At 37.9% G+C, this 422,819-nt stretch overlaps 12 protein-coding genes and 1 long non-coding RNA gene across 32 annotated transcripts; 8 read left to right on the top strand and 5 right to left on the bottom strand.

Annotated features, from left to right (window-relative positions):
• Positions 1-7,644: 7,644 nt before the first annotated feature.
• LOC141748081 (uncharacterized) lies at positions 7,645-22,131 on the bottom strand. The gene is made up of 3 exons (XR_012588900.1): positions 21,825-22,131; positions 7,915-8,040; positions 7,645-7,758 (listed from the first exon to the last, which is right to left on the bottom strand). It is a non-coding gene; the product is annotated as an uncharacterized LOC141748081 (long non-coding RNA).
• A 16,741-nt stretch (positions 22,132-38,872) lies between these two features.
• On the bottom strand, positions 38,873-165,693 carry SNX29 (sorting nexin 29). 6 transcript variants are annotated; one of them, XM_074599284.1, is made up of 21 exons: positions 165,534-165,660; positions 160,579-160,643; positions 159,656-159,708; positions 156,008-156,132; positions 152,267-152,447; positions 150,340-150,410; positions 149,311-149,559; positions 147,139-147,508; positions 146,308-146,426; positions 142,646-142,727; positions 142,036-142,118; positions 133,641-133,704; positions 132,246-132,374; positions 123,518-123,600; positions 119,153-119,259; positions 108,211-108,327; positions 105,384-105,439; positions 104,332-104,413; positions 90,509-90,649; positions 73,320-73,459; positions 38,873-44,347 (listed from the first exon to the last, which is right to left on the bottom strand). In XM_074599284.1, the coding sequence occupies exons 1-21, from the start codon at positions 165,538-165,540 to the stop codon at positions 44,218-44,220; spliced, it is 2,454 nt and encodes an 817-aa protein (XP_074455385.1). In that variant the 5' UTR covers positions 165,541-165,660; the 3' UTR covers positions 38,873-44,217. The 6 variants fall into 6 exon arrangements, with proteins under 6 accessions (XP_074455385.1, XP_074455387.1, XP_074455389.1 ...); XM_074599286.1 differs by lacking the exon at positions 38,873-44,347 and adding an exon at positions 44,628-44,929 and having other exon boundaries at positions 165,534-165,662; XM_074599288.1 differs by lacking the exon at positions 38,873-44,347 and adding an exon at positions 54,329-54,964 and having other exon boundaries at positions 165,534-165,693.
• A 2,164-nt stretch (positions 165,694-167,857) lies between these two features.
• TNFRSF17 (TNF receptor superfamily member 17) lies at positions 167,858-185,550 on the bottom strand. Its single transcript, XM_074599283.1, has 6 exons — positions 185,209-185,550; positions 179,163-179,253; positions 174,401-174,466; positions 169,355-169,489; positions 168,884-169,015; positions 167,858-168,114 (listed from the first exon to the last, which is right to left on the bottom strand). Exons 4-6 carry the CDS (start codon positions 169,467-169,469, stop codon positions 167,858-167,860), a joined length of 504 nt encoding a protein of 167 aa, XP_074455384.1. The 5' UTR covers positions 169,470-169,489; positions 174,401-174,466; positions 179,163-179,253; positions 185,209-185,550.
• Positions 185,551-185,795: 245 nt separating this feature from the next.
• On the top strand, positions 185,796-211,042 carry GSPT1 (G1 to S phase transition 1). Its single transcript, XM_074599281.1, has 15 exons — positions 185,796-186,255; positions 196,958-197,005; positions 197,411-197,452; positions 197,985-198,212; positions 199,271-199,304; positions 200,808-200,885; positions 203,311-203,491; positions 203,838-203,992; positions 205,445-205,585; positions 206,346-206,439; positions 206,776-206,856; positions 208,573-208,746; positions 209,197-209,286; positions 209,631-209,799; positions 210,535-211,042. The coding sequence occupies exons 1-15, from the start codon at positions 185,961-185,963 to the stop codon at positions 210,585-210,587; spliced, it is 1,863 nt and encodes a 620-aa protein (XP_074455382.1). The 5' UTR covers positions 185,796-185,960; the 3' UTR covers positions 210,588-211,042.
• Positions 211,043-218,531: 7,489 nt separating this feature from the next.
• Positions 218,532-224,510, top strand: RSL1D1 (ribosomal L1 domain containing 1). Its single transcript, XM_074598356.1, has 9 exons — positions 218,532-218,641; positions 218,760-218,899; positions 219,501-219,639; positions 220,253-220,401; positions 220,580-220,681; positions 221,290-221,383; positions 221,471-221,599; positions 222,381-222,587; positions 223,978-224,510. The coding sequence occupies exons 1-9, from the start codon at positions 218,606-218,608 to the stop codon at positions 224,320-224,322; spliced, it is 1,341 nt and encodes a 446-aa protein (XP_074454457.1). The 5' UTR covers positions 218,532-218,605; the 3' UTR covers positions 224,323-224,510.
• Positions 224,511-228,189: 3,679 nt separating this feature from the next.
• On the top strand, positions 228,190-232,282 carry LOC141747956 (transmembrane protein 238-like). The gene is made up of 2 exons (XM_074599157.1): positions 228,190-228,590; positions 231,410-232,282. Exons 1-2 carry the CDS (start codon positions 228,190-228,192, stop codon positions 231,417-231,419), a joined length of 411 nt encoding a protein of 136 aa, XP_074455258.1. The 3' UTR covers positions 231,420-232,282.
• A 1,763-nt stretch (positions 232,283-234,045) lies between these two features.
• Positions 234,046-248,426, top strand: RRN3 (RRN3 homolog, RNA polymerase I transcription factor). The gene is made up of 18 exons (XM_074597903.1): positions 234,046-234,188; positions 234,341-234,450; positions 234,946-235,002; positions 235,631-235,720; positions 235,808-235,937; positions 236,434-236,493; positions 237,585-237,648; positions 238,118-238,187; positions 239,867-239,965; positions 240,577-240,672; positions 241,210-241,345; positions 242,283-242,413; positions 243,578-243,708; positions 244,064-244,248; positions 244,808-244,916; positions 245,371-245,523; positions 246,540-246,627; positions 247,307-248,426. The coding sequence occupies exons 2-18, from the start codon at positions 234,358-234,360 to the stop codon at positions 247,463-247,465; spliced, it is 1,851 nt and encodes a 616-aa protein (XP_074454004.1). The 5' UTR covers positions 234,046-234,188; positions 234,341-234,357; the 3' UTR covers positions 247,466-248,426.
• Positions 248,427-249,683: 1,257 nt separating this feature from the next.
• Positions 249,684-261,932, top strand: NTAN1 (N-terminal asparagine amidase). 6 transcript variants are annotated; one of them, XM_074597904.1, is made up of 10 exons: positions 249,684-249,968; positions 251,121-251,223; positions 251,311-251,376; positions 251,767-251,875; positions 252,898-252,971; positions 254,265-254,318; positions 255,119-255,172; positions 255,673-255,770; positions 256,250-256,363; positions 256,553-256,863. In XM_074597904.1, the coding sequence occupies exons 1-10, from the start codon at positions 249,888-249,890 to the stop codon at positions 256,730-256,732; spliced, it is 933 nt and encodes a 310-aa protein (XP_074454005.1). In that variant the 5' UTR covers positions 249,684-249,887; the 3' UTR covers positions 256,733-256,863. The 6 variants fall into 6 exon arrangements, with proteins under 6 accessions (XP_074454005.1, XP_074454009.1, XP_074454006.1 ...); XM_074597908.1 differs by lacking the exon at positions 256,553-256,863 and adding an exon at positions 261,794-261,932 and having other exon boundaries at positions 249,763-249,968; XM_074597905.1 differs by having other exon boundaries at positions 249,763-249,968; positions 256,666-256,863.
• On the bottom strand, positions 257,111-291,829 carry PDXDC1 (pyridoxal dependent decarboxylase domain containing 1). 2 transcript variants are annotated; one of them, XM_074597902.1, is made up of 23 exons: positions 291,305-291,829; positions 284,580-284,653; positions 283,971-284,036; positions 282,648-282,731; positions 281,623-281,790; positions 276,947-277,136; positions 274,365-274,433; positions 273,829-273,907; positions 272,962-273,046; positions 272,043-272,091; positions 271,837-271,938; positions 271,508-271,633; positions 270,185-270,235; positions 268,986-269,049; positions 267,480-267,568; positions 266,658-266,763; positions 265,378-265,549; positions 264,612-264,730; positions 263,625-263,746; positions 261,442-261,534; positions 261,247-261,343; positions 259,866-259,970; positions 257,111-259,047 (listed from the first exon to the last, which is right to left on the bottom strand). In XM_074597902.1, exons 1-23 carry the CDS (start codon positions 291,323-291,325, stop codon positions 258,785-258,787), a joined length of 2,394 nt encoding a protein of 797 aa, XP_074454003.1. In that variant the 5' UTR covers positions 291,326-291,829; the 3' UTR covers positions 257,111-258,784. The 2 variants fall into 2 exon arrangements, with proteins under 2 accessions (XP_074454003.1, XP_074454002.1); XM_074597901.1 differs by having other exon boundaries at positions 281,623-281,769; positions 291,305-291,631.
• A 1,345-nt stretch (positions 291,830-293,174) lies between these two features.
• Positions 293,175-302,656, top strand: MPV17L (MPV17 mitochondrial inner membrane protein like). Of its 4 annotated transcripts, none has more exons than XM_074597174.1 (5): positions 293,188-293,536; positions 294,632-294,702; positions 295,932-295,961; positions 300,405-300,531; positions 301,695-302,656. In XM_074597174.1, the coding sequence occupies exons 1-4, from the start codon at positions 293,221-293,223 to the stop codon at positions 300,501-300,503; spliced, it is 516 nt and encodes a 171-aa protein (XP_074453275.1). In that variant the 5' UTR covers positions 293,188-293,220; the 3' UTR covers positions 300,504-300,531; positions 301,695-302,656. The 4 variants fall into 4 exon arrangements, with proteins under 4 accessions (XP_074453272.1, XP_074453275.1, XP_074453276.1 ...); XM_074597175.1 differs by having other exon boundaries at positions 300,401-300,531; XM_074597172.1 differs by having other exon boundaries at positions 300,384-300,531.
• A 7,348-nt stretch (positions 302,657-310,004) lies between these two features.
• BMERB1 (bMERB domain containing 1) lies at positions 310,005-368,404 on the top strand. The gene is made up of 6 exons (XM_074597170.1): positions 310,005-310,275; positions 339,214-339,337; positions 357,647-357,720; positions 361,525-361,639; positions 363,268-363,350; positions 364,746-368,404. The coding sequence occupies exons 1-6, from the start codon at positions 310,170-310,172 to the stop codon at positions 364,856-364,858; spliced, it is 615 nt and encodes a 204-aa protein (XP_074453271.1). The 5' UTR covers positions 310,005-310,169; the 3' UTR covers positions 364,859-368,404.
• Positions 368,405-374,286: 5,882 nt separating this feature from the next.
• MARF1 (meiosis regulator and mRNA stability factor 1) lies at positions 374,287-401,039 on the bottom strand. 3 transcript variants are annotated; one of them, XM_074598272.1, is made up of 27 exons: positions 400,811-401,039; positions 399,269-399,473; positions 396,952-397,614; positions 395,769-395,943; positions 394,110-394,336; positions 393,064-393,181; positions 392,224-392,396; positions 391,236-391,670; positions 390,531-390,700; positions 390,281-390,433; positions 389,419-389,608; positions 388,513-388,691; positions 387,520-387,600; positions 386,925-387,161; positions 386,027-386,146; positions 385,503-385,678; positions 385,053-385,273; positions 384,212-384,354; positions 382,880-383,013; positions 382,154-382,356; positions 381,425-381,652; positions 380,399-380,629; positions 380,076-380,288; positions 379,246-379,306; positions 379,012-379,152; positions 377,816-377,986; positions 374,287-377,292 (listed from the first exon to the last, which is right to left on the bottom strand). In XM_074598272.1, the coding sequence occupies exons 2-27, from the start codon at positions 399,413-399,415 to the stop codon at positions 377,060-377,062; spliced, it is 5,223 nt and encodes a 1,740-aa protein (XP_074454373.1). In that variant the 5' UTR covers positions 399,416-399,473; positions 400,811-401,039; the 3' UTR covers positions 374,287-377,059. The 3 variants fall into 3 exon arrangements, with proteins under 3 accessions (XP_074454373.1, XP_074454375.1, XP_074454374.1); XM_074598274.1 differs by having other exon boundaries at positions 396,952-397,610; positions 400,811-400,914; XM_074598273.1 differs by lacking the exon at positions 379,012-379,152.
• A 126-nt stretch (positions 401,040-401,165) lies between these two features.
• On the top strand, positions 401,166-421,371 carry NDE1 (nudE neurodevelopment protein 1). Of its 4 annotated transcripts, XM_074598269.1 has the most exons (11): positions 401,166-401,467; positions 403,185-403,274; positions 404,065-404,196; positions 409,693-409,821; positions 410,836-410,989; positions 414,114-414,262; positions 414,598-414,734; positions 415,822-416,001; positions 417,475-417,566; positions 418,611-418,747; positions 419,893-421,371. In XM_074598269.1, the coding sequence occupies exons 4-11, from the start codon at positions 409,736-409,738 to the stop codon at positions 419,984-419,986; spliced, it is 1,029 nt and encodes a 342-aa protein (XP_074454370.1). In that variant the 5' UTR covers positions 401,166-401,467; positions 403,185-403,274; positions 404,065-404,196; positions 409,693-409,735; the 3' UTR covers positions 419,987-421,371. The 4 variants fall into 4 exon arrangements, with proteins under 4 accessions (XP_074454370.1, XP_074454369.1, XP_074454372.1 ...); XM_074598268.1 differs by lacking the exons at positions 401,166-401,467; positions 403,185-403,274; positions 404,065-404,196 and adding an exon at positions 404,852-405,011; XM_074598271.1 differs by lacking the exons at positions 401,166-401,467; positions 403,185-403,274; positions 404,065-404,196 and adding an exon at positions 405,271-405,445.
• Positions 421,372-422,819: the final 1,448 nt, after the last annotated feature.

The raw sequence follows: 422,819 nt of genomic DNA, 5'->3' as shown, positions 1-422,819 counted from the left end.
GAAGGTATCTCATACTGCTCTAATGACCCGAGATAGCAGCCCTACATCTGGCAAGCTGCCTGCCTAGAAATTTTCTGAGTGATGTGTCACCAGCACACCAGCTGGGGAACCAAGGCTTGTATTTGGGTACATGTGAGACAAAGGTAATATTATCACAGAACATGGTTATTCCAGCACAACCCAAGCACTGAAGCCAAGAGGGTGCTAACACGACACAGAGCTCACAGACAATGAATCTTCTGTCTTTTTTTTACAGAATCTGAGCTGAACTTAGTTTTACCCTTCTATTCATTCCATGTCTTGGACTGTTATAACCCATAAGGAGGAGATGGAGCCACCTCACTTTACTTCAGCTGTGTAGAAGCTGGTGTTCCAGTTTGGTCAATGAGATTCCTTCCCATATAGGGAGGTATATAACCCCAGCAGGTAATTCATCCTATCCTGCAACTGATGTGTAAGCTGGATGGACTGAATCGCCCCTGAAGATGCCTCTGCTGACTGCTGGGATAATCTAGGTGATTCAGCTCTAGCCTTTCTATGATTCTATGTGTTTTACTTCAAAATTATTGGTTAACTTTCTTACTCATTTTTTTTAACATTTAATATTTTCATTTCTCATTTTGAAACAAAGCCTAAATATGCAGCAACCGAAGGTCATCTTAGCCGTTCAGCCCTGCGCTGTAACGATAGAAAATACTGTTATGTGCAGAGGACAATTAAAGCCAAAAAGCAGTCACAGACGTGGTTATACCAAAATGGTAAGCATCCACTTATTATTGAGCCTGGTATCTTTTATAGCTTTGGATTTTAAACAATGCCAGCACTACTACTTGATCTGGGATGTCTTTGGGATAGAAGCACTTCCTCCTCCCATACACAAATATACCTTTTCCCACATCATCAGCTGTGTAGAGGCTTTGCAGCAACAGCTCTGTTCTTAAGAAGCATGCAACAGTAGTACATGCCTGGATGTTTGCACAGAAATGTAGAGTATCATACATTAAACCCATTCCAGGTAGCAGAACTTTAATCCAGACACTAATTAAAGATGTAATGCCTCAGATTCCTCACTTACGAGCACTCTCTGATTTGGGCTTACCAAGATTCCTAGTCTCACAACTCTTTAATTCCACTGAAGCACAGTTCATCCAGGTTACCCAACCTCTTTTGCCTTCCATTGGTCTAGCAGTTAATTTACACTGGTAAATTAACTGTTCACACCAGGGCAGAGTAGCTCCTTACAGCTCCACGGATCCCATCATACCCTTTAAAGTGTGCACATGCTTCAGTAAAACAGCAGGCCAATCGAAAGCATCCCTGCTTTGACTCACGAGGTAACCGCTATGACCTTCTACAATACGCTACTCCATCCATTTAATTGTCAGAGCAACTTTAGATATAACTGAGGTAATGTAGCACATGAGCTTTGTAGACCAGTATTGTCACGCCCCCTCCCTTCCCGCCCCGGCTCCGTCTTTTTTGACTAAAAAGCATGTTTAGGAATATGATAAATAATGTAAGGTTAATCATTCTAATTTATTTCATTTTACCACAGTCCCATACAGAAGGTGAAGCGTTCATTACCGAAAATAAATTCCAGCAATAACTGGGACTGCTGTACTCATTCAGTGCATTTCAGCGCATTTTGTTCAGACTGCAGATTTCTACATTCTTCTTCAAGGTATTTTACAATATGATACCACCAAAAACAGGGGTAAGGAGGAGGATCTATCCTTCATGAAAAATATTATTTTTATGAGTACACTGCCTCAGCGCAGTAATGATTAGAGTTTCAATCACTTTTTCAAGGAAGCAAGGAAAAAGAGAGAGAAAGAGAGAAAGAACGGAGAATGCTGTTACTGTGACCCAATTTGAGAGCTGAAATAGACCTATTACTGTTTAGAGAACAGCATTCCTTCTCACTGTGTAGCAATTTAACCCAGACAATAAATGCATATTTAAAATTCAATTGATTTAAAAACATAAATGCTGCCAATCTTCGCAATCAAAGGACTTTTCTTATTCCTTTCATTTGGGACACTGCCACAATAGGATAATTGAGACGAAATATTTTGTAAAGTGTATTTCTGAGCCCTGTTTTTAATAGAATTTTGTTTGCTGTGGGTAAATACAGGAGGTAGTATTTTATATGTGGGTCATTCAAAATTAATTCTAAATTTTACAGTCTGCACTTCTTATATAAATTAGTTTGCATTAAAATCAGACTTCAAGACAAACTAATGATTTGACAAAAATAGAGAATCATGGATACATATCAAAGGGATGAGTCTAAACAGATCAAAAGAGTGATGGAACTATGTTAAAATTCACCTCATAATAAGCTTTTTAGTGAAAGGACTTTTACAAATCTACTGCTTTTCCTGTCTCTGCATTAGGCCATGTAGAAGTTTCCTATTTTTCTTCTAGAAAAGGAGCTCATAGTGTTAGATTATTTCTAAGCCCTCTATTATCAACGCAGATATCTAATGCCTCTCCTTATCCTCCTAAGAAATAATGCAATCCTAATTTATTTCTCATTAAAGATGCATTGTACCACTAATCAGCTAAAGGTATTTTACTTGAGGCTCATGAATTTTATTTTTAAGTCTTCAACATTTTAATTGCTTTGCTTTGCCCTTGGGTTCCTAGAAATTAAATATAAACACAAAACTTCCCGTGGAAGTAAAATATAACCCATGAAATTTCCGTACTCTTAGACAACATTATAGCAATACAAATTTAATCATTTACATTTATTGCTTACTATTTCCACTTGATTCCCTCTTCCTCGCTCCTCTCCTCTTTCTTTAAAGCAGCAAAGTAAATAATTCTTCCCCTTGTTGACTTCAACTATTAGTTGCAACTGCTATGCTTCAGGACATTTACCTGATTCCTAGCTTTTGACTATGCTTCTGCTTCCTCCTGTAATACACACTTTGAGAAGATAATCCAGTTTCACAAGCCATAAGGGCATCAGATAGGCCCTGGTTAGGGCAATCTGCCTAATTAAGGTCTCAAGACCTTGAAACAGGTATCTGCCATAATACACAGATGTGATCTAATTAATTGCAAAGAAAGGCATTAAATTATTTGAGGTCCTTTTTATCTTTCTTACGCATATTCATCAGTATAAAGTCTTGCTGTTATTCTATGTTTTGCAAATGTAGGAAGGGTATTTGTTATAGAATTCAATTATGCAACCCTTATACTGAGGTATTTGAAGACATACTATCCCCAAATGAACTCGCCGCTATTCGTAAGTTTCAGTTGTAAGGAACGTTGGCACTGCAGACTCCCGGATTTGTGATCCAGGAGCACTGTTTCAGTGTTTCCCACAATGTTAGAAGGCAAAAGCTACTTTGGGACAGTGACTGCAGTCAAGGTCTTAGAAATCTCACAGTTACAGGAAGACCTGCTGATTAGCATTCCCAGTTTTAATTAAATCTGGTGCAGATACTGCCCTTGGGGACTGAAACATAGTGAAGATACTGTTCTGAAACTAGGACAGAGCCTGACGGAGCCTTAGCAGAAAAATTGTAGTTGGCTGTAAACCAGACAACATAGGCCAGAGACTCAGAGATCTGACAGAGGTTCAGACTCCAGCTCTACAATCAAATCTCAGTTAGCCATGGCTGCAGTGTGAAGGATAGAGGTTGACCTCATTTATTTAAGTACAGTTACTAGCCAATATTGGAATTATTTGGCTCCTTTAGCTGGAGCAATTGATTGTTCAAGCCAAGTATTTCTTTGCCATAAAATTGTCTATTTACAGTGGAAAGATCCCGATTTCTCCTAGAGAGATAATCCTTTGCATTACTACTGATGACTTCTCTCATTCTCCACTGGCCGTCTTCACTTTCTGCCTCAAAGAGGAGCAAAAATAGACCTTCAAGCACACATTCAGTGCAAACCTTCATCTATCAGGTACAGTGTAAATTCTAACTGATCTTCCCACACAGCTCACTGGTGGCTTCTTACCATTTCAACTACCACTACACAAAGGGTATTTAATGATTCCTCCCATTAAACCTGAATGAGTGACATCTTAAGTAAGGTCTGTTAATGAGACAGAGATCAAACTGATGCTTGATGGCAGCACTCAAAATTGTTCAGCATAATATTAAAGATGACATGTCATAGTTCACTCGCAGCAGTAGTGTTAGTACATATTCATGATACGCACACACCACAGACTAACTGGTGAATATTCCTGCTTATTACAAAATAATAAACATATTTAAAGGGAATGATTTGACAAATATGCTCAATTTTTAATTTTAATCAATCTTTTATTTAATGTATTTTAAGAGAAATAAATCTCTTCTGACCCTGAAACCTACGGAAGATATCTCAGACTGTATCCCAGTGAGCAAAAGCACAGTTCCAGAAGTGTCTTTGAGTACACAAATCCTGAATGTAATAATTAATGACAAGGTTTCTTTCTTACCTTCTGAACTTACAGCCTTATGGGCTGAGAGAAAAGTTTGTAATTTTCTTTTAAAGTTCTCTATATACATTTAACAAGCGGAAGATGAATTGCTGCAATTTACTTAGCCCTCACATACCTGTTTCTGGGGTGTCTCAAGACACTGTTTTCATAGCTTTCTTCTCAAATGTTTCTCTCTTTTTCCTCTCTGTATCAATGCTAATGGCAAGCTGTAGAAATATTCCATTGCAAGAAGTTTCTGTATTAGTACAGCAACGACTGTATTTATAGAAATTACTCTAAACATTTAAGAAAAATATTTGTAAATGCTATTAGTAAAAAAAAAATCCAAAACTCAAGGCTTTTTTAAATTGTTATTTTGACTGCATTCATGAATGCCAATTACATCTTTATTGTTCTGCACTGACCAGTCAGCCCATATGTGGCTTTAAACATGAGCTGCCTTCTCTGAAGGAAAACACTCCAGTGGCCCAACACATTATAAGGCCATAGGAAAGAGTTTGCCTAAACAAATCACAACCACTCGTCTTAAAAAAATGCACACCAGCTTTTCCCAGGTAAGGGGAAAAAGAGCTTCATTGTGAAGTCTCTCCGTTACCAAGAACGGTCAAGGTAAAGGAAAAAAAAAAAAAAAACATTTGAAATCTGCATTCTTTAACACAATAAAAACACAGAGCGCATCCATCAGTACCATTTATTTCTCAGTGGGGGAACGCAGACAGCCTTTTCTGCAACGTTTATGCTCATCTTTGATTCATTACTTTAATGCTACCAGAAAACTAAATTATGTCCAGCGTTTTCATGCAGAAACTCTACAGGGCCTCCAGCTGTGCATAGGATTTCTTAGACTGTGAGACACTGAAGCATTACAGAGGGCACAGGATAAGCTGAGTTTCCAGGCGGCTCTCACGAATTCAGACACTGATGGCGTCAATGTAGATTCAATAAAATTATTTTAAATTAACACCTATGCCCAGAAATAGTTGGGGGAATTGTCCAGCCAGCTCTCTACATTCAGAGGCTTAATAAAGAAAAAAGAATAGACTGGTAGATTTTTTTTTCACTGACTGAACTTTCCTAGACTGAACTCTCCCTGAAAACTGGGACCATGACAGCAAGTAATGTACTACTGAGCATTCAAGTGCATTGCACCTTTTTATCACCTCAGCCCCGAGCCACTAATATTTCAGCGATGAGTACTGAACAAGACACGTGACTAATGCATTTTAATGCACTTAGAAGTCTTGATAAAAATAACCATTTATCAAAGAAAGCTTTTTAGTAAAAAAGCCTTACAAGTTTGCATAGTCTTACAGCCTGTGCAAAGTAGAACCAAGTTTCACTCAAATTAAGACTCTAAAAGCCTTCAGAAACATTATTCAAAAACATTTTGATATGCTGGAATTGTTAGCCACTTTCTAAGTGACATCAAAGGAGGAGGAAATTAAAATCTTAGTAATCCTCTGAAATATCCTATTTTGATTAGTTGACCTGGTATCAAACTGTTTGGAAGGGCTGTTATTCAGAAATGTCAGCCTGTCATCATCTCTGCTCCTGGACATTAAATTCCACTAAATATGGTGTAAAAGTCGCAAAGGTATTGGGAAAATTTAATACCTAATATTTAGCATCAACCAAAACATGTGGAAGTGATTTTATTTCCTTACCCTACTTGTAAATTAGGACATTACTACTCTGAACTAAGGCCAATCAAATGTTATATGGATATTTTATTGAACACACTCCATAATATGCTTTGGACAAACTGCTGAATAAGTTACTTGCATACAGAGTAATACTATATCACTTCAGAATGAGGGTAACACATACTTCAAATAATCATATTGTGAATTTGCAGTGTCAACTAATTCATTCAAGCATTTTCACCCAAAATTGGTCAAAACCCATGATTGCTTCTTTTACCCCATAGTTATGTCACTAGGTACCACCGTTCCCCAAAATCTTCCAAGATAACTTTGTTTGGCCAACAAGCAGCTACAGTGCTAGCTCTTCTTAACAGCAGGAGCCACTCAAACAGCAAAAAAGTTCTAGTTCTAAGCTGAAAGTAGCTTGTCCACAGCTGGGAAACTGGTTCCTCACTCTTTGTATACTTCTTCTGAAGTTTTCACCTACAGTCCAATTCAGTGACAGTTGGGAAAATAAGGAATGGCCACTCAAACCCAAGAACTAGAGTAAGACAGCAAGGCTATCTTACGTGAGCTACAGAACAGTGGTAATGTTGTCCCTAAATAAAGGTTCTTCACCCAGCATGCAAGAGCTGATCAACACACTGAGTTGAGTATTTGTTTTTATTTCAATTCTGCAGAATTGGGTGCCGCACATTTAACACCGGCCAGCACACACACGTTCCCAACCACCCAATATTTATAACAATAAAATACAGCTGATGATTGGTTAATAATGATTCATTCACCACTCCTAACTACACATATGCATCGAAGATCATGTTTAAAACATTTAGGGAGGTTACCTGATTAGCACGCTCATTATTCACTAAGGGGTGTGTATTTTAGCACTATAATTACCCAAGGGTAATTTAGGATACACTTGGCTCAACTTTGGTCCAGAAGTTATTTTGTTATCTTATGTCTAAGTCAGAAGAATACATAAGACACACTGATTTGTTTCGCATGCTATTCAAAGTTAAGTGCTCTCCCTGACGTCTCAGCCACATCCCAACCAAAACTTCTTGACCAGCCTTCAATTTTGTTCTTTCGACATACATCAATAGAAGGATAACTTTATAAAGGACACAATATATACTTTTATATCCTTTTCTATAAATCTTTTCAATCCTTCCTATATATCCTTTATATAGGATATCAATATCCTTTTTCTGTATTTATGTATGTATATCACGTTAGTGAATTAAATTATTGAACTTTTTCTAAAAGCTCTTGTAATTACTCTAAAGGAATTAGTGCAAGAGGAAACTAGTCAACATTTTGAATCCTCTAAATTTCTGGTGTGCTTTTTAATAAAGGTCACTGAAAACACAATCTACATAAGGTTAGATACAAAGGCATATATTTGAAATTTATATTTGATTACAAAAGGTCTTTGAAAGCTGAACAAGTTTGGAAGTTTCTAATTAGCTGTCAATGATCTTATAACATGTCATATTCAGTAAATGCATAATTAGAACGCCCCCTCATCTTTACACATAAATTACAGTATGCGTTAACAAAGAAACTCCCCGTGAGATATGCTTCAGATTGCAGAGCTGCACTCATCACATGCTTTTGACTTCACTCTCAGCAGCCATGTTTTCCACCTTCTGCTGGATTATACTGTTTAAGGGAAATTGAGAGCAAGAAAGCAAAATACTGCTTTGAGATACCAGATACACTACAGATAACCATACTTCTTCTGCTTAAGCTAGAGTGGATGATGAGTTTGGTTCACAGGCTTACAATACTTGTTCTGAAAGACAAAGAAGCCCCTACCTTCCAGCGTGCTCCACAGCTGAAGTGAGTTGATACAGCACGTTGATCATCTGGTTGGATTGTTAAATGTGAGACTGATCACTGTTCCTCTTGATTACTGTCACACAACACAAAGCGTTCTCTATCCTAACAGCAATGGAAATTTCTTTTGAAAATGTATGCACGTGGAAAAAAAGTTTTCATACTTATGTTCAACGCATGCATTTTTTTAAACATACCAGTGTCTGCTTTAAGACACAGAGAGCCTCTCCAACATTGCCATCTAGCACAACATATACCACAGACATCTCTATCAGCTATCACACTTCAAATGATCTTTGCAAAAAGGCCCAGCTGAAAGCCTCCACACTAGTATTGATTAAACTTGTCAATGAGCTACAAATTGCAAAAATCTTTACAAAGATATTTTCAACATTTGTCTCAAGAAAAGTAGATCTGATAATTCATCTCCAGCAGATAGCAATTTTCAGTAAACATTTCTTGTCCTTTCCATTCCAGGTGGTATAATACAACTAAAGAAAGCTGGATGATTGAGTGAGTTGTGGAACAAAAGCATTTGTTCAAAAGACTGAAACCCACAGTCAAAACGAGGCACAGATTTTAAAAGCAACAGGAAGCACTAACATTTCTCTGTTGCAGAGTACATCACAATCACACAGAGGAACTGTACAAGCTTTGTTCCTATTTGAGAAAACCTATTTTGCACCACAATTGTGGATGTAAGAATTTGTAGCCTGACGCATTTATTTTTGTGCCAATAGCCGATGTACTCTCAGTCTCACCGCAATTCCATCCAGCTGAAGGCTGAAGAGAGAAAATAAGGCAGCACCTCTGGAGCATAGTGTGTATATATGGTTTCAGAAAGGACAACAGAACAATTTGGCTGGTCCAGAATGTTTGCACAAAATTTTTTCAAGTTCTGTGTCTGCAGAGTATTTATCAAACATGCAAACATAGCACCCTCACTTTTGGTCCTCTATATCAGTTGCTTAGGGGAAGATTTTGGGAGTACCTATGGAAGAAGATGGTTTCCTATCTCAGGAAAAATGAGATTTGCCAAATATTTCTACAACGATTTTTAAAATTCCCATGACAAACACTTGATTTGTTTCATTCTGTTCCAGTAAATAACTGACCAGGTTTTCAAAGTCATCGCAGCACCAGCTATTCCTACCAGTTTTTGTGATTCCATCGCATTTAAGTGCTTCAGTCAATGCAGGACTCCTTGGGAAAAAGTCTCAGCAACCAATGATGATGTTACGCAACATGAAAAACTGTGCTACTGAATTACACATCCTAACATAGCTGCCAGCCTTGGCCACGCTTTAAAAGCTGCTGCAGGCTCAGTGCTCTACTGTACACACCAGGAGAGCTGCAGTGTCAGAATAATGCCTTTTAAGATGGTCAATAACTACAATAACCACGTTGTGCTACAGAGCAAAGGAACAGGAATGAAAGTGATAAACTGCAGCTTATTTTATTTGCTGATTACAGCTTGCTTAAATCCTACAATATAGTATCTGAAATTCTTTATGATTGGTTATTTTTACATTGCAAGGAGGGAGAGAAGAAAATGGAAGGTATGTGCCTTTCTGTGTATGAAAATGGCACTTCTGAAAGCAAATGCTGGCATAGAGACTTACATATTTCAATAATATTTACACATTTCTACTTTCAAATGCCCATCTCCAGACATTGTGGTTTTCATTTGAACAGAAAATGACCTGCAGTAATTTTGGCAACCATCCATTAGGATGAACCTAATCACTGCCCTCCCAATAGTTTTCTCCTTTGTATACACAAGAACTGCCAGTATATAGCGCTATCAGAACTGAATATGGAAAAAAGAGAAGCCTAAGGGATGCAATAGGACACATTAATCTGGAACTTCACTTCTAATCCAATTTAAAGACTGCTTATGATCAGAACTAAATTACAAAGTTCCTGTGAATTTTTACTACTTTGGATTCTGGAAAAATGAGGCTAGAATAATATTGCAAGGCCCTGTTCTGCTATTATCTCACCTATTTGAACTATTCTCAGTTTTAAATTATGACAATTTCTCTGGGCTTCTTGGACACTAAAATTGAACTGGATTGCATTATTTGTCATAACAATTATATGAAACATAGATTAAGGTGGCCAAATTGACTTGTTTCAGGCACACTAATAAATTTGTCAGATTCTACCTGCATATGCTAGATCATCATCTGACTAATTATGTTTCTACAATGTTCCTCATTAACTGTGAAACCTCTTTCATGACCATCAATGAACACCTTTTTTTTTCTAAAATACAAAACCAGTGTATGTTATTTTTAGAGTCATATAGAATAGTTTAGGTTGGAAGCGACCTTTAAGATCATCAGCTGTTAACCTAGCACTGCCAAGTTACCACTAAACCAGGTCTCTTAGCACTACATCTACACATCTTTTAAATACCTCCAGGTGGTTGCAAATACAGTAAGTAAGAGCATAACACTGTATGTTAAACTTTCTATGCAACGCATTAAATCCTGGTATCCTGTGGAGACATAATCACATTAGCGCTCTAAGCACATGTAATACTTACATTTATTGACATGTTGGAGAAAAAGAAGTAACCTTAGCTCATTGACATAATTTCATATTCATATGCCAACTACAGTACTATACCACACGGTGACTGGTTATACTGTCCTTCACGTTGGTATTCAGTAAAATATTCATATGCACACAAGTCTCAAGTAAGTAAAAAGTTTACGTCACTTCAGTTTGATGAATTTCATTAGAAACAAACAAAATAACCCCATCGTAAGATTTCAGGATCCAAGATGAGGACTCCTGTCCAAGATAAATAATGATAAAACTTCGATTCCAGACTCTGACAAGTCCTTCACTAAGCAAGGGGCTGTAAGGCACATAAACTACCAAGGAAAGGTTTTATCAAAACCCATCAGCAGGCTGAGCAGAAGTGCCCAGGATTGTGTCTTTCCATGGTCTAGGAGTAAGCGCTAATGAAGCAGATGAATGTCAATAATATGCTTTGTTAAATGGATACGCGACTGGGAAGACCCTGAAAAGGCTAAATTATCAAATGCATGAAAGCCAGCACAACCTACCACAATTACTGGGAACTGTATCAAGGAGTGTGGCCTGTGTCTGTCCTTTTTTGGACCTCCATGAACTGTTCTGATACATTAATGTGCAAGTACAGAAGTATTCTGGAGGCAACAGAACATTCCCTAGTATTATACTACTATATAACTAAATGCTGGTTCTTTATACTTGTGCATGCTGTTGTCTGCAAAAATAACAGAAATGTGATTTCACTTTGTTTCATACACACAGACATGCTTTGTTGATACATGAAGCATCAAAACAGAGAAAAATTTATTTTGAAAGGGAACTCTAGAGGTCATCTGTCCCAACCATGCTCAAAGCATGTAATTAAGCTGAAATAAGCACATAACCTCTTCTTCCCCAGCATAAAATTTTTATGAAAAATAAAATCTTATTTTGGCACCCTCTGATCACAGTTCCACTTACTGTTCTATTTTTGTTAAAGAAAATACAATGATATTAAAGAAGTCCCAATACCTACAACAACCTGGAATTTTACTCTGAAAATTACATTCCACTTGAAAATGGAGCTTTAAGTCCTTTGTAACAAATGGAGGCAAGGTTATTTTGTAAGACTCTAATTGTTAGCAAGTTATTTTTATTCATATCATTAAAACCTGTCTTTCTTATTTGTTCAAAGAGATGTCAGTTTGATCTACTGATCATAGCTTTTGTATATCCATGGTTTTCAACTTTTAGAATGCATGAATCCATGCATTAAAAAAAAAAGATGTGGTTTTGTATTTCATCTCCTAGAGGCCTAATATTGCAGACATACAAAATGTTGGCTGCCAAATCTTTTTGTCAAGATGAGGGTTTTGGAAAAAGCCATTTATATCCATTAAGTCACTACAGCTACAACCAGATTCCGTTGAGTGTATACCTTAAGCAAACCTTAAGAAATTCTGACTTGCTTTCCTCTCTAATAAATTTGTAAGAAAAAAAAACATACGCGCAAAAAGAGAAATGAAAGACCCCTGGGTTTGGGGGGTTTTCTTATTTTCTTATATATTTCTTTGCATATAAACTACTAAGTCATGGAGAAGTAAGTCACGGGAAAATGGCATTATTCTACAGTGTGTCTGCCCATATGTACAGTACTACTAAAACTCACTAGTATCAACGCAATTTATACTGAGATTCCAAGAACTTGCTCCTTGACACACACTTCCCAGGTGCAAAACAGAAGAAACATGACTTTTTGGAAAACGTTTGAATGCTGTAATCTAGATAAAGAAACAACATTAGGCTAAGTACATTACCAAGGTGTAGGTTATAAAAAGCAAAGAAATACACCAATTGGTTTAGTGCCGGCCATTGCTAACATACACATGTCAAGACCTGTTCTTTTCGGGGAGTTTCCTTAACATGTTTCTTTGTAATAAATCAGTAAGACTCTCAGCTTTTATTTTTTAAAGTTTCTGATCCTGATATTGGCTGAAAATAACCTAAAATAACCTAAAAAGATCATCTGTCTGCAGCACATTTAGTTCATATCCCCCAAAAATAAAGAAAAAAACCACAAAGAACATTCTTTAAAATTTTGAGTTGATGATGATTTCGGGGACCTGAGTCATTTTTACACATATGGGTTTGTCAATGACAAGAAATTTGCTTGCAAACATTCAGGCACACCATGTCAAATTTAATAGCAGCAGGAAGGATATTCTCATGCTCAATAATTTTCTAGTTCAATAAACATTTCTCACCTGCTGTCAAGGCATATCATACACTTACTCTCTTTAGATACTACTAATTGTATTTTTGGACTTCCTTCTACTTCTTATTTCTGAAATCCGGCATGATGGACAAACACTCCATAGCTGTTTTACTCAAGTCTTAACTCCAGAGATACTTTCAAGATGCTCTTGTGGTACTAACAGGTTTCCCTTGGAAAATAAGCATCAACTGAATATTGGTTAAGATTTCTTCTGCCTAATTAAACTTAGTAACCTGAGATGTTTACTGAGAGGAATACATTCCTCATTAATCATGCAGTGCTATACATACATCAAAAAAGTTTCTTTTGCCATGTCGAGCTCAGCTTACTTCTAACGTGGTACTTGTGCTATGTCTGTTCTTAGAAGCTGTGCACTCAGAAGTCAAGGAGCATGAGGTATTTATTCAAATGAAGTATAATTAATATAGGATTACTACAGCAACAAAAATTAGATGCTGTGCAAACATACGGAGTTAAAAAATAAAAAAGCTATAGCACTGACAGCAGTACCGACTTGATGTACAAGTACTAACATACATAAAATTCCAAAACGTATATAAAAACTTTTTACTGAGCTAGATCACAAATATATTAGTTCATAGTACTACATTTCAAAAGCCTTAATTTTTTATCATCCCATTAAAGATAAAATATGTGGCCCAATATAAAATTTGAGATTGTTACTTTTAGATCTGAATTTCACTCTTTCCTATCTTTTCCATTTTATTCTGCTTCATTAACAATGATCCTAAAGCCAATGCTGCATTTTACTACCAGGAATTCAAACAGAGCAAACTAGAAATCTTAAGAGTAATCTCAAATATATATCCTTCTTGTCTTCCTTCTGCTATCCTCATTAAAGTCTTGTAACACTCAATAAACTATTTCTAAGGTAATATATTCCTTAATGCTTTCCCAGCTAAATTCTTGCCTCAGGTTGTAAACAAAGAGCTGTGGTCCATATATGCATTAATACAGTTCAACAATGCTTCCTAGTGCCTGCTTGCACACACTCGCACAGTACTGCATAGATTTCACTCTGCGTTGGCAAAGGCCCATGTCTACCTGTTCAGATCTGTGTTTGTTTTCTGGCATTTATTAGTCATAGTGAATGCTGCATATTTCACATAATAAAAGCATTTTTAAATTTTATGTAGAATAAATACATTACTCCAAGTTAAAAAACTTCTGGTAAACAACAGGGAAAAGTCCTGAATTTTATTAGAACATAACATATTTCACGATTTCATTATTTTAGATTTTTCTTTTCAGTTATAAGTGAGAACTTATTTTAGCGAATTTACATAGTGATATTCAGTGCTAACCAAAAACTTATCTGTCTGGAGAGTACACGCACATACAGACACATGAAGGCTCTTGTAAATAACAGCATTGTTTTCAAGAGTGTCAGATTAGGATGATGGTCCTGAAAATGAGTATGAAGATCACATGAGGTATGTATGTATGTTTTGGAGCTCCTACTGCTACTAAGTACCAATAACGATCACTGTAAGACAGTGATGGCATTATAGGTTAGACTGCAATATGAATATTACGATAATAATAGAGCAGTGTTTCTCTCAAAACAAAAAGCTTGAAAAGAGTTGCCTTTACTTTTTCCACACCACATGGATAACATGACAATGTGGTGTGTAGTACTGTGGGTAGGGAGACGTCATATTGGTTCTGGTCTTCGAAAATTACTTCACTACAAATGGGTGACCAAAGCATCCATGTCCTTTGGTAGGCCTCTCCCAGCAACATAAATATCCATACTGGGAATTCTTGAAATCTGAAGCAAACCTATCATTGCAGTTCTTGCTCCATTTGCCACATGCAAATTTCAACTCACATCAGAAAAATCTCAGTTGTGGCATATTTATTACTTTTTCCTCTTCTCTCTGTCCTGTATTTCACTAGATTTCTTTTTAAGTCAATGCCCTTGCCATGGGCAATGCAAGTCCAGTGCCATTACAAAATAATTGCAAGCCAAGGACTTCTGTCTTCTTAAACAATCTTATCACTTACTTAAGACCACCTGCAGGGGACAACTGTCAGAATCAGGTTTAATAATTTACAGTACACCAGATTCTGATGACCATATGATATTGATGTTAAATCTCATTTCAGCTGCACTAGAGTGCTATCAGTGTGCTTCATATGTCTTCATACTTTCTGGATATAGAAAGTACTTTTTTTTAAGATTATATTGGGTTGATGCTGACTTTATTTTACACTCCTAGATAATTCCATTTCAACAATAGAAACGATTAACATCTGGAATACATACGCATCAAAAGTTTGTGTGGTTATCTTAGCAAATAATAGATTGGAAGAAGGATAGTCTACACACATTTTATGGATTGAATTCATTGAATGCTTCCGTATTTCATCCATGTATGGCTTTGGATACTGTTTTCTAATGCAAAAAACACCGAGTAGAAATGGAGTCAAAAAACATAATTTGTGTTATGGCTGGAACTATCAAATCTGGAGGGAATTCTTTGAGGATGCTTCCCTGGAATAAGCTATTTGAAAATGCAGCATTTGGGAAGGCATCAAACCAGCAATTGTCACAGCAATAAGATTCTACATAAGGCATCAGCCAGAAAACATCCCTTGTCAGTTATAACATTAGTTTATTCACAGTCCTGCTCTTCATTGGCATAATATAATAAATATGCAAATTTAGTAGTTGTTAATGACAGCAGTTATTTCCCACTTTTGCTTTAAAACCCAATGGGTAAGAGTTACTGCTGTATATGTATCTGTTGTTTAGCAGGCACATAAGACCCACCAGAAGATTACAAATATTCTGATTTTCCTGAACTTCATCTGGTTATGATTTTTTTTCTTATAAATGAGCACCAGATCAGTGTCATGGAATTCTTAACATAAGCACAGCAACAGCAGCAAAAATCAGGATCTACTTCTCTTCTGCAGGACTCCCCGAGGAACTATATCTGATGACTCAGACACTTTACTACTTGTTTACAGTGTTTGTATGCACGGAGCTGTGGGAAATGATAAAAGCTGGTACCTGGGGGTAAAGGAAGAAGAAAATAGAAAGATGACTGATCAAAGCAAGTGTTTCTGCTGGCCTGATTATAAAAGGAACAGAAACAAAAAAAGTTCTATGTCACTTCCAACAACACTTATCAAGAGTGACTGGCTGAATGTTCATCATATGGTAAAGCTGTTTGCCCAAAGAATAGGCACTAGACTGCACCACCTTTCACACATATGCTCCTAGGTCAAATCCCATTCACTCCATCTGCAGCAGTGAAAACTTATCATCGAATTAACAGATGCAGGTGGTCCCTTTCCACCTCAAAGGAGAAAAATGTCAATGTGAAGTCTGCAGGTAATGGGAAGATCAGAATAGAATGATTCTGTCCCTACCCTCACACCGAGGCAGAGCTCACTTGGTTGTTATAGGCATACCCTGCTACACGTCAAAGATGCTTTACAGAAATAAAAAGTTAAGAGATTCAATGAACATTGAAGCCATTTTCCCTGTAAGAATTCATGTAGCAGAGGGGGACTGCATGCAGATGCTTAAGAAAAACAAAAGGGCAGTACAGTGCAGCAGAAGATTCTCCCGTTCAAATCCCATACAACTGCCACAAGAAACGAGATCTCAATGGCACAAATGGAAAACAAAGACTACAGGGATGCTACTGCACAGTCACCCAACAAGATCCTCTGTGCATTTTCACTACCATTGGTGTTGTTATCAACAACAGAACTCCCAAGGAATGGACAGAGAAATGACAAAAAGTAGAATGTTATTGTCTCTCTTCCTCACTGCAAGGTTTCATTATCCCCAGGTGGTGGATCTACACAACCAAATTTATTTAGCATACTCACCAGTAAGCATGTACTGGAGTTGCATAAGAGAGATGTATCTTGCAGGAATATTTTCCCAGTACACATCGCCACAAAAATGTTACAAGATGCAAAGTCAAAGGTCTATCACAGGCAGTAAGCAGTTTGGAAAGTTTAAGACATGAAACACAATCCTCACAGGATAACCAGACCTACTCAGATTTCCGTACAGCTAACAAGCCCTGGGGAAAAGCCTATCAAAAAGTAATTCTTGTAAGATTTATTTTTTTTAACTGAAAGGAAATTCCTTGAGGGAGACACTTAATTTTTGTTACTTCATCTTAAAACGAATTTGTAAAAGAACATGAATTTTCTTGAGGACGAGATTCTTTCTTTAAAACCAGGAAACCCCAAGTAAGACTTATATAAACTTGCAAAGCATTTAAAGAATATGGAAATAATTTTAAGAACACGTCAAGAGTGTCCTTGACCCTACACTGTTCTGAGAACAGCAGGAACTATGAGACAGTTGTCTTGTAGCATTAAACATATCAACAGTTTGTTGTTGCTAATGGGTATGTGACATGGATGAAAACATTTTGCAGTATAACTGCTACACAGATGAATAAGCAAATCCAATTTGATATCTTAGTAGACGACAGTACAAAGCAAGACAGTCCATTTTTGTCATAAATCACAGAATCACAGAAACTTCAGAGTTGGAAGGGACCTCTAGAGATCATCTAGTCCAACTCCCCTGCTAAAGCAGGATTGCCTAGAGCACGTTACTCAGGACTGCATCCAGGCGAGTCTTGAAAATCTCCAGAGAAGGGGACTCCACAACCTCCCTGGGCAGCCTGTTCCAGTGCTCTGTCACCCTCACTGTAAAGAAGTTTTTCCGTGTATTTGAACGGAACTTCCTATGTTCTAACTTGTGCCCATTGCCCCTCGTCCTGTCACTGGGAACCAATGAAAAGAGTCTGGCACCACCCTCCTTCAACCCACCCTTTAGATACTTGTATGCCATAATAAGGTCTCCCCTCAGCCTTCTCTTCTCCAGGCTAAAGAGTCACAGCTCTCTCAGCCTTTCCTCATAAGGGAGATGCTCCAGTCCCTCAGTCATCTTAGTTGCCCTACGCTGGACCCGCTCCAGTAGTTCCCTGTCCCTCTTGAACTGGGGAGCCCAAAACTGGATGCAGTATTCCAGTTGTGGCCTCACCAGTGCAGAGTAGAGGGGGAGAATGACCTCCTTCGACCTACTGGCCACACTCTTCCCTACACAGCCCAGGATTCCATTGGCCTTTTTGGCAATAAAGGAAGCTTATGACAAAAAGGAGGCTTATTTCTTTTCATCCCTAGTATGCAATCTCCAAAAACACCACTCAGCTGACTACAACTTTGAATTAATAACGAGAAATAGCTGTTTCAATAAAATGTTTATATCAAACCGTAAATCTATTTTCCTTTTTTCTTAAATGTCTTAATACTAATTATGACATAGATGCAATATTTGCATTCCTTTTGGGGCTGTACACTTACTGTTTATATGCAAATATGAAATAAAAGATTAGAGGAGTCACAAAGCTTACTCTTAATTTGAATCCAGCACGTGTCATAAAAAGCAAGGCAGCTGGAAAGGCAAAGGAATATGAGGTAATAGAGATTTACATTCTACAATACATTCAAACAGACAAGAAGGGGATTAGATGTACATTTGGGAAATCTGGGTATTTTCTTTTCTTCCCTTTTTCCTTCCACCTCCCCAGAAGCCAGAGTTTGCATCACATATTCTCCCTTTGCAATTTTGTTTGCGATTTCCAGTTTAATATTTAGTTTGCTATTTACTGTTGAAAAACAAGCAAACAGAGGTAGTGGCAAACCTGCTACCTTTCACAATTCATAGTTTAGAACATCTAATATTTGGAAGTGTGTACACGTGTTTAAAAAAACAAAAAACCCTATAAAGACCTGAACTTCTTTTATAAGAAATAATATGTGAATATTTCTGTTCTGCAGCTTTATGATCAAATAATCTATCTAAACAAGGTGTCCATTAGCAACTGTGTCAGAATTAAATCAGTATTAGCTATTCCAGAACTGCTTGGAAAATATTCCTAGTGTAATGACCAAAGCAACAAAGCACTGCAGAAACAGTACATCAAAGCTCTATGGAAGAGACAGTGAAGAGGAAGGAGAATCACATCTCTGCCACAACTTACTACAGCAAGAAGGAAAAGTCTAAGAAATGTGGTGTCCAAAGGCTAACAACAGACATACTTGTGAAATCTCACTCACACTGAGGACAAACACATGGAAGATACACCCTACAAGAGGATGAAAGTCTAGAGACTTCTTCAGTAAGAATCACCTCAATAACTGCAAAAGCTAAAGAACCTGGAAAAAATACCAAATTTATACAATTCCTCGTCTCCATGGTCTGTTTATACCTTTTTTTCTGATAGCAACAGACAAGGGACAGCATGTCTACTTCTGTTTATGTCCTATCTTTTTAAAATTCATGCTAGGTAACTTCAGAATCAATCTGAAAAGTCACTCTGAAGGTATGAAATAATACAAATCTTGGACCCGGGCAATGATCCTGAATAGTGCTGTCGACTCAACAACTTGGGAAACATCCATGAAGAGGCTATGCTGCCTGTCCCAAATGTTTTACAGCTCTGGTCTCCTTCCTTTCTATTGCAGCCAAAAGATCAAGTTGGGTCCTCTCACGAGGAAAAGAAAATAAAGCTTCATTTTCAAACACTAAAGAAACCTTGCCAAGCTCCCAGAGAAATAGAAAAGTGGATTTTCTATGTATAGAAAGTGTGGAAATAAGAGATGGAGCTGTGCCTTCTGCAGAGGAGTCATCCCAGTGCCTCTAATTTAGTGGTACAGAAATAAAACCAGAGGGGAAATTTACCCTTTTCATGATCTTCATAGGAAGGGCACAACCTTTATCTTCACACAGGAGAGTAAGGAAGAAAAAAACCCATACAGTCCTGGGTTACTGTGATGGCGGAGAGAGGACACAGCACTTTAAAGGTAGTGTTGATGTACCCAATAATTGCCCATGATAAATGTATGCAGAACGCAATGATTAATGCTTGAATCCCTGAATTTCCCTATACCTAACCTTCAAGAAACACGCACAGATCTACCCTCCTTCTTCTGTATAACCTTTACATCCTCTGCTTTCATCAAGCTCATTCATTACCCAAGAGCTTGGCAAAGATTCCTGGTTCTGCTAAAGAAAGCCATCACACACACACACATTCAACACAAGCTAGCTCACAGACTATTTTTTCCAAGCCCTCACAGCTCTGTGAAAGTCAGGAATGCAAACACCTACACTTCACAAGAGGCATAGCTATAATGATCCAAAACACTCACAACCAATGTGTACAAATACATCCCATCAATACTCAATGAGAAAATATGGCCTGTGACTGCCTCTGCTCCCTGAATCATAACGGATGAATTATCCTCCCACATCTAAAAGCAACAGAGACTAATATTGTGCACACTGTATCTTTTTTAATGCAATATTTAGTTTTGTGTGAGAGCTATCTCCCTTATCTGACTTTTATGCATGCTCACCACACTTTTTTCTTAACTAAACCAGCCATAGTTATCTTGCTGGTTTGCAGTATGCCACTCACTAATTAGCCCAGGAATGGAGGATTCTTGTTTGTTTTGGTGTGGTTTGTTTTTTTTTAAATCACCACTATTACCAGACACCAGGAATCTGAACCACACGTGATCTTCTTGCTCCACAGCTATTATGCTGCAGATCACCAGAAAAAAACAAGCTATGAAAGATGTTCTAGGCCATTTTACTGCAGACACTAGAGAGTCTTGTTCTCTGACATGTTTTGAGAACTAATTAACTCCTCATACTCTGAACAAAGATTATTTTTCATTCACTTCACATTCAGAGGAATTCTGTATTCCTTTTTCAAAGGCAGAAGCTGTCCAAAACCCTTCACAATGAAAGAAGGTCAGGGTCAGACTTCTCCCAGTATTTCTCCTATAGAATTTTACAGACCAAGCATACATTTACCTGGATCTGATGTATATTTCACTTGCCCTAATAAAGAAACAGGTATACAAAAAATGACAACAGGGGGAAAAATGGCTTCCAGGGCTGGGTAAAAAATGATGTGCTTACATAGTCATATAATTTCTTATTACCAGTAGTAGTTCCCTTGCGTATGACTGAGAAGCTAGAGACTTGGCTTATTTGTAGCCTTTTCCACTTATAACTTCCAAGTGACAGTGTCATCAGTCCACTGAGTCACAGACACTGTAAATAATGCAGGTTTCGCATGATAGGTTGTCATTCCTTTCAGAAATTCTGCTTTGTCAACATCTTCCATAATACATTACAATACTTGATGTAAACCCTGAATAAAAATACACCATCACAGTTTAGGAATAACAATATGCTCTATTTTTGACATCTTAATGGCAACAGGTTTTAGTGGTTAGAGTGAAGAGTTAGGAAATGGTATTCATAAATTCTGTTCCTTGCCCTGCCAATAACTGCCTTTTTATTCACAGTGATAGTGGGCTTCTTTTGTAATGCTGATCCACATCACATTAACGCAACTGAAACACAGAGACCATACTCTTACTGCAGTCCCATCTGTCATACCAGGAAAGTTATTCATATCTGTTTGTCTTTATTCTGTGAAAAGTTAAGGACAATTGTATTTACCAGCTTGATGGGGTGCTATACAATTAAGCGAAACCATATGTGATCTGTAGCTTGCAAGCAGGTAGATGCAATTGGCTGAAGAATTATGAGGGGCCATTACCTAAACTTGTATTAAAAATGATAACTGAACTGAATCCGGTCCCATACCACAAATCAGGTACTTTCTGAGGCCTGGAAACTTCAGATATATGGTTGCAAACTTCATTTCAGATTAATTTGGCAGGTGAGTGCTGTTGAAGTAAAGTACCAGGGGAGAAACAAATTCATTTAAAGGAGCATCCAGTCTATAAAATGGGCTGGACAGAAAGAAAAAAGACAAAGGTTTCTAGCTTCATTTTAAAGAGCCAAAGGTTTGTATGGTTTCCAAGCTTTTTCAGGGTTTCCATCAATAGCACAAACACGTATTTAGACATGAGTAGTGACCATAAGTTTCAAAAACTAATTATGAAGTTCATTCCAGTATTCTGATACAGACTTTTGTATAAAGAAGTGAACCCTTTGCAAATGAGCTACTGACATTAACAGTGAAAGCAGAGAACTCACCCCAACTTCAGTACAACGAGTAACTTTGTTGATCTTCCTGTGGTGGTGAAAACTGCAGGTTTCCTCCAGAACGTTTTGCCTCACTAATTCTCGCATTAAAAGTCACAGGATTTCTCTTTTATGAGTAACTATACTACTTCCCTCAGTGACAAGTGTTGCAAACTGAGTAAATACTAGAAAAAAAAAGAAAAAAAAAGTTAAATTTTAACACCTCCTCCTCTATTAATTGACGAGTTCCTCCCTCGTTTAGTTTGCAAAGGAATAACAAAAGAAGCAAGGCAGCCATAAGGGAAATGCTGTAAAGGGCTTAGCAGTAAAGAGCCTCATGGCATTTGCCATTGAACAGACAGGCATTAAACATCTGGTGCCTTTTTCCGAAGCCAAACAGCTGTCCAGCCTGGCCAACGGCAGCCTGCTGGGGACAGGACATGCCACGCACTCACCAGCATCAGTTCACTGCTCCCCAAAATGCCTCTTCCCATGTACAGCTGTATATCCCAGGGTGGGGTCACCCTAGGGCAACACAAGAGTTAGGTCTAAAAGCTCTGTTTTAAAAAATAAATTCATACTAACTTCCTCCAGGGCAGAACGCTGAGGGGAAGGAGGGCAGGGCCGGCAGCAGGCAGGGGCGACGGCGGCGCTGTGGCCCCAGGGCCGGGCTGAGCCCTCAGCGCCGCCCGCAGACGGTTCTAGAAACTGCCGTCCGACAGGCCCGGGGGGTTCGGGTACCGCCGGCCGGCAGCGGGAAACACCGACTGGCGAGAGAAAACAGGGCACCCCCCGGGCTGCGCCCGGCCACTCGTGGGAGAAACCCGGGCAGGCCCGGGGTGACACCAGGCCGGTTGGGAGGGAAATGGCGGGCACCACCCCTACACCTCTCCGACGTCTGTGAGGCACTGTGAGGAGGGAGCCTCAGAATCTGCTTTAAGCCATGTTTTCTGGAGGTACTTACACAGCAGACGCCACAGTCTCCAGCCTCCTTGGGAGCCGCCTGCTCCCCCCAGCAGGCGGCACCTCCGCCCCTACCGACATTTGCTGCGAAAGCGTCCGCGGCGGCCGGGGGGTGGGCGGGGGGACACCGCGGGTCACCGTTAGCCGCTGTGGGGTGGAGCGGGTATTCACCCGTACTGGGGGGGAGAACGGTATCACTCACGTTTTGATTTGGAGAAGGTTGCTAGAGAAGGGCACCCCACAGGAAGAAATTGTGGTAAGATTTAGATTGATGACTAAGGAAAAGTTTCCACAGCAACTCTGATCGGCAGCCAGCGGTGGTGTCTGGGAGCTGAGGTGACCTTTCGGAGGAGGAAATCTCTCTGCTGCCAAGAAGGTGGCAGATGCTTTGTGGAGAGAGGAAACCTTGTTGACAAAGCCTGAAACTTTGATTTCGGCTGGAAAGGAGCGGGTGAAGGGCACATGAGCCTCCCGCAGACACCTGAGGGAGGGCCGGGCTGCCTGCTGAAACCAGGCCTGGAGCTCGCTCGCCCATCTGTGCGCACTCCCGAAATGCCACCTGCGGCCGGGCAGAAATGCCTCAGAGCTCATCCGAAATAACTGCTAACAAGGACTCTGAAATTACCATCCCTGTGTTTTCTAACTAGCCACAGGACTGATAGATCTGCATTGCTGTTGCCGTATTCATATTTCAGCCCTGCTTAATACCCACCTCCGTGAGGCTGGGGTGGTCAACAAGTATCCAAGAGGAGATGAAATTCTGGAGGATGACAGAAAATGCATAAGGGAAACTGGCATTACTGATCACCCCTTATCATAATGGCCTTTCCTCCTGTGCCACAGAGATAGCAGACGCGCCTGCTGTTCAGAAGGCTACTCACTGTGACTGTAATATTACACAGGTAACTGTTACTTAACTGCAGTCAAAAGACTCTTTTCAGGTAGCGATATCCTTGATCTAAAATACCTGTCAAAGAAGATGATAGGAAAAAACATTGCAATCAATAACACTTTCAGTTTCTCAACTTTCTATAATACTGTTCTGTTGCAAATCAGACGGGGGGTGGGGGCGGGGGAACTACGCTATGCTTTTTTCTTGTTTGACCAGGCAATTTACAAAGTTCATCCTTTAATGCTGACTCCTGGACACTGCAGATATCCAGGACGGTGAGATAATTTGCAGATTCAATTTTTGTTCATGAACTTTCAATTTGCCTTTCACAAGTAAAACCAATAATTGATTGGAACAAAACCCAAGGGCATCTGATATAAACGGATATGATGTGTTGCAGTTGTCTGACATTCCAGATTGATCTGCGGAAAGCTAAGATGTGCATGAAATTAAAAAAACAAGGAAATACATACATTTTAATCATGTTCTGCCAGTACCTCATCCCACCAACCTGTTACAACTGAGAAAGTAGAATACTATGTGCTGGCTCTCAATATTGTCTTACAAATACTGTGCACAGATTTAACACCTACAATAAATATGTCAGTGTCAGACTCTCATTGGTGTTTATTACCTGTGGATGTGAAGATGGTTTGAGAAAAATCAGCCACTCATAAAAATGCAAAATTTGCATGCAAGGTGTGGTGACTGGCTCAGGCTACTTAAAATGCTGCAGCTTTTTTTGCTTGTCAAATCACACCTCTTTGTCTAAATTATGCGACATTTCAGAAACTTTGTTAGTTGGTAATTCTCTGAAGAGATCCTAATTCTCAGAATTTGATGCTTGCAAAGTCGCACTGTCTGTATGAACCTTGACTGCTTGTTAACAGCAGTATTCATAGACTGCTTTTTTTGTTGTTGTTTCCTAGACAACCACTCCAGGTTCCCCCCAGAGCTCTTGCTTTTGTGTTCCCTGATTAAGATGTACATGCGGCTTTTGGTTGATCTTGTTTGTGGGAATACTATTAATTTTCATAGGTGCAATATTGATTAACTTTTTATTTTCTCAAACAATATTAATTCCAGTACTTGATAAAGGATGATAAGATTACATGAATTTTAACTTTGCTAAATTATAGCTTAAGCTCCCTAATGTGGAAGTTATTGTAGTTTTTTTGGTCAAGGCAATTTTTGTTTTACACAACAGACTGATTGAATTCTACAGTTCAGTTTTTCTCATTTTTTTTTATGCAGACCAGCCATAATTAGAACATGCTCCTCTTGTCCTGAGGACTCCTAGAGCTCTCTTTTGAGTCACTCAACTATGAAATTTTCTGAGTTTGTAACTCAAGTTGTAAGTCCCATATAAGTGTCAGGGATGTGGCTCCTCCACTGTGGCTCCTACTGCTACTTCCAGTTCCTTGCAGAAGTTTTCCTGACAGTACAAAGACCATCAAATCTACCATCTTGTCTTGCCTTGGTCTTTGGGTAAATGATTAAATTTCAGCCGTGGCCAAATTTCACTCTACTCAGAGTAAAATCAAATTGGGGGTAAGGGAAGAAGGGGTGGAACTGCGCTAACATGTGGGTCTAGGTGAACCTGGCTTGTTAGGTCCTCTCTTACGACCTGGAAGTAGATCAGTTACTTCACCAGCCAGATAATCCCATACTGAAATGACTCTAAATTTTGGACGAGGAGCTATCTTGGAAAAAACACGAAAGTGTTAACTTGAAGTTCAGGTTGAGTTTAAGTGCCTTCCTCCATAGGAAGAAACCTTAAGAATGTTCTTAATGGGCTACAAAATCAGGACCCCAAGGAGAGCTAAGATCTGGACAGCAAGTGTAGTATCTCTGCCTACCAAAATTACATTCCTTTGTCTCTCCAAGCACTTACTATATTAAAATATTAATATACACATTATGTTGCTTTACTAAAAATTAATTATAGATTGAGTCTTTATTGGCATGAAGCTAGAGTTCTTAATATGATTACAAAATCTTACATATTGGACAATATATATCTGATTTGTATTTTATAACACATTAAAAACTAAACACTTTAAGCCATTTTTTTTTCTAGCATATATCTATTTTGTATTTTTTACAACATAGACTTTTATTTTTGAGATGTTTGAATCTTACAGAATTTACACAGCTGTTGAATGCATCTGTTTTACTTGCTGAAAACGTGCCTCAAAATTAAGTAGGCCATTTTGCTTAATATGAGAAGCAAAGAATACCGTTTCATGAACATGAAATTCAAGAATATCAAGCAGAAACCATTATATGTTCTTTTCACTAACACCATAATAAATAACAGCTTATTTTTTAAAATTTCTGTCAACAACTAGTACTGTGTTTAATTGTATTTATAAGGTGACCTGGGGAATACAAAAAGTGGATGAAAGGTGCGTGGAACTTTCTTATTTTATTTTTATATAGTTCTTCTTGGGGAAAAGCATCCATTTCTCATGCTGAAGGAAAGTCCATTGTTCTTCATGCAGTTTATGAATGCTTTCGGGTATAACTCACTATCTGAAAAATATCTGAATTCACCACCTGAATAAGTTTTTGGGAGGCGTTTAATGTATCTTAAATTAGAAAGATTACTTCTTTAAGAATAGTGGGAGACAGTGAAGTCCCCCACTTTTACTGCTTGAATGTAATTCTGGAGCATAAGCCCTTTTGTAAATATTGGACTAAATACACAACAGGTTTTCTGTTAGTATGCTGCTTTAATATTTTTTACAATACCCTTTACTGTTGCCTTGTTTTCTCATGTGGCTCTTTTTGGGGGAGCATTATACACAGTCAGTCAGCTTTATATGGTTCAGAATTGCTTCTGATGCTTTTCTTTCACACTAAAAAGCCTCTGTAGTACATTACCCCACTTTACAAATGGGAATCTCATACAATGTTCTTTATGTACATATGTAAATTGCTTTCATTGATTTATGCCAGTGGCCTCTGTGCTTGAATTGTATGGCTGCTGAATAAACAACTTTTCTCCCTTAATTACTTTTTTCATGCCATTCATGTCTGCTGCCACGTGGTACAGGATGTATGTAACAAAGCGAGGTGTGCTTAACCTCGGAACATGAGTTGGTTGCTAAAACTCCTTGGAAATACCTTGGAAATCCTTTCTGCCAACTGCCTACTGGAGGAGAAGTATGTTTGCACAGATTTCACCAGTGGAAGTTTCAGTGCCTCCTTTTTCAGGCACAACTTTGTTACAAAAAAAGAATAGTGAAAGATATTTACTTTTATTTCCATCCTTCTACTAATCCACTATTATGAGATCTCTGATCTGCAAACAAGGGAACATCACATGAGCAACAACTGTGGCTCTCCACAGGCTCCCCATTTGCCATTTCCAATTAAGTGTTCCTGGAATGTTCAAGTTTACTCTTAATTGTATTTCCAATTTCATTAGGTCAAAACTAGGCTCTTCTGTCCATCCATGAAAATTTGCTGTTTCCTTGAGAATAAGAGAAAGAAAACTGACATATAGGTTCATAATGAACATACTCTTGAAGATGTGGCGTTTGAATGACCTTATTTTCTTTTATGTCATCTCTTCCCATGAGTTACCCATCCAATGTCCTTTCCCTCTTCCCTCCGAAACAATGCCTCCCCAGCTGCCCGTGTCCAGTTGTAGTCTATGGCAGCATCTCTACTCTCCTACTGACCACCCATGTGTAAGCACATTTTTGCTTTCTTGCACTAGCACAAAAAGATAGCAGCACGCAAACATTTGTATGATACCAGCCTTCCAGAACAGCTATCCTTGAGGTGACTTGCTAGCTCCTAGACAGCAAGTATGCACTGCTTCTCAGCCAGTGAGCCGGCCAGACAAATTTCTTTCCATGCTGTGTATTATGCAAGTCTGAAGTAGAGGAAAATACGAGTGAGGTCAGTACAAACCAGACACCAGAGAGAGAAAAGCATCAGACAATATCCAGTTCCAAAATGATCCATTGGCACCTATGTTTGCTGGACATAGAGAAACAAGTCTAAATCACACATGGAAACACGAAAATAAATTTTGACTCTGGGAAACCTTTTGACACCAGAATAAAGGTAATCAATTGCATGGCGCTTTTTTTTTCTGCTTTTTTTTCTGCCTTTTTTTTTTTTTCTTTAATTGAAAGTCCTTGTAAAGCTCTAACCTAGAGGCACAAGGACATAACAAATAGGAGACAAAGAGAACTCAGAGAGCAAGAGTCAGGGCAGCCAGTCACCTTGGGCTATGCCTTAGACAAAGCTACTCTGGCTTTTTTTTCCCCATGAGTTAGCCTATGGGGAGACTTAGCCCATGGATAGCATTTCCTCTGTACTTGTCATTAGAATGTGCACATCTGGAGAAACAAGTACTGTGAATCCTTCTCAATTATCTCTCAATATATGGTACAGTAAATCTATGGTGGCATTGATCTTAAAATACTGTGTACTCCATTACAGCCTCAGCTAACCCACCTTTAATGGGAAAATGATCACTGTTTATCCCTTGTTTATAGCGAATAGAAGAACACAGTAATTCGAACTATTCAAAGGATTACCATTTGTTATAATGTCTAACTCAACACCATTTACTTTACTAAAATCTAACAAAAGATGTATAGCCACAAAAAGGCATTTTTTCTCTGTTCTCTAGTGCATAGGCAAAACTTTGTAGTTTAGATTTACTAAAACTGCATCCTCCAGTGCAATGCAAAGAACTCCATAAATACTAAGCACCATTATTATTACCAATGTAAATCAAAAGGTACAATTATGAATGAGTAACAGAAGCCAAAATTTCTCAGTAGATAATGTTATTACCAGCTAAGATCTTAATGCTCATATTGAACCATGCTGGAAGAGATGCTTGTCTACAGTGTGAAATCCTTTGGCTAAGGAAAATCTTTGTATCGAAGCAAATGCTTCTCATGTAGATGATGCTTTGTAAGTAATATGTAATGACAGAGGCAAAGAAGAGAAAAAGGGAGTAATTCAAACAATCACTAGAAACTGAAAAGCCCTAAATTTTTAAAACAAATCATAATATAATCTAATATAAACAGGAGAGAGATTTGCTTTTTTAAAAACACAAGCGGGTATGAAAAGAAAAATTCCTTTAAAAAGACAGACTTGCCTCCCACCATCCATTTCCATCATAGGAATTTGTAGGAAACTGTAAAACATTTCTATCATCCCCACTATTTTAGCAAAGGCAGGTAAGGCACATGAGAGATATTATACATACAAACACGGACCCTCAAGGAACTTCTAACTCACTTCTTCAGGACAAAGAGAAGAATGAAGGAGTCTATAGAATTTGTGCCTTCTGTTTCTACATGAGGGAACTGATGGCAGATTTGATTCAGAGGAAAAATGTTCTATCACTGGAAGCAAAAGAGCTGTGACAGGATGTCCCTGAGCTGTACTGCTTTAGGGATCAAATTCAGAACTCTTGCTTGGCATTGCATTGGGCCATGTAGGGACACTCCAGTATATCACTGACTCCCCTTGTAACCTGTGACAATTCATACCCTAACTCCCCAAATATAAAAAGGATCAATAACACTTATTTTCTTTCATCTAGAACATTATAAACTCTCTATTCTTATATATACAATTTTGCATACACACACATATACACATGCAGTCACCCAAATTGTTTCAGTTTTTCAGTTTCAGTGTTGTTTCAGATATTCAGTTCTTTGATACAGATATAAAAGATAGGTCTATATGTGCGGGAACCTTCTTGGCAGTTGAATAATATACTGACAATGGGTGAATGTTGTATTTGGATGTTATTTGGTATGTGCATGTTACCTGATTTGTACTTTTCCTTTCTTTTCTAGTTTATACTTTCCTTAAAATAAACAACATTAATGGTCACTGATGAATGTTTTCATGTATCTGCACTGAGGTGGCATCTAAATCTCATGGAAGTAAAAGGAAAGCCTCACAGGATTCACAGCATCCCTGACCTTTTCCTCACATCTGCTGTCCTCTTCCTACGCATGCATGTACACAGAGTCAAAAGATTTACAAAGCAGGAAAACAAATGGAGTCATCTGAGTCGTTCATACTGGGTCACATCCCTGCTTTGACAAGGTACAGTTTAACCTCGGACTGAACCTGATTTTCATAGACCATGGGGAACAGTTATGTAACAATGATCAGTTGAAACACAAATAGACAAAGATTTTACAAACCAAAGCAAAGGTAAATTATTAACTGTTATTTAAAAAAATTAATTTTCACATTAGCTTATCTTGAACTAAATACTAGAAAACTACAACCTTAGCTTTACCATTTAGTTCTCTTCTTGAGCAGCTAACTTATTTGATATTTTATTGATGATTGTTATACTCTAAATAATTTAAAAAGAATGAGTCTTGAGGAAAAGACTCACCCTTAAGAATATATCTCTGTAGTATGGCTTTATGCTGCTTCTGTATGTGGTCGGCCCTTGCACAGCCGGAGGATTCTCATGTTTGACACTTCTCTGTGGGACACTGATCCTATTTCTTTTCCTGAATGTCACAATTAAGGATTTTTCAAACTGTCCCTGATGACAGCTATAGTCAAATGTACTGCATGGTTTTTTACCTCTCTGAGTGAAAAACTTCTGTATGGCAATTGTAGGATGCTATACATTGAAGACAACCTAAAAAACTAAAAACATTAGACATGCTCCCTCCTCCTCTTTCACCCTTCTCTTCCCTTATTCAATTGCTTAAAATTCACTCACATTCCAGCTCAGATACATCTAAATGGAACATTACATTGCTGTTTAGCAATATGTGCAATAAGGTAATAATTCATGATGCAAAATCCAATCCCAACTTAATGTGGTTGCAATAGAGAACTGCTTTTATCCCCTTCATTATATAGATGTGCTATATGCCTTTACATTGTTACATGTGATGCAATTTTTGCAGTTACAGATGAATACAAATTTAATAGAGAAGGATAATCAGAAAGGAGAAAGACTGTGGTACTGAAGACTGATCTTGGTTATTCATGAGGTTCTTCTAAAACTCCTCCCTGTAGGAAAAATCCAATGGCAGGAGGGACCTGATGTGAAATTGAGAGCCAATAAAGAGCAGAGAGAAGTTGTATAATCATTCTTCTCTGTAATAGTGTTGGACGTTATGCAGCTCGCAGACTTTTTTCCCCTATAATTTGACTCTCTTACTCATCTTATGCTATTTCAGTAAATCAAGAGATGACTCACAGAAAATCAGAATCCAGGCACAACAGAGATACCATATAACGAGTCATTTGTTTTATACTGGGAATGTTGGCAAACTTACGTGTATACACGCTGACTGCTCTCCTTTGTAGACAGTTAAGCTTTTGACTGCTGGATAATCTCTCTTTACCTTAATCAATTGCACTGTGACATTAGATTTTGAAATAGGCTGGTTTTCTTACGGTAATAATGCTGTACAATTGACTCAGGAACAATTGTTAAGGCTGAAATTGTAATTAAAGATTCATGCCTCTTGCCCAATTTACTTGTGCTTCTTAAGAACTATTTATTACTTGTTTAAGGAATGCTTTCAGACAGCTTAGACTAAAAACACCATTTGTGTCTATGCCAGGCATGCTCAAAAAAAGTAACAATTGCATTTCTGTTATGAATCCAGCATCAGATCTAAGCCTCTGCTAGGAGAAGCATTAAATAAAAAAATAAAAGTTGAGAGAGCTTAGATACCACTTGGCTGATGTCTCCTAACCTCCATAAAGTGACCAGAAAGCTGAAGCTGGTTTGGATTTCTTTTGCTGTTGTTTGTCTGGTCCTGCTCATGTGTAACAGTGGCATTTGTGAGCAGTAACCAAAAATGTATATTAAACAAGAATCCGGAGGCACAGTGCAATATCCTATATGGTAAAAAGTAAAATTGCTCTTGCCACTGCTATCCAGCATGATATATATCAGTAAGATACAATACTAGCATTTATATATTTACTATCATACAGTAAGTGAAAATTCCTCCACATTGCATTGGCCCTGAACCTGGCTGATGAGTTTACATAAAGGCTAAAGCTAGCCTCTCTCATTGTATGTCATGACATACAAAAGAGATCTTTGTCAAAGACAGCAGATGGGGTAATATTTTAAGATGAATGTTTCTTGTTCTCTCTCTCAGTCCTCTTGTATCTTATGTCAAATACAATTTCAAAGTGCAATCTTGAACCTCTTATGGCCCAAGAACTTCAGATTAAAAACTAAAGGATTGGATTCCTTGAATGCTGTAAGTAAATGCTAAAAGTGGACCAGAAGTTCAAAACCAATCTCTCTGGACCTTGTAATGCATGAATTAATTCTGTTTTATACTTTTCTGTTTTGTTCTGCTAAGCAAGTTCTTATATTGTCTTTATCCGAGTACATTTCTGAATTGCGTTTTATTCTTGTCCTGTTCCCCCAAAATAAATCATCTGTGCTGTAGCACTTTGTTTAGGGAGGGATTTGTTTTGTGTTAGAAAGAGGTGTTTGTACTTTGAGGTTCTTCACTTAGATCAGAAACCATAGAGATTTGTGATTCCACAGTCTTGGACTGAATTCTGTTCTCCCAGAATTACTGGAGGGCACGCTTAGGATTGTAGCCTTTCCTTTTGAGCTTGTGCCCCAAGCACTGATCTGATGCCCAACTTTTAGAATTGACTTCAACATAGCAGATAACTTGTTCTCACCCCCCTCTTCTTATTTTTATAAGATCGTGAATAAATCCCTTATGTCTGTCATCCAAACACTCTGTGGTGCTTTTTGTACACCCTATGGTGGACACAAATATAGCCAACTGCATACATTTTCAAATACTTTTATATGGGCAGAGACTCCTTTCTTTTGGAATTGTTATAAAAACAACTTGCGCCTGAACACAGGCTGAAAGTTTCACAGAGTCCTCCTCCTGTGAGCTGCCTCCACTGTACTGATCATATCATTACTTATATTAACACCTCCAACACCACTGCCTTCTCTCTTGGTGTTGCCTGCCCATCATACCAAGACTGAAAGTGGGTCAAGGATGCACTGAAGAATTTTACAAGTCCAATCAATGTTTGAATCAAAGAGTACTACTGCATAAAGAAGTCATTTGACCCAGTAAGTCATGGTCAATATATAAACAAATAAATAAAGTGCCTAAGCATGTAGCAGAATTTCATGCTTTAGCACAAACAGGCCACGAGCAGAGGGTGAGTTTCTAATTAAGAGAGAATTGCTATGGTAACCAAAGGTGGTCACACATAATTGGGTGTGAAACCATATGAGGCTTCATGACAGAGGTGTCTGCATATATTATCCAGTACATTTTCTGTTTCTTAAATAGAATTACATTGTCGGGTCAGACAATATTTTCCATATTTTATGTGCCTTCTTTTTTAGCAACCAAAAATGCATCACTGTGGGCTTCAGTGACAATTTCAGCTCTTCACTACCCTTCTTGCAGCCAAGGCAGCAGAACTCTAGATGTGACTCTTTCATGAGCTAAGAAGCAACAAGAGAGAATGACACTTCCAATGTATTTATATGAAACTCAGGAAGGGGTCTCTGTTCTTTAAATGATATCGGGACAGTCTATGTGCAAAGACAAGCTTGTAGTGAGGATTCTCAGCCCCAACTTAACTCTCGATCATGCGTCAATAACAAAGAGAGGTGTATGACTACACATTTCCTAACCCAATTGAATGGGACAGAGGAGCAGCGTAATTCCCTGTGTCGGCCAAGCAGAGCAATCGGGGACGAAGGTAACTGCTCAAACGGGGATTGTGCACGCTGTCTAGCTCCTTGATATCATAGACTTGATATTACAGTGTCTTAGTTAAAACAGTTATTGTTTAAAGTTGGCATTTTGTTATCACAATTAGTGGGAGAGAGATGAGTGATAATCTTGGAGACTCAATTATTCTCTGCAACCAAGACCAGTCTGGTAGGAGCAGAGGGAAAGCATAGAACTCAACACCACATCAACACAGTGACACCTGCTTGCAGCAACGAAATTTACACCTGCTGCAAATTTACGAAAATTATTTATCAACTTAAGCACTTCCACGTAGAGTTATGAGCATTAACTAATTAGATTATGCATTATCTATGTAAAGAATCATATATTATTTGTGTAATGAATCCTAATGAAGATTAAAAGAAAATCTCATTACTTCAAATTGTTGTTCTGGCACAAGATTTCAAGATTCCTATTAAAACCCTTTCTTGAACATGTGGATATGAATGAAAGGTCAGATCTTTGACTTACAAATCCCCATTTCTCTGTACCAGCTGCAGTTAAGGGGCATAGAGCTACTTCAGTGCAGCCAATATTCCCCTTGTCTGGAGGAATCTTGTGATGTTGTCGGGACAGGATAAATTCAGAAATGGGGAGGATAAATAGCTCAGTTCCTGCGGAGTTCCACTACTACTACTACTACTGAGAGAAGCTTTGAGACTCGATTCTGTTAAGAAATTCTTCAGGATCTTAACTTGTGCTTTTTCAATTTACCTGATATTTGTGCTCGTTCTTAAAGTGCATTGTATTTGACAGTTTCTCTGTATCCAAGGAGGCAATTAAAAAGTTCTGACTTAATACATTCTTGTGTTCCTGTTGTCTACAAAACAAGAACATAACTGTTCTGCATCTTTAAATGAGGTAGTGGGATATCATTAGTCTCCCTGCATAACTGAAAAGGCTGCTCATCCACTCTGAAAGTGCAGTCTGTATACACAGTAGGGTATTAAGGCAGTCAGGAAAAGCATATCTGATTGAAAAATAGTCAAAGGTACGTCAAAACTCTCAGCCAGCACTGTACTGCCAATCTAGCTGTGTTCTGCTGTTTCTGCACATCCAGATTTCCCATTAATTACATCTCAGCAGGAGTTCTGCATAAAGCAGTGAGGTCAAAGAAATTTTCAATCACTAAGGGAAAGCAGAATATCATAGTCTACCTCTGTCATGCAGAGAGGAGAACCTTGCCCATGCTGATTCAGTACAGCAGTTGACAACAGCTGTTATTTGTTAATTATTGACATATCCAAAGGGTTCTATGGCTTGACAAATCGGTAACAGATACATTATCTACTTTGTTGTATCTCATCATGGAACATATGGTAGCAGTTTGATGTAGTACAATTTTTAATTTTTTTTTACTGTATTACTACATTGAATTCCTCACTTCTTTTTCAGTTGCTTCTTGATGCATCAGAATGTGTGCTTTCTTTCATTTTCCTTTTTTTTTTCTAGTATCCCTCTGTCTTCCGATACAGTAGAACTACACAGAGGTACTGATGTATCTTGTTTGCCAATTCACACATTTTTTTTTTTCACCGTTAAAAAATATCAACCAGATGGTTTCCAAAAATGCCAATTATATCTAATATATTGTTTGAAATTAAAGTATCACTGCAAAATGCCTCATATCTTATTAAGTGCTTGAAGCTATACGTATCACTTTGGATGCACAAAGAACTGTGTGTTCCATTGCTGTATTAAACAAAAGCCTACTGAGAATTTGAGCTGCTTCAAGATAAATCTGAGTGAATAGCTAAACTGTATGCTACGAAGTATTAATGTGCATCTAATGCTCAGAACTGAAAAGCAGTATAACGAACATACTGATTTTTTATTACAGTTAAGAAATAGACTTGCACATGCACATCAATGGAGACAAGATACATATTTCTGATGACCAATGTTTTGAGGTGTTATCTGCTTTGACTTGTACCTGTAAAGTTACTTAACTATATTAAATGACATTTCATTTCCTACTTCTCTATAAGCTTACATTCCCATTTCGGAAGGCACTTGGGGATCTCCACTGCTGAAAATTAATTTTCTTATAACATATAAAATTTAGAACATTAATAACCATAATTTAGTTTCCTACTAGAAAATGAGATGTAGAACCTGTCACTGAACTTGACACACGTGCAAATGACTTAATTCACGGATGAATTAGCACTTGAAAAAAAGAGGGAACCAAGTGAGGGAAAAGGAAAAAAAATATAAAAATTAGGTATTTAAAAATCAGTATTAACCTGATTAACTCTTTTCTTGCTATATTAGCTTAGCCTGTACATACTTTTCACAGAGTGCAGCTATACAATATGAATGTGAAATCTATTTTACAATAACAATAACAAAGAAAGGCCTTGTATTTGACAGCTCTGGCAGACGGTGGTTGGAATTGTTATAAACAGGCTTATGCCATGCAAAGTTGATGACTTAGACACTGAGTAAAACAAACCCTTGATGTACCTCAGCTCTTTCTGACAACATGTAGCACCAGGAATAAAATTAATTATGAAAATATTCTTAATAGGAAAATGAACTAGTTAAAGTTGGAGCTGAAGCACTATTTAAGGGTGAATTTTCCAGGCACAGGAATTCTAGAAAACTGTGGGAGGGCAGGTCTTTGTGATCCAACGGAGACTCCAAAAATATCACAAGCTCAACACAAGGAGGTGTAAAGAGCAAAAGTCCAAGTGCACAAAAGAAAGTACATAAAGCTTCACATACAATGAACAAGCACAAACTACGTATGCCTGGCATTTGGAAAAAAAAGCAAAAAGTGCAGAGGCTTACCCTATTTTGTAAGAGGCACTGCATGCATGCACACAGCCAGGGCAGAACACAGCAGTTTGCTCAAGAAAGCTCTATAGGAAGGACATCTAATGCTCCAATTAATGAATGGCCTAAATGAATGAAACAATTATAAACTGGATGTGAGTAGGGATACAAGATCACTTTGAAAATAAAGACAGACTTAGTTAGCAATGGCAAATACAATGTATTGCATAAGGTATAAGCACTTGCTGAGCAAATTTAAAATACTGGGAAATTAAACAATGTTGAAAATGGCATAGATATTGTTAATTGGCAGTAAAAATAAAGTTATCATCATGGTACTTAGAAACCACATATACTAAAAGCCTGCTGTTACAATGCAGATAAAAAAAACGGCAAGAAAAATTCAGGAAAATTAGCATGACGAACACACATGCTGTAGTTTGCACGATGATTTTCTAGAACAAAATCAAGCATGCTTACAATGTATCAAAATACCAGTTATCTATTATTTTAATTTTGGGAATACCGTAAGTTCACTTACAGTACGTAAAAGGTCATCTGGAAAGCCTGACGTGCAGTAGCAAAAATCTTATTTTAAACATTATCTTAAAAATATCTTTGCCCTTTCTTCTGACCGATCATTTGTACAAAGCTTTCTCCTTATGTCCTTAAAATTTCTGGGAAAAACAAGCAGTAAATCCTGCACAGGTCTCTTCCTGAAAAGACAAAAACTTTAAACTCTGTAGGCCCACACAGAAATGCCAAGCCACTACAACTGCCTAAGCGCAACCTGAATCTTTGCCTGGATTCATAGAAAAATCAGTAGTCCCTTTAAATGATCTTGTTCTTCCTGGGATTTTGAAAGGAGCGATTAAGCAGCATCATCTCAGCATCTGGACAAGGCAGTGGGATACACTTAAATTCAGCCAGGCAGTGGTTTTGCCACATGCACATAAGGGTTATTGCATAAAACCTTTCCTTACCGGCCTTCTCTGGCCCACCTGAGATTTCTGAATCTACACCATCGCGCTAGTTGTCTTTCTCCTAATGATAAGATTTCACTCTTCCCACAGCAGTTCAAAGGCTCAGACATGCTGGTGGACCAGGAAATAAATCTCAAGTGGCAAGAAACACCCCTTCAGAACAGATACTCGTTCCGCAGTGTTGAAATTCTGTGCATCTGGTACAGTGAGATCTTTTACTTCATACAGTCCTAAAACAAGCCCCCACCAATAACCTGGGGTTATTTGTGGTCTAGTACCTCAGACAGACAGAAATGGAAAAGAACTATGGCTTGAAACTATTAATTAAAACTTTGTAAGTATCATTTTGCTTAAGATCTTAAATAATTGAAATACAAAAAGCTTATCTGCTGTAACTATCAGTAGGTAGTATCAGCATTGGAATTGTTCAGAAAGTCGCATCCACATTTGCTTAGAAACATCAAAATTGTATGGATTACCAAGACAAATTAAAAGAAAAGTTCTGTCATCTAACTCCTACAAAGATACCTAACCTACCACAGGTTTTAAAAGATGCAGATACCTAAACATCATGATGAATTTTTTTTTTAACATACGCAGTTCAACTAATTAGATCTCTGCATAATGGTAGTGGCCTGAAAATTTTTAATTAATTAATCAGTAGACTATTCTATGCGTACGAGGAATCTACAAACACTATGTTTTTTTAAATTACAGCTTTGTGTGGTGGAAATTGATCTTCCTTTTTAAAACTTCCCTTTTCAATGAAGCATCCAAATCTGGCGGCTTGTTTTCACATGATATGGAAGCATCCAGTTATGAACTGGATATAAAAGTGTCAGTCTGAATATCCAATTGTGTCATATCTCAATAAACGGAAATCAGACATACATATGTGGACTCTGAATATAAGAAAGCCAGACACCACAAAACAGTATAACCATGTTAAATCAATCCTTGCAAAAGAACTCAGCATTTGAGGGGGTGTTTTAGTTTCTTTTCCTATAACATTCTGGCTTGCAGCGCGGAATGTGGCTCATTGTACCTGGGCAGAAACCACAGAGAAGAGGCACCCCCTGCTCTGCTCCAGCAATGAGTAGAAATTAAGGGAGAAGTTATGCTCAGAACTTTTTCCAAGTGAAAGTCAGCACTCTTCAAGGGGTTATCAGCTTGTATGCATATCGCAGACCTCCAGACAGATTTTAAAACAGCTTTGGAATTCTCACTTTCTAAAAGAGGCAATAAAATCAGAGGGAGAGTGAAATTTCCAGAGTAAAAATCCACTACAGATCTTATTCTCCTGATCTGTACTGAAACACCAGTGACACTGAAATTCTACGTATTCCACTTAATTCCCAGTAGATCCCATGTAACTTTGGTACAGATTTTTTGTAATAGCAATATGCAAGACAAAAACTTGCATCATTTTCCTTCTTGTGTCAGTGATTTATCTAATATGTGATTATAAACTGAAATGTTCAAGTTTTCTTTCAATAAATACTACTTCTCATATGATGAAATAATAAGATTTTAACAAGTTAAAATCTGATACCTACGTACATCATGTTAGAAACACATTGAAAAAAATAACATAAATCATGGAAGCAATTACAAAACAGCTGAAAACAATAAATAAGGTGTAAGCATGCTCTATTTCAAACAAGAAAAGATGTTATTTTATTTTCTTCTTTGTAAAGTAGTATATTTCAACCAGATTACAACAAAATTACCACAGGATATTTAAAAAAAAATACAAGAACGTATTTAGAAAATTATATATATACACATCTGCTTAAAAATTCTATAATGTAAACATTAGCATAACAAGTTAAAATAATATTAAAAACAGTTTATTAATACTTATGTGAATACTGTACATATATATATGCCACAGAATTAATACTATCTTTCCTACAGTTTAACAGGAACAAGAACAAAAAAATCCCCCCCAAATCAAAAGGGAAATCCAGCTTCTTCAGCCGCCAACAGGTTTGGTCCCACATACAAGATACTTAGTTATTTATCTCAGTGTTAAGTAAGAAAGAACGCGCAGCCTATCAGAATTAGATTTTCAACCACATTTACATTTCTATGATTTTTAGCATCTTAAATGATTAATACTCCACTCAAAAAGACAACTATCACAGTTTAACTTCTGTCTTGGCATGGACATCATTTCTGAAATCTTGTTAAAGAAACTGATTCCCCCTACATGGAAGTGCAATACATTTTTTTAGGTGCAACAAAAAATATTTTTTTTAAAGTCCAGATATTTGCAGCAATTTGTAATCTGGAAAATTAATTCCCCTCTAAACATTTCAGTGCTGTTTTCTAGTATAAATTCATGCCGTTATTAACAAAAAACTGAGCCATTATTATAACTAGAAGTATGCTCTGATTATTTTTTAAAATTAAATTTTATAAATAATCTAAGTTATCTATAGCTGGACCATAAAAGCACAGTTAGTGCAGAGTAAGAAATAAATGAAATGTACAGTGTTGGACCACTGTGTAGAACAAGTATTTTATTTTCCATTTAGTATGTGAAATACAAAGCAGGTTAACTGATATTTTAAAATGTATTCTATATTTCATATGTAATTTCATATATTAAAGTGATTCTTTCAATACATAATGCTAAGAAACTACTGGAATGGCTAAATAATCAAATTAATATTCTATGATATGATGCAGGGTGCTGAGTGAAATATCCTAACCTACAGAAATTGAAGGAGATAAATTCTTTACTTTCTTGAGTTGTTTAACCACATCTCCAGAAGTGAGTCAAGCTCTAATACAGAAGTAGTAGTATTGTTTCCAAGGAGAAAATTCTGTTCTTATGTTAAACACATTTATTTTCTTACATACTAGAGTTCCAGCTAGAAGAGCACAGTGTTGTTATTAAGATTCGCAAGGGCGTATATGAGCAGAATTTGATAAAAAAGTCTTTTTCTTTCTTTTAAACAGCTGTTCCACAGGTTTCTCATAGTAATTTCAAGTAGGTAACTGTATTTCTGTCCACAGGTATGTATTATCTGTCCTCAGAATTACAAGATATTAGATGAAAAATGTTTGGGGGGTGGGTGGGTGTTGAGCTTTTGAAATTGCATGAAACTTATAGCAGAACTGAGATCCCTGTGTGCTTTGAAGCAAAAAGAATGACATCCATATCTGAAAGTACTAGTAACGGATTCTGTTAACAAAATATCATGTTCCTAAATAATTAACATGTCCTGACAGACAGTATCGTTAGTTCACTTGGGGCTCACCGAGTCTCATTTATTATTAGCTTGCTGCTCTGAGTCAGTCAACCCCATTTGTTAGTAGGTTCTTATTAATTAATTTGACAGCTACCATGCAGATATTGTTCCATACAATAAAACATTACTTTATAACAAAGAAATGCACCTTAGCAATAGGCCACAATTTTGAGCCAGTGATCTTTAATACCATTACGCCCTTTCTCTAAAGACTTGTATTAATCCAATCACGATGGTTTATGACTTGCAGTAGATTCTGTAAGATAGTATAATTTGATTACAACTATCACATCAACAATTCCATAAAAAAGACTGGCTTTGAAATTATTAATCTCCCTAAGAGTATGTGACTTAATGGACATATCAATTTAAGCCTTTATAACTATGTCAATATCCTGCCTCATATAAATCTTGGAAATTTATTATTATTATTGAGAAACTTGATTTAATGCAAAAGCCAAGTCGATACAATGCATTCTCTATATTGAATGACAGAATCTCTAAATAAATGAGATTCTGAAAAACCACAGTCAATACGTAATGAATACTGATAGACAATTACATCTGCAAAAGATGGAAGAGTCTTGCCTGCCCTGTCTTTCTTAGGAAATTGTTCATTTTGCATGTGATTGGAGAACAGCATTAAAATAAAAGTAATGCCAGTTATCTTTACAATTTATTTTGAATAGTCACTAAAGGTTCCAGATGAGCAGCCCTAGAGACCTAATATGTCTAAAGATAAAACAGGATGAAATGGAATCGATATTACAAATGCCTCCACACTGCCTCATACCAGGCCGGAACCCCGAGGCCTGCGGGAACAGCTCCAGGGACCAGCCTGTCCCACGTCCTCGGTTCTGTGATGACAGTGCTGTTCAACGGAGCCAACCAGAACTGGTTGAGCCATCGACCCATGGTGTACCAGCCAGTACACAAATTCTAACTACATGCATGGAATTAGGTGACATCGGATAAACTGATAAAATCACTCAATTGATAGCATGATTGTTACACTTACAGGTATTTTATAAGAATACTATAACTATTTGGGATTCTCAATACCAGCCGATCAACCTTCTTCAACAGTCTTTGCTGATTCGGGTAAATAAACAGAAGAAGTGGGATTCGTGACAGGTACAATTCTCTTAAAGTCAGGGCATTTTAGAATGTCTTGAGGTGCTAAAAATGTGGGCATTCATATCACTAGGTATCGACTTGCAGTCATGCAAGTACCTCACTGATCTTACAAATAACCAGGTGTATAAAGCGGAAAAGCTATCTTGTGAAGAAAAGCTTTAATTTAATTATTTTCTGAGATTTTAGAGAAACCACAGATGAGCTTTTAAACGGATTAGTAATGCACCCATTATGGTATCTTGTATCACAAAGTGAATGTTGTTTGGAGACTGTAATCTTAGGAGCTGATACACAATTCAGCTAAAGGTAACAAAGAACGATTTGTACAGAGTAAAGATGTTTAGTATTTTTATGTGATCTACATACATACATTAAAAATTACAAGATGCAAGATAATCAGGAATGAAATAATTTTTAGAGCCAAACTTGGATACAAAAAAATTCCTTCTAAACAACTGAAAAAAAATTTTTTTAATTTAGTTGGCACTTAGTGAGATTTCTTACCATTTGCAACTTTCTGAAGAAGGAGTACTTTAATTTGTGAATTATTTCCTGAAAATGAATATAGCTTCATGTAACAAACAGCTACATCACAAAGGTTTCCGCATAGTGTTTTCTTTCAGATTTCCTTGCAATTCAGTGTTAACAGATGTGCATTGTAGTTCTACTGAAAAACGAATTTAGAATTGTTTCAAAGTGGACCATCATTATAGCTACTTTTTTTTCCAACAAACTATAAACTATCAATCAGCAGCATATCAGACTGAAGAGTTTGGAGAAGCATTAACTGACAAGCTATTCACTTTCCTTTCTTCTTAAATAAATGTCCTGCTGTAGTTTACACAAAACATGAACAGTAATTCATCTTTTAATAAAAACAAATCAGCTAGCTCCCAGGCTGGCCTTTTGGATTTTCTATTTATCTGTTTCCTTCATAAATGAGACTGACTGAAAAATATTGTTTCGTTTCTGTGACATGATTTTACTTTGTGATATTTAATCTACTGAAATTTCTGACCTGAAAAGTGAATCCCACTCCTCTTCGCCGTGTTTTGCTATTCAGTGCAACCTGTAAGCTACATATTGCAATGGTAGGAATCCAGCACTGGGGGCTCCTACTCGGGCAGCTGCCCACGGATGCTCCTCACTGTGTGCCACAAACCCTTACTCACTCAAAAGTGCCACTGAAAATGGCTGGGCACTTACCCGCCTGAACAACACATGATGGACACAGGTTTGCAGAACACAAGTTCCAGTTTGCTAGAACTTCAGTGCAGCACTGAGGGAAAACATCTGTTATTACATCAGCTTGTTTTTTCTGCAGGGTAATATTAGATTTCAATATCTACTGATGTGAGAATTTAATAGAATGAATGGATAATAAAATTAAAAGATACGTCAATTTAAGTAACATCATCCAAAAAAACTTCTGAGAAGCAAGATGTTCTTACACAAAGGAAAACCAGAATACAATTGACAGAAAATTTGAATGTACACTGCTTAAACTTAATGACAAGAAGAAGCTAGCTAAAATATAATTAACTGCCTACGGCAGTGCAGCTAATGGATACTGAACTGGATTCCAGTTAATCCGTGTCAGGACTTCCATCACGTGTAATAATTCTTGTCAATTTTTTTAGTTACTCTTACAGTAGTACCATTACACATTACTTTTCAATAAGAGGTGATGGGTAACAGGCACTTTCATTACAGACAATTTTTAAGTATCACCATGGGAAGGGTTTTACAAAATCAGAGTAAGAATTCCACACTGCCCTGTTAAAGATTGACTGTTCTGTAACACCAGCAACAAATTAATAACAAAATATAACCCAAGACTTGAAAACACTATTTTGTACCATGCTAATTTTGTGTATCCTTGTGGTGGTTTGTAGAAATCAATAATATTGCACCCAGCCTTACAGCAAGACTGAAATTTCACTAAAAAATTATTACATTCTCTGATCTTAAAGAATTACTTACCACAAATGAAAGCTATTGAGAATATCTAACTAGAAATGTAGAAAAGCTATTTTCCACCTGTAATGTTTTTCCCTTGTCATCTACTTTGTCAAGTTTTTTAAAGACCTTTGTGTCTGTCAGAGGTTTACGATAAAAAAAAACAGTCTTTCTATTTACAAAAGGTAATAAATTAGTGAGGTTCTTTTAAGCACATCTTTCTGACATATTAAGTAGTGATAATCATAACTGTTCTTCTAAGGAAAAAATTATTACAAATTGTCTTGACAAGATACCCACGTCTCTCTGGAAGAGAGAAATGTACATGTAGAAAGGGAGACAACACAATACAAACAAGAATTCATAGTAACACAAAGGAGAATATGTGCAATGCAGCTTTACAAAACAAATAAAATGCCTATCAGTTTGCTGAGCCCTCGTGAAGAGCCCTCGTATTCTTTTGAGAAAGTGATTACTGCCTTCAAAAGTAGTTAATCAGGATATGACCCTTAGTAATGAATGTCTCTTTAGAGGATTTAAGTTGATGCAGCTGTAGTCTCTTCAGGAGCTTAAATTATAAATACAGGCTAGGAAGGAATCACAGAACAACTTAAAGTACATGGTGCCAGTATTCACAATTACGAAAAAGGGTCAAAGATCACCACTCTGAGGTTCCAGGCTTCGTGGCTCTCTTTGATGGCCGCGAGATAATTTGGGGAAGCGCGTAGTCCCTCTCGAGCGATTGCTTTTACTTACTGGTTCTCCAGAAGGTGGGATATCACTAGGAAGACAAGAAATAAAGACAGAAGTAGCTAGTTTATGTTATATGTAAATTATTCTATAGTTACTCCAAACATGGAAAAAGCAGATGTTATGAGTGCCTGGCACATGACTGCAAACACATCTTCAACTACACAGAACTGCATTCTTTCTACTGGTATCTCAAGTGTGAATTACAAATGGGCTCTTTCAAAAATGAGAACTAGTAGAACTTTCAATACTTTATGGAAGGTTGCAAATTACAGGATAAAAGCGTATCTCTATGAGTTGCAGTTCAGAAATGGTGGGAAAAGCATTTTGAAGTGATAAAAGTACAAGCAAAATAGACAAGAGCTTGGATGATGCTCTGCTTAACAATCCTCTAATTATGGATGGATGTATCATTACATGATGAAGTACATTAGTAATACATCCCTGTTGGGAATTCTTCAATCTCTTCTGACCCACAACAGACTATAGTCTTACATGAATGAGCCTTTTGGAAAAGACTCTGAGAAGAAGTACATTAAGTTCAACAACAAGCAGTAACATAAAATTCCAGCTTACCTAGGTGATATTCAGAGGCTATAGACTCCTCGGAAAACTACAGTATAAAGGGATAGCATTGTACTTTTGCCATTCTTTTAGAGGACTCCACATGGTTTTAATTATACTGCTTACATACAGATCAATAAATAAAACTAAATTGTGCATTTTGCAACTCAGCTAGGCAGTAAAATTACAGAGCGTACAAAGCCCAGCTTATTTTTCTAAGTTAAAAAACCCAACATATAATACCTATCTTCAGAGTGGGTTAACAAGTCCATAAGGGAGGAATTGCCCATCTGCAGTTCTTGCCAAATCAAACAAACACTGATGTATTTTAAAACAACCACTGAATTTACTCTATGTAGTTCCTTTTTTCCTGCAGAGTGACCTTCCCGACAGGTCAGACAGCCCTGCAAAACCACAAGCACACTCAGGCTCCACTCCAGCATTCTTAGCACCCACGAGGCAGAGTTCCCTGCAAAGCAAAAGCCTTTAAAAGTCCTGGGACTGGGTGGAAAAGTCACTTGCAGGAAGCAGAGCACTTCTGCAAGATAAGGCAGCGCTATCACTGGTAGCTTTGTAACTGCAATGCACACATTAGCTGTTACTAAAATAATAATAAAAAAACCAATATAGAAAAAACATGTTCAATTCAGATGCTAAACATTAACAGAAAATAAAATTGTGTTTTTTAATGGAAGTGCATTTTACTTGTCTAAGTTTCTGAGCAGAACAGTCTCAAGTAACCTCATTTAAAATAATAAAGGATTTTTCCTTCACATGAAAAAATTGCTTAAAATACCTGTGGTATACATCCTCCTATTCTTTAATAACAAGATTAACAAGTTAGATCTTTAATTCCTTACTTTTCTTGTCACTAAAATAAAAACTCTGAAAATTAATTTAGCATACGCTATTAATTCTTGGTAGCCAAGGATAATTGGGACTTCCAACGCTGGTCCTGTGATTTCTTATTTTGAAACTCAGCAATGCTAGCTAAGTTGCTGTAGAGAATTCTGATCATGTGAATCCAATTTCAGCTGTGCTCATTAGCATGGATTTCTTTCAGTAACATGAATATTATTACTCATTATTTTTATACTATTTATAAAATTGCAGCAGTGCAGCAGTGATACTCTATTGCTGTAAAATTGACCAGAGGATACTCGCTTCAGAGGGTTGTGATTTTGTGTTAAATACATATTCTTCAGAACATGTAAACATAAAAGCATCTAAATATCAAATACACAATGGAACAAAATTAAATTTTCACCTCATTGGGCTTTCCTGAATCTAAAATAGGTTAATTTACCAGCATGATGGCCACTGCTGATAGTACTTTAGCTTTATCAGGCAGACAGAGAGCTACTTACGGATACATGGTAGTTTACATTGCAGAAGAAAGCCCAGTGTTATGTGCAATTACTATAATTTGGTGATTACTTTATTGAAAGTGCATTTTAATACACAAGCTCCTCCTGCTGGCATGTCCACAAAATGACATTAGTGTCAGTCCAATGGGAAGTCACTTCTCCCTTCTGCAGGAAAAATGACATTCAAGGAAAAAAGCGCAAAAGGTGCCAAATTAATTCCCCTAAAATGAAGAGATGTGAATTAATATCAGTCTGTCCTAATAGGCATGGCTGAGGTAATAAGATCAGCTTAGGATGACTACATGAACACCAGTGTCTGTGAATGAAGGACAAAAATTGCAAGTAATTCTGCTAATTTAAATGATGCTACTCCAGAACGAGATATATCTAATAACAAAATTAGAGATAATTTGTCTTAAACATCTAAGCTAATTTTTATAATGACGATCCAAATTCTAAGACAAATAATTATGTTATGTAGGTTTACAGAAAAACAATTTATATCTGAGGAATAAGATCTTCCATGCATCCAGCATGAAAAAGGAAACTGGAACTGGAGCTGAACTGATCAACTTCTATGTTGTATGGGGAAAAAAGTTTAGAGTATTAAAAAGTCATCATACATTTTAAAGTATTTATCTTAAGCCCTTTTTCATCCTCCCTCCTCCAAAACCTGATGAGAAAATTTGCCATCTCACTTGTCTGTTTCAGCTCCATAGCTTTTTACTCTACAATTAAAACGATGACTTTCAAATAACACCCAGAAAGTTGAACTACTAAATTTGGGAAAAAAAAGACCAACCACCCCCAAAATGGATGGTAATCAAGTATGAGGAAAAGATTAATCTCCTACCTCTTCTGTCTCCTGCTACTGGATTTAATAATTTAGTTCTGGCCTTGAGGTCAAATGATACTTACAGAGTTTCTGGTGTTAAATGAGACACCTTTTTAAACGGATGGGCAGTTCGACAGGTCAGATATTCCATGAACTCTTGGGCAGAGGTACGAACATCTTAAAATGATCCTGACAGTATTTCTGGCAAACGCACATGAAGATGAAATTGAGGCACTTGTTCTGAATCTATTTTTGCCAACTGTGTTTGGGATTGGGGATGAAGGAAAAAGCATACCTAAACACAATGTTTGCAAATCCTCTCTCTCTTTCATCTCATTCAGAAAAACCAGTCTCTGGGATAGATTTTTGGGGTGGAGTTAGGATTCGCCTATAATTGACAGCTTTACTCAGATTAAAATACAAATTTAAAAGATGTAAATCTAAACCAGGGAGTAGCTATTCTAGAATAACTCTTCCGGAACAGCTCTCCCAAGCCCCTGTGGTACGCACTTACTCTTTAAGTCTCCATCCAAGTTACACCTCTTCAGTTTTAATATAACATTCGTCTTTTCTTTTTATTACCTAATTAGCCACTGAAGTCTTAACAGGGTTTAATTTTCTAGGCTGAGTCTGGCAGGCGGCTGGATGCATGCCAGGCATTACCCCATTCAGCCCTGGAATGTCCAAGTATTAAAGGTTCAAGTTCTTGTCTACATTCTCACCGTGTCCCATTCTGAAGAGAAAAAGCAACCTGCTGAGGCAATCGATTCCTGTTTCCCACCAGGACATTGTTTAGCTTTTAAGCATTCCTGATCGATCTGCCCAGCGTTTGTTTGGATACCAATTCAGCTTCATTGATTTTGTCTTGGTGTCAAGTTCTGCCTGAGGTGCATCTATAGAAAATAGCTTAAAATAACTGGTCTTTTTAATCAGCTTCTAGTTTATTCATACCTTTCATTTAGTGCTCTCCACGTATCAAAATGTCAACTGCATTTCGTGTGTTTTCTTTACGTACTTAGCCTATGGAACTGCAGTATTCTCTTAGCTGCTGTTGTGAACACTTAAATGAAGAAATTTATTTCCCATCTCATTGTGTACTCTTCAGGATAAAATCAGAGAGAGAAGTTTCTTATAAAAATAGTATAATATGTCTGCAATTGGAAATACTTTCATACCAGCCAGAGAAGTAATAAGCGCATCTTGAGAGTGTAGCAAAGCTCAGAACCAGGTATTTCATATATAGCGATATATGTATCTCACATGTAAATGCATCTCTGGAGACATTCATGATTCCAGTTTTGCTTGAGTTGTGTTAAACATATCTCATGAAGAAAGGAATTAGCTGGCAGACAAATTTGGTGACTCTTTTTTACCAGTTTCTTGTGTGATTAATATTTTTGTTTGTCATGATAATAATCTAATTTCTGGTTATAATCCCAATATTTAATGTGGTAAACTGGATTCAGGCAGGCAGCCTCCTCAAAAAGGTCATATTAAACAATACCTATACTATGGTAAGAGAACCTTCTTAGACAAATGAGAACTAATTCTGACTTGCCAATACAACATATCTCAGCACCTTCTTCTGCCGATTAAAGTCACCTAAAACACCTGTTTAGTGGCATTATTAACTCTGACTTCATCAAATCATTTTATATACTTTAGTAACTCCTGTTTTGCAGTGATCTGGGTATAATCCTTGTTTCATGTTGCTGAAGTGTAAAAATAATTGGAGCCACATTCCTGCCATTACTCCCAATTTTGCAGAAATGAAATATAATTATTAATGAGAAACAGCGATCTCCCTCTATTAATACAAATGACTGAGTTGGGATGTTTAAATAGTCAGCTATTAACAGAAGAGACAAAAAGATATGGGTAATATAATCCCTCTATAGTACATTTTGACATTGAAAATCCTGAAGACACTGTTAGAGCAAAGCTGTCAGGTCAAAAACTGAATAATCATTTCCTACCAAGATTAGATCTAAATTGATCGAGAAATGAAAAGCATTAATTCTAATATTCTATCCAACTGTTTTATTAATGCACAGCTCCTTCTACTTCTATGTACATATTTCTACAGCAGAACACAGTATTCATAATGACATATTCAATCTCTTCTTGCTGTGAAATTACAAACACATAACCACGCTTCCATTTGTTACAATTTGAATGATTCTAACTTGAAGGTTCTCATGCTACAAATCAGTTTCCATATCAGCATGAAGATTCATAAACATCACCTGCACTGATACTTGAATTTTTCTGTAAACCATGACTCTGTACGTAATTCTGATGATCTGTTTTTTTTCCTTCCACTAACTTTACTTTGAAGTTGGCATAACAAGATGGTTACCGTACAGTAAATGTTTAGTACCCATTAGTTATATCCTATACAATGAATAATACCCATGATTAATTTTGGATGAAATACACTCTCTTTCATTCAAGAAATGCTCAGAACCCTGTAAAAATGACCTTTCATTAGTTAACATCTGAGCAATACTTATCCCTAGAGCCTCGTTCCTTGGCTTTCTACACATAATGACATCTGCATTTGGGAACAGTTACCTTCCGTTTTTTTTGGTGCCTTGCCAGAATAACACAATGCATAAATACGGTACTCACGCAAATGATCTCTTCACAACTAACTAGAAAGCCAGAAACCACTGAACACACATGTAAGAAAAAGTTCACCATAATACACTACTTATTTATAATTGATATAATTGTTTTGTGTATTTCAATGATTAGTTGAAAGGCAGTAAGTTTGGCCATTCCATCCACTTCCATCAAGAAATCACCAACATTCTACTCTGTTGGGGGTTACCTGAATTTGTGTAAGCAGTATAATCTACCACTTCTCAGGGACAGGTAATTTAATGAACAAATGGTTCAGAAGCAGAACATGTTCCAAGGTTGCTTATATAATAACAAAAGTAGGATTTGCTTTCAGAAGAACAGTGTTCAGTGAATACCTGGATTTATTTTTTCCTGCTAGTACTGTAATTATCATCTTTAAGGAAAGCAGAGACAGATCTAGGATATATTTTTATTGAAAACGTTGAGGTAACTAAACCCAGAAGACGTGCATCAGGATTCACAATGCATCATATATGTGAAAATAAAAGCAGTAAAACTCTTGTTTGACAAGTAGCAACTTCAATGTGCTGAGACAGCAGTGCATTACAGTGACTAGCCAGGCTCTTCCTCCTCCATATTCACAAGTTGTTTGCATGCAAAAATGACATGGAATGGAGACAACTTTAATTACCGAATTAGCTCTTAAACAGCCATAATCAATACGGTTGGCATTGGAAGTAACATCAGAAAGAGTTCACAGAAAGTGTGTTCTCAGACACTAGCATATGAGAAGCCTCTAAAAGTAATTACGTATGACCACTTTTGAGCTACCCACCTCTGGTTTACACAGAACAAAAAATGCAATATGTCGACCACCTCTCATGCTAAGTCATGCTAAGCTGGGGGGTATGTGTGTGTGTGTGTGTGTGGAGAGAGATTTACCATCTCCTGTAATTTGCCTAATTTTGCCAATATCACAGAGAAGAAAAATCTGAAAGCTTGAAACATTTCCTCCTACTTGTTCATCCCCATCATTTACGTGAGCTCACTAATGTACCTAGTCAGACTAATTTAAATAAAAAACTTGTTGCGTATTCCTGCCTTACTTCCCCACGTCTGACTTTTACCCTTCGACACCACGTAGTTCAGCTTCACGGGTAAAGCAGAACAGTTACCAGTCTCCTACCCTGGAAATCTGCCGCCCACACTTGCATTCACTCAGGGAGCAAACAGCTGTTGGTGCTTTTGTTCTGAACAGGGAGCTCCATCCTCCTTGACTCTTTGTTGCTCCAAATTCAGCCAGGCAAGAACATCTGCCCACAAGCACAAGCATTTACACTTTTCAACACCGTTTAAATAGTCCCCATGGGAATAATGCAATTTAGCTGTCTTTGCTTTGAGTTTTGCAAGTAAACTGCCCATCATAAAAAACAACCTGCACAACTACCATTATTATTTTATTTTTAATAACAGACCCCTTCTTTTAAAATTACCATAAAAGGAAATGGAATCATAAAGAAAAGTTGTGATCAAAGCATGCTGTTTTGATCTTCCAAGCAAGTGCTTGAGTTTTAATTGCTCCATCAAGTTAAGAGGTATCAGCTGCTTCTCTCAAGTATCTTAATTTCTCATGAAGATTACAGCATGATATTAACATAGACAACAAGGCAGAAGAGAGCTGACATGACCGTTCTCAGCGGCAGATCCAGATTTGAATGGGTGTCATGTTAACAATAACAGCTATGAATGTGAAAAATGAACAGACTTTAAAAATGCTCCTAGAATGCTACAGAATCATAACTTTTCTGGAAATTATGTTAGCAATAAAAAAAAGGTGAAGAACAGTGCTTTATGGCAATCACTCTGATTTTTGTTTTTATTTTTCAAAATAAAAAGGGCAACTTACTGCACTCCAGTCACAAGCTTGATACTAATAGTGATCCATGACCTAAAACCTCAAAAATATGGGTCTTAGTCTCAACCTTTGGGAGCGTTTAGATTGGTCTTAATTTTAGCCTATTATTTTTAGTTTCTCCAAGCTAAAAAAATTTCAAATTGAGTTGGCTACCACTTAGAAAATACTGTGCCTGCACCTGGAAACATAATCACAGAGAGAGTGGAGGCATAGTGGAATTAAACCTGTACTCTGCAAATAAACAAAGGTAATCAAGATGGGAAAATATGTAAATATAGTACAGAATTGAGTACTGTCAACAGAGTAACAAGGGAAATGCTGACTTTGTTCTTGGTAATGAAGACATGGACTAATGTTTACATTTAAACCAACACAGAAAGGGAAGCTAATCAAACTAGGTATGACATTGCCTGGTAAAATGACTAAGGGCGCCAGCTCAGGATGCAACATTCCTGATGGATTAGAAGGAAAGTAAGCAAGCATCAGGCTGGCCAGCAAAAAAAAGACCACAGTAATCAGGAACCAAAATCACATTTTCTGTTTAGTCACATTTCAATTATTTTCTCTATAAGAAAGAAAAAGGCAACGATAAATACAGGCTCCTCCTTTTTTTTTTTTAATTATGACACCAAATTAGGCTAACATAAAGCAAAATTTGGTACCAACTCCAGTGGGAGTTAAATGCACTGTACATTGCTGGCCAGGAGCTCCTGAAATTTGGGGTCAGTTCTCTACATATCATCTGATTCACAATCTTTAAAAAGCATATCCTCTTGGTCCCTCTCTAATGCAGATGCAACTTTGCCAATGAGTTCAAAATAAAAATAAATAAAATTTACAATAAGCTTGCTCCTTGCCAAAGTATTAAAGAAAAAACAAGTTAGGACAACGGTGATCGGCTGTGGCTCTCCTGTTGCTGGCAGCCATTTAAGTGCAATTCAGCAGTGGAGCCGCAAGCCTGGTGACTGGGCAATAGCTGTTGGGAGCAGCCGAATGGTGTCAGTTCTCAGCTACATAGATAAGCCTGTAAATGGCTGCTGCCAGCCAAAGTATCTACTTCTGTAGCCAAGCTGAGTTTTATCCCATAAGGAAGTTACGGGATCACAAGTAAGGCACTTTCACCTTTCACCTATGAACTTCCCAGGAAATTCCTCCTCTCCCTGTCTGAGTTCTGTGGCTTTCGGCCACATGAAGATTTTGGTGTTAGGAAGAGCAGCCAACCTTGACAGAGGACATTTTATGGCTTTGAATAAATTTTGAACCAAATGGTAACTGAAAAAGCTGCTGAGGTATCACTTTCCCCGATTTAGAAATGGATTAATGAAGCATCTACATGTAGAGGTCAATATTACACATGAATGTATATAGTACCAGAAGGCAATACAATGATGCAGAATTTTATCTTTGTTAGGGTAGTTCTGCTTTGCAAGCAGCAAGAGAAGCGTCTCAGAAGATACCATATACAGCACGTGCCTACAGTCCCTCCTTGCAATGTAACTGTACAGGCCTGGAAAGCAAAGGGCTACGCTGGTACAATGGGAAGACTGTTTATGCCCTACATAGGTGCGCAGGCGATACACATCAACTTGACTGCAGTAACAACACCTCTACAGTTAGACATGAAGCGGTTTTAATACATGCAGCTGCCCTGTGCTTAGAAAAAGCTGGGCACTGGATCTTGTTGGAGACTTCAAGATTTAAATGCATTTGACTCAGCTGTATCAGTAACAGTAAAAATATAAAAAAAATATTGTCTGCTTGACAATGCAAACCAGTGCCATTTTATTTCCCTTTGGTCATACCTAGCTATTCTCAATAGCTAGTGCTTTGGGATTTCTCTCTTTTAATCTGTAGGAGTCTTCCACTGAAAGATTTTTAAAGGAGCCAGACATTCAGAGCTGTTCAGAATATTTATGATTTACCCAAAAACTGTATTAAGACTCATAAATTAAATCTCTTGTAACGAATTAACTTCTGAGTTCTTAAAGGTTAGAATAAAATTTCAGAAATGAGATTTTAGTTAAAATAGACATGGAATAGTAAGAAACAGCCTCTTTGGCTCATTTTGCAGTTGCAAAATGAAGCAATTGTATGCAAGCTGTTTACAAGGGACTGCTTTCTAACACCTTCTACAGTGAACAGCAATCCCTGCAGACCCGCACATTAGTGGTTCTCCTTCTTACCACATGCATTTTACTAAACTCTTACTATTAAGTGTAATTATGTCACACTTTTAAAATCTTAATCTAAAAAATACCCCTTCATACTGCTCTTGGTACAATCAAACTCTGGGGGCCCGTGTAATTAATATGTGGAGATCTGAAGAAAAATTACTCTGGTCTGCTCTTGGAGACGGTGACATCAGCCATCCCAGTACAAATCCTTCCTGTAATTTCTGTCTAAAATTGGGTTATTTTAGCAAGAGTAAACTGGAGAAGCCTGTCTCACTATAAAGCAGATCTGCATTAGGAAATCTGCAGCTATTCTGACTACATCATCATAGACAAGAATAGTCTGATGTTATACTTAGACTGATGTTGTAAATATGCAAAGTACTCCAGTCATCTTGTCCCTGGGTTAGGGCCATACTGAAACAGCAAGTGGAAGAAGCCTGGAGAGGTTATCTCTGCAATCTCTGCAGGCTGCAGATGAACCAGGACTGCGTGATGAAGCTACCTCTATCATTTCTGCATAGACCTCAACAGTTCAGGTCATTTTGCATTTCTGAACTGACATTTGGCCTAATTTGTACCTACAGAGAATGCATTTGGAAACCTCCGAAGCAGTCTAAAGAACATTCCTAAAAAACTAGCAACAGCCACTTTCTTTACTCATTTGTTAATGAGGTGAAGTGATATGGCAGGGAAGTATGTATGAATACCATTAATTTTTGTTATTAATAGAAGAGTTATTCTAGAATCCTTCAGCTAACTGTTCATGGATTCTGCTATCACCACAGAAGTGCCAAACATATTAAAAATACACCACAAAAATAGCATCTGAAATACAACAGAATTGAATGGACTATGTTTATAGCTGGCAGATTAACAAAGCCAGGAACAAAGCTTCTGTAGGATGTTTTGAATTTCAGTGATGGCCTGTAGCTAATTCATGCTGTTTTCACATGAGAAACTGATGGCTGCTGAAATATTTTTCAATACAACTTCAAATAAGGAAAAGAAATAACCCACCTCCTTTTGAAAAACTGTGCAGTCAGGCATAAACAAACTTGTTACGGTCTGGATTAAAGCCAAGTACACGCACAAGTACAAAGATACCTCCCTTATGAAGACGATTTGCTTCATGTATTTGAATGGATGCATCCATTTATCCATTACTGTCAGCGTTGCACAGAAAGGAGTATGAATAAGCACTGGAAGACTGCAACATAAGACGTATAAACAGATTTTTCTAAACCACATTTTCAGGAGTATTCCTTACTGTTTCATATGCTAAGAGAAAGGAATAAAGCTTTTATATCCACCTCTCAGCAAAGCCTCTTTTGCTCCTCAAAATCTTTTCCGCTGTGGAAAAGTAATTAAACTTAATCTTTGGTTTTATTCCCAGTGAAATAAGCACTACAAAACAGTTTTTCTTGCAATACTCCAAATCTAACAATTTAATGTAAAGAAAAAATTTAAAATCATGTTGTTTCATCAGCATATTAATTCTTTTAAAATTTACACATGGGAGTATATTTACACATACACATTCTGATTTAAAGAACAATGTATATTCAATACTTATGCCTTTTTTTTTTTTCCTTTTTTTTTCTTCCCCTTCTCCCTAACAGATTCCTCAAGGGCAATTGAACTGAGACATTGACATTTCAGGAGATCTGTAGCAAACATCATAAACTCATGTTTGAGAGCTTAGCTTGCGATATTTCTGACACTGGATTACATAAATACACTACGCCAAAACTGTTTGCAAATGCCATCCTGTGCCAAAAATGTTTGCAAATGTCACAGAGAACCACCCAATATTAAAAGGGCCCTTTCCTTAATCTAGAGTGATTACTTCTGCACAAAAGCCTGACCTGCAGGCTACAGAACACCAACAGCGCTTGACTGATGCTTGCTGTGCCCCACTGTGACTCTCATCAGTAGGAAATGAGAGCGTGCAGTGACTTACAGGAATCGTTCATTGTTTTTCTACACCAGATATCTTGAAAAAACACTGTTTTCAATTTCACAGAGTATCAGACAATTTGGTGATAAGACAATGGGTGTTTGGGAACTGAAGAGAGAACACAGGTCTACTGCCCTCACCAAAAGGAGACATGGCTAACTTGTTAGGTCATGTTACTCTGACCCTGACTCCTAAACAATAAATCCACTAAATCATGCTCTTACTGGGGCGTGCTGCCTTTGTATATCAAATACAAACTTACTAGTCTGTGATTTCTTCCATTTTAGAAAGTCTTGGAATAAAAATGATTTTTTAGATGGTCTGCGTTGTTGGCAAATATCTTAATCAAGCTTCCCTTTTAACAGAATTCAAGCCGAAAATAGCAAATCAAAGACTTTCTCTTGAACATATACTCTGAATTGAAGCCACTGGAGTTATCTGTTATAAACCGTGTCTATCAGCTTTATGATTCTACATAATATTTTTCTAAGTAGAGATTTGAACTTCTCATGGACCTCCAGATGGAATTTTCTTCAGGTCATGTCACTCAGGCCAGGCGAGTGTACTTTTAAGTGATATACTTTGCCATGCAGACTGGTTAAAGTAAGTCAGAAGCCCTTAAGTTTCTTTCAACACATCAAAGAAAGTCAGGAATAGAAATAACCTCACCCTTTGTTAGGCTTTAAAAGCCTCCTGAAGTGCCACAGTTGCACGGTATGCAACTTCCAATAATAAATATATTATTATAAAATAATATTATAAAATAAGAGATTATTTGGTTTGGTTTTTTTCAGTTCCATTAATCAGTTTCTATTCATTCGGTGAACATATATTTAATTAAATACTTCCCTCTTCGGTTGTACCTTTCAAATTCTAATTTAAAAAAAAAAAAAAAAAAAGAAGAAAATCACTAAAAGTGATTTGGGCTATGAGAACTTGCCTATGCTACCTACCTGAAATCTGCTTTCAGCTGTATGGAGAATGTAACTTTGAAAATTTCTCTTCCTGGAAATGTCATGGGGTTTTCCAGTACTCTGCCATTCCAAAAAAGAGACCAGACTTTGGAGCATTCACGCTATCGCTGTACACAATGGAATAATATATCATTAAAAGGGGTCTCCTCTAAGGCATTGTTTTGAAGATCATGAATGGTAACTAAGGGTTATGGATCCCAGAGCTCTCATATCCATCTGCACTTGCACACAGATTGCTCTGACTGACCAGATGGCTTCTTACAAAACAACATGTTTATAGGATTAGTTTCCAAAACACTTTATGGTGGTACACTTATTTTCCGTAAGAGACCTGCAGATGGTCCCCTTCCCCTACCTGTAAGTTCCCCAAAATACACCTCCTGAACTAGCTGTTATGCAATCTTCAGCTACATATGCTGATACTCAACTATGAATATCTAAAGCTGGCAATTTTCTTAAAATAATCTCCATAAAGAGAAACTTAACAAGCAATTACAGATAGCTAGTATACGTGCAGCTGTAGAATAAATATTACAAACTGTTCTGCAGGATTTAGTAGGCCAGAAAGTAAGCTTTCAAAGCCACAATTTCATTACAGGGAATTCATGTAGATTTGGGCAAAGGTGGTCTTGTTTAACTTGTATTCTTTGACAATATTACTGTCATGGCAAACCAGGATAATTAAGTGGATGTCAATGCTTTAGATTTATAATTGTCGTGAAGTCTGATATCAGATTTTACTAATGAGGAGGTACTTATACCAACAAAAAATTATCTTCATATCAAATAAAAATATTCACTTTGATATTTTTTTTTGGCCAGTCTGGTGCTCTTTGATGACTTGGATGCTACATAAAAAAAATGTATGAGGATGTAACATAATATTCTATATGTTTGTGGAACTTTTATATTGAAAATTCTGTGCCCATTTTAAAAAAGTTATATTAGTGTTTAGGACCTTGATTGAAAAGGAACAGAAGGATACAGCTTTGGTAGCTTAAAGCATGAGAGCTCCCAGATGTTGGCAGGTAGACACCATCATACAGTACGGACAGCAAAAACATTGAGGCATCTGTACTTGCTTACAACCCCAATGTTTTAGCAAATTCTCAACTATTGATTGCTTGAGTTGCAAACTCCTCTGTGCTCTCCTCCTCTGACAAAGTGAGTTCCAGCAGAATAATGGGGCAAATTGCTAGGGACAGAGAGGATAACTAGGAAATAAAGCATCCAAGACATGTCTAGTCCGGTTTACTAGAGAATTCAGGAAAATGCATAGAAAATAAAACCCTTCTTCATTAAATTAGGCGTATTATTGGAGCAACTTTTTTAAAAGAACCCTACTCCAGTAATCATGGCACAAACTGTTTTACATTGTAAAAAGAAATAATTAGGCAATTGGAAACAAGAGTATTAGACACAGCTTCCTTTACAAACCATATATACTTGTTAATGAACACAAAAAAAATCTGAAACTTTGATAATTACTTTTATTTGAAGGGAAGGTAGAAAAGAAATGCCCTGTAAGATTTCTTAGCTATTCAAGTAGAAATACATTCTATATGCTTACAAGAAAAGTTTTTATCGGTCCTGTAGGGATGTCAATCTCTTCCAAATGTAAAAATTTCGAATGTCATTACTTTATAACTGTTAGTAATCAGATGCAGAGCAGGAGGTTAATGGAAAGCAGTCTTTTGTATATTGTTTTGTATTTTAGTATTTTCATGGTTATACTTTGCAACTCTGGATTATCGTTTTGTATGAGAACCAAAACATGCATTTGTTTTATCCAAGTTTTAAGTATAACACTATGGCAGTTCCATCTGGAGACGGACACAATACAAATAACACATTAACCCACTGCAGAGCCTGCTGAACTCAGAATACACCTATCTCAAGCTCTCAGTCAGACTTAATTTCACAGAGAGAGACTGGTAAATTGAGCTGACAGGCAGACTTTGAGGCTCTGGGCAAGCCTGGCTGAGCTATGCAACGCGCACAGGCTGAGCAGCACACACAACTAAAAGACTAACAGAATGCCGCAATGAATCAGAGATACAAATATGGTCAGAATCAACCATAACATTGCATCTGGAAGAGCTGCTCATTAGCTTACGTAGGCAAGTGTTTCAATTTCCTATAGTTCTGCATAGAATTCATACATTAGGCCTAGAGAATGAGCACAGTAGCCTGATACAGGTGATATTACAAATGTCTGTATTTTAAATAGTATTAAAATTGCCATCTAGATTTAATTTTTTGAGGATCCACATATGCCCCCCCCCCCATTTCGTAATTTTATATAGCTAGTTACAGTACATTGATGCCAATAAACAGAGACAACAGAGTTTTAGAACTGTACAAGGAAAATGCTTCTTACTGAGGAAATGCATTTTCCAAGTTTCTGGTACAAAATAAAAAGGGCGGGGGGGGCGGGCGGAATTTCACACCTAGACATCCTGAATTATGCTGAAAGATTCCTCAGAAACCTAAAATATGCATGGCAGCATTCTGGAAATTTTTAATTAAATACAAAAGTATCTTCTTCATTGGAAGTGGACAAATATTAAATAAAAAGAACTTCAGTCTGAATAAAATTCAGAACAATAGCTTAGCTTTTAATTGCCTGTTATTGGTGATGCTATAATCTTATTAACTCTCAGCTCAGCTTGTATATTCAGGATATGTTTAACACCATTGGAAGAGAGTTAAAACTAGAGTTAAAACTAAATGTGACTCAAGCCATGATAGCTGCAATTGGTAAATATCATTTGGCCTGGCTGTACAAGGCCCACAGTCAGAAAAAACAAGGATCATCCTTATAAAATTATCAACTTAAAACCCCGTCATTTCTTCATTAAAAGGAAGTTAAATTATTTGCTAGGTGAAGAAAAAAGGCACTTCACAAAAATATATTCAGGGTATGGAAAGCAGAGAATGGGAGCTTATAGACCTGAGGATTAAAAGAAGAACGATAAAGTTTTGTCCCAGTACCCAGAGAAGAGGTTCACTGAATGACCACCAAGCTGGTCAGACTTACAAAGTAGAGGAATCTCTTTTTGCCAGGCATTTACTTTGCTCTATACATGGTGTAACAACTGAATTCAGAATGCTCATTGCACCAGACCATTACCAGACAGTAAAAAGAGGGTAAAGTGAGCACATTTGCACAAAACCACAATGCTTACAAGAAACATACATTGATTCTGTATTTGAATGTCAAGTAAAGCTATGAATAACTTTTATTCTCTTATTCACTTTGAAAATCATGACACATTGCAAAGAAAAGGTTTCAAGATGGCTTTCAATGTTGCTGAAAGCAAAAAAAGGTAAACTCATTTTTCAATACCTTATTCCATAGTAAAATGTTTCATGCTATCAAGAATGAGGACAGTACACTTTGAAGTACTGCACACTTAATTATATTAGCATTTCTAGTATTCCACTGTTCATAGCTAGGATGCAAAAATTTGTTCCATATTCAAAACTGGCATAAGGAGCCTAAAAGATTATTGGATCTATTGTTTATGACTCAGGTACGGACAAAATAGAAGTAGCACTTTTTTTGTTTGTCTTTATAATTAGAAATAGTTTATGATTTAGCTAACCAAATCCACCTGAGCAAATACTTGCCAGTTAGGGGAATATGCAGTAAATACACTGATAGGAACAATGTGGGTTTGTTGATGGGCAATAAAAAGGGTCACATTCAGACCCTGCAGGCATTGCAGACTCTGCAAAGGGATTCATGTATTTTCTCAGTGCCATGGTTGGGTGTCTAAAAACTTAGTAGTTATCTCTTTCTAGTAAAATAACAAGTGATCTCCACATTTATTTTAAATACATGTCTTGCTCTACAAATTGACTTCCTATATGTGTAAGATATATTTGGGAATGGATGGTAGTAATATCTTACATTTTACAATTTATAGTCTTAAGCAGCATTATTCTCAGTTACTAGGCTAATGTTTGCTGTAAAAACACCAGCTGAGAAAACGGACAGCTAATTGAGTTTTTTTTACAACTGGACCTCAAAGGAGTGGGTCTCCTTTGTCACTGCTGCCACCAGAACTGAGCTAAAAATCCAACCAACCTGACCCTTCAAGGAAGGACTAAACTTTCCAACCACAGGAAGCAGAAAGAAACCTTTCTCAAAAAAACATACATGCCCCAGAAGCAAGAATTTTCAAACACAGGGAAGGTGGTGGAGAGTCTTATGAGTCACAGTCACTTGCAGAAGTGAAACACAAACAACTCCTTTCCTATTCCACAACATTTTTTCCTATCTGTGACTATTCATTACTGGATATCAAGAACTGGTACTCAAATGCATCAGTCTTCCAAATAACTTTTTTTTTTTATTCAAGATAATTTACAATGTCAGCCATTTTAATTCCAAAATACATTACAGATTTGACTTTATTGGTGTAAGTTAACCTGTACTTCTGAGTACTCAGCATTACAATTTGTTGTTATATTACTACCTCATGACAGAAATGTGAATGTAAATTAAGAGCAGAGAACTGAAAGACAGGAAAACAGGGGTGCCAGAGGTTAAAATTACATTTTTGCAAGTCTCTTTTCTCGTTTAATTTTACGTTACTTGCAAAATAAAGGAGAGAATTACGAACCTATTCTCCCTATTTTGCCCAGCTTCAAAATTGCAACTTTCTTTACCGGCTCTAGAGCCCATTCTTTGCTACCGATTTCAGAAACACCTGCTGCAGTACAGAAATGCCTGAATATATAAAGAGTTCACTTTTTAACACGGGAATGCATGTGACTTGCTTGTTACCAAGGAAACAAGATCACTGCTGTAATGACACAAAACTTTAACTGCTGTATGTTCTTTTATGAGAAAAAGCTTAACCTCTTCTTGCACTGCTACAAGTTAAGCACGTTACAGACATCAACTGCACAGTTTAGGAAACCCATCTGATGCTAAAGACTTGATGAGTTTATTAGCAAGCAGTAAAAGAGCAAGACAAAAAGGAAGTAGGAAATCCTACTGAGAATGACAACTTTTCTCTCAGAATGATCTTTCATTACTTAAGTCTGTTCTTAACTGGGAGGGAAAATGACAGAAAGTGATGACAGAATTCCTAGGGCCCAATCAAAAAAACACATTCAAAAGTACCTTGATCCAACCAGTTCCTTATTTAAACTGGCCAGCATCCCATCTTGACCCAAGCTGCCTAGACTAAGAAAAATGGTTGTGCAAAACAATTACCTTGTACAAACTGGGAACCAGGCATAATCAAGACTAATAAAGGGGATTTGAAGTGACATTAAACTATTTCTGCATGTTATAAAGGTGTTAAATGAAAAAAAAAAAAGGTAAATTGATGATTTCATATTTTCATGGTAGGCAACTGGGCATTTTCACTAACTCTTAGAGCCTTTTTTACTATTTGCAAAAGACAGATGGAAATAGACTCATCAGAAAATGCAGAGCACATTTGTACAGCACCGAAGTTTGCTGTAATATTGAACATGGCTTTGTTCAACATTATCTCCACTTGTTTCAAAGCTTTGTAAGTTGTGTGTTTATAAAGGAAACCAATATATACCAATTAGCTACCAACAGCAACACATAAAGTGCCTTTTTGACTGTTACTGTCAATCTGCTTGCTTTAAATTTTTGCCCCATTCTTTTAAACCATTCAATGGAGAACATTTCTTGTACATTTCCACACATGTAAACGAAATACCATACCATATCCTCTCCCTCATTTGTTTCAACAGTTTTAGACATAAAATATCAGTATTGCCTATTTTAAAATTCTTATTTTCTCAGGCAGCATTAAACAAGAGTTTATTCTGAGGCAACTGTAAAAAAATCACAAGCCCTCAAATGCTTCCAACAGTGACTGAAGAGCATTCAATTCTATTACAATATACACTAAAATATTCTTCTCATAAGCACTGTAAATGTCACTTTGAATACAAAGAAGCATGACAAAAATCTACTTGATGGAAATACGCTCAAAAATACCTATTTGTGAGGCCTGTTGAACAATTCGTAGCAATTAACTTTGCAGAGCAAGCCTCACTGTTTTTACTGAGATGGTAATTGGTGTAAGAGTCATACTATTTGAAAGTGGATTTTTTTTTAATGGCAAGACTCAATAATGAGGCAATACATACAATACATAAAACCCTACAGTATTATGGAGTTGCTCTATGACATATCCGTTTTATTGAGCATCACACCAAGGCAAACAAATGACAAATGCCTTTTCTTTGAGATGTCTTAGTCCTGGAACAATAAAACACTGAGGTGTTTCATTAGGGTGAGTTTAGAAGGATGTGTTTCTGTAATACTTTCACTATTACCCATAATCTGCAGGAGAAAATGTTTTCAATTTTACTTATACTGAATACTGAAACACTTCTGCCTCAGTAATGCCTTAAAAGTGAAAGACTGAGAAAATGCAAGTGAGAGCAAGAAAGTGCGAGCAAGAGTGAGAAAACAGGTGGGCAGGAGTCAGACACGTGCACATAAACAGATTCTTTCACCGGAACAAAACCTATTTACATCAGGTACTGCTGGCAAATTTCTCTTAAGACCAACTGCTGGAAAAAGAAATACAACCTATAGAAATGCAGCTGAGAGGAATAAAGAACTAAGAAAACCCAACAGAGTTTCTAGTCCTTTTTAACAATTGTGAAAAAGATTAACAACTTCAAAAATAGTTTTTAAAATATCAAAACATCCAAATTTTCACTTTGCTTAAGTTTTGATCTAAAATGTAAAGGATTACAACATTTGTATGTAAAGCAGATCTCGTTGATGATTTTGTGTAGCTGGAGGGGGGGGGACACAGGGAACATGAACACAAATTTGGATATATCATTGCTCTGATCACAAATCCGATTAAGGAGGTTTTCTCTGTACAATACTTTTAATGGCATCTCTGTACTGCAGACTGCCCCTTGGGATCAAAAGAGAAGAGAGCAAATAAAATTTCTTGCTACTACAGATACATTATTCTTCCTAGGTTAGGTAGAATCTTCCACAAGTATTTCAAGGGAGTGTTTTTCCATACACACGCTCTTAACTGACATAAGCATGCTGGAAAAATCCTCAAAGATAAACTGAGATTTGGTCAATTATGTACTCAAGTTAAAACAGAGCTTCCTTAACTCTGCTGCAAACAAACAATGGAATAAAGCTATGCTATTGTTTGCATTATGGAGGCCATCATATCCCACAGATAATCTTCTCTTCCTAGCTCAGTTTACAGATTTTAGCATTTATTCAGACCATTTAAAAAGACTAACCAGTGGTAATAAAGTAAGAAATAATTTTGCAAACCTTAGGTCCGAACAAAATAGGAGGATGCAGGACAGTTCTTTACCACACGGAAAGGAGTAGCAGAGTTGCCACAAATGCTATCTGACAGATGCGACACGCTTTTCCAATGACTGTTCAAGTTTTTAGTGTCCTATACTTTAAAGCCAGGATCAAAGTCCTGATTATTTAACAAATAACTTGTCAAATCCCAGATAGATCACTTGTAAAATCAAAACTTACAACCATAACATCATCTTCATTGGTTTGGATAAAACCAGCTTTATAAAGCCAAAGCTTCTAGTAAGCTGGAAGTACCAGCATTTCTCTGTACTTCCTTAACATATTCAAACCATCTTCCTTTTAAATTAAGCATCCTGTGTCCCTCTCTCCCTGCTTATTCTTGCCCTCTTTATCACTGTTTCCACTCCTCCTGCTGTATTTTTTTCGTTCCTCATTTTCCTCTAACATTCATAAACCCTCTCAACTACTCAGAGCATGGAAAGGAAAATTTAATACATTTGTAGAATGGCATGTACTACACATCTTCAACGTCGATATATGCCAAAACACAAACTAAAAGACAATGTAACATCGTAATACAATTCTTGCAGAAGGAAAAGAGATGGAAGTATAAATATACTTCGACCAGGCAATCTTTGCCCTACTTCTTCACATTTCAATTAGATCAAAACAGGCATGATGCTTTTTTTAAGTTTGATGTCAAGCCTCATACGTTATGAGAGACTAAAAACAAACCTGTCAGTTACAAAGTGAGGAATGCAGAAACCAAGAATACGAGTGAGACAACTATATGTTTGTTAAGAACAATCCACTCCAAATATTTTAATTCTATCAGCAAAAATTCCACAGAAGAATAGTACATTTTTGCAATGGAACTTCGTGCATTATCTGAACGTGCTAATCAAATTTTAGATATCTAAGATATTTTTACTTCAACAATCATCAGTGCTTGGCAACACAGTTCTATTGAAAGATAAATATTGTGTAATGTCTCTACATAGTTTTATAAGTAGATCAATCAATTAACATAGCAATAAATTAGTTTCATTAGCATGTTTCTGGCATTAGGAGGTGCTTTACTAATTAAAAGTCACATATTTAAGCAAATGCTATTCCCAGTTTGTTCATGTAAATTATATTCCTCTTTATCACAGTGCTTACTTATTGTTACAGAACATTACTGAGATCTGTAAAAGAGAAACTAACGTCATTTAGTGACAAATTGATAACACAAACTGCCACTTCAAAGGATGCAATCAGGTAAAAATCTGGCCACTAGCCACAATACTTTAGGATGCATCAACGGAATACTGTCATTTATTCTATTAGAAGGCGCAGTTATGTACACTAATAGATTTAAGAAGTGTCATGCCATCACCAACTCATGTTTTTGAGAAATTAACCTATTCAAAATTGCATTTATAACTTCCTTAATTAGCATCAACATTGTTTTGCAGTATTTGAGGGACTGCTTGTTTGTTTGCTTTTAATCGTATTGTTTGTCTGATAACGCACTAACAGCAGAATAAAGGCACCACATACACTGCAAATGGAACGGACAGGACAATTTTGGTCTCATTTCCAGTTGCCCCAAAAACTTCTGGGCTGCACCGGCAGACCCAACATATGTTATAGAATATGCAAAACAAAAATTCAGTATAAAAATGATGTTAACTAGTACTTCCCAAATCACATATGTAACTAAACACCACATATCCTATATAAATAACTGATGCAATGCCTAACTAAATATATATTCATACCCTAATTACACAGGTGTCAAAGGAATCATCTCAATGAGTATTCAACACTCACGTATAAATAGTTGTATCAATACCTGAAAATATTCCAAGCTAACTTTTTCTGCAGAATAAAAATACAAAAAAAACGCTATTCACTGCTGGGTTGATATAGATGTATGTATGTGTATAGGCTTTTCTTACTTCTGTTATATGTAGGTAGTATGGAATTCAAATAAGAGGAGGGATTCCCATTCAATTCAGTGCATAAATTCTGTATGAACTATAATTTCTGCTATTTTGTTTAGAGGCTAGAAAAACATACTTTAGAATTATTTTGCTTTTTCATAGAATCATCTTTTGTAGGCTTTCATGCAGAAAGACTAGCTAAATGAGAGCTATACCAATGCTATAAATACAGTACTATCAGTCTGGCTAAGCAAGTCCTAAAGGGAGGAAATAATTCATATTTTTGAAATATTTTAGAAACCTCTCTGTAGCTATAAAACTGATTTCTTATAAATCATAAGATGAGGCAGAGAACATAAGAACATGACATGAGCAGAATATGATTACAAAAGCATTTTTCACCTCATTTGAGATTGAGATTTGAAGTCTTGCAAACGGAGAAATTTATAAACCTAAAATTCCTTTAAAATTTTTATTAGTTCATGAAAACCTCATCTCAAAACTGTCACTGGCCAAGAACACAGTAAAAGCACTGTTTTAACTTAAGCTTAAGCACAACTTTAAAAAGTTAAGTTAAAAACTTAACTAACTTAAGTTTAACTTAACTTAAGCACAACTTTAAAAAGTTTTTCTCCTCTACCTTTACACATAACTATATTAATGCCTATGTATTCAGAGATCTTATTTTAAAATAATATTCCACAGACGTTTTTGTGGAGAGGTTTCAATTCATTCTTTATACTTAAACAGTGCCCAGATCTGCTGTATAGTAAACTATCCCTTGTTGAGAGATGAAGCTATTGAATGAAATACAACTGATGGACTAGCCTGCAGTTAACTTTAAGTCTGAGCAAATGCATCTATCCATCTAAAATATTTTGAAAGTAACTTTGAAAGGGTCAATTGTCAATTTCTTTAAAATGAACTCAGAGATACAACATCCATAGGAATCTCACAGTAATTTTCTTAAAAGAGTTATTTCATTTATGCTTGAAAGCAACATTTTAATACCAGCAACAGCACTGTATAGAAGTTAACATTCTTTACACCTGTCATACTTTTAATATACACATTTAAATATTCTCAATGACACACTGACAATTGCAACTGAAACAGAGATAAGAAAAAACCCTAAATCCAAACAAAACCAAAAATCTTCAACCCATTAACCATAAAAATCTACTCTTCTACATCATTTTAACTTTGCAAGGTTACTTGGCTTTACATACAGTTTAATGCTAAATAAAACTTAGAGGAATATTTCCAAGGCTTTTTTTTTTTTTTTTTTTTGAGTGGCTGATTGATTGGTACTGAAATTTGCCTGTCAGTTGGTAGCTGTGTCTCTCTACCATGCTTCTCATAATTTTACCTTCCAGGAAGGAGGAAGCATTTACAAAATGAGAAAAAGAGGTAGAAATACTGAATTTTTCACTACCATTTAACTTGGTGACTCAAAGACAACTGACACAAAACACCTAAGATCACAACTTCTGCTATCAAATGTTGCCAGTAATGCCATCCAGTGACAACATTTTTTTGGAATGTTACAATGCTCTAATCATCACGGAGAACTGATGACTCCTCTGGTGTTCAAACACATCCTGCAGACATCAGTTTCTCAGGACCTGCTCTAACTTCTTTTATGAAGTACATTCGAGCAGCTACCATAAGAGAACAAATGTCCACCTCTGCAGCTCAGCAGAACATATAATTAATAGTTATCTAGAACTAGATAGTTGTAACATGTGGCTGTGGCCTAGAGAATGAAATAAAAAAATACTCAGCACAGTAATCTGTGAAAATATTCGCAAAATTCTGTTTATACCATTCTGGCATATATTTTAACGCAAACATTTGCATTGAAACAAAAGAGTCAATGAAGTGGCAGTATTCTTATTTGAATAGCATTGCACAGCTACAAAGTGGAGTACATGTTTTTTAGTAGTTTCACACTGTTCAGGCTTTTTTTGTTTTCACACATAACATCTGTTTGACCAGCTGCATATTTAGCTAACACATCTTTGTATGCGATTTATGTAAAATATAACTCAAGCTTAAATTGCAGGTTCAGATTTTGGGGCATCATAGATTTATAGACTATTTGATGTTGGAAGGCACCTCTGGAGATCACCTAGCCAATCCCTCTGCACAAGGCTGCCCAACACTGTGTCCTGTCACCTTTAATATCTCCAAGGATGGAGTGTCCACAACCTCTGGGCAACCTGTTAGAGTGTTCCATCACCTTTACAGTAAAAAAGGTTTTTTCTTATATTTCAGACTGTATCTATTATGAGGATAATGGGAGGAAAATCTTTATCTTCTAAAAAGTGAGGATATTCGATATAGAAACCAGAGAGACAGAAAAACAGAACATCACAGCATTTTAGTGTTTCTTTTCACAACTTTTTACAGCTTTTAGCTTTTTACATTCTTGAAATCATATAATCTATTATGATGATTTATGTTGAAAGACTCGATTATACGGTCCAAAGAACTGTGATACTTGTTGCCAAAGATCCCTCCTGTTCTTACATATATATTTACAAAGAGCTAATGTGCATGATATTTTTTGGATAGATTGATAAAAATGTGATTAAAACACAAGTGTACTTGTTATAACAAGTTTTATTTATCTGTAATGTACCAACCATGAGTGCAAATAACCGTTAATTTAAGGAAGTATTAACAGACAGGCCTTCACCAGCTAGCAGATGTAGCAATCTAATTCAGCAGTGCCAATTCTTGATTTAGGTTTTGCTCTGCATGGACTGGAAAATTTAACTTGTGATGTCAATTTTATTATCACAAAGAATTTGTTATTCAGCACGTAAACAGACAAATTAGCAGAGCCAGAATCTCTTTTTTACATTAAGACATGAAAGTGGACTGCAAAGGAAACTATTTGACCAAACTTGTGACTGAGCTAATGCAGCATTAAAATTGAAAAATATACAAACCAAGATTACAAATGATAAAGATTAACAACAGAAAGAATACATTAATGACAGTTCACAGCATAAGGAAGCAAAAAAAAAATTACATTTCCATGATTAACCACTAGCATTTGATACAATAATGAAGAGAAATGCTAGCAAACTGATTCACATTATTTTACTGCAAACTGTTAACTGTATCTGAGTTTCAAAATAAAATTAATTTCTTTCTTTGTAACAGTGGTAGGCTATTTCATACAGAGCAGATAAAATGTTTTGCCTCATCAGATCTGTGTCTGATTGTATGAAATCACTGCACTGGGAAGTGAGAAATCCCCAAAGTAACAACCTCACAGCAAAGATTTTAGGCAATATTCCTTCCAGCATTTAGTAATCAGTGGATTCAGTCTTAGAGACATTAATTTTATTTTCTGTTCACTATAATCATATTCTAGGACCTAAATCAGATCTTAAAAGTGATTAATTAAAACTGACCCTGTAATTTCCATCTATAGATGCCTAATCAGACATAACTTTTATGGGATTTTTCATTTTCACACTGAAGTGTGGTCATTTAATTTTACAGTGAGAAGAAACTCTTTAAGACCAGATCTTATTTTTTTATATATATTTCATAGCTTTCTAATAGACAGATCTAATGCCCTAGAGAATTTTTATGCATATTAAGACTGTAATTTTTTTCTCCTAGACTAAGGTATCACTACTCTCTACAGCACAGTCCTATGACTAATATCTCAATGTTCTGTAAATGCTAACTCTTCCATTAATAAAGATGTAATCAGCAACTATACACACATTTGTGCTACAAAGCACATATCAAATATATCAGAATTATTATACGTATTTACAGTGTTTTATATTAAAATATTATTAAACCAAAATATTATTAAACCTAACAGAATAGTTGCAGGTACAGTACAAAAGTTCCAATGAATAAAGTAACAAACACTTCACAGAGTCCATCTCGTTCAAGATCTGTTGACAAAGCTCAAAATCAATTAAGAAAGGACAATACTAGAGAGGATGGCAATATGAAGTGGAACTGAAATGCATTTTCTTTTTCACCTTTTTCTTACTCACCAACAGTGCCAGGTCATGACTCTCAGAAAATAAAGGGCAACGAGAATTCAAATGATAGCCTAGCAACAATGATACTTTCTAAAATGTGCTCCTTCTATCATTGTCTGAAAGATCTTTGTATGAATTTAATACTGCTGCTCTAGCTGCTGAGGAAGAGTCTGATATCTCAGTAGAAAAATGCATTAAAACCCACTTTGTCTACCGTAGATGAGGTATATAGTTATTTTGCTCAACAGCTAAGCTTTTCCAGAATCCCACTAATATTATTATTATTATTACATAGAGAACTATCTACTCTAGCTAAGATAGAATGCTCATACATCTATTATGTGAGAAAAAGCTCCCAGGAAATAATTAACAGATACATATATGAACAGAACCTTTTAAACACAATGTCCGGATACCAAAGAATATTCTTAAATCCACTATAGTCCGTTGATTCATGCAACATGTTGAGAATTATGAAATTGCCAAATGCAAAAAACCCTCTAAAAATAAACATAGTCTTTTTGCAACCTATCATATAGCTATACCCAAAAAAGTTTAGCATCAATGCAGTGCATCATATTGATGTTTGCACATTGTTGACCAATGGTGCTGGCAAATTTCCTTGAGTAAATCTCCTTGAACAAATTTCTTTCCTTAGAGATAGTTGCTTTATTTTGTATCACAAAGTTTCACATACTAAATTGTACCCATATTGAGAAAACAGGTTACTTACATGTGCTGCCTTCTCAATAAAACTTTGCTCTTTGTGAAATTAATTGTACCTACCTCATTCAGCTCATTACATTTATTAGAAGAAATAGCGTTGGAGTTCTTTTGTTTGGTTTGGGGTTTTTTTGGTTTTGGTTTTTTTTTTTTTTTTTACATCAGCAGAATAGGGTAATGGTGTTTATTCTGACTTGTGCATCATCGGTAGAATACATTACATGGGATTGTGATTTTGAATCTTTTCCTGTGCAGGTTCTCATACCTGGCACTTTTTTTTTAATAAACGAAAACATGAGATCTAAATTTATTTACCTATAAAAGAGATGAGATTAACTATCAGAAAGCAAGTTAATTGTTTCAGACTGAGGCATAAAAGGAAATTTGTTTTCTCTTCCTGTTTTTAATGTAAGTGGCTAAGAGATTATAAATATTCTTGAAATGTCATTTCTCAAAGTAGAATTAAAAGATACTGTAATAAAGTACTTCTGTAACAACAATGTATTAAGATAAAGAAACCACCTGAAAAGCAGTATCATTGCTTTTACATCAGTACTGTACTATCTCATAGTTACAATCTCACAGTATGGTCACTGTTCAATTGTACAATTAATGGTAGATTTTTTTAGAAAAATATGTGAAATTCTAATAATTGAAATTAAATAAAAATCTAAAACCAAACCCAAACAATTTTGGTTAAAGCATGTAAATAATGCACCACAGCTCAAGTAATGAACTGCTACTATGTTTTCCCTTGATTAACGTAAAAGCTTCAGATTAATATTTCTAACTAGAATATTCACAGTATTTCTTAATCTAATACCCTCTGGTCCGCTTTTGTCATATTTTAATATTAGTTGTGTTGCTATCTTTATGACCACTTCTACTGTTGAGGTAATAATAATTACTACAGCAACTCAATGTACACCTGAAACCATAATCACCATTTACTAAAATACCTTATACCCCATAAAACTTGAAATTTAATTTCTTTCATAAGCAAACTGGTTGAGGAAGAAAAACTAGCTAGCCTTGACTTACAGATGTTATTCTGCATTACTGCTTGTCTGTGTGGAACTCAGGATAATCAATTATAACAAGCCAGTGAAAAGATGGGACCTTAAACAGCACACTGTTCAGAATTTATTTTCCTGCTCTACATTTAAAGCAGCAATTTATGAAATGAAGTTGACAAGAAATTCTCAGTTCACTACTTCCCACAGCTATACTTAACTACCTTAAAATAAAATACAATTGGACAAGAAAAGAAAAATTATTTGAGTTGAAAATTCAATTGCAAATGTATTTTGTATTTGATCCCCCTTCTTTAAAAAACAAAATGAAGTACAACATGAAGGACAATTTCTTTAAAACAACTAAACAAAAGCCACGTATGGGCCCCTCAACTGAAAGTACCTGAAACCATTTCAATCTTTACAGCCCTTAGTCAAATTCTACAAAGTAGGTTTGTAGAAGAAAGAGATAAGTGTCTTAAGATGCTTGTCTCTACAAACAAAATTTTGCCATTTATACCAACATCATCAAGATGTCTCATCAAATTGATTTTTGCTTCTTCAAATCCAGGAAAAATTGAAAAAACATGAATGCCACAGAATACATCTTGGTATTCTTCCATTTATCTATTACATTTTCTAATAAATATAGCTTTCTTGAAATAAAGTTTCAACTTCAAAATCTGAAACTCTGCATAAGACCATGCAAATAGTACAGCTAAGTATGCACCCTTCTAGTGAAACATATTAATTTTAAATTGGTCTGGATTCTGCAAATTGATTCATCCATGGATTCACAGGCATGGATGCACAATCCCTGTGCAGAGGCTTGTGGACAGCAAAATTAGTATGATGGCTTACTATGAACATGTGTTCAATCTATACACAATTTTTACAGGTGTAGTACTGAAAAGACATTATACTGAAAAATTATTACTGAAATCACTTTCAAAAACACATTTTCATTAATATTCTTTCTTAAATAGTTCTAAATATCATTTATAAATACTGTAAAGAACAATATTTACAACAAAATTGAAAGATTTTAACATGATATCCCTTGTATGATTGCATATCAAAGGGTTTGTTTTGAGATTCTTGACAGATGACTGTGTTAATCTATTTCTGGACACACTCAACAGTAACATTAATGAAATCAGAACAGGTGTCAACAGATTGCAAAATTCAGCTAGAAAGAGTTCAATAGCTTGAATTTTTAATTTGTTTAGTAAGTACCCTAATAATCCTGCACCTTCATCCCCCAAAATAAATCTAAGAACAAAAATACAAACCCTACACAAACAAAAGCACAACAAAACTGAAAACAACCAAATAAAAGAAATCAAAACCACCTAATGTTTGAAGAATACATATGGATGAAGACTTTGAGGTCATTTAAATATTTTTGGAAGTTTTACACAATGATTTTTGCTCAAAGTCACCATTTAAATAAACAAAAATTACTATGTATCACATAATCATTTAAATATAACAAAAGCACTTATAATTTGACAGGAGCCTTCTATTTAGAAAACACTGTTTTAAAGATTTTGGAGATGTTGGCATTATATTTTAAATTAAATTATGATGAAGAGAGTATTTTCTTAACTACATGACAGATACTTACACAAAAAATGGCATCAGCTGAATAAGAGTCTCTTTTTTTGGATTGGCTGTGAATTCTGGCACAGTTTGAATAATTTTGTTCATTACATTCCTTAGGTAATTTTGTAGCTGCTTGCGTCGCTCTTCTACAAACTTTGCATCCTAAAGATAGAAAGGGAAAAATATAAACAACACAAGGAATATGTTTTTCAATTCTACAATGTAACTAAACAGTCCTAAAAAACATAAAATTTTATCTTTTGATAATCTATGTTTATTATGTCTATAGAAATATGTTGGCAATATGTAAAAATCCCTTGATCTTCCTTCTTAGAGATAAAGGAAAATCATGCAACCTAATAAAAACCTGTTTCACAAAAATATCCACTGACAGGATGCCGAATTCTCTCCTTGGCAGAGTATCTCTTCTATGGACCGGAATGCTTTTCTCCATAAAATACTACAATCTTAGAAAGGCAGTGTATAACAGCAGCGACATAACAATTTATGTGATTTCTTTTGAGATCCAGAATTACCCAGCCTTCACAGAATGAAATATTGACTTATTCCCACAATTTCTTCACAATCCATACTTTTCAAATGTTGGGTACACAAACTCCAGAATGGATTAATATTTCTCCAGCTTTTTTATGTTAATAATTTATTATTTTGTGGTGGAGTTTCCCTATAGTAGATTGCTTTTTTAAAGACTATATCACAGTTCTCATAAAAACATTTTACTGAAGTTCCTATAGATTGCAGGATTTTATACTGTATTGGCCCCAATAAATAAAATAATTCCATAAACTCCATATTCTGCTGAGGGATTTACAAATTAGAAGTCTAGCAACCAGCACAACACCATGCATCCTGTAACTTACATCTAGCTTAAACTTCTTCCTATAAGGGATCGCAATTACAGCGAACTATAATATAAAGTGTACACTAACATTAAGACTGCAATAGGTTTACAATGAAATCAGGTGCTGGCTGATTTGCACTACAGGCAGCATGCTGTATCTCAGAAATGCAGGCATTTTGATCACCTGGTTTAAATGGCAGAGTATGTTCTTTAGGCACGAAGCCAAAACTATTATTAGAAAACTACAGCTCTCAAAGGAAGACTATTACTTAGAAGATGTGTCTATCCAACCTGTGTTATTTACCTGTGTAAGAAAAGCCGCTGAAACAACTTCTTGTTGCTTGCAAAAAAAATGACAACCCACCAGCAAAACACCATAAATCCATTTGACAACACTGAATAAATTCATTGTACTAGGAAGGTTTGAGTCATGCTGCCACACGTGGGACGCGAATCTGAGTAGTATTCCTTCCTTAGGTAAAATCGACTATCTCATCGTCAAAGCAGGGATGCTCCTTTGAATTCAGGAGGACTTCTGTAGAGTTCCTAGAACCTTTATTGTCATTTGGTTATGTTCTTATCTCTCATTAGAAGTTACCAGGAACAGTAATATTTTTAGGAGACAAGAAAATGAGAAGAGATTCTGAATAACATTTCTCAAAGTAGTAATTTAAATTCATAGAATTAAAAATAAATAAATAAATAAAAATCAACCTATGTTAAGTAAGGTACATTTGCAAATACAGGCAACCAATTCTCCATACTAAAAATAGCCTAATTTTTAATAATTTAAGGAATTCTTTTCTGCTCTTGTCTTTTGGCATGTGATTACTTAATAACATGTAATTGTAATTACTGTAACATTTATAATTGCTGAAGACATTCATACTTACAGGTTTCAAAAACTTAGGCAGTGCTTGTGTTGTTTAATTAAGTTTACAAGATTTCGAAGTATATACAAATTCAGTTTTTTGGTTTCTAGATATGAACTTACACAGATGTCCAGCTGTGTTTCACATTCCAGTTTTAGATTAACACATGTAATAATAAAAAGATCAGCGTGAAAAATAAAAAAACTCTATGTATTATATGCTTTTCTATATCTTTTTTATCAGTCACATTGGTTTTCAGCAACATACACACACTACACACACAAGTTGTGTAGCAGGTGATTCTAGTGTTAATTGATTTACTGATAAATGAAAAAATGAAGTCTGAAAACTCTCAGAAACTGATACTTCATTAAAAAACAAGGCTGCATTGTTGACACTTCATGCAATCCACTCTGCAGAGTCACTCACCCAGTACTCCACAACTGAGTACAGTTACTACTCAAATGGAACAGAGCAACAGCTTGCTCTGTGCCCCGCTGCACTGACAAAGTCTGGACAAATGTGTGGAACAGAAGTCTATACAAGCTGTTGGGAAACGTTAAAGCAAAAATTTTAATATGTGGTGACAGATATTAGAATAAAATGGAATGCTAATAATAAATGAAAGTGTAGTGCAATACTAACTAACTAGTTTGATAACATAAATTTTAATATTTTTCCCCTTTTTACTAAGATTTTTTTTTCCTACTGGATTCTCTGACAAGGAACAGCCTTGTCTTCCCATCTTTTCACTCAAAGGATTTAAAGTATCACATCAGAAGGGAAACTAATTTGCTACCATAAGCTGTGTGAGGCAGAAGGCAAGAAATTGTGGCACATAGGAGATCTCAGAGAAGAGGAAAGAGGTTGTGGAACAGCTTTGGTTCTGAAAGATTTAACCACATGAGCAGTGGTGATGTTTGGCACGTGAGACCATTTCAATCATGGAGTAATCCTCTCCCTCAGTCTTCCTCGACTGTGTGTAACGGAGGAAGGAGGAGCATTGCTTCGTTCTACAAGGCCGCTCATAGTGCAGGCACAGCCACAGCTTAGAGCCCTTCCAAAGAACTGGCCTCACCCCCACTACACTTCCTCTTTCTCACTTCATCACTTCTACCGATCTCCATATTTAAAGTATGAAGTTTTTTTGGTCACAAATCCTCAACAACAGTATTTTCAGTCAAATCATTTAAATTATGTTAAAACTCCGCTCTTAAGCAGAAGCTGCATTCTTTCAGTATGACTCCTGTACTGCACGTGTATTTAAATAAATACATCTTCTTTCACAGGCAGGACACTTTGTTAAAAACACAGGAGCAAAATGCTGAATGTAGGAACTTTCTGTCCCTTATGCTATTGTAAAGAATCTCATTAGCTACAGTTAATAATGGCACAAAGGAGTTTTCTAATTAAGACTGCCAGAACATGCCTGGGGAATGCATTTTTGCTGTTTACAGCCGATCAAATTAGTGTTTATAATATAGCTATTTTTCTGCCATTCATCAAGCGAAATACAGAAAAATCTCAGAAATTAAACTCAGCCTGAGAACAGTTAAAAACGCTCTTCTAGCCTGATAAAAATTTGATCTCTGAAAAAACCACTGAGTGATCTACCATGAAATTCTGTACCATGCCCATTGTCCTCACCAGGAGTAATGTAAACCAAGGTCAAAATGATTCAGCTGCAGGTCTATCCTTTATCATTAAACGTGCATTTTGCAACAGCAGGTTGGCTACTCAGAAGACTTATTTTACCACACAGTTGTTACTGCCAAGTTGTTGCAATAATAAAGAGGTTTTGCCACAAAATAGTAAATAGAAAAGCATAATTGGTTCAAAGCCTGGCCAAGTTATAGAGGTAACTGTTACCCTCTTTCCACTGGACTCAATTATCTACAACCAAAATCTAGTTAGTATTTTATATTCCAACCCCTAAACGATATTTCTATTTACAAGCAAAAAGTAAAGGGAAGAATTTGATTTGGATTTGTACCAGTGAAAAAACCCCACTTTTAGCACATATCTTTGGTGATTGTATGAGATTGTATCTGTCAGCAGAAATCTACATTTGCATATCCGTTTACACAAGAAACAGCAAAGATCTTCCCCTAAGATTCAATGTACAGATTTATGTAAGCTTGATATCAATGTACTTTGGGGACAAAGTAATTTTGTTAAAATTACAAGTATTTATGCTTTTGCAAAAAACCTTATGTTTTCACAGGTTAGATTATATAGTTTCATTTTTTAGGAAAATAAATGCATGTATGGGAAGTAACAGTACTAAATAAATGCACACTTTCAAGATCTCACTGAATAGATATGCTAACATAGTTGAAAAAGTAAACCTGCTCTCAAAAATATGGATGGATACTATTACAAAGATCAAAGTTATTTTCTGAAATTCAGGTGGAAAATGTATAGAAGAAATAGACTGTGTAAGATGGATAAACAGTAAGTCTTGTCTCTAACAAGGACAAAGAACTTGTGTCTTGAATCATCAAGCCAGTCATTTGACCACTTGGGACTAGAACCACAAAGATCTTTTCCTTGCCTCATAGATGCCTCTTTTTAATTGTAGGAATGCTTTATGAATTTTACCTGACTTTATTACATATATTGCTTTTTTAAAAAAAAAAAAAAAAAAAAAAAAAACAGCACTAGCAGGAGCTCTGGACAAAAAACCAGTAAGTTCTTTCAAATCTGGCTATAAAAATACATTTTAAATAATTGTGGCAGTGATTTTTTTTTCCAGAAGCACATACCAAAAATGGCACTAAAACCAGCATTATACATATTTGGTTCCTGTACTTTCAAGAGCTGTAACTGTTTATACAACACAAATTATATATAATTTGAAATTGTTACAGAAAAAACACTGTTATATATTGTTTTTCTCCATTTTTATACAGAGCATAACAGATCCTTCCATAACCAAATTGGGAGCATATCTTCTAAAGCATTTTCCTAAGTCAGGCCCTAGACGCTTCCTGCAAATCTTTCAATGAAGGTATTTGAACAACTGGCTAAAATCTTACTAACTTTAAAATCAAAAGGCAAGGCTAACTGTCCCCTTTCAGTTCTTCTAACTGGGTCCAGTGGTAGATCAAATGATCCCACCAAACTTGGAGAAATTTAACGCTTTACTATTACTTGTAAAACATCTCCTACTGTATTCATAATAAACCTAATCCCTGATCCCATGGCACTACAGAGGGCAAAAGAGTATTCAAGGGCAGCAGGTGCTCTGCTTTCAAGATTTGAGATTTCTTTTCAACTCAAAGATGAAGTCTTTGGAGACATATATCCTCAGTGTGAGGGATTATTTATGGACACCTACTATCGCTCTTTGTAATGATGCTGAAATTACCTTACTGTACTTGAAAAGCAGCTCCCATCTGACCAAAGAGAAAGCCTCACATATTCAGCACCACCTGATTAACAATCCATGAAAGCATCCATGCATAGAAAAGGAACTAGTACGTGCAGGGATACATTGCCTATAACCATAATCTATTGCCCTTCCTAATTGATTAAGAATCTCTCTCTCCCTGTTAAAAGAAAGGGATAGAGAGGGACTCGGTTACATAAAAAATATGGACAGGTTCTGATATACGTCTGTAGGGCATCTTGGCCAAATTTATCACCAATTTCTGCAGCGTAAACTTATTGTACACAAACTGTTAATTGAGACTTAACATACCAGCATTCACCTTCAATTTGTAGGCATATTTTCTGAACAAGAAAGCTGCTTCTGTTTCTGCACAAACTAATGTCAAAGTTATTTCCTAGCCCACAGTTCAAGAACACGTGCTTTTGATTAAGAGTCCACAAAACTTCAGTTAACAAGCAAAACTGCTTCAGATGGGAGAAGCATCAAAACACATCTGGGAAAATATTTTTAATCTGAAATTAATGTCTCCCAAAATATTTTATGAAATTCTTACTGGCTGAGAATTTGCCGAGTTTCTGCCCACAGCAAAAATGCTAATATCAAATTACAAATCTCTGAAAACGAGAACACATAATGGAAATCTTATAGACTCTCAACAGATATTAGAAGATGATGTAATGCTATAAAACTAAAAAGCAGAATCTGACGTACCATATTTTATGTTACACTGTTTTGCAGTTTTTCATTACAAGCCAAGTTCATTCCAACTTGCATTTTAAATTGTTTCACACAACTGTTGGTCTTTCATATACACTGTTAGTATGTAACAGATGGTAAAACATTGATATTCTTCATTATTAATGGGACAACTCACTTAAGATGTTTCAAATATTTTCCATGAGCTGTTGGAAATGATACAATTGCCATGGTTACCTGCCATGATTTAGGGACAGATAAAACACTTTTATATTCTGGGTTTGGTGCTGCTGCAATCAACATAAAATGCACTCTTCTGGTGTTTTAACCATTTTTTATCTTTTAACTAACCTCCTATTGTTAACGCTGGGGAAAAAAAACAAAACCAAACAACAAAACAGCTCAGGGCTCAATCCAACTCAATTAAAATGAAAGGAAATATGGCTTTAGGACTTTAACGAGAGCTGTATCAGGCTCTGATACCACACAATGCATCCCACCATAAATAACACCGACAATAGTGGTATTCAAAGATGACCCTGCAAACGCAGAAATAAACTCAGGTTATTCTAGTGTAGCCTAATATTTTTCACCACCTTGGTCAACCAGTCTTAGCCTAATTCTCATATCAGTCTTTACCAAATCATTAACCTGAAAATGAAGCTGGAAATCAGATGCTGAAATGGGAGCTAATTAAACATTTAATTGCTGAGTCATTCTCACTGTTTTGTCATTAAAAAATAGTTAGATACCAAGTATTAATTTTTATGGGCTAATTGACACCTTTGCAAAGGTCACAATACAACATGACATGAATACACCTGTCCTTCAGTAACCACTGCATCATGAAGCAGTTTTACAGATGTACAGCTTCCAATACTAAATATACCAAATACTACCATATTATATAAAAGTAATCTCAAAAATATTGAAACTAGATGAACTCAGAATTTCCATCCTACTTGTATTGCCAGTTTCTGTATGGCAGAATCAGGCTAGCGTTATACAACAAAACAAGGATATACAATACATGAAATTTCCATTTTTCCCATCCCACTGTGAGATTTTTTCATACATTTACTGTTCAGTGGAACAAACAGGAATTTAAGAGGTTCAGATACAAAGAAGAAATCAAGGAACTGTCAGTTCTGAAATCTATCTATCTTTAAACAGAGATTTACTACATAACTGTGATTATTACTCTGTTTCTCTACTAAAATAGTTGATGCATTTCTATATCCAACAATGGCTTCATTTCAATCATATCAGAAAGTAATGCTTTAGATAAAGTCATTTGAAAAAGGAATTGCTGCAAAACCATTCAGCAGGAGACATGCTAAGGATGAGCTACGGTCCTGTCAGTGTCTTCAGTCTAGCACAAATTTATGTGGACAATTGCAACATTTTCATTAGCATTTCTAATTTTTTGAGACTTGAGGCATCTCCTGCAGTACTCCACAGAGCTGCTCAGCACAGCCTCCCTGGTCAGTAAGGAAATGGTTGCTTGGCAGCTGTGCCAGCATTCTCAGGTCACCATTCTCTCTATGCCTCTCAAATACGGTTTTTATTCAAATGTTAATTTTTGAAAAAAGTCTTACCTTTTGAGTAAGAGGGTAGTTTATATATCACAGCATTATAGCCACAAAGATTTATAGTCATACTAAGGTTTTGTCTGTGCTTTCTTAGAGTACAAGTCCAGAGCACACTGTATGTTAACAGACACATGAAAGTGTGTAGTCCCCAGGCCCTATCAAAACAACAGACAATCCCATTTTGATAAATTCTTCCGCAGTGTAATAAATCTCAGTCAAACTATGTTTTGTACCTCTCTGAATTGGCTCAGACATTTATAGAATCCTGGAACCAAGTATATTTCTTAAGACACCTGGCATTTTCAAGCTAGCGATATCATCTATCCAAAAGGCTAAACTTTCTCAAAACCCTCTTTGAGAAAATGTGTTAAACATGAATAAATATATCAACAGAAAAAAAAGAAAGCTTGCAAATAAAACTAAAAATGATCTCTTTTTAGTGTTGTGTTTAATGCCACTGTTAGAAATAAGAAATCAATTGGTAACATTATGCTAACAAAATCCAGTGTCTTCTAAATATTTTGTTATTTAAAGACATAAAAGCCAAAAGTCAATTTGTCAACTGGTCAGGAATCAACTGTTCATTAAAATGCATCACTAGGAAAGTGCAGCCTATAGCAAGACCCCTAGGGCTTATTCTTTTCCTCAGCTATTGAACAGGGAAATTCTATTTCTGTTTTCGCCTCAGACCAAGTATTATCAGTCTACTCTTTATTTTTATTCAGGAGATTCTGGAAACTACGACAACAGTTCATGAAATTGAGATCCATTTTTTTCACTAACCTATATTACAGCAATAACCATCATCAATATTAGTTAAAATGTGTCTCAGTTCGGTGCTTCCCCCCAGCACTGCAGTTTTGTTTCTTAATTTCTTTCTTTTATCAGGTTTGAAAATGCCCTGAAGACCAATAAAGACAGACTCTAAATTTAACACAACAATAAAAAAACAACCCCAAACCCCTCTAGAGACATGGTACCTACAGTGCTTACAGTGTACAAGCTTATATATACAAGCTTACAGTGATGCCTTCCCTTAAAAATAAATAATAAAATAATTAAAAAAAAAAAAAACAAAACCAGCAAAGAGTCAAACCCACAAACAGGTCAACGAAAATCTACAATTTCTCTTCTACCCTCGCAGAAGTGAAAGAAATTGCTTTCAAAATTCCCCACAAAATTTACTAACAGTTGTTTCTCTACCACATTTCAGGAAATATTTTCCCTTCCCAGTAAAAAAACTTCAAGCAGAACTTATGCCACTTTTCTCTTGTTGGATGGTTCCAGCAAGTTAGGAGAGGGGATACTAAGAAAATACGGGTGGGTAAAGACTGCCACAGAACTGCTGAAAAGAGGACGGTTACAGGGAGCCCCACAACAGCCCAGAAAACACCCCCTTGGCCAACCTCCCCCTGCTAGAGCTGGCTGAGATTACAGCCATCTTGCTCAGTCTGCTGGTAACGAGCAGCATCTAAGACATCTGAAAGACACCTGCAAGAAGCCTGCTAGCTTCTGGCTACTGTCTACATCTGTGGGCTAACAGTATCCAAATACATTTATTTGGAATGCTTTAATTCTAGCAAGTATAATTTTGAAAATAAATAAATAAACAAACACAGCAGTTTACCAACCCAACTGCCAAGCCGTAGCTGGATACAAGATTATCTTTGAACTTAACTTGCACTCAAAAGGCTAGATGCTCCTTTAATAGAAATTTTTTTTAGATACACTCTGAGAGGACAATTCTGTTTTCCAAAACAAAAACTGAATGAATGAGGAATATTGATATCAAGTGCCGGTTATTCATACTGCCTTATTTTACATGGTACAATGAGGAAAACCAGATTTTTCATGCAGGAAGCATCTCCAGCATTTCACACGATCTGAAGTACTCAATACTTTGTTTTCTCCACTTTTAAAAAAAATAATATTAAATATTTTTAGTACTAGCAATTGCTCAAATAGCTGTAGAGCAAGTAAGATTAGAATTTGATGAAATTTATAAAACAATATAAAGCATATTGATAGGTACAGAAAGACAGAAAAACATGGGTAAAAGTTCAAGCTCAGAGAAAGGAGCTTTTAGTTTTATTTCTGTAACGAGGTGTCCCTGCTGAGATCTCTCTGAAAGGAAATTTATTAATCCAAGTAACTTTGTAATTTAGCATCGCTATCACAATAAGAAATAAATTTAGAAAGTTATTTTTATATTTTCGTTTTATACCAGGAGGCTACTAGAATACCTAAATGACGCATGAGTTGTTATAAAACTGCAATATTTTTATCTAGCAGGTGTCCAAGCAGCATGTAAATTACATTACTTTCTTTTTTTTCTCCCCATAACGTCATGATGTAAAAGTAACACCATCTGAACTGTTTCTATGGGCTCTATCGTCAAGAATTCGTTAGAATAAATCACTTCTCTTAACTATAGGATTACAAGACAGCAAAATTAAAACACCTCTTAACAGGCAAAATTTTGTTTCGTAGATCCTAAATAGTCTGTGTTCCTTCTTCCTAAACTTGAACAGCAATTAATAAGTAATTTTTGTAATTTGAAAAGAAAAAGACTCAATACACTATTTTCATGAAATGTTACACTTGAGCACCAAATGAACATATTAATTCAGTGAGACATTCTGAAAGAGATGGAGAAGTACAAGTTGGCAAACTGTTTACCTGTTAAATTAAACCACCAAAATTGAAATATACTACTCTGCACTGTGTTAGCTTTAACCTTCATGCTGAGTTTCAGGTAACTCAGATGTTTCATACTACAGAACTTGAAGATGAAGCATTTGCTATAAAGTATTTGTCATATAAAACCCAACCATTTCCTACTGACTTATTTCTCTTCTCTTAGATAGTCATATGACAAAAAAATGGAAATGAGGAAGAACTGAATGCTCTAAGTGCTGTATACATAAAATATCCACTGCAATCTTTTCCAGTAGAAAACCCAGAGGGGATCTGGATTCAAAATCTGAAATACTCTGTAGTCCCCTTTAGTGTGCAGGTGACAGTGTCAGAAAAGAGGTGTGCTGTGACTAGAAATCTTAATGTATTATGCCAAGCGTGAAATTATTTTTATTTCTCTCTGTATGGTACTTCAATTAAGTTACCTATTTGAAAACTAGAGTGTATTAATTTAATCTCAATGGCTATTTAAAGCGCATACTTCTTTAAGAATTGAACTTTCCAATTATGAAGTAACATAGCAAACTGAGAGGCCAAAGTTTCTTTTATGGTTTTAGAATGCCATAAAAACCCCCAGTGCTACAGAATTAACACATGTGACTATACATATAAGAGTAATTTGAGTTCCCTTCCCGACTTGGACACAATGCATATGGATCCCTTTCTTTTCATTTTAACCATACTACAGCATGGGCATGTCTGTCAAATGTATATTAACTACAGTTTTTCCTAAAACCCACAAGGCGAAGTAGAATATGAAAATAACTCAATATACTAGGTAAGTCCACTAAGAGGGTTGAAAATTAAAATCTACTTACTTTGAAAATCAAGAATAGTATAGAATTTAAGCATCTATATTACAACATCCAAAAATCAAATTAAGTAAGCATTAATGAAAGCAATCCTTAACTTCAAATTTTTAATATATAACTTACGGATTTACATTTTCAAAGCTTTTCTCCTTTAATAAATGTATTCCAATTCTGAAACAGCAGAGAGTCATCATTTTCTACTAATTCTACTTGAAGACATCGGATATCAAAGCTTTAATACTAAGAAATATTATTTAGTCCACTGCCCCAATGGCATTAGCTAGAAGTTTTGCTTTCTACATCACAACTCCCTATGACAATATGACTCTGACAAACTAATCTGATAAAGGATAGTTTCTATGAGCTACTAAACCCCATAAAGTACAAAAGCACATGTATTTGTACTTCTGATTTCAATGCAAGCTAAACACATACTTAAGTTTTAGGATGTCCTGAAGTGCTCTGCTAAATCAGGACACAAAAGCACTCAAGCCTAAAATGAAATTACTTCCTTCGCTAAGAATCTTTATGGATCATCCTCTTTAAAACATTCCACATTTCTTCTGTTATTGCCTATGTACTAGTTAAACAGGAATTGTTACACTTCCTGTTTTAAAACATGTATTTCAAACGCTGTCAGTATATCAACCATTACAATCACATTTGCTATCATGGCAATAAAATATACATTGGACCTATGAATGCAACTTGTGAACTGATTTCTTTAAACCATGAACATGATTTTCCACGTCAGTCTAGAATTACTGGTAGTGTTTTTTATTAACGTTATGGTCTAGAATATTTATTGGAATAGTAATGAAGTTGGAAAAAGTACGAACTGAGGCCTTTCTCCAGATCTGAAAGAGGCAGGAAGTTTCATTCCTTGTTCCTGTCCCTCCTGAATGCTCATCTGTCAGTCAACAGTATCTCACACCTTCACTGGATCACAATAACCAAATACATAGCCTGTTAATGTATGTATACAAACTAGGTAATGTAGTGAGCATAGGACAACAAACACTGAATTCTGAATTCATATTCTGTGTCACATAAATGTGACTGATAATAGCAAACACATAGGCCTTTTCTTGAGGAGGCAGAAATAGCTCTATTGAATTCATGTGAATAACCTTAAAAGAAAATTATGTAGCATCATGGTCTCTGAAAATTACTAGCAAAGTAAGTAGTTTTTTTCCTCAAACAGCTATCTCATCAAATTATTCACCTCTCTCCTCGGCCCAACCCAGTAGCAGCTACCCCCTCCTTCCCATGGGAAAATACTTCCACAAAAGTTAAAAAATCTTAAACACCAGAACTGTATCTTAGATACCTGGAGGTACATGAGCACTTCATGCCACAGAGATAGTAGAAAACAAGTGAAAAAGAGGAGGCAGAGGAATCTTCATGGAAATGCACCGGTCTGGCGACCTCTGTCCCTAACCCAGAAAGGTTCCCCTCAGGGGAACCTCAAGGCCAGGTTACCACTCAACCAGGAACTCTGGAACATAACACAGGACAGCATCGCTTCCTTGAGATATCCATGATGAAAAGCCTTGCAGCCCTTTCCCCTGCTTCCTCCTGCCAAACTCAACCTTATTCCTCTCATGCTCCTTCTCTCTTATCCCTTTCCAAGAGGAGTTTAGTACCTCCATCATCTACTCTAAAAAGCAGCTTTAAAAGGCTACTTGTCTTGGAATAGACAGGCCCAAAATGGCAGATCAACTTTTTACAGTAAGGAAATACATAACAGAGGTTACACATCAATGGCATAATGTGAAACCTTTAAGAGCAAAAATATTAAAATTCTAACTCTAATATGAATGGCTTCAAATTACTTCACATATATACATATACACACACAGAGCCAGACAACTCTTTACTTGATAAACTTTTAAAAAACAGCAAACATTATAAGCAAAAGATACAAGCTATAGTCTGTCTTTTTTTATTTGCAATAAAATCATTACCTTTTATACTTTTTAATCCTAAAATAGTTATCCTGCAGACTGTCTTAAATCTCTTCATTATCTTCAGCAACCAGCAAACAGACCAAACACTGATAAAAAAGCAGCTATGCTGGCAGGAAAAAAAAAAAAATAATAACGGAAGACATCTGCACTGTTAGCACAAAGGCAGGACTCCCACTGACATAAATGGGAGAAAGATAAAGTCCCTGGTGAATAGAACTTGCAGAATTACCAGACACATTCCAGAAGCCAACTTCACGTATATCCTAAATGCTGTCTTTGATGTTGTCATATGCGTACATGTGTTCATATGTATATAAAAACAGATATATTTTAAGACACATACACAAAATATTTACAAACTTTTAAAATAATTATATACACAAAATCTACAATTTAGCTCAGTCACTGATAGGTGAGAGGGACACATTTACTTTGTTAAACTAGCATTTTAGGCATGAAACAAGCTATGGCTAGGGAAACGGCTCACAAACTTCAGTTGCACGGGTTAAGAGTGATGAATGATGATGCTTTCAACATTTTCTCCTAGACAGAAAACTTATTTTAGATTTCTGTATTGTTCCTTTTATGAACTTGAGGAGTCATGGCAAAGTCACTCTCTTCTAATCTCAGAAAAGCGCTGTGTATTCTTTCTATATGGGGTACCCAGTGTTTTAAAGGAAAGCAAGGGATATCATGCAGTCAAGTCAGCACTCAGTGGAAAGCTACCTTATTCAGTTTCTACACACTTAGACAATCACTGAATTCACGTCTTCAGTGGACGCAAAGAAACATTTCTATTTTGATATGCCCTCTATTGGGACAGTACCCTTGCAAGAGGATACCTAATTAGGTGTTTACTCAGTTACTAAAATCTATTCTGTAAGCGTTATAATCTGCCCAATGCAGAAGTAGCAACTGAGATTTTAAGGACATTGCAATATTAAAAAAATTAGAATAATAGGTCCAGTAAAAATACGGAATAAAAGCTCCAGTAAACATTCACATATTATGACTTAACCATTAGTCTGAAAGCAACATTTTAAGAAGACAGAAACACAGCACCAACGAAGATTCAGAAGATAAATGTAACGGTTCATCTTAAATGAAAAAACAAAGCTGTATTTCTATGCAAAAGCATACAGGGATGTCTGCAATCAAGTATTATGATCGTATGAAGCTTCTCTTTATGACTTCACGTAACTCAGCACACTCTAGACCTAGAAACAAACCAGTCTTTTGGACGTTAGGAACCTGACAGGAAGGCAATAGTCACAAAGACTTAAACTGTGATAATGGAAGTATGAATTCAAAAGATCCAAAGTACCTGAAGAGCACATAAAAGGCAAAAATCTATTTCATGCAAGAAAACCATAGTTTGAAATTACAAGTCTTGGTATATACACCTACATATAAAATACTTAGCAAACCACAAACCAGGCTGATAGATGGGAAGTATGTTTTAAGATTACAAAAACAAACAGTTCAAGCGTTAAAAATGCAGATCAGATTTGTAAGTCTTAAATAAAATGTTCTGCAGTTTAAAAAAGAAGCACAATATACAAAGGAGGTATCAATTACAGCAAAACTCTCTTTCAATGCCACTAACATTTAGAATAAGCGTTATCACCTTCATTAGCCTCATAGTACCAAACACAGTGGATTGAAGATACGCAATAAATAACATCATTCAGGTACAGACCTGAAGGATATAGACGGACACACCACTTTCCAAAAGCTGTAAAATAGTCATTTTTAGCCATACACACATGGAGGACTATGTTTTAGCAAGATGTTATTTGGGCATCTAATATCACTGAGGTTTTGTAAAGGATATGAAAACCATAGATTGATGTAAACTGAATAGAGATACTTTTGTTAGCAGAATTTACCTACTGAAACTGTTCTTTATGCACTGATTTAAGATTGTATTGATTAATCTAGAAATGGGAAGACAGCAGCAATTCTATTAAAAACAGTATCACTAATATCAGAGAGAAAATAATTCTATTGAAATCTAACAGCATACTTAAAAGAGAACATGCTTTGGTAGCTACTAAAGTTAAAGAAATACTGAAAAGGTAGTATTGACAGTATCTATTCTAATGCCAAACATTTGCATGTGTAACATCCTGCACAAATGCCTCATCCTAAACTGGAAGTTCTACAGAATTCCAAGGCAGACATTCCCATGTGAATTAATTAATTTTACACTGATTTTTTAAACCTTCCAATTACTTCAACTTGCTCGCTCATAGAAAGGAGGGCCATCTCAAGGCCATTAACCCATCTCAGTCAGGCACACAGTGTGATGTCTTTCAAGGGGATACTGTTTCTGCTGGATCTATAGGGTAAGTGTTCCTGAAGCATGACCTACCATACCACACAAAAGCATGCAATATTCCTAAATGCAATACATAATATGACATGGTACACAAAATAGCACCACTAGAAGGATAAAAGTTTGCCTACACAATGTGCTGTGGAAATAAGCTCTTGTATGATAAACTGAGGCAAGCTCTTGCAAAGCTGATGTGAAAGTGCCACTTTGCAACTTGCAGGCTATTTACAGTAGGTAGCAGGTATAATCATTAATCAACTCCAATTATACAACTGGCTTATGTCTCATCATAGGAGCCTTTCAGGAGTGCAATGGATGGCACCCATTTCTTAGTGTAAAGAAAAGATACTTTCTCTGAGAGCTGATATGACAGAAAGTGATTGTGGGTTTCTGCATGAATAATGTAGAATTTTGTCTCAAAGCTAAAGCACTGAAAGAATAAGCGATGCTAATTTTTAATAAGTTGCTCAACTGATAATTTTGTATGCATCAATTGTGCAACTGAACTTGTAATTCAATTAGTTTTTTAAAGCAATTAAGGATGAGAGACTACCAAAAAAAGCTCAAAAGAAGACTTTTCTAATTTATTGAAGTGGCTGATACTACATCACTTCAAAAAAGGAGAATTAGTTATGTAATAAAGAAGAAAATACGTTGTTTCTGTTACAAAACTATCCACTAAAAATGAAATGAAAAATGCATGATCTTCTAATATATGAAAAAAAAAAAAGCAGAAAAAGCTATCATAAGTACTTTCGTTTACTAGGCTAATAGGAAATGAACATTAACTCTGGACTTTATGCCAAGCAGAAAGGCCGACAGATTTTATTGATAAACTCCATATATATTTATATCACCACCACTCATTCCAGATTATATGCACTGCTACTAATTTCCTATCACATGTGCCAAATTTACCTACTCATTTTTAGGGAACACTTGGGAAATCATTTGAAGATCAGAGTTACCACCTTTAAATATTCACAATCCACATTCACTGACATCTGAATGACATTAAGGAATTTAGAAACATTATTTTTTCTAGTTGTTTTTTGAAGTTTTATATTACTTCATAGGATTTTTCTATCAAAGACAAAGTTGCAACAGATATAATTAGCACGATTCTGGCATTTTAGTGATACATGTATTAATGTGGTCTTAGGCCAAATAAAACGTCATGAAGACCTTTAAGTATTTTAGTCATTAGGTCAGCTTTCTTTTGATGACTACACTGATAGCTATGGTTGGTGCTTCTTAGATATTTGATACGAGAACTCAGTGGCAGTGAGGAAAAAAAAAAATAAAAGGAGAAAATCTCATATAAAAGCTAACAAATTTGATTAACATTAGGAATGCTGATTTAAGCACACAGTAGTTTAGCACAGACGTTTTTCGTCATAAGCATGATTTAAATTTCAAATATTTTACTTGTGACAGTTAAATAAATTTTTCAGATCATTCCTACACTGTAAAGAAAAATAACTTTGATTACTTCTCTTCTCAATCCTTACTGAATTTTTGATGTATATTGCAATGTGCATTTAAGCTCTTGAACATTTTGAAGTTTTGGTGATTAAGGATTAAACTACACGATACTACATATTTACTACATACCTACTGCAATATTTACTGTATTTTTTGCAAAATACCTTTATGATAGGAAAATGCAGAAATTCCCATTTAAAAAAGGGAGAGCTAAACCACAAAGACACAGATTATAGGAATTCAGCACCCAAATGCCTTTAAAAAGCTGGTTCAAAGAACTTGCGACAATTGGTAAACAGCGAGTGGAAAAATCAATGCATTAACTACATTATCAGTGAATCTGCAGCTGATAAGGGCAAAGTCTGTTGAAAAATAGCAGGTACCGTCCAGCAGGTGTAAATAATATTTATGATAGTCACATCTTTTTTTGTGTGTGTAGATAGGAAAGGTTTTTTCCTCAACTCTTAATGATACTGTGAGTTCTTTTAAGTACCTTGTTTCCAATGGCCTTTTTTGGTGGAAAGTTAAAAGTCCTCACTTGCTGGTATTTATTCTGTAATTTATGATGCAAGCTTCTGAACTCTGCATATCTTCGATAAACATTCCATTCATCATCCTTTATCCTAATATAAACCTGCAAAATACAGACATGGAAAGAAATAATTTAAAGACAAATCATTGAATTAATGTATCTCCCTTACTCTCTCTAGCCTCAAAACTTAACACCTTCACATTCATGATGCAATGGTACGAGAAGTTCCAGGATCACTTATTTGTTGTTTCTGTTGTATAGGTCATTAATCTTATTCTCTCCCTTCTACCCTCTCCTTCTCTTTTTCTCTCTTTTTATTGTATTTATCAAGACAAACATAGCTTGCTCATTTTAACATGACTCTGGGGCAACCGTGGTAGCACTGTTTGTTACCATGGTTTCCAGCATATTCCAGCTAGTGACCAAAGAAAAAAATAATTTCATACTACTATAAAATTGATTTCTATGCACTCAACACAGTTTTTCAACTTTGTAAATTAGCTTCGTAGCATCAGAATTGCAAAACATAATTTTATCCAAACTATGAAACTTAATTTACTTTCTAAAAATAATTACGTTGAAAACTAAACTAGAAATTTTATTGTTTGGAAAATAAACACAGTTCATTCTTTCTGCTTGTATAGGACATTAAGTATAATTTAACACAGCTGTAGTTTTTGTGATTATGTTTTTGTTTGCCACTCAATTATTTCATGAGCATATTACCAATTACATGCTAAATATTCATGTTCTCTAGGAAAATTTCATGCAGAAGTGAAATATACTTACAGAAAGCTGACATTTCATTCATTAATAGGGAATAACCTTTCCTCTACAGAAATGAGCCCACAGTTTAAAAGAATGCTGAAATAGCACAAGTCCAAAACTATAAACCAAGCATCAAAACTCAGGATCCAGAGCGACCTTTTCCTTAGCTCCTTCTGCAGAACCTGTAGCTGATTCGAATTTCTCATGTGTGTTCATAATCTCAGTATTTTGCATCACAAATTAAGCTGGAGTAGCACTGATGACGCTGCACTGCCTTGCTTCTCCAACAGAACCCAGTAATTTAGTAAGTTGTAAGGCAAGTATTAGAAGAATGCATATATAAAAAAGCAACACCAACAACTGCCACAGAAAGAGTGGGCAGTAACAACTGTATTTTTGTGAATATGAGGAAAAAATGAAATTTGGATTTTGATGTGGCCAATTCCAACACCGAATTGTAGCTTTTCCTGATGACTGAAGCATTAACATGGTCCTTCTCCTCTAGATTTGCCACGTCCTTAGAAAAAACAAAATTTTACTAGGGGCTCATGGTATTTCAGAGGTCCAGTGAGGCCAGGTGAATGCCTTCTTCCACAAAAGCAGCTTGTGCAGCCTTCCTTTGGTTTAGTTTTTAAGAAGTCCTTTTATCTCTACAGACACTTGATTTCTCAAATTTATAGGAGGCTTCTGTCTCACAACAAAATACAATATACTATGCAACTTCTGCCAAATTATAATATTTCACTTTAGAAAATGTTCATATATTCATAATATTAGATTCTATTGAATAACAAGCTTATTTTTATTACTGTTGTACTTTATCATGTTTCATGATGGACAAAAAATGAATAATGTAATTCCAAAATTAGCACATCTAAGAACACAAGATATTCAGAGTATTGTGTGAATTATGCATATGTAAACAAAAATTCCACTACTTTTGGTAACAAGAATTCAGATAGTGTAACAATGGAACCACTATAATAAGTCTGCAGGAAGTATTCAGATTTCTTTTTCATTTTGAAAATAAAGCCAGGATAAAGATAATTAAACACCTACTGGACCATCTGTTTTAACAATTCACTACACCTCTGAAGGAAAATGAAGGGAAATGTGGAATGCAAGTACTTTGCATAATTTCAATGAAATTCATTTAATGTAGTAAAAACTATTCTAAATACTCTTTATTCACCCAGCTTTAACCTCTCTCCCTGCCCATTCTTGCTTCAACCAGCATATTGTTTGAAATTTTCTATACATTCCCAAGATTCATGTTTGAGCTTCCCTACGGGGGGTGAGGATGACAGAACAGCTTTAATTATTTCTAACCAAGTTATTTAATATGGAAATCCTAATTTAACTAAGCAGTTACCTTTGCACATGTGATTTGGTGAATCATGCAGTTTCTGTTAAACTGTAACCCATAGTTAACTAAATAAGGAATCCAGTACATTGCAATTGAAATTTTTAAGGACTGCAAAAACATAGATTCATTTCTTAGATAAAACTATTACAGAATCTCTTCCTGTTCTTCTGTGTACATAGATATTGATTTCTTTTAGACAGTAAGAAATGAAAATGCAACATTTGGAGCCCTGTGCCATATTGAATTTATTGACAATAGTATAATAGAGTATGAAAGGCATATTAAAGTTCATGATGTAGTAGACATTCAAAGCTTTTATTATCTCAACAGGGAATACTATTCACAAGCCAAGGTATTTCAAGACACTTAATGCAAATTCAGTTGGGAAATCAAAGAAAATAAATCCCAAATATAGAACTGCTTGGATAAACTTACTCTAGTCTAGTTATATAAGGCATATAGTTATCCTAATTTAAATCAAATACAGATCATACAACTTAAGCAGAGGAATAACAGTGAACAATTATCTTTGTAGATGAAATTTTGAAATATCAAATCAAGCAACTTGAGATGCACGGTTTGAAATTGCCTTAAAAGTCATTAGGACTATTCCCATCGCCTTCAATGTATCCACAATTTCATTCATGGCCTTTTAATAGGAAATCAATGACATTTGTAGCTGCCAAATACACTTTTGTGTATGTTTCTCCCAAATTATCATGCTCCACCCTAGAGTGACACTACTTTCTACTACTGAAAATACCTTAACATATGACATATAATTACAGAACAGTATTTTAAGATCACGTTACAGAAAGTCCTAGGCTCATTCTCTGAACAATTTAAAAATCAATACCAAATTGCTACATTACCTTTCAAATGTATTATTTCTGCATTATTGTATTTCTACTCTATTACTGTATTTCTAACTTCCTTTCCCTCACTAATAAAAAAGGGTTTTCTGGATATCCTCTTGTTTGTTACATATGCCTTTCAAATGCCCAAGCATGTGACGACAAAAAGGAAAATTAGCAACTGGTTTGGTAGAGACAACCCAATCAGCATGAAAACAAAAACATAACATGCAAATTGGCACCATTGCTTTTTAAATGTTAACTCAGCTAAGCTTGACTAGTAAAAGTTTTCTTCACATTTGCTTTTAAATAACACTTCAAATAATTTTGGGTCCATAGTTTCACCTTTACGCTTCAGTACAATAAGAAAAAGGAAAGTAGACATGAACTAGTAGAGAAGCTTTAATTTTTTGCTAGAGTTTCATTCTTGGTAAAGAAGCTATAAAATGTTTCTGTAAAATGAGAATACTTGCTTCAGATACGGGAATATCTGCTTAGATAGAACAGATTAAGATAAAAAAGGATGAGAAGATTAATAATCAAACCTGCTCATGCTAACAGAACATATATATCTTAAGAAGCATATTGCTAGCACTCAGCGGGATAAACCAATGAATGAATGACAGTTCTTAAATGGATTTTATGCGTCTTCTAAGACAGGCAATTTGAACACTGTTGGGGGATGGGAGAAGAGATTGCACGGGGGGGGAGACATTATGTGCTTAAATTTGCCTCTTTATTCCCCCCAGGCAGGACAAAGCAAGCTTGGAACAAATGAAAAATTACATAGAGCAGACTGCTCCTACCACTACCTATGCAGATAAATCTGTTCTAACACCTTGTGTTAGAAAAGCCAACAAAAACTATGCAAGGATATGATATGATATATATGATATGATATATGATATATGATATGATATATATGATATGATATATGATATATGATATGATATATATGATATGATATATGATATGATATATATGATATGATATATGATATGATATATATGATATGATATATGATATATGATATATGATATGATGTGTGATATATGATGTGATATATGATATATGATATGATGTGTGATATATGATGTGATATATGATGTGTGATATGATGTGATATATGATGTGATATATGATGTGATATATGATGTGATATATGATGTGATATGATATATGAGATATGATATATGAGATATGATATATGAGATATGATATATGAGATATGATATGATATATGATATATGATATATGATATGATATATGATATGATATGAGATATGAGATATGAGATATGAGATATGAGATATGAGATATGATATGATATATGATATGATATATGATATGATATATGATATGATATATGATATGATATATGATATGATATATGATATGATATATGATATGATATATGATATGATATATGATATGATATATGATATGATATATGATATATGATATGATATATGATATGATATATGATATGATATATGATATGATATATGATATGATATATGATATATGATATGATATATGATATATGATATATGATATGATATATGATATATGATATGATATATGATATATGATATGATATATGATATATGATATGATATATGATATATGATATGATATATGATATATGATATGATATATGATATGATATATGATATGATATATGATATGATATATGATATGATATATGATATGATATATGATATGATATGATATGATATGATATATGATATGATATGATATATGATATGATATGATATATGATATGATATGATATATGATATGATATGATATATGATATGATATGATATATGATATGATATGATATGATATATGATATGATATGATATATGATATGATATGATATATGATATGATATGATATATGATATGATATGATATATGATATGATATGATATATGATATGATATGATATATGATATGATATGATATATGATATGATATGATATATGATATGATATGATATATGATATGATATGATATATGATATGATATGATATATGATATGATATGATATATGATATGATATGATATATGATATGATATGATATATGATATGATATGATATGGATGAAGTTAAAACTGCAAGCGTTTCAGCTTTTCCCCTTCTTATAGGCAGACTAACACCAATATCTTGCATCTCCTTTACCTCGACTTTGAAATAGTCAATTTAAATAATTATATATTGTATTACATAATCATAAAACAATCATAATTTCATGCCAGGACCAAACTGTAACACTTGTAATGTACCCAAATTATCTTCTAAACTACTAAAATTATCTTCTAAAATACTTAAATCCTACTGTGATCCACATTATCTTGTGCCAGTCTTTAGAGTAAGGATAATTTCTTCTTTATTCTCACAAAAATTAATCTATTAAACAGCATAAAAAGACATCTTCTTCTGATACAACTACAGAGAGGGCGCATCAGGCACAAGACAGGGACTTCTAAAAGTCCAGTTCAGAATTACTGATGGACAGCTGCAAGTAGTAAGAGGAGACAAGATCTCATCTGCATTAAAAGTTCTCATCAGCTAACAAACACAGTTCATCTTTTTCACTGCTTCCACTATAAGTTTCCCATACTAAAAAAAAAACCACAAAACCAAAACCCACCTGTTTAAGAATGTCTATTAAACTTCTTTATGATAAAAAGGGGAGAAGAAACTGAGAAGAAACAAATTTCAGTGCTCTGAACTATAAAGTAAAACTTTTTAGCGTTTATCTACTGATTCTCTACGTTTTTTGAGTTTTGCGTTATAGACATTATAGAAGCCTGGAATATTTGCTGCAATAACTCACAAGTAACTTTTAACTTAGCATTTGGTTAAATGAATCTTATAACCCATGATATTTCCATAAAACAAGACTGCAAGTACTTTTGTAGATTATTGCTAACGTAATCTAAGAAAAATGACTGAGAAGCCTTTCTGTAGAAAGAAAATTCCTTCATTTTAACCAGAGGTGCAGACACGTTCTGGGATGAGTTTCTGTAACAACTACTTGTTTTGCTTTTCAAATATAGGTTTATGATGATAATAAAGTTTTAAAAATTCTTAAAACTAACTCAACTTTAATACACATCTTTACTCCAGAGCACTAAATTAAAAAGATTTTGATCAAAATTTACAATTTACAAAATAATTGTGTCCAGGGGAATGGAACTACCTTTTCTTCCTATTTCATAGCGTGCTTCCCTGAGAGGAGTGATGTATTTCAATCTATTTAGGAAGGTTTTATCAAAATTATTTCAGCATTCAAAACATATAGAAGTTGTTAAAGGTATGAATCCAAAAGGGAAGCATATAGCAAAAAAGGAAGGAACCTGTTACATTTCTTGACTTTACTTCAGGACAACGGGATTCTGTTTAGACTATAAATTCAAACTGAATTCTCCAAAGTTACCTTCAAAGTGTGAGAAATGAATACAAATGCAAGTAATATTCTGACACAGCTGCAGGACTACATTTATGGTTAAGTTCCCTCTTTGAAAATGAGCCAATATAAGAATTTCTGCATAATGAAAAACAAACAGAACAATGAAACTTTTAAGCTGTGATACGAGCAGCTTTTTGTGTGCCTTTCTACATACAGAGACATAACAGGAATTAAAGCGAACAAGTTGAATCTTCAACTTTTTGATATTTAGTTCATAAAAATGAACAATACACTGTCAAATATATGAAAGATTGAAAAGAGACTGGGGTAAAAAAGCTGTACAAAAAGAATGTTTATTTATGATAATCTTGGGTGGCTATTCATATGCAAATAGCAACAGTCTTATCTGATCAGCATGTTTATCTTTAATCTTATTTGGTATAATCTAAAATGTTTACTGCTCTGCAAACAAGGCAGACTTGCAAGTAGCCATTTAAATATTGGTATCACTTTAAGAATCACAAAATCTCTGTTTCATTATCTTAAGTGTCAGCCATTGGTAATTATAGCAACAAAAGGCATGACTAATGGCATTTGCTGTACACTTCACAGGGAAGTGGAATCCATATGTATGCAGAAAATAACAAGATACTCTATAGTTGAGAAATACGATAAAGTAATATTATTGCAATAATCATCTCGCTTCACAGGCATTAAAGAAACTGCAACTAACTATCACCATCTAGAGGTAAAATGTAAATGCAAAAATTGTTTTTGATTCTGATCTGGATTCTGTCTTTATCCCTGTGAATATACTAGACAAAATTATTTTCTAATGGTAGACTGGCTGAGCAACATCTGCCTCAAAAAAAAAAAATTCACAAAAGAAGATGGGCATCAAACTGCACAGATCACAAATAGTAGTCATCAGAGAGCGACTAGCTAACTAGAGAAGACAGGATGTTCATAAGAGAAGACTTTCGTCAGCATGACCCAAGCCACCTAATGTTTAACTTGTCTGTTTAAAGGACTATGCTTTCTTAACTGTTACTTTGTACAAAATATCTTTGTTTCTTCACACATGGCTAGGTCCTTTAATGCTTATAACTAATCCTATTACCACTTACTAATAGCCATCACAAACTTTGTAAAAGAATAAACCTCTTAAGCATCTTCTGGACTGAAAGGGGATAACTGTAATTGTTCTAATGTTCTTGCTAGAAGATACTGCTATGACATTCTATTCTGAGCTCCTATCACGGCCCCAATAATTTCATCCAGTAATGTCTAAATAATCCTTATGATTTGTTGATTCATAAAAAGGACAGCAACTGGTCATCTAATTAATCTTTCTACTCAAGTGCAAAATTAATTATACTGGTAATCTGTCAGCACTAATGAATGTCAAGACAGTAGTCAAGATATAAACCTGAAACAAAACAAAAAAGCTGAGCAATTAACAAAGAGAAATGATGTGCTTCTGAAAACATTCAAATAAGCGTGCCATGCATAGAAGACAAACAATAGTGGAAGGAAAGATACTTCCTAATCATACCTATTATTTCAATTTCAGGACTAAATTACTCATTCTTAGCATAGCATTACAAGGGCAACTCGTGTTTAGTTAATCCTACACCATGACTTCCAAGCTTCCTCCACTGTACTGTTACTGCAAGGCACACTTTTCATTCGTACTGATTTGAACAGTTTGGAAAGTTCTTTGGTGAATTATGAAATGTATTCTATTCAGTCCGCTTAAATATGAACAAAATGTATAGTGATATTTATCAAAAAAAGTTGCCTATCTTCCAAAATATTGCTATCCAGGGATTTCGTGAGAAAGATGGCACGTCTTTGTGCTTTGACTGATTTTTCTCAAATTCAGTTAGCTCAATATTCTCTAGACCCGTGTAAACTTTCAGTATTCACAAACTCTGTAATAAGATGTCTTGCACCCCAATTATATGTTGTGGAGAAAAGCACTGTCAAGCACTTGGTTTGAAACTGCAAGCTAGTAGCTTCAATGGATGCTCCAATTTGCATTTTTAAACAGTTAAAAATCTCTCCATGATTTCAAAGATTGCTGTGATATCCCTTTACTAATGATTTCTAACAACTTGGTTTTCAGACCTCCCTAAACCCTTTTAAAAATTGTGTCAGATTAGTTAGTTTAAAAAACTTCTGGTACCCAAGCCAGAAGCTATTTATCAGTTTTCAGCTATTTCACCCTTGAATTCCTGGTGAACTGCATGTGGAGATTTATTCTTTATTTGTTCAATAAGATCTACCGGCATTTCATTTAAAACAGTCCATCTGGTAATTCTCCACAAGGAATAATACAGAATGGGAATACCCCATAACAACTCCATGGTGAATGGAGATCTTAAAAAGCACATTTTTCTGTTACTATTTTATGTTATGAGACCACCTTCTTCAGCTTGAGTATTTGTCCCACTGACTTTAGCAAGTGGCCTCCTCCTGACGTACAGAACAGACCATTAGATTTTATGGGTTTTGGAAGTTGTAAGAGGGCTATAACTCTGTATTTCTACTTTTTTTCCTTCAGAATGTGTACATTCCTCTATTTTCCTTTGGAAATGACTTATTCTTTAATTTTTTTAAAAGTATTTATTTACTTCTAATAACTTTCCTTATTCTGCTGCTTAGCAATCCTTGTCTTGTTTTTCCTTTTTTTTTTTTTTCTAAATAGCTTATGCATTTCCTCTGAGCAATATCCAAGTTTTTAAACAGCCTCCATTATGCCTGCAAACCATGTTAGTTGTCTCTTTTAGGGGTTTGGTTTTTTTTTTTTTTTTTTTTTAGAGTGCAGTGTAACTACAAATACAGAGGTCTGATTAAAAATTCCACATCTATAGGATTCATTATAAAATGTTGTGTGCTTTCAGAGTCCACAACTTTATTCCTGAGTTTTTCCAGAATCCTTAATCCTTAACAGAAATTAAAGAAACTATTTGATGCTTGAAACTATGCAACAAGTAAGCTGGAGCTGGAAACAACTTCTATATTCACTGAAAAATAACATCTGAGGTTTTTTAAGGATGATAGATGTACTGATTTTGAACACAACATCTGAAACATACTGAAATATTAATATGACACAAAAAAAATGCTTTGAAACGCCCTTCAAAACACCATTACAAATCTACATTAAATTTAAAAAAAAAAAAGTTAAAGACAAGCAAGCACAATAACAAAACTCCTGCTGGAGTCTATTCTTGTCCTGTCCAGGTCAGGCCCTCCTGATATGCAAATTAATGGCATTCATTTCTTTTCCTGGTTTTTTAAGATGCACAAATGCAGAATCGGTATTAATTTTGAAGAGGCACAGCTACCCAGATTTATTTCTCCTAATTCTTATATTCATAAGAAGCATTTATAAATGCTGGAAAAAAGATGACAGATACTGTCGAACTGATAGGTTCATACTTTTCCAAACTCTTTGAGGTGCTCTGCAATTCTTTCCACCCTCTTTTGGTCATTTTCAAGTCATGTGCTATGTATGCAATAGTTTATTTTCTGCTAGAAAACACTCACTTATCAGCAAAAAGGGACAGAAGAGACACAACAATTCTAAAGTGCATCAGCAATAAATGTGACATAGCAAGTTCCACCGGCACACTGTCTTCCTCTCTTCATCAAGTAAAATGCTTAGGAGATACACAATCTCAAATCAGCAGAAGTTAACAAGGTGGCTCCTAACAGGAGGGGAGAGGAAGACAATCTCTTTAGCTTTCTAATAACAGAAAACACAGAAGAAATCAAGCCATGTTAGAAATACATTTACGTGAACTGCATTTGGAAAAGCAATGGTCATGGTCCGTGTCCTTTTGTAACATCTTCATTTGGCAGCATCATCTTACCTTAATAATATTATGCATACAATCTAATTTTCAGGCAGGTTTAACGTCTTAAGGCTAATCTCCAAGTACAGTCATAAGTATTTAGCATATCTAAAAAATGATGCTTACCCAAACCCAAAGTTTCAAACTTTGCTGTTCCAATTGGCACACTTTAGCTTTCTCCAAAGTTCGTTTGATATCTTTTTCTCAGAATTAGCCAGCACAACCAAGAGTCAATTTTTACATCTCAAGTTATGGTTATTCAAGTAGTTGCAGAGAAATGTGGACTCCAAAAGATGTTGATAATGATCTCATTAATATCAACATTCTGCAATATTGCTACTTTCCCTTACACTGATATACTACAAGCAATTTCTCATGTAGCCGACACAAAGTGTTACACATGCATTTTAATTTTCTGCCATTGGAGAAATAAATGATAAAGCAGCAAAAATAATGTTTATCATGAATAAGAGGACTCTCAGAAATGAGCTCAGTCATTTATTCTAATTGTCACTCCCAGTCCTTGTCTGTTCATTACATACTGGTAGCCTGGTAAATATCCACTTCCACAATTTCAACACTGAATCAAATTCCCTGTAATCAGGAGCTCATGTTTTGGCAGAGATTTAACAAGATAAATGCACAGTGCTGTTATTAAGGCTATTCTGAAGTTTTATAAATTAATGCTTTCCTGGTAGCTGTAAAATGCAGAATATATATTCAGCAAGCACATGACTACATATTTGATCAGAGATGTGGCAATCACTTCAAGAGTTTCATTGTAGTGCTATGCTACAGAGCATTTGTCTATTTAGGAAAATTTCTTTTTTTCACATGCACAGTGGCAGAAAACAAAGTTATTTGCTAGACAGATACTCTTCCCAGTCATGCTCCTGTTACTGAGATCAAAAACTGGTAGAAATGCCATTAATGTATTCTTCCATAAGGAAAGATCTCAGCTGGTACCAAGATCAAAGTTTAGTAAGAATTACAGAAGTTCTAGGTCACTTCCACAGCTAATTCTTGCTTGCTTTTTTTAAAATATTAAAAGAATATTAAAAATATTAAAAGAAAAAGTTGAGCAAATACAGAGCTGTTCACCAGGGGAATTCTATGATATTCTGTGCTGTTCTGTAATTAAAGACCAACTAGTCGGACCACAGACATCCTATTCTAGACAGATGCTTCTAACTTTCCACATTACATGTCCCGTAAATTGCTAGTGAGAACAGATAATGAATAGAGCATATTCAGAAGAACTTGTACATTTTTCAAATACATATACCAATAAACAGAATTTTGTACCTTATGGATGCCCAACATTATGAGTATATATAGTAGACAAAGAACTTAATAAAATTCTCAAAATTGTGTTTTTGTAAATCTAGAATTTTTAATCTTTCAGAATCTTGCAATGATATTTTGTCTTCTTTTTTCCTCTTCTCAAGAGGCTTAGCCTTCAGTCACAAGTTTTGTTTTCCATTGATGACAAGTAATGGATGAAGTCTATTAAAATCCACTCTGTACTAGCACAACATATTTTTTAAAATGCCATGCCAATGATAAATAGAAATAAGGTGCAAAAGCACAATAAAAAAGCCTAAATTTTGTTCAAGTCACTGTAGTTAGACCCTTAACCAAAGCAAGCTGAGACCAACATCTAACCCTCTACTCACTTCAGCAGATTTTAGATAAAGCCCTAAACCTCTTATAAATTGGGAAGCTTAGTTTATCTCAATATTTTTCCTATTGAAAAAGAATGTGGAGAAAGTCTCTAGTATATATGAATTCTGCATACTTTCCAGGCTTTCGTGATGCCATTTGTAAAGTCATGTACAGTCAAACTGCATGAAAAGTACTGAACTCTTCTACTAACTAAGTTTGATATCAAGTTACAAGTAAAATGAAAAATAAATTAAGTTCTTCAAACAATTAATGTTTTTTAATCCAGTTCTAATATACCTTAATGAAAAGCACTTTATTACTTAAAAAAAAAGAGAAAGATTCAGCATATTAGATAGAAATCCTATAAATAAATTGTTTCTGGTTCATGTCTTAGTAGTAACAACACTAACAAAACTCAAAATACAAAAGCAGGTTTAATAATTAAAAAGGACAGATTTGGCTTTTATGATCATGGGACTGTCTCTAAGACTCAAGGACTGCTGGGAGAGATGAAATCCACCTGACAGAGTGGGACAAGATCATCTTTGCCAAGTGTCTGCCCCACCTGGTGAGGAAATGGTGGATGGGGTGGAAAGCAAATGGTGTGTAGTGACAGGAACAGGAGAAACCTAAGAAATGACAAAGCAGGATGACAGGAGTAAAACAAAGCATCCTAGGAAACAAGCAGGAGAAACCAGAGCTCCTCTAGCAGTCACAGAACTGAAACGTCACTAGAGTAACAGAGATGTCATGGGGTGAGATATTGATGTTTCTAACAATTTCTGCATTAGCAGACTGGTGTGTGGGTTTGAGAATGTGTAGCCAGTGACAGCAGAGTGGAGAATATGTGAGAGCCAGAAAGACAAAAATAATCACACTTGTCAACACGTTAGGTTTCCACAAACACTTGTGCACCTGAATTGGATTGATTATTCAATGCTTTTAAACAAATTACTACCTGTTTGGTATTGTTAGCTTTTCCTTCCATTAGCTAAGGTCTTATTTTTCATTGTCTTTTACTGGCTGAATGGTGGATGTTTTCCCCTATTTTTCAACTATCTGCCAACACTTCATAAATGATTCAAAATTCTACACAAGTCATCATTCAGAGTGAGAGGAATGTTAAAAAGCTTCAGAAATCTTGTTCACAGCTAAGTACACGCGGCTGGAACAAAAGTGGAAAAATTTTGCAGCTGCTAATAATCCACCAAGAAAGAAATACAAACAGCCTGGGACAGCATTTTAAGGAGCATTTAAAGTTTGCCCTGCCATTCCATCCATGGAAGGTAAAATTGTTCTGAAACTGAGAATTCAGGAATCCAGGAACAGCATAGGATTTCAATGCTTCAACTACAAGGCAGGCTAGAGCACAAACCCTGAGTTTCGTACACAGCTGAAGCAGAACACAGTATGAACACGTCCAATGACACTTAGTGAATGCTTGTTGCGCCATTCAAAATGGTTTTGAGTGAGCTACTACAGTAAGCCACGTCTGTCTGTCTGTTGGCCAAGCAACATTTCTGGTCACTGATATCCCCAAAATTGAAACAAAATACGTACATGCATATTGAAGAAGGCATTACTGATTAACATTGACTTCTTGCACTCCCCGGCCAATACAGTCACCTTATTGGCATGCTTTTAAAGTATTAAACTATTAAAAGCCAACCCTCAAAATATGCTATTTGGATAATGAACACAATCCGATGGGTTAATGTATATGAAGTTACTGCTGCTGTACATTAACTGATCTCTAATGAAATTATACTGAGATCTTTAAATTATTAAAATGTGCTATTTCAGTCAGAAACTTTTACACAGAATCTGTGTTAAGATGTATCACTTACCTGATAAACATGGAATGCATTAGCAGCTTTTCCACGCAGAAAGACTGAGGGAATCCAAACATTAATAAGAGCACGATTTGATCTGAAGAGGAGAGAGAAAAACTTCAAATAGGAAACCACATTTATGTATAAGAATTGCAAAGCAACTACCTCCAGTGATTTAGATAATGATCAAAGTGATCAACAAAGCAACTTAACATTTCAAATCGAGTATCAGAAAAATTGTAGTTCTGCCTGAACATTTTATACCTGCTGTATCTAAAAGTGTTCCCGAAAACTAACATAACTGAAAAAGAGCAATGAAAATTCTCTTTGTGTTTTTTTTGGGTTTGGTTTTGTTTTACAGTATGTATCTGGCAACATTTGATTATACACACAAAACAAAAACTATTCATTTCAACAAATGCAATATTTTGGTCCACAAAACACAGCAAAAACCCGAGTTCATTAAGTAACAGAAGAGCACTGCACAATTATGGAGAAGCTATTGCCATCCGCTTCTCATAATTCATCTCCAATTTTCTATGATTCAAAGACATCAGCAACATTTTCACCCCCTCATCCACAAAAAGCTAGAGATTCATTAGTCTGACTAATAAAGGCAAAACTCCAAATCACGACACTCTAGAATGATCTGGGATGACCAACTGTATTGTTTGTGGGTTTTTTGGTAGCACTATTGGTATGCATCGATTAGGAGTTAGTCTGTAAAAATGAGGAAGTCCATCATATTATGAACAGCATCTAGCATCTCTCAAAACCAAAGCAACAGAAAACTGTAACTTTTTGGTGCTTTGTTAGGAAACCAAGACCTAGTGCACTGAAAGAACACTCCAAGAGAATCTTCATAAATCTAAACTTGCATTCAACGTTATTAAAAACTACACTAGGGCACGGACTGTGCAACTCTCCATACTTTTTTAACAATGGAACACCACAGCTGAGAATTATTGGAAATAATATAGGAAAAGCAAATTATTGAATCTGTTTGTTTATTATTCTTTCCCATAAAGACAGTACAAAGAGAAAAATATGTGTATTACGAAACTTACATTTCAAAATCTGACAAACTCTGATCTTCAGATGTTTGACTCAAATCTCCAGGGACCTACATTTACAAAACAGAAAAAAATTCCCACACACTGGTTATTATGCTTTCATTTAAGAAAGCATAATATTATAAGGAAATTACAATTCAGCATTCAATTTTTAAATGCCAATAAAAGCTATTACTGAGAAACAATAAAAGAAAAATAAACAATCATGGAACAGGATTAAGAACATAATCACCCTTGCGAGTTCTTCATGATAGAATTTGCTATAGTTTTGTAAAGAAAAAACTGGGGTTTGTAAAAGTGTGTAATTTTGAAAGGTATAGAAAACACAGGAAAAAACATCATTATTAGGCCTTTGTAAGCAAAATATGCTTAAACAAAGTACATTGTGTGTTTAAACAACTTATGGGAAGAGATGAAGCATATAAAAACCTAGTGATCACTTTCTTTTACAACCAACATTCCATTAAGATAAAGACACAGGATCACTTTATTTTATCTGTTTTCTTACAAAACGTTACATAGCTACAAAAGTTGATAAGGCTGGCAATGATGGACTAACACCTGCAGAATCAATAGAAGTAGCAGTTGTGAGAAAACAAGACTGAGAGAGCATTTAGAGCTGAAACAGCAACAGCTTTTTACCTTACTTTAAAGCTAGTTAAATATAAAGGGATATCTTCTCTCCTTTGAATACTGTAAAATGTAAAGCATAGCCCAGAACAGTTAGTGTGTTTTGATGAAGAAAAACAGCTAAAAGTTGCGAACTTCCAGAGACAGCTTCTACATTAGTTAAATATTGGTTCAGTGTATCTCTATGTTTGTTGCATGCATATTACTGTTTTTCAGAATATTTGCTGCCTAAGAATCTGAAATATTGCTCATTATAAAGTAATATAGTTATTGCACAGTAATATAAAATTGCAAAGGAGACTAAAGAAAATCTATTTCCCAGACGTTTTGACAGACCAGCTCAAGACCTCCCAATACATGAGACAAAACTAAATTTTGCATTCCCAAAATTAAAGGAATATGGTTCAGCAAAACCAAAGTCATTCCTGCCAGAGAAAGGAAAAGAGGAAAATTGTGCAGAGCCAAGACAGCTCCAGGTCATATATCCAGGCCATATATAGAGTCCTGAACACCTCTGCTGCCCTTTTTTGGAGGAATGAGGTTGGAAGGGCCAGTATGACCTTGCTCTCAGTGACCACCATCAGCTGTTGTCTGCTCACAGTTCAGTCCGCCCACCAGTGGCAGCACACAGCCTGGCTTGCCAGCACTCCTGTGCCAGAGAACAGGCGTTCTTCTATCTTGCCTACAACCTGCACCTTCTCTTTGTCTGTATCTGAAGTGTCAAATCCTATCACTATATATATACAGTTATTTTAATGAACTTCTTGCATAAAAACCTCAAAAACAGAGTATGGACTTTGGAAATAAGAAAGAGGATGATATTAATGAGTTCCAGTGCTTGCACATCTATGTTGAAACAGGTTGGTTACTGATTTTGAGATGGTAATTGAAGTGTTGTTCATTGTAATGCAAAACACAGTGATGGAGACATTACATCAATGTACTTCCTCCTCCCCTTGAAAGCACATACTTTTTGTTTTAATATTCCTCTGTTTGTTGCAGAAGTTTTGAAATCCAATAACTACAAATTTGGAAAGACCATTGTCAACAATTCCTTTCTAAATTACAGCCATTAAAATTGATTATTGGCATTAAAAGGAAAAGAGAAGGCAGAGAAGAAACATGGAATCTATTTTTATAACAAATTTTAAATCATATACTATTTTAATAATAAAATTTTAAGAACTTGGCTGATACTTTCAAACAAGTCAAAGGGGGATCAAATATTCATATCCTACAATTTCTGGCAGCTACACACTTTATCAACCTTGAAAGTTCTAATTAAAGTCGACTGAGTAACAGATAGACTATCAACACAGAGTTTTGTTTACTAATATAGAATTAAAATGTAGCCATTTCTTCAGATAATGCAAACAATCTTTAGAACTGTTTTCAATTCACAGTTTCATTTTGGACAATAGCAACTAATAACAACTAGCATTTAGCTAGTGCTTAATAATATAGTACCTCTTCCACTTCTTAAAACATTTTAGGAATTAGTTTTCTCTTGGTATCTGATACATTAAAATATAGTATCGATATCTGGATTAGGATAAGGAGATACATGGTTAAAAACAAAATCTCTGAACTGGGACATAAAGCCCAAAATCTCCAAGTAAGGAAGTACCGCTATAATACACATGTGATTTATCATTTGTCATCTCAACACAATAATGTGATTGTTTCTATCTAAAAAGCTGAAAATTATAGGCGAAATCCTGCTTCACTAATGCTCACAGAAGTGTCATCAGCCACCTTACATAAATGTTATGATAAAATAGGCATGAATGCTTCCAGTACAAACAAAAAAGTAAGGAGCACTACCACATAATTATATGAACAAAGACAATCAAAATATGCCTCCCTCAGAAGATGGACAGCTATTAGTAACATTCTTGACTCCTGTTCCCTCCCTGTTAATTTTCAAATTTCAAACCAATCTTTTAACACAAAAAGCCAAAATGAAGCAATAGTTGGTAGAAAACAATTTTATTGTCTGAATATATCTATTTTGCATTCATTTCTGCTAAAGAAAATGAAACACTATCAAAAATACAAAGTAAGGTGTTCTTGGTAGATGTGTTATTAGCTGTTATTTCTTATAAGCTAATATATATTTTATTTCATCACGAGTAATGGTTTTGATCTTATTCCAGAGTGATATTCTTCATAGTAATAAACAAACACTTACCGGCCCTCTCAAATCAATTAGTTCTTGTCTCATCTGGGACACAAGAGCTTCTTTAGCCATCAGAGCACGGTGCAGCCTCTCATTGAATTCAATCAGTTCCCCATGCATTTCAGCTACCTGAAAAACAAAGCCAAGAGATAATTGTGTTCTAAACTGAAAAAAAACCCCGCACTACATAACTCCTTACATGTATATCAACTTTTATTTATATTTTTTATTTTACCATACTCTCCAAGTACTGCGTCTCATTGCTAATGCATTAGTTTGAACTGACCATTAAGAACAGACACTGTTATAATAATTTTGACTCATGCCTTCAAATGTAGGTTTTGATATTGAATTCAACAGGACAAAATGCAAGTCTATGTCCAATTCTATTCCTCTCAGAGGAGATCCTATAGCAACTGATTCTAATAAAACACCCATTGTCTTCTGTTCTCAGTTTATTTCTTTGATAAACACAGCACTCAACAAACTAATCACAATATTTTGAACTGGGAATAATGCAAAATGCACGAACTGCACTAAACTTTGTCAATAATTCATGAGTAATATATTCTGCACTCTTATTTGGAGTTTTAAAAGGATTGGAGCTAGAAGTCCACTCATCCCAGGCAAATCTGTGAGGGGTCAAAGGAGCACAAATACCACCATTACGCTGTGGCACAAGTTGTTGTGCACTGGTAAATAGTGTGGCTCCAAGCGTGGCCTCTTTGGACACAAAGTCTAGCTACACCTGTGCTCTCCATTTTTGAGTCGGAGTGTCAAGAAAGCACCCACTGATGCAGGATGTTTATGAAAGTGAAAAGGGCTGGATGAAAAGTATACCAATTTACAGAGGAAACTATGTTTAAGTTGGTTCCCTGGCAAAAGAAGCAAGAAACTATAATTCAAATCAAGGTTCAAGATGATATTGCGCTCTTGAATTTTTCTTATACAGAAGTGTAAGCCTATAGCTTAAGGGGGAAGAAGTCCAAAAGGACAAGGGTTTCCAAATAGAAAAGGTCTAAGTAGTAGCAGTAATGTGTTATCATCAACAGAATGTGATGGGGAAACTAGCAGAAACAGGGAGCAAGGCTAAAATAAACAATATTTGCATTGAGCAAGATTTTTAGCTACTCCTATCAGAACTATTATAGTATAAAATTGAAGAAAAGTTTCAGTTATGATGGATGACCCATCAGTACATAAGATACCTGGCAAGGGAGTTCTCTTGAACTGATAATGCCACTTGTAGCCTTAGAGCAAAGAAATTTGAGCCAAAAACGGTTTGTAGAATTATTTTCACAGGAAAAGACAGACTCTTCAGAAACCCCCACTTTTAGAAGTTTCCAAGTAAATCCTCCCTATATGACTCCCCTATTAAAGAAAAGGAATACTGATGAGGACCAGTATCAGAGGGGGAGCACCAGATGAGCAGTCCCAGGGCAGAGCAAGAAAAGCTACAATTTTAACAGGAGCAGTTAGATGAAAACCGAAGCAGTGACTGCTTGGCCCCTCTCCCCGGCATCACAGGCTACGACAACAATGTTGTTAAACATATTTTTCAGGTTACAGCAACTCTTGAAATGTATCCTCATACAGTCATCAAAAGCTAGGAGACTAGTAGAGGCAATGAAGTAACATTATGAAAGCACAGCTGAATAAAATGACTATCAATCCACTACCTTCAATGATAGCACAGGGACTTGCACTACTGCCAAATCTCTTAGGAGTTCATAGTTTCCCTTCCAGAGGCAGTTCACTACTATCTATGAATTCCATACTTTCCTTTTCTTGGATTACCACTCTGCCTTCTCTCTCTTCTCAGGGAAGTTCCCCAAGATAAAGCAGTTTAATTCAATTTGTTTAATTTAGTGCTTGCTTTTAATTCAGTGCTTTGTTCCAGACAACCTGTATCCTTCACATAATCAAAGCTAACAGAAAAAACAGCTTCAATTTGACAAGCCAGAAGCTGACATAATTGATTAAAAATAAAAAATAAAAATACTGATACCCAAGTTGAACTTCAAGTATTCTTTTCCAATTTCTTTTTATATTAGAGGAAGTCCTTCAAATCCAGTAATTCATCAGTGTGGCATACATGCAAAAAGAGCTAAACTAAGCACAGGTATGATTTGTCTAGACTGATATATTTCATTAATTCTGAATTTACAAACTATCCTGAAATGCTCAGCAAATTACAATCTAAAAAACAGTAACAGTAATTGAACTAACAACAAACTCCTTGTAATGGAACTATCAGAAGTACAAAAGCTAAAGATTTCACAGAGTGATTATTTATTTGTTTGCCTGATTATGTAAGCAGGTTTAGATTAATATTGATGCTTTATCTAACACATCACAATACAAAAAAGCTTAGAACACGTCTGAGTTACCATTTAGTTTCGCTCCTCACTTTCCGAACTACAAAGGTTTAACATGGTATTACTGCAGTTTCAACAATCAAAAGTACTTTTTAAATTATTATTATTTATAGTGTACTAAAGCAGCTTCAGTTTGCTGCTTTTGTTTTTGTTCTTGTCAAGCATTTCTGTTGCAGTTAATCCCATTAGAAAAACTAACTTCCCAGACTCATAATTAGACTAGTCTCTGGCTCCTACTGATAAAAATCAGAACATTAGGATTTCCATGTTATCAGTTAATGACACCCTGTATTCATAGCTCAATTGTTCATTCAACATCAGCCTTGATAAAAAAGGTTCTTCCACTTCAAACACTTGCTAGTAATTAAGTAAGCTCATTTTGCGAAAACAAAAGATATCTAAATCCATATGAACTGCATTATGACTAACGTAGTAGGTGCCACTTAGCAAGCAGTTTTGCTTCATAAATTGCAAACATTTATGCACCAAATAAAATTGCCAACTGTACTAGTAATAATATAATGTCATTAACTCTGGATAAATTATTTTCCATCTGGCTTAAACACTCATTCCAGTTCAAGGTGAGGGGTGTAATATTTAAGAATATCACAAGCCCCTATGACTCAGGTTAATTTTAGCAGGTCATTGTTAATCACAGAGAGCCTGGGCTGGGAGGCAGAACTTCCCTGTGTTTCATATACAGAAAGACGCAATATGCTACTAGTTGCAAATGCACAGAGAGAAATCTGATAGTGGGTTGACTGGTTATCAAAAGCAATATACAAATTTATGAATGGATGTAAAACTCAGTAGTTTACATATCTGAAATCATGTTTGATATTTCAGTGCCTGTCTCTATCAGAAAAGCAAAATCCAAATTATAAGATGTAATAACTGACTATTTTCTCTCCTCTAATTTGGATGTCCTTGAAATAACTTTCTACTTGCAGACCCAATTAAAATGTAAATTCAACAGCGCTCTCAAAACACTGGAAGTAATACAAAAATTTATAAGTGTCCCTAGCAAAGTTAAATAATAAAAAGAAAATTTAACAGCAAAAAAACCAGCAAATCGCTTGTTATATACAATCAAAACAAGAAGTTGGCAGGTATGTTACTTGCTCTCAGTGGAAGCACGTGTGTATTTTCCCCATGAGAAGATGCTCTTTTTCAAAAATCAACATTCTTCTATATTTTTCCCCAACAAAAATAAAGCCAAAGGTCTTCAAAAAAGAGCAGGTATCCTATTAAATATTAAGAATTTCATTTTTCTACAAGTGAAAAACAGTAAAACTCAAAATGGCAGACAGTTCAGACAAATCTATTGATTTAGCCATAAAATTCTGAGTCATTGTTTTCTTTTTCCAAGCTTCCATTTTGTATTCTTGACATTTCCATCTGCAGGCAAGTTACTTGGTTCAAGGCAGACTGAAAGATCCATTTAAGAATAGGGTTGGGTTTTGGTTGTTTCTGTTTGGGGTTGTTTTTTTATTTTGTTTGTGGTGTGGATTTTTGTTTGTTTGGGGTTTTTACTATAGCTACATAAAGTAAGCACAAGTCACAATTCATCAAAACCAGCAAAAAGAAATGTAGCTTTCAACTCAAAATACACTGGGAACTGTGCACATTAGACAAGCTACATAGTAATGCTTGCAATATATCACAGTCTTTGTCAACTGTGTACTGTAATACCAGTGTTTACCAATATTAATCCTGACATACAGAAGAGCTCCAACACACTGAACAGGAAAAACACTACTCTGGCAAGACCTGTGTCTGGCCAGAGAAAATGAAAGTAACCAGCAAAAGCAAAATCAGATACGCAGGATAATGAGTTTAATAAGTGTTAATAAGAGGGATAAAATAAGCGTTAACAAGAGTGATAAAAATCAGCATGTCTCTAGCTGCTGCATCCTTCCATGTATCCTCATAGCAAAAGCCAAAGCCCAAGATGCAAGATCTAAACAAGTTCTAAACAAATCTCTGAACATTATTATGTTCCCCTAGATCCTTTAAGCTTCTCATTTCACACCTGGAGGAAGGTCTCACCTCATCTACTGTGTTGAGAGCGCTATTCTGAATTACAACTCATTATCCTTTCACTAAGATTATCTTCATGAGCTAACACAAAAAATTTCAAATGTACAACGAGCATTCGTAAGGATAATCTGACATAAGCAATGAAGTAGAGAGTCAGTTACTATCAGACCACTTTTCATAAACATTCCATAGCCCACCTCCAAGAGAACAAGACTTGGAACTAAATTAATATTATTGGATACTAAAAATCATGGACTCAAAAAAAAGTAATTTGACACACCATAAATCATTATCTAGTGTAAATCACTTTGATTAATTAATTTTTTTCAAAAAATGTTGACAGACTAATTTTTACCTACCAGGCTTTCCACTAGACCAGGTATTAACTGTCCTCCCATAACTTGCACAGATCCAACAAAAACACAGAGTGGCACAAGTTTTATATTTTGCTACACAAATGCAACTGTGGTTCCACACCTAATCCAAACCAATTGGTGAGCTCAGCTGACTTGACAGCACACAGATCCAGTATTTATTGACGACTGTGGAACCACAAAAGCATAACAGAAATGTTTCCTTTCTTGCTTATCACAGTTTTCTCATTGTTATCCCCCATATGCCATGTGTGGACCACAACAATAATCCCACACCATCAGCTACACCTTTTGGGCCCCAGTAGTCCCTTCTGGGAGAGGGCTGCTTAAAGTCACGTCAATCTGTGGTTTCATTACTCCACAGATATTAATTTGTTGTCACTTATGCCCTTGCTAGTAACTCACAGTTCCTAAGCTGCTAACCTTCCTTTTTTCCTTTAAAACATGATAGATTAACATATTATGGTAACATATTCAGCAGTTGTTGCCATCCTTAAGATGCACCTTGGTGTTTGCTGTGTCCAGGGTGAAGGAAATCTTCAGTAGTGACCACAAAATACTGCTGCTCTTCATTCATTTCTGTCTACATTATGTGCAGGACTGTCAATCAGATGAGGAAACTGATCTGAATGAAAACACCTCGAAAATATTTTTTAATTCAAACCAGGTTTTCAAACAGTTTGCACCATGGACATAGAAACTACTGTTCCATTACAACTGTGGAGTAGGTTCCCTGTGATACAGAAGCAGGACTCAAGCAACATATTGGCTGCTTAAATTGATTTGATAGCATGTGTTTACCAGGAAGAACTTTGTCCGTGTTTTCCCCAAGTATGCGATTTGATATAACAAAAGATACTACCTCTTCCTGAAATCTTGCCTTGACAACAGCTACCTGTCACAGTTAAAATACAGTGGGTAAAACAAGAAATAGACATGGTTCACCATAAATGCCACTGTTTTTCCCTTGTGGAACTTGCAGAAGAGACAACTTAACACCTACCACAGTTATTTACCATTAACTGAATGTAAACAGCAATGACTTAGAAATAAGTTTGTTTGTAAAGAAAATTAAAAACCCTGACCAGTGTGCACATTAACAAATGGATCACTGATTGAGCGTGTGGTGATTCACGGGCACATCATTCTTGTCTCAGAAAAGAAAACTGTTCATCTTACTCAGCCAGGACTGGTCTGTCAATGAGAGAGATGCTGTACACAACATTCAGAGAACTATATATTCTGTTTCAAGAGTTGCACAAGAAAGAATTCTTGCCAGTTCACTTTGAGTACTATTGCACTTAGTAACTTAAAGTGTGCATTGCACACCCTTGGGAGTGAGCGGCCTACCTGAATTCTTTTCCTTTTTTTTATTTGGAAATAAATTCTTACTGAGAAAATAAACATACACATATATAAAAGCATATTTCACAATTCTTATGAAATAAGACAGATTCCTACAAGAACTGAAAAAAAAAAAATCTACCCTTGTGGCAAAGTGCACTGGCCAGATGAAATAACATCTCACTGTATTTCAGTAATAGTTTACCTGACAAAAGCTACAGAAGGGCTTCCACAGAAAAGTGCTGACCAATTTACTAATTTAAGATGTGATTTCCATACTGACCTCAAACACAACTAACATTTAACAGCAAGGCTGCATGTCATGGTAAGACCTTTAAATAAAAAGATAAAATAGCTATTTACAAAAGTATCACTGTCCACTGATCTCATTTGCCTGCTGAATAAAATCTCATGCTGGACGCAAGTACGCTAATGAAGTAGCTGTCATGAATAATATGACTGTCAGAAGAGACACAAACAGAAGAGATCAAACTTGCACTGTTTATTCAATGCTAACAAGAACCAAAGATTTTGTTGGTTTGTTTTACAAAAGGTTATTTTTCAATTCTCTCCTATGAGAAAATGTTAGATCTGAACAAACAAGTGCTATTATTTAATAACTGTATTTGTAGGCATTTTAATATCTAGGAGAAAAAAAAAAATCCATGTCTTTACAGAATCCTGCCAAAGAACACAAAACTTAACTTCATTGATTTCCAATAAAATGGGTCATGTAGTTCAATGAAATGGTGCTCAGAGAAGTTTTTAACTAAATTATTTAATATTTCAGAGTTTATTTCTTAAAGAAAGTCTTCTTTTTATTCTTGTCTTAGAATGTCATTAACAGGTAAGAGCACATACTGTTAATACAGTGAAAGGTTCTAGGTTTACCAATAGTTTGTAGAATCACTTGGGGATCAAAAGTAATAAAAGAACAAATCAAAGTGATTTTCAGAAGAAAAGTATGAGAAAAAAAAAATATGACAAGCAGCCAAACAATCCTTCATAGTCAGAGTTGTTTTTTTTTAAGCAGGTAACTAAGTTGCTCTGTGGCTGTCACCGCCTTTCCACATAATCATCTCCTGTTAAAGAATAAGTAGCACTTTATGCAGACATTACCAAAATTGCTATACCATCAAAGTTCCCCACTTCAGGATCTTAATTTACGACATAATAAAGAAATTCATTACAGTATAATGCTACCTGTTATGCTAAACTGAGAGACAATTCTACAAAGATGCTGAGACACACTGGTGAAGCTTTTAGTGATTTAAGGTACCTTCCCTGACCAGATAGCTTACTATGTGAGAAGGGATTTTGTAACAAAAAACCCAAACCTCATGTATTGCATCATGAACAAAGCCATATTCTCACATTTGAAAATCCTCCAATATTTAAAAACTTTGATTATCTGATAATATACTACTGAAAAATTCTTAGTAAAAAATAAATCTGAGCAAGATTAATTTACATTGTAACTCCACATTTTTTAAGACTGAAAGGCTTTTCGAACTTCCATTTACTAACAATGACAGCAGCACAAAGAACGTTAAAGAAAGTCATACAGCTGCTTTTCACATGATACTATACTATTTCCTTACTCCACTTCAAAAAAAAACCAAAACATCAAAAGGTCAAACATTTAAGAGTGTTTTAAAAAGCCACCTTACCCATCTACAGTGATACATGCCACGATTAGTTCTTTTTATGTAATTGCTGTCTCAAAAAACCCCTCTCAATACAGCTTAAAGTCATTTGAGCACTTTGAAATGAAATTGAGGAGATTAAAGTCAAAAATCTAGAAGGCAGTTTGAGTAAAAATAATCACTAGCACACTCTTGAGGCTTCAGGATGCAACTGGATGATGAATTACTTGTTCAACAAGGAAGAACAGAAGACATGAAAATACACAAAGTGAAACTCTCCAGAATGGTGAAAGCTTGGCTTAATATCCAAAATTACCATTTGTAGACATTGTTTCAAATGTTTGAAACAATTCAGCTTTTCAGAAGAGCTGCCTAATTGTTCAGAAATTTTAAAAAAACATTAAACTTAACCTTTTTGACACATGTCAGATCTCATATCTAATATTCAAAAATAAACTCTCAACTCTAATCTACTGAATGTACTTATTTGAACAAAGAGATTCACATCTTGAGTTCACATGATCGGCATATGCACCTTCCATGTCGGAAAAACAGTTTCCCAGCCTCACATACCAAATGCTCAGAGATCAATTTGTACAGCATAAAAATACAACAGTACACTTAACACATAAAAAGTTAAGTCTGTGAGCTTTAGGGAAAGGTACAAGAGTATTTTCTAGTTAATTAAAAGGCAAACTGCAGGCTTCTATGGCACTTTACTTTAAATTCCTACTGCAATTCCTAGTTAATTTATGTAGAAAAATTCCGACCCTTAGAAACGTTTCTTGTACAGGCTTCTACAAGGAAAGCCTTAGAGAGCTGGAAAGGATACTTTTTTAAACTGTTTGGTTTGTCTCCAACATTTCTGTAAGAATGAGTGTTTCTAGAGAACAATAAGGGATTAATATATTGTGATACAAGTTTCAGTTCAAAAGCCTGTTATTGCAGCAGAGGAGCTGGTCTCCTTATTCCCCAGTCTGACAGGAATTGTCTACGCCAGGAAACTGAAAATGCAATTGTCATTTATTGAGTCTTTAACAGAGCTCTCTCGTAATACAATTTAGTACATCATGAGCATAACCTACAATTTAACTTTGATTAAATGTAGGTTAAAGTCCACCACTAAAATTACTCTTGAATTGAGTTCAAAAATATCAAAGGCTGAAATGGCAAAGAAAGCTGAAGTCAGGCTCTCTCCAATAACATATCCTACAATGATTTTAAACACATTTTATTATTCATGGCTTGAGAGTTGTATAAATCGATCTACTTTCTCTTCTAAAACAAAATAGCACTCTAGTCCCAAAGCACATGACACTGAAAAACACATGGGAATTGTGAGAGGTATCCGAAGACCTATCAATACCCCAACGAGCTTTGAATTGGGGGTTTAGAAGAAACTGTGGTAACTAGATAGATTACTACTTCTAAGGAAATACACCATGTAAAAAAAATATGCAGAATTTTTACAAAAATTTCTCTAACACTATTAAGTGTAACATTTAGTAAAAAGTTTCTTTAAGCTTCTTTATTACTTCAGAATTTTCAGTTGCAACTTTTCTTTATCCACTTGGTTAAATCAATTGATTTATGGATCTTCAGATCTTCTATAGATTTACAGACTTCAATATCCTGATCAGCTACCAAGAAATGCAAGGGAATCTTTGTCTTCAGTTGAAATAGTCTACCAGGCACAAAAATAACAGCTACTAAAACTTCTTAAGTCCAAACAGTTTTCAGACTCAGCTCTAGCTGAATGGAACTGCCAGAACCGCATTCAAGAGTGGTTTCTATCCTAATCCTCGATTTGGAACACAACACAGGCTAGCCTTTGAAAATAAGACTTCACATTTTTCATTTGCGGAGAGCAAAAGGAGTAATGACTCTTGGTAAATACATGTGTATTTTTACAGGCGTTACATCCTATTTTGAGTATGTTCTTACAGACTAGCGTGACTCAGATGCAAACTTTCTCTTCTGGATGTGATTTGCAACAAGGTTTTCCAGTGGTTACATCCACTGCTGCATCATCAGTGCTACTGCTAACACTGTCTTCCACAAACTCAGAAGCGTTACCAACAAATTCCTGAACATGCAGAACAAGCTTAGTGGAACTAAGGAGGATGCTTGTAAAGCCGAAAGAGATTTTACCTGTGTTCTTAATTATGATATTCTTTTGATAGGTACAGAACAGAGGAAAGGAGTCAGAAGAACCCAACCAAATGTATGCATTAGGGAGAGAATTAGTTTCACATGGTCCTATGAGAAAAGGATAACCAAGTATGAATGTTTTAGAAGAACTGTATTAATCTCTTTGATGCATGACCTGCATTTTCAGTCATCTTCATGTTAATCAGTTAATACGAGTATCCAATTTGAGAGTATTTTGGGCAAGAGAGAGAGAATTGTTTTACTTTTTATAAAAATGTTCGTTTAATATTTAATAGGAGATATGGGTATTAGATATTAAATTCCATTACTTTTGTCTGGAAATCATTTGTATTTAAATTTAGGATGAAACCCTAATGTTTCTTTTTTTTTTTCTTTAATGAATTTTACGTTAGTCTTAAAAGTGAATCTTGCATTAGGAACTTTTTCTAACATGGTCATTATCAACAGAACTAGTAGCTTCCATCGTCTGTTTCCATACTGCCGTATTCAATAAGCTATACAAAAATGAAACACAGTTTGGCAATCAGAAAACACTACGAAAGCACAGAAAAAGCTACATATTTCAGTATGTCTGCATTTTAAAGCTCAACTGAAACAGCAATGGCTGCAATTATGTACTTAACTTATACAATACCTGAAACCTATTGAGTGTGATGCTTCCAACTTCACCACCACCCGTTATAACCTTAAGAAACTTTTTTATTTATTAAAACCTTCATTTTATACCAAAGTATAAATGTGTACCTTTGTTAGGAAAAGTATTTTTAATTATCTGAATTGCTTTAAATATGCTTTGAAGTTGAATGAACAAATTTGTATTTTAACCACAGAAGCCTGAAAATTAAATCTTCCAATTTTTTTCTTTTTAAAGGAGCAAATCAGACTTTTCCTTTACAATAAGAGGGAAAAAAAAATAACAACTAAGCAAAGGAATTATTTACAGCTTCAAATGTTATGTTACAATTCTGATTCTATAAAATTTGTGCAGTATAAACTTTACCTCAATCAATTTTCTTTCATAAGAGCTGGCTAGTTCCTCATTGTTTTCTACTTGCTTTTGCTCTGGAACAGTAAATTCACCATCAGTGCTCCAAATGTTTGGCAGAACTAAAACAAAGAGATACCTCAAATTAAAATGTTAAATTACATAAACACCTAAGACAACATGTTCAGAAGTAATAGCTCTAAAAGAAACAGTTACTAGAAGTATCAAAATAGGATGTAATATTAAACACTATTACAAGTACTAAAGTACAAACGCTGCAGGGAGCTTTCTAGTTAGCAATATTTAGACAGGTACTCTCAACAGAAAAAAAATCCAAAGTGAAAGCATTTGGCTGCTCTGTGATTACAGCCACCTAATATATGTAGGCAGTAAACAGCAATTCCTACCCAAAGCCTTTGAAAACTAAGCCTATGCTTCTCTCTTAAGTCTTTTTTCTGCTTCTCTTCCAAAATATCATTTCATATTACTTGCACAGACTTCTTAGATATCATACAAATTACAGAAAATAGGGCTGAGAATGGACATTCCATACCTCATCTGGTATTTCATGTTTTGGCATGAAGCAGAATCAGCTGTAGTTATTTCATTCCTGACAGTTAATTGGCTAATTTATTCCTAGAAACCTCCAATAATGTAGATTTCATGCTTCCCTGCACAATCTATTTAAATTTAAGTATTCTTCTGAGAACGGTTTTCTTGACAGCTAATCAAACTTCCTTCAGCTGCCACTTAAGTCCATTACTTTTCTTACCCACACTGAATAAAAAAATACAGTTTATTCTATTCCTGTTCCTAGCTATCATTTATGTATTTGATGATCACTTTAAGGCCTATTCTAAGTAAGTTTCCTCTTCCCCAAGCTACACAAAGTCCAGTTCAACTTTTCCTCACAGATTGTGAATTTCTAAAAAAAAAAAAAAAAAAAAAAAACCACAAAAAAACCCCCAAAAAAACCCCAAAACAAAACAAAAACAAAAAACAAAAACCCAAACAAGTTAGCACAGATAAAGTAAACAAGCCATAACAAAAGAGGGGGTTAACAAATACTTTCACCATTTTTCAAAATCTAAACTATATATACAACTACTATCAGGTAGATAGAAGACACCATAACTCAGCTGACTAAATAAATACTCTTGAGCCTGGGAACTGATTTTTGCTTTGAGGAAGATTATATACATTCAGAAGTTTATTATTATTTTTGGTGAATTTTGAAAGCTATTTTAAGAGCTATTTCTTGTAAATCTTTCTTTAAATTCTTCAGCCAGAAACTTCTACGATCAGCATTTTCATATACATACATAAAGAGGTCTGAAAAATGGTACACATCGAAGTCTTGCTGATGGCTGAGAAATCAGGATGCTCATTCATTAAATATTTAAATACCAGTATCAAACTGCCCAGCCTATGGCAGTGATAACTCATTTTGAAAACTGGTATGATATTCTGAACTTGACACAGTTCTGACTCTTGGGCAATTTATTTATAATCACATTTGCTGAGTGTTTTTTTAAGTCACCGCAAAGCAAAGTATTATGCTGAGTTTCATTTATTATTTTAGGAAACTATTTAAAAGCCATACTCAATAGCATCTGATCTGATTATTGTAGCAAACACTGATTCCTCCCTATTTATAGTCATAAAAATAACAGCAGAAGCTCAATTTATTTTGACTCTTTCAAAAAAGTTTCACAGAAAGTCTAAACACATAGCATTCTAAAATCTACAATACATTTAAGTCTTTTGTTTTGATACCATTTGGAAGAAGATTAATCATCGTTGAAATTGCTCATTATGATAGGACGGCAGTGAAATTAGTTGTATGCAACAGTTTATGCCTCCCTGATGAACACAATTTCCTAACATTACAGCAAAAGAGGACAGCTGGGAGTTTTCCGAGTTTAAACAGATCAGAACTCCATGGCCCTGTCTACATGTAAGGCTAGTTAGAAGTCAAGAACCTCTGAGTGTGTAAATTAATATATAAGAAAGCGGTAAGAATTTTAGCTTAAAATGACAAAAGAGGAGAAAATAGTAGTTTCTTCATCCTATTTGCTTCACAAAATGGTCACAATCTCAGAACACAGTAAGAAAACAGGTCTTGCAAATATACTCTGTAATCCTTTGAAGCATGTAAGCTAATTAAGAACAAAATGATGTAAGACGAAGTTATACCACAATTGGAATTCAATAATTTTCCTTAAATTACACTACGATATATGTACTGAAAAGTACAAATACCTCTTTCTAATAAATACAAGTATTCTTAATTATGAAGGCTCATATCTGAAAAACAATGAATGCTTACAATGAGATACTGCAAGTTACATATATAAACCATGGGTGTAATAGTTTCTCTAAATCTGGTAAAAGAAAAAAAACATTGTTTTGTTTCCCTCTCCTTTTTTGAATTGTATCTAAATACATTCGTTCTGACAGATTATTTGCATGCTTAAGTACTTCTTTTGAGTCAGAGGCCCCACTAATACTAAAATTCCACATAAATCTCCAATGACATGTAAGAAAAAAAAATACATTTTATAAAAATACAACGTGTGAAGTTAAAATATAAGAAAAATTATTACAAATAGTGCATGTAGATGAAATTTATTCTGGTCAATACTGATAAATATTACAGAAAAATACTGTGGATTGATTAAATATCCTTTGAGCATAAAGCATACACGTATTCATTTTTAGAAATGTTGGTACCGTTCCATCCCCCCTTTTCATCTATAAAATCTGACCATCCTACTCAGTTTCTATTCTTATCACTCGCTAATTTGCATAATTTTAACATGGCAGAATATAGCTAGCCTAGGAATATTTTTTTTCTTTTCCTATAATTACACTCATCATGGAAACTGTCAGTATCTAATGAAGGATAATTTCTGCTATTATAAGAAGCTTAAGCGATGGTTTTCGTGAATAATTCTTAATATGAATCACTACACTCCAGCAAAGTCGGAAGTAAAAACATGTGTTCTCACTAACAAAAATCCTTTCAAGGATGAATGAAGTTTTTAAACTACAGATAAGTAGAGTGACTAGCCCTTGAGAGAAGAATTAACGTCGTACTCATTCATACAGCCACTTACATGACCACAATATTGACAATTAAAAAAAAAGAAAGACAGATGGTGCCAATTTGTGAAAAGCCACCTCATCTCTCAAAACACCTTCTGCAGTCAGTGGAAACCCAGGTCCCACCAGAAGATGATTCAGAATCAAGACTCCAAGTCACCAAGTGTCTTGGACACTTTTCTCACCACTGCCCACTGAAGAAAAACAGGTAATCCTATTGATAACTTAACTCACTATCTTTCAGATACAAAATCTGCTCATTAGAATCAGAGCAATTAAGCAAAGAAAGTGAAATGTCTGGTCTTAATACAGAATCTATTTCAAACAGTCTGCAAATACTGATCTCCGAAACAACATTAACAGTATAATCTAGAGATATTAAACTTTCTCTTCTCAAAATAATTGTTCTTATGTTCCAATATCACGTTAACTTTTAAGTTATTTTTAAATTAAGTTTTCATCTGATAGCTTTTTCTGGAAAGTTTCTTACTGAAAAAAAGTAAGACCACCTATCTACCAGAAAATGCACTGTAAAAATATGTACAAAAATCTACATTGGTATTTTCTTAAAAGAAAAAGATATCAAATATGTTATTTTCACTATTGGGAGATAGTACTCTATCACGGTTGGAAGAGATGAATAAGGCTTATCATTATCTCTTGCTAACCCACTTTCATATAAATGATTTCATTTGCTTTGATGAAGACTTAGCAAGGAAAGCAAAGACTTCTTGATTGTTTCTACTCAGCAGTAATTTAATAGTATGCCACCACATAACATTCTTTTTGTTTGATATCAATCTGCATTACAAAGCTGTTCGCAAAACAGCAAATAGCCCAGTCAGAGATGCATCAGGGACAGTTCTCATAGAAACAGAACTGCCATCTTCTCACGTGCTGATATTTTCCAATAGAGGGAGGTCTGATGTCATACTAGGTAGCATGTGGAAGTGTGAACCATGTCCTAAGCCACACTAGGACTGTTTTGTGTGGCTTAAGTGTTGGTTACGGACCAAGGCTTGCGCAGGATTGAGTGTCTGGTCATCTATGCATTCCAGAATCAATCAGAAAAGAAAAAAACACAGATTCTTTAAACCAGACACATGGCTGTTCACTGGTTATTCTTTCATTGTCAGTTTTTATACAACTCCAGGAGTCACTTCCCATCATTTGCTTACTATACCTCTGCCTCTAATAAACTCTGTCTCAATGGTAGCATACAGAAAAACAAACCCTGTGCACGGATTATTTTTATTCCCTTCATTTTATCCTTACCTTCCACTGTTTGCCCTTCTCTTCTGAGCATCTGGACAGCGCCTACATACTTCTTAAGTTGCACTTTCAGTACCTCATTTTCTCTGTTCATAAAAAGAACAGAACAAATAAATATTATTATTATTTTCTCAAAGCAGAGAGAAGCCCCTTTCAATGGAAACAAATATACTACCTGTAATAATAAGCTTTAGTTAAGTTGTGTCAGCAGGATGAAAAAAAAAAAATTACTTACACATTAAATAACACATCAACAGCAGAGTACCAGGAAAACTAGGTTTCCAGGGCCACATAAACACATCAGTGAAATAGATTATCTCATAAGCAAAAAACATTCATTAACTGTTTAATTTAGATTTTCTATACTATACTACACTAATGGAAAAAAAAATGACACAGTCTATCTAAATCAACTGTCAATTAAAAAATAAAGATGGGATACTAGACAAGGAAATACTGAATTCAGCCAGTATAAAATTAGATAATCATTTTCCTAGTTGTCCAAGTATTTAATGTCAAGCAAATAAGAATTCAGCTATAGAAACAGACTTTATCACTGTAGGAAAATGACAGCAATTCAGCAAGGTAACATTTTTCCACATATCATTCCTAAATAAAAGCCGTAAGAGAAGAAATTAAGTTAATCCCTTTGACTGTTATATTTCAGTGCCTGTGCCCTTCTGATTTTTCTTTCGGAAGTATAAGTATTCAAACCAGGTAGTACCATAGCTCCACCTAACAACATTAAGCACCTTAGTTTACATTTGAGAGGGAAATAAAACAGATTCTAACCAAAAGAATTTTAAACAAAGCTGACAAATCGCATGTCTGAAAAGTCAATTATCTGTTTAATCCCATTCAGTTAACTAAGTACGACAGAAGTATTTATACAGAAGAAACATAACTAAAATGTGTTGTAAGACAATGAATGCAGACAACTTTTACTCTTCTTTAAGACAACATTAGGATAGAAATATCCAGGTGCTACAGGTGCAGCACATATCACATACAATAAACCCACAACTGGTTAGACAGAAGAGAGAACATGGACAGGTCAAAATCATGCCAGAGGAGTGTTACAAGCTCTAGGAATGATGAACCCTTGATATGTAACAGATTACAGAAAGCTGTAAACAGATTATACACAAAAAGGTAGACATTTTATTTATGTGAATTTATTTATGAATGAGAAGTATTCAGAAACACATGCAAATATATTTTATGGTCCTTATCATACTATATATATACTCATACACACAAACGCAAAAAAAAAATATATACACACACACGCAAAAATAAACTGCTGTTGTGAGCAATGCCACCATATTCATATATAAAAACCCTAGACTAGTACTATATTCATATTTCTATGGATTTCAAATCAGTTTTCTGAACTACGTAACCTCAATTTTATTCAGTCTGTTAGTAAGAGGTTGCTAAATAATTTAGAAGAAACTATTGATTACCCAACTATCAAATTTTAACGAGGTCCTTGATGAGTTTATGATATTTTTCATTTCCTAGACTACAAAGAACAAGTCAGTTTTTCCACCAGAAATGAACACTGATATTCAGATTAAAGGGGGAAAAAAAGTCAGAAACACAGTTTAATTCTATCTACTATATTGAAACAAGTCTAAATAATTCATTAATGAAAAATATATTCAGATGACAGCTAGACAAAAAGCTTTCTCACCAGAAGTGTAAATACATTTGCATGGAAATAACTGTATACAATTACAATATATTGAGGTTTAAAGATTCTCATGAAATAATCATACGCCATCTCATTTCTACATTTGAGAACAGACTCAGTGCCTTCCGTCTGTACTGAGACAGCATTAAAAAAAAGAAAAAATCCTTTTTTTACTATTGTGGCTATCAATGTAAAATTGATACAGTACAAATGAACTTCAGAAAGACTTTAATTCACTTAAGGTTTGTGATACAAGACTGAAATTCAAAGTAGGATACTATGGCCCAGTCACAATTTTCTAATATGCCTCTTTATCAACTTATTCTTTCTCATTCTTTGACATTTTTCTCACTACTACTATTTAGCTAGATTCCAAAGAGGGCCCATCCTGATTTACATGAATTTATATAGCTCTTTTTATCAGAGCATGTTTTAAAAAAATAAATTAGCAAGCACTCACTAAAAAAATCTTTAATGACTTCAAGAGGAATTATATCAGATATCCATAGCAAGTATTTTACAGAAAGAGAAACTCACGTATAGGACTTAAGGGTCAGATTTGCAGAAATTCTTGTTGAGCTGACCCAACAGTGCTACCTATTGTTGAGGATGTTAAATACTTCTAGGCATAAGTAAAGCATAAAACAAGTTCACATTTTGGGAAACATATACCTGACTTTTATGCATATAATGAATGAAAAGATAGCATGCAATATTACTGGTATATGCATATCCTCACCAAGAAATTAATTCATGCCAGGAAAAGTAGCAACTGTTCCTTAAGGACTCTGATAACAGAGAGGATGAATGTAACAGGATAACAAGCAGCATGTTCTCACATCAATGGGAGTACAGTGGAAGAGAGATGCTATTCACATGGAATGCAGCAGTGGATCAGCTGCCCTGCTGGGACTTCTGCTGTGTTCTTGAAGAAGGACCAAGGCCCTGCAGGTGAAATCTCCCCCACCTTCCTTGTGCTCTAGCATACCGTTTAAAAACAATGGGGGCACAAGGGGAGTTGAAGGAGGTTGGTTATTTTCCAGTAATGTCCATAAAATTTCTGTAAGAAATAGTTATGCTTATTGATGCGTGTATACGTACATGAAGCACAGTTAAAAGTCTACTATGCAAGTCAAAGTAGACACATCTTATGTATGTCAAAATAAGATTTCTGGCTGTTAATACAAATGAATACCAGTAAGAAAGTGTTTTAGAAGAGCTGACTTCCAAACATTTCATTAAAAGGTTAAAGAACAATATACCTTTAAGTTATGATTTTTGTTGCAGAGGAAGAGGCCTTATAGGACTTATTTTCCTATACCTTAAGATAAAAAGAAAAAAAAAAACCACATAACTAATTCTGGAAAAAGATACAGAAATTCCTCTAGTGCTTCCATAAAATGAGCATGGTAAGACAACAATTTGAAGAAGAGTAGTTTCTCATGTATCTCAACTATAGAGGCCTGAAAAATACCATAATTAAGTTTCTGGCACAAACACCAGATACTAACAAGTGCTTTCTGTGGAGCTTGCTCCTAAAACTTGTCTTATTTTTAAATTCAGGGTTGCAAAAAAAAAAAAAAAAAAAAAACACCACAAAAATCCAACAGATGTCTGTCTTGATAAAAACTCAGTATTTTAGAAAGCACTATAAAGATACCACCTCCAAACAATTTAAAAAATTACATTAAACTTGAGAATGAATTAAAATAAACAGTGTACAGCAAGAATATGTAGAATCTATATGCAGAAGTTGGGTTAGATGACTTCCAGAGATGTCTTCCAACCTGAACTACCCCATGATCCTACTACTAGCAGGTGAAACATGACAATTAATTGTCATAATATACACCCTAAATGAAATAAGAAAAATGAGAACTATTACTTATAGAAATGGAAGTTGAACTATATACAATATAATGAGATTATAGTATAAAACCAAGCTCTGAAAAAAAACTGTGACAAGGAATGATGTGATAAACTTAACTGCTTGTCGTGAAATACAAACACCATAAGCATGATCAACTGAAAAGTATTCTCACGATAGCTTTACAACATAGACTGTGCTCAAATCTAAATTATGCTCTATCTTAGCACTGATATTACATCTGAAAAAGCAAAAAATGGCTTTATGGATAAGAAATATGAGGAAGTTGTTTATCTTATCTCACGTTTTATAAAATGGTTTTGTAACTGTGACATGTCACTGACTAACTAAGCAGGGAACACATCATTGAATGTAGGAATATTCAAATTAGTTTTCAAAAGCAGGGACAAGAGATATTTTTTCTTCTCCCTAAGAAGCTACTTAAGGTAGTGATGCAATCATTTCAAAATGCTCAACACATCATTTCACCCATCACTGAAGCACTGTGGCTCTGACGGAAGTGTTGTAAAACAGATTAATATAAAATGCCAAATCCAAAAGCAGTGTGGCTTAAATAATACAGACACTAGATAAAAGGAGTCAGATTAAGTTACAAAATGTACAGTAAACAGAAGGTACATAAAAGTATAAGATAAAGCATTGTCAAATTCTCATCCCCCATTTCCCTACAGAGTGCATTATCACCTTCTCTTTCTATCTGCTTTTCTTGCTACAAAGCCTGTCCTTTGCAAAATGCTTTCCTCCAACATTTCTGAATATAGTCTAAGAATATGCAATCTGAGATTATCCAATTTCACAGTCAACTTCAATGAATTTCTTTGCCTCGTAAAGGGATGTAATAGTATTCCATACAGAAAAAAGAATCTCAATTAAAAAAATTTACCACTGCCAAGAAGCCACTGGCACGACATAATCCATGCAATTTGAGAAAGACTCATTGACAAGGAAAAAAAAAAAAAAAGAAAAACAACAAAAAACCAGCTTATAAAATTATGCTAGAGAGTCTATTTAATCTATTCTATCGGAAGGCTAGGAAATAGGTTAAATGCTGAGACTGCTCCTTTTTAAACAATATCATAACTGTTATGAAAGAGCTATTCAAATACTTTACATGGAAGAATGAGATTACCACTACTTGAAACTAAAATGACGTAAGAATTTTTCCATTTTTCGAAAAGAACTTTGGAAACTCAGAAAAATTTCTCTAAGTAAGCTAGCATTTTGTCTAGGAGACCAGAGATGCTTCAGAGAGTCTAGGAGACTAGCCAAATAAATCAATTTTGCAGATATCCAGAAGCAATCATTTCAACACTGACTGATGTGTCACTGAAACTCGTGTTCTCAAAACCTTCAGGGAGATATTTACGTCAAATTCTTCACAAGAGCTTTGGGGACACATAGAAATAGCATCTCTCATAATCCGACGCATATTTGTGCATTAAATTACAATAGTCAGATTGTTACTGAATGATTTTCCTTGCCTTAAGATGTTCAGAATATTACAGTTGAGGAATTTTTTCTACTCTGGTCATGTGATCAATTGTCTTCAAGGTAAACAGTGAGATTTCACTATTACAAAATATCTGAAACTTAGTTTCCTCTCACTCACCTAGTGTATATGCAGCACTTACAAAGCATTTCATAATATTTTTTTTATTTCAAATTCTTCAAATTATTCAGCTTGCCCAAATTCCAGGTTTAAAATATTATTTATTTAAAAAATTGTACGACTCTTACTATTGCAGTAGCATCACCTACAGTGTACGAAGTGAACAAACAAAATAATTTAGAAGAAAAACCTATATTCCAAAATAACTATATGCAAAGTTTCTTATGTGCTAGAAAATGAGCTGCAATGAATCATTAAAGAAATTCATCCAAAGTCCAAAATAACCGGTGACACAATGATTTTTTGTACCTAAGCAGCTCCCAACACTGTTTTCGTCTTGTGCCAAGGTAAACTGACTTCTAGAAGAACAATCAACACAACATACCCAGTCACTGTAGCACTAAGATAAATTAAATAAAAGTCTCTGTAATAATAAGAAAAATTAAATAAACTTGTTAAAAATAGCAAGTTAGTCTAAGTGAGCATCTCTTTAGATCCTGTTGTAAAAGCTCCATATCTAGTCTTTAAAAAGGTATGTGCATGACAAATATCTGATTCACCCATATGTCACTGCAAATTCTAAAACTGTGGGGGAAGTGAGTCAAAGAAATATGAATATACAACTCCTATACCCTGAAACGTGAATATTAAATGATGAAGTATTTGCATTGTCTCGATTGCCCTACATCACATGAATGTCAAACCCACTTAGGCATATCTCTCCTTCCCTCAAAGTGAGTAGATCGGTATGATGTGTAATCAAAAGCAGAATTAGTACCATTCTAAATACTTTCTTTTTAAGAAAGCTTTATATTTATCATTTTCAGATACTAGTTCTGCTATGCAATAAAAAGCTTACAGAATCTCATCTGTGGTACTTCATGACTGACACTAGGCACTCTGCACATGCAGAAAACAAACACTTCTCTTTGTGATAAGGCACAGATTACTAATCTTGTTTAACATTCAGGATAGGTTTGTTGTTTACTATACATGTGATGTGAATCATTCCCAATATCTTAGGCATCATAGGTTACTCCAGAGCTTATTTAGAATTGTAAGAAGAAAATCAGGCTATTACAGGAGCATTTGCCTTCAAAAGCCTTTCTTAAGATAAATCACATTTATATAAGGGGAGAGTTAAAATTCTTTTCTTTTGGCATAGCTGCAGCACAAAGTCAAGCTGCAGGCAAGTCACTACCAGGTCAAGGTTGTTTTAACACCTTCATTAGTGACCTGGACACTGGGACAGAGTGCATCCTCGGCAATTTCACCGATAATACAAAACTGGGGAGCAGCTGATACACCAGACGGTTGTGCTTCCATTCAAAGGGATCTGGACAGGCTGGAGATTTGGACTCAAACAAACCCCTTGAAGTTCAACAAGGGGAAATGCAAGGTCCTGCATCTGGGGAGGAATAGCCCTAGGCACCCATACATGCTGGGGGCTGGAAAGCAGCTCTGCAGAGAAGGATCTGGAAGTCCTGGTGGACAACAAGCTGACCACGAGCCAGCAATGCACCCTTTGCAGCATAAAAAGCCAACAGCATTGGCACTGCATTAGGAAGAGCACTGCCAAAGGGTGCCAAAGGGTCACTGACAACACCATTGCCCAGAGGGGTTGTGGAGTCTCTATCTGTGGAGCTACCCAAAACCTGACTGGAAATTGTCCAGAGCAACCTGTTCCAGGTGACCTTCCCAGAGCTAGAGGGAAGCAGTTGCACCACTTCAGAAACTGGTACTGTTGATACTGTTTGGCAACGACTGTTGCTTATGATACAGTGGTTGATAAAGCCATGAAAACCTGACAACAGGACAAGAAAAAAACATCAGCCCAAGGAAAACAAAATCATGCATAAACAATCAGATAGAAGGACGACAGATCGGATGGAAATGTCACTGAAGAGGATGGATAATCCATTATTTACTACTTACATACGTGAGGGTACATACAGAATGCTACCTGTGTCAGCAGCAGCCGACACATATTCTATATAACTGAAATCAATAATTAAATACATAAATATTCCAACTCAATTTAACTGACACTAGGATCTGACTGACGTACGAACTTGGGAGGAGATGTGTCCCCATACTACTCTCAGTGTGGAACTATATAAGACATGTACCAGAGGAAATACTGTGGAATAATGTTAAAATGAAACAGTCTCCAAAAGTCCACACTGGCTCTAGATCAGACAGCCAGAATCCCAAAAATCTATCTTCTGCATTTTTGAAAAAAACCCTACATTTTACACATTCATTAAATCAGACATTTACTCTACTAGAATGAGCATTTCGTTATTCTGGGACAGCAACATCAGCCTGTTCACAATAAACAATGACGCGGTGTTCCCCTCTGTTCCCCACACTGTTCCCCTCCTCACCCCCTTATATTTTAAAGCTGTATCAGATTTGAGGTTTGGAAAATACTGTTTGCAGACAGCACCAGGTACTTTAACAACATTAAGAATATCATAGACGCAATAGAAGGAAAAAAACCCAGGATCTTTATATTGTGATTTGTTCCAGACTGGACAGACAGCTAGACCAAGAATCTCCAAATTATCAAGTAAAATAAAAATTAATTTAAAAAAGGAAAAGGGAGGGAGGACAGAACTGGGCAAAACAGATATAAGAAGAGAGAAAAGTCTTCTTACATTTACCTTACACATATGAGAGAGATATCGAGGTGCTGGAGCGAGTGCAGAGGAGGGCAACGAAGCTGGTGAAGGGCCTGGAGAATAAATCTTATGAGGAGCGGTTGAAGGAGCTGGGACTGTTTAGTTTGAGGAAGAGGAGGCTGAGGGGAGACCTCATCGCTCTCTACAACTACTTGAAAGGACATTGTAGAGAGGTTGGTGCTGGTCTCTTCTCACAGGAAATTAGCGATAGAACAAGAGGGAATGGGTTCAAGCTGCAGCAGGGTAAGTTTAGGCTGGACATTAGGAAAAAATTCTTCACAGAAAGAGTGGTCAGACACTGGAATAGGCTGCCCAGGGAGGTGGTGGAGTCACCATCCCTGAATGTGTTTAAGAGTCATTTAGATGTGGTGTTGGGGATATGGTGTAAGGGAGAACTTTGTAGAGTGGAGTTGATGGTTGGACTCGATGATACCAAGGGTCTTTTCCAACCTAAATGATTCTATGATTCTATGTATTCCTTTGTATTTAATCTCATTATCTAACTGTTGCTATTTTCATGGCTTATTTTTCTTAGTATTAGTCTACTTACTTTTGAAAATTAAACTTGATGTTCTCATAAATTCAGCTCACTAATATTCTTTCCTCTGGAGCTATAACAGTGGTTTAACTATCATTTTAAACTCTCATTTCCTGTTAACACTTATCAAAACAAAAACCACAAGCCCACTAAATTTCAAAGGTTTTCTTCAGTTTAAATTCAACTAAAGTCCATGGGATTTTTAGTCCTACATCACTTATGTTCTACTGAGAACTAAACTACTTGAAAATGATTTTTTTCTTGTATGCAGAATTCCACTGATGTTACATTTTATGACACTTTCAGCGCTTCTTACCGTGCCAAGGCTTGGACTTTCGTGGCATGTCGCTCTTCCTGTTCTGCTACTTTCCTTCTCCAGTTGTCCATTTCCTGCCTTAGCGCTGCAGAATGCTCCATCTCTCCATCAAGCAGATTTCTCAGAGACCTGGAAGAAGGCAGCAGCCTCTGTTAGAACGCTGCAAACACCACTTAGTAATTAGAGGATACTCTACAAATCACAGAGTAGGTTGCCTGAACAATACTATTAATGTCATCCTAAAATTTCATTATTCAATGTAATAAATTCACCTGATTTGATTATACAAATATATGAAAAGCTACAAGGAAAAAGGACCCAATCAGAACAGTTGTAAGTGCTTACTATTAGTTTGTATTACAATCTCGTCAACATGGCCAAAGCACAATCTATTATGGTATCTACTGTACTACCAGGCAGAAAACAGGTCTCAATTCTTCAGTGCAAACATATACATCTCAGGAATAATCTATAAGCATATTGCTACAAGCTATCTACTAGCAAGAGCAGGAGACAGGCAGGAATCTTGCCTCTATTGAGGGCACAGCCATAGACCTTTGTGTAAAATCTTTGATAAGATAGCAAAGGTCAGCATGATGCATAATAGTTAAAACCCAAAGTATCCTGGTCCCTCCGCCAAAAATAATGTGAAGCTGAATGGGGCAATAACTTGCAATTATGGGAGTGGGGAGGGTGAGAGGCAGGAAAATGGGATCAGTTGGTAGTCACAACTTCTGGGGAAAAAAAACATTAAAATACCTATAGAAAAATGTAAGTTACCAAAATAGCTGTACTACAGCATAACAACGGTGCACTTTGAATAGATTTGTATTTTCATTCATCTAATGATGTGTTCCAATAAACTAAGTACATACAAAGTAGGTTTGATAACATTTTAAACAAGTGACTTATCATTTTTACATTTACATCATCATTTTGCCCCAAATGAACATAAGGACACAGACAAATGACAGCCACTTTCAGCGTAACAATGTTAGACATCCTACACTACTTTGCACCAGAAGGGGAAAAAAGGAAATTTTCTGAATATTTGTGTAAGGGCAAACTTTTATTCATTTGCAAAGCTACCTTAAGAGATCTTAAGAATATTTTGACTATAAGTTTTGGTTTTGAAAAAGCTACAACAGGCAAAAGCTCGTAAGATAGACAGAGTTATATGTGATTCAAATTCAAAGGAAAAAGCTGATCTGCAAACATTACTCTTCGGTATCAACAGTTGAATATTGAAGTATTAAGCTTACCTTTCACGGAAAGATAATACATAATCAAAAAGATCACACAAAGATTATGCAAATCTTTACACAAAGGACATCTTGGACTAGAGAACAGATCTTTTTAAATTATAGTGCCTCTTGACTAGGAAAAGAAAAATACCTATTTTGTTCTTCCAGTTCATCCTTTCTATTCATCATGGCCACAATAGCTTGGCGAAGTTCATCTAAAGAGAAGGAACAAAAAAAGATTAATTTCTGTGTGTATTTTTGCTCATTTCAGATCTAAAAGTTGTGTACATAGTGGCACTAATTCAGCAACGTGCTTAAAATGATGCTAACATCATTTGCTATTCAACAAAGCACATAAAAATGCTCTTAATCTCATCACTAATTTGAGCAATCCTTCAAAAATTAAATTCAAATTAAATTAGTCTGCATCTGGCTTTAATACAAATGTTTACAAGTTTGCCTGTGGCTGCAGCTCTATTGTTTTAATCGCAGATGTATGGGACAATACACCTTTTCATGACATGTATATTAATGAGATACACTGTTACTTCTTCAAGTTGCTTGTCTTCCTTGCTATAAATTCTGACACAAGAAATATAACTATTACAGTGAGACCAGAGTACAGAAAGTGTCATTGCTGCTTCATGGCTCTTCTCAAGCTCAGTCTTGAACACTGCCTTAAAGATGAGATTTCTGAATCCTGTAATTTCCCATAAAAACCTTTTTATTTCCTATAAATACCTTAAAAAATACTTTCTGTCATTACATCAAGAAAAAAAAATAAAGAGATTATGACAGAATTTTATAATTTTTAAAGACTTCTTTAGGGTTACATTTAACAGTGATACCAGAGTAGCTGAATACCATATAGAAAAGTGTCAGCTCAAAGCGCTGCCCCACCTGGAGTCCTTCTGCTATTATAAAGGTTTTACCATATAGCTGTACAGCTGTACTATTACTGTGTACTATAAATTTACAGAAAAATATTAATCATCTAATCTAAACCAGATTCCAACTTCCAGATCTTGCATGAACACATGAAATACAACATGTTTTCAAAGATCTAAATGGCTTCTAGCAAACATCAGGATGGATACATGTCCTAAAATAGATTTATTTTTTTAAAATTTCAATAACAATTTCATTTATGTAATAATTTGATGAAAGCTTCTGCAGGGACACAATTATATTAAAACATCCCTCCTAACAGTTAAATGAAATGTTCCTATGTTTATATATAGTAAATAAGCCAATTCTGCTCTCCAAGTATGCAAAGCAGATGTCAGCAAATTTTTTGTGCTTTTACTGAAAACATACTAACAGAACTGGTATTACTTAATTTCTTCAAGTAAGCAAAGCCATTGGACAACTCTTTTCCCCTTTACATTCAGTTCACTGATTTACTCATATCTTTCTTAATATTTTCTATAGTTACAGAAATTTTTAAGAGTTCACAAAAATCTTAACATTGTCCTCCGGACCAGAGTAAGTCTGCCAAACTCAGAATGGACAAAACATGAAAGTTTTACTATGTCAGTCAAATACATCAGTCAGTGCAGACACCACAATTCCAGTCTGGCATTGGTTATCTGCTGATAACTTCCTCCTTGCAGGATTCAGCAGGGTTCTCACATCACTTGAAATCAGCCAATCCAATTTCTCCACGCTAGATTTTTTTCTAAAACATTTCTGCTTCTTTGGCCATGGAGAAAGTAGATGATTATTTTCCTACCCATTCCACATTACAGCTTGAGAACTAATTGACATTAGCAAGAAACATTTCAGTAGGTCATTAGGGAGATTTTGCACTCCATTAATTCAGCACAGAAAGAACAATTATTTTTCTACAGTAACTTAGCATCTTTATATGAGTTCCCTATACAGCTACCAAAAAAAAAAAAAAAATCCAAGTCTTGTAGAAAAGCGAAAAGTGAAATGTGTGGGTATTAAACACTAAATACACATTTAAAAAAAAAAAAAAGTTTGGAGACATCTGCTTTCTCCCTTGATAATATTACATTCCAAACCAAAGCTGTGATTACATGGCTACTTTAATCAGCCTTGCTAAGGTTGTGTTTTCAGCAAAAAGAACATTCCAGCTTTCCTTACCCATCACTGTTACCATCTCCCTGTTCTAGCACTGGTGTTTATATACATACAGTGTCCTGGCAGGAACAGATCCAGCTCAAAATTAGGTTTGGGTTTTGTTGGTCTTTCTTTTCTGCTGGGCTCGTTTTCAGACACTTGCCAAGTGATCTTACTGTTGAGTTTAATATTGTTGCTGGCACAAGGCATGTGGCAGAAAGCAGTCAGGGCAGAACAGAACACCTTTTTAGTCAATAAGAATGAGGAATAAAAGGGGGAATAGTCTTTTTGGCAAGAGTAAAGTTCATATTGCATTGAAGTGACCAGGTAACTACTGCAATTTAAGTAGCAATTGAAGAAAAACTTGGAATGGAAAAATTATATATGACAAAATATGCTGTGCTCCATTATTTTCATGACTACTTTTCAAAAGATGGTCTACAATAGCTTTTATTGACTAGCATTTATTTGGAGGGGGAATGACGACAAACAAAAAAACCCACCATACTCTACATGCTGAGATTTAGTTATTGTATTTAGCTATAAAATATCAAACTTGGTGATCATGAAACTCAACACACTATTGGTATTCTTTTGGTCATGATAAGACACTGCCACTTTAAGAGCAGATTGGAAAGGTTGGAGGTTTTGAGGTTTTTTTGTTTGGGTTATTTTGTGGTTTACTGGTAGATTTTTTTTGCAGTGGAAAATTGGTGGGTTGTTAACAGTCCTGAAAAAAATAATACGTAGCGTTGTGAAAATGGACCACAATCCATCCGCCTATCTGTGAAAAAATTGTAAGGATGAGGAAAATAGAATAATCCAAAAAGTGTTCAAGCCTTGTATAAGTGCATAACACAAGCAACAAACATCCATAGTAAGCTTTCAGTACAGTAATACTCTATAAAAAAATAAAGATCTTTAACTATGAAGTTGAATTCAGAACCCTCCTCAAGAAAGCATCAAGCCAATGGTATTTTAAATATTTCAAGTGGCATTAAAATATGATAATGCACAATCTGAGTTAGTTGCTATTATTTCTCTGACTGAATAAATTAAACCCATTGCTACTCAGAGAAGTTACTGTAGCGCTGGCTCTGCACTTATGCTGGGGTGACTACGTTACAATAATTGCCTGTACGCATACTCAGTCTGTTTAAATGTGTACTGATTTATTAACATTTAAACAGTGAAGCTATTATAAATTGTCTCCATTTTTTCCAATTTTACCAGCCTATTGAAATTGTAACCTTAACTTGCCTAATAACTTAATCTTCTTTCCCTTATTCCACCCAGAATCTTTTGCATGAGTACAGGGTTAAAATCTCATCTTCTCTCAGTCCCCTCTCCAACACACACATAAACAAACAGAGCATGAAAGCAAGATTCTATTAAAGACCATGGTTTGCATAAATGGAGAAGAAAAAAGCCTCTTGAAATAAAAGAGCTTTTCATTTTTTTAAAAAATGCTTTTCATTTCCATTTGCCTCATTTTTTCTAAGAGTTACAGAATTCACAATACAAAGCAGAAGCTCCAAATTTCATTACCACATATAGGACAAAAATCAACGCTTAATTTAGGACCATAAAAGGAAACACACTTCATACTCCGTATTTCTTGCTAATTTAGTTCAACTACGGATTGCCGTGGAGATGCAGAAGAAAGCATCAATACAAACAACTAGTCTGGGATAAGAGCCGTGGGTTCCAAGAAGGCTTGTACAGCCTGTGCTTACCCCAGCAGCGATACCGCTTCATTGCTATACCTGTATTATTTCTTCTCAAAGTGATGAGTATTAAGGAGTCACGTTTTCTATCAATTACTCAAAACAAAGATAAAAACTACATAGTTTACCATCAATACTTCTTTAACTTCTCCATCTGCAGCAAATACAAAGGAATCAAACATTCACTAGTGTTAATTAAATAAAAAGTTACCAGGAAAAAAAATCAGAAACTTTAATTTCATGATCTTTTGATGCAAGTAACTGAATAGAACTAAAAAAAATTAATTAAATCCTATTTAATTCGGGCATAAAATTCAAAACTTTCAAAAATCATAGTTTCTTACTCTCACTTATGCTTCTTGAAAAATTTTAGCAGCACATCAGAACAGCCAGCTGAATGCAAACAAAGTAAATCCCGTATCATACACTGCAGCAGCTTCATTTCAAATTTGCCAGAACATCCACAGTCTATAAGCTTTTGTCTGTGTGTTACGCTTGCCTCTGAGATCAGTGGATGCTCATAACCTAATTTTTTCAGCAGACATGTCTCATTGATTGTGTGGGTTAGAGAAAGACAGAAAGACAGACAGACAGAAAGAGGTATAGCATCAAACATAAATTTGGCATTTTCTGACTTCTGGACTTTACAACCTCAATCTTTCTCCCCCTCTTCTTCTTTTTTTTTTTTTTTTTTTTTTTAAATAAAACTGTGGGAGGTTGGCCAAGTACACCCACTTCAGAAAACGGTTTGATGTTAAGAGTTTATGTCCTAATTCTGAACTGCTTTGTGCTTGATATGTCATTTACGTTCTGTAAGGTAACATTAATGGAAAGAGATACACTACTGTTATTAAGGATCAGCATTCGACACCAACATATCTAAAATTCAAGTGATAATCAGAGTTTCATAGAGACAGATATAATACAATAACTAGTGAAGCCTTTCAAATTACGTAATCTTAAGAGATATTTTTGCAACAACTTCTTAAAAAAAAAAGGATTCCCATGTGCAAACCAATAATTCCAAACCAGGTCTTTCTTTATCAGTAAAAAAAGATAACAAAAATCATGGAATGTGCTAATGAATTTTTTTTTGTATTAAACCTCAGTTTTTAAAACACAAAAAGTTATCTTTTGTTGTTGAAATTAATCTGTAGTGCTTAATTACTAATAAAGCAAATATTTGTTCTAAAACATTTTTTAATTCACTTGCATATTAGAAGCAAAATCTGGCTTCTATAAAGCTTTTACAAGGTCACGTTCAGAGCATGAAATATATAAAGATGTGCCATGCTTTAAGAAACACCTGTCAATTTCCCAGCAACCTCCAGAAAAGTCATAAGTTTCACAACTCTTCTGCTGTTTAGCCAAAGATTGGATAAGTATGATTTGCAATCACCTGTTATAAAGAATGAGCTGTAAGTTAAATCATCTCTCAGTGTACACAAGGTCATGCAGCACTCCTCTGCAATCCTGCAGATAGAATATCAGGGTGGGCTGGGAGCAGTCTACAGGAATGCTTTTTTTATTTTCCTGAGTGCAAATTTACACAGATATTTTCAGAGACAAATAAAACTTCCAGCAGACTAGTTACATCTTAAATCAGAAGTCTGACCTTTAAAGACATGCTCCCTAAACTGCCTGCATGAACATTGGCTATTAAGGTTTTATTTAGTGCTTCAAAACCTTGTAAATATTATCCTGTCATGTCACTATTAATAGGGCAAATTTTAGTAGGAAACAGATTAGACGATAGCGTTGGCCTTCTACTGTATAGAACTTCTTACTGTATAGCCCATAAGATAAACTGCAGCTTTTTTCTCAGTGTTGACATTTAAACCCCTCCGTGCTTTCAGAGAAGTCACAAGAATTTAGTACCTGTCCGTGACTGGTGGCAACCAAGTTACAGAACAGGTCAGATGCTATTTAGAGGACAGAGAATGTACAAAAACATGCACCTTATTTACTTACACCACCAGGATAAAAATATAATATGTAGGTTTGATTATTCAGTAAAGTTCTTCAGTGATCACGAAAAGCAGGGGCTTTCTCAAGAATATATGAAAAAATATGGAATAATGTACAATGCTACAACCTTTGCTAACCTTTGTGGTTAAGCCCAACTTTAAAAACTGAGTAAAATTATAGTGGAAAAAACAAGTTCCCAATTATTTACTAAAAATAGCACAATAATCAAAGAACCTTGTAAAGAAGGACACAAGTAGCATCCTTCTAAAATGAAAGTTTTCAAACTTTCCATTTTCCACTGCAAAAATGGGGGAGACTTGTGCTGGTAGGACAGATTTTTCTGGTGTAAAACAGTGCTGAAAATATAATCTTCCAATGACCATAATTGGAGCAGACATAAAGTTGTTTGTGATCCAAATATGACAAGATAAATACAATTTTTTTAAAAATGGAAAATGACATAATGGAATAGGCCCATAAATATAAAACTTCTGACAAACTTAATTCTTTATAAAATTGGTTATAAGACATAACGATCTGTAAAGTAGGGCAAGTTTTCAAATGACGTCCAACATACATAGCGAAGCTCTAACTCTATGGATTAGGATTTCTCTTGAGTGGTATTAGTATTTTTTGAGACGTATCTGCCGCTAAGTTAACCTATACCTTATAAATGCATGGGACATAAATTCAGGAAAATCATTCAAAATGGCATAAATTTTAAATTATAGCTTCTCATAACATAATTTTCCAGCCCACATATCAAAAGAACCAAGAAATGGTTAGTACTGTACTAGTAAATTGGAAAGGAAACAGAAAAAGAATAGATTTTTTTAAAAATTTAAAAAAAAAATAATTCAGGCTTTGTCTTCAAAAGTAAGAAGCACAAAAATCCAGTCACTGAAGACCTCACAGCTTTTCTTGCTGCACTACTGCATTCCATTTTTCTTGTCTGATGTGTTAGAATTAGTTGCTATGCAACCAAGCTATAAGCCTCACCATTTAATAATTCTGCTGCTAATTGCAATAGAGAAAAAGAGCTTCAGTGTCTGGCTTTGTCATAGCACTGAATTCTTCCTGTATGGAGAATCTACGACCACTAACAATGAATGTGAAGAAAGCATTTTTATTGAATGTATCTGGGATCAGCTATTATAAAGGTACTAGCTTATATGTACAGTACCTGAATTTTGATTATAATGATAATGATAATTAGATTATTTACTAAACATTCTACTGGCTCTATAGATTGTTTTGACAAGCTTCATCCCTTCCTTCCACTAAAACCTTCTCTGAAATGGGAAACTAATGATAGCATGTATGCTTCTGTTGATCCCATGGTTCACTTCATTTACAAATTGCTAAGTATCAAGAATTGAAAATCTCAATATTTACTTTCTGTTTTATAGCTGTCTTAACTACTCACAAGAACTAACTGAGCAACTGAAGGAGAACAATTGCGGCCCCTGCTGGTACCTAATACACCTACGAAACAAAATCAATACCGTACAATAAAATCAGAAAGTTTCTCATTAAAATTCTATTACTGAAAAATAAAATAAAAATGTAAGAACAAAAGGATAATGTAGTAATAACATGAACAGAGAATAGCGAGTGACTTAAGCATCACACTGTTAACAGCACCTCCATCTACACCTTCAATTATGTCACTTAAAAGTCTCAAAACTAGTTTCCTACTTCATAAAGTAACCTGTTAGAAAGGATTTTTCATCTTTGTAAAGGTCAGTCAGCAGACCCATGCCAGAGCCTGACACAGCATCCAGCGAAAATGCATGGTCTATCTGCTTTAACATACTTTGACACGGGTACCATTTGTAGGCGACATTTGAACACAGAATTAGAATATATTAAGGGTTCATTCATTTTGATGATTTTCATAAATCAATTTCAGAAAATAGTCTTGGCTGCATCACTTCTAACTTCCCAAATGTCATAATTTAAAATTTGTACATATTTAAATTTATAAAAAGAAAGAGACAAACACACACCCCAGAGCTGTAGGAACAAAGCCATATCCACCAGTTCAGTTACAAAACTACCTGTACAGTGAGGTAAATGAAACCATACCGGTTTACACGTTCAGACAGCTAGTCAGTTTAGGAACTAAGTCTTTTTTTTTACAAGTTTATGTGAAGAAAAAGGAAAAAATGCCTGTACTAATCTCTTTTTACAGCAAAGGCTATTTTATCCTGTCCAGCTCAACTCTTAACACCACTGAAAATATGACTGTCCTCCACCTTAATCTTAACTAAAGTTTTTGCTTATCAAAGTCCATATTTATGTTTGGAGCAGATTTCCATATCAAAACCACAGACTGAACATACATGAAAAGAGTTCCAGGCTTGTTTGGGTTTTCCTACAACTAGGCATTAATGAAAGCTGGCAAAATAAGTGACCACATCAGAAGCAACCATTAGTGTTTTCAGAGCTTGCAGAGATTTAAAGACGTTAATCAAATTAAATCATTATTGTTCATTTAACTACTCAAGCCACATCTACTATAAGGATGACATTAGCTCCCTGGAAAAAGAAGCTAATGACATACCAGTTGCAATGAACCATAACCTGGGATCTGCCAATTCAAAAACCATTTTCAAGCAGTCATTTCCAACATGGCCAGTATATTAGAAATGGAGTGTTATATGCCTCTCTAAAAAGATCTTACTGAAATAAAAATAGACATGAACAGTTATAGGACTTTCAAAGTTAATTCCATCAACCTAGATACCTCAAGGAAGTACTTACTAATTGTCATGGATTCTGGCACAGTGGCTGACGGCAACATATTGCTTAGAGTATTCACTTGAGCTGGAGCACTGACTTCCACTCTAGTCATAAAAGTACAATATCATCAATAAATGAAAATAAAATCCTAAATTCAAAACTTAAGAACAAAGCATTCCAGAAGGTAGAATTGTCATCATATTAACCCGTATTCAATCAACTTATGTTTAATTATCCTTTAATGTATCTGTTGTGAGTCTGATTTAAGAATACACACAAAAAGATACAAATCAAGAGGCCATGGAGAATACAGTAACAAGTAACATAAAAAACAACATAAAACCTATTTTCAAAGCCAGGAAGCTAAGTCTGCCTGTTATTTGACATGACTACATAACTTCTTCAAGATAATTAGGAAAAGTTCAATAAACAAAACTATGCGAAAAGGGAAGTGTAGGGTTTTGCATTTGTCTTTCCAAACATTTGCAAAAGTACCCTAATGAATAGTTTGGTTTCCAGTACTGAGTAGGTACTATGCATTAGTACTAGTAAGTAGTATTCATTAGGTAATAAGTTGGCAGCTACAGAGTGAAGATTTTTTTCTTTTAAGAACAACATGTTCAATACATACCTGTAAGGAAGATCAGATCTTCTTGGAACCAGTTCTACCGCATGAACAGCATGTTCATGCTCCTCTCCATTCTCCAAGTTATCTAAAGTAGAGAGCACAAGCATTAGCTTTCTTCAGTTAACAGTACTTAAAAAAATAAAATAAAATAAAAACCAGAAGGAAGGCGGTTACATTTTTAACTGGAAATACTCATCTTTACCAAAACTTTTAAACACTAAATTCTTTCTCCACGGTTGGCTTCTGCACATTCATCCTGAATGCCAGTGGGATTGTAAAGTCCTTGTAAAGTTTAGAAAAAAATTAGTATTGCACAATTCCTGAATTATAATTTAGATGCACATTTTACATTGATCACAATGTTGCAAAAGCTATGAAGAGACTTCTTACTGAATACTTGCAAAATACTAATATTTTTGCAAGTGCAAGCCCCAGTATAACCACCACGTGGCCTTTAAAAATCTTGTGTGACTTGCAGGAAAATAGTCTGTGGTTAGTCCCCAGCACATGAAACCTTGCAAAGACATCAGTCCTTTATGCATTCCCAACAGAGCACCACAGCTTTTCTCTGGCTCCTTATGCCTATGTACCAAACAACAGGAATCAAACAGATGATATATTTTTTAAAAAGCACGGATAATACGCATCTCTCCACAGTTCCACAACTGTCAGGATCAAAATATACACGTTACCGGGCATGTTATTATGGCAGTTCAGGTGGAAAGAAACAAAAATCACATTTTATTGATGTTTTCGCATTTCACTACATAAGCGTTACCAAGCTAACATGAATCCTAAAATCATGAGCTAAAATAGGACATAATTTTAAAAGCAGAAATTCTATGAAAAAAGTTACTGGGAATTAGAGTTCTGTCAGAATGACTACAGAGGAGAAAGTTCATTTTTTATGCATTAGAGTTTACTGAAGCTCAGTTCCTAAAATGTGTACTCCATTTTTGTTCCAACCAACTGAATTTTGACTCAGGCTCTCTCATCTCTAGTTACATGGAGATATGATCTGCCCTGACACATCCCTGAAGCACTGTAACAGACTAAAACTGAAAACACCGATATTAACACACAATACTACAGATTATACTGTAATCTATTTCAAATATGTATGTCTTGTTATTTATCTGTATTAAGACCTATAAACCAAAATATTGGATTAAACTATATATTTTACAAGAGCTCATTAAGCATGTTTTAGCAAAAATGTTGTCACAATAATAATGAGCTTGCCAGTTACTGGGCAGAACTGCCCAAAGAAAAAGCTAACACACGTTCCCCTCTGATTCATCTAGCAAAAGTGTAACTTTCAAAGTCAAGCGAAAAACTGCCTAAGGCAGCTTTCAATCTCATCAAACTATCATTACAGCTGGGGAGAGTGTGACCGTACCCATGTGTATCCCACTCCCTGACTGGCTGACATTTGGGTTGCATGATGGGCGTTTCAGTGAAAGCAGCCTGCACACACTGGCAGTTCAGGACTGTTCAGCAGGGCCCAGTGTCAGCATGGGAAGTTGAAATCACGAAATCAGACAGCAGACTCTGCGTTGCCATTTCCTGTAACTGCGGAAGATTCCTTTCAGCAGCCCAATTCCATATCGTTCTGGCTTGCACGCTGGACCATAGGGTTTACCACAAAGAAAGAGGGGCAGGAGGAGAACTGAAAATATCTGTTTACTGTGATAGAAGGGATCTGAATGGGACGGCTGTTGATCATCTCTAGTAGTCTGAGCATCACCTTCAAAACAGTTATGAGATGAAGCAAGATGAAACAAAGATCTTTGGTATCTCCTAAATAAAAGTAAGCCCGTTACACTTATTGTTTCCTCTCTCACCATCTGTCTCCAGTACTAAGTCTTGGCTTGGTCTCCTGACTTTTAATTTCTGCTACAAACCTCTAGCTCTAGCTCCTGATGCCTTGCGACATTTAACTGTCCACTAACTCTCACAGCTCAACTGCGAGTTCCTGTTCCACTCTGCCCCTCCCTGAATGGGAATGCTTACTTGTATTCCAGATTTCCATCTGTCACAGTCAGCAAACTCCTATAAATCTATGGACTTTTTCTAACAGTTTCTGTTAGTGTTCTGTAAGAGAACACAATGCCACAAACTACATAATGTTTTCTGAATCCATTCCTTCATAAACTGAAAAATGTAGGAGCACAAGAAAAAAAAAAACCAACTAAAATGTATCTACTTTTTGGAACCACTGGCATTTCTTAAGAGGTACATGTCTTAAAATACAGCAGAGGGCAGTACAGCATTATTTTACGATTCACATTATTTTTATCACTGAACTTAACAGAACTGAATTACAATTTTTCCATAGTTCTTCAATTAATGGTCCATTTAAACTCTTGGCACACACAATGTATATGCAAAAAATATTAAATATTTTACAATTAAAACATTATCTGAATGCAACCAAGAAGTTTTTAAGTGGTCACTGAAATGAGAATACATACCCAAAGTTCTATAAAAGCAATGTTTTATAAACAGCTAGCAAAATATTAACCGGGGGGAGATGGGACATGGTGGTTGGGGTGTGGTGGAAGTTTTTTTGATTGTTTTTGGTACCAATACAGATACTGGAAAAGGACCAGGTCTTCTTAATCCATACATTCGACCATTTTCATTGATTGCTTCAAGATCTCCAAACATCCACCTCATTCTTGAAGCGCAGTACCACAAATTGCATACAATACTGCAGCTGAAGCCACATCAGAGCCAACTGAGCATAAATTTTCAAATGACACTTTCATTTATACATGTCCGTATGAAGCATCCTTTTACTGCAGAAGCATGGCACTGCTAATTCACTATCAGCTTGTGACCCACTATAACGGGTTCCCTGCAGCAAACTACTTGAGGGTACTGGCAGATCAAAAATTAGCAAGCAGGTTGAGGCAAGTGATTTTCACCTTCTATTTTGCTTTCCTAAGACCCCACCTTGAGTACTGTATCTAGTTTTGGGGTCCACAGTACAAGAAAGGCATGGACCTGTTCAAATGGGTCCAGAGGAGAGCCACAAAAATGACCAGAGGGCTGGAGCACCTCTCCTGTGAAGAAAGGCTGAGAAAGTTGGGGTTGTTCAGCCTGGAGAAGAGAAGGCTCTGGGGAGACCTTAGAGCAGCCTTTCAATACAAAGAAGGCTTATAAGAAAGATGGAGAGAGACTTTTTACAGTGGTCTGCAGTGACAGGACAAAAACGATTTAAACTGAAAGTGGGTAGATTTAGATTGGACATAAGGAAGAAAATTTTTTTACGATGAGGGTGATGAGACACTAGAACAGGTTGCCCAGAGAAGCCGTGGGCAGTATTCAAGGTCAGGCTGGTCAGGGCTGAGCAACCTGATCTAATGAACCATGTCCCTGCCTGTGGCAGGTGGGTTGGACAAGATGATCTTTGAAGATCCCTTTCAACCCAAACCATTCTATGATTCCCATATCCTTTTCTGAAGAAGTATTTCCTAGCCAATCATTTCTCATCCTGTATATAAACAGATAACAGCTTCTATTGAACCGCATCCAATATTTGATACTTTCTCCAATCTGTCAAGATTAATTTGAATTCAAATTCTCAAACACACTTGCAGCTTCTTACAAAGTTTGCTTGTTATAAAGTTTGCTGCAATTCAGTAAATTAAAATACCTACCTGTTTGGGAGTAAGAGCCAACGGCACTCACAGGAAATAGAACATCTGAGTCATCATTTAGGACCTGCAGAGGAGTCCAACTGCATATCTGAGAATTGCATGTGCCAATTTCATGCGGCCTAGATTCAAAATAAACAAACAAAACAACCTATTTATACAGTCAATATTTATGTTCACGATGCTTATATTTCTTTCAGGGATATCAGGGCAAGAAAAATTTTATTTCAATATGCCTGCCAATTTCTTGGTTCAGACATACATAAATACATTAAAGATCAGACGAATCCAAAACAGATGAGACAATCGTTGCTTGCCTCTTTTTCTCCAAAGGGATTTCTGCATCAGAAATAAAGAGGGAATATTAGTATCTAAAATTGGTCTTTTTCTCTCAGTTTTGTCTTGTATTGTTTAACTATCTACTCTGATGGTAACAGGCTTATTCTATTTGAAATACGTGGTTTTACTGTGAAGCCAAAATAGAGTTGATATCACAGTAAGAATAAGGAAAACTTCAAACAGGCCAGAATTATAGCCTGGCTACACCATGCAACAATTTCAACAACTGAGAACTTCAAGGAGAACAGTCTGAAATCTTGAAATTTTGATTTTCATTGGAACTTAGAAGCAAAATACCATCATCACAGAGGTCCAAACGGTTGAAACAATGGAAAAGGGGGGAAAAAAAAAGGGGGAGGTCCTAAAAAGAAAAAAAAAATAAAAAAAGAGAGAGAAAACCTGTAGTTCAGTTAGTTACATAAATTTGCCATGAAGGAAGGGGCGGGGGGGGGAGAAGCACAGAAAATTTACCCTGGCTCCTGCAACATTACTTACTTCTCAGAAGCTTCAGTTTCACCTTCTGTGCCCTTATTTTGTAACATTTTTCCATATAACTCATCCTCATCTGCATCTTCATCATCAATGCTCTTCACGTCTAGTTTCTGGTATTCATACTCTCCATTCATGAATACTGAATTGTTCTTCCACGAATGGTTACTTTCATTCCCGTTAAAATTTTTTCCAAGAGAGCTTTCAGTTGAGGGCAATAGAAAACCTGAAGATCTGTCTACACTCTCTTCTGAACTTTCTCCTGTAATTGGAGTCTTCATGGCATCCCCCAAGTTTTGCTCATCTTCCTCTTCATCAAATGAAATAATATTTGTCACTCTCTTCTTCTTTTTTCGATCCTTTTTATATTTCAAATCTAGCAGCAACATAAAGGTTTATATAGTTCAAAAAAGGGAAACAATGTAATACACTTGTTTTTTTCTTAAAAAGAAACTCATGTACTAAATGAGTTTAGTAAAGAAAAATCCACTTAAGATCTACAAGGCATTTCATTATCTTTCCATATACACGAGCTTTTAAATCTCTACCTACCATTTTAGTTACTTTTGTCTATATTCTGGAAATTGAGCAGTCAGATTTCAGAAAAAGGAATTAAACTCGCTCCCTCCCTCAGCTAATTAGTTCTTGGTATAGAAATACCTGAAATCCTCTCTGATTACATCACACCTACGCTGAGACAGCACTTATTTTTAAATTATCACCTATTCTAACGGATTCCTATGTGCACATGAGGCTAAGTGATCTTGCAAAGTTGAAGCACTCTAAGAAATACCAGAAATTCACCCGTCAAGACAGCTCACACAGGGACTAAACTGTTTTATTTAATTCAAGTCCAGCTGTTATACATCCACAAAACACATTAATGTACTTTTAAGAGTAAGAGGGTATTAAAACCCATTCTGGATGCAAAGAGAATTCAAGCAAAGAACATAGACTTCAATGAAAACATCTGACTTGCTCTAACATTCAACATATAACGGCATTTGAACAAACCCGATTTTTTGAAAGTGACATTTTATTGTAAATTGTACGTTACATGTATTGTATACACACGTATTGTACACATAACGTATATTATGTTGTAGAGTCACGTGCAGAATATGGTCAATTATTCTGTCATTTCATCTTGCAAGCCTATTCTTTACTAATAAAGTTATCCCAAGTCAAGTACCACCTACTATTTTAATCTCATTTAAAGTGCTAAACAACAAAAGCTTTACCACAAGTTTTTTTTGAAAACCATGTTTTGAGACAAAGTCTGTTTTAAATAGCACTAAAAAACAGATTTTATCTCAACTTCTATTCCTACCAGATAGCATTCACGTGGCATTTTTTCCTTTTTCTCATAACCAAAACAATTTAAAGCCTAAACTCAAAACTTGTTTCTTAACTGAAAAACAAACAAATCCCAGAATCCTCCTGCAGTTTTGTACCTTTACAAAGGAAAACATTCTTTCAGCTCAACTTCTGGAAATAAAGATGATATAATATTCCTTTGCTATTTTTGGAACTGAAAACATATAATGAATATCACATTTTGCTTAATTAATTTCAATTAATAAAAGATTAAGATTTTGGGTCTTCATTAGTAACTAATAACCTACAAACTGGTTGCAACACTAACATATTTAAAGGTAAAAAGAGCTTACGAGTAAATTTTCACTTGTGGTAATTACCTACTTCATATAGGAATTCAGACTGTAAACACGGGTGCTGCCTGAAGAAGATTACAAGCTAAGATTTTTATCTGATATATAACAACAGACATACAGCAGTGTATTTCTGACTGATAAAGTGACAAGAGAAAAACATATTAAAAAATGAAAAATCATTACACCACAAACTGCAAGATATAATCTCATGAATAAGAAATTTAAATTCAGGTCGCAAGCAAAGCACTTTACCAGTAAGATTGTTTTAGCTTCCCTCTCACAGCGATACAAAAAAGCTAAAATACATATTTAGTATTCACACCAGTATTTCTAAAAAAAAAAAACATACTCTTCATTTCACACTCAACTAGTTTGTATATGTAGTGCACTTATTGTTAAGTTTTTGTTCCATAACAGTGCATTAAATTTAATTGGAAAAGTAACCTAAACACACTTGAATATTTTATAAGTTTCTGAATGGCACAAACATTGCAAAAATGCTTACCAGCATTTACATTCTTTGAGAGAACAGGAAGCGGGTCAGTGTCTTGATCAGGTTTTATTAGAATTGAGACAGCAGATGATGCAGTTATCTCTCTAAGAAGGCTGCTAACACCCTGAGTGGATTCTTTCAATAATGAGGTTACGTTTTGCGTTGATTCCTTTAACAAATCAGACACGGTGGGTGTGCATTTGCTCTGCCCATTTAAATCCTTATTATCAATGTTGATTGCAAAAAGAATGGAGTTCAGACCTTCAGATAAAAAAAAGCAGAAAAAAGACCAAAAACCCACTGTATACTTCATACAAAAGTTACGAAGACAGAATCTAAGGATGAACAAAGATATGGCATGTAAAACATTTTTCCCCCAATATTTCCACAGTTCTCCATGTATGAATTCTTATTCTTTCATGTATCATTCATTCTTTTTCAGATGATAATCAAGCTGATGCAATCAGTTCTGAATTTATCTTGATGGCTGTTCAGCTGCGCATTAAATAAGCAGTAAGTACTGTGAACTTGTTTATTTATAACCTTTTATTTAAACCCATTTCACTACAACCTTTAATATTTGTTGAATCCTATATTCTATTAACAAAAACTCTTGTGAAGATGCAGGTGAAGAACAATGCAGGTATCATGTATCTGAGAAAAAGGGTGTAAAAGGTAATAATACATCGCTTCTCTGGTCAAACTCTAGAAAAGTAAATTATCTGTTATCATTCCTTACTCTTACTCTTCTTCTATGTATTTACCTATAATTTGCGTCTTGCTATGAAAGTCTATCATTGCTCTTTTCTAGTCAGGAATAACCCCTTCCTGTAGGAAGGCCAGATCCAGTGTTTTAACAGTTCATCAATTCATAGCATAAATTGCCATAATACCTTGACTATTCACCCTGAGTATGCATCTGACACACATTCTCCACATAAGCAGAGTGTGTTAGAGAAGCTCCTCACAACCGCAAACAGACATAACATCCCAAAACGAAAAAGTTTTCCAAGAACAGTAGCATTTAAGAGAAAGTCTTACCAGCTGCCATCGTAGGGATCATACTAGAACGTTCTTCATCCATCATAAAAGACCAGTCTTCATAGAAGACACTACAATTAGAGAGGAAAAAAAAGAATATGCAGTCCTATATTAACATGTATTTCACTTCTAAAAACCATGAAAACACTGAAAAATTAGTACGAGTACAACAATGGATCAAACTATATGTCACAGTAACTCCCTGAAGCCCTGAAATATATAGAACTCTAAACAATTATCAAAGACATGCTAAATAGGATTTTATCTTCAGTTTTAGCTCTGCGTTTTTTTTTATGGGAAAAAAGCCACTCAGGGCAAGGAGGTTCGTTCTATATTAGCAGTCCCAATATTTCTCTACACTTACTGCTATACTGCATATATCAGTTTTTAAATAACTATAGTTGACCATAATTACCAAGCCATTTTATAAAATATTAGAAAGCATGAAAACAAAAAGATCCACTTCATCTTGAGCAACCTGATACAATGTTAAGATGTCCCTGCCCACAGCAGTCTGGACCTTAAAGGTCTCTTGTAACCCAAACCAGTCTGTTACTCTACAATTAGATGACCTGTTTCAATGCCCAAAGCAACATCAATTACCCTGAATAGCTGAGTCAACTAGGAATTTGGATGTAAGAAAAAAAAACGTTAACATGTATTTCACTGTGAACACATGAATTTAGTTGTGCTCTAAACCTGGTTCTTTTTAGTAGCAGGATGTTGGTTTTTTGCTATCAGCATTCAGTTACCTAAACACAAAAACAGATAACAAGAAATTATATTAAACAATTTTGACAGATTCATTCCAAAACAGGTAAGAATCGGGGATGTAAACTGATTGTGTAAATCCCATTTGAATTTGGATAACATTTAAATCATAAACATTCTGGAATAAGCCTTTTAATGTACAACTCAGACAGTGCTGATAATCCTGACACTGCATAAGTATTGCTACAAGTATGAGAGCAAAAAGCAACACAGCAATCCAAGTCTCTAATTTCCTTACAACAGGGTTTTCAGATATTTTTCCTTTGTTTTTTCATTTGTCTTTATTTGATTTCATATCAAAATCTGTCTTGCAAGAAAGCTACAGAGGACTGCAACAGACTAAAAATGAAACAGAGGTATTAACAAGCTCAGTTCTGGCAATAATCTTATCCAGTAGATCTACTAATTGATGCAAATGGAAAGAATGCCTTTCTGCTGAATCCACTGGACTTGCTCAAGCTCAACAGTTATTGGTAAGATCGGAAAATATCCCAAATTTTCAAAGAAAAGGAGCTGCAGGTGTATGAGGAAAATGGTCAGACTCAGTTAAGTGTGAATTTAAGTGCGTTTTGCACATCCAAAGTACCTTAGGATTTCACACTGCATAGTAAGTTATTCTCAGTAAGCCTGTAACAAGAAGGTTCACAAATTGGTACAAAACCACTTCCAAGTGATCTGCAGTAGTAGCTACCTATTGCTTGACTACTGGAGCTTTTCAATTACAGGATGGGCATCTCCAAAAGGCAACAGGCACTACCATTGATGAATAAGATCAAGGCTGCAACTGTGTACTGTTTTAATAGAATGAGCGGGGCACCTCAAAGCACAATGACAAGGTCTCAGTGAGGAAAACTGTTGAAAGAATAGGGAAGGGAGTTAGGAAAGAGGATGGAAATGAAGATAGAGGCATATATTCTCACGTGCTAGAATGAAGCCAGTTTCAGGTCACATGTTGATACCAGCCACTAGCTTAATGTCTGCCAAAATCTCAAAAATGAACAAAACCAAAGTACGAGGTTAAGCGGCTTCACTAGCGTAGCAATTAATATGGTATATTATTACAGCTGTGGTTTTTTGCTAGTTGGTTGGTTTTTTTAATCTCAGTACTTCCTTTGTCAATACATTTCCTGCATTACAAAGATATCAAATACAGTACCTGAGTCGACTCTTATCTGCAAGCAGCATATGAACGTATCTTTCCAGGGAATGTTCATTTAACGCACAGCGCAACCAAGCCCGGCCTCTACCAATATCTGTAGTAATTGTCTTCAGAGAGTAAAAGCGCTGCAGTTCATGTTTATTCAGAACTTCTTTCACGTAGTACCAAAACACTGGCTCTGGAATAAAAAAAATAATAAAAATAGTAACTAAAAATGCACCAAAAAATGCTAAGCTCATATGCTCTGAATGCATTGACATGTGGTTTATAAAACAAGCAGGTAATGGTATATAACTATGAACAAAGGTGAATCATTTACCATCTTTGTATAACTCTCCAGTTAAATAGGTTATTTATTTCTACAGAACTTAGGCTATTTAAGCACTTAGAACTTTTCACTTCATTGAAAAAGCAAAACACACACACTAAAGGATTCTACCTTATATTTTTACATAGAATTCACATTTACAAGCACATTTAAGCCAGTATTTCATCCATAGAAAAAGTTCACATGTTCTGCTGGGAGTGTATTAGGCAAACGAAAAAAGTTCTTTAGAACTCTATCCTTCTGCTGATTGTGAAGTGTTAGAAGCTAGGTCCAAAGGAACAGGCAACTCCAGAATTTGCAGACATGCAAATGATAAATGCATGCTACCTTAAAAAATAAAAAGTGTTACATTTGAAAGGCAACAATACACCTTTCCACTAAAATAGTTTCCTTGCCCTGTCCACAAATATTGATAAAAAGTTTTTTTTGCAGTTGCCTCAAAATTCTCGATTGAAGGTAACAAAAATCTACATCAGTAATTGTAAACGTACAATAATACACCTAGTATTTTACATATTCTTGTTTCTTAACTGAATTAAGAACATGTTATAAGCACATATTTATTACAATCCACCTCTTACCATTTTCTCAGGGAGAAAAGAACAACCAAACATCAGATAATTCATCTGTAAGACTCAAATCATTACTATATGGTATAGTTTGGCAAGCATGAGACACTAATGTTGCATCAAATACATACTGCTTAGAAGTATCTTAAAATATAACATTAATGTTCACGTGGCTTTGGTTTGTTATAAACAGAATTGCTCGAATAACTAGAACAGTTTGAAAGCTGGTAATCTACAGTTATTAACATATTAAGAAACTAATTTAAGACAAATAGGATATTTTTAAGAGAAAAAATTTTAAGAGGAAAAAAAAAATTCACACGAGAGAGAAAACAGACTGATCCTGCCACTCCTTGCTTATCACTTTCCTAAATCTTTTTTAATGTAGTAAGAATTTTAAGAAAACGTCATCCACGATGCTTCTTTCTGCTAAATAAGAGCATGTAGTTGGATTTTGAATAGGTTTTCACAACAGCTTACGACTTCTTTTGGTGAAACATGCTCAGCTGGCTTATGAGGGTTTTTTATTAATCTCTGCTGAAAGCCAAATACAGCATTAGATTAAGAAAGTTTATAATACAATTTTATAAACCTAAACACATAACAAGCAGGTTAGATTCACTAACTAGAAGTTTTGCCAAATAGGTCTGACAGCTACGCAAGAACAACCCAGAGTCTTCTAAATTAGACAAATGTGCAAAGCACAGGAACCATTGAATTGATAATGCAGGATGCAAAGCTAAAAGTATACTTTGCTGATCTAGGACCTCATAGGCACATTAACGTGCAAACAATAAGGAGGTCCACTGAATAAATAAAAGCATTCAGATATGTCTTACTCCTTTGCGTTCAACTTATTTGATCTGCATTTCAAAAATAAAACACATGTATATGTAAAAAAAAGCATTCCTTAAAATGCCAGATTTGTATCAAGATGATAGTGATTTCAGGATTTCGTTGTTTCTTCTGACCAATAAAATTCATTCTTTTCTTCCGTCTTGCTAAAGCTCAAAGCGATACTAAAGTAGGAAGTGAAAATATTACAGGAATAGAGAAAATAAACAGATTTCCCCTTGTGCTGAGAGTGAAACTCGGTGTTTCTTGGCATTCTGATAATTTACAGATATCAAGGATTTTGAAAAGCTTCAGAATTTGGATTATCAGTTTTTAATCAAAATCTATCCAATGGAAATTAAGAGTATTCTATACTCTAAATCCCTCCATGACACACTTTATAAAAACAGTAACGTAAGTGGCATTTTCAAATGACTAAGTTATCTTCTTTGAGAGTAGTGTTAAATGAAAATCCAAGTCCTAACTATTGACATTATTTTTCATAGCAAATAATCCAATATTTATTATTCAGAAGTAAGATCATTTTAATTTCAGTAAAACGCGATTTTTACAATTGAACTGTAGGCAGAAAAGACGCTGACATTATGCAGTTCACACAAATATTAATCACTTTGTCCAAACAGTTTATTTAATTTTAATAATAACAAAGTTCCGGTAACTGCAATACTGCCAATCATTAATCACCACCGAACAGTGGTCATGTCCCAAGCTGAGAGCATAGAGATCTATCCTGAAGCTAGGTTCAGTGCCTCCTCACGCGGGGCGGAGGGAGGGAAATAAAGAAAACAATTTAAACTGTGCAGCCATTGTGTATTTCAGTGTCTATTCCGTCAAGTAATTAAAGTACAGTTTCATATTTGTCACAAGTCTCTCATAGTAGAACATTCTTTGCTATAGTTGGAAGTATTAATTCTTTCACTTTTAATTGAGATTATCATTAAATAAAGTTTATAAACCAAAAGCCTTAGTCTATCATTTCCATTTCTAACCACAGCAACTAACAATTTTAACTCCCAAAAAAAGCTAAGTCTGGAGGGTTTAACCCATTGGCAGAAAAGTCAGCACACAAGACCCAACATTTCACTCTATCAACCACAGAAAACAAGTCTGTTGCTACAGCAACTTAAAAACCCCATTATATCAAACTACACATTTTGTGTTATTGTAATATCCATCATATGCAGTTGTCTGGTGTAACTGGAAGTTATCGTTGGAGAGCAAAATGTATTAACAATTCTAGTACCACTGCATATATTTAAAAAAAACAAAACAAAACAAAACCCCGGTATGTGTTACATGTTACACTTAACGGAGTTTCAAAAGCCATAAAGAAACTTCTTTATATTGTGTGTACCCTGTTTAAGAAAAAAGATACCGTATGTCAAATTTCACACAAAACTGATGAAGACTAACAGTTTCATACACTTTTGGAAAAAAATAAAACAAAACCAAGGGAAACTTCAAGGTGAAGAGAAGGCAAAAAAAATAAAGGAATCTTTTCTTTAAATGTGGAGAAAGTAATAAAAAACAACCCAAGTTGTAATGTCAACCCATAATTAATGTGAGTTTTGTTTTTAAAATTACATCAATACTTAAATGTATCTGATGTTACAGAATATGGCAGTTAAAGAACAGAGTAAGACAAGGTTAAGAATTAAAATGTTGTAGTAATAACTTAACAGCACAACTACACAATGTTTATCCCTACCACAATTCAAAATAAATTTGCCAATGATACTATTCATGGTGGAACTGTAGGAAGTGCAGATTTCCAAACACTTAAATTTCTAGAGAAACTTGGTTTGAAAGTTAAACTACATTAAGGAAGCAATAACCTTTTTCACTGCTTAATGAGATTATTAAGTGAGAATTAAGTACGCTACCAACAGTCTGCAGTTTGGTAGATTGCTTAAAACTGCCATTAGAAATCATATCGCTTGCACTTACCAACTGTTTAAAATAGAATAGTTATAATTAAGGAATTACCTGTTTCAGTTTTACTGGAGAAACCTGCTGCCTGTTTGATCGCTGCTGCTGTTAATGCTAATCCTCGGCTCCTCCTCAGACCATGCTGTAACACAGCTTCAAACTGAGCACACAAACAAGTGACTCTGCAACAGAATTTTTAAAGAAATCACGTGAAAAGAACAATCAACTATGTTTCTATAGAGCAGGTTTATTCCAAATCTCTGAATAGAGAATGTAAAGGTTAACTATTTTAAGTAGTGAAAGACTCCTTGTATGCACTAATCTCATTATTTGCAAACAGCATAATCTATTTATACCCCCAGTCTCATCATGACTATCCAAAACTGGGGCACAAATTACATTCAGAAGAACTGGTAATCAATTGGAGAAATCATCCTCACCTGCTAGAGTGGTTGTTACTCATGTTATTTCAGCTTCAGACTACCTACTTTTCATAAATATACTTTGTACTACACATGCAATGAATGATCATTTGGAAGTATGCTATAACTTCCTATAAAATTAACAGACAATTCTGTTAATTTGCATTAGTACGCTATAATTCAAGCCCAGTAAAACAATTAAACATACATTTTAGTGTCCTTCAGAAATCCTAGGCATAGAAAAATAAGAAATCTTTTCCTGCAGATGTGTTGAATCTTCAGTTTTTAATGTTCTCTACAATACTATTTACTAATTTCCTGATTTTTTTTTTTCAAACATAACACAGTTAATGAATCAATTTTCACACAGGTAGAAACATTGTAAAACCAGCAAAGTTTTAAAATTCAGCCTGCCCAAGAAAGGAATATTATTGTAACCTACAGGGAATAGTAAGGCTTAAAGTTTAACAGACTTGAATGCAATCTGTTTCTTTGAAATTTTATTTTCTCTAAGTTTTATTTTTGCCATTATATAAACAATACCTAAAACTTAAGCTTTGATAAAAGTCGTCACCTGGCTGCCAAAGCTGATTACTAAAAGGAAGAACAGATACTTTAACTAAGTTCAAGCAAATAAATAAAAACAGTTGACAAAGTGGCTCAGGACCCTGCCCCGACATTCCACAACTAGAGTTCTATTCAGGGTGACAAAAAACCACAAAATTGCAGGAGAAGCACTGACAGAAAACAAGGTATATTTACCACAACTGCCCTGGACAGAAGAGCTTTTAACACAGAATGCTTGCCAGTACATTTATGTTAGTAAAACTTTACTTTGTTAGGAAAACTTTATTAATAAAGCAGAATATAATTCAACAATACTCAAAATGATTGTGAAGCAGTTGTGATTTATTTTTGCCAAAAAGACTCTGATGTTAAAAATGGAAATTCCGGCAGATACATGACCACCCAGGAAAAAAAAAAACCATCTTGACTTTTTCAATTCAGAAAAAGCAGAACAGAAACTAGATTCTGTGAGAGAGATCATATTATTAAAAATCCACGTGCATGAAGAATCAAAGCAAGAAAAACTGTGCAGCATTCTGCAGGAAAATTCAGCCACTAGTAAAACAAAATAAAATTTAAAAAATCAGGTACTCTACAATGCCCAGCACAGGTATTGTATTTACTAGACAGCATCACGAGGGTATGTTAAATAAACAAATACAGAAAACATGGAGAAGTCTAGTGTTTGTAGACATAGTAGAACTCTGAACAATTATAATCTCAAAGACAAAAAAAAAGCACTGGGAGAACAAAATTTGGAGAATCATGGATTTTACTGGATTTTGATCTAAATTTTCAGACTACCTTCATTTTCAAAATTATCTCACAATATTTAACATAGTAACAACCTCAAACACCATGGAATTTAGGAAAAAAAAACATCTATTAATGTAATTTGCACTGCATTTTTAATCCTGAAACTGCCTAGCTATAATCCATTATTCAGCATGTCTACTGAATTCCAAGGAACATATTTATAAGCAAAATTTAGCCAGCGTTGTATCTTTGGAATCCCAACTCTCAGTGTTTATCAGAAGACAAAAGATCATCATGCAAATTTTTAAACAACTGCAACAAGGCAGTTGATCAAGCAAAGTGAGCAACAAAGCAGAAGTTTTAGATCCAGAAAATTTGCTCTACATAGGAGGTAATTCCTTCTAGCTGAGTTCACACAAGCTACTACAAAGGTACACATCACCAATACACATAAACTAAAGAGTAAAGATTAAAAAACTACCTCTAGTTGATGCTTCTGTGCCAACAGCTACACCTGCACAGCCAGTCCAACTGTTAGGTGCCTCAGCCCCACCATCCCTCCATCCCACCTGCATCTTCTTGCTTCCTCCCTCACACCAGCTTCTGTCCAACAAACCCTGTGTTGAACAGACCCTGAACTGTTTCCACTATTCTAGTTCAATAGAACAACTATTTCTCTAAGTCTTCGCCCAAAACACTGTAGGCTGAAACAGCCAAGGGCAAGACAGGATGACAGAAGTAGCCAAAAGTCAGACAGGCTTATGCTGCCATGGAGTAGCATTAGCCTGGAGTTTCACACACAGGGAACGCACAGGACCTGCATTACAAGGTCCTTCTGAAAGAAGGTGGGTTTGCCCTCTCATCCCTTGATCCTTCTTCCCTTCTGCACTTCCCATTGCTTCTAGCCGTGTGATCTTCCCCTCCTTGCAGCAACTCTAGCATTCACCAGACGTTTTACTGATTTAACTCACTAAAATGGCAAAAAGTTATCCTTTTGCATTATTTCTTCTTTTATTAAATTAATTCAGAGGGGGCTGGACGATCACCAGGCATGGCTTACAAAAGTGGTGGAAGGGAGTAGTACTGAAGTCAGGGACGTTGAGGAGCTACATGAATCCTCCCCACCCTTCAGTAGCAATGAATTGTTATGTTGGCTTTCCAGGAGCCGTGAAACCACCCCCTTAGACATGTTCTCAAAGACTGCACTGGGAGGGGATTGGAGAGAATTTTATGCACCATTTCTAAATGGTCAATAGATAATTAACTTCTTCCCAAAAGGCAAACTTCAAGGACATAAGAAGAAGGACAACAACTGCATTTAATCCTGGTGTTTTATTTATCCAAGATTCTTCGGTAGGACAGATGCTGAGAAAGGCTCAATGGGATACAAAAAGCACTGCAATTTCCGTCTGTCAGTCATCATTTTACACACCTTAGAAACCAATACGCCATATTCAACAAGAAACACAACTAATAGGAATTAAATGACATTTTTTTACCTAAATTAATAAAAAGGAACAACTTCTCATACACAAAAGAGAAGAAAAATGTATCAAGAATAAGAAAAAATAATCATTAAGAAAATTTTAATTCTTATGCGTTAAACATACTTGACACAAGTGTCAAGCTTCACAAAACACAGGTGTATTGGCAATAAATATGCATTCATTTTAAAAGAGGTTTCAGGGAAGATAAGTTCTGCCAAACTCACGTTCAGACCTCAGAATTCAATGCTTTGTCATGAACTCTGCAGCCACTTAAACACTTGTAGCTTCATAAAACACTCTTTGTTAAGCTGTCAAATTCGTAACAAGATGGAAATTTCAGAGTCCCTTGTCAGTGTTTGTGTAAACAAAAGGAACTGGGGTTTTTTTGAGCGTGTCAAGTATTTTGTGCCATATGTATCATGTCATTATGAAACACAATCTAAGCATGTTAAAAGTTTCTTAGACTATTTTACCTGCTATCGGAGTCTGAAGCAATTTCTTTTCTTCCTCCAAAACGTATTTGACACTGCAATAAAGAGATTTTAAGAATTTTTTTACACTAACAAACTTAATATTTTGAAATATTTCCATATAAGAAACAAAGTCATTACAAAAAAGGAAGCAGTACAAAATAAAGCATTGGCAAGTACAGCCTGCAACAAAAAGTGCTTTACAGTATAATGTTCCACTAACGGGTTACTCTTGCAGTTCAAATATATTCTCCCTACCCGGAACAACATACCTGCAGGTCCTTCAATAAATTTAACAATGAGTAAAAATTACTACTTTTGAGTTTTAAACATACACCCACAAAAACAAATATTGCTCCTATTCAGCTCAGTGCTAAAATTACAGAAGAATCCCTCTATTATAAAATATATCATTGACTTACTTTTGAGGCATTCTTTTGCCTCCCAAGCTCTCCTAAATTGAAGCCAGTCTATGAAATTCTACTTGCTGAACTTCATGTTGATGCAAGATACAGACATACATAAATAAATCCCATCGTTATCTACATTTTAACCATTTACTAAAATCCTAAAGAAAAAGAGCTGCTACTGTAAAATGTTAACCAATTTAGCCTTTGCAGTAGAGTACAATTTAGTTCAGTTATAAGTATTACAAATATGTATCTGTTTATAATGTATATTCCATATTATTATATATATTTATAACATATATAAATAATACAAATCTAATCTGTCAAGAATAAAAATTGTAAACAAATACTGCATAACAGTTGTTTGCTAGCAGACACAAAAAATCAGTAGCGCTGGCTGAAAGACAAGATTTCTTCTTTGTCTAGTAACGAGGAGAGAAAAGTGCAAAGACAGTTCTTGCTAGTGCTGACAACTCAGAGTACGTATACTGTAGAAATATGTATGGGATTTCTCACCTGTTTAACTGCATCCAGCAGCCGTTCTAGAAGAAACTGTCTTTTAGTGTCATTGTTCTGTGAACCTGAAATTCAACAAAAGGATATAATTTTAAAATAAATAGGTTTTTTAAGAAAAATACATTTGGGCTAACACCAGGGCCCTGAAAACTTTCTTCCCATGCCAATTATTCCATTAAATTTATTAATGTATTTTCTCTAAGTAAAATGATGCAGCGTAAGCCTGTGGTTGGAGGTTTCCTGTAGCCTTTCTCTAATATGCAGGAATATTGTTTGAAATATCATCTAGAGTCTTACTTTAGTAAGATTTTGGTTTCATGATATAAGGTATAATGTAGCAATACCAAATACAGTATAATTCTGCACGATCAGCACAGCTTGCCCCTAGCTTCTTAGCACAACCACCTGTGGAGCCATACTGCAAGCCTGGAACTGACCCAGTTTAAGATTTTTTTTTTTTTGGTTGGTTTGTTGGTTAGTTGGATTAGGTGTATGATGGAGCTCACACTGCAACTCCATAAATGTTCATACTGGGACAACTACCAGGGTAGTATATCATCATAGCATAAGAAAAGAATGGAAAATTAGGAAGAGATGGCGGGAATATCTTCTTACTGTCAAACAACCTTACTGAAGGAAGAGTTTTAAGTCAGGTGAACAGAGGGCAATTGTTACAATAAATCCCTTAAAATTTACCTACCAGCATAGTTCTTCCTGATTAATGCCTACAAGATCTAGTTTGTTCCTATACAAGCAATTATGCAAGAAAATCTTTAACTTCTCAATCATTTCAACAACAAATAGCATAACACATTGGTTGTCGGAATATGCTTTATAAACTCCCATGAATACGTGTAAAATGTATTGTTTAATTAACCTACATCACCTCTATCATTTCTTTATTCTGACCTTAAATTCAAATTATCTTTCAAAAACCTCTCTGACCTCTCTGGAATTAAAGTCATTCTCTCTTCCTCTCAAAGAATATACAACTAATATATGCATAGACTAAAAGCCAATTATCAAAACCTCTGCATGAGCAAGTTCCTCCAGATACCGAAAATCAAACACCACACAACAAACCCTCTAGTAAAGAGATGACATCAAAGATACATATCTCTTCCTCTTGCTGCCCAACACTGCAAGGTCCCAGTCCCAGAATTTCCTGTCTTCGTAATCCCATGCAAAGTAGTTTGCTCCTAAACCAGCAGGAGGGGGCAGAATTTGCCCTACTGAAATTATTCTGCCTTTGTGTCATCTTAAGTATGGGATCAGGAGAACAAAAAACCCACAGTAAGTCTATAATACACAATGCCAGAATAAAGAAAACAATAGGAAAAACAAGCAAAAGTAGCTGCTAGCTAACTAAGCTTCACAATGCTTATTTAGCTGATTATGGTGGATTTTCAAGAAGTTACACTTCCGATTTTGAACCATGACTCAAACTGTGCCGACATGTGATGTATGAGGTTTGGTTCTGTAAGTCAAATACTCTGATGCGTGCAAACTCAGGTGAAGAGGCAAACAATGTTCAATGCCAGCAAAGGACTCTAAAAACAAATCCCATACCAAGCAGGTTTTAACTTCCAAACAACTATGCCAGTTATGCCACTGTGAAGATAAAATTAAATTCACATAATCCCTACTACTCTACGTTGTGCTCCTTCAGAGATTACAATTATATTAAATTATATTCAGTGTTCTTACCACACGTGCATTGCCAAAAACGGAGACACATGCCTCTGCATCCACAGTTGTGTGTTTTTTCAAGCAGAGGATATATTATTCTTTGTAATAAGCCTAGAAAATGTAGTACTATTTAGCATTGTTTTCATTTCAAGTAGATGGAAGGTAAAATTAAATCTCTACCAACTCTATATAAGATTTTGCTCTTTTACAGTCTTCATTTTCTAAACTAAGTCTTTTTTTTAAAAAAAAGCGTATTTTCAGACAAGAGCACCATTCAAGTGTGATTAACTGTAGTCAGAAGAGTGGTAAAAACTGCAGTAACACACATACAAATACAAAACACAGAACGCATAAAAACAGCATTACTCAGAAAAAAGGCTATATGTAGACTATTGCAATAAAAAAAGGAAGTTCACACATGAGTCTAAAAATACTTGTGAAAACATAACTGCAAGGTTGCAAAAATTAAGAAACTTAGAGAGACTCCTCCCATCAACATCTAGGCAGTCAAAAAGGGTTAAAAATAGGCTCAGGTACTGCACCTGCCTCTGTGACCCTTGTCATTTTTTGTCGTTCATGGTCATGCTTTCCTATTTTTAAAACAAACTTCTCTCCATACCCTGACAGAAATATCCACACCTACAGCAGAAGAAAACTGACTATGCAAGTAAAGGAAAACAGGATTTTCATCCAATTCTTTATAGCTACAGCTCTCTTCAGCACCACATGTGGTATATAGGTTAAAAAAAAAATAAATTTCAGATTGCTCTCACATACTCTTTGAAGTCTTGTATGCAAAATTTCAGACTGCAATTCCTTTTGCTTGCTCTAGCACAGGTTCTGAGGGTACAAGTTTAAGATAAAACAAACACAGACCTAATTTAAATACTACCTTGTACTACATTATTATGATTCTACTGCCTCATCCTGAATTAGATGCATTTTTATATGTTTTTTGAAACTGCCATTAAAAAAGTGACAACACCCCAATTGTTGACAAGTACGTAAATCTAGTATCCTTGTGTTACTTCCCTTTAAAGTTTAGCCTATTCAACACTGTCCAGTCAAATATGAGTATGTAAATAGTAAGTAGCATTAGTAATATTAAAGTAATGCTTAAACCAACAGGAAGTTACCTTCACATCCACTAGAAATACACGGTAGCTAAAAAAATACATGTTAAAACTAATTACAGCCATTAGGGAAAAAGGTTCTTCTATCTATATTTTAACAACAGCCCTATTACTTTTAAGGGCTAAAATTGGGCAGCAAAAGAAGTGTAGACAGCACTATTACAGCCGCTAAGAAAAAGACATAGTTGAATTTTATGATCTTAACATTAGCTACTACTTTATCTGAAACAAGCATGATAATGATACACTTTTCTCTGTCCTGATCTGTTCCACTTATGTTATTCTGGAAATATACTGTACAGTATTGTGTAACAGTAATGTTTGGGAAAGCACAAAATTAGTGTTCTTTTCATTATCTTGTTGTATAATCAAAATTGTTGGAAAAGTCTTATAGGACTTGGCAAGGGCTACACATGGGTAGGTTAGCCATGCAACTAAACTACTAGCACTAATGTCACCTTAGGCATTATTCTATCTTAAGTAATTAAATGTTTTCTCTCCTCCTAAACCTGTATCTCTTGTTTAAAAAAAAAAATAAATAAAGGTATTAGAAATAACTACATGATGAGGCTTTATGCCACAAGAGGTGCATGCCACCTTGCCTTTTGAGTCACAGAATTCAGAGCTCCCAAAGACCAGTCTCCTAGGAAGATTTAGGCTCTGATTTGCACATATTTGCACAAGGCTAGTCCCAGCCTGAATTTTTCATTGAAAGGCTGAAGTTTTCCATATGAAAATGCTGACTCTTAAAAACTTCAGAATCTGGGTTTAGTCTATATTGTGTCAAGATCTGAAACATTTGAGAAACTTTCTTTTTCCTCGGTTTGAATGATTTGACTGTTATTTGCATTTTTCACAATGCTAATTAACAGTTTTCCCCATAATAATACTTTTTCTGTCCTTATATCTTCTTCCATAAAAATCTTTTTTTGCTTCGTACCACAAAGGTGAGACCAAAACAGAGGAAAACACCCCTGAAGTGTTTTCATTTTCATTTTCAGTTTCACTTTCAGAAATGACCACTATCCATAAAACTTGCAGCATTTAGTTACTCCAGTTAACTCTTCAATTTTTTTTTCTTACTATCTTTGGCAACAGATCGCACCATATATTAAATCAAGGTGGAACAAAAACATGCAATCTAATTTTCAGTTGCACTGTTCCATTACTGAAGCTGTATAAGTAGACCCATGAAAGCACTTACTAAAGCACTTCCCATCTTAAAGAAAAATCCAAACTACCCCCTAACAATGTGTTTTAAAACATACTAAGTTACAGGAGAAATCTATTTAACTTTCTTCCTCCATTCTACCAAATAACTCCATGCTGGCCCTTTCAAGTGGCTATGCTTCCTCCAGTCCTAAAGTTTATGGGTCCCAGGTCTCATACAAAGCTTTTAAGTATTTCCTCTCACAAACACCTCAAAAAACTCAGGATTTCACACACCCACCGCTTCACCGTAACACGGAGGCCAGAAACGAACACATCCACAGCCGACACATCCCCGTCAGGGCTGAGCTGGAGAAACAGCGAGGGTACACCCTAAGCACTGGAAGGGACCGCTTTTTCCACTAGTCACGCTCCTCACCTCTCTCACCAACTGCATGTTAGTCAGTTCCTACTTCTTTTTTTTTTTTTTTTAATTGTTTTCCCTTGCTCGTTTATTTTCTCGGGAAAATTTCCTGTGATTTTACACAGCTGAGGTAACGGAGATCCCCGAGACCAGCACCACTCGTGCTGTGTGCCAGTGTCACGCTCAAGGGCAGGCTTTAGGGTTTAAACTGAGGTAAAACACGGCTTCTGGGGGGCTTTGGGAGCCAAAATGAGGAGCGGGGTGCGGCGATGCAGGCAAGGGCTGAGCCCTACCCCGCTTTGCGGGGACAGCGAGGCCGAAGTCTCCTGTGCTTCGCCAGGCACAACCGCCAGGCACAACGCCCAGCCCTACCGGGGAGAACCATGAGGGGAGGAAGGGGCCTCGGCCCGCGGGGGACGGGCCACGCCTGACCGAGCAGGCGGCGGGGACCCTCCAGGCGAGCTCTGCCCGCGCCAGCCCCGACGACACCCCAGAGACCCGGCGGCCCCGCCGAGCGCGCCCCGGGAGCGGAGAGGGCCCCGCCCGAGCCCTCCACTCACCACTCATGGTGGCCGCGGGGCTCGCACCCTCCGTCCGCCGGACCCGCTCCCTCCTCCCGCACACCCCTGAGCCGGGCCGGCCAGCGCACACGCTCCGCCCCGGAACGCCGCCACGCCGCCCCGGAAGGTAAACACCGCTCCGCGCCGGCGGCAGAGAGCTCCCGTGCGGCCGTGGCCCGGGCCGGCCCCCGCCGTGCCGCCTCCCCTCACGGCCGCCGGGCTCCTGACAGGAAAAGGCGGGAAGCTGCTGGCCACCTCCCGCAGCAAAGCCCCCGCCGGGGAAGCCAGTGGCGACCACCCCCCGCTTCACAGAGACGGCCCTTCCCCGCACAGCTATTCCACGGGGAAGGGAAGAAAGACCGGGCGAACGAAAGACGAGAAAAACGGAGATAAAGCGTTCTGTGCGCGTGCTGCGTAAGCTTAAAGTCCCGAAAGGGTTCATGTTTCAAAAAAACGGTACAGAAATTGTAAAACCTCTACTACAAAATAAAATGGCAAAGTAACAAAGTAATTCTCGTAAATGTAGACTCGTTTTAAGGCGTCATTTTGCTAGTTTGTATTTGCTGTGTGTTTGCCGCATACTGCTGCACACTGTGTGGAGTAACAGCACATAACCTTTTTTTTCCAGCGTTCCTAGTTAAAGTAATAAATTTAATAGCTCTGTAGGCCTACTTCCGAAGTTTTGGCTATGCGTGGCCAGACCTACACAGCTAACTCATAACTGGCCCAAACTTCATGGTCAGTCTCCTAAAGATGCTGTAATACTGGTCGGTGGTAGATTTTGTGCAATAATTTACTAGTCCTAAAACATTTTAATTCATCATTCATCCAAGAATCTGAAATAGAAAGTTATCTACAAATAAAAATATTGTTGTTTCTTTTGTGATTGTTGCAATTTTCCAAGAATAAAACTGGCCTAATATTAGGAAAATAACATTAATGCTTGGGAGGCAAGGTGACAAAAGTATATTCCTAATTTTAGGCCACACGGTAGCCTGGTATGACTATATCTAATCAGCAGTTCTTGTACAGATAACAAGGGTATCCTCGTTTAACCCCAGCCAGCAACTAGGATCACACAGATGATCACTCCCCCATCCCCAGTTGGGATGGAGGAAAGAATCAGAAGAGTAAAAGTGGGGGGGAAAAAAGCCTCATATATACAGTTTAATAGGTAGAGGGAAAGCCACGCACGCAAACAAAGGAAAACAAGGAATTCATTCACTGCTTCCCATCAGCAGGAAGGTGTTTGGCATCTCCAGGAAAGCAGGGCTCCATCACACATAACAGTTAATTGGGAAGACAAATGCCATCCCTCCAAACGTCTATTTTACCTCAAACCAGGACATTTCCCTTTCTTTTTCCCCCAACTTTGTATACTGAGCATGACATCACGTGGTATGGAATATCCCTTTGGACAGGGGGTCAGCTGTCCTGGCTGGGTCTCCTCCCAACATTTTGTGCACCCCCAGCTCACTCACTGGTGGGAAGGTGTGAGGAGCAGAAAAGCCTTGAGGGCTTAGCAACAACAAAACACATTTGTATGTTATCAGCACTATTCCCATCCCAAATCCAAAACGTAGCCCCACACCAGCTGCTAGCAAGAAAGTCAAATCTACCCCAGATTAAACCATGACACAAGACTAAATAAAGGAACTAGTAAAATAGAAAGAAATCTTTATAGAATACAGTCTGAAAAATGCTTGGTACTTGAGGGAAAGTCTGCACCATCAGGAACTACATTGGGATTGCAGGTACAGTGCTCCACAGCACCACAACCTCCCTTACCGTGACCCAGAGACACTATCTGAACTGGGGAGGACTCTATACTCTACAAAGGTATTCATCATTAGAATGTTCCTATTTCAAGCATCATAGGGGCTATTTGAAATTGGAAGACTGGAAACGTAACGCGGGTTTTCATTTCTGCCTCCTGGAACGCTCCTTGTGCACCATCAAGCAATTTTTGGCACACGATCTGAGTTTAACATAAAATACATATTTGCAAACTTGTTTATTGATGAGTTACTATATATATCAGTGTAAGTATATACAATCTCTGAAGGCAGAAAAAGCCATCCTACATAGGGACTTTCAGAAATGAAAAATTCCAATGACTAGTTTAGTACTTCAGAATAATGTAGAAATACCTGACCAAAGAGATACTAGAGTTGGAAATGATGTGACAATATTCGTGAAAGTTCAATGGAAGATCTGTAAGAATGATGTACTTGCTTTCTCCACTGACTGCAAGTATTAAGATTAATAACTATACTGGAATAACTCATTTATTATTATACAGTAAAAATATACTTCTCTCATAGTCACCCAGCACCCAGAATATAGTTGCAATAATCAAAAGATTTTGTGGTAACTAGAACAGTAGCTCCTTCTTCTGTAGCTGGTAATGGGAATGAAGTTTCACAGCCAGTCTGAGGTTTTACCAAGCCACAGTCACTACAAGTGCATTCTTCCACTGAATACATTAATGTTTCACTTTGAAGTGAGTGTCTAATTCCTTCTGCTTTCACACTGCTTTCTGTATTAGCCTTGAGAGTATTATTCAGCTCCACAGAAGAGCCTGTAAATATACAGAAGTTAATTTAGTACATACATCATGCTATATCAGACATACAGCTACTGAAGATCCAAATTTCATTATGTTCCAACTATGTTCCTAACCCTAGTGAAAGTTTTAAGATGTAGTGAAATTTTTAAGATGCATTTATATATTATAATCTTTTGTTCTATGACAACATACTCCCTATACTTCAGGATAAGCATTTAAGTAATCTAACACATTTTCTAATCAGTTATTATTTATTGGCTGAACACAAATGGTACTATTTTTAAAATTTAAATTTTTTTTTTTCACATTCCCAAAAATATATCACATACACTTCTCACAGGCTAGAATATAAAGTAAAATTATTTAATGTCTTATAAGATGGAAAGCTAATATTGAATGTGTATCCTCTACCTGAGTAGAATTCCTTTTGCATTCAATGAGAAGAGGATGAAACCCTTACAGAGATCTTTTGCTATTGAGGGTTCATAAATGATTTCTCAAACACCAGCAAATAATCTAGGTATGAATATGCAACAAACAATCCTGACATGATCCAGAACCAACAAAGAGAGAATGCTGCTTTTGCAAGTTATCATCTGGATATTTTATTCCCTAATATCTTTAATAACTTCATTGAGACTATTTGAGGAATACAAAACAATCCAACAAAGACAGTTATCAGAATCTGGAATATAAATCATATGCAAAATTTATACATGGTAAGAGTAGCTAAAATGTACAATGATCTAAAATTATTTGATAAAGAATCTTATTTATTCACCTGTGTTTTTCAGTTTTTCTTTTAGTTGCTTTAGGTGCTTCCGTTTAAACAGGACCATTAAGGTGAACAGAGCGAGTATTAAAATTACTCCCAAGCCCAAACAAATCCAAAGAACTCCACTTGAATCAGTGCCTTATGAAATAAGAGATGTATTAAATTAATTGTAAACAATAACCAATGAACAGTAAACACGTCCAACACATAAAACTTCTCTGTCAAAGGAGCAGTTTCTATTTCCATTGAGTGATAGCTCAAGTAAAGCTTGAGAGCTTTAAAAATTTGCTCTTCTAAACACACATAGTCATACAGGACACACTGCATATGTCTTCAATATTTTTGAGCCCATATATTATTCTGATAAACTTGTTCCAGGTTTTAGATTTCTTTAAGTTTTTATGTTTACAATTCTATGTAAAATACAACATGAAAACACCCAGCATAGCCACAAAGTATTGCAGAAATATTACTTACTCTTATCGCAGTAGTTTTCACATGAAGGTGGTGGTGTACTAGAACATCGAAGATGACAAGGCTTACAAGAGAGCAGCAAATTATCAAAGTATTCATTTTTGGGGCAGTGTGCCATCAGGGTCAGCAATTATGGAACTGGAAAGCCACAGAAATTGTAAAAGAGTGAGGATCATCTACAAAGGGCTTTTCAGTTCTCAGTTTTTGCAAATCTAAGAACAGCTAGCAATAATAGCTAGACTTCGATCACAGCTCCACTACATAGTATCATGTTAAATAAAAAGGATTTAACTCTGAGGTCCCCAAGGAATTACCGTTCTTTTTTGGCAATTCACGATTGTAGAAAAACTGAACAGCTGCACTAAGATAATTTTCAATGTAAATTTTGCTGAAACAGAAAATGGTTATTTATAGAAGACATTTCTTGAACAGGTGCTAAACATTACAAATTCTAGAAAAGCAAGATCTCCAAACAGGAGTTCATATTCAACTCATACTTGTTCTTTTCTTTAGAATTTCGTGGTTTTTTTCATGGTGATGGTCAGCAGTAATTATGTTTTCCTGTAATATGCAAACACGCCATGCTTAATTTTTGTTCTTTTTGTCCCAGTCCAAGGAGCATAAGATGAAAAAAATAGAGGCAGGAGGCACAGCAGTAAGAAGATACAACCAATTCAGTTTCTAGCTTTGCCACTGACGCATTCTGCAACTTCAGACAACTTCCTCATACTGTTTCCGTTGATGAACAATAATATTAAGAACACATAGATGATGAAAGAATTACTTTTTGTAAATGAATGATTTTATGATTTTAAATAAGATATTGTTAAAGTACAAGTTCAACAATTACTTCATAATTGTGTTGTACAAAATACATCTAAGGCCTTCAGTTACAACAGAAAGGCAAAATCTAGAGATTCAGTCACTGGGATATTGTTTCTCAATTCCAAATTAGCCTCATCTATCTAGTCTATTAGGTTTTGGTCGGCTTTTTTGCTTGGTTCATTTTTGGGGTTTTAGCCTGGTTTTTTGCTTATAACCATAGTTATATGAGAAATTTAATAAGATGATATTCTAATCATGAAAGAAGGGCTATGTGAATATTTTACAATTTTGATTCAAAACATTATCTGCATTTTTTCCCTTATTTTTCCACAATGCAGAACTGTCACTATACTAAAACTGCGGTACCCAGCATGGAAAAATAAGCCAGCCACAGATTTCATTCTTGTGGTAGGGTGTATATGACACCTCCTTTACAGCCAGGTGATGGGGCGCACTGAGCGTGCATAGATTTGTCTGTGTAAATGCACTGAGTGTAACATTTCTCAAAATGCATTTGGTCTTCCCCCTGGAAACAAAAGAGCTTTGACAACAGACTGCCACAATGAAAGTAATTTACATAGCTTACTTGTATCTTGACTTTTTAATCTAATAGAATTTATTTTAAATACAAAGTTAACCAGTAATATCTAGCAATTTGCAACAACTGCCTCCGTCCAGTATCATTGCCACAGACAGATTAGAACTACAGGCTTATTTATAGTTAAATTTCTCCTTGACATAATTAAGTTAATTGCCTTTTTGACTACAGAAAGAGAAAAGAAAAATATTGTATACAGAATTGTAATTTCATACCACATTACTATGTATGAGACATTTTCCCACAAAATGCACCACATGGGAATACACAAGCTGTTTTTAGTGGAAGTCTAACAAAGCAACCTGTATTCTAGTCTCTAGCAGATGGAACTGCTTATTGTGGCTTTTGCACTTGTTTCTATAGGCCAGGTGCACAGCTGCAGGCTTTCTATTATGTATGGGCTCTTCTCCCTAGTCAAGATTAGTGGATAAACAGGAATTGACAAAATCCGATTTTGTCAGAAGGTACTGAAGGAACTGGCGGATGAAGTTGCTAAACCGCCCTCTATTATATTCCAAAAGTCATGGCAGTCTGGTAAAGTCCCCACTGACTGGAAAAGGGGAAACATAATCCCCATTTTCAAAAAGGGAAAGACGGAGGAACCAGGGAACTATAGGCCAGTCAGTCTCACCTCCGTGCCTGGTAAGATCATGGAGCAGATCCTCCTGGAGGCACTGCTGAGGCAGAAGAATAACGAAGAGGTGACTGGGTACAATCAACACGGCTTCACCAAGGGCAAACCATGCCTGACAAACCTGGTGGCCTTCTATGAGAAGGTGACAACATCAATAGACAAGGGGAGAAAAACTGACATCATTTACCTAGACCTGAGCAAAGCCTTTGACACTGTACCACATGACATCCTGGTCTCCAAGCTGATAAAATATGGCTTTGATAGACTGACAATTCAGTGGATAAAGAACTGGCTTGACGGCCGCACCCAAAGAGTGGCTGTCAATGGGTCCATGTCCAAGTGGAGGCCAGTGACAAGTGGAGTCCCTCAAGGATCAGTACTGGGACCGGTCTTGTTTAACATCTTCGTCAGCAACATGGACAGTGGCATTGAGCGCACCCTCAGCAAGTTTGCTGACGACACCAAGCTGTGTGGGGCGGCTGACACGCTGGAGGGAAGGGATACCATCTAGAGGGACCTTGACAGGCTGGAGAGGTGGACCCATGCCAACCTCATGAAGTTCAACAAGACCAAGCGTAGGGTCCTCCATCTGGGTCGGGGCAATCCCAAGCACCAATATAGGCTGGGCAGTGACTGGCTTGAGAACAGCCCTGAAGAAAAGGACTTGAGGGTGCTGGTGGATGAGAGGCTCAACATGAGCCGTCAGTGTGCACTAGCAGCCCAGAAAGCCAATCGTATCCTGAGCTGCATCAGGAGAAGCATGGCCAGCAGGTTGAGGGAGGTGATTCTCCCCCTCTACTCCACTCTTGTGAGACCCCACCTGGAGTACTGCATCCAGTTCTGGAGCCCCTACTACAAGAAAGATATGGACGTGCTGGAATGTATCCAGAGAAGGTCCGTGAGGATAATCAGAGGGCTGGAGCACCTCTCCTATGAGGACAGACTGAGGGAGTTGGGGTTGTTCAGTCTGGAGAAGAGAAGGCTCCGAGGAGACCTTATAGTGGCCTACCAGTATCTCAAGGGGGCCTACAAGAAAGCTGGTGAGGGACTTTTTAGGATGTCAGGTAATGGTAGAACTAGAGGGAAGGGATTAAAACTAGAGATGGGACGATTCAGACTGGACGTTAGGAAGAAGTTCTTCACCATGAGGGTGGTGAGACACTGGAACAGGTTGCCCAGAGAGGTGGTGGAAGCCCCATCCCTGGAAGTTTTTAAGGCCAGGCTGGATGGGGCTCTGAGCAACCTGATCTAGGGGGAGATGTCCCTGCCCATGGCAGGGGGGTTGGAAATCGATGATCTTTAAGGTCCCTTCCAACCCTAACAATTCTATGATTCTATTCTATGATTTAGGTGTGACGAAAGAAAATATGGATACAGGTGATGCCAAAAATTTCACCAGGAAGTCAATGCTGGTGCTGAAGTCATAAAACTGGTTCTGACTTGCTTCATACATTTACACTCTAGGGCAAGAAACCTAAGTTATCACTAAAATATCACTCCTATTTCTGATGAAGCATCATTTGGTAGCTTACGCATAGAGTAATTTGAGGTTTTGCTTTTAAGATGCTCTTTAACCTTTTCAATCATGGAGAGGACAATCACAGTCTCAACTGTGACCTGAGGAAGGCAGATAATTCTGAAAGTATTTTCATGGTATCCACAGGTACGATAAGTGAATTTCAGGACAGACAAGCTGGGTCCAATGCTTTAATCTTTTATCTATTTTTACTTAAACAGCATATTTTCCTGTGCTGCAACTTCCCATTGTTCTTACATTTTTATATTCATATCTATAACTTGTAATAAGACCCCTTACTATTTTAGAAAGGAACGAGATGACTAATTCAACAGTTGTTTTCTGCAGCTAGTTCCAACACTACACATCTGCAGGATAAGTACAGTCTTACTGTAGTAAAATTCCTCATGCAATTGACAGCTCACAAATTCCAAAACTTTCAAACTATATCACAGCTGCTCGAAGCTTCTAACGTTATTTTAGTAATCTAGGGAAATCGCATGTGTACTATAAGAGATGAATGAACCTTAATCAGTGTCACACTTTTTTTTTTTTCCAGTTGTATTAGGGGTGTGGGGGAGGCCTGCCTGTGTTTCAGCTGCTTTTATTAGAGTTTTCTTGCCTCATTTTTTTATGTACGACAATGACACTGGGGGTTCTTTTATGTTGACTTTTGACTGAATTGTGCAAGTATATTTATTTCAAACACTAGCTTTCTTCAACAAAGTAGTTTTGCTAAATAGCTAGGTTTATAGCATTTTGGTATTAATTCACAGCTTCACAAAGAAGAGAAAGAAGCTCAGATTGACAGTGGTGAGTATTTTTGCTGGGAGACAGCAAAATGCTGTTGTTAAATGGCATATAGGAATCCAAAGTAGGCAACACAGATAATCCTAAACTTGAACAATGATAACTGATAAACTCCTTAAAGTTCAGTGTTGTTACAATGAAGAAAGGAACCTTGAAGTGCTTGGTAGCAATAAGTTCTGTTTAAAAGAACATCTTCGTGTGCCACTTCAGGTCCTCTTCAGATTTATTTTTTTTTAACAGAATAGGGATTCTATTGAAATATGTCTGTGACTTCTCCCATATGCACCCACATCTCTGTATCACTAACCAAAGAGTAAAAAACAATGCTTAGCACTCCAGAAGTCAATGCAGGTAGTTCCTTTACTGTCTTGAAAAAAACAGGCCTAAAACAAAAATGCACACAGACACTTACAAAGTATCTTCAAAAGGTATTGGCTGAAGGAGGTAGCTTTCTTTAGAAAATGGTAGTTTAACTTTCATGCATACCTTCACGATGTCATCAAAGACAACTCATATCTAATTAGTAACACCGATCTGTAGGTCACCAAAGATGTGGTTAGATTATATACAGCAAAGCTGATTAAATATCTTGGTGTTAGTGAAAGGGATAGTCCTGCTCTTCATTCTACAGTGTTCTGAAGCACAAGGAATGACTCTGGGGCTTACCTCACCACACAGCAAGCAACTTTAATTTGTTAATCCAGTCAGTTCATAGAGTTCTACGCCTACAGCCTGGAAAAAAAAGGCCAGAAACAGAACAGAAAAAAAGATAAACAGCTGATTACCTAGTGGGGATGTGAAACTAAGTCCACCACAGAAGTACAAATTTGGTGAACTAATGTGCCAATGTCTTCATTTTAAAAGTCCCGTCAAACTCTAAGTACAGTAGAAATTTTGTTTAATTATTTGGTATTGTGTCAGATATGCTTACACTCTCTATAATCAGTTGGTCAGAAACAGTTTTCCTGTGTGGCTAGTTAGAGTTCAAACACATGTATTGTAAGACACATGTAAATACAAAGAAGTCTCATCTTTTCAATCAAACTCTAGGAAACCTCCCCTCAAGTAAAAGGCTAAATACAGCTCATTTCACCAGAGCTCTGGAGAATACTGCTGTCTCTCATAGCGATAATTTCCCTCCTACGGTTGGACTATTATTTCCCAAAGCTTAGAGCCCTTAGAGATAAACAAATTCTACTGATAGATGTGCCCCAGAACACAACTCCTTGATTATTAAGCAATACATTTTTCACATATAGGAAACTGGGGAGCAATGATAGCAAAGGGTCTCTAATGTGTCATATAAGTCACAGTCTTTTCTCCTTAGCTATATATAGTTTTATTGGCATGTGTAATGACAAAACAGAGGTGACAGATGATAGAAAAAATATGAGGAATTACAGTTGTCATAGCCTGTTGCCTTTTTTTTCTGCATATCTTAGCATTCAAAAGTTCTACTTCTCAAGCATCTGAAAGCAAGCATATAATCAGAAGATCTTGATAAGCAATAATTCCCAGTGAATTTCTTGTCTGCTCATGCCTCTAAAAAGCATACTGCAAATATTTATTCTCAAAGCAAAAATTAATCCAAGGTAACTGTTCCTCAATTCACTAAAACACTGTGTTTTTCGCTCTCAAAAACAAATCTCAGACTGTGCCAGAAACCGCTAACTCATTCAACACCGGATTGTTTGGTGCAGTCTGCAGAAAAATGTATTTGATAGTTATTATGTAGATGGGTGACAGCACTTGCAATAAAACAGATTTGGGGAAACGATGTGTTACAGGAGTAAGGAAGGCATTCTTGTGCAACCTTCATTTTTGAGTAATTTTGATCGAAGGAAGTTAATACTAAAAACCCAAACCTTTAAGTACTTCATTTGGAGAAGTGTACTATACCAACTGGCTTTAATATGAGAGATGTAATACCTGAATTCATAAGCTGTTTATAAAGTAGAATATTGGATTCAATCAACCAACCAATGAAACAAAACCCAGAACCATTAAAAATAAATTCATTAAGTGACATTAAGATAAGGATATTGTTACTTAGAAACTGTAGTTATGTTACATTAATAATTTATCCACTGCCTTGTATAATACACATTAAATCCTCTAAGTGGCACGCTATTTTGTTATACGTAGACTGTGCACACACACCCCAAAAAACGTCTGAGATAACTGGATACTGATGGTTCTCCTGCAGTGATATTTCCCTTTAGGGAATAATAAATATATGATTTATTTACCAGTGAAGTTACATTGCAGCTTTTTTTTTCAATTATGGAATTTACAGGGCTTGGACTGGCTTTCCGCAGAGTTACATGTTGATACTAATAAATGCTCTCTTCTTGTCATTTGATTTTGCTCCAAAAGGATGACAGAAATTAGTAGAATTGTACAAAATAAGAAAGGATTTATCAAAGATAATAATCGGTCATTTAACTGTAAATCCACAAAGTGTTGTCAGGGAGGTATTTCTGCAGTTACATTCCTGTAACTGAAGCTCAAAAACTCCCAAAGATATCTGCTAAGAATAATATAATTCAGGGAAGTTAACCTGGCCTGTTGGAGTTGACATCATTACGGAAAGTAGTGGGAAATAATTTTAAGAAGAAAAGTGTCAACTGCAGAAACAACAGAAAAAAGAAAAGGAAAAACAATTCTCAGATTTCCTTCTAAAATGTTTCTGTCTGACTCAAGAGTGACACCCAGACCAGTGTGCTCTCATAAGGTGATTCTCAACCACTGACAACTCCTCTCTGAACTTCATGTCTACATCTGGAAGTAGTAAAACATCTATTTGCTGTTTACAGTAATAACTTTAGCATACTGTCAATTCTACTAGGATATCAAACTACTAAACAGGATTTCAAGAAATCAAATAATTTTTACTGGCAATGGGAGTACGGGTAGGTGCCAGCACAGCACGTACCAGCAGGCAGTAGTTTAGAGCTGTACACACACACGCTCTCTAGATTTACAACCTTCTATCACGTCAGCATAAAACTGAGAGTTAGGTGTTGCTTTGGCAGAATACAGGCATAACAAGCACTGAGCATCCAGCCAGAGCATTGCCTCCCATGAACCCAGATTTGACTGTTGGTTTCCTTAAACATCTGGAGAAGCCTAAGACTTCCAGAAATCCTTGTCAGTGCCAATTTTTAACATGTGTTAAGTTGGTATTACTTATGTGACAGAAATTAGTCATGTGAAAAAGGTAAGAAGAATTTTATCTTTCACTATTTAATTTGAAAAAAAGCTATTGTGAGTTTCAACACTGAAATAATAAAATGAAAACTCTGAACAGAAAACCAAAGAAAGTAATACTATTATATCAATAATTAAACATAAAGATTGAAATTCATCTCTCAGAACAGTAGCTTAACATCTTTACCACACATAACTTCAACAACAAAGCTTTGTTTTGACACTGCTTTGGGATTTCTCTGTTCATGCTTGTACCAGCTTTTTTGCCTGACTGTACTTCAGAAATTCTGTTGGCACAATTACATAGCACTTGTGAAGAGAAAGAGAGTTTTCTGCTAGGACTATTACATTCCCTTCACAAACAACATTAGCTTGGCTGACAAAGGAATTCTTCTGGCTGTATAGTTGCTTCTACATAGGTCATTTTGTGCTGGCACAGCTCTTCTGGGTAGCACGTGTAATTTTTTTTTCCATTCACTAAGGCAACTGACCTACACTGTCAAGTCTTATAGTACAGGCTTGGTCTGAGTCCTCTCCAATTCTCTAAAGCTATTTACAGAAAAAATCCAAAGAAAAAAGTCCCTCATCACAACAATCCTAGAAATCTGTCAGATAAAAAAAAAACCACCACTTTTTCTTCCCAAAAGTTATCACACTTCACGGAACAGCAGTCTTATAGAAAGTTATCTCCCAAAAAAGTGTTAAAACTTTCTGAAATGGTTATTTTCACAAATCCATCTTTTGTTAAGTGTACACTTTAACTATATGGCTGGGAGGAGATAAGCTGTTCTAGGAATGGGGTACACACTGCTAATAACAAAAGGGAGAGGTTATTAAAAGATTCATCATGTTCATTAGCTTTTACAAGCTGCACAGAACAATGCTCTTTTTAGAAACAATATTGTTTAATGCCATTTGGGCCCAGTGCAAAATCAACAATAATGTGGATTTTGCCTGTTTGGTTCAGCACATTTTAATTAGACCACTGCTTTGAAAAAGTGATCTTGCTGTTGCTACATCTGGTATTTCCAAAAAAGATTAAAGAAGAAAACAACTGAAAAGTGTTCCTTAAAAGTAGTAATTAAAGTAACAATAGTATAAACATTGTCAACTAAATCTCAGACAACTCCTGTATCCCTTACTAAGTTTGTTTAGCTAGGAATCAAGTTATGGAAAAGCATAGCACAGAAAAGCAGTGTTAATAGACTATAAACTCTTTGGGGAAGGAAGATACCTTCTCATTTATCTGACATTACACATGTGCCAACATAGTTATGTAAATACTAAGGACAATGCATAATACAATAACTGTGCAAGCAAGTTTGGATTAAGCTAATACTGGTTAGAATGCCAGTGACATTTTTATGTTGGTGCAATAGTTTTTACAGAATGTAAACTTTTTTTTCCTTCGTTTCTTAATGTAAACACTTATATTTTGTGTTGTAAAAATAACCTCCCACATACTACTATTTTAGTGACTTTGCAGATGGACAAAAACTAAAGCTAATCAGTGGTACAATGCCAACAGCAGTAATGGAGTTACAACAAAAATAAATGTGCATGAACACCTATGAATGACGTGAAGTGCTTGGCATACACTGAAGTCTAACAAGAATTTTTCTTCTGATAATTTTAACCAAATTCCCTAGCCATTCAGTGTTTGTGGACAAGTATAGGTAACACACAATTGCTTTATTTCAAATTCCCATGTACAGAATCACAGTGCCAATGTGCGCTCTCTCTCAAGACAGGAGGGAAATTGTAATTGATTTAGCCATCCCTGTTCTAGAATAATTCCCCATTCAAATTGCCTTCTCTGGAATAAAAGTACTGGCACAGAACAATTCTGGAGTAATTAGTCCTATTTAGAAACAAGCTCACTATTTCATTCTCACAGTATCATTACGAATTAATTATTTCTGCAACAATGTTAACATGTTAACTAGCTATAGAAGAACAGCTTTAAAAATCCCATGACACTGTTATTCTTTCTTCATAACAATAATGTCATTTTGCTTTGGTCATTACCAAAACTAAAATCTTAAGGGATCTCTATGGACAAAATGCTCCCTCAACTGGAGTTCTGGAGAATTAAGAAGGGTAAAAGAAAGCACATGAAAATCCCACATGGAACTAGTTTTCCATTCCCACCTCCCTGGAGAGAGCCAGCCAGCACGTAAAATTTCCATATGAAACATAAGTGTTATAAAACTCTTACCACATGTATAAGGCAGGAGATCTGGCCTAGAGATGTTATGGAACTCAGCGGTGGACATGGCAACTCTGAGCTTCTCCATGTCAGAGTCGCACTGCAATAAGAAAGGGTGTGAATAAACAGCGTGTTACATACCCGGCATTGATATTTTCAGTGCTAAGTTCAAGATTTTTCATTATCTCACAAAACCACTCTTTATTAACACAGTCTAGAAAAATTATATAAGACACAGCTGAATTCTGTTTGATAGTGGGAACTCGCCTTGTGCATCTGTGTTAGACTGTAAGTCCCACTTAAAATTCTAGCCACCTTTTCTGCATTTTTTTTACCTCTATGTCAAGCTACAAGACTGACAATTTGATGGTAGCCAGAATTGCAAATTCTCTCTGGTACTTGTCTCCTGTTAGAACAATACTAGCTTACAGCCAGTGGAAGAACATCTCACGAGAATCTGGAACTTAAAAGTTATCATTGTTGCTCAGTCAACTCTGCATCCCAGCCGCTGAGATCCTCAAATTTGTCTCAGGGAGCTGAAATATCCTCTGTTTCCATTTATCACTTCCAGAGTATCTTAGGCTTGTAATATTTACTCTCCACATCTAGCAGATTTGTAGGTGAAAACAAATTTACTCTAATGATGCAAAAGGTTAATTTTCTAATCAAAATGTTGCTAATCAAGATGAAAACATAAGAACAGTTAAATAGAGGTCTGGATTGTACTTAACAGGATTTATTTTCAGCTACTTCAGTATCTTAACTGACATGATGCCTCCTCCCACCAATCCTACACCTGGCTTCCAGATCTCTAAAACCACATGGTCTCTGCCTTTCTTCAAAATAGATTCCCCCTGGTCCCTATTCTTTCCAAGACTCACTCAGTCATCATTAAAGTGATCTCAGTCTTCTCTTCCTTGGATGGGCGTTCTTTGCTTAGCACATTCCTTCCACATTAAGCAATCCTTTTGCTATTTACAACATTTTAAACTGTCATAAGGTTTATAAACTGTGCCTAGATTCTTCACAATGGGCACACCTAACCCCCCCATCTTTGTTTATTTTGAGCTTTGATAGCAAAAAAACCCGTATATAACAAACAGTTTTGATAGCAAAGCTACTTACCTAAACCACCCTCCCCCTGCTATTTATCAGTCTGGAGGCTCACGGTATCAAAAACAGACAAGAAAGTCTGTCTAAGGAGTAAACTGCAATGACTGCATTCTAAGAGAGGCACCTTGAACAAAGAACTAGCTAGCATCCAACTTACAGGTTTTTCAAATCTGAACAACAGGCTAACTACGCAACATATCACACAGCTGAGAACTCTGACCCTCCAATTAAAGTCATCTGAAAAAAGAAAGGGATGGCACTTGTGAAAAAGAAGACCTTTCAAGCTTTATTTCTAGATATACATAAGCAAGAGAAAGAAAGATTGTGTGTGTATATATAGAAATGAGAGACATGTGAATACCTTGGAAAATAACAAGTTTAGCAAATGAAGTATTTGAGAGGTAAGGAGACAGACAGAGAATTTTAAATTGGTATTTTGTTGTGTGAATCCACATATTTCTTCTGCTATCTAAAGTAAAACCAATTCATTTTATGCCTTCTTTTGAAGCCTACAGCATGTGCTTTGACTGCTCCTAAAGAAAAGCTTTAACTCTAGATTGGAGACCTCAAAAAGAAGAATCCAGCTCAGAAGTACTCATCACCAACCTACAATGAAATGTGCAAGAGTTGAGTTACCATTTCCTTTGAGGGTGCCCGTTTGCAAGCTTGGAGTAATTCTACAACTGAACTGTAGAAGAGAGCTTATGTTGTGGTGCTACATTTGGAAAACCAAAGAAGACTTTTATTTTAATCTCTTCTAACCAAATATCTTAAAATATGTTAAGACAATACAAACACAGTAATTATGTGAGTGTCCAGCAGAGGGAGAGTAATAGGTCAGAAACAGCATTGGTTTAATAGCAGGGTTAGAAAAAACAGATCAGTGAAAAAATAATTCCGGGTCAAGATATCTTAGTTTGGATTATACATGGTCTTGTGCAAATATAAAAGCCTCTTTATAATTCACTTCAAGCTTTCAGGAACACTAGCAAAGCTTAGGATAGACTTGGCTCTTGAAAAAGCCATCATGCCAAAACATAGTGTGTTTTTTGTTCTCTAGTTCTCAGCTACACTTCCACAGATACCTGGAATGGGAATTTGCCAGAGTTTAAGAACATTAATTTATAATCTCCTGGCACCTAATAAAACTTAAACTAGTTCCGTATTTTCAGTTCTGTGTCACGCTTCATTAATATTATGAAAGGTATTTAGAAAAACTCTTACACAGCCTTCCTTCAGAAGAGGTATATCACTTGTACTTGGGTACAGCCTTAATCCATATTTTCTGAAAAAACTTTCTGGACTCATTTAATTCCAGCTGCTTCTTCTAAGTAATGCTAAACTTAATTTCTGGAGTGTCTTTTGAGATTGTTCCTTCACATAAGCCTCAGATAAAGACCTATGCTTCTAGAATGGCACTTTCACAGCTGAGCAGTTTCCTATATTTTTCTTTTAATAATATACCTTGTAACTCTTGTCTTTTCTTCCTCCTAGGTAAAAAAACTTGTTCTTTTGGCTTTGTTTTTAAAGGCTCATTCTGACTTCAAAGCAATTCTAAATATCAGGCTACTCATTTAAGTGCATAACTAATGTACATATTTGAATACCTTTAAATTTCAGAGCATGGCTCACCGTGCGTCAGTTGAATTTCAGCTTGCTGCCACACCAGATTATCATTCCTTTCCTGCTCCTCCCAATCTCAGACAAATGCTTTCTTTCCCATTTTGCAGCAGCTCAGGAACTCACCTGATCTCTGGGTAAACTAAGTCAATTTGCTTATAACTCAGCATCCTAAAACCACTCTCCTCCCTCCTTAGACTGCTGCTACTTTATGGAGTTTAATAAGGTGGTGAGCTGTTAACTGCTTGAAGCTGTTACCCTGTTTGAAGCCTTCTAGTGAAATATATCTTTTTTTTCTGCTTCAGTTCACACAACTAAAACATTGGTATTTCATAGGTATATCTGCTAGGGTGTAAAGTGCTTGTGAGAACGTTGAACAAAAGTTACTACTGAAGTACGGAATACTATTCCTAATATCATATGAATGTGGACCTCCATCTCACTGCTATAGGATTGACTTATCACAGGCTGCAAACCAGTGGTGAATCTACCTTGAGATAGTTTAATACGTGAACAGCTTGCCCTCACTAAAGAAGTTCCTGTTCCCCATTCTTCCTTTATACCAGCTCTGGCATTTGTCAAACACCTCCTAAGAGTTGATTCATCTAAGTAACGCAGAAGGAAAAAGAAAGTGGATTGTCCTGACGCTAAATTTAATGAGAGAAACTGACTCAGCAAAGGGTCTAACAAGAGGCAGAAGGCAGCCCAAGAACAGGTAGAACTGTGGCTGTGGGGGAGCCAGTTTCTCTCCACCCCAGTCCCTACCTGTTAACCCTGAGGTGGTCCAGCCTCTTCTTTTCTAAGCAGTGCTTTGATAATTTAAGTCAGTCATGATGTAATGATGGATTTATATGGGTGGTTCTCAATAAGAAAAGCTTTTTAGTTTTTATTAAATCAAGAGCTAGTGTATTTATTCTAAACATTTTGATGCAAAAGAGATTTAAACAAAAAAAGCTTTTATAATGCTTTAAGACCTCAAGAGAATGTGACCATTTGCATTCCAGTAGATATTTTGCCAGTAAAATGATCATGATTCTGCTTAGGTTTTGTTTTGAGTACCAGCTGTTTGTAAGTGGAAAAACAAACTACTAGCCCTGTTAAAAATTTAGTGTTTGAGTTTACACAATTCCAATGTGCGACACAGCCTGTAAAACAGGTTTGTACACTCTGAAGGACATCTGGCATCTTCTGACATTCTGTGGACTAATTGTTTATATTTTAGCAAGTACCTAGGGAATAAGTACTGTCAAGGAAGGAAGGAATGTTGAATAACCTAAGTAATTCTTTTCCTCTGAAATCAGTGGTAATACACACTTCCATACCTCTGATCAAACACGTATTTGGCCCCGCCCTGTACACACACCACCACCATCACCCCCCCAAAAAAATTATCACAACTCGGTACTTTAGGAACTGGCAGAATTAAGCTCCATTTCAAAAACCTTCATAAAGCCTTTTTAAGGAATGACGAAGTGTATGTAAGAATTGCTGCCTACGTGTTCTGTGTGCTGGTGATCTTAAGGTAAGTCTTAATTGTTCTGAAAATATAGCAGCTACCTCCAGGTAAGCCTTTCCTGACTTGTAGGCTGCGTCAAGATTCAAACAAAAAACAAGCTTGTAATACAGCATTGCAGTCATTATAAACCTGAGCTATTAAATGCTCTTAATGATGGTAAAAACTGTACAGTAACAAGCCACTGTCAGCAGAATTCATGAAGCTTGGTTTCTACTGGATTTTTATCTATTATTCAACAGTGTATGAGCTCCTTTGTTCCAAATGGTGTTACCCTGTTTCCATACTAAATGAAATGTATCAGATACCTACTGGTTAATAAATGTCACCTAACAAGCAAAGGTTAGTATTAAAAACAACAACAAAAAAACCCCAAACAAACCTTTAGTAAGTGGAGAGTGCTATATTGAGGTGTTCCTTATTATACTAGCTGCTTAGGAAACATTTCTTATTCCTGTAGCGCTCCTCCTAACTGCTTCCTCCACTCCCCTGATAAAAGGACCACATCCTATTCCTACTTCTATCACAGTTCTCAGTGGGATTGCATATTACTTTTTTCTTTTTTTCAAACAGAAACATGATTGCCACATAGCTGAGAATCTTACTTGTAGTTTAACAAAATTCTAAATATTACAACAGAAACACAGGTGAAAATCTTCCTTAATTTTACACAACTTTGAACAACAGAGGCTCTGGCAATGCAGGCCTTAAACTGGAAAGGAGCTCTGCGCTAGAGAAGAACCAGAGTGGCTTTCACAAGGTCTTTAAAACTCACTCTTTAGGCTCTGGTGAGGGTAAGCTCTTGGTGCTTGAAGGAAAGACTTTCACTTAGCAGAGGGGTATAGTCTTTCATTCTGAATTAAATTTTTTTTTCTTTCAAAATTCTGTGGTGTTGATGGGGATTTTTTTTTTAACTTTTATACGTGCTGCCCTGTACACTAATATTTTCCCTGAATATGATCGGTTGGAAGCACATTTTTCCATTAGTGCATGTGTATTACCTGCCATGCAGAATTTTCTGCTTGTTAAGGGTGCACGTGTTGCTGTTGGTGTGCAGCCAGAAACCATCTGGTTCTTGTGTCAGGATTCTGTTACGTAAATGCTGCTTCAAGAGAATTTGTACAGTTCTCCAACCAAAACTGCACCGGATTTTGTACTGAATGGAGATCTTTGCATTTTAGTTCTAAGCCCATCTGTTTTCAAAACAACTCTGTGACTTGCCCTACAGTGTTCTAATATAAATAATGCTGCAAGATGACTCAGTCCTTGCATGTGAGCACTCCAAGAAATTCCCTTCTCCCAAGCACTCACTTTGTCTAAACACTTATGCTAAACCTTCCAAGATGAAATGCTGCTACAGCCACGTGCAGCCTACAAACCAAAATCTGCTCCTTTCCCCTCTGATCCTCCCCAGCTCCTCCAAATACACTTAACTTCAAGCAAAGGTGTTTGGGTTTGGATTTGATTTTGGTGGGGGTTTTTTCATAAGTTCTAATAGTCTTACTAGTCAAGGGACTCAGTACTTGACAAGTCCTACTGCTTTGGCTTAACTGTTTTTTTTTATTCTTATCTATTTTAAATAATAACCAAGTCAAAGTGTGCTATAGAATTGCCAGATTTGGAGTTTTTAATGCATCTGGTCAACTTACGGTGGACGTTTGCTCTCACATGTGCTCACAAACCTTCACTTGGGAGGTTTATGGACCCGACACTGGTGCCCCCGCTGTATTGTCACTCCGCACCTAGGCTTTCTAGGATTAGGTAGGTGCAACTTCGCATAGATAAACGCTAAAATGAGCACGTCTTCACCTAACTCCAGACGCTGAGTCCTTGAAGGAGGCGGGAACCCCGTGAGGTGATACCCCGCGTCGGGCCGGCTCTCCTCAGACCCCGCGGGATAGGCTGGCGCTCCGGGGCCACCGCGACACACTCATCTTCCCCCTCCTCATCCGAATCGGCATGAGGGAACGGGGAGCAGCCACCCGGCGACGCTGCCCCCTCGCACAGCTGTCGCGAACTGCATTTCCCAGAGAGCTGGGGGCAAGGCACAAGCGCGGCCTGAGGCAGCGCCGGCGCCGGGCCTGCCGGGACGGGTAGTTCTTGTCCCGCCTGAGGCCTTGGCGCCAACTACATGTCCCGTCTCCCCCCCCCCGGAATGGGAGGCGGAGACGGCAGAAGCGACCGGCGAGCGCAAAGGCTGACGGGAATTGTAGTTTCTTGACAGGCAGGAAACGACGGTAACTACATTTCCCATCTCTGCCGGGGGGGTGGGCCGAGAGGGCTCCCGCAAGCCATGATGGGCGTCGTAGTGCCGCGCCGCGCCGCGGCCGTGCGGTGGGATGGGGCCCCGGAGAGTTAAAAACTACCAAGATGGCGGCAGGGGAGGCTGCGGGGAGGGTGTACGGGAGCTCCGGGAGGCCATACTGCGCTCGCGTCGGGGCGGTGGAGTACACGCGGAATCGCCGGAGCGAGTGCTGAGTCGGTGCCGCCGCCGGCTTCCCCCTTACCCCGGACGCTGGGAGACGCTTCGAGGCCGCGGAGCCTTGTGGGGCAGCCACAAAATGGAGGCGAACGGGAGCGGCAGCGGGAGCAGCAGCGACTCCGCTCCCGACTGCTGGGATCAGGCGGACATCGAGCCGGGCAGCGGCGCTGGCCCGGGGTCCGCCCCGCCGGCCGCGGAGGCCGAGGCCCAGCAGGAGCTGCTTGGGGCGGCCTTCAGCCGGCAGTTGAACGTCAACGCCAAGCCCTTCGTGCCCAACGTCCACGCCGCCGAGTTCGTGCCGTCCTTCCTGAGGGGGGGCCCGGCGCCCGGCCTGCCGCCGCCCTCGCCCCCGCCCGGCCTGCCGCCGCCCCACGGTAACTGCTGCGCCGGGACGGGGCTGCGCCGGCGGGTGGGCGCTGAGGGCGGAGGGATGGGGGCCATGTTGGAAGGGCGCGGGGCCGTGCTGTGGAGGGGCCCGGGGCGAGGGCTGTTGGGCCCCCGTGGGGGAGGAGGGGAAGGGCCACGCGGGGCCGTAGCGCGGCGCGGCGGGCCTGGGGCGGGAAAGGGAGGGCGGGTTGGGCTGGGAGGCGACCGGCAGCCCGGGGACCGGGTGGGTCAGTCTGACGGGGTGCGGGCGGGGCGCCTGGGCGGCAGAGCCGGGCCGGGGGAGTGACCGAGAGGCGACCCGGCCCGGGAGCTGGGGCCCTGGGTCCCAGCGGCAGAGGGGTCCCGTCGGCGAGGGGCGAGGGCAGGCTCGGGTGGGGGTCTTGCGCAGGAGAGGGGCTTGGGGAGGGGGCGTAAGGCGACAGAGGAGCCATGGGGCACCGTAGAGGAGCTGGTTGCGGCGCCTGCTGCAGCCCCGAGAGCCTGTGGCGGCCGTGGGAGGGGGTCTGCGGGCCGCCGTGGTGCAGCTGGGGCGGGGGAGGCTCCGCGGGAGGCCGGGTCGCCGTGCAGGTGTGGTGCCCGAGGGGCAGCAGCCGGCGGGTGTACGGGTCCTGTGTGCGTTCCCCTGGTAGCTTTACTCGCCAAGCGTCGCCCATAACGAGAGGAAACCATGTAGCTCTCTTCTTCCTAAAGCACGGGAGAAGTTGTCGAAGATTTTGGTGGTAATCAATTTAGTGTTGCTGGGGAGAACAGCACTGCTTCAGCCACCAGTGGCTCAGATGTAGCTTAAATGTCTTTTTGAACATCATATCAAGTAGTTATTTTTTTCTAACACAATGCTGATAAATGATTAGTAGGGAAAGGAGGTTTGTCCAGCTGGCCTCGGTCAATGGAATAACTTGAAATTTACCCTGCTTTTAATTTCAAAGGATCTTTGTGTATGCAACCAATGTTTATACTAGATTTACTTTGCATGTGGGAAATTAAAGGACAGCAGCCTTTTAATTTCCAGCTCCAAACTTGAAGGTCCTTCCAAATGTCAGATATGTGGTAGTATTTTAATGTCACTCCTGCAGCTAAGGAGTTTGACGCATCATCAAGTATGATGGTTTAACACCTTCCTGTTTTTTTTGTGATTTTCTGTATGCCTATTGGTACAATATAAAACAAGCTAGTATTTCAAATATTGATTCTGGTAATTTAATTTCACTAAAGCGACTACTTGTTACATTATGTTTGTCACAATTTCCTGTTGATTGTGGCTTATTATTTATTGCGTTCTGATTTAATATATTAATTAGTCTTGCTCTCCCTAATATCTAAAGCTATCAGATGTTAACTAAAATCTGTAACTTTCATATATTAAGCTTCAAAATTTTCATAACAGAATATTAACCTGTTTGTTGTGTTAGAGCAAACATTAGTGTTCTCTACAGCTATTCAGCACTCCTGATTTTTATCAGAAATTGTAGCTGATATGCTCTGTGGGCAGGCAACATGTAAGTGCGTTAAAATATACTTCTTAGAAGCCACGGGCAGGCTCTTGGACTCAATTTAGAATAAATGTGTATATTAAGGTTTATAGGTAGAGTAGATAGCTTGAGGCTGTGCTGAACATGTGATGCACCTTTGAATAATCAAAATTAATTCTAGTGTGTTTTTCAGCCATTGCAACCTGAATCTAAGTCTTTTTTTTAACTATGCAATCAATACTGTGACTGAAAACTTTCTTGGGGTTCTGAATATTACTAGAATAACTTTGTTTTTTCTCCTAAGCTACTTTTGTAAGGTTTCTTCTAAGGCTTCCTATATTTAAATTTTTTTTGTAGGATTTAAACTACATTTCCTCACCTGCTCATTATATTTATATCTTTGTCCTTTCCTTTTCTCCACTTTTTTGCTACTTCTGAGGCCTATGATGAGCTTTGTCATTCCAGAGACTAGAGATGACTTTACTGAAACCTTCCTGGTCACCTGGAGTGATTAGGATAGCTTTTCTTTCCATCTTAGTTCCTGAGTATATTTCCTACATAGCGCTATAATCTACCTGGCTTGAATTCACCTTGCTTCTATATCTTCTTTAAGGTTTAGAATTTTGAGTTTCTATAATTAACTTGGATGTGCCTAAGATTAAGCAAACAAAAATATGGAGTTAAAAAAAAAAACAAGCCCAAATCAATTTCTTTCTTAACTAGAATACTATACTTGTTATGAACACATCTGGCATACTCAGTTACAGAAAATAATTGACAGTCTTGTCCTTGCAGATGTTCATATAAGGTGACAACTACTTTCCTGGCTAGAAGAACTAGGTGGAGCTTGCTCTGGAAATAAGTCAGAACAACATGTGATTAGACAATGGTGCTGAATAGGTTACTTTTCAGCAACCCAGTTTGCTTTTGCTCCCATAGGGAATTAGGTGTTCCGTGGCACTCATTCTTCATTACATTGTGAGAAAGAAAATATTTCTATTTATCATCTGTATTGAGGTCCATACAAATACTGGTTTGCACTGGGAAGCATCTAAATGAATCTTAATTCTTAGGAAGAATAAAAAAAAAAGCTTGGTGTCAGTTTGAGGACTTAAGTGGCCTAAAGTTAAGTTCTAGTAACACTTTTCTTCTTGGAACTTTCTCTTGGTGAGGTTTTGTTCGAGTCATAATTCCTTAGTAATTCAGAGGAGGTTGTAGTCAGGATAAATGTGTAGTAGCAGATTCCACAGAACTGATCTCCATTGTGTGGCTATAGTGTACAATAGTGTTTCCTTTTATGCACCCTAACTTCATGGTTTTAGTAATTTGTATAAAATTCCTGTCACTTACGTTTAGAGCACTGAAATAATGCTCACAGAAGCCATTTAGGGAACAAGGTGTTAGCTTTCTAAAACTGGGGAAATCCTGAGACCTGCATTCCAAGTAATTTACTTTAAAACTTCTGTTTTATGCATGCTTTTGAATTGCAAATTGTATATTAGGGAGAATATCTGAACGATGTTTACTGCTAATATAATTTTTCCTTGCAGATAGTTTCAGAACTATTTTGGAATTAAATTATCATTTGATTATATGCAAAAAGCATATGTTATTTAAATTTTTGAACCTAAGGAATAAATTAAAGCCAGTATGTTCCAAATGTTGTAGCTGCGAGGACTCGCTTTTATCAAACTGTGTCCAAGCCAAACTCATTTGCATAAAATCTCTGTGTTGGATACTGTTGGAAATGTGAAATAGAGACTTCTTGATTTTCTGTCTGCAACAGGCATCACTGTACCACGGTTCCTTCCAGTGAACATGTTGAGTATGGCATGAAAGAGATGTGGTTCTAGGGAAGCTTACTGTAGATAGCAGTTTCTGGACTAGCAAACTCAACTAAATTAAGGCAAGGTGTGATAGTCAGTAAATGACAGTAAATTGTGTTAGGCCTCTAAACATTCTTAATCACAACTGCACCTCGCAGCTTCACTGTTCTGTAGCATGTAATTGCATTTGGGTGGCTTTTTTGTTTCTATATCAAGGCATGGTTTGGAGGTGTTTGTTAGGGAATAGTTAAAACTTCCCCCCCTGGATTAATAAGATTTCTTATTATCTAAGTTTTGATTGTATCTCGGGTATAAGAGAAGTGAAAAACTTCTGAAAATGCAGTGTCAACCTGCATTCTTGTGATTCAGTTTTTGTCATAGTTCTTGAATATTCCACAGGATTCTTGGTGAAATTGATCACAGCTTCCTTGTATGGGCCTTACTATATTTTATGTTAGTTTTTCTTCTTTTTTAGAAGTAATTTTTAAGTATTCACTGTTGACTTTCTTGGAGCAGGAGACTGAACCAGGTGGCTTCCTGGGGTCCCTTCCACCCTGAATTGTTCAATGATTTGAAGTATGTAGTGGTTGTGGTAAGAAAAAAGTGTCATTAGTACAAAAGTAACAAGAACAAACAATGTGTGATACATAGCATCTAGTGTAAGGAAAGACAGCATTTATCATTTTGGTGGTATTAGTGCTACTGCTTCATGTAGGAGTTCTCTTGACCGCTTCAAGTAACTATCTGAACATATTTGTTAAGACTGCAGTTTAGATAACTTGCACCTTGTTTTGAGCCAAGCAAACATCTGGCTTAAGATTCAGTGCCCTCTAGATTGCTTCACTCCCTAACTATCCTCACTCGCCTGCAGTAGTCACTCTTGAAATAGTTAAGTTCAAGCAGCTGGACGTCCTCAGCCTTCAAATGCTGTAAATAAATGGATATAGCATCTATCTTTCTAGTTTTCCCTGCCCTCATTGTTCTTGACGTTGTAGGTAGCTGGGACGTGCATATATTCCCCCCCCCCCAGCCAATTAAAAACAAAAGGAGTTTCCAGAGTAGGATGATGAGCTACTGGTGTCATCGTGTTCCCCAAAACTGGTCATCTCTTGTTTTACACTATTTTCTGTAGACTCTGTTTTAATACTCTTCAACAATTCAGTCCTCAAGAAACTTCACTTAGCATATGAACTTGCTAAGAAAGTCTTGTTTGTGGTAGTCCACCATTCAAGAAGCTATCGTATTAAAGGATTACATGGTTTGCTCATGTCAACATTTGAATACCCATATGTTGATTGATTTCCTCACAAGTAAGGTGTTGGTAATGCTACTGTTAATGCTACTTCATAACTGTGAACTTGAACTGCTTACCTGACAGCAAATCAGTGTCATGTTGTGAATGCCAGTATATGGTACAAAGTATTATTATTGAAAAAAATTTTTGAGTCATCACTTCACTATCTAGAGCAGTGTTCGTCTGTATCAGCTTTTCTAGATAGATGAGCTGCGCAACCTTTTTTAAAATGGTCAGTGCAGAGAAAAGCTGTATGTCTTGGCACCGACTTGCCAGATGATCAGATATAATATACCTGTGTGATGCAGTCACGGTGCCAATGTATTACACAGATGTCCTTTGTCTACATCTGAACTGTCCCCAGGAAGGTAGCCAGGATTGTGTTGCTCCTCTTAGAATAATTCATCACGCTTGTGGCCTTTGCATGACTCCAGTGAAAGACAGACCACTGGGAGCCGGCGGTGGACTGTCCTGGAGTCTACGTGCAGTCTGGTGACCACGTGTTTAGCACCCTGGTTTGGACTACTGATTTAATGTATTTGAAAGCATGATATTATCTTAAAACTTGATTGCTCTGTCAAAATGAACACAAAAATAATTTGGGATAATTCTTGGATTCTATTAGCAATCTGGTTTTGCAATTCCACTTTCAGAATTTCGGGACTTCTCTGCAGTTTTGTGATGAGAAACATGCAAGCAAGAGAAGCAGCTGATTGTATAAAGCTAAGATAGAAAGATGTTTTTATTTTGGTTTTTCATTATGAAGGAATAAAGCAGACAAAATTTAATCAGTGACATGACTGTTTTGAAGAGGTCTATATGAAAATTACACTGATTGAATTTCAGTACAGAAGTTGGTTTAGGGACTGGTGATGCGATATTAAAAATACATTGTCTAGAACACATTGAGAACTTATGTGTAAATGTTAAGATCCTGAGCTTAACCTGATAAAAAAATCCGTGGGGTGCTTAGGTTTGGTTTGGTTTTAAGATTTCTATTTCTACTGGGTACTGAGAGATCTTTGTTAGAGAGTGGAGTCCTTAACTGATCTAATACAGAGCTTGATTTCTTGGCTGTCTGTCTGTCTCAAAAATCAAGTTACCAACTGAGTACAAATACTTGGCCTTAAGGAAGAGGGTTTTTCACTATATTCTCTGAAAATCCCCATAAGCTTTCTTAGACTTAGTTGTGAAGAAGCGTGTCAGTTTTAGATAAGATAAACCTAAGGCGTGTCCTCACTGGGGAAGGAAGAAGGTGGATCTTTTACTAAGCTAACTTGTAGTAAAATCCTATAAATACAAAGCAGGAGCTAATTATTTTGTGAATTTTACAAAGTCATGTTAAAACTATTAAAGCTGCTCTTACCTTGTTGCATTTTAAAAACTGTACATCTCTGTGTCCACTGGTGAAGCTAGGGCATAGGCTATGAAGCAGGGCAGAGACAAGAAGAAAATCCATTTTGGATTTAAGTTAACCGTCAAAACAACTGCCTTAATTACAGTGAATGCCTGAAAACCTTTTCTTTCTGTATATTTTAAAATACTGAATATGAACTACTTTGTTTAGCTTTAGAACTTATTGCTGCCTAAAGTTATTTTTTTGTGGGGTTGTCCCTTGGGGTTTGTTTGGTTTTTATTTGTTGTTTTATTCTGATTCACATGCTCTGTGTGCTCGATTTGGACCTCTATTTTTTTTACTCTGGTGTACCTACCCTTTATGCTTTAATTTAAAAAAAAAAAAGGCAGGGGGAGCAAACATCTGTTATGTAATTAATGAAAACTGTTGAGGCTATATGACTATTGTGTAAATATGTACTGAACTCAGGTATTCAAATCACATGTACAAAAATGTGATGGAAATCCTAAGGTGGATGTCATGCATTTCTTCACTCTTCAGCCTTTCAGGAATTCCTGTGAAGCAACTTGATGCCTGTATTGGAGGAGCAACAACAAACTCACTGTACAGACAGTGTAAAAGTTTGTAGATAAGACACTTCTCTCAAACTGAATTTGCCTTTTTTATTTTCTTTTTTTTTAAATCTCTCTGTATGCTCTGTTGTGCAAACAGTTTCGTTAATCCAGTAGTCTACCTCAATTGTCAGGTTCCAGTACTGTCTAGGTTTTTATCACTCCAGCAGCAGAGCAGGCTGGGAGCTGTGAGTGCTCCCATGCATAGCGACGAATTATGGCCTCTCCTCGATTCTGTGAAGGCATTTGCATTGTGACTCAGGTAACTGCTTCTGAGGAGTTACCAGTGAACCACTGAACAGTATCTGCTTGTGTGGAGACATCTCGCTCGGGTTATTCTGTACATCTGGTAAATACTGCTGTTTACATAAAAATGGAAGTTATCATTACTGCTTAGCACTTGAGTTTGACTTGTATTTTAACTGCAGTTCTTCTGATATCGATTCTCAGTTTACCAGGTATACTTATTCTATAGATGAAAATCTCGCTTCATTCTAACACAAATTTAATTACAGAGCAGTTTTTTATTGTTTCTGTACAAGCATTCTAAACTGCTAATGCTGTGAAGTTTCTGGCTTATATTGTTTAAAACACTATTTTCAGAGGTTGAGTGATAACTTTTAATTTTTTCTACCTGTGCAGCTTTGGTTATTGTACAACAAAGAATGCATGCAAGTACAGAATTTGATGCAATACACAACAAACTCATCAGCTGTAGTAGAATGCTGTGTGAATGAAATAAGCAGAGTGCATTCTTGCAGTATTTCATTAGGACATTAGGTGTATTTTAAAGAGACCAATCACTGTGTTTTAGAAGTTGTGCAATTTTGGACTCTCTATTTGGAGCTTGCATACTCCTCCAGTGACTTTTAGAGAAAGAAAAAAAAAACTTATTCAGACAAGAATCTGAATTAAAAACTACATTTTGAATCCCTCTCATATGACAAGATTCCTATCTGAATGATTTTCAGAGATGAGGATCTAGAATTTTCAAGCTGAACTTGAAATGTGTTACACATTTTTCTAATTTGTGTTTATTTTTCTGTATGTGAAGTTTTTACAATAATAGTAAACTATTTTAACCATAAATGTTGTTAGTTACTTTCCTGACTTCCAGAAAACAAAAAATGAAAAACTTTGAATATCTATTTCAATGTTTTGGAGAGATCAGGATAAGTTACAAGGACTACTTAGAATCTTTCTCAGTTTCCCTCATCTTTAAAGGTATTTTGTTACAATGTCTGTCTTTATCTCATGGGCAAAATAAGCAAGGTTACTTCAGTTCACTGGATTTGTCCAAACATGTTTGCCACGGGGCCAGTGTGGAGTTTGGACTTATTCTCATGTCCTAATCCAGTATTGAGTCCGAAGTAGGAAGCCAATCTCAGCTAGATTAAGAATTGTCATCTTTTTTTTTTTTTTTATGTGATCCAAAGATTCCCTAAGTGTTTCAGAACTGAAACTTAAAGTGTTTTTCCTTGATTTACTCAGATTGCCTTTCTGTCCTCTCTGTCATGGCACTAGTAGTGCCCTTCCACCTAGCTGATAACGTTGCTTCAGAGTGCTGATCCACCCAAAAGCTGGTAGGTTCTTTGCTCGTTCCGGTTTTGGTCAGACCATCTCCCTTTGTGGAGCTTCAATAGTTACACGTGCGCTAGGGCTGACACAAAATAAGAGATGACAAAGAGCAAAATGCAGTAAGAAGCAGTAGGAGTGCATCCTTCTTTTCAGGTGATTGTCTTAAGGTGTACTTCAGGCAATCTGTTCATTTCCACACAGAGCAAATGATAAATCTGACCCTTTAAAGTCAGACTTTTCTCTTGCATATTTGTTTGCACCATTGTACCATGCCTGAAATAACCTGGCATAGCCTGAAATTGTTTATCAGAAGCAAACAGTTACTGAGGGGGTGTTTATTTTTATCACTTAAAGCCTATTCTTTTTGAAATTAAGATCCTTTATTTATTTTTTTACTCGGTTTCTTTGCAATGAAATTTTTTTAGGGAGCAGTTTGTGTTCCTTTTCTGCTTTGAAGGAACAGTGTATGTTTCATGTAATTCAGTGTCCTCTTTCAAAGCCTGTCTGCCACTTGTGTACCAAAGTGACCAAAATTCAATAAGTGTCTGTGGTCATGAGTGTCTTTTGCCCCTTTAGCACTGTTCAGGATCCATACACAAACTGTCTTATTGATTCTCTTATGTGCTAGACTCGTACAAAATGTAACAGATGGACCTTTTTAGGTTAACAATTTCCTACCTCCTCTCTGTTATTTGTGAAGAAACTTCTTTTTCCTGTCTGTATGCCTGCTGTATTACAGACCAAAAAGTAAAAACCGAGTTGTTATGAATGCTGTTGATAAACAGTGTATTTCTAAGGAATTACATAACTCTTGAACCACTTGTCGAGCTTTTGTTTCGAGGCAAGTGTGTAAATACTGTCATTTAACATGTTTTTCGTTACGGACAAACTTCATGAGTGAAATCAAAAGCTTGTTGAAATCATGTTGTAATGAAAATATTTATGCATCCCAACCATAGTGTGTGTGAAAGAGCCAGCAATCTTGTGATGCGTTACGAAACGGAAGCTTTAGGTTCATACCTAGACTCTGCATCACCTGCTTACCGGACTCATAAATGGGCTGATTTGAGTCTCTTCCATCTCTCAAATGGGAGTAATATATCATTTCTTACAAGCGATCTCAAGGTATTCTATTCTTACACTTTTACTTACTATATTAAATCATTCTCTTAAAGTTTTGTTCCTGTGGTTGAGACTCTGGAGTGCAGATCTTATATGATAGAACACAGTACCACAGGGAACCTCGCTCAGAGCAGTTTCCTCGTCTGCATTGCTGTGCCCCCTCGGCTGTTCGCTGCTGGCCACTGGGCGTTGTGCTCTGACCCACATTCGCCCTGCTGCAAGCTCTGTCCTCTGGCCCTCTTCCAGCTGTAGCAGCACTGCTCCAGTTTGTAGAAGTCTGCAGCAAATACGCAAACAGCGTGAAAGCAAAGAGGCTTAGAATCAGGTCCTTCTCTGTATGTTTTTGTTCTTTTGAGGGGATTTGTTTCATCTGTAGGTCCCGTCATGCATATAGAGCGAATAATGCTGTAAGAACTGTGTCTTTAGAATGGGATTGAGGGGAGTGCTAGAGTACAGCTAAATATAGAGGGCATGAATTTGGTATGTGGCTGAAAAAAATAAGATGATGAACTTGTTTCAAAGAACTATGAAGTTGAATTTATACCAAGAGAAAACTAAATAGGTTAAGGTTCTAGGGATAATTCTAGAAGGCCTCTTGATCATGTGGAATAGTGTCCCAAAACATGAAGTGGTATAATTGTTAAGTGCAACGTATCACTCCTAGCAGGTTTAAAAATTACTTATACCTCAGCATGTAGTTTAGTGGCATGGGTTAGTGCATGAGAAGATTGAGTGATCTAGCCAAAAAACATACTTGTGGCTTTGATATGCACAGGACCGGTGAGATTGTCCTCCGAGCAATGTGACTATATTATGGTGTTTAAGAGGACTTGCAAACTTACCAGGCGTATGAATGAGTTGATATCATCTCTTGGTCCTAATAGCTACAGAAGATCTTAAGAATTTATTTGTAATAGCTTGTTTCAGTTTTCTACTCAATGCTTATGTGAAATTGAGCCGCAATAGCATTGTAGGTATGCCTCTAAACTGAAGCTGGCAGAACCTTTCCATACAGTTGTGACACCACGCACACATTGTTTCTTTGGATACAATGAAACAGGTTTGACATTTTTAAACACCAGTTAGATACTAACACTTAAAATAGCCAGCGTGTCCAAACAGGATGGGCAGGTAAAATACTATGTATAGAAAAACTGTTTCCTTTAAAAAAATGCTTTGAGTGTGTCTTTCCATGTGGGGGGAAAAAATGAAATTGTTTTTAGAATTGCTGTATTATTTTCACAACTTTTAGGCAGTGTTCTTTAGAAGTATTTGTGCTTGGAAGCTATATTTTGTACTGTTGGGGGGTGTGTGGTTTGTTGTTTTGTTTTGTTTTTTTAAATTTACTTGCAATGAAGTTGGGAGATTTGTGCCTAAGCGTGGAAATTGGTTACATCAGTGTATTTTAAAAGTTGAACTTTTTTCTCTGCAGGCATACCTGTAGAAGCTTCTCCAGAGGAGCAGACAGCCTCTTGTGAAGGTAATTCTTTTTGTGTTCTGATGGTATGCAACACAACTCCATTAAATGTGATTTTTTTAAAAAGTTATTGCAAAGAATCTCCTTTCTAAGAATCTCTATGAACCTTTTCCAATATTCATTCTCTTTATCCTCATACTACTGTTGTAAGGCAGTGTGGTTATCTGTGCTTATTCACAATTTTATAGGAGCTGAGCAAGGCATATAAAGACCAAGTGGCTTATTGAAGGTCATAAACCTTGCATGAAGCAGGATTTTTAAAATTGAATCTGTATATTAAATACCATTGGCAAGTGCCCAAACATCTGAACTATCCTTTGATTAATTTAGTCACGCTGTTCTTTGTTCTTGATACTGTCATGGTAAATATGTGTCCTTCATGATTCTTTTTTTTTTTTTTTTACCTAGGTTCAAATGCTGCTGTTAACATGGAAATTTCAGAATCTGTTGGTAAGATGAGAATTTTTCTGTTTCACTATGATAGTGCTCTAAAATACTACTGTAGTGCTTTTGCTGAATCACAGAAAATATTAAAGAGATCAGTAATATGAGCAATCAAAACGTGGAAATTGTATCTTTCTGCTTGTATTTGTATGGCTTTTGAGAGAACTTAAACCATTATCCCTCCCCTTTTCTTTCTAAGTGTATGGTAGCATGTCTGCCTGGGGATTCAAATCAGTGTGATGATCTAAGTGCATCTTCAGATTTGTTTTTTTCTTTGTAAAATTGTTGCCTTGTTAAAACACAGGTCTCTTAATCCCTGTGAATCATCGTTTTCTGATGTCAGCACACGAGCTAGTTTGAAAGCTCCTGGTAATAATAATTTCAGAAAAAAGGCGGTTGCTCACTTTCATATAGAAGGACATTAACAGACTGGATAGTTGAAGTCTCTTGATTGCATCTTGGGGCAGGGGCTTTTCTCTGTAGTCATTGCTTTTAATTTCACTGTCTACTTGAATATATCTAACTGGTTAATTTTTAGTGGAAAATGGAGAGACAGAAATGTCCCCGGAAGAGTCATGGGACCACAAAGAAGAAACAAGTGAAGCAGAGCTAGGAGGTGGTCCCACAGGGGATGCAGGGCCTTCTGAAGAAAGTGCTCAGGAAATGATGGAAGAGGAGGAGGAAATACCAAAACCGAAATCTGTTGTAGCACCCCCAGGTGCTCCTAAAAAAGAGCATGTAAACGTAGTATTCATTGGGCATGTAGGTAAGTTGTAAGTGAATGTGAAATAATTGGATCTTTGCATTGTGTATTATCTTGAATTCGGAGGATTAGAAATTCATTCTGCTCTTTGTAGAGATGTATGTGTTCACCGTGTCTTGAGCTTAATAGGAGTGTTCATTCTAATGAAGCTGCTCTGGAAAAATTAAAAAACTTCAGAGGTCTTTCAGAGCTAGAGTACCAAGGATAGAGTGCTTGTGTTCTCTTGGGCACAACAGTGTCTGTGTTCGTGATTTCTCAAGTACCTGCTCTGTTGACTGCTGAAGTGACATGTCTGTGTTTATGATCCAAAGAACAAAATCGGAAAGCAGTGCTCCTTTTCCACTTGTTTTAAATATTTTTGGAGGGTTCCTATTAATTATTAAATTCAAAAATTGTTCTTCAAAATATTAAAAATTGTAGAGCTATAAACAATAGATGAACATAATGCAGGGTTAAAAGAAGCATTTATAGCAAAATGTCCCAATTGAAGAGCTTCAGCAAGGTTCAGAAACATCTTAAGTGTCAAAAGTACAGAAGAATTATTGAATCATGAGTTTTACAGTCAATTCTGTATTTTCATTTGTATAGTCTCATATCACCGTAAAAGTTGTGTAACTTAGTCCTCAGGTAAATTCAGAATGGAGTCACACAAAGTAAAGAGGCAGTGGGCAGAGGTACATCCGACATTGGAGAGCCACCTACAGAAGTTAGGGACAAGGGAGAAAAGAAGCAGGGAAAGGGATTTTGCAAGAGCTTCCCATACTCTTAACCCACACTTTTCCTGGATCACCGCTTGTTGAGTGGTTTTTTTTTTTTTGTTATGGATAATGCCAAGTTTATATGTATGAAAACAGAATTTTCAAAATTCAGTGTAATTGAATTGACAATGAATTATTGTGGAAACAAGGGAAGCTGAGAGAGATGCTTCAGAAAACTTAGATTACAATTAAAAATATATATCTCTGGAAATAAATTAGATGACCTTGTTCATAACTTCCTTCTTTTTCTATGACTTTCTTTTAAATTGGGAATGACTTAATTTTATATTTATTTGGTTTTAGATGCTGGCAAGTCAACTATTGGAGGACAAATAATGTAAGGAAACTCTTAAATAAGATTTTTAGATTTCCTGTTCTTTCTTGTGATTTAAAAATACATTAAGTAAAATGAGTAATATTTTCTTTATGGCGTTAATCAGCATAGATTAATATTTTTGTAATAGAAGTTTACATTCACTGTCAATTTAGTTGCTTCTTGTCTTTTGAATTTCTTAATTCCAGCAGATCTAATCTTATCACTATCAGAGTTTCACTTACTTAATGGAAACAACTATGAAAAAGCATACATTATTAAATTTAAAAAAAAAAAGTAATCCCTTTCTTACAACAGGACTCTGTTTTTCTTTGTCATTTTAAAATGCTATTTGAAACTGCTTTGTACCCTTTGTTAAACTTTGTCCTTTTTGTGAAGATTAAAGAAAAAATTGAATGGCCTTATTCCCTGGTGCTAACATTGTCAGGCATAATTTGATTTCAAAATGTGACATTATAATAGCTAACTTCTATATCTATCTTCCAAACAGTATCTAGAGACGGCAATATTTTTATGAGACAAAAGTAAATAAATGCAATTAGATCTTATGGGTTCTAAAAAAAAAACCAAGAAATGGAAAGCAGTATATGAAGAAATAAATGCTATTGCACTAATGCAAAGTATTTCTATGATTTTAAAATAGTATTCTCAGCAAAAGTGGGAGGTCTTTGTCTTGGCATTTCATCTTGTTTTGTTTTGACAAAACTGGAATGTTGAAATTGTCATGCTACATTTAACCTTGTAGTTCATACTAGAGCAAATTAGCATTTTATTATCTGAAGTGTCTGAGTATTCTCCTTGTACAAGGAGAGGTCTATTCTTAACACTCCTAACAATGTGTTATGTTCCTAAAGCTTTTTGCGGTCTTTCATTTTTGCAGAATATCCCTTTGTTGTAAAGAAAAAAAAAATTATGCTTGTACCAGCTTTGTCATTAACCCTTTATTTGCTGTTACCATTAATTTTCCTTATAAACTAAATAGTTTACTGTTATTAGATCAGGTAGAAATAGCTGAGGGAAAAAATTTGAAAGTTTAAATATAATAAAACTGTACACTACTCATCTACCTCTCTTAATAACTGAAAGATCTCTCTTAAAATGTCAGTTTCCTTGTTCTATCTAAAAAGAATGAAACCAAAAATATTTTTCTTTACATTTCAGAAATTTGGAGGGCTTCTGTGAAAAATTCTATCACAATTTTTACTTAATTTTGAAATATTGGATTAGTGTCAGAAATTGACTTAACAGATGTAGTTCCTTTTCAAACCTTGACTCTGCAGAACATTTTACAATTTGGTTTAAAAAATTATGTTCCTCATACTTCCACGAAAGTGATACTGGTGCAGATAATGGTGTTGCTTTCTGTGGAGAAAAAATTCCACTGCTGCTCGCATCAGACTGTTCCAGTTTTTAGAAATAATTTGTAGAGATTGTGTAAGTATTTAACTACTTGAAACTATGTTTCTGCTTATGTAAAACTGTACTTTTTTTCCCCTCCCTTATTAGGTATTTGACAGGAATGGTTGACAAAAGAACACTTGAAAAATATGAAAGAGAAGCTAAAGAAAAAAACAGAGAAACATGGTATGAACTTACTGAAGATAATAGCATGCTGCTTTTCTCTTTGCACTCTGATAAAAATGGGAAGCTGATTTTAGTTTCTGGCCCTGTAGCACTGGCTTCCTGCTGGAATGAGTTTCAATTGTGGGGAAAGGAATCTCTTGTTTTCCTCCAGTACTTCTTTAACTAAAACTGGTTGAAACAGTGCAATTCACATTGGAATGGGTTTTGCTGCACTCTTTTTTTTCTTTCTTTTTTTTGTCTTTTTTGGGTGTTTTTTTTTTGGTAGATCAGTGCTGTACATTCTGATGTTTTGGTAAACCTAGTCGTCTGGTGAAAAGGAATACGAGGCAGATACTTCTCTCAGGCAGCTCTTGGGGCCATTCTATCTGTATGTCTTTTCACCTGTAAACTGCAGAGAGATCTCTAAGGGAGAGAGATCAAAGCTGTCAGTTTGGCAGACATGAGAAAAGAGCAAGTGAATAGTTTTGGCTGTAACATTTATTCATATAAAAATGAGATGGGGCCATCAGATGGGGTCCACAGTTCTTAAGTTTCCTCCAGGCAATAGGATGCTGCTGTCATGTGGATATTTTGAGACCTCTTGTTTGTTTTGGGTTTTGCTGGTGTTGTCTTTTGGTTGGGTTTTGGTTTTGTCTATGTGTGTATATATACAGCACATAGAGCAGCCTGCTCTCTCCTTCTAACAACTTCTGGAAAATTGTTTTTTCTTTTGGAAGCTTTATGGGTTTGGCTGTGGTGGAGGAAAATAGGGGTCGAAAGGACTCTGGAAAAGAGGCAGCTAAAGACTTCCTTAGAGGTAGAGCAGCAATGGAACGCTCAAGGTGTGGGCCTTGCCCTGAACTAATTGTATGGTGTGTGAGAGGGGAGAATAGAAAGGGTGACATATATTCTTTTTATCAAGAAAGCATCATCCCCCCTGTTGAGGGTTGACCATAGCAATAAATATTTTGAGACCTTCCTCAAAAACTCTGGGCAGCTTGAAAAACAGATTTCCTTCTCCCACTCCTCTTTTAGAGAGCAAGTTGTAGGAAGTGCCTCCTTGAATGCTATTTTTATTCTTTAAAATATGTCATGATATACAACAGAAAGTGTGATGTACCTCTGTGTCATTATCAAAGATCTTGTCAGCTCCCTTCATATGTTGATAGTCTTGAAATTTGAGCAGTCTTTACTTTGTGATTGAGAAAATTCTATACTGTAGTGCAGAGTGGACATTTCAGTCAGAATTGTATCTTTCACTGAAAAGCCCCCTGTGTGCAAAATGGACATGCCATCCAGCTACCACACATAGATTCCTGCTTGAGTCTTGTTAGCTGAGTAAAGCCTAACCTTCTGCTTGGCTGAAATCTTACAGAAACACGGATCGTGGTGAAGATTACAACACATAAGAGCACACATACTGTTACAAACCAAAAGCCATCCAGCATGCTATCTAGAACTCGATGAGTGACAAATAGCTACTACCTGGGGAAGACTGTGATTATATATCCATAATTCCCAATGTTTATTGCTTTCCCTGACTCAGGAACCTCTTCAGCTGGAAAGGACTTCTTTGTGTTTAATAGTCCCTGGCACTCCCTCCCTGGTCCCTAGTCAGCTGAGTTAGCAGTGTCTCTTCAGACATTATCCAGTCAATACAATAGACAAGCTAAAGATCTTTATAAGCTGCTGCTAATGGTGAAAAATATAGATGTGTTAAGCCAGTTCAATTTAGTTATTACTACTTTTCTTCTCCTTAGTGAGAGTATCAGGTTTTTTTCCTCTCTTTTCTATTCACCAATTTTCACAAAACCTGAAGGAGCTAAATAATCTTTTTTTTAAATTTCAGTTCATCTGTCTAACAAATCTAACTTGCTTGTCAATGGCCAATGGGATAAAATATAATTATGAGGGGACAACAGTTGATATGATTAAGGTATCAAAGATAGGGGGAATAAAGGTAGTGTCTGTTTCATAGCCAACTTGTGTTTAATATGTACAAATAAATGAGAAATAATAATAGTTCTCATAATATGAGTATGTGCATATTGGAACTAATTATTTATTTAATTAATGCTGATAAAGAGGAATCGCTCTGTATTTGATCCAGAGGTCTTTTTCAAACTGAGGCAGAGCTTACAGTGTTTGAGGTTAGATCGTACCTGGAGAACTTAGTAATTGAAAATTGTTTTTTAGAGTTGCATCCTCCTAGGTGTGTGAGGGAGAGCTAACACTGGGCACTACAGCTCACTATACATACACAATACATATGATAAAAGGTCACTATTGGTCTTGGACATGCTTAAGTTCAGAAATGCTGCGGTGGGTAGAATAGTTGAGCAGGAAAAAAGGACATTTTATGATGACAAAATCATCATACATAAACTTAGTAAAAATTAGTACAAAAATAGAATATTTGGGTTGGTTCTTTTTTTTTTTTTTTCAGGTACCTTTCATGGGCCTTAGACACAAATCAAGAAGAACGAGACAAAGGTAAAACAGTAGAAGTGGGTCGTGCCTATTTTGAAACTGAGAAGAAACACTTCACTATTCTAGATGCTCCTGGACATAAGAGCTTTGTTCCAAATATGATTGGTGGGGCTTCTCAAGCTGATCTTGCTGTGCTGGTAAGGACAAATTAGGTTCTTTTATTCTGGATATGCTGTGGAATTAAACTTTTGATTTTTATTTTTTGTTTGCTTGTTTACTCTTGTGGTTAGTTACAGTGGGCAAAATTTTGAGTGGTTTTTGGAGTAACTTAACAGCTTCATAAAACTGTCTGCAGGTGTCATATGATTTCTATGTATGTCAGTGCAGAAACTAATGCATAATATTGAGGATATACCAGTGCATTTTGAAAGCTTTTACCAGTTGACTACCCAAAGTTATTTTTGAATAAGCAGTATTATCCATTGTCAATTGTTCTGTTGAGAGAATTGTAGAACTTTTAATAAAATTTGTATTTTTAATTAGGTTATTTCTGCAAGAAAAGGAGAGTTTGAAACTGGATTTGAGAAAGGTGGACAAACAAGAGAACATGCCATGTTAGCAAAAACAGCAGGTGTAAAACATTTAATAGTTCTTATTAATAAAATGGATGATCCAACTGTAAACTGGAGTAATGAAAGGTGAGTTTAATATTAAAAAAAAATCTTCATTAAAAGATACTGAAATAAAATAATTCCTAAGTAATTTTTTGCATCCCATTTTTGCTGAAAGAATGGTGGACTGCTGGACTGAAGACAGAGGTTATCAAAATTGCGGTGAAAACAGAAGCATAGTGCCTAGGACAATGCCTCCCAATTAAGCTTAAAGTTCTGCACTACTTTAAAACATCCACTTCCAACTGTTTGCATCTGTGCAGCTGTATTTAACAAATCCATGCATTCTAACATAGTTTAATTGTTGACTTAGAAACTTCATACCAAACCTAAAAGGAAGCAACTCTGTTTTCAGTAGTTTAGTTTGCCAGGTTCTTGACTGCTTGGCCTCATTTCTGCTAAACTCCTAGCTTAGATTTGTTGAGAACAGCATTATCCTGTTCACCTTACGTGTCCGCCCTGTATTACTTGGAGTTATTTTATGATAAGCTGAGTTGAATAAGCAAATACTATTTTAAAGTCGTTCGTGATTATGGTCTGAGAAGGGGGGAAGGAAGGAAACTTGTGATGATACAGGCCAGGTAAAAATAACTAAGAAAGTCAATATGTAATATTTAAATAACTAATAAAAAGGATTAAGTTATTATTTTCTACATTAACACTGAAATGTTACTAAAGGGTTTTAATTTTCCTAAGTGTCAAAACTTGGGTTGTCTTATGGCTTCTGTCACATCTTTCTTCTCACTCCTTTAAGCTGGATGCTAAAAAGTGTAACTTAGTCCTTCCCTAGAGACACTTGTGTAATGACTGGATACAGTTTTCTTCTACAGTGTAATAAGAGTTGTCAGAGTTGTTGCTGTGCTGTCAAGTATCGTGAAAGTTTTTGTGGAAAACTGTGGGGGACTACAAAAACTTACAACATCAGCCTGGCTTACTAAGAGAATAAGGCATGCCCAGTTGTGCTGTCTTGGTCCTGCCCCAACCTTCTGACGCTATTGAATTCAGCTGAAACTGACTGAGGGGAAGAAATGTAATAGAAATAAGTAGCATTAAGTCTTAAGAAATTATGTAGGACGTTGGGGGAGACCAAGCCACCATTAAAGTGAAAGCCTGCAGCATGACCTCAGTAGCTGTCTGCTTGGGTCTGCCTTGCTATCTTGGCCTAGATCTCTTGCTTAAAAGCAGACGTAGCACGTGCTGCTGCTTATCAAGCCCGGTAATTGAGGTATATGGAGAAAACTGATGATGCTTTATGGAGCAGGGGAATGAGGGGGAATAAACAATATGAAGTTGTGCTGTAAGACTGGGGAGAAGATGCAAGTAGGCCATTAAACTTTGTTAGGTTTTCTTGCTGCTCACAGAATAACTTCGCTGATGAAAATTAAATGTCTGTGGGTTTTGTTGGTTTTTTTTAAAGCAGAATATTATGTTACGCTGGAGTAATTGAAACTTATCTTGATCTGCTTGATGTTTTAATAGATATGAGGAATGTAAAGAGAAACTGGTGCCATTTTTGAAGAAAGTTGGCTTCAATCCCAAAAAGGATATTCATTTCATGCCCTGCTCAGGACTGACTGGAGCAAACCTTAAAGAACAGTCAGAATTCTGTCCTTGGTATATGTATGTATCTTAAATTGAACAACTTTGTATATTTGCTGTATTTCAATAAAAGTGAATGCTACAGTGAAGCTAGGAAGAAGTATAGCATGGTATATTGCAGCTGTATTCTAAAGTGTTTGAGGAAATGCGATTGTATTGTAGGGCAACAAGAATACAGCCATGCAATGAGCCAAATAAAAGCATTTATTAACTGCAGAAGATTAAAGTTAGCAGAGTCTGTAATATTATTAGCAGTGCTTTTTAGCTCTGTGAGTTTGAGTGCCATACTAGCCCTTGAATTTTCCAGTGATGCTGCAGTTGACATGTTGCTAGAATGAGTGATTGTTTGATGTGACCAGTTTGCTTGAAGCTGTATTATAATTAGTGACAAGCCATGTCTCTCACTGAGTGTCATGTTTTCCAATATTGTCCATGGCAGTTAAAACATATTCATGAAAATCCTGTTTGGACCTAGCTTATGGTTTTGTATTTCCAAAACACATTACACATCTAGCAAGATTATCAAAGGAATAATTAATTTGTGTAAAATATGCCTGTAACTTAACTTAAAAACTACATGCAGTATTAACATGTTAGCTAGGGTAAACTGTGCACTAATGATGGAAGTTATGATAGATTTAACTGTCTTAGATGTCACTGTTCTTAATGATGATGGAATGAAAACCATTCCTTTTGTTGGGCTGCATTTATCTATTCTGAGTAATTTTTTAAATAGAAGGGTGCTCATAAAATTGAAAAAAATGCCTTCTGCTTTTTTTAGTGGATTACCATTTATTCCATACCTGGATAATTTGCCAAACTTCAACCGTTCAGTTGATGGACCAATCAGGCTGCCAATTGTGGATAAATATAAGGTACAAATTAAAATAATAGGATTGAAAGTATAAATTGACTGTTTCCAGAAAGCACTAAATGGACTATTTACTGTATTTTCAGAGGGTATCTTTTTTTTTTCTCTGATATGTCTACATTTCCAACCGTAGAATAGAGGTGGGGAGGGGAAGTAAATTATTTGGGCATTATATGAGACTCTTAATCTGTAATCTTTCATGAGAACAGTTTCCAAAACACTAAGTATAGCAGTGCTAAATAACTTCATAGGGTTAAGTAATCATACTTAAAGTCATACATGGAGCAGACTCTTTAGAAAAACGTTTCAAATCTTTATGTAATAATTTCTTTTTGTGGAGGATATGGGCACTGTGGTCCTTGGGAAGCTGGAGTCGGGCTCTATTTGCAAAGGACAACAGCTTGTGATGATGCCAAACAAGGTATGTTAAGGTTTAGATATTAAAAAATGTTACTACCCTGAAAAAGAGCTTGATTCTTAAAGATATTTATTACTTGAAATCAGAAAAATTTCTGTTGCTCAGTTGAACGGAACTAAGCTTTCTTGTTTTACACGTGTGATGTTTCCAGGTGTGTGGGTGTGTATATACTTCCTTAGCATTCAGAACTCAGGTTGTCTCTCCTCAGTAAATTCAATTGCTGGGCTACAAATCATCATAGTTCATTTGAACTGTGTTTTTTAATTTGCTTTTGTACAGTTGGCCCACAAAACCTTTTTCCTGCTGGGGGTTAATACTGCTCAAAACTTTCCATCTTTTTTTCCCTTTTTCTTTTATTCTTTTCCCTTCCCTAGAGGGAAGATGGAAAAAAATTTAAAGGATGGAAACAGTACACAGTATGTTCCAATGAGAACCCCAAAATTTACTGTAGTTAAGAATAGGTTGTTTGTGCAGGTAGGTAGCTGTTCCATAATTTAAGATCACTACTTGGAATCATTGTGCTGCCCTGAAGAAAGTGAAAATATAAAAATGAAGGATGTGAAAACATAGTTGGGGAGAGGCAGTTGATGAGAATAGGGTACTCAACTAATGGTGGTGTTTATATCCATTGGTTTCTTACAAAAAGTGTTTGAAAACTTTGGTTTTATCTATTTGTGTCATCTTGATTTAAGATGAGACTTTTCAGTTCTGCAGGCTGAGGTAGTCTGCTAGAAAATGTCTCAATACTCTAATGTACAATAAATCTACAGCTTATTGAAAGCTTGTATTTCCTAATCAAAATATGTTAATTAGATTGAATTCCATGTCATCTTTCTCAAGAGCTGCTGAAAATTGAAACTAAACTTAAACAGTTTAAGATTATGCTTTTCAGCTTTTAAGGTAATTTAACAGACAGTGGCTTGACACACCTCTGACACCCATGTTATTTTGGGGTTGATTAGGAGAAATAAATAAACTAAATGGCTTTTTAAATGTATTCAGTAAATAGCCAGTGCTTTTTGATGACAAATTCTTTTTTTTTTTTCTTCCTTCTATTGGGCAGCTAATGAGGATTGAATTAAAACTTCAGGAAGTCAGAACCACAGACCTCTTTCTGAAACAACTCCTTTTTTAACTTCTCTGCCTTTCCAATATTTATTTTGTGTTGGTAGCTAGTACTGTGTAGATACAGAAATCAGAAGAGAGGTTACAACATACAGGAACATTAGGAAATACATTTGGTGTTTGGAGAGCGTTCATTAGTATACGTTTGGTATTCTTTTATCATCATCTCTAGGAAATCTTGTAGAATTTTGGGATTCTAGGATTTGCTGGATTGTGTTAATATTCAGACTGTTATATTTTGGATGTAATGAGTCTACACAACAATGTGGCTTTTGAATTCTTCTTAGATAATATGCATCCATTGTATCTCTCATCTCTTTATAAGTTTTAAACTCATTTCACTTTGAGAAATAGTGGATATTTTTGAAATTTGCTTTCCATTGAATATATACTATAGAATCATGATAAAATATGTTTGATTTAAATATTAGTAACTCATAATTCAAATATTCTAAATGTTCTGAAGCTTGCAGAACCAAATATAATGAATTTAAACTGTAATGGAAGTATTTATTGAAATGCTGATGTATTAAAACAATTTTGTACCAGACTAAAATATTCACAATAGAAAACCGCATTTTCACTTTCTTTAAGCACAATGTGGAAGTTCTTGGAATCCTTTCTGATGATGTAGAAACTGATTCAGTAGCCCCAGGTGAAAATCTAAAGATCAGACTGAAGGGAATTGAAGAGGAAGAGATCCTTCCAGGATTTATTCTCTGTGATCCCAACAACCTGTGTCATTCTGGACGCACATTTGATGCCCAGGTAGAATAACTAGCATTTAATTGCCGTATAGATGGGTAAAAAGCATTGAAATGTTCTGCTTGCGTTTCACCAAATCTAAATTTCAATAGTTTGACATTTCAGTTCAGATTTCTTATTCACTGTCATATCTCTAAATTGACAATAACATATATACCTAACACTGACATCATTAATTTGAGTTTTTAAAATATCGTTTATTTTGAATGTAACTTTTCAATGAAGTTTTTAGTTACCTATAATCATGAAAGCAAGATCTTGTCAAGCCAATTCTTCAATTTTATACTTTCATATTATAAACAATTTAGTCGCTTATAAATTTTTTCTTTCACAAAAATTTGTTATGTGAGTATTGTTCAACTAAACTTTTTAATGTAGTTCTGTATTTGGTTATTCTCTGCTCTTTTATAATTGAAATAAGGAAAAATGCACTTACTTTTAATTGTTTTACAGATAGTGATAATTGAGCACAAATCCATTATCTGCCCAGGTTATAATGCAGTGCTGCACATCCACACTTGTATTGAAGAAGTTGAGATAACAGTAAGTGTCCTTTTAAGTTGTGATGTGAATATAGACAATCCGCTTGTTGGGGTGAGCAGTTCTGTCACGATGTACATCTGTAGAGCAACTAATGCAATAAAGCTCCAGCCTTGAATGGAATCTTTGGTCAGTACCATAACACAACCAAAAATGACTGTAGCTGTTAGCATAAGCCTTCTAAAAAGTGTGGTAAATCATGATTGACTCTTATGCAGTAAATCTTAGAATATTTTTTTTAATATATTTCGAAGTGTTTTCTTTCTTAGACCACTTCAGTTTTGTTTGTAAAGAAAAAGTAACCCTTATTTTTGCATTCACAGCTATTAATTTTTTTTCTTATACAGGCCTTAATCTGCTTGGTAGACAAAAAAACAGGAGACAAAAGTAAGACAAGGCCCCGTTTTGTGAAACAAGATCAAGTATGCATTGCCCGTTTAAGGACAGCAGGAACTATCTGCCTTGAGACATTCAAAGATTTCCCTCAGATGGGTCGCTTTACCTTAAGAGACGAGGGTAAGACTGCTTGATCAATGGTTACTAACTGCTGCAAAAATGCAGTTATTTGAAATAGGACATCATGCATGGCAATGAGGTATTAAAACGCTGATATGTGGTGGAAGTCACTATCTGGGTAACAATGGAAAAGTGAATCTAAGCAAATTGTTGTCATTGTGCAGAGTTCTTGCTAGTAACAAAAAGCGTTTTATTTTAGAGGAATAATGTACAGAAATGTACACTGTGAAACAAAAGGTTGAATTTGAAAAATTGCCTGCACTGTTTTCTTAATATATCCTGGAATGTCCACCTACAATATGAATACCATAGTTTCTCTATTTAAAGTTAGGAAAGATAAGGTGGGGTTGTATGTTGGGCTTTAACTCATGCTCACCCTGGTAAAACTCATAGATTTGTGGGATGTATTTAAAATAAATTATCTTTGAAAGCAGTAAACAGATCTGGTAGAAGGATTCTGCCTTGCCTTCTCCTTAGATGAATATAGAGCAGGCTTTCCACAACCCACATCGTATTCTTTACTGTGAGAATAGCAGTTTTACTATTTTTAAGATTTTTTTTTATTGTGCTTTTAAAATACACTCGTGATTTCATTCTACAGTACCACAATTTATTCTCTGTATCACTTCTAATACTCTGGAGAGCTGTATTTTTGGGGGAAGTTTTCATGTTCTTAGAGACTTACAAGTTCTTTTAACAATACATGTAACTCCACTGTTTGTATCCTTGGTTTAGGTAAGACCATTGCAATTGGAAAAGTTCTGAAACTGGTTCCAGAGAAGGACTAAGCATTTTTCTCAATGACCCCCGCACAATACTGTGAGGAAAATCGACTCTGCAAAAGCCTACTTCACACCGCCTTCTTATTTTCTGCCCATTGATAAACTTCTCCCCATATTTTGCAAAGACAAATTTCACAGCAAAGGTCCACATCATGTCAGCTTTCTCATATTGAGAGCTCTGCTATGCCACTGTTGAATTTTCCCAAAAAGAATTTTTTTTTTCTCCCAAATTCTGCTTCCTTGGAAAGATTCGGCAATAGCTTTGTAAGTGATGTGGACATAATTGCCTATAATTATGAAAATCTAAAGGATTTTTAATGTTTAATTTCCCCCAGCATATATATTAAGACCTCTTTTTTCCAGGCAGATCATTCAGAGTGTGCGAGTGTGTGTGCACATGTTACAAAGATGACTACCATGTTAATAAACTATTCAATTTGAAATCTTTTTCGGTATTTGAATTGCTTTTGAATAATGTTTTTTATCCAGATGTAACACAGTTGCATTAGCTTTTTAACTTTCCGGTAACCTAGGTATTTGGTTACTTGGACTTTTCTAAACTTCTCAGCCTCCCCACACACACAGTTTTAAATGAGGCAATTGGGCACTCAATCAAGTTTGTATTAAAATAATTAGGTTTGCCCCTTCCCTTTGTTGAATGCATTCTTAAAATTAAAAAACATTCATGCGAATGCGGCACCTTCATTAGCTTTACATTTGTTAATATCTTCAGCAAATTTAGGTTGACTTAACTTCATTACTAGACACACAGTAAGTCAATTTTGAAGGCTAGAACTACATATTGTGTCTTTATAAAAATTCAGCATTATTAAATTCTTAACTGCAGAAAATGCTAACAACCAGTAAATCAGTGAAACTTGCAAAAATAAGAGAATTTGTGGCAATAGTGCCTATTAGTATTTATAAGAGCTGCATTTTGTGGGAGAACTGGGCCAATTAAAAAGTGCCAGTTATATAAGTTACTCAGTTCACCCTGTCTTTAATTTAGAGGGCTGGATAATCCTTGCTGTTTTAAAGATCAGTCTGAACTGAGAGGGAGAAAGACTTATTTAAATCCCTAAGAGTTTGCACATACTGAAATATGGGAGGGTCAGAATCAAGCACAGTCTGTAAATTTTTGCATATCAAAAAGCAATGTAGGCTTATGAGGACCAGTGAAGTTTTTCTTGAGAAATTAAAGAAAACTGGTTCAAAATAAAGCTTACTCAGTACAACTTGAAGGAGCTGCATAATAAAACCCTATTTAGCTGCACTTTGAAAATGGACTGTCTACAGTTGCTATCCTGATTCTAACAATTAGGATGAAGGCTAATGGATTTATTTTTTTTCATTTCCCAGAGTATTAGTAGTAAGTATTAAAGGGTATCTTCAGAGCTTCTTCAGAATGTCTTAAGCTAAACATATTCAGTTGTACAATTGTGGCGAGCCCATCTCCTCCCCCAAAAGTTTACAGTCTAGTGACTGTATCTGAATTCACAGATAACTCAAAACTGAAACAGATTTATCTTTTCTGGGGTTTTTTTTTGTTTTGTTTGTTTCTTTGTAACTGTGGAACTCCCATTCATTTCACTTACAGCTACATTGTATGGACAGAAGAAGTTATTGTCCTTCAGTTTCATATGACTACACTTGTAGCTACCATAATGCATGGAATTTAAATAAATTTTATTATGTCTGCAAATCTCTGGGCTTTTATTTTTTTGGTAAATCAGAGTTTAAAAATAACTTTTTTTTTTTCCTACCAAGTAAACAAACCCCACAGTTCCTTGGATCTTAAACTAATGAAGAAATTAAAAGCCAAGGAAGCTTACTGTCTTGTTCATGTTCTGGATTGACTTAAGATCTCCACATATCTGACTGCTTTCTTGAAGTAAGCTCATGGATTTGAAATTTGCAAAGACCATTATTGGAGAATACTTACATTTAGAATCCTAAATTGTTAAACTTTTAAAATGTTTTTTAAAGCATTGAAATGCATCTCAAGACTACATAATGCTCCAGTAGAATTTTTCCACTTTCAAGAAAACTTAATGAAGGATTCTAAAACTTCATTATTTTGAGGCTGGACTGAGTATGTATTATTAAACTGAAAAATCGTCTGGTGGGTTGAAATACCAGTCTTAGCATTTCCATTACTCATCCCATCTAGTGTATTTGATTACCATTACCATAAATCCAGTTAACGTCACCTTGTCTGTAAAGGGAGGCTAAATTATTTAAAGTTCATTAACAGAATCTGCATTATACGACTAAAGATATTGCTAACCTGTAGGAGTTGCCTGCACTGTTTTTATTTGTGTATAAAATATTTACATTCTACAGCAGACATATTGATTTGAAAATGTAAGGCATAAATCTACACAAATTGGCTGCATTTTGGGTAGAAGTGCTGAAAGTACATTATACTTGAAGAGTATCTCAACTTTTTCATTTCATCTCCATTCTACATTTTATAGTCCCATTTTTACTACTATTGAGTACAGCTAAATCTAGATGAAAGAAGAAAAAAGATAATGTGGCTTTGTTTGAAATAAGAACTATTGCTGATTCACTGATGTAATAAACTTTTTTAAATTGACCATTTTGAATACTTCCTTTTGTGAAAACATGTGGTATGCTGCTTTGAAGATGGAAAAAAAATAAAGGAGCTGTGCAACCACAACAGTTGAAAGGAAGGAAAAGAGAAAAAGAAAAAAAAAGGAAACAGAACTTGGATTGAAGCTACAGGAACCCTAGGAGCTCTGTCAGTGGAACTGTGCTAGCATGTGATACTGGCAGAGTATTCCTGGGTCCTGGTGTGGATGTAACTCATACCAGCAAAACTGTGAGCATGTTTCTGCAGAAAGGAGGGATTTGGGGATTTTCCCCCCTCCAGTATAACGGCATTTACAGCAGTCTGTACGTGCAGCGCGGTACCAATGAGGATCACTTTCTCCCCGAGTGTTGGCCAAAGTTTGTAGTGTAGATATGGCTTAAGCATATAGCCGTGATGTAACTTATAAAAACATAAATTATAATTCTATAAATTAAGACCTTGTATGTCCTTGAACAGAAAGCCTTTGGTATATGTAACAATAATTAAATGTAAAAAAAAAAAAAAAAATCTGAATGTGCAGCAGTACTAATTATTTTGCAACAGGAAAATAATTGTTTCTGCAAGTTACAAGAAGTAAAGCACACTCAATGGAGGAATGGGTACACCAATCAGTTGACTAAGTTGCCATCAACTACTGACTTGAAACCATTCCAGATACCTTGGTCATCTTTGCAGACAATCGGGAACTGATGCATAAATCTGATGGCACCGGTTTCCTGAGACACTTATTCTGGTACTAAATTGTCTTCTTGAATAACAATCTATTGATGATGATGTAATAGTGTTGTAAGAAAAATGGCTGCTTTAAGGAGGTTTATCCATGGGGATATTTGCTGATTATGAATTTTATGCCCCTCTGCAGATGTTTTTTTTCAGTGGCATAAAAGCCCAGCGAAAATTGCTCAGTGAAAAACCTCTGTTTGAGACTACTTCTGGCACCGGTCCATATGTTAAAAACTATGTTAATTATGAGAAATGTGTTTTTATAAGTGTTTATTACTGAATATTACCTAAGAACAAAAAAAAGATTGTTTCAATGTCCCAAGTATTTGATTCTGTATTATTCTGGCTTTTTGGTTCTTAATGCAGACTGTTTAAATGATGATGTTAAAGCAGATGAAATGTACTCCAGACAAGACTGTTTTCTTCCTGAACTGATACTTAAAGGCTCTTACTTATTCTGCTGTTTTTGTATACCCTATAGAGGATTTGGTAAAGAAAAATATACCAACAAAACTGGAGTTACTACTGAAGATTTTATATTGTGAACCTGTTTCTTTCCTTGTGTTTATTTTAACACACTATAAACCTGACAAAATCCTTCTTTTCCTCTGAAGAAGTGCTAGAAAGGAGTCCAGTCTTAATATAAAATGGAAATTTATGCTAACAAACCCAAAACCTGTTGTGTTTATATATAACTTTTAAAAATACATTTCCTTTCACTAGCTTTACTTCCCAAAAAAGTCTCAACTTCCAACATAAATTGGATTTGTCTATATCTCTCCTCAGTTACACACACCTAAAAAAATCCACATATTTCTGAGTAATAAGAGATATGACAGACTAACTGGTGGATGAAAAAAAGGTACTTGAGACTGTTCCTGTCATCTGTTAACCCTGTGGAACTGATGACAGGCAAAGGAAACAAGAAAACTTTGCAGCTTGTGTCACAAAGACAGGTGCCTCTGAGAAAGTAGTCTTTGAATAAGTTAATAACTTGCACTGTAAGTATCCATCTATCTGACAGTTAATTAGAGTTTAGCTAGAGGCTTAGACGAGGATTGCAAAGGAACACAATCTAAAGAAAACTAGTGCTTGAATTCCAGATCTAGCCAGGAGATTCTTTTTGGAGATCTCTTTGTAAGGGATGTCTTACTCCGGGTTTAATTTCTGCATATTCTTTTTGCTACTTTTGTTACGAGGAATACACTTCTAGAGACCTGGGATTTTTACATCTGCCATCAAATAATCTGGAGGAAAGCAAGCCTGGTATTGGAGCTTTTGGGATGCACACTAAGGGAATAATCTTAAACCTCAGAGACCTGTTTACAGCAGAAATAATTGCTTCTTGTACATCCCTTTTGCTAGGAGAAAGTATAAAATTAGGGATATATAGAAACATCCTCTTAACTAATGAGGTAGAATGGCTTGCAATTATGTAATTTTAAATCTCAGTATTTAAATAAGTGTGAGAAATGGCTTAAGGAAAAACACATACTTTTGTCATCAGACAAGGTTAAATTGAGGGCTAGTGCAGAATATATTTAGTGTACAGCAATAAAATTGATGAAGGTAACAAACATAATTTCCCATGTAAGAGTAACTATTACTTGTGAACTTGCTAAATTAAAAGCACACTCTTTATATTCATTGCATGCTGTATTAAGCTGAAATATTACCCAGAGATTAATTTATTTTTACAAGACAGCTCTATTAGCTATGTCAAACACCTTTCAAGATAAAATGATCATACTAAGTCAGTTAAATCACATCTAGTAAAATTTAGTCATCGGATTTAAAATGTTGCAGAAAAATGTACTTCGATGAGACTGATATGTGAAAAATTTGAATTTGAGTCTAATAATAGTCTCTCTAGTTTTATCCTATTAATGCTATGCTGATCCAGTATAGTCAGGCTTCAAACATACCGTTCAGTCATATCTTATAAGACTAGCCTGGCTTATTTTCAGAGATGTCTCAGTCATCTGACTTTTTTGTTTTAACATGACATGCTAATATGTTGATGTTTTATTAAAACATGGCTGCTCTAAAATACGCAAAGCCGATGCAGAGATAGGAGCAAGGCTAATGCAATTATCAGACTATAAAACACCACAGCTAGTATCATATGCATAAATTCTAGCACTGCTGAAAAGATTTTAATGAGTCTGCCCTATTTGGCTACTCTGCATGTTCCTAGCCTTTCAGAAATTTCGCTAATCAATACTTCATACAACTACATGGCAACAAAGGATAGCTTCTCTTTTTCTCAACTGGTTTCATTTATTTTGTTCATTTGTACAAATCACACAATAGAAAATGAAAACTTCCATTTTCTAGGATTTTTTTTCACTCTTTAATATCAGTATATGATCACACAGTTCTTTCCTAAGTCTGGGGAAGTCTTGAAGACATCAACTATTCCACTGTTGCTCCATGAACACTACCAGCAGACTGAAAACGTAAATTATCACATAAAGCAGCTTTCCAAGAGACTGGGGTATTTTAATTCCTTTCTCTTCGTACTGGCACACAGACAGATCACAAATTTTGTTGGAAGATATCTGATGAGAAGGAATAAAGCCATAACTAAAAAGGCAAAGAGCAGGAAAAAATCTAGAGGAGGAGAATAGTGAATGACTGAGAGTCCTGATTTCATGTGTATTTAACCCCTGGTTATGTATAGCTGATTATCCGGGTAGCAGCTTACCTGTGTGATGAATGCAGACAGCCCAAAGCTGCCAGGGTGCACGCAGCACTGTGAGAATGAGGCCAAAATAGTGCCAGGCTAGATTTGATCTCAAAACAATGCACTTACCCAGTGTGGAACGGGATGGAATAAGCATCCCACAATTAAGCTACTTCCATGTAGTCAGTCAATGCATTTCTAAACTGAAATGGAGATGCAGCAATTCTGCCTTTGCTATTCACACCAATGGTTTGGCATGTAATAATCAGTGGCAGCCTCAACTGTAGTGACCTGGAAATAGTGGAGTTCAAGATGCTGAGAGGTGTCTGAGGAAGATGCATAGCAGAGTACAGCCCCTGGACTTCAGAAGACTCTGGTTTATTCAGAGAACCGCTAGCTCTGAAGGGCAAAGGAGCTCAGGAAAGAAAGCTGGCAGCAGGTCTTTAGGACAACCTCCTCCAACCATAAAAACAGTCACTCCTGACACTCAGGAAAGCACGTACATCTATCAGGAGACTGGCTTGGCTAAACATGTAACTTATGACACTCCAGTGCAAAAAGGCAGTAATTCAGGAGGTAAAATTAGGGACAGGCTGCAAAGAAGGAATCTATAAACATTGCTCAGGCATGTAAGGATTTTCTTAGGAGAATAAAAGCTCACCTGCAATTGAAACAGGCCAGGATGTCAACGGCAACAAGAATAGCTTCTACAGCAGCAGAAAAAGGCCAAACAAGGACATGTGGGATGGTTGCTGAGCAGGGCAAGTGATTTTGGGTCCAGTTGGGCTGCATTCAAGGATCCTGAGAGCTGGCTGAAGTCAGAACAATACTCTGTCACCTTTGAAAGGAAAATGAGGGAGGGTCCCAATGACTGGAGAAAAGCAAATGTTCCCCCACCTCCAGAGAACACCAAGAGGAGGATCTGAGAGCCACAAACTGGTCATGCTCACTTTGTCCCTGGGAAAATCGTGGAATAAGTCCTCTTGGAATACATTTTTGGGCATATGAAGGAGGTGCTTGGGAACAATCGGCATGGATGGACCAACTGCACATCATCCTGACCAACCTGATTACTTTCTATGACAAAATTACTAGATTTGCAAATGAGAGGAAAGGAGTGGATGGCATTCACCTCAGCTCAGCTTTCAACAGCCTCCCACAATCTTCTTGTATCCTAAATGTCATGGTCTGGGTGGGTGGCCAACTAGATGGCTAACAACTGGTTGGACAATGGGGCTCTGAGGGCAGAGATAATGGCTTGTACTCTACCTGAAGGCCAATAACAAATGGAGATTTTTTACTGGGATTTATCTTTGGGCATGCTCTATTTAATATATTGATCAGTGACCTGAAGCATGGACACATCAAGTTTGCAGATGACATCAAACTTGGGGATCAATCAATACCGCTGGGGACAGGGCTCATGTAGAGAGGCACCTAGACAGGCTGGAGGGATTGGGCAACACAAACCTTTTCATATTCAACAAAGGCAAATGCAAATTTGCATTTGGGAACGAGTTGGGGCATGACTGGCTCGGCAGCAGCTCTGCTGGAAAAGACCTGGGGCACAACAAGCTAGACACGAGCAATCTAAACATGTTCCCTGGAGGCAAAGGTGGCCAGCAGCATCTCGGGCTAGACCAATACAGCACCATCAGTAGACTAGGCGAGTACGACAAAGCCCATCTTTTCACCGTGAGGCCCAGCAGGCACAGGAACGGGGTGCCGGCACAGGGAGCGCAGCCTCCTTCCCTGGAGGCTGTGAAGCCCCAGCTGCACGCACCCCTGAACCGCCTTCCCTTAACGGCTGGCGCCACCGCCCTGGCAGGCTGGAGGGAGGTAGGGACCGTACACCTCCCTCCGCAGCCCAGCCCGCCTCAACCGGGGCGTCATGCGGGGGGCGGTGCGGCCTCCTCGGCCCGCCCCGGAGGTTCCCCGCCGTGCCCGGAAGGCGGCCTGTGCGCAGGCGCGGCGGCCGCACGTGGCCCAGTAGGAGCCATGGCGGGGGGCCCGGAGCAGCTGGAGCGCGCCCAGGTGCGGCGGGAGGGGACGGGACGGGACGGGACGGGACGGGACGGGACGGGACGGGACGGGACGGGACCGGCCCGGCCCGGCTCCGGCTTTAACCGCGGCCTCTATGGTGCCGTTGCAGGTGAAGAAGGCGGCGGAGGCCCTGCTGGCTTTCGCCAGAAGCAAGAGCAAGCGAGGCGCGCTGCTCCTCAACGAGAGCGAGAACGTCCAGCTGCTGGTGACGGTCTGGAAGGTCCCGCGGGTGGCGCAGGTCATCAAAATGTAAGAAATTCGCTCTCGGCCGCGTAGTTACCGTGGGGGCTCCTGTCCTTCGGCTAACAAGAGCACTTCGCGGATTCTGAGCTGAAGGGGGTTGCGGCCGCCGCTCTGTCCCGGCAGTTCCTATGCCGTGACCGGGAGTCATCGAGCCGGCCGCCGCCCTGCCCCGCTGCGGGGCGGTATGGCGTATATAAGTGTAGTTATGGTGTACTGATAAAGTTTACGTCTATTTATCTGTGCCGCAGTTCTGCAGAGACTTGTCTGTTGGCTGGATGCAGCCATGGTGTAAAGAGGGGGGAACGAATGGTCCTCCTGCTTCCAGGACCCACGAGGTAGCGGCTCCTGGCAGGACGGATGGCTGCAGCGCTGTATCCGACTGGAGCCATGGTATATCATTGTTTAACTTTTACAGCTCTTTGTGCTTTAAAAAGTAGAGGCTCCACTGAGGACGTTTAGTAGTTAACAAAGACCAGACTCCAGTTACATGGCTCCTCTGTAGTACTCTTTAAAGGGTAGTGATCTCTGCAGGCAGTGTAGACCGAGTTCTGGAAGAAATGTCTTTCTTCTCCTGACGTTCCCTGTCCATCTTGTATTCTCGTTGTAGACCACTGCCCCATGGCATTCGACCAGAAACAGCTGAGGTTTGCCTCTTCACAAGGGATGAACCGAATTTATCAGCAGAACAGACTGAAAATCTGTACAGGAAACTTTTAATCCAGAAGGGGATCAAAAGTGTTAGTCAGGTAAGGGAGATACATGATGGTATAGTACAGTACTGCCATTTCTTTCCTCTTGTACAAACGAAAAGGGAAGGTCATTGTTTTCCGCTGTTTAATATTCTAATCTTGGTTCTGAGTTAATGATCTCTAGTAAGATTTTTCTGACTATTCAAACTGTACTTTTTCTAAACTTCAAGATTTACTCAATAATTTCTTCAATTTGAAACAGGATTTTTAGCAATCAGATGTAATTGCTAGGAAAATGCTCAATATTTAGTTTGAGTAAGCAACTGGAAAAACTCAAAATGTAAAAGAATATTTGGGTTGCTTGCAGCTGGATTGTTTATGCTACTAGTAATAAAACTAGAAAATAATTTTATTGTTGTATTTAACCTTGATTTAGATGTTACTTGGACTCAGGTTCTGTTTGGTGATTTGCAGTTACTATGCGTGAGATCCGTATTGTTTGTTTCTTAAAACAAAAAGTACTGTATCCTTTTTCTATGGATTATCTTCAGCATTCTAAGATAATGCACCATGATAGACTGTCAGTTATGCAGTTAATTCTGTGCAGTTCTCAGGAGTGCTCTAGGTTGTGTTTTCAACGGCGGGGACTAAACTGTTATTTGCATTGCAGATCATCTCATACAAAACTCTCAAAAAAGAGTATAAACTATTTGAAGCAAAGCGTCGCCTCCTGAACAGATTTGATCTCTTTCTGTCTGATGACCGAATTAGAAGGCTCTTGCCCTCACACCTAGGAAAACACTTTTATGAAAGGAAAAAGTAGGTCTTTAAATTCTGTATATCCATTTTGCATTATCTTTTTAAAAGTTCTTCTTTGTAAAGTTTTGGTTGGTCAGGGGTTTTCGGCGAGGCGGTGGTGGTGGTGGTTTTTAGTTTGGCTTGCTTGTTTTGGGGGGTTTTGTAATTTTTTTTCAAATTTCCCTCCTTTCTTTTTTAGGGCACCTTTATCTGTAAACCTAAAAGCCAGAAATCTTGCTAAGGAACTACAAAAACACATCCAGGGGACGACACTCCCAGTTACCAACAAAGGGTGCTGTTAGTAAGTATGAGCAGATTAATACTTCACTTGAAAGACGGTTGTACCTTAACTGTAGGAATTTTAAATATTATTTTTATTCCATTAATATGTGAATAAAAGAGGTTAAAGGTCACCATTCCAGATACGGTCCGTTTTGAACCTTAACCTGTATAAAGAAATCAGTAGTTCTACTTAAGAAATTTTACTGTAAAGTTCGACTTTTTGTCTCTTTTTCCTTATACCTAAGGAATTTCTAGGCAACTGTCACTGTCAAACAGCACGTACAATCTTAGAAAAATATTTCTATTAAATTAGATAAAAAACTGCTTCCAAAATATTCTGTTCTTGTAGAAGTGTTTTCATTTATTGTGCACATAAAACAATATAACTTGGTAATATGCTTAGTAATACAAGGCAGAAGTTGCATATCCAAATACAGAAAGGTTAATATAGGTAAATCTATTCTGGCTGTTACCACAAAAGATTTCTGCAATAGCTAGACGTCCTTTATGAAAATTAAGATAATTGCAGATAGGTGGCCTTTTTTCATTTCTGGGTATGCCTGAGAACATGTAACTTGACACATGTTTATTAGCCCACGTATAAATATTACTCTTTTCTTCTTTCAGTACAGCACGTATAGGTCACACTGGAATGAAAGCTGATGAGATAGTAGATAATATCATTGCAGCAGCTGAGGTGATTGCTAAGAAGTTACCAAAGGTACTGTTGATTGACTGCAGTAAAGCCAAATCAGTTCATAATTCAGCTTTGTCATTTTTACATAACGTACTGTTTTTGTTGTTGCAGAATTGGAAAAATGTAAAAATTCTTCACCTCAAAACACTTAAATCCGTTGCACTTCCAATTTTTACTGCAAATATCTCCAACTTGGATGAGCTTGACAGCCAGCCATCTCTCAAAAAAAAGGAAGTAAAGGTAAAAAAAAAAAAATTCTTCAAAATTCCCATAAAACCAAATTGGAATGACTAGTTGCTTGGCTTCCTTTTATGCATTATAGTATCTGATGTGTTAGGTTTAAATGTTTTAGCAGTTGATCCCAGGTATTTATGGCTACAAATGGGTTAGGTGCTCCTGACTCTGAGCTTTTCAAATACTCAGTAATACTAACAAAATCATGGAAACTCCCTGATAGGTTGTAAAGCAAACTGGAAATAAGTAAGTTAAGCATTTCTAGTCCTAAACCGTAGGGAACTGAGATTTGTTCTTAAAACTTTTACTTCTGTTGTTTAATTACATTTGCCTTCTGAAAATACACTCATTAACATATACAGATACAGACTATGCATTCATTATTTATTTGCCAGTCAGTGGCATATGAATAATTCACAAGCTCGTATACTTGTACATATGAGGGGAGGCTCGCCTATTTTTTTTTTTAAATAGAAAAATATTAGCTATTCCTTCGTACTGACTTCTGCTTATGTTCTTTTGTCTAAAATAAATTTGGAGCATATATATTCAGTTTAAAGACTGCAATCTTGACATTATTATTGTTTTACTTATGAGCTGTTTATAATAATTTCTGAAAGTAATGCATTTTTTCATATTTTACGTATGGTTGACCAGTCCAGGTCTATTAAACAACAGTATTTAAATTAATGTTGCTAGACTGTCTTGTTTTTCAGCATATTGAAACAATTATACATTTAGAACTATTGTGGGGATTTGTCTGAGATGTACTTCCAATTAATTCTAGAAGGAAAAGAAAAAGAAACCGAAGAAGTCAGCTAAAAAACTGAATTCAAGTCAAGACACTTTGACACCTGAAGCTAGTGCTGCTGCTGCTACCAAGGAGTTTGCAATAAAAGAAAAAGAAGTAGTCCAAGAACCAGGTGATCATGATGATGATGAAGAAATTCCACAACTGGTGCCTATGCAAACAACCATCTTAGCTGAGCTGGAGGTAATTGTTGGATAATATTGATAACTCACATTTCTGTTAAAATTAAAAAATTTTGAACTGTTTAAATCGTTCATTGCTCCTTAGGGAACAGTGTGTGTTAACACACTTAAAAGAAAATCCAATTCACTTTACTATATCATGAAGGCAAAAGCCGAGTGTATGTGGGGGGTGCCTTGGGGAGATGGTTTGTTTTGGGGTTTTTTGGTTTTGAGTTTTTTTTTTATTTCTTAGTTAACCCCTCTTACAGACAAAGGAAGCCAGTCGTTATTGTCCTTTTATGTATTTTTCTGAATAGCAGCAATTTTGCTTAGGTCATATAACATGCCTGAAGTCAGAAGAAAGGGTAAGTGATTGAGAAACAGCTTAATACTTAGTCAAGTGAATCATAAAATTCTTGTAAATCACTAAATTTCTTGTAAAATTAAATTTTAATGTATCATTTTCTGTCTGGAGTGCAAAACTTGAGGAAAAACAAGAAACATTCTCTAGGACAGTAATATGCAACATTAACAATCACATAATGTAAGTTGAGAGCTAGCAGCTTACATGAAATACTGTATGGACTTATTGTTACCAGTACTGGAGATGATGTGAATCATGTCATTAACCTGTCTTCAAAACAACCAGACTGATAACACTTGTGTTTAACAAATACCTAGGAAATATATTTGGATGAATAAAACATTAACACTTATAAATTCAACTCAGTTATACTGCATTCATGATTGCAGCATATCCTTATACTCTTAACTTCTGCCCAAACTAAAGCTCTGATTATGTGCAGGCCCATCAGAAAAACTCATACAGGTTGCTTCAAGCTGCTCTCTGCAGCAGGTCTGGATTAGCTCACATGATCTGATTGCCAGAGCCCTGTTTCCAGAGACCTGCGATAGATACGGCTAGAGTTGGGTTGTATGAATTGTTCTGATGACAGCAGCTTTCTTTCATGAGGGACATCTGGGAATATGTGATGAATTCTAGGGAATACCAGGCATAGTGCACAGATGAGAGTGCAGTCAGTTTCTGTGTCTATAGCTGGACTTCAAATAGAGCTGATCTCTATCAATCTATTAAGCCTGGAAATGTGGCAAGAGGAGGACTGTGGTTTAAAGCTCTGCCAGCAGAGGTCAGTGACTTCACTGGCCAAGAGGATCCTTCCATTTGTTAAATCTATTTACTTTGTTACCATTTTGTTATTTTTTCATGATTTCGTTCTGTGTTTAATCTGCTTCCAGACTGAAATGTGAACAGATGATTTGGGCTAGGGCACAGTTCAATCGATAGAAAGCATTTGTCATTTATAATGGTTTTCACTGATTCTTTTTCTTGAAAAACAGTAGAGATGTTTCTTAGGTGGAAGGGTAATTTTTTGTGTGTGTCTTAAATACAGAAAATGGAACCACGTCCAGAAAAAGATGACAACCTGGGCAAGAAAACTAAAACACCCCTTGGTAAGAGAAAGAAACAACCTCTAGCTCTGGAGACTCCGAAACCAACACCTAAAGTTACAGACAAGCATGCAGACTTGCAGACATCACCAAAACAGAAAAAAACCAAGCAGTTCACCATGCCAAAGGAAGCAATAAAAGAAAAAGAGATGAAAAAGACTCCCAAAAAGCCTGAAGCAAAGTCTTTTGCAACACCTAAAGCTGGCAAATCAATACAGTCAGCCAAGAAGTCTTCAAAAACACCAAAGCAAGCACCCAAAGAAGTGCGTAGGCCACAGTCAGCATGAATGTTGTCTGTTGTAACACATTTTATATATTCATTCAGTGGTGTCTTTTTAGTAAACAAATAGATTGATGAAGTAAAATACCTTCTTAAGAAAATACGATTCCAAGAGCTTTTTTCACTGAGACCTGTAATGATTCATTTGTGTTTCCTTCTAACTGATGAGCAAATAAACTCACAATCTTAATTGGCTCTATTTCTTATCTTTTATCTTTTCCTGACCCAAACGAAAAGCACTCAAATTCTTTGAAGTGTCAAAGGGCAGGGAGAGAACAATTCCGGAAAAGAAGCTGAGAAATAATGCATCTTCCTGAAGTGTACCTTAGTACTGGAACAGACAAGAGCTGAACCAGAAGCACGCGTATCAAGAGCAGCAATCTATTTAACATGTGATTTAAAATGTGAAATAGCTGCTACCATTTTTTCTTAAGTTGTTCAATGTAGTGAAACCACGTTGACATCTATCAATCTTATTCCATATATTTAAGTTAGCCTGATAACAAGCCAAACTTAATGTATTTTTTAGCTATTTTTACTTGGGGTATTTGTGTGTTTTAAAAAAAAAAAGATCACGGATAACTGTACTTTTATCGTTGTATGCTTTGACCATTTATACTTCATGATGTCAAGCAGAATCTCCTTACCTTCACTTTTGGGCTTTATTTCTGCTACCAGAATAATTGAGGGTATCCCTGCGTGCTGGTTGCAATGTTGTCGTTTCTTCCACCTGAAAAACACCAAAGCCTGTCTGAATTTCAGGTGTGCCAGCTACTTGAACCAGTCCCATAATGCATGAAAAATATATACTGCAGAACTGAAAGTTTATATATTTGAAATCTTACAGAGTAACTGAATGGTTGCTGTCTGTATGATTCTTTCACATCCTTCTCCGAGTGAGAATAGGAGGCAGACTTGTAATGAAAAGTCCTAGTGGTAAAAATTTTTATTAGCAATATTTTACTCAAATCTGAATAGGAAGAAGCTCAAAAAAGACAAGAAGATTAATCAAACAGTATGTAACCAGCTTAATTTGTAGAGTTCAAAAAAACATATCCCATCTCTTATTTAGGACATCCCATATCAATAGATGTGCTACCTAGAAAGTAATTGGATGCTAAATAAGAAGTGGTAAAAGGAAAACTAAAGAATATGAAAAGATTCTGGTTGATCCATGGTGTCAACTTTCTGTAACCCATAACCTCTTCTTCTAGTCTACCATAAGCATTTTTTAATCAAGAAAATAATTAATCTTAGTCTAAAAAGCAAGTCTGACTTTATCCCTGTTATATTTATGCTAACAAAAGGATCTGATCTTGTCCAAAAGTAATCCCATCAATTTCTAGTCTGGGCTGCAAAATACTACTTCACTTCCATAATAGAGAGTAAGAGAATAGATACAGAACTCTTCTCCTTTCTGGAAGTGTGCTTTTGTTCATTCATGTTAAAATGTTTCTTAAGTTGTAGATGTGCAGAGAATTATGAAAGGAAGATCATAACTTCTATATGAGTAATAGTGAACCATATTAGCTTGTAGGTCCTGGAAAAACACATCCTTTGCATTGAAATATTAACAAGTACTGCCTTGAAATTCTGCAGACTATCTGGGATTACGACAGTTACGTAATATATAACACTACTGCTATGATTTTTGTTCTTCCTATATGTACTCTTTTATTAAAATATATATATTTAGAATTCAGAAAATCAGTCGGTAATAATTTGACATAGCTATCGCAGATCTTCACTTGGGAGTCTTTCAGATTAGCCCTTAAATTCAGCATTACTGGGAAGAATATCAGTCAATAATAAAGCAAATATCTGAATACTATCAAACCAAAGTCTTGGCAGGACGGATGCAGAGAAGGTAACAGAAACTTGTTCAGAAACTCATTTTGTAGTTGATTACATCTTGGGCCCTAGGGGGGGTGTAAATTTGCTGCACGCAGTAAAACAGCCACGTGGCTAGAACTATGACTTAAATAGCTCTTTTTCCAAAGAATCTGAGTTAAGATTATTAATACTGATTTCTGTTTAAAATTCCCTCAGTATTTGTTATTCTATTGTAATTAGATTTGCCTTCTCCTTCTATCAATTTCAGATTAAGCAAAATGGTCATCATTATTTATCGTAGGGTTGTATATGATTATTAGAATTCCTACTGCCATCAGGATAAGCATGCAATCCTAAAATTAGCTTGACTTCTAAAAGCTATTTTGATTCTAGTGGAATAAGCACCCATAGACAAAGGTATATGAACCTCGCTCAAACTTGGATAATGGGTACATTATCGTCTTTCTCTTACACTTCTGAGAGGTATAAAAGTTAGAAGGTTATTTAACACCATAACATGAGGCAGAAGTAGAACCGTAGGTGTCTTACTGAAGTTAGGTTTAAACTTTAAAACCCAAAAGATACTTGAAAATAATCAGGAAGAATAGCAGTATAGGCTTTTTGGTACCATAATTCTACTCAAGATAGAAGTGGTACTAGGTCTCAAAGTGAAAGATATTGTGTTGTTGAAATACTTAGAACAATCTTAGCTTCTTTCTTTTTAAGAGGATTTCAGATTGTCATTTCCTAAGGACGTCTTTTATTGAATAATGTAACACAGGCGATCACTAATGATGAAGTGGCTTTAACTCATCTTGATTCTCAGTGTTCAGCAGGAGCAATGAAATGTGAATCAAGTGCTATGACAGGAATTGAGTCTGTAATCTTATTGTAGTACACCAATAGCACTCGTTGTCACCGGAGGAATAGTCTTCCTCAGTGGCATTTTTCTCCGCACACTGTATTTCTACAAACGTGGAAGCTGTATATGCTCTTAGGCCTGTCAGACTTCCCATTGGCTTGATATATCTAGTTACTATAATGGTGTGGCTTACCCATCATTAAAGAAACTGCTAGATATGAGGGCCTTGAGAGAGTATGTGCAAGAGAGCCTGCAGCTGAATATAGTTCTTATGCTTGAGGACTTGCAAGTGTTAAAAGATAGGTACCAGGTCATTAACTGACACAAGAGTGAACTGAAATATGTATCTTGCCTTTTATGCCAAGAACTGTCTTGTTGGATTTTTCATCTTGCACTCACAACTAGCTTCCTGCTTGTTAACCTGAAGTTGTATTCTAACTACTCTTTTTAAGCCAACCTCAAACATAGTTAAAGTAGTCTATATGACTTTGCAGATGCGCATTGCAACTGTCTTGCAAATCTCGGTTGCCTACTATATCTGCTGCCGCCTCTTGCAGGCGTGGAGGTATACAACATGTACATTCATCTCAAGATCACCTTTTTTGAAATACCTCCCTTCTAGGGTGTCTGAGCAAACTAAGGCAAAAAACACCCCCCCCCCTTCACAAGGTCACACTGCCTCAACTGGGTCTAGCTGTGTGTCCCTGGTGCTCACCTGCACAAGGAAATGGCAGCGACCACCCCTTGCAGGGGACGCCTCAGCTCCAAAATGCCGACAGCCACCACAGACGACTCTTCAGCACCCACTGTTCTCTCACGAACAGAAGCACCGGCTGCGCCAGCCGCCTCAACAAGGTGGGGGCAGGAGGAAGGTGCCTGTCAGGGGGCGCCGCTGGCAGAGAGAGGCCAGCGGTAGGAAGCGGGCCTGGGCGAACGGGGTGTCGACCGTGCCTGAGGCGACCTAAGATAAGCGGGGGGTAATGATCGCCCTCATGGCGGCGGCGTTCCCGCCTTCCACCTCAGCGGCCGCTGGGGCGTGGCCCCGCGCGCAGGTGTGAGCGGCGTGGCGTGGCCCGGATGTCCCCCTCAGGTGCGGCCCCGCCCTCCGGCCGCGCCCCGCCTTCCCCTCAGGTGCGGGCGGCTCGAGGCGGCGACGGTGCCGCTGGTCCCCCCCCCGCGATGGCGGCCCCCGGCGGGCTGGGCCGCTGCGTGGCCGCCTTCTGGCTGGCGCTGGCCTTCGACGCGCTGGGCTTGGCGGTGCTGCTGGCCGGCGTGTTCGCCGACGTCTTCTTCTCCGACCTGCTCATCTACGCGGGCGGCATCGGCATCTTCCTCAGCCTCATCTGGTGGGTGTTCTGGTACGCCGGCAACCTGGAGGTGCCGCCGGAGGAGCTGCGCGACGACGTGGGGCTGGCGCTGCCCAAGGGTGGCGGGGACAGCCTGCTGCGGGGGCTGGTGCACGGCCTCAGCCTCCGCCTCTCCTCTGCCTTCGCTCCCGCATCGCGATCCCGCGCCGCTGCCGCCGAGCTGGAGCTGCAGCGCGCCCGGAGCCCGCGGGGCCGCCCCGCCGACTCCGGCAGGTGAGAGCCGGGGGGGGTGTGTGCACCGAGCCGGGTCTCCAGGGAAAGGGATCAGTGGAAGGGAAGCTGGGGACCGGGGGAGGAACCCTAAGTTTGCCTGGAACTTGAGAAAACTCTCTTAACTGAGAGTCAGTTAAAAACTTGTGTTAAACCACTTGCTCACAGCTGACACGTCAAAAAAAACAAAACAAAACAAAACACAAGTTTTGGGAATCTTTCTCCACTCAGGTGGTAACAGAAATCGAGTGAGAGAGATGGTGCAAATTTGATCAGGCAGGGAAGATACTTCCTGTTGCCGTCTAAGAACAGAAAAGGCCAGCTGGAGTAAAACATGCCTGAGTGTGATAGAGTTGGCGTGCGGAAAGCTTGCTGCACGCATAGAAGTTGTGTGGTCCTGAACTGGTCCTCACAGTAACTAAATGCCATCAGAAGTTAAGTGTGGGGTAATGAAGTAGCCATTAACCACTACCCACATGAGGCCTTGTGAGGGGAAGCTCCCTCTTTAGCAACATGAAATGCTTCTTTCTTGGAGAACAACAACAAAAAAATTGAATTGCTGACTTGTATTTAACTTAGGGGCAGAATGGTAGCTAATAGTTTGAAACTCATAAACGCAACCAATAGTTAAACTACTTGTCTTGAACCCCAGTCATCCAAAAAAGATGTGCTACGATCCAGTGTGCAAAGAAAGTGTCTTGGTCCAACTTTGAAACATCACTGAAGGTTATCAAGCCTTTCAAAGTATCCCTAGTGTGTTCATTAATATCCCATGTTTATTTAGGAAGAAAAGCATGCTTAATGCTTTGAAAATGGAAAGAAAAAAGTCAAGCTTTCACTTCACCATGCAAAAACCTTTTCTGAAGGAACTGTAAAAGCGGTTTACCTCTAAGTGTCTGAACTGCTCGAGAATTCTGAACATCTTGCAGTTCTGATTCACTGTGTACAAGGTCAGCTTTTTCTGCTGCTCCTTGAAACTAAACCTTGAAGCTACTGTTGGTTTACAGCAAAGTTCATGTGGAAATCGCCTTCTTTCATGAAAGCCGCCGAATTTTCTTCAGAGGAAGTTCTAACAGTAGGGAGATAGAATATAGATAACTATTGCTTAATAGAAAACTTGCAGGAGGCAGAAAGGGACAGCAGCAATACAACTTTAAAAGAGTTGCTACTATTATTTAGTTTATTATTAACTATATCTGTTAAAAAAACCAGGCTGTTGAAAATGACAGACATTTTAAGACATTTTTTTCTGAAATGGGTTTAGAATTGACAGATGGAGATCCATATTTGCTGGGAAGAAATTACATTTGTAAATGACTATGCCTAATCTTTCTCCTCTAAAGATTATGGCAATTATAGGTACTGAGTTCAGTAGATAATGTGCCATCTCTGTCGATGGTCCTACTTTCAATATGCATACATAGATGTGTATTTTGTTGTGATGGACTTATAGTAGTGGAAGTTATCCATTATTTTTAAAAATTTCAAGTCTTATTACTGATTTTAAACAGAAACTATCTATGGTTTATTATTTCCTATAGAGACAAATATATAGAGTGCTTCATTACAAGTTCTCCCAAGTAAACAGTAGCTTCTAATGTGGTAGTAAACGAACTTTGGTCCAATTGCATTAGTAATTGTAATTCAGAATGAACCAAAACAGAGGGAGTGTATACATTGTAATTGTTACACACTGTGATATAAACTGTGTGATTTTAACTTTCAAGGTAGAATAAAGGATAACAAACGGTTGCACCTCCAAAGATAATTCAGGGTTCCCTTTTGAAGTAAGTTTGTCTGAAGTACTTTATATCTTCTCATAAACAACTGTCTGAATCAGATCCCCATCTGGAAATATTTATGAACTTAACCAAACGGGTTAAACATGTTTGGGCAGATATTGTCAAGAGAGAGGAGGGAAAAAAACACCACCACCACAAAAAAAAAAAGCCACACCAACAAAGAAACCCAACACTATACTGGCCATTAGAAAAGTGTCCTGAGCCATTAACTTCAGATTTCTCTTAATATTAAAAAAGAAAAAAAATGTGCAAGTGTTTGGAAAATTAACTGTTGTGTTAATAAGGAAGTTTGTTCTTCACAGAAACTATTTATGTATTTTTGTCATTTTGATAATTTTCTGGTTCTTGCCATTAATAACTTTTTGAAGCTATTAATGGAATACTGCATACTGTTCCAGTTTCCGATCTTAAAATTATAGTAGAAGTGAATAAGAAGGGTGAGAATTCTCAAGATATGTAATGAATTCTATTAAAGGAATAACAAATAAATTAGGATCCTTGAGCATGAAAAGAGATGCAGAGTCTAAAATATTCTAGAGGCTTATACAGCTGTAAGTGGTATGGAAAAGGTACGTATGGAATGGCTCTCACAAGACAAAGCAGGAACCAATGAGTTGTCATGTGCTGCTATGTAGCTGAAGTGTGGGATTATTTGACATGGGACAGTGTGACAGATTAAAATTTACTGATTTGAAAAGCCAGAGGAAACAACAGAAGGGATGCAAAGATAATACATTTGGCTCAGGAAGACCCGAGGCAGTAAGTGTCAGCTGAGATAATATCCTGAGAAGATATTACTTGCATGCTGTATTCTTATGCCTTTATTGAGACATCCACCCTTGGTCACCATTGGAGATGGGCTGTTGGCTTGATGGGTCTTTTATTTGGGTCCCAATTGGCTGTTAAAACATGAGGGAAAAATACTTTTAAGACTGACTTCAAATGACAGTTTAGAGTTTTATATGACTATTTGTTCTAAAACTTTTTCGGAGTAACCTTTTCTTAATGTATTATCTTCAGGATCTGTTGAAGACACGACTATCGAAGTTACTGCCTTTAAAATTGGGGGAAGTGCTACAAATTATGGAAAGAGAATTCCCTACTCAATGCAATAGGATTCTCTCATGGAATAATCTCTGCAACCATTGTGGACTCTGTATAAAATGGACACATAGAGCCATATCTCTGCCAAATGCACCTATTTCAGTATTGGACTGGGTAGGTTTTTTGTGGGCTTTTTCACCATTTCAAAACATAAACTAGATCTCTTAAGAAGTGAGAACTAAGAAAGAAACAAACTTGATTCACAGAAAAGTCACTGCAGCGTGTGATACAGATATTTTTAATTTTTATTTTTAATAACCTGGGAATGTTTGGATGAAAAGCTCTTGCACTGTTTTACCAAGGTCTGGAAGTTAAACTTACTGTGAATTTTTATGATGCCAGTGCAATACTTTTGTTTGTAAGGGTGCTTTTAAAATATCTATTGTAAACCATTGATGCAAGGTTGCAAATGTAGTAGAAGTTGTTTATAGTGTAAATACCCAATTTACAGTGACTCTTGTAAAGTTTCATCATTATTTTGGAATAACTTGGAATTTGAGATTTTATAAGTAGACAAATCAAAACAGTGATGTTGGCATAGCGGTACCTTCTTCATAGTTGCAACTGATGTAATATGATGACTCTAAGAAGAGGCATTTTTATTCCTGTGATGTTGGGAATTTTCCTAATGCTGAAGCATTGGTGGAGGGCGGGGACACCACCAAAAAAAACCCCTGTTGATTAACAAATACTCTGATGCTTTATAAAATATTAAAACATTTACATTTATATGTAACTGGGAAGTAGCATCTGGGAAAAGATTTATATTAAAGTTAATGATACCTAAAATTCTTGTGTGGAGAAATTCCTCATGATTTCCTCTGGTTTTGAACTAACGCTAAGAGTTTGAGCCCACCATTAGCAAATATGGGTAGGTCTTAAAATTTTAATGTACAATTGTTTTTATGCCACACCTTATCGAATACTAGAGGTGGATTTAAGGAAAACGTTTACTAAGAATACTGTGGCTGTACTTCCTTGTGAACTCTTGAAATGACTTTCAATGTTCTCTTCTAAATGACAGGAGTAACTTTTCACTTTTCTATGCATATTCTAATTTAAAATATTTTCTGAGTGCTCTCAGTTTTTCAACAAGGTTCGGTGAACTCTCAACTTGAAGGTCTATGAAGTAATTTCTCCTTCACTAACTGCAATTTTTAGGAGGTGTGTACAATTGTTTCCTCCTTTTGGAGGAACTGCAATGTGACACCACTGTGTTGTTACAATGGTCTGATTGAAAAAAAAGCAGCCAAACAGACTCCTCCCTTAAAACATATAGATCACTGTTTTAGTGTCATTCACAGGAATTTCTTTTCATTTAATTGTTCTGAACAGAGATAACTGCTTTTTCTGATTCCCCATAGTTTCACTTGTAAAGCGAATTATGAAATGTAATGTTTAAGAGGTGGAATGATTCGTATGGTGTGTCTAAACAATGATAAAAAGTACTTGCTGTGGGGAACAATAGCTATCGTAAGCTCTGATCCTTTCCTTTTGAAAATCTAACCCAGTCACCATTTCATGCAGTCTGTTTGCCTTCTAAATGAGGAAGGCTAGTACTAAATAGAAACTGGCAACTGAATTATTAGCAGTTAAACATTAACGAACATTTAACACTATTTTAGTCTCCTGGTATCCTTATCAGTTGTAGCTTGGCGCAGCACAAAGTCCATTAAAGAGCTTTTACTCCCTGGATGGGGAAGAAGCGCTGGCAGACGCTCAGGACGCGTGTGCGCGCTGGGTCTGCATCTGACCCTAAGGTTTCTGTGAGACTTATGTCCTGTGCACACCACTTGAAAAAAGAGCCAAAATCACAAAGAACCACATGCTGGTTACAGCGGTGTGATTATACAAGAGGTTTTTTTGTAGCTGGTTAAGCCTTAAAACTAGCTCAAAAAATGTGTTTTATATTCCACTAAAGGAAAAAAGCCAAACCTATGTGGAAGGACCAAATGCTCCTTGTTAGATTCTTTAGATGTGGGCTGTGTCTAAAGATGGTTCTAACGTGGTGTATGTGATTTATTTTTCTTAAATAGGAACATCTTCTCCAGGGAGGAAGTAAATTATTAGTAAATTCTACAAAAATCTGTTAGTTGTGGCTCCTGCGGGCACAAGCTGCCAGGCAGGAGCTGGGTATTGGGGTGGTGCAGGGGCCTGGGGCCACATCACGCCGTGAGCCGCTGTGACCAGTTGTGTGGGTTGGAGAAATGAACGTTACGTATTCAACTGAAGTTTAAAAAGTGTGGAAAATGGATGTTTCCATTCATACCTATCCAGGTTGCTCTAAAAATTATTGAAGGCTTTTACGTATTTAGTGTTTAATTCCTTTTGAATTATCCGATCGCCACGCTGCTACATCCTTTAACGCAGTCAGTTGCGGTGTATTTAAAAAAAACCCCACACCACCCCCCGGTAGCAGGAGGTGACGGGAGGTGACGTGACGTGACGTGACGCGCCCCGGCCCCAGCCTCCTTCGGTCCTCCCGCACCACCGACGGCGGGGCCAGAGCAGCCGCGGCCCTTCCAGCCGCCTCTTCTCTATGGTGCGGAGGGCGGGGCCATACCCGTTTCCGGCAGGGACGGCTCTCTTTCCGCCCGGCCGCGGCATGTGGCGGCGCGGGCAGCCAGCGCGCGAGGGGCGCGGCGCGCGGCGGCGCTCGCCGCGCTAGCGGGCCGCGCGCTGCCGCCACCGCAAGGCAAGGCGGGAGAGCGGCGGGGCCCGGCCCTCCGCTGAGGAGAGGGCCGCGGCGGACGGTGGGGGCCCCCCCGGGCGGGTTGGGCCCCTGAGGGAGGGCGGTCGGGGTGAGGCGAGGCCCGCGGCTGCTCACGCGTCTTCACCTTCCCTCAGGCGAGGCGTCCGCCACCATGCTGGGAGGGGACGAGTTCATCAGCTCCCCACCCAGGAAGACGGTGCGGTTCGGGGGGACTCTGACGGACATCTTGCTGAAGTACGAAAAGGTGACTGGCTGCTCTGCGCGGGCGGCTCCTCCTCGGCCAGGCTACGTGCGCTGCCGCGGCGCTGGGTCCCGGGGGGTAATTCCCTGTCTTCGTCTCGCACAAGACCGTGTCTGAAGGCTTAGGAGAAAACCGGAGGGCGGCTGAGTGCCGCAGCATGTACCAGGCGGTATTGCTGTGCAAGGGAAAAGATTTCCCCTGTGAGTCAACCTGAGTGAATCCTGGGTGTATGTGAAGCCTGGCTTACGCCAGAGGGTGGAAAGTGATCGCAGCCGTGTCCGCAGGGAGAGTGGCCGAAAATGACCCGGCGGCTTCAGGTGTCTGTCAGTGACAGCACTCTGCTACTGCTGCTTCAGCCTTCCATGAGCTTTCTCACTTACTTGTGTTCTTCATGCTACTGTTCAATAACATTAGGTTGCTCAGACACGTTAATGAAATCTGTATTCGTTGCTGGGAAAAATATGAGTGTTATTTACTTACTTTTTTTTCCCCTGCTAGGGTGAGACCACAGATTTTGAGTTGTTAAAGCATCAGCTGTCAGATCCAGACATAAAGGTAAGAGTTTTGATTGGATGATTTAAAGTTTGGCTGTCTGAGTGGAATCATCAGACAAGTAATTCTGGTGCTTACCCAGATCCTTTGCTTTAAACACTTAGCTGCATTTAACAGCTTTTTGCTTTGTGGAAACTGTCAGAATTAAAACTCCAAATGGGGAAAAAAAAAGCAATTGTCTGTTTATACGCCTGTATATCTTATATGCAGGATCTTGACAAATGATGTCTCACGCTTACTGATGCTGCTCTAGAGTGAGAATTGCTGCTGTTTCAGTATCTCTCTTATTTCAAGACTTGAATGTCCCTTCTCCTTAAACTAGAGCAAAAAGAAAATAATATTGAATGCCACTTCTTAAATATGTTCTGTGTGAGTGAGGTTTGTGTGCCTTGCTCAGTCTGTTACTAAAGCCTTCCAGGTAGGCTCTTGGTTTAGGAGTTGGTGGGCATTTATTCTTGCATTTGAGAACTTCCATTGGTGAAGACACAAAAAAATTTATTGTGTGCTAATGTGAAAATAGTTTCTAGTAACAGTCTTAATCCTTGACTTTGAAGGATTTTGTTATTTTCTAGTAATAGGTAATACTGCTTATTGAAATAGTTACCTATTTTTTTTTTCTGCTTATTTTAAGGATGCCCAGATCATTAATTGGCTGCATGAATTTCGAGCTTCTGTTGTGTATTTGACCAAAGAGCTTGATCAGCTGGTCAGCATTTTGCTGGTAAATATCTGTCTGTTATGTGTGAAGGTTAAGAGTTTATTACTCAAAGCATCATTCTTTAACATCTTGATCTTTGCTTACTTGCAGAGGCTGCCATGGTTGAAAAGAAGTCGAGAGGTAGTGGAAGAATATCTGGGTTTTCTTGGCAATCTAGTGTCAGCGCAAACTGTCCATCTTAGGCCATGCCTCCGGATGATCGTGTCACAGTTTGTCCCCCGTAAGTTACTTTTCTCTTAATCTTCTTTGTTTACTTATCAAAATGCCTTTCCTAGATAAATTCGGTATAAATATAAAGGGTGACACGTTCATTATTGGGTCAAGTGTTTTTTCCTGTTGATTGCTCTCTTAACTTGAATAGCTGAATTATACAGATAGTTTTCTGTACCTAGATTTTTTAGAAGACACATTCTAGTGGCTAATATAGACTCCATTTATGAAGATGTCTTGGAAAGGGATGAACTGTATGAGGTTGTTATTACTAAAAAACAAAAGCTGCAGTGAGGATCATATCAGATGTTCTCAAGAACTCCCTACTTCTGTGAATAAAACAGTCTTTTTTTTTTTTTATGAGATTCTGCTTATTTTAGAAAGTTTCATGGATAATTTTCATGCTTTAGTCCTGATCAAGACCGTTGTCCAGTGTGTTTGCTGTGGCATTGAAACTATTACCTGTAAGATTTGTACAATTTTGATATAATCTCACTTTTTGCTAGCTCGAATAACCATCAGAGAAGATGATGTGGATATTTCAGATTCTGATGATGATGATGAAAGTGAGTATTAAGGAAGCATGGCTTATATATGCTGCTGTAATAGCTTTACTAAAGAAGTATACAGTGCATGTTGCTCCCTTTTCACAGAATTAATTTAGCTGAGTTAATGTAAAACATTAAGAAACAGTATGTCCTTAAATTCCCAAGTCAAAGACTTTCTTGTACTCAAGTCAGTGATGTGGTGACCCACTTCTTGTTACTTTTAAAATATTCTAGTTGGTGCAGCATCTGCAGGGGTAAGACTGAATGCATAGGAAGACATGCCTATTCCTAGATGGTTTCAAAGCCAAAGGAAAGTTAGGAGTTGTTTGTTTTCCGTTTTATTTACCTCAGTAAAACTAGGTAGTTTGGGGGATTCTTGCGTCTTTTTTTTTTTGTTGTTGTTGTCTGTCTGTGGTAAGCTCAAATACGATTGATATTTATAACAGAAATGCCTCTTAATTAGTGTATTTATTGATAACATGAACAGCTAAATATTTTTCAGGAATTTGAAAATTTTGAAAATGTTTCAAAAACACTTTCATGTTTTTTTCATCTTGAATGCTGGAATAAATTTCAGTTCTGCTTGTGATGACCCAACTATTTTTCTGCTGTTCACTTGTGACACTGTTTGGATAAAAAAAAACCTTCTGTAGAAGCCTAATTATCTGTTTGTTTGACTCTTGTGAAAATAAGGCATAATTTTTCAATAGGTTTTATCTAGTTAGAGACTTGGATTTAACATATCTTCCAAATGTTTGTGTATTGTAGGATAAATTTTGGGTTTCCAAGTTTAGAGTTCAGTCTGAGAGCGTATAACAACAATAAATGGCCTTAGGGTTGTCAGCACATTCAGAATTTATTGATTGTGATGCCATGAATTTTATTTGGAATTGTTTTTGACGCTTATTTTGGTACTAAGGCAGTTCAACTTAAAAACAAACAAACAAAACCCAAAACATCCCCCCTCCAAAAAAACCCTGCTAATATTTTTGGCAAATGCAATTTCCTTGGGAATCTTTAAAATGTTTAGTTTATATGAACTGGTTTTGCTAGTTCCGATTTAGTTTTCTGTAGCGAAATGCATAACAGTACTTTTTTTGTGTCTCTAGACCTTTCTGAAAACTTTAATACGTGCCATAGAGCATTGCAAACTGTTGCAAGATATGTTCCTTCGTAAGTATATGATCCCATGGTTTTATATGCCCTTTCCTTGCAGATTTAAAGCTTGTGAACTGATGAATTTTTTTTCTCTTAATTTGAAGTAGAATACTTAATTTCATTGTATGATTTTTCCTAATATTCACTAACTGGTGGAATGCTGTATCCAATGATTATGAAATTTCCATAGGCATCAGCAGCTGAAAGTCTTGTTAATGGGAACAGGAAGTAGGGAAAGTCATGTTTATAGCAATGTATTTGAAGTGGCTTCTAACAATCCCACATGAAAGTTTACCACTTACTATCTGTTTGGTAATCCTTACAAAAACAGACTTTATACAAGTGCTTACCTTAAAATAAAGTTACTGTGAAACAAGCTTATTCCCATCTGTCTTTAGAGTGCTGGAGTTTCAGTATTTGCTCTTGTGGTTAATAACCTATAACTTTGAGGGTTTTTTTGTTTGTTTGTTTTTTTTAATTGTAGGACACCACAATTTCTCATGCCGATACTTGTGGAAAACTTTCCTTTCATTAATAAATCAGAAAGAACTCTGGTAAGACCTGCGAATATTTTTATTTGTTCGCTTGTTTTTTTTAATGTATAAATATACTCTGTAGTATTGACAACTGTTTTGGTGGCATTGAATGCAGGTTTTTGTGTATATTTTTTAAAATTCTTGTTGTTTTTATATATATACATGCTTATCTATAAGGGTGTGTCTGTTTAGTATAAGGTTGTCCAAGCATACTGAAGTTCCTTGTGCATAAGCATTATGCTAGTCTTTAATGACATAACTGCATATCTTTTCCACAGGATTGCTTTCTTAATCAATGCACAAGATGGACCTCTTTGACGATGAATCTCAGGGTTGTATAGTAAGGAGACGGTAGGATACCTGTCTCGTTTGTTGTCAAAACTGGAAAGTATTTATCAGAAGAACAGGGGATTTGATAAACAGACAGAAAGCAATAGACATTATCAATGAAATCCAAGTTGTCAGTAGTGTAGGGTGTTAAATTGTTTTATTATGTCTTTGGTATACGGCTCATGTGTGGTGGAAAAACAAGCTGGAAGTTTTTGACAGGTTATGGCTCTTGTGTGATCTTTATATTTACTTGTTCCAACTTGATATGTTGGCACTTCATTTTACAGAATGGCAGAGCCCTACACCACCAGCCAAGTTCAGTTGGAGCTGTGTTTCGAACTCATCAAGTGCTGAAAAAAAAATTGAGTTCTTTGTATACCTTGCTTTTTTTTTTTTTCCTTTTTTTAAATCTAAATAACTTTGGGCATCAGTTCCCTGTCTGTCAAATGAGGGGGATAATAGCTCTTGCATGTTTTTAGGAGAAGAACTTTTTATTTACTTATTTATTTAGCAGCTCAGTGAGGAGTAAGTCATGGAAAAAATTCATAACTCTGTTTTCAGGGCAAGGTTTGAATGGTGTAATAAAAATATGGTCCATGCATTGTTCTTAAATATTTCAAATTTATACATTCTTGTTAAACTAGCTCTATCCGTCTTAGGTACTGAGTAAGCCAGATAGCCTGTGGAAAAATCGTATGTGCTCATGTAATTAAAGGTTGTGTTATAATGCATATTCACAAAGAGACTATGGTGTACTTAAATGTGGCAATTTACTTAATTTTATGTATTGACTTGACCGTTTTGCTATATGAAAGTTGCAATGTTGTGTTTTGTACATGTCTGTATACATGGGTGGGCACATGGACACTTGTCTGTTAACCTGTTTGAATTATAATCAGAACGACTCTGAGGAGACTTACCTGTGGAAGTTAGAATTGTTTGTGTATCATAATAGTGTGAAGTAAAGATGTATTCACGCTCACTGCAGACAGTTCTACTAGAGCTGGTTCTAGATGTAGTGAGGAATATGCTGCTTGTTTTAATTTTTGTAGAGAAAGTTTAGACTTAAACCCCTATGGGAATTAATAAACTTTTCTTATAGAATATTTATACTCATTCTGTCTAAATGTAGTTAAGAAAAATTTAGATGGAAATAGTGGATTAAGAAGTTAATGCTAACACAGTTTAACGATTGAAAGTTGATGTGTGGATTATACATTAATTTATTCTAGATCGAATGCAGTCTGTTTAAACCTATTTCTGCCTCTTTAAATAACAAATGAAGAAACTTGTTTTCTAAGAGTCCTTGGTAGAAATGAGACTTTCTGTTAACATTATTAAAGATAGCAATTTATTTTGTGTTATAGGAATGTTATGTTCACAACCTGCTACGAGTTACAGTGTACCTTCCAACTCTGAGGCTTCAAATTCTGGAGCTTATTATTGAAAAGCTGTTAAAGTTGGATGTAAGTTTGCTCTGTATCATGTTTTAAGGAAGCTTGGTGTTAAAATACACAGCGTAGGAAATTAAATATGCTTCAGTGTTAAGCACAACAAAAAGTATGTTGCAGTAGTGCTTATGATCCTGAGTGTAAAACCAGTCAAATCTACACTCCATGCCCAGTCTTACGATGTTCCCACACCTGAGGGTAACTGTATGATGTGTACTGTTAACACCCTGCATGGAATCTCCATGCCAGAATCAAAATAATGGTTTCATGGCGATTAGCGCTCATGTGCAGAGAAGGTGCTTCTCATTGTGTGGCTGGCCTGTTTTATAATTCATTTGAAGTAAAAGGATTTACAGTCTTTGAAAAGATGGGGAGGGTAGGATTGTAAATGACTAAGTCTTTATTTTGGAGAAACTCAGCATATAACAGTCTGGGGAAAGCTTATATTCTGGAGGTAAAGTTTCAGGCAGTTATGTTTTGCATACATAACATTCCCTTTTAAAATGTTTATTTAGTCAAGGACAAAATATATTCTAGAAATTATTCATGTCATTTCTATAAATAATAAAAAAGTTTCATATTATTGTCTGGTCTTACAAAAATTAATGTCTTGTTTGCAACTGTAGGTTAGTGCTCCACAGCAAGATATTGAAGATGCTGAAGAAGCTGCTAATAACTCTGATAGTGAGGAAAAATCTACAGAGGAGGGACTTTTTGACATGGTTGGCTATCTTGTTCTACTAAAAGTTTTTTTGGTTGTTTTTTTTAGTAAAATTTTCACTTTTGAGGTGGCTATGAACTAAGACAGCGTAGGAATACATTATTGCTTTGTTGTTAACTGCACTGCAAACTGAGATAGGGTAGGAATACACTATTGCTTTGTTGTTACTGCACTGCACACAGCTCTGGAAACCTGAACATCTGGCCAAATGATTAATTGTAAATTAAATAAATGTGTTGACTTTATTCATGTAAATATGCAGTGTACATGCAGTGAATTGATTTCATTATGTAAAAGCGCAAGCAGCTACACATAAAGCTAATAAAAGAATTCATGGTAGTTGGCTTAGTTTACAAAAATTTGCTTACATTAAGTGTGTAATTAGATACTGTTGTGTTTTTGTTTTTGTTTTTTTTTTAAAAAAGACAAAGCTTTAGCATATCACTGAGAGAGGAAATTTAGTTTCACTTTTCCTGTAATTGCTGTCTTTATGATGTTCTGTATATAAAAGCTGCATGACTACTATTTTATCTATCAGGAGGAAGATGAAGAAAGAAAAGGAAACAAGGTTGTTTCTTCCAGTAGTGAGAGAATGGCCCATCCACTTGCAGAGCGCCTTGATATTCTGATGACCATCCTGTTTTCCTATATTAAAGATGTTTGCCACGTGGATGGTAAGAACACTTGACCTATAATCAAGTTTTTTGTTTTGTTAAGAAGAAAAACGTAAGATGAGTTCTTGCTTTCTGCTGCTGCAAGATAAGAGCCCTCATCCTTTAGCGGCAGAGTTCTGCCATCAGCAGGCTGCGGTCTGCATTCCTACCTCTGCCCAGTGTTACTGGCAGAGGATGCAAAGGTTTATGGTTTTAGAGGTTTAGTCTTCAGTTGGAGACATTCTGGTTAGATAAATATGACACTGTATCCAAACTGTGGCATTACAGGGTATAAGGGTAAATAGTGGGTTTTTTTCATTGTGCTGCAAAAGTTAGGGGATTAGAAATACTTTCTGATTAACCACAGTGTTTTATCATTTGCATTGCTTTTTATATCAGAATTATATATCCTTTCAACATCTCAAGGAGTGTAAGTAGATTAAAACAACCAGTCATGTCACTCGTTGGAATTGATACAGCAAGGCTTTGTGTTATAGGAAAAGACCTGAAAGAAATGTACACTGGCATTTATTAAGGGTTTGAATTTCTTAGATTTATGTATTTAGAACAGAATATTTAGAAACCATTTTGCTGTATCTTCTTCACGAAGTCAGGTAGTTTGTTTCTTAGTGTTTTCTTCTAGCTCTTCAGAAATAACACATTATTGCAAAGTGTGCATGTCTGCCAGTTCTATACATGTGTGTGCATGCATGCACACATATTCTCCGTGTACACCACCGTAAAAAGCAGTAGAACTGAAGTCCTGGAAGGTCTTACTATAAATATCTTTTAGATGTCAAATAAGCCCAGATGTCAGATAAGCCTGGAAGTCAGCTTGACAGTATTTCTTTACATATTTCTTACTGGTTTAGAAAGATATAAATGCCACTTTAGCAGCATAAGGTCAGGGGAAAAAAAAAACTGAAATGGCTCATTTTGTTCTGTTTTTTTTGTGTAGGCAAGCTTGATATCAACAGAACAAAGGATTTGTATCGGGATCTGGTTTCTGTTTTTGACAAGCTCATTTTACCAACCCATGCTTCGTGTCATGTACAGTATTTCATGTTTTACATCTGTAGCTTTAAATTGGTGAGTAGAAGCTGTTTTTAAAATGCATTGTCTTCTGTCATTTCTGCATCCTTGTTTTGGCTTTTTTTTTTTTTTTTTTACAAAAAATAGTTGGTTTCTGATGTAATTCTAGTCTGAAGATAATACATCAGGATTCATTAGTATCTCTGTTTTCTTTTCCTTCTCTGTTACTCCTTTCTTCAAGTTCTTTATGTGGTTGCTCTTCCCATGTTGCTCATAAAGTGCAAACAGGTGAAATCTAAGCTGGTGTGAAGGAACTTGATTAGCAGACCTCTTTCACAAGAATTAGTTGGACCCTTGAACCCAAGACACAGTGCTCCAGCAAGTTCCTTCAGCATCCCAAAACTATCTCAAAGATATTGTCAGTGTTAGCTCTTCAGTTTGAACGTAATTTCTGCTGTGTGTTCCCCCTCTCATTTTCTAGTCTCTCTCAACAAACTATTGTTCTTTCTCTTACCATATAAAAATAAGAACATGCATAGTTTTTGCATAAGAGTAGCTAGAGATCCAGTTAAGTTAATGCCCTGTCTCTGACAGTGGTTAATAGTGGATGTATTGGAAAGAATATCAGAATGGGGCAAGCATGTTATGATGCTTTGCTAGAGTACCCTCTCAGCCTCCAGCAGCTATCCAGTAACTTCCTGAGCCAAAATGATGTTCTTCCCTGATAACAGCCCGTGATGGACAAACTCAAGGACAAAATATCTTGTGATACCATGCTTTTTATACTAATGTGAATTTTTGGCATTGGTAACTTCTGTGGCAAAAAGTTCCACAATATAACCATTTAAGGTGAAGAATCACTTTTGTTTCTGTAAATTCGTCTCTCTGCTATTTTCATTGGATGTCCCTGACCTCTGCCACAAGAGACAGTGAACAGTCACTTCATGTTTACCTGCTTACTGCTTTTGTTTTTAAACATTTCTTGTGTATCTGTTCCTGACTTTTTCCTAGACTTACGGTTCCATTTGCTTTTTACAACTAAGTGTAGAAAAAGACACAAGAATGCTCTTCCATCGTGTGTAGGAGTAGTTATTTACTACAGTTACAGGTAGATTATTTTTTTTGATGGTTTGGTTATGGAAATTATGTGAGTATTAGGAATCTATTACTTAGAAATCATGAGCTGTTATGCTGACGACACTGTTTGTGTCTTGTTTCCAGGGGTTGGCTGAGGCATTTTTAGATCATCTTTGGAAAAAACTACATGATCCAAACAATCCTTCAGTGATCAGGCAGACTGCTGGGAGTTACATTGGCAGCTTCTTGGCAAGAGCTAAATTTATTCCAGTTGTGTAAGTTGTTTTGATATATGGTCAGAACCAAACAATGTATGATGATTGCTGAGGCTAAGTACAGAATTCACAGAATGCACATGGAGTGTTGGTCTCCTGTTCCCACTGCTTTGCCAGTAAGCCTAAATCTTGTGCTTTCACTGATTGGGGTTTTCAGTGCTGAAACATTCATTCATTTTATGCTGAGATAAAGCAGAAAGCTCATTAACAGAATTTCCTTTTTTACAATTATATGTTCTTACCAATTTTCTTATAACCACTGGGATCCTTGAATATTTGTTTAACATCTTTTCTAGATTACTTCTCGTGCTATTTTTTTACACTTTTTTTTTTTCTCTCCCCCCCCCAATTATAGTACAGTAAAAGCATGCCTGGATCTTCTGGTGAACTGGCTGCATAAATACATTGATAATCAGGATACAGGGGCTAATGCTTACTGTGATGTAGCTCTCCATGGGCCGTTTTATTCTACATGTCAGGCGGTGTTCTATACACTTATTTTCCGTCATAAGCAACTTTTGGATGGAAACTTAAGGAAAGGTGAGTATATTAGGTTTGAATGGTGTTGGGATTCATTTGCAAGTTTTACTGTTGATGTGTTTTCTAATGATTAATTTAAAAGTATCTGATGGCAAGTTTATCTTCTTGTGCTCTAAACAAAATGAGGTGGCTTGTATACCTGTTGGGTTACCAAGCTAAATAAGCTTTTTTCCTCCCCACTATTGAAAACAGTGCTGGTAACTCCTCAACATTGATATCTCGCCCCACTTACTGAGCACGTTGAATTCCAGCTATATAAAACTAGTGTGGACTTCAATTAATAATCTGTATTGATGACTCTGTGCCTCTGTCAGTCCCTGTAATAGATGTGTAAGTGTAGCTTCTGTGTTAGAAGGATTCCTTGGCTGTGGCAGGTTACTGTTATTTAGAGTAGCTTTTCTGATGAACAAGTTGTGGGCTAGATCTCTACTGTAAGAGACTGCCCTAGGATGTGCTTCTGTGGTGATGTGCAGGGTGCAGGCTGGTCAAACTGGAAATTCTTAAGAGTTCATCTTATATGTTATATAACTTATATTTGTCAATTGTTCTTATTTTCAAGGTTTGTCATATCTGCAGAGTTTAAATTTTGAGCGTGTTGTCATGTGTCAGCTAAACCCCCTGAAGATTTGTATACCCTCTGTTGTGAACTTGTTTGCTGCCATTACCAGGTACCTACTCATTTCTTTCGATTTCAGCTTGGTACAGATATTTGCGTGTGTGATCTAAAAACAGCACAGTACCTAGAACATGGGTTTATTGTTAGGAGCAGTATTGAGTGTTATCCAAGACAACTCATACAACACTGCCCATATTCTAGGTAGGATAAGCTTATTTCTGGTTCAGTTTCAATTAAATCCTACAGTGCTGGGAAACTGATTTTTTAAATTATTTTTTATTTTTTGTTGGAGTCAGTATGATTCTGCTTGGGGGTGAAGTTTATAGGAGTGCAGAGGAAGAGAACAGACTCCTTGCCTTGTGACTGTCTTGAAAACTAGTATCAGTTGGAAAATGGAAAATAGAAGTGATATTTGTTAAAAAGTAACTTTGTCTTTTAATACCATCTGAAATCTTTGCTTTCAGTGTGCTAGAAATACTTCACTTTTCTTTATTACCTTTTTTAAGGAAATACCAGTTGGTGTTCTGCTACACAATTATTGAGAGGAACAATAGGCAGTTTATACCAGTTGTTCGGAGTGGCACTGGAGGTGACCTTGTGCAAACATGCACTAACCCACTTGACAGTTTCTTCCCCTTTGATCCCTACCTGCTCAAAAGGTATAGTTTAAAAATAACCAACTCATTTCTGCGTTGTAGAAAATAATGAACTAGAACTGTAAGAAACTGCCAGTGTTTCTACAGTTCACTTTCTTCCCTGATCTTTAGCACCTTTCAAGTTGCATGTTTTAAACACAGATTGTCAAAAGTTTGAATTGAAATTTACCCCCACTGTGACATATAACAATGAAGAAGGAACAGGACCCAGTTTCCTGGAAGGACTAATTAATATCTTCAATGACTTTTCTTTTAGTTTTCCTTGTTTTAAGCAACCTCTAAAATGTAATGTTAGCCTAATATGTATTTTGTTGGAGCTTTGGTGGTGGTGTCATTTTTGTTGTTGTTTTGGTTTGGGTTTTTTGCACCTTGAGTGTATCGCATTGGAGAAGTCAGCTTGTTTAAAACATCTTGCTTTTTTAATGAATAGTGCTTTTTTAATGAAAAGCTGCGAATAGATTATTTGCAGCTTTTCAAAACGTCTAGCATTATGATGCTTTAATCACTTTCTAATGTTAGACGGCACCATTCTGACTTTTTTTGTCTCAAAAAAATATCTGTCTCCATGGGAGACATTTCTTAGAAGTAGAAATTAATATTAATAATTATATTAATTCGTAATCTTAATGGATACAAATAGATCTGTTCTATTTAATTATATAAAATTATATAGTAATATTAGTAAATAATATTACTGAAATTATTAATGTTATCTTCAAAAAATTGGAAGAAAATTATGCTTATCTGTGAGCCTAGTGTAGATGTTGAAAATACCCAGCTAGGAATTAAGAGACCTGACTATCAGAACTCCTCAGACAAACAATTATAATTTATAACTGTCAGCAAAATGGAGTTATTTCTTCATGGGATTAATTGGGGATTATATAGGGGTTAATTGAATAGTTTGTAAAACCCTTCAGAGGGCTATCAAAATGCCAAACACTTTGTATTGTATTATTAAAATGAAATACATACGACTTTTACTGAATACATTAACTCATATTGCGTTCATACTTAAGATCAAAGAAGACCATTGATCCTTTTTATCAGTTTTGGGAAGAACTGAGTGCTGAAGATCTTGAGAATCTGAAGAAACCCATTAAAAAGGTAATATTTCCTGCTCAAAACACATTTCAGCTTTTGCCAAATCTGTATCAGCTGCTTCTATTGCAGGATTAATTTTATTTAGTAGATGTGAGGACACTAAACATTTAGGGGAAACAGTGATTGAAATAAAGAAGCTTTAGGGATTGATCCACCCTTGCTTTGAGAACGCTTTTCCCCTCTTCTGCAGAGGAGTTAGTTTGGCATCACAGGACCACTGTGAACGCTTATGAACGCTCTCAGAATATGGACACACTGATGTCACTGGGAAATCCACTTGAAGATATGATTTAGTTCCCATATTTCATAATGAGAGTACCTCTAATTCTCTTACCATTCCAACCAGTCAGGACAATTGTAGTACAACCCAAATCCTGAATTATGTCCTTCTAAAGCTCCTATGTAGTCTGTTTACCTTCTTGCAGAATGTTTATCCTATGTCAGGTGTTTCAGTCCTTCAAACAGTGTGTTTTGCTTCCCTTCCTGTGATAACAGTAAAAATACTTCATGGTGTTGCATAAACTTTCCTATAACAGTTTGATTAGCAGATTTGATTATTGTAACATTTCAGAATTTATTTTAGAATTTCCCTTTTTGGTCTCAGCATTCATTACTTCTGCCAAATCTTAATAGAGACCTGGAGTATCTTTCTGCTCTCTCTGATCCTTTTAAATTTATGCAGGGTGCTTCTGAAGATGAAGATGACGACTTTTTGAAAGGAGAAACCCCTCAAAATGATGGTGTGGTTGGAATTGCTCCAAATTCTTACGAGTCAAATACCCGGAGCCCCGTGAGCAGCATTGGCTCCCCTGCAGACTGTTACGTGCCGTACCCTCAATGACGTAATGACGTGGAGAGTCAGAAGTGAGAAGGTTGAAAATTGTGTGCAATTTTTTTCTCTGTAAAGAGACTCTAGCTCAACTTTCCAAACTGGCAAATGTTTAAGTAACTACATTTAAGAAAAATTATTGTTTATTAATCATCAGATTTCTACAGATATGTTATGATAAAGTCATATGTTGCTAGAAAAGCTTAGAGAATAAATAGGGTGATATTTTACAAATTTCACATTGAAATGGTTTTTATGACTTACAAGGATTTTTTTATAGTTTTTCCTGACTCTTAAAAACTTTTGTTTACTAGTGTTTCTCTACAAGGTTTTATATATCAGCGGTGAAGTTCTGGTCTTTCTTACTACTGATTTGTGTGGGGACCAGAATTCCATTGTCAGTATTCAGAGTGGACTCTGGTGACTGTTTTTGTTTTCTAAGTAATGGTATGATCCCACCACAGGGAAGCCATGAATCAAGTCTGACTGTGATTCTTTTGCACGCACGTCTTAAGCTTTTCCTGTCTATAGAACAGTATCTGGTAAAGCCACTTGATAGTGGAAAATGTACTCATGTGATAAGCATTATCACTCCTTAAATCTGTAGCTGGCACATAGCTTTCCCAGCTATGAAAGTTCAGACTTGTAAAAGTGATGGTTGGTGGAAGTGTTGAAAATGGAGTTAGCTGAATGTATGATTTGTAGATGGTTTTCTTTGGGGTGCTTGTGAAGCACTCTGGGACAGGTATTTATTTTCAGGATTTGAAGTTTATATGTGAATGCTGAAAATACAAAAAAAAAAATCTTCCCTCATAGAAAGGAAGTAAGTGATGGTGTCACTGGTGTCCTTGTGTTGTCCATGTGTCAGTGTAGAGTTCCTCTGCATAGGTTTCATGTCGTCTTTTCATGATTGCTGGCTTTTAGATTTGAGTAAGAATATAAGCTGTGGAAAAAATAAATGTTATTTGTGTAACATTTAGCTGAAAATTTTATGCATTTGGGACTAAGCTCTAATTGCCCTTCTTTTAGAATCTGAACTTGGAGGCTTTCAAGACAACATTTTTATTCAGAGCCAATAAAGACTGATGGAAACAGTGCAATTCTTAAACCTTTGAAAACGCACATCTCTCTAACAGGATCTCTCTGTGTAGTCTGGGTTCTCAAAGTCAGTGAGTTTGTTGTGACAGACTGCAAAAATGAATTTTAGGGATGGTACTGCAAAATACATCAGTGGATCTGTTCATTACTGGATAAACTGGCACAGGTTTTGTTTTTAATTTTAGTCCTCTCTACTGTCAGTCCTCAGCTGTAAACAATAGATTTTCATCTGAAATAGTTGCATTTTCTCCTGGAGTAGAAGAACCCTTCTCACATCAACAGTAACCTCCTTTGAAAGCAGCCTTTTTCTCTTCTTTCACTGTTAGGTCTTTAGCAACATAGTCATTTCTTACAAAATGAGGCTGTGGAAAACTTTCCAAATTGTAATAGCAGGTACATGATTCAGGAGCTTCCACCTGATTAACAGCGAAAAAAAAGAAGGCATAAGTGACCCATTTAGATTAAAAACACGCAGACATTGAACTGTCTGTACAATTTGCATTCATAGACTGAAGGGACTTGCTTAAATCAAAGATTCAATTAGGAGCTCCGTCGTGTTTCTGTAACCTCTTCTGTGACAGCTCTGGTTTGGTTACTGAGATGGCAGAGGGGAGCTGTCAGGTGCTGGAGCTTTGCTAAACAGACTTTGTTCTTTAAACACTGATGGGATGGAGAGGAACGTTGATTGTGAGGTGGAAATTTTGCCTTAGCTGAGAAACGCAGTGTATCTTTTGAAGAAAGTATCCGCTCTAACTGCCTACTTCAGTGAAAGTTTGGTTAGGAAGGTAAAGCTGGGGCCCTGGGGCCAGGTGTTTTGCCGCCTGTGGGTTGTGGCAGCCCCGGTGCCCCGGCTGGACCCTGCCCGTCCAGGGGCTGTGGCCGCACCCACCCACAGCTGCGGGAAAAATACCTGGTCTGTGAGGAAAAACTCGCCTTTGGCGTTGTCTGAAAATTTAGTTTTCTGGCTGCTGGGGGGGGAGGGGGGCGGGTGGATAGTGGTGTGGGTTTATTTGTAAATTTATGAGTTTATCATGGCTATTTCCCAAATGGTTTCTGTGAGTAATTTGCGGATAATCTCGCAGTCGCAGGGGCTTTCTGCAACGTTACCGTGTTAACGTCGTTAGGCGGTGACATGACCGGACATGTTTTCTAACGGGCGACGACCGCTGCGGGGCCGGCCCGGGCCCTGCGCTCTCGCCGAGCCCCGGCGGCCGGCGCCGCTCCCCCGCAGCTTCCCGCCGCCGCGGTTTCCCAGCGCCCCGCGCGGCGCGGCGACGCCCGCCCCGGCCCTCAGGAGGAAAAGCGGAGCCGCCGCCGGGCCTGGGCGCTCCCCGAGATGCCACTGCTGATTAACGGTGAGCGGGTCGACCTGGCCCAGCCTACGGGGGACATGATCCGCGCCTACCCGCACCTCGAGGTGAGGCGGCGGCGCGAAGGGGCCCGGCGGGGGTACCCGCGGGAAACCCGCCGCCTCGGCCGGGAGAAGCGGGTGGCGGAGCGGGGCGGCCCCCCGCTGAGGCGGCGGCCCCTGCGGCGGCGCGTGCAGGCGCGGCCCCGGCCTGCGGCGGCCCCGGGCTGAGGTAACCGGGCCTGCGGCGGCCCCGGGCTGAGGACACGCGGCTTGGGGCGCCCCCGGCACCGCCGCATTCCCCCCGCTGTGACAACGAAAAGACACCGTTTGACTAAAAATAATTAAAATCGGCGTCCCTGGAGGAGATTTGTGGTAATTGGCCTGAGGCGGGGAGCAGCCGATCGGTGTGTTGAGCTGCGCCGCCGCCGCCCGCCCAGGGGTGGGTGCATCGGCCGGCCCGGGCGGTCCCTCTCTGTGCAGAATTACACAAACTGGTGATCAAAGTCGCGATAGTAACTTTTAGGAAGGTATTAACCTCACCTTCAGCATGTAAATGTTGTAATCCTAACGGCAGACTGTGAGCCAGGAACTGCTGAGCAGAGCTGGTCAGGAAGGTGTTTCTTATCAGAAAATGCTTCTGTATAGAAACTGAGTGTTTGCAGAAAACCAGTGTAAATTTGATAAAGCTGTGAGGTGTTTTTTGAGCCCCTGGCTGGAAATTCTCTGCCTGCCCAGCAGGTGCGTGGCAGAGCACTGCAGTAGTCACACCCCATGAGGCTGGGTTTTCCATGCACGGAGCACGCTAATAAACAGTGATATTTTGATAAGTGCTAGCTAAACGTGTTGGATTGTGGCAGTGGAAGACTGAAACTTTTATATTTAATATGTTTCCTGTCCTGACTGAACTTCCAAGATCAGCTGTGATATTATCTAATGTAATCTATGTCAAGTCCTAGTGCTTTTTGTTGTACCTCCATTTTATCATCTCTGCAGGGAAAAGTGTTTTGTATGTCTGAGGAATGGTGGGATTTACTAATTAATTAGATCAGTGTCAGGATTGAGTGAAAAATTCTCAAAATTCAGAATACTCCATAATACAAAATGCGTATGTTTCTCTCTGACCTGGATCCCTTTGCTTTTCAGAGGTGATGTTTCTATCAAGTAATGGATACACCTGCGAATTCAGCTATTGTAGTCTCTATTATCATTTATCTTTAGGAAAAGGCAAAACTTTTGAGAAGTCAGCCTGCTCAAATTGTGGAACCCAAAGGTCTTCTGTATGTCCAGCAGAGAGAGTTTGCGGTGACTACCCCTGAAGATGGTATGCAGGAACATAAACGTTTTTTCTTCTACTGCAGCAGTGGTTGTGAGAGCTGAGTTCTTAAAATGTTCCTGTCCTTTAAAATAGGTTCTGTTTCCATTCTTGGATCAGATGATGCAACTACCTGCCACATAGTTGTGCTCCGACACACAGGTATCTTTAAAGGATGTTCAGTACAAAACCTGTACCTCTGAAGTAATGAATTAGTATTGGTTTATGCTGCATTAATAAAATAAACTGCAATTATGTTTATATAAGCTTGAATCTTAAAAATTCATGTGATGTATTAACTAAATTATTTGTTTGAAGAGTTGGCATGTTTAGTGTCACCCTTCATGTGAGTTCTGGGTGCATGCAAAGGGGTTTTTGCCTTGTTCAGTCAGACCGTCTCTTTTGCTGGAGGCTGCTGTCCTGAGAGGAAGTGAGGTGGTGGTGGATGTAGCTCTTACACTACTGTAGTCTTGTAATCTGTTACTGATTTCAATTATGGTAACCTAACAGCCTCCAACAGTGTCGTTAACTGTCTTCTCATGTCTTCCTCAGGCAGCGGAGCGACCTGCTTGACACACTGTGACGGATCGGACACAGAAGCTGAGGTGTCACTCATCATGAGTTCAGTAAAAGCTTTTTCTGACAGCATAGGATATGGCAGGTCAGCTCTGCTCTTATTTCTTGTGTACTGTTTTTCACAAAGGTTACTGTGGTTCGTAAGGCGGGGAATTTTTATGTGATTATACAGGGTTCAAGACAAGGTAGTTGTGCAGGAAATATCTCTTGATCAGGAACTACATGTAGAGTGAAAACGGTTTCCTTGATGACGATTTTGGGGGTATTTTTAGCAGTCATTTAAAGCATGGTTCTGTTCTGAATATTGTCTCTGTAAAATGCCATTGTGAGGTTTTGTGCTTACTGTTTTCCAGTTAACTTCTGTTTCAGATGTCCAAAATTTTCCAGACAGATGTTTTTGGTTTTATATTCTATTTTTGCTTCCAGACTGTTGGTCTTGTAAATTCTTTTGGGATCTGAGAATCCATCTGTGATTTTTCCAAGTTTTTCTAAGTTTTTTCTAAAAATAAAAAAAAATAAGGAGGGGGACAAGACAATGGGGGGAAGAAAGCTCTGAAACAGAATTTAGCAAACAAGGTTCTTTCAGGATGTGGGTTTTTTGGCTCCTGCAGTTTGATAAGAACAAAACCTCAATGAACTTAGAAGATATGGTCTCTAAAACCTCATGATTTGTCAGGATTTGTCTTTGCATAGACACTTCTCAGAGAAGAACCCTGCTGTATGGTCCAGAATGGCTGTAAGGAGGTCACGGGAGTAAAAATCTTCATGTGAAATTAATCCTTTCTTGGGAACTGAAAGGTGGTTACTAAATTCAGTCCAAATCAGAGGTGCTGACCGTCAGAGATACCACTGGGTTAGATAGAATTGCATGCCTGTAATGCCTCTTAAAGTTTTTAATTTGTGCTGATTCCTGGATGATCCCTGAAGTGTTCAGAATGGAATTGCCGTAGCTTGCTATGTAATGTAAAACAGCTTGGCGCATGTGACTGTAACAAGTGAGGCTTCTTTAATGGTTGCTTTGGATTTTGGGCTGGGGATTATTTTGTAAAACTGTTCAGTTTGGGATGTCTTTTTAACTGCTGTTTCCTGTTATTCCATCTCTGTTAGGCTGGAAGTGCACCTAGTTGGAGGTTTCAATGATGATAGGCAGTTATCACAAAAACTTACTAATCAGCTTCTTAGTAAGTTCACGTTTTTTCCACTCTCATGTTGAAAAAAAAATAGTTGTGACTGGATTTGGGTAAAGTTTGTTTGTAATCTGAGCCTCCTGTCACTTCGCGGAAAGAAATCTGGATTCGTTTTGAAGGGTGTTTTCTCAACCTGAGAACGTGGTGTGGAGAGGGGTTGGCCTTCTGAGACTCACACGTGGCCAGTGTGTGGGGTGGAGGGTCTGAATTTGTAATTTCTTCCTGGTTTATATTCTTGTGTGTAGAATTGGGGTGCAGTTTGGCTGTACTTGATTCCTGGCTCTGCTGCCAATACGCTATGTGATCTTGGTCAAGTGTTGTCACTGTCTAAATCTATACTTGTGGGTGACTTCATTAGTTACCATTCCTTTCATACCTTAAATGCGATGAGGTAAAATTTAATAATTGTTTGGAATTGTCTGATGAAAGGTGTTATGTCTGTTTATGAAATCTATAGTCCAGAGAAGTGATTGTGGTGCTTTACAAACAAATTGGGAACATAAAGTACCTGCTTTCCTGTAAGTGCTCTGGCTTGCGCTAAGTGCTTTCGGAGTGTGGTGGAGAGGCCTCGGCCCCCCTCGGGATGGGGCAGATGTCAGGATGGGAGGGAGGTGGCCCCGGGGATAAACAAAAAGGGATGCACCCTCGTGGCCATCGCACGTAGGGATTCCTGTTAGCTGGGTTATATGTTGTATCAGAGTTCTTTACAGAATAAAGTAATCTGGTTTTGTTTTTTTTTTTCAACTTTCTGATTTTCATGCATCAAGTTACAATGTGAAACAATAACGCTGTACTGCTATTAGAACTTTGAAAAAAAGAGATTATTTTTTTCTAGAGTGGGGGAGATGGTGAAAAGCAGAATGAATTTACAGCTAATGAAAGACTGCATTTGTTCACTATATATGTAACGTTTTAGGAAAATATATTTAAATATAAGCTGTTAAATGTATAGTGAACTAAAGCAGAGCTGATGTGATGCCAGAGCTACGCCAGTGTCAGTAAAAGGAGTAAGTGGCACAACACTGTTTTAGCATGTTTTTGCTGTTACAAATGGCTACTCTGTAAATTACCATTGTGTTTAGTAGTTGTGGCTTTAAATTTTATAAAAGTTTGAAGTAAATCTGCAAAACGCTCTGTGCTCTGTTGCCTTATTTAGGAACAGTGCGTTAGGTTTCTCTGCCCATCTATTCTGCAGTGCGCAGCACTGACAATGCCCCCTCGTCTATATACAGCACCTGCTTTGCCACCAGTCACTCTTACACATTGCTGCTATCGTTGTTGCTGTAGGAGCATTCGATCTCCAAACAGATGATGTTCATTTAGTGACTTTCTGCGTAACAGGTAAGAAAATGTTTCGTTGGTTTTTGAAGTATCTTTAGCCCCTGAAATTGAAGTGCAGGGGTCTTTTCACACATGGCTTTTTTTTATGTCCTGTAAGAAAGAACAGCACGAGTCCTCCATAACAATTTGTAATTTTTAGTTTTATAGCTGGTAGAGTGTGTGGTGATGTCAAATAGACAATGCAGCAAGGATTCTGTACTTACTAAGCGCTGCTGAAATGCAACTGGTGGAAGAGCCCCTCCCTGTGATCGTTACCTGGTTATTTTGCCACCTGTGTCCTGTGGAAAGTGGCTGTGTCTCTGGAGATCTTAAGAGGCACTTACAGACCTTTGGCTGCCAGTTGTTAGACCTGCCGCCCCACAGGTGTGAATGAATTCATAAACTCATGCAGTCAGTTTATAGTGTGTGATATCACATAAAGGAAGAAGCAATTTCCTTTTCTTCATGCCGCGTTCAGGTCGAATTTCCATCATCTTTGCATTTCAGGGCTGTTGGTGACTGAAACTTCCCATCATGGTAGTTTTGCATTGTGGTTTTTTTCCTGTAAATTGCCTGCGCAGAAAGTGGAGTGACAGTTGGCTGGAGCTGGCAATACTGATGGGAGATAGAGAGTTCTACTCCAGGCCCCAGGCGTGGTGTTATTGGCCTGTACCTTCTTTTCCATATTTCTTTCAGGCCTCCTTGGTTTTTTTTCTGTCTTCATGCAACATCAGATCTGTTCTCTTCTCCACAATGAAATGAATGCTGTTCAGAAAACAATCCAAAGGCCTACGAGTTTGACTTTTTTTTTTTTCTTACAGAACTAAATGACAGAGAAGAAAAGGATATTCACTTTCCAATCATTTATGGAGTAGGTCAGTTAAATTATTTTTTTGTAACAGCTTCCAGTAGTGAATGGGCTGCTTTTAATGACCAGATAAAGCCTAAAAGTTAAGCGCTAGTGTTGGAAGCGTAGGTAGAAATTTTCTGCTGCTGCCAGAGTTCAGTAGATGCACACATGGAAGTGGCTGTGTACAAATGCAAGCAGATCTTCTTCATTTAACTGTACTTATGATTTTGTCAGTATTAAGCTACTGTACTAACCTTTGGGGTTAGAACTCAACCTTCAGTTCATTGTTCGTGCTGTGTTGTTTCTAATTAGTTTGGAGTATGCCTGGAATATTGAAATGCTGCCAAAGCAAAATGAGTAGAAATCTGCTATCACAGGCTGAGGGGTCTGTGCTACTGAGAAATACAAGAATAGTGTTTGATGGGTTCTAAAGTTTCTGCACCTGGTAGTGCTGGGAATGTGGTCATTCTAAACAAGTGTTGTGTAAAGAATTAATTTTTTCTGTATTAAACTGTTTCCTACCAGCTGTGAATGTTAAAACAGCAGAAATTTTCCCTGCAACCTTCCCAGAAAAAGGGCCGGATGAGAATTTGCGTTCAGCCCACATTTTAACAGGAGCAACGGTGAGTAAAAATAAGAGGGGAAAAAAGGGTATTTTTGCTGGGAGACCAGTTAGAGGCAATGAAACGTCAAACGTTTGAGGAAAAAATACTTTGGGTAGTGTTCTGTCAGTAACAAACCAAATGAGAAAGATGGAAGACCAGAGGCAAAGGGTAATGGTGGCAATCAGACCACTTCTGCCTTCTCTGGGAAGTATGGCTTTCACGTGCTGTTACGACTAGCTCTGCAGCTCTCCATGGGATAACTTATGTAAAGAGATTCAGGTCATGGGCATAACCCCAGCAGATTTGTTGTTACAGTTTAATGTCTTGTTTGTCAGAATAATTGGTTAATCTTTATGCAATAGGAATGAAGTGGGGCTGAACTGGCAGTATGTCTAAGACAGAAGCTGCAGCTTAAGGCCTTCCAGATTAAGTGCGTTTGCTGTCTCACTTATCTGTGAAAGCTTGTCTGACTCTTCCGGCTCCCTGTGTTGTTACAGCTCACTAACATTTATGATGCAAAGATGGAACAACTACATATTGGGCCTTATTTCTGGAGGCCTTTCCCACATGTGGATTTCTGGCTTGAACAGGATGATAAAGAGATTTTACAGGTACCCAAAATCGACACTTTCTTTTTTTTTTTTTTTTCTTTCTAGCTGCATAGGGAGGGGTATGGTCTGTCAAACGTTTTCCCAGTGTACTGCTGGGGAGGGTGGTAAATAATCTTATTAGAAGGCAGAATAATTGAGAACTTTGTATTCTGAATGTCAAGCAGCTCTTGCTACTGTCTTGTTTTTCAGAATCTTTCCACATCGCCCCTGGCTGAGCCGCCCCACTTTGTTTCCCACATTAGATCTACATTAACATTTTTAAAAGAACATCCCTTTCCATCTCGCTCCCTGTTCCCTGACAGGAAACCTCGCATCTACAAAAAAAATGCGGAAGGGTTGTGGGAACAGGTTTGTTCTGACAAGATCTAACCCGGAACCAAACACTGCAACTGCTTTAGGGAAGTACAGTGGTGCAAGAAGAGCAATTTGTTGCAAAAGCATATTGCTGGTCACAAATACCATTGTTCCTCTGCTTTTCAAAATAAAATATTTTGACAGAAGTAACTTGCTTTTTCTGCATTACTTACGTAGGAATCACTGCTATTTTGAAGTAAGAATCAGGCTTTGTTTGTGTTCTGTTGCTCCAATGCAGTAATTTGATGGGCACAGATAGAGGGGTAGCAGTGCTGAGACACAGAAGGTAAGTCATTACATTGGCGTGTACTTTAGAAAATGATTTTGCACACACTTAAAGCTTACTGAAACACAGGGAAGTATCCTTCAACGATAACTTCCTTCATTCAAGAGTAATCATTTGAAGAATCTTTATTGAAACATTCAGATAGTATCTAAAGAATGAAGCTCATTCCAACAAAACTACTGGTTTAACACTTCCAAATATAAAAACATTAAAAATTAATCCTTGTGGTGATAACTTTATCCCCAACAAATCAACATACTTCATTGCACCAAAGAAACCAATGAGGAAGACTAGTCAACTTAATTGTTTTTGCACTTTAGAAAAATTGCACTCTGATTTACATAAATTACCCCAACAGCAAAATTAACCTTGCCCATAGCATCCCAGCCCCACAGGATCTAGAAGCTGAAAGTCGAATCAGGTGATGGTACAATTCAAAAACCCCAGATTTTTCAGATTATCAAAGTAAGTCCTGCTGCCACTACAGCCACTGTGATGTTAATGTTTATCTTCTAGGGGGAAGAAGAAAACCCAAACAAAATCAAAATGAAGCAAATTCTGGTACTTGTATCCAGTTCTACAGGGATGGGATGGTTTTCCTTAAAATCAGATAGCTTAGGGAAAGCAAGCTTTTCCAAAGATATCCTTCCCCCAAGAGGCTCTGAAAACTTGCAGCAAGTGATTAAGATATTTTGGGGGAGGGAAAAGATTCCTATGCCATAGCTTTTGATTTACCCAAAGCTTGTTTGTACATTAGGTAGTCCTAGACATTACGAAGTTGTGCTGTAGTGTAAATAACCTATATAATTTCTTTGAGTCTGTACATTTCCTACCATAGGTAAGTGTTATTCAAAAAATAAGTGTTGAAACTATCACAAATGTATTGGTTTTTCAAGCTTTACTACAACTATCTTTAAAAATACACAACAGAAGGAACTCCAGTTACACTACATAAATGTGTTCAATAGTATTTGGTTTATAAATGCCGTGCAAAGGAAAAATAATGGTGCATTGGTGATTCTTTCCAGTGGCAGAAGCAAGAAGCCGTTCAGGCATGCAGAGGCGTTATTTCTTTCTAAAAGGCTTAGAACTCATTAACTCCGTCCCCACTGTGCCCAGGGCCTGAGCTGAACCGGTCAAGTCACACAACAGCAGGAGAAATGGTTGATGGCAGAGTCCTATTCAGTGACCCCTGTCTACCCAGGCAGCCGTCCCCAGTGCTCACCGCACCACAGCTGTTTGGCAATGTTCCTTACAAGGTCAAAAAAAGCAGCAAAACAGAGCTAGTGTGACTTCAGTAGATGTTTTGCAGGAGAGGCAAAACTGAATTTTAAATATTAAAAAGGTGAACAATGGGCAGTTGATTATTTTTTTTTAAAGTGTATTAACATAAGATAATTTAAGAATTATTAGGTGCAGCTGTATTCTTAATCTTGTGTATGGCTGATTGGTTAATTAGCAACTATTATCATGCTTAGATTTCTACAGGAAGGGTAACTGCCAATTGTTTTTACAAACGTTTATGAGCACTTAATAAATGTCACTAGTGCTTTGGCGACACTGACATGTAGAGGATTAAAGCAACTGTAACAAGGGTACAATAAGACAAACCTCTGTCCCATAGAGGGGAATTTATATTTGTGCAAAATCCCAGTTAATAAGTTACAGTAGTTATTACTGTACTAGTGTGTGGCACCGTTCACATTTTTAATGCATCATTAATACCCTGCCTCCCAGGGCACAGGCTTCCTCTGCAAAGTCTGAAATCCACAGTCTGGATTTTATCTTTGACTTTCTTGTTCCTCTACCTTTGTGCAGTTATGTGGCGATTTGTTGCTTTGAATGTCCTCAGTGTCTGCCTTTGTTGCCTGTGCCACCTCCTTCTGTTCCTCTGTTTTTTCTGTCCCCAAAGGTCCTTGCTCTGGGCCAGGGGACAGAGTTGGGGGTCTCTGCTCCATCTTCTCCAGGTCATCACAGTGGCTGACTGAACTGGTCTCACTGAATGCATCCGAACTTCTTAGAAACTTCTTAAAAGGTTTCTGACCTGTAAAGTATTTGAAAAATAGAGTACCAACGAAGGCAGCAAATAACTTGTGCAGGCTGCGCTTGTTAAGTCTCAAAGAAAATATCTGAGTTTTACAACTGCGAAGAAACAGATTTTATTTGGGTGCTAACTTGTACCCAAACACAGACATACTTGTTTAGGGCACAGATAAATACGCAAGGCAACAGCACCTTCTGTTTTATCCTGCAGACACAGAGACTGTTCAAATTCAGCTGAAAACCAAGCTGACCATATGCAGTGAAGTCATTCTAGGGTAAAAACTTACACTGAAAATGGCAGGCTGGAAGCCAACCAACTCAAAAGGTGGGTTCAAATTATGGTTTTCCTGACAGTCAGATCAACATTAATTACTAATACAACTACACAGAATGTGCCACAGATTTAATAGATCTTCACCTTAGAAGGACTTTGTCCACAAAATATTAGGTAGCAACAGAAATGCAGTTGCTCAAATACATGCTTATACATTATTTATGCTTTTATTTCAAATAAAACTTTTGGCTTTTTTTACCTTCTATTTTTTAAAACTCAATAACCTCATAATATTCCAGAGGAAGATTCCAGACTACAGAGGCAGTTGTCAATTAAGGGAATAACAACCTCCTCTCATCCCCGGAAGAATTACTGGGGAGAGTTAATTTAAAGTTTTCAAGGCAGATGTAAGGCACTAGAAGATGAGCTCTAGTTACAGATACTATGAAAGATGGAAAGCCATGGGGCTCTTCCTGTGTCATGCAACACCGATGGCAGGATGTTTTAGCAAGTTTTATAAGTAAGACTAAGCCATAGAAACTTACCAGGAAGTCTTTGCTTTGCAAGGCTAGAAGTGGGAGTTGGTGGTGGAGTAGTGCCTGTTCCTTGGGCTTTTGATACGTACGTAGATTCTGTGGATTCCAGAGAGCCTGCAGGTTAAAAAAAAAAAAAAGTATCCAGTTAAATATAGCACAAACTAGACAAGTTTTCTGTTCATCTCTATTTATAAGGTATATAACAATCTTATTTTTAATGCACATTTCTGAAACTGCATGTGCTAGGTTGAGTTGAAACTGCCCATTGATGGTAATCCATTTCTGAGTACTGGGGACATGAGTGCTGAGACTTACAAAGATGAATAAAGCTGCCCCGACACTCACTTCACAATGCTGCTACTCCACAGAGTCCTTTTCCCCGTCTCCACTGGGCTCTTGGCATATTCCCAGCTGCAAGCTATTGAGCACTGCACTTCAAGGGGTTTCTAGCTGTGAGGGGTTAAGTATTCCCAAGGAAACTTCGCTGTTCTCTGCTGTAAGAACCTTACAGTCGGTGCATCAAGAATCAAAGATCCCAAATACAGCAGAAACCCTTCCTTGCTGTTTACGGAGATGCACAGACAGCTGGGCTGTTCTAGGTCTAGCAGACGCTTTGCTGAGTTCAGGAACATTCTTAAGACTCTGCCACAATTTTTAGAGTGAAAATTTATAATTGCAGAAAGTATTATATTAGAACATCAGTCTTAATAACGTAAAAGCTGTAGACAGTTCTTTTCACATCACCAGACATGAATTACAAATGTATCAGTAAAATAAGTCTTTTACATTGTGATATTCCTTTCATTACCATCTCCCACAAAGCCAGATTCGCGCTAGTTCTCAGCTAGTTTAAGCCTGTCCTTGCCAGCCATTGCACAATTTAGCATGCAAACTTGTACTTCATCTGCGTGCCAAGAGCCAGCTGGTATCTCAAACCAGGATTTCAGGCAGACATCAAGTTCCGGCAGCACAGCGGAACAGCCAGCTGACACTTTGCAAGCAGATGCAAGGGGATACATGTGCACGTACACAGTGAAGCCACGTCCCAAGCCACTCCCAAGCCGCCCTGCTAGCTTATGTCTGCATAAACAAACTTGCAGCGTCTGTAGCCAGAAGTCACAAAAATTATTCCTCTGTTAATAGATGCCAATGTCTAATACAGCTTGTTTTAATGGGATTCAACATGCAAGAACAAAACGTAAACGGTACAAGTGAGAAGACTGTCTTATTGGGTGTGACAGAAATAGCAAAGAGCATGTTCTTTTACATCCTGTGGGTGGGTTATGTCACTAAATCAAATCAGCACAAGAAAGTGTGCTGTAATTTTAGTATAAAATTTGAAACAGTTCTAAGGACAGCATAACACGGCTGCAGATGCACTGAGTCCTACCTGCTGTTAAATTAAATGTTCTTCCCTTCGGTGAGGCTTGGAATGGAGAAAACCAGTTCAGCACAGAGCCTACCACAGGTATTTGCCGTAGCACTCCCTGCAAAGTACACAATCGAACACTGGCTGGTGAGCAAGCGGCCTGTGCTGTGACAAGTTATTTCGAGTTACCTCGATAACTGATGTTTACAGCCTTACCTCTTCCAGAAGTCGTTCTTCATTTGCTTTCTGAAGCTGAAGTTGTGCTTCCTGTATCCCTTTTCTAACAACTTCAGTCATGTTTTCCAACAGCTAATGAAAACCAGAAATTATATTATTGTATATATTATTTGGACTTGAAGTTGTTTTTTTTAGTTCAGGTTTTGAGGATGTAAACACGGTAGTTGGATATTTTTCTAATTTACGACAGTATTTGACAATCACTATTTCATTATGACTGTAAATTAAAGAATGTACAGGAAGCTGACTGCAGGATTTTTAAAAGATACACCCAGAGGACAGAATGTCATTTTAAAAAGGAATGGCTTTTTTTTTTTTTTTTTAAACTTAGAAATGAGCCTGTGACCCAAATTCTTCAGAGATCTGCTTAGCAAATGAGTGGTCATCAAATGCTGAATCTGACTGGGAAGAATTTTTAGGTTTATAGAGCACATTTTGGTTTCTAGAAGTACCCAGGACTTAAACCAGCCTCACAGTAAGTCTAACCAGGTACGTGTCAGTCTGGATTCAACTTTGTTTTTCAAATTTAATGTATGGCTGCTGGTGTGATCCCTGCGGCAGCCCATGCCAGCAGCAGTGACGTTCTACACTGCAAAGGACAAGCAGCTTAACTGGGAGAGCTCTAGGGACAATAAATGAACAAACCCAAAACATTAAAAAACAAAGTCACAATTTTGTCTTGTGCAAGACAAATGCCAATTGCCATAACTTAATATGGGTTTTAATACTGCACAAGGCCTAGATGACTTCCTCCAAAACGCCAAAAATTTGTGTTACTGTCCGTTGACAAAAACGGGAAAATGAGGGAGGTGCTCCTTTTCCCTGGGAAAGAGGCAAGCCAGGAACTGCCCACCACGGCAAGCTGAATACCCCGAGGTACCGACTACAGAAGGGAGCACAACAGGATTGCATTTACAGGACAAGGAAGAACCACTCATGTTCTCTGGTCCTGTCAAAATGGTTGTCCTAAATTTTATTTCTGCCTTCTAGTGTATGCCCTAAGGGCTTGCTGATACTGGAGCAGTTTGTTGTTTGTTTTGTTTTGGTTTTTTTCCTAAAAGCTTCCCTCTTATACCAAACATCACTTGTCTAAACAATGCAAGTGTCATTCTCACAGATTGGTTTTGCTTCTCAGTTTTGGATCAAACAGTGTAGGATCCTCTCAGTACCACAAATTTATTGTAGCTGGTTCCAAGGACTGCACCTTTCTGAGTCCTCCACTACTCTTTGTTCCTCTCTGGAAGCTTCAGGATCAGAGTGGCCCATATTCCAACATTTGGTTCCTAATCTCTCAACAGCGACAGTTAAAAAACTGAAAGTACTCTACAGGCAAACTCTTTCATCTCACCCTCAAAGCAGCGTAGGGAGGCAAGAGTGGGCAAAGAGTCCCCAGAAAACAGTGCTAGAAAAAGTTTCACTGCTAAAATCAAGATATTCCCATGGGCAGAAACAGGCAAAGGATTTCTGAATTTCTATTTATTTTTTAGGTGAGGAAATTAAGTGCCCAACACTAGAGGAATGAAAGGACAGACGTTCATTTGTGATGCAAGTCATTTAGGAATTCTACTTTAGAGAACATCTGGAGAACACTAATCAGGTAAATGCTATTACAAAAAGGAGTTGCATCATTATCTTTATTACTTCAATAGGTAATTTGTAATTTCTGGTTTTAAGCCACCAATATAAATTTTGTCACACACTTTAGGGAATAATCTTATCTTAAAGCTGGTATATAAACCATCTCAATCTAGTGAACAACACCAGCTCACAATCAGACCCCACCTTCCCTTTTGGTTTTGTTGCGGGGTGGTTTTTTCTTGTTGTTTTTGGTTGGTCTTGAGTTGTTGGTTGTTAAGTTTTTTGGGTTTTTTTGGACAGCTTAAATTTTAGTGATAAAATGAGCCTATTTCAGTACTACCAATGTTTTTCATTAGAACTACTGAACACAGGGCCATGAACATAAATCAAGACATCCTCAGAAAATCATAAACCTGTAACAAGTTCTCCTTATGTGGACACAGATTGTTACTTCCACAGTAATTAATACAGTTTGTTGCAGACTAGTACAATTTTTACTTTCACAAAGAACAAAACCATGTCCTGAAGCCAACATGGAAGGGAAAAAAGGGTGCTGAAATGCTCTGTGATTTATTAATACATACTCTTGAATTTTCTTCAATTTCTCTGCCTGTTGCTGCAATCGTTTCAACTAACTCCGACACGTCCAGGTCCTCGGTTACCATGCCAATGTAAACGCAGTTCTTCTGCCCTCCAAATTCTGGACCTGTGAGCACAGGGAGAATCAAGTTGTTGTGACATACAAAAATGCATTCTCACAACAGGCGCAACGCTCATGCTTGCGAATCTGGAAATCCCAATACACACACAAACACTTCAGAAATTAAGGGCAGTATCTGCAACAGTATAAATTATGCAGACTAGAAAAGCTCAGCCCTGTGGGTTTTCAAAGAGAAGAGAAAACAACATCTAAACAAGAAAAACAGTGGATATTTTATACAGCCGAGGAGTTGTATAATAAATATCAGTGTTGAATATGCTTCAGACTCATTACTTTCTGCCATTTACAGATTACTTGGTTCCACAATTCTAGGGCACTTAATTTTAGAAAGCTGACTAGAAAAAGATCAGAGTTCTGAGTAAGCAAATTAATATTATTTCAGCTATAATGTGGCACTATGTTAATGTGAAAGTGCTGCTAATTATCATGAAAGTCATCTGAAGCTTTTAATCTAGCCAGAGAAAGCAGGGAACTGGTCCGTGGGTTTGAAATGAGATCCACTCTTCCCTGGCTATAGCGCTAACCAAGAAGGCTCTCATTACAAAGAGAAACAAAGAGAAACAGACTCCAGCTTTTATTCCTTCTGACAAGGAAACCCTTTTTGGTCCAGTTGCTCATGAGTCAGTTTTGACAAGTTATTTCTGAGAGCACTGCACCTTGATCACCCCGCTTAACTTTTATCAGCTAAAACAGGGTGAGGAGGAAACAAAGTTACAGATAATTGTTTCTACAATAACCATATGCGCAGCACTGTAATGACCTATGTACAAATGACCTATTGAACATTATAACACAGGCAGTAAAATGACTGTTGGCTTGAACACAATTTTTTTTTAAATAGTGCAGTTACCCAAAGAAAAAGTGAGATCCGACTCCAGTTCATTCAATTTTTTCAGAAGTTCTGCATTGATTTTTTCTAGTTCTTTTTCTTGTTTGTCATCGTTCTTCCCATCACTGTGATAGTTGTATCTTCAAACCAAGCCAGAAGAGAGCAATGTCACTTATCAGTACATACAAAAAAATATATAGGTGTTTAGCATGTTTCTACAAATTTCTGTATTTTACAAACCAAAAAGCTCAAAACGTTACAGCTTAGATTGACAAGTGTGTTGGCATTTGTCATCAGAGATTTTGGGGTGGGGGGAGGTTGCTCCTGCAAGCTTAACTGGACACAACAGATTTCTAGGTAATATATTGATGATACTTCAACTGTTTTGACTATACAGAATCAGAGGATCAGAAGAGACTTTTGAAGGGGTTTATAGAGTATACTAGTGAATCCCATTATAGATAAAAATCTAAGTTGTACAGTAGGGTGCACTTGCATATTACACATCTGTCTAACAGATTCACACACCGCCTCCAATATTAGAACTGTTGCCCTAATTTTGTTATAACAGCTCTTTCAGCTTTTCTTAATAAAAAAAAAATCTCAAAGTAAACAACATTAAAAAGGTATTTTTTTGAAAAAGTACTAAAAAGCTTCAACTGGGTGCAAAGCCAGATACTAATCAGCAAATGATAGACAATAATCACCACTAAAGAGATCACATACTCCTTTCTGTTAATGCACAGTCTACTCAAATATATAATGAATAAAATACCGAAAAATTTACCTTACAACACCTAATCCTGGCCAGCTGAGATCTTCAATATACAACAGGCCCACTGTTCTTCTCACTTCTTGCTCAAATTCCTCTCTCAGTTGCAGTGTACTTGTCAATACTGGTATCTTCATTTTTAAGCAGTCTACTAACTGATCAACATCTTGTATTTCAGTTCCTAGGACTAAATAGCCGATGTATTAGCGTGCGATAAAAGTGAACGGGCACCACATAGATATCTGAATTAAGTCATCTGTAAAGAAGCCACTCTGTAAGTCAATCATAAATACAATTTACAGATAATATTGAAATATCTTGATCTACGTAACTTTTTTCTTCAGTTATCTATCCACTGATACATCAAAATGGAGAGAGCTAAGGATTTAATAAAAAATTAGCTAATAAAAAGGATTTTCTGATCTTAGAAAGTAGTAAGGACAATACCCTTTTTCATTACATCAGTAGCTAGCATCAGAACATTTCCTCTTCCCATAGCCAAACAGATCATGAACTCGCTTCCATGATGGTTTAAACTGAACTAAACAAACCATCACAGCATCCCCAAGTAACTTTATTCTAAAATCTACTTTTCTGTGTACCCCAGGATCCTCCCACGTCCGTGTCGGGTGTTTTCATGGCCTAAGCCACTCCCCCCACACAAGCTAAAAGCAGATACCATGTGAGCCCCTGCAAGTTGCTCCGTGCATCTATCGAGTCTAAACAAAGTATGTACATGGTGCTGATAAACATGAAATTTAAGACACTTCCCAAAACGTAGATTTTTATTTTTACCCCCTACATCAGTAATAACAGAAAAACCTAGAGGTTTTGTAAAGAATTATTCTCGTTAAGTACCCATATTTTGAACACAAGCACCATTTCAGTGTTGAAACACCTCTGTAGAAAGGTGAAGCATCTTGCGTTAAGCAGCTGAAAGAAGGAAAGGTAGGGATGATTTATCCTTCATATTTCTTTTATAACTGATAGAAACAAAGAATTTTTCCCTTTGCTTTTCCTAATGAATTTAAAAACGATCAGCAAAAGTCTTTTTCTGCAGAGGTAGCGAGGCAATGTCACCCACAACAGCTGAGCTAATACTAATGCACCCATTGCCAAGGCACAGCACAATGATAAACAAAACAAAACTATCTCGGCTTTTATAAGAAAATCCTCGCCACAGGAGAATATACTAAAGAGTTTCTTGAGCCTATCTGCTTTTACACCAGGAGATTGTTCTACAATTCTATAGCAAATCGTAGTTTTTACAAGTGGCTGAAATAAGTGAATGTTACCTGCAGAAGTCATCAGTGGGCTAAAACGCACACATGTGCCTTCATCTTCCAGTTCTACCACATCAACTCCACTGGCAGGAACCAGCTGTGCCAGCTGCTCTCCCAGCTGAAGGGAAACGGCACAGTTAAAGCAGCGCACAGAGCATGACCTCCTGCCCACGCTGACTCGGGCCAGACGCTTCCCACAGTTAAGCGGAACTACACGCTAAACACAGTTTTCCATATTTCTCAAAATCACTTCTTGTAACAAAATACTTCAGCTTGCTGGTGATACGACAAAGTTGGACGTATACTTAAAATCATGAAAATTCAGGAAAAGCTGCAAGTGTCACAAGTCAGAGGTTTCTGCAAAATTGTCCCTGTCATTCAGTGTGCCGTGATCACTACACAATTGATCCAAAATAGTTACATGCTCAGCTCTCTGAAAGCACAGGTTTCTAGAATTAATTCCCTTAAGATCTGGAAAAGAAAGAGTGCCTATTCATGAATACACAGACATTGTCCATGAAGTAGCAAGCTGATTAAAAAGAGTTTTAAAGTTTCCACGTATTCCCACAAGACCAAGGAAAAAAAAAAAATCTACTACCAACAGCTTAAGATGCAATAATAATTTTGGTAGTAAATTGCATGTAAAATAATCAGAAATGTGAAAACAAATTTGCTTCAGAGCAAATTCACCTTTTCAATCCCAAATGCCCACTAGTTTTGTAAAGGATATCTGATCAAGAATAACTGTCAAACTAGTCTACCAAAGGTTTTATGATGAACCCCTAGAAGCATCCCACTGTCACTTCTTTTTTCCTAAAAAGCATCCATTCTTACCCACTGATTGAAAGTGTCATAAATGTGTCTTTCGTTGCTTATTATGGGGTGCTGAGTAGTTGAGGCCTGTGCAGCATGTGAGGTTTGATCTGAAATCCAAAGATACAAGAATCACAGAAGTGGATTTTTATTTAGTTAATTAAATAAAAGGCAACCTAAAATTTAGATAAAAGACAATTACATTTCCTAGGTGATTTAACACATCTACATGATGTACTGGACCTCAAGCAGACTAACAAGGATTTTTTTTGTAAAGATCTGTTAACCATGACAAATACTAGAAGTAAAACAGAGAACTGAATATACTAGTTTTTAAAACAACCAATAAAATAATTCTCTCAGTTTTAAGGTTCAAATGCCCCAATGGAAATAAACCCAATGTTTTCACAATGCAAAATCCTGTCACAGCAGGCTGCAATATTTAATTTAATGCATTCAGGTACATTTTTTTAATTGAGTTTTAATGTTTACTTTGTTTTAAACCACACAAAAACAATAGTAAAGATTTCAGAGTCCATTATACACACAAAACATGCAGAAATGGCCAAACATCCTTATAATTCAGATGGGTGACTTCTCCCTAGTCAAGCTTTTCAAATAAATGCATCAAGGTACAAATCAATCCACCAAGTCACTGGACCTGGATGAACAGGTTTACTTTGTGAGTGCAACCGCTAATTAGATTAAAACCAAAACCAATCCTCCCTCAAGCCCAACACAAACAAGTATCCACAGATGATTAAAACCAACACTCATAACAAAGCCACAAATTTTTCTAGCAGTCTTTTGCCTCATCCCAGCTGGACACATCCCCACCCTCAGAGTGTGCCTGTACAAACAGCACAACATCATCTTCTCTTGTAACTGACAGGACAAAAATGCTGTTTCTTGGAGAGCATGTCCAAGCAAGGATGTTCTGTGCAGAGCCACATGTGGCGTAACTACTCTATACCCATGACAGTATTTCCAGAGATGTTCCTAATGTGTTCTGCTATTTTTAAAACTATTGCAACAGCAAAGGTCATCAGTAAAACAGAGAAACATGGTTCTTGCAACTAGCCACTGAAAGTTTAAAAGGAACAGAAAGCCTGAACAAAGCCAAAGATGATCTTCCCCAACTCAAACACCACTTACAGCTTTTAAGAGACTTCCATCATCTGCTCTCGAGATCAAAATCATATGCAAATCGCTCCTCACTCAAGAGGGCAGAAAATGACTTGTTAAGAAAATTTAAATCACTGCAGTCTATCACATGTATGGATGCTATCACATGTATGGATGCTATCACATGTATGGATGCTATCACATGTATGGATGCTATCACATGTATGGATGCTATCACATGTATGGATGCTATCACTAGATTACAAGCAGTATTCACAACCTTTTTAAAAGCAAGAGAAGTGCACTACATAACATTTACCTCATCAAATCCATTTTACAGATTAGTAGTTTAAAAAACTATGAAGAGAATTTTTTTATTTTGTTTTTAAATAAATCACATACCTCTATTTGAATATTCCTGGAAGAACTTGAAAACCACCACTGGTGAACTCAGTTCATCCTCAACCTTAAAAAAAAAAATTAGATACATTTTCACATTTTTTTTTTTAAAGATTTAACACCATGTATCATTGCTTAGACTACTGAGTAAAGCAGATCATTTTGTTTTGACAGCAGTTACAATATTCACACTATCTTAGTATTACAAGTTAACTCTAGAAGTGTAAGTAAACATAACTGTGAACATGGGAAAGTAAATCATTGTTCAGTTAGAGCAGAATTGTATTGATTAATATTATGAATTATATTGATACCTTAAATCAATACAATTGATGAAACTAAAGTTTGGGCACTATAAAGCAAGAAACCTGAGCATGTTAATTAGCAAACATACCGTATTAAATAGTTTATTTAGCTTTAAGTATTTTCACATATTAACATTTAAAAAAATTCTCTTGGAAATAGCCCCAGAATCATTGGCGAACATCAAGAAAGTTCCAGCAGGAATAACAAGATTATGACTGATCCTGCTTCGCAGGTAGGGGAGATGAACTGGGCGACTTCTAGAGTTGTCACACAGAATGAACAGTGAATTATCTATTGCCCCAGAAAACTAAACTGAATATATTTTCTATACATCAAGTGACAATTAAAATTGGGGGGGGAGGAGGAGTAAAGCCACCAAATCCTATTGAACATGAGATCTCAGAGAAACCAAATTTGGAATGAGTACATTAGATGTAATTTCTAAAACTATTTCTGGTGTAAAAACCTCAGCTGGGATAGTTTTTGCATACAGTCTCACAGGGTTCACAATATCATCTCAGCAGCAGGGTAAGATACAGCCAGAATGCATTAGAGAGGTTTATGGAAACTGTTTTCGTTAAGTGTATTACTGAACAAATCCATGTTTTAAATGGAATTAAATCAACCTCTGAAAACAATTTCTGGATGTTGTTCTGCCAGCTCCACTGACTGCATGAGTACACAGCAATGGAACAAACAGAATCTAGAGGTTTACATACAACCAAGCCACACAATTTCACTGAACACTAGAACTTGATTAGAAAGATAACAAACATCTTCAAAACAACGGCTACAATTTAAGTAATATTTTAAAATAATTTTTTATTCACAGTTATTGTTATCATTTAACAAGCAAAGACTAAGCTGTGCAACAAAGTATTAAATGTAGACCGTACCGAAGTTTTAATGAAATCCAGGTTTTTCAAGTTTTCCAGCAGTCTTTGACTCTAAAAGACCACAGCAGAAGGGAAACATAAGGAAGAGACAAACGCACAGTTTTAAAAGTTGAAAAGCATTAAATAGTCACTACCATCATTTCTATTTCTGAACAAACCCCTATGACGCATCAGAGATTCATGCAGTTCTTAACTATAAATTTAGAATGTAATGGAAAAATATTCTGGTTTTAGTAAAACACTAACTACAAAGCGATTTTCATTAAAATAAAGTCTTGGTGTATTTGCTGACAAAGTTCTAGAGATACTACAGCTCCGTTGACTAACTAAAGCACAGTGTGTAGCAGAACAGTTAATTTTCTCAAAACTACCATAGCAACTGGTTACGATGGCTTTCTAAATTATTTTCATTAGACAAGACATTCTTACATTGTGGTTTAAGGCTATTAATGTACTATTATAAAAGCTAAGATCAACCTTAGATGCCACAAAATCTTAATGACTAATGACACTTTGTCACTCTCTTAAGGTCTTTCGTGCCACTCGCTTCTTCACTAACCATTACAGAAACTTTCCATTTTGCCCTTAAGTGTTGCTCCTTTAAGGGAAAAATGTTTTGCATATGAACAATGCATTTTTAAACTAACACATTATATTGGACTTTAATTTTTACTAGGGTAAGGACTCAACTTCAAAAACAGTGCACTTGTCACTGTACCTGAAGAAATGTTTTGAAGTCCTTTTTGTCAGGCATTTATAATTTACTGTTACTTAAATCAATATGATGCCAAGTAGACTAGGAAAATAAGAAAGTGTTTCTCTGAAGAGCTTTCAAGCAAAATAGTTAAAATAGAGAAGTGACCAAAAAAAAAAAAAAAGTAAGTTATTATGTTACTTCACTCTTTAGAAAGAACAAAGATTAAGTACTTCTCATTAAAAAAATCCTACTAAAACATACAGTCTAATAGTAGAAGCACATCCCTCCCCCAAACACTTTACTCTGCTTTCATAATTTGCCTGTAACACAATATGAGCCACTATAGTATACTGCCAACAACTACAGTATTTTAGTTGATTCTTCTACAATGCATCACAATAATCAAAAAGACGTATTAACAGCCAGCATAAAAACATTTCTAAGTAAAATGGTGTTCTGTGATAGCCGTCTGGATATCGCTTGTACTATCATTGCTATCTGAACTTTGTTTCTGCTTGGAGACTCAAACTATTAAACAAGATGGTGAGGATTCTTAAGAACAGGCTCCAACCCGTACTCAAAGCAGCAAAATATCCATAAACAACATGCCAACAGCTGTTGCTTACTAGTTGCGAGGCGTGCTTTATCCTCTCCACAATCCCATCGTGGCCCAGGTACTGCAAGGAGAGCCACAGTGGCAGGGCACGGAGCTTCTCTACGGGCTGACTCGATGTCAGCCCAGCTGCTAAGGACTAAAGAGGAAAATAAACAATGAACAAACCACTATTAACCCCTCTCCAATTATTCCATTTTTGCCATCTTACAGAATATGTCACAGCTTAAATAGGGGAGGTTTTGCAAATTATAATTTAGATGCTTATGAAGAACAAGACACTACACGATCAAAATTAAAGTCTCAAGATCTTGAGAATAATGGCTGAGAAATTAAACATACCAAAGATGGATCCTCATGTCTGTAGAGCGTCACTGCAGGTACAGCCGGGAGACCCAGCCAGGAACCCAGAGTAAGAGTCATGCTGTCACACTTTGTAGCAGCCTGAATTTTATTATAATAAGGAGAATATAAGCCATATATATTTTGATTAGATCATGACCTTAAAATCTAGAGCACATTAAGTTTCTAGATATAGTAAAACGTACCAGTACAGAAGAGGAGACATAACCCAAAGCCAAAGTTGCCAAATTCACACTAGAAAAATAAAGTGGTTTTAGCACATACTAAATACGTATTAAAAGATAACATTTTAATCTTCAGTTTAAATATTTAATGTTGATGTATAAAGGGAGGTAATTTTTGTTTGTATGTTTTTCATTACGAATGCAGTAGATGTTGCTTCTTGATATTCCAAGATTTAAAACCCAGAAGTAAAAATCCGTTTCAATCTAAAGATGTTTTAGTCCAGGCCTTTGGGGAAATCATCCCCCAAAGCCCTACCCGTAATTCAGCATCAATTTGGTATCAGAAATAAATAGCATGCAAATATAACACTATAAATGGAAATATCAGAAGAACCAGAGTCTCTACTCCAGGCTCAACAAAAAAATAAACTTAGAGCAATGGAGTCTTCATTAAGATTGTCTAAATTCTTGGAACTTCTTTTCCTCGTGGTTTAATCTTCCAGTTATGTTGCACACTGCACTTGCAAGAGTCTTCTTGACAACCTTAATTACAGTGTCATTTCTTTCACACTCATATCATTCTCCTTTCTCATTCTCAATAATCACTGTATAATGTCTCCCGACTTGTCCTATGAGGTCTTTTTATTTTTATTCCAAGCTCTTCAAAGCCAGGGCAGATAAGATTACCATCTGAGTAAAAGCAACCACTAACCCCTGCTGAAATAACCACTCCAATTAATTATTGCTGTATATGTAAAAAAACCCCAATCTGTATCTCATACAGTGACAAAATCATAACCATATAAAATGTTTAATATGGCAAAAATAAACATGGTCCTATGGCCCTCTACTAGCTGGTTAGCTGTAAAATTATGTGCTGTCCATTGGTTAGGCTTTTTAATGAATATAGTTAAACAGAAATAAATTGCAAGCTTCATACCCTTCTACATGGAGCCACATATTATACTGCTCACAAAGTTCCTTCAGTCGGCCAAGTTTATCTGTGTGCCCAGCACCTGGTGTCCCTTTGTTGAAAAGGAATAAAAGGCAATCACAAAGGATAAGCATGTAAGCTAGGATTCTACATAAAAGGACCTCTTGTGGTGTTGTCAAAAAAGTCACACAAGAGCAGGAAAGAGGATCAGTTTGCACAGTATTTGTACCTGCTTGATTGTGACTTACAAGCAGCTGGAATTCCAGACAAAAAAATAAAGATACTCATTTTGCTTGTCAATATATGTTAGAAAAACCTTAAATGTCGAAGGCACTCAAAGACTCAGCAGCCTCAGGTAAGAAATACAGACATTTTTAATATGTTCAAAGTATGGCCCCCAACTAAAGGAAACTAAACCAAGATTAACATCTCAAATATTTTTCCAAGTCCAAAGCAAGTAGCAGTTACCTCCTTCATTCGTATTTAAAACAAATTTTGTTCACAAGCAATTCTATTTAATTAGCTAGAAGAAAAATATAATTTTTTAAAGCTAAAGATGGCACATCCATCAAAAAATTCTGAAGTGTTAATGTGAAACTGATTTTCAACAAGAGATTTGCACTCACTAAAATAAGTTCTGGTCATATTAATATATCAACTGACGTAAGCAGAACTGTAGTAGTACACTCCAACTCAGTTAAATAAAACCCCCTCCTAGGCAGATAATTATTGTGTGGTCATCAAGATATTTCCTGATATTTCTTGACATGCAGCCATTAAGCTGTTTAAGAAAAAATATTTTTATTTTGGATTTTATATATATATTCATGAATTGGTGTGCCTTTTTTGTTATCGTTTGTTTATAGCACTTACCAGCATTGGCCACAAGCAACAAAGGCAGTTTTCCAGACTCTACGTCATCTTTAATCAATCTGTCCAACAAAGCAACATCCTGTTATCAATAAGAAAAAGAGAATTATTTATAAATATGTTTGTCAAACAATACAGAACTGTTTCTGCTGAACTGGAAAAATGGCTTGTGGCTTTACCTTCTTCTCAAAGGTAAAATAACCTGAAGGTTAGATAAATCATTTGTGAAAAATACAACACAAATATATCATGTAGTTTGTAAACGTACCTCTGACTACATGTATTCTAGAAATCTTGGGATTAAAAAGAACCCTACTATATGCCATTAAAAATAGCTTGCAAAATACAAGACCAAGATAGAAGCTGCTAGCTTTTTAGAAGATTTCCATCTATGATTTGTACAGCTAGAACACAGAAGACTTAGAGGTTGAAAAAGAACATTAATAAGCTTTTCCTAAAACATACTTGACATTCATTTAATGAGGCTTTTCAAAAAAAGGAAAAAAAAACAAATGAGCTTTTAAGGAAGACAAACTTACCATTTGGTGTTGAGATCCAAACATAGTGTTACAAGGCACACGGCACATGCAAGAAAGGGGTAACCCTAGCTGCAATAAAAATGATGGAATTTCAACAACTGAGACATACTCATTTCAAGTGTTCACAGAAATCTACAGCGTGACAAAAAAAATAGTAAACATGACAATAAGAAGTTGGACATTGCATTATAAATTAAGTTTCCTGCTAAAACCTACAATCAAATTAATCGTAGAGAAAGGAAAGCATAAGAGAAAGTGGAGGGGGGGGGGAAAAAAAAAAAAAAAAGAGTCAACTTTTGGTTAGCACATCAACTGCATTCAGTTTTTCTAGTAAGATACCTGTAAAATAACCTACACTCAATCCTCTTTTTTTTTTTTGGCCATCCCAATTAATACATCCTATAAGCATACGTGTGCTTTGTGCACGGGCCGTGTTCCACTGGAGGTTCACGGTCACTTTACTACTGAGTAGAGAGCAATCTGCCTACTTTGATCATACAGCTCAGCTGACTCTTCATGCTGGTGAGCCTGAAGTTCTTCCTTTGCTATGGAAGCAAATTCCAGATAAGTTTTGCATTGTTAACATGAGGGGGAGCGGGGGAATCAAGGTCTCCCACATTTTGATCTTTAACCTGGGAGATCACTAGACAAGCAAAATCTAGTTGATCACACTCATCACTGAACAGAAGGTTCAGCAAATTAAGAGAACTGTGGTTACAGACTGGTTTGCTTTTATCCTTTCCTTTAACATAAATTGAATCAACCTCTAATTATTCAGTTCCAATTGTCTGCTCTACAATATACACTACTCAAAATCAAGCTAAAATGCTATCACTTTAAGTTCAGTAATCGCCTAATGTGGGCAGATTACCTTGTAAAAAAAGATAAGGCATCACTGTTATTAGCAGTATCTACTCTGTACTCAGAAACAAAAGGATCCCAAAATGCTGATTCTTAGCAGTATTTTTTGTATCAAGAACTTTCGATCAATAACTACATGCAACACTTGGCTTACCAAAGACACCAACTTACTCCAATGAACTTCCCAAGTCATTTTGGCCGAGACAAGTTCCATCTATGATACCATTTTTATTTCTCTGCAGTCTGTGTTTTTAATCTGTTAGTAATACCTCTGCCCACCTTCTCCAAAGTCTTGAAAAACAAAGGCATGAAGAACTTGACTCTTCATTTCAGTGCACGTTAAGTTTGAAAGATATCACTAGTGCACTGAATGTTAGGTACACAATAGGAAAGTCTGTATATGGCCTCAATTAGCTTATTTAAGTCTCCAAACATTCAGGCAAATAAATACTTGGCAAAACCAACAAGTTTTAAAGATAATTAGGAAACTGGGTTTCTTTAAAGCACTGGGTTGTGGGGGCAATCCTGCTATTCCAAACAGGACTTTTTGAAATGGGATCAGGACAGCCTACTTCTCCCTCAATTGTTTTCCTTTAAAAAAATTATAATGTTTATTGAACATAAGAGTACAGGGGCATCATTCAGTACAAATTTTGCAATAACTCAGTGTTTGGAAATCGAGTATGTTTGGACTTGGGTCTTTTTCACCATTACCAAGAGCTTACATAAAGTGCAATGCAATCTAGAAACAATCACTCCTTTAAAAAAAAAAAAAAAAAAAAAGATAGCATGTAGGATCCTTTTACTGGAAATATTCAGAAAATTTATCTTCCTCACACTGTATCATTTCTGCAAAACATAGACTGTAATTGGAACCTGAAAGTATTTTTTCCAAATAAATAGTTTTGATTTAAATATATGGTCCACTACAGCTACAGTTACCCCCAGTATGGACTTTGCTTCCTTTATTATTATGTTGGAAATCACAATTAATAAAGCAATACCAACCCACCGAATAACATTTTTGTATTACTAGCAGATATTTGTCTGGCATCAAAGTATCATTTCACCTCACACTCCATTCCCCTCCCACCCCCTGTTCTGTTCCTGTTTAGTCACATTGCTATTGTTTCTACCATGAGGAAAAATAAGTTTTCAAAATCACCAAAGTTATCCTTGTCCTAAAATTAACTTTTTTGCAGCCAAAGCTCACTCCTCATTCTTTAGAGTACCTCTTTTCATACTGTATTTCAACAGGCAGATACATCATCCTAAGTGTTAGAAGCGTATATAATTTTATAAGCTATGAAATTCTACTGTATCTATAGAAAGGCAAAGAAGAGACAAGGATGAAGGGCACCTGCTCATGAGGAACACTGATCAAGGAATTGTGTGGAGGGATCAGGAGAGCTGCAGAAAGAGCCTGCTCAGCTTGCTTGGGTATACATGTATTCAGTCAACAGAGCAGCACTGGGAAAAATCTGGAAGAAGCTTCACTTTTAATAGTGGAAGTTCCAGGCAGACACATGGATCTAAAGGAAAACCTTCACTGGCCCCAACCAATTTACAAGGCTGCCGCCAGTAGCGTATCAGACTGTATTGCAAATACCAGTCTCTTGCAGAAAAAGTCTGAATATATTTTTAAAATCTAAATTTCAAGCAGGCAATACGAAGCCAGGTAAGTTCTACTTCCAGGTAAAACCTCAACTGATTCACTTTACCTGATTGCAGAGAGCTTGGCCCAAGCCTGTTCTAGCTGCAGAACTAATGTATATGACAGGCTGCTTAGTATATAGCACGTTAAAACCTTCTACTGTATAATCTTCATAGCGTGTATGAATAACAAGTCGACAGATTTTTAGGAGACCTTCACGATCATCTTCATGATAATATGCTGATCCATTTTCATACCTGCAAGAAAAGCCAAGTAAATACAACCAACAAAACCAATAGCCAGTTTAGTGACTAGAATAACACTGACCAGCAAAGGAGCTCACAAGAGGACAAAGAAGATTGACGAAAAAACCCCAAACCCTTCTATTTTCCCAGAATAAAGTGCAGTAAAAGGAGTCTTTGATGACACAGGCTGGGATTAACAATGAGGGAAGCCTAGTATATATTTTCATTTAGACTCAGAGATAAAGATGGAAAGAAGAAGACATCTGGGTTCCTAAGGATTTCCTTTACAGAGTTCAAAACCTTGCTTACTAAGAGTAGAGTGGGGAGGAAACACACAAAAGGCTTCATCTGGGTTTTATATATACATAAATTCCGGACTACTAGTTTTCAAGAGAATGCAACCTGACATTATTGAAGTTAAGTTAGTAAAATTTGGAATGAGACACATGAAATAAGGTAAATGGCCAGAGTCTTGGAAACTTTATTAGGAAATCAGAAACCAATGTATTTTGTAATACCCAAAATTGCTGGTATTATTAGTATTTTAGAGTTTGAAAATAAGACCACGATTTAGTACAATCTATTCCACACACCGCAAGGCAGTTTTCCAGATGTTTTCAATACATGAGTTACATAAATGAAGTCTGTTTTTCCCCAGGAATATTTTAATTATTTTATGGGTATTTTGCCTTCAATCTGATTTATTAGGCATGTTCCCTTGGGGCTCATGGGGGTATGTGCCTGCTCCTCCCCCTCCTTTTTTAACCCTTGTAAGAATCAAACTCAGATCAGCACATTAACATTTATAGCCAAGAAAGAGGAGTAAAGGAACCAAAGAAGACATAAGGTATGACTGTTCCACATTGAGGGCAATCGCTCAGCTGTCTTAACTATAGAAAAAGGAAACAGCAACAGTGAAAGTAGTAGGTAAGTCAATTTATTAAGCAACTTGCAAGCTAGATTTTTCTTGTAGATTTTTTGTACAACACGTAAGTCAATGGTCTCACACAATTTAAGAGTGGCATTTATCAACAAATTTACATAAAAGCCCTGAAATATCTTAGGTTACCACAGACACTCTGATGCACAAATACTGCTGAGTATTCCAGAGTTAAACTCCAGACTGACCCACATGCAAACACCTACTTCATCTTTACACAACAGCTCTGTGATCTAACACGGGCAAAGGGAAATTCCTCTAGCGTTGCTCATAGCCACATAAAACGTCAAGAAGTATGAAGCAGATCACAGCAGGGTATTTGTTCAAGGCTGTTACCTATGGGTCACAAAACTTTGGGGACCACGGTCCAACAGATACTCATCATTAATCACAAAATCACAACGTTACTGAATATTTGATTCAAAACAGAAATACTTCTTTTTGTTAGCCATGCCATTTAGAAACATTGCTGATACACTCTTGGAGACATCTCGTGAGCCAGGGCTTGGAGAAATCCCGTGGGCCAGGGCTCTGGAAGGCAAAGGGGCTCAAGAAAGCTGGTTGGTATTCAAAGACCACTTCCTCCAAGCTCAGGATCGGTGCCTCCCTAAGAGAAAGAAATCGGCCAAGGGACGCAGGAGACCTGCATGGTTGAGCAGGGAGCTTCTGAAAAAGCTCAAGTGGAAGAAGGAAGTTTACAATAAGTGGAAGAAGGGACTGACCCCTTGGGAGGATTAGAAGAATGCTGCCAGAGCGTGCAGGGATGAAACAAGGAAAGCCAAGGCCGCCTTGGAATTAAACCTGGCTAGGGATGTCAAGCTCAGCAGGAAGGGCTTCTACAAGTATATTGGAAGCAAAAGGAAGACCAGAGAAGTTGTGGGCCCACTGTTGAATGAGACAGGAGCCATGGTGACGGAGGATGTGGAAAAGGCGGAGTTACTGAATGCCTTCTTTGCTTTGGTCTTTACTGCTCGGCCCAGCCCTCAGGAGTCCCAGGCATTGGGGGAAGTAATGGGGAAAGAAGACAACTTCCCTTGGGTTGAGGAGGATCGAGTGAGGGATCAATTAGATATTCACAAGTCCATGGGCCCCGATGGGATGCACCCGAGAGTGCCGAGGGAGCTGGCGGAAGTCATTGCTGGGCCGCTCTCCATCATCTTTGAAAGGTCCCGGAGAACAGGCGAGGTGCCTGAGGACTGGAGGAAAGCCAATGTCACTCCAGTCTTCAAGAAGGGCCAGAAGGAGGAGCCGGGGAACCACAGGCCAGTCAGCCTCACCTCCATCCCTGGAAAGATGATGGGACAGCTCATTCTGGGCGTCATCTCAAGGCATGTGGAGGAAAAGAAAGCTATCAGAAGTACTCAACATGGATTCACCAAGGGGAATTCATGTCTGACTAAAATGATAGCCTTCTATGATGGCATGACTGGATGGATAGATGAGGGGAGGGTGGTAGATGTGGTCTACCTTGACTTAAGCAAGGCATTTGACATGGTCTCCCACAGCATCCTCATGGGGAAGCTTAGGAAGAGTGGGCTTGATGAATGGACAGTAAGGTGGATAGGTAACTGGTTGAAAGACAGAGCTCAGAGGGTAGTGATTAGGGGCACAGAGTCTAGTTGGAGGTCAGTGACGAGTGGTGTTCCCCAGGGGTCAGTACTGGGTCCAGTCCTCTTCAATATATTCATCAATGACCTGGACGAGGGGACAGAGTGCACCCTCAGCAAGTTTGCCGATGACACAAAGCTTGGGCGGGGGGAGGTGGCTGACACACCGGAAGGCTGTGCCACCATACAGAGAGACCTGGACAGGCTGGAGAGCTGGGCAAAGAGGAACCTTATGAAATTCAATAAGGGCCAGTGTAGGGTGCTGCACCTGGGGAGGAGTAACCCCAGGCACCAGTACAGGTTGGGGGCTGACCTGCTGGAGAGCAGCTCAGCTGAAAGAGACCTGGCAGTCCTGGTGGACAACAGGATGACCATGAGCCAGCAATGTGCCCTCGTGGTCAAGAAGGCCAATGGCATCCTGGGGTGCATCAAGAAGAGTGTGGCCAGCAGGTCGAGGGAGGTCATCCTCCTCCTCTCCTCTGCCCTGGTGAAGCCACATCTGGAGTACTGTGTCCAGTTCTGGGCTCCCCGGTTCAAGGAGGACAGGGAACTGCTGGAGAAGGTACAGCAAAGGGCTACCAAGATGATTAGGGGAATTGAACTCCTCTCTTATGAAGAAAGGCTGAGGGATTTGGGTCTCTTCAGTCTGGAAAAAAGATGACTGAGGGGGGACCTTATCAATGCTTATAAATACTTAAAGGGTGGGTGTCAGGAGGATGGGGCCAGGCTCTTTTCAGTGGTGCCTGGGGACAGGACAAGAGGTAATGGGCACAAACTTGAGCATAGGAGGTTCCACCTAAACATGAGGAGGAACTTCTTTACCCTGAGGGTGGCAGAATCCTGGCACAGGCTGCCCAGAGAGGTGGTGGAGTCTCCATCTCTGGAGACATTCAAAGGCCGCCTGGACGCGCTCCTGTGCAACCTGCTCTAGGTGACCCTGCTCTGGCAGGGGGTTGGACTAGATGATCTCCAGAGGTCCCTTCCAACCCTATGATTCTATATACACATACATTTGTCAAAATAGCTGGATTACCTGCAACTTCTCAAATTTCATCATTGCACGTGGTTTCAATGTCTTTAAGTCAAAGACAGATAAAGATAATCATTGACTTTATAAAATAATTCTGATAGAAGTGAGCCTGTCAATGTAAGAACAATCCTTTGTACTCCTAACAACTAAATTTGGATTAACTTCAGTTATATTTTTAGCGTTCCACCTTGCATTGGCTAAAAAAACAATAAAAAAAAAAAAAGATTTCTCCTCTCCTCAGTAGCACTGGCAAGATTTTCTGAAAGATACAGTATCATGAGAGGGAGAAAGTGTCAGGTTGTTTGGTTTTGGGTTGGTTTTTTTTTGCTTCAGGAAGAAAAACAGGAATTTCTAATCTGTGATTCCCCCCCACTCTAACACCCCCACAGCTGATTTCCATTCTTCTTCCCTCATGGAACAGTTTAAGATATCTATGCCACATGATGAAACAGACATTTATGAAAGATTTCACCGTACTGTAAGTCTCAGTAGCATCACCTACCATACCCAGAAAAATAAACTAGACCCAGGAAGGGAAAAGGAGAAGTTAACTGAAAACATCTTTTAAAAACATGAAGTACCCCAAGCCTCGGCAACATAGCATATGCCTCAAGAAACAAGAATTTAGTTGTGTTTGACCAACTGTGTGTCTGCACCTGTATTTTGGCCCTTAGCTCCACCCTTATAAAACGATTTTTATTGCAATCATGTTAATAATAAATTCCTGCCATTCAAAAAGCACTCTCTTTTTTTTCTTTTTTTTTTTTTTTTTAAATTCTGTGATGTATTTCAGACTTTTTAAAGAATATTCTTAAGTTTGTGTCACAGTGGTTTCTTCTGTTGACATCCTCAGTCCAGTCACACATACTTTTAAACAATTATCACTACCTAGTCATACATAAGTTATTCACCGTGACTCACCTGAAAAGCCTGCAAAGCCAGAGAGTGGTATCAGAAAGGATCCTTGTTGTAAGTTTTCTCAGTCTTTCCCTGTCCAGCACTGATATATAAGCGGCCAAACTATGTCCCAGCAGAGCCATGTGACCCTGTTCACCAACGTTCTGAAGTCTGCAAGCCAGAAAAGAGTAACTACAAACTAAATACAAGTCATGAACATTACAGTAATTTTAGGCTTGCGTGTTTCTACTGTCAAGTGGCAGAATTTGTTGACATGCAATTTTAAATATTTATCAGAGAGAAGTACAGTATGCCACAGTCACCCTCCTGCCATCGCGTATTACATACTGAAATGCCAGTGCAGACAAAAGCACTTGCACTTGGCCGAGCTGCTTACAGTAACACCGCGGCATCTCTTTTAGGCAATCAGGTAGCAGGAGCTGGGACTCAGCACCTTTTCTGCAGCGGGACTTTAAAGTGCATTAAACACCTTTGTCTCCCCATGCAGAGAAAACTCAGGACACTTATTAATAACTTTAGAGGCATAGCTTTCATTAGTTTGTTGGGGTTTTTTTTTGTTTGTCGGGGCTTGTTTGGTTGGTTTTGTTTATTTAATCTCCAAGCTGCTTTTCAAATGTTAGTTTTCAATAATCTTCTGCAGATTAGTTAGTATTATTTCCATTATACAGAAAAATGGAAACAAATTTTATTTCCATTTTTTTCTTTAAGATCCACAGGGAGAGATGGTATAAAAGAATATTTGTATTCAAAATTTTATAAGACTTTCAAACTTAAAACAACATCCAGAAAGTAGAAAACAACATGAGCTGTCACATCAGAAACAATTCCCTTGTATAATTCAGTTTAGTAATTAGTAATGAAAGCTTTATAATTTTAAGAAAGCCAAGCCTAATGCATTATTCTGGTTCACTACATAATGTAAGTTGTGTTTAAGAAGTTACAAGGTTGCACAATATCTTTACACTTTAAAACACTTAAATGTATAAGTTCTATTATCTTCCACATACAATAATTCACATTGGCTTTACCGGTAGGCCTGTGAAGTTTCCTCTTCCTCCTCTCCATGCATTAGGTTCTGAACTAACTGAAGTATGCTCACCATATCTTGGCCACTGATACACCAGGGAGGGGCAAACAAAAGCCACACACAAAGAAAAAGGAAAAAAAGGTAAGTACCAGAGTACCAGGATCTAACAAAGAGGCCATTTGGAACACTGTGTGGTAAGACACGAAGACAACACTGCACTTGCACAGAATGCTGAGTATATCAACAAAAATGGTTCCTTGCCCTCAGAAAAACAGATCATGAATGATGAATCAATTAATTCAAACCTCTACTAAATTATAGTAGGACACTTCAGTAAGTATGAACTCAGACCCACAGAAACCCAAATCTATTGAAATCTGAAAATTTGAACTGAAAATTTTGATGTGACAATGTTTAATTGCTTATTGCTACACAGCAAAGTAATAGCTAAGGATCCAAATTTCTCTTTACGTGATCCAGCTTCAGCTCACAAACTCAGCACATATCTTAAACAATTACCTACAAATATTAGTTTCTGACAAACAAAAGCTACATTAGATTTCTGACATGATGCACTCTAACATGGTAAAACTAGAAAAGACCCACGACGCTTCAACTTGTATAATTCCAACTAAAACTTACAATAGTATAAGAACTTACACTCTGACAGCTGAAATTGCTTTTTATTCTTAAAAAAGCTAATTCAGTGTCTCCACTCAAAAAACAAGTTTTGTTTACATACACAAAAGACACAATAGATTTTGCAATACTTTCTGAAGTACTAGCTCGGGCTCCTGCAGGATCGGCCTCCAAAGAGGCTGCAACCAATTTAAATCTTAGTTTTCAGGTACAATGATCTTAGCTGCCTTATGTGCAAGAGCTTCCTATAATTTTTTAAGACAGCTAAATGAAAAGGTGGTGGGGGGGTTGTTTTGTTTCTATTTTGTGGGTTTTGGTTTGTTTGGGTTTGTTTTTTTTTTTTTAAGGTTTTCTACTTTATAAGTCTTAGGGGTTTTTTTATCTGGATGTTTTAGTGAATCTTTATCCTATAGCACAAATTTATCCATATTTACTTTAAGTCTCAGTCACAGCTGTAGGTACCAATACTTCATTAGATTCCAACAGTTCAAAATTTCAGTCACCAAGGACAAGTAATCTTGTTTTCTTTTTCCTACGTGAGTATGGACATAGTTGGTATGATGATAACCTTTTTTGCCTGGCATGGTGTATGTTCACATTTCTATTAATACAGAAGTTGCTTGTTACATGTATTTTACAGATTCTGAAAAGTAAAGAGCATTATATAGAAATTGTTGTTGCCTACCTGCCTTGCAGTGGTCCAGGAATATCCTTCCGTGCATACTTCTTTTCATTTTCCTCCTCCACTTTTCTAAGTTAAAGACATAAGAATAAACTATACATTTAGTCTGCAGTTTATAACATCAAATATATAGTTGACTTTGACTTGCAGAAATACATACTCACAGGTTTGCAATCTATTTCATTGGCAGCAGTTTCATAAATAAATCAGATGAGACCAACACAAAAGTTTAGCTCAGATTGAATTAAAGAGTTCCTAAGTTTTGGGTTTTTAGCTCTTTAACAGAAAATGTCAAACTTACAGAAGAGTCTCATATATATATGAATTAAAAAAGTTACTTGCACAGCAATAAGAAATCTAACATCTCTGAAAAAACAGACTCACTGGACTTGCTCTGAACAGTACCAAACATGCACAAAAATACGTACAGTCGTTTTTAAAATCCCATCATTTGAGCAACAATGGTGATTTGTATAGGTGCAAGCTTCAGAATGACAGTATGACTGTGAACTACTAGGAAAATGAGTTCTTCCCTGGTTAATGGCAGCAACATTAATAATCCCCCCCTTAGCACAAACAGCTATTGTTTTTGTAGTTATTATTTGCACATACCTTTGATTGTCTTCTAGCATCTTCATTGCTTCATTCAGATTCTTTCCCATTTCTGCTAGAGTAGGGTCGACCATCTTTCAGGGAAAGAGACCAAAAAACACTTATCTTACTACTATCCCCACAACATCCTCAGTACCAATTAATGTATCAGCCAGATTCTTTTAATTAGTCTGTGTGTACTCATTTAAAAGTAAAAATATGTTGAATATCCTAAACTCAAAATATACAAGATGAGAACATACTACTAACCTAAAATAACCAAAAAGAAAACTCAATTGTGATGTGGATTTTATTATTGATAGATCAAATCTTTTTCTCCACAAGAAAAAGTCAGAACATTTTCTGATGAATAATGAAAGAAAGAGCATCAGAAGGCAAGAAGACTTTGAGAAGTGCAAGGTATTCAAGTAAGTGCTCATTATAATGCTTTAGCTAAAAGATTAAGTATGCGCCACTTTAGCCCAACTGAATGATTTTTTCTTCTTCATAACCATTCTACACCAGCAATAAAACTTCAACTATTCCCTTAAATGTAGAAATTCACATGCAGTCCTATCCAAAATGAAAAAAAAACAGAGTCACCAAAAACGAAATAAAAAACCCGCTAAAGGACACCCCAATCTTTCTACAGAGTACAGAAAATACATTGCTACCCCAAATACAATCACAAGTCTTTCAGTGGCAAATCTCATTTAGAAATTATCCTTTTACTTCACCTGAGAACTCATGTTTCTGCACCAAAAAATCCATCACCATATCCTCGGTTGAGTTGACTCCACAGTCAGCTCTCATGATGTATAGACTCTCATTAAAAAACAAACAAACAAAAAACCTAGCCCCTCTGCCAGAATAGTAACAGGGTAAAAAAACCCAAAAACGCTCACCCCCAATTTATGTTGTGGATAAGTACAGTGCTATTCTTACAAGAAATTTACCTCTAGAAAATAAGTTGTTTGGGAAGCTAAACACTGAAAAATTTGACCAAGGCAGGTTTTAGGTCATTGAGCATTTTGACACAAATTCAGGGGAAAATTTGCATAAATTTAAATTGACAGTTCTCTCTTTTTTTTTTTTTTTTGGGATTGCCAGTTCAACTAAGAGGTATTCAAACATGTTGAAATAATAATCCCTAGAAAAGCTTTAAAAAGCCAACATATCTTACCTAGGAAACACAAGAAGATATCATTTAAGACTGCTCTGGCAAAGGCAGAAATAAAATGGCAGTCTTGCCTGACATTTCCCCATTCAAGTTTCCCTGTCAAACTTTTTCAACAGTAGTTTTCAAAACAGACGAGAAAACACCTAATCCAAATACTCTTGTAAATCTATTTTTTCCTTTTTCTATTTCTAGTACCCTTACACCAATTTTTAATCTTGTTAGAGAGATGCCTTTTAACTAGACAAAAGAGTAAAACTGACCTGCAGCAGGCAGCTTAAGAAAGACTGACACACAGAAAAGGTTTCTCTTCCAGCAGTTGCAGCCCTCTAGCTACACAAAACAGGTCAAACACCCTGGTCTCACTGCTGAAACCAGGTAACAATAGATAGTTGTTAAAGCGCCTGTCAGGATAGAAGAGCTTTAAAAATCATTGAACTTATTTCCCCTCAACCAGGGACAAGTAAGTAGTATTTTCCAAAGAACTGCTTTTGCGTTGAAGAAGTCTCTTCTATGAACTTTAACCCAAGAAGCCTAGCAGAAGCTTGTGACAGTGACACAAGAGATCTGGACAGGAACATTTATCCATTTAAGGATTAGATGCCATCTAGAAGCTTCCAGAGAATGTGACAGGTATCACCTGGCAAAGTGTGATTTACCTATAGTGATCTATATTAAACTGTATTTGAAAAACAAATATACCCCAACAGGAAGGTAGAAGGTAACACCACTGATAAGTCCCATCACATTAGACAGCAAAAAACCTAGGATACTCGTGTTACCGTTAGAGCCTCTTCTCCCTTCCCCTGCTTCCCAAATGCACTGTAAGCATAGCCTCCATAAATTCAACATCAACCCTTTTTCATAAGACTGCCCACATACCAAAGCCTCTAGTAGTTAACCCTTTAGATTGCTGCTAAGGTTGGGGGGGGAGGGTGGGTGTGTGCTAGGGTGAGGAGTGGTGGTTGTTTAAAAAGAAACAGAATCCAAAACAAGTTTAAATATTAAACTTACACTATCCACACTGCAAGGATATAACAGCTTGTCTGCAACAGTATTTGAGAAACTGTATTCCTAAAGGCCTGTATGTGCCTTCAATCCCTGCTGACAGAAACACATGCAACACAGACAAATACATTTGCTCATGCAGATGCAGACACAAAAGCAAATTTAGTCACAGAAGGTAGTGGGATTAATTTACATGAGGATTTTACACTATTTTCATCTGGAGGACTGATCAAGGAAAGAAGAAAGACTAAGTTGAGAGTTACCATATGTTCAAAGACTATTTTTACCAAAATATTTAGAGATTTAACTCGTATTATAGCAAGTGGTAGGTGGCTGAAAGAATCAGTAGCCAGGCACGGTCACACTGGATCAAACCAAGATTGATAGCTTTCTGTATTATGTTGCTTTAGAAGTGGCCAGTAACAAATATTTGGGGGAAGAACAAAAGAAGAGTGTAAGTATTCACTAATATTTTTCCCACAAGAACTCCCAGCATTTAGCAATAAATGGGTTTTTACACTTCTAGTTTCTACAATGTCCATTGTCTATGAGTGCCACAACTTAATGAAGCACTGACTGAAAAAGCAGTACAAATACAGGAAGTTCAAGACCTCATCAGAGATTTAGAAAAAAAAAATAAATACACACACTGCAAGCATTTGATACACAGAATACAATATATATAGCTTATATATAGCTAGAAGAAAAATCTAAATATGATCACTGACAACATTTCCATACACTTTCAGTGGTTTCCAGAGTTGTACCACATCAAATAAACTCTGAAAAGGAATCTTACTTAATTAAAAAAAAAAATAAATTAAAAATCGGTTATGCTCCTGATAGCCTTTAAGGGAGTAATCGACTAGACATAATTCACTGATTGTGACTATCTCACATACTTTAATTCAGGGTGCCGTAAAACACAATCAATGGCTGGAAGGCAGTTATTTGCTTGAACCTTCCTCAGCATCGCATGCAAATATTCAAACAGATCTGTTGTAGATGAGGACACAAGATGAAGAGGCATTACAAAAAGAGCTCTGAGTTGCTTTTGTTTGTTACTAACACAAAATTCACCTGCTAAAATTACATCAGATATTAAAACCTGCACAAAACCTTTCTGCCAATAAGCTGGCGGAATAAATACATAAAATAGAGTTTTAAAAGTCCTAAGAAGTTACACTAACCTCCATAAAATACTATGAAATCCAGAAAGTCTTTGAATTCTGATGGGGGTTTAACCGGTAAATTAATCCCTTCTGGGTTTTTTTCAAATTGCTACGTGGATGTGTAACAACTTATTTTCTCCTTTGAATTATGAGAAGCAAAAATACCCCTTTTACTGCTGCATGCTGAATTTTACATATGCTTCCTCCTCTGCTCACATTAGTAAGGGCATGGAGGTGGGAAGCAGAAGACTATCTACTTATTTTAAGCAGCAAGAAGGATAGGTGTGGCAAAGTTGCAGCAACGAACCATTTAGTTAAGAAAGGCTTCCAAACACATTCTCTAGTTGTGATAAGACTGAACCTTAATTAGAAATTAAAAAAGGAGACTGTTGCTTCATATACTAGTGTTTTACAATCTTGGGTTTCCATTTCTGTAGGCTGTACTCCTAATGTAAGAAAGGGATGGTTTTTAAACAGTCTACATAAACTATTGTGTGTGCAAAGAAACTTACAGGTGTAGCTCATTAAGTATTTCACAAGAAGTATGCCTCATTTTTGCACTACATTTGTCTAGAAGGAAGTTTTACAATCAAAAACTGTTCTCAACAGTAAATTAATCTCAAACAATATCAGTATTCTTCAGCCAAAAGAATAGTGTGTTTATTCTCCAGGCTAAGAGAAGTTTTAGATAACAAATAAAAAAGCAGCCACTTCATGACTATTAGGCTTGAGTGAAAGTGTACTTTACCACCACGAGGCTTCTGCCTATAGGTATTCGCTCTTTTAATCTTTATCACTTCCCTGACACGCAGCGGGATTTTGCATGCAGGTCTGCTGTCACTAGTTGAGTTTTCCGTAAAGTTACCAGGATGTTGTGGTAATTAACGCAGTAACAAAAGACAAAAGTCACAGTCTGAGCAAGAAACCAAAACAGTTTTTTTCATGTTTAGGGAAAACACTCCTGTAGAGACTGCAAGAAGTTACAAGGAAAGAATTTGCCCTATTTTACCAGTTGCTTAACTTGCAACTTAAAATGTTAAAATACTTCAGAAGATAGGTCCCTTCCATCAAAATATACAGGGGGGGAGGGCAATAAATCATAGGTCTGTTAGCCAAACTTTTGGCTAACATGTAGCCAAATGTAACATTTGAGATGTAACACAGGCTTCCAGAAGAACTTAAATTTGAAGTTCACTCCAAAAAAGTTTTCTGGATTTCAGATAAAATTCCTGCTAATTATGGTACTTACGACACACAATTTTAATACATAAAAAACACTAAAACATTTGTCTGATAAAACAAAGATAATACGCAAATTCAAACTATGAGATCGTTGGTGTGCACACCTGTGTGTCAGATTCTACAGTGGTTTTTCCTCACAATCCTATTGTGCGATGTTTTCAGTTCTTGGGAATTTTCAGTCTTTTTCCATTTGCAATAATCTGTAGTCATTCAATGTCACCATGCTAATTAGGCGATTCTACCAAAATGTCTTCTTTGTTATGAAAAATACTGAATTTTGACAAATTTTAATACAAGTTTAAAAGTACTTATCATTAGCATCCCCATAAGCTACATGTATAAATATAAGGAGGAGAGAATCCATGGTTCAAATAAAAGAGTCTCATATGTATTATGATAATACTTAAATAAGCACAAGGTAAGTGTACACACATTCTCTGAGGATAAACATATGCCAACTTGGATTAATTTCAAATTTATTTCAGGAGAAGACTTCTTATATATCATGCTCCAGACTAGATAAAGTGCAGATTGTACAGATTTACAGCAATCTTAACCAAAGAGTACTTCAGGAGGGCACTAACTGCTAAGTGGCTAGGAGACAATAGTTGTATTGTGGCATGTTATTATCCAGAGGACTACAGCTGTTATCATACATGGGGAAAAAAAGCCATGATAAACAAGAGAGGAAGTAAAACAAATGATAAGTCTTTATACACATCTATTTGAATATATGACATGCAAGTTTTTGCAGGGCCCTCACCATTACAGACTATTCCTTACATCAAGGATACAAATAATCAAAATATGGACTTTCATGCTGTTAAGAAATTTAGGTATTTAGTTCTTACATAGTGTTTTTATTACTTCTTACAATGACCCAGTCAAACAAAGTTTACAAGGACTTTGTCAGTGCTACAAGACAAACACCTGCCCTGTACTGATGTGCCTTCTTTAAATAACTGCATATTGTACCATTATTCTGCTTGAGTCCAGTTGATAAAGACCATATTCCAAACTAGCATACAGAACATAAACCAATATATATATATATATATATCTAACAAGCAGCAATCACTGTAACTTTTGTCAGCACTAGTAAAGAACTTAAGCTTTTAAAGACTACCAAATACTCTTTAACACTGTGTTCTTCCTGTGGATTGTAATATATCAAACTGTTTTGCTACCAACTCATTAACCACATCAGATACTTCCTGAATTTCCTCACTATTCATTTTAATAGAGCACATACCATTCAAACTTCTCTGGACAATTTCAAAGATTACATAAAACTGAACATGCTGCATATAGTAAATGATACAAAGGGGAAGGATGCATTAACATCTCTTAGGCACATGAAGTATCAATTATTTCAAGTGTGTACTGTCCTCGAAGACATACAACAATGGTGATGTCTATGTGTGGGCAGCCATTCCATCCTCACTTCTAGGGCAGGTCTCCCGAAGCACAGCAGGTGCCGTGAAAGCCAGCAGAAGCGTGGCAGGTCCCAGGTTACTCTACCAGATTCTGACTGACTCACAGTGACAAGGGCAAAATAAGTTTTGTCAGTCACTTATAGTATTACAGAATCAATATTTGCTTTGTACAATACACTAGACAGAAGAGAGCAAACATAGGGCAGCAAACACCTCCAGTATAAAATGAAAAAAAAAAAAAGTCATGTAATATTTTCTCTACTGTCCTGCTGAGGGCTGAAATAAGCTCCATCTTTTTAAGAAAACAAACAAAAAAACCCAACCCGTTCCTACAGCACTTCCGGATAGTTATTCAGACTTTTACAGATCCGAGACACAGCCATAGAGCCCTTCGCAGAGGGGGCGCGGCGGGGAGTCAGGCCCGGGAGCTCCCCCGGTGCCTCAAGGCTCCGTGAGGCAAGCTGACCCAGGCCGTGCGGCACAGCCCCCGCCGGCGGAGGCGGGCCGACAGCCCCGGCGAAGCCGCCACACCGCCACGGCCGAGGGGCCAGGGAAGGGCCGCACCGAGCCCCGGCCCGCCGCTGACCCCGGCCCCGGCCCCCTCCCCTCGGCCCCGTCAGCGACGCGACCGCCGGGGCCCGCTGGCCCCTCAGGGCCCCTCCGCCCGCAGGTGCCCCAGCGCCCTCGCCCTCCCCCTCCAGCCCCGCAGACCTTCTCTAGAGAGGCGTCCATAGCCGGCGGGGTTCCCGGTGTGCGCCGCCTCCCCGCCGGGCACTTCCGCCTCAGGCGCGGCCGGCTCCACGCTGGCAGCGCTGACGAGGCCGCGGCGGGAGGGGCGGGCACGCGCTCACCTAGGGAACGGCGGCGGGCCCGCCCCGCGCCCGCCCGCGCGACGCCGAGACCACAGCGGGAGGCGGGCGGGGAGGATCTGGGGCAGCAGCACTGACAGGACGGGCTGGGGAGAGCACGGCCCGCTGCCCTTCCTCCGCACACCGCCCTCCCCCCGACTCCCGCTAGTGGAACAGTCTCGGGGAACGGCCGCGGAAGGGGGTTGGGGGTGTGTGACAGGTACTGGCGCGTGCGCAGTGAGCGCGGCCTGGGCGGCGGCCGAGTCCTGTCGGGGAGCGGAGAGGGGAGGCGAGGGCTGCGCGGAGGCGGTGCCGCCGCCGCTCTCTGGCCGGTTCGAGCCCCCGCGGCGGCGGGTCGCGGCGGCCCGGTACCCCGGGAGGGCTCTGCGTGGCTCCAACCTGCACAGAGCTCTCGGCTGCCACTCCGCGCTCCTCAGCTCGGCCGACGTGGGCTTGTTAGGGTGGCATCAAACCCCTTCCTCCACCTAGGGGTCCCGCAGGTCCCGCGGCACGGCCCCGAGGAGCGGGGGCTCCCTCCTGGCTCGGGGGGAGCGGGCCGCCCTGCCCCGCCGGGCCCAGCGCCGCCTCCCGCGGCCGAGAGCACCGGGAGGTGGCCCGGGGGCGGCGGGAGCGCAGGACGCAGCCCCCTGCCGGCTCCCATCGGACGGGCGGTTCCCGAGGAGCCAAACCCCGTTTTCCAGAGCTCGGTTTCTATTCTCTCAAGCTGGAAAGATACATGGTACATATTCCTCTTCCCTTCAGCGCCATTTACATTATTTAATAGCACAACTTGCAGGTGTCATGGATGTTCTGTTTTTCGCACGGCACGGACAGCTGGGCCGTACCACAGCGTGTCCCCCAAGCACGGGGCAGCTCGCTCTACTTCGCTCCAACCTAGAAAGCCCATGCCTATTTATAGTCATTCCTGGAAGATTTCACGATCGTTTCAAATGCATCCCTCCCGGCTACTATCGGGACGCAGAGTGAACTACCACCTCCTGCCTGGAGATGGTTCCCACGGTCAAGCCCGAGCCCGTCGCCCGGGCCGAGGGGACCGCTCCCGGGTGCGCCCGTCGCCTCCCGCGGCCGCGGGCAGCCGCGCAGGGCACAACCGCCCGAGCTGTACGCTCGCTGCATGGCCTTCAGATCCGCGTTGTGGCAGTGACTGGGTACGCGGGGCTCTGCAATAAATATACATCATTCCTGGCTTTCTCCTCAAATTGCCTCGCTAACTGAGGGCAAAACGGAGGAACCGCAGGTGTGCATCAGCCCTGCTCAGTGAGGTAACAGAAACCAGGCTGCAAAACAACAGCAAAATTGAAAAGAAAAAGCCATAACCTACTCATGTAAGCAAGCAACAAAGATAATTAAAAAGATAATAAGCAAACGGTGTCTAGTTTTCACTTGTCTCTTAATTGTCGCAGCAACACTGCACAGTGCCTCCACGGTGCACCTAGACCAAAGCCCAGGAGACACAGTGACCCACTTCTTGCGAGTGAACGCACAGTCACTTCAAAAATAACCCCACGAACCGAAGCCCGTGCGCCCGGCGGTCACCCGCGGTCCCACAGCAGACCGGGGCGGCCGAGCACGGGGCGCGCCGTGGGGTGCCGGCCTTCCCGGCAGGGGCACACCCGGCGGCGGCAGCATCCCGGGCGGGGTAGCCCTGATGGGGAGCGGGGAGCGCAGGGATGGCGAGGGCGGCGGCGGCGGCGGGCGGGCCCGCCAGGAGGAGGAGAAGGAGGAGGAGGAGGAGGCAGGCGGAAGAGGCGGCGGGCGATGGCTGGGTCGCTGCTGCGCAGCGGGGTGCGCCGCTTCCCCTGGCTCTGCAACGTGCTGCTCTACGGGGGGCTCTTCGCGGCCGGCGACGCGGCCCAGCAGCTGTGGCGGCGGCGGCGGCGGGGGCAGCCGCCCGACTGGGCGCAGACGCGTCGCGTCGCGCTAGTGGCCCTCGCCTTCCACGGCAACTTCAGCTACGTCTGGCTGCGGGCGCTGGAGCGGGCGCTGCCCGGCCGCCGCCCGGCCGCCGTCCTCGGCAAGGTGCTCTGCGACCAGCTCCTCGGCGCCCCCGTCGCCGTCCTGGCCTTCTACACGGGTGGGTGGGTGCCGCCGGCCAGGCGGGGGCATGGCGGGGCGGGCGGGGGTGCCCGCGGGAGAGCCCCGGCGCAGGCAGGGCGGGTGCGGGCTTAGAGGGCGCGCAGCGAAAGCGGGACTAAGCGACTCTGGGCCTCGGCTTGTGTGCGAATGCGTAGCTTTCGATTTTAGATTGATTCGTTAAAGCGCGTTGTCTTTGCTTAACTTAGGTCGTGTCTTCCAATTAAGATGGGTGATCTACGAAGAGCTGCTACATCTCTTAGAAAGATGTAGTCTCAATTCGATACCTGAATATTCTCATCACATGAAATACTGTTTAAAGGGTTTGTTATTTTGAACCCTTTATGATATTTCAAGTGACAGCAATTCATTCAGTTAATTTATTTCCAGTTTGCACGTGCCTAATGTAATGTCAAGTCCCACCACTTTTCTCTTGATCTTGGGTGTAATGATGGGAGCCTGTTGCGAGGTTGTCTTTTCCTAGAATCAAGAGGAGTTTGGATCAACTAGAATTTAAAATTTTGGAACGCTGGATGTGGAGGGTTAAACAAGTAGGATTTGAAACTATTCTGCTTGTCAGTTCTAGTTTTTGGACTTGATGTAGATATTTGTGAAAGTAAAAAAAAATCACATGTTGATTATGGCTGAAATGAAAAAAAATAAAAATAGGTACCCTTTTCCACTGACTTCAGTGGTCTGTAGGCACCTAAACCACTTCAAGGATCTGAGCCACTTCTGGCAATTCAGCAGTGTGCAGAATGCCTTATTCTGTCTATCTCATGGGTGTAAAAGGTACTTTTGCCGTATCTGTTCCACTGCCATACCACTGGTGAATTATGTGGCAGTGGCCGAGATATGATATACCACCTACACAGTATATTCCAGTTGAGCTGTGGTGTCAAGAGAGCCAAGGGATGAGGAGAGATGATGTAGCACTGTTAGGTAGCTGGAATGGTATTTTTTCTTTGTAATGATATCAGCTTTTCTTTCAAAGCTGTTGCAATATATTTTGCTAAGAGTTCGGGATATCATTTTAAAAAAAGGAAACATTTAATTTTTACAGTTTTTCTGATTGTTGTGAATGTTTTGCCACTAGGTATGAGCATCCTTCAGAGGAAAGAGGACATCTTTTCAGACTGTAAAAAGAAATTTTGGAATACATATAAGGTGAGGCAAGCCATTTGCTTATCTCCCAGCTAAGCAAAAAAAAAATAAAATTGGATAAAATATTTGAAATATTCCTTCCTCCAACAGCCTTTCTCTCACTTCATTAACTGATTACATGTAGGAAGGAAGCTGTAAGTACCAGCAGTCACCTGAAGTCACTGCTTCATTCACTGCTGCCAGATGGGTGAAGTGATGCTGTTTTAAAAATGTACAGTGTTTATATACGTAACACTTGCACCCAACCCTGAATGAGAGCCCTACAATACAACACTGATTAAAATTGTACTACATTTTATCTTAAGAAGTGCCCATACGCCAGTGTTTAGTTAGTAATGCCGTTGACAACACTTACATGAATGCTGAACACCTGTTAAAATCATTAGTTATAGAGACATCTTTTTTAGGAATCATTTTCAGTCTGTACTTTTCAGTGACAGTCTTCTCACTTTCAGAAACACAATCCCTTGTTTTAAGACGACTTTGGTATAAATAGCTGGGTTTGGTTTGCATTTCTACATACACAGGAAAAAATTATCCATACTGCCTCAGAGCTGAGCAAATTAAGAATTTTAAAGATTTGTCAGGCACATGAAAAAGACAGATTAGCAGGAAAAATACAATAGAAGGAGAAACTGATGTAATGTGAATTTCTCTTCACACTGTGGAAATATATAGGTAGGATAGAAAAGGATTATTTTTATTCCTATGGAGGATGATTCTAAAAACAGTGCTCACTATATCCTATCAAAACATAAGGTTTCTATTGACCTTATGTTCTATGAGTAAATTATCCATTGATTTTTTGCAAAAAAGCTTTACATTTATGAGTAACAAGAAGGACCATTGCAAGTGTGAAATAAATAGTGTTCAGTGGTATTTTTCATTCATGGCTGAAACAAATGTTCACATATTTAAACATTTGTTCACCCATCTGGTAAGTGTGGTTATGTATCTGGTGTCAGGTGACTATGAAGACTTAACTGTGCTGGGAGTTTTGTATTTAAAATGAGTTAGAATAATGCGTTTGAGAAAATCCTAGCATAGAGGCTCATGAAAATGATTAGAGGTTTAATATTGCAGCCTGTAAGTTAAGCAACTTAATTTACATTTGAACAGCTTTTATTACCGTTACTCAAATATGTTTTAGTCTTTACACATTTATGTTAAGAAAAAATGAATCGTTGTTGTTGAAGCCCGTAAGAATAACAAATGATTCATTTTCATTTCAGACGGGACTGATGTACTGGCCTTTTGTGCAGGTGAGTTTTTAGGGTAATTCAGTGAGCCTTTCTTTGTCATAAAACCTGATCCGATGCATTCATAGTGTATCTAACCCAGTGCGAAGTCAGTGGAGTTGTTGGGTGTGTAGGTGTGAGACCTAACAATGCCTGGAGCACTAACTGAGCTCTCTCTCCTTCCAACACAGCTGTCAAACTTCATTTTGGTCCCTGTTTACCTGCGAACAGCTTACACTGGGCTCTGTGGCTTTGTCTGGGCTACCTTCATTTGCTTTTCCCAACAGAGTGGAGATGGCACAGCAAAGTCAGCATTTATGTGGCTCCAAAGAGAGAAGGTCAATGCAGATGAAGAATCATCAGAGAAATAAGAACTTTAGTTCTGAATACATTCTAAATTGTTAAACTGAGTTTATGAAAGTCAGTAAACTGCACTGCAGCTTCATTGCTGTGTTTAGAATAAACAGTCATCTCAACATTTGTTGGTTAGTGTAAGCAGTGGAACGGTTTGTCTTTTGTGCCTGTTTATTTTTCATAAAAGAGGCCAACTGTATATTGGCATTTAATTATTTTCATGCTGCCAGCCCATCTCTTTTGGGAACAACTGACTTATAGGGCAGTGTAAGCATTTGCACATCATGTCAGACTGCCTCACTGGGGAGAAATATTAACTGTAATTTAATTTTCAAGCAACTTGTAATTGCTACAAAAAGGGGAATAGAACATTAAATCATCAGTTGTCGGACTTGACAATTGTTATCAGTGCAAGATTGCTTTTGCAGAACAAAATTTAATGACTTTCTTATCTAAAAAGTGGCATTGAATCTGTTTTATTCAGAGGAAAGAAAAGTGCTGTGTTTGTAGGGACTGCTTCTCTATTAGGGCAAACTTGCTTTATTCTACATGAAAATCTATATAGCGAATTATTTAATAGAATGCACAAACCTGAAATAAATACATTTCGTCTTTTATCTTAACTGGGACAATAAAGATAACTAACTTTGGTCAGAATTCTTTGGGGCGTATGCTGCATATTCACACTTAAGCAGCTCCCGCACAATGGAACCTAACTAAACACTGCAGTGAACTTTTGCTGTATTTGTCAACAGCTTCTTCCTTTGCCCCTCGAGGGTCAAAGTATTGAAGAGTATACAGGAGTCTTGACACCTTCACTCTTCTCTACTGTTTCATTATGTTCAAGATATAATTAAGATTTTGAAGAAAAAGAGCATAGGAAGGAAAGTAATGTGAATGCCAGAATGCATCTCAAAACAATCCAGCTATATGTAAGGAACTTCCATTTCTTTTTCAAATGTCTTTTAAACACTCCTGTTCATAAAAGATAATGGATATCTACACATCAGAGATTAGGAAAAGGTGAAAATTAATTATAGATCTGCTTTGCCAGCTGAGGATCAGGTCTGGATGCAGTTGTGTGCATTGGTATTTTTTAAATGTGCGTATGTATCTCGGAACAGGAACCGTGCAAACTTCTGTGATTGCAGTAAGTTGAAATCAGACTAGTAAAGGAGCCCTTGGTTTCATAGAATGGGATTTTATGCCTCGAAGTTACTAAATTGTAAGCTCCAAACAATATCTGATCTAACCCATCTTGATGATGGTTGTAAAGAAAAGACTTAACCCTCTCTGTTACAATAAACCGCTCTGAGGAATGTCTGAATTCCTCAGTCTTGTCTAAATAGTAAACCAAAGCCTGCTTAGGCTATAAACATACATTCCTTTGGCCAGCAGCTGTATTACTTAATATATTGCCTTCAATTATTTGTCACTGTGGGAGCCCAATGCTGCTTAGCTTGGACAGGGAAAGGGATCATGCAAGCACTGCCCAATCTATTCCAGGTAAAATCAACTTGTTTAGCATAACCCAGTGGTCAAGAATGACGCAAGGTACCCATATGGCTTTGACTACAGGACTACAGCAGATGGGAGGAGGGTAGATGGCAGGGGGGCTGCTTCTACAATCTGTTTTGCTGGTAGCTTCCCTCTCAGGGTAGAGAAGTCACTGCAATTCCATCTTCAGTTGCACAGACAGACGTGGAAGAGGACACTTGCCTACAGTCTTCAGGTGGAATTTGTTTTAATTGACTTTTGACACCTGTAGCGTGGACATCTGCAACTTGACCAATCAATTTAAGCTCTGTTTACAGTCAATGGAGGAAAATAGGCAGTTTTAGACATCTGTTTTAGGGTATGGTGAATTGTGCACCATGTCTGTTTCTTTCCATCAATAACAGAGTCTTAGGTGACTGGCTGCTGTGTAGATAGTTCATTATAGATGCTCCTATTTGGTGAGCTGATTTCCCCTTGTTGGTGTCTATTTTACATGTCCCTATGGGAACAATTTAGTGGGTGTTGCTGCATGAATCCCACAGCGTGAATTGGGCAGTCCTCATGCTGGATGTCCCAGTAGGCATAGGAATCTACAGAGGAACTAACTGCATTTTATCTATCTATTTAAAAAATAAAACATGAGTGAATAGATGTTTCAGACAGTTATAGCTGTTAAATTGTTATTGTGTGTATAAAGTCCTCAGGATAAAGAAGCAATTCCAGTAGTGTTTTTTCTGTTGATATATTTAGGATCAGAATAGTGTTTTAAAGCGTGTTGCATTCAGCGAGACTTAAAAGTTTCAGACAAGGTATGCTAATTACGTATTTGACCTTTTTTTACAGATGCTATTTATTTTTATTTCTGCTTGTGCCTTAGGTGTTTAATGATTAATAGAATTCACTTGAAGAAGGGAACTGGAAAATAATTGTATTATAAGGAGAGTAAAATAGTGGAATGGTGTTGGGTTTCTGTAAGCAGTACGCGATGTTCTGCTGCAGCTCAGTGCAAAAAATATTTCTGCATGGGTATAGTTAGTAAAACTTAATCCCCAGGTGAATCAAGAATTTAAAACTATTCTCATGATCTGTATAATGCTGATGCTTTTCTTCAGCAGGAGTATTTAATGAACGGAAGATCCATCTTCTATTTTAAATGGCTTAAAAGCTTATACAAGCTGTGCTTTACTGCTGTATGCTTTTGTGCTGCCACCTTTTTCCTTGGGAATTTGAGCTAGATCCTACTTTGTCTTCAAGTTTCTCTGACTGTGGGCTTTAGAGTTTCTCTCCATAATTCTATTACTTGAAGTACAGTTCTTTCATCTAATAGAAGCTGGTAGCTCTTATATTTCAGTAAACTTTAGATTCTGCATAATCGTTTCTCTGTTTCTCATGTTAAGGTACCTGATAGTTAAGTAACCCAAGTCCCTTTTCACATAAAAAACAATCGGGTTTTTTTTTCTTTTAATTACGAGCACTGATTGGTCTTACGAACATTTTGGACGCACATAATACAAAACGATGAAGCTGTGTTGGGACAAATTCTCAGTGTACGTAAATTAATGCACCTTCCAAAGATTTTCTGCCTGTCAATTTAGTCTGAGGACCTAACCCCTTAATTGTTAGAGACTTCATTATTTCTTGACAGTTTTTTGGTTTGGAAGATTAATCTCACAGAATAACAGAATGGTTGAGGTTGGAAAGGACCTCTGGATGTCCAGTCCAGGTCATCTAGTCCAAGTCTATTTGACGCATATATAAACTTTTATTTGCTTCTTCTAGTAATTCAGTAATTTCTGGGGAAAAAAAAGGAAAAAAAGATGTCTCTCCACCACCCTTTCAAAAACAGTTGTGTGGGCTTTATGACTATTTCAAGGAATTGCACTGATCTTATTGCCAGCTGAACATACAGATTTCCATAACCAGAAAGATGAACAGAATTATACATCACGTAGGTGCTCAGGAAGGAGGGAACACACTGCCAATAACTACAAGGCATGTATGTATTCAGGTGACATTTTTGTGTCATAGGTCCTCTCTAAGAGCAAATGGGATAAGAAGACATTTATATCAGGTGCAGTCCCAGCTTTGTGTTATTCTGGATAGCTGTGAAGATGTAGAATCTGAATTTGATAAAATATGTATTTTTCTACTGCAAACCTTTTATGCAAATGTACCTCCTGTGCCTACTGGTATGTGAAATACATCCTTCTAGGCTTGGAAGATTCACCAGAAGGCCTCTGTCTTTTTCACACCAGAAGCAGCCATCCAGTAACACAGCATAAAATAACCAGTTTCATACTGCAGTGAAGGTGAAACTGCCTGTAGTTTGTTACCATATCTGATACCTTAAGTTCTCTGTATAGTACAACCTTTGAAATCTATGCAGCTTCAGCCTTCTGACTCTCTGCTGTAAGTGCCAATGCTTTCTGCTCGTGCTGCTGCCTCTACTGCCAGTGCCAATCCAGTGAGATGTGCATGAAATACTTGAATTTGACTACAATAATGAATTTCAAGTTGACTGAATAATGTCTGTGTTTTTGCAAAGGCTTAATAAACATTAAATGCTGTTCTTTGGCTCTGTCTGTCTTTAACTAGTGTATGTATAAACAAAGCCAGGTCTTATGCAGAGTTCTTATGGGATTTTCATGGACCACACGCAGCAAAAAGCTCAATTTGATGTCACAGACGTTAACACAGCAGCAGAGTAAAAGATAAGCCGGGAATATTCACTGTCTCTTTAAAGGTTAGTTACATACATCAAGTCATTTGCCACTTCTGAACAAATTCATAACAGAACTCCCATCTTCAAAGCCTTATGCTGAAGCCGGTGGCATTAATTTCTCTTTTATTAAAAAGAGGTAAAACTTTGATTAATTATCTGTTTAGATAATGAATACATTTGCAGAAGGAACTGAGGAATTCAGACAGGGAAAAGATACAAAAAACTTTTAAAGAGAACAGAGGTTAGCAATGGGGTCCTTACTGAAGGACTACACTCAGTGTAGTTTGTGTGGGATACTCTTGGGAAGGAAACTGCTCAGAAGGTTTGAGGCTGAAGGGAGTAGCGTATTCCACAACTGGAAGAGAGATACCACCTCCATTCCCTACTGTAACTTCTTGTATATTTAGAATGAGGAGGAAGCTTTATGGAAAGGTTTCAAGTTGAAAAATTCTGTTTCATAGATTTCCTGGCCAAGAGGGACAAAAAAGATCATTCAGTCTGAATCCTTGCATAATGCAAAGCAAAGAATTTTTCCTGAATCAAACTGGTGATGTCGAGTCTCATGCCATCTTCTAGCATGGTATACAAAGACTTCAAATAATGGAGGATCTTGAGAAATTATTTATGTAGTTTTATGGAATTTTATTATCTATCTAAATTAATCTACCCTTATCATTCTAATAAGATATTTTTATTCAATTTCTGACAAGATTTAAAGAGTTGGTACAGTTGGCAAAGCCTTCTGTATGCATTTAGTGGTAAACTGTTAAAGTTTTTGTTTATTCCTTGGATGAACTACGATAAGTTTAGCTCAGTCCCTTGCTAAATCACTCTTCAAGCTCTGTTGTGAACCCGTTTTTACTGTGCAACCTCTAATTTGAAATGTAGACAGTAACACTGTAAAGATTAATCCCTGTGACGGTTTCACATATGCCTCACATAGATAATACTTTTTTCTACTTCTGCTTAATACTCCTGTGCTTAAGCAGCCAAAGACTTTATGTGTTCCCTTAATTTCAAAGTTGCACTGACAATTCACATTCAATTGCCAGTCCGGAATGATTGAAGTTACTGTAACCCATTTTAAACAAGAATTAAGAGTGCAGATTACGCATCTGTGTGTGTTGCATATACTCTTCAGCATCATCCACCCTAACAAACACTGTTTTCTCTTTTTTTTGCAGTTTATTAATTTAATGTGGCAGTGCCCAAAAGGCTTGCATCGTGTATCCAGATAGAAAAACAGACTTCATTGCAAAGACTATAGTAAAATGCGTCATTCCCCTCTATGCAACACTAGTAACAATTACATTTTTTTTGTGCTGAGAGAAGTCTCAGCAACAGAAAAATCTAATGAGGTGTGGAGCATGTTCGGAAAAGACATTGTGAAGGACAGCTCTGCTGTAGCAATGGGTACATGAGAGAAGTTCAGAAACTGAAGGATGGGCTTTTTTGTTTGCTATGTTCAGGGAAAGCCAATTGTGAAGTGGGGCTGTAAAACAACAGGGGAAAAAGGACATCAGCTCAGAGTCTGTGTGCACTGTCGTGGTTTTTGTAAGTGATATAATGTGGGACACCTATGCAAATACTCCCCTCTGCCAGGAGAAGTCCTTAAATGTAGGGTCTTGATGCAGTCACTCTTCTCCGTTTTACAACGCCAAGACTGATTAAATCAAAGGAAGACCAAGAGGGAGCACAAATATATACCCTACTAGGTAGTACAGTCACAAGAGATATAGGGAGAGTGGGAATATGCTGTTTCCAGTTCTGTTACTGTACTTTATCCGGTTACAACAGAAGTAAAATGCATAAGCACTCGAATGGCTGTGATAAATTAAGTGTCTGTCTCATATGGACTCACAAACCATGAACACGAGGTTCTACACCACATGAAATCCTTTATCTGTGGAGGAAGTGTCAGCTTTGTTCTGAAATGTGTGTCCTTTTATAGGGTATCATTTGGCAGCAGGGTAAATTAAATTACAACATTCTTGCCTGGAATCAGTATGTATCTATCTGTAAGTAAGATGTGCACTTAGCATGCGCGTCCTCACACTATTACTTCTTTGATTTGTCAGGAAAGCAGCTTTCTTTTCATTGCACAAATACTGAGAAAAGAAAATAAAAGCTTTTTGATGAGTTCTTGTTTTTCCACCTCTAGTCTTTTCATTTCTCTTATTCTATGCTGGTCTGGAGAAATCTACCTCTCAAAGCCTGGTTCCCTATGGTATTCTTATCTTACCATTGGTTATATCTCTCTGTGAAGTAAAAACCACCTTTACTTAACTACTAAGGGTGTTCAGCTATTTCCATTTCATGCATCACCTATTTTACATCCAAAATGTAACCAGACAGTTAGCTGCAGCTGATTTGCTGTGATACACCAGTGACACTGAAGGGTTTTGCCTTAGTTCAACATCCATCTCAGAATCGTAATCATACAGTAATGAATTATTATGTGTTTGTAGTAATTACACCTGATATGATATGACAATTACCTATACAGTGTTTTGCTTACTGTTTTGTGGCAGAAGTTGAAAAAACAATCTAATACAGGTTCTCTGACACTAAGGGACAAATTTGGAAAGAAATGCAAGTCATAAAGAATCCTTTTCAGGATTCAGGGCTGTGACATTACAGCTTGCAGTTCCAGTGAAGGAGGTAGCAAAATGCACCACTGAAGTGATGGGCGTGCCTGTTAAGATGCAAGGGTAGTGGAGCACATATACTGCATAGGAACATGGATCAGCAAGATGCTGACGTGGTCTTTTTGTGTGCCCCTGTGGCGGTGTGCTCTCCCCTTTTCCCCTTTTTCCCCCCCCCGGCTCCTGCTCAAGCCATGGCCATCAGCGGGTGTTGCTATGAGTTGCACTTGAACTGTGGGAGATGGCTGGCAACATAACCAAAACACTGTCTGGAGTGGGGACCTAGGTATCTTGTTCCCATGCGAATATGACTCAAGGTCAATTACGTTACTCTATAAATAGTGGACAGCCCAAGAGCCCTTTGAGCTCTCCTGCACGGCAGTGGGCTGCACGACAGGATCTCCCCTTGAGTGGGGACGCTCGCTTAAGGTTGTTCTCCTCGAGGTTGAGAGATTCCTTGCCGCAACAGATTCTTAGTAAGTGACTAATAGGATGCTAAACTTTGAAATCTTAGCTAAGTGATATAAGGATTGATTGCGCATATATAATCCTTTAGACATAAACCGTTGACCAAGTCTGGGACTAGGGTTGGATCCAGCTGCACCTAGACTCCTCTCTGAGGAGGAGTTTAGAAAGCAAGGGGGTCCTTTCTGAACCTCGTGACTCAACAAGGAGGGTCTCCCTGACAGCTTGTCTGACCCTGGCCTCTATGCAGTAAATAATCAAGTGTACCCTGGCATTGAATCTTGTAAAACAGCCTCACAGCTTATAAGCAGTTTTGAGCTCTCTCTGTAAGATTGAAACTTGTGTAGGTAAAATGAAGGCTTCCAGAAAGTTACCTTTACGTTTTGGACTAAGTGAAATGAGGAAAGGCTCAGGCCCTAAGAGAGCTGTGCTTGGGGATGCATGCGCTGTGTTTGCAAATTTTATACAGTATGTTTATTACTTTAAAATGGACATGTCCACATACACGCTGAAATATTACTTATTGTCTGCTGTGTTTGCAAGTCTCCTAAAATGGCCCATACCAATTTATCTCAACATCTAAATTTACTTAACTCAAACATCTATTTTTCTATGTAGCTGTGGCCACCCATCACTGATACAAAAGCCACCTGCACAATAATGACTCACCTGCACAACAGTCAGTCCAGTCATAGCACTGGAGTTGGCTCCATATGCCAAAAACAAGACTCTTGCATGGACGACTTCACTACCCATGGTATTAGTAACGTATCTGACAGATGCTATAACAGCTTTTTCTGTAAAATTTGTACCTTAAAAGGAGAGTGAATGTGGAAAGAGTTTACTGAGACAAAAATAAATTGGGAAGGAAAAGAGTTTAGAGAAGTACGTTTCTGAAATCAGTGTTAGTCACAACTACAGCCATTGGTCTGTGCAGATTATTTCCATTCTTTCTACCAGACATGCATGTCCTATCTCTTCTGCCACTGCACCTCCTGAATTTGTGCTGTGTTTTCTGACCCTCTGTACTGAAAATAGCTGAGATAAATCTAAATAAGTGGAAAGTACTGTGCCAGCTTTAATAGTCTCTATTACTCACCTCCCAGGAACGTTTGCAAATAGGTTCAGTACAGGTACAGACACGATTGTCTAACACAGACACTTAAAAACTTGGCATAGTTGAGCATAGGCCATTGATTTATCTGTTCAGTTTCACCCGAACCGTATTTTAAACTGGCCAAATGTTTAACAAGCTATGTCCAGCCTAGACTGTGTTTTGGGAGCTCAGTCCTGCAAGGCTCTGCCTTGATTTCAGATAGAAAAGCAATTAAGTACTCCTCCTTCTTAGAGTTATCTAAATATTTGCTAGATCAAGCCCAACTTCACAGGATAGATTTCCAAATTTGGACAGGAGATAGGCAGTCAGATGCTGTAGCTCCAGTGTTGCCCATTAACATTTATTGCACACAAGTCAAATCATAAGTAGCAATATGCAGATTTTAAAAAATAGAAAATTTCCCTAGAAAAAAACAGTTTCAACCCAGACACTGTGAAGCATGTCATAGGTAACACATAATTAGTGGCACACCGTTCACTAAAATTTGCCATTAAATGCTAATCCTTTGCTTCTGTAGCTCTGCTAGAAATTCAGCTTTCAAGAAATAGTAAGTTGAATATACAGTCAATTTTTTTCTGGGTGCATCTTTGATGAGACAGTTCATGACACACAGAAATCAGCACTACATTCATACAATATTTCACATGGAAACATTATTAAAAACTAAAAAAATCAGAATAGGATGACATTTAATAGGTGTTCGGGCAAAAAGACTTAAACACTCAGATATTTGGATCACTGTCATAGCTCAGACTCATGACATTAAATTCGAGGCACCTCATTTACCTTTTACAAGCTCATTAGAATGCCTTGCTTGCCTGCAATACACACTGCTTTTAAGCTATAGATGCGCTTTTCTATCCTGACAGAGATGTAGGGTAGCTGTGGAAAAGGACCAAGATCCTAGTTCCTTTACTGCAACTATTGTGAATTATTTATGAAGTTACCTTAGAATCATATTAGCCTAAACAATATTTTAAAATGAATGGTTAATATATGGAAAGGCTGTAATTCTAAATAAAGAAATAAGTATAAAAAAGGCACTAACTAAACATGAGCTAGGATTCATAAAAAATGGAACAGTGTAATAAGGACATGCATTGGCTTACGAATCCAGGCTCTCATTCTGCACAGGTTGCGCTACAGCAGATCCTCTTTCAAGTGCAGAATGGCAGAACCCAGGCTTCTTAGAACTCTTTCATGCTTGCATAAAACTGAATGTGGAAGTTTACAGCAAGAAAGTATTTTCTGTATCAAGGACCTTCCTGTAATTTTTAGCTATCCCATTCCCCTTTTTAAATTAGATCATATTTAATTATGACTCTTTGAAAAACAAATGAGATTTACTCTGGCCTAATACAGGTCATATAGGGAGAGTGATAATACAAATGTGTATGAAATATACTTAGAATGACACAGTCCTGATTTTCTGGGATAACTTGAATTCATGATACAGTAAGATCCCATTTACTCAGACAAGCTCATACTGTGTTATGACGTGGGCTAGGGACACTAACACAGAACCATTTTCACCCACTATGTAAAGCTGTCTATATAGACTGGCAGAACAAGAGCTGCACAGATCCTCATTCATTGGTAAGCACTGTGCTGAGTGAAGCTTTGTCCGTTTACCCACAGTGCTCACCCTCACCATGTGGCACATCACTATGTAGTGAGGATTCTGTCTGCAGCAGCCTTAGACCAACCCCTGTACTGGATATGACACTCTGATTTGGTACTCACACCACAGGACAAAGCTGGGTCCTTGAAAAAGTAATGAATTGGCTGAATCTCAAGCACAGACAAAACCAGCTATTGCAGGGATTATTTTATGTGAATAGTGCCCTACAACAACATACGTGTTAAGGGCTTGTGTCGATTCTTTAGCATAACGGTGGCCCCCTGTCTTCATCCCACAGCAACTTGGCTGCACAGGATCATGCAGGGGAGAAAGCGTCATGAAGCTAAGTGTGTGCCTTCTAAAATCTATTTGACTGACACATTTGCCAACAGACAGACATTTTCCTTTAATGCTCTATCACAGCCTTTCACCTGTGCCAGGACATTTTTGTGCCATGCATATGCCTGGCAAGTGAGATCTGGAGGTGGCAGAGGCTATAGCACAGTAGTGTGAACATGTGGAGGCTGACACCCCCCCAGACTCCTAACGTGCTGCTGAAACAGCTTGTGGGATGCAGGGTCAGAGGTTGCACAGGGTACCAGGAGTAACTGTGAAAATTCTAACGATCTGGAACTACAGAGAACCCTAAGAGTTGAGGAATGAAGATTCAAGAGGAGGTATTTTCACAGGAAATAAGACTAACCATGACATCAAATATTAAGGAATTATGGTAACTTCTCCAACACAGAATGTTCTGAAATATGACTTGGTGTTTAAAAAAAATATTTTAGGACAGATCTGTAGGAGTCACACAACCTGTGTTATGCAAGCAGTCAACTTATATGAGCACCCTTCTGTCTCTTCTAGATATGCATCTGGGTATTTATGCATACAAAATGGAATAACTGTGCATAATCCACTTAATTGCATTTTCAGCCAAGTTTCATCAGCTGAGTTGCGTGTTTTTATTATAATGATAAGTCAGTGAAAAACCTGGGCAGAATTTTAACACTTTCTGTTATTTTTGTTAGAATGACTGTACTGTCTGACAAAGAACAATGACCGTGACTGTTATCTTCATTGCAGCCCACCCCAGATTCACAAAGAAGCTTTAGAAAACCCTTTTGATATACTAGATGTGCCCATAAAGGCAAGAGAGCTCTGAGAACTTCAAGCTGAGAAATTTAACATGCTTGAGAAGCTCTATGAAAGCAAAGACCGTTTTCCCCCATCTGATTTACAAGCCATACTGTCTGTAGGGATTTTGCCTGAGTAAGGAGTGCTCGTTGTTATATATAGTGTCATGTCTGCCATGGAACATCAGTGATGTCTAATGGAGGCCAAAGAGCAATAGCTAGGGGAGTGGATTTGCCAACCGCTGCTGACCAGCTATAGCTCCTGATGGCAGGACTTAATTGAGAACTGGGAACTAAAGCAGTCAGGGGAAATGACTGCAAGAGCAAAGTGCACCTCTGTTTTTCTAGCAAGCATTATCTTATGAGCAGTGAGAAGAGACCTGAATTTTTATATTTTTTTCCTTAACAGTGCTTTCACAGAAGAAACCCAACTGTTGTGAGTGAAGGAACGCGTATGTATTGCTGAGGTGTACTGAAGGACATCATCAGTAGGGGAGAAATTTAATTCCACTTGCAAATGCAGCAGTGAAAATGCTCCAAAGCTGCAATAGCAAAAATGCTAATCTTAGAACACTAGCAAAATAATTGGTACATACTTAGGCTCCAGTCTTGCAAAAACTGTGCAAATGAACTCAGCGGGACTGCTTCCACATACCTGCTCTTCTGTTTTACAGTCTGCAGGACTGGGCCCTTACTGAATTTTGTGACTTTTTCAAAATGGGCAGGTGAAAACTTCCTCATTAAAATAAATCACCTTGTACATTCTTTGCTTTACGTAAGTAAACTCTGTGCATCCAAGTTTTTAGTGGGTGTTTTTCTCCCATACTAACAAATGCAAAGCTTTAAATATTCAACCATTTCTAGGATCATTCCTCCATCTCCTAAACAATGCAATTGGATTATAATTATCTAAAAACCTTGAAGGGATGGATTGAAGCTAAATAGTCCTCAGATCCACCAAAAATTGGCCCTTCTCCCTAATCAGCCTGTTTGCCTTAGTCCAACTCTCATCCAGATCCCAGATGGGCTCTTATGTTCCTCCCACATTTGTGTTCCTCACTTCTACAAGTGAGTCAGTCCAGCCCACCCCAGCAGGCAGCTGCACTGTCACCCAAAATCAGCTGTGCAGAGTGCTGCCGCCAGCTTTTCTGCTTGACTCACAGCTCTCTTTGGGCTCCATCTCTAAAGGCCAAAACCAGCTAGGATGGAGCATTGCACAGTCAACAAGAGCTCTTCCAGCATGTCTGGTGCTCAAATCATGGCATATCCCTGGGGAACACAGCTGACAGAAAAATCAGAGTGCCCTGAAGACCTTCTAAATCGTTGTCCAACTCATTTTAACTCGTTGGCTAATTCCAGTTCTCAGAAAAAGCAAAGAAATGACACGAGATTTTTAGTCTTACAATTTTAAAACCAATGTGGAGGTTTTCTCTCCTCCAACATGAGAAGCACCCCCAAACAAAATTGTTCATGAGTATAGCAGCAATGTGCGTCAGTCCGATTAGTAAGTACATCACTGAATAGAGGTAGTACTTTTGAAGCATTAGTGATTGAAGGACAAGTCAAAATTTGTAGGCAAAGGTAGGTGACAAACAAACAAGATTTCATGCACCCAGTACGAGTTCAGCATTACCAGTACCCCACGACTCTTCATAAACTGTGAAAGGAGGGCTAAAACCCTGATTTGCTGTGGGGCATTGGACAACCTACACAACTCCTGCTTCATTGTCTTTAGGTCAGAAATGATACCACACACAGTAAAGTGCAATGGGATTTCAGTAGGAAAGGTACTCTCCATCCGTAAAATGCTATTCAGGGATTTTATCCATATAACCTCCCCTACAATAGAAGAAAAAAATAATAACAGCAATAATTATCACCACACTGGTGCTTCCTGCATAGTCATTTCCTTCTCTTCTAATCCCAGCAGGATGTATAAGCAGCAAAGCTGAATGCTTATGAAAAATACATATAGTTATCAGAAATACAAAATCCCATTGCTTGCTTGGGTGCTGTCCTCTGGCTTTTGCTAACATGATGCTGGAATGAGTGTTATGCCATTCAGTGCAGGACTTTCAGGAAAGCCAAAGGTTGCACGCACAGCAACAAGAGATGTGTTAGACTGCAAAAGCCATGAGTGGCTGTGGATTTTACCATTATTCCCCAGCTGCTCAGGCCAGAAGATGCGCTCAGCGCTGCACTAGCCACAAGATGGACTGGCAGTAAGCGTATTCACTAACTCTCGCTTGCCCAAGTCATTTCAGCTATGCAATGGGAGTGCCCACCGCAGGTGCAGGGATGGGCAGAGACAAAACAAGCTAGCCGGGGGCTCTGAGCTGTCTGGCAGCATCCTTGTGGAGGTCAGTCTGCCCATCCAAGCGGGAGGGAGGGAACCAACGCGCCCCGGAGGACCCGGCGGGCGGGGCGCGTGTACAGCATGTGCCCGGTGACGGCCCCCCGCGGGGGGTTACGGCTCGCATTGTTTCCCTGCCTCCCCCCGCCTCAGCCCCGCACTGAGCATGTGCACAGCGCCCCTTCCTCCCCCCTCCCCGCCCGCGGGCCCCCGATCCGCGCAGAGGAGCGGTGAGCTCCGCGTCGTCTCGGCGGCAGCGGGCAGCAGCCGCGCTGACATGGAGTGAGCTGCGGAGCTGCGCGCCGCCCGGCCCGGCCCGGCCATGGAGCTGAGGAGGTCCATCTCGGCCAGCGCGGAGGCCGAGAGACCGATGAGGCGCTACGGGGCAGTGGAGGAGACGGAGTGGAAGGCGGAGGCGCTGGGGAGAAGTGAGTGGGGGGCGCGGGTCCGGCTGGCCAAGGCAGCCCCGAGCGGCGGGGGGTGGCCGGCTGCGGCGCGGCGGTGCGGTGCTCCTGGCCCCGCGTCCGGCGGCGAGCGCACGGCGGGGGCTCCTCTTCAGCAGGGAGAAGCCGCCTTGGGCTTCTCGGGGAGGAAGGTTTGTGTGACCATTTTGCCCTCAGAGGCTGGTGCTTCCCGAGGGGGCTGTGTCGGAGACAAATAGCGTTTCCCTGTCGGGGGAGAGGGAAGCGAAGGGCTGGACCGTGCCGGTGCAGCTCCGGACACTTCAGTGTCTTCTTGCCAAATGGGTTGCTCGCTCCGCAAATTTTGCGGAGGCAAAGTGAAGCGATGAGAGGGTGGCTGAGGAAGGATGACTGGGACGTTAGCTCTCCCTCGTTGTTTGTTAGGTGTGATTTAATGTGCAGCTTTCCATCAATATTGGTAGCCTCTAACGTGCTTCACATTTGAAAGGCACAGATGACAACCTGGTTATTCCCTCTTGTTATCTCAGGCAGAAGGTACAGGAATACAGCACTTAGTTCACTTCTTCAATGGTTGCACTGTATTTATGAGCTCAACAAATGCTCTGTGGTGGAAGAGCTTTCTTGCAATCATAATTTTACAGAAAACAACAATTGACATAACCTTTCCAAAATGCTAATGGAAAGAGTAATTACGTAGCTGCCAATTCAAGTTATCAGTGGGACCTTGTCTTCTCTAAGATATTAGTTACTATTCTTTTATTGGCAGAACTATCTTCTTTACAGCCTAATAAACCTGTAAACCCCTTTTAATTTTCCAGGTAACCATTGAGGCAAGAAGTCTTGAAAAGACTGTCACAAAAATCTCTATACTAGTATAAAGAAAAATATTTTCTAAGTTTCATCAAGTCTTCAATTAGGCCACAGGAAAAAAATGCTTTGTGTGTATCTGTTGTGACACCTTTGTCTTGATTGATACTGAGGTTGCTGATATTCTTGATTCACCATCCATCTTTTGATGCGCATCATGAAGTCTCACCTGGATGCCTTTCAACATCCCATGGCTTTGCAGCATCCTGGTAGCAGATTTTAGCCAGTGCTTTCGCTATGTTTAGACTTTTCAGATACTGCTGTGTTCTGGAGTCATACTTCGCCTCTGGTTTCAGTTTTTCTTGCATATGTTATTGTCTACCATATGCTGATGACAGGGGTGTAACTCTCCCACTCTGATGCTTCAGTTGCAGTGTTGGTTTTGTTGCAGTGCCTGGCATAGGTTCAGGACTGAGTAACTCCACACTTTCTAAAATGGAATTGAAGGCTGCAGTCACTGTTGACTGAGTTGGTGGACTCAGACACATGCAACAGTTTTGCAGGTCCTCTGGCACGATACAGACACATCCTTTTCTTGTTCTGATGAATACATCTGGTGTTTTTTTTTCCAGGGCTCAGGAGCTGAGTGCAGTGCAGCGCTTGTAATAATAATAATAATAATAATAATAATAATAATAATAATAATAATAATAATAATAATAACAACAACAACTGTCAGCTCCTGAAGTGACTGTAGGGTTATGTCTTGCAAGCTTTGGTCAAAAGATCATGTGTTTCACAGAGGGCAACGTGGAGGATGAGTAGGAGACCCGATCTGCTCAAAAATATGTGCTTAGCATTGAGCTTCCACCCAAATCACAGCTTGACCGGGTACCAGCATGGGCTATTGGCAGGACTAGAACCAAGTATCCAGGTGTCTGCAGCCTGGCCCTGCTGCTGAGCTGCCCTTCTACACACTAGATTCTGTTAAATGAGAATATTTCTCTGTGTATAACAATTTAGATATGGAATAGGAAGTAATCTAGAGGCCATAGTCTCTTCTTTGAAAAGTAGAAAATTATTGTATAAAGAAAGACTTTGTTATTTGAATAATTGATCTGTTAGCTCATAGGCTTCAACTTTTTAAAATACTGTAGAAAATGCTCTTTATGGTAGCTGTTTTAGATGATCCCTGCATATCTTTCCTATTTTAGTATTAACACTGACTTCTGGTCACAGTTTTGCACTGATTAAAAATAAATAGATCTTACTATTTACTTTAATGCTCCCTTACAGCATAGGTCCTAAATTGCACGGCATGGTTACAGTAGCCTCCAGAAGGTCTGGGAAGAAGCTGAAAAAGCATCATCCCCTTTTTTACTAATGTCAACAATTAGCCTTTTGTATTTGAATATTGTTTTAAATATGAAATGCAAAGTAATAGTATTAACAAAAGCAGAAGCTTATTACTGCATATGCCTCTGCCCTTTTTACTCTGATGATTTGTTGTGTCTTAAATCAGGAGGTAAAACTTGTGTATCTGTACGACACTCTGCACGATGGATTGCCATTTCCTGGTCAGTGTGTTTTGATGTGAGGGTCATCATACCACAAGAGAATGTACATCCTGATTATGTCCATTACAGAAAGAATGCCGTGGAAGTTAGGTAGTTTCTGTTTAATTTGTTAAATGGAAAGGGAGCTCTGTACTAACTTCTCTACCTATGGTACAGAAAGCATTGCTGGTTATTGGTTATAACCAAAGATGAGTTACTTCATAGCAGTGAAATGTAACATCATGAACATTTCTATTCTACAGTGGCCTCTTTCAGCCAGATTATCAATGGAGTTAAGCTGGCTCACAGTACCTGAGGATCCGATGCCCTGCAGCCTGAGGGTGTAATGATTTCCAGTGAGTTTGCGTGCAAAATATGAAGGAGATTATTTAAAGGTGTCTCTTTAACCAGACACTGAAGCTTTTCTCTTCACATAGAGGACGGAATTTCCAAGGAGTAGAGAAAATTAAAAATGACGTTTTACCATCTACAGAGTAACTTATGTAATTTCCAGTGCATGCATGTAAAACACAGCCTTATAAATTGTCAGGCTTTTATAATAATAACGTGGTTACAGCTTTATCAGTAAATGATCTTTACAGTATAGTCTTGGGGAGCCTGCTCTGAAGCAGAGCACTCAAACATTTTGGTCAGTCCTCATTACCAAGTGCACAGCTTCATTTAGAATCATCTGTCTTGCTGTCAGCAGGGTCTCATAATGCCCTGATTAAATAACTGCATGCCACACCAGGGAAATAGCCACAAAGAAACAAAGCCGTTTTTCACCATCCTTTTGAACATTGCAGTTCTCAGATACGTTTCTGCTGATCTTTTCCTTCCTCTTGCAGTTTGTATGAGGTCTGGAACTAAATTAAAAATTCATGGTGAATGCCCCAGCTTCAGTCAGTATAAGGAAGCAGAAATGCCAGAAAATTACAAAGGATATGTTTTGATGCAATTTAGTGCACCATGAAATTTGCTTATTGTTTTCATGTGAATGGTAACTCAGCATTGGATGTAAACTGCCACACTGCTATATTGCAGCGGTCCAGCTTTTCAACTTTTTTTGAATATGAAGTGGAGATTAGGGGAAAGGGGCCCTATTACAGGCCAGCACTGAAGAGGAAGCTGGAGATTCTCAACATGAGATTCAGTAGCAGCACGAAGCCTTCGTAGCCAGTTTTACTTGCTCTCCCTTCATGCTGTGAACGCTGTATCACAGATAATGTCCAGGCAAGGTCCTGTGAGATGGCAGCACGCTCCAGAGCAGCACCAGTGGGGTGATTTTATCAGATAGCTCTGATTTGTTCCAACAGCAGAAAGATAGTATTGTTCACAGGTTCACAGAGATCCTGGACTGACACACGTGAAAGCTTATTTCGCCATATTCAGTTAGTTTATCTTGAAAACCTTTCTAAGCTTGTTAGTCAGAGACTCTTGTATGTATTTATATGCTCTGCTGCTGAGCACTGAGACTGGTTCAAACACTGAAAATATGTGCTATTTAATATTTTGTATTTGCATTTCTTGGCAGCATGGGAAGGTAGATGGCCGGTTCAAGACCAGTTTGTTTTTGAAGTGCTGTTATGCACAGAGATGGTCTTTCAGCTTGCAGAAGCTTGAAAAGCAAAAAAGAAAACGACCATAGATTGCAATAACATAGATAGTGGTCCTGTAGCCAGATCATCTTTTCTCTTTGGTGAACAAAGGATGAAGAAAATGCATTTATACCCTGGTTATGGGCACTAGCTTTATCTGATCTACTGGGAACTGTTTGTGTCACCTTTAAGGCCTGATTTCATAAAAGAACAGAATTCCGTTCGTGATGTTTTAATGTTTTTATAATAATTGGAAAAACATCTGTTGTGATATTAAATGTGTTTCTCTCTTTCTACTTGATTGATTTTTTTTGTCTTGTGTGGCAAAGCCTGCATAGCTAGTGTACTGTGACTTTTATCTGTCATTCCGGTCACCAAAGAGTAATTAGAATGGGTTTGTATTAATCATACGCCTGTCGGTATTAGTCAAAAAATAGGTAAATGCCAATTTGTTCTTGCATCTTTGTGTCAGCTTTATAAAATATGGAGATATAATAACTTTCTCTATATCTAGTACAGACAGACTGGATAGTATGTTGGTTCCTGTAAGGCATCAGTACACTCCTGCGTATTCATGCTGGACTGGTCACAAGAGACTAGAAAAGCAAACTTATTTGGATTCTGACAAAGATGGATGCAGCCCTGGTACTTGGTAGCGGGTATAGGTGAATGTCCTCATTCTTCCTCCTGCATTTCTTCATGAGAGTGAAAGATGACTTGTGTTGTCTCATGAGACAGGGAAGGAAATGTGGTTAGGAAATTGCAATGGTGCTCAGGGCTGCCAAGTCAGAAACTACAGAGCAATGCTGGGAGTTCAGGGTTTCTCAGCGTGAGGGAAGACTCATGAGTTGGGACTGACAAGGGGCTGAAGCTTACTCAGTTAAATCTTAACAGTTTACACAGTTAAATCCAAACCTGCATCAATTATAACTGTTTCTATCGTCTGGTAGCTAAATATTCAAACACACACCTTTGGGCCTTCTTCCATAACACCCCACATATTGCACAAACATACACAAATCCATTTCAGTGCTTTGCATAAAACCTCTCCATTACTGTAACACCTCTCCAGTCAGTCAGGAATACACTATGACCCTGCCTATCATGCTCTTGTGATACTGTCTCCCAGTTTCATCATATCTCCATTCTGATTTAAAAAATAAAATAAAATTAAAAAGACATTTCACAGGCATAAACAAAATTTATGTAGCCCAACTACCACTGCTATTCTTTCACAGTGATGCCCTTGTTTTACTGTAAATTCCCCTAAATTGTTAGTTGTATCTATTACGGGTGATAAACCAGACAAAACAGATTAGGCTTATTCAGACCATCTATTAAGACAGGTGGGAAAGAAGATAACTGAAGGATATACACAATTACATTTCTTTTTATAGAAGCAGCAAGTCTGCTGGCTTTATGAAGGTCTGAAGACAGGCTTCAAATGGAGAATGTAATTAATATTCTTTCCATGTCTCCATTTGAATAAAAACAAACTGTGTAAAAATTTTTAAAAGAGAGCAACCAAGAAATTCAAATGTGACAATAAAACACTAAAAGTGAACCCCACACCTTTTTACAAAATATTTAACAAAAAATTGTAATCAACAAAGACAACTGATTCAAAGCATGATGCGAGTTCTAGTTTTTTCCCTTGTTCACAATTATTAATGCTAATATATTTATATTATAGTTCAAGAGGATAAGCAGTCTGTGTCTGATCTGTGAAACCCAGACAGAACTCCCACACTGAAAATCAGCAAGGATTTCTGGAAAGGACTGAGGCTGTTTTCTATAACACTGTTGTAAAACTCACCTGCTTCAACGGCAGCGTGGCTCAAATTCTCCTACACGGCTTAGTGTCTCTAGAATTCACTGGTGATTTTGGCTAGCAGTATGCACATACAAATTATCTGCATTTTCATTGCTTACCCACTGTTACACGTACTACATCCTGATCCTTCTCCTTCTGCAAAATATTTCTTAAATACAGAACTTACCACTTAATAATCTCCACCACGTCATTCCTACACCACCTGTAACTCGTAAAGGGTGTATCTTGGATTTGTTTTACTTTGCAAAGACCCAGGAGAATGATTTACAGAGAGAGACTAATCCAGTTTATACTATCTACGTATTGTCTTATCTGATTCCTTCTCCCACAGCTGGGTGCTCCAGGCAGCTGCTGAGACAGATTAAGGAGGAAAAGGGAGAACTGGAAATACTTCAGTGCCTCAGAGTGCATTCCTGCTAAAATATTGGTCAACAACGTGAGGAACTGTTGGTCTCCCAAATCCGCAGAATTCTGTAGCATAGAGATTTACTTTCTTATCTGGTGACAGAAATAAAATCAGTTAATGGGATAACCTTGCCCCCATAGTCTTCCTATCATATTTAATGAGTTTTGCCTTTCCTTCACTTTTCTATCTATCTATGGGCTACCTGTGTCCAAGGTTTTTCAGCAAAAAGTGCAGCTAATTTACTCCCTAACTTGTCCCATGGTTCTGAACATAATTCTCTCTGTATGATACTTTGTATCTTACAAAGTCCAACTTGTGCTACAAAACACAGACAAACAAGGAAAACAACAACCAAATGCACCCAATCAAATCAAAGCCAAAGGGGGTGAGCGTAGCAGGAGTCGGGCTAACTCTGGATAGGGGCTACTTTGCAAAAAACATGTTGGTTATTATGGATCAGGATTTTACTGCTGCACATCTACTTGCGTGTGTCAGCAGACATTTCTTTCTGCTGAGATACTCATAAATCAGAGGGTTAAGGGCTTCCAAAATCTCTGTGCCTGACTGTGTGTACCAAGCAGGAAATGAACACTTAAGTGTAATGCAGTGTTTATATTCAAACCAGTGCCAACCAATAATTGTTGGAAAAGTTATAGATGAGGCTAAAGTGTCATATTTGGGACTGTTGCTCATGAATTTTCCTATTTCCTTAAAAAATATTTTACAGAAAAAAAATGCATTAGACCTGGAAAAAAGGACACTTTGAACTACACACATCATCCCTGCTGCTGATAGCCTGTGGGATTATGGACTCTGTGTAATTTTTTTGACTATGTTTGATAATTGACCCCTTAGTTGCATAGCGCATTTTCATCAGTGTAACCACTTGTGAGAATGCATGTGTGTCTGACTCGAGGGTACATCATAAAACAGGACTAAAAACTTACACTCGGGATGGGGCATGCGCTGCAAAGTACTGTGTATCATGCATGAAGTTTATAGAGTTTTCTTGTAGTTACTGAGCACAAGAAAGGTTGGAACTCAGCACTCTGTAATCCTGAATCCCAAAGAACTTTTCTTCTGTAGCTGAATATGTTCCATTTTCATAGAAGTCTAACTTAGTAAAATAGTCCCAGAGACTCAATAAGTAAATAATGCTAATTTATTTCCATGAAGCATATTCTGCTGTCTAACAAAAAGGGTATAGTATAAATGCATTCCAAATTCAAAGATGAAAAATGTACGTTTGGAGGGCAAACTATGATAAATCAGCGGGAACAACCTCAGATAATTATGTTAGTTGCCCTTCAGGATCAGCAATGAAACATTAATTGTCAACATTTTGTCAGTTCATAAAGGGCAAAATATTTGACAAAATAGTTCTAAGAGAATTTGTCATTAAATGAGGATGAATTATTTTCAGCAAGACAACCGGCTTATTGCAAAAGCCTAATGATTTCAAACACTACCAAAATGCAAGAGGTAATTTTTTATTATAAGAACATCAGCAATGTTTAAGGATCTTTTCATTGCCCTGAACCCTTCTCTCACCCAGACCTTAACTGATTAGGGATTTAAGTGGTTTTGTACAGACACATTTGGTTTTTTATATACTGATAAAATTGGAACAAAAGATTCTCATATAGAGTGGTTTAATGGTTTTGTTCATCTCTTGGAGAAAACAACTCCAAGACTAGAAAAGGATTCAACAGTCAGTTCTATCACTAATGCCCTTTCAGTACATGAAGCCAAAGTAAGTTTTAGAATAATGGTATTGAAACCAAATGAGCAAGACAGTGACCTGACCTCCCTGGGAAATGACAGAGAAGCCTGACTGACGCTTTCTTAGTTATAAATACAAAGCCCAGTCCTGACTTCATTGCCATCAGTGGAAATTTCCTCACTGATGTCAACAGAAGCAAAACAGGGCTCAGTGTGTTTGTCTCCTGGAGCCCTGTTCACTTTGATTCTCTTTAGAAAACTCTGGTGAGGGAATCTTGGGGCTGTGTCAGTTCCATGAGGTTTCCCCTGGGAATCTGTGTCAGGCTGCCCTGTGAGTTTGGTCTCTTTGCCCTCACTTCTCACTGGGCATATCCTGCAGAGCCTTGGCAAGCGGCAATGAGAATTCATTCCCTGGAGAACCATTTGCACTGGCAGGGGTAATGTCATTTCAATCTTCTTGTCTCTGAGCAGTGAATCATTAGCTAAAGCATAGGAGCCCCTATGATGAGTGGCTGTTCCTCAAACTATCCTGTTTCACAGGAGAAGAAGAAGTCATAAAAATTCCATTATGCATTTGTGCCCCTGCTCTCCTTATCCAATCTGTAGTTTCTCTCCTCTCATCTTCTACCATGGATTCCCGTATAACTTCCTCTGGGCACTGTGCCTGGGAGGGAACTGAAGTTACTGTGGTTTGGCAGACTCTAAGACAGAGACATTTTCCTTCAGGCTGGTACTTGTCTGTAGCACAGACAGAGTATGTGGGATGTGATAGCAAAGGGCACAGCCATGGAGTTTTGAAAACCCATAAAATCAAGATCCATTTGTCTCTGCCTTCGTAGGGTGTGAAACATCCTGTGATTACATTTCTTTCTTTCTCTCATACAAAGAGAAGGTGACAGCCAGCTATCTGTTTCAGTGATATAGATTAAGACTCTGCCAAAATGCCTTCATTTCCTCACCTCTGAGACCTCCAGGGAGGCAGTCAGCTCAACCTCACATCAGCCCAATGCCAGTTGTGAGGAAGAAAATAGCGTATTTAAAGAAATGGAATCAAAATTAAGTATGCAAAAGCAATTAACTTGGTGAAAGCAGAAGTTACTAGAGAATGACTCCACATCCACAGATGAGAAAGGCAAGTGCAAAACAGATTTGTTTGCCAACTGTCATCATTATTTTGTGTGAGTGGAAGAGACACAGCCCTGTGCTGTTCCACCTGAGCGCCTGCTGAGGAATAACCAGCCAGTTTTGCCTCTAGTGGCTCTGGCAATTTCAGCTTTAAGGAAGGGCACGGCTTTTGCCTGTGGCTCCATGGAGGCCTCATACATTGGAGAACAAGATCCCAGTATCCCAGATTCTCTGCCAGCAGCAGAGAAATCACTTTGTTGTCAGACTTCGACGCTGTATGCCCATGGCTATAGGAATAGCAACATTCATCCCCCTGGGAAATGACTAGTCTTTTCTTCTATGAAATGTGAAACACTTTTTTTCTTGGCTTCTGAGGAGCATCTTCTTAATATTTAATTGCTTGCTGGAGTGCGAATCTGTTACGTGAGCCATTTTCTTTACTGTCTGAAGCAATTCTCCATACCAGCATCACTTCAGCCTTTAGTGGATTGGATTCATACAGTTGTAATATTTAGCCAATGGTTTTAAGGTTGCCTATATTATCTACTAGCTGCTGGGAAGATGTTTAGAGCACTGTTAGAAAACTGTTATTACAGAATCCCATCACAGAGCGGGGAGAGAGAGAGAGAAACAAGCTTTCTGGTACGCGATCGGATAATTTCAAAGGAGAATACTGTAAAGATGTGAAATTTAGAAACGTCAGTGGCTGTTTTACTGTTCACTCGCAACATATTCCGCTCTTTATCCATTGACGCTCACAGGAGAAACCAGAGACCCATATATTCCTAAAGAGATTTTGCAAGACTTTTTGAGACTGAACATTTTGTTGACTTTTTTTTTCTGAAACAAAAAAAAATAATGAAGATAGAAGAAGTCTTTAAAAAATACCAAACTAAATGAGCTTTAAAAAACTGAACATTATCTGTAGCTGGCAGTATTGTAGCTTTGAAATTTAAATGCTGAAGCTTTGTGTTAGTATTGCAGGGTCAGAATATGACTCTAGTGAGGAATAAAATAGAGCGCCACAGGCTGTTTCCTTTGACCACTGGGCAAAATGACAGAAGTAAATGAACAAGTAATGTGTACTTCTTAATATTGCTTCTCCATCACATCAGATGAACTGATGAAGCATGAATTGCTTTCTTTGGAGCGTGGCTTAAACCTAGTCTTGTTCCAGATGGGAATGTGCATTGATTTCAGTAGGAGCTCCACACTAGGGAAGGTACCTACCACAGCAACGAACTGTACCAGTTTCTATTTACAGCCTTCTGATAGCACTGAACCTCATGCAGGGCTGGGCACGGAACCCCCTTCCTGAGTCTTTCTTAATCCTGGCAGTCTTCCTGAGCCAGACTAAAATAGCTTCTTGGAGATAGAGGTCTAACTCAGTGCCACTGAACAAAACTGACTATGAGGGCTTTTGGGTCAGACCTTCAAAGGCAATTTTCCCTCATTTTTTGTGTCTCATTTTGGATCCATTTTCTCAGAGAAACTCCTGTCAAATCATATACACTGTTCAAACTTTCCCACCAGGCTGCATATAGCTGCATATTATCCCCATTCTCTGAAGGACAGACTGCTGTTTAAAGTGCACAAGGTTGTATTTTCAATTCATAACGTGATGGGAAAAGGTGAAAGGAATATGCAAAATACCAATGGTATCTATACTGACAGCATCATGATTTATTTGAATGTAAACCAAGTTTTCATCTCACACATTTAGTTTGAAAAATAAAATAATATTTTAAGGAGTCAGTCTGCTCTCCTGTCCCTCTGTCCTGCAACCCCCACCCCCCTGGTGTGAAGGTAGTAAAGAACAGATACTGAGAGTTATGTACTTCATGTACTAGCAACTCCTGTCTCTTTGCACCAGCTTTTTGATAATCAGTGAGATACTAGAAAAGATAGCCCCTGTTCTCACAAATCAGAGAGTTTTAAGAGTTACCTCTTAAAATAGGTAACTAATGCAGTTTGATTTCTGGAATTTTTTTTCTATATCTCAGAGACCCTGGAGGTCACTAGAGAGAGGACAAAGGGACTGGTGCTTGTGGTGTGAGAAGCACTGAGGTACCTGGAGGCAGTCAGTGACCAGCACGGTCCTTTTCATTTCTGTATTTATAAAGCGAACAAAGTATTCAATAGAGATGTAACAGTGGTACTGGGACAATAATTGAGGGAGGAGGGGGAATATTAAGGTCTATTTCAAGGCTTGGCTACATTTTATTAAATTATTTCCATATACTACCATAGGGTTCTCATGAAGATGTGTGCCAGAGCTCTTGTACTGGTTCCAGCAACATCTTCCACTACATTCAATTCGTCTATACAGACACGGTGTGCTAGAATGAATGACTGAGCTTAATTCATCCACTCTCCTTGATTCCTCCTCTCTTTACTGCAGCTCTCTTTTCCTCATCTCCTAAGTATGTTCATCCAAAGAAAAAAATCAACAAACCAGCTATGACTCAAATGGCAGCACTCCTATTCTAGGGTTTGTATATGCAAAACTGCAGTGATTTGAGTACTGGACAGACCACACCTAATGCATATAAAGCACTCTGAGCTTGTGTAGTCCAAGTCATGTCTGCTCAGCAGAGGTATAACGCAAGGATGCTGAAACTTCAGGCTAATTCCCTATCAAAAATAAACAACACGTACAAGAGCTCTTCCAACAGGAATCTTAGCCCAGCAAAGCAATTTTTCAAGCATCTTCCTAGCTTTACTTTGTTGCAGTGATTTCATAATTGCTGATTTGAGTTTTTTTCCTCAGTAATTGTTAAGAAATTCTACTGTGTTTACCTTTCATGTAGAATAGTCTGGGTATAAAAAACCTAATTTCTTACAGTGAAGAAAATCATAGCACTTAATCTCATTGTTTTAAAATTATGTGGCTAGTCACAACAGCATAAATCTAATGTAACTATTTTCATGCTGGGAAGGTGTTACACCACTGTGTTGCAGGCAAGAAAACACTCCTGTGAGTCCTCCACATATATAGGTATTTACACCAAAGAAAACATTGTCCTTGTGGTGTGTTTTCATTCACTCTGCAGAAGGGAGAGAAGACATTTATTAGAAGTCAAATCATTTGCGTGTTTATAAGGAGGCTACCCACTGCCCTTCACAGGAGTAAAAGACACAAGGAACAGGAAACAGAACGTCTTCTCATAGAATATCCTTTTAATAACTTCCCCAGGCTTCCTTATTCTGGAGTGGTAGAAAGGCAAAATATCCCAGCTAGAAACCATTTTATATCTAGTAAAACAGATGGAAAGTTCTCTTCTACAAACAGTAGGGAGAGTTTTCTGTATGCTATCCAAGGAGACTGGATAACAATGACATTTCTGTGGGCAAAACTGGGGCATTATCAGGTGTTGGTTAGGATAAGATGGGTGTTTGCTGGCAAGTCAAATAAAGAAACAGGCAGCATGGGAGATGATCATTTTGAGATTTATGTCTTTCTAAATGAATCAGTATTGCAAATGAGCTGCAAATTGTGTGAACAGATGCAAATAAAATAGCACGAAGTGCTTACAGCAATACTTGACTATTAGTTTATACTCCAGTCTGAACCAACACAAATTAGGTCAGAAATAATAAATTCTAAAGAAAAGTTGGTAAAAATGAGACTCATGACCAAAGGCTTACTTAATCCAGGAGGTGATTAACTCTGCATAGTGACTTCTGAGGAAATAATTAAAAGGAACTTATCCTTTTTTTTTTAAATTTAAACAAATTCCCATTAAAAATGAGAATTTGTAAACAGAACTTAAATTTGCAAACACCAGGTTAATTCATTACTTAATCTTGTAGAATTTACTTAAATCACACTTCTGTAAGATTTATTACCAACCTGCTAATAGCCATATATATGAACAGTGGTCTGAGACAGGTTATAGTGAGTATGTTTTGTCTATTCAATCTATCTGATAACACTTCCTGAATAGAGTCAGTATTATTTTCATTGCTGGTTGCAAGAAGTTTTCATATAGCAACAGGGGAGATATAAACACCTAATGAAACAGGAAAATCTCATTGTAAAGCCAAAGAATTGAATAGGAAAGATTACCTGAGGGGGAAGGAGAAAGAAAAAAGGAAGCAATTTAGCTTAATTCACTTTTAAAAACAACAGATTTCATGCTGGTGGCATCCCAATATTTTAGTGAATGACAAATCTGTTTCTAGCTTTTTTTGAGTTTATGTTTAATTCATATAGGGAAATTCCACTTAAGAAACACAGGAGTCTCGTCCATTGGTTTTGTGGTGGCTGATTCCCAGAGATGTGTATATGTCAAAGGTCTAGACCTCAAGCTTTGTAATGTGGAGATGTACTGAGATCAGATTCTGGACTCAGATGAAAATAAACTATTAGTTTTTCTAAGACCTTCCTCATAAGAAAGCTGGCTTCTCATATAAGAGACCTCCAACATTGCACCAAGTATTTGTATTACAAACATTGATTTTGTCAAAACAGGGAGAATTTTCTTTCATTTCCTGGTGTGAGGGGATGAGGTCACATATTACCTTGGTACTGAGAATTTCTCTGGGCAGCATTTTAAATGGGACGCATTCCCAGACTGGGTATATAATTAAGAAAATCTTCTCTAAGGCTGTGATACGTGATATAGCTGTGACTGTGATAAGAAACAGATGTTTGTTCAAGAAAGTAAGCAGCTCCCTTTCCATTACAAAGCTGTTCAAATCTTAGGTCTAAGCTGCTTATAAATAAAGCACAGCAAATTAGGGACCTATGTCTTTGCTAAAACAGGCAGGTGGGGAAGGGTGAGGAACTGGCATGGTGATTACTCTGTCCCTCCTCTTGGCTGCTGGAAAGATTTGGCAGGTGCAATTTGAAATGGAAAGATGAACAGCAATTTACTACACACCCTCTCCTGAGCCAGGAGGAAGCAGAGAGCAGAGCTGGATGCAGAGCCCCTTGGCTGGTGCCCCTGTTCTCAAGCTCAGAGAAAACCAACTTCTGCACCAAAGCTGCCTGCCACTCCTCACAAAATCTAGGTCAAGCTGAGGTAGGCTGGACACTAGTAGTAATGACTTGTTATTCACAAACAAATGAGCTAAATCACTGGGTTTTCTCCAAGTAGCACTTTACTTGGGTGCTGAAGCAATATCATTCAAGATCAGCTAATTTGTCTCATCTACAGAGATTTATTTATTTATCTGTCTGTAGGGAATGAGAGGAGAGAAACCAAAAGAAGAGAATTTTAGGAGAAGCTTCTGGTTTTAGATCTGCTGGGATATTGAGGGCACTCTTCCATCAGCTTAGGTCAATAGAAGAATCACTGATATGAAATACACGGTGGTACATCTCCTAGAAAGAGATGAAAAAATGCCATTCTATTATTTCAGTTACAGCAAGACTAATTGGCTGCTTAGTTTCAGACTGACATGTAATGTGGTCTGGGGGAAACTGCTTTCTCACCTCACCTAAAGCCACCAGCCAAATGTGTGAAAAATCCTGTTGTCAGAGCATCTGTCAACAAGGAATGTGTTAGATACCCAAACCAGACTTTACTTAAAATTGGAAATAACAGTAGGAAGTCTGGAAAATGTTCTTGCACAATTCAATTACTGTACTTCGTTAAGTCTGTCATAATTCTCTGCAGACCTAATTATATAGACAGCTCTTCCTTATATCCCACTTGAAACCACTTAATCCTTCTTTATACACAACAGAAATGGCTGGATGAGATACCATGGGCTATTTTGCAAATGGACTGTACTAGTCTTGAAAGAGTTTGTGGCTCAGTTCAGGCACTGGGGGTGCAGGAAACTGAAGTCTGAAACAATCACACCAATCATGATGATGCCCTTCCAGTGTGCTGTAATTGCTCTGAAAATTTTCTGTATGTGAGCAAGTCCTTTTTCTACTCCATTAGTATATCTGAGACACCAGTAAAGACACAATGTGTTGCGAGATTTTTATGTCTGATGTATGATAGGAACTGTACCAGACCAGCTTGCATCTGAAGGCATGAGCTGTACTGACCTTATCACAGCCACCATAGAAAAAAAAGTTAAACTTGCCAAATTTAGAATCTGGATATTTGAAAACTGTCTCAACTCAGAGATTCAATTTATATTAAAACAGAGGATTCGGTTTCAGCTGAGTGAATAATCACATGTGAATCCATGAATAATGTCTCTGGGGTTTCTGAATTCAATGGGACTTGAGTTTTAAAAGGATTTTATAAAAATACATTAATTCCAAACTCCCTTTGCTGTTTTCATGATTCTGTTTTCCTCATTTTTATGCATTTGCCCTCTAGCAGGCTGCAGAGATGTGTGTGACCTTGTTATCATTGACTGTAATGGAAATTGGATGGGGCATGCAAATTGACTAGACAGAGTCTTGGAATCAACTTCAAAGTAGCAAGGTTGAGCCCTATAAATGGAGCTTCAGAGCCCCTTAGGGTTTTCAAGACTCAATCTGTGAGTGTCATTAGGGTAATTTATGTTAGTGGACATCCTTCTGCATACCCTGTATTTATTTACATCAGAAGCACTTCCTGCAAGTTTCAATCACATTAAAAAAAAACAAACTGTATTTTTGACTTAATACTATGGCACAATCAAATCAGGCCTGGGGCTTTTATTTCATTGTTGACAGGAAGACTTTCGTAGGAAGTTATATTTATCTTATATTTTCAAAGAAACATTTAATTCAATATTAAGTTCTGACTCCTTAGGCATTTATTGCTGTGAGTGCTGAAATTCTGTTTCCTGATCTGTAAATATGGTTAGTATTAGCTTTTAAACTGCTGCCAGAGGAGGTACTACTGAATAAAAGTCCTCCCTCTCCCTCTAAAACTGACTGTTTAGGGGACCTATCCCAGGGTATTGTGAGTCACAGACCAAAGACATGATATAAAAATAGAGAAAGCTAGTAGAACTCTCAGTAGTAGAAAAAAGCTACAAGTAAATCATAACGATAGTGCTATAGACCAGCATCAAATCGTGTATAGATTTACAGCTAGAAAAGAAATGATTCTAGTTACAGATAATTAGGTAGCAAATTGTCCTATTGTACTGAGTCAGTTCCTTACATAAGCAAACACCCTTAGATCCACATGGAAGAATATGAAAGCAGAGATGGTGCACTGTCTTGAAGTAATAGTTTAATTTGATGGGATGGATCCCTATGACCTCAAAAATGGAGGAGGAGTCTGGGATCTTTGTGTGTGCGATGTCTGACTGCAGAGGATGCTGGACCTCAAAAATCCTACCTTAAAGAGTAAAGACCCAGATAATGGTCAGATAAATCTTTTCTACTTCCTGAGTCCAGCCTCCTGCAACTGCAATCATAAAATACCTGAGCTTATTCACAGGACCTGTCTGTTTTTTTCCCCACAAAGTGAGGCCAGACCCTTTAAAGATCCATATATTCTAATCTTAGAAACAGCTTTGGTTTCTTTCCTCCAATATCCTACTTGAAAGATTGCTTCAGAGTGTTATTGTTTTGTATAGTCACTAGTTTCCAGTTTAAGATTATTCTTTACCTCTACTTAATTTTACACCAGCCGTTATCATTTCACATAAACAATCCTTTTCCCTGTCCTTCATCCTTTCCTCTGAGCTAACCAAAATCTCCATCTTCACAAGTACACGAGTACCACAATTTTGACAGCATCAAAAGTCAGGAGAAAAATCTAAAAGCTTAAGTGCAAGATAGAACAAATGGAATTTATCATCCAAATACAGGATGGCAGTATAGGTTTTAAGATACATTAATTCTGAATATCACGTTAAGGCCTATGCATCACATTAGATTTCTACAAGAACTCCAGACTAGTGCAGAATCACAGGGTCTTCATTGTCAGAGAAGAATAAACAGCTATTAAGAGATGAGCTGTTTTTTCAGGATAGCATTACAACCAAAATGAAGTCTTCTATGCACAGATCAGTTTCTTAAGACTAGAGAGATCTTTTTCCCGGGGGAAGTGTAAGATTAAAGGGTTGCATAATTACCCACTTAGGAAATTGGAACTGTCATAAATTGACAAAAGACAAAGCCAAGAATAATTACTGCTTATAAATTTCTCAGGATAACAAACAAGACAATTTAATTGATGCTTTTTTTTTAGAGGCTAGATCTTGTCATTGTAGACTTGTGCTGATATATAACTTTAAATAGGGAACAAGGGCAAAAAATGGTCCCTAAATTAGAAAGTTGGAACCATCATTTAACCATAAAACTTCTAGTTAGCAAAGTACTAAAGAGCATCCTTAATTTGCAATCACTTTTACTGCGTGAATGTCTATTTCTGCTTGGGAATATGTAGTTAAATTAGAAAACTGAAAGCAGGATCTCTTTCTAGTTCAGTTTTTAAACCAGCCTTTCTTCAGTGCAATATTACTTGATCTACAGAAGTACAGCATAAAAGTTGCAAAGCAGCTAAGAATATCATTTGGGCACTGGACTAATACAGGCACTTTCTTACATCAAATGTGAAAGGAGTCATTATATGTATTACTTTGATTTTGATACCATAGAAACCAAAAGGACTATGAGAGTTAAGAGGAAGGAGTTAATCTTCAACACTGTGAATCTGGCGTTTATATTTCAAGAGAAATCTCAGTGAGACCACAGTGTACAAAAGCCTGAAATGGAAAAGAATAGACTACTGCCAACAGGCTTTTTGCAAAGGTAAATAATGAAAACTAAAAGGTCAAAGCTTAAAGATAAGAACAAGAATGCACAGAATAAGCAACTAAAAGAATCTTTTTTTAACAAGAGGCTGTTAGATATGGAACAGACAGGGCAGTGATTCTGGAAGTGCAGTGGACAATTGCACATGGTGCTTTTTATATTCTCTGCTCACCTGATTTTAAAATGGGGGTAGAGCGTGAGACACTTTTGAAGCGGAAACTCAGGTTGTAATATGTCTAGACTGCAAATCTAACTGTGATAATTAAAAAACCCTAAGTATTCATGACCTGGACAAAATAAATCCCAATATTATAATTGTGCTACTGTACTCAGACCACAGCTGACTGTTTGAACAGAGACATCTCCAGTCACATGAGATGATTTTATATACCTTGAAAGGAAACGGTATGGCAAACAGAATAATCTCTGGTGGTTCTTAGCAATAGGGGTGTTTTGTTACCATGTGTTGGTTCAAAGACTCATTCAAATTCTGTTGAATTCAACAAAATTATGAATGTCAGTTCTGTTTTACTATTTTGGGTTTTTTTCTGGCATTCTCTCTTCTCTGAGCATTGACCAAAGGCTAGCATATCACAGCCTAGCTCCAGCTCTACAATATTCATCAGCTTGTTAGTCAGTTTTAGATAATACCAACAGATTTCTGAAAAGCCAAGTCTGTACTTCCAAGACTTTTTCAAACTTATTCTTCTCCTTCACAGGCAAAAATAGCTGCATGCCTGGAAGGGAAAGTTATATATGACACATGGAAAAAAGAAAAAAAAAAGAAAAAAAAAATAGGCTGAAGTAAAAGACTCCTGTTGACTTCAGTGAGTCTTGGATTAGGAGAAGGGACCTGCAGAGCTGATCATCTCCACAAGACAAATTTACACTTTCCTGTCCCCTCAACCTGGCTGCTTTTTCCCCTACAGAGTCTATATGGTGTAGGGCTTACTGCTACGATTTCTGCATAAAATAAAAATTCCAAGTTTTGTTTTGTTTAACAGTTTGAAGTTACTTACATGTGCTTAGTGAATGCTGATCAGAGTATTCAAAGATGGCAGAAAATACATATAAGTTACAACAGATTCAAGCTATGCATAAAACTGTACATACTCATTATAAGTCATGGTAGCCTATTATTAGAAAACAGGAAGGAGTAATTTCATATATTATGGAAACAGATTATCTTTGATATTCAATGTTAAATACTAAACAAGACTGAGAGGTGGTCAAATACTGAATGAGAAAAGGCAGATGAATAGAGCAAAAGAAATAATCATAATATCCATATATGACAAGGACAGGCAACTCAGGAGGAGTACAGAGATCTCATTAGGTTATACAGAGAGAAAATTAGGAAGGCAAAGCCCAGCTGGAGCTCAACTTGGCCACTAACATAAAGGACACAAAAGAAGTTTTTATAAATACACCAACAAAAAGAGAGTCAGGGAGTATCTCCATCCCTTACTGGATGCAGGGGGGAAAGCTGCAACCAAGGACAAGGAGAAGGCTGAGGTACTTAATGCCTTCTTTGCCTCCATCTTCAACAGTCAGACCAGCTATCCCCAGGGTGTCCAACCTCCTGAGCTGGAAGGTAAGGATGGAGAGCAGAACAACCCACCCGTAATCCAGGAGGAAGCAGTTAATGATCTGCTTCTGCACCTAGACACACATAAGTCTATGGGGCCGGATGGGATTCACCCAAGAGTACTCAGGGAGCTGGCGGGAGAGCTCACCGAACCTCTCTCCATCATTTATCAACAATCCTGGTCAACAGGGGAGGTACCAGATGACTGGAGGGTGGCTAATGTGACGTTGATCTACAACAAGGGTCGGAAGGAGGATCTGGGGAACTACAGGCCTGTCAGCCTGACCTCGGTACCAGGAAAGATCATGGAGAGGATCATCTTGAGTGAGCTCTCATGGCAAGTGCAGGGCAGCCAAGGGATCAGGGCCAGCCAGCATGGGTGAGTACACCCTCAGTAAGTCTGCAGACAACACCAAACTAGGTGGGAGTGTTGATCTGCTTGAGGGTAGGAAGGCTCTACAGAGGGACCTGGAGAGGCTGGATTGATGGGCCAAGGCCAATTGTATGAGGTTTAATAAGGCCAAGTGCCGGCTCCTGCATTTCGGTCACAACAACCCCAAGCAACGCTACAGGCTTGGGGAAGAGTGGCTAGAAAGCTGCCCAGCAGAAAAGGACCTGGGGGTGCTGGTAGACAGCCAGCTTCACATGAGCCAGCAGTGTGCCCAGGTGGCCAAGAAGGCCAGCAGCATTCTGGCTTGTATAAGGAATAGCGTGGCCAGCAGGAGTAGGGAAGTGATCGTGCCTCTGTACTTGGCACTGGTGAGGCCTCACCTTGAGTACTGTGTTCAGTTCTGGGCCCCAGAGCTACCAGGCTGGTGAGGGGTCTGGAGACCAGGTCATATGAGGAGAGGCTGAGGGAGCTGGGCATGTTTAGCTTGGAGAAGAGGAGGCTGAGGGGAGACCTCATTGCCCTCTACAACTACCTGAAAGGAGGTTGGGGAGAGGTGGGTGTTGGCCTCTTGTCCCAAGTGAAAAATGACAGGACCAGAGGAAATGGTCTGAAGTTGCGGCAGGGGAGGTTTAGATTAGATATTAGGAAGAATTACTTTACTGAAAGAGTGGTCAGGCCCTGGAACAGCCTGCCCAGGGAGGTGGTTGAGTCACCATCCCTAGAGGTATTTAAGAAACGTCTAGATTTGGCACTGCAGGGCATGCTCTAGTGGCAGAGATTGTAGGGGTTTTTTTGTGTGTGTATGGTTGGACTCGATCTCAAAGGTCCTTTCCAATCATGAAGATTCTATGATTCTATGACTTTTTCCAAAGGTTGATTAATTCAATAAATTAATTCAGCAAAATTTATAACAAAACCTTCCAAAATTGTTATATTTGCCATATAATAAATATGTCTTTTTAGGTTGCTCATGCCATTCCTAGTCTTTACTAATCTGTTAGTACGTCCTACAATCAGAAGATTTTCATTTTGATTACAAAAAAAATTAATTCATTTCCATAAGCAATCTGTGCAAAAGCAGCTATCATCCTAAGGAATGGTAGAAAGTATTTATTATTCTCTCCAGTTGCAAAATAAGAATATTTTCACTGCAGTCGATGCTGCAACAGTTGTTTTCCCAGTGATTCTAACCATTACTATGAAAGCAAGATTTCCTCTCCTCCCACAAATGGCAAATTTAAATGTGCGATGGTTTGTTTTGATCATCTTAGAGAGATGTGATGCTTCTCTACAGGTTATACCAAGTGTGTCTCTGCAGCCATGAAATTCTGATCTCTTGACTGAGGAGCTGCTGAATGCACCGCACACGTAAAGAGATAGCTCTTGTCTAGCAGTTTATCTCAGAACCTAAGTGATCTTTACACAGCACAGTACACAGCTGAGGTGGCCAGTACTTTGTATTTCAGGTTTACTTGAAGCATAGCTGCAGCACAATTCCCCATGAATCAGAAAAATCCCCATCTTTTTCTCCTTCCCCAAATGACCGTTCAGAAGCAGGGATATTTGGTGACGGTGACATTCAGTCAGCTTTCAGTATGCATCTCTGGTTCCTTCCTGCCAAAGGGGTTCCCTAGGGCTGCCAGATTTCACAGCTGCCTGTTGCAAAGCCAAGCTGTAAGGGCAATCAACCTACCCAGAGGTTTACCCTGAGATACAGTGCATGTGAAAAACCAGCTTTGGGATTTCTAGGTGCCCTGCTGCTTGGCAAAAATATTGGAAGCTTTGATGCCTAGTTTAAGCCAGTATTTCAGGGCTCTAGGATTACCTCCTGTGCACCTGGGAGCTGCACTGCAGTTGAAACTTCTGCTTCCAGGGTTTTATGGAGAATTTAGCATTTCCAGAACTGCAACACTGCTCTGGATCCCCATGCACTGATAGGAAACCAGGCTCTTTGCAGAGAGGCGCTCCTTTTGACTTCATAGTAAATGTACTGAATCCAAGATGTTATCCCCCAAATACTCTGAATGCCACTTCTCTGGCATTTTCTAGCATACTCAGTTTTTTCAGAAAGTTTCCGGCCACCATTACTTGCAGAGACAAAGCACATCTAGCCACCTGTGAAGGATACATGCTCAGTTTGTGTCAGTTCAAAATGCATTTCATGGATCTATGTGCCAGTGATTCCAAAATAACTAACTGTGTTGTTGCTCAACCCATGGAGAAGTATTAATAGGGATTCAAAAGCTGTAACAGGCACAGTAACAGAAGAAAAAAAAGTTCAGGTTCCTGCTAGAAGCAGAGTTCAGCTGTGGCATCTCCAGTATTCAGTGCTGTTGATGGCAGCGTAAGCAAAGGGATTCTGAGAACTTTAGCACATCTAAGGGGAGTAGAACATTAGTTTTTTGCTTCTCCAGTAATAGCCTCTGGACTATTATTGTCTTTCCAGGTTACTTTTCCCTCAGTGTTAAAACTCATCAGGTATGTGCACTCCTGTTGCCTCAGAGTAGCCCATTTGCTGGTTACTGAGGCCTGATAGAACCAGCAGCACAATTACAACTTTTACTAAATTGGCTGTCATCACCAGTCTGTTTTCAGTGCAAGAGATGAAACAGGAGGGCCAACTGACAAGCAGAGAGAAGAGATTGCCTTGAGGGAGAAGAGGAGGATACAGCATTTTCTAAAATAACGCACTGAAATTGACTGTGGACTGTACTTCGCAGCAGGATGAGGACCAATTCCTTAGATGCGTGTAGAGCAGCCTCTGTCTCAGGGGCATTGGGACTCAGAGGCAGTACAAAAATACTTCTAACATTGTTCATGGAAAGAGAGAATATGAAGCACTGAGAAGCAGGTAATATGCACTGCGGTATGAAACAGATTTGCAGTGATTTGGTACCTGTTCCCACAGTCTGTATTTATATATGCAGATTCCTTTGGAATTTCTTCAGAAATCACCAAAAGTAAGAAAGGGAATCCCTGGTGAACTGATCCTTTGTCCAAGGTTCACTGAAGTCATAAGGAGTATTTCCATTAATAACTGTAAGTAGTTGGGTGCAAGAAGGGCTGGCAGCTCCTAAAGGGTAGGCAAGCCCTGTGCTGTGTCATAACAAGGCAGGCAGGGGCAGGGACAGTGTCCTCACTGGCAAGGGTGCAGCCCAGTGGTACCTGAGCAAGGAAGGCAGAGCAGGTCTGGTGACCACAAGCATGGTCAGCCACAGTCCAGATCCTCCAGGCAAATCCCTAGTACAAGGCAGGCCCAAAGTAAAGTGGGCAGTCAAGTTCGGGTCCCTGTGGGCCAAGGGCCAGAGTCTCAGCTTGAAGTCTGCTTCTGGAAAAAAGGAAGGGAAAAGGACAGGGAGCCTCTGCTGAGGCTTCTCAAAGTCAGACACCTGCACCGTGTCCAAACCAACCCTGAGCCAGGCAGTCAAACCAGCAGGAGTGGTAGCATGACAGTCAGGTCACTTCCACACTGGTACTATCCTATGCCAACTTCCCCTTTTCCCCAGTCTACCCATTTTAAATTGCACAATGTTGCCTGCCTGTTCGGGAAGCCAGGAACAAAATATATTGCAGCTGTTTGTATTGTGTTTAGCTATTAGCTATATTTATACGGTAATTTCAGCATAAAACATTGAATAAATACCATTCCACACACATGCCAAATTTAATCATTGTTAGGATTCACAGTAATAGAACACTGCAGCAGGCTAGATTAGGAATAAGCAATTAGATGTAGTTTTTTTCTGCACAGGTTAGTTATTGGCCACTGCATCCTGCTTCAGATGGGTTAAATCAAAGAGGAAAAAACCCAACAAACTCTGGGCCTCTGAATAGGCAACAATAAAAGGTACAATAAAAGGCCTGGCTACAAGACTAGTCATTTCATGCCTCCAGGTGACAAGCTAGGGACAAACTACAGGAACCGTCTGATTGTTTTCACATGAACATTTTTTTATCTGGAATATTTGTACTATAACAATTTCTTTTTCTGCATTATGCAACTATTTCAATTTCCACTAAGTGTGCTGTTTTTAAGTTGCACCATCTGGTTCTCCCTTCATCCATCTCTGACCTGTGCCTCCTGCTTAATTCTGCTTTGGCTCATCAGCTAATAGTGGTCTTGAAAGTCTTGACTTTGATACCTGAAACAGCATTAAGAGTGCACTTGCTGCACCGTCTCTATTAGCATTTAATATACTTGAGTAAAAAAGGATTAATTTGAGAATTTCACTAAATTCTTGAGAAGTCCCCAAAAGTGCTGACCCAGATTTGGAACAAAAGTTAACAGTATTTTAACAAGGTTTATCTTATTATTGAACAATTTAAGGGAGTGGAAATAGGCCTCAAATTGCTTAGTTTAAATCCAATCCAGGAAAACAATGACTTAAAATAATTTCTAGCACTGCAGTTGAGTGGGCTGAACAGCCAGGTTTGTTGCTGAGTGGTATACACATTAGAGAAGCCATGCAGCTCCTTTAAAAAGCTCTCAGCAGTCATGGGTTGAACAAACACAGAGTCTTATTTATGATGGTTCATCCATGTCAAAGATGAAAAAAAAGTGGCAGAGTAGCTGGGCCGTTACCCTTACCTGTGCTGGAGCTCTTCTGTTGCTAAATGACTGAGACGGCTCTTCAAGACTGAGCAACTGATAGTTTCCAACAGCAACAGATTCACAAACAAGAAAAAAGGATAAACAATGTCCTGAGGAGACACTGTGATCCAGCAGACCTTGTACTGGCTCTGCCACAGACTTGCTATGTATCCATAAGCAACTCAGCACTCAGCTTTTACTGCCTCTAGACTGCAAATTGCCTGCATACTGCTCTAGGTGTACGTGGAGTAGAGGTCTGATTGCTGTTCAGTATATAGATACCACCAGAATAACAATGATACAGTTTTGGGTTCCTATAGCATAGGTTTGGGACCCTTTGCGTTACTGATACATCTCACCTTCTCCATGCCTCTGTCTTTTACAAAGATGATAACAAAACCCCCAAATTAGAATTAAAGCAGCTAATGGTTGTAGAGCACAATGGGCTTCTCAGTGAACAATATGCTCACATCAAGTGACAGCTGCAGGATTTTTGCTGATAATTACTTTTTCCTTACAGCATTCCTTATCAATTTGTATAAAACTGTTGACACCAGGTGTGATGCATTCTCCCATTTCTTATTGTATCACTTCAGGCTTCTTTTAAATTTTCTTTGCGCTTATTGACTTAATTGGCATTTTATTTTTTGTTGCTTTTCATCACAGGTGGCTAATGTTCCATTTCTGGCTGGCACACTGAGGTTGAAACATGATCATTGAGTTAATACCCAGTTTAACTATACTGGTCTGCATTTAAATTGAAGCAAAAATATGCATAAATAGCTTCAGGTTTACTTCTTCAGTCCCTCTCATTATATGTAATAGCTTGATAATTCTATTTCTATATAGTAATTGTTTTCATCCTAATATCTTTTGGTGCATACAGTAATAATATTTTACTTGTTTCTTTGTCACTGAAAATTATCCTTGAGATTGCAGAGCAGACAAAATAGCTTCATCCTGTCACTGGCTATGACTAATCTCAGTGTTGTCTCCACTTTTGCTTTATGAATTTTGACTCATTACCAGAAACAGAGATTAATAATATTATAAGCTAAAAAATAGTTGACTACTGCATGCCTACTTTAAATAAAATGAAACGTTTCTTCTTTCTTTTATGAAAAGGTAAGAGACTTCTGTGTGAAGCTGTTCAGAAGTCTCAAAGCACTAAAGGTGTCATTCATCATTGGGACAGAGCTGGAGCTTTACTCGAAGGCGTAATAATGTTAACATAGTCTTTCCCAAGTGTTTTACATCCCAGGAGCTCAAGCCATTTTATGAAAAATAATTAATTATCCTTCAGCATAGCTGCTGCCAGGTAGGCCAAACAATTATCCACAACATTAGAAGAAGAATTCAGACACAAACAGGTTGGTGATTTGTAAGGATCACAGTGGTGAAGGTGAGGTAGGAATCCTGACCTGTGGCCTTTTCAGAGGCTTGTATTTCCAGAGCGTCCTCACATCTGTGCTCTACTATTTCAGGATTTCTGGGAAATATGTTGTTCTAATTGTGCCTTTTCCCTCACAGCCTGCCTTAAAAATGCATAATCTTCAGAGGGGGCCAAAGCGTGTGGTGTATTGCAGCCGTGTTGGGTTTATGATACCTATGGACTCACCCATGTAAAGGCAACTGGCAGCTATCGGAGGAACTTACTTAGTCTTTACCTGATAGGAAGGGAGATTTAGAATAGCTGGAGATTCGATGCAAAAATGATATAATTACATAATAGTACACAGGTGAACTTGCATAAAGTATGGATTGACTTCAGTTCCTTTTCCTTGGAAGACCATTCCTACCCTTGTAGAATTGGCTCTTAATCATTTCCAGCACCACAGCGTCTCCATACTCAATTCTCTATATCCTCACCTTCAAATTTCTTGCCCACTATTTCCTTCCTGTCAAAATTCCCTTAATCTAGGTCTTGCCAATCTACCTTCCAGTTTGAGATCTCCGTGAGAATTAATCACCTTACAGTATGTTCACAGCACATATACTGCTATGAAGATAAACTAAACCACTCCTTATATCTCTGTATCATTCTAGATACATCTCTAAGTTTGCAGACAAGTTGCAAACTAGTATCTTATGGTTTCTATATTTATTGTCCTCCACTTTCAAACTTGTGGTACCTTGCTTACATTTTTGATTCTTTTGAAGACATTGCATAATTTTGGATATCTTTCAAAAATATTTTCTCTGGTTCTAGCACATGTTGAGTGGGATGTGAAGGAGAATCTGTGACTGTTCTGCAAGAGTTCAGACTAGTCTACTGGTTGTCCCACTAATTCTTGTGTTGGCTCTAAGCACATACTCAGGGCATAAGGCTTGTTCATGATTTCCCTCCTGAATTACTGAAATCAAAGTATGATAGCTGATCTGATCCAAGGGGGAACACTGAAGGGGTAACACGGGCATTCACAGCTAGAGCTGCAGAGTGGAAATAAGATAGTTGCTTCCGCCCTCCCAACCCCGTTTTCTGAGCACTTGAGAACTAATTTTAAAATATGTACGTATGTGTAATACATTTGTGGCTTATCTTTCTAATTACCAGTATTATTGGCTTTAATTCATGGTAGCATCAGAAAAACTTCCTATCTCCTACTTAATATTTTTGGAAAATAAATTTGCACCCAAGCCAACTGTGCTGCAAGCAGTTAACTCCATAACCCTGAAAAGCAACAAGAGGCAAAATTATACTTACAGAATATTTGTTCTAGTTTCTTTTGACTGATGTCTGATAAGCATCTAGTGAATCTTGAATTATAATTCTGCCCATCTGTTAGTGGTAGCACGGCATGTTAGGTACTCTGCTGCTAAGTTCAAGACTTTGGTATGGTTCCTCATTCCCACACGCCCAGGTAAGGGTGTGAAGGGAGGGAAAAGGTGGGGTTGGATACAGTCCCTATGGGATTTTCAGTGGTGTTCAACCTTCCTCAAACAGATCTAAAATTTCCAAGGTTTTTAGGTTCTATTTCAACATCTAAGTTAGTGGCTGGGATTTCAAAAGACTCACGTGCTTTACACTGTGAAGCCAGCCATTGAGGACAGAGCTGGAACAGTACTACTTAGGACATCTAGGCTATACCTCAACTAAATATACCCCAACACACACAATGATTTCTAATAAGAAAAGCTATCTTCTAAAGGCAGCAGTTGTGTGTTCAAGCACACAAGAAAGCCTTACTTTACCAACCGGTTTTGCAATTTGAGTTTTAAAAACAATTACTGAGAAACAGTTGTTCTTTCACGAGAGACATTTCAAAATCTGTGTCACTTTTTTTTTCCTCAAGATTCTGTTATCTTGAAAAAAAAAATAAATAGTGATTTATTTGCCCACTTTCTTCATTATGAAGTGAAGCCAAAACTTGCAGACAATACTAGCAGGATAACTTCAGAAAAAAAAATATATTTTATATATATTTTTTATATAAAGAAAAAATATTTTCTTTATATCCTATAGAATTTCTTTACTTTGCTTCCATTTTGGGAGACCAGGTCTTTGTGAACTAAGCTCATGCGGGTCTGTGTTTGTTGAGATTTTGTAGTTTCATTCCCACTCCAAGTTTCTGTCAGAAATTCTTCTCAGATGTTTGTGCTTAGTCTGTAATGAGAGACTTGGGAATTTGTCTCTTAATTAATTGAACAGCTTTTTTTTTGATGCTTTTTGTCTCCTGTTTTCTGCATAATCAGGCTGATTACATTTTGACCTCTCCATTTTCCTTTTTTAAACCAATACAGCTGAAACAGGCCTGCTTTCAGGAATATGTCTCCATTTGGGTACCAAAACATGCAGGCACTCTATTTTTTAGTTTCTAAATTCCTGTTCAAAATTAAGGCCAAGTATGGTGAACCCTTGGAATAAGGTTTTCCAGAAGCTAACTTGCTCTTTCCACCTTCTATAAATTGTTTCCTTCTACTTTGAGCGAACACAGTTCATAGTCCTGTTTCTCTCTGGATTAGAAGAGGTAATGCATCAATTATAGAGAAATAATCATAGAAGAACACCGGCCTTACCAGTTACCAAGTAATGACCACAAAATGCTGTTTGTCTCAACTGATTTCAATGCCCTAGTGAGAAATACTCAGCCCCTTGAAGGATTAGGCCCTATGTCATTTCTTATCACATCCCTGGCTCCTTTCCAGTGGGTCTGCGCTTTAGCTGTTAGTTAAGCTGAGAAGGTACAATGCCATGAAGAGTTATAAGAATTAAATATGGGAAACCTTCACCAGTTTACATTGCCTGCACTTGGACCAAGACAGGACTCTTCAGAGTTGCTAGTAATTGCTTTGTGTGATTTTGTAGCAGTCAATGGCTGTTCTTTCAGAGTTTGTAGTTGTATCAATTAACAACAGTTAATTGATTATAGCTACAGTTATGTACTGTGTTGAGATTCCTTAGAGGTATGATAGATTGTAACTAACAAAATTAATGTCACTTTGGCTTATGGATTCTTTCACTTCAAGATGGCTACACTGAAAGTAATAAGCAAAACAATAGAGGAAACCAGTCAATGTAGCATTCGGCTAAAATATTCTCTACTACTTGCATTAATTACCCCATAGTCAGATAGCTCTGTGATTAAATTTACATTCCTAAAAAAAACCATTAAGACAGTTTGACTAGCTTAATTCATTTTCTCTGCTTTCACACACAGATCAACTTGACATCATTTCAATGGCTGAAACAACAATGATGCCTGAGGAAATTGAGCTCGAGATGGCAAAGATCCAGAGACTCCGGGAAGTCTTAGTCAGAAGAGAATCAGAACTCAGGTTTATGTAAGTATCAATACTTCTGGGAAAACTCTATGCAAAATTAATCAAAATAGGAAAGAATGCTATTTAGAAGACTTATCTGCTTGACATTTTAAAAGGAGGAAAGATAAAGAGCATCCCAGTTAGGTGAATGCTTGCAAAATGCCATTGGGAAATGATTTTTGTAGCTGCAAAGGAAATTACCTTTTTTATTCAGCACGATTTGCAGAAGACATAAAAGGGATCTATTACTTACTAAAGGAAACTTTAGCAAAGTACATGTCTACAGTGCATATTTTCATACCTGACGTCAATCCTTTGTGGGAAGGATATTTGTCTGAAGAAAATATCAACAGGTAGGGGATTTGGAGCTTCCACAGTCTAACCTAATTCAGGCTTTATTCCTCACTTCATTAGTGGTCTGAGATGGTTCATGTCACAAGAGAGCACACTGTGTTCTGGACTAATAGCAGCTAAGATTTGACATTTGTTAAATGGAAGCCATTAAGTTATGAACACAAAACACATTTTGATGTATCAAATTAAATAGCAATACTCCAAGAGAGACTTTCAAAACTGCCAAAAGGGTCAGGCTTAGGAGCCTCACTGAAGGTTAATGAATATTAATCTAGTTCTGATGATGAAGTCAATAGGGTTTATATTCCTAAATCACTGAATGTAGAAGACTGGGACTTCTTAATAAGAAGTATATTATTTTGAAGTCCCATCTGTCTGTGAGTACCTGAGGTCAGAAACTAATGCATTTGCTGAGATGCCAAGAACCTCAGTAGACCTAAAAGCTGCTGAACCCAGACCCTTGGCATTAATGAAGATGCAGCAGCCTGAAAAAACTCACTTGCTCTCCTCTCCCTTTAAAGTACAAAGATGGGACTGGTACTTTAACCCTTATATCTGGAGGTTAATTTCAGTACCCTGACTTGCACTGCCAGAAGTTCAAAGCTTCACCCTCAAACAGCGGAGACATCTGTCTTTTGAGTATTACCCAGAAGACTTCAGCTCAGAGTCACTGCTTAGACACCTTTGGAAATAAGGACTGGTAACAGTGGCACTGACCTTTAATAATGCTGTAATGGTACAAATAAAGTAAACAGGAAAGGTTTCGTCACACCTGCTCCTGGTAGTCAAATAACTACTTGGTTATTGGCTTGTACATAGATTTAATCCGGAAGAAGCCTCACCACTGAACCCTGCACTTTTCTTGACATTTTCTATATCAAACAAAGCACTGAAATAAATCGTCCCAGTGAATGAGCGCCATAGCGGGGATCTGCTTTTCATCCTTTTGCGTGTTCTTCACTTGTTCTGCTGTTTATTCTTGTATCCAGCCTGTTCATTTCATTTCACCCATGCTCACACTCATCATGCTTGTTACTCTGTATTGCCTAGCAGGTGCTTGAGTAACGAATTGAACACAGAGGAGCTTGCTTATTGAAAAGGGAATATAACTGACATCCCTACTGTGGAACAGTACTCTTCCTGCATTAGATATCATCCAAACACACTCTGCCTAGAGCTACCCAAGAGCACTCCCCAGCCGTTCACTGGCTGCGTGAGGAAAGCCCTTCTGAGCATCAGTCTCCACTAGGTTTGGCCCTAGGTATTATCAGAGCAGGCAGGTGATGCCGCAACTGCCAGAGATGCCCCCACTTTTTTGTCTTTTCTAAGTCATGGAAAGCGAAGTTTGTTGCTGCTGCCACTGTCTTCAGCAAGAGGGACTGAGGTCTGTGCCACTGCCACAGACCTCATTCCTTCAGCAGCAGCAGGCCAAGATGACTTTTCCAGGGATATTCACACAGCTTTCCAGCTTGACTGCTCCCTTCTCTGTGGCAGAATATCGTGACACTGCTCATTAATCCTTGAGACAGTTACATTCAGTTTGTTAACACCACTGAATGAAATGGTGAGACAGCATCTGTCTCTGCACTAGGACTCTACTTGCAAACTAAGACTGCGCTGATCAGGATTTTTCAAGCCCTGTGTAGGCTTCCCATCTTTCTAAGCCTATTTACAACAGGCAGGTTCTTCATACTAGCTCATCAAGTGTGAAAGGAAAAGCAGCCTCTCTCACTCACAAAGGCCTCCAAAATTAGAACATGCTTCCCTTAATAGCTTTTAAGAGTCAAAAAAAGTGTCTATTTGACTTAGTCTCATTTTAAAAAATGTTTTTATATTTTATTCCTGACAAGTGAGAAGCATGTTGCTAGTGATGCCCAAATAATATAGCAGCACCTGTTGTTTACTGCCTTTCATTCTGGATAGTTTACACTAACAGAGGGGCTCTGCATTTGTCTTCAATGACAGACGTCTTTTAATGACAAATGTCACCTCAGTGGTCCAAGTTTTTTATCTGTTTAACTGAGCAAATTACATAAACTGTAAGTCATAGACATATTGTGGAAGACTTTATATGTGACCATATTTAATTTTTTTTCAGTTGTTTCTGTAAGTACTGCATTTACAGTGTCCCAAGACCAGAAGTCTATATGTAGGTCATAAATTTTAGTAATTGTTTTCTTCTGACAAGACTAGATTCCCCTATGAATGACCTATACAACCAATTGCATGTATCATCTGAGCCGCCTCAGACAGGTTTAAGGCAGACTCGACTTTCAACATGTGGCTGCTAACTAGCAGCACTACACCTGTGCTCAGACCACTGCGTTCAAGACCAGCTTTAATGAGAACCAAACCTCTTTATTTTTTGTACCTGCTTTAGCTTTTTGCTTAACTATAACAAAAGGATAAAATATACATTAGTAATGGAGAAAATGTGTGGTATGTTTATGTTCTCTTTTTTTCCCCCCCTCATGCTGTTAGCAACAGAGTAGAAATTCTTTTGAGTTAAATTTGGCTTTTTTTAGTTCTTATAAAAGCATGAAGACGATGAAATAATTCCATATCACTTACACATCCAGCCACAGCTTACATCTCTGTCTACGTTTTTAAAACTAATGGTTCATTCTTCTCACTGTCTCCCTGGATGACTGATTTTTTTTATTCACATGTAGCCAGATCCTAAAGCTAGGACAAAGTACATTGTAGCTGTGCTTTAAAAAAAAGTTAAAATAATAAAAATAAAAGAAATAAGCTAGAGGGCTTGCGCTCTAAGTGTATCACCAGCCCTAATGAGGGAGCCACGGCTCCCTCCTGTTAGAGGCATACAGCCTGCCAGCTTTACTTGCACACACCAGCAACTACCACAACTCTTCACAGCACACACACTATATTTTAACAGTATTCACACTCAAGAATAAGAAAACAAAGCACTGCACGCTAGACCTGTTGCTGATGGAAATCAGAGCAAGCTCTTCCTCTGTCAGAGCAATGCAGGTTTAATCCACGGAAGGAACTTGCTCTAAGCCTGCTAATTGAAATTAATGTTTTCCTTGAAGAGACACACGAAGAAGATCAAGATGGGATAATAATAAAACTCACCACTGCTGATGTTTGAAACAGCTCTCCAACAAAATGGTGGTGTTTTTAACTGTTATGTCAGCATTTGTCCCAGACAAATGCAGTACCAGTAAAATAAGGGCATTTGGCAGAGAGCTGTTCCTGGTTAGCATATCAGCCAGTACAAAAAAATCCAACAAAAACCAAACCCAACTTAAAAAAAACCTAGCAAGGTCTGGATGCTCAGCAGACCTGGAGTTGGTTTGCATTTTTCACACTTCTGTGCGTGAACTGGTAAAAACTTTTCCTGCTGATATGTGAGATCGTTGATAATGTAATATTCCTTCAGGCAGTTCCTCAGCTGTGATCTATATAGCACGTGTGTTCTTCAAGCAACATGAACTCTACATGAGGGAGTCTTTAGCAAAACATACAGATTGCTTTGCTTCCTTTGAAAGTTAAGGCATTGAGGCCTTATTTTTACCATAGTAATACTATGAGGTCCATATTCCCTCTCCCCACTGAACAGAGTAACACCAATGACTAATTAAGTCTGTAGGACAACAAAAGGGATAAAATGAAATACCTTGCTCCTACGTCACTACACAAATGTTACATTACAGTACTCACAGTTGGTAACACTTTAGTATCTAAATAAAATCTTTACTGAACAGTTGATCATCACTAAAAGCTTTAGAAGAGTCACCCCATAGGGGTGAAATAAAGAGTGGGATGGGGAAGAAATAAAAGACAGATACTTAATCATCATTATTATTTCAAAGCAAGTCCTAAAGTATTTGAGAATCAGGCAGTAGAATTAAACTCAAAAATAAAACAATTTAATAGTATTAGACTTAAAAAGTGGTACAGAGTAGTGTTCAAAAAACATACAAAACTGTATGTGCTTGGGTTTTTTTCCCTTACATATCCAAGAAGGTTCTGTGCCTCATCTGTTAGCCTATGTCTATCAAACATACTATTAGTTCAACGGATCCATTATTTTCAGCTTTCAAAATTAAACTGAGGAAAAGTTAAATTATATTTGAACATGAACAAATTTCACATACATTTCTGTGATTAAGTATTGAGTTAAAACATCAAAGCTTGTTTTTTTCAGTTTATGAATTTCCCCCCACCTCTTTGCAATAGTCATGCTGTGAGTAAGCAAGTTGCTTTGTGCTGTACTAGATATTAAAATTACTCACAGTCTTCACTCTGGGTCATCAACAGGAAGGTTAATCTCCTCATGAGGAAATTTTCCACCTTTAGAAAGAGATTTGGACACCCAGTCAGCAACAGTACCCCACACAATACTGAAGTCAGTCACCAAATAAGAGACCTTACCTGCCTGCTGGTTTAAGATTCTGGTTAAAGAAGGGAAAGGTCTGCAAAAATTCCTTTAATAAGGAACACACTTTATTTTTAAAGTTTACAGGGAGTCCTTCACAGGGGCCTTTCTACTGCAGAGCCGTGCAAGGCAGTGCTAACTGCTTGCCCTCACAGGTGAAATGAGCTCTGCAGCTGCATGAGACAAAATGGCTGCCATTCTGTGGCAGCTCAACCACACAATACAAAATGGCTGCCCTGTTTGTGGGGCCACTGTAGAGACCGACTTTTTGCAACAGCTTTGAGGAATTTTCTCCTTCCTCACAGACCCTGTGTACTCCCCCTTATTGTCTGCTGGGCTGCATAGAAGGCCATGGGCTATCAGCTAAGGCTCTCAAAAAACCACGTTTTTCTAGCGACCACCTCCAATGCCCCTGGCTCCAGTGGGAAGCAAGGCTGTCAAATGCATGTCCTCCACCTGTCCTTCAATAAAAACACTCTACTCAGATCATCCCAAGTACAGCACCCAAGAAGGCCACATACTGGGCCTGGTGCAGATCTGAACTCCGTGCAGTTTACAGGGCACAGCTCTGAACATTAAACTGTCTGGCAGACATCTACTGACAGCTTCCAGAAATTGTATCATTCCTGACTGGTGGACAAGTGAGGTATGTACTAATATGCATCAAAATTATTTTACAATTCAGAAGGTATCTTTAAGAAGGTGTTGCAATCTGTCCCTATCTCTATACCAGGCCCACAAATCATGTACTGTCCACGGCCCCACAGAGCAATACATACTGTTTTTTGATGACAAACAAATAATTTACTGTTGAAGGGGAATACCTATGTTTGCTCTTAGTCAAATATAGGTATTTGTGCAGTCTGCCTATCATTGTGTTAAACAAAAACTTCCACAAAACAGAGAAAAAGTGAACATTCAGTGAGAACAGTGGAAGCAGAATTTACCCTGTTTTAAAAATGAAACATCAAAAATGTTTAAGTGAAGACTACAAATATCCATACCATTTCGATACATGTGATTTTTTCTGTCGTTTGTACTGCTTTCTATTCCTTTGTACACTATTTTGTCTCTGCCATGCACATAGAAGTGGAAGTTCCTTACTGGTGTACTTAACATAATGTGAGACCTCATTTCAGTAATTAAAACTAAAGCACGTAAAAACAAAAATACATTTAAACAGTGTAACTTTGTGGAACTCTGAAGTGAAGCAAAAACATACAGTACAGGGAACTCCAATTGACATTTCTGATTTTCAAATTTGTGAGGCTTCTTTATTGCAAAACACAGCTTTTTAATTTTGCTGAGTGAAGCTCAATAAAATTGGACATGTGACAGCATGTTCTTAGCCTGTCCCCTGATTTTTTTTATTTGAAAAGCAAGGGAAGCAGCTGAACTCTTTTATCTGTTTAACAGATTACATATTATATATCAGAGTGAAATAGTTCAGCTTGTAGTGTATACTTTACAAGAGGACAGCTTTCTAATAATTCTTGTTTTTCTTTTTATCGATAGAAAGAAATAAAGAAAGCAAAATCAGCTGAAGCAATCGTTTATCAGGTTATGATGTTTCTCAGACCTTGGTGTAAATTGTAAATCAGATATGAGCCTTTATAAACCTGTACTTTGCTTTGTTCCATGCTGTTACTTCTTCCTTTAAAAAGAAAAGGAGGGCACTGAAGACAGCCATACTCTTCATATCCAGTAAGTCAGTACTATTTCCAGCTGAATACATACTTGCTATGAAGAATTACTGAAAGTTTATATGGAAACAATTTTCAGATTATAAAATCAAGCCTTCCTCAATTAGGTAATGCCACAATTTATGTCATGCGATCACATTTTAGCTCAGGCAACCATAGTGACAGCAGAGCAGATGCACTGTGATTTGCTCTGTAATTGCGTTATTGAATTCTATTTCTGTCTCAAGACCCTTCCTCACTTAGTGCCCAGGATGGACCTCCTCAGGATATGTCAAGGTTATGTAGCAATTGTGGCTGTTTGTAGCATCTCTCCTTCTATGCTCCTGATACTGTGAAATTTCATAGAATTATGCCAGGAGCTGTTGTGACCATCTCCAGCCATCCCAGGAAATGAAAATACAGCTTAATGCTGTCATATGCTATCTCCAGCTCTTCTGGGTTTATTTTCAGAAAAGCTGAGGACTCAGCATGTATTGATATGAAGGACACAATATGTACGGAAAAGTATCAGTTTATAGCTAGCCAGCATTCCCCCTCATTCGCTTCTTGGGCTTCTCTCAGCTAATTTCTTAAAATGTTCTCTATAAAAAGAGTTTTGGGTCAAACTGTAAATTTTCAATCTGTCTTTGCTGTTTAGGAAAGCAAACATAGCATGTCAGAACATGCACACTCCTCCCTTTCTAATTCTCCCGTCCCACTTCCTTTTTTTTTATTTCCTGGTGAGGTAACAGACCCAAAAAGCCAAGGGGGCTGCTCAGGCAGCGTCCTCCTCATTGCACATTTAATGTGTTACTGCTGTGGATACTTGTTTGTGGCTTCAGAAGCAGTTTGGGATTCGTATCACGGGGGGGCATGGAAATCTACCGTGCTGAAAGACATGATTGTAGAATGGATAATGCATGTGTCTGTTAGCTCAGTTTAGCTGACAGAGTATACAGGCAGCAAAACCTCAGACCTCTATATGATATAGGAACAGATCAAAAATGAACCTTAAAATAATTTGTAGTGCAAAATTCATGCATTTTAATATGTACTAGCATATTCTGACACAGTAAATATTAATAGTATAGGTGAGATCACCCACAGTTACTGTCTATGCCTGTGAATAGAAAAGGCATGGAGTTCACCGTCATCATGAAACATGCTCCTTGGGAAATCTGCCAGTGCCTGGCAGTGCTGGCTTTCCGGATGGAAAGCAAAACTTGAAGCCAGCTATATTGGATGACCTTGAACTAAAACCGTGGAAGTTGCTTCCACCCGTGATAGCTGTCTTGGGAGTGGTTATTTCTGCCATGTAGGTGATATTGAATGGCAATTTTTTGATCTCTAGGGAATATAAGATATTAAATAGTAAGCCCTATTAGGTTACTTTAGGCAATTATTGAAAACAGTTTTACTTACCTCATTGAACTTTTTTTAGCTGTAAAAATATTATAAATACAACACACAGAGTATTTGCTTAATGTCTGTGTGGTTATTGCATTGCTAAACTAATACTGTGAAAAAGCCAAATTCACCTCCACATTGACTTAGCAGAATTAAAATTGGTCGTTGTCTTTGTACACTTTCACTACACACTATTAGATGTGATATGAGCACTCTTCTCCAGAGTGCTCATAATATCTACATCAACCAAATTCTCCATAGATCCATTCAAGTTTTTAGACCATTTTATGCTTACTTGTAACCCCAGGAACAATTACCTTTTATGTTGATAAGTTTGCTGCAATTTGACTTTGCCTTGGTAATAAACTTATACTAGCAGTCCCACAGCTTCATTAGCTGTCTAGAGTACATAATTAATCTGTGTGTTGGTTGGTTTTTTTCCTTGCTTCCAATCAGGCTTACTTTACTTGCCTTTTTAACCTTTATCCTTTTCCAACTTTGCAAAAAAACCCAAAAATCTCTCTTTTGCTGCTGTGACATCAGCATACCCATTGATAGTAGTAGCAGAGGTGGGCTAGTCGGTAATGGTCATTTTATAGGGTGTTGGACATAATGGTAAAATCTCAAATTTAGAGCAAATTCATCATGGAGAAATATTTATAGTCCATATTCCTTCCAAACACAATAAAACATCAACAGAGCTCAGATAGGATTCTCACCTTTGTGTCTTTTGCAGTATGGACAGCACATTGGTATTTTAAAGTACAAAAAGGTATGTCTGCTGATTGCCTGGCTTTATGCAACCACTGCAAAGTGAAGCAACATCAAGCTATACAAGAACTGCAAAAGTGAGAGGTTAATTCCTTTGGTGATGAGAATCTTCAATAAACCAACTTAGAAATCCTAGGTTTTAATTTAGAATGAGTGCAGTAAACCTAGCAGACTCATACAAAGTGGGAACATGAAACAAACAACGTCTCATTACTGGCTAAATTCAAAAAGTAATGGCATACTACAAAGCCTGCTTTTGTGGAGTGTTTCCGTTCTGAACTGAGAAAAGGCAGCAATGAGTGCCGTCTTTGCATGAACAAAGTTTGTTTCAAATTCGAATTACCTTTTCAACTAAATACTTTATCTTTATTTGTAGTGACTTATTAATTTAGCATCAGCTGTGACTTCTCAGTGGCTTAATGCCACATGTGGCAACAGTGACACACACTGAGCATCACCCTGGGTAAGGGTGAGAGGGAGGGAGAGTGTAAGGGGATAAACAGGCTGTCGAAGGTGTGAATAGCGGTTATAACGGGTTATATATTGATAAGCACGTTCTGACTTCTGCTTTCTTGGCTAGTTTTGATTCTTTCTGTGTTACTTTTTGTCTTTGTATTGTATATTATCTATTTTCTCTCCTCTAAGGTTAAGCGTGGAATTCTTTTAGGACTGTTTACTTATATGTTCAGCATCTAGTACTTTTCTCTGAGTTTGGCACCTAGCTGTTACTATAATGCAAAGAAATAACACCAACAAAATCAGATTTTTTTTCATGAATAGAGTTGTTGTTGTCAGTGTTTTCTGATAAGATCTGTCTTTTCCTGGAAAGGCGTAATAAATCTTTTTTCCTTCATAGTTCTATAATCTTAACAATACAATATAACTTACTGTGAATTTCTTCCTTTTTTTTTCCTGATTGTATCTTGTTCTAGGAACATAGGATGCAATTTGGGATGCTGTAGAGGAGGCAGTTGTGTGATGATATATATTTTTCAATAAATATACATGTCAGGTTGTCGGCTTCATAAGATAAAGTACCATTAGGGAAAATACCAAGCCCAGCTTTATGAGGGATACCATCACTGTCCCATTGATATAGCCTGGTGTGGCACACACTCTTCTGCAAGACAGGATTAATTTGTGGCTGTGACTGTATGTCCCCATTCACCTTTCCCATCTCTAGCACATTGCAATGGTGTCTCACCTGCAAATACCCAGAGTCCTTAAGGAAATAACCAAGAAACTGTAAGGCGGGAAGTGGTGCGACCTGGTTTCTGTCATGCAAGTTGTCAGATACTCAAAGCTTGAGCTTCTGAGATTAGGGACAGCGTTTCTAGGGGACTGACATGGATCTGGGATCTTCAAGGATGTCAGTGTGCCCACTGTAGAACTGGGAACTCCTGGAAGGTCCAGCTCTGGTGAGGGTCTCCCAGCTCTTCAGATGGGAGCCTGTAAGCCTCAGGAACATGAGTTCAGGACAGAATTGCAAAGTTCTGGACTGTGCACTTCAAGCTGAAAGTATAAATACAAATCATCTCTCAAAGAGGAGAGAAAAATGCCTTTGTTCAGTTTTTGCAGAGCCATCCCCTTTACCCTGTTTGACAGCAAACAATCAACCCCAGAGGAAAATATGACATTACACTTTCAACTATGTGGCAGTAGAAATGCTATGTTAAAATGCTCAGAAAAGAGAAGCATTTTTTAGCGGTGTATAATCATAAACATATCATAGCAAAGTATTTAATGAATTGTAGACTTAGTATCTGTTAGTTGAGATGTTTGTGTCTTAAAAGAGAAAAAAAATGTAAAAGGAATTTTCATTTTTATCTCTGTTGGACAGGTAGGAAATAACTATTAAATAGAAAATTTTATTTAAATATCATTTCCATTGAATATATGTTATGGTTGTCACAAATTGTTGTTAATAGAGCAGCTCTGGTTATCTTTAATCTTTTGACTTAGTCGTTTTTAGGTCAGTAATTTACACTGTGTTTACAAACGTAACCTTTAATCCCAAACTATTTTTGATTTCTGAGTTCTTAGCTACCTGTGGTCTGGTTTACATGAGTGGATGGTAGAATGAATTGTCTCCCATGAGACCATGTATCCAAGATAATGTATTTGTAATACATCATGCATATATAATACTCATAGTTACTGTGGCCCACCCTTTTGCATGGTTGATCTTCCTATAGGCAAGGATGCTCTGTAATAATGTCTAACTCTTGACCTGTGGTATTTCAGTGGTCTCTCTCCCTTGCCTTCTGCTATAAATAGGAGAGTATAAATCAGTGATGGCTCAATGGTGAATTGAAAAGTCCTGAAATGGACTGGCTGTCAGTGTTTTATACCAGATATCTTTATATTCTTTTCAGCTTTGATACCAAATATTTGCTCTTCTGGTTTTAAAAATAAAAAAAGATCACGTATAGAGGCAAATTAAGAAGGAAATTTATCACCAATTCTGCTAGAGACACTACATAGCCAAACCTAGAGTTTCCTACTTCTGCTGCCTAATAACAAAAAATAAAACTACCAGAGCAGTTTAAATGAATCATGCACATAAGCTAGCTCTATGCTTTTACATGCGGTCTTCTGTATGCTACTGCAATGGGGTTAGATACTTCTGAATTTAAATCTAACTTTTCTATTGTATGTTTTTAGATAAATTAACTTGGTAAATTTTTGCCATTTAGAGAAACATTCCCCTCTGTGGTGGAGCATTTCCAGGAAAGCTCCTCTTGTTACTACTGAAGTTGACAGTAAAACTTCATAACTGGAGATGGCCAAGCTCAAGAGAATTTAAAAATGTCAGTGAGAAGGAAATACAGACAGCTTCTTTAGACACTCTTCTGAATTTCTGTGAAATATACCTTAAATATGATCTCCAGGGACTGAGATTTTCAAGTCCTGCCATCTTCAGTTGTCTGAAACGACAGCTGACTCACATTACTTTGCAAGTTGCAGTCCAGTGCTTCTATCCACTGCTCCTCCCTCAGAGAACACTTTTAGCAAGAAAAGATAGACACACTTATTTTAATAGTTAAAGTTAATCAAAGGACTTTTGATTCATAACCTGACCTGCTAAGCAGGCTGGTCAGCAATCTGTTATGTTAATTGCCAGCTCTGTGTCTTCCAGCCTGAGCAGCACCAGGTGCTGAGCTAAATAACAAGGTGATAAACACACACCATAATGACTCAGATAACGTTTGCTATATTCATTAAACATTGCCTGTGATTTCACAGATTTATAATTAGAAGCTTTAAGAAACTAAGATGAGTTGACAGGGACAAAATGGAGTCAAATGTAGAAGAGGGGCATATATAAACTTCTTGTTTTCTTCCATTCCCAGAATACTTTCACCATTCCAGATTCCCCACAGCTTTGGCAAGGCCTTAAACACCTGCAGTCCCCAAAGCCTCCACTGATATTCCTCCTCCCCATCTCAGTCCTTATTTTAACAAATCTATAGCTTGACAACACATTACCATCTCTGTCTGTAGCAATTCTCTTATTTCTACACAGCTCTATACTTCAGTCACCGAAATTTCTCCATCACTACTGGCTGCTCTTGGCTGGTGTTCAGCATGTTCATTGGTGACACCACCAATCTTCTTACCCCTGTATTGAGACCTTCTCCAGAGACATGAAATCATGTCAACTCATGACTTAGCATGACATCTGATTCTTAGGCCATCTCTTAGACCGACACTATCAAAGTCTTCTGAAACTCTTAACAATTATAAGCATTTTACTTCTGGGACAGGAATATATTAAAACAGAACTAAAAATAACCTAAGTGCCTGCAAACCCTCTTGAAAGAGAGGAAGGAAACCAACAAAACCACTCTACATTTTTTAACTTCAAGCACTTTAATGCAATAACAGAAAACAAAAGAATCTCAGATCTCCTCTAATATACATGCTAGAGAGAACACATCTATTTCTAGCTTTGAAAGTCATTCAGCAAAGGCAGCAGCTCCCTGGACACACTGAACTGCTTTGCTCGTCCTGAAATCAATGAAAAAGATGTTTGATGCTTATATAGTTGTTATTAATAGTTCTTACTCCTAAATCTTAAGCATTCAACAAACTTGTTTTTCTTTGGCTGACCATTAAGGTAAGCATTTAGTGATTTTCCTTCTGCCTTTTACTATAATTTTTGCTTTTTTTCTATCCATGGCTCTAGATGGTACCTAGGTATTATGCTAGGGAGTATGGGTTTCCTCCTCAGCTGAAAAGAAGACAGAAAATATGGAAAATAAGGAGGTGATTGGTGACAGCCAACATGGCTTCACTAAAGGCAAATCATACCTGACAAATTTGGTGGCCTTCTATGATGGTGTTACAGTGTTGGTGGATAAGGGAAGAGCAACTAATGTCATCTACCTGGACTTGTGCAAAGCATTTGACACTGTCCTGCATGACGTCCTTGCCTCTAAATGGGAGAGACATGGATTTGACAGATGGACCACTCAAAAGAGTTGTGGTCAACAGCTCCATGTCTAAGTGGTGAGCAGTGACGAGTGGCATTCCTCAGCAGTTTGTTCTGGGACTGAAGGTGTTTAACCTCTTTGTTGGCGACATGTGGGATTGAGTGCACCCTCAGCAAGTTTGCCGATGACACCAAGCTGTGGCGTGGTCAACATGCTGAAGGGAAGGGATGCCATCCAGAGAGACTTGGACAAGCTTGAGAGGCAGGCCCGTGCAAATCTCATGAAGTTCAACAGGGCCAAGTGCAAGGTCCTGCATGAGGGTTGGCACAGTCCCAAGCACAAACACAGGCTGGGTGGAAAATGGATTGAGAGCAGCCCTGAGGAGAAGGACTTGGATGATGCTTGGTTGATGAGAAGCTCAACATAAGTCAGCAATGTGCACTCGCAGCCCAGAAAGCCAACCACATCCTGGGCTGCATCAAAAGAAGTGTGGCCAGCAGGTTGAGGGAGGTGATTCTGCCTCTCTGCTCCACTCTGGTGACACCCCACCTGGAGTACTGCGTCCAGCTCTGGGGCCCCCAACAGAAGGACAGGGACCTGTTGGAGTGAGTTCAGTGGAGGGCCATGAAGATGATCCAAGGGCTGGAGCACCTCTCCTACGAGGACAGGCTCAGAGGGTTGGGGTTGTTCAGCCTGGAGAAGAGAAGGCTCGGGGGAGACCTTATTGCAGCCTTCCAGTACTTAAAGGGGGCCTACAGGAAAGCTGGGGAGGGGCTCTTTATCAGGCAGCATAGCAATAGGACAAGGGGTAGCTAGATGATCTTTAAGGTCCCTTCCAACTCCAACCATTGTATGATTCGATGAAAAATTTAGCTGTTATGTAACAATTTCTATTGAAACAAAACAAAATGCTTCTTTTGTGTCCAGTACGGAATGTTTCTTTTTTTAAGCCCTGCCTGCCATTAACTTCCACAGCCTCCGAGACCTGCCAGGGCACAGCTGAACGGGAGGTCTCCTCTCTGTTTCCTTGCCCTGCTCCCCCTCAGTCCAGATGGTGCATGGCAGAGGTGAGTCATGCTGTCACCTCACTTGTGGATCTTATGGGACTGACAATGCTTAGAGCATTCTTCTCCTGGTAACTGGACCACAGAAACACATACTGGGGCTGAGTCACTGTGCCAGATTACTGCAGACTCTTTCGACCCACTTATTTTCCTGTCATTTTGTGACGTGTTTAGAAACTCTTTTGCTCACGCTGTTTATTCGTTATGAGTTATTTTATCTTTTTTGGGGCAAACAGAGTGTCTGCTTTTAGGTTTTGATGATATAGCTTGAAATACCAAGAGAGAAAAGAATAATACATGCTTATGTGATATCTTCAAGCATACAGAGGGTTTCTTGCAATAAGCCATCAAGAAACAGAAAAGCAGAATTGCAGACAGTGTGTCAGAAATATGTGAAAGCACACTGAGAATTCATCCCTAGTTCAATACTATTGCAATTACTCCAGGAATGGATTTGGGCTCTTAATAAGAGAAATGGTTTATCATACACATAACTCATGTGTTTAAGATTTCTGGGCAGACATTTAAAGCTCAGCTCTGGGGGAAGAACTGACATATTGTAACTGCTGTTTGCTTTACTGATGTTTTTTTCTATAACATCAAAAATGATTTCACAGGGACTGGAAAGAATGTACTATCTATTCCAGAGAACAGAGTTCAGCAAAGGCTGTTTATATATTGCAATTTTTATGCAAATGTCTCAAGCAGCTTTATAGATAACATAAACAGGCCTGGAGGGTGTCATTTCAGTGTCTATGCCATGCTGTGTCTACAGGGAAAAAGCCATTGCATTCTGCACAGATCAACAACCTGATTTTCTCCTTCGAGAAAAGCATCGGGTACGCAGGGATCATGACAGTGCTCTTAAATAAGCTGGACAATAGTCTGTGCAGCTTCTGCTCTTGCCCACGTTGCACTCTGATAGATTTGACTTATGACATAGGGGAGAAAGTGCTGCAGAATTAGGCTCAGCATGTTTCTCCAGCTTATTTGTAGAAAGTTAAGGGACCCAAAGGAGTTTTGTTTTCTCTACTCTGCAGATTCCTGCTTTCTTTAAGATTCCCAAAAGTTCTTTTTACTTCCTAAAGAGGTCTGACAGTAATACAAATATGCTCTCAGTCAAACCCTGCTGACTATCCAGCTTTCAAATGGGAAATCCACTAGGATTTGATTTCTTTTCAGAAGCAGCGTTAACTTCTCCTGGGCCACCTGTAACTGCTCACATCCAGGAACCGGAGCATAAGGGGGGAAAAAAGAGGAAGTTTCATAGTACTAGTACAGATCGAATGGCCTTCCAAGAGCTTTCTTCCTGAGGAGTTCCTCCTCTCCCTTTTTCTTTGAGGACAACAAGATGACTTTTGCCCAGGACAGCAATTGTAGCCCTACATTCAGTATTATTTGCTAGCAGATGTGTGACGTGCTTTATAGTTATATGCAGTTATACCTCCTGCTTTCTTTAAGTCAGATGGATGAAGCCTTCATATGGTTTTTATGAATATGACCCATAGCCCTCCTTTAGTCATTTAACCTCCTCCCCCCAATCAGTCAGCACCATGGAGTAAGTGAAACACAAAGGCTTGACACAGATGGAAAGAAAGATGTTCCATGTGCTTAAGTGGCTTGGTAGAGATGGTGGGTTTAGTCTTTGTGCACCATCAAAACATACTAGCCTACAGAGCTGGGACTCCAGAGAGGTCATCTGGCTTACGACTTTTGGAATTCAGATTGTCACAGAGCTGTTAAAGCCCTTAAGTGCTTGGCCACATATTTACTTCTCTCCTGCGAGTTTACAAAGCAGGAACAAAGTTTAGGTGTCAGGAAAAAGAGATGCTAAGAATATATATGCAGAGTGTTAGCCATATGCTCCGCAGTCAGATTAAAAAAAGAGCCAAAATAATGGGAGGAATTGCCATTACAGTTGCAATATGAGGCCAGTGCCTTTGCCACAAATTGAGCATAGGGGCTGTAGGGAATACTGACCTTGCTCACTTTCACCATACTGACAGTGATATTTTAAATTCCTGATAATCCTGAGAGAAGAGCATTGACATTAGCTTTTGGGAGTTCCTTGAGGAGGGCAGGGAGCCAAACTGATACAGTGAAGTATTTTAATCAGTATCTTTCAGATCTTCCCAGAGTGAAGCCAGATCTACGTGACACAGAAAAAAGAACATCTTCTCCTTGTATGTCGTGGAGATCTCTTTTGTAGAATCTCGCTGTTCTCTTCACTAGATGAGGGTAGATATCATTTGAATACAGCAATTCAATATTGAACATTTCTTGCCAAGAAACTGTCTTTGTTAACCATGGGCATTTTCCTCAAATATATTAACACTCATTATATTAATATGACACCCAAACTGCATGAACATTGAATGGATGAAGAGCTGTGAGGCTTGCTCACATCCCAGCACATTTTGAATATTGATTCTCCTGAGGAGATAGTGTTTAAGGTTGTTAATTGATAAAAGTAATTTTAGTACCATTTAGCATGATAGATCTCAAGAGCAAAACAGGCTTTGCATGTGATCAGCATGAATAATATAGGGAGCCCACGTAAAAATAATCATCAGTATAAACATCTCTGCCTCCGAGTGTCCTAAACACATACAGTAGTGAAGCATGGACTGGCCCTGCGGCTAGCATGCTAATCTTCCCAATAAGAGTCTTACAAGACAGATGTATGTTGGGAGAGCAGATCCCCAGTGGAGGTGACAGTGGCACCTAAACAAGGAAAAGAGGTCAGCAATAAAGATTATTATCAGAGGTACGTCACTGTCATATTTTGGTAAGAGAAAAGTAAAAAGGCAGTAGGAAGAGCTGTCATAGCACAATGAAAGTAGCAGAACAGGCAAGATGGAGTTAACCAAAACGGTAAATAATAAAAGGATTAATATGCTTTAGTAACACGAGCAAAGCAGCTGAAGGACAGTTCCCTGCAGAGACCTGCATTCCATGCAGAGGTGGCAGGGAGAATAAAAGCTCTTGGGATTGTGGTTAAAATCTTACTTGTGCCAGAAACACCTACTTTTTCCACTCACTTAATTCAGTAATTTCACTGCATTATCCTTTGTGCGCTTGCTGACACATATACACACAGTCTAGTCTCTCAAGTTTCCTCTCTTGAAATACCACTGTGACAACCCATGTTCTGATAGCACTTCAGCTACCTTCAGGTGCTTAGGCAACAGGCAATCTACCCTTCAGGCAGCGGATTACGAAACAAGGACCGAGAGATCTGTGGACAAGGATAGTGTTGGAAACATCTGAGTTGAAAAACATACAATTAATCAGGAAGGCTGGTTTTTGTATTCCTCAGGGTGTGATTTCAAAATGGAAGCCTCTGATGCAGCCCTCAGAACCAACACCTGAGCCTTGACTGCCAATATGGCTGACACTAAAATAAAACATTTGCCAGGAAGCTAATGCTGAAGTTTGCTAGTTTCCAGGGGAATAATTCAGTATAGCAGCTCTCAGGATAGGTTATCAGTTTCAATAAGAACTGCAGGTGCAGTTTCTGCTAATGTTACAGATTTTTTTTTAATTTGTCTGTGTCTTAACATTAATGGACTTTGTAGACACATCAAGGATTTGAAACACTCATGTCAACCATAGAAGATGTCCATCCAAGGTACAAGACCTCAAAATAGATGTCAAATTCTGAGAGTTTCCAGATCTTCGGTATCAGGGTTAAGTTATTAATAAGGTCAAAAAGAAAGTTTGTAGTAGAATGTAAACCGTGTCTTGGTCATGCCAAATAATGTATATGCTAAATAATACTTTCTGCTGCCCCTTCCCAGGCTCCCTGTTATTCTCACCCTTGCTCTTTTCCCTAGTGAAAACTGTTGCTGCAGTATGTGTAATATGACACAGCTGTCTTTTTCATGACTATTAAATATACAGATCCCTGTTCCAGAATGTTCTGTGACATTCAAGAAAGCAGAAGGCATGTGAAATAATCTGTAGTGACAGGTATGACCTACACACAAATTAGATCCCAGTAAGGGCTTAACAGGCATTTAGCATGAAATACCTTTTGCTGTCTGTTAATATTGGTGAATGAACAGTAATCCAAGGTTAAACATCTGCATTTCAAGATGATGCACAGGTCCCAGGCAAGGGACAGTATCGTTATTCAGATCAGATCTGTCTGATCCCATCAACACAGGATGGAGTTTGCATGTCTCTGACCATATTTTTTGTTTCTGCAGGATGGATGACATCCAGCTGTGCAAAGACATTATGAACCTTAAGAAAGAGCTGCAGAGTTTGGTAGCAATCCCAGGTAATGGCTATCTCCAGCCCAATATTGGAATAATGCTTGGGTGATGCACAGGTGGGGATGGTGTCAGGGACAATCAGAAATCCCCCCCTAAGGTTGAGTTTCATATATCTTTCCTCTAGTTCCTTATTTGTTCTTCCTGTTTTCCTTCCCATCTTTAGTCTCTTGGTCTCTAAATTTCATGTAGTGCTGTATTTCACTGCTCCCTTGGCAGCACCCCTGCAAATATCACTCAAACAAGGTGCACATTCCTTAGTTCTTGTACTCTCTTGGCAATCTCAAGGGAACCAAGTGGCACAGAGATTGTCAGGTAGAAAAGACAGAGTGCTGAGATACCCAAGATAGAACTGAGAAAGGAGAGGGATTTATAACCATCACTGAATGTGATTGGTTTTTTCCTAGATATACAGAATCACACAGAATCATAGGGTTGGAAGGGACCTCTGGAGATCACCCAGTCCAACCCCCTGCCAGAGCAGGGTCACCTTAGAGCAGGCTGCACAGGAACGCGTCCAGGCGGGTTTTGAATGTCTCCAGAGTTGGAGACTCCACCACCTCTCTGGGCAGCCTGTGCCAGGGCTCTGCCACCCTCAAAGGAAAGAAGTTCCTCCTCATGTTTAGGTGGAACTTCCTATGGTCAAGTTTGTGCCCATTACCTCTTGTTGCTGGGCACCACTGCAAAGACCCTGGCCCCATCCTCCTGACACCCACCCTTTAAGTATTTGTAAGTGTTGATAAGATCCCCCCTCAGCCGTCTTTTTTCCAGACTGAAGAGACCCAAATCCCTCAGCCTTTCTTCCTAAGAGAGGTGTTCCAATCCCCTAATCATCTTTGTAGCCCTTTACTGTACCTTCTCCAGCAGTTCCCTGTCCTTCTTGAACTGGGGAGCCCAGAACTGGACACAGTACTCTAGATGTGCCCTCACCAGGGCAGAGGAGAGGGGGAGGATGACCTCCCTCGACCTGCTGGCCACACTCTTCTTGATGAACCCCAGGATGCCATTGGTCTTCTTGGCCACAAGGACACGTTGCTGGCTCATGGTCATCCTGTTGTCCACCAGGACTCCCAGGTCTCTTTCCACATACCAATTCATTGTCACACCTGTAGTTAGATCTACCTTCCAAAGTAAAACATGTTTCTACAAAAAGCAATGGGCAGAAGTTTGCTTTGTGTTTTGCCTTAATTCTTAATTCTTTGCAAATTCACTGCTCTAAGGAGGGACAGAGTTGTTGGCAGTTTTGCAGTCCTTAACTCCAAACTCCAGATGAAATTAATGAGGAATTTTACTTCATTACAGCTTTGCTATTTCAGATCATCCACAAAAGCCCTACTTGGTTCAAGAAAAAAGTACAGAAAGATCCTACAAAACACTCAGCAACTGCAGTGGGCCATTTACACTAGATATTACTGCATGGCCTCTAGCACCTTTCAGAAATCATTTGCTGCTGCCTAACTATTAAGGACAAATTTTGACTCTCTTTTGGTTATCCTCATTTTTTCCCCTCACATTTTGTTGCGCAGCTTTAAAGAACAACTTTCTCACCAGAAAGGAGAAGGTCACTCACGAAACAGGAATCAGGGGTCTACTCTGAGGCCACACATTCTCAGTTGTATAAGAACTTTTCCACTTTTCTTTGCACCCAACAAAAGTGGATTCATAATCTTTCTTTCTTTTTCTTTCTTTATACTTTGTAGGTCACATTTTTAATTTCTAATAACACTGTTGGTACATTATTGATTTAAATAGCATTGGAAAGGACTATGAATCTTAGAAAATACCTATGAACAATTCACCTTGCCTCACCTCTTCTAGTCTGCATTTTTCCTACCCATACTTTTAACTTACAGTAAGGGTTAATTGGTTTTCATTTTTTGGTGGGCTCTTTTTTTTTTTTCTTAAGCAAAAATCCACAGACAGCAGTTTCTCCTTAGCACTTTGCAAATCTCAGCAAACTGAAGAATTAAGTATGCACAGTTCCAGCAGCACCACCTTTTGGCAGACTCACAAGAAGAATACTTTTGTCTTAACGAAGACAAAGAAGCTGCTGGCATTCACACAGAACTAAGTGCTGACACAGCGTGTCCCTAACCTAGAAAAACACTTTCCAGAAATAGGTTCATTCATAACATCTTTATCATAATTTTCCTGTTAGAATACAGATTTATATACAGAGGCGCCTGCTCTATGGTTTCAGTAGACATGAGATCAGTCTTTTAGTACACAGAGTATGCAGTACTTTGCCACAATTTAGGATGCATATATTTGGCAGGCAGTTTCCTGAAGGATATCATGGGAGAACACATCTCAATCTGGGAAGAGGCTAGATTAAAAGGAAGTAGAAAGTAGCTTCTACCTGCAGTAGGGAGAGGAGGAGATCCCTTGCTCCGTAGACATAAGAGACAGAGCAAGAAAAAGCAGTGATTTCTAAGCATTCTTCTTTTTTCTCTGCTGCAAATTCAGCATTAATCATGGGAACTCTCCATAGGTAACAACGCAGAGGTCTTGAAATCTTCATAGCAATCAATAACCACCTTCCTTTATCATTTCTAAAAGATAAAACATAGAAAATACATCCCAGACAAAGCAGCCTTATGTTATATTACAAATTATTTCCCCCTGCTACTGGTAGACCATAATTTAAAATTATCCAAGGAGTATGGTGTTCTGAGATTAAGACTTACAGAATTTCATTGTCTTGAAAATATATTCAAGGTGTTTTTATCTCACTTACTAAGGAATGGATTTATTGCAGAAATTCCTGGCAGTAAGTGTCCTGAAGCCCATGATCCAAAATTAAGATGTATTAAACAATTATTTTCAAATGTCTGATTTATTTAGCTGTTTAAAATATTTTATAAATTCAATCAGCAGATATAACATAGCTCGGATGCATCAGACTGCAAGCAGTTTGCCCTTCTTCCCACAGCTTTCATTGTACTTAATTTTACGGTTCTCTGAATGCAGTTCTACTGCTCAAAACCAAAATTCTTATATAATGCAGTGTCTTCTCAGCTAATCAAAATTTTCAGCTTCTTGAAGAAGTAGGTGGGCTGGGATTTGCCTCTGGCTTTCTCATCTCTGCTCCACTTGCTAGGTTTGATTATTTCTGTCTTAACTACCTTTGCTTTATAACCTCGAACTACAGCTCTCTAATCCCTAACATTCATGAGTTTCAGTTTGTGACAGGCACATCTTTCATGTCACAAAAATAGTTATTTATAAACAACCTAGTCATTACAGACTGACCAATTAACATGGATATATAGTAATTACTCAGATTTTTGAAGCACATAGAAAATAAACACTTTCATTATTTTTCCACATTTTACAATTGATACTATTCATATAGATTTGCAGCTCACCTGCCTTACCAGAGAAGAAAAAACTGTTGTGGTCAACAGCCAAAGCTGTCATGAAATACAGGGAAGTGGTCCTTTGGTGTGGCCTCGTTTCCCCTGAGGTCAAAGGGAGTTTGTACTATGGATTTTAATGAAGCATCCTAGACTGTTTTCTTACCAAAGCTCTTTAAAAAATTCAAAGCAGTGTCTTGCAGAGCAATTTAATATTAAAAGTAGGCTTGGCAAGACCCACAGAGTCTCCAGACCATTAAGGTGATCAGACACAACAGCAGCAAGTGGAATAGAAAAGAGGCAGTGACCAGAACTTGCCAGGGTTTTGGTGACTCGGGTCTGAAGAACCATTGACTTGAATCAGCAATTAGACATCTGCAATGTCCACCTCCCCACCCCCTGTGCCCCACGCTCTAGAATCCAAAGTAATAGTCTCTTTTCTCTGTTTTTGGCCAGAAAAAGAAAAAACAAAGATGGAGAAACAAAGAGAGGATGAACTCATTCAGAAGATCCATAGACTGGTACAAAAAAGAGATTTTCTTGTAGATGATGCAGAGGTGGAGAGATTACGGTAAGAACTAAAAGCAACTGAACTTATTTGTGAGATTTCACAAGTCTAACACTACACTGGAGTGAGTGACAAAATTTGCATTGAAATTAATGTGAGAGAATTGGTCCTTTAAAACAACTTACCAAGTTAAAAGCCTCTTCCTGGTTCCATAGGAAAAACATTAAAACTAGATTACTGCACTTCTGTGGCTCTTTATCCCATTAATGATTCAGTCATCTCATGACTACAGCAGGGTTTGGTCTCTTACTTTCCTACCAAAAAGTGTCTGAGTATTTACCATTAAAAAGAGGATGATATTTGCTGCTACCAGAGGATCCTTTTGGCATAAGATGCAGACATGAAGTGGAATTCTACAAGGGCTATATTTGTAGACATCTAAAATCTGCCTTTTAAAAAAAAATTAATGTGGTTGGGTTTTATTATTACTATTCTCACCCTGCCATAGCAAAAAAACCTCCAGAGAATGCAATCACTAAACACTGGTCTACCTAACCTAAAGCGTAACCAAGTTCAGAATGGTTTGATCTCAGTATCTTAGCCCAAAGTTGCTGAAAAACCTGTGGTCTTCCTGAAAAGTTCATTTCCAGCTGTTGCGCTGAGATCCCAACACTCTACAGTCAGTTTTGCTATTACTTCCACTTTCAACAGTAAAGATACAAGGCTCATCAATTCATTTATCCTAAACAACAATATCTCTTCCAACATATTTAAATTCTAAGCAAGCAAAGGACAGGAAAGAAGAAAGCTTGCCAGAGTCCTGCAGCTGATCAAAGAGAGCTGGCCAAAGTCAGCAGCTGACAGAAGCCTGAGCTAGTGATGTAATAATCCAGAGCTCTCAACTGCTAGTTCCATGTGCAAATTGCAAAAACCTCAGCAGCAGCCAGACAATACAGAAGCCTAATTATAGGCTACTGAAAATGTACTGCTATGCACTATGCAGATGTGAATACATTAGTGTCAATTCATATTTGCAGTAAAACCTGAGGCTTTTCTTTAAAACTCTTGATAATAAAATCTGCTTTTCCTCTAAACTGAAACGCCTCAATCAGTGTATTCATTGTTAATATTTAAGTAACAAAACAGCAAAGAAACTAAGATAGAAATATCATTAATAGATATAATCAAGGTGAGCAACACATTTTGGTTTCGGTCTAATGCTGTCGTCTTCAGGCAAAGAGAAATATACTTGGTTTTGGTAAAGACTAACAGCAGAAGACCATGAGCTCCAGTCTTTTGTCTAAGCAGGCCTTTAAAAATAAGCAGTACAATCACAGCAATACATATTCTCTGCTTTACTTTGTAGAGGAAGTATTGTGATGCACTTGAGGCCAACTTAAAATAGGTGATACATTAGGATTTAAATCCACTGACTAGGGCATATAATGAATCCAACACTATCTGAAACAAGTGAAGAACCTTGGGGAGAATTCTGTCTCGGTATTCTACAAGTTTGTTACTGTTTTCATTAAGGCCAGTATTTTGCTCTTTAATAAGCAGCAAAATTAAGTGGTTTTGAAAAGAAAAAGTGAATTTTTTACTAGTGATTTGATCCTAGCTACTCTTTTACTATCCCATTTACAGAGAAAACATTGTTATTTCTGTAACAGATTTTTCTTTTTTTCCACCAGAGAGAAAGAAGAAGACAAAGAGATGGCTGAATTCCTTCGCACCAAGTTAAAACCTTTAGACAAGGCAACACAATCTCCAACCAGTGAGTTCCTAAACATTAAGAAAAACAAGAACAATAGGAAAAAACTCCAAAGGCAACTAGATAAAAGAGCATTTTCAAAGGCCGTGCTGGACCAGCCTCTGCCAAAAGCTAGGTTAATCTAGCTAGATCACCCTGAAACAAGACAGGGCGTCAGCAGTTGCTGCCCACTTAGAATTCAGATGCCCAGTTACCCCTTACAACTGAATCCACGTCACCTATGGCCACTTTAATTTTTTTTGTATGTTTTAAATATGCAAAGTACATTTGAATACGCATTGCCACAACCTGCTTTTGTAAGCAAATAGATTTATTTTTGCCAATCATTTTCCCATCTGAAAAACCCCTCTTAAGATATATGCTAGGATACCTGAAGCACAGTTTGCCTGTTTTGCTACAGCCAAGATGGAAACTAGAGAAATGAGTGCAAACTTCCACAGCTGCCCCCAAATTTCTTAGGTCTTACCAGCATAAATAGACTTTTCAGTCACCTCAGCCCAAATCACTTATGAACAAATTTCTCAGAAACTAAGCAGATTACATGATCATTTGGAAGCTTTTAGCTGCAACTTTCAAACAAAACAGTCACAGCATAAGCTTTAAAAGTTAACAGGTTGATTTTGACCTGTCTCAAACTGAGCTCTTAGGCAGGGAGATAATCAAGGGAGAGTGATGCCCTTCTTAGAAAATTAATTTGGTTCATCAGCTGAAGAGGTTTGGATCCAAACACACTGACATTTTTGCATGGATCAAGTTCTCACTGAAGAGTTTCCAGAGGGGTGTGGGAGACTATGAAGTTCAAGTACAAGGTTAATAGAGACATTGTAAGATGCACCACTAATTGGTTATATACTTTTAGTCACAGGGAGCATGACTCATCTCCCATGTTAGTTTACTTTATGGCATTGCTTTTAAATGCAATGTTAGAAATAAAAAGATTCTTTTCACCCTGAAAAATTAAAACCTACCTTTATCTTGTTCTGCTAATTATGGCATCCAAGTTGATGAGAGAATGAACTCTAGCAATATTTTTGTTCAACTCCTTAGTTGTTAGAGTTTAAACACAGTAAGATGACTTTCTATGGAAGGCCCTGTTATCTGACCCTATGGCTGTGAAGAGGGACACCTGGATTGAACAAGACACCCTCCCATTGAGATGTCTGTATTCTTCAGCCCCTCTTAACTCCCTCCCCTGAAGAGATAAGATTTCCTGAGCAGTTTGAATCCACATACCAGCTTGGTTACTACCAAAATGTTAGATGTATTGTTCAAATAAGAGTTAAAAAATTCAGGTGGGTGGATGCATGCAGGAAAGGCTTGCATTATTTAAGTCTGAACTAGGAAGAAATAGTTTGACCAGCTCTTGGTTTTAATGGTGTCCTGTTTTGAACATTGCAGGCAGCCCAGCAGAAAAGAAGGCAGAACCTCCTCCAAGCAAGCCCACCATTGCCAAAGCAGGATTGGCTATTATTAAAGATTGTTGTGGGGCCACACAATGCAACATCATGTAGCTTTGGGCTCTCTACCATGTCTGTCTTCTCAAATGTTTTCATTAAATGAAACTGTAGGGTGAGGGAAACTAACAGCGTCCTGCTAATGGAATCAAGGGCAACTGGTACAACAGTAGTATATGGGATGCACAACAGCAGGTTCTTCACTGTTGCATGGATCACTCAACACGCATGCCTAAAAACAAAAGAAATCTATATAGTGGCTGTCCAGTGACCAGAAAAGATCTGTATTAGAGTCAACAAAAACACCACAGTGAGAGGAGTGAATGAAAAGAGGGTATATCTCATCACGTAAGGTGTAAAACAGCAATTTTAATAGGCCACCACTTTGTAAGTATTTGTTGTACACTTTTCCCCCTTGACAAACAGCCCTCAAAAATTGCTGAAATATCCCATTTTGGCTACTTTTCAAAACAAAAGCCACAAGTAGCAATGCTCTATATAGCATAGCTGATAGATGAAGCAACTTTGGGATAACTGATGTTGCATACAAAATACTTATCAAACTAGTGTGATGTTCAACTACTTTGCTGTGGAGTTTCACTTCCAATTCTTCCTAAAGAATGAGGATCAGTGACAAGGATACTGCAAGTAGAGATAGATTATTTTTTTTTATATATCCCATATGATTTCTGAATTACTCAAGTCAAATGAATATTGCTCGCACCAGGGAAAATAAGTCTCTGGTAAAGCTTTAGCAAGCACAACTACAGTAATCTACAAATAGATGATGTAGTCCAAAGCGGTGTCATTTTTCCTTTAGATCTCCACCTCACATGGAGTCAGAGAAATATGCACCCAGAGAGTTTTGTCCACTATTAGAAGTTACATGCACTATGAGATTACATATCACTAGTAGGTTACTGGGAGAAGAGTGGAAGACAAAATTTAACTACTATTTAAACAATGTTTAGAACAACTATTAATTGCATATTTCATGACCATAAGAAATATAAACTATCATGCATAGGAAGACACTAGCCACCCAAGAAAAACTGACCACAGGACAAATACAGCAGTAGGTATTTGTGGTAGGAAGATCACATTCTACACAAAATGGGTTTAAAATTAAGGGAAATACAGAGAGACTTATCTGTGTTTCACCATTAGCTGTGTTTCTGGTCTCTATGCAGATTAAGCCTTGTGGAATCTAATATCTTTCTATTAGCTGTCAGTAGCTGGTTTGTCTGTGTGATGGTATTCCATATAAATGTACTGTGATGGGTGTAAATAGTAACATAAATGTACATGGATCTAATGTGAAAATCTCAGGCTTAGACTTAACAAACAGATAGCAAAAAGTTCCTAAAATAAAGTTTTTTGAGAGGAACTTTCATTTTGTGAAGCCAGATAAGTGAAGTGCGCACTTATATACAAAGGAACCACTGTTATAGGAAAGGAGGAAAAAAAATTAACAGCAGTTACCGACAAAGGATAAATAGTAATATTTTTTAGAGAGAGAAAGTATTTTATTGAGGTTCAAGGAGATAGACACCATCTAAAGTAACTCAGACTATTCTTGTACAAATAAAACCTAATCCCTAGCATTGTACTAATTCAATGAAAAACATTGCATTCCCAGAACAATTTGTTTCAGTATTGCAGACTCACTTGAGACAAAGAACCTACGTCACTATGTTCCTTAACGTTTAAAGGAGGAAAGGTTTCCAAGGAGGAAAAAAGTACAAAAAGTTTTCCACTAAGACTTGAAGCACTTTAATTACTTTGACCAAAGACAGAGGAAAAAGGACAAAACATATCAAAGGCTAAGTAGTCATATGTAGTTATTGCATCCTTGTTGATACATACATCATCACATTAAGCTCTGTAGCTGTTCATATCTACTGTATCTGGTATGGGTTGGACTCCGTATAGCACCTGAGTACATTAACAGATTTATGGGAAAAACTGCTTTTTAAATGGAGAACACACACTGGAGGGAAAGAAATACCCACTGGGTTCTGTAAAATTCAACAGCGTCTTGAATTTGCTGGTACCCAATTAAGACATCAGGAATTATCAGTATTTTAAGACAAGAGGCAGGTGTTCAGTACCATTAAAAGGCAAATGGAAGTTATGAAAAAACCTGTAGTGAAGCACCAAACGTGAAGCCTTAGGAGGATCAACTGTTACAACCAAATACCACAAATGCTGGTAAGTAAAGGGTCCTGAAGGACTTCACACACAGTTTTTGTAAGGCAAGAAGTGACTTACGCACATTAGTGTTTAAACCAGGCTGTACCGATGATTGGGGTCATCCCTGCGTGCTGCACAGGATCTCTAGTCCCTTTGGGAAGAAAACTGAAATCAGTAGAATGTGGGTTTGCATGAAAAAATTTCATTAACAGGAAACAGAGCTAGACATTTCTGGGATGCAACACCGATGACTAGACTACAGAGCCCTCTCCTTTAATTAAAATGAGGAGAAAGACACAGCAAGTATGAATATGTGACACTGATACACAGTTAGCACTGGTAGCCAGTGCCCCAAAGGGACTTGAGCTACAGCAGTGTTAATGAGAGTGAGCTTCATTTTCAGAAGTTCTAGCTTGGCTCAGCTGAAAGGTTTTCTTTATATGAGTTTGTTTTGGTTTTAATTAGCAAATGCTTCAGTTCTGCTTTTATTTGCGTGGGTCTGAACCGCTTGCCTGCAGTGCGCCAGTGGCTCCTTTAGAAGGGGGTCAGTGGTGCTGCTTAGCAATAAAGTCCTGGACTTTTTAGACTGGAAGGTCAGATTCTCAACTGTGTTCAACGCTGGCTTACAGTGTTGTCCATCCAGAGCCCTCATTGCTTACTTCAAACATAATGGTTGTAATTAAACAAATTCAACTTAGGAAAAAATTAAATATATAAAAATCTTGGTCCTTGTTTTTAAAAATCAGACTAAGCCACAGAGTATTCTCCAGTACGATGAGGGGCTTTAACTTCCATGATCCTATGGCACATTATGCACATTATGCAATCCCCATATGTAAAATATTCAATAATCAAATAATTTCATATGTAAAATCCTTCAAGTAACTGGCATCATTTCAGAGTTGATTTTCAGATATCTGTTACTGTCAAAGAGGGACGTCAGTTGACTGAAGCACCCAAAATATCTTCTGGAAATCCTGGCTGTTTATCACATCAGAAAGAAGGCAAGGCATCAGAAAATTTAAGGTAGATTTGACAAACTGTTTTCCTCTATGAACTGGTAAACACGGCAATATTCAGGAAAGGATCTTGGTCTACTGAGAAAAACAAAAGTGCTGAACTGCTATTTGTACTAATCACCAATTCTACCAGCAAATGGTTCTCTGTACCTTCCCCTAGGCCCACTGAATCTCTTCAGCAAAGTTTCCAAATAAACTAAGCTGCTGTGTTATACTAAGCATATGTTTCTTCCTGTTACTAAAGGAAATAAGTGATTGTGAAGTACAGTGGGATGTGCTTATTGTGCTGCTATACTTTTCAAAAAGAGCAGGATTATTATTCTGCGAGAAGGAAATGATTTCATAAGTTAGTGATGCTACTGAAATGAAAATAAAGGATTTTCTCTCACTGAAAAACAGTTTCTCCAATGACACTCCACAAACACCAAAAAAGCCAATCTCATTATGCTCCAAGATGACTTTGAAGCCTCACTACAGCCCAGAGCACTGCACAGATTAGAAGACATTCCCAGCCCTACATTGAGATAAAGGTCCCAACATATTTGAGTATCAAAACCATTGCCAAGCCAGAAGGGCTTAACAGCAATTAAAAAAAACCCCAAACAAAACAACAAACCAGTGAGCACTGTCAGGTCTGCTCACCAGAGCGATTTTACAAATGTTACCTGGAGTGTAGGGCTCTGGAGATCTCAGGGACCAGAGACTACTTAACCAGGTACAGGGAATGAGATGGAACCAAGTGCACCTAGTGGGGGGATCTCATGTTGCTGCTTTGCTGTTATTGCCCCAACATTCCTCCTGAATGAACACAGTCCTACTCTGCCCCAGCATAGATGCTACCATTTGTTATCAAGGTGCATCTTGTTGCACATGATCCCATCAATCCTGTAAATAGCCAGCCGAGCAGGCTGCTTTGGAACAGGATCATACCATAAAAACATTACTTTAAGGTCCAAAGCTTACTCTTTCTTCCATGTGAATACAACACTTCACATAGGATCTTGAGAAGACCTTAGTATCTAAACCTGGATCCAGACAGCCTAGGCAACAACTTACAGTCTCTGAGGTGACTAAGGAAGTGTCTAACAGCAGCATTTCCCTTACATTTAAGCTTGTATCCTTCACAGCATTATTAGTTTCTTAACTAGAGGCAATTTTCTGCAGTGATGCTATATGTGAGGTTGAACTAATTGTAATAAGATACCAAGAGATAATTAAACTGATACCTAAGAAGTAAACCTCATCAGCTACAGAATACACAGATTATAATAGGCTGGATGTTGTCAAGGATTAGACTTTCAAACCTACTTTGACATGCTTTAGATAGACTCAACAGGTAATACAGCTAAACAGAGAACTTCCAATTTAGGATTTTCAAGTTAGAAGAATACAGAGCTCATGCACCACAGAAAGCTATAAATGATAGCAGCAGTGCATTTAACTATTTCTGTCTTCATTTAAAAACATCAGAAATTCCATTGACTGGAGGTATATGCTTGGTTTTCCTAACAAATCACAAGAGCTCCACTGAATGGGCCTTTCAAGCCAACTACATGTGGTTGGATTTGAAATGCAGAAAAAGGTTTTTCCTTTATGACAGTACTAGTATTGAAGCTTTTGTAAACACACCTATGTCCCATTACTATTTGCTTGTGCACCTTCCCCCTCTGATGACCTAGCTGTGCTTCACTGGGAAGTCAGAGCTGCTCTAATAAAATGCCATAAATGCAGAAGCCCCTTAGCTACTCAACAACATGGAAGACTGTCACTGTAGTCTTATCCTCTGTAACTACCACAAAATAAACCTAACCAACGAAGTCTTACCGCCCTCAATCAACTTAAGTGAGCAAATGCAGGTCTATAGAGAAATTACACCCGGGGCACAGGATTATTCAGTGAACTGCAACTACCACAGGCACTGCTGAACACTCTCCTCCTGAAGCATGAGCCAGCTGTGTCTTTATTAGCAAAATCAAAGAGACAAACCACAAGAAAGCAGCAGGGCAATCTTTACCTCGATTTACAACTGCTTATTTTAAAACTGAATGTATCAACTGAATGAAAGATTCAACTCGCTTCTGGGAGTCATGAATGCAACTATAGATTTTAAGTTATAATCATCCACTTGTTTCTCAGGCAAGTTCATGCTCTTAGATAGTGACTGATGTCCAAGTGCACACAAGTACATCTTCCCTGCAGGCAAACAAATGACAGATTATTTTGTGCAAACACCTTCCCTTTTAGAATCCAGGGTAGCATCTTGAGGCATCCTGAGTAAGACCACCGTGTCTAATTAATGAGCAGCTCATTGTGCTACAAGAGCCTCTGTACCAAGACCATACACCCAGCTACAACCAGATTCTACACAAGTTAAAAGTGTAATGTATCAAGAGGTTTTAGGAGGAGATTTACCTTGAAGACATCTTCACACATCTGAAGAAAGGTAAGAAATAGACATACATGTCCTTAGAGAGCAATGGCAGAGACCAGAGTCAAACTGAGGGTGGGTGTAGTCTGAAAGTCCACCACAACAGCTCCCTCAGCATCGCTGGCAAGTGCCTCAATGCAGAGACAACAATGGAACTCATCCTGCATCCTGGTATCTTTTAAAACCCATCAAAATACACACTGTGCCCAAGACACCAGGAACCTGGTAGGACAGTTGCCGTCAGGATTTCAGAACTGGAACATCTGTGAGAACGCTACCCACGCCCACAGTGCCCATCGCAGTGCATGGTTTCAGCGCTCATCACACCTCAGTGACTGCGCCTCGTCTCATGCTGCTCCCAGCCTATTTGGTAAAGCTGCACATAACAGACCTGCAGGGTCTATGTCACAGCTAATGAAATAATTGCTGACTTATTGAACACTCCATTTTATGGCTTGGACTTCTACCAAAAATTGCTTCAGGTAAATTGCATAGTAGTTTAAGAAAGCTCAAAACCAGCAGAGATGATTGCAGCTAATTCAAGTTCCTTGGAGCCAACTGCCTCATCCCATTTAGAGTTGTTTGTTGTGGGTTTTTTTTCTTACCAGCAGACTTGATCACACAAAACAGGTTTTCTGGTAGAATGCCATTTTTATTACTTTTGAATCCAATAACTGGAAGGCTGACTTGAGGCTTGTGCCCACAGCATGACATATAGTAGTGCATTGACAGCCATGTACCGCTAAAATGCCTGAGGCTTTATCATGTCCTGTACCCACCGTCACTGAATAAGGCTGTAGGCGAGTCAGCCCAGCATTACTGTATGTGCCATATACTAAGTGGAATAGCTTCTGGCAGCAATATAGGTTCCATATCTCAAGGTGAAATGAACAAATGTCCGCTCAAGATAAGTGTGCGGCAGATGATGTTTCTCACCATCTTTCTTCCTCAATTACTGCAAACTTATTTCTGGCTGTATCAGAGCTCAAACACTGCTTTGCGTTTGAGCTGACAAAGGCTCTACAGCCTCCTTAGACAAGCATACAAAGTTGAATTACAATCACTCCAAACCCCTGTTTGGCACAGACATGTTTTAAAGAAAATATTTTACTTTAGGACTGTTAAGCTCAACAGATTACAGAAACAGGGATCACCTGTATCTTCAAAAGCAATAGCAACACTCCAGTTTCCACCATTTTATCTTGGGACTAAGAACAGTCCCCTATAACACAAAATACAGAGCTAAGCACCAGAGTATAATCCAGGTGCTTTTATGCCTTGTCTGTACCTACACAGGCCATCTGTAAAAGCAGGAAGATCATCTTGGTGCAGGAATACCTTGTTCAACTTTTCAGGTGGCAAACTGTCTTAGTGAGGGCAAGGAGCTTCCGTATCGTGCTACTGTACTGTTAGTCTTCCTGCAGACATTACCTGTGCTTCGGACAGAGTCCAAGATTATCTTGAAAGTCTGTCAGGGTATGGACTTTCAAGATACAGACCCCATGCTTTTAGAGGTGGCGTTTTCAGTAAGTTTTCCTATTCCTCCCTTAATCCATTTACAATTATTTCATCCTAGCTCTCTTTCCTTTGAGAACACCTTGGAAGTTTCCACACACTTGTCATATTCCACCCTCAGATTCCCCTCCCGCACCTTTAAAAAATGCAACAAAAAATATGAAAGCAGTCTCTGGTTACAGGGCTATCACATGAACTGTTTGTCTCCCTCCCTCCACAAAACTTGATTCTTTTTCTCCGAATTCCCTCCATACACTAAATATTTATCCTACTCTTCAGGTAAAATTAAAGTACCTACCTGAGGCTGATAAGGTGCTTAGGTCTCACTGCATAATATCCATACGTTTCTCTTTATCCCAACTCTGTTGGCAACAACCTTCAGTCATCATTTAAGACTCCTGTCCTAATAGCTTCAGCTTAAATTTTAGATGTCTCCAAATGCACCAATCTGCACCTCTAACAACTCTCCCTTTAATTGCAGTCAGCATCGTTAGGCTTCTTCTGTCAAGCTTGTCACTACTTATAGCCGAACTGTTTAAATGCTTAGGGGAAAGCAAATGCAACACTGTCAGTGGCTGTTAGCCAAAAGAGGGAAAACCAAACAAGATCTCTTTCTTAGACAGGTATTCTAGATACAAGGCAGCTAAGGATTAGATGATAGGACTAGCAGAACATCTAAAAAAGGCCTTAAAACTGATCTATCCTAGAGAAGCATTTTTTACTCTACATAAAATGCTCAGAAATAATACCTTAAAGCGGTATCTCACATTTCTTGTAAAACAGCATTCTCTGTTTATATCAATCTGCTTTCTGCAGCACATATATAGCACTACAAGCCATTTAGTAGTCACTTGAATGAAGATTTTTCCGTAGTTTTCTCCATCTATGTAATATTAAACACAGAAACAGTCCATACAAGGAGGAATACTATGTTAAAAGTAATGCATGCTGTAAGAGTAAAGACATTGTATCTCATCCTCTGAACACAATACCAGCTAAATTGTGGGAATACACCTGAAAGGTCTCTAGGTATCTCAATTGTTCCATAGCATACATCCACTGTAAGACACAAGAGAGATTAAATATTCAAATTGCAAAAGTGTTAGCTGCAAAGACACTTAACATATTTCAAGTGTCATAGGCAAGAAATTAAGTGACAAGATTAAAAGGAAGGGTTATTTCCTCAGACTGATAAGCAGGCTTCGCTGCTAACACTTGGTTTTCACTTGCTCACACTTCTGTAAACGCCTAAGCAAAGCAAAGCCAGGCCATGTTTTTTTTCCTCCAAGCAATTGGTTTTTTCCTCTCCATACTAAAGTCCCAAAACCGTCTAGAATATGGAAAGCCAAAACCAAAATCCTCAGCCTACTCTATGGAACGATTACTTACTATTTCCCACCCCAAAGCTTTGCTTTGTCCAAAGGAAGAGGCTTTTGTCAGCTCCTCTATTCAGAAACTTCAAAGGTTAAGAAACAGCCTTGTTTTCTCTGTTCTGGTAGAGAGTCATGCTTCCTATCAGCAATATTCCACATCACACCTGAAACAATGAATTAAGTCACTTCTCTGGTATTATGCCCAAGTCTCTCCTTGTGCCTTTTTCTTAAGTCGCAGTTAATAGAAATAGAAGTTAAACCATAGTTCACCATGCAATTACACTCTGTCCTGTTTGATTATGGCAGACAAAACAAGCCATATCGATTTTAGAAAAAGAATTATCAAATTGTTTCCATCATGACTTTTAAGCACTTTTTACTAATTTAAACAGATGGCTTAACATAAAACAAGAATGAAAGAAGTGGGAATCTTCACAGCATGATAACAAAAGAACAACCAAAATCAAACCCACCTTTTGAAGGTAATCACATACCAGGTAATACGAGGGATTTTACTTGTGCATACTTAAAACATTCACAACTACCGAAAGAAGAAAGTTTCAGTGGTGATTCTACAGTTTGTGGTGTAGAATCTAGTGGTGTAAGATGCTATAGAAGGTCTTTATAAATTGCCTGCCCCTCCTTCTACAAAGTGGTATGTATTACACTATTTATGGAAGTTTCCTGCTAAATAAGTTTAGGTAGTTACTTCAAAATTGTTTACTGAACAAGCAAATACTCAGCAAAATCAAGGGAACACTTACCTGCAGCAGGCCTGACATTTACTCTAGCAGACTGTTCCACTAACAGTTCCATTAAGTGAGAATATATAAGACCACAAAAAAAAGAGTCAGGAGCAGCTCATCCAGCTCTTTACTTTTGTCCATAATGCTGTGAGATGACAGAACGGTCCAATTTAGTTGCAGATTTTTTTTTTTTAATTATTTTGTTAGATTCTCGAGTAAAGTTCAAAGTACTCTAGTGAAGCTGCAAAGTAACTTGCTTGCCAGAATTGTAGGTCCTGGATAATTACTATCTTCAACAAGCTGGAAAACAAGGCTATTATAACTCAAAAGTGACTTGTTAACTTTATTGCACAGTAACACTCCATATGACATTATTCACATTAATTTTAAGATTTCAAAGTGAGATTAAAACTCTGGAGGAACGCCTTACTTCCACCTGTTGCATTTACACTCCTTTCTCTATTTTTCCCTTTAGTCTGATAAGTAGTACAGTTTCCTTCTAAAATAAACCCTAAACATTATGTTGTATGAAGAACAGTAAGAGATACTGAGTACATCTGTTAACAGCTCAATTGCAAAAATTGGGAAAACCCTGATTCTCCAGAATAGCAAGCTGTGGATTTACAGAGTTTCTTTTGCCTTCACTAAATCCCAAATTTTAGCGCTCTGCTCTGTGTGGATAATTAAACTTAATGTGACACAGAAAGTTAAGGATTCTAGGACAGTTTTTTTCAGAGCTTCAGACAAGAACAAGAGTTATGCTTGCTTGAAAATTTTATTGACACAACTGTTTGGTCCCAACACACAAAACAGCACTTGAGCCACAAAAGAAAGTGTCCAAACAAAGTAGACAGCTAAGAAAAGAATTTTTTCTTCTCCCTCCCATTCCAAGAAAAAGATAGTGCATAAATTGAGGGCTTCAGTGACATTTTTTTTTAAACAGACATGAATCTGAAGTAGTACATTTAATTGTTAAATTAAAGAATTTCATGGTTGTAACGCTTTTAAATCTGTAAGTCACATCATTCATTTAACCCTTTGGATAAAAAAATATATTGCAATTCAATTAGCTATTTTGTTACACTATGAACACAACTTCTCAAAAGTATTATTCTATTACTTTCAAACAGCGATTTCATCAGAATCACACACGAATCCAGAAGGGATATGCTGACCTCCGTAAGCGGCATCACCACCACACTCACTTTGACAAATACCATGTTTTCCTCTGATGCAAAAACCTGTTTTTCTTTAGTACTCCAGATGACTTGTAGCTGCATCTCATGAAAATATCGTTTCAGGTTGGTCTTTTCTCCAATGCATGTTCTTCTGGAACAAAGATCTAGACTGATCAGTGTTAACTTTATCAAACTTAAGGTGAAAGCAGATGTTCTTGCATTTAACTCATTAAAAGCATTCCCAGAAAGCTTACTTCTAAATTTCTCTTTCTATGGCAATATGTCTGTATAGGTTTACCAAGGACTCAAAATACTGTGCCATAATGCTCAGAAAAACTTCCAAGTGTTTCTCTGCATTCACAATGGCTATAAGTTCACTACTGGTAATACTTGCCTAAGTTTAAAAGATTTTATAACAAAATCTGACTAGTAAAATTCTGTCTATAGCCATTATTCAGTGACATTTCCTGTTGCTGGCTGAGAAATGAGAGCCTGTGTTCCATCTCTTGTATATTACAATAGAACGCACCTAAAAATATTCAGTTGGCCAGTGGAAAACTTCTAGTATAGGTTCTTTCAATACTACAAGCATTTTGTTTGCTGCCTGGCAAATACAACCCATTGTAAATGCCATGGTTACCCAGAATGGGTATAACATCTCATCCACTGGACATTTCTGCTAACTAGAGTTAAGGTCATCCACTGACTTAACCTCTCTTCCAAAGCCGGCCCTTTCAAAAGCCAACACAAGATACCACAAACTGAAAAAAAGCTTCCAACACTAGGAGTAAGTTTTAGAATAAAAACAGACAGAGCTAAAAGACAGCACATCAAAGAATAAGCTTCCCATTTACTGAACATGCTTAAAAATAGAAAACAAGGTTAAGCAAAACAACCTTAGCATTTCCACATGTAGTTAGAACTTCCCTTACAGGTGGAAATAGCATCCATACCTTCCATCACAAAACACTTTAATAAGACCTACTCGATTATCTGTAACTTATGCATTAAATGCATATTTCAGAAATATCAGAATCTTTCTAACTTCATTTCTAGACACAGTAAAATGGGTGTGTCTGTATCTTAAACTCACAACACCAAGACAGTCTTTTCCTTAACCAAATCCATGCCAGACTGGAACTAAATATAAAAGGGAAGCTTAAAGCATCAGTGTCCTAGAAAGCTCCTAAATGGAACTGAAAACTACAGAAAACATTTAAAACAAGTTTTACAAAAAAAATCCACATAATCTTCTACAGACATCTTTAGACAAAAGAATATCCAGTGCAGTTACAAGTCATCTGAAAGGTCAGAGACAAATTTCTCCTCTGGAGTACAATCAACTCTCTTACTCTTATCATTTCAGGTCAGCGAGTTAAAATTTCTCAACAGGCTTTTGAAAGACAGATCATGCATTTTATTAATACTGTCTGAAACAATACCAGTAAGCAACAGCCTATAGAATACAATATGCTACATGTATGATTACACCACCAACAAGGCTTAGAGAAAATAAAATCTGTTCCATTTTAGTTGAATTAATGTTTTGCTTTTACTGAACACACATTTATGAAAAACTGTAAAATTTAAGAATAATTTAACGAATGCCAGACTTTTTTCAAAATAATAGAAAATATCTGCTCTGCTAACAGCTGTGTTCAGTGTAAAAGGAACAAAATCTTCACAGAACACATTAAATACAAATTAATTCTTCTAGGCCTTTCATTAAAATACATAAGGGCTAGCAAATAGCTTTTCTTTGTGCAGAGTCCATAGCTATTTGTCTTTCACACTAAAAGGAAAAAGTTAAAGCTTGGTTACGGGTGCAAGTGAAAAGTTTGCTGCCAATTTCACCTTGTTTTTGTGTTGCTTTTTGGCTGGGCTGTCCATTGCTTCCTTGTTTATTTGGGTTTCAGAGGACTGACAGGGAGGCACCGAAGCATTCTCCGTGGCATTAGATACCACAGAACCAGAGGTCAATTTTTCTTGAGCTGTGGTAACAATTCTTTGTTTTTCTTCTTCTGTTAAAATCATTATCTCTAAAATAAATAAGACAACTCAATTTATTGATGCTCTGTTCTTGAAAAATAAAGAATATTTCTCTAGTAATAGGCAATAAAATATTTAAAATAACTTGTCAGGCTGATTTGAAGCCAGAAGACGCGTCAATGCTCACCTCTGCAGCTGTTGTGATGTTTGTTCCTGGCTTTGTCTGTATTTAGAAGGTTTAATTTAGTTCTCACACATCAAGTCTCTCAGTGCTCAGAAAAGCACTATAAAATTACTGTGGTGAAAAGGTTGCTATAAGTTGGCAAAATGCAATTTTAAAGGTGGATAAGGTCCCCATAAAATTCACCCCAGACAACTACAGCAGCATACTTGCAGTCAGTACTCAAGAGTTTCTGATGGAAGCCAGCTGCATTTCTAACATCCCACTGTGCAACATATACATATGTATTTAAATGGAACTTTATATAATCAACCATTTATTTGATGCTTTATTTTCCAAGTTGTACGAGTCATCACCCATAAGTAATACAACTTAGACAAGCAAGCTCTTACCAGAGAGAGGTGCAGGGCGTTCCTCAAACTGAATGAGGTCTGCAGACTCAAGAACCACCGGATCAGGTCTCAGCTGTGGGGATGGGAGGCAGGAAGGAACTGGCTCACACAAGAGATCAACAGGAGATGTGTTCGTGAGGCAAAGAAGTTCTTGCTCAGTTTGGTTAGAAGCTACAAAAATAAAGGGAACATCTTTCAAAGTATCTGTAAACTGTGAAGGTGTCACTATTTCAGAGCTGGTAAATGTAAAGTCTTCAGATGCCAATTCTGAGCGTTTGAGAGCTATGCTGTATTTGAAATACTAATATCAAACTAATTTAATTAATGCTAAGTAACCTCGCATTCATTCAAGAGTTACTTTGCTGGCTAGCTAAGTACAATACAGCAGACAAAGCGGTAGTGTGTTAAACCTTCTGCTTGCCTTATACTTACACAGCCTTATAGTAAAATCTGGTATTTGACAAACCTGAGTAATAAAATAAGAGCTGAGAAAACAAGTTCTACAGGAACAAGTCTTCAACACAGAAGGGCAGACAATTTCCCTGCAGATGTGCCAATATCCTATCAACTACTTATGTACCACGATCTAACACATTTACATGTAAAAATTAAGCTGAAAGTTTCAAAATGAAGTGACTTGCCCTTATTAAAAGGGACAAGCCTAGACTTTGTAAATAACTCAAGAACTATTCCACAAGTTCTCCAACCTGCAGGTAGTCAAAGAACTGGAGACCACAGCAAGATACGAACCATTTCCCAGATGTTTTTATTTGGAGACAGACTTATACTAACAGGGCTGCCACTATTATTTGCAAATAAGTAACAACACAAAATCAACATAAAAACACCACAAACGAGCACTATATTCTCATCAGAATACAGGAGACACTCCTAGCAGAAACTGCTACTGACCATCTTTTCTCATTAGCTTTATATTTAAGTTTCCACTAAAATCCATGGGAAACAGTACTCTAGCAGCTAAATATGTATATATATACTGACAGTTGAGGACAGGAGATGCCCTTGCCAAGAGGACACATGACTAACTATGTACTTGGGGAGAAGTTCAACAGCTTTCAAAGCCATAAAGCGTTTCTACGGAAGTTCATGTTGACTAACTCACACAGCTTTCCCCATGCTGCTTTGATTACTCCCCTAAGATAACACATTTATTATATAAATCAATTTTGCATTACCATTGCTAGGTGTTCCTAGACTTAGTTCCATTGATGAAGTGGATCCTGGGGTCTCCATAATATGTCCATTATTGTCAGCAAGTTGACTTCCATGATCATCCACATAATCAGCAGGGGGAAAACTAGGTGAGCTAAAACGAGCTACAAAAAGGCAAGTTCATTTGGTTCATTTACTCAAGTCACCTCTTAAAGAAAAAGGAAGCTAAGATACTGCTCAAAATTGAAATGGCTTACTTTTCATATCATTCTTTAGTACCACAATTCTCTTATGGCCATGTCCTTTAATCCAGACCACCTATAGAGGAAAAAAAAAAAAGCAGAATTAAACATCACATACTAAGCACAAAGCCTAAAACAGCTTCCTCGCTGCCTTTCATCTAGGCTTACACTGACATTATTTCTAAAAGTAAACTAAATGTTGCTAATTTGTACTACACTACTTAAGTAAAAGCTTTATCTCAAAATAATTGATGCCAAAGGCAAACTACAGTGCTAGAAAATGTATTCGCTATATATTAACAAAACTGTGTTAGAACATGGAGTTGCAAAATTCCATTTTGTCACTCTCCAGGAAGATTAATTTACTTAACAGAAAGCTTACAGTCATAAACTGGGTCACACATTATCCTAGAGCACTGAGGACATGTGGATGACAAGATGCCACCACAGCAAAATTCCACTATGTAGCATTTCTGACAAGTTCCCACAGTTCTTCACTCCTAAAAATCAATAACCTACCCCGTTCAAAGTGAAGTTTCAGTACTGTACAGTCATTCATTCCTTTGAGACAGAAATCAATTATCTCACTTGATAAAGATACCAAGGATGTTTGCGGCCTCACCAGGAACAGTTAAGCAAAATTTGACCAAAACATGTAAACACATTTTCATTTTCTTATTACACAGTACAGATTTCTCAGAAGCTATTAAAAATACTACTAGTATAAGCCTCCTTGGATTAGGTAATTATTCTAGTAATTCATACCAATTAACAGAAACCACTGTGTTACTATTTTTAATCCATGCAGAAATTTCAATGTAATTATGCAAAACAGTTTTTCACACCTGTGGAATTGCTCCCAAAAGCTCTTCTAAATTATTGCATCCATATACTTTAGGTTGCAGCACTTCTCCTGTGTATTTGCTATACGCAACTGGGAACTCATGAAGAAAAATCTGCTGATAATGGTAGGTGTGAAGTAAGGACCTTACATTCTTTGCAAACATATACAGATTTGTAAGCTTCACATATTCTTCTGCTCCGCCATTGGTAAAAACCTGTTAGAAAAAGAAAAGATACAGAATCAGAGTGTATACTTCCATACTCTCTAGTCACTGTGTCTTCCCAAAGGACGAAACACAGCAGAAAGGAAAAAGAGCACGGATACCTCAACCAAGTAAGGCAGACTCTTCAGGAGTTCAGTTAAGGTCATAAATCCATATTCACAAGGATTAAGTGAAGTACTATGGGTAGTTTCATAATGCTGTTTAAGCTGTTCAACAGAGAGAAAGGATGTTCCATCCCAGGACATTAACAAGACCAGCAATTGGGCAGTCAGAGTCCGCAGAGATTTTCTATTTATCAGCTGAATTTGCTTGCCAGACTCTGTTTCAACAACCTAGAAAAGTGAGTTGGGAATAAAGTTAGGGACAGGGAAGAAATTAATTTATAAGTAAGTTGTGTAGCTCTGTTTTGTTTGAGCACAGCTGTATCTAATATCACATACCAACATCCAACATGCCCCTAGCCAAAAGCACAGCAGATAAGAGCTTTACATGGAAAAATTTACTTGAATTTACAAAAGCTGTGTAGCAGTTTCTGTCCACAATAGTAGACATGATTTTACTCTTTGTTCCAAGACAGCTGTACCTGACTCAGCTCCAGCCTGAACACCAGCTGCTATATTAACAGAACTGGAGCAACTAAACCAGTACGCCCACATCCACATAGATATAAACCTTTCTTTTCTGCTGACATATAAGATCATCTATGTCTTTACATTCAGAGTCAAAGCCTCAAACCATAGATCAAAAAAAAATGAGGAATATAAAACATTAGGAGACTGATAACTACTACAGTTACCAGGAAATTATGACTTTTACACAAAAGTCAGGTAGGAAAAAAAACAATGTGTATTGTTGAAGTACTATAATACAATCTTTTACTTATTTGCTAAACAAGCATGAGTTTTCCGAGAAAGTTGAAAAGTTACAAAAGAACAAAGCGAACACCATAGGAATGTAGAAGCTACATTTAAAATCCCTTTTGAATTCTGCTCCCCTCCCAACTTAATGGAATATTGTCTTTAGAGTACAATATTAAGCACACTGCGACCTGTAATTTGAGACAGGAAATTCCTTAACACAACATTACATATCTTTTAGAGGGATAAACTACGAAGATAAAGGACTACCTTTACAACGTGGCAAAGTTTTTGCATCAAAGCTGGAACTGAGCTAACGTCATAGTCATGAAGACGCAGTGTGTATCCAAATGTTTTACTGTACTCCGTCAGTAAATCAGCCATCATAAGGCAGTTGTCCTTCTGAGACCGCAGCAGTTTAACAAACTGGGCAGCAACTGCTTTGACTTGTTCCACCTCTGTGAGCGTGAGAATTTTCTCCTCCCCACATTCCAATACCTACAAAACAGAAGTTACACTTTGTTACAGTGATTTAGCTAGTCTGGATGAAAAAAGTGTAATCTGCAACTAAAATTGAGTGCTTGCAAGCATTGCTACGTAGCAGGGCTCAGCTATCTCAAAAGGTATCTATATAGCAAGCAAGACTATGTAATTTCTTAAATACAACAAAATAGGCAATTAAGTAGTTATTAACCTTTTTTAAAGCAATTTTAACACAACTTTAATGAAACTTAGCTCTAATTTTGATGCACTGAATTTTGTAAACAATTCCATTTAGAAAACTTGAATTTGTTAACAAAGTTAACTTGAATATGCTAAAAACCTTGGGCAATTTTACCAAATTAGATATATCAAAGACTTTCTTAAACACAGCTGTCTAACATTCAGATGCACAGTTTATATCTCACACTAAAGTTAGTGAGAAACATAACCCCTGCTGAAACAGTTGCACAGATCTCAGAAAAATGCTTTAGTACAGTTTAGGAATTTAGAACTTACAAGTAAGACATCTGGTATGGCTTCAAAAAGTTCAAGTAGTTTTGTAAAACCATAGTAAGCAAGTTTGCACTGACGACCAAAGTGGTGGTGATAAGAAGGAATAAATCTATTGAAGGGCATTCGAAAATGGGGTTGGTGGCGCAATAAGTCTACTACCTCTTTAGAAAATTGTTTGGTTCTTTCAATTTCTTCTTGCGTACGTTCTAAAATTAAAAAACAAAGCAAGAGCTATGTACCAGCACACTTGTAAAATGCAACAGAATATAATAAGAAAATATGGTGATTGATTTTCAATCACCATATCACTTAATCATATACCACACCAAGTCACTATTTTCCTTCTTCTACCACTGAAGACTTTTACTAAGCTTACATGTTTAAAGTCAAAACTATTCAGGTGATCAGCACCTTAGAAAATATTAAACAGATAAATATGTTTGCATTTTTGCTGTGTGGAAACTACACACTCTAATAATTCCACAGAAAGTTTAACTATATGTAGAAATGGTAACATTATTTTGGTTTGCCACCTGCTTTGCTATGTTCCATTATAAAAGTGCCTAGAATGACAAATTCTTCATTTGATAGAAGTTCATTGCTTAGTTATGAAGGCAGAAACATAGTTACCAAAATATCCAAGTCATTCCTATATACTCTAGTTAGTGCAGTTTTAAAACAGTCAAAGAATAATTTCATTGGCAACAGTAAAAGTGTACATAAACATACCTCTTTTGGGAATACAAATTACCATTTCATTGTCTTGCTGTGACAAACAGATGGTGGTATCTGGAATTTCTGAAATAATGTCAGCCAGTTCACAGACTCCATACTCAGTAACATCCCAGTCCTTAGAGAAACACCTGAAAGTTTTGGGAAATTGCATTATACTAGTATGCTGTATATGCAAAAGAAATGTGTAAGTTGAGAGAATAAGCCTCAAATCCTAAAAAAGCATCATTTTTATACGGGCAAAAATACTAGCATGTGAAACAAAGGGGAAAGCTATTCTTAATTCAAGTTATCTGTCCACACTAACTAAAAAAATGAGAAAATATAATATTATACAGCTTCATATGGCTATACTTTCAGTCTGTATTTGCTTAATAGTTACAGAAATATGCTCTTTTTAAACAAGATTAGGTCTCAACAGAAGGCAAAGACCGTACCCTGGAAAATGCCATATCAAGGTTCACAATACTATGTAATATATCATAAGGTATTTTACTCTCCCTGCCTCCCCGACAGGAAACCTCTCAGAAGCAGGAATGCTTCACATATATTCTTATCCAATAAGTGGCCAGACATGACCACAATGCACATTTAGTAGATATAGAAACAGCCAATGATGTAATTTTTGCCAATAGTGGAAATATAAGTAGAAGGGCGCACACCCAAAAAGGAACTGTTGGCACATGCAGCACAGTAGCACACACGCAAAGATAGACCACATGTAGCACTAAGATGCTATGGTTTCCTCAACGCACAGTAAGTACTACTTTATCTTCATACTAAGGAAAGCACCATATTTTGTTCTGCAAAGAACCCACACCCCTACCTTTTTACCATGCTAGAACAGAATGTTCTTCCTGGCATAGCAAGACAGGCATTACTCCTCAGTTTTGCACTATTGCTAGATCCAGTTAAAGTTGTAAGAGTATCTATTGACAATCAGTCTATTTATTTTGTATTTCCCTGCAAAGAAAGCCTAACACTAAAGTTTCCCTTTATTGTTCATGTTAACGTGCCATGACCTGCTTGCTTAAATCCAACCTTGCAGTCATGGCTTCGAAGAGAATTAATGAAAGACAATAAACCATTTCAAACTCCAATACAGTTAAATGAACCTAGTGCTAAAGGAAGCAGTAAAGTCTGCCAGAGAACTTTTAATTTTTGTTTTCATTAGAAGTTTGAACTTCCACATGACAATGCAGAGGCAATATAGTTGCCACAGTTTTGTACTAAGATTTAAAGCACTAACTTCTCCTCCACTAGGTTTTAAAACCACTGTTGACAGACATGCCCTGCACAGCTGTTCTTCATTCATTAAAGATAACTTACCAGTGATAAGCCTGTAAGAATTCTCTCACAATAACTTGCTTACTGGCCTGGGATTTCAGAAGCTTCAGTAAGTCTTGAGTAAAGCGCTTCACTTGAGCTCTGTGCGTTAGAGTTAACAAGCGTTTGGAACCCATACCAAGAATCTGAAAGAAAATTCTACATGATCACTCATATCTAGCATCCTATAAATTCTTTTACAAGATATTTAGAAGTCAGTTCTAGTACAGGTAGGCTAGAAATGAAGGATATAATAGAGACAGCATTTGGAAAGGCAGCCTCATGGGCCCATATGCTTTCTGTATTATGGGGTATGTCATCAAGAAATTAAATGTTTACTCCATGAGTGCTATTGCAACTGTTGCACATTTGTATTGGTTATTTTCAAATTCTAGGAAAAACTGGTGTTCAAAGTAGCAAGCTGATGTGACCACAGTGTTTCTTTTTTTTGGTAACATAACCACACAACTTATTTCACACGGAAATCCTTCCAGTCACAAGCTACACATCACAGCCTAACTTCACAGCACTCAGCATTTGCTGCGTTCTTATGACAAACAGCACAAAACTTTTTACCCAAGCACTAGCCACAGGCTAAAAAAAAGCTTCAAACTTTACCCCAGAGGCTTAGATTAAATAAGAATAAAGAGCTAATTCCCACAGAAGTTGTTTTGGAAGGGTGGGAACAATAAAAACAAAACAGAAACATCTCAAAAAAGACAACAATTACACTCCAACGTTCAGTTAACCATCTCTTTCAAGGTGGATATAGCATCTATTATATAATAGTTGAAGATAGAAGAACAATTCTCCACATTAAAAGGACCAGTGCCATATAACTCACCTGCAGTACATGAGGCACTGCTTCCAGGAGCTCCATTAATTTGGAATACCCGTAGTCAGACACACGGCATTGTTTTGCAAAGTGATGATGGTACGTTGGGATGAATTTACTGACAGGTATGACGCAGGACGGTTGGCTTTTAAGTAGATCTATCACTTCTCTACTGAACTGAATAAGTTGTGGATTACCTACAGGGCTCTTAGAACGTAGAAGCCAAGGATCTAAAAAAATAAAATCAAATAATATTACTGAACCTTTCACTAATATTCTTCCACTGAACACTGCACATTATTCAGCACAGGCTAGAGCACAGGAAAAAAGAGAAGGAACATTCAGGCTAAAAACTTCACAAAAAGTTTAACATTGATACAAGATATTTACTTTATGCTACCCTTAATTCTTTACCAGAAAGATTAGGTCAGAGAAAAGATTTTAAATAGAAATATTTACCTGTAGTAGGAGGTGGTGGTTTGTTATGTATCCATTTAATAACTTTAATACCATTTTGGGCAGTGGCAATGTTAACTCCAGGAACACAGGTAATTAGATGTTCTAAAGCAACACCGCCCTGGCCTTCTGGCACTATTTCAAGATCATTGAATTCTGACATGTAACAATCAGGAAAACTTTGGAAGGAAAAAAAAAGCTTCCATTAAAAACTAAAATACAGCTATAACAATTGTCCTAAAAAAATCCTCATTTTGAGACACTTCCTGACCAACAGGCTTCAACAGCTTACTAACACATTACAGAAGTCCTCATAAAAAGCATATGTAAAATAAGTGTCTTTTTTCCTCAATAAGAGATCAAAGTAGTAATTTCATAAGGCACTTATTTGCTCTAAAGGATACCACCAAGAACTGGAGTTTTTTTATGCGACAGGTAGTTTCAGAGCATTACAAGACCCACCAATGAAGTTTTAAATATTTAACCTATCAGCCCATATACTAAAAGCTGAAATTAAAATACCTTACCTTAGTAAAGGCACAGTACCCTCATGTGTCTGTAGAAGACTATGAACTTGCGGAGCAAATGTCTTCAGAGACAAAATCACAAAAGGAATTCTATAAGAATCTGGATCAAACTCATGCTCACTGTAAAAACAAAAGATTGAAGTTTATATGCTCATTCTACATATAGCTTTAGAATAGCATGCCTGTGCTCACATACACACCCATAGTAAACATTACACTATATGCATACGATATACTGCTACCAGCTGACAACACAACTACATACAACCACAATCAACTTCCATTTTTTCTTTTTCACAAAAATCCAAACAGCTACAGCAAATTTCTAGAAGACAGAGACATTTAGCAGCCCATATTTTTATCATCATTACATTAAAATTTTTAAATTAAATTTTAGCACCACATACCAGGCAGTTAACAGTGAACACCTATTAACTGCTCTAGTAGCACAACCTGGCTGCTGTTGAATAAAACAAAAAACTTAATAGATGCTTCAGGAAATCTTCAACCCAGTATGAATCACTTACTAAATGTGGCTGGAGGATAAAGAATGATCATTTCCAGCTACAATTATGTAATAAAATTCAAGCTAATAGAAATCTCTAGTATGTATAACTTTCCTATATAACCAGAGGAAGGTAGAGTACCCTTTCAGCTTCTGCTTAAGGGGTATTCAATCTTGGCAATTGTGATAGAATAAAATAATCTTATCCAAACAGTCTGATCCATGAGAACTGCCTAGAAAATTCACCTTGCCCTTTCATTATTTTCTGCCTGACTTATTCTTGTAAACATATAAACAGTGACTGGAGCACACTATATGAACATATATACCTCAACTTGAATATACCTATTTAAATATTTTGTAAGATTTTGTAGTATTTTATACAGAGCTTACATAAAGTCTTTATTCAGGCAATGCTGCTTACAAACAGGCTCATGATATTCCAACTCTTCAAATATTATAGGACTACAGTTTGCTGATGAGCCATCATGTGACTGTGAAGATCCTAAAGGACTCTGCCGGGCTTGGCTGCTGGATAGAAGGCACACCAGCCTCCCACTTCCTTGGTCACGGATTGCCACAGTATCTGTTAGTTTATACAAGTCTGATACAATTAACTTATGCCCAAATCTAAAAAGGAAAAAAGTGAAATAATACACATTATATACACAGCTAGAGAATGCAGTAACCTGCATTTTTCTTTTAATAAACAGGAATATGTGAGAAACTATTCTTGCATACTATTAAGGTAACTAATCTATTCATGCCAATATAAAAAACTGTAGTAAAATACTGGAAGTATAACCCTCTAAGAAAAGCCATTATTAGAGTCATTGCCTCTGGATAGATAATATACTGCAACATGTTACAATGAAAAACCCAAAACATTCCATTCTGTTACTTTCTATAACTCACTGTAAGCAACCACCCAAGATCAGATTCTTTTTAGAAGTAGTGGAGGAAAAAAACCAAACAACTGCAAACTTACTTTTTTTCATAGATTTCTGTGAATTTGAATACAGGCAGACAACAAGCTGGTGCATCTTGCAGAATGGACATAGTTTCTGAGCTATAAAAGAAGTTTTGTAACATTAGCACAAAATTAACCTGTTAGTATTAGAAACAGGTAGTCTCCAGCCCAAATTGGTGAGATGCAGTTTCTGAACTATAAAATTGCATTCCCTTCCATCCCAGCATTACAAAAGTTGACGCTTCAGATCAGGGAGTACAAGCAGTAACATTACTGCTAACTCATCTAGGTAATAGCTCTGAAGGAACCACATCATTCATGGGTGGTAGCAAGATTTTGAGCATCTATAAAATGCAACAGTAAAACTGTAGTATTAGAGGTCACCAGCCTGATCTTTTTATTAAGAATTTTGAGCAGGGATAAACTAAAATGCAAGAATGAAATAAAGTTGTAAAGTAGTACATAACTGTAGCATACCCTATAGTCCAAGCTATTTTCACCGTAGCTTTCTGTGAAAAAATTAAGACAACTTTTTTCCTAATGATTTCTTTCACTACAGGAAAAAATGAAACAGAAAATACTTGAGTTCTCACTAGCACCAGCACTTTAGTTCTGTCATCCTCCATGTAGAAAACTGAGATCAAAGAAATACCAACAACATTTAAACTGGGTATCCCATCCTTAAAGAGAGAATTCATGTGTGCTTTCTTGGAGAAAAGAAGAAATAAAGATGCCAAGTGTAATCTTAACTCAGTTGCACAAACTAAGTTGTTGAGGTTTATCAGTATAAGAGAGTAGTGGTGAAACTATCAAACAGATCTAGTCTCTTCAGATGCAACTTAATATAAGCAATGTAAAAATCTTAAGTGAAAACTGTTGTATTTAACATATTCATCAGGTCATAAGACAGATTTCACTTTATATCCCTATCACTCCTTTGGTTGATATTTTAAGTCATTTTTCAGCTACTAAATACATGCCATAACAATTAAGTGCCGAAGTGCTTACTACCTTAGGAGAGAGAGTGATTTATTTGCAGCTCCTGTTGCTAACGAGACCTGGATCCTTTTACTGCCAATTTTGTATCTGTGAAGATTGTTAACAGCACTGATTGCTTCTTGCAGATTTTCCATCTGAATTGTAGCCTTCAACTGGTAGTCTGTATGAGGGCTGAGCTCTACACTTTTTACCTGAAAGGAAGAAAACATCTTATACATTTATCACAAAATATTAACCCAAGGCAAGCCAACACAAGAGTAGCACAGTCTTGCTTTGGCCAAGAGCTGAATACAACACAAAAGGGAACCAAGTATGATGAACCATGGCCAACAGGACAACGCAAACAAGAACTGAGTGCAATGAGCCTTGGCCAAGGCAAGACCATGATACTCCTTTAACACAAGCATCATCTTCCCATGCAGAAGACTATGCCAGAAGAATGTCACCTACAGATCAGACAAATAAGACCGCTACAGAAACGACCTCTCCTTTCATAGTTGTTTCTTACTGATTCACACCCGTCTATTTTTGATCACTTCTTATTCAAAATAAACTCAGTTTTTACTGTGATGTTTAAGATAACATTAGGAATTCAGCTTTACAGTTTAAAAAGGTCATGCATGGAAGGACTTAGGCTTTAGCTGTATGACTAATGAGCCACTTACTAAGAATTTCATATACAAAACTTCAGAATACCAGATCTGTGAAGACCACATGCAAATTAAGAACCTAGTGCAAGTGATGATCTGGTCTTTCTACGGGAAAAACACAATACTTCCTTTCAACAAAGTTTAAAAGTCCATGTTTGGATAGCTTTCTATTCCTACTTGCTTAAAACTAGAACACAAACATGTCCATAAATATATAAACAGGAATTATTTAAAAAATAAGATTAAATAAAGGTATTTTAGTATTTACCTTGCCATGTCTTGAGAAAATTTCATGTAAGTTTTGCTGCAACTCTTTTCTGGACAATCTGTAATCTATATTGCTGATCTGAATGTCTGCACCATTTGCAAAAGGATCAGGGCAGTCTGTACTGCTGGTATGATTTACTACATTAAATGTGAGTGGAGATGATCTATTTGAGAGGTTTGGAGACATACTCCTGGGTAAAAGAAAAACATTTATGAGCTGAAGTAGCTATTGCACAATTCTGATACACACATCTCAAAATTAATCAAAAAGTAAGACACACATCACATGTAAATAAAGGACTTTGAAGGTATTTTCCTAGTACATGCATGCAGACAAAACAAATTTCACCACAAACAAAACATCATAACAAGAAAAGTACTTCCTATGAGAAAAGAGGAAATAATTTGCGTTATGTTTCAACATCACCCAATTTAATAATATATTTGACACCAAGTCTTTTACTATCTTAACACATTGAAAAGGCCAAGCTCATTCACATGATTTTAATAATTGGGAAAGGCCACATATTTAAGTCTGAGAATTTAATAGGCCTGGATAAATTTCTACTGGGAACATCCAAGGCACTGAAAAGAGGAGTATCATGTCTATAATACCTCTGAAGTTTTTTCAGAAGCTTTAAAGTTTGCAGGAAACAAAGTTCAATAAGTTTCTGAAAAAGAGTTTACTTCATCTTAAATTTACATCCACCCTCTGTTAGCTGTTATGCAGCACCACCACAGTTTCCTTTTGCCTCCACACAAATCACTATATTAAAGCAATGTGCTTAGCATACACAATTCCATACACAGCTGTTCATAATCAGCATATCATTTCACCTCCCAAATAATCCACAGACACTTACCGAGATGACCAGCAACTCTGAGACATGAGTAAAGGACTGAGTTGTCTTGAGGCTGTCAACTTACTGAAAGCAGAGGGATAGCTGACCTGAAATACAGTTTCATCTTTATCTACAGGGGAATTGGTAACACTCCTGGAAGCAGAGGTCTCTTTTCTATTTACAAATATATATAAGAAAAAGAAAACACATTATGTTGCAGAATTCACATTTAAAATATATGGCTAACATTGATGTCTATTTTCAAACATACTTCTGACTACTTTTACAGGATGCTTCTCCCATTCCAGTTTTTTTCATTGCCAAAGACACAGGAATTGCTGCATTAGAGTTACTCTGAGGAGAAGGAATTTGTTCTTTTAAATGTTCTTGCTGGTTTTCAATATTTCTATTGATGGTCTTTGATTCAAGGCGGCACAGCTCCTGTAGGAAACAGAAGAAAGGTCAGCATAAAAGCACTAGACGTTCCTTGCCAGAGGCTTTCCTTGTTATGGAAACCTAGATAACTGACAAATTTTTCTTTAATAGCATTCTCATTGGTGCTTCATAACCAGGAATATTTGATTTTCTGACAGTTTACTATTTTCTGTCCCAATTAGTTGAAATGTTTTTGCTACACTGTAGATCTACCCTAGTTTTCCTTAAAACTAGCAGAAGCTGATGACTCTAGATATTATACTCAACACCAGTACAAGACTCAAAACTGGCCTTGGATTCAAGACTCAATAAGTACTGGCAGTATTTCCAAATCAAGGAAAAAGGCAGCAGGGAGGGGCAAAAAAATCCAACCCTCAAATTCAGTGTCTACTTTCCAAGCAGATGAATACAGCTCTCATTCAGGAATGTCACTATACATTATAGTTTTTCACTAAATACAATTAACAAGTTAAAGCTGTAACACACAATTCCCAGAACATGAAGAAAAGCAAGAATACTAAACAAGGTAGAACAACAGTACCTGTAAACTTTTAACATTTGTGGGTTTGATGATAGATCCATGAATTGGGAATCCTCTCCCAGCAGAGCCTTTGGTACCACAAGACTGATCACTTGAGTCTTTGTTGAGGAGGCACAGCTTTGTGTTCTTGTTAATTTTCTTGGGAGACTTCACCTTTTCAGTTCCCACAAAGCTGGAGCTTTTTGTTTCATTAAGTTCTTTGTTTTTGGGAGTAAAAGACACTATAATCCTGTTACCAAAAACGTCTTCATTTTCCATTCGCTTCCGAGCCCGTTCAGCACTTTCTTGATTTAAAAAACGGAGAATTGCACTGCTTCCAGAAATGCTCAGCACTTTCCCTCCACAGTTGTCTGACAAACGCCTGAGTCTATTGCTGACACTTTTGCTGTCTCTGTTTGTTGGCAGATTATAAACGTATAATAGTGTATGGCATGCCTGTTTCAATGGAGTAAGATTTTAAGTTTTATTATGTCAGAATACCCTCTTGTTCAAAACCAGTATTTTTACATTGCTTCTGGTGACACATGCTCTCCCCCTGCACCCACCCCCTGGCCTTCTTTTTGCAGCATTTGATTTGGAAGACTCCCATACCAAGGCAGATCCTCAAACTTCCATGTCCAATATAATTTAAAGTTAGAAGAGACTACAGACGCCGTGACCAATGGATCAATACCTAATTGCTTCTCAAGCTAAGAAAGCATCACTGTTTGCAACCCAAGAATTCTATATATTCTACACATGCATGTGAACACATAGTTCAGGAAGTTATTTCAAAGAAAAGGTCTGAGTGCTGTTCAAAGCACACATTCACATGGTAGTAACTGAAATACAAGCAATGGTCAAATATGCATCAGACAGAACATCATCATGACATCATCATGTCTCACCATAAAACACACACACATAATTTCAGCCTGCTCTCCTAAATTAGAAAAAAAAAAGAGGTTAACACTGAAATATCTATTGCATTAAGAATTAAAATCCTTACTGGCATTTTCAGCGGTAACCTTGGTGGCAAGTCTGAAATAAATTCTTCAAAACAAATAAGCTCATGAGCATGATGTAAAAGTGCTTCTGAAGCTTGGTTCTTATGTACCAAAATGATCCGAAAACCATGTCGATGTCTCAGGTCACTGAGTTCCAAAGCAAAGTTTACATCCGCTGGAAAACAGTTACAATGGACAGGAGAACACATGAAAAGGCTAAAAAACCTCCACACAGGCCTCACTTGACAAGTTCTATTTATCACTGAATTTCCAATAAAAGAGCACAAACAGCTACAAGGCTTCTCAATAGACACGATTTAAATCATGTTCAATCTCATAGACAAGGGCTTCCTTTTAATAGCAGCTTCTAGCTATTTATCAGCATTTGACTGGTACTGTATACTTCTGTACAAACATCTGTTTAGCTTCGAGAGAAACCCAAGGCAACACACCAATTAAATAGTTGAGTGGCTTGCATATTTAACTGTATAGGAAGCTGCTACAAGAATAAACAACAAATCAAATACATTTTGCTCAAAACATTCTGAAAGATTACTATAAGGAAGACTCAATGAGTTTTACTTTATTAGCTTCCTGTTGAAGCTGTCTACCTACTGACACTCAAGAAGACATCGGATTCCAATGCTGATTTAACTAAGCCAAGTTCTCATCTTACAGTGCCTACTTTTCCCTTCTTGCCACTGACATCATTAGGAATTCTTGAGAAATTCAGTTAAAGCCAATTCTAAATGCAACCCTTGGATAGCAGAATAGCGTCATATGCAAAAGTATGACTGAAGAGAGGAACTGAATTTTGTACTATAGATACCACAAACACTTACTTGACACAAGAACCACAGTGGCAGGTGCAGCATGTGTATCAGCAAATCTCCTAAGACTCTGTCTGAGTTTGTCATCAGCAGCATTCTTTGCTGTAGCATTGATGTGTGCAACAGTCACCTGTGGAAATACAAATATACACTCTAGAGAAAAGCTTGAATTTGAACTATGTTGCTTAAATTTAATTTTTTAAGAAATTAACATAAATACAAGCTTTCACATGCACCTTTTATTTAGATAAATTAATACACACATGCATTAAATACAACATGTATGGATCCCAAACTGTTCTAATGAGCAACAAACTTCAACCCTAGCTGTTCAACAAAGTCTTAGGGATGACTTCTACTATTCTGCTGTGTTAAAGATCACAATTTACATGCTTTGCATTCTCTAAGAGTATATGCTGCTACCTTAAAAACATTCCATAAACCCTCATTTGAAATGGAGGGGTGACAAACATAGCAAGTACTCACTATCATTTTATTTTACCTCACATAAGCAGATAAACTGTCAACCTGTTATCATATCTGCAATTTAGGGGGTGGGAAGGGAATTTCTGACTTAGAAACCTGCACAAAAAGTAAAAGAAATACCAAGAAACAAAAGGTATTGATGGAAAAAATAAGTAGCATTAAAGGTGCCCCAATCAATACCACTAATTTACATGTGTAGTCACTAATCAGCACAGTATTCACTAACAAAAATAAAGTTGAGTTCACAGAATCAGATCTTTTAGGTCAATTATTTAGTCACAGATTTTAAAATGTCACCACTGCTTATTACTGGATGAAACCAAAATCCTCTGTGAACACTAAAACTAAAGATAAATCAGTAATTTACATATAACAGAATGCAGTTTCAGTTTTTAAAAGTATCACACCAGGAAAGTTCAGCATTAAAGACCCCCACCCATAAACTAATTATAAGCTCATGCACTTAAAACCACAGAAGCTAACACAAAGCTTTAGGTAAACAGGAATCACTATTAGCACATGCTGAGTACACAAATTCAAGCAACAACACCGAGTAGATGCTGTTTTGATACCTGGCAGTTGTTTAGCTCCTGAATAACTTCTTTATTTTCTTTACTAATGTCACACACACAGATGAATTCTGCCTCTCTGTGACCTTTAAAAAACTTTTCCCGAATCCTCTGTACAACTGCTATAGCTGAACGGCCAGTGGGAACTGAACAGTTTTCAATATCCCAGAAGACTCCAATGGGGGGCAAGTTTTCCAGCACTTGGCCTGTTATTGCAACTTCCGGAGACCCTGTAGAGGTTTAACAACACAGCTCATTTTAATCTCCAAATACTAAAAATGTTAAACTTAAAATAATGTAAACTTTGCATATGAGAAGCTCTATGTTTTAGACAACAACATGCCTGGGAGTGCAAGTTCAGTTTTATTTTCTTAAGGAATCTTAAATCAGGTGTTTTCAAAGTTTCTCTTTAAGGGAGAAACTTAATACCTCAGATCAGTCTTAAACAGAAAATTCATCACTGTTAAGTTATGATAAAGATGCAAGACAACTTCAGCTTTAAACTCTCAAACAAGTAACATTTTTAAAAAAAACAACTATCAAATGCTGAGGTGGCATGTGCCATTAAAACTGTCTCAAGTTGTGTCACTGTCAAACTAAACTCAGCAGGTGCTATATCAGTAACAGAAGTGAAACATGAAAGCTGTTCACATTTACAGTGTGCATTAAATAAAGAATTTAAATAAAACCATATGAGATTACCAATATAGTGACTGTGATTATAAGAAATTAGGGTAGTATGGAACAAACACAAAGGCATCCTACAGTTCAGGAGAACAAGGTTAAGAGTTTTTGCTATTACAGACTAAGAAGCACAAACAAAGTTCCCATCGTTTCAGCACTGAATATCTATTTAATTTTGCATCAACATTATATATTCCATCCCCACAAAAAAACTTGAAAAGAAACTTAAGAAATGACACAGAATCCTCACAGGTCAAAAACAAGCTAAGAATTAAAATTAGCTGAGAATATAAAATTAAACACCACTGACAAATATGTTTGTTTGGGTATCTGTTTACTAGTTACTCTTCTACTGGTTTCACTGGAATTGCATTTTGTAAGGACACTTAACAGGGTGCTGGATCTTAAAAACAGGTGTAATCTTAAAGAGACAGTAAAACCATCCAATTTCTTATTCTTCCATGATTTTTTTTTTTACTTTTATAACTTTCATACTAACTATGATCTCATAATTGAAGTAGTACTAACACTGTAGAAAGACCACGTAACTATTTCACACAGTATTTTCCTCTCAAGAACACTGAAAAAAGCTATATTCTAATTATAAACATTACATCTTTACTGTGTATGAAGTGACAATAGACACTAAACTAACAAGATGCTTTTCAAGGTCTGGCTGAAGATAATTTCTTCATACACCACCAGAACAAAATAGTTCCCAAGTCCTTAGAACTTCTTTTTCTAGTTCTTAAAATGGTAAAAAATATAATAGTAGAAAAATCAAAACTCTATGCAAACAAAACAATAAGTTGACTAGGTAGTCAAAACAGGTAAATCCAAGTTATGACTTTTCAAGCCGTTTAACTGCTTAGTCTTCTATGATTTTACAGAAGTCACCAATTTAAGAGAACCCTTCATGTGCAACAGTATTTAAGGACAATATCCACTAAGTGCAAGTTTCAAACAAATGTGGTTTACCATATTTCTGCGGTGATTTGCCAAGGCTGCTCGCCAGTAGCAAACTCTTCTCATTTCCTGTTCCTTTGGTTCCACAGCCATTACATATTGGGATAGGAACAGGTGCAGTCTGTGCACTTGGAGGAGGAATATTTGGCCAGATTTTAGCAGCATCAACTAGGCTGTTTCTGGTTGGCTGTTGGGACAATTTTTCAAAACACATGTTCATTTATTATACATTATTAGCACATACTATTCCACACTAAAAACACTCAGTTTCCCTTCTGTAATACGTATAAGTTCAGACATACTTTGCAAAGTTAATTAACAACAGTATTACTGCACGAAGGAAGCTTCTGTCCTGGAGTCTTTCCTAGCATACTTAGCTCTCAATTTCCAAACACAAGGGAAGATTCTGCTGAACTCTGCATATCAAGACATGCCATCTTTAAGAAATACTGATGTGTTGCAAAAAACAGACCTAGCATGTGAAATCAACACAATTAAGAGTAGGAGGTTGAATCACCTCCCTCCTCCCAAAAACAGCAGGGAATTCAGTATGTTTGGAATTACAACCATCTAGTTTATTGAAATGAAGACATTTCACTTTGACATTGGACACTCAAGTTTGGAAGTTTAAGTAACACATCTTGTGAAGTTGAGTATATTATTTCACTTGAATTTCCTATTAAAATTCAAGCACTGTTTTAATCAGTTCTAAAGTATTGGCATTGAAGTATAAACTACAAGTTTGGGAAGGTTGAACTAAGACCTAGCAAACCAAACCAAAACTAGAATATCCTCATAGCATCAGGCATTTCATCTGACTTAGAAATGTATCTTTACTGATCAGCTGCTCAAGGATACATGTTAACTGTTGTTAGCCTTTTCTCAGAGTCACTTCTACAGAACATTTTAATTGGAGCTGTCAAGAAGAGAGAAGTGTCTTTCAAATCCAGTCAAAATTCTGCTTGAGTACATTACAGATACCCTGTAAGCTAAACGATGTGATAGCCTCTCGTCTTCCTACCAAACTGAGTGTTACCTCAGAAGAGAGATCATCTCCAAAAAGGATATCTGGTACATCACCAACTAGGAGGATGCAAGCTGCAACCCATGGAAGCTGATGTTTTGCTCAAGTAACATTATTTCAACATTAACCATATACCAAGCTTAATGAATGAGAAGTGTGATGCATACAAACCTTGCTTAAGCAGTCACTGCAGTAGTGAGAGCCCTTTAAACAAACTGAAGGTGCCATGTTTAGGTGCAAAGGGTTGGCGCACACACGCGATGTTAGCTCCGACTGTGCAATATGCTCATCCAAATGGCCTGCAGCCCCACTTGTGAATTCAGAACAAGGAAAATAGCCAGAAGATGTGCAGCTCTGAAGGGCTGGAAACTGATGCAGTTTGTGCACATTACCATGACAGGACTGGAAATGGAGTTTTCCACAACAGGGCAGATGTTGACAGGAAGATACACTGTTTTCTACGCACATGCCAGGGAACTCACTCGCAATGCCTGCCAAATTGCTTCTAGATGGAGGGTTCTTCAGTGAAGATGCAGACTGATAAGCAAATCCTGACCCTACTTGACAAGTAATCGTCCCAGTGCTTTTTGAGTCTAATATTGTGCCAGAGTGAATCAAGTTACCACCACCACCATGCATTTGTGGAGTACAAGAAGAGTCAGAGCCATGAGCACAGCAGCTTACTTTCGGGCCAGGTGAAAGCTGTATTTGCTGTTGCTGAAGAGGATGAACATCAGGAAGCGGTACTGCTGGGAACAGTTTAGAGCCAGCATTATGAGGAGATGAAGCATCCTTCAATTCTGCAGCAGCTTTCTTGTTCTCCATGTAATCTTTCTGGAAAATGAAAGCTCAGTTACATTCAGATACATAAATGAACCAACAATTTTCTAGTATAAACAAGCACATTATTAGGTTGTTACAATTTTGATAGATATTTTGAAATAGATTGATAGAAATTGATAGAAATTTTGAAAAGTGTTATCTTTATGATTACTATTACCTCACTGTCTGAACATGTAAAATATTAAAAGAAACATTCCAATTGTGTGCCAGCCTGAGATACATTGGTATCAGTGGACTTTGGAAGCAACAAAACCAAAAAGCTATAAACCAAATAGCAATGGGTCTGTAAAACAGAAATTGAAAAGCAGAAAACTGTTAGGCTAAGGTTGAGAGATATTCTGCAAGTGAAAAGCAAAAAAAAAGATTTACTTCTTTTAAGAGCAAACATAGATGGATGCAATATGAAGTAAAAAAGTCCCACAGTTTGGAGGTACACAAGTAATCACCTTTTATTTTGAATAAAGACTTTAAAATTGTATTTAAGTTTTAGAAGTAATGCATTAAAATACTAAGACTTTAAAAATTAGAAATTATATCAAGCAGGTAAACTAACAGAGGACAAAGCAGACTAAGTTTTCACAACTATATAAGTGCTTTTTGCCTACTCTGATTCAAGATATCAAGATGTACAGACATAAAGGCATAGACAGAAATACAGGGTTTTTTAAAACAGCAGCAGTGAAAACTAAGCAAGGTTACGAGAAGCAACAGAACAGTCAAGGTCAGTAGAGCTAACCTGCACACAACACACTACTCCAGAGCTTTAGGCCAGTACTTTAGAAAATCTTTTACTTTCCAAATTGAATTTAATGCATTTCCTACTATACAGTAATGAAAAATTGATTACCCAAGTTCAAAATCATTCCTCTCTACCTGATGCCACATCTTACGAACTGAAGATACACTCTGCCAAAAATCTGTCTGGAACTGGTTTACATGATAGATTCCAGAATTTATGGCAGCTCCCTTCCTAACCCTTAACATATAAGAACAGCAACACAACAAGATACATACTTATGTTTCCCACGTGTCTGTTACTGAAAGTCAGATTCAATGAGTGTTACTTAACAGCTGGAGCTGGCTTGCTCAAGTCATTGTGCTGTACTATTCCTTCTATCCCTGAGCACTTTGCATCTTAAATATGTAGAATCATATACAGTTACAGAACAGGACCATTTAAAGAAATGGAAACAAGGAAAAATTAGACATTCATGAAGAACAGTATCCACAATTGCTCTAACTAGTATATAATAATAATTTGGAAAATTCTGAATTTGCCTCCAAACTGATAAAAATCTGGAAGCATGAAGACTAATCCTCTACTCTTCAGCAATAACTTCATAGAGCTTCCAAGAAGCTGCCTTATATTCTTTTTAAGCAGTCAGTTGTATTATTCCAAACAGACCTGCAGAGAGTAAAGCCCTATCAAGCAAAGCAACTTGCCTGCTTTCACCAACACTGATGAGAGAACTGTGAACACAACTAAAAACCTTAAATTCCCAGGCAGATTTTGTACTCACCATGGTAACTGCTCTCTCCTTATTCTCCTCTCCCCATTCACCCCCTTTAGTCAGCAATAACTGCTGTTAGTTATACCACTCTGTACCAGGATATCAACTATGCTTTTAGTAAAGCAATGAATTACCGTTTCTGCACTGCAAGGCAAAGACTTTTCAGCAGCAGAAAAGCAATTAGAAAGCTTCCATAGCCATGGTTTAGCATCATTCTCTTGCCACTGAAGCCATCCGAATGATCTATTGCAGAGGTTCTCTGTCCTGTGTTCTTCCATCATACAACCAAGCAAAAAGGTTCAACATTCTTTCATCCCCTCTTCCTTTCATTCTTCCCACCTGCAAAAAAGAAAAAATGCTTTAAATAACTTTTAAGCTAAGACCACCATGGTTTTTCTCTGTCCTATGAATTCCACTACTGTTAGATCACTGAACCTGCATTATTTATGTTAAATTTAATTATGCATATGGGACATGACCTTGACTATTCCTGTTTAGTACAAGAATATTTCTCATAACCTGCAGCACAGGTGAGGTATTCTGACAAAAACAAGTCCTTAGCACTAGCTACAGAGCACCAGAAATGCATTGCTGCTGATATGAAATAACTCCCCAAAACTCTCAGGGCATTCTCCTGGTAAGAGAATCCAGTAGGTAGGTTTTTAAGAACAGCTCATCAGTAAATACAAAAGAGGTGCAACTGAACTCAGCTGAAAGAAGTAAACTGCCTATTCATTGTTCTTCCATTGGTTAACAAAACTATATATACCTGTGTTAAACACACAGCATTTAGTATTTAAACACAGCTTTAAGTTACAAAAATTATTTACAAATACTTCTAATAATTCTCAAGCTGCCCCCACAGCACACCACATCATTTTGCTTCTTTGTCATTCTGTAAAGCTAAACAAGTTGTTTAAGACCCAACCACATTGTGACAGAAAAACTGTGATTAGCAGGTGAAGTCTTCCTGCCCTCCAGCTACATACTGCATCATTAGACTACACTCCTTCAATTCTTTTGCATTTAATGTTAAACGCAATAACCATAGAATACATTCCGTAGCATTACATTTGCCCCAGTGTTATTTTTAACCACAAAAAAAATTTGACTTTTTTTTTGAAAGCAAAAATGTTTATTCACATGAACCCTTAGTACCCCAAAATTATGTTGTATAAAATGTTAAGTTAATCAAGTTCTACAACTCTTGAGAATGCCGCTTTTAAAAATGTCTGGTGGCACTAAGTTGTTTAGGAATTGAAGCGGTAGCTGAAAAAAAAGCGTTAAAAGTTGTGTTAACTACGTGTGTCCGCGCTTTGCCCTCTGCGGTTCGCAGCTCCATGGGCGCTTCCAGCCCGGCCTGGCCCACAGCTGGGGGGCGACGGCGAGGCCAGACCCCCCCTCCCCCAGCCCCAGACGAAGAGCCCCAGCGCGCCCCAAGGCGCTGCCGGGCAAATGGCCGCTCCCACCCGCCGGTGGCGCCGGGCCCAGACCGTTATGCCGCTCCGCCTGGGGGACAGGCTGCTCCCCGCGAGGGGCGCGGGCCCCGTCCCCGCCCGGCCGCGGCGTTCCACCAGGGCCTCCCCACTGCCGTAGGGCGGTGGAAGCTGCCCCGGGCCATCAGAAGCCGGCGGGCCCGGCTTAGGGCTGCTCTGCCCCTGCCCGCCGCGCCTTACCTGAGCCGCCCCCGGCGCCGTCGTCCCTCACATGCCGCCGCGGCCCCTCACACCCCTTTGTTGTCCTCCCTCCTCCCTCTCTGCTCTTTCTGCCGTCAAGCGAGACTGAGCGCCGGAAACCAGCCCACTGCCGCAAAGACAGCTGTCGTAACGTTCCCCTCCCTCCTCGTCCTGGGCGCGCAGCGGGCCAGTCCCGGCGGGGAGCGGTGGCTTTTGAACCTTCCCCAGCGCCGGGGCTTTCCTCGGCGTGTGGGCCGGGGCGGGGCGGGGCCGGGCCGGGCGACACCCCGACCCGGGGTTAAAGGGGCTGCGGGAGTGCCCGTGCCTAGCTGGAGGGTGCCTGGGGTTGCCCTGAGGGGATGAGGGCGGTACCTGAGGGGATGAGGGAGGCCCCGCTTAAGGACAGCTGGGGCCCTCCCCGGCGGGACCACTGAGCACCACCCCTGTTCCCCCTTACACCGGGACCCCCCACCTTACGCCCAGAGTGGGGGTCTCGGTCTGGGCACACCTGAGCTCTGGCTCGGTGCGAGTCGCCCCGGAGGGGTCTCTGGGAGAGCCCATGGAGGGGCCTGGTCTCCCAACAGGAGCCCAGGCAGATGTGCTCGCTACTCAGGCATGTGGTGGGAATTGCCGCGGCATTGAACTAGCATCTTATAGGTAATAATTTTTGACGCCTTGTGCAGAATTTAAGCTTTAGCTTAGAACACTTTTTTTGCACACACAGAAAAAAAATCATGTTTGCTAGGGACCAGTTTTAACCGGTTCTAAGAACCGGTTACCTTGAAGGCAGTATATAGTCCTAAGCCCAAGGACAGCAGCTAAATGTCAGTACTGTTCAGAAATCTGCTGTTTGCTTATTTTAGCAGAAGCGTCTGACCTCTCTGTACCGTCCTTCTCTGGGTCACTTTAGGCATTGTTAGCTGTATATAAATTCTCTAAGTAAGATATATAAAGCTCAAATATAAAGCAATTTCTGGCTAACAAAAAAGAACAGGCTTCTAACAAACCACTGGTGTGGTCCCCACCCCCTGATAAAACACCTGAAGCCTGCAGACCAAACAAGCATTGTGAAAAGGGTAGGCATCCACTGCTAGCTCAGTTTTAATAACTTGTCATTCACTGGGTCTGTTGATGTGGGTGACACTAGCAATCCACTGAAGATAACTGGGTTTTATTCACTTTAGGATTTTATGACTTTCTGCGTTGGTATTCTTCCTCGTGAATCCTTGTGCTACTTATTAATAGTCCTTGTCTCAACAACCCTATGTCTGTTTGTAGTTTTACTTTTATTGCCTTTCTACGGACACAGCTCTGTCTCACAATGTAACAGTTTCCTCAGAAGTATGGGCCAGGGTTGTGCAGCAAATTCATCTTATCTAGGCTGGGCTTGCTTCTTGGCATGCAAGTAGCTGAGCCCCTCGAGGGGGTTTAGTGACAGAGTTGCGTGAGGGTCCACTTTCTGTGTCTCAGTATCTTTTGATCATAAGTAACATCATGGTATTAGGCTCAGTTGTCATTTTACCTTCACCTAATGGGTTGCAGACACCAACAAGGTCAGGAGTCTTCTTAGTGACAATGCTCATCTCATATCTAGATCCAGTCTTGTCCCCGCTACCGTGGTTCCCCCAGGCTGCAATGCTGCTCTGTATCAAAGCCTTGAGTGGTGTTATGTTTTGCTTTCTTAGCAAGACAGCGCTATTAATGAGCATTTGACAGTTTCATCAAAAGGGATTTAAAATAGTGCGAATCTGTTTCTTGCTTAAGCATTTGCAAATCCAATTTTACATATACAGACTGCAGAGAATTATATAACATCTTTAAAGAGACAGAAATAGGTTTCATTGATGTTAAATACTTGCTCTTCAGTGACAGCAATATTTGCATATGATATTCTAATACATATGTTTGTCACATCTTGTTATGGGTATCAGTAATCCTTTAAAAAAAAAAAAAAGAGTTCAATAGTTTGTAATGACAGTTGATGAGCAGTTCCTGGTCCATCCATAGAGTGAGTGCTTCTGTGGTGAGTGAGTTAATTGTTGCAGCAAAGCAAATCTTTTTTCCCCGTAAGAAGGTTATTGCCAAAAGATAAGGTGTTACAACCTTACCAGAACTTAAAGAGAATATATTTTTGCTCTCTTAGCTTTCATGGAAGTGTAGTGTTCTCACTAAAATAACCAGCACATGAACCCTTGCACCACAAAAATCTGCCATTTATTAATTATTAATCAGCAAACTAAAAATAAGTGCATAAAATCATTTATTTTCCTCTGCTAATTTTAAAACAAACAAATGTTCTCATTCTTCTTGCAAACTAGGCAGCGATAGTAATTATAGTAACCTTTTTTTTTATATATTTATTGCTTGTGTACAGTAATGCCTCCGAGCCTCCGGCATTTGTTTGGGTGCTGCTTGTTGCTGTTTCAGAATTGGATGAGAGGCTAAACGGCTTCCTCTGAAATCTGTGAGTTTTTGTGGTGTTTTACAAGTATTTCAAGATGAGAACTATTAAAAATACACAGGGGTATCTTTGATATCATCTGTTTACTCACACTGTCCTCAAAGATTTATTTGAAGTGTTGAAGTAAAATGTCCTTTGTCCCAAACTTGCAAACAATGTACAATTTTTTTAATTACTGGGGACATAGTACGATAGTATGTGGTTTATTTTCTATAACTTATCTGATAATAAAAACATTCTTGAGTAATGACAGAACTGTAAATTGCTATTAACCCAATTTTTTTTAACTACATAGTTTAGTTTTCTATTCATAGTTGTATAATAGTTTGTTTCCATTTACTTCTGCTGAACGGCTGTCCTCAAAATATAATTATTTTGCTGAACACCTGTCCTGAAAGTATAATTGTTCAGCTGAAAGTATAATTGTTTAGCTCACCCTTTTCAGTTAAAGTTAGCTATGGATAGATTTCTACTAGTGGAATATTCTTACAGAAAAACATCCATCCTCTTTGTTACGGTCCCAGCCTTGTTCTACAAAGTCTTTGGGAGAGGCACGTTCCCAGTTTAGACAGTTAAGTCTTTTGAGGATCAGACTCTGCTCCAGGCCTGGTATTTCATCACAGAAGTAGATGAAACTGGGATCAGGGCCTCTGCGTGTGGGCGCCTGTCATCCAGCAGTTTGTAAAACCTGCTGCAGGGGTGTGAAGTGATACTTGGTGACATATGGCCATATGTATGTGAGCCAGAGTGTATCTACACCTATGTGATAATTGCTGTTTTTGTTTTGACTCAGGAAACAAATGCCAGACACACCTAATGACAGGGTGTTTGTGCGTGCTGCTGGGTAGGAGCACACCTGGGGCGCTGGAGAAAGGCTTTGCATGCCTGGGTCCCCTTCATGCCGACCCTGCACAGCCAGGACGTGGTGAGTGATTTTCTGGCTGCATCAAGCTGCAGCCCCGTCCCTTTGTCTATGGGAGCTCCTTCCCCCTGCGGATGCTTGCGGCTTGTTTTCTGTAGTGATGACATCATGCTGAGATGTAGAGGAGTACAAGTGTCTAATATTTCACAGGCTGCTTTGTCCTTGCAACACGGGCATCAGTGACACAGAAGCCTGTTGTGAAAAGGGGACTTCAGTGTAAAAATGTTGCACTGATGTTAAATAGTTATGGTCATTGTCTCACAGCTTGCTCTTTCAGGAGAGGTCTTTGGAATAAAAAACAAATCACAATATTTGATGTAAAGCTTTTCCTCTCCACACTTCAAGGGAAAACGTGTATTTAAAATTACAGCAGGTTGGCAGATTTATCCCGTAAAACACCCATGGAAGGGTTTAGCGTGGTTGGTGCGTGCTAAGGCTGGGCGTGAGCGTGCACAGAGCACACAGCCGGGGACGGGCCGTCCCTGCCGGCTCCGGCGGCTATGGCTGGGCCCGGTGGCGGAGGGCCGTGCCGTGCCGGGTGGGACCGGCCGCCGCCGCCCCCCAGCGCCTTTTGAAAGTAACCAAAGTTTCCAAACCTTCCAGCAGGCGCCTTCTGGCGGCGCTGATTGGCCGAGCCGCACGCCGCACGTGACCGGCAGCCAATGGGGCGGCCGCGTCGGGCCGGGCCGGGGGGAGCCGTGGCTGCCGGCGCGGAGCTCCGCGATCCTGCGGCGGCGGTGAGAGATCGGGGCTGCCCCGCGCCCCACGGCGGGCTGCGTCCCGGGGCTTCCCCTGTTGGCGGAGCGACCTTGCTGCCGGTAGGGTAGGGTGGTTTCGGTGCGGCGCAGCCCCTCCGTGTGTCCCGAGTCTTGCGGTGATAACCGGGGCAGGGTCGGGGAGGCAAGGGGAGACGGGGCTGGGACCCTCTCGCATCCTTCCTGGCGAACCTGAGTTGCCTTCTGGTTGTGGAGTTGCTCTGACGGTTGGTAGTGGGCAGGGGAGCGTGGGAACCGTGCCCGCCGGCTGAGCTCCCTCCCGCCCTGCTGCGTGCTCCGAATGGGAACGGGCAGCCCCAGCGCTGCGGGCCGTGCGTGGCTGGGAGCGTCAAGGTCAGGCATCGCGGGAGAGAAAACTTTGCGGAGTTGCCTTAGGCATCACTGTAAACTCGGAAGTGTTGGAGCTGGAACGGTGTCTGTAAAGATGAAGGCTTTGCTGAATTAAACCGTTTGATAGAGAAGATCCTGAGAAGATGGTAACTCTTTTCAGCGCTGGCTGTGGGATTCTGTAGTAATCCTGGCACTCCGATGACCTCTTCCTTTTCTTTCTCTCTTGTGGTGATTTTCTTTTGTAGTGCTTAAACAAAAGAAAATAGGCCCTTATGTTATAGGAAGACCCTTGCAAGAAGGGTCTTTTTAAGAAAAGTGTAATTTTTAAGAAAATGTAATTCTCATAGGATGGGAAAGCTACTTTCCAGGAGCAAAGAGGGGGTTTGTTTTGGTTTACAGTTAGGAAAAAAAAGGTCTAATAGGAGCTTCATCTCTGCCGTGGATAATTTGGTAGTATTTATGGTACTGCTTTACTTTATTACAATATGAATTGCTCTGACTCAGACCATCAGGCATTGCTACAAAGGTAGGCCAACATGGTTCACCAAGCTAAAATGTTCTTTTGTTAAAAAAAAAAAGAAAAGAAGTATTCAGTATGTAGGGTTGTTTTGAGTCTTTTATTCTAGGACTGAAACAGAATCTAAGTTGAGGTCTTCATGAATTTGGTAAACTCAGACTCTGATTCCCAAATTGAAGTCCCTTGAATAATTTTGTGTGTGACTTCTTAATATTTTTTTTTCCTTAAGAGTTTTGCAATTATGCTCTCACTTCTATGAAATTGTTTCCTGCAGCGTTTATGCTGAGGTATTTTTCTCATTGCAGAAGTCCATTCCCCACCCATAAACGCTTCCCCTTCCTGTATGATGTAGAGGTTTTGTAATGTCTGTGACCAGCACTGGTGTGCTGCTTGCGCGCAGCAAGTCTGGCCAGATGTCTTTTCTGGCTTCATGTGTAAGAAAACAACTAAGGTGCAGCCAGTGTGTGCCTGCTATAGACTGTGACTTTCCTTGGTTTTTTTCCACGTTTGCCAATGTTTAACAAAACATTGCTACAACCTCCTTTACCCCCCTCGCCCTCCCCCCTTTTGTAGTGTGCCTAGACAATGAGAAGTTTGTAATTGGTTTAATTAATTACTTTCAAGGCATTTTGCATACTGTCTCCAAGCTGTTAAAAATCAAGGGGAGAAGACAACAGCAAGAAAACCAAAAAGTCAAAGCCCTACCCTTTCTGCTGGCAGTTTAGAAAGATTTATGTGAGCGTTTTTTGATTTTTTTTTTTTTTCTAAAAACAATTTTCAGAAAATAAGAAAAGGCTTTACTACTTTGTCTAAAACTTGGAATTTTTCTTTTCAGTTTAACTTTGTATCTTGCATCTTTGGTTATTTTGAAAATCCCTGTGAGCTAAGACATAGTGCGGGTGTACAGGGAACCTAATAGGTCTTCCTCATATGTTGTAGACACAAAGCATGTGCCTGTGCCATGGGGCAGTAGTGAAACAATCTCTGCCACGTTGTGACATTTTTGTGGAATAAGTATAGGTCCGCAGTCCTTCCATGTATTTGCAGTTTAACAATGAATTGTAAATTATAAGTTCTCTTTAGTAATGGCAACCATGAAACAGAACATACTCTTAACACATAATATCCTAGTGGGTCCATAATCTCATGTTTACAAAGACATACTTAGAAACCGAAAGGGACAGCATCTTTATGCTTCTGTGAAAGTTTTCAAGGTTCTGTAGAACTCTTAAAAGTCTTATGTCTCAGTTAGGGAAAATTCTTTTGTATGTGACGATGCAATCTTAAAAAATGCAAATTAGTACATTATTTTAGTCCTTCCAAAGTGCAGTGTAAAAACGCAAGTGAGAGCCAGATACGAGCATATTCAAGCTATTGAGGCCATGGGAACCATGGCCTTTGGTTCCAAAGGGTTGTTTGAAAGCTTTTGGGAGCAAGATATCTTGCAGTCCATCTTTACCTGGTCTGACTTTCTTTTGTTGACTGTTTGAACATGGATATGGGATTTATTATAATGCTTGTGTCAGAAGAATTCCTCTTTGGAGACTTCTGAAAAATTTGTGTAGCAAAATGAGGCATACCCTGGGTGGAATATCTGTTCTTGAAGAAATACAGAAAATTCCTGTTTGAGTGGTGAGAAATAACCATCCAAAGGAGACTCTGGCTTGCTGTTCTCTGAAGTGGTTTGACCACAGTAATGGATGCTGATCCTTCTTGGTTTCCCATTGCACCTGCATCACTTCGTGTATGACCCTCCCTCCCTGTCTCTCATCTGTAAAAGAGAATATTTTTTTTTCTTCATAAGTGTGCTGAAAGGACTGGTATGTGTGTACACAGTGTCTTGAGCATAAGGACATGCTCATTAACATCAAAGGCACTTTCAGTTCGCTTAAAAATAATAGTTAGACATGTTGTAAACTATCCTAAGTCAAGAATGTTAATTATGCTTGGTTGTGATTTTTCTTTTTAGTGGTCAAGGATACTATTTGGAAAATCACTCTTCCTTACTCACATTCCTTTTCCTCTCCTTTTTCCTAAGTGCATACTTCTGTAAATACATATAAAGAGCAGCAGCCTTGAGACTTCTTGCAGACATGTAGCTTTGTCAAATTAACATTTTGTGTCAAGAAACTGAATTATAAAAATTAAAGTCTAGTAACTTCCCCTCACCTGCCAGCTCCCCTTCTAAATAGTTGTGTAATTTCTGTGAGTGTGTAGCTGATGCTGTGCATTGAGGTGTGTGGGCACAGCCCACAGAGCTGTGACAGCTGCTTACTGTTTGCTCAGTAATATCCCGAAAGTTGCCTAGGCTGTGAAAAGGACTTGTGCTTTGCAGCATTGCTTGAGTATATAAGAATTGCGCTTTAGATCGCCAGACTACTGTTGTCTGTAGTAGAGCTAAGAACTACTTATGTTTGTCTCAGTAGAGTTACTGGAGAGGAAAGTCTCAACACAGATAATGAATATATTTTTTTCCATTGAGTTCAATAGATGTGCAGTGGCTGCACATTTTCTTTAGCTATGGCGATGCTGCTCAGGTCTACCGAGTATCGTAAATAAGAGGAGTAGAAGGCAGGACTGATATCTAAATGGTCTTTGAAGGCTTTGGCTATTTTTTTTCCTCTATTCCATCAGGAATACCTCTAGAAAATGTTTTGCTCCGTAGGTCTGGAGCGGAAAGTTAGTAGAACTGTGTTTCCTCAGACGTTAGATTTCAGCAATACAGCTTTCTCACAACTGCCACTGTCATGAATTGTTCCACTCCACCTTTATTTACTGTCCTTGATCTACTTGGGTTTCTATTAAATGGATAATGTCTACGTGGAATCTTTGCATCAACCAGGGCTGGACATGGGCAGGTTATCCAGGGGATTAGGTCTGATGTTTCTCCATTGTCAAGACTAACTCGTATAAAATGATATTTGCCAGTGACCTGTTTATTAGAGCGCATCATGCACATCAGAGGGCATTTATTTAATTGTGGTGTCTAAACACTTAAGTCTTCAAGTGGGAGGGACCAACTTAAGGCTCTTGATTCCCTTGTGGCTCTTTCATGTGTCCTTCCCATTTGGGACTATGTCCTGTGACTGGGTTTATGCTGGCACGGGGACAACTGGATGGTCTAGATTGCTCACTGGGTTGCTGCAATCTATCTGCATACCTTAGTCCACCCAGGTGGTATCCCACTAAAACCTATAAAATCCTCACTTCCCTGGGAATTTCTGGAGCTCTTTTCTCACATGGTTCTCTGAAGTATCCATATATATTGTGGCTCTCAGCCATATGGGAATTGTGATATTTCACGTTTAAAGTCAGGTAGCTTTGTGTGTTAACTGAGGGAGAAATTTTTCATTTGTCCAGCAGTTATGTCCATAAAAAGCTTAGGTGTTCCTGGAAATGTTTACACAGGAGGTTAGTATCTTGAGTACCTTATCTGTGACACTCTGAAGTTTCTCTTCAATTTCATGGTAAGTGTCTTTAGGGTTGTTGAAATTGACCTTAATTGCACTGTCTTTGGAGCTGCAGTTGTGCCTGAGATGTCTTCTCTTTCACTTGTGTTCTGTGTGTGTTGGCACAACTGCAGCAGAAGTTTGAGGTTTGGTGCTGTGTAGTTGGAGGGTGGGGAAGGTGCTCACTCCTGGGGATGTGGTATAAGCATGCAGCAGCCTTGGGAGAGCTGTGGAAAGGGTCCTGATTACTCAGCAGTGATTCTTTCACATCTGTGTTATATCCAGCAGAGCCCTGTCGAGGCTGGTCTTCAGCTTGGTCTCCAGGTGTGCAGTAACTTTCTAGGAGGAGGGGTGCACTGCTCTGCCACAAAAAGCACTGAGGTAGCCCAGTGCATTAATTCTTATGCTTGATCCTTTAATTTTCCAGGGGGATAAGACTGAACAGGAGTTTTAAACTTTGAGGACTCATCATGGAAGACTCCGAAGGACATCACTTCAGCTCAGTGGAAGAGGAAACCAGATACTGGAAAGAGTTGGCTATGAAATACAAGCAGTGGTGAGACAGTGGTTTCATTCCTCTGAGTTGTTCGATAGGGTGCATAACACTGCATGCAGACATAGATAGCACCATGTAGGGGAGTAAATTCAAGGCGGTTCAGCTATCTTGAGTGGTAGCAGTAGCAATGCTTCTGCATAAACTACAGCTGCCCAGAGTCCTTGATACTTATTTGAGCAGTGCTGTTTTTTGTCCCTGCTCTGGTCTGAGTAGGACCCTGTGTGCTGAAATTGTGCCTCTGATTGCAGTCGGGGCAGCCCGGGTAAATGTAATTCTCTGCAGAACTTTGTTGGGTGTGGATGATCTGGGCTGTTACAGAGGTGATGGTGTGGTTCCCTCTTTATATTGCTGTGTGGATCAAGAATGGTTTGGCAGATGGAGGAGGATCCCTGGCTGAGAATTAACATACTTTGCTCTTCCCTTTAGCTTGATAGGTTGCTCTAAATGCAGTGAAGGGTTGAAAAAAAATTCAAACTTTTCAGATGCTGATATCAGTGAATCCTTTCGTAGACCAGGTGTTCAGACCTTTCAGCACTGCTTATTTAGCGTGCTGGAGGATTATTTCAATAGAATCGTTTATAAGAACATCTTTCCTTCCATCTTTCTCTCTTTTCCTCATTTTTTATTGCTAATCAAAAATGGCTTTGTTCATATTTCTAAATAAATAATTGAATTGAATAACAGATTAAGTATGCAGATAGCAGTGGACAGTGTATAAGCTAAAGAGGCTTCACATGTCCTCAACAACTACAGTGTGAAGACAGACTTTGGGATTTTTCTATTTGTTTGGGCTTTTTTTATTTGTTTACTAGTTTGCTATGGAGTGGCTTTCCATGCTTGATGGAGAAACATTTGCATATGGTCCTCTCTTCCTGTTGAATATGTATGTTGGAGAAGGTCATAGAGCCTTCTATGTTAAAGGGCAGTATTTTTTTTTTTTTACCTTGAGTGTACAAGAGATTGTTTTTTTCTTTGTTCATTATGATGAGTTCTGTTGCTGGAATTGCTCTCTAGTGCTGAGAATACGCAGGAGGAATTGCGTGAATTCCAAGAAGGGAGTCGAGAGTATGAAGCTGAACTGGAGACGCAGCTGCAGCAAACAGAGTCCAGAAACAGAGACCTTCTGTCTGAAAACAATCGTCTGCGAATGGAACTGGAGTCAGTTAAGGTAAGAGTTGGTGATGTATACACTATCTGTACATCTTAAGTGCAAAGGTGAATGAGACAGGCATGTGCAGATTCAGCTTGCTGTGTGGACAGGGACCTTTTGCATTACAAAGAAATTGAACAGAAAACTGCCAAAAAGGAAGTCTTGAAAAATTAAGAAATGCCAATCTGTTGTCTGCTTTGAGGGTGCTGGATACCTTGGTAATGTTCCTGAATCCCTGTTTGCAGATTCTGGCTATGTGTCAGGATAGATTTGAGACTGGAGAAAACTGTTTGCAGTAGAGTGGAGAGTAAACATGAATGTAACAGAACTGCCGTTCTATTCCTTCTTCCATCTATTTAGTGCTTTTCTTCACAGCTTTCTTGCTGTCTGCATTGTGCAGAAGCAGATAATATTGCAGAACAATCAAAATACAAACATTCCAACTGTATTCTTGCATTACATAAGAAAACTCAGTAGTTTTAACCCCTTTTTACATAGCTGTGTGTTTATTGTCTGGCATTTCAGATACGCAGGGAAGCAGCAGCCAGTGGGTAACACAGAGAACGGAGAGGCATAAAACATTTTCAGTCCTGGTTTTCTTACTGAATCTATCTGTACTTGAAAGAATAATTTGTCCTCTTTGCTCTTGGTTAGCCTTCTGTGAAACTAAGAACCAGTTGAAAAGCATTAACTTCCATAATTATAAAACTTAAAGGTTATGAACTTACTGAGATGGAACTTCTTACCAGAGTGACTTAAGAAATAATGAAGCTATCTATGCCTTGTTTCGGTCTCATTAAAGATGCTGCTAGTACACTATGCTGGTTGACAGATTTAGGAAATACTGGTAGGTTTTCTTAAACTTGAAAAAAAATTGTCACTGAAATTGGTATGCCTTTTTAAAGTTTGATCATGTTGGCCTTTTACTTAAAGGTGAGGTATAGCCACCCAAGAAACACTACACTGTATTTTGTAGGGCTAGGTCAATATCTGTGGAAGCAGAGACTAATTTAATTACACTTTTACTCAATTGGATGCCATAATGAGTTAATGGGAGTGAAGGTATTGGTATAAATTAATCCAGGTTTGCAATGCCTTTTGTCTAAACCATTCTTGAAAGTACTGTCTGAAAGATACTCTTCCATTACAGGCAGATGTCCTATCTCTCTAGCACCAACTTAGTGATTCTGCTCCCCCCCAGCTTTTTGATGGCAAAACCTCCAAGACTTGTTTCTTTGTGTTATGTTGTACTGATCTCTGTTCTTGTTGTATTAGTGCCTTAGTGGTGTTAAATCCTCTGCATGTTGTATGCAGTATTGGTCTACTGTTCCATGTAGTCACATAAACGCCTGGAAGCTGATGCGTTTGGGGAGAAGCCATGAGTTTGACAATAAAACCCCCTGCAGTTCATTTAATTGAGGAGGATGTGGATTTTTTCTTTCTCTAGAGGAGTTAGGATGAGAGAAGGGGACAATGAACCAGCCAAAGCAGTTAAGAATGAAAATAATAAGAAACAACATAGAACCTCAAAAAGTGGAGGGTAAACATATTTTAGAAAATCTTGAATTATTCTTCACAGTAGATAACTTTATTAAAATGTATTCTGCTTGAAACAAACCTTTTAACAATTGGCTATTCATGCAGCCTGAAAACTGCAGTAGCAGCCTGCAGTGAAGGAACAGAGACTCCATTGATGGCCAGATCAGCTGATAGTTTATTACAATTGGCTGAAAACAACGACTCAAACCTTGCAGTTCTGGTCTTTTATCTGAATCAATTCAAGAGCAAAGCATTAAACTTGTGAAACTATTGAGCAGCAGTGTTAACTGAGCACATCAAGGGTTGGTGTCTGCATCTGGGTCAACACTAATGAACTTTGTCAGGCCCACACAACTTGTGGCTTTGACCTTACTGGTGTAGTGTGCGTGCTTGCTCTCCCCTCAGAAAGCAGAGTTCACACTACCTAAAAATAAATGGAAATAATTCTTTGGAGAGTTTGTACAGGGAGTTGTGAAAAGCTAGTTGAAAGTAATCTGCCTCTTCCAGCTTGGGGGCTCTTAAATTCAGCAAGTAACTATGCTTCAGAGATCCAGAATTATAGCAGTGTCACCACACTGTAATTGAATAAGGATTTCTTAATTAAGAATGGGTATCTCTCTTCCTCCTCCTTGTCTATGCATTTCATGTGCTAAAATAGCTGTCTTCAAATTATCAGTCATGCTAGTCTACATGCCATGGTTTTCAAATTCCAGTGCATGGATTTGTTTTCAGTGACTTTAAGTGTGTTGTACTTAAATTCTGGATTGAGAAAGCACTTCAGGAATGCTACTTATACAGTAACCTTGGAGTTTCAAAAAAATCTCTGGCATGTTGAAGTGATCTGATAGCAAGGTGGTGGAGTATAAAGTGTTGCAGTAGACAGTGCTGTGAAGCTTTCCCTGTCGCATGATGCGTAGCTAACTCTGCATATAGTGGCAATAGCAGGGGAGGTATTTGGTGGAGTAGGTAAACCTTCCTCCCTGCCTGTGCCTCTCTTAAGTCTACCCTCATGTACATGCTGTAAAGGGAGACAGCTCTTTTTAGGTTCACATCCAAAGCTTGTTGCGTAACTGCACCAGAAATGTTCTGTGATCTAGAACTCTGAACCTGCTTTGGGCTAATAAAACCACAGAGGTAGTGGAGAGTCCTGCTGGTTCCAGAGCAGTATGTAACAGTGTCACACTTGGATAGATTATTTTTTTTCTTGTTATTTGGGCTACTAAGTACTCTTATTTTTTTTTTTTTAACTAGAGTTGAAAATTAGTGTCTTCTCTTGCATCCTGCCTTGGATTTTGCTAAAGCTCTTGGGGTTCAGAGATTATGTTGAGTCTTGCTGTCTGGGAGAGCAAGGAGTGGCCTTATGTTGTGGAGGTTGGGAACTGCCCCTAGCACCATTGTTTGATAAGGAGTGACAGGATGAGCTGTCTGCTGGCAGCCCAAAAGTATGTGAGCAATTGGCTTTGTTGACATTTTATCATATGTAAGGTGATGTTTCTCAAAAAAACTTCACAGCCTCTGCCTTTGAAGGGGCTCAGACAATGCCACAGAAAGAGAATGTGCATTGCCAAGTCCCTGATGTGCTGTTTGATTTGCCTTTGATTAGGAAAAGATTGAAATGCAGCATTCGGAAGGATACAGGCAAATCTCTGCTCTGGAAGATGACTTGGCACAGACAAAAGCTATTAAAGATCAACTTCAGAAATACATTCGAGAACTTGAGCAAGCAAATGATGACTTGGAAAGAGCAAAAAGGTGACCCACATTTTATGTTTTCTTTTTCTACCTCTGATCTGTCCTCTGAATGCGGTGTCACTGAGCTGTTTGTGATGCTGTGCTTGTTAGCACTGCCTTTCTGAACTAATCACTTAGGTGATGATTGTGGTGAGAAGTTTTGTGGCAGATAGGAAATGCAGTATTTTTTTCCTTTCCACTCCTCCCAATGCTTGCTTTTGTATCTTACAAGCTAAAATAAAAAATAATCAAGCAAACCAAATGAAAAAGCAACATTATCCCTTTTCATGTGAGAGAGGGAGTTCCTCTATGTGCTTGAACAATCTGGTAGTGACACCTTGTGCACTCTTTTTCAGAGCCACTATAATGTCTCTGGAGGATTTTGAACAGCGTTTAAACCAGGCTATTGAAAGAAATGCTTTTCTGGAGAGTGAGCTGGATGAGAAAGAAAACCTTCTGGAGTCTGTGCAGCGCCTGAAAGATGAAGCTAGAGGTTAGACAGAAATTACTTTTATCTTTACCTTTCTCCTCTCCTGGCATGTAGCTGTTCAGTCCTCTCCATACATCTTAGAGCTTGGCTTTTAAGTTTGCATCTTTTAAATCTGCTATCTGAAATGTAGAAGTAAATGAGGAAGCCTCAAGACTGTTCCCCCTTACTGCTTGAACTCCTGAGCTTGCTCCAGATCAGCTCACAGAAGCAAAAATCTGTTCCAGCTGTCTCCTAATCTGTGGTGATGCTTCAGTGCCGTAGGGAGTTAAGAAAAGTCAGTTCAGCTGGGCATGTGCTGGTTGGCTTCCTGTTAGCCATGAAGGTCAGCTTTAATAACCATTAATGTTACAGTTTCCTGGCCTGTGAAAAGTGGAGTCAATAAAGCACTAATGGGGCAGTAAAACAGGAGGGTTGTGACTGACTTCTAATTACCTTTGAATAGCCTTATGTGTTAGCTTCTTGATATCTGTCAATAACGATGGGTGAGAAGCGAGAGATCATGGAGCTGGAAAATGCCTTCTATTTTCAGATCTACTCAAATCCTGTGCCCTTGAGTGGTTTCCATAAACTACAGCCAGGCTGTAGTGGGACAGAAGTGCTCTATCCCTTGGTTAGATAATGGTGTGGCTTCCACCTGGCCTCAGCTCAGGTTTCCTTCATATGGAAACCAGGGTAGAAGAGAAAAGGTACAATAGATAGGATCTGAACCTGGCAGGGAGCTGTTATGTGGCCAAGGTGTGCCAAGCTGCCTAGCCTCAGTCTTAATGTGCCTCTGCTTACTTGCCTGTAACATTTGGAAAGGAGTTAATTCCCTGCTCCAAAAGAAGCTGTATGAAAAGGGTATGAAAATTAAAGCCAGATAATAGCAACTGAACTAACAGCAGAACGTGCCTTGAGCCACAATACTAGAAAAGCCTTTTGTGATCTTCCAGATTTTGAACGTATGGCTGGAGTAATCTTTACAAGGATAAGTGACTTGACTTCACCTCCACAAGGGCAACAATCTTTGAGCAAGACAAACTTTCTCACCTGTTTTTTATCTTGGTGGATATGTACTCCAAAGGCTTGCTTTGTGTTGCTTCCTTCATAGATCTACGGCAAGAGCTTGCAGTGCAGCAGAAACAGGAGAAACCCAAAACACAGATGCGAACTACCATGGAAACAGAAAGAACAGACACTGCAGTTCAAGCATCCTTATCTGTGCCTTCAACTCCCTCGGTGCACCGGGCACCCAACATCAACATACCCACCCCTGCGACGTTTAGGAGAGGTGAGTGACAGGGAACCAGCAGAGAAATACCATTTGATGCTCTTGTTCTTACTATAGTTTCTGGCTAAAGAAGGAATGAGAAGAAGGGAGCAGAGTTGAGTGTTGCAGTTAGATACACCCAAATCCAGCCACCATGGTCTCAGTATTCACAGACTCTGATTTTGGGGTTTATTCATAGGCTGTTTGTTTCCATTTGATTTGAGACCTTATCGCTCTCTACCACTATCTGAAAGGAGGTTGTAGAGAGGTAGGGGTCCATCTCTTCTCCCAAGTAACAGGTGATAGGACAAGAGGAAACAGCCTAAAGTTGTGCAGGGGAGGTTTGGACTGGATATTAGGAAAAATTTTTGCACTGAAAGGGTTATTAAGCACTGGAACAGGCTGCCCAGGGAAGTGGTTGAGGCACCATCCCTGGAGGTATTTAAAAGACGGGTAGACATAGTGCTTAGAGATATGGTTTAGTGATGGTTTTTGTCAGAGTTAGGTTGATGGTTGGACTTGATCTGAAAGGTCCCTTCCAACCTAGGCGATTCTATGATTCTATGAATTGTCCAGTAATAATAATTGTGAGCTGTTTGGACTATAGTATTACTTTGCATCTGTCCCAGACATGTTGGGCTAAATTAGGGGAAGGACTTTAAAAACTTCAGTGTGATCTTTAACGTCACACTCATGTTATTTGAGTTGGCTTCTCTGTGAGAGTAAGTGCTCTTTGAGAGGGACTTTCTTTTTACTCTGGAACAGCAGGACACGGACAAGTCATCCTAGCTGTCTGTACTAAATGAATATTTCTCTGCTTTCATGTCAATATCAGTTACTTATTTTTTGTGAGCACTGATTATTTCAATATTTCAAACTTCTAACACTAACTCTTCTATCTTCTTCAGTCTTAAAGCAAGAAATTTGTGTAACTGTTCATGTGTATGCATAAGTGCAGGGAATTGTACTGTCCCATTCTGATGATTTGAAATTATATCTCTGAGCACTAACAAAGTTTGATTGTGGGCTTCAGTATGCTTAACCTAAAATGATGTTTTGTGCAGAGGAATTAATGCTTCTGTAAAAGTGAGAGGATTTGGAGATCTGTAGTGAAATGAGAGATAGTAGTCCTCTTTGAAGACACATCCCTCTGGTCCCACTGCAGCAACAGCAGAGTAGGTTGGTAGAAAAAGTATCTAGAAACCCAAGCTATAGCACATTTAGAGACTTTAGCTTAGGATAGCGTAACTTGAGCTGTCTCAGGGAGACAGTGCTTTGTATTCCTAATGGATATGAAAGACCTGGAAGTGAGATACAAAAAGGTGAAGATATTGATGTTTCCTCTGCTCTGTGTGTCAGGCTGTTTTCTGACTTTGTTTCAAGTGTTTTGTTTTTTTGTTTTGGTTTGTTTTTTTGTTTTGGTTTGTTTTTTTGTTTTGGTTTGTTTTTTTGTTTTCAAATGAGTAACGTATCCTCCTTTAATCTGTCCTGCAGGTCTTGAGGACAGTTATGGTGCAACCCCTCTCACACCTGCTGCAAGAATATCTGCACTTAACATCGTGGGAGACTTGCTGCGAAAAGTGGGGGTGAGTGATTACCTGCTAGCCAATTTTCTTGGAAAGGTAGAGCTGTCTGTAACTGCAGCCAGCACTATTTGCTGCTCAGGGGAGACTGGAAGGAGTATCTTGCTCCCAGATTAGCTAAGTGTGGCCTTGTAATTTGGTGTGGACTCTGTACGTTTCTGACCAATGCCCAAATAAAGATGGACCCCGCTCTGCTTCTCTAAGATCTTATCCACATGTGCATAAGAACTTCCTCTACGAGTTTCTGAAACCACATGTGCAGAAAGAATAAATGGGCGTGAGTAAACTTAGAAGGGATCTCCTCACATGAAAGGCGGAGAAGAAAGCAGGCTGGTGCCTGCTATCCAGAGGGTTTCTGGTGAAGTTTGCCTTAAGAGTCCAGTAGTATTTTGAGCAAGGCCTAATGTCATGTTAAGCTTTAGCTTGACATTTAAGGTAGTGCTGATGCTGGAAAGGTTATCCCATGTCTTCCTTCTGTTTTCTCCCTTATGCCTCAGTGCTGTGTTGGCACGAGCATTTGCACGACTTTTGATTTGACTGAGCTGCAGAACCGATACAGCTGAAGAGTAACCCAGCAAACAAAGGTGGAGCGATCTAGGATGGGAACATGTGGTAGGGAATAGAGTATCTGTGGCTCAGTTCCCTCAGGTGTACCACCTGGTACATACAACCTAATATGTGCCTAGGGAAGAGACAACTCAAATGAACATTTAATAATCTAAAAAGTGGTGCCTTTGAGAAAGATGTCAAAATCTCCCTAAGGAAGGTGAAGATTTTTTGTTCCTACTGGTGCACAGCATCAACTTCTTAACCTCCCCTACAAAAACAGAGATTCAGCTTTAGAGAGATGACTGGCTTCATGTCTTCAAAAATTCAGAACTCATGTGGCACTGGGATCTAACAGGTTCCTCTACTAGAGAACTCATTCTACAAGAAACAAACAAACAAAAAAAACCCCACCAAACACTCTTAATGCCATTTTGGTGTGCCACAATGCCATCTTGTGAAAGAGAAGGGTGACACTTGCCTTGTCTGTGTTTACATTAGGCTTTGGAGTCCAAACTTGCATCTTGCCGAAACTTTGTGTATGACCAGTCTCCAAACAGAACCACGGTGTCCATGTACATGAACAGAGATGTCCTTGAAACGCGCCTGAGTCCTCATCAGTCTCTGTGTGATACAGGGTGAGTGCTGTTCTCTGCTGTTGTGTCTTAGTGAGAACTGTTAGTGTTAGAACTTAGTGACTGGTACTGTTCTGTTTAGTATTAAATCTTTGTTTTGGTAGAGACAGATTTATTTTCAAAAGATACAAAATTTAGTTATTTAGGATTGTGATTTGAATGTTTCAGCTCAGTTTAAAATTTGGAACCACAAGCTGATGAAATTCAAAGACTAGCTGGAATCAAGTTTTGAAAACCACAAATTCAAAGCAAATGCGATCCATGTATTTTATTAGAAATCTGGTGTTTAAATGGGATGAAGTACATCAGAGGAGCTATTGTTTATTGGCTCAATTTGTTTTATGCTTTATTTTCTTGCACAAGTGGTGTCTCAGAACGATTATGGCACATAAGGGGCTTCCCTTATCGCAGTTAAGATTGTCATTTATGGGAGAACTGGAAAAAAGGCGAATAATGGATTCACTCAATTGGAATGTTTTACAGTTGCTAAGAGATGTTTCTGAGGAGCAGCTGACAGGAAGTTACCTGACTCAACTTACAGATTTGTCTGAACACTTGAACTGGTTGTCTTTTTTAAACAAATGAATAAAAATCAGCAAGGTTATAGCAAATTGCAGTTCAGTGTCTGCTAAAACCCTGCTGATCCCATATTGCACACTGTTCAGATTCTCTGTAAATTAAGTGCCTATAGTAAAGAGTGTTCCAGATTTAATTACTCAGCTGGACCCTTGCACTGGGAATACTTGTTTGTCCTGTTACCCAGTGCCTAGAGTCCTTGTATGGAAGCAGTGCCCCACATCGTGCTTGTTATCCCAAGGGAAGAGACCTCATGAAAGCTCCTATAAGAAAGCCTCGAGGGCCATACATTTACATATCCACACAGCTGACTATACATCTACAGCTGTAATGCTAGAACTGAAATTCCAACACCTGTAAAAGATAGCTTCTCACTACTCAGAGGGAAACGGAGCTCTGTGTTACACTGGAAACTCAGCCCAGTTAAGTAATGGGCTCACTTAGTGCTCAGAATGATATTCTTTTATCCGTTGAATTTTTCAAGCTGAGTGATATACTCTGGAAGTGACCAGTTACTCTGAAGATGGTAAAACTAAGTAAGAAATGCACTAACTTCTATTTTGTATTTGCAGGTTAGTGAAACGCCTGGAGTTTGGAACACGGCCTTCAAATATTCCGGGACCAATGAGCCATCCCTCGCAAAGTGTTGTCAAGATGCTGCTATGAAAAGCCTGGCTGGCTTTGGAAAAGGAAAAAAAAAATTTTTTTAAACTTTAGTTTTAAAGACAATATCAATGACAAATCAGGCAGCAGGCTCAGGGTAGGTGAGAAATGAACAAGAAGCTGCAATTGGCAATGGCCTCCCGTGTCCTTGCCCAGTCTGTCCTCTGGACCGAGTTCTGTGGGTAGCCTGATAAAGCACTGCTGCCTAGCAGTGCAGGACTTAAAATTGCTTCCTACATCAGGTGCTGTAAGTAGCTCCTTGAAAGTTTCTTCTTTTGACACTGCCGGTCAAAGCCATTCTCCCTCTACCTACAACAGAGAAAATATTCCCTACGCAGCTCCTCAGGCTTCGTCTTTTGGTGTTAATACAGCACCATGGTGTTCTGGCTTAAATTCTGGTTGTGCTGGCATTCTGTCATAGGTGGTGTGTGCTGCAGCTGCCTGAATTAGAGGAGTGTTTTTATGTGGAGAGAGGTGTATTCTGCAGGGAAGCTGCTCAGCTCTTTGTGGGATGGTTGCTGGTCAGAATCTTGCTACACCAAAATCTGCCTCTCTAGTGGTAAGGTGGTTTTGTAAGCAATGATTTGCCATTAAGAACAGGTCATGGTTAAAGGTGAGGAATGGTTAGTGCTTAGAGTACTCGGGAGATCCCAGAGCTAACAACAAGGTAGGACACTTTGGACTGGCTTAGCATAGAGACATCTTTTCTTGCCATGTTGTGGCCTATAAAGCCTGGCTGTTGTAGGAAGCAAGAGACAGGTCCCAGTTCTAACATTGTAATAGGTGGGTTTTACTAATTTCCAAATCTCCCTTTAATAATGTGCCTTGGGTATTAGTGATATTTTCTTGTTTTATTTTTTTCTATGAGAATATATGCTTTCAGCTGTTACTAATTTAGAAGTGGGGTTTTAACTTGAGAGGTCCTTTATGCTAGGCAAGTGTATATCAGTAGAGAATTATTTTTAAATCTGTTTTTTTTTCCCCTATAGAATATTACTGCATTTTGGTTTGTTTTTTAAATGGAGTAGGTTCACTCACACTGTTAATGTACCTTATGGAAGCCTGTACTTGCAAAAATAATCATGACTTTTTATGGGTTTTTGCAGGAGGTGGGGTAGGGAGAGCTTACTTGACAAAAGAATGCATAAATGGGTTTGGTTTGTGGTTTTTTTTTTTTTTTTTTTGTAGTGTGGGTTGTTCGTTGGGGTTTTTTTTGGGGGGAGGGGGTTTTTTGTTTTGGTTTGTTTTTTTTTAGAAAATGCTGTGAAAACAGCCACTAATGCATCTATTTCTCTGGAATAGGAAATAACCACAGATCATTCCCATTATTCAGGCCATCTACAAAGTTGGCTTAACTGTGGAGCAGAATAAAGCTTATTTTGAATGCTAGTTGTTGATTCATTTTGAGTTTTATTGTGAGTTGTCACTGTGGTTTATGCGCAGATGTTTGCTACCAGTTTCTCATCTGTTCCTGATCAATGAAGCTGAAAGAGACATTGCTTGTGTTGCTGAATCATGTGCAAAGATTTTCCTACATCTTTCTTCTCACGGTTTCCTACCCTAAGGAATGTAAATATTGCCATAGCTAAAGATGCCTCTGGGATTTACAGTGCTTAGTATTGACATTGCTCTGTCTTGAAATCTTGAACTCTGGCATTTTTTACATGATTTTTGTCCTCTCCTCTCACACAGGGAGTTGACACTCTTTCCTTACCCATGAGGAGCAGAAGCGTGTGGGCCCCTTTGTTAGTTGTGCTGACACATAGACTATGGTTCAGTGGACTGTGTAGCCTGGAGGGATCAGTCAAGACAATTTCCGTTTTCCTTATCCTGACAGAATTTGCCTGCTTGGTGAGCAAGTTGGCTTGCAGTCAGACTGAGACACAGCATCGAGATAAGGTAGATAGTTGGAAAATTGTGGCCATGCTAGTATTGTATATTTTACAGATATATTATTAATGTGACTACAGATATAATCAGACAGACTAGGGGTTGATATGCTATTGAAAATTGTCAAAATAATTTAGTCCAGAACAGTCATCTCTGTAATGGTATAAAGAGAAACTTTTTTGGGGGGAGAGGAACTTTAGTTTGGCCACTGTTGCAGAAGGATGCTTTCTGTGGTGTTACTAAAGAAGCTCACCCCCTATTTTGTCACAAGCTTTGCAGAACAGGGACTGGAACCTGGGTTTCTCAGGTGATAGGGCAGTGTTCTAACCATCAGACCAACTTCTGCATGTGAATTTTCTAGATGAATTCCTTTTAGAACGGCTCCATGTTCAGTTTGCTGGTTCTGCTCCAAGCATTGGTGCTTAAGACCATTCTATGTGAAGTCTGACTTCCTTGGTCTCCTTGTTCCCACACATGCAGGCTCATGAGCTGTGTGTTCAACAGCCAGCTCTTTGAGTATGTTTACAGAGCTGGGCTGCGTGGCTGATCAAGCAATGCAAAGGTCTTATCCGATAGCTCCTAACCCCCCTCCTTTGCAGCTTGTCATCTTAATTGCTCCAAATGGATTCTTATTTAAAGTCTTCCTTTACTCTTTCATGAGCAGAGAGAACTGTTTGGGCTCTGATTCTGTTAGCTAAATGGTGCCTCATCTGAATCTCCTGTTCATGATCTTTGTGTCTTCTGCACAATGCTTGGCTTTAGAAGGTGATTGCATTAGCTATCAAGGTGGATGTTTTTGCATGACTTGCTCTCCCTGTAGTCACACTGCTTAAGGTTCATTTGCTGGGCAATCGAAGGCACCGAGTAAGCTCCCTGTACTTGATTTAGAGTAATTCCACACCTGGCTTTGGTGTGCATGGCTCTCTACTGCCCCAGTGTGACCACA

This window comes from Larus michahellis, chromosome 8 (genome assembly GCF_964199755.1).
Source record: "Larus michahellis chromosome 8, bLarMic1.1, whole genome shotgun sequence".
Lineage (NCBI taxonomy): Eukaryota > Metazoa > Chordata > Aves > Charadriiformes > Laridae > Larus > Larus michahellis.
The sequence above is the reverse complement of the archived record's forward strand: the minus strand, read 5'-3'. Positions and strand labels throughout refer to the sequence as shown.

Bases quoted from the DNA above. Each gene is read 5' to 3' on its own strand.
- SNX29 (XM_074599288.1), bottom strand. The intron at 132,375-133,640 runs GTATTTTTCTTT...GCCTTCTTCCAG, and splicing joins GAACTGGAAGAACAAAATAG to GTCTCTGAGAAATCTGCTTG. The intron at 90,650-104,331 runs GTAAGTGATACA...TGTATTTTGCAG, and splicing joins ATGCATTCCATGTTTATCAG to GTTTATATTAGGATAAAGGA.
- TNFRSF17 (XM_074599283.1), bottom strand. From the start codon at position 169,469: ATGGCACACTGCCCCAAAAATGAATACTTTGATAATTTGCTGCTCTCT. The intron at 169,016-169,354 runs GTAAGTAATATT...TTATTTCATAAG, and splicing joins TGAAAACTACTGCGATAAGA to GCACTGATTCAAGTGGAGTT. The intron at 168,115-168,883 runs GTGAATAAATAA...GTATATTTACAG, and splicing joins AGAAAAACTGAAAAACACAG to GCTCTTCTGTGGAGCTGAAT.
- GSPT1 (XM_074599281.1), top strand. From the start codon at position 185,961: ATGGAGGCGAACGGGAGCGGCAGCGGGAGCAGCAGCGACTCCGCTCCC. The intron at 203,993-205,444 runs GTGAGTTTAATA...ATGTTTTAATAG, and splicing joins GTAAACTGGAGTAATGAAAG to ATATGAGGAATGTAAAGAGA. The intron at 209,800-210,534 runs GTAAGACTGCTT...TCCTTGGTTTAG, and splicing joins CTTTACCTTAAGAGACGAGG to GTAAGACCATTGCAATTGGA.
- RSL1D1 (XM_074598356.1), top strand. From the start codon at position 218,606: ATGGCGGGGGGCCCGGAGCAGCTGGAGCGCGCCCAG. The intron at 220,402-220,579 runs GTAGGTCTTTAA...TTTCTTTTTTAG, and splicing joins CACTTTTATGAAAGGAAAAA to GGCACCTTTATCTGTAAACC. The intron at 220,682-221,289 runs GTAAGTATGAGC...TTCTTCTTTCAG, and splicing joins ACCAACAAAGGGTGCTGTTA to TACAGCACGTATAGGTCACA.
- LOC141747956 (XM_074599157.1), top strand. From the start codon at position 228,190: ATGGCGGCCCCCGGCGGGCTGGGCCGCTGCGTGGCCGCCTTCTGGCTG.
- RRN3 (XM_074597903.1), top strand. From the start codon at position 234,358: ATGCTGGGAGGGGACGAGTTCATCAGCTCCCCACCCAGGAAGACGGTG. The intron at 235,721-235,807 runs GTAAATATCTGT...GCTTACTTGCAG, and splicing joins AGCTGGTCAGCATTTTGCTG to AGGCTGCCATGGTTGAAAAG. The intron at 243,709-244,063 runs GTAAGTTGTTTT...CCCCAATTATAG, and splicing joins GCTAAATTTATTCCAGTTGT to TACAGTAAAAGCATGCCTGG.
- NTAN1 (XM_074597904.1), top strand. From the start codon at position 249,888: ATGCCACTGCTGATTAACGGTGAGCGGGTCGACCTGGCCCAGCCTACG. The intron at 251,224-251,310 runs GTATGCAGGAAC...CCTTTAAAATAG, and splicing joins GGTGACTACCCCTGAAGATG to GTTCTGTTTCCATTCTTGGA. The intron at 255,771-256,249 runs GTGAGTAAAAAT...GTGTTGTTACAG, and splicing joins ACATTTTAACAGGAGCAACG to CTCACTAACATTTATGATGC.
- PDXDC1 (XM_074597902.1), bottom strand. From the start codon at position 291,325: ATGGACGCCTCTCTAGAGAAG. The intron at 264,731-265,377 runs GTAAATTTTTCG...CTTGGTTTGAAG, and splicing joins CCAGGATTAGGTGTTGTAAG to ATACAACTATCACAGTGATG. The intron at 259,048-259,865 runs GTAAGTTTCTAT...AATACTTTACAG, and splicing joins TGCAAAGCAAAGACTTCCTG to GTCAGAAACCTTTTAAGAAG.
- MPV17L (XM_074597171.1), top strand. From the start codon at position 293,221: ATGGCTGGGTCGCTGCTGCGCAGCGGGGTGCGCCGCTTCCCCTGGCTC. The intron at 294,703-295,931 runs GTGAGGCAAGCC...TTTTCATTTCAG, and splicing joins AATTTTGGAATACATATAAG to ACGGGACTGATGTACTGGCC. The intron at 295,962-296,128 runs GTGAGTTTTTAG...CTTCCAACACAG, and splicing joins TGTACTGGCCTTTTGTGCAG to CTGTCAAACTTCATTTTGGT.
- BMERB1 (XM_074597170.1), top strand. From the start codon at position 310,170: ATGGAGCTGAGGAGGTCCATCTCGGCCAGCGCGGAGGCCGAGAGACCG. The intron at 339,338-357,646 runs GTAAGTATCAAT...TTGTTTCTGCAG, and splicing joins GAATCAGAACTCAGGTTTAT to GATGGATGACATCCAGCTGT. The intron at 357,721-361,524 runs GTAATGGCTATC...GTTTTTGGCCAG, and splicing joins GAGTTTGGTAGCAATCCCAG to AAAAAGAAAAAACAAAGATG.
- MARF1 (XM_074598272.1), bottom strand. From the start codon at position 399,415: ATGATGGAAGAACACAGGACAGAGAACCTCTGCAATAGATCATTCGGA. The intron at 392,397-393,063 runs GTAAGTGTTTGT...ACTGTTTTCCAG, and splicing joins CACTGTGGTTCTTGTGTCAA to CGGATGTAAACTTTGCTTTG. The intron at 385,274-385,502 runs GTAAATATTTCT...TTATTTTTTTAG, and splicing joins ACCACCACCTCCTACTACAG to ATCCTTGGCTTCTACGTTCT.
- NDE1 (XM_074598269.1), top strand. From the start codon at position 409,736: ATGGAAGACTCCGAAGGACATCACTTCAGCTCAGTGGAAGAGGAAACC. The intron at 409,822-410,835 runs GTGAGACAGTGG...ATTGCTCTCTAG, and splicing joins GCTATGAAATACAAGCAGTG to TGCTGAGAATACGCAGGAGG. The intron at 417,567-418,610 runs GTGAGTGATTAC...TGTTTACATTAG, and splicing joins ACTTGCTGCGAAAAGTGGGG to GCTTTGGAGTCCAAACTTGC.